At 43.0% G+C, this 576,716-nt stretch overlaps 6 protein-coding genes, 1 long non-coding RNA gene and 1 pseudogene across 15 annotated transcripts in view; 3 read left to right on the top strand and 5 right to left on the bottom strand.

Moving 5' to 3' along the window:
- Positions 1 to 38,205: 38,205 nt before the first annotated feature.
- Positions 38,206 to 38,870, top strand: LOC120063892. The gene is made up of 4 exons (XR_005478556.1): positions 38,206 to 38,234; positions 38,325 to 38,361; positions 38,451 to 38,560; positions 38,687 to 38,870. It is a non-coding gene; the product is annotated as an uncharacterized LOC120063892 (long non-coding RNA).
- A 134,474-nt stretch (positions 38,871 to 173,344) lies between these two features.
- LOC120064349 (tensin-1-like) lies at positions 173,345 to 469,841 on the bottom strand. Of its 6 annotated transcripts, XM_039014867.1 has the most exons (33): positions 414,864 to 414,990; positions 355,701 to 355,815; positions 329,008 to 329,045; positions 289,590 to 289,628; positions 269,920 to 269,961; positions 254,272 to 254,321; positions 248,509 to 248,680; positions 248,179 to 248,352; positions 246,466 to 246,530; positions 244,490 to 244,573; positions 243,836 to 243,948; positions 243,668 to 243,728; positions 241,564 to 241,639; positions 233,724 to 233,853; positions 233,490 to 233,555; positions 233,153 to 233,269; positions 204,737 to 206,401; positions 199,822 to 200,015; positions 199,535 to 199,673; positions 195,976 to 196,077; positions 192,507 to 192,684; positions 190,268 to 191,484; positions 187,966 to 188,052; positions 186,480 to 186,608; positions 184,788 to 184,883; positions 181,711 to 181,788; positions 181,518 to 181,589; positions 181,348 to 181,374; positions 180,464 to 180,632; positions 180,154 to 180,222; positions 178,418 to 178,447; positions 176,113 to 176,227; positions 173,345 to 173,779 (listed from the first exon to the last, which is right to left on the bottom strand). In XM_039014867.1, exons 1-33 carry the CDS (start codon positions 414,876 to 414,878, stop codon positions 173,705 to 173,707), a joined length of 5,799 nt encoding a protein of 1,932 aa, XP_038870795.1. In that variant the 5' UTR covers positions 414,879 to 414,990; the 3' UTR covers positions 173,345 to 173,704. The 6 variants fall into 6 exon arrangements, with proteins under 6 accessions (XP_038870795.1, XP_038870796.1, XP_038870798.1 ...); XM_039014868.1 differs by lacking the exons at positions 329,008 to 329,045; positions 355,701 to 355,815; positions 414,864 to 414,990 and adding an exon at positions 310,535 to 311,000; XM_039014870.1 differs by lacking the exons at positions 329,008 to 329,045; positions 355,701 to 355,815; positions 414,864 to 414,990 and adding an exon at positions 309,654 to 309,832.
- Positions 469,842 to 513,268: 43,427 nt separating this feature from the next.
- On the bottom strand, positions 513,269 to 513,996 carry LOC120063993 (annotated as a pseudogene).
- Positions 513,997 to 524,778: 10,782 nt separating this feature from the next.
- LOC120063863 (C-X-C chemokine receptor type 1-like) lies at positions 524,779 to 525,864 on the bottom strand. The gene has a single exon (XM_039014179.1). The coding sequence runs from the start codon at positions 525,862 to 525,864 to the stop codon at positions 524,779 to 524,781; it is 1,086 nt and encodes a 361-aa protein (XP_038870107.1).
- A 20,140-nt stretch (positions 525,865 to 546,004) lies between these two features.
- Positions 546,005 to 547,396, top strand: zgc:103759 (U8 snoRNA-decapping enzyme). Of its 3 annotated transcripts, none has more exons than XM_039014118.1 (5): positions 546,005 to 546,063; positions 546,255 to 546,394; positions 546,539 to 546,579; positions 546,683 to 546,905; positions 547,001 to 547,396. In XM_039014118.1, exons 2-5 carry the CDS (start codon positions 546,263 to 546,265, stop codon positions 547,208 to 547,210), a joined length of 606 nt encoding a protein of 201 aa, XP_038870046.1. In that variant the 5' UTR covers positions 546,005 to 546,063; positions 546,255 to 546,262; the 3' UTR covers positions 547,211 to 547,396. The 3 variants fall into 3 exon arrangements, with proteins under 3 accessions (XP_038870046.1, XP_038870045.1, XP_038870043.1); XM_039014117.1 differs by having other exon boundaries at positions 546,015 to 546,165; XM_039014115.1 differs by having other exon boundaries at positions 546,015 to 546,394.
- A 4,663-nt stretch (positions 547,397 to 552,059) lies between these two features.
- fkbp7 (FKBP prolyl isomerase 7) lies at positions 552,060 to 554,697 on the bottom strand. The gene is made up of 4 exons (XM_039014873.1): positions 554,423 to 554,697; positions 553,765 to 553,916; positions 552,519 to 552,646; positions 552,060 to 552,360 (listed from the first exon to the last, which is right to left on the bottom strand). Exons 1-4 carry the CDS (start codon positions 554,644 to 554,646, stop codon positions 552,196 to 552,198), a joined length of 669 nt encoding a protein of 222 aa, XP_038870801.1. The 5' UTR covers positions 554,647 to 554,697; the 3' UTR covers positions 552,060 to 552,195.
- Positions 554,698 to 561,677: 6,980 nt separating this feature from the next.
- Positions 561,678 to 569,872, top strand: LOC120064351 (major facilitator superfamily domain-containing protein 6-like). Its single transcript, XM_039014874.1, has 6 exons — positions 561,678 to 563,296; positions 566,383 to 566,480; positions 567,583 to 567,744; positions 568,582 to 568,680; positions 569,005 to 569,270; positions 569,639 to 569,872. Exons 1-6 carry the CDS (start codon positions 561,678 to 561,680, stop codon positions 569,798 to 569,800), a joined length of 2,406 nt encoding a protein of 801 aa, XP_038870802.1. The 3' UTR covers positions 569,801 to 569,872.
- Positions 569,873 to 570,740: 868 nt separating this feature from the next.
- The window catches only part of nemp2 (nuclear envelope integral membrane protein 2), an 8,909-nt gene continuing 2,933 nt past the window's right edge, over positions 570,741 to 576,716 (bottom strand). The window contains exons 5-9 of one of the 2 annotated variants that reach the window (XM_039014876.1): positions 575,448 to 575,538; positions 573,723 to 573,837; positions 572,752 to 572,977; positions 572,405 to 572,557; positions 570,741 to 572,069 (exon numbers count right to left, since the gene is read on the bottom strand). In XM_039014876.1, coding sequence (XP_038870804.1) covers positions 571,679 to 572,069; positions 572,405 to 572,557; positions 572,752 to 572,977; positions 573,723 to 573,837; positions 575,448 to 575,538 — 976 coding nt within the window. In that variant the 3' untranslated portion in view covers positions 570,741 to 571,678. Of the gene's footprint in view, positions 572,070 to 572,404; positions 572,606 to 572,751; positions 572,978 to 573,722; positions 573,838 to 575,447; positions 575,539 to 576,716 lie in introns of both variants that reach the window. The other variant, XM_039014875.1, reaches the window with a different exon arrangement.

Here is a 576,716-nt window from a genome sequence, read left to right on the forward strand (position 1 = left end):
ACTGAGCTGGTCGTGAGTGAGAGTGAAGAAGAGAGTGCCAGTAGAAAATAATGGGAATACATGTATTTTTATTAATTGAATAGCTTTTATTTATCAGTATCAAACACAAAGTCGGGCCATGCCAGTCATTGTTCTGTCCTGTGGGTGGCTTAAAGTGGTACATTCCCTAGATTCCATAGGGAAGACCAATATTCATCATCAGATGACACTCTGGTTGAGGTTGAATGGAGCTGTGGATTTCAAAATTGTCCCAGAGAGACAGAAACTATTTCTGGAAGCTATGGCGTCTAATTATAGAACCATCATGATGTTCTTGAGAGTGGGAATTTGAACAATATGTAAATTCCAACAACACACAAACATGTAACTTGGGTGTCTGATGTCAATCAGTCTTTTGTTCTTGACGGTATGCACACACTCTCATACCCACAGTCTTGCAATATGTACCATTCTATTCACACACCTTTTCCAGGTGAATGCCCTTCAGTTATTACACCAGTCTAGACAGTATGAACACAGGAAATGCATTGCACACAACTCAAATGTGTCATCAAAGCTAAGACAATAGGTGTTGGTTCATAATCAAGCCTAGTTCCTGCTTTACCTTTTTTCATATTGTTGGAGGAGTTGTAGACGTCACCAAGTCTGAACTGTAGACCAACCAACAGAACACAAATATTATAATGCTGAGGTCATTTTCAAATGAGAAATGGAGGGACATCCACACAACACTAAATACACCTGTCTGCCTAGACAAGTGAGGGGAAATGAATGCAATATTGTGTCGCATATTGTCTGCAGCTCAGCAGCAGTAAATAAAACTGAACAATCGAACTCAAGGAGCATTTTGGCATTTCTCACACTGAATTCAAATAGTAATTTGTGTTTCTTAAGTAAGCAAATATTGAATGAGGTGCATGCTGGTACTGGAGGACTTAATAACAACTGTGCAAAACGTTGAGACGGACACAAAGAGTTAGTTGAGTGATGGAACGATCGCCACCTTGTTTATATCCGCTGTTGATGTACGTGTGATTGATTTTGAATGGGATTTATCTCTTCAATCTGTGATGGGATTATCACCATGGAGTGTTTATATTGAATGTTGCACTGTGAACTGTGGCCTTATTTTCACAGTGCAAAACTTGTAATGTGTAATTAAAAGTGGTAGTGTCAAAAAAAAAATTCAAGCCTTTAATTCGGCTTCACCATGTTCTCTGTTTGTCTGTTGCCAGTTCGTCTTGTTTGTCAAGTCAACCAGCGCTTTGGTCTCAGCTCCTGCTTTCCCCCAGTCTCTCTTTTTCTCGCCCTCCTGGTTTTGACCCTTGCCTGTCCAGTCTCTGAGCCCGCCTGCCTCATCCACCCTGCCTGAGCCTGCCTGCTGTTCTGTACCTTTACCCCACTTCTGGATTACCGACCTCTGCCTGACCTGACCCTGAGCCTGCCTGCCGTCCTGTACCTTTGTCCCACTTGTTTTATAGCTAACCTTATGACTTCCCTATGGCCCCTGATTTAGACGGAATTCTGTATGGCCTACGATTTAAACACAGCAAATTTGCTAGTGTTTATTTTTCAGTGTAACATGTCTAGTGTTGATTCAGGAGTTAAATCTGTAAGAGTGAAATTAACATTATGTTGTTTAAAATACCACCCAGTGTTGGTGTTAATAACCAGAGTTATTGTTTTATACTTATACTGGAGAGTAAAACAGTCCCATCAAAACCACGCCCAGCATTCTAATATCCCAGAATGCTCTACAGCAGGTAGATTTTTTAGGATTGTTTTTAATCTTTATTTTTGCATATTATATTGATTACACTATAAAATAACATACATTTTTCTAAACTAAAACTAGGCCATCCTCATGTATTCCCGGTCAGCTCAAGAGCACGTCCTCCAGTGTATCCTGGAGAACCAGCTTTTCATGAAGGTGGAGGAATGTGAGTTTCATCGCTGCACTACCTCCTTCCTAGGATACGTCATCGCTGCAGGGAATATTCAGATGGACCCTGACAAGGTGAGAGCAGTCTTGGATTGGCCTTAACCCACATCCAGAGTGCAGCTGCAACATTTCCTGTGGTTTGCCAATTTCTACCGTCGTTTCGTCCAGGGTTACAGCACCCTTGCTTCCCCCCTCTCTGCACTCACCTCTCCCAAGGTTTCGTTCATTTGGTCTCCAGCAGCTGACCGGCGTTCTCAGACCTCAAGATGGGGGAATCGCTTGATTCTCTTAATCCATAAAGAACCATCCCGTCAGTTCGTGGTGGAGGTCGATGCCTCGGACGTCAGAGTGGGGGCTGTCCTGTCTGAGCGTTCTGCCCAGGCCCAGAAGCTGCATCCCTGCACTTTCGCATCGTATTAACCTCGCTGAGAGGAACTATGATGTGGGAATTTGAGAATTACTCACTGTCAAGATGGCGTTCGAGGAGTGGAGGCACTGGTTAGAAGGGGCGGAAGCCATTCTTGGTGTGAACATAAGAACCTGGAATATCTCCGCACCACCAAGTGCCTCACCTCCAGGCAGGTGAGATGGGCCCTGATATTCACTTGTTTCCATTTCTCCTACTGCCCGGAGTCCAAGAATGTGAAACCTGATGCACTCTCACGTCTGTACAGCCCCGCTACTACACCATCGGACCCTGAGACCAACCTCCCTACTTCCTGTCTAGCGGCTGCTATCATCTGGGGAATCGAGAGTCTGGTCCGCAAGGCACAGTGTTCTGGGGGGGGGGGGGGGACATGCTCCTGTTCTGGAATGGGCACAGTCCTTGAGACTCACCTGTCATCCTGGCTCCTGTCATACCTTGGCTTTCGTCCTACAACGTTTTTGGTGGCCCACCATGGTTCCTGACGTCTCCGCATTCGTAGCCGTCTGTACTGTGTGCGCACAGAACAAGACTCCGGCTGGCCTCCTTCAACCACTCCCTGTCTCTCACCTCCCTGTTCCCATATATACATCAGATGGCAACACCACCATCCTTATGGTGGTGGATAGGTTTTTCAAAGCCCTCCATTTTATTCCACTTCGTAAGTTGCCCTCAGCTAAGGAGACGGGCCAGCTCATGGTGCAGCACGTCTTCCAGATCCATGGACTTCCGGTCGAGATTGGTCTCCGATTGCGGTCCTCAGTTCTCGTCACGGTTCTGGAAGGCGTCCGGCACCCTTATTGGGTCGTCAGCGAACCTGTCCTCTGGTTTTCATCCTCAGTCTAACGGTCAGTCGGAGCGAGCCAATTAGGACCTGGAGACGACTCTTCGATGCCTCGTCTCCACCAAACCCAACGCCTGGAGCAAGCAACTTGTGTGGATTGAATATGCCCGCAATACCCTTTCCTGTTCTGATACAGGTCTCTTGCCTTTTGAGTGTTCCCTGGGATATTAGCCCCCGCTCTTCCCAGGGCAAAAGGAAGAGGTCAGCGTACCTTCTGCCCAGGTGTTCGTCTGTCGCTGTCGTTGTACCTGAAAGAGAGCCCGGGCTGTTCTTCTCAAGACCACCTCCAGGTATCGATGACAGGCGGACTGCCACCAGACCCCTGCTCCCTGCTACCATTTCGCACAGAGGGTATGGCTGTCCACTCGGGATATGCCCCTCCAGGTGGAGGCCCGCAAACTTTCTCCCTGTTTTATTAGACTTTTGCCCATTTCTAAGGTCCTTATGAGCCAGCACGGGAGCCGAGGTAAACAGAGCCTTCAGGTGACCAAAAGCCCTCTCCGCCCCAGCTGTCCACTGCAGTCGCACCGGTCCCCCCTTCAGCAGTGAGGTAATGGGAGCCGCTACCTGACCAAAACCCCGGATAAATCTCCGGTAGTAGTTGGCAAACCCTAAAAACCACTGCACCTCCTTTACCGTGGTTGGAGTCGGCCAATTACGCACGGCTGAAATGCGGTCATTCTCCATCTCTACCCCTGACGCTGAAAAGCGGTACCCTAGGAAGGAGATGGACTGTTGGAAGAACAGACATTTCTCAGCCTTGACGTACAGGTCATGCTCCATCAGTCGACCAAGCACCCTGCGTACTAGGGACACATGCTCGGCGCGTGTAGCGGAGTATATTAGAATGTCATCTATATACACCACTACACCCTGCCCGTGCAGGTCCCTGAAAATCTCATCTACAAAGGATTGGAAGACTGATGGAGCATTCATTAACCCGTACGGCATGACGAGGTACTCATAATGCCCAGAAGTGGTGCTAAATGCTGTCTTCCACTCATCTCCCGCCTTAATACGCACCAGGTTGTAAGCGCTCCTGAGGTCCAATTTTGTGAAGAAGCGCGCCCCGTGTAATGACTCGGTCATACTGGCTATGAGTGGTAGCTGGTAACTGTATTTTACCGTGATCTTATTTAAACCTCGATAATCAATACACGGGCGCAAACCTCCATCCTTCTTCTTCACAAAAAAAAACTTGAAGAGACAGGTGAGATGGAAGGCTGAATGTATCCCTGTCCCAGAGATTCGGTGACATATGTCTCCATAGCCACCGTCTCCTCCTGTGACAGAGGATACACGTGACTCCTGGGAAGTGCAGCTTCTACCAAGAGATCTATCGCACAATCCCCCGGTCGATGGGGTGGTAATTGAGTCACCTTCTTTTTACAGAAGGCGAGTGCCAAATCGGCATATTCGGGGGGAATGTGCATGGTGGAAACCTGGTTTGGACTTTCCACCGTAGTGGCACCTAAGGAAACACCTACACACCTCCCTGAACACTGACAGGACCATCCCTTGAGAGCCCTCTGTTGCCACGAAATAATCGGATCATGAGAGGCCAACCAGGGAAGACCCAACACAACAGGAAACGCAGGAGAGTCGATCAGGAAGAGACTAATTCTCTCCTCGTGATCCCCCTGCGTTCTCATAGCAATGGGCGCTGTGACCTCCCCAATCAGCCCCGACCCCAAAGGACGACTATCTAAGGCATGTACAGGGAAGGGAACATCAACAGGAACAATAGGGATCCCTAATCTATGTGCCAAGGAGCGGTCAATAAAGTTCCCAGCTGCGCCTGAATCTACTAGCGCCTTATGCTGGGGATGCGGGGAAAACTCGGGAAATTCTATAGGTAACCACATGTGTGCAACAGGGGGCTCTGGGTGAGTCGTGTGCCTACTCACCTGGGATGACCCACCAGTGCTCCGCCTGCTACCTCGACTTCCACCCCAGCACCGACCAGCAGTGTGCCCTCTGCGGCCACAGTTGGTGCAGGGAATGGTCCCCCCTCCGGTCCCCCTCGTAGCAGCCTCTCCCAACTCCATCGGTGTTGGATCCAAGGTGCTGGGTAATGGAATGGGCGGACCCCGATCTAGACGTCCGCGGGAGGCCAACAGGTTATCCAGCCGGATAGACAAGTCCACCATCTGGTCCAGGTTGAGAGTGGTGTCCCTGCAGGCTAGCTCCCTACGAACGTCCTCTCGTAAACTACACCTGTAGTGATCGATCAGGGCCCGCTCATTCCATCCCGCACCAGCTGCCAGAGTTCTGAAGTCCATTGCGAAATCTTGAGCGCTCCTCATCCCCTGTCTAAGATGGAACAATCGCTCTCCCGCCGCTCTTCCTTCAGGTGGATGATCGAAAACTGCCCGGAAGCGGCGAGAGAAGTCCTCATAGTCATCCAGAGTTGGGCCTTCCCTTCCCCAGATGGCGTTGGCCCACTCCAGGGCTTTACCAGTCAGGCAGGAGATGAGGGCGCCCACTTTCTCGCGTCCCGAAGGGGACGGCTGAACAGCCACCAGGTAGAGCTCCAGCTGTAGTAGGAACCCCTGACACCCGGCAGCTGTTCTGTCATATGCTCCTGGGAGCGAGAGCCGAATCCCACTGGGTCCTGACGATGGAAGGGGGGACATCGGTGTAGGTTGAGGTGCGGGCGGAGGTGATGGGGTAGGATTGACCGGAATACCACCTCTCTCCCATCTGTCCATTGTTTGCAGCACGCGATCCATGGCTGTCCCTAGACTGTTTAACATGGTCGCGTGCTGCTGGACGCGCTCCTCTACTGGGAGAGAAGGGCTGGCTGCACCTGCTGACTCCATTTGAAAGGTCCGTGATTCTGTCAGCGATTGTGTGCAGATATGTAGCGGAGTCAAGCGCAGGACACAGGTGTTGAGCAACACAACAGAGTTTACTCAAAATACAAGCAAAATTCCACATAGGAATAATAACAAACATATTAGCACATAACAACACTAACGACACAAACAATCACGGACAGAACAGAAATGTATGCCAGAGGGTTAAATAGGGAACATGATAGGGGAATTGAAACCAGGTGTGTGTAATACAGACAAAACAAAACGAAACTGAAACATGGATCGGTGGTGACTAGAAAGCCGGTGACGTCGACCGCCGAACACCACCCGAACTAGGAGAAGGGCCGACTTCGGCGGAAGTCGTGACAATGACACAAGTAATTTTTCCAACAATTGTTTACAGACAGATTATTTCACTTATAATTTACTGTATCACAATTCCAGTGGGTCAGATGTTTACATACACTGAGTTGACTGTGCCTTTAAACAGCTTGGAAAATTACAGAAGATGATGTCATGGCTTTAGAAGCTTCTGGTAGGCTAATTGACATAATTTGAGTCAATTGGAGGTGTACCTGTGGATGTATTTCAAGGCCTACCTTCAAACTCAGAGCCTCTTTGCTTGACATCATGGGAAAATCAAAAAGAAATGTTGACCTCCACAAGTCTGGTTCATCATTGGGAGCAATTTCCAAATGCCTGAAGGTACCACGTTCATCTGTTCAAACAATAGTACTTAAGTATAAACACCATGGGACCATGCAGCCGTCGTACCACTCAGGAAGGAGATGCGTTCTGTCTCCTAGAGAACAATAATCCCAGAACAACAACAAAGGACCTTGTGAAGATGCTGGAGGAAACGGGTACAAAACTATCTATATCCACAGTAAAATAAGTCCTATATCGACATAACCTGAAAGGCCGCTCAGCAAGGAAGAAGCTATTGTTCAAAAACTGCCATTAAAAGCCAGACTACGGTTTGCAACTGCACGTTGGGACAAAGATTGTACTTTTTGGAGAAATGTCCGCTGGTCTGATGAAACAAAAATAGAACTGTTTGGTCATATTGACCATCATTATGTTTGGAGGAAAAAGGGGGAGCCTTGCAAGCCGAAGAACACCATCCCAACCGTGAAGCACGTGGGTGGCAGCATCATGTTGTGGGGGTGCTTTGCTGCAGGAGGGACTGTCGCACTTCACAAAATAGATGGCATCTTGAGGAAGGAAAATGATTTGGATATATTGAAGCAACATCTCAAGACATCAGTCTGGAAGTTAACCTGTTAGGCGGGCTGTCCCGACATCGGTACACTTATGACAACATCCAGCTCAAGTGCAGGGCGCGAAATTCAAAATCTATTTTTTAAAAATATTTAACTTTCACACATTAACAAGTCCAATACAGCATTTGAAAGATAAACATCTTGTCAATCCAGCCAACATGTCCGATTTTTTAAATGTTTTACAGAGAAAACACCACATATATTTATGTTAGCTCACCACCAAATAAAAAAGAGGACAGACATTTTTCACAGCACAAGTAGGATGCAAGTAGCATGCACAAGCCAACCTAACTAACCTAGAACCAACCTAAATAACCTAGAAAAAACTACCTCAGATGACAGTCCTATAACATGTTACACAATAAATCTATGTTTTGTTCAAAAAATTTGCATATTTTAGCTATAAATCAGTTTTACATTACTGCTACCATCATAGCTACAGTCCGAAATCGCACGGGAGTAGCCAGAGAAAATACAGACACCAACGTCAACTACTAATTACACATCATAAAACATTTCAGAAAAATATATGGTGGATAGCTAATGAAAGACAAAGATCTTGTGAAAAGAGCCAATATTTCCGATTTTTGAAGTGTTTTACAGCGAAAACACAATATATCGTTATATTAGCTTACTACATTAGCTAGCACACAGCAGCATTGATTCTAGTCGAACGGTAGCATAGCACAGTTCGACAGATATATGAAAAAGCATCCCAAATTGGGTCCTTATCTTTGTTGATCTTCCATCAGAATGTTCTCCAAGGGGTCCTTTGTTCAGAAACGTCTTTATTTCGATCCAGAACGAATGATTTCCCTCTTGAATTAGCAAGCACACTGGCAGTGCGACGCTAACCTCTCCATCTTGACAAAATTCTTGCGTCGCATCACGTCTAAAGTCCAGAATAAATTTCAATAATATAATTAAAATATATTGAAAAAACATACTTTAGGATGATATTGTGACATGTATCAAATAAAATCGAAGCCGGAGGTCATATTCACCTTTAACGAGCGTTTTCCAGGAGCCGAGTACAGGTCCTACTTCGCGCCCAGAAAAAAATAAATAAAGTGCGCAAGTCTCACTCCAAGAGGTTGTGTTCAGTCCCTGGACGAGATATTCAAGTCCTTTCTGCTCTCACTTCCGCATGACACCCAGGGGAAGGCGTATGACGTGTTTCTACAGTCCTAAGTGACATGCCCTTTTATAGACAAGGTCTTGAAGAGAGACATCGATGTTGGAAATCTCACTTCCGGATAGGAAATGGGCTGTAAAAATAGTTCTGTTCCACTTAGAGAAATAATTCAAACGTTTTTAGAAACTAGAGACTGTTTTCTATCCAATAGTAGTAATAATATGCATATTGTATTAGCAAAAATTGATTAAGAGGCCGTTTGAAAATGGGCACATATTTTCCAGTTTTTCAATACGCCCCCTGCAGCCATAAGAAGTTAAAGCTTGGTCGCAAATGGGACTTCCAAATGGACAATGACCCCAAGCATACTTCCAAAGTTGTGGCAAAATGGCTTAAGGACAACAAAGTCAAGGTATTGTAGTGGCCATCACAAAGCCCTAACCTCAACTTGTGGGCAGAACTGAAAAAGCGTGTGCGAGCAAGGATCCTACAAACCTGACTCAGTTACACCAGCTCTGTCAGGAGGAATGGGCCAAAATTCACCCAACTTATTGTGGGAAGCTTGTGAAAGGCTACCTGAAACGTTTGACCCAAGTTAAACAATTTAAAGGTAGTGCTATCAAATACTAATTGAGTGTATGTAAACTTCTGAGCCACTGGGAATGTGATGAAAGTAATAAAAGCTGAAATAAATCATTCTCTCTACTATTATTCTGACATTTCACATTCTTAAAATAAAGTGAGGATCCTAACTGACCTAAGAGAGGGAATTTTTACTAGGATTAAATGTCGGGAATTGTGAAAAACTGAGTTTAAATGTATTTGGCTAAGGTGTATGTAAACTTCCGACTTCAACTGTAAATTTGACACATTCTGAGTTAAATGTACACCATTGCTTTTGCTGTGCACCCTCACTTCCAGCGGCCTCCACACAAATAATATATTAGCTGAAGTTGACATGCCTAGTTGTGTGCTGCTGTCAAACAGCTTTATAGCATCTACTCAGAAATGAGAACCACATAAACTAAGCACACCAGCCCCAGCAGTTTAAACCACAATGTGTTTTTCAATTCAAGCCAACAAAAGCGTATTTAATTATACTGAATGTTTGGATGAAGGGAAGTTTTGAGTCATAAAGTCAAAGTTATGCCATGGTATTTTAGGATGACTAATAATTAGCTTGCACTTGCGAAATAAATAAAATCCTGAACCCAACATGTGTGATTTGTTTAACAAAAGCCTAACATGATCAAACTGTCGTAGGTAGTCCCTTTCCATTACAACCATAAGAATAAACTGACCAAAAATAAACAACCAAATGTAACTTCTTTGCACCATGTAAACAACAATGTCATGAAACATCAGCTGTAGAATATAGTGCAAAGTAGTTCACATTGAGATAGCCCAGCATATTGTAGCAATCCACAAGGCAGTGCAGCTGCGTCTACAAAGAGAGCAACCTTTCCACTTGACCTCTGTTACTCACACTTCACCCACACCTCTTAGCCATGTCAGGGGATGACTACTGACGGCTCCTCCATGCACGAGCACACACACAAAGGGAAGACATAGTGAAAGGGTCATGCAGGCTTTCTCCTCCTCCCAATCCGTCTTCACTCGGTAGACAGTCCTTTTAAAGGGCGAGGAATGGTATAAGGAGTTAATCACAAAATCTCTAACCCTCAGGCATCAGGTCTTAGACTGGCATCGCCTTATCATGGCCATTTGCCCCTTCAGTGGTTGTGGTTGAGATGTGGTGGACAGACTGGAAGCCTACAGCTGTAACTGGCTAACTGACTACCATGGGACAGGGGCGTTACTTAGACCGAACACACAGAATACATGCAGTCGAAGTAGAAGAGTTATCTGGTCTTTCATCTGTGACTCCCTCAACCATACACTGTAAAGCAGTTAGCGTGAATTAGACAGTAGCTTACATGCAGCTTGGTGGCAAGTAAAATTATGTATTTCATATTACATACACATACTGCAATATAAATACAGTATCAAAGCAAGTACTGTGTACACTACAATACTGTAAAATTGACTATTATATTGTAAAAAAGTCAACGGCACCATAATCAGAATGAATGAATGGATGAAACATTGAGGGGAGGGGTTTGTATTTCACAATATTTGACTCTAATTACATGGGATTGGTGCAAGCAGATTGGCTGCAATGTAAAGTGTTCACAAACATCACAGCATATTTAAGCAATAAGGCCCAAGAGGGTGTGGTATATGGCCAATAGACTACGGCTAAGGACTGTTCATAGGCACCATGCAACGCGGAGTGCCTGGACACAGCCCTTAGCCGTGGTATAGTGGTAATATACCACAATCCCTGAGGTGCCTTATTGCTATTATAAACTGGCTACCATCGTAATTAGAGCAGTACAAATAAATGTTTTGTCATACCTGTGGTATACGGTATGATATACCACGGCTGTCAGCCAATCAGCATTCAGGGCTCGAACCACCCATTTAATAATAATTAATATTTGGTGTTTTATATCACATGCACTTCTAGAGGCCTTAACAAAGGCTCCCACACTGGCAGTGACTAAAGGGCAAAACAGACCCAAAGGTCATGGCAAAATCCTCAACCATTTAAGGTTTAAGACTTTCTGCTCCTCCAATCTGTCCCCATTTCCACATAGGAGTTCATTTGATACAGTTTTCAGTTTTCTCAAGTGTGCAACCAATATAGCCTCTTACAAGGCACGCCTCCCCCAAAAATATATGAAACCGGAAACAACAATACCATGCACTCATTTATGGTCAAAAAGTATTTGGCGCTCCAATGATACAGTACTGTATTCTGTGGGGTGGAATTACAGTTTAATTAGAAATACAGCAATTATTTCCCTGCCCACAACATCTGCTGTAAAAAGTTTCTTTACTTTCTTTACTTATAATTTACAGTTTTCCGTTACAGTGTACGTCTTCTGGAGTATTGACTTCATCATCCGCCGATCAAACAAATCTCCGAACCAACAGCCTTTTGGGAAGATGTGGGCCTGGACCGCGATACACTGGATATTCCAATGGGACATAGTGAATCCATATGTCTTGAAAGTATTAGCTGCATAATCTTAGGGTGAAATTGAAATTGGCCACAGCAATGGCTGCGGCGGAGTCTGATAGGGTCTCAGTTAAAATTCTGCACCATTTTGAGGTCCCCTGGAACATGATGAACTAAACAGTGAAAATGACAGATCTCACTTAAAAACAACAGCCAATAAATTTTGGGATAAACTCTTTTCCTGAACATTCTGTTCAGAGGCAGCATCGGCCAAGCTTTCACATGGGAGCACAACATGAATTTGACGATCGTGCAAATTCCTCAGGAAAGCAATATTTATGTTCTTCTGTATTTGAAGGCCAAATTGGCCAACAGAATAAATAAATACCTGTACCACCCAAGAGTTTTTCAGAATGTTCCACTTTTGGTCAATGTTGTCTGTGTAGTCCCAGTCCTTCGATAAGTAGTTCAAATGCGTTGTTCAGGAGTAAAAAAGCTAGACAGTGTGACATACATCCGGTTGTTCCACTGATGCAACTAACACCCCTGAACCTTTATTGAAAGTTTGACTTCAAAGCGGTGCCTTTGGTTGGCGATTCATACACTGCTGTGATACACTAGACACACATGGAACTCATTCTGGCTGGCTTTTTGATGCGGCATGGTCACTGTGGTTCCACACATGAAAGAGCCCGAGCATTGGACAGTGTGTCATCCCTGAAAATGGATCCATTCATTAAGTAGACACTGTTACTCAGACATAACTTCAACCATATTGGTTTTACTCTTTGTATAAAGACAGGTGTCTCGGAAACTGCTGGGCCGCACTATGGCCGCTCATTATTTAAGTTGGTCTGCTTTCTCTTTGGCAAATGCAATCAGTCAATGTGGTAGTTGAACTTTAAACATTTCATCCTGACTAACAGAAACAGGCTTTTTGGAAGTGTAGCGCATATTTTCTTTGGTAATGGCTTAACGTGGAACTCAGACAGCGGCTCGTTCAATCCAGTTCACTTCAGATAATAGTTTTAATTTGGGAGGGGCCACTCTGTCTTCTTTTCTCCGGTGCATTGTCATAATACTCAAACAAAAGCATGTCCTTTTGAGGCCTGTATGCAACCCTTTTTCAACATGGACCAGTGCCTCTGTGTTGCTGCTCCGTATTTTGATGCAGTGCATGCTCTCACGTATGAATCATAATGCCTGGTGTTTAGAGTCAAGTCTCAGTGCTGATGGGCGGAAGCAGCCTCCGCAGAGCAGAGGTCACACACACACACACACACACACACACACACACACACACACAGCATCTGTCTGGTCTGACTTGTAGACAAGGAGCTGGCCCAGACTGGCACGACGGGGTGTGTTTTGGGTTACACACATCCACTCTTCCAAGTTATTGGTCGTACCCCATGGGAGGAGGTAGAAGGGAATGCTTCTTTTGTCTAACATCTAACATTTCTTGGATGCGTAACGCTGTAGTCCAGCCATTAGACGCTAGCAAGACATCTGGTGGAGACCGACCAGCGCAGTTCCTGGAGAAAAGAGGGAGAACCTTGCGTTTGCTCCGGCTTTGAACTTTCAGGGCGGGTTTTGCTAGTTTGTTACCTCCCCTGTGTGCAGTTGAGGTGCTCCAAGAGGTTGTTGCAGTAGACTTTTCCCCTGTGAAACAGAATCCCTTTGTTTATTTCAGAGTGCACATTTAATTAGTATGACACAATGACAGGGTGCTGAGGACGGAGCCAAGGGGCGCGCCCACACAGGGATTCCAGACATGCCAGTGGTGTTGGGCGATAATATTTGACGGACCCTGGAAAATCCTGGAGACTAAACTGTCAGCTTAGACTCCACAAACAGGTTCCAATCCAACTAAGGAACAGAGGAACTCCCATTGAATCGAATTCTCTCCTGAGTGGTTTTCCCAAATCAGTGTAATACCAGAAGATGAGGCCCAAACTTTTATAATGTATATTACAAATATAACAAATAACAACAACATTTACAAAAGGCCCTTCACTCAACAACATAACTATGTCAATTTTACAACATAACACAATGGAATTGTTCAACCCTTTTCTTCCCATGGATTAGTGTGGTAAGAAACAAGACAAACTCTATCCCACTTTCCCAGGCCTATGAACCATGTTCACATTGACAGACAGATAAAGAGTGTGTGTTCACACAGACGGCCAGAAAGCATCTGTGAAAATGACGCTCCCACTGAGTAGCCATCTCATAGCGAGTCTTCTCAAAGCCTGCGCCAAGATGAATTCCCATCATAAGTCCAGTGGGACCAGCATCTCGCCATCTCTTGGAGATGAGTCAAGTCTTCCTTGAAGTGGAGGGAGCCAGGCTGTAAATGTATTATCCATAACAGTAAACATTACAGAGTCCGGTTTTGTCATGTTTGCACAGAGGTTCTCAAGGTCTTTTCACCCTGGGCGGAATACAAAGAGAAGCTTTCATTGTTTTGTGATCCAAAACACACAAGTTTAATTATTTCAACCCCTGACATCCATGCGCTGGGACTACTACCTAGGCATTTATAGGCTTTTCTCATCACATCGAGGCCCACAGTTCCTTTGGAGGGGATATAAGACCACAATGAATCTCTGACTCAGTGAATTATTGTTATCAGCCTTTTACCAGAATTTAACGATGCAGGATATGACACTGTCAGTACAAGTTTTCTTCAGGCTGGGTGGTTGTAGCGTACGCTTAGTTCAGCATATCAAACTTGACCCCTTCCTATAACGCTTTGTGAATTAGTTATAATCTACACATACAGAATCTTGATGTCATGTCCCTAAATGAAAATGGCTGTCAAAAACGTTATTGGCCTACCACACCTTCCACACACTAAAACAGTGTTTCCAAACCCTGGTGCTTGAGTACCCCCCAACAGTACACATTTTTATTGTAACCCTGTACAAGCACACGTGATTCAGCTTGTCAACTAATCATCAAGCCCTCAATGAATGAGGTGTGTTTGTCAACGGCTACAATAAAACTGTATACTGTTGGTTGTACTCGAGGACCAGGGTTGGGAAACACTGCACTAAAACATGTAACCCACACACTAAAACAGGCAACTGTTCAAGCATTACATCAGTTAACCTCTTGGCGCATGGATCCCTTTTACGGGATCATTTTCGTAAACAACCGCTGAATTGCAGAGAGCCAAATTTAAAAAAAATACTACAAATATTTATTTTCATGAAATCACAAGTGAAATATACCAAAACACAGCTTAGCTTGTTTTTAATCCACCTATTGTGTCAGATTTTGAAAATATGCTTTACAGCGAAAGCAATCCAAGCGTTTGTGAGTTTATCAATCACTAGACAAAACAGTAAGAACAGCTAGCCGCAAATTAGCTTGGTCACGAAAGTCAGAAAAGCAATAAAATTAATCGCTTACCTTTGATGATCTTCGGATGTTTGCACTCACGAGACTCCCAGTTACGCAATAAATATTCTGTTTACCTTGGGAACGTTATTTTTCCAAACATAAAAATAGTGCCCCCTAGCTTAAAGAGGTTAAAGGGATTTTAAGTATGCAAAGCCCCCCTGGCCTTATCATGAAAGACTTGAACATTCTTCTACAGACTTCAGCTGGGCATGGTGTTACATGCTGACCAGACCGGACACGTCGCGTGCGCAAGCGCTGCAAAATACATTTTGAAATCCATGTTATTCAATTATTGCACCCACACTGCTCGCTCGCACCAACGAGCATCTGCGATGCCAAGGGCTAAAATAGAAGTCGTTCCTATTTCTGACGCAGATTGCGCTGAAAGTCATCTCCTCATTGGTTTATAGAAGCACGTACCCACGTGCCATCTCCTCATTGGTTATACCCACGTGGGTGATTGAAAGACAAAATTTGTTGCCGGTTGTCGTGGTAATACTATGAAAGTTTAGATGTGATCACCATATAAGTTCAAAGATGAAAAAGCCTGGAAGGAGGAGAGATGACTAGAAACGATTTGGTTGGCCGTTTTATGTGTGGATTAATTGTCGGAGTAGAGGTCCTTGTGCATTTCAGGTAAAATAACAACTCAATGTTTATATCCCAGGACAAATGAGCTAGCAACAGCAAGCTAGCTAAATAGGACAAATTAACGTTAGCTAGCAAGTGCAAGCTAGCTAGCTAAATTGCCATACATGTTTAATGCTTTTTGACATGTCCCCAAATTAATGTCATTGGTTCAGAGTTTGTTTTGATATTTTAACCTGCGTGTTGTGATTGCGTTTGGTGTGGGGGGGCAAAATAAATGTATGCACGATAGCGCACTATGGCGCACACACGCTGCCGGTTTGGGTTCCGTGTTAGACAAGCAGGTCTTTCCCAGTAGTTCCCACCCCTTCAACCTGATCGGGAGAGAGAGTGAGTGAGAAACACACATTGGGATGACGACATTACAAGCTGGCCCTCTGTTGCCTGGAACCCTGGGAGTAGGCGGCTTCACTTCCTCTCACAGCCTGCTCATCCTTGTCTTTTCCCACCATGATGTCATCACAATGTCACCCGCCATGAGCCCGCTGCTTTCAGGTCAGCTGACAAAACAATTGAAGAGAGAGAGCGAGAGAGCGAGAGAGAGAGAGAGAGGGAGAGAAATTTTCCCAAAGGTTTGTTTGAAAGAATCGGACATTCCTCAGGATACTTTGATATGCCTGGGTCTTTCTTGTTGTGGTTTTGATGAGAGTCAAGCCCATGTCTCTCTGCGGTCCAGTTCTGTGGACTTTGAGATTACAGATACTGTTTGGGTTGCTAGAAGGGGATGTCCTGAAAAGGAAACAAAGGGCTTATTGTATTTTTTGTGTGTCATATTTAGATTAAACTAAACTGCAAAGTTCAGCTAGCCTTTTTCTCAACCTAAGAAACTAATGTTTAGAATTCATTTTGAATTCATTTTTAACCTTTCTCTAAAGATATATTTCTCTATGGCGATTTCATTTCCGTAAATTGTATATTTCAAATGTAATGGGAAAAGTATATTTTGTCAGCGCTGACTAATGTTTTATGTTCTACTTTTAATCCATCATGTATTATATAGCTTGGAATTGCATGAATCACAATCTTCCAAAATACTTTACAAACTGGCAACCATTTAACAATTAATGCCCAAACTCTGCCTAGACTGTAATATATGGAATCATAGTATGTCTTAGGCTGTCTTATGTTGTTGCAAATCAAAGGCATTAAAGATCCTTCAGTGAATTTTCTCTACTCCCATCCGTACAAGTGAATATACTGTACTTCTGCATGACTGCACTGGGGAGAAGACTCATGGGCTTCAACATTAGATCCATGAAACATATTGCACCCTTTGACCCGGCATACCTGGCAGAGGTTTAACTGAGGATATAGCAGTGGGCTTAGGCCAACTCTGGATGAGAACTGCCTTTACAAGGCGTTCTTTCCAGCATCCTCTGCACCACCCCTGTGATATTAAGTCTTTTGCAAGTCTACTCATGTTTGCTCTTGATTTAGGATAAAAGGCTTTGAAGCCAAGAGACATGACTTGGCAATCAAATAGAGGTCCCGCAATTCAGCCAAGAGATTATTTCAAAGCAGACAGCATGGTTGTGGTCCAATGCCTACAAATGTATGAACAAGTTGGTACTGAACTGGGCAGTGATCCTCATTTTATACAGCTATGTTTCAAAAACTTGAAGAGAGAGTTCTAAAATCTTTGGGAAAATGTAAAATGCATACTCCTCGCGTCCTCTCTCCTTGTCTCCTTCTCAAAACCCATTGAAGGAGAAGGTCAGAGGGGAGGGTCCTCTGGCTTTCTTTACTCCCATCCGTGTAAGCGAAAATACTCCTTATTCAGAACATGCCATTGCACAATCAATGCTGATCTACACCACTACTGGTAGCAACCTGTAGGCCTATGGCGTATGCAATGCTTTCAATGCACATTCCACGCTCGAACGTTCCAAGTCCTCTTCTTATCAGGGGAGCCGTTTCCAGTGCATTGTCAGGCTTTGCCAACGGGGAGGAGATCTTGTTAAAAGGGATCAAATTCCTTATCTTTATCCACTTCCCCAGAGTCAGATTAACTCAAGGATACCATTTGTATGTCTCTGCGAGCAGTTTGAAAGAAGTTGTTAACTAGTGCTAGCGCAATTGCTAACTAGCATTAGTGCAATGACTGGAAGTCTATGGCTATCTGCTAGCATGCTAGTTAGCATTGGCTCTAACTTCCTTTATACTGGACACAGAGACATAAACATGATATCCACCCGTTTATCTGACTCTGAAGAAGTAGATACATAGCCTCAAAAATTCAGAAGTATCCCTTTAAAAGGTACAGCAATACACTTGTGAGACATTTTTGAAAACAGGTGTTTCAACATAGTATAACCACTACAAAGATGATGCTAGCTAGCTAGCCTCTTGCATAGACTTGACTGGTTAGCTAGCTAGCATCAGAGCCTTCTGACTAATATTATATAAGGTATCTAACATTGTTTTACAGAGAACTTGTCATTTTACTTGAACCTAACATTAGTTTACAAAATGATTGATTGCCAAGGTGTATATTTGGATGGCTTTGCTATCTAACAAGCTGGGATCTCATTGTTCAATTTGGTAATCCAATCTGAAAACAGCTTTGCTAGCCCGCTGTCCAATACATAACATGCAAATATCTAATGTTATCCTAGAAAGCTAAATGTTACTTCTCTACTTCACCTACTTATTCCCTGACGTTGTCCATGTTCTTTTAAAGATGCCGTTTGTGTATACATCCATAAACTGATTACTCATTCATTCTCCCTTCCTCCGATGTATTCAATATTACCCACCTTCTCAAGAGACAGTACCATAAAACAAATGCCAACATTGCTAATTTCACTCAACAACTTTTTAAAAAGCGATGTAGGCATTTACAGATCATAGTCTAGCGCAAACTGTTTCACCATGTACAAACTAACAAAAAAAGATATATAATCATTTTTAGCAAACATTCACAAGGCAGCATAAAATAATCCAAGTGACTTGACTGAATATACAGTACCAGTCAAAAGTTTGGACACACTTACTCATTCAAGGGTTTTTCTTTATTTTTACTATTTTCTACATTGTAGAATGATAGTGAAGACATCAAAACTATGAAATAACACATATGGAATCATGTAGTAACCAATAATGTGTTAAACAAATCAAAATATGTTTTATATTTGAAATTCTTCAAAGTAGCCACCCTTTGCCTTGATGACAGCTTTGCACATTCTTGGCATTCTCTCAACTAGCTTCATGAGGTAGTCACCTGGAATACATTTCAATTAACAGGTGTGCCTTGTTAAAATCCTAATTTGTGGAATTTCTTCCATTCTTAATGCGTTTGAGCCAATCAGTTGTGTTGTAACAAGGTAGGGGTAGTAAACAGAAGATAGCCCTATTTGGTAAAATACCAAGTCCATAGTATGGCAAGAACAACTCAAATAAGCAAAGATAAATTACAGTCCATCATTACTTTAATACATGAAGGTCAGTCAATCTGGAAAATTTCAAGGACTTTTAACGTTTCTTCAAGTGCAGTCGCAAAAACCATCAAGTGCTATGATGAAACTGGCTCTCATGAGGACTGCCACAGGAAAGGAAGATCCAGAGTTACCTCTGCTGCAGAGGATAAGATCATTAGAGTTACCAGCTTCACAAATTGCAAGCCAAATAATGCTTCACAGAGTTAAAGTAATAGACAAATCTCAACGTCAACTTTTCAGAGGAGACTGCGTGAATCAGGCCTTCGTGGTAGAATTGCTGCAAATAAACCACTACTAAAGGACACCGATAATAAAAAATACTTGCTTGGTCCAAGAAACACGAGCAATGGACATTAGACCAGTGGAAATATGCCTTTTGGTCTGATGAGTCAAAATGTGAGATTTTTGGCCCAAACTGCCATGTGTTCGTGAGACGCAGAGAAGGTGAACGGATTATCTCCACATGTGTGGTTCCCACCATGAAGCATGGAGGAGAAGGTGTGATGGTTTGGGGGTGCTTTGCCTTGCTCGTGACACTGTCTGGGATTTATTTAAGATTCAAGGCACACTTAACCAGCATGGCTACTACAGTATTCTGCAGCAATACGCCATCCCATCTGGTTTGCGCTTAGCGGGATTATCACTTGTTTTTCAACAGGACAATGACCCAACACACCTCCAGGCTATGTAAGGGCTATTTGACCAAGAAGGAGGGTGACGGAGTGCTGCATCAGATGACCTGGCTTCCACAATCACCCGCCCTCAACCCAAATTATATGGCAGCCAACAAATGCTCAGCATATATGGGAACTAGTTCAATTCAAGACTGTTGAAAAAGCATTCCAGGTGAAGCTGGTTGAGAGAATGCCAAGAGTGTGCAAAGTTGTCATCAAGGCAAAGGGTTGCTTCTTTGAAGAATCTAAAATCTAAAATATATTTTGATTTGTTTTAACACTTTTTTGGTTACTGCATGATTCCATATGTGTTATTATTTTTTTTTTATTATTTATTTTTTATTTTTTTTTTTATTTTTTTATTTTTTTTGGGGGGGTGGATCAGCTTAATATTGCGGAAAGAATGTTGCTTCCAATGTAATTGTCTGCATCATTTCCATATGTGTTATTTCATAGTTTCGATATCTTCACTATTATAATGCAAAGTGGAAAATTGTAAAAATAAAGAAAAACCCTTGAAAAGTTGTGTCCAAACTTTTGACTGGTACTGTATATTTAATAAATATTACAAAACAATAAAATATATTATAGACCTGCTATATATTACTCACATCTAGCATAAAAAAACAGAAACAAAATTAACAAAATTAAACTCTGTTCATGAAGCAATCTTCTAAAATAAAAACAAACATTGGATTACTTGGTGAAGGTGTGGTAGTGAGAAGCTGTCTGTTTTCCTCCCCCTTGTTCATCCATGGTGCTTGTTCAACATAGCATTAGGAGAGTCCTGTGAACATCAACAGTCATGGACATGTCATTCTGAACAGCACCATGAACAGCTATTTGATGACACATTGGCATAATATATGAAATCTGATGGGCAACAGCACCACACCCATTAAAGATTTCCAATCAAGCATGTTGCCATGTTGTGTAGAAGCTGTTATTGACAAAAGGGAATATTAATCATAAATACATAGAAAACTTTGTTGATCCATGTACAATATGCTGATTGAGGAAGAGTGTTAATTAGAAAAGTGGTGGTGGAGTGCATGTGGATGGTAGTCATTGATAATGATGGATGTTAGTCATCTTAGAAAATAATTTCAATAAATGTAGACCAGATCAGCAATTTTTTATATTTGAAATTGCATAAAACCCCAAAGGAGCATTCACTGTTCAAGGTTACAAATGCATGTCTATTGTTATGGTTTCATGATGACACATGAACAAACGCAGAGTAGTAGGTAATTACACTCATTAAAATTGGCAGGCAAGATGTGGGCAGTTTATACAGGTTCATGGTGCACAGAGAAGAGCTCCGGGGCCCCTGATCAAGCTGCAACAACACAGAGAATTGGAAGTCACATTAATCAGGATACAAACACGTGGTACATAGGACTACAAACACGTCCATGTTTTGTGAATTTCATTATCAATCGATTAAATTTATTTTTCTGATGCCCTTTTTTACATCAGCAGGTGTTACAAAGTGCATTGCAGATACCCAGACTAAAACTCCAAATAGCAAGCAATGCAAAGGCAGAAGCACTACCTGGCTGACCTCAATCAGCAGGCGTCTGGGACAAGGTAGCACGCCCGGTTAAATCAGGCCAGGGGTCCACAGCTGCTGTTGGACCAGCAGCACGGGATCAGTAGCACCACCAGGGGCTCAGGTCTTCCGGGAGTGGAGACACAGAGAGAGAGAGGGGGGGGGGGGGGGGGGATTAGTGGGAGCATGCCTAAGAACACACAATACACCAGATAAGACAGTCTGACCCTAGCCCCCAGACCATAAACTATTGCAGCATAATTACTGGGGACTGAGACAGAAGGGTTGGGAGACACTGTGGCTCTGTTCAACGGACAGGGACAACCAGGAAGGAGTTTACCCAAACACTATGAGGTTCTGTCGCCCCTGATCTTGTATGGAAAAAAACAAGACTGTATGGTGCAATAAACATTAGTAAATGAGTTTAGCTGTAGCAGCTAATGACAATGACACAGTCATGATACTGGTGGTAGAGCTGATGGCGGAGCTGTATATCCCATCCACACACTTCAGGATGTCTTTCTCCCTGTGGTGCTTGGCCAGGAACGCATCAACGGCAGCTCTCATGGGTAGTGTCCATCGGTGGTCAGCATGGGGAGAAGTTGTCAGAGGCAGATGTGTGCTTGGCAGATCTGAAAGAGGCACAATGTTATTTTAATGAGAGTTTAGTCCACTTGACAAGTCAACAGAATTCAATCTTCTTCATGCTGATGATCTGCACAACATGAGACGGATAGCAATACAGTACAAATAGATTAAAACTTAATACGGAATATAATACCAATGTTGTGGCTGTAACATTTCATGGACATTGCATTAGAACAACAACAACAATTAGCTTGCTTTATCAGATAGACATTTTCAGGGAAATCAGCTCATTTAGCAAGCCAATAAAATGTGTATCTTTGATTTGGTACAACATTGAAATCTAGCTAATCAAGATATAATCTGAGAGATTTTACCTTTTTATCTCTGTAGCAGTTTACTTTTACCTCATCTGGGCACTGCAACAGCCGGATAGAAGCAGCTGCACATCCCATCTTGTCTAGATTCTACAGGGAGCTAACGTTAGCCTGTTCTTCTCAAAACATTAGCTAGCCAACAAAGAGATCTCAGCTTCCTAACTAGTAAAGCCAACCCACTACACAACAAATATACACTGATATACACTGAGCAAATAATTATTTTCTGACAAAATACTGGATACAGCATAAATACTGGAGGCTGAGACAGGAGGGGTCAGGAGACACTGTGGCCCCATCCGATGATACCCCCGGACAGGGCCAAACAGGAAGGATGTAACCCCACCCACTTTGCCAAAGCACAGCCCCCACACCACTAGAGGGATATCTTCAACCACCAACTTACCATCCTGAGACAAGGCCGAGTATAGCCCACAAAGATCTTCGCCACGGCACAACCCAAGGGGGGGCGCCAACCCAGACAGGAAGATCACGTCAGTGACTCAACCCACTCAAGTGACGCACCCCTTCTAGGGACGGCATGGAAGAGCACCAGTAAGCCAGTGACTCAGCCCCTGTAATAGGGTTAGAGGAAGAGAATCCCAGTGGAGAGAGGGGAACCGGCCAGGCAGAGACAGCAGCTATCTACTCTGTTTTCAGAGCACTCTCATCTGAGTGTACCAGAGCGCAGAATAATGAATTTACGAGAGCTCAACACCCGTTGAATATAGCCAGTGTCAGTAAATGTCGGCAAAAAAACGTAATTAAATTGTTTCCAGCAGCACAGTTACAGTCACCAACGCTCTGGTTAACAAGAACAATGCCTAACCAGCTCTGCTAGGGCGAGTAAAATGGTCAGAGTGGTCTCATTTGTGTGGGCTCCGCTCTGAATTTACAAACTGACAATGCTCTGAATTTATGAGCGCAGGCTCTCCAGATTGAATTTAAGAACACATCCAAAGTTGAAAAATGTCTAAATAGTAATTTGTTATGCAAACTAGCTAGCAAGAGGTTGCATAGCAACAGCATCAACTTCTGGTAGAGAAGTAAAGAACGCAAAGAGCAAGTATGCTCAACTGAAAGTTCGGTTACACTACAATTAGGGTGTGGAAATGTTATGCCCCTTACATATTAATTTAGAATCTGCCAATCCTCTTATGCTGTAGCCTAATCCCAGCCGTCACGTTGTACATCGCCATATTTTCCATCCATCTTAACGGAAACCCTGAGGGTTTCATTTTTCATTTTTCTCAGAATAGAAACACCATAATATTAATCAAATTAATTAAGCCAAATTTCTTAAAATCAATCGTATATACTAGGTTATCACAAAAAAGGTTTTACATTCTTTGGTAATAACAATATGGGACTATCAAATATTTCTCAAAGAGGCCCTCTGGTGGTCAAACTAGCACTAACTCGCATTAACTTCTTCTGGCTGCAAGCCCTAAGTCGGGATCAATATGACAACAGCCACTTCAAGTGCAGGGCGCGAAATTCAAAATATATATTTTTTTAATATTTAACTTTCACACATTAACAAGTCCAATACAGCATATGAAAGGTACACATCTTGTGAATCCAGCCAACATGTCCGATTTTTAAAATGTTTTACAGCAAAAACACCACGTATATTTATGTTAGCTCACCACCAAATACAAAAAAGGACAGACATTTTTCACAGCACAGGTAGCATGCACAAAGCCAACCTAACTAACCAAGAACCAACCAAACTAACCAACAAACAACTTCATCAGATGACAGTCTTATAACATGTTATTCAATAAATCTATGTTTTGTTCGAAAAATATGCATATTTCAGGTATAAATCATAGTTTACATTGCAGCTACAATCAGAAATTGCACCGAAAGCAGACAGAATAATTACAGACACCAACGCCAAATAACTAAATACTCATCATAAAACATTTCTGAAAAATACATAGTGTACAGCAAATGAAAGACAGGCATCTTGTGATTCCAGACAATATTTCCGATTTATCAAGTGTTTTACAGCGAAAACAGAATATAGCGTTATATTAGCTTACCACAATAGCCAAAAACACAAGCAATTTCCCAGTAGCAAAAGTAAGCGATCGTAACAAAGCAAAAGATATATAATTTTTGACTAACCTTGATTTTCTTCCTCAGATGACAGTCCTATAACATCAGGTTATACATACACTTATGTTTTGTTCGAAAATGTGCATATTTAGAGCTGAAATCAATGGTTATACATTCTGCTAACTTAGCTACTTTTTCCCACAACGCCCGGATTTTTTTCTGACACTTTTTCTGACACACATATTCTGACCAAATAGCTATTCATAAACATAACTAAAACATACATGTTGTATAGGAAATGATAGATCCATTAGTTCTTAATGAAATCGCAGTGTTAGAATTCTAAAAATAACTTCATTACGATATGCAGCTTCGGTATAGCTAGAGTACCCAAACGTTGGGCGTCGGCGACTAGTTCACATGTACGACAGATATATGAAATAGCATCATAAAATGTTTCTTACTTTTGCTGATCTTTCATCAGAATGTTGGACAAGGTGTCCTTTGTCCAGAACAATCGTTGTTTGGATTTAGAACGGCAACTTTCCCTCTTGATTTAGCAAGCGCACTAGCCAAGTGGCTCGAAGCTCTCCATTTTCAACAAACGGAAGAGAACGGAACACGGCAAAACTCCCGAAAAATTTTCAATAATCTGATGAAACTATATTGAAAAAACATACTTTACGATGATATGTTCACATGTATCAAATAAAATCAAAGCCGGAGATAGTAGTCGCCTATAACGGCAGCTAAACAGAAGGCAAATCCAGGTCTCTGTTCGCGCCTGCCTGAAAACAGGAAATGGAGGACACGTCATTCCAGGAGCTGTAATTCGAGTCCAGATCAAGTTACACAGTCCATTTCTTCTCACTCCTTGTCGACATCTAGTGGAAGACGTAGGAAGTGCATCTAAACTAATAAATAACATGGACTTTAATAGGCAGCCCCTGGAACAGAGCCTCAATTTCAGACTTTCCACTTCCTGTCAGGAAGTTTGCTGCAGAATGAGTTCTGTTTCACTCACAGATATAATTCAAACGGTTTTAGAAACTAGAGAGTGTTTTCTATCCAATAGTAATAATAATATGCATATTGTACGAGCAAGAATTGAGTACGAGGCCGTTTGAAATGGGCACCTTTTATCTGGCTACTCAATACTGCCCCTTCAGCCCAAACAGGTTAACTGAAAAAATGTCTGACAAATAAATGCCACAGAATGCTGGAGCAGCCCGCAAGGTGTGCTGCAGTATAACGCGACTTTTAAAGTAGAAACCACTGTACTGTCAAATGGCAGTATTTGGTTAACAAACAAAAATACTAACAACCTTTTGACTTTACCAGTATATGCAAACATTTGGTGGCACAGAAAGAAAGGACACGTGATATCTTGTGCTTCAAAAGTAAGTATGATTCATAGGGCCAAATGTAGGCTATATCTCAATTAATAAAAAAATATATGTTTCTGGTGTTCCTTAATTTTATATGATGCTCCTAACTTTTTTAAGTTAAACATTTTAATTTAGAGCCCTGAGTATAGTAGATGTGGGTTGTTTTGGGAGCTGCATGTGTGTTGGACGGTTTGAATTACTAAACCATTCTCACCTCTCCGTGTAACCCTAAACCCAAAGTTTACATTGAGAAATGCAGAGCCGGAGCAAACAGATTGTCTCTATCCCCTCCGCCATTCCACAAACCACACGCTGCAAGCCTTCAGAAACACCTGTCCCCTCACTGTTCACCCAACCAAACATCGACGTCCCATCCCACCTCCAAACAAGATGAGCAATTGCACAAAACCCCATTATGTTAGAGCCAGAGCAATTTACAAGCAGGATCAGCCTCGGCATTCAGTCACCAAGACATTCAATCCCTCATTGCCCCTATTCTTGTCAGCTGCTACAATAAAATAATCTATATAGTGTTTCACCATTGTGTTTATTGTGTGTGGAGATTCATATCTCTGTAGCCCCAGGTAATCTTAGCTATGAATTAGTAGCTGTTCATATAGTCGATGGCTCAGAGGGTTCACCTAAATCGAGGGTTCACCTCAGGGTCAAACTCGCAGGGCCCCCTATGAATTTCACATTCATCTGTTTTATTGCGAGACCCTGCCCTATTTGTCTCCGAAGGATACAGTGTTTTTTGTTTGACTGCTGTCTTGAGCGATTTGGATTGTGAAACTGTTTGGGAAATGAAGACAGTTTGACTACAATGCCTATTCCAGGTATGATCAGCATGTGGCACTAGTCTGCGTGGCTCTGGGTAACTCCTGGCCCACCGAGTGTTCTCTTGGCCCATATAACCGAGTTCTCGCTAGCATTCCAAAGATAAGAGTTCCCCTGTATGTGGTCATGAAGTGTATATGCATAAATCATAAATCAAACAATTCCGTACGCACAGACGCCGGGCCCTCCAGCACGTTTGATTTTAATGGTTCTGCTGGCTCGGACCCCGGCTGAATATGACCCTCTATGGGGCTTTAAACGGAGACAGGTGGATGATGGGTAAATGAAGACGGAAACCTCTGTAGTGCTGCTCTCATGCAAGGAACCAGTGAACTCTAGAGATGTGCTCTGGTTTGAATTTCACGTCTTCCTCTTAAAGCTGAGTATTTGTCATTAATATTGATATCAGCATTCAAAAGTGACATAGGACTATAAAAACAAATATGTATCTAGGCCAAAGGCTCTGTTGAAAGGGTGTGGTGAAGAGTTTAAAATGCTTGTATGCTGGTTGAACGTGATGTTAGTGTGATTGCTGTGGATGGGGACATGGGCACCTTGGAATGTGGAGCCATGGGATGATTGTATGCATACAGTCTGATCATCATGTCAGTGCATTAGCTCAAAGTCCATTTCTTTCTCTATCCACCCTCCTTCCCTCCCTCCCTTCCTCGCCAGAGCAGCCAAGTGCTGAACTTGCCTGGAATAGAAATGCTTGGGCCTGCCTGGAGTTGGTGGAGAGCAGAGGATAGCAGCATAGATCTAGAGGAGAGGTGTCCCAGTCTGGGGAGCGGAGAACTGACACTTGGATGGCTTTCCCCTTCCATTCTCCTCCGAGCTAAGCATGGGTTAAGAGGAGGCAACAGTACATACTCGCACACCAATATGACAGATCTTCCCACCGCCTTTCTACCGCTACCCTCGCCCAGAACTCGCACATGCTAATCCATGATCCCTGATTAGAATGAACAGGCTTCTGACAGGCTCCTTAGGAGACAATTTTTCCCCCATTCCTCCATTACTCTGGATCACTTTGCTTTTCCTGTGGTTAGTCGTAACCATAGCGATTATAGGGTGTGAATTTATACCGTTTTGTTGAGTTTTATTCTTCCAACAGGTGGGGCAACGCTCCAGTTTCTCTTTCCGGGCCTGTGGAAAAGTGGTATTTTTTGTTCATTTCTTGGCTTAGCTAATAAAAACCCTACATTTATTCATCCAGAGTATAGCCTTTCTGCCGGCGAAGATGCCTTCATCTTTAGTCATCGCAAAGTAAACTCAAGGTTCTGGGAAGTTAGGCACATCGTGCCACATTATTCAATTTCCTGGAAAATATTGGTGCTCTTTAGATGTATCTCAACAGTAGCCAAGCATGGCCCTCCACAAACAATAGGAAACAACAGAACAAACAATCGTCCTTAGCTCAAAAGACTAGTTCTTAGCTTAATATCTCCAAAGAAAACATTGACAGAAGCTTCATCGTGATAATACAATGGTTTCACTCTAACTTTATCTCTCTCTCTCCCTCTACCCACCACCCTCCACTAGAAAGACTTGAGGCAGGGTACCACAGTTTAATAGTAGATTTGTTTTGGATTTCCTGCTTTACTTGTTCTGTTTGGATATGCAGGCCCATGCTGTGAGCTACCCTAGGTTTGTAACACTGCCTGCCCCTTGCCCAGGGATGGCTTTAGACGTCCAAGACACTGCAGCTTCACAAGAGAACATAGGGACGATCTTATCTGTCTTCTCCATACTTTTCCTCTACCCTCTACTAGTGAGGTTCGAGGAACAGGTCTTTTTAAACAGCTCTTTTTTATTTTTATTGCCCATTACCGTCTACGCTCTCACTGGCTCTCTCATTCTCTTGTCATGCCATCTTCTTGTCTTCCCTTTGTTGATACTTATCTCCTTTCTTTATTCTGATCTCACCATGCACCTCTTATTCCTTCTTTCACAACCATTTCTCCATCACCAAATCACATTGTCAACAATCAGACAAGTAAGCAACTCAAGTCTGAGCATATCTCTTATTTCTAAAGGGGACATTGTGGGCCCTTCTAAACCAATGAATCATCCTTTTTAGTGGGATGACGTCATCCTAATTCACGCTGAAAAGTACCCCGTACCCTGATTGGAGGCACTCACCCGCGGTGAAGTTGATAGAATAAAGCAGCACAGTGTCTGGGCTTCTTTAAAATTTCAGAGCCATACTTCTTCTCTTCCCCATTCAGAATGCCATCCTTCTCTGCCTAATGGATTTTGCTGTTCACTCAAAAGCATGATATGCTCTAGCATCAGAAGGCCCTTTGGGATGATTTAGATTCCATGCTGTGGGGGCATAGAGAATATTAATATTTCACTAGCAGCCTCCCACCACCGATGAGGCATGTACTGTATATGCTGACACTAGTCGACCTTCGACTCCCAACAACACCCCTCTTTCCTCCACATGATATTCTATACCCAGCTTTGATAATCCTTTTCAACCCTCCCTCCACAGCGACCCTTGGCTATATATTTCTCACAGGGGCAGGTTCCCGCTGGGTCAAAGGTAGTTTCACATAGCCAGCTTATGCTTTATATAAGTGCCATTCCTTGACAGCAGCTGTGTTTACAGCCTGATTAGATCGATTCAGGAAAAGAGGGCCAGAATCTTGCTAATTACAGCATGTCCTCACCTTTGGCTTTCATCTCACCCCTATGCTGCAGTTTTAGCAGCGGCAACGTTTGTCTCTAAACAGACATGTTTTTCATGTTAACCCTTACTGTGCCTATGTATAAGGTTCCTCTTCATTTCACCATTATTCCTCGGACTACAACAGTTCTCTACTGTGTCAAAAGAGAACAAAATATTTAGGATACAACATGAAGTGGAAGACGAAAATGATTTAACACGCAAACATTTTATTCTATAAAATTCTTCATCATATTTAAACTGGAAATTCTAAGCTTATACAACACTGACACTGACAATGCTCAGTGGTGGAAAAAGTACCCAATTGTTATACTTGAGTAAAAGTAAAGGTATCTTTAAAAGTTAAATTCACCCAGTAAAATAATACTTGAATAAAAGTCTTAAAGTATTAGGCTTTAAATATACTTAAGTACCAAAAGGAAATGTAATTGCTAAAATATACTCAAGTATCAAAAGTAAAAGTATCAATAATTTTACATTTCTTAGATTAAGCAAACCAGACATCACCATTTTCTTGTTTTTTATTTTACTTTTATTTACGGATAGCCCGGGGCACACTCCAACACAGCCATAATTTACAGTGCATTCAGAAAATATTCAGACCCTTTGACTTTTTCCAAATGTTGTTACGTTACAGCTGTATTCTAAAATTGATTAAATAAAACATTTTCCTCATCAATCTACACACAATACCCCATAAAGACAAAGCAAAAACAGGTTTTTTGATTTTTTAAACACATTTTTTACAATTAAAAACAGATACCTTGTACATAGTTATTCAGACCCTTTGCTATGAGACTCGAAATTGAGCTCAGGTGCATCCTGTTTCCATTGATGATCCTTGAGATGTTTCTACAACTTGATTGGAGTCCACCTGTGGTAAATTCAATTGATTGGACATGATTTGGAAAGGCACACAACTGTCAATTTTTTGGGGGTCTATATAAGGTCCCACAGTTGACAGCGCATGTTAGAGCAAAAACAAAGCCATAAGGTCGAAGGAATTGTCTGTAGAGCTCCGAGACAGGATTGTGTCGAGGCACATATTTGGGGAAGGGTACAACATTTTTTTGCAGCATTGAAGGTCACCAAGAACACAGTGGCCTCCATCATTCTTAAATGGAAGAAGTTTAGAGCCACCAAGACACTTCCAAGAGCTGGCTGCACGGCAAAACAGAGAAATCGGGGGAGAAGGGCCTTGGTCAGGGAAATGACCAAGAACCCGATGGTCACACTGACAGAGCTCCAGCATTTATCTGTAGAGATGGGAGAACCTTCCAGAAGGACAACAATCTCTGCAGCACTCCACCAATCAGGCCTTTAAAGGTAGAGTGGACAGACAGAAACAAGATTCTCTGGTCTGATCGAGGGAAAGATGAACGGAACAAAGAACAGAGAGATCCTTGATGAAAATCTGCTCCAGAGAGCTCAGGACCTCAGACTTGGGCGAAAGTTCACCTTCCAACAGGACAACAACCCTAAGCACACAGCCAAGACAACACAGGAGTGGCTTCAGGTCTTTGAATGTCCTTGAGTGCAGCCAGAGCCCGGACTTGAACCCGATTAAACATCTCTGGAGAGACTAGAAAATAGCTATGCAGCGACACTCCCCATCCAACCTGAAAGAGCTTGAGAGGATCTGCAGAGAAGTATGTGAGAACCTCTCCAAATACAGGTGTGCCAAGCTTGTAGCATCACACCCAAGAAGACAAATCGCTGCCAAAGGTGCTTCAACAAAGTACTGAGTTTACATACACCTTAGCCAAATACATTGAAAAACTCAGTTTTTCACAATTCCTGACATTTAATCCTAGTAACAATGTGCTGTTTTAGGTCAGTTAGAATCACCAATTGATTTTAAGAATGTGCAATGTCAGAATAATAGAAGAGAGAATGATTTATTTCAGCTTTTTTTTCTTTCATCACATTCTCAGTGGGTCAGAAGTTTACATACTCATTAGTATTTGGTAGCATTGCCTTTACATGGTTTAACTTGGGTCAAACATTTTGGGTAGCCTCCCACAAGCTTCCCACAATAAGTTGGGTGAATTTTAGCCCATTCCTCCTGACAGAGCTGGTGTAACTGAGTCAGGTTTGTAGGCCTCCTTGCTCGCACATGCTTTTTCAGTTTTGCCCACAAATGTTCTATAGGACTGAGGTCAGTGCTTTGTGATGACCACTCCAATACCTTGACTTTGTTGTCCTTAAGTCATTTTGCCACAAATTTGGAAGTATGCTTAGGGTCATTGTCCATTTGGAAGACCCATTTGTGACAAAGATTTAACTTCCTGACTGATGTCTTGAGATGTTACCTCAATAGATCCACGTAATTTTCCTTCCTCAAGATGCCATCTATTTTGTGAAGTGCACCAGTCGCTCCTGTAGCAAAGCACCCCCACAACATGATGCTGCCACCCACGTGCTTCATGGTTGGGATAGTGTTCTTCGGCTTGCAAGTTTACCCCTTTTTCCTCCAAACATAACAATGGTCATTATGGCCAAACAGGTTTATTTTTGTTTCATCAGACCAGAGGACATTTCTCCAAAAAGTACGATCTTTGTCCCCATGTGCAGTTGCAAACCGTAGTCTGGCTATTTTATGGTGGTTTTGGAGCAGTGGCTTCTTCCTTGCTGAGCGGCCTTTGAGGTTGTCGATATAGGACTCGTTTTACTATGGATATAGATAATTTGTACCTGTTTGCTCCAGCATCTCACAAGGTCCTTTGCTGTTGTTCTGGGATTGATTTGCACTTTTCACACCAAAGTACGTTAATCTCGAGGAGAGAGAACACGTCTCTTTCCTGAGCGGTATGACGGCTGCATGGTCCCATGGTGTTTATACTTGCTAACTATTGTTTGTACAGATGAACGTGGTACCTTCAGGCATTTGGTAATCGCTCCTAAGGATGAACCAGACTTGTAGAGGTCTACAATTTTTTTTCTGAGGTCTTGGCGGATTTCCTTAGATTTTCCCATGATGTCAAGCAAATAGGCACTGAGTTTGAAGGTAGGCCTTGAAATTCATCCACAGGTACACCTCCAATTGACTCAAATGATGTCAATTAGCCTATCAGACGCTTCTAAAGCCATGACACAATTTTCTGGAATTTTCCAAGCTGTTTAAAGGCACAGTCAACTTAGTGTATGTAAACTTCTGACCCACTGGAATTGTGATAAAGTGAACTATGAGTAAAATATTCTGTCTGTAAACAATTGTTGGAAAAATTACTTGTGTCATGCACAAAGTAGATGTCCTAACTGACTTGCCAAAACTATAGTTTGTTAACAAGAAATTTGTGGTGGTTGAAAAACTAGTTTTAATGACTCCAACCTAATTGTATGTAAACTTCCGACTTCAACTGTAGGTATTCCTCTTGTCCAGATGGGATAGGGCAATGTGCAGTGTGATTGTGATTGTGATTGCGATTGCGATTTCGGCGTCTGTGGACCTATTGGGTCGGTAAACAAATTGGAGTGGGTCTAGGGTATCAGGTAGGGTGGCGGTGATATGATCCTTGACTAGTCTCTCAAAGCACTTCATGATGACAGAAGTGAGTGCTGTGCGGTGAAAGTCATTTAACTCAGTTACCTTAGCTTTCTTGGGAACAGGAACAGTCCCTCCTGCAGCAAAGCACCCCCACAACATGATGGTGCCACTCCCGTGCTTTACAGATGGGATGGTGTTCTTCGGCTTGCAAGCGTCCCCCTTTTTCCTCCAAACATAATGATGGTCATTATGGCCAAACAGTTATTTTTTTGTTTCATCATACCAGAGGACATTTCTCCAAAAAGTATAATCTTTGTCCCCATGTGCAGTTGCAAACCGTAGTCTGGCTTTTCTTATGGTGGTTTTGGAGCAGTGGCTTCTTCCTTGCTGAGTGCCTTTCAGGTTATGTCGATATAGGACTCGTTTTACTGTGGATATAGATACTTTTGTACCTGTTTCCTCCAGCATCTTCACAAGGTCCTTTGCTGTTGTTCTGGGATTGATTTGCACTTTTTGCACCAAAGCACGTTCATCTCTAGGAGACAGAACGCATCTCCTTCCTGAGTGGTATGACGGCTGCGTGGTCCCAAGGTGTTTACACATGCGTACTATTGTTTGTACAGATGAACGTTGTACCTTCAGGCATTTGTAAATTACTCCGAAGGATGTACTAGACTTGTGGAGGTCTACACATTTTTTTCTGAGATCTTGGCTGATTTCTTTTGATTTTCCCATGATGTCAAGCATAGAGGCACTGAGTTTGAAGGTAGGCCTTGAAATACATCCACAGGTACACCTCCAACTGACTCAAATGATGTCAATTAGCCTATCAGAAGCTTCTAAAGCCATGACACAATTTTCTGGAATTTTCCAAGCTGTTTAAAGGCACAGTCAACTTAATGTATGTAAACTTCTGACCCACTGGAATTGTGATAAAGTGAACTATGAGTAAAATATTCTGTCTGTAAACAATTGTTGGAAAAATTACTTGTGTCATGCACAAAGTAGATGTCCTAACTGACTTGCCAAAACTATAGTTTGTTAACAAGAAATTTGTGTTGGTTGAAAAACTAGTTTTAATGACTCCAACCTAATTGTATGTAAACTTCCGACTTCAACTGTATGTAAATGTGATATTTCAGTTTTTTTTTAATACATTTGCAAAAATCTTTGCTTTGTCATTATGGGTTATTGTTTATAGATTGATTCGTGGGGGAAAAAACGATATAATCAATTTTAGAATAAGGCTGTAACGTAACAAGATTTGGAAAAAGTCAAGGGGTCTGAATACTTTCTGAATGCAATGTACAAACGAAGCATGTGTTTTTAGTGAGTCCGCCAGATCAGAGGTAATAGGGATGATCAAGGATGTTCTCTTGATAAGTTCATGAATTGGATAACTTTCCTGTCCTGCATTCAACATGTAACGAGTACGTTTGGGTGTCAGGGAAAAATGTATGGAGTACAAAGTACATTATTTTCTTTAGGAATGTATCTTGTTCTTTAGGAATGTAGTGTTTATAAATAGTATAGTAATATACAGATTCTCCCCAAAAAGTACTTTACACCACTGACAATACTCTATCATCAACACTGGATTGATGTTCACTTTAGTAAATGTGCAACCACAGTATTGCAACACATGAGAACCTTAGAAGATTTGTGAGCTCCCATGGGAGAAAAGTTAATCAAAGAAATTGTTGGATATAAATGCCAATGATGAGTGTCAGAAAGGACTGTTTGCTTGATCTATGAAAAGTGTGTTATTGGAAAATAGTCATTGGGTTATGGTTATGAACTGTCATGGTTATGAACTGTAAGGAACAAAATTCCCCAGGTGTTGTGTGAGTGAGGAGCCCTGAATCACTTCAACTTGAGGAAAGAAGAAAAAAAGGTTTGTCGATTGCAGAAACGATTAGCTTCGCAAGGCTAGCCGGAGTTCAGGCGTTTTATGTTTCAAATACACCCAGGCAATAAATGAGGAACACCATTACCCCTTTTCAAATTAAGTCCTGTTTAAGTGCCATTGACACTCATAAAGACTTGCATGAATAATGGACAATTATACAAAATTAGATTTTTAGGTGGGACACTATAGTTAATATAAAAGCTTTTGTGTGTCTACAGCCTGAGCACTTACTGTTGTCATGTATTTATTAACTCTAGCAAACACTTATTAGATCCAAAGGCCCATGCATGCATTTCATATTGAGGGCCCATCACAATTTACTGAGTAACCTCAATGATTTGGTTTAAAGAATTGCCTCAATGAGAACAAAGCAAATAATGTAGTATACCTACAAAAATACAATAGAGTGCCACATGATTGCAGACACTTGAAGAACATAACATTTTTAAATATGGGCTAAAAAATCCATGTGTAATTTTGATAGAATACAGAAACAATTCAGAAATCAAGCACTACAGCAGTGACACATTCTGATTGGAAATGGTGTACTGTAACAAGAAACTCTGTTGACTGACCCAAAGAAAGGGAATTCCAGTCAAAGACTTGACTAACAGGGGCCATCCGTATCTCTCCTCTGCTGAGCGCAGTGTTCAGCTGTCAGATCCAGGTGTCTGGTTGGCTCACAGTCACAGCTGCGGCCTAATGGAACTGGGAACGCTGTGTCCAGCTGTGGGGAGATGCGAGTAAGAAGGAAAATATGACAGTTTCTCCCCCTCCCACAATCACACAACCATGGCCTGAGAGAGCAGGCCATGAAAGGGTTGTGGGGGATGGATGATGGGGGTTAGCTTAGCTACTGAAGAGTTGACCTTATGTTGTTAGGAAATTAGTTGCCATGACGATGAGTGAGAGAGAGTGTGTGCGTGCATGCATGCATGTGTGTGTGTGTGTGTGCATATACATGTGCACACTACTTGCATAATACATGTGTGGCAAGTGTGCTGGAGAGAGTGAAGATGTGAAGGTATGCATGTGTGTCTGGAATCTGAACATAGCCAAGAGATCTTGGGCAATCCTTAAAAGGACTGCTTGGTGTTCAACTGTTAGTCCATATGTGGGCTCCACATTTATTCTAACGTCAATGCATCATATTGATATTTTATGGTTCTGGAACAAAAGGCAAAGCCTATGGAATCACACCATGTGGCCCATGGAATTCAAAGATAGAACAGATACAGTATCTCTGCTGTAAAATGTCTCTGATACTGACAGTTATTTGATAGTATATCAGGCATATAGCCTGTAAGATCTTTGTTCTTTACTCCTGCTTTGTTACTTATTAAATCCATGAACTACATTTTATGTGAAAGATTGTCAATAGCTAAAACACTTGATCTATGCACTATCAAGATTTTCCACCGCACTGAGTTTGGACACCTGTTACACCACTGCTGCTTTGCTGTTCACCTAAATGAGAGATCACATAGACCTTGACAGTACTGTTCTAAGCTGCTTTACATCCTACCTCTCCAACTGCATATGATGCCATAGGAAATGCCTTATTAGATCCAGTACCATCTCATCTGGTGTACATCAAGGCATTGTTTCAGGCCCCATTGTATTCTACAATTCGATGATTTATGATATAAATAACATTCCACCTCACACTCTAAAAAGTAAGGGTTCTAAGCTCCTCAAAGTTCTTTGAAGAACCTTAGGGTTCTTGGCACTGGAAATTGCCCACAAAATGTTCTTCCAAGAATCCATAGGAGGTGGGCTTCATCGAGGAACCTCCTTAGTTGGTGGAGGTTCTTGCAGAAACCTAACTGCCCAACTGAAATATTTGGATTTGAATTTGAAAGGACAGCAGGTGCAGGCACTTAACTTCACTAGGGTAGGGGGCAGCATTCGGAATTTTGGATGAAAAGCGTGCCCAAATTAAACTGCCTGCTACTCAGCCATAAAAGCTAGAATATGCATATAATTAGTAGATTTGGATAGAAAACACTCTGAAGTTTCTAAAACTGTTTGAATGATGTCTGTGAGTATAACAGAACTCATATGGCAGACAACAACCTGAGAAAAAATCCAACCAGGAAGTGGGAAATCTGAGGTTTGTAGTTTTTCAAGTCATTGCCTATCGAATATACAGTGTCTATGGGGTCATATTGCACTTCCTAAGGCTTCCACTAGATGTCAACAGTCTTTAGAACCTTATTTGATGCTTCTACTATGAAGGAGGGGGGAATGGGAGCTGAATGAGCCAGAGGTCTGCCAGAGTGGCATGAGTTGACCACGCGCGTTCGAGTTAGAGTTAGCTTGCGTTCCATTGCATTTCTACAGACAAAGGAATTCTCCGATTGGAACATTATTGAAGATTTATGATAAAAACATCCTAAAGATTGATTCTATACTTCGTTTGACATGTTTCTACGAACTGTAATATGACTTTTGTCTGAACTTTCGCCTGGACTTGCTCTCGCCTCGTGAGTTTGGATTGTGTACTAAACGCGCAAACAAAAATGAGGTATTTGGACATAAATTATGGACTTTATCGAACAAATCAAACATTTATTGTGGAACTGGGATTCTTGGGGGTGCATTCTGATGAAGATCATCAAAGGTAAGTGAATATTTTATAATGCTATTTCTGGCTTCTGCTTGTGTCTGAGCGCTGTACTCAGATTATTGCATGGTGTGCTTATTCCGTAAAGTTTTTTTGAAATCTGACACAGCGGTTGCATTAAGGAGAAGTGTGTCCCGCCCTGACCTTAGAGAGACGTTTTATTTCTCTATTTGGTTAGGTCGGGGTGTGATTTGGGTGGGCATTCTATGTTTTCTATTTCTTTGTTTTTGGCCGAGTGTGGTTCCCAATCAGAGGCAGCTGTCTATCGCTGTCTCTGATTGGGAATCATACTTAGGCTGCCTTTTTCCCACCTAATGTTGTGGGTAATTATTTATTTTCTGTGTGTGTTTGTGTGCGCCACGGTTGCGTCACGTTTGTTTCTGTTTACTTGTTCTTTTTGTGAAGGTTTCACTACGATTAAAAGAAATGTGGAATTACATGAACGCTGCGCCTTGGCTCGTCTATGACAGGGAGTTTGAAGACGGTGAACGTGACAAAGTGGATCTAAAATTCCATGCATAACAGTTTTATCTTTTAGCAATGTATATTATGAGTATTTCTGTAAATTGAGGTGGCTCTCTGCAAAATCACCGGACGTTTTGGAACTACTGATCATAACGCGCCAATGTAAACTGAGATTTTTGGATATATATATATGAACTTTACCGAACAAAACATACATGTATTGTGTAACATGAAGTCCTATGAGTGTCATCTGATGAAGATTATCAAAGGTTAGTGATTCATTTTATCTCTTTCTGCTTTTTGTGACTCCTCTCTTTGGCTGGAAAAATGGTTTTGTGTTTTTCTGTGACTTGGCTCTGACCTGACATAATCGTTTGGTGTGCGTTCGTCGTAAAGCCTTTTTGAAATCGGACACTGTGGCTGGATTTACAACAAGTGCATCTTTAAAATGGTGTAAAATACTTGTATGTTTGAGGAATTTTAATTATGGGATTTCTGTTTTGAATTTGGCGCCCTGCAGTTTCACTGGCTGTTGACGAGGTGGGATGCTAGCGTCCCACATACCCTAGTGAGGTTAACTGAAAAAATGTAAAGATCTCCTCAATTTAAGGTAAGATTTGTCCCTTATTTGATCTAAATTGATATTGTTTTATGATGATACCATCTATCTTTACACAGTTGTGCAAATCTTTCTAAACAGAAAAAGGACAATTCAATGGATACCAATCAACAAAGAGGTAAGAATATGAATGCTATAAGAATATGTTGAAGGCTAGCTGTATTGGGTACAGATGACTGAACTGCTCACTTTTGTGTGTGTCTGCAGGTACACAGATGAGGAGGCATACAAAGATATGTCAATCGGTAATGGTGTGTACCATCCTCCTCCCTTACCACTTCAATAAATATCCCATAAGCCTCTACATTATGGACAAGGTATGTGTATGAAAACCATCATCACATTTTTTTAAATTCACATTTACCACACAAACCAAGGTATCAATACTGTCGTATGCATGTTTTGTTAAACATTTGTATAATGACTATTTTTTTGATTCACAGACACTCCCTACACCGCTGATTAATTAATATAACAGGAAACCTGTTTGCTCAACATGCAGTGCAAAATCATTCTGTCTATGGATACAGAGAACATCAACACATTAACATCAACACGCCAGAGGATAAACCCATTGGACTGAGAATTTACCTCATATTTAGATTTATTTATTCTACTTTGCCACTAAAATCATAATAAACACTGACAACTAAAATATTGTGTTTTTGTTATGCGTATTATTATTACTTATAATAACAATAGGGGGGGTTAATAAAGAAATGTACCCCAAAAGGTTCTTCGAGGATCCATTAAAAGGTTGTTGTTGGTTGTTTTTTTTGCATGTGCAAACGATTACCAATCAGAGGTCCACTGTAGACCCATGCCAGTCTCCCTTTGATGTAGAATCCAGGTTCTCAGTGCTGTCTACTTCATAGTTCCCTGCCACAGCTAATACTACTCTCTTTATTTCTCTGAAACACCATAGGGATTAAGAGTGTGCAGTACATACCCCATGTAGCACGCTGCTCCATGAAAAAGCAGCACATGCACAAAATCTTTTTCCAAAATAATTTGTCAGGTTTTCTACATTTGCCATGCCTCGAGAGTAGGGCCTCCACAACTTTTTGTGATGGTGAATAGCATTTGCACCAACCTAACACTGTTAGCATTTATGTAATCTCAACTGTTCTAAGTACAGTCGTGGCCAAAAGTTTTCAGAATGACACAAATATTAATTTTCACAAAGTTTGCTGCTTCAGTGTCTTTAGATATCTTTGTCAAATGTTACTATGGAATACTGAAGTATAATTACAAGCATTTCATACGTGTCAAAGGCATTTATTGACAATTACATGACGTTGATGCAAAGAGTCAATATTTGCAGTGTTGACCCTTCTTTTTCAAGATCTCTGCAATCCGCCCTGGCATGCTGTCAATTAACTTCTGGGCCACATCCTGACTGATGGCAGCCCATTTTTGCATAATCAATGCTTGGAGTTTGTCAGAATTTGTGGGTTTTTGTTTGTCCACCTGCCTCTTGAGGATTGATTACAAATTCTCAATAGGATAGAGGTCTGGGGAGTTTCCTGGCCATGGACCCAAAATATTGATGCTTTGTTCCCCGAGCCACTTAGTTATCACTTTGCCTTATGGCTCCATCATGCTGGAAAAGGCATTGTTCGTCACCAAACTGTTCCTGGATGTTTGGGAGAAGTTGCTCTCAGGGGATGTGTTGGTACCATTCTTTATTCATGGCTGTGTTCTTAGGCAAAATTGTGAGTGAGCCCACTCCCTTGGCTGAGAAGCAACCCCACACATGAATGGTCTCAGGATGCTTTACTGTTAGCATGACACAGGACTGATGGTAGCGCTCACCTTGTCTTCTCCGGACAAGCTTTTTTTACAGATGCCCCAAACATTTTTTTCATGAATATAAAATGATTTAGAAGAACCTTCCTACCACCCCATGGTTACATTTCTCCAGTCTCCTCAGCTTTGTAGAAAACCAAGTGGCGGGTCTGCTGTTTGGCTGAAAACAAATGAAAGACGGTTGCTTTAATTATAATAGCTAAATACAATGGTCATCTAATGACATATAATACAAATGTAAAATTGGAGGATCAAATTTCATTTTCACTGCCTTTGATGCATTGTATCCACAGTTCATGTATTGACTTTAAATAACGATTAAAAACAGTCACACTGCATGTTTGCTGATTTGTTGAGGAAAGTTCAAATTAATGACAATATTTCTGAAATTGTTACAGCTCATTTGAATGTGCATTTAAGTCCAGATGAATGACAAGCAGAACATTAGTGTGTTAGGCTCTCCTTAACCCCTTACACTCGTGGGAAATGGCCTGTATGGTCAGGGCTAAATTACAGAAGAAATATGTAAAGCATATGCATAACCATAGTAGCAATTAAAACGTAATCATTTGGAGATTATGAGAAAATTATTAGACTGAAGGTGAAGACACAACAGTTCACCTGACACAAAGACTGAATCCAAACATTACACTGTTGATTTTATGTGCATTTTACATTAACTGGAATTTTCGCTGCATTTGTCGATAACAAATTCTGAAAATACTCAGTAACATGATAAGAATATTCTTGGAAATGTTGGATACATGCAACATAAGACCAAAAAATGACAATGGTTTGAGTGAGAGGTCTAACTAGTGTTTCCAAGTGGCCACACAACTCTCCAATGCACAGTTCAAAGAATAGTCTTCATTTATAAAGGTGCTTTTTTTAAGCTCTCCTAGCTGTGCCATTGAGGAACTAGAGCAAGCAAACGTGTAGTTGTTTTGTTTGGAACACAGCCCTGCATCCCCGCCTTTACACAATTACTGTTGTTGTTTACGCAATCCCAAAATTGTCCTTTTTAAATCGCAATCTGGGTCAGGTGGGCATAATTTGAAAGCTACTAGCTAAATTATAAAATATGAACTTACAGTGTTAGGCTTTCACAAGGCCATGTCATCTTGTAACTGTACATCAAACATAGTTATCATAAACATTGACACTGTATGTTACATGAGTTTTATGATATGGAAAGGTGAAGTGCACATTTGGTCTCACAGGTGTTTGGCTTCCTCGTAATGTACAGCATTTCCCTCACTCAGACAACAAAACATTTGCAAAAGTTGCAACATTATTGGGAGGGTTGGGGTCAACTTCTTGCTCAAGTTCAGAATGGCTGTCCATCATCCCCATACAGAGCTGTGAAGCAGAGATCCTGAGCTCTGACGTCATGTATAGCATGTTACTGTACAGCCACTGCGTATCAATTTAGTCGCTTATCAGTGTCCAAATCTGCAATTTTCAACCTGTGTACGGGTCAGAGTGTAAAGGCCTACAGAAGGGATATACACGATAATGTACTATTGGTGATATTGAATGCTGGCATTATACTGTATCTGTATACTGTGTTGTCAGTATGCCAATTAAAATGAAGTACCTAAGATAAACATTCCTGTGGCATCAATATGAACATATTATTTGGTTCTGGACACCCAGATTTGACAGAATGTAGAGCAATATCATATCACAAACTACATATTCCAAGTCTACCACAGTAACATGCTCATAACAGTGCAATGAACTTCACTGTGAGCTAAAAGTAAATTAGAAATTTGTTTGGTACTGTATATTGTATCTAAACATTCAGATAATCACCAAGTCAAATCCAGGTGTAAACTGATGAAATTGGACTCTTGCCATCTGGAAGTGCTGCTCCACTAAAAGCCTGTTAACCATCAAAACATTTACATCTTGTTGCCTTCCAACCCTCCCACCACTCTCTTTCCATCTCCAATAAATATTCTGCTTGCTTGGACGAAATTCTATCTATGTTTCTTTGACCCTGAGAAATTAACTAGTGATTGTTTGTGTCTTTGCGTGCATGTTGCTCCATGAGCAACGCGGCGCAGACTGAAAGAGGGATGCAGTATGCCAAGTTTGGATCCTCCTGAGGAGAGAAAGCCATAAATTACTGACAAGGCAATGTTTAAACGGCTCCATGCCGATTTCCATTCAGATGCATTGTGGTTTTACTACTTAACTGCTCCTTGCCGATGGCTAACATTTCCCCAATTATATTTGGGCCTGTCACGCTCACTACAGTCTTTTCTCTCATATTTCCTCTATTACAGATGAGGATCTTAATTTGATCACTCTTTTTTTCCTGAGAATTTTCCATCACAGCTGGAAATGCAAACCTGTAATGTAGTCAAGGTTTAAAATGGCTTCTAATGTTTGTAATTTCCACTCTAAAATATCAGACTTGATTTGCCCTAACCAAAAATGTATCAACCCTTACAAAAAGATGTCCATACTTTATAATCCACATAATAATTCACATTTCCTGTTGCTCCACGATTATTTTCCTGCTGTAGCAAACTGGCTTAAATTAAGATTCTACATCTGTGTATGAAAAGATCACACTGACTCACAGGGGAAGTCTGTATACTTGTCACGGTCGTCTTGAGGTGAGAGAGTGGACCAAGGCGCAGCGTGAGAAAAATACATCTTCTTTTATTAGACGAAGATGAACCACGAACTAAACACTTACAAACAACAAACGTGAAGCTAATGACGTAAGTGCATACACAAGCATCAAACGTACAACATAGACAATTACCCACATTAACCTAATGCCTATGGCTGCCTTAAATATGGCTCCCAATCAGAGACAATGAATGACAGCTGTCTCTGATTGAGAACCCTTCAGGCAACCATAGACTTACCTAGACAACTACACTAGACACTGCCCCATACACATACAACACCCCTAGACACTACAAAAACACATACATTCCCCATGTCACACCCTGACCTAACTAAAATAATAAAGAAAACAAAGATAACTAAGGCCAGGGCGTGACAATACTTGTATAAGCCAGCTACACTACATTACCAAAAGTATGTGGACACCTGCTCGTCAAACGTCTCTTTCCAAAATCATGGGCATTAATATGGAATTGGTACCCCCTTTCCTGCTATAGCAGCATGCACTCTTCTGGGAATGCTTTCCGCTACATGTTGGAACATGTTGGAACATTGCTGCGGGGGACTTGCTTCCATTAAGCCACAAGAGCATTAGTGAGGTCGGGCACTGATGTTGGGCGATTAGGCCTGGCTCACAGTCGGCGTTCCAATTCATCCCAAAGGTGTTTGATGGGGTTGAGATCAGGGCTCTGTGCAGGCCAGTCATGTTCTTCCACACTGATCTCTACAAACCATTTCTGTATGGACTTCGCTTTGTGCACAGGGGCATTGTCATGCTGAAACAGGAAAAGACCTACCCCAAACTTACCACAAAGTTGGAAGCACAGAATCGTCTAGAATGTCAATGTATGCTGTAGAGTTAAGATTTCACTCCACTGGAACTAAGGGGCCGAGCACGAACCATGAAAAACAGCCCCAGACCATTATTCATCCTCCGTCGAACTTTAATGTTGGCACTATGTTTTCGAGCAGGTAGCATTCTCCTGGCATCCTCCAGCACTGTACCTTGTTAGTGACACCTGCTACACTCTTATAAACCAACCAAATGTTGTGACCCATTGTTGATATAGTCCTACCCTTTGTTTAATCTCTGATGTTCCACAATATAAAGGTTATGATACTGTACATTTAAATGTGAAATATTACCTAAATTAAAGCAGTATTTTTCTGACAACTGTGCACGTAGGTAGTATCAACCGCCATAACAACTTGTTGCTATACTGCATGTATCATTGTGGATATTTCCAGAAGTCGAAGAGAGGGGAAAAAGTGATCGGACAAAGCAGAAATGCAAATTGCATTGGCGACAAATTACATATGTATGTCTCTGTTATGCTCTGCCCAGATAAACAATTACAGTGTTGGTTTTAAGAAGCCATACAGGACTGCAAACACTGTCTCATACTTTCCCCCCTCCTCTGTATTCCCATGAAATGTGCCAGACCTTGCACTCTGTAACCCTATCCCTGTGTACTTGACTCTGTCCTGTCTCAATCACTCATTATTTATTCATCGCAATTACTGGAGTGACATTCATTTGAAGTCATATTTTGGGACGGTCATATTTTCCTTCAGCAGATTTATTCATTTTTTTCTTGAGTTTTTCTTCTGCTTCATCAAATCACTTTAATGATGGGGCTATTCAAACTTCAAGACTCCCTCTTTTTCAGCAAGGAATGTGTTTAAACGCCAATGTCTAAATGGGGTACTTTGTTTAGATAAGGTGTGGTTCCATTAGAGTCCCCACTTCAACACGATCCCCTTTCAAATGATGACATGTTCCTGCACGGAATATAACGCAAGTGCACCTCAATCTAGGCCCAAAATGTCTGTCTTGCCATTGGGAACGTCTCTGGCAGTTGCCTTTCTTTTCTACTACCACCAATGCCAGTTCCTCAAGGCTCTCGTGCGAAAGGATTTGGCTCACAACTATCTCACACACCAAAGTCAGACCTTTCATCTTATACCTTGCTTTGGTTCGTATTTCTTAATTACCAACCCAAATATGTCAATGGGTGTGTGACACAGATGGAACAAGGAGTAGAGAAAGTGTGTAGGCTACATGGACCATGTGCACTTGGCCATGTCTGCAGACATCAAGGGATCAAGTGCCTGTCGGTGGAGGGAATAGAACCATAAGGTTATTTTTAAGAACAACCCAAGACCTTGTGATTGGTCCCAACCTCAGGAGAAATGCTAGGGCTTCGGCCAGACAAAACACAAGTCTGTGATTCTAGAGTGACGGGGAATGAGAGAGGGAGAAAAATAAAGGAGGATATAGATTGTACAGTATATACTGTATGTAAAAGATGGCCTGCCTTAGAATCAAAGCCACTTAAAGAAGAAAAGTAAGTGATTGAGACTTGAATTCAGTCCTAGGGCTCATGGCATTGGGTTTGGGTAAAAATGTGGCAGATATCCACATCAGAAGCTTACTGGGAGAGAGCAGTTTTATCTCAAGTTTTAACAACACTACATAAGTCCTCTGGGGAGTTATGCCTCAACATGAAGACATACATCAAGTAGCATACACACCTTTTACTATAGACTAACACTAAACAAACAACTTTATAAAAACCGGTCAATTTAAGTTAGAGATACCTTTTTTTTTTTGCATTGGATGCTTCTCAATCTACCTCATCCGCCTATGTCGCACTTCAGCATCTGTGGTGAAAGGTGACAAAGTTAGAGCAGTGTTTGTCAGACCATGTGACATCCCAAAAATCTGTCTTCTCGCAAGACTCGTCTGAAGGTCTCCTGGTACCAGTTGAAAAAATGTATGGAAGTATATATGGAGACTCTTCAGAAAAGTATTTTTTACAAATGTTTTCTAATCTTTATTACATCTCTCAGATATAGAACAGACAATTCAGAACAAACTCCTTTAGATTTTTGGAGAGGACTATCTGCTCCTTCTAGTGAATCTGTTGTTCAATGCGTTCGTATGGGATAATAGTAGTATGGCCCAAAAACATTTTCATAAAACATATTTTTTTTAATTTTGGGGGGGGATACTTCAAGGGGTCTTAAAATTCCAAATCAAATAGCTAAATGATCCTTGTATGACCTTCTTAAAACAATTCCATATAGTACCCCCCTTGATGATGCAGAAACCCATTCTCTTTAAACCATCCATGGTAATCTGGTAACAACTCAAAATATGGGATATAGTGCAGCTCGTGTTAAGCACTAGCAGTTTATTGGCCGTGGAGGGACTGGGTGTTAAAACAGTATTATAACAAATAATTACCTACAATACTGTATATTGCTATCTTTTATGCACACCTAGTGGGGCGGCAGGTAGCCTAGTGGTTGTGTTGTGCCAGTAACTGAAAGGTTGCTAGATCAAATCCTCGAGCTGACAAGGTAAAAATCTGTTGTTCTGCCCCTGAACAAGGCAGTTAACCCACTGTTCCTAGGCCGTCATTGTAAATAAGAATTTGTTCTTAACTGACTTGCCTAGTAAAATCTAATTAAATAGTGTAACAACACTTGGGAGTAAAGAGGTTTATAAAGTACTAATATTCCTGTAGTTCTAGCTGCGTTAAGTTCATAGATGTGTGTACTCAACCTTCAGTCCATGGACTAGAACTGGTCTCTGGGATGTTGAAACATACATGGAGTATACCAAACATTAGGAACAGCTTCCTAATATTGAGTTTCTACACCCCTTTTCCCCTCGGGACAGCATCAATTCGTTGAGGCATAGACTCTATAATCTGTCAAAAGCGTTCCACAGGGATGCTGGCCCATGTTGACTTCAATGCTTCCCACAGTTGTGTCAAATTGGTTTGATGTCCTTTGGATGGTGGACCACTCTTGATACACACGGGAAACTGTTGAGCATGAAAAAACAGCAACGTTGCAGTTCTTGACTCAAACCGGTGCGCCTGGCACCTACTACCATACCCCGTTCAAAGGCACTTAAATGTTTTTTCTTGCCCATTCAGCCTCTGAATTAGCACACATGCACAATCCATGTCTCAATTGACTCAAGGCTTAAAAGTAATTATTTAACCTGTCTCCTCCCCTTCATCTACATTGATTGAAGTGGATTTAACAAGTGACATCAATAAGGGATCATAGCTTTCACCTGGATTCACCTGGTCAGTCTATGTCATGGAAAGAGCTGGTGTTCTTAATGTTTTATACACTCAGTGTATTTAGGGCTGGCTGTTCCCGCATTCGCAGAGTCTGCATCCAAGGTAAATGTTAACGTGGCTCTTCCGGGATACTTCAGCGATAGATATTGAATCCAGCCCTATGTCAGTAAAAAAAGTCCTAAATAGTCACTGACAATTATGAAACATCCTCAAACTCGTAACTCATCCACAAACCAGTCTAACTAATTTCCCGGGTTCAAAAGAGCAGTGCACTCAATACTCACATTGGGAATCGCACTTTTTCAGAGGCCCAGTAGAGTTTCCAACAGAGGGGAGATCTTTCTGACCAGCTGGTGATTTGTAACATGTATGAGGTGGAGCGATTGCAATTTGACAACTATTGACAGGAGTTCAACACAGCTCTCTCTGTGGAGGACACAGCGGAGCACTTTGAAGCCCGATGACATTGCAAACCCGAGCCAGCAGCCCTGTGGAGATCAAATCAGAATTTGGCCTCCGCCATCTCCCAGCTGTGTCACGAAGAGAACATTTGGTCAATTTTTACAATCTGCACTTTCTTTACTCTGACTCGATATCCTCTATCCCGTGAAGAACTTGAAAGAGCCAGGCTCTTTTTTCCACAGCAGTTTGCCAAATGTTGTACTTATGATCCTCAAAGAGAGAGGGGAGAAATCAAGAGGATCAGAAGTACAACGTTTTTGAACGGCCTTACACATTCGCTTTTGAATGGCTTTGGCGGTGAAGTAGATTTGGCAGTGAAGTAGTATCCCCTTGAGTGACAGAACGCTGAGCCAGTCACCGCGCAACTAGAGAACATTACCTACCCCTACGCTCCGTATTTTCCGCTGACTGCCCCACCACCACAGAAAGCACTGAGCTAGGCTGAAACACCTGCATTTCGGAACTGCCTTACTCAAGAAAGCAAAAAACAGATGAAGTTTGCTTGCAGCCTTATTAACAAAAACATTTTATTTATTTTTACGTTGTTTGCAAACGTATGTGACATGTATTAATGCCAAAATAAAATGTAAAACAGGCACCCCCCCCAAAAAAATATTATTATTTGTATTATTTATAATTATTTTGCTAGAAAGGTGGAGCTCTGCCCCACCTGCCCTGAATGACGGGTCGCCACTGCCCACACATAGATTCCCCCTCTTAAAAGCCCCTCTCAGGCACATTATTAACGATACTATAAAATTTATAGATCATGACCATATAAAAATGTTACATTCACACTCAGTCCACCCCAGTCCTGTTATGGTTGGAATTTGAGCAGTTTGTGTTCCTGCCATGTTTACAGACGAGCCTATAGAGGTGTTGTTAGCCTAGACTGTCAAGAAACACCCAGGAATGAGTGATGCAACGGATGGATATACGGGCGCAGTCATCGGGTATGTTGTCAAACCCGCAGTTTTTTGGGGGACTTTTACACGTTGTCTAACAGCAGGTGGAGGAAGATTGTGCTTTTCTGGTGGACTTTATCCTCTTCTTTCGCCATGATATACATTCCCTGTCGAATCCCACTGTCTCACAGAATAAATCATGAGGAAACGAGCTAAAGAATGGCAATAAAACGGACCTGCTTGCATTGAGATACAGTAAATATAAAGGATAGAATGTGTTTCATAAGGCCATTTTCATTTTACACCTAATACTGATGGGTATGACAGCCTTTTACTGTGCTATGGCCTTTGGTGACTTATGACAATTATTAAAGCTGGTTGAGAGAATGCCAAGAGAAAATTGTACAAATTAAGAAAAACCCTTGAATGAGTAGGTGTGTCCTACTCAAACTTTTGACTTGTACTGTATATAGAAAGTACGAATGCTACTGTCCCCATTTCACTTCTTTTTTTTAACTTAAATAAAATTTTGTCCTTGAACATTTAAATGAAATACTGTAGAATTCCATTCATTCCTATGGAGCAGTGGTTCTTAAACCTCTCCTCGGGATTCCCTACCTGTTCCATGTACTGTATTTGATCTATTCCAGAGCTAGGACACCTGATTCAACTTATCAACTAATCATCAAGCCCTTGAATATGTGAATCAGGTGAGCTAGATCAGGGCTAAATTGTGTAACGTCGAAGGGTCCCCGAGTAGAGGTTTGAGAACCACTGCTATTGAGGACTGCTTTTCTGAGGAGTGCCAATATGGCCGACCGGCAGTGGTGGAAGAAGTACCCAATTGTAATACTTGAGTAAAAGTAAAGATACCTTAATAGAAAATGACTCAAGTAAGTATCAAAAGTAAATGTAATTGCAAAAATATACTTAAGAATCAAAAGTAAAAGTATAAATCCTTTAAAATTGCATATATTAAGCAAACCAGACAGCACAATGTTCTTGTTTTTGTTAATATATGGATAGCCAAGTGCACATTCCAACACTCAGACATAATTTACAAATTAAGCATGTGTGTTTAGTGAGTTTGTCAGATCAGAGGATGTACTCTTGATAAGTGAGTGAATTGGACTATTTTCCTGTCCTGCTAAGCATTCAAAATGTAATGAGTGCTTTTGGGTGTAAGGGTAAATGTAAAAAGTACATTATTTTCTTTAGGAATGTAGTGAAGTAAAGGTAAAAGTTGTCAACAATATAAATAATAAAGTAAAGTACAGATACCCCCCAAAACTACTTAAGTAGTACTTTAAAGTATTTTTACAAAAGTACTTTACACCACTGCCAACCGGTGGCTTCAAAGCCTCTCATTGGACAATACATAGCGTCAGCAATCCAGGGTTTCACAGGAGGTTGGTTGGGGAGGACGGGGGGAGGGCGTGCTCGTGGTAATGGTGGTAGCGAAATTAGTGGAATGGTATCAAACACATGGTTTCTATATGTTTGATCCCATTTCATTAGCGCCATACCAGCCATTTTTATGAGCTGTCCTCCCTTCAGCAGCCTCCACTGCAGAGTTTATAGACATTATTGGCAATGATACATCATCTGCATACTGCATCAGTTGACGGATGGGAGAAGTAACTGACATACTCCTATCACAAATCAATGTAAGGCCCAAGTGCAGACTGTGTGAAGTAACAATGTTTATTGTAACCACAGGGGCAGGCAAACAACAAGTCAAGGCAGGAATGGGTCGATAATCCAGAGTAGGAGCAAAGGTACAGGACGGCAGGCAGGCTCAGGTACGGGTAGAATGGTCAAGCAGGCAGGCTCAGGTACGGGTAGAATGGTCAGGCAGGCTCAGGTACGGGTAGAATGGTCAGGCAGGCTCAGGTACGGGTAGAATGGTCAGGCAGGCTCAGGTACGGGTAGAATGGTCAGGCAGGCTCAGGTACGGGTAGAATGGTCAGGCAGGCTCAGGTACGGGTAGAATGGTCAGGCAGGCTCAGGTACGGGTAGAATGGTCAGGCAGGCTCAGGTACGGGTAGAATGGTCAGGCAGGCTCAGGTACGGGTAGAATGGTCAGGCAGGCTCAGGTACGGGTAGAATGGTCAGGCAGGCTCAGGTACGGGTAGAATGGTCAGGCAGGCAGGCTCAGGTACGGGTAGAATGGTCAGGCAGGCAGGCTCAGGTACGGGTAGAATGGTCAGGCAGGCGGGTAAAGGGTCAGGACAGGGAAGGGTCAAAAACCAGGAGGATGATAAAAAGAGAGGCTGGGAAAAGACAGGAGCTGACAGGACGAAAGCTGGTAAGCTTGACAAACAAGACGAACTGGCAATAGACAAACAGAGAACACAGGTCTAAATAGACAGGGGATAATGGGGAAGATGGGCGACACCTGGAGGGGGGTGGAGACAAGCACAAAGACAGGTGAAACAGATCAGGGCGTGACACTCCCATTGTATTACTGAACAAAAATATAAATGCAAATTGTAAAGTGTTGGACCCATGTTTCATGAGCTGAAATAAAAGATCCCAGAAATGTTATTAATGCAAAAAAATTGTAATTCTCTCAAATTGTGTGCACAAATTTGTTTAGAATCCCTGTTATTGAGCATTTCTCCTTTGCCAAGATAATCCATCCAACTGACAGGTGTGGTATATCAAGAAGCTGATTAAACACCTTGATAATTAAAACATCTTAAGGCTAGGGGGCAGTATTCGGAAGATTGGATGACTGAGGTGCCCAAAGTAGACTGCCTGTTACTCAGGCCCAGAAGCTAGGATATGCATATGCATGGTAATATTGGATAGAGCACACTCTAAAGTTTCTAAAACTGTTATAATAATGTATGTGAGTATAACAGAACTGATTTGGCAGGCGAAACCCTGACGACAATCCATCCAGGAAATTATTTTTTGAGGTCATTGGATTTTCCAATCGTTTTCTATGGGAAAGCATAATTATTAGGACCCAGATTGCAGTTCCTATGGCGTCCACTAGATGTCAACAGTCTTTAGAAATTGATCAATGTTTTTTTTTTTGAAAAGTGAAGAAGTAGTCATATTCTTTCTAAGTGTCACTCAGGTGGACTCTAGTCTTTTGGTGCGCGTGAATGAGAGCGCGCCCCTCATTGTTTTTCTCCGGTATTGGAAACAGTTTATTCCATCTTAAATTTGATCGATTATTTACATATTAGGGTACCTGAGGTTGGATTAGAAACATTGTTTGAAATGTTTGGACCAAGTTTACAGGTAACTTATTAGATCCTTTGTAGGCATGTTGGGCGAGTTGGAACCGGTGTATTTCTGAATCAAACGCGCCAAATAAACTGACATTTTTGGGATATAAAGAAGGACTTTATCGAACAAAACGACCATTCATTGTATAACTGAGACCTTTCGGATTGCAAAAAGATGAAGATCTTCAAAGGTAAGTGATTTATTTTATCGCTATTTCTGACTTTCGTGATCCATCTGTATGGTTGGAAAATGTTTTTCATGCTTTTGTATGCGGGGCGCTATCCTCAGATAATTGCATGGGATGCTTTTGCCGTAAAGACTTTTTGAAATCTGACAAAGCGGCTGGATTAACAAGAAGTTAAGGTTTTAAATGATGTAAGACACTTGTATCGTCATGAATGTTTAATATTACGAATTTAGTATTTTGGAATTTCGCGCTCTGCAATTTACCGGATGTTGTCAAATCGATCCCGTTAATGGGATTCTAGCCATAAGGGATACCTAAGAGGTACTTTACTTGAACTGGGGAAAATAAAAGGCCACTCTAAAATGTGCAGTTTTGTCACACAACACAATAACACAGAGGTCTCAAGTTTTAACTTCTTATGGCTGAAGGGGCAGTATTGAGAAGCTTGGATGAAAGGTGCCCATTGTAAACGGCCTGCTCCTCAGTCTCAGTTGCTAATATATGCATATTATTATTAGTATTGGATAGAAAACACTCAAGTTTCTAAAACTGTTTGAATTAAGTCTGTGAGATTAACAGTACTCATATGGCAGGCAAAAACCTGAGAAGTTCCACTTCCTGTTTGTATTTTTTCTGGGGGTGCCATATTTTCAACCAAGCTCTTATTCAAAATAAAGAGAGATATGGATGGGTTTTCACTTCCTACGGCTTCCACTAGATGTCAGCAGTCAATAGAACTAAGTCTGATTACTCTAATGTGAAGGGGGGTCGAAGGAGACAGAATTTAGTATGAGGTGCCATGAGGTGACCATGCATTCAACACGCACGTTCATGTGAGAGGCAGCTCTGTTCCATCTCTCAATTGAAGTCGATTTAATTATCCGGTTGGAACGTTATTCAAGATGTATATGTTAACTACATTCTAAAGATTGATTCAGTACATCGTTTGCCATGTTTCTACTGACTGTAACGGAACGTTTGGACATTTCATCACGTTATAGTGGTCGGGCTTTGAGACTTTGGTTAGGGTATTTGGTATACAATTCGAAAGTAGCTAATTTGACATAAATAACGGACATGAACGAACAAATCAAGCATTTATTGTGGACCTGGGATTCCTAGGACTTCATTCTGATGAATTCATCAAAGGTAAGGAAACATTTATCATGTATTTTCTGGTTTCTGTTGAGTCCAACATGGTGGCTAATTTGGCTAATCATCTGAGCTCCGTCTCAGATTATTGCATGGTTTATATTTCCGTAAAGTTTTTTTGAAATCTGACACAGCGGTTGCATTAAGGAGAGGTATATCTATAATTCCATGTGTATAACTTGTATTATCATCTATATTTATGATGAGTATTTCTGTTGAAACGATGTGGCTATGCAAAGTCACTTGATGTTTTTGCAACTAGTGAATCTAGTAGCCTCAATGTAAACTCTGATTTTTTTATATAAATATGAATTTAATCAAACAAAACATGCTTTCGTGTAACATGAAGTCCTATGAGTGTCATCTGATGAAAATAATCGAAGGTTAGTGATTAATTTTATCTCTATTCTGGTTTTTGTGAAGCTATCTTTAGCTGAAAAAAATGGCTATGCTTATTGTGGTGTTGTGGTGACCTAACATAATCGTTTGTAGTGCTTTCGCTGAAAAGCCTATTTGAAATCTGACATTTTGGTGGGATTAACAACAAGATTACCTTTAAAATGATATAAGACACATGAATGTCTGAGGATTTTTAATTATGAGATTTCTGTTTTTTTAATTTGGTGCCCTGCACTTCGACAATTCCAGTGGGTCAGAAGTTCACATACACTAAGTTGACTGTGCCTATAAACAGCTTGGAAAATTCCAGAAAATTATGTCATGGCTTTAGAAATGTCTGATAGGCTAATTGACATCATTTGAGTCAGTTGGAGGTGTACCTGTGGATGTATTTCAAGGCCTACCTTCAAACTCAGTGCCTCTTTGCTTGACATCATGGGAAAATCTAAAGAAATCAGCCAAGACCTCAGAAAACAAATTGTAGACCTCCACAAGTCTGGTTCATCCTTGGGAGCAATTACCAAATGCCTGAAGGTACCACGTTCATCTGTACAAACAATAGTTAGCAAGTATAAACACCATGGGACCATGCAGCTGTCATACCGCTCAGGAAAGAGACGTGTTCTCTCTCCTCGAGATTAACGTACTTTGGTGCGAAAAGTGCAAATCAAACAGCAAAGGACCTTGTGAAGATGCTGGAGAAAACAGGTACAAAGTATCTATATCCACAGTAAAACGAGTCCTATATCGACATAACCTGAAAGGCCGCTCAGCAAGGAAGAAGCCACTGCTCCAAAACCACCATAAAATAGCCAGACTACGGTTTGCAACTGCACATGGGGACAAAGATCGTACTTTTTGGAGAAATGTCCTCTGGTCTGATGAAACAAAAATAAACCTGTTTGGCCATAATAACCATCGTTATGTTTGGAGGAAAAAGGGGTAAACTTGCAAGCCGAAGAACACTAACCCAACCATGAAGCACGTGGGTGGCAGCATCATGCTGTGGGGGTGCTTTGCTACAGGAGGGACTGGTGCACTTCAATAAATAGATGGCATCATGAGGGAGGAAAATTATGTGGATATATTGAAGCAACATCTCAAGACATCAGTCAGGAAGTTAAAGCTTGGTCGCAAATGGGTCTTCCAAATGGACAATGACCCCAAGCATACTTCCAAAGTTGTGGCAAAATGGCTTAATTAACCTCTTGACGCTAGGGGTCATATTTTTTTATTTTTTTAATAACGTTCCCAAAGTAAACGGACTATTTCTCAGGTCCAGATCGTAGAATATGCATATAATTTACATATTAGGATAGAAAATCTCCAAAGTTTCCAAAACTGTCAAAATATTGTCTGTGAGTATAACAAAACTGATTCTGCAGGCGAAAACCTGTGAAAATCTAACCCGGGAGTGATTTATTTATTTTTTAATCTGTGTTTCCTGGCCAGTCTTTCTTCCATTTAAAGGGGTATCAACCAGATTCCTTTTCCAATGGCTTCCTCAGGCTGTGACCAGGCTTTAGACATAGTTTCAGGCAGGCTTTTATTTTGAAAAACGAGCTAGATTTTTCAAAACTAGTCAGGTGTCCTCTGATTAGTTCCTGCGAGCGAGAGGGGTAGCTCTCCATTTTCTTTTTCTCTCTTATTGAATAGGTTACGGTCCGGTTGAAATATTATCGATTATGTTTGTTAAAAACAACCTGAGGATTGATTATAAAAAACATTTGACATGTTTCTACGAACATTACGGATACTTTTTGGAATTTTCGTCGAACGGAACGAGGCTTTGGTTTTCTGAACATAACGCGCAACCCAAATGGCGTTTTTTTTGTTATAAAAGTAATATTTATTGAACAAAAAGAACATTTGTTGTGTAACTGGGAGTCTCGTGAGTGCAAACATCCGAAGATTATCAAAGGTAAGCGATACATTTTATTGCTTTTCTGACTTTCGTGACCATGCTAATTTGGGGCTAGCTGTTGTGGCATTGATTGATACACTCACAAAAGCTTGGATTGCTTTCGCTGCAAAGCATATTTTCAAAATCTGACACAATAGGTGGATTAACAACAAGCTAAGCTGTATTTTGGTATATTTCACTTGTGATTGCATGATTATAAATATTTTTTGTAATATTTTGCGCCCTGCAATTCAGCAGTTGTTTAGGAAAATGATCCCGTAAAAGGGATCCGTAGCGCAGAGAAGTTAAGGACAGCAAAGTCAAGATATTGGAGTGGCCATCACAAAGCCATGACCTCAACCCTATAGAACATTTGTGGGCAGAACTGAAAAAGCATGTGCGAGCAAGGAGGCCTACAAACCTGGCTCAGTTACATCAGCTCTGTCAGGAGGAATGGGCCAAAATTCACCCAACTTATTGTGGGAAGCTTGTGGAAGGCTCCCCAATACGTTTGACACAAGTTAAACAATTTAAAGTCAATGCCACCAAATACTAATTGAGTGTATGTCAATTTCTGACCCACTGGGAATGTGATGAAAGAAATAAAAGCTGAAATAAGTTATTCTCTCAACTATTATTCTGACATTTCACATTCTTAAAATTAAGTGGTGATCCTAACTGATCTATGACAGGGAATTTTTACTAGGTTTAAATGTCAGGTATTGTGGAAAAACAGAGTTTAAATGTATTGGCTAAGGTGTATGTAAACTTCCGACTTCAACTGTATGTAAGAATGCTGTTCATCGACTACAGCTCAGCATTTAACACCATAGTACCCTCCAAACTCGTCATTAAGCTCGAGACACTGGGTCTCGACTCTGCCCTGTGCAATTGGGTCCTGGACTTTCTGATGGGCCGCCCCCAGGTGGTGAGGGCAGGAAAAAACATCTCCACCCCGCTGATCCTAAACACAGGGGCGCCACAAGGGTGCGTTCTGAGCCCTCTTCTGTACTCCCTGTTCACCCATGACTGCGTGGCCATGCAAGCCTCCAACTCAATCATCAAGTTTGCAGACGACACTACAGTGGTAGGCTTGATTACCAACAACAACGAGATGGCCTACAGGAAGGACCCTCGGAGTGTGGTGTCAGGAAAATAACCTCACACTCAACGTCAACAAAACAAAGGTGACGATCATGGACTTCAGGAAAGAGCAGAGGGAGCATCCCCCTATCCACAACGACAGGACAGTGGTGGAGAAGGTGGAAAGTTTTAAGTTCCTCGGCGTACACATCACGGACAAACTGAATTGGTCCACCCACACAGACAGCGTGGTGAAGAAGGAGGCTGAAGAAATTTGGCTTGTCATCAAAAACACTCACAAACTTTTACAGATGCACAATCGAGGGCATCCTGTCGAGCTGTGTCAGAGCCTGGTACGGAAACTGTTCCACCTACAACCGTAAGGCTCTGCAGAGGGTAGAGCGGTCTGCACAACGCATCACCGGGGGCAAACTACCTTCCCTCCATGACACCTACATCACCCGATGTCACAGGAAGGCCAAAAAGATCATCAAGGACAGCAACCACCCGAGCCGCTGCCTGTTCACCCCGCTATCATCCAGAAGGCGAGGTCAGTACAGGTTTATCAAAGCTGGGACCGAGAGCCTGAAAAACAGCTTCTATCTCAAGGCCATCAGACTGTTTCACAGCCATCACTAACATTGAGTGGCTGCTGCCAACATACAGACTCAAATCTCTAGCCACTTTAATAATTAATAATTGGATGTAATTAATGTATCACTTGATACTTTAAACAATGGCACTTTATAAAATGTTAACATACCCTACATTACTCATGTCATATGTATATACTGTACTCTATACCATCTACTGCATCTTGCCTAAGCTGCACGGCCATCGCTCATTCATATATTTATGTGTACTGTACATATTCTTATTCATCCCTTTACATTTGTGTGTATAAGGTAGTTGTTGTGAAATTGTCAGATTACTGGTTAGATATTACTGCATTGTCGGAACTAGAAGCATAAGCATTTCGCTACACTCGCATTAACAATTTGATTTGATTTGATGTTTCAGCATGATAATGCAGGGCCCCCTGTCACAAGGATGTGTACACAATTCCTGGAAGCTGAAAATGTGCCCAGTTCTTCCATGGCCTGCATACTCATTGAGCTTGTCTGAGATGCTCTGGATCGATGTGAACGACAGCGTGTTCCAGTTCTTCTGAGTTCTGCACTACAACTCAGTTGTAGCAGTAGAAAAACCTATTCTTGTGGAATGTGAACACAATGTGTATAGTGTAGTTAAGAAGCCAGAAGAATTTCAAGGTGGCGTTAATAATATTTCAAGCCTCTCTAAATGCATGGAGACTTGTTGAGTGGATGCAGGAGAAAGCAAAACCTCCTCGCCACACACCTGTATATAGTTTACTGAACATTTTTAAGACACACTCTAGTGGGGGAAGAAAGCTGTTGAATAGTGTTAGTTGATTTTCATTTCAACAACTTTGCCATGCCTGTTTTTAGAATCTCAAATGTGCCTAAGGCCTTCAGCCAGACAAGCACTAATTATGTTTTTGAAAGATTTTTTGCAGTATTATTTCTGCAACCACCAGCGTCCTTCTAACAGTTTAGTGGAACATACTCACGTAGCCAGACTCCTCTCGGCTAGCTCTGCATTTCTGTGCATACGAGGTATGCAGACGCCACGCATGTCTTCAGACATGAAAAATGGCAATCCAACATTCCTTCATATCCTTCCAATCATTAATATTACCATGAATGTCATATTTACACCGACCCATTGAACACAGACGGCCTATGTGTCCTAGATACATACATCTGATTGACTGCCTTGTTCTGCCATGTGAATTTAATTCCAGGCATTTTTCTCCTGCATATTTCAGGCAGAACATTATCAGGGTGTCTTCTACATAAACAAACTGAGCTAGGGAGTAGCTTGTTAGCATTGCCATTTCTAGATGCTGATGGAAGCGGAGTTATTTGTGAAGGCTCCAAGCAAAATCTCTCTCCGTGTGTATTCCATAAGACGACTGTTAGTTAGACTTTCACTATGACAAGTATGAAGTGATATTAATGCCAACATGAAAGTTGAATTCCAATAAAATTTATGTTGGCACTGTTATCACTCCATACACAAGCTTCACCCTGTCTGTAATTTGAGTGATAGAGTATGCAAATAAATCCGTTGTAGCCTTGGTATGAGTAATTCCCTCGTCTGGAATGTGTCAGGATTCGGTGCGGTGGGAAATGGTATGTTGCTAAACAACCATGTCCCTAAAGAAGCAGACTGCTTGGCAGTTTCTTACTATGCTCACCCCACGGAGCTTAAAGAAGAATGCATCGGAAGCTCCAGATTAGCACTAATGGGTACAGCGAGACTGGAAGGCAGACTACACGCCTACATGTGGGGATTGAGATGCATGCATCCCACTGCCTCCACACTAAGCCTGCCGCCCCAAACCCTCTCTCAGGCACCTGTACATCCATACAGGAAGTGAAGAAGCCTGCCGAGGCAGTGTGGCTGCCTGAGCAGATGCAACACCACATCAAACAGCAAACAGGATGTGATGATTCACAAACAGGACTTCCGTAGAGAGGGAGGTGGAGGTTGTAGGGGATTTGGGGAATGGGCGAGGTGGTGTGTGTGTGTGTGGGAGTTTGGTGCCGGATTGGGAAGGACGAAGAATGTGTAGAAGGGTAGGGGGGATGTGTTGCTATAGAGATACTGTCGGGAAGGAGAGAGGGAGGCATAAGGTGTGGATGCGGAGAATTCTGGGTGTGGGCGCAAAGAGCAGAGGGGAGGGATGGCGGGGCAGGAAATGTTGCCGGTGGAGGGGGGAATGTTTGGAAAGGGTTAGGGGAATGGATGAGGTGTCAGCAAGGGACAGGGAAGGGCAGGATGCTGGGCACAGCGGGCGGAGGCTGGAGCATAGTGGAACAGGGCCTCTCTCTCTCTTTCAATCTCTCGCTCTCCTTCCCTCTCTCTCTGTTTCCGTCTCTCGCTCTCCTTTCCTCTCTCTCTCTTTCTCTCTCTCTCCTTCCCTCTCTCTCTCTGGGGACAGGCTGGTTTGAATGAGCATGTGGACGCGGCGAGGCACCCACACGCCACTCCCCTGACTAATTACTCTCTTCTGACAGTTGTTATCTTAGGAAAACGGTGGTAACGCATCACTGCACATGAAAGGTGGGTGGGGGGAAATGTAATGAGCACCATCTGAATGTGCAGTGAATTTCAGGGACAAGGACACATACGATGATGCTTTGTAACTCAGTATTATCTCTTTCCAGTAAGCAGTAAGGTAGAGGAGCTGGTTGAGAGCACGGTGGGAAGGAGCAAGGATCCTTGTGCCTCTGTTATGAATTATTAAGACCAAGGAAGATCACCTGAAGAACTTTTACAATTGTACAGTACCACATTGGTTCTTGTAACAGAGGACAGAGATGAAGGTTGTTGTGTGAGCTGATGGTGGACACAGGTAGGTAAACCAAAAACATCTGAAAACATCATGCTTCACCAGTATACAGTGCCACACAGACATCAGTCGAGCACAGGGAAGGAAACAAGGCTATAAGCCTCACTGTGTCACTGCAGGGTTTATTAACATCTCATCCATAATGGAAATGTTTCCTGGCTCTCCATTCAAAATGCATTGCTGTCCATAGAAACATTGTTTTGTTCAGGTGGTATTGGGGTCATTGAAGGCCAAGCATCATGAATGGTGACAGTTCAATGCTAATTGACACTGACACCAATGCTTAGGTGTCTACCTTTTGCGTAAGAGGTTAGTGAGAGGGTGTCTCGGGTAACAGAATACCTTGGCCTTGGTAGACAAGGATCATGCGATACGTCACACCATCCATGGGTTTTATTACTTAGGTAAGAAACGGAAGAACATTTCCCAAATCGTGGAGGTTCTATCTAAACCTGTCCAATAAGAAAGGCTTGTTTTTTTTCTTTGCTAAAATGTTTGCTAAAGTGAGCCCAAATGAATAAGACCCAGCCCTTCTGATCGGAGTCACTGGGTTCATTTAAGGGTTTTTATTTGGGCTGTGGGAATGAGACCTAACACAGTAAGCTGTCAACAAGTGTCAGGTGAACTAAGTAGCCTACAAGCAGACAAGAATAGCTAGATGTATACTGAACAGAACTATAACCGCAACATGCAACAATTTCTAAGATTTTACTGAGTTACAGTTCATATAAGGAAATCAATCAAGTGAATCATTAGGCCCTAATCTATAGATTTCACATGACATGGAATACAGATATGCATCTGTTGGTCACAGATACATTAAAAAAAGATAGGATCAGAAAACCAGTCAGTGTCTGGTGTGACCATTTGCTTCATGCAGCGTGACACAACTCCTTCGCATAGAGTTGATCAGGCTGTTGATTGTGGCCTGTGGAATGTTGTCCCACTCCTTTTCTGTGTGAAGTTGATGGATATTGGCAGGAACTGTAACATGCTGTCATACACGTCAATCCAGAGCATCCCAAACATGTTCAATGGGTGACATGTCTGGTGACTATGCAGGCCATGGGAGAACTGGGACATTTTCAGCTTCCAGGAATTGTGTACACAGCCTTGCGACATGGGGCCATGCATTATCATGCTGAAACATGAGGTGATGGATGAATGCCACGACAATGGGCCTCAGGATCTCCTCACGGTATCTCTGTGCATTCAAATTGCCACTGATAAAATGCAATTGTGTACATTGTCCATAGCTTATTCCTGCCCATACAATTACCCCACCGCCACCATGGGACGCTCTGTTCACAACATTGACATTTGCAAACCGCTCACCCACACAACGCCATACACGTGGTCTGCGGTTGTGAGGCCAGTTGGAAATACTGTCAAATTCTATAAAACAACGTTGGAGGTGGCTTATGGTAGAGAGATCAACATTCATTGTTCTGGTAACATATCTGGTGGACAATCCTGCAGTCAGCATGCCAAATGCACACTCCTTCAAAACTTGAGACATCTGTGGCATTGTATTGTGTGACAAAACTGCACATTTTAGAGTGGCCTTTTATTGTCCCCAGCTCAAGGTGCACCTGTGTAATGATCATGCTGTTTAATCAGCTTCTTGATATGTCACACCTGTCAGGTGAATGGATTATCTTGGCAAAGGAGAAATGCTCACTAACAGGGATGTAAACAAATGTGTGCAAACAATTTCAGAGAAATACACTGATTGTGCGTATGGAACATTTTGGATCTTTTATTTCAGCTCATGAAACATGGGACCAACACTTAACATGTTACGTTTATATTTTTGTTCAGTGTACTGAAAGTTTAAAGCCAAGTATACTGATACATGGCTCAAACACACCAACCAAACAGTTGATTCAGTAGGTCTTTACACATACAGATGTGTCTGGAAAGAAAGTAACTTGAAGTTAGTGTGACGCTAAATGCTCTTTTGCTTGCCTGTTCCAAAATGAAAATGTTGTTTATGGCCTTAGGGCTGGGGTCTACATGACTGCAGAACACCTGTTGAGACAAATCCTACCTCAGATGCATATTAGCCGGCAGCAGAAAACACGTGACACTGTGACACCGGCATGTGAGTTGCAATTCAATGGAGGCACATTACATTTTTCCTTAATGGGTTTTCAGAAGTGTGTTTAATTTGTGTTCTGGGTGTAGGAATTTGGCACTTCACACTGGGCACACACTGGTTGAATCAATGTTATTTCCACATCATTTCAATAATATTACACTGAACCAATGTGGAATAGACGTTGAAGTGACGTCTGTGGGTTGATTTAGAAATCAGCAGGCCCTTGGCATGTGTGTAACTTAACTGCCTCAACCAGGGACATTCTGCTGTGCAAATTAAATACACTTATTCCATTTGATTGACAACTGGAGAAGCTCTAACTGTAACTGTGTGGGGTAAATATTGAGAGCATGGTAGGATGAGTCGACCATGACACTGGGTAGGACAAGAGCTCCAAGGGTGTGGTTTCCAGAGTGACTCCTGTATTTCCAGTGGAACTCAGGGTCACTGTGTGGTGAGGCCACCCATGCCGTGCCATGCAGGGCCTTGTGTGCTGTACAGTAGACAGTAAACAGGCATTTGGGCCAGTTGACGAAATGCTTGGCCAAGCCCTGGAGTATTAAGAGCCAAGTCTACTGGAATTGTTGCACAGTCCACTATAAAGTCACTATGGGCACAGACCAAGACAGGTTCTACCCTAGGACCCACTCTATCCAGAACCCAGTCATTAACCTCAGGCCTGAATCTGCCCTGACCCACCAGTAGGTTCTCACACCACCATTTGGGAACCCAGTTCTACACCATTACAGCACTGTCAACTGCAATGAACTTTGTGCTCCACAGCCCACCTTGGAACTGTGTGTTCCCCTCTGTTCTTTGACACATTCACCCACCCTAGAACTACTGTAAATGTTGGCTGTGATCTCCTGGATTTGTAAACACCAGACTGGGGCCAAACCCTTATGGAAAAACTACATGATTTCACATGTGATATATCACATTAAATTTTTCATGTGGATTTTCACATTTGAAATCATTTTAAACCATGTGCTTTTGGAACACTTCACGTGATGATATTTCACATGTGATCGCTTAACCTTTCACATGTGGATTCAAATTTTCAATTGCGATTTCACAGGTGATGCCCGGCAAATAAAAATGATACACACACAGACAGTGGTTTTAACACTTTGACTACATTGTTTATGCTTATTTATACAGTAATTATTATTCAACATGTCCTTACCTGCGATTTTAACTCACAACCTCTTGGTTCACTGAATGAGGATCGTCCTGCTACGTCATCATGTCTGTGTCAATAACTGATTTCACCTGTATTCCTACACTTTGGACTTCAAAGTACATCTCAGCTTTGTTAAAAATACACTGAAAAAAAAGAATTATACTTCTCATAGTGATTTAGGTGTAACATTAAAGCAGAATAGTATGCCCCACCAACAGTAGACAACTATACAGAAAACCCTAAAATTGTTGACATAATTATATGTAATCAATGATGAGAGAATAGTTAGAGATGTATTACAGGTATTGGATGTGTATGGGAATGCTACAGACTTTGTGTTGCAGCAGAAAGGTCAGTGTAACTCAAATCCAAAGGTTGTGAGTTAATGTCCCAGGTGGGGACTTATTCGGAACAGCTACTGTATAACACATGAAATTGCACACGTACAAAACATGTGTATATCACGTGTAAAGTGTTCCAAAAACACGTTTTCACATGTGAAATGTCACATAAAGTGTTCCAAAAACACGTTTTCACATGACTTCACATGCAAAATGTCATGTTTCATGTGTGAAGTCATGTGTGTTAATATAAAGTATAAACCTGGTGGTACTGCAGAAATATCTGATGTACTCCCAACCAAGAGATGTCAAGTTCAAATCCCTAAAGAATTCATGTATACTCTACGGCAGGGGTATTCAATAATTCCGGAGCCTGCTGGTTTTCTGTTTTGCCTAAAAATGAATTGTACCTACCTGGGATTCGAGATCTAAATCAGTCCCTGATTAGAGGGGAACAATGAAAAAACAAAGTGGAACTGGATTCGAGGTTGAGATTTCTGCTGATATATCTGGTGGTGTAGCTGCACTATAGTAGGACATTTCAGGTTTCTAGTCTCCGAGAGATTATGAGTTCAAATCAGCATACTGTTAATGCATACTGTTACAGTGGCTTGCAAAAGTATTTACCCTCCTTGGCATTTTTCCTATTTTGTTGCCTTACAACCTGGAATTAAAATAGATTTTTAGGGGGTTTGTATCATTTGATTTACACAACATGCCTACCCCTTTGAAGATGCAAAATATTTTTTATTGTGAAACAAACAAGAAATAAGACAAAATATACAGAGCTTGAGCGTGCATAACTATTCACCCCCCCAAAGTCAATACTTTAAAGAGCCACCTTTTGCAGCAATTACAGCTGCAACTCTCTTGGGATATGTCTCTATAAGCTTTGCACATCTAGCCACTGGGATTTTTGCCCATTCTTCATGGCAAAACTGCTCCAGCTCCTTCAAGTTGGATGGGTTCCACAGGTGAATAGCAATCTTTAAGTCATACCACAGATTCTCAAATAGATTGAGGTCTGGGCTTTGACTAGGGCATTCCAAGAAATTTAAATGTTCCCCTTAAACCACTCAAGTGTTGTTAACAGTATGCTTAGGGTCATTGTCCTGCTGGAAGGTGAACCTCCGTACCAGTCTCAAATCTCTGGAAGACTGAAACAGGTTTCCCTCAACAATTTCCCTGTATTTAGCGGCATCCATCATTCCTTCAATTCTGACCAGTTTCCCAGTCCCTGCCATTGAAAAACATACCCACAGCATGATGCTGCCACCACCATGCTTCACTGTGGGGATGGTGTTCTCGGGGTGTTGAGAGGTGTTGGGTTTGCGCCAGACAGTGTTTTTCCTTGATGGCCAAAAAGCTAAATTTTAGTCTCATCTGACCAGAGCACCATCTTCCATGTGTTTTGGGAGTCTCCCACATGCCTTTTGGCGAACACCAAACGGGTTTGCTTATTTCTTTCTTTGAGCAATGGCTTTCTTCTCGCCACTCTTCCGTAAAGTCCAGCTCTGGGGAGTGTACGGCTTAAAGTGGTCCTATAGTCAGATACTCCAATCTCCGCTGTGGAACTTTACAGCTCATTCAGGGTTATCTTTAGTCTCTTGTTTGCCTCTCTGATTAATGCCCTCCTTTCCTCTGTCCAGTGTCCTTCTGAGATATGGCTCTTTACAACTCTGCCTAGAAGGCCAGCATCCTGGAGTCGCCTCTTCAAAGGTTGATGTTGAGACTGGTGTCTGTTTCTCAAACGAGACACTTTAATGTATTTGTCCTCTTGCTCAGATGTGCACCCGGGCCTCCCACTCCTCTTTCTATTCTGGTTAGTGACAGTTTGCAATTTTCTGTGAACGAACTAGTACACAGCGTTGTGCGAGATCTTCAGATTCTTGGTAATTTCTCGCATGGAATAGCCTTCATTTCTCAGAACAAGAATAGACTGGCGAGTTTCAGAAGAGAGTCTTTGTTTCTGGCCATTTTGAGCCTGTAATCGAACCCACAAATGCTGATGTCTAAAGAAGGCCAGATTTATTTCTTCTTTAATCAGGACAACAGTTTTCAGCTGTGCTAACATAATTGCAAAAGGGTTTTCTAATGATCAATTAGTCTTTTAAAATTATAAACAGGAGTGATGGTTGCTGATAATGGGCCTCGGTACACCTATGTAGATATTCCATAAAAAATCTGCTGTTTCCAGCTACAGTAGTCATTTACAACATTAACAATGTCTACACTGTATTTCTGATCAATTGGATGTTATTTTAATGGATACAATTTTTGCTTATCTTTCAAATACAAGGACATTTCTAAATGACCCCAAACCTTTGAATGGTAGTGTATTTTAAGATGAAGTTGTGCATCAATAATGCATTTTAAAAGCCTGTTATATTAAATGAAGTGCCATTTAATATAGACCATACTGTCCTTTCACATTAACACCTTAAATTAGCTGTGAAAATACAGTATCTTATTCATGGTATCACATGTTGAAATTTTGCCTCCCCATGTTGTCACATTTCTTTCACAAGACATCATGTTTTCACATGTACTCATGTTGTCACGTGTAATTTCATATTAGCACATGTTGAGATTTTGCATGTCCATGTTGCCACATTTACTTCACATTAACTTCACATGAGATCACACGAGATCACATGTTTACATGTGAAATTCATTTGTTTTTTCCGTAAGGGAACATTGTGCTGTGCCTCTATAAACATCCTGGTCACTAGCGACCAGACGACTGGATAAGTGTGCCTGTTGTTAGTGAGAGGTGGAGGATGGCAACGTAACAACTCACAACAAGAGCGTGCCTGTTGTTAGTGTGACTAGCCTCCAGTTGCTGTCAGCTCCTGAGAAACAGAGAAAAGTGGTGACACAGCACACAGACCCTCCATCAACACACCACACAAGCTTCACATGCTGCCATATGGATGACATAATATTTCATGAGCACTGAGCAGTCATAACAAGTGATCTAAGTTTGTGAGGAATAATCGTACCACGCGGTCAAGGCATAGAGTCGTTGGGTTTGGCTATTGGTATGATGATCATCTACCCAAAGGTGTCTAGCATACTATTGAAATGAAATCATCTGCCATGATTCTGTACCGTAGCTGATATTCCCATGCTGGTCCTCCATGAAAGGAGTCCCTTTTGCATGCCTTTAAAATTTTAAGTAGAAGTTGTGCATCAATATTGAATTTCAAAAGCCTGCTATATTAAATGAAGTGCTGTTTATATAGACTACATGGAGAATTCAATAAATCAGATTTTTTATATGAATAAAGAACAAAGACTTGCTAAAGTGCCAAAATTCTGAATTTTAACATGTCCCTCCATCAACCCTATCACTTCTAGGAAGATTTGAATCCACTTAACCCAAATCTTTCTCCAAGTTTCACCATCATTGTAAAGTCCTAGTTATTTATACTGCACAAAAAAAATAAACGCAACATGCAACAATTTTACAGATATTCTATTGAGTTACAGTTCATATAAGGAAATCAGTCAATAAAAGAAAAAGAAAATGAGGCCCTAATCTATGGATTTCACATGAATGGGAATGCAGATATTGGTCACAGATACCTTAAAAAAAGGTAGGGGCGTGAATCAGAAAACCAGTCAGTATCTGGTGTGAACACCATTTGCCTCATGCAGCCCCACACAGAAAAAAAATTAATGTCAATATATTTTCAGATGCATTTTCAAGAAACATGTGAAATATAAAGAGTAATACATTTTGGCATACAGGTCATTCGGAAAGTATTCAGACCCCTTCACCTTTTCCACATTTTGTTACATTACCGCCTTTTCCTAAAAAAAATTACCCTCATCAATCTACACACAATATCACATAATAAAAAAGCAAAAACAGGTTTTTAGAAAGGTTGACAAATATATACAAAAATATTAAATAAATGTATCACATTTACATAAGTATGCAGACCTTTACTTTGTTGAAGCACCTTTGGAACCAATTACAGCCTCAAGTATTGTAGTGTATGACGCTACAAGCTTGGCACACCTGTATTTGGGGAGTGTCTCACGTTCATCTCTGCAGATCCTCTCAAGCTCTGTTAGTTTGGATGGGGAGTGTCGCTGCATAGCTATTTGCCGGTCTCTCCAGAGATGTTCGATCGGGTTAAAGTCCGAGCTCTGGCTCGGCCACTCAAGGACAATCAGAGACTTGTCCCGAAGAAACTCCTGCGTTGTCTTGGCTGTGTGCTTAGGGTCGTTGTCCTGTTGGAAGGTGAACCTTCGCTCCAGTCTGAGGTCCTGCGCACTGTGGAGAAGGTTTTCATCAAGGATCTCTCTGTACATTGCTCAGTTCATCTTTCCCTTAATCCTGACTAATCACCCAGTCCCTACCGCTGAAAGGCATCCCCACAGCATGATGCTGCCACCACCATGCTTCACCGTAGGGATGGTATTCAATCTTGGTTTCATCAGACCAGAGAACAAAACAACGATTTATTGTGGAACTAGGATTCCTGGCACTGCATTCTGATGAAGATAATCAAAGGTAAGAGAATATTTATGATGTAATTTCGTATTTCTGTTGACTCCAACATGACGGAGAAATGTTGTTACTATCTGAGCGCCGTCTCAGATTATTGCATGGTGTGCTTTTTACTAAAGTTTTTTTTAAATCTGACACAGCGGTTGCATTAAGAACAACTGTATCTTTAATTATATGTAAAACATGTATCTTTCATCAAAGTTTATGATGAGTATTTCTGTTATTTGACGTGGCTCTCTGTAATTACTCCGGATATTTTGGAGGCATTTCTGAACATGGCGCCAATGTAAACCGAGATTTATGGATATAAATATGCACATTATCGAAACAAAACATAAATGTATTGTGTAACATGATGTCATATGAGTGTCATCTGATGAAGATGTTCAAAGGTTAGTGATTCATTTTATCTCTATTTCTGCTTTTTGTTACTACTATATTTTGCTGGGAAAATGGCTGTGTTTTTCTGTGGCTATGTACTGAGCTAACATAACTGTTTGGTGTGCTTTCCCCGTAAATCCTTTTTGAAATCAGACATGTTGGCTGGATTCACAACATGTGTAGCTTTAATTTGGTGTCTTTCATGTGTGATTTCATGAAATATTGATTTTTATAGTAATATATTTGAATTTGGTGCGCTACATTTTTTCTGGATTTTGGCCAAGTGGGACGCTACCATCCCACCTATCCTAGAGAAGTTAAGCATATAGGGGTACCTATTTCTTTGTTAACAGCTCAACACAGAATAGCCGCAAGTGTGCAATCCCTCAAATGGTTTGCTGACAATATATTTTATTCAGGTTTGCTCAATTGTATTCTTCATTCTATAAAAAAATATATGATAATGCCACGGAATTATAAGCAGATCTTGTCTGCTTAATGAACTAGTGTAGCCCACATCTGTTTGGCATAGCCACATCAGGACCTAACATAAGGACAACTCAGAGTATGCTATTATTTTCTTCTGAAAGAGACGAATGTATTTAGTGTAAGTCAGTCTAGCAAACCAGGCAAATAAAAGCAACTTTCTAAATAATGTTTTGGTTAGGTTCTAGCTTGTTAGCTAGCTAGCTAATGTGAAGTTAGCTGGCTAGCAAGTTCAAATAATGACCATATCATATAACTGACAACATCTTCACTTTAGCTCATTTGTCTTCATTATTACAGGAAAATAAACTCACAACAAGATCATTATTTACAAGTTAATGGCGAGCCAATTACAGAAAATAGCTTACGGTATTGAATGTGACGACATAAAGCAGGGCATTGTACCAGAGAATTTTAGAATTTGGACACTGTCTTATTGGCCTAACATTATATCTTAGTTTGTCTTTGGTGCAGGTAATGTTCTTTACATTACCGTCTCTGGTAAGCACATACTATATCAAATAAAATCAACGTTTATTTGTCACATCCAAAGGTTACAGAAGGTGTAGTAAAATAGTTAATTGCATAGTGGAGTCTTTTGTTTAGACATGTAGCTAACTAGCAAAACAATTAACCATAATCCCACCTCCTAACGTTACTACCCTGCATGAATCTGCAGGTAGCTAAAGCTGACCAACTAGCTAGGTTCAATGTTAGCATTTTCCATTGGTTTTGTCTTGTCTCCCATCACACCTGGTTCCAATTCCATCAATTACATGTTGTGTATTTAACCCTCTGTTCCCCCCCATGTCCTTGTCCGTAATTGTTTATTGTAGTGCTTGTGCACGGTATACTGGTTATTACCGGGTTTTGTTTGACCCATTTCATGTATTGTTCTGTTGACGGTGGTTTATGTTGATTAAACGACACCGTTGTAAATCAGTTTTCGCTCTCCTGCGCCTGACTTCTCTGCCGCCAGTACGTACCTTATTACACCTGCATATGACCGCTAGGGCACAAGGCAGTTCAATCTACCGCAGTCACAGCTGCCAGACCGAGCTCATCTTTCTGCTGTCTCCAAACCACTCAACAACAATGGTAGTTAATGGCGTTTTTAGGTTCTCTGCTGTGTGACTCTCCTCCATGTTGTCAGTTGTCAATACATGGGACTTATGTCCCACTTCTCATCAATGTAATGGCTCATTGCAGTGATTCATTAATACCACATATGGAGTGAAAGTTTACACTTTCTACTTGCAGAGCAATCATTGTACAATTTCTCCAGCCGGGCCGTCGTGGTTTTTCAACATGGCATCTTGTAGTATGGTTCTAGATATTCCATCCGGGCATTGAAGCCGACATCCTCTACCGTTAACTATGGCTGCATATTAAAACTTCTTATGGCTGCAATCCCGTTAACGGGATCGATATGACAACAGCCAGTGAAAGTGCAGGGCGCCAAATTCAAACAACAGAAATCTCATAATTAAAATTCCTCAAACATACAAGTATTTCACACCATTTTAACCCTTTCACACGTACCATCACACGGGTGTGATCGTTCTACAGTGGTCCCTGAAGCGTACGATCACACCCGTGTGATTAGAACACTCATTTAGAACGCTCGTTTAGAACGGCCAGTTTCGAATGACGCAACAATCAGCGTTTGAGTTGGCCACACTTTTTTCAGAAACTATTTACACAAACACAGTCCTTACAAAGTTATGTCCAGAATGTGAGCAGTTTATTTTTGGATTCAATGTTCAGATATTCACAGAAGAATATATAGCATAACACAATCATCCTAACCGGAAAAATGTAGGCTACATTTGTCCTAGCGCTAACTGAGGAAAGATTGACCCAACACACGCAGTCATATTTTCTAACTCTCGGCTGACAAACTACAATATGAATTAGCTAATAGCAATTACTATGTATAATTAATCACATCACGGGTGAGCTCACCATTGATAGAAATAATTAGGTAAAGCACTTTTTAGAAATCGAAAGTAATCCGACGATTAGTTTCAGCGCGCACCCATGCATTTTTTCCTCACAGAAACCGAAGACAATAAGAGAAGACAAGATGAGTTTGGTCTGTTTATAGTATGCATGTTGAAGGGGTGTGTCATCTACCGTCGTTCGTTCACATCCCACCATTCATTTCCGGAAGTCCTCAAAAAATGAGTGAACTCTTACTCACCTCATTTTGTTATAACATCTTTGGTCAAACAGACGATTACGTGAACCCAGAATGCATTGAATGTCAACAAACATGGCTACACAGCTGGAATTAGCTTAGCTCATCATAATCAGTACAACCTTCAAAAAAGTATTTTACACACATAATATGTGCCCATTACAATCTGTGCAAGAATCGGAATGCATGATTTGTCACCTAGATTTGAAAACGTGAATAAAACCGTAAATACACAAATAATTGCCACACAAAACATTTTCTGATAGTGATTTATTGATACAAGTGGCGCGTGCCGGCAGTCAACCACGTACCCTCTCACTGTAAACCATTCAGTGTTGTTGTTTATGTATGTAACTAGTGAGCTAAGCTGAAGCATTAGCAATGTCTTTCAAAAGGAGACAACAAACAAATGTGGAAATTCTGGAGATTTTTTTAAAATTCTGACAATGAGTCAGAGTATGAAAGTCAGGAATCAGATTCTGACTGAGTGAGGAGCTGCCCCCCAACCTTGTAGCCATTGAGAACCCTGAATCTGAATTTCCCTTGTCCACTGACGAAGTCCCAGGTCCCTTTGAAGATGCTGGTGGTGATGGAGGCATACCAACAGTGGATGAAGTACAGGAGTTCTGTGGTAGCTGGAAGGCCACCAGTCATTTCACCCCTCCTGGCCCTGCTGTTTGCTTTGGCGAGTCCCAGTCTGGAGTGCAATGCCCCTTGCCATTTCCAACTGAGGCAGAGTGCTTCAAGTTGTTTCTGACAGAGGAGCTGGTGGGAGACATAGTAGAGACCAATCGCTATGCCTTGGAGCTACAAGATAAGAGAGAGCCAGGAGTGGGGGACAACCACAATTAGTGAAATGTATACATTCCTGGTGACAGTAAAGACTGCTTTCTAGTTCTGCTGCTATGACTGCATTTCATCAACGCTACTACCATCCTAAATGACCCGTTTTACAAAATAAGAAATGTTAACAGCTGGCAGTAAAGTGGCATGACAAACGAGACGTCCATGTCCTCTCCACTGTCCATACAGCAACCATGTCGGCCACAGGGAAGGTGGACCACCTGACGGGAGAGAGAAACAAACCAGACAGAGAACCATCAAACCAGACTGCGTGCTTGACTATTACCTCAAAATGGGGGCAGTGGATAAGGCTGACATGATAAACAGCTTTGTGGAATGCACTCAGAAAACGACCAAGTGGTAAACGATATTTTTCCAGGGTAGCGTCAAAATACAACATGCCAATACTTCTGACGCATTTAGCATTGTTTTACAGAACTAATAGAATAATGTAACTAGCTACATAAGCACGATTGAATATAACACCATAAAAGGTGAGTAACATGAGTAACGTTACCTAGCGTGTCCGCGGTTATAAGGAATATACACAAATATATTATGCTCCATTCACAGTGAGCTACAGTAGAAACGGTATAACACGACACAATAACGTAATTAGGCACTTACTTTGATAGAAACGCAGTCTTGATTTGAAGATGGGTCTCTGTAGTGACGCTTCTAGCACCTAGACGCTGTGCCACTTGGGAGTCATAAGGCCAGGGTAGCTTCGAAATACAACACATGCTAATACTTCCCTGACGCAATTAGCATTGTTTTCCAGAGCTAATAGGAGAATGTAGCTAGATACCTAAGCATTGAGTATAACACCATAAATGTTATGAAATGAGTAACGCTACATCGCGTGTCCGCGGTTATAAGGAATATACACAAAAACATGACGTTACAGTAGAAACGACATAACACGACATGCAGAAACTATTATAACGTATTAAGGCACTTTGATAGAAACGCACACATTTCCAAAGGTATTATTGGTAACGAAAACAACTTTGATTTCGATGCAGGCGACAGGTGGAAAATATGAACACGTGTATGCAGGACGGCAGATGAGTAAATGTCCTGCACAAACAATTGAGAAGTGTTTGGGGAATTTTGTCCGGGTCAGAAATGTCAAAAAAATTAATTGGTCCGCAAAAGTAAAAATGACTACTTTTATGTGAATGAATGAGGCGGAACACACCTAATTTCAAACTGTTATTAGAAAATAAAAAACTTGTTTGAAAATAATTTAAAATTGACAAATAAAACAGGCTGCGTGCTTTGGTTTGAGGGCAGCGCAGATTAAATGTACTGTTACATAACAATCACATTCTTGAATGGAGAGAACGTTCTAACATCACGTGCATAAAAAAACTCACGCTGGGGCGACCGTTAGAAATATTTGGAACTCACGCATGAAAGGGTTAAAGATACACTTCTTGTTAATCCCACCACAGTGTCCGATTTCAAAAAGGCTTTACAGCGTAAGCACCACAAACGATTATGTTAGGTCACCGCAAAATCACAGAAAAACACAGCCATTTTTCCAGCCAAAGACAGGAGTCACAAAAAGCAGAAATAGAGATAAAATTAATCACAAATCTTTGATGATCTTCATCAGATGACACTCATAGGACTTCATGTTACACAATACATATATGTTTTGTTCGATAAAGTTCATATTTATATCCAAAAACCTCAGTTTACATTGGCGCCATGTTCAGAAATGCCTCCAAATATCCTGAGAAATTGCAGAGCCACATCAAATAACAGAAATACTCATCATAAACTTTGATGAAAGATACACGTTTTACATAGAATTAAAGATACACTTGTTCTTAATGCAACCGCTGTGTCAGATTTTAAAAAGGTTTACGGCAAAGCACAATATTCAATAATCTGAGAACAGCGTTCAGCCACCAAAGGAAGCCATACAGTTACCCGCCAAATTGTGCAGTCAACAAAACTCATAAATAGCATTATAAATCTTCACTTACCTTTGCTGATCTTCGTCGGAATGCACTCCCAGGATTCCCACTTCCACAAGAAATGTTTGTTTTGTTCGGTAATGTCCATAATTTATGTCCAAATAGCTATTTTTGTTAGCGTGTTTGGTAAACAAATCCAAAGTCAGGAAGCGCGTTCACTAAAAGCAGACGAAATGTCAAAAAGTTCCGTAACAGTCTTTAGAAACATGTCAAACGATGTATTGAATCAATCTTTAGGATGTTTTTAACAATAATCTTCAATAATGTTCCAACCGGAGAATTCCATTGTCTTCAGAAGTGCGATGGAACAGAGCTACCTCTCATGTGAACGCGCATGGTCAAAGCATGGTCAGTTCATGATAGACCTTACTCATTCCCGTCTCCTTCGGCCCCACTTCACAGTAGAAGCATCAGAAAAGGTTCTAAAGACTATTGACATCAAGTGGAAGCCGTAGGAAGTGCAAACTGACCCATATCCCACTGTGTATTCGATAGGCGATGAGTTGAAAACCTACAAACCTCAGATTTCCCACTTCCTTGTTGGATTTTTTTCTCAGGTTTTTTCCTGCCATGTGAGTTCTGTTATACTCACAGACATCATTCAAACAGTTTTAGAAACTTCAGAGTGTTTTCTATCCAATACTAATAATAATATGCATATATTAGCAACTGGGACTGAGGAGCAGGCAGTTTACTCTGGGCACCTCTGGGCACCTTTTCATCCAAGCTACTCAATACTGCCGCTGCAGCCATAAGAATCATTGCTGTGATTTTCTCAATTCGTCCCGTGTTGCACTGCTGCCAGTGTTGGGTTGGGTCTCACGGTGCCTCCCTTTCAGATGGTTAAGCGTTGCACTTGTATTGCCATTGTAGCTCAATTTCACCTCACAAAATTTGCATTTCACTAGTTTCTCATTTAACTTCTCAAAGTATTGCCATACAGGACTTCGCTGCTGTCGCTTCCCTGTCTCACTAGTGTCCATTTTTTCAACTGTTAACGACGATGACGAGCGGAGCGCTTTATATCTGTGGCAAATAATTTGAAAGATGCATATCTCCTCCTATTAATATTACAGTATTGTTGCTTTAGTTATTTGTGAATTTTTTTCTTCCCTATATGATGATGATCGGGACCTGCTAGTGTTTGTTTTGTGATAACTGCACTGTGAAAATCATTTACGATCCCAATTTAATTTAAACGTTTAAACGTTCACACCCCTAGTCTGTACCATTAGTTTTCAACCTTTCTCAGTTTTAATGTTTAACCTCTAATTCCTCCCAAACCCGGATCCGGGAGCACCCCCATCAGTAAAAAAGCTGACTAGCATAGCCTAGCATAGCGTCACAAGTAAATACTAGCATCTAAATATCATTAAATCACAAGTCCAAGACACCAGATGAAAGATACACATCTTGTGAATCCAGCCATCATTTCTGATTTTTAAAATGTTTTACAGGGAAGACACAATATGTAAATCTATTAGCTAACCACGTTAGCAAAAGACACCACTTTTTTTACTCCACCAGTTTTTTACTCCATCAGTAGCTATCACAAATTCGACCAAATAAAGATATAAATAGCCACTAACCAAGAAACAACTTCATCAGATGACAGTCTGATAACATATTTATTGTATAGCATATGTTTTGTTAGAAAAATGTGCATATTTCAGGTATAAATCATAGTTTACCATTGCAGCCACCATCACAACTCTCACCAAAGCGACTAGAATAACTACAGAGACCATCGTGTATTACCTAATTACTCATCATAAAACATTTCTTAAAAATACACAGCGTACAGCAAATGAAAGACACAGATCTTGTGAATCCAGACAATATTTCAGATTTTCTAAGTGTTTTACAGCGAAAACACAATATAGCGTTATATTAGCTTACCACAATAGCAAACATCACAACAGCATTGATTCAAGCCAAAAATAGCGATAACGTATAAACCACCAAAATATATTAATTTTTTCACTAACCTTCTCAGAATTCTTCAGATGACAGTCCTATAACATCATATTACACAATGCATATAGAGTTTGTTCGAAAATGTGCATATTTAGCGGCACAAATCGTGGTTATACAATGAGAAAAGTTGCCAAGCTGCCCAGAAAATGTCGGGAGAAAACTTTGGAGAGGCACCTATTCTAATCAATAAATAATCATAAACTTGACTAAAAAATACAGGTTGGACAGCAAATGAAAGACAAATTAGTTCTTAATGCAATCGCTGTGTTAGATTTTTTAAATTAACGTTACTGCGCAATACAGCGTGCGCTAAAGCGAGACCGCACCATAATTCATGGCGGAATTATTATTTGACATTTGTCAACATAAGTACGAATTAACAGCATAAAGACTGCTTACTATTTGCTGAGCTTCCATCAGAATCTTGGGCAAGGTGTCCTTTCTCCAGAACAATCGTCTTTTGGTTGAAAGATGTCCTCTTGTCCTGTCGAAATAGCCGCTAACGTTAGCTATGTGCCGGTAAGGTGTCCAACTGGTGATAGCGCGTCACAAAGAAATCCCAGAAAATCGCAATAAACTGATATAAACTGCTATAAGTCGGTTTAAATTAACTACCTTATGATGTCTTTAACAACTATAACGAATAAAAACATGACCGGAGATATAGAACTGCTAAAACGAAAGCTTTGCAGGACGCCATTGTCATGTCCCTCTTGCGCCAGGCGCCCCATTGAAAAGAACGGTACTTCCGTTCCACGGTCTTATATAGGGCCCCAGATGGTGCAATCCACTCCATTCAAATTCTCACCGCTTACTGACATCTAGAGGAAGGCGTATGCAGTGCATGTAGCCCCATAGCTTGCATGGGGACTTATAAACTGACCCCAGAACAGGGACCTCGATTTCAGAAATCTCACTTCCTGACAGGAAATGTGCTGCAGAATGAGTTCTGTTTCACTCAGAGAAATAATTCAAACGGTTTTAGAAACTAGAGAGTGTTTTCTATCCAATAGTAATAATAATATGCATATTGTACGAGCAAGAATTGAGTACGAGGCAGTTTAATTTGGGAACGAATTTTTACAAAGTCGAAATGGCGCCCCCCCTAGTGTCAAGAGGTTTTAAATGCCTTGCTCAAATGCCCTGAGGTTGCAAGTTCATACCCAATCAGACCCAGGATTGGAACCAGCAGTCTGGTTGCTGTCCCTCTAACGCTAAGGCTTAATTTTCATTGTTCCTTTCTCTCCAAATTTAACGTACTGTGAAACTCAAATTCTGTCCCTTGACTTGACATCTGATTTCAGCCTGGTCTCATAGACCATCTGGGAAAATATGTTAATAAGACAGAAGATAAGTTAAAAGCGAAAGTAAGGTGTTTGGTCAGGGTGGATGAGTGTGTGCATAACGCAAACATCTCACAACCTAAAGGTTGAATGTTCAAGTCTCATCTTGGACTACTTCAGCATTTGAGCTAATTAGCAACTTTGCAGCTACTAACTACTTTTTAGCTACTGTACAACCACTTAGCATGTTAGTTAACCCTTCCCCTAACCTTAACCCTTTAACCTAACCTTAACCCCTAACCCTTAGCCCTAGCCTAGCTAACATTAGCCACAGCAAATTGGAATTTGTACTTTTTACTGTTGTTTTATTTCTTTACTTACCTATTGTTCACCTAACACCTTTGTTGCACTATTGGTTAGAGCCTGTAAGTAAGCATTTCACTGCAAGGTCTACACCTGTTGTATTCGGCGCACGTGACACAAACTTTGATTTGATATCATACATTTTGCACATTTAAAACATATTGTACGAAATGCAATTTGTAACATATTGTACAAATTGCAATTCGTAACATATCATACAAAATAGATGATGGATATCCACAAATTAATACATACCATATGAAACGTAACATATCATACTAATTGGAGTGTCCCGGATATACATGTATTATGTTAAGTCTACCCTTGAGTCCAGGTAGCCTAGACAGTGGATTCATTCATCCTGTACTTTAGCCAGCCCCAATGCCACACCTTGGTAAACCCCTACACCACAGCAGAACAGGATGACCTAAAAGTCTAAACCATATTACACCTCAGCAAACCTACTCCATCCCACACTTTAACCACATGACAGTAAAACTAACACTCATTAATCATAAGGTACATGCATCATGTCACACCTCCAGAGGCAGAGTGGGCCTTTGTTGAACTTGTAGCACAGTATGTCCAGTAGAGCTATAGCTGTAGTACCCTACTCATAAGCACACTAGAGTATAGAGCTTTCATTTCTATATTTCATTACAATTTCTGAGCTGTAGTTAGATGACAGAATAATGACAAAGCCCTCTTCATCCAGAGAATACATCAAACAAGTTATGTTCTAAAGACAGTTTTTTATTCTGTGTTTTAATTATTAATGTAGGTCATGCGGAATAAATAAATAAAACGCCAAAGAAAGAAGGTGTATTTTCTTAATTACTCTTCACACTTACTCTCTCAGTCAAATGAACAAACCAAACCACTTCTCCTCTCCTAAACAATTTATTTTACATCGGTCACAGTTTCTCTCTTACCAACACTGGGCCATTTCGTTGTTCAAAGGTTAGAGCAGGGTTCATTCATGCAAGGCTAGTATTTTGTTCAGTAGGCACAAAACTGAAGAAAATGTCCAGAAACGGATTAAAACAGGGAGGTGCTATCTTAACATGTCCAATAAGAAATACTTGTTTCCGTTTTTATTTGTGAAACATTTTCCTATGGTGTGCCCTAATAAACACAACCTAATTCTGTCCAACTCTTGACCTTTGTCCTGTAATAATGGGTGTCATGTTGGGTGTGCCCTGGACACGGGGTGGAAGAAGAATGCTGGTGCAAGTGCCAATGATCGGAGCGTTTGGTACTCTACTTCTCCCACTACTTCTGGCACTTTTAAACAAGCCAACGCCATCTTGCCTCCATCTGTCTTAAATCAGGGTTTACAGACAACTGGGTTATGTAATGCAACTCCACGTGTCTCAATAAAGCTAATGAAGTGAAAAAGATTTCATATGTACTGCGTTGATCCACATGTCCGTTTGGTTTCTACATGGGTGTGCTCACTATTCAGGGTTAAGAGCAGCACTCCCACCCGTTAAGGGTGAATATTTTAAAAAGGTCTCAGAAGAAGAAGCTTAGAAAATGCATCTATTCTACCAGGCAGTGCTGCATCATGGAGAATTTGATCACATTTTCATTTGGAAGCATTTGTATGTATTTGAAGGGGGGTTCTACTAAGCTAACATGGAATTGTTTTAAGATGGTCAAACCATGGATCATTTAGCCATTTGATTTAGAATTGTAGGATCCCTGTAGGTATCCCAAAAAATATAAAAAAATTAGTTGGTGAAACATTGAATTTGGTATTACTGATATTAGCCCATCGAAGCACATTGAATAACATATGCATACATGGCAAAACAGATAGCAAAACAAATTATCAAAAGGAAGTATGTTTTGGAGTGTCTGTCCTATATCTGAGAGATATTACAAAGCCAAGGTTTTATTTGTTTATTTGGATCCCTATTAGCTTTTGCAGAAGCATCAGCAACTCTTCCTAGGGTCCACAAAAAACACAAAATATACCAAGTAACAAAACACTGATACACTGATAGACACGGATAATCACACAAATGTAAAATACAATGATACACAAACATTACAACAACAAAACTATTTGCGCATAAGAGTGTGTCTGTATGTGTGTTTGTGTGCTTCCCCTCACAGTCCCCACCATTCCAGGAGATTTTGTTTAAAGTAATTTTGCTCTTTGTTTCAGTAATTGGAGATGGAAGGGAGTTCCATATGATCATGGCTCTGTATAATACTGCGGATTGTCGTACATTTGTGTTGGGGCCTTGGGGACTGTGAAGAGACCCCTGGTGGGGTATGTATGGGTGTCTGAGTGGAATTATATTTGATTATGCAGACATTCTTGAGTTTTCATCACATTAATGTATCATGAAAACTAGAAGAGAAGGAGTTAATCTCTCATCAACCCTCATCCAGGAAGGACTGGCATGCATGCTGTTGATGTTAGTTCTGTATGTGCAGTTAAGGGCAAGGAGTGCTGCTCTGTTTTGAGCCAGCTGCAGCTTTGCTAGGTCTTTGCTGCATTTGATCATATTACAGGACAGTAATCAAGATGGGACAAGACCACAGCCTGAACAACTAGTACAGTTGATTTTTGTGTCAAAAATGCAGAACATCTTTTTATAATAGACATGCACCTCCCCATCTTACCAAAAACTTTGTCAAAATGACTTGACCATGGCAATTGGCCCATCCAATGTTATACCTAGGAGTTTATTTTCCTCAACTTGCTGAATGGTCACACCCTTTATGGACAACGCTAGTTGAGGTTTAGGTCTTGGAGAATATTTTGAACCAAATACAATTTTTTTTTTGTTTTAGATGTATATAAGACCAGTTTATTATTATTCACCCATTCTGATACTGAATGTAACTCCTTATTTCGAATTTCAGTGAGCTCACTGGCTTTGGGTGCTGACATGGAGAGTGTTGAATCATCCGTATACATAGTCATCCAGGCTGTATCACATCCGGCCATGATTGGGAGTCCCATATGGTGGCGCAGAATTGGCCCAGCGTCGTCCTGGTTTGGCCAGGATAGGCCGTCATTGTAAATAAGAATTTGTTCTTAACTGACTTGCCTAGTTAAATAAAAGCAAAATAAATAAAATAAAAAGCTTTGTGTAAGATCAGTGGAAAATCATTTGTAAAAATAGAGAAGAGTAATGGCCCAAGGAACTGCCCTGAGGGACACCGCACTGTACATATCTGATGTTAGAGGAGCTTCCATTGAATAGCACTCTCTGGGTTCTATTGGATAAATAACTCTCCAACCATTTGATGGCAGGTGCTATAAAGCCATGTCAAGTGAGTTTATTCAATAACAATTTATGATCAATAACATCAAAGGTCTATCTAACAATACAGCTTCAACTATCATCTTATTATCAGTTTATTTTAACCAATCATCTATCATCTGAATCAGTGAAGCGCAAGTTGAGTGCCCTTCTCTATATGCATGCTGAAAGTCAGTAGTTAACTTGTTCTCTGTGCAAATAGCATTGTCTTTGCTCAAACATAATTCTCTCCATCAGTATACTAAGAACAGGCAGCAAATTGATTGGGGGGCTGTTAGAGCCAGCAAAGGGTGGTTTACTATTTTTAGGCAGTCAAATTACTTTAGCTTCCTTCCATGCCTGTGGACACACGCACTCCTTTAGACTTTGGTTAAAGATATAGCAAAGAGAGGTGGCAATACAGTCATCTAGCATTCTCAATAGTTTCCCATCAAGGTTGTCTATACCTGGTGGCTTATCATTATGGATGGATAACAATACTTTTTCCACCTCTCCCACACTAACTTGACCAAATTCATTATTAGATATTTTATACAAAATTATGGTTCAGTGTTGTTATTGGTTGTAATTTCCCTTCGAACGGTTTTGTTATAAATGACCCATCAACGTCAATGAACGATGTAGAATAATTGGGTTTTCTGCTCATGAAATTATTTAAGGTACTCCAAAGTCTTTTTCCATTGTGTTTTATGTAATTTATCTTGGTTTGGTAATATCATTTATTCTTATTTTTGTTAAATTTAGTCAGAAAATGTCTCAATTTACATTATGTCAAACAATAAGCCGAGGAGCCTAACTTGTTTGTCAACTCTTTTGCATAATTTCTTTGAAACATAAAAAAAATTCTTAACAGGTACACGCTTGTCAACAATTGGCATGAATACTTTAAGAAATACTTTCAGTGATGCATCTGGATTCACTTCCTCATACACATCAGACCAACATACATGTTTTATATTTTCAACAAAAGAATCCTCAGAAAGCATTTTGTATGATCTCTTACTAATTGGTTTAGGCACTTTGGCTTTCCTTGTTGTTGCCACAATGTTATGGTCACTACAGACAATGGGAACTGATGTTGCTTTGGAGGAAATCTCTGCAGTGTTAGTGGAGATATGATCAATACAAGTGGATGTCACAGATTCAACACTATTGGTATGCGCTCCAGTTGGTTGAGTGATAACTTGAGTCATATTACAGGCATTAGTCACAGTTAGAAGCTTCCTCTTGAGAGGACAGCTTGTTGCTAACCAGTCAATGTTCAGGTCACACAGAAAATAGAAATCCCTGTTAGCATCACACACACACACTATCAAGCATTGCACACATATTACCCAAATACTGGACTGTTAGCACTTGGGAGCCTATAGCAGCACCCAAAAAGAAGAGGATTTACATGAGGCATGTGATCTTTGAAATGTAACACTATGGGGCATTTAACACTCACAGAATTATTTATATTCAACACTAGTGTTAATCTAGAGTAAACTCCTATTAGTGTTATGCAAAAACACTGTTACAATAAGTGATCTTGTGTGGGTATTTTATTCCACTATATGCTGTAAAGCCTAATTTGCATATTTCCCAGGGTGCCTTTTCTTTTCGAGTGAATTGTAGAGTTACATGACTGTATTTGTTAGTGGCAGAGACATGGTTGTTGAATTTTTTTCCTTTTAAAGGCCTGTGGCTTTTACCAAATTGGTAACTAGGTGAATGTTATCATTAAATATTGTACTTCACAACAATGCATTCCATGTACTGTATCATAAGGCCTTACTTTGATGGCCTTTTTTTACACTAAAAGAGGTGTTTACAAATTACAGGCCACATCAGGCCTGCAAGTCACATTATGCTGGCTGGCAAAGTGATGTGTAATTGCTTTTGGAATCAAGCCAGAGCTAGGATATCCAACATGTGGCATTGTTATTCACGCACAACCTACATTCAGAATGACTACCAGGGTTAGGAACACTGGTAAAGGAGACTACCTAAACCATTTAAAGCGGCACAACCATTTAACGGATGCAATAAATCTAACTAACTGATTGGATTTGTTGAGAAAAAAATATGTTATGTATTTTGTGTAGCATAAGATTAATCAGTCAATCAATGTACATGCAAAAACACAGATATTAAAAACAAACTTTAAAAAATCTACCTGCATCACATGCTGGGAAATATGATAATGATGGGTGTGGTTTTGATGGGACTGTTTTACTCTCCACAGTGCAAAACAATAACTCTGATTAACAAACACCAACACTGGGGTTGTTTTACACCACTGAGTATTAATTTCACTTTAACAGAGTGACTTTAACTCCTGAATCAACACTAGAAATGTTACACTGAAAAATCAACACTGGCCAATTATGTGTGTCCGGTCCGCACAAGCCAAGACTTGTGCAAGGCTATTTATTTTCACTTTACTGTTATACAAAGTGTGTTGGTCAGATGACGGGACAGGTTAGGGCTTGGAGACATAGGCTACTCAAAACGAATTCTGACCCGAATGGCAGATTGGTTCTTCTTTTTGTGTAAATGTATATTTGAAAGCCTAAATTGCACAGATTTTTCCATTTCTCCTCACACACACCTGTGACCATGTGTGCCAGAATGTGGAGAGTCCTAGAACATGTGATAGACATGTACACACGCACAAATATACTTGCCAATAAGTTGTTTATTGTTCCCCTATCCTGCCTTTTCATATTCAGAATGTTGTGTTCATAAATAACAGCTTGTTATCCAACCTAATTAAGAAATAGATTAGAAAAACTTGTTTTGTACTATTTTAGTTGGTATTAAACAAATGTTTCTCTCTCCATTTCCAGCATACAGAACACAATTAATAAGAAAACATTTGGGAGTTCTAAACAATTCTGTGTTTTAAAAAATGACGTCACTATATGTTGTTGAGAAGACATTTGTTGAGGTGATCTTGAGCTGCAGCACTTCAACCTTTTTCAAAGCTTAAGTAGAAATATAAGAGACTTAATCCACTGCATTATGCAGGGAGGAGCAGATTGTCTGGGTGTAAATCATGCGAGCAATGCTGTCTCAATTTTGGTGAACAGCATTCATCACGTGCAAGAGTATCTAGGCCTTTTTTTATACTTACTGTAGAGACATATGTGCCTTGTTGCTATAAGCATAAGTGTAAGGATTTGCTGCTAACTCATACATATATTGTGTGGTTGGGTCTCAGTATTGATAAGTCCTGGTATTATAATTGACCACGATTTCTATACAATTTACTTTTTTTAAAGGGTCAATTTTCTGACAAAAGAGGTTTTTAGCATTTGTGAAAAGCGAATTCACAGTTAGCATCGCTACTTAGCTAGCTAGCAGGCCCAGAGCTTATCACACGTGCTACAGCAACAGTATCAGGTTCCCAGTTAGCTAAAGAAGAGATGGCAAAAAATGTACACTTGACAACTGCTTTCGACTTTGTTAATAAATAGAAACCTAGTTTGGTAAGAATGACCATATGGTTAGCCAGGTGAGATGAGGTTCGTCACATTCTTTATAAACATTCTTCATATATATAAACCCACCGATTTGTACCCTGCTGGCCAGCTAGGAAGCTTAATCATGTGGAAACATTCACAATTAAAATTATGTAAATATGAACTACCTTCGGCCTTGTGCCTTCTCACAACACTGGAAATGTGCAGTTATTCTCAGATAATGGCCACCGGTTGTGAGTAATTGCTTACTTATTTTTCGACTTACGACAAGTTCTAACGTTTTAAAATCATCATTGTGTTGCAGTTGTCTAACAAATGTAGTTGATCAACTATAGCTAGGCAATTTTGCTTTTAGCTAGCAGTGAACATAGGCTGTTGTTGTTCAATGATTTCTGATTCCTAATGATGTGTATGCCCTGAGCAGGTCGCAGGGCTCCTCTAAGGCAGCACCCCGTATGCACAGGAGGTTGGTGGGACATTAATTGGGGAGGACGGGCTCGTGGAGCAGAATCCGTGGAATGGTATCAAATACATCAAAGACATGGTTTCCATGTGTTTGATGCCATTCCATTTGCGCCATTCCGACCATTATTATGAGCCGTCCTCCCCTCAGCAGTCTCCTGTGCTGTACAGCCACTTACATGACTGATGCCCGGGCTGTTCACAGTGGGCGAGCACAGGTGGTTCACATTTCGACTCTATATATAGGCTGACCAAACACAATCCAGGTGCTTTCTCTGCTGAAAAAAAGAGGCCAGGGAAGAGCTCAGTTGCCTGCTCTGCTGGGGGTTGGTTATACGAGCAGAATTACTGGAGCACACAGGACACACACTGATTTACAGCCCTAGAGTTAGAATTGCCCCTAGACATTATGAGCTATCTACTGTGGCCCGGCTGGTGCCACCAACCCCTAGTGTACATAATGTACATCTATTAAAACCCGCTAGAGTCGATTAATGCACCCATGCCGTCACAGTGACATAATCTGGAATATTGAATTGCTCCCCGTGTGTTTATGCTAGAGACGTACAATTTATTTTACTGGTTGCAGCTCAATCCCCTCTTTTATATATATACAGTGGGGAGAAGAAGTATTTGATACACTGCCGATTTTGCAGGTTTTCCTACTTACAAAGCATGTAGAGGTCTGTCATTTTTATCATAGGTACACTTCAACTGTGAGAGACGGAATCTAAAACAAAAATCCAGAAAATCACATTGTATGATTTTTAAGTAATTAATTTGCATTTTATTGCATGACATAAGTATTTGATCACCTACCAACCAGTAAGAATTCCGGCTCTCACAGACCTGTTAGTTTCTTTAAGAAGCCCTCCTGTTCTCCACTCATTACCTGTATTAACTGCACCTGTTTGAACTCGTTACCTGTATAAAAGACACCTGTCCACACACTCAATCAAACAGACTCCAACCTCTCCACAATGGCCAAGACCAGAGAGCTGTGTAAGGACATCAGGGATAAAATTGTAGACCTGCACAAGGCTGGGATGGGCTACAGGACAATCGGCAAGCAGCTTGGTGAGAAGGCAACAACTGTTGGCACAATTATTAGAAAATGGAAGAAGTTCAAGATGACGGTCAATCACCCTCGGTCTGGGGCTCCACGCAAGCTCTCACCTCGTGGGGCATCAATGATCATGAGGAAGGTGAGGGATCAGCCCAGAACAGGTCTGTGAGAGCCGGAATTCTTACTGGTTGGTAGGTGATCAAATACTTATGTCATGCAATAAAATGCAAATTAATTACTTAAAAATCATACAATGTGATTTTCTGGATTTTTGTTTTAGATTCCGTCTCTCACAGTTGAAGTGTACCTATGATAAAAATTACAGACCTCTACATGCTTTGTAAGTAGGAAAACCTGCAAAATCGGCAGTGTATCAAATACTTGTTCTCCCCACTGTATATAAAGTTTGCGCCTATTGCATAACATGGGGCTTGTGAAAAGTGCCTTTTTCTACACATGAGATGATCCGGACAAGAAAATCGCCACAATCGTCTGTAAAACCCGAAGCTAAAAACTCATAAATCACCACCATCAAAAGACGAGATTCTCTCGAACATGAGTGTCAGTTGTTTGGCTCTATAACATCCACAAGCTTTATGGCAGTCATCTGAACTCTCTGATGCGGACATCCTCAATTCGAAGAGGTCTTCTAACACAACCGACAAACCAGAATGAACTGTTGGAGCTACAAACTAATATATCACCAATATCGAATAGGGAGACTCATGAACACGAAGGTGTTGGTTGATCTGCTCTACAACTCACACAAGCTTCAGGAGAGTCGCCTGAAGGTAACCCAGTACCGGACAAAAAGTGTATATGGGGTAAAATATGCCATGCATAACGTGACCAAACATACGTCCAAATTTAATTATTTATTCTGAGTTTTCTTATATTTATTCTGAGTTTTCAGACACTTCAAAACCTTGATCTGTCACGACTTCCGCCGAAGTTGGCTCCCCTGCCTGTTCGGGCGGTGCTCGGCGGTCGTCGTCACCGTCCTACTAGCCGCCACCGATCCCTTTTTCGTTTGTCTGTTTGTTTTGTCTAATTAGTTTCACCTGTGTTTCTGTTGTTTGGTTTAATGAGCTTCCCTATTTTTAGTAGGTGGACGCGCCCTTGTTTTGTGCGGGATTGTCTTTATGTTACGTGTGTGCATTTTAGGTAGAGGTGGATTTATTTTCTATTTACTTGGCACCCTGTGTTTTTGGGTTGTCACGTTGTTGTCTGCGCCCTGTATTGTTGGGCTTATCATTTTGTGTGCCTAAGTAAAAAGCACTTTTCCCCAGCGGAACTCTCTGCGTCTGATTCCTTCACCCACCTAGTCCCGCGTGACAGAATCCCACACCTGTTATGGAATCAGCAGGAGCAGCCGCACCTCCTCTCCCATCGATGGAGGAAAGGGTCCTCCACCATACCAGTGTTCTCCACAGGATTGGTTCTGCAATGGATCTTATGATGGAGAGGATGGATCGATGGGAGAGGAGTGGCCTTCCCACCTCATCTCCAGCACCCCCTCCTCCAGCACCTCCTGTTCCTGCTACCGCATCCGGCTCCAGGGCTCTTCGGCCGGCGCTCCCACGGGAGTATGATGGAACGGCTGCAGGGTGTCAAGGTTTCCTCCTACAACTGGAACTTTACCTGGCGACTGTTCGCCCTACTCCCTCCGGAGAGGAGAGCGTGAGCGCCCTCGTCTCCTGTCTGACTGGACGAGCCCTAGAGTGGGCAAACGCAGTGTGGAATGGTCCAGACTCGGCGAGGGATCATTACCCCGAGTTCACCCGCCAAGTTCCGAGCTGTATTTGACCACCCACCAGAGGGTCGTGCGGCGGGTGAACGGCTGTTCCACCTGCGTCAGGAGACGAGGAGCGTGCAGGAATTTGCCCTGGAGTTCAGGACCTTGGCCGCAGGAGCGGGGTGGAACGACAGGGCCTTGATAGACCATTTCCGATACAGCCTCAGGGAGGACGTCCGCAGGGAGCTAGCGCGTCGGGACACCACCCTCACGCTGGATGAGCTCATCGACATGGCCATCCGTCTCGACAACCTGCTGGCTGCCCGCGGGCGTTCGGAACAGGTCCTGTCATTTCCACCTCCCAGCCCTCCTGCTCTTATCCCTATGGAGTTAGGAGGGGCGGCTTCGAGGGGGACCGGAGGAGGAGTGTCCTCCTGCACCAGTTGTGGTCGGCGTGTGTTCACACGGCCGACCGGTGCTGGAGGACCTCGTCTGGGAGTCGGGAGGGCAGGCGGAGCACTACTCGATCACCCCAGGTGAGTCAGCACCAGACTCACCCAGAGCTTCCTGTTGGTCATATGTATGTTTTAACCTCTTTCCCTGGTTTTTCTCCCTCTCTACAGCATAAGGCGCTAGTCGATTCAGGCGCAGCTGGGAATTTCATGGATCGGGGGCTCGAGTTAAAGCTACGGATTTCCCTTGTGTCGTTAGACCTACCTTTCCCCGTGCACTCCTTAGATAGCCGACCATTAGGGTCAGGAGTGGTCAGGGAGGCCACGGTGCCGCTGGACATGGTAACGCAGGGGAGTCAAAAGGAGCAGATTAGTCTGTTCCTTGTCGATTCACCTGCGTTTCCAGTGGTGTTGGGAATTCCCTGGCTAGCTCAGCACAACCCGGTGATTTCCTGGTGACAGGGGGCTCTTAAGGGGTGGTCAGAGGAGTGTTCAGGCAGGTGTATAGGAGTTGCCGTTGGTGCGACTACGGTGGAGAGTCCAGACCAGGTTTCCACCGTGGGCATTCCCTCTGAATATGCCGATTTGGCTATCGCCTTCAATAAAAAGAAGGCGACCCAATTACCACCCCATCGTCGAGGGGACTGCGCGATAGACCTCCTGGAGAACGCTGCACTTCCTAGGAGTCACGCGTATCCATTGTCCCAGGAGGAGACAGTAGCTATGGAGACATATGTTGCTGAATCGCTGGGACAGGGGTACATTCGGCCCTCCGCATCACCCTTCTCTTCGAGCTTCTTTTTTGTGAAGAAGGAGGGAGGTCTGCGTCCGTGCATTGATTATCGAGGTCTAAATTCCATCACAGTGGAGTTTAGTTACCCACTACCTCTCATCGCTACGGCGGTGGAATCATTTCACGGGGCGCGCTTCTTCACAAAACTGGACCTGAGGAGTGCGTATAATCTGGTGCGTATCCGGGGAGGAGATGAGTGGAAAACCGCATTTAGTACTACATCTGGCCATTATGAGTACCTCGTCATGCCATATGGGTTAAAATGCCGTCTTCCAATCCTTCGTAGGTGAGATTCTCCGAGACCTGCTTTGGCAGGGAGGGGTAGTGTACATCGATGACATCTTGATCTATTCTGCCACACGCGCGGCGCATGTGTCTCTGGTGAGTAAGGTACTTGGGCGACTGCTGGAGCATGACCTGTATTGCAAGGCAGAGAAATGTGTGTTCTTCAAACAGGCCGTTTCCTTCCTGGGTTATCGTATTTCCACCTCCGGGGTGGTGATGGAGGGTGACCGCGTTACAGCCGTGCGTAATTGGCCGACTCCGACCACGGTGAAAGAGGTGCAGCGGTTTTTAGGGTTTGCCAATTACTACCGGAGGTTTATCCGGGGATTTGGTCAGGTGGCTGCTCCCATTACCTCACTGCTGAAGGGAGGACCGGTGCGCTTGTGTTGGTCAGCAGAGGCTTGGCAGAGCTTTCAGTCGTCTGAAGGAGCTGTTCACCAATGCGCCCGTGTTGGCGCATCCGGACCCCTCTTTAGCGTTCATAGTGGAGGTGGACGCGTCCGAGGTGGGGGTCGGGGCCGTGCTGTCCCAGCGATCGGGCGTGCCACCCAAGCTCCGCCCTTGTGCCTTCTTTTCGAGGAAACTCGGTCCGGCGGAGCGGAACTATGACGTGGGGGACCGGGAGTTGTTAGCGGAAGTCAAGGCTCTGAAGGTGTGGAGACATTGGCTTGAGGGGGCGAAACACCCTTTTCTCATCTGGACTGACCATCGTAATCTCGAGTATATCCGGACAGCGAGGAGACTAAATCCGCGTCAAGCTAGATGGGCCATGTTTTTCACCCGGTTTCAGTTCACCATCTCGTACCGGCCAGGCTCCCAAAACACCAAAGCCGACGCGCTGTCCCGCCTCTATGATACCGAGGAGCGGTCCGTTGAGCCAACTCCCATCATTCCACCTTCATGTCTCGTGGCACCGGTAGTATGGGAGGTGGACGCGGAGATAGAGAGGGCCTCACGGTTGGAGCCGGCCCCCCCTAACTGTCCTGCGGGGGCTCAGTACGTGCCGAGGGGGGTCCGGGATATGCTAATCCGTTGGGCTCATACTCTCCCCTCCTCGGGTCATCCTGACATCGAGAGGACAGTGCGGAGTCTTAGAGGGAAATACTGGTGGCCAACGTTGGCTAAGGACGTGAGATTTTGTCTCCTCCTGCTCGGTGTGCGCTCAGAGCAAGGCTCCTCGGCACTTGCCTAGAGGGAAGTTACAGCCCCTCCCCGTTCCACAACGGCCGTGGACACACTTATCGGTGGACTTTCTTACCGACCTTCCCCCGTCCCTGGGAAGTACTACGATCCTGGTCGTTGTGGATCGGTTTTCTAAGTCCTGCCGTCTCATCCCGTTGCCCGGTCTCCCTACGGCCCTGCAGACTGCGGAGGCTTTGTTAATCCATGTCTTCCGGCACTATGGGGTGCCTGAGGACATCGTTTCTGATCGGGGCCCCCAATTCACGTCCAGAGTTTGGAGGGCGTTTATGGAGAGACTGGGGGTCTCGGTCAGCTTGACCTCGGGTTTTCACCTCGAGAGTAATGGGCAGGTGGAGCGCGTAAACCAGGATGTGGGCAGGTTTCTGCGGTCATATTGCCGGGACCGGCCTGGTGAGTGGGCGAGGTATGTTCCTTGGGCTGAGCTCGCTCAGAACTCCCTCCGCCACTCCTCAACGAACATGTCCCCTTTTGAGTGTGCGTTGGGTTACCAACCGGTCCTGGCCCCATGGCATCAGAGCCAGACCGAGGCTCCTGCGGTAGAGGAATGGGTACAGCGCTCCAAGGACACCTGGAAAGCAGTCCAGCAATCGCTAAGACTAGCGGGAGAACGGCAGAAGAGGAGCGCTGACCAGCACCGCAGTGAGGCCCCCGTGTTTGCACCGGGGGACCGGGTCTGGCTCTCGACCCGAAACCTGCCCCTCCGCCTGCCCTGTCGGAAGCTGGGGCCGCAGTGTGTGGGGCCGTTTAAAATCCTGAGGAGAATAAACGAGGTGTGTTACAGGTTACAACTTCCTAGGTATTACCGTATTAACCCCTCCTTTCATGTGTCTCTCCTCAGGCCGGTGGTGGCTGGTCCCCTGCAGGAAGGTGAGGTGCCTGAGGTCCCTCCGCCCCCTCTGGACATCGAGGGGTCCCCGGCATACACAGTACGTGGCATTATGGACTCGAGACGCCGGGTGAAGGGCCTACAATACCTCGTGGACTGGGAGGGGTACGGTCCGGAGGAGAGATGCTGGGTTCCGGTGGGGGACATTTTAGATCCTTCTCTACTGAGAGACTTCCACCGCCTCCACCCGGATCGCCCGGCACCTCGCCCTCCGGGTCGTCCTCGAGGCCGGTGGCGGCGCGCTGCGGGAGCCGCGCGTCAGGAGAGGGGTACTGTCACGACTTCCGCCGAAGTTGGCTCCCTTGCCTGTTCGGGCGGTGCTCGGCGGTCGTCGTCACCGTCCTACTAGCCGCCACCGATCCCTTTTTTGTTTGTCTGTTTGTTTTGTCTAATTAGTTTCACCTGTGTTTCTGTTTGGTTTAATGAGCTTCCCTATTTTTAGTAGGTGGACCCGCCCTTGTTTTGTGCGGGATTGTCTTTACGTTACGTGTGTGCGTTTTAGGTAGAGGTGGATTTATTTTCTATTTACTTGGCACCCTGTGTTTTTGGGTTGTCACGTTGTTGTCTGCGCCCTGTATTGTTGGGTTTATCATTTTGTGTGCCTAAGTAAAAAGCACTTTTCCCCACCGGAACTCTCTGCGTCTGATTCCTTCACCCACCTAGTCCCGCGTGACATGATCCTTATGATGTATTTTTTGACTGTCTGTTTTGCCATGGACAGATGTGTTATTCAATGTGTTTCTATGGCCTGTAGCGTGTAAAGGCCAACTTCAATGTTTCATAAAATAATTTTGGTATATATTATTTATACCTACAGTGGTCCTAAATTCAAAATCAAATGGCTAAATTATCTTAGCTTAGACCACCAAAACAGGCTGACATTTCAGGCTGTCTTGTCAAACAGCTCTTACACTAAAAGGTAATTTACACTAAAATCACAATTTTCACAATTTCACAGTATTATTCTAACCTCATAGTGTAGAAATATATATTAAACACAGGAAAATCACGTGTTTGACGGCACTGGGCTTTTAAGAACCGTCCTTATAGAGTGTTATTTCTGGTTACAGTGGCTAATATCATACAGCAGACCTCCACTGATGCATGTTTTTGGAGACTTGCATGTTTTTGGCGAACTGGCTTGTTTTGATCCAGGGGAAATGTAGACAACGCCATTCAGCCCACAGAAACCAGTTCAGAAGTGTTTTACAACCTTTTCTTGTGGCTGCCAGCTCAGCCCACACCACTCTGCCTACTTCCATTCTTCAACATCTCTTTACCTCTGATCCTTCTAGTCTGGGTTCATAATACATTTCGGTCGACAGTCTGGGTTTTGGTCCACCACAATCAAAAGTGATCCCTCTGTCAGCCCTTGGTGTTAGCCTCAGAAGAAAAGGAGCCTGGATAAATGAAAGAAATAGAGAAAGAGGAATCGACACGTGCTAAACAAAGCAACTTGTCAAGAATTTTGTTCAAATTCTATTTCAGTGTTTTATTTTCTTGCAGGGTGCTGTTGTCGTCTGCTGGATCGTCTCGTCTGATCCCCATCGAGATGTTTGAAAATCCATCCCATATTTTAAAATGTTGGTATTTCTTCTTAACTCTGCTATCTGCTTTCAAAACTTGGGATTCCACCAAAACATTGAATTCCACCATGGTGTTTTTAGGATTTAGATTTTTGCTGCATATTGGCCTTTTCAGCTCTTCTTTGACATTAGCCTGGACTATTCCTGCACTCACTTTTTTAAGTACATTGCACTCATTTCAGACACAAAGACATTGCTCAGTGGGGTCCATATCTATTTCTGTCCTTATAACCATTGATCAGTTTCTCAGTTTCTCTTCACCCATTACAAAACAACCGCCTGCCTTTCAGTGTTGTAAAAAGTACCCAATTGTCATACTTAAGTAAAAGTAAAGATATCTTAATAGAAAATGACTCAAGTAAATGTAAAATTCACACAGTAAAATACTACTTGAGTAAAAGTCTAAAAGTATTTGGTTTTAAATGTACTTAAGTATCAAAAGTAATTGTAATTGCTAAAATATACTTAAGTATCGAAAGTAAATGTATAAATCATTTCCAATTCCTTATATTAAACAAACCAGATGGCACCCTTTTCTTGTTCTTTTTTAAATGTATAGTTAGCCAGGGGCACACTCAGACATCATTTACAAATGAAGCATGTGTGTTTAGTGAGTCCGCCAGATCAGAGGCAGTAGGGATGAGCAGGGATGTTCTCTTGATAAGTGTGTGAATTGGACCATTTTCCTGTCCTGCTTTTGGATGTCAGGGAAAATGTATGGATTAAAAAGTAAAAGTTGTCCAAAATATAAATATTAAAGTAAAGTAGAGATACCCCCAAAAAGTACTTAAGTAGTACTTTAAAGTATGTTTACTAAAGTACTTTAGACCACTGCTGCCTTTCTAGTTTTGAGTTCACTTTAAAAGTGCATAATTTGCACAGTTCAAGCCATAAAAACCTTACATAACTGGAACCAATCTTTCTACGCACATTAAGTAAGTTTATGGAAAAACTAATTATGTTTTATTTCAGAGCCTTTTCTAATCGTCATATAATGCATTTACAACTTACTAGTACTGTTGAGTAACAGTTCTAGATGTGTGGTCTTATGCATGAAATGTCAATGTTTGGTTTAAGCTAATGGGTTGGCGTGACTTGGTCACAGGTGTCAAGCACCAAGACTTTTGGTAAATGTTTGGCATGGTAGAGTAAGCAAAGTTTGGAAGTCTACCTGGAATACTGTTGGCTTTAAATAGCACAAGGTGTTACCCATTTCCTTTTCTACCCTACTTGATGCTGACACACACAAATTGCTGAATTACAAGTTGACTGGAAATCATGAAAAAGACGAAAAAATAGAATAATTTTGTGTAATTACAGTCAAGGTTTCAGGTCTTTCAGGGCAAGGGCATTCACTTGTTGGGAACGCAAGTGTGTTGCAGTGGTATTTTTAGACTTCAACTCCTCTGTTCCATTGGCACAGTGTTCAAGCCCAATATACCTCCTATGTTGTCCTTTCCTCCTCAACACAAGTACTTTCACTTCATGTTTTGTGCATTGGGACGACGGCCAGGGCCCTAGCTACAACAAGGGTCACTGAGCTGCTGCTTTTTATAGCCCTGATTTTGCTGACCATCAACAGAGCATCAATTCTTTCTGTATCAGATGGGAACTTACCCTTCAAACAAAAACAAAACAAAACATGAATGTATTCAAAAGCGGCAGTTAAGTTTGACTTATTTCATATTTAAAAATGCAGTGACTTTGGATTTTATATGGAGAACTAACAAACAGTACCAGTCAAAAGTTTGGACACACCTACTCATTCAAATAGCGATGACATTAATGCTTTGAAATAACACATATGGAATCATGTAGTAACCAAAAAAGTGTTAAACAAATCAACATATATTTTAGATTTAGGTTCTTCAAAGTAGCCACCCTTTGCCTTGATGACAGCTTTGCACACTCTTGGCATTCTATTGACCAGCTTCACCTGGAATGCTTTTCCAACACTCTTGTAGGAGCTCCCACATATGCTGAGCACTTGTTGACTACTTTTCCTTCACCCTGCGGTCCAACTCATCCCAAACCATCTCAACTGGGTTAAGGTCGGATGATTGTGGAGGCCAGGTCATCTGATGCAGCACTCCATCACTCTCCTTCTTGGTCAAATAGCCCTTACACAGCCTGGAGATGTGTTGGGTCATTGTCCTGTTGAAAATGATGATAGTCCCACTAAGCACAAACCAGATGGGATGGCGTATCGCTGCAGAATGATGTGCAGAGGTCATCCGTTCACCTACTCTGCGTCTCACAAAGACACGGAGGTTGAAACCAAAAATCTCAAATTTGGACTCATCAGGCCAAAGGTCATATTTCCACCGGTCTAATGTCCTTTAGTAGTGCTTTCTTTGCAGAAATTTGACCATGAAGGCCTGATTCACGCAGTCTCCTATGAACAGTTTATGTTCAGATGTTTCTGTTAGCATTTATTTTGGCTGCAATCTGAGGTGCAGTTAACTCTAATGAACTTATCCTCTGCAGCAGAGGTAACTTTGGGTCTTCCTTTCCTGTGGCAGTCCTCATGAGAGCCAGTTTCATCATAGTGTTTGATGGTTTTTGAGACTGCACTTGAAGAAACCTTCAAAGTTCTTGAAATGTTCCAGATTGACTGACCTTAACCTTGAGCTGTTCTTGCTGTCGTGTCTTTGACTATGCCAGATTAATTGCTATGACATGCTATTCTATAAAATAATTTCTCCGTAATTAATATTACCTGATTGAACTAATCATGTAAATATTAATTAACTAGAGAGGGACACCACAAAAGAATATTTATAGAGCTGTTATCTTCCGAATAAACTCTTAAAGATTTAGTAATATTTTACATCCATAGCAGTCACATTAATCGTCAGTTTATTCAGTCTCATCTGAAAGTTGTAAATCCTTGATTATCTGCAAGAATCCTGGCTAACAAGTTGAATCAGCAATACAAAATTGGGTTTAATTATTTATTTACTAAATACCTAACTAATCACACAGAATCACACATACACAATGAAATCATAACTTGATCACAAATTACGTCATACAGAAAAACGTCCCTGGCGGGCGGAATAGATATGACAGCTTGTTACACAAAGAAAAGGGGCGGGATTTTAGTGAAAGAGCGGGAGACTGGAACATAGGCGAAGCTGTACCATCGTAAATACAGTATCTTATGCATTCTATATTACCGCCCATTTGAAGAAGGAAAATGCAATAAATATTTACTCTGAGCTGCGCTTCAGTAGGTTGGTGGTAGATGGAAGACCGTATCGCCAACCCGAGTCCTCTGTCCTTTGAAGAATGTCTCTGGTGGTCACTGGATTCGTTGGAGTAGCGTCGTGTGTAGTAGATGGGATACTCTGACTGTCCTTCCTAACCTGCGTTTGTAGCGGCTGTTGCTAACTCAACGGCTAGGCGGTATCACTTCTGTAGTGAATACGAGTTCAAAGTTCATACCATTTGCAACCAAAGTCCATGCTGATGTTGGCTTAGTTCTGTAGTTATTATCTGAACCATTCTGACATCGGATCGTCATCCTAGTGTCCCGGAACAGGAAGTTATATTTTTGTCAATGGCTTTTATAGTGGAGGGAGAGGGGTGTGTCTGAAAAGTTTATAACCCATGTCTCTTCACAGGGGCGGGCCCCTAGTTGAGCAGAAGCCCACATTTATGAAAATCCAAATCTCTCATTTGGAAGCTAAAATTACATTTAATCTCTTCACAAATAATTTCATATTCAAACATTTGAATTAAACAACAATTCCATGTGAATCCGATACCTCTGACGTTTAGACTTTCCACAGTAGAGTTTGTCATTCTATCATTGATGAGAATGTGTCAGAGGGCAACCGAACTGACATAATATACCTTAAGTACCACCGCATATGTTCAGTTGGTCGGATTACCAGAATATAGTTCATTCCCCCCCACTTTCTGATGTCCCCAGAATCTCTATGTTAACCAAGGGGTTTTCTTATGTCACATCAGTAGGGAAGAGAAAAAGGGGGAAAGAGGTATTTATGACTGTCATAAACCTACCCCCACTACCAACGTCATGACATTGCCATAATATGGACTTGGTATTTTAATAAATAGGGCTATCTTCTGTATACCACCCATACCTTGTCACAACACAACTGATAGGCTCAAGCGCATTAAGAAGGAAATATATTCCACAAATTAACCTTTAACAAGGCACACCTGTTAATTTAAATGTATTCCAGGTTACTACTTCATGAAGTTGGTTGAGAGAATGCCAAGAGTGTGCAAAGCTGTCATCAAGGCAAAGGGTGGCTACTTTGAAGAATCTAAATCTAAAATATGTTTAGATGTATTTAACACTTTTATGGATACTACATGATTCCATACGTGTTATTTAATAGTTTTGATGTCTTCACTATTGTTATACAATGTAGAAAATAGTAAAAATACAGAAAACCCCTGAAATGAGTAGGTGTGCCCAAACTTTTGACTGTTTGGTCATCATGATAGCTAACCCTGTACAGAATGATGGACCAACACACGCACGCACGTGCGTGCACACACACACACACACACACACACACACCGCTTGGATTCTGAGTGTTTCTCGTCAAGCACCGAAACATATGGAAGTACACTTGACATGCCTGTTTGTGTGGTTGAAGGCTTTTCCTAAGTGAAAAGCCTGACTAACGGTAATCCAGGCCCAGCCTTGGGCATCACAAAACCTGTCTCCTAGGTGCCGCTGCGATGTGGACTGGGAGATGAGAGGAGCTGTCAGGCGGGAGATTAACTGGGAATCATCCCGAAACAAGTTAAGTTGGTAATATCACAGTGTTTACCCCCCCTCAACCCAACCCTCCACTACTCCCAATGCTTCAGATATACAGCTCAGCCGCAGACACAGTCCGTCATATGTATACATACCTTCCTACACACACAAACACGCTCTCTGTCTCTCACACCTCTCTGCACTCTCAAGTACTCTCGGTCATACTCCTTCTCACAGTCTCATCCACACATCCACACATTCCAGACAGCATTACTGGCATTCCACAGCAGTAATAACTCCTTTCTAAGTGTGCCCCGTGGATGAAGACTCAACCCTGCTGTAAACATACACACAGGGTGTTTCACAATATGCATACTACCATGCTCCACACTCTCATGCCCTGAGTACATTCTCCGAGGATGTTTTCTTGAGTACATTATTGTGAGGACGAGAGTGTGGGGAACGCAAAATAAAAATATAATTTAAGAAGCACTCGCACTCCCCCTACTGTATTACCTCACGCTGCACCTCCCATTCACTGAACCTTCTTCCAGCCAGGCCAATGGCAACAATAGAGATGAAACAAGATATACACAAAGCAAATGTTTTACCTCATAATTATCAGCTATCTGTATGTGAAATGTAATAATATAGCTAGCCAGCTAGTTAAACAGGCAAAAATTACCTAAAACAAATGTTATTAAAGGTAAGTGTAAATTCTTTGTGGGTAGCTAGCTAGCTAACAATTCTTCGTAGCTATCTGGCTACCTAACAGTAGTAGCTAGACAGTTATCCTATTGACGTACTATGGGCTTGTAATCTACGCACACTATAGTGGGTGTTGTGGACAGGTAAACATGCCAAAATTAACACAGCATTTATTTATTATCAAGATAAAATATTGTAATCAGGCAACATATGACATGTGAATAGGAAACATTTAATTCATGTCAGAGTGTATTTTCTCTAGCTTTGCTCAGATAATGGATTCCATTGATTTCAATAAATGTTGCGTCATATTTCTGTGCATACTTTCCGTTGAAGCTGGCATCGATGCATGCTTCAAAATATGTACAAACAGAATAAACATTCGAGAAGTGCCCTCCATGTGCCGTTTCGCATACTTTGATTTGGACTCATACTACCGCTCGGAGCACGGTAGTATGCATTTTGAGAAACACCCACTGACACACACACACAGATGCTCACACAGAACAGAGACACACACACACATACACACTATAAAAGCAAACAACATTTCTATATATACCTTTGCATTTCTCCATATGATTCATGACAGAACAAACCTATAGAGAATGTTTATTCTGCTCCACAGGTGTGTCCTGTCTCAAACATATGCAAGGTTAAGACTGATTATAAAGAGTGACCTAATCATTTTTTAATTGAGCATTTTTTTTGTCTATTCAAATTGAGACAGTCGAAAGTCTCAAAGCGAGAGATAAACACTCCAGGTACTGCCAATCAAGTGAAGCCAACAGCCTGGTTAGGTCTTAGATAAGTATAGGATGAAGATAGATCTAGACACTGATCTAAGGTCAGCGTTTGTATTTTCCCCTCCTAGTGGTTACAAATCAGATTCAGAGGAAATGAGCTGATTCTAGATCTGTGCCTTAGATCAACCTCTATCACGAGCCGGTCTTAGTCGGTCGGTGGCTGTATGCTTTTATTTGGGGTAATGCTGGGGCCTTTTGGAGAGGATTATCCTGACCTGCGGGGTAAACACAGCCTCACCAACACTGACTAACGCCTACACCTTGTGGGGATGGATACTCAGCCAAAATGAGTTCATATCTTGGAGGGGCTGGGGCTGGGGCAGCTTTGACCATCTGTCAAGCAAATCCATGCAGACAGCCAGTGGCAGGAGCCACACACACACATGCACACGCACACAGATACACATGTACATGCACAAACACACACACTCACGGGGCGGGGGCCTTGGTTGGCGAGCTCGGAGCTAGAAGGGTGCTCCCCTCCCTCCCCTCAGTGAACCTAATTAGTCGAAATGAGCACCTCTCAAACCGCAGGGAAGTCAAGAAGAAACCTCAGAGAGACAGTCAACAGGTAACTACACTCTTAGAAACAAAGGTGATAGAGGAGTGTGCACAAGGCTTCTTCCTGTGGTTTGGAGAATTAAAGAAGGATTCCACATTAGGGGAAACAGTGCCATTGTTCTCCCCAGCCCCTTTGTCATGGTTTTTGTTTTGTCGATGAAACTGACTTTGAGGAGCGTCCAAACAAAAGTGAGCAGTATGGTAAAAAAAATCAGGGGGAGGAGAGGGTAGAGACCCACGGTGGATCGTGGATTTGCACTCAGGGTGACGCCCAACTTCGCAGAGATCAAAGGTCAACGAGCGCTGACCTTCACAGATGGGCTATGAATCCGGGGAGAGAAATGAGATAGGATAGCGTGCTCCAAGGAGGCAAGCCAAAGAGGAAGAGGGAGGGTTAGACCTTACATTAAAGGGAAACTTCGTGATTTTGGCAATGAAGCCATTTATATACTTCCCCGGAGTCAGATGAACTCTGGGATACCATTTTTATGTCTTTGCATCCAGTATGAGGGAAGTTAGAGGTTTGCGATCCAATGCTAACTAGCTTTAGCGCAATGACTCTAGCTGTGTTAAAATACTCATACTAACCGCACTAACCATACTATTTGTGATGTAAAATTGAGTATATAGTATGCTTATTGTTCATTTGCGTGGATATAGTTAGTATGTCAAAAGTTCCCGGACGTCGTACTACATTGACCAAAATACGCTAGTCTTACGAACCACATAGCATATAACTACAGCAGTTGCTTGTATGTATGTTAGCTAGCTACCTAATGTTAGTTGGCTACTAATACATCGAACTTGCTTGTATATTATCGATATGCTATCTAACTAACCACCCAAAGTTTATTGACTTGATTATTTGTATATATTATGAATCCCCATTAGCTGCTGCCAAAGCAGCAGCTACTCTTAATGGGGTCCAGCAAAATTAAGGCAGTTTATAAATTTTTTTAAACATTTACAATACATTCACAGATTTCACAACACACTGTATGCCCTCAGGCCCCTACTCCACCTCTACCACATATTTACAGTACTAAAAAAATCCATGTGTGTGTGTGTGTGTGTGTGTATGCATGTGTCTGTGCCAATATTTGTGTTGCTTCACAGTCCCCGCTGTTCCATAAGGTGTTATTTTATCTGTTTTTTTTTTTTAATCAAATTTTACTGCTTGCGTCAGTTACTTGATGTGGAATAGAGTTCCATGTAGTCATGGCTCTATATAGTACTGTGTGCCTCCCATAGTCTGTTCTGGACTTGGGAACTGTGAAGAGACCTCTGGCGGCATGTCTTGTAGCGTATGCATGGGTGTCCGAGCTGTGTGCTAGTATTTTAAACAGACAGCTTGGTACATTCAGCTTGTCAACACCTCTTACAAAAATGGAGTCAATCTCTCTTCCACTTCTACTAAAATCAACTAATAGTATATAGTATGTAGTATATACTCATTAATTATGTAGTATACAGAGGGTAGTGCGTACGGCCCAGTACATCACTGGGGCCAAGCTTCCTGCCATCCAGGACCTCTATACCAGGCGGTGTCAGAGGAAGGACCTAATAATTGCCAAAGACTCCAGCCACCCTAGTAATAAACTGTTCTCTCTGCTTCTGCATGGCAAGCAGTACAGGAGCACCAAGTCTAGGTCCAAAAGGCTTCTTATTAACAGCTACCCCCAAGCTATAAGACTGCCGAACAGCTAATCAAATGGCTACCCAAACTATTTGCATTGACCTCCCCCCCTCCATTATGGCAGCCCCCGCACCTCTCTGATTCAGAGGGTTTGGGTTAAATGCGGAAGACACATTTCAGTTGAATGCATTTAGTTGTACAACTGACTAGTTATCCCCTTTTCATTTCCCCCTTTTTTTACGCTGCTGCTACTCGCTGTTTATTATCTATTCATAGTCTCTTTACCCCAACCTACATGTACATATTACCTCAATTACCTCGACTAACCTGTACCCTCGCACATTGACTTGGTATATAGCCTTCTTATTGATATTTTATTGTTACACTTGAATTGTTTTACTTTACTTATTTTATTAAATAAACAAAATAATTTATCTTAAAACTGCATTGTTGGTTAAGGGCTTGTAAGTAAGCATTTCACGGTTGTTTTCGACGCATGTGACAAATAAAATGTTACTTGATTTTGATACAGTATGTTGGTATGGGTATTCGAACACAGGCTGTAAGTCTGAGGTCCTTCTGAGGGCTTGTCGGGAGTGCAGAAAGAGAGACATAAATCGCACTACGGGCGTGGTTCTTCCGCACCAGCCTTGCAGACTCGCAGGGAGACAGTCGTCGCAGCGGCCCCAGCCAGGGTGTGGGTTAAGGGGGGCAGGAAGAGAGGGAGAGAGGGGCGGTCTGGATCTAGACACGGGAGGATGGAGGGCCAAGCCCAACTGTGTGTTACCGGTTCCCAGGGCATAGCTACACAGTTAATGAAGAGAGACACGGCTGGCAAAGCAGTGAGATGGCAGAGGATGGGGGAGGACGGGAGGGAGAAAAACAGGGGCACAAGGAGTGCACCGTGCCAGTGCCGTTTTGGGTTTGACTGAAATGTAAATAAGTACTGCCTGTGAGAGAACCAGGAAAGCCAGGGCCAGAGGTCCTAAACATACTGCAGTCTAAAGTCTGTGAGAAGGGTAGTAACAGACCACCTTCCTAGTCCAGGATTCTATCCAGCACGACTTCACTCTGAGGTTACAGTCAAACTATTTTCTTCATCAAATGGCAACTAAGTAAAAAGACATTTAAGAGAGTAGCCTAATAATAAACAAAGACAAAACTGAAGATCTAAAAAAGCAAAAAAATGTTGTATAGTACAAGCAATGGTGTTGAAGTTGCAGCACAGGGCTCCAATGACTGGGATGGGTCGAAACTGATAACGTCCAAGGGCACGTCATGATGCAGAGATACAAGGGATGGGTGAGGACAGATCTGCTCCTCCTCCTCCAACGATACAGTGCAGCTCGCATCATCGACGTCTACATGTCCTGGGCCTTCTCCAGTGGTGGCAGTGCCTCCTGCATGATCCTGCCCCATTTAGTGGTGTCTGAAAAAGAAGTTAGGACTTGTTGATTAATCTTATATTTTGGGGAAATTGTGTCTTCGTCTTGGATTAAGAAAGACATGAATGGATTATATAAACATTCATATAAATATTGTAAAATTGTTTATAAAGTGCAAAAGTATTTTTTTTGTGGTTGTCAGATATTTTATTACCGTAACATACTGGCTGCTTTCAAATTCGAATCAATATGTCATTACATCAGGGCAATGTGAAAGTTGGGCATTTCGTTTTTTATCGCTGCCAGTCTGTTTATGCCCTTGCTTCCATGTGATTCAAGAAATAAATTCATTTCATAGTTTCGCTAAATACCTCCAAAAATGCCATGCCAAAACTCTTTAAATTTCCTTTCACTACTCCCGACACCCCCCCTTCTTAGAAATGTTAAGAAGATAGTAAAACGTGCAAGCTGTCTTTATTCATTCTGTGATTTAAGTGGAGTCAGCTCACTGTCCAGTTTCAATAGCTTGTTAAAGAAAAACTCCACCCAAAAACGATATTTTAGTATTTGTTTCATTGGTCCATTGTTGACATAGTCCCAAAATGTGTTGCTTGTCAGCAATCATGTTTTCAAGATATGTAACTTTCAAAATACAGAAATCCTGCGTTTTGCATCATATGATGCAAAATGCTCATAGGGGGATGATTTCTGTTTTTTGAAAGTTCCATATCTTGAAAACATGATTGCTGACAAGCAAAACATGTTGCGACTATGTCAACAATGAAACAAATACCAAATACCAAAACATCGTTTTGAGTGGAATTTTCCTTTAATAGGTCAACTCGGCCATCAGAGGTATACATGTAAACCTTGAATTTGGAGGTTTGGATGTATCCCTCTGGTGACCGAGTTGACCTAGTTTATGAAATGCCATTGGTTTGTTGAGAAAAGGTTCAAGATCTTTGATAGGCTGATGAGGAATTTGTTACAGGAAATAATCATTGCCACCTGGTGAGGATAGCATAGGGCTAACGTGTGCTAGGTTATCTGATTGGACCAGATACAATGTAACATTCTATCACGTGACACTACGTAGACAATTTTAATTGGCTGATGCTTAAACTTAACCTTGAACCTAAACACAAACGGCAGTATGCCCTCATAGGTGGTGGGCCGAAGGAGAAAAATGTGAAGTTGATCTATCCACGTTGAGGGAGGAGCTGAATTTTTGTATATGACAGTAAAACATTCTTATGATGACTATACAATTTGTTGGCACACTGTCAGTGAATTACATTTTTGAATCATGTTTTGGCATGATTATATGTATAATTTCAAGTATCTAGTTGCAGGCTTAAAAAAAACATTAAATCATATACTTTGCATAATAACCCCCAAAAAGCTTGCAGATAGAAAGATGTCTGTGTGTCATTTATGTTAGAATTGAGGTTTAAAAACTATAGCTACATATGCATTTTAGCCAACACAGCATATTACTACATATATAGCATACTTTGCAATACAATCTTCTCTAAAAACAGCTGGGCAAAATGTATACAGTGTGCTCTGTAAAAAATTACCATATTTTGATTTCAAAACCAGATCTCAGTTCTCAAATGTCAGCAACTGCCCAACACCATGGTGAGCATGCATAATGTTGGATGCAGTGAAATATAAGATATGGACAATGATTCTACAGGATTATAGAAAAAGAAGTTGGAAAATTAATGTTTGAGTTTAAAATACTAAATGTTTCGTGAATGTGAGTATATTTAGGGGGTTTAAATGATTAGCCTAACCTTCCAACTAACCTTCTAAAAGTTGACTGTGTCACATTCTTGCCAATCCCGTAATCTACTACTAACTATGACTGAGTGTGAGGCCTGTTTTCCATAATGTACGTTCCATGCATACACTGTACATTCAAACAAAAAACACCATCACAAAGTGTTTCACAATTTGAGTACAAAGGCAAATAGCAAAGATGTCTCAGGCAGTATTTGAAGTATCTATATTCAGTGTAAACTATCAATCAATGTATATATAGAGAGAAATGCAGTGGGGGGCACAATCTTACAATGTTGCATTCCAGAAATGAGAGCTTTACCCTCTATGACAAAAGTCTGAACCTCTGATGGAGACAGTAGAACTGTCATGAATGCATGCTTCAGTATTCCCCCATCTCTCTAGGACCATTTGTGTGCCCAGGCCCCATAGGTGTATCAAAAGGATCCCACCCTGATCACCAATGTAGCCAACCGATGTAGAAAGAGAGAAGTGCCTTAGCGGAATGCAATCTTAAGATTGTGTGGTCCAGAGACGAGAACTCTACCATCTACATCAAAAGCCTGGGCTCCTGACGGGGACAATAAAATTCTCATCACTGCATGTTACAATAGTTATACATTATCTGTTGGTCTTTGAGATGCTCTAACAACTGTGTGTATCTGTAGTTGGTGCTCTTCCATTCTAAAATGCAATAGACTGTGTAAGACAAAACCCACAAAGAAAAGACAACAGTCATATGCATACAGACAAATGGTCTCGGTGTCTAATATTGACGGCAGGGCTAGTTCAAAATGCAATAGGATGGTCCTCGCAGGTGAGTGAATCAGCTGAGCCCATGCTTGGTGAATAGCATAGCACTTGGTTGATCTCTGGGAGCAGGACAGAGGAGAGAAAAGCTGAATAGATCATGGGAGACAAAAGTGCGAGAAAATAATTAATACAAGAAATCATCACAGCAAATGGTTGTAGTTTATGAGCTAGAAATGAACATCCTAACAGTCAAATTACAACTAGGCTACTAGGATAAGGACAGAGGCAGGGTGCTCTGCATTCTACACCACCTAGGCCTATTGACAGGGAGAATGTGCCATTTCCTGTTTGTCAGTATGAATGAAATGAGTTAGTCCTGCCTTGATGACTTTATTAACGTCACAGTACTTTAGATGTTGTAGTCTTAAATGATTACTTGGAATATTGATAGCTGAAGATCCCTGTCCCAGAATGACATGCTAGTGATAATTATATCTGTTCCTGCTAGCCAGTGTTGTGTCTTTGGCTATGCCGGATTAAGTGATATGACATGCTATTCTATAAAATCCTTTCTCTGTAATTAATATTACCTGATTGAGCTAATCATGTAAATGTAATTAACTAGAAAGTCGGGGGGACCACGAAATAATATTTATAGAGCTGTTATCTTCCGAATAAACTCGTAAAGACCTAGTAATATTTTACATCAATAGCAGTCAATATTAATCGTCACCTTATTTCAGTCTCATCTGAAAGTTGTAAATTCTTGGTTATCTTCACGAACTCTGGCTAACAAGTTGAATCAGCAATACAAAATTGGGTTTAATTATTTATTTACTAAATACCTAACTAATCACACAGAATTACATATACACAGAATGAACCATACATTGATTACAAATGACGTCATAAAGGAAAACGTCCCTAGCGGACGGGACAGATATGACAGCTGGTTACACAAAGAAAAGGGGTTGGGTTTGAGTGAAAGAGCGGGAAGACTGAAGAACAAAGGGAGTAGCTATGTCTCTATCGGGCCGTAGGCAGCTACTCTATCGTAAATACAGAATCTATGCATTCTAAATTACCACCCATTTGGAAAAGGAAAATGCAATAAATATTTACTCTGAGCTGTGCTTCAATAGGTTGGTGGTAGATGGAAGGCTGTGTTGCCCAACAGAGTCCTTTGTCCTTTGAAGAGTGTCTCTGGTGGTGAACGGGATACGTTGTAGTGTCGTCGTTGTGTGGTAAATGGGATACTCTGTCCATCCTTTCCTAGCCCATGTTTGCAGCTGCTGTTGCTAACTCAATGGCTAGGAGGTATCACTTCTGTAGCGAATAAGAGTTCAAAGTTCATTCCATTCGCAAACAAAGCTCACGCTGAGGTTGGCTTCGTTCTGTAGTTATTATCTGAATCCTTCTGACATCGGACCGTCGTCCTAATGTACCCGGAACAGAAGGTTACATTTTCGTCAAGGGCTTATATAGTGGAGGGAGAGAAGGGTGTGTTTCAGAGTTTATAACCCATGTCTCTTCACAGGGGCGGGCCACTGATTGAGCAGAGCTAAATTGCACAACAATTCCATGTGAATCTGATAACTATAATGTGTAGACTTTCCCAGATACAGTTTATTTTCGTCCTGTCATCAGTCATAATGTCTCAGATGACAACCGAACTGACATCATATTCATTAAGTACCAACGCATATTTTCAACTGGTTCTATTACCAAAATATGGTTCCTTTCTCTCCACTTGTTTGATGTTCCCAGACTCTCTATGTTTAACAAAGGCTATTCAAGAGTCCCTCAGTAGAGTCAGAGAGAGAGGGAAGGGAGAAAGGTATTTATGGGGGGGGGGGGTCATAAACCTTACCCACAGGCCAACGTCATGACACCAGCAACAGGTATACTTGCTGTAGCTAGCTAGCTCCATTGCTAAGGTTGCTGCATTCTAGTTGGGAGTTATTTTACTTCTTGCATTGAAGGAATCATGTGTCTATTTAGGTGACTATGCCCGAGAAGCCAGTGTTTGGAAGGTATATTGGCACTGGTGTTGTTAGGCCAGAGAATAAGTCGAGGGCTGGCAAAACGTGCCAATATATCCTCCAAACACCGGCTTCGAGGGCTGGAATGCGGTTTTAACCGATCAGCATTCAGGATTAGACCCACCCGGTGTATAAAACAAATTATAAATTGGGTGGTTCGAGCCCTAAATGCTGATTGGCTGATAGCTGTGGTATATCAGACCGTATACCACGGGTATGATAAACATACATTTTTACTACTCTAATTACATTGGTAACCAGTTTATAAAAGCAATAAGACAACTCGGGGGTTTATGATATATGGCTAATATACCACGGCTAAGGGCTGTGTCCAAGCACTCCGCGTTGCGTTGTACTGAAGAACAGCCCTTAGCCGTGGTATATTGGCCATATACCACACCTCCTCGGGCCTTAATGCGTAAATAGATTACGAATATTAAAAATTATCTGGATCCAGGAGGGCATAAAGTTCTAGCAAAAGGGGAGAGAGGAGGAGATGGGGAGGTAGAGGGGCAGAGAATGTAAACAAACAGGTTACAGGTAAATCAGGTGTGTATACTGTGTGTACATGCAGCTTCATTAGCGAGAGGGGAGATGTAGAAGTGATCTTCCCTTCCATATTTCAGGATCTCACTCAATAAAGTAGAGCTGAAGGACATCCATAATTTTTCACACCTTACTGAAGGCCAAATGTTCAAGAATGTTTAATGGAACACTATTTATATCCCCTATATGAATCTTTTATTTCAACATTTCATGTCACTGAAGCTTGATGAAAATATTTACTTCAACTCAGCTCAAATATTGTTGTAAAGTATCTCGCTAATCAAAGTGTGTCGCAAGAGATGGAATCTGCTCAGTACAAGCAATTGAAAACATGATGTGAATGGTGATAATGTAGGAGATAATAGGACCACTAAAGAGATGTTTATGTAAAGGATAAGCGCCAACGCTCTGTACATTACCCTGGAAATAATGGATGACGCGGCGGGACGAGTCCCTTTTGGGGATTTCATTTTTAGAAGGTAATATACAGAACAGAGGCGTTTATTCCGCTTATACCACAGTTGCCAAAGAAACATTACTAAAGCACACATTTACTGGTAGAAATTACATGTTTTCATTGATATTTATATTTTTGTAAGTCTTTTTCATTCTCCCACCAAACCTGATTGTTAGTCCGTTGCCAGAGACGTGACCCAGTGGTTAATTCTGTTCTATATCTATGGATATTCGTTCATTATTTTTATTGGGTTACCATGCTGTCTGGCAACATTCTTATCCCTTGCTTGCTAGCTAGCCAACTACGCCTAACACAGTCATGTCAAGCTCTGCAGACAGAATTACACAAAATAGGTACATTTGCATGTTTAAGATGTTTTCTAGTGACTTTCATTTGGATACATCCATAACAATGTGGTTATGATGCGTGATTTTGCCTGTCACTGAAAAGTTTGCCTTCTTGTCAAGACACTGTTGATTACCAGGAGATTGCATTGGATATCAAACATTAGGCTAGAAGCTAGCTAAATAGTCTGTTGCAAGCAAAAATGCCAACCAACTTCAACAATATCAGTTGCTGAAAACAGCTGGTCAAATTAAAAACATGTGGGAGGATTTGACAGCATAGCGCCACTTGCGTCATGACTGCAACATTGAAGGACAAGAGACATTAATGTTTGTCTCTTCACTCATCACGTTAGATCATCAGATGTCTCTGCAAAAACAAATTAATGCTAGCTGGACCTGCGTTTACAATGTATCTAATATCGGTTTGTGTGTTTGTTGGTTTCGCTTTCTGTAACTATGTAGCAAGTACAATCTGCATGTGCATCACTTTATATTGCGTCATGATTAGGTGTCCCTTATAACTGTCCCAGAGACATCCAACTGTCCCGTGTTTCTGGTTTTAATGCCCATTCTAGAATTCCCTTCTTGCATGACCCTAATCAGAAATAGGAATAGTTTCTCTCTTCTGCCAGAAGTATTACTACCGATCTGCTGGGTTTTGTCTGAAATCAAGCAGCATTGGGCATGTTCTGAACTTGGGCTGCCTCTGAGAAATGGTTTTGGAGAACCTCTGGTGGCTGCTACATTGGTGTTTAATAAAATTAGTCCAATGAACAACAATGAAAGGCGCTTTGACACCTAACGAAAAGCATGATGAACACCATCCATTATTATTCTCTCTCCTCTTTTAAAACACATTGGAAGAATTGACCCTTTAGTGGGGTTTGGCTGTAGATAAATCATCTATGCAGTTAATGTGCAGATATAGTGGAATAATAAAATCATAAAAGCTTCGTAGTTTTTACGTGTCATGAGCCAATTAAGGACATAACTCATTGGCTGTAATAAATGTGTCCCTTCCCTATATACGTTTCCTTTAGTGATGTGCAGCTTGACTCATAACACGCATAACTGCAGGGTGGGCGGGTTTAGGGTCATGAAATATTGTGTGGATGAAGGGCGGGTGGGTGGATGGGCGGGTGGATGAAGGGCGGATGGGTGGGTGTATGAAGGGCGGGTGGGTGTGCGTGCGGGTGGATGAAGGGTGGGTGGGTGGGCGGGTTGAAGAAAGAGAAAACAATACAACACAAAACATGAATGTATAAAGCTACATTGAGGTTTTTATTTCATTATTTTTAGGCTATCTGGCATTAGTGTGTAAGCCTATAAGCTTTAGGGCCTAACTGTACACATGCCAAATAACCTACACGCCAATCGCTAAATATTTTTGGAAACGGGCAGAAAAAGTCTGGCAAAAAGGACAATGTTGGTTTTAATTCAATAAGAGAAAAGCTGCAAAATGGATAGTTGAAAATAATGAGAAGGGAGGGCCAGAAAAGTCATGTTTGCTAACGATTTGATGAAGTGGTAGAAGAGGATGATAGCATTGCTGGCTACGTTATGTGTAATGTATGTGAGGCCCTACACAAATTCAACAGTCAGAAGACGGGGACTTCAAACAGGCTTATGGACACTGACTGTAGGTCTATAACCTCTCACATAGTCGTAATATTAAATCCTGCAGAATTAAGCATTTCTTGCAGTAAAATGATACACCAAATGGGAACATGAGTGGAAAAATGTTATTTATTTATCTTTAGATAATGTGAATGTGCAGTTAGTGAAATCTGTAGAGGTGCTAGCTTTATTGTTTACATTTTAGTAATATAGCAGACACTCTTATCCAGAGCGACTTACAGAAGCAATTAGGGTTAAATGCCTTGCTCAAGGGAACATTGATAGATTCTTCACCTAGTCAGTGCCAGGATTCGAACCAGCGATGTTTCGGTTACTGGCCCAATGCTCTTAACCGCTATGCTACCTGCCGCCAAAAGCTGATAGTATTTCAACCACATAAAATATGCATCCAAGCTGAATTAAAATATTATCAAAAACATGTTAGGTTTTCACAGATTTCTATTTTCCTTCCAGTCAAACTGATGTCATTTGGAGACATTTTTTTTAAATCATTTTGAGGGGGTTATTACATTTTCTCCCAGGTGCCACAACATATTTGCTCTGCAAAAGAAGGAGAGATCCACAAAAATAACATGTGAACAAGACGTGAAACACACATACACACATACTGTTATAGCATGCCAGACAGAGTGGTAAACCCATTGCTTGGAGCTGGAAGGTGGTGGGAGACCACATACTTTTTATGCAGCTTAGACCGCTTACCCACACAAACACACACACACACACACACACACACACACACAATTAACCAAAGCGGTTGTGAGGGTCCCAGATGAGGCCCAGAGAGATGGCCAGAGTGCCCGAACTCGGGCCTCATAACCTGGGTCCCACTGACAGAAAGTTGGCCCCGTAAAGCTGGAGCTCAACATGACACATCTCCGAATGGTCCAGGGCTCTCGTTAACAGGGTTCGGAACAGCCAGGGCCACACCTTCCTGCTTGTGTTTGGGAAGCTAGCGTATCTGTCCCATTTGAGATACAGGAGGGGATTCCCTCAGGCTTCGGGTCAAACTGATATTGGAGTGTGGTGAAGCTCTGTTAGCATGGCTTCTAGAGTATATCTCCATCTGAATGACTCCTGATTGCAGCAATACAGTACTAGGAAATGGCTGTTGCAGATGTCTTCTGTGGAACTGACAAATATGGAGGACCATAATTCCTTTCCATTGTTTCGATATTTTTCACTCCAGTGGTGTAATATGGTTGTGTAACAGCATAACTTCCTTCACTCTCCTACTTCATGATCTTGGTCTTTGGTGCTCTTCTTTGGGAAATTACAATCACTAGTTCTTTGTAGCATAAAAAAATCTAAAAGCAATTTTAACAACTGGAAAGGTCTGACATTCTACCCACCACATGTAAATAAAGAGGTTTGGACTATGATTCCCATCCAGCATGTTTGTGTACCCTGGTCCTTTTTCTGCAGCCTGGAATGACATGAAAGGAAGGTGGAAAAGAGACATGCTTCCAGACTTGGGCCAACTCCAAGGACCGAGGCTGTTTCAGGAAGGGAACACAGAGGAAAAGTAAAATGTACTACAAAGAATTAAACACATCTCCCTAAGATAAGACTTATAGTCTTAACCATTACCATGGGCAGAGCACATGAATGGAGAACTGTACAATCACCTGTGTTATGCATTGGTACAAAATGCTGTTGAAAAGGATTAGTGATACTTTTTTCTGGCAAAGGGATGTAATTCTGTCCTTTCGCTGGTATAAGACCTATGTCATGTAACATTTCTCAATCCATTCTCACATTTTTGTTCTTGCTAAGCACTAATGCACCTGAACTAATAAAGGGCTAATTAGACAGTTAAAATAGATGCAGCATTGGTGTCAATTGTTATTCAATAAGGCCCAGCTATTCTAGTGTTAATTAGCTGATTAGTTGAACCAGTTGTGTTAGTGTGGGGCCAGATCAACAACAGTATGCACTTTCAGCCCCCCCCCCCCCCCCCCCCACCAGGAATAGATTAAGAAACACTGACGTAAAGTATGACCAGACAGTGTCTTATACTGTAGCAGAGCGGGAATCCAGATGGGTCCTCTCTTCCTCTGTTACCTGGCTGTGTACCTAGACAGGATCCATCTTTCCTATCCTTAAGTCCCCCAACTCCACTCCTTCTCCTAGCCTTCAGCACACATCCTTTTCCCATTCCCTCTGCCCTCTCTCTCTCCGCCGGGCCGATGCAGCAGTGATGACAATCCCAGATGTGGCTTAATAAATACTCGGTGGCCTGCAGCTTGAACCCCAGATTTTATTCAGGGCAGTTCACTGGAGATAGAAGTTCAAGGCATCAATAAGGGTTTGAGTTTTAAAGATGGAATATGTTTTTTAATGTCTCTCTACAGGAATAGAGTGTACGGAGGTACAGCCGCACGCCTGTATGTTTCGTATTAGGGACACATCATATTTCATGTATTTTTATCAAGAGGATGGCCAGTTTGTTAATCGCATGCTCCCGCAAGCAAAAAATACCTTAATACACACCAGTCAAGACCGCAGTACGCCAATCGCATGCATTGAAATGATTTAGCGTGGATCAACGTCATCAGCTGAAAAGATTTTAGTTTTTGGACATGGCCATGTGTTATATAATCTTGCCGTGTAGCCTGTAAAAACTGGAGGCATGTGTGGCATATCTGGAGAAGGGAGAATGTATGTGACAATATTGTTGTTGTTTTGTGTGTGTGTGTGTGTATGTGTATGCATGTGTGCGTGTGTGTGTGTCTGTGTATGCATGTGTTTGCACTTGTGTTTTATCAGCATCTGGTTATCTGATAACTGTTAAACTTAGGGGAGATCCCAACTGCCTCTATATCACATTTTTGTATTATATTCAGTCAACTTGACATATGTTACAGATACACACACAGGGGCCTGCAGGACTGCATCTGGCTAGTGTTCAAGAGGTGGACCACCTCTGTGGGTGCTCTCTCTCTCTCTCTCTCTCTCCTTAGGAGATTCATATGGCTTCACTGGCCTATTTTCCGACTCAGTAAATAAAAAATAAACAATACAGGTTTACCAACCACTATAATTAATATGTTTCTACTATTTATGTCCCTACATATTTCTTTCTCCCTCTCTCTCCCCTTCTCTCTCTGTCTCTTTCTCTCAATCTCTCTCACAAGTCTTTCAACAGCCCTCTGCCTGTTCCATGATGCCGTTTGTTTTCTTCTGCGCTCCACCGCCCCTCTGGCTCCCAGTGCGCCAGGCCACACATTCTAGCTGCTCACCTGGCCAAATCCGCCAGACATGCAGCCTCGGGCCAAGCCCCTGAAAAACATCTAAAATCTGCACTTCACCACACCCCTAGTCCCCCCCCCCCCTACACACACACACACACACACACACCACCCACTCTAACACTGCCATCCTCTCCTGCCTAGCTGGCATTGACCCCCCTCCTCAGCCACCCAAGTTAATCCATCTTCTCCTGGATGCTTTTAACTCCTTTTTAACACCACCTCAAGCTCATTACAGAACCCAGTACACAGAAACAAGGCCTCTACAGGCCTAAAATATAATAATAATAATAATTAATAAAAAAAATTAAGCGCTTTTCTCACACCCAAAATTATAATAATAAAAACAATCCAAAACACAGAACATAGAACACAGACAACAATTAAAGCTATATGAAGGTGTCTTCAGATCCGGAGGGCATGAGAACAGAATTAGCGGAGGTCCTTGAAAGCTTTTCTGAACAGCATCGTCTTGAGATATGCCTTAAAACCTCTTATGGCTGCCAACCCGTTAACGGGATCGATATGACAACACCCAGTGAAAGTGCAGGGCGCCAAATTCAAACAACAGAAATCTCATAATTACAATTCCTCAAACATACATGTATCTTATACCATTTTAAAGGTAATCTTCTTGTTAATCCCACCAAAGTGTCCGATTTCAAATAGGCTTTACAGCGAAAGCACCACAAACGATTATGTTAGGTCACCGCCAAGTCACAGAAAAATTCAGCCATTTTTCCCGCCAAAGAGAGGAGTAACAAAAAGCACAAATAGAGATAAAATGAATCACTAACCTTTGATGATCTTCATCAGATGACACTCATAGGACTTCATGTTACAAAATACATGTATGTTTTGTTTGATAAAGTTCATATTTATATAAAAAAATCTGAGTTTACATTGGCGCGTTACATTCACTAGTTCCAAAAACATCCAGTGATTTTGCATAGCCACATCAATTTTACAGAAATACTCATCATAAATGTTGATGAAAATACAACTGTTACACATGGAATTATAGATATACCTCTCCTTAATGCAACCGCTGTGTCAGATTTCAAAAAACCTTTACGGAAAAAGCAAACCATGCAATAATCTGAGAACGGCGCTCAGAGAAAAAATAAAATTATCCGCCATGTTGGAGTCAACAGAAATCAGAAATAACATTATAAATATTCCCTTACCTTTGATGATCTTCATCAGAATGCAATCCCAGTAATCCTAGTTCCACAATAAATTGATTGTTCGATAATGTCCATTATTTATGTCCTAGTAGCTACTTTTGTTAGGGCGTTTAGTACACAAATCCAAACGCTCGTGCAGGTCCAGCCGAACGTCGGACGAAAACTTAAAAAAGTTATATTACAGGTCGTAGAAACATTTCAAACTAAGTATAGAATCAATCTTTCGGATGTTTTTATCATAAATCTTCAATAACGTTCCAACCGGAGAATTCCATTATCTGTAGAAAAGCCATGGAACGCAGGTCGCTATCATGTGAAATGCGCATGACCAGGACCTGGCTCTCTGCCAGACCACTGACTCAAAGAGCTGTCATCCGGCCCCACATCACAGTAGAAGCCTCATTCAAGTTTCTACAGATGGTTGACATCTAGTGGAAGCCTTAGGTAGTGCAACATAACCAATATCCCACTGTGTATTCAATAGGGGCTGGGTTGAAATTCGACCAACCTCAGATTTCCCACTTCCTGTTTGGATTTCTTCTCAGGTTTTTGCCTGCCATATGAGTTCTGTTATACTCACAGACATCATTCAAACAGTTTTAGAAACTTCAGAGTGTTTTCTATCCAATACTAATAATAATATGCATATATTAGCAACAAGAACTGAGGAGCAGGCCGTTTACTCTGGGCACCTCTGGGCACCTTTTCATCCAAGCTACTCAATACTGCCCCTGCAGCCATAAGAAGTTAAGAGGACAGAGACAATGCAGCCCTAATAGTGTCTGGAAGTGTGTTACACGGCCAGGGAGCCACCTCTATATAGTGCCACCTCTGCCCAAAACACCTCAGTTCCTCAGCTAGCTAGCTAGTTACCCCCCTGCAGTGCAATCACACAGAACTTCTGCTAGGGCTAGTGGTGTGAGTGTTAGTTGAACTGGGAAGTGGACATGAAGCTAGGGTTAGGGTTATGGTTAAGGTTAGGATTGTGGCTGATGCTAGGGTTAAGGTTGAACCGGGATGTGGACATGAAGCTAGTGTTAGAGTGACGGTTAGGGTTGTGGTTGAGGCTAGTGTTAGAGTTGAATGTAGACACAAAGCTAGGGCTCACTTACAGTGCATTGGGAAAGTATTCAGACCCCTTGACTTTTTCCACATTTTGTTACGTTACAACCTTATTCTAAAATGGATTAAATATTTTTTTGTCTCATCAATCTACACACAATACCCCATAATGACAAAGCAAGAACAGGTTTTTAGAAATGTTTGCCAATTTATTAAAAATAAAAAACGGAAATATTGCATTTACATAAGTATTCAGACCCTTTATTCAGTACTTTGTTAGTATTTATTACAAGTCAGCAGCTACTCTTCCTGGGGTCCAATCTCATCAAAGCTCCCACATTACATATAAAACAAAATTTAAAACAATGAACTATGTTTGTACTGAATGAGCTAAAGATAAAAAAGTACATCATATAACATCCCTACATCACCACATATCCATCACACAAAATGTTCAATACCACATGACAACAATATCACAATGTGTGCATATGCATGTGTCTGTAACTTTGTGTGTGTCTCTTCACAGTCCCCGTTGTTCCATCAGTTACTTGATGTGGAATAGAGTTCCATGTAGTCATGGCTCTATATAGTATTGTGTGCCTCCCATAGTCTGTTCTGGACTTGGGGACTGTGAAGAGACCTCTGGTGGCATGTCTTGTAGCGTATGCATGGGTGTCCGAGCTGTGTGCTAGTATTTTAAACAGACAGCTTGGTACATTCAGCTTGTCAACACCTCTTACAAAAACAAGTAATGATGAAGTCAATCTCTCTTCCACTTTGAGCCATGAGAGATTGACATGCATGTCATTAATGTTAGCTTTCCAAGTACTTTTAAGGGCCAGCCGTGCTGCCCTGTTCTGGGCCAAATGCAATTTTCCCAAGTCCCTCTTTGTGGCACCAGTAGTCTAGGTGCGACAAAACCAGGGCCTGTAGGACCTGCCCTGTTGATAGTGTTGTTAAGAAGGCAGAGCCGTGCTACTATTATGGACAGACTTCTCCCCATCTAAGCTCCTGTTGTATCAATATGTTTTGACCATGACAGCTAAAAACCAGGGTTACTCCAAGCAGTTTAGTCACGTCAACTTGCTCAATTTCCACATTATTCATTACGAGACGAAGTCAAGGTTTAGAGCTTAGAGAATGATTTGTCCCAAATACAATGGTATTAGTTTTGGAAAATTTTAAGACTAACTTATTCCTTGCTACCCATTCCAAAACTTACTGCAGCTCTTTGTTAAGTGTTGTAGTCATTTCAGTCTCTGTAGTAGCTGGCGTGTATAGTGTTGAGTCACCCGCATGCATGTCGTTAGTAAAGATTGAAAAAAGCAAGGGGCCTAAACAGCTACCCTGGGGAATTCCTGATTCTACCTGGATTATGTTTGAGAGGCTTCCATTAAAGAACACCGTCTGTGTTCTGTTAGACAAGTATCTCTTTATGCACAACATAGCAGGGGGTGTAAAGCCATAACAAATATGTTTTTCCAGCAACAGACTATGATCGATAATGTCAAAAGCTGCCCTGAAGTCTAACAAGACAGCCCCCATAATAATTTTATCATCAATGTATCTCAGCCAATCATCAATAATTTGTGTAAGTGCTGGGCATGTTGCGTGTCCTTCCCTATATGTGTGCTGAAAGTCTGACAATTTGTTTACTGTGAAATAGCATTGTATCTGGTCAAACACAAGTTTTTACAGAAGTTTACTAAGGGTTGGTAAAAGGCTGATTGGTCGGCTATTTGAGCCAGTAAAGGGGGCTTTACTATTGGGCTTTACTATTCTTGGGTAGCGTAATGACTTTAGCTTACCTCCAGGCCTGAGAGCACACACTTTCTAGTAGGATTAAATTGAAGATGTGGCAAATAGGTGTGGCAATATTGTCCACTATTATCCTCAGTAATTTTCAATCCAGATTGTCAGACCCCGGTGGCTTGTCATTGTTGATAGAAAAAAAAATTCACCTCTGACTTTACAGAATTCAAAAGTACAATTCTTGTCTTTCATACTTTGGTCAGATATACTTAGACGTGTAGTGCCTGCGTTTGTTGCTGGCATGTCATCCCTAAGTTTGCTTATCTTGCCAATGTTGAAGCATCTTGAGCAGCGATTACAGCCTCGAGTCTTCTCGGTTATGACGCTACAAGCTTGGCACACCTGTATTTGGAAAGTTTCTCCCATTCTTCTCTGCAGATTCTCTCAAGCTCTGTCAGGTTGGATGGGGAGTGTCACTGCACAGCTATTTTCAGGTCTCTCCAGAGATGTTCGATCAGGTTCATGTCCGGACTCTGGCTGGGCCACTCAAGGACATTCAGATATTTGTCCCAAAGCCAATCCTGCATTGTATTGGCTGTGTGCTTAGGGTTGTTGTCCTGTTGGAAGGTGAACCTTAGCCCCAGTCCAAGCTCCTGAGCGCTCTGTAGCAGGTTTTCATCAAGGATCTCTCTGTACTGCTCTGTTCATCTTTCCCTCGATCTTGACTAGTCTCCTAGTCCCTGCCACTGAAAAACATCCCCACAGCATGATGCCACCACCATGCTTCACTGTAGGGATGGTGCCACGTTTCCTCCCGACTTGACGATTGGTATTCAGGCCGAAGAGGTTTCATCAGACCAGATCATTTTGTTTCTCATGGTCTGAGAGTCTTTAAGTGCCTTTTTGCAAAGTCCAAGCAGACTGTCATGTGCCCTTTACTGAGGAGTGGCTTCCATCTGGCCACTCTACCATAAAAGCCTGATTAGTGGAGTGCTTGGTGGTTCCAAACTTCTTCCATTTAAGAATAATGGAGGCTGCTGTGTTCTTGCGGACCTTCAATGCTGCAGAAATGTTTTGGTACCCTTCCACAGATCTGTGTCTCGCCACAATCCTGTCTCGGAGCTCTACGGAGAATTCCTTCAACCTCAGTGCTTGGTTTTTACTCTGACATGTACTGTCAAGTGTGGGACCTTATATAGACTGGTGTGTGCCTTCCCATATCATGTCCAATCAATTGAATTTACGACAGGTGGACTCCAATCAAGTTATAGAAACATCTCAAGGATGCTTAATGGAAAGAGGATGCAGCTGAGCTCAATTGAGTCTCATAGCAAAAGGTCTGAATACTTATGTAAATAAGGTTTCTGTTTTTTATTTTTAATACATTTGCAAAAATTTCAACAACAAAGAAGCTATTTTATCCATTTTTCATAACAAAATTTGGAAAAAGTCAAGGGGTCTGAATACTTTCTGAATGCACTGTATATTCCGATGTTGCTCTGACTAATTGACCCTACTTTCAAGATTTCGATGCACAGATTACACTCGAGAACAATAGTAAAAAAAATTTACGCCAGCAAAAAAGCCACACATCTAGTGTATCAGGAAGAAGAAAAAAAAATAACTGTTTTCCCAATTCCCCAGTGTAGCTCCTATGTACGTTTGTCAATATGGTGATTTATTGACACGTTCCATTGTCTGTAAGGTAGTCGGTGTTTGGATTGTGATAAAAATGGGAACCAGTGCTCAAAGGCATAAACATTTACACTCTTGTTTCATGGAAAGGGTTTTTATAGAGGAAACGCCAAAGAAATCCCCAAGTAAGAAAGAAGACTAATCACTATGTGTTTCTCAGTGTAACAAAACATGCCATTGCCTAGGGACCTGCTCAAATGAAAACACCTTAAATGAGTAATACATTATTAGGATGTTTGATAAATATCACTTGTAATTGATACAAACATGTATCTAATCATAATGTATGAGAACATTGGAATGACACCATGCTTGTAAAGTATAACCTTTTTAACTTGAATAACATTACACAACAGGATCCAAATCCGCAAAGAATGCCAAACAGGGTGTTGCATGACATTTATCACCCCTGTGTTTTCTCTGCCCCTGCAGACATGAACAGTCCAATCAGTCTAATGAGAATACGCACATGGAATACAGCGCTGGGTTGAAATAATATTGGAAATAATTTCTAATACTTTATCTGGGCTTGATTGAGCTTGCCCAGCACACTATAATCAATAGAAACGTCCCAAGAGTGCAATCCCCGCCTTTTGGCACTCCAGGCAGGCTTAACCCCTTACACTTGTGGGAATTGGCCTATATTGACAGCGCTATATTTAAATGTTTCCAACAGAAGAAATATGGAAAGCATATGCATAGCCATGGTAGCAATTTAAAGGGAACAATTTGGAGATTACGGGAAATTATTAGACTAAAGGTGAGGACACAACAGTTCACCTGAGACTGAATCCAAACATTACATTGTTGATTATATATGCATTTTACATTTACTGTTGTTTTCACCACATTTGTTGATAATGAACTCTGGATACATTCAGTAACATGATAATAATATTGTTGGAAAATTTGGAATAGGTGCAACATAAGACAAAAAAATTACAAGGGTTTGAGTGAGAGGTCTAACTGGGGTTTCCAAGCGGTCACACCTCTCCAAAGTGTGCACAGCTCCTAAGTAATTTCAGTGCACTTTTATGTGTCAAAAAATTGTCTTTTTTGCTCTCTTAGCTGTGCCGTTATGGAACTAGAGCAAGCACACTTGTTTTGTTTGGAACACTGTTGTTTACGCAATCCAAAACCAGTTCATTATATATCAAAACCTGGCTCAGGTGGGCATAATGTGAAAGGTGGGCATAATTTCCATTGCCAACATGACTAACTAAATTATAAAATACAGTGTTAGGCTTTCAGGAGGCAATTCAGAGAAGCAGATCGTAATTTTGGTGCGCATAGAATGGAGTCACGAGTGCATTCTTCTTTGTCTACACCCATTAAGCCTTAGCCACGCCCATCTCTTTAAGGATTCACATGTGAGGCATTTGCTAAAAAGACTGATTAGTTTAGTAAACAACCAAAGATTTCAAGACTAAAAGTGTTGAAAGTACTAGCCTACAATAAGGAAAAACTGCAGGTAAAAATACACTTTATCTATTCCTTGGCCTATATCCTAATTTGACTTTGGTACAGGTCATGTTGTTCTTCACATTACCATCTCTGATAAACACACACCATATCAAATAAAATAAAAAGTTGATTTGTCACATGCACAGGATAAAGAAGGTGTAAACAGTACAGTGAAATGGTTGCTTGCATAGTAGCAATATCAAAAACGGGAGGTGTCCAGATTATAAATATTTTATAATTATTAGATGACGCTTACCCGACACACTTGTCTAAATTGATGGGTCATGTGAAGGAAATGCTATAACCATCCCCCAGACACATCTTGTTAAGTGGATGGGTCACTATTGTCTAGACATGTACACATGTTCATGAAATACAATAGATGGCTGTAATCACCCCCAGACACACCTGGCTAACTTGATGGGTCATGTAATCACCTGGCGAAGTGTTTTGTTTAGACATGTAGTCAGCTAGCTAGCTAGCTAAACAATGAACCGGCATAATCCAAACTCATACTACTACCAACCAATACAAACATTGTCATAGCTCTAGTATGAATCTCCAGATAGCTAAAGCTAACCAACCAGGTCCAATGTTAGCTAGCTAACATTAGGCTGTAAATAAGAATGCAAATGGATTTCTGATTCTAATAACATTACTACAGAGATCATACATAACATTAGCAAGCTAACATCGCTAGCTAGCAAACTGTACGCTTTAACTTGCAATGAAAACAACTTTCTGACAAAATGTGAAACGTATAATATTTCTGAAAATGTAGCTATACTCTTACCCGTATACATGGACGAACGCTACACGGCAGACTTGAACCATTTAATACCATTTTGTTTTTAGCTACATCTTGTTTGGTCAGCGTTGTGTCAAGTCACTCTGGTTCACACTGACCGTGGCGCATGAAGAAAGTTGCTACTTTTTCCAACTGATCTATCGATAGTGCCTGCTAAATTCAGGGCATCAATGTTGTTGAGAAAAGTAGCTAAACTTTTGTAGTTCTCGATGGCTAACGTTATATATTTCAAAAATGTTGCAATAGAAAGGACTATGAACACATACTGAGCAGCTCACGTTATAAACAGAAGCATGCTACATGGCAGACCAATCCAACCTTATCTCACGGCATGTCCAGCCCATCCATTATCTCAGCCAATCATGGCTAGCGGGAAGGTTCATGGCTTTTTCCGTGGCTAAACCAACTAGGATCGTAATTTAACAATTTTATTTATATTTTCCCTAACACCAGGAAGTACTCGTTACGTATTGAATCAAATCAAATCACATTTTATTGGTCAAATACACGCGTTTAGTAGATGTTATTGTGGGTGTAGAGAAATGCTTCTGTTTCTAGCTCCAACTGTGCAGTAATATCTAACAGGTAATATTTAACAATTTCACAACATGTACACAATATACACAAATCAAACTAAATTAATTGAATTAAGAATATATAAATATATGGTTGCTTAGCAGGACACAACATTTTTCTAATTCACACACTTATCAAGAGAACATCCCTGGTTACCCTACTGCCTCTGATCTGGCAGACTCTATCATGTATACTCCCTCTCCGGCCTCTAGGTCATCAGGCTGCTGATTATCCCGCACACCTGTCACCATCGTCTCGCGCACCTGCGCCTCATGACACTCACCTGGACTCCATCACCTCCTTGATTATCTTCCCCATATCTGTCACTCCCCTTGGTTCTATCCTCAGGTGTTATTGACTCTGTTTCATATTAGTTGTGTTTTGTGTTTATTGTTTTGTTTATTTTTTAAAACACTCACGCCCTGTACTTGCTTCCCGACTCTCAGCGCACTCATTACAGACTCACTGAACACAAATGCTTCATTTGTAAATTATGTCTGACTGTAGAAGTGTGCCCCTGGCTATCCATAAATTTAAAAAACAAGAAAATCATGCCATCTGGGTTGCTTAATATAAGGAATTTGAAATGATTTATATTTTTACTTTTAATACTTAAGTATATTTTTGCGATTACACTTACTTTTGATACTTAAGTATATTTAAAACCAAATACTTTTAGACTTTTACTCAAGTAGTATTTTACTGGGTGACTTTCACTTTTACTTGAGTCATTTTCTTTTAAGGTATCTTTACTTTTACTCAAGTATGACAATTCGGTACTTTTTCCACCACTGCGGCAACATACGCCTAGTTTCCTGAAACGAGTCACATATGGGTATGCGTGTAAAGGGCTAATCAAACTCAGGTGTGCTAGAGTCCACATGGTAACTACATGTTTACCGTTGTGTATACTGTATGCAGTATATCATGTACAGTTGAGCTGTAGTCACAGTAAGATATTTTTTAAGCAAGGATCTATTTTTCCATTAGGTCGAATGCATGACCAGACAGAAATACTGAAACTAAACAGAGGAAATGAACCAACTCCTCTTTATCCACCCACATCATTCATTTCTGGGGTTTGTTCACTTCCATATTTATCTTTCAGAGAGGCGGCAATGCGTTCAGTGAAATTAGCAGTGTGCTCAAGATAAATAAAGCATGTATCACATGAAAGGTGCATGTTGTGTAAGAAAGATGTAAAATGGCTGTTTGAAGGCTGTAAAATGCAATGGTAACATAATGTGAGGTGTTTTGAGGAAGTTCAAACCTACAGTATCATGATGTCACCTCTGGCCCTATACTGTCAGACCGGTGAAGAGAGATAAGCTTAGGATCACGGTGTGTGTGTCTGTGTGTGTCTGCATGCGTCTGTGTCTGTCTGTGTCTGATGTGTTTGTGTACGCGCACATGCATGCCTCTGTGCGTGTGTGTCTCCTTCTCTCTGTGTGTGAATGTTTATGTGTGGGTGTGTGTTTGTGTACAGAGTGTGCTTGAATGTCGACAGGGACGGCAAAAAATAGCCACATTTTCCAATGGAAGTCCTTTAAACCAATGATGCCCTCAATTTGTTTGGTAGCGCCTGTCAAACTAATGAGGTGAGTGAGTGAACAAGCCCTGGTGGACTAGGGGTCAGCCAAGAGCCAGTTCTGCTTCAGTGCCGTTCCTCTGGCCACCCCGCAGCCACCCCAACAAGACCTGGCACACACACATCACGCCCGTCTGTCTGCCCACACTCAACAGACAAGCAGGACGGCCAATACAGAGAAAGGCACATTCTCACACACAGATGAAGAACTGTACACATAGTATTAACATGCATTCAAAGGTAGACACTCATACATGCACACACATACACACAAACAATACAGCCCCTACATGACAGCCACATTCAGGAACAGTGGATGCTTCAGTGCATGCGTCCATGTGAGTAATACTTTTAATTGTGGGTGTTGTGACTATATCTGATGCTAGTTTATTTCCTGGACTCTGTTCCAGGTATTGGGTCATTCTCACAGCGGGAAGCGAAATCTGTTTTCAATTTAAATTCCTGGAGGGAGTCAAAACTTTTTTTCTCACTTTGGTTTGTTTTCAAATATCATTAGGAAATCTATATGACAAATTGGTTCTGTTCACCATGTTGTGTGAGTGTTGTCATTTAGGAGAGACTTCAAACTCACCGGCTACATTTCAGTGAAGCTAGATTTCAAAAGGTTTTGGAAATAGTCACAGAGAAATCCCACTTTCAGTGAACTTTTTGCAGTCATATAACACACAGCTGTCAGGCTAACTTAATCCTGACTTCAAATTAAGAAAGTTCATGGTCTTTTTTATAAAAGATACAACATCTGTATTTAAACCTACAACAATTAAGCTGTACTTCACAGAGACCTGAAGTACTGACGCCCAATGACTAATCAAAGCTAAGGTTTTGACAGGTTAGTGATGTCAGTAGCCTTGGGGTACGTTGTGTTACTGAGACCGCTGGCTTGAATCTCAGGTCCATTGAAATATAGATAGAATAACCAGATTATAGACAGTCACTAATATTAAAAGTGATCCATATCTCCATTACAAGCTTATTACAAACCCCCACGATTAAACCCTAAACAAAGTCACACACACACACACACACACACACACACAGTGTCACAAACACACACTCAAACCTCTTCGTTCACGCACACGCACACTCATACACACACACACACCACACATACGACAAATATACCCGTGCTCTTCGTGTAAAGAGCACAGGTATAATGCTGCCGGAGCCCGGAACAGCAGCTCTCCCTCACTTGTTTCAATTTGAGAATACACAGAGCTGGTAAAACTATTTCTGGGAAATTTATTCTGATAAATTCAAAATAAATAATATTTAATTACCACTAAAATTCCATGAAAAACAAACCAAATAAATATGTATAGCAGCCTAGACGTAGGTAAATGGTGGTTTCTTCCCTGTCTTCTCTCTGGCGGTGGTGAGAATGATGAACTATATAGGCTACGGGTGCGTACTGCTGAGGCCCATCGGAAGCTTGACCACTTTGGCCAATCAGAACGTCGTAAAATAATAAAAATGATGTTCAGAAAGACACGGGGTCCATGGAGTTATCTACTCTCTCTAGTCTTGCGCTGTGGAACCCCCCAGAATGATATGTGAACATTTGGTTACAGCGAAACCATTCTGCTGAGGACACACAAACCAGAGGAGCCTGAACATTTCTGGAAGTTCCTGTAGTCCTGCTTGCGATATTTAGCCTCTACATTGGCTATTTGTTGAGACCAGTGGATACTGCTGAGGGGAGGATGGCTCATAATAATGTTTGTAATGGAGTCGATGGAAAGGTATCAACCACATGGAAACCACGTATTTGATGTGTTTGATATCATTCCCCTGACTATGTCAGGGTGGGAAATTGGAAATGTGAGTAGGGCCAAGTTAGAGGTAATAATGCATTTAGTTTATAGTTTATTGAGATGCATGAATACATCACACCAAAATCTTGATTTATGGCTATTTTAATTTCCTGCAATATACTGCAATTATACATAGTGATGATTTATGATTCACTACTTGGTCAATTGATTTGATAGCATGTTTCATCTATTTACACACTGTATCATAAATAAGCTTTTATTTTATTCTATAATAGGGTATATGGTTACCATGTGTTCAAGCTCATAAAATCAAAGTTGATTTATGATGCAATGTGCAAGCTATGCAATACAATTAAATGCCTACTCGCTATAAAGCTCTCCTCGCAATGATAATGCAAGGATATTAAGCTAAACTCATCAAAAAAAGAAACGCCCTCTCACTGTCAACTGCGTTTATTACCACAAGTTACCACCGGCTAAATCTATCATGTTAAAATGCCTATTTACTCTGTTCCATCTGACTGCGTAATTCACTGTCTCTCAATTTATAAACTTGATCGCCACTATTAAAAGCATCTAGACATTATCTCACATTTCTTTTAGACTAACATTTAGTTTTCAGCAGCGGGAGATTTGTATAAACCTTGCAGTCTGTCTCTCTGACATCCAACAACATTGTTTCAATATTCAAATTCCATCTCCAGCTGTTCCATAGTAATGAACGTGTCGGGAGTTGGGATGAGACAGACAGACAGGCAGGCAGCATTTCTCAGCCAGTCGAAATCATGAATCAGCTGGCATCATTTTTATGAATTTAAACAAAGAAATGTCAATTGAAAAAAGATTAAACGAAACAAAGTGTAGCTAGTTTGCAGTCTTTCCAGCTTCAGTTTGTGTTAGCTGGGTAGTTGGCTAGCTCCTATGAACAACAGTGTCCTGATGAGTGAGCACATTTTCTATTTCAGGCAAAATCGTGCCTCATTAGCTCATTGCTATGGATGTATCCAAATAAATGTAACTAGAAAACAGCTTAAACAAATGCAAATGATGCTACTGCATTGTTTGACATGCCTGTAAGTTAGTCATAGTTGGATATCTAGTAAGGAAGGGATAAGAACGTTGCCAGTCAGAATGGCAATGGAACATCTAGAACGAACAACTGGGTCGTGTCCATAGATACAGAACAAAAAGACTGAACAACTGGGTCGCATCTCTGGCAACCGAACCGATAGAAGGAACGACCAGCCGTTTTGGGTAGCAACCCTAGATTTGTGTCTGGACTAGATCTTGTGGAAGGATGAAATAGTATGAATAAATTCATCAAAATAACGCTTTTAATGAAAATTATGTCAATATTTTTTTTAATATGTTGTTATCCAGTTGTATAAAAATGATAATGCCGGTATTTGGTGAAGCCAGTGTTTGAGGGATATATTGGGACGGTTGGCCAGCCCTCAACTTCATCTCGAGCATAACAACACCCGTGCCAATATATCCTCCAAACACCGGCTTCGAGGGCATTATCACTTCAATTGCATAGTAGGCCTATACCGTTCCTGTTACACCAAAAACACCTCCTTATTTCTAATGAGATTGTAGGATGGTTAGCTGAAGTTAAATAGTAAACAAAAACATTATCATGCTACATCTGTCGGTACAAACTTTGATTGAGGAAATGACATTATTTTAAAAACATATTTTTTCACCTAAAAAAAATGCACTACACCACTGGTGAGGAGGACATTACCCACCCTCGTCCTATTCGTCATTGCGGTGAAAATGAGTCAACCCACCTGCTGGGGCCAACTGGGCCTGTGAGACTGAGTCGACATGTACAGAGGCCAAGGGGTCAACCATCCGGGGTTGCACAGCTGTTTGTGCTTGTAAATGTATCTGCAATAGAAAAGACATGACGGATCTGGGGGCAGGACCTTTTACTACTGACCAATCAGTTCCCTCTGCTAAAATCACAGCAGCCGATTGCTGCAACCAGTGGCTAGATTGTTCCATCAATCAAATCTCAGGAAGTAGCTACCCACAGCACAGGAGCTGGAAGATGAAGAGAACTACTTCTCGGCCTGAAGTACTCAAATAAAATACAAATGTATCTACCTAAAGGTAATCGTCTCTTTTGTGTGTATATACATTTTTTGGGTGAAAATACATAGTTTGTTTATTATGTGAAATATAATGGTACTTTTCAGACGAACTCCAGACCAGCCATTGCATTGACAGAAGCTAACATTAGCTAGCTGGCCTCTGACATTTAAACTAGCTTTACTATCAACTGGCTAGTTTTTTCAGGAAGCTTTTGATGCAAGGGGAAAATGTATATATTTGCTAGTTAACCATTTGATTGATAAAGTTGATAGCTATAAATGCCATTTGCTGGCTAACTAAATTTAAAATGCTGGGGGAAGCATAGCTAAATAGCAAACGCCAACCATCATCACTGTAGCTAATGTTAGCTAGTTCTCTAGAAAGTAAAACTATACATTTGCTAGCTATATTTTAGACTTGTTACAGTGACTTTTGTACACTTTTTGTTAAACTACTGTACTTCATTCCACTGCCTGTTCATTTATTAACTGGTGACTGAAAAAGTTGTCAAGAAAAATGCCCTTCCTGATTTCACAGCAAAAAAGACTAGCTAGGCTATTGTGGTGAACACAATGTTTGGAGTATGAAATTATCAGTTATAGGGGAATTTAACCCTGTGGGAATCTGGGCTTGTTTTCATTATGTCCAAGGCATTTCTATGTCAGTGAGATGTGTTTCACACATAATTGCCTAGGAAAAAGGCATGTCTGGGCTTCACGTGCTGAATGATACACCCTATGATGGCTTCCGGTGTATTGATGGGGGTCGAGATCTGAAAATAAATGTAGTCCTACTTTGTGGCATTTCACGAACACAGCCGATGCCAGCACCAAGAGGGCAGATGACAAATATGGTGGCTAGCTAAGTAAGTCATTTGTCCTGCAAGCCACTTAGCTAGCTAGATCATTTTAGTTGATCTACTGAAATTCATATTGTTTATTTCTGGCTAACATACTACCGTGTTACAGTAGGGGGACATCAAATTATTTTTCTGCTTGCTAGCATAGGTAGCTAGCTAACTAGTCTAGCTAAACAACTACAGGTAGCCATATCTAATACCGAAATCAGAAGAGGTTTTACAATCAGTGATCTATTGTATCTTGATTGTAAAACCTCTTCTCTTTTTAGTCGTAGATATGGCTACTGAACAGCAAGCTACAACGTTACAATCAGCCACCTAAAGCTAGGTTTACCAGCAAATATTAGCACATGACTGGAGTTGGCTTGCTAGATAGCCTGGCACCTGCTAACTTGTTATGCATCACGCTTCGCGTTTGTATCCTATTAGCAAATATGTGTAGCATATGCAAATTAGGCTGTACACCATACAGTGTTAAAACAACACCGAAAACAACTTACTGTCATGCTACAGGTGTCCATTTCTTACACTGAGAAAGTGTAACAGCATCTGCACTAAGCAAATTGTTGTTTTACAGTGTAGGTGTTGCATATTACTCTACAGTAGAGCATTTTATTCTATTCCATTTATTTTTTTTAAAACCTCCCTAGTCCTTGCCAATGACAAGCATACCCATAATATGATAGAGCCATCACCATGCTTGAACATATGAAGAGTGGTACTAAGTGATGTGTTTTGTTGGATTTTCCCAAAACTGAACACATTGTATTCAGGACATAACATTTATTTATTTCCCACATTTTTGTTAGGTTTACTTTGATGCCTTATTGCAAACAGGATTTGGAATATTTAGATTTTTGTACACATTTCTTTTCTATACATGTCTATATATATATATATATTTTCTATATATGTCTTCTTTTCATTCTGTAATTTCAGTTAGTATTGTGGAGTAACTACAATGTTGTTCATCCATCTTTAGTTTTCTCCCATCATGGTGAAATCCCTGAGCCGTTTCCTTCCTCTCCCGCAACTGAGTTAGGAAGGACGCCTATATCTTTATAGTGACTGGATGTAGTGATACACCATCCAAAGTGAATTAGTCACTTCACCATGCTCAAAGGGATATTCAATGTCTGTTTGTTATTTTACCCATGTACCAATAGGTGCCCTTCTTTGAGAAGCGTTGGAAAACCTCCCTGATCTTTGTGGTTGAATCTGTGTTTGAAATTCACTGCTCGACTGAGGGACATTACAGATAATTGTATGTGTGGGATACACAGATGAGGTAGTCGTACAAAATTCATGCTAAACACTATTATTGCACACAGGGTGAGTCCATGCAACTTATTATGTGACTTGTTATTAAGCAAATGTTTACTCCTGAACTTAATTAGGCTTGCCATAACAAAGAGGTTGAATACTTATTGACTCAAGACATTTCAGTTTAGATTTTTAATTCATTTGTAAAAATGTCTAAACATATAATTCCACTTCTGTCACGAATCCCGCTTCCTGAGTCTGGGTTTGCCTGTGTGTCTGTCCTGGAGTGTGTTTCAGGTGTCCTGGAACGCACCCTGTCTGGTTGCCGGGCGAATTAGCTCATTGGGAGATTGATTTCACCCGCACCTGTTTCCCGTCAGTAATCTGCACACCTGTCCTGATCATCATCTCTACCCTTCAAAAGCTCTGACCTGACTTCCATTCCCTGCCGGATCGTTAGCCATGAACAGTATGTTGTGCCTGAGTACCAGACTCCAGTTGGATAGAATTTGTTTTGTTGTTTTCATTTACGTATTGCTTGCCTTGAACTTACCTCCGTTTGTTTTGTCTTCAGTTACTCACCTGGATCATTCACTCCATTCCCGCCTGGTTGACAGAGGATTCTGCTACTACATTGGATTCACCTATTTCCTCTCATCTACTCACCACCGCTGCCCGTTACGCCATCTGGATATATCTACCTTTTCACATTTCACTGTAAATAAATACTCACCTTCTTTCTACGCTCCTTGTCCTGGTCTGCTTCTGGGTTCGATCTTGAAAGATCGTGACAACTTCAACATTATGGGATATTGTGTGTAGGCCAGTGACACAAAATCTCAATTTAATCCATTTTAAATTCAGGCTGTAACACAACAGAATGAGGAAAAAGTAAAAGGGTGTGATACTTTCTGAAAGCACTGTCCCAAAGGAAATCTATTGGCTTGTGTTTGTGTTTTCATAACGCACCTGCCTCCATCTGCCAACACAATCAGACTGTACCAGTCTTCATTCAGGGCGGATACCAGCCTGCACGGTAACACGAGTCAAACATTAAATCCTAGATTTCAGAACGCCATGTCCTCTCCAGGCCCATATTTAGCAGGGTCTAATGCCGGTTCCTCGATTACACTGGATCGTGATAGTAAAAAGAAAAAGGGGGGGTGAGGTGAAATAGTGAGGGAATGAGAGCTGGGAGAGATTGACTTTGGGAGTTGGAGAGCACAGGCTATGCCTAACCCGTCCTGCCTGCGAAGCGTCTAGACGCAAATCATCGCCCAGGCCCGTCCCAACCCATATCGGTGGTCCTCCCTTCACCCCTTGGGTTCTGTGCGCCCCCTCTCTCATCCCCACCACCAACGCCCAGAATACCACTCACCCTGCTTACACCAATCACAACTTTCATCGCTACATTCTTTCCAGTGTCTGCAATGCCAGGAATGGGACAGACGGGTGATACTTTCTCCTAGCCAGGGAAGGGAACTCCCTGACACCAGAACCAGATAAAACCTTTGCAATGTGTGTCCAGGCCCACATCCTCTTACATACACACTCACACAATCATGCACAAACACACCTGGGTTATAGTCTTGCTTATACAACTAGGCTCCAGAGTGATATTACCTATTCAAAATGTGGTCATGCCCCTAAAGCATACTTGAGTGAAAACACTCACAGATGAGAGAGAGAGAGGTAGCGAGTCTTACAAAATCTCTGGTCACAAGGTCATCACCTAATCATATACCATAATACCTGGTATCTTTAGGAGAGGGAGTGGAGGACCAATGTTTTGTTTGTGTGGTAGAATGCAAAAGCTGTGCGGTAGGAGATTATGTGTCCTCTGTGACTAGAGCCCCTGTCTGTGATTCTGCGAAAACTATCCCCTAAACTCATTCACAAAACAAACAGACAGACAGACAGACGGCAATAAATGGGAGTGACTGATGGTGCGTGAGGGTATGATGGAGTGTGAGAGAATGATGGAGTGTGTGTGTGCGCACGTCACTGATATCTCTGGGAAAGCGCTCTTCGCTCCAACCGGATCTCTGCTCACAGATGCGTTTGCCTGTGGGACGGTGGGATGGGGGGGTAGACGGTAATTGTGGCAATTACTGTAAACAGGCACACTGGTATTGAGTTCTTCCTCTCTCGCAGTGTATTTCCTGGCCTGACAGGGCCCTTTGCACATCAGAGGCGCCTGTGTGTGCGCCTGTGGGAGTGTGAATCCCTGTGTGTTTGTGTGTGTACTGGTCTGTGTGTGAGAGATACTGACCATCAGGATGTGTGTGTGTGCGTTTGTGCGTATGTGCAGGTGTGTGTGTGTGAGAGAGAGAGAGAGAATGACCTTCACACTGTGAGTCTTTCCGATAAGCTTTTCTGTCTGTGTATCTCACTATGTGTAGCTATGTATTTGTATTTGGTGTGCCTACAGTACAAGTGTTCAGTAATCATCAACATTGAGCATATCCTTACTCAGTATCCAGATTCAGAGGTTAGGTTAATAGGATTTTCTGTTACGTCACCATACCTGCAGCATTCCACAGTCCTGCTAAGCCATTACAATGGCTCATAACATCTGTCATGTCATGCTATTGGTAGCATAAATTCAGCTTTATGCCAAGTGGTGGAAATAGGCATCATTGTTCACCTTTGCACCCAGGCCACTGGTGACTGTTTGGGGAGACCCTGTCCCTGACCCCAACATGACTGGAACAGGCCGGACCCCTCCAGCTCCCAGCGCAATAAAACCCAGCTGAAATCACAAGTGTTTCATTAACTTAATGAGCCCTCTTTCTTTCTCTTTCCATACCACCGAAGGCCAGAGAGGGTCAAAAACTACACAAATCCCCCAACATGAGGTATTGAATGACACCAAGGTCCTGCCGTGGCTGTCAAGGTTGAGGTTAGCCTTTAACTTCACTAGGGTAGGGTGCACTATTTTCACTTCCGGATGAAAAGCGTGCCCAAAGTAAACTGCCTGCTACTCAGGCCCAAAAGCTAGGATATGCAAATATTGGTAGATTTGGATGGAAAACACTCTAAAGTTTCCAAAACTGTTAAAATAATGTCTGTGAGTATAACAGAACTGATTTGGCCAGCGAAAACCTGAGAAAAATCCATCCAGGAAGTGGGATTTGTTTATGTTTGTAGTTTTCTATTGAATGCAATTACATTATCCATTGACTTAGGACTCAAATTTCACTTCCTATGGCTTCCACTAGATGTCAACAGTCTTTAGAAATTGTTTCAGGCTTGTATTCTGAAAAATGAGAGACTAAGACCACTCTGAATGAGTGGACACTACAGTGTCCCAGAGATTTTTCATGCACACAACCGAGAACGCGCCTTTCTTGTTTACCTTTTATATTGACTACGTTATTGTCCGGTTTAAATATGATCGATTATTTAGGCTAAAAACAACCTGAGGATTGATTATATACATCGTTTGAAATGTTTCTACGAACTTTACGGATACTATTTGGATTTTTCGTCTGCCTTTTGTGACTGCGTTTGAGCATGTGGATTACTGAACAAAACGTACGAACAAAACTGAGGTTTTTGGATATAAACAGGGACTTCATTGAACAAAACAAACATTTATTGAGTAAATGGGAGTCTTGTGAGTGCAACCATATGAAGATAATTAAAGGTAAGTGATTAATTTTATCTCTATTTCTGACTTGTGTAACTCCTCTACTTGGCTGGTAACTGTTTGTAATGATTTGTCTGCTGGGTGCTGTTCTCAGATAATCGCATGGTATGCTTTCGCCGTAAAGCCTTTTTGAAATCTGACACCGTGGTTGAATTAACAAGAATCTTTAAACTGATGTATAACACTTAAATTTTATAATAAGTATTTCTGTTTTTGAATTTGGCGCTCTGCAATTTCACTGGATGTTGGCCAGGTGGGACGATAGCCTAGTGAGGTTTTAAGCTAATGGCTCTCCCAAATATCATGCCTTGTGAATTTTGTCAAACTGTCCCAATGCAAACAAATCATGGAAGAGGAGGTAGACGAGGAGAGGGAGTAGGAGGTGGGACCAGGGTGTCCAAATAACCCCCTGAGGGGCTCAGAGCATGGACTGGGGCGAGCTATGACTATTGGGACTGGGATCGTCTTTCTTAATAGGAATCCCGGTATTTCATATTTCACATAGCGTGGAGAGGAAGCCATGGATAGGGTGGCGGTGCTAGAATGTACAGTATGCCCCAAGCATGAGGGTGTCACCTGGCCTGATGGGCATCGCCAGGTGGAGTACCCCTACAGGGGCAACCAGCTGCCCTGTGCCCTCATAAGCCCAGCTAATCAGTGTTGGCAATCTTCCATCTTCCTTGCCACCCTGACTAGGACATGTGCCAGCGGGGTTGCATCAGTATCAGGGGCAGGGAAGGAACAGTCTGTCCATGCTCACCGACCAGACCAATGCCGGTAATACAGTAGGACTCTGAGACTAGGGTCGGGTGTCAATTCCATATTTAGATTCAGGAAGTCAAGATGAATCCATGTACCAGGCCATTGGTTGAGTAGATCCAGCTAAATATGGGCAAGCCCAAATGAATGGAAAAGATTGGCACGGTTGTACAAATGCTTATCTTTTCTGACAGTATCTGATGATTTTCCTCACTTTCTAATCAGCTACAGATTATGAGCTAACACAACAGGCGAGTAGGCTCTGAAGTCAACTGTTGACTTATAACTTTAATAAATCCATTAGGGGTGGGAGGGGTGATGAAAGAGCAGCAGACACCACAACCTTCAAAGTCTTAACCTGAGTACCTGTTACAGCACTCCACAGCATGGCAGTATAAGCTATACTATAGTCTCTCACGGCCTGATCAGTTTCTGTTGTCTGTATCAGTATGTGCCGTTCTCCTATTCAAGCTCTATCACCACATTACACTCAAAGAGTGTAGTCAGACACCCGATATCCCCAGCCGTCACGGTTGATTGGCCAGGAGGAGGCCAATCGGCTACCCGACACCGGTGTCACTCGGATGGGATGATTGAGAGGAGGGAGCTCCTGGTATATCCAAAGCACGTGGGACTGTTGACTGTCCTCTGTTGCTGGGTGTTTACAATCTTGCACCAGGGTTAAAAGAGCAAACATTTGGCTAGAGTTCTATAGTAGGTGGGTGAGGTGGGTGAGGAGATTGGGGGGGTAGGTGATGTTTCTTGGAAATCGTGGGCTGTTCATCAAAGTTGATGTGGTCGTGAGCTTGTTGGTGTGGATGGAAGAGAAGGAGATCACCGAATATGGAGGTTAGGGATATCGAGGAATGAGGGAGAAAAACAGTGGACAGGCTACAGCTAGATCTTAGTGAAGGGTGAGAAACAGAGAGGACAGAGGTTGAGATGAATCATGATACTGTCGAGGACTAAGCTCAATGAGCATTCAGTCTACACATTCACGTTTGCTTTCCTTGAACTTTGCCCACATTTGTTTCGCTCCCTTAACACAGGGCTTTCTCAAACAGGTGTGTGCGAATGCTGAGTGAAGCAAATCTGTAATCCACTTGTTCGGGGCTCGTCCAGGATGGCCAACTGGCTGCCAATTTTGTTCCAAAGCCTGACCATTTGAGGGATTGGAGGGGCAAGAGGGGGGCTTGAAGGCCACATGCTAGCCCCCCAACTGCACATTGACAGGCACCAGCCATGTAACAACAATCACAAACACCCCTGCCCAGCCTAACCCCTCACGACCCCCTTCGAGAACCTTCTAACCCCATGCAACCCTACAGCCATCTGGGGGTAGGAGGGGGGCTGGAGGGCTGTGTTGATTGGGTGGGGTGGATTGGGGTGAGGTGTGGTTATGGGTAAGGGTGGGGATTGAAAAAAACGAGACTGCCAAAAAAGCACCCGACCCAGATAGGGTTATGGCTCCTCTGCCTCTGAGTGATATCTCTGATGGGGGACAACTGAGACTAGACGTGTATACTGTATGTGTGTGTGTGTGTTCCAGATCCCTGTTTTTGGGGGGAGATGGTCCATTGACAACAGGTGTATGGTGTGTGTCATATGCATATGACATGATAGGTGTGTTTTCTCCGTCTACAAGGTTCCCTCCCCACAGGGGCTCACTCAGGTGTCCTCTCTCCCACCCTCCCCCTATTCTGTTCTCACTTGTGGTGTGGCCAGAGGTTGGGCCTTCTCTGGTTAAGAATGGCCACAACAGTTTGTGCAGGCATTTGTTTCACCCAAGCTCTGATTTGAAACTGGCATGAATGCATGCTCTAAACTTAAGCTTGCTGATATCAATCCACAGCAAGTAAAAAGTATGTTTGATTTGGGATTGGTAAACTGGTATACTTGTAATCTACACCTTGATTAGGCTGATAGAAATCCTCATTATTTTGTTGAATGATTTTCAATGTGAGTATCATTAATTCTATATAGCCTACACTTTCTCGTATTGAACTTCTAACACTGGTGGAATGTGTGTGGCATCGTGACAATGACCACAAAACCAGCCGCTCACCGATTTGACAGCTCCAACACAGTTACACCTCCGACACCGTCAAAACACCAGCTATGCAGGTGTTGGCTAGCGTGGGTTAACGCTTGATCTGATGGAATCTAAGCCTTGGACTGGGCATCTGCAGTAGGCTACTTTCTCTAAATAATAATAAAGGGCAATAACAGAGAGACTATCAAATACTGTCTTATCTCATACTCTTGCACTTTTCCATGAATCCAAAAGACCAAGCAGTTCAAGCAGGGCAGGGTCCAGGTATAAGCAACCCCTGGGCGCTAGGGGGCCCCCAACCCCCCAAAAGAATATACAGTATATCATTTTGTTTTTGATTTTGGGAACTCAGGAGTTAGAATAATAGAATACACAAGGTGCAATTTAGAAATGTGGTTCTGCATCAGCAGTTTTTCTCTTATGTCAGTCACTGACAGTCACTCAATTAGCCATGTCAGCTAACAATTTATTGATTGGTAAGGTAGTCTAGCCAGCTATCTCAACTTGTTCTAATCATGGCCGAATACTGATCGGCACACAGGGCATGTGCCCAGGGGCCCTGACCTCCAGGGGGCCTCCATTGATTGTGTTAGTCACTCTTACTCAAATATTATTAACAATTGAAGGAAATTTGCTGTAAAATGGCAAAAATGTCTCTCCACCCCATGGCAAAGTGGTTAAAGTTTCAGGAAATTTGCTTTCAAACTGCACATTTTTTCTCTCAGCCCCATGGCAAAATGTGTAGAATTACAGAAAAAATTGCTTAAAAATTGCAAAAGAAATTGTGGTGTAGTGGGGGCTATACGCAGGTACATGCCGTATCCCCCAAAAATGTCAGTGGGCATAGCATATACTTAGTTCTTAATCCCCACAGATGCATATCAAAGTAGTGTAGTGGAGTTATACACTGTATCAATTCAATAGTACAACAGAGAAATCATGCACAAAGCCTACACAATCGCAAAGGATGTGAAATATTTCACATGCGCGCCTCACACAGCCTAGTTTCAGCAGCATATTTCAGGCAGCAAGAGCACGCAGAAGCAGAAGCATGGAGCAGTGGAGCAGAAGAACAACATTGGTAGCCGGTAGCGTAGGTAGGAAAGATCTTTTCAACTTATGATATCGAGGCAACAAGGGGTATGCAAAACAGGTATTGAAAAATGTGGTCTGAAGTCTTGGTTGAATCTTTGCATGCCCGATTCAGTCATCATGCGCTGTTTGAAGTAACATTTCTAAAGGCTTTCCCCCCAAAAAACTTCAAAATAAATGTTTATTGCAACGTAGGCCTACCTACTTTTAAGATGGTATTAAGATGGCACTGGAGGGGATGGGTGCTGGTTTACGGGCTCCTAACAAATTGTGCAATTCTGTATTTTTTCACATTGTTTGTAACTTTTTTTGTACATAATATTTCTTACACGGTCTCTTATGACCGAAAAGAGCTTCATGACATCAAAACAGCGATTACTCACCTCGGGCTGTACAAAGATTTTTTCTTTAAATAATCGAAGGCGCAAAACTTACCGCTCCTCCCGGACCAGGCCCAAATCCCTGTCATTCGCATGAAGAGGAGACGCCAATACAGGGGGCTTGGTGAGAATTAATTGGCGAGTGGATAATCCACCTTTTCCATCCATCCTACTGGCAAACATACAATCACTGGAGAATAAACTGGATGAGCTCCATTGGAGACTATCCTATCAACAGGACATTAAAAACTGTAATATCTTATGTTTCACTGAGTCGCGGCTGAACGAGGACATGGATAATATACAGTTGGCTGGGTTTTCCATGCATCGGCAAGACAGAGCAGCAACCTCCAGTAAGACGGCTGGTGTGCGATCTCTAATATTAAGGAAGTCTCAAGGTTTTGCTCTCCTAAGATAGAGTACCTAATGATAAGCTGTAGACCACACTATTTACAAACAGAGTTTTAATCTATTTCCCAACCAGAAGCCATGGATTACAGGCAACATCCGCACTGAGCTAAAGGGTAGAGCTGCAGCTTTCAAGAAGTGGCATACTAGTCCGGACGTTTATAAGAAATCCCACTATGCCCTTTGACAAATCATCAAACAGGCAAAGTGTCAATAGAGGACTAAGATTGAATCGTACTACATCGGCTCTGACGCTCGTCGGATGTGGCAGAGTTTATAAACTATTACGGATTACAAAGGGAGACCCAGCCGCAAGCTGCACAGTGACATTTTCAAACTCTCCCTGACCGAGTCTGTAATACCTACATGTTTCAAGCAGACCACCATAGTTCCTGTGCCCAAGAATGTGAAGGTAACCTGCCTAAATGACTACTGCCCCATAGCACTCACATCTGTAGCCATGAAGTGCTTTGAAAGGCTGGTCATGGCTCACATCAACACCATCATCCCAGAAACCCTAGACCCACTACAATTCACATATTGTCTCAACAGATCCACAGATGATACAATCTCCATTGCACTCCACACTGCCCTTTCCCACCTGGACAAAATGAATGCTGTTCATTGACTACAGCTCAGCGTTCAACACCATAATGCCCTCAAAGCTCATCACTAACCTAAGAACTCTGGGATTAGACACTTCCCTTTGCAACTGAATCCTGGAATTCCTGATGGCCCGCCCCCAGGTGGTAAGGGTAGGCAACAACATATCTGCCACGCTGATCCTCAACACAGGGCCCCATCAGAGGTGCATGCTTAGTCCCCTCCTGTTCTCCCTGTTCACCCATGCATGACTGCGTGGCCATGCACGACGCCAACACCTTCATTAAGTTTGCTGACAACACAACGGGGGTAGGCCTGATCACCAACAACGATGAGACAGCCTACAGAGACGACGTCAGAGACCTGGCAATATGGTGCCAGGACAACGACCTCTCCCTCAACGTGATCAAGACCTAAGAGCTGATCGTGGACTACAGGAAAAGAGGGGCAGAGCATGCCCCCATCCACATCGACGGGGCTGTAGTGGAGCGGGTCAGGAGCTTCAAGTTCCTTGGTATCCACATCACTAACAAACTATCACGGTCCAAACACACCTAGACAGTCGTGAAGAGGGACCGACAACGCCTATCCTCCCTCAGGGGACTGAAAATATTTGGCATGGGTCCTCAGATCCTCAATAAGTTCTACAGCTGCACCATCAAGAGCATCCTGACTGGTTGCATCACCGCTTGGTATGGCAACTGCTCGGCATCCAACCACAAGGCGCTATAGAGGGTAGTGCGTACAGCCCAGTACATCACTGGGGCCAAGCTTCCTGCCATCCAGGACGTCGATACCAGGCGGTGTCAAAAGGCACAAAACATTTTCAAAGACTCCAGTCACCCTAGTCATAGACTGTTCTCTCTGCTACCGCACGGCAAGTGGTATCGGAGCGCCAAGTCTATGTCCAAAAGGCTCCTTAACACCAAGCCATTAGAGCAGTTAATCAAATGGCTACCTGGACTATTTGCATTGACCCCTCCACATTGACTCGGTACTGGTACCCCCTGCTAATAGCTTTGTTTTGCCAACTCTGCCATCACATGCCATCATGTTTCTCCTGCTGTGGTTTAAGCATTGTTGTGGGCTGAGAATATCACATTTTTGAAGTTTTTCTATTTAAAAAAGTGTGATTTTGAGAGTAAAAACCTGAGAAACATAGCAAAACATAGAATTTTTCACACACGGCACCTTCCCTTCTCTGGGCAGCCATTTTTTGGGGGGGGGGGCAAAGTTAGACAATACCCACAAAGTTACACGATACCCACTTCTCCAGGCACCACTACACCACTGAGTTCAAGCAGTTCAAGCAAAACAAACATCCCACAAATCCCAAAAGTTACCTATCCTTACCAGGAACTGACATTAATTGCAGGAAGCTAATTGGGTTGCGCTATTAAATAATTACAATGTTGTGTTTCTCAGCAATTTCACTTCTCTTATTTATGGAAGGAGGGCAAAAATAAACATCCCAAAGGCAGAAAAATTGAAGCCAGGCACGCATGTGAGGCTTTGCAATAACATCCTGAAGCATGTATTTTTTTGTCAGGAAGTACTAGAGACAGCTCAGGAGGGCCTTGCTGTCCGAACCAATGGCAGTCAGATGGTTTAGGGAGCGTTGGATGGAAACTTTGGACATGGAGTGACTCATATATGCCAGTTTCTCAGGATGGACAGCGAGGGGAACAGTGTCACTCACACCTCCGGAACACACACACACACACTGCTGGGAGAATACACAAAGACGCGCGCACACACACACACACACACACACACACACACACACACACACACACACACACACACACACACACTGACATACACAAGCTTGAGTAATAATATGGTTGACTTGTATGCACGTACTGTACATGATGTCTTAACTTTCTGCTGTCACTTGATCTAATGACAGCTGTGTTCAGCAAGAGTTACATAGTGTCCTCCATTCTTTAGCACTACTCAAGGTCTCTTGAGTCTACCATGGCTTATACCAATGGCAGTCCCTGATACAAAGAAAACAACCTTGAGAGCAATGAGTTGCTTCGAGACGTGCCATGTTTTCATGTGTGACGACGGACAAGAAGCTTTACTTTAGCAGGAAACGGGACACCTGTTACCCCCGCGCCTAGATTACTGCTCTCAGCAACCAGACGAAATATTGATTTTCCGATTTTCCTCCCTGGCGCACAAAGCCCACTTAGATTAAATGGGGTTATCCCCCACTCCTGCCCCCACCCCCATACAGGCCGCCTAATGCGTCCCATCTTGTCATTTGGACCACCTGCTGGGAGCAAATTGCCATTTTCCTCTAGTCACATTAATATTCTGGGGGGGAAAAAGTTAATCCTCGAGGCGGAAAGCCACACACGCGTAACCTAGTACTCAATGGTGTTGTTTTACTTTTCCCATCAGCCTGTAACTTGGTGGTTGAGTATTGTATTGTTCAGAATTTCAAACTCAATTAATTAATTAATTAATTAATTCCGAAATGAACTCATGCACACTCCCACACACACACACACACACACACACACACACACACACACACACACACACACACACACACACACACACTTTTGCACCCGGAGGTACTTTTGCACCCGGAGGGACTTTTGCTTAATCCTGCACACGGAGGATGGAAAAAAGGAGAAGCCTTGTCCCTTATGCTGATAACTCCTTCCTGACCCTTATATATACATACATGTAAACACCTACACGTGCATGCACACACACACTGCTCGCCTCACACACACATACACAGCCACACACACACACACTCTCTTGATGAGTACTGTCTCTAAGTGTGATTGCACAGCCTTACCACCAATCATCACTCTCTCTCTGGAAGATAAACAGTGACATCAAGAGGCCTGGGGAGTGTGTTACAAGTCCAAAATGGTTAGGATAATTTGTTGGTGCACAATGTGTAATTCAGCTTTGGTTCTTCATTTCAAGGTGCTTTTTCAATGTTATATGTACAATTAGTCTCAAAATATTAGCAAAATGTTAACTTTGGTGAACTGGTTTGGTAACTGAAATGTGTGCAATAAGAAAGAACTGGACATCATTGTAAAGGTCTCTAGCAAAGTCATTGAAATGAAATGGGCAGAGAGAGCAGTGACACAGTTTACATGGGGGAAACACTCACAGAATAAAGGTGGTCAGGCATCGGCCAGGTAGAGGAATTGGGATTCCCTGGCTTGGGTCAGGAGATACCTTACCCTGCCCTTATGTAAACAACACATGTGAAATCATGTTGTTTTATAAAAACTTCACATGATGATATTTCACATGTCCCTGGAAAATCACACAGTGTTTGATATTTCACATGTCCCTGGAAAATCACACAGTGTTTTCAACATACATGTTTGACACAGAATAAGATTGTGTATGTTTATAAATACAGTAACTATTATCCAACACATCCTCACCTGGGATTTGAATTCACAACCTTTGAGTTACCAGCATGCTGATCTTCCTGCTACGCCACCATGTCTGTGTCAGCAACTTATTTCCACTTTATTCCTACACTTTTGACTTTAAACTTCTTGTCAATAGGGGGGCGCTGTTTTCACTTTGGAAGAAATCGTGCCCAAATTAAACTGCCTCGTACTCTATTCTAGATCGTACAATATGCATATTATTATTACTATTGGATAGAAAACACTCTCAAGTTTCTAAAACTGTTTGAATTATATCTGTGAGTAAAACAGAACTCATTTTGCAGCAAACTTTCATACAGGAAGTGAAAAATCTGAAAACAAGGCTCTGTTCCAGGGCCTGCCTATTCATCTGGCTTATATTTATCGATATGCATGCACTTCATACGCCTTCCACTAGATGTCAACAGGCAGTGGAAGGTGGAATGGGGTGTCTAGCTTGATCTGAGGCCGAACAAGAGCTTTTGGAGTGACAGGTCTGGAAATTTCTTTGTCTTCTCTGGCGCGCGAAGTACGTCGACATTGGCTTCTGAAAAGCGTTCGGTATACACGGCAGATATCTCCGGCTCTGATTTTATTTGATACATGTGATAATAACATCATAAAGTAGTTTTTTTCAACCGAGTTGTATCAGTTTATTCAACGTTTATTGGGACTTTTGGAATTTTCCATTCTTTGCGTCAAGAGAAGATGGGCATGTTCGCGCCACATGGCTAGCTAAGGTTGCTAATTTGACAGGAGAAAAGGACATTCTAAAACCAAACAACGATTTATTCTGGACCTAGGACTCCTTGTACAAGATTCTGATGGAAGCTCAGCAAAATTAAGAACAATTTATGATGTTATTTCGTATTTCTGTGGAAAATGTTGATTCCTATTCTCTGCCGTTTTGGCGGGCGCTGTCTCGCAATAACGCAAGCTGTTTGTTATGGTAAAGTTATTTTTAAAAATCTAACACGGCGGTTGCATTAAGAACCAGTGTATCTTTCATTTGCCATACAACAAGTATTTTTATGTAAAGTTTATGATGAGGTCTTTGGTCAGATTAGGTGAGTGTCCAAAATAGCTCCGGACATTCTGGTGAATCGATGCTACATATTCACAATGTATAACCACGGTTTGCAGCTCTAAATATGCATATTTTCGAACAAAACATAAGTGTATTGTATAACCTGATGTTATAAGACTGTCATCTGATGAAGGTTGTCAAGGTTAGTGATTAATTTTATATCTTTTGCTGGTTTTTGCGAATGCTATCTATGCGGTGAATAAATGCGGTTGTGTGTTTGGCTATTGTGGTAAGCTAATATAATGCTATATTGTGTTTTCGCTGTAAAACACTTAAAAAATCGGAAATATTGGCTGGATTCACAAGATGTTTATCTTTCATTTGCTGTACACCATGTATTTTTCATAAATGTTTTATGATGAGTATTTAGGTATTTCACGTTGCTCTCTGTAATTATTCTGGCTGCTTTGGTGATATTTTTGATGGTAGCTGCAATGTAAAACTATGACTTATACCTCAAATATGCACATTTTCGAACAAAACATACATTTATTGTATAACATGTTATAAGACTGTCATCTGATGAAGTTGTTTGTTGGTTAGTGACTAATTATATCTCTATTTGGTCGGTTTTGTGATAGCTACCTATGCGGTAGAAACATGGTGAAAATATGCGGTTGAGTCTTTGGCTATTGTGGTTAGCTAATAGAAATACATATTGTGTTTTCGCTGTAAAACATTTTAAAAATCGGAAATGATGGCTGGATTCACAAGATGTTTATCTTTCATTTGCTGTATTGGACTTGTGATTTCATGATATTTATATGCTATTATTTACTTGTGGCTGTCACGTTCCTGACCTTATTTCCTTTGTTTTGTCTTTGTTTAGTTGGTCAGGACGTGAGCTGGGTGGGCAGTCTATGTTATTTGTTTCTATGTTTAGGGTTGTTAACTAGCCTGATATGGTTCTCAATCAGGGGCAGGTGTTTTACGTTTCCTCTGATTGAGAACCATATTAAGGTAGGCTGTTCTCACTGTTTGTTTGTGGGTGATTGTTCCTGTGTCAGTGTTTGTGCCACACGGGACTGTTTTCGTTCGTTTCGTTCATTCATTCGTGTGTTCCTTCCTGTTCATGTTATATGTTCTCAAGTTCAGGTCTGTTAACGTCGTTTATTGTTTTGTAGTTTATCAAGTGTTTTTTCGTGTTCGTCTTTCTTTAAATAAATCATTATGTATTCAACCCACGCTGCATATTGGTCCGATCCTTGCTCATCCTCAGACGAGGAGGAGGACGAGCGTTACAGTGGCGCTATGCTGGGCTATGCTAGTCAGCTTTTACTGATGAGGATGCTCCCGGATCCGGGATGGGTGTTAAGTAAAGGTTAATGTAAATCTCTGCTTTGTTGAAAATACACTCAAGAAAAACTATTATATTTATCAGAGGAATTCAGGAGTCACATTTAAACAGAATAATATGCCCCAGCAACATTAAACAATTATACAGAAACTACTCAAATTGCTGAAATAAGTCAACTAAATCAATGATGAGAGAATAGCCAGATTAACTGATAACTAAAAGAGCAGTGCAGATGGCACTATTTTGCTAAGCGCAGGGATGTATTATAGGTAATGAATCTGGACTGCTGAGAATGTAACTGACTTTTTCGCGCAGCAGAACGATCAGTGTACCCCTAAATCCAGAAGTTGTGACTTCAAATGCCAGGTGGGGTCAGGGTTCATATCAAATGTGATCATATTGATTTAAGATGTTTACACTATTTTAGCTGAACAGCGTACCACTTACTTTAAATACCCTTATACCATGTCATTGCTTTCCTTACGAAAAAACAAATGTTTAATGTGCAGTTTCACGTATGGATATCAAATTTACACATGTGAAATAGGCCTAGCTGTTATGTTACGGCCTTATTATAAAATTGATTAAATGCATTTTTCCCCCATCAATCTACATAATGAAAAGCAAAAACCCATTTGTAGAAATGTTTGCAAATGTATAAATAAAATTCACAAGTATTCAGACCCTATGCTATGAGACTCGAAATTGAGCTCAGCTGCATCCTGTTTCAAGTGATCACCCTTGATGTCACGACTTCTGCCGAAGTCGTTGCCTCTCCTTGTTCGGGCGGTGTTCGGCGGTCGACGTCACCGGTCTTCTAGCCATCATCGATCCATTTTTCATTTTCCATTGCTTTTGTCTTGTCTTCCCACACAACTGTTTTCAATCCCATCCATTACCTCTTGTGTATTTAACCCTCTGTTTCCCCTCATGTCTTTGTCAGGGATTGTTTCATGTCAACTGTTGTTTATTTGGTGTATAGGTGCGCGACGGGTCCTCGTACCCATGTTTATTTTATGTATGTACATTTTCGTGTTTGGAGCATTGTTAAGTGGACATTTATTAAAAGTCTCCATTTACACTCAGTTTAACTCTCCTGCGCCTGACTTCCCTGCCACCTATACACACGGCTCTGACACTTGAGATATTTATACAACTTGATTGGAGTCTACCTATGGTACATTCAATTGATTGGACATGATTTGGAAAGGCACACACCTGTCTATATAAGGTCCCACAGTTGACAGTGCATGTCAGAGCAAAAACAAAGCCATGAGGTCAAAGGAATTGTCCGTAGACAGGATTGTGTCGCGTCACAGATCTGGGGAAGAGTACAGTGGTTCCTCCTTTAAAAGTTGTGTCCCACTGCGGCACACCCTTGCGTGCTGCTGCTGCATTCTGTGGCACGTAATTTAATTCTCAGCCATTTCTTCGGTTACTGCAAGTTATTGCTAGTTTGACCACCAGAGGGCATCTTTGAAAAGCATTTGATAGTATTCTGTATTGGCATTACCAGAGAATTTAAAACCTTTTTTGTAATAACATAGTATATTGGATTGATTTTAAGAAATTTGGCTTAAGTCATTTTATTAATATTATGGTGTTTCCATTAATATTATGGTGTTTCCAATGGCAGTCAAGCACCCAAGCTAACATTGGTTAGCTACTTCCAGACACAAATGAGACCACTCTGACCATTTTACTCGCCCTAACAGAGCTGGTAAGGCAGTTGTCGTGTTAACCAGAGCGTTGGTGACTGTAAATGTGCTGCTGGAAACAATTTAATTACGCTTTTTTCCAACGTTTACTGACACCGGCCATATTCAACGGTGTTGAGCGCTCGTAAAGTAATTATTCTGCGCTCTGGTTCACTTAGACGAGAGTGCTCTGAAATCTGTGTAGATAGTAGGCTGGACACATGACATTTTAACAACGTTCTTTTCTGATAAAAACTGGTTCATTGCATCCGCCGTGGAGCCCAGTTTCATAATATTACCATATTTTCCAGCTGCTTGCCGTCGTTTTGAAGTAATTGTGAAAAAACAGGCCTTATTGTAGTGCATTTTTCACCCTGCCAGCTCCTATTAGTTCTATTGAGCACTGTGGCACCAACTCGCCTTCCGAATGTTCTATTCCCAGCTTATTGTTCAACGTCACAATGCCTGCTTTGCTATTGTTGGCAATGAGACCTGCTCATGTTGTTTTATAGTTAAAATGTAAACAACAAAATGTAAACAACAAAAATCATATTGGACGTGCTACCTGTCCCAGACCTGCTGTTTTCAACTCTCTAGAGACAGCAGGAGCGGTAGAGATACTCTTAATGATCGGCTATGAAAAGCCAACTGACATTTACTCCTGAGGTGTTGACTTGCTGCACCCTCGACAACTACTGTGATTATTATTATTTGACCATGCTGGTCATTTATGAACATTTGAACATCTTGGCCATGTTCTGTTATAATCTCCACCCGGCACAGCCAGAAGAGGACTGGCCACCCCTCATAGCCTGGTTCCTCTCTAGGTTTCTTCCTACGTTTTGGCCTTTTTAGGGAGTTTTTCCTAGCCACCGTGCTTCTTCACCTGCATTGCTTGCTGTTTGGGGTTTTAGGCTGGGTTTCTGTACAGCACTTTGAGATATCAGCTGATGTAAGAAGGGCTATATAAATACATTTGATTTGATATTGGAACTCTGCGGTCTTCCCATTGTTTCCTATGGGGGAAATATAGGCATGTCTGTCAAATATCTCGCAATGTGTACATTTAGATTTTGAAGTCGGGTGTAACCGGTGTGCGAGCTAATAGCGTTTCAATCGGTGATGTCACTCGCTTGAAGTAATTGTTCCCCTTGCTCTGCAAGGGCTGCGGTTTTTGTGGAGCGATGGGTAACGATGCTTCGAGGGTGGCTGTTGTCTATGTGTGCAGCGGGTCCCTGGTTCGAGCCCAGGTAGGGGCGAGGAGAGGGACGGAAACAAAACTGTTACACGGGAACCATTTTAATCAGGAGAATCTCCTCTTTGTAATGATATAAGTCTGGGCAGCGAGCTCGTGTGTCATCGATCGCTAGACAAGAAAAAGTCTGAAGTTTTTATTTTTTCCCTATCTTTTCAATACACAGACATAAGCACAGTTGACACCATCGAGGTGCGGATGTTTACTTTCTACACAAGTTGTTTTTTTCCAGTTTCATCCGACGAACAGATTGTAGTGGTAAAATAAAAAGGGATACATTTTCATGGAATTCTAAGCATCACTCCAGTCAAAACAGGCTCTGCGAACCTTCGATTCCATTAATTTGCTATGGGCTTACGCTAGTGTTCCAGTTTTGACAACGTTCTTCAGCCGTTTTTCAGCCTTGGGTAAATTTTGACTTGTTCTATTGTTCAGTCTATAGATAGCCAGAGCAAATTTACCAAAGTACAACGACTATACCATTTAGCTAAGCTAAGAATGACGAGAATCATCAAGTCAATAAACGTTGGGCAGTTAGATAGATGTTAATATACTGGCAAGTTTGATGTATAACTACTAACGTTAGGTAGCTAGCTAACATACCGGTACATATTGCTGTAATGATATGCTATGTTGTTCGTATGGACAGCGTAGCTACCAAATTGTCAGTCAACATAACATGTAAGGTAACTTATTTGAAAAGTCATTACTTTATTACATTGAGTAGCAAGCTACCCCTTGGTCGTTAGGGCAAATCTGGTCTGTGATAGGAGGGGGGTTTCACACCTAGCTCGGCTATTAGACTATTCTTTAGTAAAGGCTGAACAGTCTATTGTTCAGCTATTAGCCCTCCTCCCCAACTTGCAACAAATTGCTGTTCCCATCTCATTCCTTTCCCTCTTCCACGTGTCATCATTCTGCTCCTGTGTGGCTCGCTTGTGGTCATGCTGGAAGGATATGGCAGCATCTTCGTTTGTGCGTCAAGAATTCTGCATACAGTAGCACGTTTGTATGAAGGTGTGGTTATTCACAGGCAAATCATTATATTCTATGGAGGTACATTTGTGTCTTTTTGTCGAGAGCAAAACCTTTTTTATTTTCAATCAAAAATAATTGTCCTGAAAACAACTTTTTTCCGACACATAGGAAGTCAAAGCGCACACCTACGATGATGGCATCTCAGGTAAGCAGCACTGGGCTGTATTGACGTATCCTAAAAATGACATCTGCTGCTTTAGATTGAACGGTCATATCTCAGTTATTGTTTTCATATCTATAAAGAAATAAGCTGTTTTCTTTACTTTCAGAGAGCAAGCTGACCAAGGGGTTGAAAATGTAGATATTGCCAGATGTTCACTGTCCGAGGAACAGGCCGTGGAAGCTTTATTGCTGGCAAAAGTGTCCATAACTAGAGGTAATTAAACTGTTCTGTGTTCTTTTTCTCCATCTCTGTCTGTCTTGTTGTACATGGAACCTGTCTCACATGCATTCATTTTTTTTAAATTAAGATGTCAGCTGCTAATTTTCAGATTTACGACACATAAATACAGCCATTTTCACTGGACTATCTGTTGCTGCCAAGTCATGATTTCCCTGGGGGTTAGCCTTGCAATAACCAAGTGGTGAGACACATAGCCCTCTATATTTAAATGTTTCAGGTACACTCCTATAGGTGTCTGCGTCACTTACAGTATCTTCTATTGACATTATCTTATATTGTTTGTCCTCATGTGTCTGTTTTTCAGCATAAAGTACTCTGTAGCCACTTAGTGTGGACACCAGGTGAGACCACACACACACACAATAACAGTCTCTCTTCTTCACTTCATCCCTGTCCCCTTTCTCCCTAAATCCTCTAGGTTATATCAGCTGTTTTGGTGAACCCCTCCCACATCTGAAATGGCTGACACAGAGGGCACATAGGTGAGATGTCACTTGGTCGGGTCAACAGGAAGTATTATTAAAGAGATGCTTTACATTGAAATAAGAATAAATTAGAATAAAAAACAAGGCATAATCATGCTCTCTCTCTATGCATCTGTTAATCATCTGCAGGTATGTTTTGATGTGAGAGAGGAAGACAGTCCCGTCTTCGCCACCTCAGCCGCTCTTAAGATAACCTTCAGGCCAACTGGGGGCCCAAGGCTGGTTAGGAGCCACCACAATTGTGATGAACTGAGAGAATATTATAGTAGCACTGTAATTCATGAATCATATGCTGTGTGCCGCTGTTCTTACCTCTTTACCTTTCTGTCTTCTACACCTCTCTACCATCTTGTCTTTCTTCCTCGTTTTATAATGCACACCATATGTGCATTGAAGTACAGATTGAACTTGTATTTATAATATTACAATTATCATAATTATAATGCATTCATGTATTTATAACACCTGGATAATGAACTTCTTTCAATAAAGACTTTCACATTCTCCACTGGTTGAAATTAAGTATCTGAAATTGAAATTAAACACTGTTGAAGTGTATACTTGTAATAAATACATGCAGACACAGCATCATTCAAATAATGGAGTTTGATATGACTGAAAAAGAATGTCTCAGAGATTCATATCTGAACCTCACCTTTATTTGCCAAGGAAGAGTACATCAGTGAATATAATCATTGTACATTCTACAATGTGTGAATCTCATGCGTGGTAATAACTACAGTACATGTGTATATAGGACTTGCATCCTTGGCACAATAAAGTTATAATATTCTACTCTATCCACAGGCTTCATTAATGCCATTCAGACTTGAAGTTGATACAACAACTATGATAGCTGAGGTTCATAGATTGGTATGAATATTAGTTCAGAACCTAACGTTTTAGGGTCCATACACAGATCGGCTACATACTGTAGCTAGCTACACATCCATAGGCATACAGTTTTTTTTATCCTCCACTACACAATAGGCAAGTAAATAGTTAGCTAGCTATGTTACTTCAGCTGAATTGCAAGGCAAGCTTACACAATTGTACATTCAATTTGCAGCAAATGCTTTAGCTAGTTTGATTCTTTACATCCACTGTTTCACAAGATTACAGCCTGGTTTGCTGGTTTTCTCAGGAGTCCCTAAAACATTAAACAACACGAATTACAAATTCATTCCCCTAACACTAGCTAGCTGGCTAATGTTAGCTAGTCAGATAACTTGCTAAATAGTGATTTTTGTAAATTAACTTCAGGACGAAAAAATATGCACAAACGTTTGTCTCTACATTAACTAACATATTCCTCACAATTGTAAATTTTTTGCTTCACTCGTTATGACGTTATCACAACTTACATCTGGTTCCACCATAATGAACGCCACAAGGCAAGGGTGGCTCGCGTCAAAATTCGTCACTGGAACCACTCGAAATGATTGGTCATATAAAAACCTTGGGACCCAAATGCATAATGAGTGCTCTAACTCCCCCTGGTGATGGTCTGGAGCAATGAAGCCATGACGCTGCAAGCTCGCAACTTTTAAAGGAGGAACCACTGTACCAAAAAATGGCTGCAGCATTGAAGGTCCCCCAGAACACAGTGGCCTCCATCATTCTTAAATGGAAGAAGTTTGGAACCACCAAGACTCTTCCTAGAGCTGTCTCAACGGCCAAACTGAGCAATCTGAGGAGAGGGGCCTTGGTCAAGAACCCAATGGTCACTCTGAAAAGCTCCAGAGTACCTCTGTGGAGATGGGAGAACATTCCCAAAGGATAACCATCTCTGTAGCACTCCACCAATCAGGCCTTTATGGTAGTGACCAGACAGAAGCCACTCGTCGGTAAAAGGCACACATGACAGCCCTCTTGGAATTTGCCAAAAGACACCTAAAGACTCTCAGACCATGAGAAACAAGATTCTCTGGTCTGATGAAACCAAGATTTTGCTCTTTGCTGTACAACTGAACGCCTTCACCTGAAATGTGTCTTCCGCATTTAACCCAACCCCTCTGAATCAGAGAGGTGCGGGAGGGGGGGGGGGGGGGGTGCCTTAATCAACAACCACATCTTCAGCGCCTGGGGAACAGTGGGTTAACTGCCTTCCACAGGGGCAGAACGACGGATTTTTACCTTGTCAGCTCAGGGATTCAATCCAGCAACCTTTCAGTTACTGGCCCAACATTCTAATCACTTGGCTACCTGTCATTTCTCACATGTGCAGCAGATAGTATTTGTATTACAATCCTTCTTTGTGGGGCAAAATTGGCATCTCCTCCTCTTGCGTGCCCCAGCTGCAGCCTCAGGTGTATCAGGACAAGATTCAGCACCCTGAACAGCTTTCACAAGCACTGCAGAGGCTGCTGCGCGGTGGAGGCGCTCCCTTCTTTGAATGTGTGGGGTAACAAGTGCCTTTCCCAGCTGCTCCAGGAACACACTCGTCTTGTTCCGCTTATCAGGCATCCAGGTAGGGTTGATCTTGTTCCATATCACGAAGGCATTGTATGAGGACACATAAATTATGTTATGGAAGAGGACTAGGGGCCAGCGGGCAGTCATCTTCCTGCAGCTGTAAGCTCCAATCACCTTGTCCAGGTTGTCCACACCTCCTTTGTTGTGGTTGTAGTCCAGGATGATAGCTGGCTTCCTGTCCTCATGATCATTGATCTCAGCTATTTTGTGCAGTGTGCTCAGGGGGACCGCATTCTTGTTCCTCTTTGGGATGTAAGAAACTAGAGTGGTGGTGGGGGTAAGGCAAACTTTGATGAGAAGGCCTCTCTCCCCCTTGTTTCCGAGGAGCGCAGGAGGGACCTCAGGCTTGTTCTTTCTAACTGTGCCAACCATGGCGATCTTCCTCTTCAGGAGCTGCTGGCTGAGTTCAATCAGTAGCACACATTATCTCAATTTCTCATTTTGTGTGTGTGTGTGTGTGTGTGTGTGTGTGTGTGTGTGTGTGTGCGTGTGCGTGTGTGCGTGTGTGCTTTGTAGTTCAAGTTGAAAAATAACATTTGGGGGTTTTCTCTGCTGTTAAACATAGTGGTGGGTCATTTTGACACTTAAGACATCACAAGGGTTAAGCAGACAGCCAAGACAATGCAGGAGTGGCTTCGGGACAAGTCTCTGAATGTCCTTGAGTGGCCCAGCCAGAGCCTGGACTTGAACCCGATCGAACATCTCTGGAGAAACCTGAAAATAGCTGTCCAACGACGTTCCCCATCCAGCCTGACAGAGCTTGAGAGGATCTGCAGAGAAGAATGGGAGAAACTCCCCAAATACAGGTGTGCCAAGTTTGTAGCCCCGTACCAAAGAAGACTCAAGGCTTTAATCACTGTATATTGTGGTGTAGACATTGAAGTTTTGTTTTATCTGTATTGCCTCAGTGTTTGTTTGTTGGTTGTGTTATATGTTCAGGGGGTTCCCCGCAGAAGTAGTCCATCTTTCTATTTTTGTTTATTGAAATATTGTTATATGTTTGTAATATGTACTGAAATTGATATACATTTTTTTCAGTTTAAAAAAAAAATATTTATTTATAGTATGTGCATCAAGGTTGGAGCCAATTCCTAGTTAATTTGAAATTCGAATTAAATTCTTGATTTCACTAATGTGGATATTGCACGTTGAATTATAATGAACAAAAATATTAACGTAACATTTAAAGTGTTGGTCCCATGTTTCAGGACCTCCACATCCGGCTTTTTCACCTGCGAGATCGTCTGAGACCAGCCACCCGGACAGCTGATTAAACTCTGGGTTTGCACAACCAAATTATTTCTGCAAACTGTCAGAAATTGTTTCAGGGAAGCTTATCGGTGTGTTCGTCGTCCCCACCAGGGTCTTAACCTGACGGCAGTTCGGCATCATAACCAACTTCAGTGGGCAAATGCTCACCTTCAATAGCCACTTGCACTCTGGAGAAGTGTGCTCTTTACAGATGCATCCCGATTTCAACTGAAAGGGGCAGATAGCAGACGGCGTTGTGTGGGCGAGCGGTTTGCTGATGTCAACGTTGTGAACAGTGTCCCATGGTGGTGGTGGGGTTATGGTATGGCAGGCATAAGCTGCGGAAAACAAACACAATTGCATTTTATCGATGGAAATTTGAATGCACCGAAATACTGAGGCCTATTGTCATGCCATTCATCCGCAGCCATCACCTCATGTTTCAGCATGATAATGCAAGGTCCCTTGTCGCAAGGTTCTCTACACAATTCCTAGAATCTGAAAATGTCCCTATTATTTCATGGACTACATACTCACCAGACATGTCACCCCATGTTTGGAATGCTCTGGATCGACGTGTATGACAGAGTGTTCCAGTTCCCGTCAATATCTAACAACTTCACACAGCCATTGAAGAGGAGTGGGTTAATATAACACAGGCCACAATCAACAGCCTGATGAACTCTATACAAAGGAAATGTGTTGCACTGCATGAGGCAAATGATGGTCACAACAGATAATGACTGATATTCTGATCCACACCCCTAAATCATTTTAAGGTATCTGTGACCAACAGCGTATCTGTATTCCCAGTCATCTGAAATCCGTATATTAGGGCATAATGCATTCATTTCAATTGACTGATTTCCTTATATGAACTGTAACTCAGTAAAATCTTTGAAATTGTTGCATGTTGCATTTATATTTTTGTTTCGTGTACAGTTGAAGTCAGAAGTTTACATACACCTTAGCCAAATACATTTAAACTCAGTTTTTCACAATTCCTGACATTTAATCCCAGTAAAAATTCCCTGTTTTAGGTCAGTTAGGATCACCACTTTATTTTAAGAATGTGAAATGTCAGAATAATAGTATTTCAGTTTTTATTTCTTTCATCACATTCTCAGTGGGTCACAAGTTTATATACTGTAACGGCTGTCGTCGGAAGAAGGTGAAGACCAAAACGCAGCGTGGTAAGTGTCCGTCATGTTTAATAGAAACTGAACACTAAAAAAGCAAAAACAACAAAGTGACAACCGAAACAGCTCCGTCAGGTGCAACACACACTAAACAGAAATTAATCACCCACAACACAAAATGGAAAAACAGGCTACCTAAGTATGGCTCTCAATCAGAGACAACGATAGACAGCTGCCTCTGATTGGGAACCACACCAGGCCAAACACATAGAAAACCAACAACATAGAAAAAATAACATAGACTGCCCACCCTAGTCACACCCTGACCTAACCAAAATAGAGAATAAAAAACCTCTCTATAGCCAGGGCGTGACACATTCACTCAATTAGTATTTGGTAGCATTGCCTTTAAATTGTTTAACTTGGGTCAAACGTTTCATGTAGCCTGCCACAAGCTTCCCACAATAAGTTGGGGGAATTTTGGCCCATTCCTCCTGACAGAGCTGGTGTAACTGAGTCAGGTTTGTAGGCCTCGTTACTCGCACACGCTTTTTCAGTTCTGCCCACAAATTTTCTGTGGGATTGAGGTCAGGGCTTTGTGATTGCCACTCCAATACCTTGACTTTGTTGTCCTTAAGCCATTTTGCCACAACTTTGGAAGTATGCTTGGGGTCATTGTCCCTTTGGAAGACCCATTTGCTACCAAGCTTTAACTTCCTGACTGATGTCTTGAGATGTTGCTTCAATATATCCACATAATTTTCCCTCCTTCTGTCACGTTCCTGACCTGTTTTCCTTTGTTATGTATTTGTTTTAGTTGGTCAGGGCGTGAGTTGGGTGGGTTGGTCTAGGTTTGTTTTTCTATGTTGGGATTTTGTGTTTGGCCTGGTATGATTCTCAATCAGAGACAGGTGTGTATCGTTGTCCCTGATTGAGAGTCATACTAAGGCAGCCAGGGTTTCACTGGTGTTTTGTGGGTGTTTGTTCCTGTGGAGGTTTTGTTGCCACACAGGACGGTTTCGGTTTTGTCACGTTGGTTGTTTTTGTATTTTGAATTGTTTTGTTGACTTTCATTAAAAGAATGAACACTAACCACTCTGCGTTTTGGTCCACACCTTCTGTCAGCGAGGACAGCCGTAACACCTTCATGATGCTATCCATTTTGTGAAGTGCACCAGTCCTTCCTGAAGCAAAGCACCCCCACAACATGATGCTGCCACCCCCGTGCTTCACGGTTGGGATGGTGCAAGCCTCCCCCTTTTTCCTCCAAACATAACGATGGTCATTATGGCCAAACAGTTCTATTTTTGTTTCATCAGACCAGAGGACATTTCTCCAAAAAGTTCAATCTTTGTCCTCATGTGCAGTTGCAAACCATAGTCTGGCATTTTATGGTGGTTTTAGAGCAGGAACTTCTTCCTTGCTGAGTGCCTTTCAGGTTATGTCGATATAGGACTTATTTTACTGTGGATATAGATACTTTTGTACCTGTTTCCTCCAGCATCTTCACAAGGTCCTTTGCTGTTGTTCTGGGATTGATTTGCACTTTTCACACCAAAGTACATTCATCTCTAGGAGACAGAATGCGTCTCCTTCCTAAGCGGTATGACGGCTGCGTGGTCCCATGGTGTTTATACTTGCGTACTATTGTTTGTACAGATGAACGTGGTACCTTCAGTCATTTGGTAATTGCTCCCAAGGATGTACTAGACTTGTGGAGGTCTACAATTTTCTGAGGTCTTGGCTGATTTCTTTTGATTTTCCCATGATGTCAAGCAAAGAGGCACTGAGTTTGAAGGTAGGTCTTGAAATACACCCACAGGTACACCTCCAATTGACTCAAATGATGTCAATTAGCCTATCAGAAGCTTCTAAAGCCATGACATAATTTTCTGGAATTTTCCAAGCTTTAAAAGCACAGTCAACTCAGTATATGTAAACTTCTGACCCACTGGAATTGTGAAACAGTGAATTATAAGTGAAATCTATTTGTAAACAATTGTTGGAAAATTACTTGTGTCATGCACAAAGTAGATGTCCTAACCGACTTGCCAAAACTATAGTTTGTTAACCTGTTTGGCGTGCAAGCCCGACACCGGTACACTTATGACAACAGCCAGCTCAAAGTGCAGGGCGCGAAATTCAAAAGATATTTTTTTTAAATATTTAACTTTCACACATTAACAAGTCCAATACAGCATATGAAAGGTACACATCTTGTGAATCAAGCCAACATGTCCGATTTTTAAAATGTTTTACAGGGAAGACAAAATATGTAAATCTATTAGCTAACCACGTTAGCAAAAGACACAACTTTTCTTACTCCATCAGGTTTTTACTCCATCAGTAGCTATCACAAATTCGACCAAATAAAGATATAAATAGCCACTAACCAAGAAACAACTTCATCAGATGACAGTCTGATAACATATTTATTGTATAGCATATGTTTTGTTCGAAAAATTTGCATATTTCAGGTATAAATCATAGTTTACATTTCAGCTACAATTAGAAATTGCACCGAAAGCAGCCATAATATTTACAGACACCAACGTCCAGGGGCGAAAATCTGATATCAACCTTGGAGGGGACAATTACATGAAATTTTCTCAGGAGCAATTCCTGAGGGGGACACCAAAAGTAGTGCTGTAACACAGCCTACGTTGTAATATGTTAAATGTATATTGAGGGACCATAATCACTACTACTGGATAATTGTTAGGTACAGTAGTTAACTGAAGGGTTGTCCCAACTTGTTTAAATCATTATAATACTACTACTAATAATAGTTATAGCAGTGTTCCTTATCAGTCCAGTATGTATGCAGGTATTCGTACTTACAACCAGCAATATCAAGAAAGGCCAGTAGGCGGCAATGGTACTGTACACTGTATGGGAGCAGTTTTCATAAATACAATGAACATGGTGTGATCTCATCGTAAAGAATCTCCATTGAGAACCATCACAAAGTTGGTCTCCGTATTGAATTGACCTTTTAATTTGACTTTGTGATACATTTATATAGTCATTAAATATGTGCACCTGGCCTGAGTCTACTACAATATCTTTACAAGAACAAAAAGCTTAAAATAAGTACAGTTCTAAAAGCAAAATAACTACTTCAATGAAAAACCCAAATAAATCAAACAAAATATCCTTCAGTCAGTGTCTCAACTCTTCAAACAGCAGCTATGGACAAGTATGTCACACAAAGTATGCAATTTTAAATAAAATAACATGAAATAAATAATTTGTAAGTGTACTGTCATGTACTAAAAACTGAAAACTACTAAACAAAAGAACAAATATCAATTACACCAGGGGTTCTCAAACAGGGGTCCATGGACTAATTGCAAGGTGTCCGTGAAATAAAAAAGTGTAATGAATGTAGTCAGTACCACAAAGTTTACATATAATATAGAGGGGGTGGTGGTCCCTGAGGACCGCTGAAAACCTTGCCTGCCTTGCCTCAAAATATGCAGGGGTTCCAGTACCCAAAAAAGGTTGAGAACCACTGCTATACACACTACTGAACAAAAGAACCGAACATATGTTTGCGGGTTTCAATGGATCCAACAAATTGCTGGCAGATATTTTCCCTCTTGAGACTGTCCAGCCTGTCTCTATGTACATTACAGACAACTACGCCGTTCAGTCTCTCTTGGCCCATGCTAGCCCGTAGCCAAGTCTTTAACCTGCGGAGTGCACTGAAACTCCTCTCAGCCTCACATGAAGACACTGGCACCACAAACAAAATTCTGATCAGCACCTCAACTTGGTCAAACAACCCCCGTACCTCCACTGGAAGCCTCCTAAGGACCTCTGCTGCCTCTCCACTGCTGCTACAGGGGTATTTGTTGTGAAAGAGAGGGATCTGCACTGAAAGAGAATCTATGTTCAGCTCAGGGTACTGATCTAGAGACTCATCCAACTCCCCCGTGAGAAGCGCTCTTTCCAACTTTTGCAGGACGTTTAGACTGTCCTGGTCAAAACGGTCGCCAAACTGAACCTCCACACCATCCAACACTTAAAAGAATTCTGCCCTATAGTGATCCACTGCTTTGCCAGCAAATCGTCTTGAGTGCGTCTCAATGGATTCAATAGAGTCAATCAAAGTTGTTGCTTTCTCATACAGTGCAAGGTAGCTTTCGTCATTTCTCTTGCCCCTAAGAGATGACCGCACACACTCGACTGCAGCCTGCATACCAGAGACAGTCTGAGTTTTCTTCTGCAGTGAAATGTTTAGACATTCAAGCTCTCCAAGAACAGCAGAGGCAAGTGTGAGGCCCAACACAGTCTTTGCTGAAGTGCTCGAATAAGCCACTGGCAGTTGAAGCTGTCTTGGATGCAGTTTTTGCCATCTCCTCTAGGCTGCTGAGTACCCGCTCATACTGCCCTAGCACAGCTCTAATAGCAGTATTCCGCACAGTCCACCTTGTTGGACATAGGGGTTTCAGGGTGGTCAGATTTGTATCTTTGGACGTGGCAATTGATTCAAACATGCTCTTAAACTTTCCTGACTGGCCATAGAGGACACCTAACTGATGGACCCAAGAAAGGGAATTCCGGACCAGTGGGGAGGCTGAGCAGCCAGCCTGTGTAATCAGATTTACACAGTGTGCTCCACAATGGACATAGAGGGCTAAGGGCTGCTGCCTCCTCACCATTGCCTGTGCACCTGTGTATTTTCCTGCCATGTTTGAGGCACCATCGTAACTCTGCCCACATAAGCCAGACATAGGCAAATTGAGCCTCAACAACACATCAGTTGCCACTTTCGCAATGCCCTCGCCTGTTGTCTCCGACACCCTGTATAGCCCAATAAACTCCTCGTGAGGGACAAGGTCATGGTCAACATAACGCAGACAGACACTCTCCTGTTCAGCACCAGAGACATCTTGAGTACCATCAACAATTAATGAAAATTGTACAATCGGAAGAGACCTAATCTCAGCTGCAATGCCTCGAATGACTGTATTGGCCATGATGTTCAGAATTTCATTCTGTGCTTTGGGGCCTGTGTACATTGTGGTACGCTCTGTTAACCACTTCAGTAAAATGGGATCATCCTCTTCTGCCCTGAGTTTCAAAAGCTGGTATAAATTCCCACTGTCATCCGTGTGGCCTCTAAAGGCTTGTCCCTGTCTTACTACATGCCGCACCGAACTAACAATTTTCATCAAGCAATGCCTTGCGTCCTCCTGCTGTTTACCCCATGCGCTGGATAACTGGACACTGATTGGATTTAGCTGGTGTGCTGTTACAGTTACAAAGTGGCGGTGGGTTTGGCAGTTTTGATGTGCTGTGAATTTTTCAATGGCTTTTCTCCAGTTCCTAAATCCTGCACTAATGAAGGCAGCATCTGCTCTTTGGCCAAAAGATGGCTGGCTTGAAAACCCTTGGCTACAGTGAAAACACAACACTCCTTTTATTGATGGATTATAATGTAGCCAGGGGAAATCGCGAAACCATCTCTCTTGAAACGTCAACACTCTGTTTGCGGTTCTATAAATTGTGGGTGTGGCTGATATGGTTTTGTGCCATCACTGAGGTAACTGGACGATGCTGTGCCACTGTCCCCTATACTGGTGCTGCTGGCAACAAGGGTGACACCTGGTCCTGCCGTGGCTGTGACACTGTCCTCTGAAGTCTCTCTCCTTGGCTCTTTCACCACCCTCACTGACTCACAGTCTGTCTCCTAGAAAATAAATAAGGTGTTTGCTGTACTCCTAACTACCGGTACCCAAAACTACACAATTAATCACAACAGCAATACCATTGCCTTAAACAAATCTTAGTTTAGTCACCAGTTTAAGTTGAGTGGGGGTATCCATGGCATTTTCCAATTATGTCCCTATTTTACAAATCAAAAAAATTGAGAACCTTTCATAATGTTGCCAAACAAAGACTCAACAAACTTACCTGAGACTCCCTGTCTCTGCCAATCTGTCCCTGCATATCTGTCCCCAGCTCTGCTGTCTGTGTGCCATCTGTTGCCTGCTCTGCCTAATGACATCATTGTGAAACATTTCCATTAGCATTTCACTTCTTTCTTATGAAAATTTTATCAACTCGTCTTTGAGATATTAGGCTACTAGAGTTCTTACTTTGCGTTTTGGTGTACTGAAAAATACTCTGATGTCCATCTTTTAACTTTTTTCTGACATGTTTCTACCTGGCTGGCTGGCTGGCCGGTCTAGCTGCACACACACACACATTTACACAACACATGCTGCAACGTTTTGAAATTTTAACATAGTTTGTTTCATATTGACAGGTTTCCAACAATAGCTGAATTTGCAAAGCTAGCGAGCACCAATTCCGTTTCTGTGGTGTTTGCTATAATCTTTGCTACCTGGTTAAATAAAGGTGAAAAAAAAAAATTCACTAGCGACAATTTAGCTTTTGCAACGAGACCATTAAATATATTTAAGACAATGGTATAAGAGAGTGTAGTTCTGTTCAGTTTGGACTTCAGTTTATCGCTAACCTTATCACAGGGACTTTGAAGCACTACAGCTGCATGCTAATCTTGGAATAAACTGACGATAGCAAATATTCCATCTTTGACGACGCCACATAAATGGAATAGGTACTAGCTAGCTTGATAGTTAATGTTTGCTTTAGTTTGCGCGCTAGCTCTGCAAATTCAGCTAGTGTGTGAACCCTGCAACATTAAAAAAATATATACATTGCTATGGCGCGATTGACTGGATTACCTCACGTCAGTTACGTACATTGAGTGCCTTTCGGACAGTAGATACGAACCCTCTATTACCTTGCAAGCTAAAGAACTGGCAGTGGATCAAACCATTGTGAGGCAAAAGGCGGGGGGGTCGCAATCTTGTGAAACTTAAAAACGCGCTATTAAGTGTCTATAATCAGCACAAGTGCTTTCATTGCGTATTATTAATATTATTGAACTTACATAGTTATGTTTACAGTGATATATTGGGGGGGACAAATCATATTTTTCCCAGGATGGGGGGGTCGTGTCCCCCCCGTCCCCCCTGGGATTTCCGCCTATGCCAACGTCAAATACCTAATTACTCATCATAAAACATTTCTGAAAAATACATAGTGTACAGCAATTGAAAGACAGGCATCTTGTGATTCCAGACAATATTTCCGATTTATCAAGTGTTTTACAGCGAAAACACAATATAGCGTTATATTAGCGTAGCCACAATAGCCAAAAACACAAGCAATTTCCCAGTAGCAAAAGTAAGCGATCGTAACAAACAGGCAAAAGATAAATAATTTTTGACTAACCTTGATTTTCTTCCTCAGATGACAGTCCTATAACATCAGGTTATACATACACTTATGTTTTGTTCAAAAATGTGCATATTTAGAGCTGAAATCAGTGGTTACCCATTATGCTAACGTAGCTACTATTTCCCACAACGTTCGGATATTTTACTGACACTTTTTCTGACACACATATTCTGACCAAATAGCTATTCATAAACATAAGTAAAAAATACATGTTGTATAGGAAATGATAGATCCATTAGTTATTAATGAAATCACAGTGTTAGAATTCTAAAAATAACTTCATTACGTTATGCAGCTTCGGTATAGCTTAGAGTAGCCAAAACGTTGGCCGCCCACGACTAGTACACAGTTCGACAGATATATGAAATAGCATCATAAAATGTTTCTTACTTTTGCTGATCTTTCATCAGAATGTTGGACAAGGTGTCCTTTGTCCAGAACAGTCGGTGTTTGGATTTAGAACCTTCATTTTCCCTCTCGATTTAGGAAGCGCACTTGCCAAGTGGAACAAAGTTCTCCAATGTCAACAAAGTCAGAGAACGGAACACGGCAAAACTCCCGAAAATTTTTCAATAATCTGATGAAACTATATTGAAAAAACATACTTTACGATGATATGGTCACATGTATCAAATAAAATCTATCCCGGAGATGTTAGTCGTTCATAACGACAGCTAAACAGAAGGCAAATCCATGTCCCCTTTCGCGCGCTCCAGAAACAGGAAGTGGACGGTCACGTCAAACAAAGAGCTTTTATTCCACCTCAGACCAAGATAAACACAAAATTTCTTCTCTCACCGCCTCTTGACAACCAGGGGAAGGTGTATGAAGTGTACGTAGACTCTTACGTATCATGCCCATGTATAGGCAGGAAGTTGAACAGAGCATCGATTTCTGACATTCCACTTTCTGGTCAGGAAATGTGCTGCAGAATGAGTTCTGTTTCACTCAGAGAAATAATTCAAACGGTTTTAGAAACTAGAGAGTGTTTTCTATCCAATAGTAATAATAATATGCATATTGTACGAGCAAGAATTGAGTACGAGGCCGTTTGAAATGGGCACGATTTAACTGGCTACTCAATACTGCCCCTTGCAGCCATAACAGGTTAACATAAATTTGTGGAGTGGTTGAAAAACGAGTTTTAATGACTCCAACCTAAGTGTATGTAAACTTCCGACTTCAACTGTACATTTGAAATTTAACAATGTTCAAATTGTGGAACTGGAATTAAATTGGAATTACACTGTTTGGACTTTTGGAATTGAATTGGAATTGTAAAAACATTTAATCTTTGGAATGTCATATTTTTACATTTCCCAGTTAATGGAATTAACTTAATTTAAAGAATTGACTGTTTATTTTTAATAATTTCAACCTATATTCATATATTTCCTGCATAGCTAGGGTGTCTGAAGTGACATTTTTATTCAAATTGGAATATCTGAAATTGTTGGAGAAGTGGAATTCAGAGGAAGTGAATTATCAATTAATTCAAAGACTGACCTGGAATTTGAATTTAATTAAATTTAATTTACTGGGAGAGAGAATTTAATTAAAATGTAATTTGTGGAATTGATCCCAACCCTGATGTGCACATTGTCACTATACTATACAGGTATATTTTCCCTTTTTTCCCTCAGGCATTACAAGACTGCATCATATCTCATTTGAATATACAGTACTATCAAATAAAGAATTACTACATTTTAAAAGAAGGACTACATTTTATTTTGAATACAAATTATATCTAGACGATTACATCAGTGCTGTTCTCAAATCAAATGTTTTGTAAGTACAGTAGTAGCCTTGCATGAGCCTTGGTTTGTGCGAGCCCATACGGCTCATATGAGCAGGAACCTGTTTCTGTAGCAAGAGGCAGCTTGATGTACACCATCTGGACAGGACACTAGTCTTTTGCAGGGTCTTACCCACAATCATTTTCCTTAATACTAAGTGCCATTCTATATAAGTCTCTCAGAACTGTTATCTGAACTGTACACCATAAAGCATCATAAAAATGATTTTGCAAGATTAATAATGATTGAAGCCTAGTGAATGTATGAATGAAATCATAGCTAAATACACTAGACAAACCATGTAAAATGTTTTCTGTCATTATGGAATTCTGTCATTATGGAGTCTCGCCCATGAGACCTGCTTACCTTCTACCGCTAGGGTCTTAAGCCACAGACTTGAAGGTCCAAAGCAGCAGTTTTTATCTCAATATCAAATAATTTCTGGGTAACAATTAGATACTGTGATTGTTTTCATTTTAAACTGAGAAAAGAAACAAAAAATAGCTTCTTAGCAAAGAGCAATTTCTCAAGCAAGAATTTTGCTAGGACTGTCTGGGAGTGGTCTGAGTGGGGAGGGGAAAAATGAAAACTAGCTGCTGTTGTCATAAAGGTTTGGAACTCTCTTTCTTAATAGTCTATTTACTAATTTACTGACTGGTGATGTCACCAGGCAGGTCAAACTCCATCCCAACAAAACAGGCTGACATTTTCAAACAGCTCTTACACTAAAAAGTTATTATCATCATTTTAAAAAATGTACACTATTATTCCAACCTCATTGTGTGGAAAAATATATAAAACACAGAAAAATCATGTTTTTGACTGCATTGGGCCTTTAAGGTACTGTGCCTTGGGAATGTATTCAGACCCCTTTGTCAAGTTCTGACCTTAGTTCCTTTTTTATGTCTCCTTTTTGGTTTGGTCAGGGCGTGAGTTAGGGTGGGCATTCTATGTTTTGTTCTATGTTTTGTATTTCTGTGTTTGGCCTGGTATGGTTCCCAATCAGAGGCAGCTGTCAATCGTTGTCTCTGATTGAGAACCATACTTAGGTAGCCTGTTCCCACCTGTGTTTGTGGGTAGTTGTTTTCTGTTTTGTGTTTGTTTCACCTGACAGGACTGTTTCGTTTTTTCGTTGTTTCACTTTTGTTATTTTGTTATTGCAGTGTTCAGTTTATTTAATAAAAGTAACATGGACACGTACCACGCTGTATTTTGGTCCGATCCTTCATATTCCTCATCAGAAGAAGAAGAAAATCGTTACACCCTTGACTTTTTCCACATTTTGATAGGATACAGCCTTGTTCTAAAATTGAATAAATCGTTTTTCCCCCCTCATCAATCTATACACAATACCCCATAATGACAAAGCAAAGACATGTTTTTAGAAATATTTGCTAATTTATTAAAAATAAAAAACTTTAATATTACATTTACATAAGTATTCAGACCCTTTACTCAGTACTTTGTTGAAGCAACTTTGGCAGCGATTACAGCCTCGAGTCTTCTTGGGTATGATGCAACAAGCTTGGCACACCTGTATTTTGGGAATTTCTCTCATTCTTCGCTGCAGATCCTCTAAAGCTCTGTCAGTTTGGATGGGGAGCGTTGCTGTATAGCTATTTTCAGGTCTCTCCAGAGATGTTCGATCGGGTTCAAGTCAGGTATCTGGCTGGGCCACTCAAGAACATTCAGAGACTTGTCCCGAAGCCACTCCTGCATTGTCTTGGCTGTGTGCTTAGGGTTGTGGTCCTGTAGGAAGGTGAACCTTCACCCCAGTCTGAGGTCCTGAGCACTCGGGAGCAGGTTTTCATCAAGGATCTTTCTGTACTTTGTTCCGTTCATCTTTGCCTCAATCCTGACTAGTCTCCCAGTCCCTGCCGTTGAAAAACATCCCTGCAGCATGATGCTGCCACCACCATGCTTCACCGTAGGGATGGTTCCAGGTTTCCTCCAGAAGTGACACTTGGCATTCAGGCCGAGTTCAATCTTGGTTTCTTCAGGCCAGAGCATCTTGTTTCTCATGGTCTGAGAGTCTTTAGGTGCGTTTTGGCAAACTCTCGTTTGCCTTATAGGAATGAGGAGTGACTTTTGTCTGGTCACTCTACCATAAAGGTCACCTCCCTGACCAAGAACCTTCTCCCCCGATTGCTCAGTTTGGCCGGGCGGCCAAAGTTTGGAAACACCAAGGAAGAGTCTTGATGGTTCCAAACTTTTACATTTAAGAATGATGGAGGCCACTGTGTTCTTGGGGACCTTCAATGCTGCAGAACATTTTTAGTACCCTTCACCCGATTTGTACTTCGACACAATCCTCGGAGCTCTACGGACAATTCCTTCGACCTCATTGCTTGGTTTTTCTCTGACATGCACTGTCAACTGTGGGATCTTATATAGACAGGTGGACTCCAATCAAGTTGTAGAAACATCTCAAGGATGATCAATGGAAACAAGATGCACCTGAGCTCAATTTCAAGTCTCATATCAAAGGGTCTGAATACTTATGTAAATAAGGTATTTCTGTTTTATATTTTTCATTAAAAAAAATGTTTTATTGACGCTTTGTCATTATAGGGTATTGTGTCTCGACTGCTAAGGATTTTTTTTATTTAATTCATTTTAGAATAAGGCTGTAACGTAACAAAATGTGGAAAAGTCAAGGGTTCTGAATACTTTCCGAAGGCACTGTATGAACAAAGATTTAATTTAACATAGTCTGCGTTAACATAGGCAGCCCAATTCTGATCTTTTTTCTACTAATTGGTATTTTTGACCAATCAGATCAGCTCTGAAAAATATCTGATATGAAAAGTTCTGATGTCATTGGTCAAAAGACCAATTAATGTAGAAAATATCTGAATTAGGCTGGCATTTACAGGGGATGAATAATCCAATTGTACTGATTCCCTGTCCAAAAGCTGTAACTTTCTCTACCTGGGACCACAGTAAGTCTCCTCCGGGAGGGTTTACCAAGGGCCTTTAGAGGCAGACTCCCAAATCGTCCAGAGCAGCACAGCTTGCCAGCCTCTGAGGGCCAAACCACATTTTGAAATTGCACCTGTCTACCCACTACAAGATATTTTATACTACAGGTGTTACTGGATTCTTCCACTAGCTCTGTACACCTGTAGTGGCTTTGACTGGTGCGAGTCTCTAGCATCTAGATGTGACAGAATACTTTTTCATGTTATTGTAACGGTGTTCCTCCTCCTCTTCATACGAAGAGGAGGAGTAGTGATTCGACCAAAGCGCAGCGTTGTGATATGACATGAATTTATTTAAACAAGACGAAAACAAACTATACTTGACTAACTAACAAAACAATAAACGATGTAGACTGACCTGAACGTAAGAACTTACATGTAACACGAAGAACGCACGAACCGGGAAAACAGACTACACAAAAACCATACGAACAAACATACCGAAAACAGTCCCGTGTGGCGCAACATACACAGACACGGAAGACAATCACCCACAAACTAACAGTGTAAAACAGCCTACCTATATATGATTCTCAATCAGAGGAAATGAAATAACACCTGTCCCTGATTGAGAACCATATAAGGCTAATTAACCAACACACTCCCACATAGAACAAACAACACAGACTGCCCATCCCAACTCATGCCCTGACCAACTAACACATACAAAACAAGGGAAAACAGGTCAGGAACGTGACATAACCCCCCCCTTAAGGTGCGAACTCCGGGCGCACCAGCACAAAGTCTAGGGGAGGGTCTGGGTGGGCATCTGACCACGGTGGTGGCTCAGGCTCTGGGCGAGGTCCCCACCCCACCATAGTCAATCCCAGCTTCCGTATTCCCCTCTGAATGACCACCCTCCTATTCCACCCACTTAATTTAAAGGGTACCGTTGAGATAAGGGGCAGCACCGGGATAAGGTAGCTCAGGACAGAGAGATAGCTCAGGACAGAGAGGTAGGTCAGGATAGAGAGATAGCTCAGGATAGAGGGGCAACTCCGGACTGAAGGGCAGCTCCGGACAGAGAGACAGCTCTGGACTGAGGGGCAGTTCAGGATTAATGGCAGCTCTGGGCTGAGGGGTAGCTCATGGCTGGCTGACGGCTCTGGACGCTCATGGCTGGCTGACGGCTCTGGACGCTCATGGCTGGCTGACGGCTCTGGACGCTCATGGCTGGCTGACGGCTCTGGACGCTCATGGCTGGCTGACGGCTCTGACAGATCCTGTCTGGTTGGCGGCTCTGGCAGATCCTGTCTGGTTGGCGGCTCTGGCAGATCCTGTCTGGTTGGCGGCTCTGGCAGATCCTGTCTGGTTGGCGGCTCTGGCAGATCCTGTCTGGTTGGCGGCTCTGGCAGATCCTGTCTGATTGGCGGCTCTGGCAGATCCTGACTGACGAATGGCTCTAGCGGCTCCTGACTGACTAACGGCTCTGACGGCTCGGGACAGACGGGCGGCTCTAATGGCTCGGGACAGACGGATGGCTCAGACGGCGCTGGGGAGACGGATGGCTCAGACGGCGCTGGGGAGACGGATGGCTCAGACGGCGCTGAGGAGACGGATGGCTCAGATGGCGCTGAGGAGACGGATGGCTCAGATGGCGCTGCGGAGACGGATGGCTCAGATGGCGCTGCGGAGACGGATGGCTCAGATGGCGCTGCGGAGACGGATGACTCTGGCTGATCCTGTCTGGCGGAAGGCTTTGGCTGCTCCTGTCTGGCGGAAGGCTCTAGCGGCTCCTGTCTGGCGGAAGGCTCTAGCGGCTCCTGTCTGGCGGAAGGCTCTGTAGGCTCATGGCAGACGGGCGGCTTTGAAGGCTCAATACAGACGGGCAGTTCATGCGGCGCTTGGCAGACGGACAGTTCAGGCGCCGTTGGGCAGACGGCAGACTCTGGCCGGCTGAGACGCACTGTAGGCCTGGTACGTGGTGCCGGAACTGGAGGCACCGGACTAAGGACACGCACCTTCAGGCTAGTGCGGGGAGCAGGGACAGGGCACACTGGACTCTCAAAGCGTACTATTTGCCTGGTGCGTGGTACCGGCACTGGTGGCACCGGGCTGAGGGCACGCACATCAGGACGAGTACGGGGAGAAGGAACAGTGTGTACAGTGCTCTGGAGACGCACAGGTGGCTTAGTGCGTGGTGCCGGAACTGGAGGCACTGGGCTGGAGACACGCACCATAGGAAAAGTGCGTGGAGGAGGAACAGGGCTCTGAAAACGCACTGGAAGCCTGGTGCGTGGTGTAGGCACTGGTGGTACTGGGCTGGGGCGGGGAGGTAGTGCCGGAAATACCGGACCGTGCAAGCGTACTGGCTCCCTTGAGCATTGAGCCTGCCCAACCTTACCTGGTTGAATGCTCCCCGTTGCCCGACCAGTGCGGGGAGGTGGAATAACCCGCACCGGGCTATGTAGGCGAACCGGGGACACCATGCGTAAGGCTGGTGCCATGTAAGCCAGCCCGAGGAGACGTACTGGTGGCCAGATATGTAGGGCCGGCTTCATGACATCCGGCTCAACACTCAATCTAGCCCTACCAGTGCGGGGAGGTGGAATAACCCGCACCGGGCTATGAACCCGTACAGGAGACACCGTGCGCTCTACTGCGTAACACGGTGTCTGCCCGTACTCCCGCTCTCCACGGTTAGCCTGGGAAGTGGGCGCAGGTCTCCTACCTGCCCTCGGCCCACTACCTCTTAGCCCCCCCCCAAGAAATTTTTGGGTAGTACTCACGGGCTTTTCGGGCTTCCGTGCTAGACGCGTCCCCTCATAACGCTGGTTCCTCTCTCCGGTTTCCTCCGCTCTCCGAGCTGCCTCCAGCTGTTCCCATGGGAGGCGATCCTTACCAGCCAGAATCTCCTCCCATATGTGTAGCAACCCTTTCCGTCCAAAATATCCTCCCATGTCCATTCCTCCTTCTTGCGCTGTCCCTTACTCCCGTTACACCGCTGCTTGATCTTTTGTTGGTGGGTGATTCTGTAACGGTGTTCCTCCTCCTCTTCATACGAAGAGGAGGAGTAGTGATTCGACCAAAGCGCAGCGTTGTGATATGACATGAATTTATTTAAACAAGACGAAAACAAACTATACTTGACTAACTAACAAAACAATAAACGATGTAGACTGACCTGAACGTAAGAACTTACATGTAACACGAAGAACGCACGAACCGGGAAAACAGACTACACAAAAACCATACGAACAAACATACCGAAAACAGTCCCGTGTGGCGCAACATACACAGACACGGAAGACAATCACCCACAAACTAACAGTGTAAAACAGCCTACCTATATATGATTCTCAATCAGAGGAAATGAAATAACACCTGTCCCTGATTGAGAACCATATAAGGCTAATTAACCAACACACTCCCACATAGAACAAACAACACAGACTGCCCATCCCAACTCACGCCCTGACCAACTAACACATACAAACCAAGGGAAAACAGGTCAGGAACGTGACAGTTATTAACCACACAAAGTTTTAGGCTGACAAACCTTGGAACAATACGTTTACATATATGCTCTTGTACTCGGGCTTCCTTGTCCTTCAAATGAAACCAAATGTTGCTGCATATATTCCCCCCACCCTTTTTAGGCCCGCAGATTTTATGAACTCAGTCGGGGTCTCAACTTACAGTTGAGAGATAGAATAATAACACAAGGTGCAATTTCAAAATGTGGTTCTGCATCAGCAGTTTTTCTCTTGTTATGTCAGTCACTGACAGTAACTCAATTAGCCCATGTCAGCTAACATTTTTTAGATTGGTAAATGAGTCTAGTGGCCAGCTATTTAAACATGTAGTAATCATGGTCAAATTACCGACCAGGGGGCCCCATTGATTTTGTTAGTCACTGTTACGGATACAGGTATCCTGTGTGTGTGTATCCTGTGTGTATTTATTTTCTCTCCTTCTCCCCTCACAGGTGGCAATCATCATTCCTCAATCAGTCATCAATCAGAAGACACACCTCCTCCTGTTTCCACTACCCTATCACATCCCCTTTCCCTTGGTTTAAAAACCCAGTCAGTTGTTTTCTCTACAGCTCGATCTCTCTGTGTCTCTCTCTGTCTCTCTCTGTGTCTCTCTCTGTGTCTCTCTCTGTGTCTCTCTCTGTGTCTCTCTCTGTGTCTCTCTCTGTGTCTCTCTCTGTGTCTCTCTCTGTGTCTCTCTCTGTGTCTCTCTCTGTGTCTCTCTCTGTGTCTCTCTATGTGTCTCTCTCTGTGTCTCTCTCTGTGTCTCTCTCTGTGTGTCTCTCTCGCTCTCTAAATCTCTCTCTTTGGATTGAGCTGTCTTTTGTTTTTGCAACTACATGTCACTTTGTCCCCACCTGTGAGTATTGTTTTTGTTATGGTGTTTGACTGTTTGTTTGATGGTGGGAAAAGGGGGTACCAAGACAAGTCGCCCATGGGCATACACTACCCGTAGGAATACTTTGTCTAAGAACACTAGTTAGAACTGGGCGGACCACCCACTGTATTTTGGTTAGTTAGTTAGCTATATTGAAGTAGGCTAGTCTAGCTTAGGGGTGTTTTTGGATATTTGTTTCTTTCCTTGGGTCCAGCTCAGCCCCTTTTCCCGCCCACTTTACCGTGTGTTTAAAAATAAACCATGAGTGTTTGACGGTAATTTAGTTGTCTGTGGTTTTTGTTCTCACTGTTACTTTTTCACTGATATAATTTGCATGAGTTATGTTACGGGTCTCGTTACCATCCCCCTAGACTGCCGGGCAAAAGGGATTCGTAACAGTCACTCTCACTCAGATATCATATTGAAAAAAAATCTCTCCACCCTATGGCAAAGAAACATGCTATGGCTGTAAAAGTGGAAAAATTTCTTCAACCCCATGGAAAAATGAGGTGAGGGGCAACAACATTTAATTTAGGGCCCCCAAAAGGCTAGAGCCGGCACTGACTGCATGTGTGGGTATGGATGTGGGTACGCAGACCTGCGAACAACTGCGGCCCTTCATGATGAGTTCAGTGTCCCCCACCCCTATCAAAGTTGCCCATCCCTGCTGTAGACTGTCAAAAGAAAATTATGAATTCTGTATTATTATTTATGTAGAACAACCATTGCTTTATAAAGAGAGGAGCCAGAAAAGCTCCTATTTACACTGACCAGCCTGCGAGAAGGCTTTATTATAGACCAGCCTCCAAAACCCATACTTACACTGACCAGCCAGCAAGGAACCTTTATTATAGACCAATCCCTAGGCCAGCCTTGGAGAACTTTATTATCCCTATTTATAATGACCAGCCTGCAAGGAAGCTATACTATCCCTATTTACACTGACCAGCCTGGAAGGAACCTTTATTATCCCTATTTACTCTGATCAGCCTCTGAGGAGCATTACACACAAAACTGCTAGCTTTGAGACCCACCAGTCTTTAAGGCCTCTAAGTAAACTGATCAGCTTGGAAGGAGCTTCAAAGATATATTTATCTCACCAACCAGCTAAGTGTAACTTACAGCTTGCTCAATGTTTTAGAGAAAATAGGTAGCCAAGCAGTTTGTAACTGTTGTAGCTGTGCTTGCTGCATTATGTAGTTAAGATGAAAAACATTAGCCAAATAGCCAGCCATATGCAACTAGCTATCTAGCAACCTAAGTTACCTCATTTGAAAAGATAACTAACCAGGAAAGCAGCTAGCTAGTCTAAATATAAGCTTGTATAATTTGGAATTAGTCTTGATATTTCAGTGTTTTTGGACGCAACCTTTTTTCAGCTGCATCAGTTGGGCACCACCGCATACATTATTTAAAAATGGTTCTTGCTGTCCCTCTATTTGAATTTGATTGGCTGATGGTAAAGAATGGACGGAGTTGCATAAACATCAGCCTGTGAGGCAGCGCAGCCTCTCAGACACAGCGCAAGGCACCTTTACCACTTGTGCACTGATTCCTGGATGGTAGCTATCAGCTGATTCCCGTGTTTGACCACCCTTACAGGAAAAACCACAAAACCACAGGAATTTCTCATGTGATCACATGTAATCTTATGTGAAGTTAATGTAATAACATGTGTCAACATTTTGAAAGGAACATGTGAAAACATTTGAGCACGTGAAAACATAATCTCATGTGGGATAAATGTGAAAACATAGGGAAGCAACATTTCTAAATGTGATACATTTTTTTTTTTCAATATTTCACATTTCTTTTCAACTTTCACGTTAAACTGCACATTTGATTTCGACGTGAATGTTTTTCACATGTGAAAAGGTAGTGTTAACATTATGTATAGTGTAGAGAATTATTGTATCATCTAAACCGCTGTGAAATATATTTTCATTAAGCAAAAATACTGTATTTTCAGCTGTTTGAAGCTGGCGTTCAAAACCGAAAGTAAAAGACCTAAAATACGAAAATTAAGAATGGGAGGCATAGAAATAGAGTATATAGAACATATATACGGCTTCTTATACTTGCTGTCAATGAGAATGACAGATCTATAACTCACATTTCTATGTGAATTTGGACAGCTCGTCCAAAAAGTTACATATTTCAGCTTTAACCGCAACACTTCTTCAAGTTTTCACCATCATTGTAAAGTCCTATTTATTTTGTTGCTTTCAAAGTAATTTATTTAACGTGATTAGTGATTAATTTGTCTGTCCCTCATTTTAAGGTCAACCCTGTTATATGAATTGAACTCTCGTTTTAATATGGTGAAACTTAACTTTTTTTATATGTCAAAAGTAACATTGAAAACTAATCGGCCTGAGCATAACACATCAACCCTGTTACCCATAGATTGGTAAAGCATTTCTATTTCATTTTTTTTTGTGAAACTTGCATTCAATTACCACAAAGGGATTTATGACATCAAACTTTTTTCTGTCAACCCTGTTCATTTATTTGGCACTTAATAGGCACTTACTATAGACATTTTTGTATGTTAAAATGGGAATGCCCTTTGAACCCTTGTTTTTTTATGAAGTTGAACATGTGCACTCTATGACAGAATGTCTAGGAAACGTGCTCTAGTACACATTTTTTAGTTTAGTTTACTATAATAACCTTGTTGCTGTCTGATTTGAATTTGATTGGCTGATAGGAAAGAATGGGCTGCATGGTATGACGAAGTGACGTATACGGTGTACATATTAGGACATACATTTGATGGGCTCCTGAGTGGCGCAGTGGTCTAAGCCACTGCATGTCATTGCTAGAGGTGTTACTACAGAGCCTGGTTCGATTCCAGGCTGTATCACAACCGGCCGTGATTGGGAGTCCTGTAGGGCAGCACCCAATTGGCCCAGCGTCGTTAGGGACTGGCTGGGGTAGGCAGTCATTGTAAATAACAATTTGTTCTTAACTGACTTGCCTAGTTAAATAAAAATGTAAATAGGTTAAACATAGCTATTTTGTGGGTCCTATGTAAGCAGTAATCGTGATCCCTACTAGAGGTGAAGCCAGGAGTGTGTGAACAAAGCTCAGAAGTTAGTATTACTCTTTCAAATGAACAGACATCCTAAATGTGAATAGACATTAGACAAGCACATAACATTCCCAAGTATGCTTTAAACATGGAGTGATTTGTATTACTTTTTAATGTGTTTTTTCTCAGAAACAATAAAAGCCATACCGTAAAGCAAATCAAAATACATAAGGTTCTGTACAGGCATAGTAGCACATTCACACATTTTAAGTCTAGGCTATTTCCTCAGTGGGCACACATACGTCAAAGGAGACTTCTTACACAATTTGTTTTTGTTTACTAACATTCGTTTGTGGTAGAGGGTGATTTACTCAACAACCACTTATCACAGGTTGCTCATACACAAATGCAGAATCTACCATGTTTTTGCCACATATATTGTTTCAGTTGTGACTATCAAAACAATAAATAAGATTCATTGAAAATGGAGGGATTCTCATTGAAGAGGAGTGAATAGTTGAACAAGCGAAGAAGCCACGGGAGAAGACAGTTGAGCTTGAACAGAAAATACCTAGGTGATACAAAACATTGAGTTAAAAGAAGTGGACTGAACATGCAAACTATTTCTGTGTATTTTGACATGACAGAATCCCATTTATAAGTGCTACGTTTTTTTTTTTTTACTGGAGTATATTTGACCATTGAGTTACGGCTACCCTGATCCAAACATAATTGAATTGAATGAGGACATTCACAAAATAAAAACAGCAAAATATTGACCTAATATTTGGGCATAAAAGTCTTCCTCATTCAGTAAATAATAATTTAAACTCAGCACTGCCCATTTGAGTATTGCTTGTCTACTGAAGGTCATTGCTGAAATCACAGTTAAAACACTACAGTAAAAACACAATGGGTAGTTAAAATGTGTTTTACCACATGAGGGCAGTAGGCCCTATATAACAAAATGTGGAATTGCTCAGGAGAATACTTCTGGTGGTGATTTACTAAACCTGTGATGTTAGATTGAGGATGTAATCAAAGAAGTAATATTTTGCCTCCAAACATTCTGAGAACAGCAAGTCTGTTTACATGAAGTAGTCATTTCAATCATCTCACTGTTTTGCCAACTACAAATGGGTGTTGATATTTCACATGAAAATATTTAAGTGTTTAACTCTGACCATTCCTTCTTAGGCCGTTTTCATTTGGACATAAGCATAAAATGTTGTCTCCATTTAGGATGAATCCATGACTATTGCAACAAAGAACTTTCCTAGCCGCTCTTTCTCCCATCTAACAAAGGACGTTTCCTACAAAGACAAAGTAATGCAGTGGAAAAACATACTCAAAACAACAATGACAAGCTTTAAAATACATACACTTTACACCATATATATTTTGATGCACTTTTTTTTCGACACTTTCAGTAATCTTGATGTAGACTATACAATATATGTATACAAGTAATATGAGTTAACATAGAGCGACAGAGCAAAAAATAAATATTTTGTTGAAGTTTTATATATATCTATATATGTATATTTATATGTATATAGCTTCCTTGTGGGTATGATGTGGGTGTCACAAGTTTGACAGGCTGATGTGTAGAGATAGTGGCCATCTATACTAAGATGGTTGCAAGGGTAGAATATTTGCAATCTTCCAAAGGAGAAGAGAGAGCTTGATGCTGTAGCAGTAACAACCTGGACATAAGCTCTCATTGCCCAAACCCGTCCGCCGTTCAAAAATCAGCAGGGAACTCTGTTCTTCCATGATGCTCATACATGCACAGAGGAGAGGAGTGGCAGTTTTTCAATGTTAAACACACAACGGGTAACCATTCAGCCTAACCAACATTTCCCCATAGATGGGTGCATTGCAGGTTGGTCTAGAAGTAGGGTAACAGCAGATTTCAGCTACCAAAGACATTATGGGGTTAAAATACCACTGTGTAGGGGAATAGTTGGACTGAACTGGACAAGCTTCTATCCATCCTCCATCCTTCAACCGTTAAACAGAAGAGGGAAAAAGAACAATGGAAGTTGGAGGAGAACAGTGTGTTTGCCCATTACAAATTTGGTCTGTATGTAGAAGAGAGCAGGTATGCTTCTTTCTTTCTCTTTCCTTTTTTTATTACAGAAAGCATAAAAATAAAAACAAACATTTCAGGCCCCAAGTCATCCACGCCTTACCCAGAAAGCACTCCGTGATATTTACATTAACTCTACTCGCCAGCATGCAAAAATGTCCTGGAATACGCTTTGCGAAGAAGGCAAAGATGCAAACTCTTTAAGAATAACATACATACAGTATCAGTACTTGTATATAGAAAGAAAATTTAAATGATTTTTTTTTGATTAATACTTATTTTTTTACAAAATATAATTTCCAACAGACCTTCCGACAGTGGAATACTCGCCAATGGCTGCTTTAACAAAAATCTTTGGTTGACCAGTCCAAACGCCTGGTAGCTTAACACTTCTTTACGTCACACAACCTTACTTCTTCTTCTCTTTTTTTTAACGAACCATGCTCACTGACATCACTGACATAATTTATCCTTCCTGTTCTTGTGTTACCCTGCTAGAGAGATCACAATGGCCCCCCAAAGCCAACATCCCACATAGCCACAACCACAAACTGCACTTCCTCTATCCCCCTAGTTAGCTCCACACAGGAGTCCTTCCAAGAAGAACACACACGTGCGTGAACACCACGTGCACTCACAAGTAAAAGACAAGATCAGAAGGAAAGAGGTGACACATAAGATCAGAACAAAATAGTACAAACAAAATCCAAAATAGAACATACATTTCCTCCGTGGTTAAAAAGAACAAAAAAAACAAAAAAAACAGGGGTCGTCAAAAGTTCAGCTCATTGTTTCTGCGAGCCGATCATCACCTTGGAAACAAAGTTCACGATAGCGCTGGCGGGCTGATCGGGGTCCATCTCGGCAAAGAGGTGACTGACGTTGTCAGTTGTGCTTCCTTGCTTCCGAGCCACGAATCCAAAGAACCTAGAAAGAGAAGGGAAACTGTCAATGGGTCTCCTCCAATCAGTATCTTCTGTTTGCCTCGTTCTGAATCTGAGAGGACTGGATTGGTGAAATAAATCTGTAGGAAATTATATGAATCATATATGGAAAGTGTGTGTGTGTAACAAATGGGTTTGAACCCTGGTTGTCTTCACACCACAAGACTGTGTTAGCCCAATGAGCCTATTACTTCAAGCCTTAGGCAAGTTAACTCATCACTCAAGCATGGTCCACCCACTTCCATTATCATTAATGCTTTTCTGTATCCATTTAGAGATATTGTTATGCTCAATAGTTTTTTTTACCATCTCTATAGTTATGTGGTCAATCTCTAGGGGTTAAAGACACACCATGCCACTGTTTCCAATTTTACTTATTTACTGCATTGATGTAACCAGGGCCTGAAACTAACTTTTCAGTCTTGGAGCCAGTGATGTAGCCATTTTCTCAGGGTATATTCAACCCACCTTCATCAATTCAGAGAAGATTTTGAGAACTGTCTTCGACTGAATAAGAAGGTACTTTACATACTACGTGCATTTCACATGAGCATGCATCTGAAACCAACATTTTGGACCCACAGCCAGTGTTGCTGCTTTACCAGCCACTCAGACAGCTTTGGTCTGGAGCTACACTACCAGTCAAAAGTTTTAGAACACCTACTCATTCAAGGGTTTTTATTTATTTTTACTTTTGTCTACATTGTAGAATAATGGTAAAGACATCAAAACTATGAAATAACACATATAGAATCATGTAGTAAGCCAAAAAGTGTTCAAAATATATTCTTCTTTGCAGCAATTCGACCATGATTCACGCAGTCTCCTCTGAACAGTTGATGTTGAGATGTGTCTGTTACTTGAACTCTGTGAAGGATTTATATGGGCTGCAATTTCTGAGGCTGGTAACTCTAATGAACTTATCCTCTGCAGCAGATGTAACTCTGGGTCTTCCATTCCAGTTGCGGTCCTCACGAGAGCCAGTTTCATCATAGTGCTTGATGGTTTTTGCAACTGCACTTGAAGAAACTTTCAAAGTTCTTGAAAATGTCCCAAATTGACTGACCTTCATGTAATGATGGATTGTCGTTTCTCTTTGCTTATTTGAGCTGTTCTTGCCATAATATGGACTTGGTCTTTTACCAAATTGGGCTATTTTCTGTATAACCTTGTCACAAGACAACTGATTGGCTTAAGAAGGAAAGAAATTCCACAAGTTAACTTTTAAGAAGGCACACCTGTTAATTGAAATGCATTCCAGGTGACTACCTCATGAAGCTGGTTGAGAGAATGCCAAGAGTGTGCAAAGCTGTCATCAAGGCAAAGGGTGGCTATTTGAAGAATCTCAAATATAACATATTTTGATTTATTTAACACTTTTTTTTGGTTACTACATGATTCCATACGTGTTATTTCATAGTTTTAATGTCTTCACTATTATTCTACAATGTAAAAAACAGGACAAATATTTTTAAAAACTGGAATGAGTAGGTGTTCTAAAACTTTTGAACGGTAGTGTATTTTGCTTGCCCTGGCTGTCAACGACAAATGTCTTATATTAATGATTATGATATTGTCATAGTGTTTTGTCTACTTGATATACTGCCTTTAAAGACATAGGAGTTTAACCCAATTGTGCCCTAAGTCTCATAACAGTAAATTCATAGGAACTATGATACCAGAGTTTAAAACCTCAAACCATGACATGTTAAAATCTAAAGGTGTGACTGCCAACGCTTGGTTTTGTTGGCATACCCTGCCCAGTCACCTATCCATCCATCTATTCCTCCTCTCTGAATCATTGGTGGGGTGCCTACATCCTTTCTTGTTTCCCCTCATATCATGGCTGAGCTCCAAAATATCGCCTTTCATTTGGTGCAGGTCACGAACTGATGGTAAGTCTGTCTGAGTGAATTGTTTCTCCCAAAGACCATGGTGGTCAAGCTAAACAACTGATCTACCTATCCCTAGTTCTAACCAGTGAAAACCATCCTCTGACAACTAACTGAAAGTATCAAGCACCACCAGTTAGCTAGGTTGCTTAACTTTCTTCAGTGGCAAACGTTGCTCTGTAACTCTCAGTCAAAGTGGTTGGGCTATAAACAGTATATGCAACTACAGAAAGTAATATACTAGGTTTAGGTGTATGGTACTCAGGTGCACGCACACTTACTTGGCTGTGCCCCCTTCAGGTTTGTTCCACCTGTAGAGAGAGAAATAAACAGTATTCTATCACGTAACATTTTGTATGATATATTCATGACATATAATATTATGAGGTCAAAGGTCATTTTAAAAAGCAGAGATTGCTGCTTTTCGATTACTGCCCGCGTACATGGGGGTGTGTGTGTGTGTTTGTATGTGTGTGGAGAGCATTAGTGTGCTGTAGCTCAGTTTATACAAAGGGTGTAATGATGATTGGTTAAAACTGCATTCCAGCCGGTGTCTATTCCACAAGTTACCACCGGCTAAATCTATGACATTAAATTGCCTATTTACTCTGTTCCATCTGACTGCCCAATCCACTGTCTCATCAGCCCAGCCAGGCAATTTATAAACTTGATCTCCACTATAAAAAGCAACTAGACATTATCTCACATTTCTTTTAGACTAACATTTAGTTTTCAGCAGCGGGTGATTTGTATAAACCTTGCTGTCTGTCTCTCTGACATCTGCAACATTGTTTCAATATTCAAATTCCATCTCCAGCTGTCCCATAGTAATGAAGGTAGGAGTCGGGAGTCGGGACGAGATAGACAGGCAGGCAGCGTTTCCCAGCCAGTCAAAATCATGAATTAGCTGGCATCATTTTTATGGATATACAGTATATACAAAGTAATGTCAATTGAAAAAGGTCAAACGAAACGAACTGGAGCTAGTTCGCAGCTTCAATTTGAAGTTATTGTGTTAGCTGTGTTGTTGGCTAGCTCTTCTGAACAAAAGTGTCCTGACGAGAGAAACCATTTTCCTTGATAGGCGAACTCATTAGCTCATTGTTATGGATGTATCCAAATAAATGTCACTAGAAAACAGCTTAAAAAAATGCAAATGATGCTACTTTGTTGTTATTATGGCTGCACTGTTTGACGTGTTTGTAAGTTAGCCGTAGTTGGCTAGCTAGCAAGCAAGGGATAAGAACGTTGCCAGTCAGAATGGCAATAGAACATTTAATACGAACGACTGGGTCTCGTCCATAGATACAGAACAAATAGACTGAACGACTGGGTCATTCGACCATCCGGCTTGGGTAGCAACCATAGATTTGTGTCGGGACTATCTGTGGATGGATGAAATAGTATGAATAAATTCATTAAAATAACATTTTTAAAGAAAATATGTCAATCATTACTTGAATATGTTGGTAACCTGTTGTATAAAAGTGATAATTGTCACGAATATCACCGAAGGTGACTCCCCTTCCCGTTCGGGTGGCGCTCGGCGGTCGTCGTCGCCGGTCTACTAGCTGCTACCGATCCCTTTTTCCCTTTTCGTTTTGTTGGGTCTAATTGGTTTCACCTGTTCCTTGTTTGGGGTTTTTGGGTTGGGGTTAGCCCGCCTGTGTTCGTGCGGGATTGTTTTGCTGTATTTTGGTATAGGAGTGTCTCTGTTTTTGGATTGTCCGCTGTACAGCGTATGTGCCTGTGGAGTACATTATTTTGGAGTGTTTACGCCTGTGTTCGGTGTCACCCTCTTTGTGCGCGGTTATTGTACGGAATAAAGTGTTTTTCCGAATCCTCTGCTCTCTGCACCTGACTCCACACCCATCACTCTACGCATCGTTACAATAATGCCATCCAAGCCAGTGTTTGGAGGATATATTGGCACGGTTTGCCGGCCCGAGACGAACAACACCCATGCCAATATATCCTCCAAACACCGTCTTCGAGGGCATTCACTTTGTGGACTCACTTTCTCTCCTGAGGGTCGATATCACAAAATGTGACAGTGTTGATGGGGTAGTGGCGCCGGAAGAAAAGCCTGTAGGAAAAAAATATGTTTCAGCACATTGCAATATAGCAATTCATAGGCTACTGCGTAACTAGCTACTACAACGCAAGTTGGATTGAACAGAGGCATTAATTGTAACCCTCGGTCAGAGTGAGCTTTTCCTGGAAGTCAGTTTCAAATATGTTTTATTGTTGGGCAGAATTACAAATTCAATATACAGTCTTGTGGTAATTCTCTATTTCATACACAAATGCCTGTGCATCCTACTCACTTCCTCTGGTTGTCGGTCAGGGTGATGCCTTGGGCCGACACCTTGAAGTGCACGATGGTTGCGGTGGGCGGGGACACGGCAGCCACCGTCTCCGAGATGGCCTTGGCGACGGCCTGAGGTCCCGTCAGAGACTCCATGTCCACCGAGTTGATGTACAGCACATTGCATGCTGGGAAAAGAAGAGAGAGGTGTAGCCAATCAGCACAGTGCATTTCACACTGGAAAGAGGCGAAAAGTGATACCATGGGCTGTCTGGTTCTTCAATGCTACAACAGATATGGGTTTTGTTGTATTGTTTTCTGATGTGAAGTGACATGATCAATAGTTTGCAATTGTTTAATTTATAGGATTTATCATGTATGCTTATGATCAGAGAAACATGATAGAATCTATTACAAAACTCCATTCATCAGTGTATACTATGTAGCACAGCAGTTTAATGCAAAAAAGCAATACAGTACATTCTTGACAGTCTTCAATGCAGTTAATGGAATAATTTCATACATGGAGACAAGACATATATCACATTGGTATTAGTGGGTTTATAGTTCTGCATCTCAGCAGATATTCCAAAAAAAGAGTCATCTGTATTTCCATGCAACACATTTCCATTGCTCTAAGGACGGCACATGCATTCTGGGACAAGGCTGGAAAAAAAAGACATCGGACAGAAAACATATCAAGCAGAAAGCTGGACAGGTGCATTGTTGTTGTCTATTAGATGGAGAAAGAGACAAACACACGCGCGCGCCCACGCACACTCACGCACACTCATGCACAGACTTCTGAGGTAGACATCAGGGATCTGGGCTAGAATGCAGCAGTCAGGGACCAACAGTCACATATCAGGAAGACAAATTCAAACGAAAGGACACAGGGTTTACCATGGGAGTCAGCAGTGGCCCTCTGCCCTATAGTGACACCGAGGTGATGTCACCAGTGGGGGGAGAACAGTGGAATGGTTCAGAGTATGTCACAACAAATAAAGTCATTTAGATGATCTTTCTGTTACGTAATGCTCAGCAAAACTGCTGACTGAGATATTGCTTCTTACCGGCTCCTTGTTTGAGGAGTTCAGCTGCCGGGTTGGTTGGTGTGGCAATATCCGGCACATCCTCGTGGATATCTGAAACGCAGCAGAAGCAGATTCTGCAGAAATTCCTCACACCACATTGTTGTATGTATCCATGTACATATCCATTCAAGAATACACGCACGCACGCACACACACACTCTCCTGGCCTCACCTCTGGTAGGAATGACCAGTTTACAGGGCAGGGCCTGTGGAGTCATGGCGTGCTGGTACACCAGAGCCGACAGACATCCTAGAGAGACACCAACACAAAGAGAGATTAGTATTAGTCGTGACAACAGGACAAAGATTCTATAGAGATTACATATCCTGATCCAGACATTTAGATCACACACCCTGATCACACACCCTGGACCCACACTTTCACACGTACCCCATTCCCACACTCACACACACCCCATAGCAACACTTTCACTCACCCCATACCCACACTCACACACCCATGGTGCATTTCCACTATGGATTTACCCCAGTGTTTTACCAAAAAGCCTCAGACTTTTGTGTTATTAACTCCACGGCCCAGCTCCTGGGACTCACTGGGCCATGGCCTCAGTGGACCTGCTCTGACTTGGTGCCAACGAAAGGCTGTTGGGGCATTTCAGGTGGCATTTACATACAGGTAACAATCGCTAATTGTAAACATGGGTTTACGCCTTCAACGTTTAACACCTTCCCACAAAGCAACTGTTTTAATTATGCAGAGGTTGTTGATTCTGCTCTTCACAAGTCCTCACTCTCAGCCCTAGCTTTGGAAACACTATTTCCTTAGTATAACATCAGGGTGTATATTGTAACACTTGTGTTACAGTCAAAAATCAGCACCAGTGTCTAATTTAACCCCACATCCCTCCCTTAAGAAAATAATTTGTCACGACGTGGCCCTTTTGAGCGGCTGTTCATGTTAAAAGCATTAGCATAGTTAGCATAGTGTAGTTATCAACTGTATTACAGTGAATCCTCTCTTTGTCTACGAAGCCGTCATATCGGCTTATCCCACTAGGGACTTTCAGTGTATCATGTCAGTAACCAATGCTAGGGTTGCTAGGGTTCGTGCAGATATCCAATGGTTTGCGACACTCAGAATATGACTGGTGAGGTAATAATACATTAATAAGTGACTGTAATCGATAAGATATGAAAATATCTGAAGAATTATATTCGGGAAATTGGAACTCTATAAACAACATTTTTCATTAACCTCCTAGTTAATTACCATTCCGTGATTCGTTGAATTACGGAATAATTACACATAGAGAATTTTGTTGATAATATACAGTCTTCACATTTAATGACAGCAAACGCTACGACAAATTCAATAAGTAGTCCAGAGGATAAGGTTCCTCAAGAGGCCCATTTTTAGACTGATGCTGGCTGACTTGTTAAGTCATCTCTAAATGTGTGCTTGGGCCAGTAGCCATCTCCCTGTGGTTCTCAGTAAGAGGAGTCTAACACACACATGCATACAGTATTTCATATCTAGATTTGACACTGTGAAAATTGCCTTCATTTAACAACAGCTCAGATGTGGGAGGGAAGGTAGCTAGCTACCAGCTCTGGGTTCAAATACTATTTGAAATAACTGGCACTGCAGGCAGGCTAAAGCAAATGAAAACGTATTTGAAAGATTTCAAATGGTATTTGAACCCTGGTCTGGAGCTAGCTAGGCTCCCCCGCACCTTCAAGATGATCTTACACAAGGCTCCTGTAGCCGCATGCTTTGCAGCTTACGTAAGCCACCCAGCCCTATATTATCATACTTTTTTTGATCTTGCTATCATCCTTTTGCACCCGAAGGATGGGGGGGGAAAAGCCTTGTTCCTTATGCTGATAACTCCTTCCAGCCCCTCATTTATACACATGCAGTGGTGTAAAATAATTTAAAGTACTACTTAAGTATTTTGGGGGGGTATCTGTCCTTTACTATTTATTTTTTTGGCAACTTTTACTTTTACTTCACTACATTCCTAAAGAAAGTACTGTACTTTTTACCCCATACATTTTCCCTGACAGCCAAAAGTACATTTTGACAGGAAAATGGTCCAATTCACACACTTATCAAGAGAACATCCCTGGTCTTCCCTACTGCCTCTGACCTGGTGGACTCACTAAACACAAATGCTTCGTTTGTAAATGATGTCTGAGTGTTATAGTGTGCCCGTGGCTATCCGTCAATAAAAAACAAGAACATGTGCGGTCTGGTTTGCTTAATATAAGGAATTTAATTTTTTTTATACTTTCACTTTTGATACTTAAGTACATTTTATCAATTCCATTTACTTTTGATACTTAAGTATACTTAAAGCCAAATACTTTTAGACTTTTACTCAAGTAGTATTTTTTCACCACTGTACACACCACTGTACACATGCAAACACACACACACACACACACACACACACACACACACACACACACACACACACACACACACACACACACACACACACACACACACACACACGCGCAATGTGGTCTGCGGATTAAATTAGAGGGGGGTACATTTGAGCCATACTAAATGACTTTAACTGATCCCATACTATAATTAGGATTACACATGACGGGCTGGGAGAACGGATACTCTTTCAAAGGCTGGGACACGGGGAGCACAGAGGGGATCAGAGTCATTAGACCAACACAGCCAAGAGTAAGACTTAGTCACCCCAACCACATCATGAAACTCATGTCTGGAGCTCACTCCTCCCCCGTTACACAATCTGAGAAACAAGCCATGTTGTTGTCAGAAGGACCGGTTCTGATAGGTTTGAAAAAAGATTCTGTCAACGTTCTTTAATCCTTCTGTCCTCTCCCCACTTCCCTCTCAAAACGTCAGAGTGAAGCGAGGAGAGTATTGGGGGAGAATATCTGTGCAGAAGAAGAACCTTGGATCTCCTCCTCCAATGCTCTCCTCTTTTCCCTCTGTGTGAGTGTGCACATAGCCACGGGTAATAGGGGTTCTGAGGGTGCTGGAGCACCCCTTGAAAGATAGGATTATTTTTATTTTTTTTTAACATATTTTTGGAAACAATTATTTTGTTCACAAATATAGTGCACTGGGCCTTTACTATACCTGTATTAGCAGACCCATATAGCTGTCTGTAGTGCTGGCCCTCCAAAAATGTCAGCACCCCCCATCAACAAAATAAATCACAGCACCCCCACCCCCACCCCCAAACTACTTACTGCAGCTATGCGCATGCATATGTGTGTGTGTAGGGGTTAAAGGTGACTCACCAAAGTAAGGTTCGTTGGGACATCCCTTCAGCTTCACTCCCTTAGGACTTGTCTCAATCAGGAAGTGCCTCACCAGCTCATTAGTGTTGTCACCAGCTACAGGGGCCCCCGAAGGGCAAAACAATATAGGGAAAACAAAAGAACAACACACCGGTGAGCCCATTTATGGTATGTAGACATCACCTCAAATGGGGAGGTATTATATGTTATATGTTTTTATATAGGTAATGACTTCTTTCTTTACTCCACCTGACAACAGGCCAAAACAGAGACTAAAATATGATTTTTAATGGAATGTTCTAGGATGAGCTAAGTGGCTAGTTAAGATTGGCCTCTTGGCAGAAAAATAAACTGTGCTGACAACATTCTCCTCCCTTCGTGTGTGTGTGTGTCCGTGCGTGCACAGTGTTGACCTAGAACATTCTCCTCCCTTTGTGTGCACACACAATATTTTGGGGCGTGGTTTGCGCTGAGCCCTTTTTTGTGCAACCGTGAGTGAAAGTGTCATTCCAGTTTATCTAATGTGTTATGTTATTAAACATTATGGCCAGTGATGGTGTCTGGCGAAAGACTGAGAACAGTTGTGTCAATTGAGAACGGTTCACTAAATCAGTCAGTGGTGCTCAATTCTCTCCTTTCAGAGGTACAGTAGCTCACTTGATTCAACGTGTCAATTAACACAATAACACCTATGGAATTTTAACAATATAATATGGCTGACCAGAATATAAAACCCTGTATGGTTCTTCAAATGTATCTAAAACAAACTTTTCAGATTGAGAGATGTTCCATTCTCAATAAAGGTTCTATAAAGAACCATAAAAAGGGTTCTATATAGCTGTAACTATAGCAGAACCCTTTTTTTGTGCTATATATAACCTTTTTAAATTGTTCTTTATAGAACCTTACGAAGGGTTATTTATAGTACCATACTGGTTCCATTTAGAACCTTATGAGCATGGTTCTTTACAGAACCTTAAAAAAAGTGTTCTATATAGCACCAAAAAGGGTTCTGCTATGGTTACAAGCCAAAGAACCCCTATCTGGTACTATTAAGAACCATTATGTTTGTGTGTGTGTGTGTGTGTGTGTATGCGCGCGCGCACAGGCAGACGTGTGTAGAGGAGACATTCCAATCCACTCCCAGTTATCCCTGCTCTTCTAGGTGTTATTGGAAACATCACAGGCACCTCATACCTTAATGACAGTATTAAGACCCAGGGTATATGTTTAGTAGTGCTGATCGACTGTACAGCCAGACTCTGCTGGAGTAACGATATGCTTTCATCGGGCCCCTCAAAAACACATGATCCACTTCAGAGTTTGTTGATTGATTGAATTAATACGTGAGAGTATGTGAACGTCATACAAAATGTGGTTGTTCTTTGTATGATTTCACTGTGGACTGTGTGTGTGCTTGTATGTGTGTGTGTCTCCTTATATGTAGGGCCACAAGATGACACAACATCACAGAGGTGTAGAGGGCTAATATAATTTTCCATCAGCAATTACAGGTACAGTATATGAAAGCTGGAGCCCAGTTGGTGATCCAGTACATTTTACGTTTGAGTAATTTAGCAGACGCTCTTATCCAGAGCTATTTAAAGTTAGTGCATTCATCTTAAAACAGCTAGGAGAGACAACCACATATCACAGTCATGTGTTCATAACAAGTGGGAAACTTGGAAGTACCTTTCTTGGTCTGCTGTACAGTGGGAGGAGGAGAGGCCACTTTCATGGCCAGGCCATAGGCCCCTCGGAAGGAGTGACTGTCCCGAATGACAAAGGCCCCGGGCTCTCTCTCTCTCAGCAGGCTGATGGCTGCAATACACAATAATACATGATTCAATAAAATAACACTTTATGTATCCCCTCAGGGGAAAGTAAGAAAGTATTGCCAGATCATACATTCCTTTGGATATAACACAGAGAGGAGAAGAAACAAGGAAAAGGAAGAGGCAAGGTGAGGTCTTTGGGGGAGAGAGGGAGGGGGTGAAAAATTATTCTGAAGAGGTGAAACGGGGAGGATTGAAGGACGAGGAGAAATAAAGGGATAGGTAGGATAGACATGGAAGATGGGGAGAGGGAGAAGGAGGAGAGGGGGAGTCGGAAGGGGATGAGGAGGAAACTTTCCTTGGAAAGGAAGGAAGGAAGACCTTTTGTGATCCCATATTTCAATGTAACTACAGGGGAGAGTTATTAAATGTTGTCTTGTTCAACAAAACAACATGTATTGCATCTCTAACATGCAATTCTATGTATCCCTATATGTCCAAATATGACATTTCATAGACTCTGTAAGTAAGATAGATATACAGTACATGCATATGTTCCCTAGCCACTTAGATTAATGGAGTACATATGGTGTGTGTGTGCGTGTGTGTGTGCGCGTGCATCTGAATGTGTGATGTCATCGCAGCGGAGCATGTGCTTGTGTTTAAGGCTATCTCCATTGACATTTTATTCATTTAGCAGACGTTCCATCCCAGATGATCTAATCCAATAAGAGAGTGTGAGCAGAAGCAGATGTGGGGGCCAACAGCAGTGACTTCACAGTGAAACATACAGCAGAAGAGAACAGAATAGGGTCATTTAGGACATCTGTGTGTGGAGAGAATGTGTCAGAAGAATCCAAAAGGGTTTACATCAGACACACATCCTAACTCTCCTGGTTACTAAATAAATAACATTCTCGGCCACATTTTACCTTAGATAGGTCTTATGCTAGCTAATGGGATAACTAATGGGATAACTAAGGTAACTGTTCTGTGACAAGCTAGTAACTACACTCTTAGAAAAAAAGTTGCTATCTAGAACCTAAAAGAGTTCTTTGGCTGTCCCAATAGGATAACCCTTTGAAGAACCCGTTTAAGTTCCAAGTAAAACCGTTTCGGTTCCAGGTAGAACCCTTTCCACAGAGGGTTCTACATGGAACCCAAAATAGTTCTACCTGAAACCAAAAAGGGTTCTACCTGGAACCAAAAAGGGTTCTCATATGGGGACAGCTGAAGAACCCTTTCGGAACCTTTTTTTCTAGGAGTGTAGTACATACCATTACACAGCAGTTACTACTTAATTCTCTAATTTCTTCGCATTTTCTTGGAAAACTGAATTATCATAAAACCTACTGTACGTGTTACCTTTAATCTCTTCCCTCTATGACAAGAGGCACAATTACCTTGTTCACGGGAGATGTCAGGCTTGTACCAGAACTTGGAAGTGTCCTGAACAAACTTTACATTCAGCCTGGTCTCGGGACTCCCGTCTAAGAGAAGAAAGAACGACTTGTGTTGAAACCATGTGTAGATTTAACCAAAATCATTTAGCCATGTGAAAAGAGGTATGTTTATATGATACTTCGTAAATGCTGCATGTCACATTACATTGAATCAAGTCCAAAGTCTCAATAGTCTAATTTATTTATTTTTACCTTTATTTAACCAGGTTAGACTCTTGAGATAAAAATACATTTTTCAAGAAAGAACTGGACGAAGATAGCAGCAGTGATGCTTCATGAGGGTCATCCTGACCAAGATAATATAATCTACATATCAACTGGACTTCCAAAAAGTACATTAACAGCTCCTTATTGTGTAGAGATAAGCGAATCTGCGCTATTAGCGAGTTAGCTCCTAGCGTCAACCCTCGCAAACATGCCAGTATCTGTATCTGTAACCATATTAGTAGTTGCTGTTTTAACTCTTCTCCCAGTATACTCAGTATAACCCAGAATGGAGCTTTGAAACCACTGCAGATGCAGAAATGGCTGCCAACCAAGGCTCTGGGCCTGATGCCAATTCTATCTGAACCTAGCATCTGGGACTGGCTGGGCTGCCTGGGAGATGCATTCATTCCTTCATCTGCTCTGCAATGTGTTTACGGAGAAAGTAAGTGTGTCCAACTTATAAACCGCCTGCTCAGCTAAAACCATGCGAGTATGACCGCATTCACTTTACTTCACTATACTTTGCTGGCTCTACTCACTTCGTCTGCTTTCACAGAAAAATGTGTGTATGAAAACAGATGTATTTACATTGAACTTATATAGTTAGGTACTAGTGCAATTATAGTTAAGGTATGCATTGTTACATATGTACTGGCAAAGAATATACCCGTTTGCGGTTTGAATAAGTTTCATAAGCAATGTATTTGTAAAAAATATATATACACTACCGTTCAAAAGTTTGTGGTCACTTAGAAATGTCCTTGTTTTTGAAAGAAAAGCTAATTTTTTGTCCATTAAAATAACAACAAATTGATCAGAAATACAGTGAAAACATTGTTAATGTTGTAAATGGCTATTGTAGCTGGAAACGGCAGATTTTTTTATGGAATATATACGTAGACGTACAGAGGCACATTATCAGCAACCATCACTCCTGTGTTCCAATGGCACGTTGTGTTAGCTAATCCAAGTTTATCATTTTAAAAGGCTAATTGATCATTAGAAAACCCCTTTGCAATTATGTTAGCACAGCTGAAAACGGTTGTGCTGATTAAAGAAGCAATAAAACTGGCCTTCTTTAGGCTAGTTGAGTATCTGGAGCATCAGCATTTGTGGGTTCGATTACAGGCTAAATGGCCAGAAACAAAGACTCTCTTCTGAAACTCGCCAGTCTATTCTTGTTCTGAGAAATGAAGGCTATTCCATGCGAGAAATTGCCAAGAAACTGAAGATCTCGAACAAAGCTGTGTACTACTCCCTTCACAGAACAGCGCAAACTGGCTCTAACCAGAATAGAAAGAGGAATGGGAGGCCCCGGTGCACAACTGAGCAAGAGGACAAGTACATTAGAGTGTTTGAGAAAGTTTGAGAAACAGACGCCAGTTTGCGCTGTTCTGTGAAGGGAGTAGTACACAGCTTTGTTAAGGTTTGTCAGGTTGGACTTTTGAAGAATCGAAGAATCTCAAATATATTTGGATTTGTTTAACACTTTTTTGGTTACTACATGATTCCATATGTATTGTTTCATAATTTTGATGTCTTCACTATTATTCTACAATGTAGAAAATAGTACAAATAAATAAAAACCCTGGAATGAGTAAGTGTGTCCAAACTTTTGACTGGTACTGTAAGTCAATTTGTAAGTCGCTCTGGATAAGAGCGTCTGCTAAATGACTTAAATGTAAATGTAAATGTAAATGAATTTGTCCCAATACTTTTGGGGGGACTATGTACAAAAAGTGCTGTAATTTCTAAATGGTTAACCCAATATGGATGAAAATACCCTCAAATGAAAGCTGTCAGTCTGCACTTTAACCTCATAGTCATTTTATGATTTCAAATCCAACCTTTTGGAGTATAGAGTCAAAAGAAGAAACAAATGCCTTACTGTCCCAATAATTACGGAGGGCACTGTATCATCCTTGAGAATACACTGATCTTCACTTCCTATTTCGCTGGGGATGTCAGTGCTAGTTGGGGTGCTCTTTGCTACAGTAGTATCTAAGTTTTAAGAGGGTTGTCAAGGTGGTCTTACCAGACATGTTAAACTTGGAGAAGTCTGGCAGTGTTTGAAAGTAGCTGGTGCTGGGTGTGCTCCCTCCACTCGACATAGGTGAGGACATTTTCCCGTTCAGCGTCCCGTAAGAGAGCCCCCCGTTGGGCCTCTCCCCACTCGACATGCGCCTCTTCTCTGGCAGCTGGGGCTGAGCCTGCGCCAGGGGGGCCGGGCTGCCCTGCCTTAGCCCCATCATCATCCCCCCGTCCAGGTAGCCTGCAGGGGAGAGGGGGAAGGAGGGCGTGGAGGGTGGGTGGTATCCTGAGGAGCTGCTCTGTCGGGACAGGGTGCCGTGCCTCTCGTCCGGGGTGGTGTAGCCGCTACTATGCAACATAGGGTGTCGGTCCAGACTCGGACTGCGTTGTGACATCTGGCCGAGGGACGGGTGGTGGTCCAGCACCGGACTATTACCACTGCCCTGCTGGTGGGTGATGGACGGCTGTCGACTCAGCAACGGACTGCTCTGGATACTGCTCTGGATAGGCTGGCTGTAGGTGAGGGAGGGCTGGCGGCTGAGCACGGGGCTGCCCTGGGAGGCCTGCGTCAGGGATGGTTGTCGGCTCAGGACAGGGCTCCTCTGGGACATGGAGGGCTGTCGACTCAGCACTGGGCTGGACTGTGTCCCCTTGGACACACACAGGTTATAGTGGTGGCGGCCCAACACGGGACTTCCCGCCATTACCATCCCAGGGATCCCAAACTCCACAAAGCCATTGGCAGGAGAGGGCTGGTGGCCCATGACAGGGCTGCCATGATTGGTGGGCTGGTGCCGATGTTGGAGAGAGGGACTGTTGGAGTCGCAATGCAGTGTGTGGAGACTTCCTGATCCTGGTGAAGGGTGGACAGCCAAAGGGCTTTCCCGGGGGGCTACCTCCAGCTGGGCCTGGGGAGGGCTGGGGTCGGTGGAGATGTAGCTCCCCATGAGGCCACTGGGACCTAGGTAGGAGGGTGTGGTGGTGGGGGAGCACAGGTAGGACAGGGTGGGGGAGTTGGAGCTCAGGTAGGAGGAGGTAGGGGTACCCTGTGCTTGAAGGAAGGGAGATGGGGTTCCCAGGGCCTGGAGGTAGGGCTTGGGATTAGCGACGGAGGTGGGAGTGGGGGTGGGGGACGCGCCCTCAGAAGGCTGGGAACGGAAGCCGGAGTCACTGGCCGCTTGTGAGGGGATGTTTGCACTGCTGTCAGCCAATTTGTGCTCTCTGAGGGAGAAAGAGAGATAGAGACACTCAAACACAGTGTATGGAAAGACAACCACAGTAGAATTAACGAAATGCAGTATTAACACCTATGGATCCCTTGCTATCTGTAAACATGTAGTATATTTCAGGAATACTGGTTCCTTACCAATGTCATGTAGTGTAACCAGTGTATGTTTAATGTCATTTAATATACACTCATTGACCAATTTATTAGGTACACCCATGAAGTACGGTTCGGACCCCCCACTGCCTCCAGAACAGTTTAAAGGGAGCTAACGTGTGCCAGGAAAACATACTCCACACAATTACACTACCGCCACCAGCCTGTCGCATTGATACCAGGCATAATAGGGCCATGGCCTCATGCTGCTTACACCAAATCGTGATTCTCCCATAAGCATGACGCAACAGGAACCGGGATTTGTCAGACCAGGCAATGTTTTTCCACCCCTTAATAGTCCAGTTTTGGTGATTGCGAGCCCACTGGAGCGGCTTCTTCTTGCTTTTAGCTGAAAGGAGTGGAACTTGGTGTGGTCGTCTGCTGAATTCCGAGGTGCCATTCTGCGCACCACTGTTGTACTGCGTAATCATTTGCTTGTTTGTGGCACGCCTGTTAGCTTGCACGGTTCTTGCCAATCTGCTTCGAACTCATCATCGAGCTGTTTTTGCCCACAGGACTGCTGCCGACTGGATGTTTTTTGTTTGTCGCACCATTCTCGGTAAACCCTAGACACTGCCGTGAGTGAAAAGCCCAGGAGGCCGGCCATTTCTGAGATACTGGAACCGGTGCACCTGGCACCAATGATCATACCACACTCAAAGTCGCTTAGGTCACTCGTTTTGCCCATTCTAACATTCAATCAAACAGTAACGGAATGCCTCGTTGCCTGTCTGCCTGCGTTATATAGCAAGCCAGTGCCGCGTGAGTCACTGTCTGTATGAGCGAACCTTTTTCGTGATCGAGCGTACCTAATAAACTGTCCATTGAGTGTATGTATTAATGTTGTTTGCTTCGTACTCACCCCTCTGAGCTGTGGATTGGGCTGCTGCTAGACAGTGGGAGGTTGAGGGTCGGGGCAGGGTCAGTGGTCGTCTGTCTGGCCAAGATCTCTCCTGGAGGGGTGAGGGTCACAGGTGACCCTGGTGGTCCGCTGCCGGCCACCGCTGATCTGGCCACCGACTCCACGTAGCTCCGCGGCTCTGAAGAGATACAGACTTGGCCATTAAGTGTGATTTAATTTCAGTGTGTACTGTCGTGAAGGTGAAGTTGTCTTCACAGGATAGCTGCACTTTCCCCCTAAACAGTGACAATTCTGTTCTTGTGAACATGCCATAAACTATGAAATTTGTTTTCTTCACTGAATTCAGTATTAGTGAGTTGTTTGGATATCAAGATTTACTGTACTCTGGGTATACACTCTATCTTTAATATAATATTTAAACTCCTACAAATGGGACTACAGAGTTAAGATTTTAGCAGTCCAGAGAACCTACGAAGCAACAATGGGCTTTAGGCTGTCGTTAAATTATTCCTCCTTCATTGAAATGATCATATTCAAGTCATCAGCTGCAGCCCATCAACCAAACTGCAGCATCTTCACCGTTTCCCCATCAGGAGCTTGTCAACAGTGTGTTAGTCAAACAGACCTGCTTGTATGTACTCAGAGACATGTTCTATTGCCCCCTCGACATTCCAATGATGTCCACAAGAGCCTATCAAAAGCACAGTCTGCTAGATCTGAAACCCACGCTAGACTAGAATCTTCTGGAGGGAACAGTATTGCCCACAATAATGACTCCATGGCACATACAGTGACTGAATGGAACAAGAGGGATGGTGACCATAACAGCGATGAGCAAACACAATACGGAACAAAGAAATTGAGAAAAAGTGCATCGCTGTAAGGAATTGTGAAGTCTCAATTGTGAAGTAACACCTGAAATGGGTGGAGGACAGTTGGATGGGAGAAGATGGGAAGAAGAGTGAGGCTCTGCGGTCGTCTATGACAAGGGTTCTCTGGGGAAGTTAAAAAATGCTTGATGATTGGGCGATGTTCTTACCTTCCTCGCCCTCACTATGTTCAGCGTCTGAGGCGCCGTGACGGACGGAATTCAAAGAAAGAAAGTGAAACAAGGAGTCAAGAACAAGAAGAGAGAGATAAAGGGAGGGAAGAAAGGAATGAGAAGGGAGGAAGAGGATGAGAAGTAGTGTAAGGTAGCCAGAGAAGGGAGGGGAAGAAAAGAGGTTCATGGGAGAAAGATAGAAGACAAAGTATGATGTGTGATAGATGATGTAGAGAGGGAAGAAAATTAGCCAAAGTTATATTCAAGCATCTGTAGTTTAACTACAGATGTGTGTGTGTGTGTGTGTGTGTGTGTGTGTGTGTGTGTGTGTGTGTGTGTGTGTGTGTGTGTGTGTGTGCGTGTGCGTGTGTGTGTGTGTGCGCGTGTGTGTATATGTCAGCGCTGGAATAGTCAGCGCAGAAGGAACTACTGAGCAGTGGGGTACACATTTCATGAGCCAAGTCAAACATCCCTCCGAGAGCCCAAGCACCTCATCCAGTAATGAGATATTATTGCTCCTGCCTCCGCTAGAACCAAACACTCCATAAAGGCTTAGAGGAGACAATAAAAAAGAGTGCATGTTCAAAGGAGTCATTTGTTGAAATTATATTTCTGGGGGCTCTCTCACATTTAGCCTGTCGGCTGTGTAAATATGGGACCCGTCGCTTTGAAGACTAGATTAACATGCAACCCTATGAAGGTGAGCCATAAATCAAGCTTTCATTCACATTCCTAGGTCACCAAAATCAACCCCAATATAACTACATATGATACAAAAACACTGCTCAATTTACAAGCACTGGTGATCTCACTGGTGAACTGTTTCACAGAAAAGGTGTCTCAAGCTAAAGCTAGGTTGCTATGCTAGCCTTTCTAGCCCTCAAGGGAATGGTGCTAGCTAGCCACACTCTCTGGATTTAGCCCTATGCTAACAATCGTTGAGGCCTCAAGGGTGTAGCACTATGCTAGTAGATGCTATGCTTACATTTTAGCACTATGCTGCACTATATATACAAAAGGATGTGGACACATCTTCAAATTAGTGTATTCAGCTATTTCAGCCACACATGCAATCTCCATAGACAAACATTGGCAGTAGAATGGCCTTACTGAAGAGCTCAGTGACTTTCAACATGGCACCGACATAGGATGCCACCTTTCCAACAAGTCAGTTCATCAAATTTCTATCCTGCTAGAGCTGCCCCAATCAAATGTAAGTGCTGTTATTGTGAAGTGGAAACGTCTAGGAGCAACAACGTCTCAGCCGCGAAGTGGTAGACCACACAAGCTCAGAGAACGGGACCGCTGAAGTGCGTAGCGCATAAAAATAATCTGTCCTCGGTTGCAACACTACCTACTGAGATCCAAACTGCCTCTGGAAGCAACGGAGGATGCCAGGAGAACGCTACCTGCCCCAAAGCATAGAGGAGGAGTAATTTTTTCCTGGCATCCCCCAAAAGACAGATTTGTCCGTCGGACTGCCAGATGGTGAAGCGTGATTCATCACTCTAGAGAACCCGTTCCCACTACTCCAGAGTCTAATGGCTGCAAGGTTTACACCACTCCAGCCGACACTTGGCATTGCACATGGTGATCTTAGGCTTGTGTGTGGCGGCTCGGCCATGGAAGCCCATTTCATGAAGCTCCCGACGAACAGTTCTTGTGCTGACGTTGCTACAGAAGCAGATTTGAATTTGGTGATTCAGGCTAGATGATTCTGGAAAAACTTGTCTGGCCTGCACAAAACCCTGACCTCAACCCCATCAAACACCTTTTGGATGAATTGAAACGCCAACTGCGAGGCGTTTAAAAAAAAAAACTTTATTTAACTATGCAAGTCAGTTAAGAACAAATTCTTATTTACAATGACTGCCTACCGGGGAACAGTGGGTTAACTGCCTTGTTCAGGGGCAGAACGACATAATTATTTTACCTTGTCAGCTCAGGGACTCGATCAAGCAACCTTTCGGTTACTGGCTCAACACTCTAACCACTAGGCTACCTGCCACCCCAACATCAGTGCTCGACCTCACTAAAGTTTGTGGCTGAATGTAAGCAAAGCACCCGCAGCAATGTACCAACATCTAGTGGAAAGCCTTCCCAGAAAACAGGTAGCTGTTATAGCAGCAAAGGGGGGACCAATTCCATATTAATGCCCATGATTTTCAAATGAGATGTTTGTCGAGCAGTTGCATATGTATGTAGCACAATGTTATCAGAAAAAAACATTATTCTTATAAATGCTTTGGATAAAGCGTCTGCTAAACAAATTTACACAAAGTTTACATACAATATACTAACTAGATGAAGTGAACATAGCGCTGTAAGATTATGCTAACATGCTAGAGGCGACATTATGCTATGCTTACAGGCTTCAAGCCCATGAATGAAGCACAATGGCTAACAGGCAAAGTAGTGCTAGCTCACCTGAGCCACTCTGGTTGAGGTGGATCTCGGCTGGGTTGTGGGGTTTGAGGCCCAGGGCAGAGAGAGGGGTCTTCATCAGGCCTGGAGGGGAACGAGCTTGGCCTAGCAGGAAAAGAGCACAACATGACTTAGCATTTAGCATGCTTCACTACAACAGTCTTAACAGCAAATACCTGTGCTGTTCATGTTGTAACTGTGTATGTGTGTGTGTGTTTGCTGGTTTGGGTCTATGTAAGGTATGTAACGGTGACTAACTCCATTCCGTACAAATTTGCGCCACCGCAGCATTCAAACGAGGCTGCAATGAAAACTAATGGGACTGTAGCAAATGTATTGGCATCAAAATCTGGGGTGTGAACTAATTTTCGATTCAGCATTGATTTTCATGGGAATGGACAAATAGAATTCGAGAAAAGACTAACAAAAAACAGATCCCTCTGACGCGGTACGTTACATCGTGACGTGTCACTACGTAACGTACGGCACGCATTTGGAACTCATTCTGTGTCGTACAGCCTCTTTCCACCAGGTGTAGCCCTTCTCTAGCTATAGTCTTTTATTTACATTTTAGAGGTGATAAGTTGGACAAATCGGGTGACAAAAGCAGTCTCCCCACACAACATATCTCCCCCTTTCACTATCATGCAGTAGGTTTCGCTTCCCCACCCGCCATTTTTAAAAAGACCCGACGGAACGCATTGCATTCTTCAATCATGCAAAGACGGGCAGCATGGAGGTCTCGTCATTGATTTTGCTGGAAAGGGGATAAATTGTGCTTTACAATGGTATTCATATTACAGTTGACCTGGAAGTATTATGTTTTTGGGGCGGTAAAATAAGGTAAATTGTACGGAACAGCGCAATGTTCAACAGTGTGTTAGTTACCGTTACATGTATTCACTTGATAGGGCAATTTTTTAATTCCTGAATTCCAAGACAGGTTGTTCATTGCTGCACATGTTCTATGCCTCATAAATAGGACTGACTGACATGTGTAGCATGGAAACATTAAGGAATGTTTTCCGGGACCTAGAATAACACTAGTCCTAGAAGAAAAAACATGCTCAACTGAGAATATTGTTTGAAAGTTATTTTTTGTCCAGAACTAGGCTTAATCTGGGTCCGGAAGCCAAATTTGTGTGTATACATATGGTACATACAGATGCTGAGCTGTCAAGACATCATAACAACAGAATGTGACACAGTGACACACGACAACATGGGTGATATCATGACGGACACAGCTAGATGTGGGAGGGGTATGTCCATGCCTCATGCTCTGTGGGAGGACCATGCAGGTGACGTATCACACTGTGACCAGCCTCTGAGCGACACGGTCACAACAAACATGGCAGGATGTAAGCAAAGTTGCGCCATGCACACAAATGTAAATAACAACAGTAACTCACTGACATCTGTATAAAAGACAAGCCTTATATGGCTTAACAAATATAGATGCTTGGGAGAAGTCGGTGCGTAGCAAAACAACAGAGTGATGTTAAAAGGAATACACACATGACAACAGTCACATGGAGAGCAGTACCTTAGGAGAGTGAGGCTTAGTTATTTTGAAATATTTGTATATGCGCATGTGTGTGTGTGTGTGTGTGTGTGTGTGTGTGTGTGTGTGTGTGTGTGTGTGTGTGTGTGTGTGTGTGTGTGTGTGTGTGTGTGTGTGTGTGTGTGTGTGTGTGTGTGTGTGTGTGTGTGTGTGTGTGTGTGTGTGAATGAGCGTGGGTGAATAAGTGTGTTTCCTTTATATGAGTAATCTAGTGTGGATCTCCAGTCTAGAAGGGGTTGTCTGATAGGATGACTCTCTTGTCTTAAGAGGTACTGCTCTCCAGAGGCATGCTGGGGCAGAAGGGGAGAGCTGTAGGTCACTTCAGGGTCGCTGATCCTGGGCCAATGTGGTCAACAGTGGGACTAGGGACGTGCATCATCCTCCACTTACCAAAGAATCCCAATCAATTCTTTGTTCTGTGTGGCAACCTAAATGCCTTACAATGTGGTGGATCGTGTTGGGCAAATGCGTATCGTGGGAGGACACTCTAAAGGTCTAGAGCTGAGAGGGGTCCGTGGATGTGCCGGTGATGAGGATCTGGGTAACCCTAAGCGCTGGTCCATCAGCTCTCCATACCCCGAATTGTAACATTACCAATGGGAGTGATGATTCCAAACTGATACAAGACCAAGCTTGCAGGGCAACATTCAACGACACCACTAGCTCCATAGAGAGAAAACCAACACCGCCTCCTGTCTCGCAGTAATGGTTAGGGTTAGGGGCTAGAACGGCAGAGATAGACAGGGACAGACATACCCAGGGCCCCACCAGTCTATCTAAGTATCTGTTTCAGTTTCTATTCAAGACATTAAGTGTAAAATAAAGTTGAAGCATATTGAAAGTGGGATGCATACTTGAGTAGTAGCATACTACTAGTAGATCCCTAAATGCTGGTAGATGCATGTAAGTGGATGCATACTTGACTAGAATCTTCTTACATGGACAGAGATATCATAAATCGTCATGGTTTAGCCAGGAAAAATAAGTACTCACTGCATTCCCGCTTCGCATGGAGTTTTTTTTTTGGAGGGGGGGGGTGTAACACCTTTGAGGGCGGTAAAAATGCAATGGGCTTTTTATGGGGTGTTTTTAGGGCTTTGCCCAGGGGGAGATGAGGTAACTAGTAGAGCTGGCAACTGACATGGTATTTGAAGGGATAGTTCACTCCATAATTTGTCAAGAGCTTGAAACCACAACTCACGCTATTGTTTGTGTGTAGATCCAGCTCAATGCCTTAACCCAAATGAATGTGGAAGATAGGCACCGAATAAAATCTAAAAATTAGACAGTGCCCATCTTTCATATGAAATACCTGCCTACTAAATGCATCAGAAGACTGGTGGGATCCCAGGATATGTCGATCTGTGGATGGCAGCACATTCTCTAAACCCACTGAATTACTGCCTGGAAGGCAGGAGAGAAGTGTGGTTCTTGTCTGATAGGATGACTCAGGCTTTTCTATGAGCCGACACAATTGCAAACAGTGTGGCCTCTGCAGTTATTAGAATCTATCCTGACTTCTTACAAATCTGTCTGAATGGGGTTGAAATGGATTTTGTCATGTGGGAAATATAGTTTATTGCCCTACATCTAAATGGGGTCGAATACTCGGGATTAGAAGATGTAGTCTATGATTTGTTTTGAGAAGAAGAAGAAGAAGAAAAATGTTATGGTCCAAGAATTAAAACCAACCAGACAGAGCTAGACTAATGCCACCCTGACGTTATTGACCATAATATCAGTTGTATAGTTTCTACACTCTGAACCTGTACATGCCTGAATAAAACATGCTATTCTCATGTCCTATAATATCCTAGAGAGTTAAACTTTTGAGGTTTTCCTGATCAAGTCACATGGTAATGTAACTCCTGGTTAATTATTCCTATAAATAACATCCTACTCCCTTCTTGGATAAATGTATTTAAAAATGTTCTATGGTAAAAGCCTATATTCCCCTGAGTTCCACAGCGCCTACAGCCAGTCAGAGGGGAGACTTACACAGGTTGAAGTAAGGGGTTTGCGGCGAGACGGGGAAGGCAGGGGTTTGGGGGAACACCTCACCACCAACAGCGGGCGTGGGGCTGACTGAGCCACCTTCCAACTCCTCAAAGGCCTCTCTGTAGCTGTGCATGTGTCTCTGATGGAAGAGAAGACAAGGAAACACACACATTCACGCACACGCATACACACCAAATATATTAGTATTCATTATGGTCATCCTAATCATATATCATCCTATGTGAGACACACTAGAGAAGGTTGAGGCTGTGGGCAGAGCATTCTACCTCTTTGGGCCGCCCCCCAGGATTCAGATTTAAGGTGTTGACGAACTCCGGCGAGACACAGCGAATGGGGGAGCGGACTGGGGGTTCGTAAGAGAAGTTTTCATCGTGGCCATTGTGGCATTGTCCTTCGCTGGTGGTGCGGTGACGGGGCAGGGCCAATGTCTCGTCCAATGACATCCCATGGGACTGGACACCTGTCCAGATCATACAGGGGTCACATTTTGTCAGAACAGTGTTTTGTAAAAAAATATATATATATATATCATGCTGTATCATGTATTAGTATCATGCTCTTTGAAACACAACTTTTCACTTCAAACCAGCAATGTCTTGCACAGCCTTTAATCCACAGAAACATCAGAATAAGGAAACAGTCACAAAGTGTTCAAAAGTGAACAGTAAGAAATGGCAAAGCTGACCTTTCAACATGCTACTTGATGTTGAACACTCTAACCAGTACTTTTCTCATTAAAATCAGGCACTGTTTATAAGAGCTCTGGATTGTTCGGAGGGGAACCGTAGGGATCAATGTTCTTGTTGATTGCCACTAGATTATCAGGAACTCGCAGGTACATCAGTGAAACAGTCTAAATTTGTAATTTTTGTTATCTGAGTAATACTCTGTGGCGGTAGCTAATGTTTTGGATGAACCTCAAAAGGCCCAGTAAGCTCATTACAATGAGTTGGTTTGGAGGGAAAGAGAGGGAGCTGCCACTGCCAGTGTAAAACAAAAAGGATTTGCGTAAGATCTTATCTTAATGTGTTAGTTATTGCATGGAAACTTGTTTTTGTTCATTGGTAGTCAGAGACTGTGGGTTAATGTAAGCAAACTACACATTGGTTTTGTATCGAAGCCAGCCTTTCTTAAAAATATGTTTAACTTTTACCCTAGGTTTTTCAATTTTAAGGTAAAGATTATTCTCTTTGAGGGTCATTGAAAATTGTGCATAAACACTTATTTTTTGCTTTTTCATGCAGGTTTTATGCAATGTACTCTGTAGCTAGCGCTGACTGTCTGCAAAAACAAACTATTCATCTGATTCATGGATTCTCCAGGCCTGAAGTTCTGACATACCCTCCCAAAGATGGAAAAGCATGCAAACACACCCTAGTTCGAGAGCCGAACGTTATGGAAACAGTGAAAAATATTTACGAGCCCTAGCTCAGCCTCTTTTGGCAGGATAAACCTGGGGGGCGAGTTAGAGATAGTTTCCCGCAGCTGCATGCTAATGCTAAGAGGCTAATAGTTACTGTCAGAATGGAGATGGCCTCTTTGGTCACACAAGAGTCAGACATGCCTTATGTGTTTACTCCAAATAATATCCATGACTGTGATGAAGCATATCCATATTCCACAACCCTTAAACTGAACGTAAAAACTACAGAGAGGTTTTGGAGGGAAAAAGTGGTATTAAAGGAGAGCAGTCTTCTTAGAGGTTAACTAACTTCCTGTCTGTCTAGTGCACAACAGTGTATATACTGTATATCAACAGAAATCTAGTGGTCACTAAGTGTGCTTTGTTGGATCCTAATTTACAGCATAACAAAACAGTACCATGACAAGATCCAAGTATAGGCCTAATAGGTAAAACCTGCACACATGCCATTCATATGCCCATCTTTTTACATTCTTGATTTGCCTCCAATGGCGCTGCTTCAGTCATGTCACATGTCTAGGCTGGGCTCTATTTTGATTTGTGGATCGAAGAGGGGCATTGTTTGATAAATCCTAAGCGCTGGCACGTGAATAGCAATGGGCCTGGGATACCGCAAAACAGATGGACCCAGGATGCACTGCTCTATGGCGGAGCCTGTCAAACACTGTATCGTTGCCCTGGCGATGGCTAATAGCTTCCAGCTGTTACAGCAGAGATTCCCTGGACTGACATATCTGGGGAATTGTTTTGTTTCCCCCCCTCGTTTTTCAAGCATATAAACACAAATATATATATATATTTTTTTTATATACTATAGGACATTGTATAAGGAAGGGGCTATCGCTCTCTTCATCTCCATCCATCGCTCCAGTGAGGGACTATTTTATGGTGCGGAAGGGTTATCTGGGGTGAAATTCATCGGAATTCCCTTCAAAGAAATGTACTGAATAGATTGGAAACAGATCTACGTATGTATATAAATACCCAAATAGAGTGTTTTTCTTCCAGTAGACCAGGTCTGACCCCATTCTAAACTGTCTATACCGGGAATGTCCGGTCTACTCATGCTCCATCTTTGCTCCAAGGCCTGAGTTGTAAGAAGTGAAGCCATGTTAATAGAATGAATGTCATTGTGGTCATTCATTACAGTCCTTGGACTTCAAGGACTACTCTGGCTTTTGGGAGTACAGTGCAGTACTGCAGTCTGGACATCATTCCAGGCCCCTGACAGAACAATACAGTCTGCGTCCTAGTCTATCTCTCCCAACGGACAGATAAGGCCTTCAGAATATTTCAAAAAGGCAATCTTCCCCCTAGATTTAGTGCCCTTTGTCTGCGATGATAATGTTAAAAACAGAAAGGGGAAAAGAGCAGCCTTGAAAGAGGCCAGTGCCTCTGGCCTTGGGCATTGTTCCCTGGCTTTGGCAAACAATATCTTGTGACATACACTCCGCTGCGAGTCCGCACAGAGCCATCTTTGTGCTTCCTCATCTCGTTCTTGTAAAACTTAAACATTAACCCAAATGCAATTTTTCGGTTGGGTCGATTCCTTAACCTTAAAAAATAAATATCAAACTGTCCTCTCCATCAATCACAGATGAAGGACGGTGTATTGGAAAAACTGGACATTAGAGGACATTGTTTGTTCTATGACATAGCGAGAGAGACAGCCAGAAGGAGTGAGTGAGAAAAAGAGAGCAAGAGAGACAGAAATAAATAGATAGATAATGAGAAAGAAAGAGAGTAAGATAGAAATGGAAAGAAAGGGAATAAACAGGAAGCAACAAATGCAAACAGGAAACTCAAACTGGCAGGCAGCGCCATGGATAGATACTCAGAAAGGTTAGTTTTGAAGAGGAGTCAGTGACAGGGGAAACAGGGAAGGAGAGAAGGAGGGGAACGAACCAGAGAGGGAGAGGGAGCGACGGTGCTCAGACTGGCCTCGCATTCTGGCTGAGTACTCTGGGTAGGTAGAGTAGGGGCATGATTGGAGTCGGCAGGAGAAAGAGGAGGAGGAGGATGAAGATGGAGAGAATGATGGAGAGGGAGAGAGATAATGAGATCGTCCACAGAAAGGGAAAAATAAATGAAGAAAATACAAACAAAAAATGTAAATCATAATCGCTTACAGAACAATGGAAATGTCAAACATCTATGATAAAAATGACTAAGAAATATCAGAAATAAGAACCAAGTGGACATGTCACATATGTTTCCGTGGACAGCTGCCTGTACATGTGGACAAAGTGGGTTTGTATCTCCTGACAACCACAAGATGTGATAAGGAAAGTCTACTATCAGTTGCCTTGAGCTGTCCAGAGAAGCAAAGTGGTTGTGTGACAAGTAACTAACAAGGACAGAAGGATCTCCCTGCTCGCTTATATTATTCCTGCTTATTATTCTTCCTGCTTGTTTTTCTTTTATTTCCTTTATGTTGTTGTTTGACTGTAAAGTGCTTTGTATTTTTAAATGCACTTTATTTAAAGTTATATTTTAAATTATTTGTCTATAAAATCACAATAACAGCACTTTCGCTGTCTGGCCATAATGGTGTTTCACTGAAAGTCATTTCAGAACCAAGAAGATGCATATAACCATTACTGTGAGAGTATCTTTCTTGGACTTGTTTTCAGAGATGTCCCTTCAAAGCTTGGCAATGTGATTCTGTACCACTACTCTTTGATTTCTGACAGGTGTCCACACTGCGGACCTGTGTGCAGGATGGAGTGTGTGTTTGGTTAAGCCAGCGAACTTCCTCCATTGGAGACAGCTCATTGCTGATGAGCAGACTGTCACAAGATAAGATTCACTGAAATTGTGCAGTTTGGAAAGCTTGTCATATGGCATAACTGCTGCTCAGTATTTATGGTACTGCAGGTTGACGCAGGCTTGATTTGAAAGGTAAATGGGTTGTTCTCCAGGAAAAGGGTTGGCCACCAATACACATGCCGAAGAAGTGCATTAAAATGGTTTCATGATCTCACTGACAGTGTAACCTTGTCAATGTGTGCTTGTTGGCATACTTTTGCATCACTAGTCATACATTTTTTTTGTGTGACCTTATTAAGAGCCATTTGCCCTCTAAAGTCCTTCTAGCTTCACATAACAAGCTATCCTCCTATTGGACAAAGGCTTAGTTCTCTTAGCACTATTTACATGAAAAACAACATTATTTTACCAGGGTGCTAGATGCTTTAAGCAATGAGCCATATGTACTAGTAGGTGTGTCCTCCATCTTGGGAGCAGTCAGTTCTGGGAAGCCTCAGTGCTTGATGCAGTGCAGTGCAGGGTCTTACGGGGGATCCTCGAGCTGAGGCACTGTGTGTATAATGGCTTCATTGTGACCTCACAGGGCTCATATCAACGCCAACGCAGCCCAACAAAAGGGCAGAGCTTTGAGCCAGGAAAAGTCAAGCTAGGCTCACAATGGATTTTCTGAGGATTACATTTGTTACTCCGGGGGTTTTACAGTTCCATGTTGTACTGAGAGATGGTGTCTGTGTGGGCTGTTCATCTGTTTGTGCAGTAAACAAACTGTTAAAAAACTACGTTTAGGAAAGAAAATGTAATAAATTCTCTGTTTTGGGAGAAAACTATCAAGATGTTCTCCGTTTGAACTTCATACATATTCATTACAGTTTTTTGTTTCTTTTTTAACATCCTAATGTATCCTCAACTTGAGTATAACCTTCCTGCTTCCTTTGTATATTAAATCACACCTATATGCCAATGACAACACATGAGATCTGCAGTCTTACCTGCCACGCGCTGGGCTACTAAGCCCTCCACGTTGAATACTTCATCAGGCTCGGCATCTCTCAGCTGGGGCGATGAGGAGATGGCACTGAGACTCTGCTGGAGCTCTGGGGACAGGGACGAGGACATTGTGCTGGGGGGGTACGTGTTAATGGGCTTCAGCTGCAGCTGGCCAATGGCAGTGGGGACCTGGGTGGGAGAGCTGGTCCAGGCTTCCCCTTGGCTGGAAGGTTCCGTGAGGAAGCCAGGGACGGAGACTATAGTGGGACCGGGCTGGTAGATGGCTGTGGGTCTCTGGACGGCAGAGGGCTCTGGTGACGTGGACGGCTGGATGGGGGATGAACTCAGCGGGACCTTGGCAAGGCGGGGAGCATGGCTTCCCGAGATAGCTGAGTCGGCCTGGTAGGAGGGTCTGGCCTGGGTCTGGGAGAAGGACGGTTGCATGGTCACCACCACCACATTATCCCCCGGCGGAGCGCTCTGGGACTTGGGCACCTGCCCCAAAGGACAGCCTGGGTCCAGGTCTAGCATCAGCAGGTTGAGGGCCTCAATGGACTGCTCAATCTCCTGCTGCGAGGCAGTCTGGTGGTGGGGGAACTGTGGCAAGCTGTGGTGGCTCTGTAGAGGCATGGAGGATGGAAAAGGGCCAAAATGGACGCCGTCCATCACCGGCTCCTCTGGGACGCCATATTGCTGCCACACGTTGAGCCCCCGTTGGACGGCATCACGACTACTGGTGGTACGTGCTGGTGCTCTGGGGAGGGGTTTCTGCTCTGCACCGAACGACTGCGAGCGATACAGGTTCCCGTTTTGGCTGAAAATGTAATCGCTCGCCGGGGGGATGGACTCGCCTGTCCCGTCCTGAGCTGAGGAGAGGCTTCGCACCAATGTGACGGGAACCTGAGCGGCCACATCCTGTGAGCGTATGGCAACATTGATGACAGCATTTTCCGGGGGGATGCTCCTCTCCAGATAGGTGACCTCGTCCTGCCCATTGATGACCGTCTCAGCCTGATAGTAGAGGTCTGCCGGTGTAGCTCTCCCTTCCAGGGACGACAGGGTGCCCAGGCTATCCATGCTGTTGCCCTCCTGGCTGGTAGGCAGTGCCACCTCGTCATCCAGAATATCCGTTTCCCTGTCCATTCTGCTGTTGTGGCCGTTCACGTGAACTTGGGCCGGCACCAGGTGAAGTATTCCTCCTCCAACTCCTCCTCCTCCTAGTCCTATACTTGTCCCTCCACCTGATGGGGAGGACAGGTAGCCCTGGCGGTGCATGGGGCCCTCCAGGCCGCTGAGCAGCTGCTCCAGCTCCTGCTTCTCCTGGGGACTGATGGGCTGGACGGCCGGGACCGTGCCCGAATCTGGGACCTTTTCCTGGGTCGCTGGTGGCTGGCTCACTGGGAGGGCTGCTTGGGGGACTTGCGCTGATGCTGCCGGGGCTGGCTCATCGGTGCGGTCAGTCTTGATAGAGGCGGTGGAGTTGCCAGAGTCGCTGCTCACCGACAGGGCTTGGTCGACCGCGGGAAGGACCTGGTCGACGGAAGGTAGGACGTGTTCGGTGGCGGCAGGCGATAGGCCGTTGGCAGTGACCGAGCCCTCGATGGACTCCTTCTTGCGAACTTTAGCGTAGAGGCTGCCGTCGAGAGGGCCCTGTGTGTGTATGACGTCTGGAGAGAGAAAGAGACGGAAAGAGGGTATTTACAAAGAGGGAAATAACACTGTACAGTATATTATGTACAATGGTCATCATTCAATTAATGTGAATCAAGATGAAGAGCCAGTACACACAAAAATGGCATCATTCAATGTATATCATTCAAAGGTTTGTGGACATTTGGTATACCGAATATCATTACTTTTCAGCAACACAGACCTGTAATACCGATAACGCAACTAAATCCAGTATAATTGAGAAAGAGAGAAAGGGAAAGAGCAGGGAAGGGACAAAAGAGAAGTAGGTGGGGAAAGTGTAATTTGTCAGTGTGCAGGCGATGCCAAAACAGCCACAGTTAAACTGAATACTGGCACACTTCTGCCTATTTTACCAGCCTCTCTCTGACAGGAAATGAGAATGGGGCTGTGGCATGCGCTGTGGAAAATAGGATGAAATCACAGAAGCCTGGCTTGCACTTTCTCAAGCCAATCACCGCCACCTGAAACGCATTGGAAATTAGTTTGTGTTTGTATACAGAGTATGTTATGTATTATCTATGTTAATGCATATCATGATGGAAAAATCTGGCCTGACTGTATGCTGACGATTGAGGTATTTTACAGAATGAGCTCAGAGAAAAGCAATGGATCATTGGTACATCATCCTGGAACACACAACTACACTTAACTACACTTAAACATTCACGTACGCACACATGCACACACACACACATGCACACACACACAGGGCAGCCCCACCCCCTGTCCAGGGGACCTCCCAAGAGGTAGAGGGAGCCCCATCCAGAAGCACTGAGTCATCGTGGAAAAACTGCCTCACTAAGTAAGTAAGCCCTGAAGGTCTTTCCTGCCCCCTAGGAATAGAAGCAAAACATTTCCTACCACAGACAAAAAACACAGAGAAAGACACACAACTCTAAATCCCACGTACACCATTCACTATTGTGCAAATGTGGACAAACACATACTGTACGTGCACAAATGCACGCAATGCACACACACACATACACACACACACAGACACACACTCACGCCCTACACTATTCCCATTGATTCCTTATGGTCAGGTCCTGTCACAATACATCAGTGAAGGGGATGACCACCTAAAACTACCAGTGGCAAACTGCTCTTCACAATGCCCACAGCAGCTGGCTCTATGCAGCATGACATTTAAACTGCCCTGCCATGCAAGCTCACATTGGGAACCACAACGCCAACAGTGCTATACAAAGATTCATATTTAGTCTCTCTTGGAGGAAGACAATGGAAGTTCAATGAACTTCCTTCTTATTACAACATATCATTAAATAGCAGCACATTTCAGCATTCCAGCCTCCATCAGAGGGCATGAAGTGAGCATTGACAAAAAGTTATATCTGATAAAGCTTCTAGCTCCTCACCCCACACAGTTCCCATGAAGCTTTACAGGCTGGCGAGACAGCAAAGCCTGTATGGGTGAAACAGCAGTGTGTGTGTAGGTGTGTGTGTGTTGTGTGAGACAGTGTGTGTACGTTTTCTGAGATATCTCCTGATATACAAATCAGATTGTACATCTGGGAACAGCAGTGCACAAACAGAGCATGCCATTCTAAAAAACCCAGTGCGAACATCACAAGCCTTCAGAAAACCTTCTGTGAATGGTTCTCTGTGAATTCTAAAAGTCCATAGACCGGCTCGGTTGTTGTTGTTCAGCTGATCTATGAGGTTCTGTAACGTTTCCTTTAACAGATCTAGGGTAAGATTATCATATTCCCAATCGTAACCTTAAACATGAGGAAACATCTGACCCTGTATCAGTGGTTAAGTGCAACTTCTACCTACTCTTGTGATGTGACCTTTGACCTTGTGTCCCCTGAAGCCACTTCCTGCCAGATGCTACAGGTCACCTGGTGAGGACCATAATGCCCTGGTTTGACCTTTGAACCTGTCTCTGTGGGTTGACCCACCCTTCTATGCAGGGTTGCCCATAAATCACTGCAAGGTCATACTTTTTCCCTCTATTATACCAGACTAAGGGCTCTAGTTTAATAAACCTAACGTAATGGTCAATCTAAGCGCAGTCGGTAATGCTATAGGTTCAGGGGTGAGTCAAACATCTTTGATATTTTCACTATCACAGTTATCGGCACACTTGCTGGCGTTGGAGTGAAAGGGCTGGGTTTTGATGAAATAACAAGTTATGAGTGTGTGCAGGCTTGGCCACTCGCTTGTCAATCAGAATGTGCTCCATGGCAAAATATGCGGTTGCTTCAGGTTGTGTGTATTTACAGACTTTTATAAATTGCCTTTGAATCAACTTAAATTCCAATGTTATAGTTTGTTAAATGGCTTACAGAAATGAGCAGAAATAACAAAATGTAGACCTATCCCATCTTTGCTAAATAGGTTAACGTAAAACCATTTAGTTCTAAGTAATTGCATGTCTTCAATAGCATTCACACTGATATAGGGGCTAGGCCTATTGTACATTACATAATGGCTGAGCATGGACATGCCAAATGTTGTCAATAAGCAAGATTCAATTCATTACTGATAAGGCCTAAAAAGAGAACTAATCATTCTAATCAAATTATAAACAAAACAACAACTTGTTTTAAATACTTACAGGCACCATCATTTCTCCCTGTTGTCATATAATATTCAAACAATGCAGACTATGGAGGGTTTTACACACATCCAAAACGGCACCATTGGGTAGATTTAAAAAAGCCTTCGTTGAGAGGAGGGGAGGCTATGCTTGGTTTTAATCAAATAAATATTAAGTATACAGACACCAAAGCACATTGGGCTACTCTTGTTCCATGCGCACATGGGCAGTATGCGTCACGGCTGGATAGTCTGCGTTTCTGCTGTCACAATTCATGCCATAATCAACTGCGTTACTGCTAAAACCAGCTTTTGGTTGGTCTTAAATATCCCTATCAGCGCTGCCTGAAATTAGCACTTCAGATCATGTTTTTAAGGACACACCTCAAATATTTTCACCCCGTCATCTGAGCGCAAGCAAGCTGATATAAGACTGGTAAATTACCGAAACTGGTGATAGGGCTTGAAAATGCCAGTGAGACAGTTTTTACATGACAAAATTGCAAACGAACATGCATTTGACACTAGCACCGCCTTAACGCCAACCGAAAATAGAGCCCAGAGTCCTATGTTAATCATTCTCCTGTATTTAAAGGGCAATTCCACCACTTTCAACCTCCTTTTCATTATCTCCAGCACAATACCAGTGCTTACATATGTGAAAACAGTGCATTTCTACATTTTAAAAACAGCGATTTTCAAACACTATGAGATTCGTGGTGTCATGGGGAGCAAGAAAATACCCTCCCTATGGCTATAAATGTGTTGCAGGTTTTGAAAACAACCGTGTGATGTCACAGAGAATAATTTTTTGGGACTATCTTTTTAACCACAGATCATAGAAAGGTGCCATTTTCACATGTAGACACTGGTATGGTGCTGAAGATAATGAATATGATGTTGAAAAGTGGCGGAATTGCCCTTTAATGTACAATCTGAATCTGGGATCTGAGAATCTCTTCAATGATAATTTCAGTTCGTAAAAATGGGGTTGGCGTTTTGCTGAACAACTACAAACTTTTAAGCTTTAAACACAAGGACCCTGTGAAACTGCACTAAATAAGCTTTATGTCTCCTTTCAAGGCTCAGGCTGATGTCTCGACAGCCTGTTTGTTTCCTTTCACCGGCCTAGGCCAGAGTCCAGGACTTCCTTTAAGAGCAGCATTGCTTGGAAAAAGGGATTATTTTCCGCATCGTCTACTCTGTTGCCGTGAACAACATCTTCCTTTACTGAGAGTCTGGAAGGTTCTAGAGAAATAACTTAAGAACAAAATAGACATAACATCTTCTACCACACAAAAAAAGTCACAGATATTGCACTCTGAATGGCCAAACTGACACAGTTGGCCGCATAAATACCTTTGTTCTCCCTCCGGCAGATGCAAACAGAAGAGTAGCACACACCAATGTCACAGTGAAGTCTCCCAAAACTTGAGCTACAACTTCAACCCAGACGTCTGACCCTGACTGAAGAGTTCAACCCATAGACTGTGGTGCAAAACCAAAGAAAGGCGTCATCATCATGTCTTTATTTACCTCTTAGTGTCCCTTCTAAGGGTCAAGTGACCACATTAAATGGGATACGCACACATACGTATATATCCTACAGACATAGATGTCCTGAAAGATGAGTAGCTCTTTGAGTAGATCTGTTTTAGCACCTTTTTTAATCGCCTGCTTACGGCCAAATGTGACACAACTGGCAACAGATCCAAATGTGATACATAACCGCCAACCGAGAGTAAATCAACCGGTGCAGCTCAACACATCATCCCTGAACAACCAGTATTAATAGTGAATACAGACACACATGGCAAAGCACTTGGGAAGGAAGTTACTTGTAGGTTCCGGATCTTTCTTTCAGTGAGTTTCCGATGTTACAAAATAGAAGGAATTCCAAAAGCACAACAGAGAAAGCGTGAAAGGAGCTCCCCTACCTTTGTGAATGCGGCCGTTGGTACAGTCCAGAGGAATATGGGAAAAGCCCTAGTGCTACCCTAAATCGGAGCCCCCGGAGCAGAACATTGCGGAGCTGAATAGGGGGGGGGGTTCTCTTGGCTCAGGAGGCTAATCGTGTTGTGAGAGGCGCTGTAGTTGTGGACTAGTGGTGACTGGCTGCCTGTCTAAGCTACTCTAAGTGAGCTTCTGCTGTGAAGTCCCATGAACCTTTACAACAGTCTCTGTGTGTCTGTGTGGGGAGAGGGGCAGCCACACACACCATAGTATGTGTTTGGCTGAGTGACATCACTTCTCATCACTTCTCTCTCTCCCTCTGTTTCCCTCTCTCACACACACACACGCACACGCACACGCACACACACACACGGAAGAACCGAACCACAGTCAACACACACAGAACCCCCCCCCCACACACACACACAGACACTACTGTACACCTCCCACATCCCACCCACCCACACATAGAAATGAGCCACTCCTTATGTTGGCTCCTGTCACAACCGTTCATGCAATGGAAAAGAGACACCAAGTCCAATGACTGACATTTTACTAGCTATCTGAGCCAGCACTAGGGAATAGAAACAAGCTGTTCCTGTGAAAGAAAGAACCACACCCTGCATTGGGCTGGGAGGAAAGAATGAGAAGGAAAAGAAAGCGCAAGGAAAAGGTGATGAGTGGGGGCGATGAGAAAGAACCAGAAAAGAGAGATGAAGGTGAAAGTAAGAGGTGCTCAATAGTATCTGATCTGAAGCAGGGTACCAATGAGATGACATACACGCACACACATGCACACACTGCCTTTGCTTCTGCACATTCTAGTCTTGTTATGTACACACAAAGTGCACTGATATTTCCTTACTAAGCTCAAACTCTTCTGTTTGAGCTTCCATCTTACTTAGCCATCTCTTAGGCATATCACAGCGGATTTATTGTGGAACAGAGAACAAACATACTGCTTCTCTCTTCCAATCTGATAGCATACATGAAACTAAGGCTAGACTCAGCAGTAAGCATAACTAGCCAACACACTAGTTCATGTGCTGATAAACCTTGATACGCTAACAAAGCAAATTCAGCAGCAACAAAACACGAGGTACGCAACATAATGTCAAATCAGAATCAAGACAGTCCCCCTCTCTTGGTCTCCCTCATCAGCAGCATTGTTATCATCATCATCATCATTATCATTCATCATCCTTGTACAGCTCTGTGCTGCTCAGTCCACTCAGAGTTAATAATGACGATGGCAGACTATTCTAAGCTATAAAGTAAGTGCTGAAGATTATTCTAGGATGAGATCCTCACAGGTCAGATTTAGCCATGCTTTAGTTCTCCCTCCTCAAGTTGTATATTAAGGGTCTTACATTTAGGATAGTCACAGTAGCGGGGGGGGGGGGGGGGGTCAAATTCCAAACAGAGATAGAGCATCTACAGCCACCCTATTTCTGTTTCTGTGTTTTCTTGACTCCCTCACTCCAGAAGGCAAATGCCTTTCTGTGTGATCATACCCATATTTGCAAGGGACCTGTCATCATTCCTGACACCTTGCTCTGCCTAATTTCCCAGCAGGGAGATCGTGCCATGGCATATGACCTGTCTGTCTCAAAGTATTTGTCACCACATGATGTGTGTGTGTGTCTTTGATATCATGCTCCCTCTGAGATCACATCTCAAACTACTGGAAGTTAACTATTATCTTCCTAACCTCTTCACTCCGGGAGACCTTTACACAGATCTCCCATCGCTGAAGGTGACATCCCATATAACGAAAACATATTTACCAGCCCTCTAGTTAATCTATTTGTGAGAAAGTTTTCCAATCCCCGAAGGCAAATCTATAATCTGAACGTGATGAGAACGTGTAGCCCGAAACAACTGGTAAGGCATTCTGGAATATAAATTTGCCTTCGGTGACAGGAGAACAATGTGTCAAATTACACGTCTCCCGGAGCGAAGAAGCTATAACATAATTAGCTAATACTTCTAATGTCCTGTTTTGACTTGGATGTGAATTAAAACCAACCAAAACTCCACATTTTTGTCAGATGTTTAGAGGTTATGTCTTCCAGATGCTCCACCAGTGTTACCTTTGACCCCGGTGTGTAATTGTGTGTGTGTTTAAAAAAAGATATATATATTTATCCATATTTTACCAGGTAGGTTGACTGAGAACACGTTCTCATTTACAGCAACAACCTGGGGAATAGTTACAGGGGAGAGGAGGGGGATGAAAGAGCCAATTGTAAACTGGGGATTATTAGGTGACCATGATGGTTTGAGGGCCAGATTGGGAATTTAGCCAGGACACCGGGGTTGACACCCCTACTCTTACGATAAGTGCCATGGGATCTTTTTTAACATCCCATCCGAAAGACGGCACCCTACACAGGGCAGTGTCCCCAATCACTGCCCTGGGGCATTTTTTAGACCAGAAGAAAGAGTGCCTCCTACTGGCCCTCCAACACCACTTCCAGCAGTATCTGGTCTCCCAACCAGGGACTGAGGAGGACCAACCCTGCTTAGCTTCAGAAGCAAGCCAGCAGTGGTATGTAGGGTGGTATGCTGCATACCAGGGTGGTATGCTGTGTAAGTACATTCCAACTTCCAAACAAACCAGAACTATTGTGGAGGGTTCACGGTCCACTGGCCACAAGTGCTACATTGAAAATAACGTTGTGATGATGACTGCGTTCAGTGAGAACATAACCTTGGGCACTAATGGAATCAATCAAGGGAGTTTAGAGTTTGGCATTGAGCCAATCCATTCCAAGCCCCCCTAGAGAGCAGGCTACTTAGATCCCTACCTGTACATGGAGATGTTTTTGGCACAGGCTATATTTGGACAGAGTTAATGGCTGAACTATTGACTGGGCCTTCAGTGGCCATCGGCAGGTTTTTGTGAAACGTCGCTGTAACTGAAAAGCACAAGGGCAGATCAGAATGGGAGGACAATACGGTTACAGAGTGAGGAACAGATTTGGCTTTGAACTTACAGTAGGACAGAAGCCTGTGTGAATCAGATGCCTTTGCAAAACTGGAGCTGACTTCTGCTGAGTAAGTCCCTAGAGCATCATGCCTTTGCCTCTGTCTAAAGCCTTGCTGTATCTCCCCGAAACACTTACTGTACTGTCAGCAAAGAAGCTCACTCGCTGCTAATGGAGGCTTTATTTCAAAGTGGAGGACATTGAAAATACATCAATGATGGCTCACCTTCTAGATCTATGAGACAGCACTTGGAAAACGTGTTTGGGGTTTGGAAAGACAAGGTCTTTACAAAGGGGTTTCTTATAGAATGGTCAGATACCTTCAGTCAGTATTCATCTGCTGTATTCATCTGCCCACACGCACATGCACACACACATGTGTACACAATCATGCGTCACAGCCACAGTCTATCCCTATGTAGAGCTACAGTTTCACTCTGGATTAAGTTTTTTGTCTAAGGAAAAGCAATCAAGCTCCGTTCAACTCAAAGCGCTGCATGGGAAAAGCCCGAGGCCCATATGAAGCGATGCTTTGATCGGCTCACCGTGGCTGGGGCTGTGGTCTGGAGAGGACCCAAGGAGGACGAGCAGCCACTCATTCCACATCTCCTGCCTAGAAGCCGACTGAGGTTAATCCCTACTCAAAGCCATCAGACCCATTAAGTGCTGTTCAAATCAACTTCATTCTCTAACAAAGAGCGTACACTTGGTCAACATGTCCTCTTTCGAAAGGCATCATTTCCATGCACATAGCTTATACCCTTATAGTTACCCTTGAAATAGGCCTGTGTAATAGTGATAGGGCCCAATAGAGTACTTTGAACTTTGCAGTAATTGAGTCCATTCACACACACAGTCTAGAGAACCCAGTTACAGACAATCTAGTCCGGCATTCCACTAAAAAGGACGATTTCCTCATGAAAAGAACCAAACAAAGTCCCATTTCCTCCATGGCTCCTGCCTGTTCAACTGTGGTCCCTCATTACTTCAGGCACATCATTGGACAGCAATTAAGCCATTCAAAGGACCCTATGCGGTGAAGCTGACAGAGGGAGACACGGCCATGACAGACTATTGGCTGTGTGCGGTGTACGTACGGTGTGTGTGTGCAGTGTGTGTCGTATGGTGTGTGTGTTGTGCGGTGTGTGTGTGTGTATGTGTTGCCAGGCTGTTGGCTGGGTGCAGCATGAGCGGTGAATCAGCACTTTCTATTGTCCTAATATAGAACTAATTCCTCGGCTCAGACTAGCTGGCCTTGTTCAGTTAGGGGGGCAAGAAGCAGATTCCACATCTTCATATTTACACTGTATGTTGTGTTGAAGTGATGAAAAAGTTATGTTTCATGTTGGTCATTGTCTGTAACTGTGTGTAACCTGGTAAAATAAAACAGTGATGTTTTTGTCATGCGGGTGAAGTGTATCTGTGTTAGATAATGTCCAGTGACAGAAAACAGGAAAGAGCAGGACGAGATAACCAAAGGCTCTATTAAGATAGTATGATGGCAGTGTCGGGTTGCAATTTCCCAAGGAGCCCAAAGGATGTGTGTATGTGTGCGTGTGTGGAAAAAAATTACAAAATTGTCATACTTGAGTAAAAGTAATGATACCTTAATAGAAAATGAAAGTCACCCAGTAAAACACAACTTGAGTAAAAGTCTAAAAGTATTGGGTTTTAAATGTACAGTACTTAAGTACTGTGGTGTAAAAAGTACTGAATTGTCATACTTGAGTAAAATAATAAAGTAAAAGTAAACGCTAAACATCAAATTCCTTATATTAAGCAAACTAGATGGTACGATGTTCTTGACTTGAACATTTACAGACAGACAAGCGCACACTCCAACATCATTTACAGTAGTATTACAGCACTATTTGTGTTTTGTGAGTCTGCCAGACCAGAGGCAGTAGGGATGACTACGCATTATATTAATAGGTGCGTGAATTGGACCATATTGCTGTCCTCCTGCCTGAGCATTCTAAATGTAATGAATACCTTTGCGGATCAGGGTAAATTTATGGGAGTAAAAAGTACATATTTTCTTTAGGAATGTAGTGGAGCAAAAGATGTAAAAAATATAAATAGTAAAGTAAATTACAGATACCCCAAAAAACTACTTAAGTAGTACTTTAAAGTATTTGTACTTAATACGTTACACAACTGTGTGTGTGTGTGTGTGCATATGGCTATATGTTAAAATAGGGCTAAAGTGTAACATTGATGAAACATACAGTACATGCATGCTACTATGATTGTGTGTGTGTGCACGTTTGTGTATGTGTTGTGTATGTGTAGCTAAACCTCTTATCTGTAACCAAACCTCCCCAGTAAACCTTAGCCCTGTGTTTACCCATACCCAGCTCAGAGGGTTGCCTATTCAACAGGCTAAGTGACCCGTGTAGTATGAAGGCAGAAGAGGCCTGGGGAGCGTCAAAATGAAACAAGACAGTGGTGGCCAATAAAGACAGGGTGAGTTGCTGGTCCTATCCTCCTCTTTTCCTCCTCCTCCTGTCCTCCTTTCCGCTCCTCCACCCACGCCCATTTCCCAGAGGTAGTTAAGCCCAAAGGCAAGCAGTGTTATACCGTGAGCTGAGAGAGAGATAGAGAAAGAGAGAGAGACTGTCTGGACACCAGCTGGAGTCAAGCTGTGAGCATGAGCGACCAGTCAATCATGCACATTAGCACCTGCTAATAAAACATTAGCATCTGTGGCTAACGGCTAATAGCTATTGGTTAACAGTAGCATTGTTTCTTTAAGACCGGTCTGGGTCTCCAGTTAGCCACTCCAGTGCCAGACATGCATGTCCCCCAACACTGCTCACTCACTAAAACACCAAACCATATCCCCAAAGATAAAAAAATAACTGTCCTAGAATAGGAGACCTAGCTTCAACCCAGCAGTTGACCCGACCCTCCAAAACACTATTCCCAATCAGGCTCCATGTGCCTCAATGTAGAAAGGCTCCATTGCTCTGCCCTAAACCAGAGACAAATGGGAACAATGGACTCCACATAAGACACTTTGTTATGCTATTGTGTCTGTCGTCTTCTCCTAGAGGGCATTATTATGTCCTGGTCGGTTACGCAAGGGCCAATCCACAGGTGTGCAAGGAGTGGGGGTGCACAAACTTGGGGGGCCCATGCACCTGTCATTGATGTCCATTTTTTATTTATGTAATAAATAATTTTGACAGCAACCCTCCAAAAATTCATTCATAAACCTTTTTAATTTCCATATGTACTAGGAAGCTAAGTATTTGTTTCTTGGGCAAGAATGTGACGGATCAAAGTGCCTCAGGCCTTGAAAAATCAATAATGGTCAAGGCGATGACGGCACCAGTACAATGAGTGGAGCTTACTCAGGTGTTCAAAAGCTCATATCAGACCGAGAGTCTAATGCTTCTTAGGTAGTTCTTTATGAGTTTTAGTTTAGAAAACGATCGCTCCACAAAAGTAGCAGTTAAAGGGATGGTTAAAAACAGCTTGATTACCATAGCAACATCAGGGAAACTGGGCAGAATGGAGTGGTGCTTCAAATACAGCAGTTATGCATCTTTAATTGAGCCTCTCGCATTTTCCTTAATCACTGGCCTCAATACGGAAAGAGATGAATTGTACAGGAAGCTATGGGACAGGTTGTCTGGACACTGGACAGGCAATAAATTGGCAGATGAAAACAGATGATCATCTTTAGAGGACAACAGTTGTTGAGGGCTCAAACAAAAAAAGCGATTTGCGATTTTGTTCATACTGGTGAACCGCCGTTTCAGTTGTCATTGCAATATAAACAGTCCCTTATCTTTTTAGGAAAGGTTTCGCAGCTAAATAACACCTAAATAATGTATATAGCTATATATAGTAGGCTACACAACATAATGAAGCAATCCCTAGTAAGATAGTGTTTTGAGGGGACTGACTGTATTACTTGGCATTAATAGACTGGTTTTACGCACAAAAACGTTCTATCAAAGCTGGGAGAGAGGACAAGAACATGCAGGCTCATGTCATGCAGGTTCAGGTAGGCTACACAGGACAGCTATACAGGACAGCTATACAGGACAGCTATACAGGACAGCTATACAGGACAGCTATACAGGACAGCTATACAGGACAGCTACACAGGACAGCTATACAGGACAGCTATACAGGACAGCTATACAGGACAGCTATACAGGACAGCTATACAGGACAGCTATACAGGACAGCTACACAGGACAGCTATACAGGACAGCTATACAGGACAGCTATACAGGACAGCTACACAGGACAGCTATACAGGACAGCTATACAGGACAGCTATACAGGACAGCTATACAGGACAGCTATACAGGACAGCTACACAGGACAGCTATACAGGACAGCTATACAGGACAGCTATACAGGACAGCTATACAGGACAGCTACACAGGACAGCTATACAGGACAGCTATACAGGACAGCTACACAGGACAGCTATACAGGACAGCTATACAGGACAGCTACACAGGACAGCTATACAGGACAGCTACACAGGACAGCTACACAGGACAGCTATACAGGACAGCTACACAGGACAGCTATACAGGACAGCTATACAGGACAGCTATACAGGACAGCTATACAGGACAGCTATACAGGACAGCTACACAGGACAGCTACACAGGACAGCTATACAGGACAGCTACACAGGACAGCTATACAGGACAGCTACACAGGACAGCTATACAGGACAGCTATACAGGACAGCTACACAGGACAGCTATACAGGACAGCTATACAGGACAGCTACACAGGACAGCTATACAGGACAGCTACACAGGACAGCTATACAGGACAGCTACACAGGACAGCTATACAGGACAGCTACACAGGACAGCTATACAGGACAGCTATACAGGACAGCTATACAGGACAGCTACACAGGACAGCTATACAGGACAGCTACACAGGACAGCTATACAGGACAGCTACACAGGACAGCTACACAGGACAGCTACACAGGACAGCTATACAGGACAGCTATACAGGACAGCTATACAGGACAGCTACACAGGACAGCTATACAGGACAGCTACACAGGACAGCTATACAGGACAGCTATACAGGACAGCTATACAGGACAGCTACACAGGACAGCTATACAGGACAGCTACACAGGACAGCTACACAGGACAGCTATACAGGACAGCTATACAGGACAGCTACACAGGACAGCTATACAGGACAGCTATACAGGACAGCTACACAGGACAGCTATACAGGACAGCTACACAGGACAGCTATACAGGACAGCTATACAGGACAGCTATACAGGACAGCTATACAGGACAGCTATACAGGACAGCTATACAGGACAGCTACACAGGACAGCTATACAGGACAGCTACACAGGACAGCTATACAGGACAGCTATACAGGACAGCTACACAGGACAGCTATACAGGACAGCTATACAGGACAGCTACACAGGACAGCTATACAGGACAGCTATACAGGACAGCTATACAGGACAGCTATACAGGACAGCTACACAGGACAGCTATACAGGACAGCTACACAGGACAGCTATACAGGACAGCTACACAGGACAGCTACACAGGACAGCTATACAGGACAGCTATACAGGACAGCTACACAGGACAGCTATACAGGACAGCTATACAGGACAGCTATACAGGACAGCTACACAGGACAGCTATACAGGACAGCTACACAGGACAGCTACACAGGACAGCTACACAGGACAGCTATACAGGACAGCTACACAGGACAGCTATACAGGACAGCTACACAGGACAGCTATACAGGACAGCTATACAGGACAGCTATACAGGACAGCTACACAGGACAGCTATACAGGACAGCTACACAGGACAGCTACACAGGACAGCTACACAGGACAGCTATACAGGACAGCTACACAGGACAGCTACACAGGACAGCTATACAGGACAGCTATACAGGACAGCTACACAGGACAGCTATACAGGACAGCTACACAGGACAGCTATACAGGACAGCTATACAGGACAGCTATACAGGACAGCTACACAGGACAGCTATACAGGACAGCTACACAGGACAGCTACACAGGACAGCTACACAGGACAGCTATACAGGACAGCTACACAGGACAGCTATACAGGACAGCTATACAGGACAGCTACACAGGACAGCTATACAGGACAGCTACACAGGACAGCTATACAGGACAGCTATACAGGACAGCTATACAGGACAGCTATACAGGACAGCTATACAGGACAGCTACACAGGACAGCTATACAGGACAGCTACACAGGACAGCTATACAGGACAGCTACACAGGACAGCTATACAGGACAGCTATACAGGACAGCTACACAGGACAGCTACACAGGACAGCTACACAGGACAGCTACACAGGACAGCTATACAGGACAGCTACACAGGACAGCTACACAGGACAGCTACACAGGACAGCTACACAGGACAGCTACACAGGACAGCTATACAGGACAGCTACACAGGACAGCTACACAGGACAGCTACACAGGACAGCTATACAGGACAGCTACACAGGACAGCTATACAGGACAGCTACACAGGACAGCTATACAGGACAGCTATACAGGACAGCTACACAGGACAGCTATACAGGACAGCTACACAGGACAGCTATACAGGACAGCTATACAGGACAGCTATACAGGACAGCTATACAGGACAGCTATACAGGACAGCTACACAGGACAGCTATACAGGACAGCTACACAGGACAGCTATACAGGACAGCTATACAGGACAGCTACACAGGACAGCTATACAGGACAGCTATACAGGACAGCTATACAGGACAGCTATACAGGACAGCTACACAGGACAGCTACACAGGACAGCTACACAGGACAGCTATACAGGACAGCTACACAGGACAGCTACACAGGACAGCTATACAGGACAGCTACACAGGACAGCTACACAGGACAGCTACACAGGACAGCTATACAGGACAGCTATACAGGACAGCTATACAGGACAGCTACACAGGACAGCTACACAGGACAGCTATACAGGACAGCTATACAGGACAGCTACACAGGACAGCTACACAGGACAGCTATACAGGACAGCTATACAGGACAGCTATACAGGACAGCTATACAGGACAGCTATACAGGACAGCTACACAGGACAGCTACACAGGACAGCTACACAGGACAGCTACACAGGACAGCTACACAGGACAGCTACACAGGACAGCTATACAGGACAGCTACACAGGACAGCTATACAGGACAGCTACACAGGACAGCTACACAGGACAGCTATACAGGACAGCTATACAGGACAGCTACACAGGACAGCTACACAGGACAGCTATACAGGACAGCTACACAGGACAGCTACACAGGACAGCTACACAGGACAGCTATACAGGACAGCTACACAGGACAGCTACACAGGACAGCTATACAGGACAGCTACACAGGACAGCTATACAGGACAGCTATACAGGACAGCTACACAGGACAGCTACACAGGACAGCTATACAGGACAGCTACACAGGACAGCTATACAGGACAGCTACACAGGACAGCTACACAGGACAGCTATACAGGACAGCTATACAGGACAGCTATACAGGACAGCTACACAGGACAGCTACACAGGACAGCTACACAGGACAGCTATACAGGACAGCTACACAGGACAGCTACACAGGACAGCTACACAGGACAGCTATACAGGACAGCTACACAGGACAGCTACACAGGACAGCTATACAGGACAGCTACACAGGACAGCTACACAGGACAGCTACACAGGACAGCTATACAGGACAGCTACACAGGACAGCTACACAGGACAGCTATACAGGACAGCTACACAGGACAGCTACACAGGACAGCTATACAGGACAGCTACACAGGACAGCTATACAGGACAGCTATACAGGACAGCTACACAGGACAGCTATACAGGACAGCTACACAGGACAGCTATTGGTTGCTGATTAGTATGCTGTTGTACCGAACATTTATTATACAATCTGCAATGTTTGAACTTCCAACTTTAATTACATTTTTGCCGCTAACCAGCAGTCTAAATGGCAACCTTGCGGCATCATGTATAGCTTCCTGAAATGTTAGGCTTAACGTGAGAAAATTCCGACCAAATAGGCCTCCCAATAAACATTTATCCATCAGCTAAAGTAAAGCCATAGGCTACATGGCACCACAGAAAGTCTATCATCGATTCGATGGGCAGCCGCACAGACATGTCGCAATTTCAGCACCATGGACAGCGATTGGTAGTCTATACTTTGTGAGTGACTGTCTGGCTGACGCATAACATTTATTTTAGATAGGGGGGGGACAATGACCTTGCGGGGGGAAACGGTGTTACGGCAGGGGCCCAAACGTCTGAGTTTGGAGTCAAAGCAATAAAATCCCCAAAGCCCCAAACAGACTGACTGAGACGGGGTAGTTTTGGTCTGTTTCCAACACAAAGGCAAGAAAAGGCTAGACGGTTCACCTCTCTGTGTCCTGTGAGATTGAGAAACACTGCGTCCCCACAACACACACATTAATGAGACTTAATGAGAAACATTTAGATGAAGGATACAATGCTCTGCATGGTGAGATGCTGGTCAGATGCTGCTGTTTAAAGGAGAAGTCTGGGTTGAAACAAGCTATCATATATTGTACATTATAAACTGGATGGTTCGAGCCCTGAATGCTGATTGGCGGACAGCCGTGGTATATCAGACCGTATACCACGGGTATGACAAAACAGTTATTTTTACTGCTCTACGTTGGTAAACAGTTTATAATAGCAATAATGTTAAAGTGTGTAATGAGTCATCTGGAGCAGTGTTCCATCATAGATACAGCATACTGTACATCCTGCGTGTCTACAGCCTACATAAACCTCCAGTCTCTACAGCCTACATCAACCTCCAGTCTCTACAGCCTACATCAACCTCCAGTCTCTACAGCCTACATCAACCTCCAGTTTCTCAACAGAAGACGGTGATGTAATACTAGTACCACTAATGTAAGCCCCGGAGATGGAGAATAAACATTGTAACACTATTCACAAACGCACGCGCACACGAAGCTTTCACGTTTCCACAATAGCAAACTTAAGTAAAGTTCGGGATTAACTGTAAATGATTGTCATTAGAGAAAATACATTATGGTGTGATAAGATGAGAATTTCTTCCAGCAATGTTTTGGAGAGAAGCACTCTAAGTAACATCTATCTTATTGTGATGTTAAAATGCACTTTCAATTAAGTTTACTTTGATTCGATTTAAGAGTTCAGATGTTGCACTATGTACAGACTAAGTCTCAATCTAATTTTGCCTGATATAAGCATTCAAAAAGTCCAAATTCCACATTCAAAGTTAGATGACTATGTTAACATTCTACGTCAGCATTCAGTTGAATCATATTTGTCTGAAAACAACCACAGGAGTAAACAAACTTGTTTTTTCATTTTAAAGAAATGTGAGACAAAATCGGAATTCAAAAGAAGCTGTCACTCACACAGGCTTGTAAAGACACAAAAAGTACGTAGCCTACTAAACCAAAAACTCACTTGTACAAAAACATCACCAAGTAGTTGGCGATTAAGAAGCCCGATGTCAATAAGTAATTCAAAAGTCTGTCAAGTGAGGACAATGTTCCCCATGTCATTCCCCGTAGAACTAAACATGTAGTTCACTACTCACTTGTTTTTGTTGTTGTTGTTTGTACAGTTTTTCTCTACAGTCAAATGTTCATCCCTTTGATCTGGTAGAACAAGTCCAGTCTTGACCATTGGAGGATGTCAACAGAAGAGAGTGTAACACAACTAGCCAACTCCCAGCAGCTCAGTGCCTGTTCATCTGTCTCCACTGAGCAGGATCTAAAACACACACATTCTGCATGCTCTGTCACTCCCCCTAATACGACGCACAGCACAAAGGCCTACACAGGAGTGTGGAGGAGTGTGAGACTGTGTGTACTTGGCGACAGAGGAGATTGTGTTATAATTGGACACACACACACACACACACATCGCCCTCTCACCCTCAACTATTCTAGAAATGTTGTGGGTTGTGCAATAGCCAAATATGGTAGTTGAAGTGACAGTTTGATAGTAAACAAGACTAAGGAATGTTAGAAGACCCCTTGCTGAATCCTACAATGACACACCTTACCTCCATCAATCTCACCCATCTCAAACTACCTCTCACATAAGATCATGAGAACATAGGAAATATCTCTTCATACTGACTGAAAGGAGCATTTAGATTAATCTGTTGATAAGACGGACTATATATTATTTTGATGTTGGGGCTCAAATGAGTCATATGGGCTGCATTCAGTACATAAAAACGTAATAGTACGTTCAATTCAACGAAACCGGTGCTGTACTGAACCACCAGTTGAAAAACGGGGAGGGGTTAGGTTGTGGCTTCAAAATGCCCCTCTGCACGCCCTTAAAACATGTTTCCCGGCACACCCACTGAACAGAGCAAACGTACCTCAAATTCTATTCAAGAACGTACAAGAACGTTTTGGGGAAATGTGACGTTCAGAACAAGTCGTTCCGCAGCATAGCAAAAGTTCAAGCGAACTGAACACACCCGTAATCTCATTTATGTTGAGACATGTTGAGGGTAGGTAGCAACACATCTGCCACGCTGAGCCTCAACACTGGAGCTCCCCAGGGGTGCGTGCTCAGTCCCCTCCTGTACTCCCTGTTCACCCATGACTGCATGGCCAGGCACGACTCCAACACCATCATTAAGTTTGCAGACGACACAACAGTGGTAGGCCTGATCACCAACAACGACGAGACAGCGTATAGGGAGGAAGTCAGAGACCTGGCCGGGTGGTGCCAGAATAACAACCTATCCCTCAACGTAACCAAGACTAAGGAGATGATTGTGGACTACAGGAAAAGGAGGACCGAGCACGCCCCCATTCTCATCGACGGGGCTGTAGTGGAGCAGGTTGAGAGCTTCAAGTTCCTTGGTGTCCAAGTCAACAACAAACTAACATGGTCCAAACACACCAAGACAGTCGTGAAGAGGGCTCGACAAAGCCTATTCCCCCTCAGGAAACTAAAAGATTTGGCATGGGTCCTGAGATCCTCAAAAGGTTCTACAGCTGCAACATCGAGAGCATCCTGACTGGTTGCATCACTGTCTGGTACGGCAATTGCTCTGCCTCTGACCGCAAGGCACTACAGAGGGTGGTGCGTTCGGCCCAGTACATCACTGGGGCTAAGCTGCATGCCATCCAGGACCTCTACACCAGGCGGTGTCAGAGGAAGGCCCTAAAAATTGTCAAAGACCCCAGCCACCCCAATCATAGACTGTTCTCTACTACCGCATGGCAAGCGGTACCGGAGTGCCAAGTCTAGGACAAAAAGGCTTCTCAACAGTTTTCACCCCCAAGCCATAAGGCTCCTGAACAGGTAATGAAATGGCTACCCGGACTATTTGCATTGTGTGCCCCAACCCCTCTTTTTACGCTGCTGCTACTCTCTGGTTATCATATATGCATAGTCACTTTAACTATACCTTCATGTACATACTACCTCAATTGGGCCGACCAACCTGTGCTCCCGCACATTGGCTAACCGGGCTATCTGCATTGTGTACCACCCACCACCCGCCAACCCCTCTTTTATGCTACTGCTACTCTCTGTTCATCATATATGCATAGTCACTTTAACCATATCTACATGTACATACTACCTCAATCAGCCTGACTAACCGGTGTCTGTATGTAGCCTCGCTACTTTTATAGCCTCGCTACTATATATAGCCTGTCTTTTTACTGTTGTTTTATTTCTTTACCTACCTATTGTTCACCTAATACCTTTTTTTGCACTATTGGTTAGAGCCTGTAAGTAAGCATTTCACTGTAAGGTCTACTACACCTGTTGTATTCGGCGCACGTGACAAAGAAACTTTGATTTGATTTGATTTGACATTTGCCTCCCTTAAATGCCTAGTTACAGGCTAGACGGTGAAAGCTAAAATACCTTTAGCATAGCTAGCCGTGGAATTGTTTTTGAGTTGAGTTTCACAGGGTAACATTGATTGCAGTGATTTAAGAGTCATTAAATATATTTTATTTTACCGTACTGGGGTTTGTATTTCAGAGAAAGTATTTTGTAAGAGGTGCTGGTACTCAAGTAGTAGAAAATATTAGGTGATAAACCACTGCTTTGAAGTGACCTGCAGGGTTGAGGCCCTGAAAGGGAAGACACTAGCCTTGAGAACATCTAACAAGAAGAGGAGCAGCTGCTAGCCTGTTGACTGAAGCTCGGGGTCATGTTCAGATAAAAATTTCACAAATAGAGTGGACATGATGCCTTACTCCACACATAGTCAGTGGACATTACTTGATACCCAGCTAGCACATTTGGTTCCTTGGAAGTTGTGGGAACATATGTTTTTGGTTTCCCATTGGTTCTGGGAAGGAAACCATAAGTTTCCTGACCGGTAAACTGAATGTATGGGAAGGTTCATGTTTAGGTTGCAAGGAAGTTCTGAGAACATTTTACTATGGTTCCCTGAAAGTTTTCTTGGGAGGTTTTATTAACATTTTGAGAACGGAAATTTTAGGTTATTTTAAGGTAATTAAATAACGCTCTGAGAGCATGTTTCAATAAGACCTACAGAAAAAGTTATGCTGAAATACTGAAATTCCCACAGAAGAACGTTGTTTCTTAAAAACTTCTTATGGATAGCACCGTTTCTTTCAATTTTTGCCTAAATGACATACCCAAATCGAACTGCCTGTAGCTCAGGCCCTGAAGCAAGGATATGCATATTCTTGGTACCATTTGAAAGGAAGAATGAATGTAGGAGAATATAACACAATAGATCTGATAGAATAAAATACAAAGAAAAAACCAAACCAGTCTTTTTCTACCACAATCTTTGAAATGCAAGAGAAAGGTCAGAGTTATAGCCTTCACTCTGGTTGTAATTCCGATGGTGTCCACCGCAGCAGTGTATGTGCCAAGTTTCAGATGGATAAATTGAAAAATGAGTGAACAACAAGACTTTTTGTGTCAAGTCCCCAGGTACATTTGGGCAAATCGTGAATGAGACATTAGCATTCATATTCCATTTTTCTGCAAGAATATCGTCAAATCGGTATACTTGGATTTTGATGTAGCTTTCCAAGTATAAGTAGCCATATTATAAGGTCAACATTTGCAAAACAACCAGTTTTCATGACTTCAAAACTCTGAATATTCTTATACGTTGTGTCCAAAATGAAAAGGCATGCTGTCGCAAAAGGTTAGCGCCTATATTTTGCAACCGAGACAGGGTTTCCAGATACTCCCGTAAAGCCCAGCTCATTGGCTATCTAGCTAGCTTTGTTTGACCCCGATTGGTGCTTATTTGACAAAGATACAATCCTTCAAGTGATGGCAGCCCGCGTCATCAGAGTGGCATGAAGGCGTCGCTCTCTGACTAAATATGGTGTCCTATAGGATATACTACACCCCTAATGAAATAGTGAAGTCTTGTTACCTTCTAGGATCTCTGAGGAATACATACAAACGTGATTTGACTCGTTCAAACAGCGTTTAGGGTGAGATATTCACAGATTTCTTTCTTTGCAAATTGAACGTGCGGGAATACAAAATCAATTGCGCGTGCTATATGGACCTTTTTGGACTTTATCTAACAAAACGACACTTCATGTTATCTCTGGGACCCTTTGGATGATAAATCAGAGCAAGATTTCAGAATGTAAGTACACATTTCACCTTCAGAGGTGAATTTATCAAACCTATCTCGTTGAAAAAAGTGTTTTGTTGTTAGGAGCTCTCCTCAAATAATAGCATGGCATTTTTTCGCAGTAATAGCTACTGTAAATTGGACAGTGCAGTTATATTAACAAGAATTTAAGCTTTCAGACGATATAAGACACTTCTATGTACCGACATTTGTTGTTACTCTAAAATCTGCGATCTTGATATAACGCACTGCATGATTTACAACTATCCTGTTGATGGAACGCCGATCCTTAAGAAGTTTTTCTTATGGTTCTCTGAATGTTCTGAGAACATGACTAAATAGAAGCATGAGGAACCCTGTAGAAAACGTTATGCTGAAGTACTGGAATCCCCACCTAAGAAACATTCGGTTCTCATAATGTTATGTGTTACCTGGGTATCCTGCACCATTCCCAGAACGTTGTGGGAAGGTTGTTCCGCAAAATAACCATAGGACAACCACGCTCTCACCAATCTCTAAGAAACATATGGTTCTCAGAACGTTATGTGCTAGTTGGGAAGCCTATTCCGTTTAGTACCCTCATGTGTCTATCCCAAGGTTGTGACAACCCTTTACCCCTAGGAAAAGGTTTCGGTCCTGGGGCCCCCCTGGGTGCGCGTTTTGTTTTTTTCCCTAGCACTACACATCTGATTCAAATAATGCCCTCAAAGCCGGTATTTGGAGGATATATTGGCACGGTTTGCCGGCCCTAGATGTACCAATATATCCTCCAAACACCCTGGCTTCGAGTTACCAACATAATCAAATAATGATTGACATATTTTCCTTAAAACACGTTATTTTGATGAATTTATTCATACTATCTTCGACAAGATATAGTCCAGACACAAATCTATAGTTGCTAACTACCCGGCTGGTCGTTCATTCTATCGGTTTGGTTGCCAGAGACGTGACCCAGTTGTTCAGTCTTTTTGTTCTGTATCTATGGACGAGACCCAGTCGTTTGTTCTAAGTGTTCCATTGCCATACTGGCTAACAAAGTTATTATCCTTTGCTTGCTAGCTAGCCAACTACTGGCTAACATACAGTCACGTCAAACGGTGCAGACAAAATAACAACAGTATCTGCCTTTGCATTTGTTTTAGCTGTTTTCTAGTGACATTTATTTGGATACATCTATGACAAAGAGCTAATGAAGCGCAAGAAAATGTGCTCTCTCGTCAGGACCCTGTTGTTCAGAGGAGCTAGCCAACAACACAGCTAACACAATAACTTCAAACTGAAGCTGGAAAGACTGCAAACTAGCTGCACTTCATTTTGTTTAACCTTTTTCAATTGACATTTCTTTGTATATATCCATAAAAATGATGCCAGCTGTCTGTCTCTGGCACATAAATGCTGTCTGTCTAGTCCCGACCTCTACGTTCATTACTATGGGACAGCTGGAGATCGAATTAGAATTTTGAAACAATATTACAAATGTCAGAGAGACATACAGCAAGGTTTATACAAATATCCGCTGTTGAAAAGTAAATGTCAGTCTAAAAGAAATGTGAGATAATGTCTAGATGCTTTTTATAGTGGAGATCAAGTTTATAACTTGCCTGGATGGGCTGATTAGACAGTGAATTGCAGAGTCAGATGGATCAGAGTAAAGAGGCATTTTAACGTCATAGATTTAGCCGGTGGTAATTTATGGAATAGACACCGGCTGGAATGTGCTTTTAACCAGTCAGCATTCAGGATTAGACCCGCCAATTGTATAAGATGTGTACATGCCACAGTATCCCATCTTAGATCATCATATCCTAGGCATCTTATCCGGATTTCTCATAACCGGAATACAAGCTTTTTCAGGTTATTGTAAATGGGATATGTCTATATGAGTCAACTCCAAAAAATAATACTTGAGTATCCCGAATAATAACGGGATATTGGTGTGCATGTAAAACATGGTCAATGAGCTTGTTTTCAATGGCCTACCCTTACACCCATCTCGCAGTGTTAAGTCATAGGTTTGTGGATACAATGGGCAAGACAGATGATGTCTTACATCCTCAGAATGGAATTGTGCTGAATGAGTGTGTGCACGGACAGATGGACACACGCACGCAAATACACACACACACACACACACACACACACACACACACACACACACACACACACACACACACACACACACACACACACACACACACACACACACACACACACACACACACACACACACACACACACAGAAGCTGCAAGAGGAGAGCTGGACCCCTCTTATATTTCTGTGGTGTTCAGGGTTAGGTTAGAGTTAGTGTTAGTGTTAGAGTTAGGTTTAGGGTTAAGGTTAGTTTTAGGGTTAGGAGCTAGGCTTAGGTTAGGGTTAAGGTTAGGTTTAGGGGTTAGGGAAAATAGGATTTTGAATGGGACTGAATTGTGTGTCCCCACAAGGTTAGCTGTACAAGATTGTGTGTGTGTGCGCGCTCCTGTTGTTTCATAGTCCGCCAGAAACACCAGAGGTGTGTAAATGTAACTGAAGACATATCTAGACATGACTCCATAGCCATGCCTTAGAGTGACTGCCTGTTTTCAAGTCTTGTTAAGGTAACAACCTGCCTGCACCTTGGCATAGATTCTGTAAGTCTCTGGAACTCTATCGGAGGGATGCGACACCCTTCTTCCATGAGTAATTCCATCATTCAGTGTTTTGTTGATGATGGTGAAATCCGCTGTCTCAGGTGCCGCTCCAGTATCTCCCATAAGTGTTCAATTAGGTTGGCATATGGTATACATTGTTTTCATGCACATGAGACCATTCAGTGACCACTCATGCCCTGTTGATGGGGGCATTGTCATCCTATGGGGGCATAGCCATGGTAGCCAAAATAATGGCCTGCCCAGCATTTTTATAGATGATCTTAAGCATGATGGGATGTTAATTGCGTAATTAACTAAGGAACCAATATACATTTATTCAAGTGTTTCCTTTATTTTGGCAGTTATCTAATCAATGTCCCGCGAAAGGCAAAGTATAGCAAAAAATAGCCAAGGATTAGAGAGGATAAGACCATCTTATCCACTAGATAAACAGACTCTTGGAACTTGGTTCTGGTCATTGTTTACCAACAGGTAAGATATCTAGATCTCACAAAACTGGAACCTAAAAATAAACCTCAGGTTAGGAGGGGCATTTCTATTTCAACAGAATTTACTGAATTCTGTGGAAGGCAATTACTTCAATAGATGGCTTGCATGACACAAGTCCTCTGTGACCTGCCTAGTGCTGGAGATTAGAGAGATGAACGTGTGTGAATGTCTCTCAATTCTATTAAGGGTTTGATAGAATATCTATTTTCTCCCTCCCCCTTTCTCTCAAGCACACAGCAAACACCAAAGGACACACAGCAGACTACGAAGGAGTAGACACAAACAACCTTTTGTTTTGTGTGTGTGCGTGTGTGAGTGTGTGTGAGTGTCTGTGAATGTGTGACAACAGTACGTCTAGATGCTTGAGATTATAGTGGGGTTGGCTTGTGTGTATGTGTGGCCATACATGCTTGGTTAACTTCTGAATGTCCCTCCTGGTCACTTGAAATGAGAAAGAAACATGGAGTGTGGGGGCGTTAAGAGCCAAAGTCATTAACACCTCCTGGACTCAGACTTTACAACAGGCAGGGGGAGTGGTGTGTGAGTGAGTGAGTGTGTGTTTGTGTCCTGGCTGTAGACAACGTATGCATGTTTTTATGCAAGACCATCAACAATTGATATTAGAGGTCGACCGATTAATCGGCATGGCCGATTAATTAGGGCCGATTTCAAGTTTTCATAACAATCGGCAATCGGCCTTTTTGGACGCCGATTCTGGTCGATTACATTGCAATCCATGAGGAAACTGCGTGGCAGGCTGCCCACTTGTTACGCGAGTGCAGCGTCAAAAGGACCTTGTGGCTGCAAGGAGACAAGGTAAGTTGCTAGCTAGCATTAAACTTATCTTATAAAAAACAATCAATCTTAACAATCACTAGTTAACTACACATGGTTGATGATATTACTAGGTTAACTAGCTTGTCCTGCGTTGCATATAATCAATGCGGTGCCTGTTCATTTATCCTGTTCATTTATCATCGAATCACAGCCTACTTCAACTTCGCCAAACGGGTGATGATTTAACAAAAGCGCATTTGCGAAAAAAGCACAATCGTTGCACAAATGTACCTAACCATAAACATCAATGCCTTTCTTAAAATCAATACACAGAAGTATATTTTTTTAAACCTGCATATTTAGTTAAAAGAAATTCATGTTAGCAGGCAATATTAACAAGGGAAATTGTGTCACTTCTCTTACGTTCAGTGCAAGCAGAGTCAGGGTATAGGCAACAGTTTGTGCCGCCTGGCTCGTTGCGAACTGTGAACTAATTGCCAGAATTTTACATAATTATGACATAACATTGAAGGTTGTGTCGTGTAACAGCAATATTTAGACGTAGGGTTGCCACCAGATCGATAAAATACAGAACGGTTCCATAATTCACTTAAATAATAAACATTTTGTTTTCAAAATGATACATTTCCGGATTTGACCATATTAATGACCAAAGGCTCGTATTTCTGTGTTTATTAGATTATAATTAAGTCTATGATTTGATGTTTGATAGAGCAGTCTGACTGAGTGGTTCTAGGCAGCAGCAGGCTCGTAAGCATTCATTCAAACAGCACTTTACTGTGTTTGCCAGCAGCTCTTAGCAATGCTCACAGCGCTGTTTATGACTTCAAGCCTATCAACTCCTGAGATTAGGCTGGCAATACTAAAGTGCCTATTAGAACATTCAATAATCAAAGGTATATGAAATACAATGGTATTGGTAGAAATAGTTGACGCGTCATAATTCCTATAATAACTACAACCTAAAACTTCTTAACTGGGAATATTGAAGAACTGGGAATATTGAACCACCAGCTTTCATATATTCTCATGTTCTGAGCAAGGAACTTAAAAGTTAGCTTTTTTACATGGCACATATTGCACTCTTACTTTCTTCTCCAACACTGTGTTTTCGCATTATTTAAACCAAATTGACCATGTTTCATTATTTATTTGACACGAAATAGATTTTATTTATGTATTACATAAAGTTAAAATAAAAGTATTCATTGTTCATTCAGTATTGTTGTAATTGTCATTATTACAAATATATACATAAAAAAATCAGCCGATTAAATCGGTATTGTTTTTTGGTCCTCCAATAATTGGTATCGGTGTTGAAAAATCATAATCGGTCGACCTCTAATTGATATGCAAGACCATCAACAATTCATATGCAAGAAGGTATCCCGGTTTCATATGTGAAGGTATCCCGGTTTGTACAACAGATAGTTCTGGCCACGCAATATGATTAGTTGAGAGGAGCTTGAAACTGTGGCAACCAAAACCATAGCATGAAAACAGTGTACATCCGGGAAAAGGGAGATCGCCAGTAAGCATGCCAAGTGTTAGTACTCACCATCCATAGTGTCCTCGCAATGCTGATTGAAGTTCTCATTGGAGTCCCAGCGGATTAGAGCATCTTGGGTATTGTAGTCCACTGAGACCGTGGGCCCATTCTCCAAATGGTCCATACCTGGGAGAAAAAAAAACATTCAAAGAAGAGGTCAAACGTCTTAATTCAGGTGACTTCTTTCTGACAATGAATTACCAGAACATACTGTACTTTATCATTGACCAAAGCTATACTCATAACATAAGTTATGTCTGTCAAGTTCAACACATTTATCTTTCTAAATGAGCTTTCATTTGCTTGGAGAAAATGGCGGCCAAAAAAGAGAAGCAGGTATGCTTACCATGGATTTTTTCTGGTCCAAAGGAAAATACAAATTCCACCTTTCCAAAATCCGGGAATCTGTCATCTGGTTTGAGATTTTTTAAAAAGAAAATGTGTTCATGTTCAAAACAAAGACAAGAGCTTTCATCTTATGGATGTAAAAGTTACTGGCAAATATGGTTATCAAATAGGTTTAACAAATATTGTATGCATTATGGTTTGTTTTCTGGACATTTAGGAATGTCTTCTTTACCCTTGAAGGTCTCGTCTAACTCGTCCTTCCCAAATACGATTCCCAAGTCATGCACAGCGCAGGTATGGAACTGCACCCGGAATATCACATCCCGCTGTGGGCTTCTGAAGTGCTTGTGGTAACATTTCAGCTGGAGGGGACAAGAAGATAAATACTGTATTAAACGAGGCCTTTCTGGTTTAAGGAACACAGACTTTTTTGGAGTCCCAAAAATAGACATTCTCAAGGCTTTCGTAGATTTCACGGTACTCAAGTCACAAAGATCACCTAGAGACCTTAATTAACTTTCTGTGGAAAACTGACTTCTGAGGGACTTTCACGGTGTTAAGATCACTAGCACAACTGAAAAACACTTGAAGGTGGACTCAATTTAAATTGGAGTTTTGCACATTTGGGACTCCATTCTACCGGGCAAACCATTTTCTTCTGTCAGATGGCATCATTCTAATGTGACAAGCGTCTCCAGGAGCCATATGTCTAGCAAATCGTGGAACCCAGACTGACACTCACTGGCTAGTGGCTACTACGACAAAACATGCTCGATCAGAATAGCAAACTTGTTCCCAGTTAACAGCTTAGTGCTATCATGTTTGAATGACCATTAGTGTAGCTACAGTAGTTTGCCAACTTGCTGATGAAGTTGCATTGCATCAAAGTTATGGGACTGTTCTAAAGAAATCTGCATGTACAGAATCTGACTCTACTTTTTTTCATTATTGGTAAGATTAACTCTGACTCTTTGAGGGTGAATGGGGGTCACCTTGGTAACATAATGGTATTGTAGCCAGACTACATTTTTTATCTATAGTGTCTGCGAGTTATCAGACAGATCAGTGCAGACGTTCATCTGACGTAAGACTAAATCCAGAGCAGGACCCAGGTCTGCAAGCTACATGTCATTGTGAAATACCTGTGGATAACATACCAGCTAGATTCACAGCACAATCCTGTTTCAGGGAGTTTGGCAGTGTGCTAGAGAAAGCAGTTTTGTTTTTATATATAGCCCTGTAAATGTATGGCTTGCCTTCCCAAACAAAAGCACTATTATCCAGACCATTGCTATCTACACAAGAGCCTTTTAAAGCCTTGTAAACCCAAACCCTACACAGGAACCTCTTCACTCTCTACACCACTGTGATTCACCCTGGCTACGGGTTGGCCAGAACTTTTACAAGGACCTCACATTTACATGTATACAGGGAATATTTAGCTTTGTGCTTAGCCCAAACGACACACTGCACAAACAACTGTGGCAGAGCTGGGCTTGGAAACTGGAGTAAGCGTACTGAACACCTTTTAGGTTATACAGTAAGCCTGAAGAACACTTCCATTTGTCTGTATTGTTTATTTAGCCTCATAACCCTGATAAGATAAGTGTCATGTTCATTAGGCACCAAATGGAAAAAAACTGACTGAAATAGGGAGGGACAACAAAGACTTGTCCAATTTGGTTTTCAGTTGCAAAACATTCAAAAACCCTTTCCATTGCATGGCCTAATCAATGCCCATGATTACTTAACTTTTTTTGAGACATTGTTGGCCATAGACAGCCACTGTTCATCATGGAACAATATGCTTTGGTGTAAATGTTACACGTCTAGTCTGGTTAAACCAAGCTGAATGCTGCACTCAACATAAGAGAAGTGAAACCACGATGAGCACAGGGTTCAGTCTGGTTATTGTCCTCGACACATGACGGAAACAGTCACTTCCCTGGACCAGCCTTCCTTCGCTGTAATTAAGGCTATTGGGTTGAGGTTGGAGGAACTAAAAAAAGAGCAGGATTTATTTGCAGAGACAGAAGCAAAACAAACAACTCTAGATGAGGAAAGTGGGGGAACTGAGCCAAATGGCCTGTGGCTTCATGAGATATGTATACCTCCCACTGGGGGTCTATTTAAGGGGGGGTACCATACTAGTGAGCCAAGTTTGAGGAGAAGCAGAATAAAAACACAATGAAAAACTGATTCCGACTGTCCTTCAAGATGAAATATGTACAGTGCCTTGCAAAAGTATATACCCCCTTGGCATTTTTCCTATAATGTTGCTTTACAACCTGTAATTGAAATTGATTTTTATTTGGATAACATCATTGACATACACAAAATAGTCCAAATTCGGTGAAGTGAAATGAAAAAAATTACTTAAAAAATATATAAAAATTTAAAAAACGGAAAAGTGATTTGTGCATATGTATTCACCCCTTTGCTAGTAAGCCCCAAAATAAGATCTGGTGTAACCAATTACCTTCAGAAGTCACATAATTAGTTCAATAAAGTCCACCTGTGTGCAATCTAAGTGTCACATGATCTCAATATATACACCTGTTCTGAAAGGCCCCAGCGTCTGCAACACCACTAAGCAAGGGGCAACACCAAGCAAGCGGCACCATGAAGACCAAGGAGCTCTCCAAACAGGTCATGGACAAAGTTGTGGAGAAGTACAGATCAGGGTTGGGTTATAAAAAAATATCAGAAACTTTGAACATCCCACAGAGCACCATTAAATCCATTATTATAAAATGGAAAGAATATGGCACCACAATAAACCTACCAAGAGAGGGCCGCCCACCAAAACTCACAGACCAGGCAAGGAGGGCATTAATCAGAGAGGCAACAAAGAGACCAAAGATAACCCTGAAGGAGCTGCAAAGCTCCACAGCGGAGATTGGAGTATCTGTCCATAGGAACACTTTAGGCTGTACACTCCACAGAGCTGGGCTTTACGGGAGAGTGGCCAGAAAAAAGCCATTGTTTAAAGAACAAAATAAGCAAACACCTTTGGTGTTCGCCAAAAGGCATGTGGGAGACTCCCCAATCATATGGAAGAAGGTACTTTGGTCAGATGAGACTAAAATTGAGCTTTTTGGCCATCAAGAAAAACGCTATGTCTGGCACAAACACAACACCTCTCATCACCCCGAGAATACCATCCCCACAGTGAGGCATGGTGGTGGAAGCATCATGCTGTGGGGATGTTTTTCATAGGCAGGGACTGGGAAACTGGTCAGAATTGAAGGAATGATGGATGCCGCTAAATACAGGGAAATTCTTGAGGGAGACCTGTTTCAGTCTTCCAGAGATTTGAGACTAGGACGGAGGTTTACCTTCCAGCAGGTCAATGACCCTAAGCATACTGCTAAAGCAACACTCGAGTGGTTTAAGGGGAAACATTTAAATGTATTAGAATGGCCAAGTCAAAGCCCAGACCTCAATCCAATTGAGAATCTATGGTATGACTTAAAGAATGCTGTACACCAGCAGAACCCATCCAACTTGAAGGAGTTGGAGCAGTACTGCCCTGAATAATGGGTAAAAATCCCAGTGGCTAGATGTGTCCAGCTTATAGAGACAAACCCCAAGAGACTTGCAGCTGTAATTGCTGCAAAAGGTGACTCTACAAAGTATTGACTTTGGAGGGAGGAGGGGGTGAATAGTTATGCACGCTCAAGTTTTCCGTTTTGTCTTATATCTTGTTTGTTTCACAATAAAAAATATTTTGCATCTTCAAAGTGGTAGGCATGTTGTGTGAATCAAATGATACAAACCCCTAAAAAATCTATTTTAATTCCAGGTTGTAAGGAAACAAAATAGGAAAAATGCCAAGGGGTACTTTTGCAAGCCACTGTACAATACCCCATAATGACCCCATAGTTTTATTTATAAAAAAATTATAATTAAATATCACATTTACATAAGTATTCAGACACTTTACTCAGTACTTTGTTGAAGCAACTTTCGGCAGAGATTACAAATTCAAGTCTTTCTTGTGTTTGATGCTACAAATTTGGCACACCTGTATTTGGGGAGTTTCTCGCATTCTTCTCTGCAGATCCTCTCAAGCTCTGTCAGGTTGGATGGGGAGCGATGCTGCACGGCTATTTTCAGGTCTCTCCAGAGATGTTAGATCTGGTTCCAGTCCGGCTCTGGCTGGGCCACTCAAAGACATTCAGAGACTTGTCCATTCCTGCATTGTCTTGGCTGTGTGCTTATGGTCATTGTCCTGTTGTGAGGTGAACCTTCGCCCCAGTCTGAGGTCCTGAATGCTCCGGAGCAGGTTTTCATCAAGGATCTCTCTGTACCTTGCTCAATTAATCTTTCCCTCAATCCTGACTAGTCTCCCAGTCCCTGCTGCTGAAAAACATCCCCACAGCATGATGCTGCCACCACCATGCTTCACCGTAGGGATGGTACCAGGTTTCCTCCAGATGTGATGCTTGGCATTCAGGCCAAAGTGTTTCTCATGGTCTGAGAGTCTTAAGGTGCCTTTTGGCAAACTCCAAGCGAGCTGTCATGTGCCTTTTACTGAGGAGTGTCTTCCGTCTGGCCACTCTACCATAAAGGCCTGATTGATGGAGTGCTGCAGAGATGGTTGTCCTTCTGTCAGGTTCTCCCATTTCCACAGAGGAACTCTGGACCTCTGTCAGAGTGACCATCGGGTTCTTGGTCACCTCCATGACCAAGGCCCTTCTCCTCCGCTTGCTCAGTTTGGCCAGGCGGCCAGCTCTCAGAAGAGACTTGGTGGTTCCAAACTTCTTCCATTTGTGTTGTCATGTGTTGCTGCCATGCGTTGCTGCCATGCTATGTTGTTGTCTTAGGTCTCTCTTTATAAAGTGTTGTGTTGTCTCTCTTCTCGTGATGTGTGTTTTGTCCTATATTTTTATTAAATTTATTTTTATTTTTAATCCCAGCCACCGTCCGGGTAGGAGGCCTTTTGCCTTTTGGTAGGCCGTCACTGTAAATAAGAATTTGTTCTTAACTGACTTGCCTAGTTAAATAAAGTTAGAAAAAAAATACAATTAAAAAAATTATGATAAAGTCCACTGTGTTCTTGGGGACCTTCAATGCTGCAGATATGTTTTGGTACCCTTCCCCAGATCTGTGCCTCGACACAATCCTGTCTCGGAGCTCTACAAACAATTCCTACGACATCATGGCTTGGTTATTGCGCTGGCATACTGTTATTTTTATACATTTGTAAACATTTCAACAAACCTGTTTTTGCTATGTCTTTATGGGGCATTGTGTGTAGATTGATGATAACTTTTAAAAATGTAATACATTTTAGAATAAGGCTGTAATGTAACAAAATGGGAAACAATCATGGGGTCTAAATACTTCCCGAAGGAACTGTATATATATATACTACATAGCCATAAGTATGTGGACACCTGCTCATCGAACATCTCATTCCAAAATCAAGGACATTAATATGAAGTTGGTCCCCCTTTTGCTGCAATAACAGCCTCCGCTCTTCTAGGAAGGCTTTCCACTAGATGTTGGAACATTGCTGCGGGGACTTGCTTCCATTCAGCCACAAGAGCATTAGTGAGGTCGTGCACAGATGTTGGGCGATTAGGCATGGCTCGCAGTCAGCGTTTCAATTAATTCCAAAGGTGTTCGATGGAGTTGAGGTCAGGGCTCTGTGCAGGCCAGTCAAGTTCTTCCCCACCGATCTCTCGATAAACCATATCTGTATGGATCTCATTTTGTGCCCAGGGGCATTGTCATGATGAAACAGGAATGGGCCTTCTCCAAACTGTAGCCCCAAAGTTTACATTTTACATTTTAGTCATTTAGCAGACTCTCTTATCCAGAGCAACTTACAGTAGTGAGTGCATACATTTTCAAAGTTGGAAGCAGAGAATCGTCTAGAATGTCATTGTATGCTGTAGTGTTAAGATTTCCCATCACTGGAACTAAGGGGTCTAGCCTGAACCATGAAAAACAGCCCCAGACCATTAATTCCTCCTCCACCAAACTTTACAGTTGGCACTTTGCATTGGGGCATGTAGTGTTCTCCTAGCATCCGCCAAACCCAGATTTGTCTATTGGTCTGCCAGATGGTGAAGTGTGAAAAGGTGTTTCCACTGCACCTGAGTCCAATAGCGGCGAGCTTTACACCACCCTAGTCTATGCTTGACATTGCGCATGGTGATCTTAGGCTTGTGTAAGGCTGCTCGGCCATGGAAACCCATTTCATGAAGCTCCCAACAAACAGTTCTTGTGCTAATGTTGCTTCCAGAGTAGTAAGTGTTGCAACCGAGTACATATGGAATGCATTTCCAACAGTCTTGAAGGAGTTCCCACATTTGCTGAGCACTTGCTGGCTGCTTTTCCTTCACTCTGCGGTCCAATTAATCCCAAACCATCTCCATTGGGATGAGGTCAGGTGATTGTGGAGGCCAGGTCATCTGATGCAGCACTCCATCACTCTCTTTCTTGGTCAAATAGACCTTACACAGCTTGAAGGTGTATTTTGGGTCCTAGTCCTGTTGAAAATTAAATGATATTCTCACAAAGCCCAAACCAGATGGGATGGCGTATCGCTGCAGAATGCTGTGGTAGCCATGCTGGTTAAGTATGCATTTAATTCTAAATAAATCACTGACAGTGTCACCAGCAAAGCACCACCATACCATCACACCACCTCCTCCATGCTTCACAGTGGGAACCACACATGAGATCATCTGTTCATCTACTCTGCGTCTCACAAAGACACAGTGGTTGGAACCAAAAATCAAAAATTTGGATTCATCAGACCAAAGGACAGATTTCCACAGATCGAATGTCCATTGCTAGTGTTTTTTGCCCCACGTAAGTCTCTTCTTATTATTGGTGTCCTTTAGTAGTGGTTTCTTTGCAGCAATTCGACCATGAAGGCTTGATTCACACAGTCTCCTCTGAACAGTTGCTGTCGAGATTTATCTGTTACTTGAACTCTATGAAGCATTTATTTGGGCTGCAATCTGAGGTGCAGTTAACTCTAATGAATTTTTCATCTGCAGCAGAGGTAACTCTGGGTCTTCCTTTCCTGTGGCGGTCCTCATGAGAGCAAGTTTCATTTTAGCGCTTGATGGTTTTTGACATTTTCCAGATTTACTGACCTTCATGTCTTTAAGTAATGATGAAATGTTGTTTCTCTTTGCTTACTTGAGCTGTTCTTATCAAGAGTGTGCAAAGCTGTCATCAAGGCAAAGGGTGTCTACTTTGAAGAATCTCAAATATAAAATCTATTTTGATTTGTTTAACACTTTTTGGTTACTACATGATTCCATGTGTGTTTTTTCATAGTTTTGATGTCATCACCATTATTCTACAATGTGTAGAACTCTTGGCCCCAAAACAGATACTTTAGCAGATGCTTCAGCTAAAGCGTATATTGTATCTGCTAACTAATGGGACACTAATGGATGCTGATGCCTGTGAATATAACATTGACTGAAAACACTTTTCTGGTTTATTACTTTACTTTTTTTCATCTGTAGTCATGTAGACGGACTCAGGAGCAGGTTTTCATGCATTGTGTTTTTTGTGTGGAACACATCAATTAATAAAAATCATATTACTTAAAAAACAAATATATATATATATATTATACACATACAATATATATATATACACATACATACATACACTACCGTTCAAAAGTTTGGGGTCACTTAGAAATGTCCTTGTTTTTGAAAGAAAAGCTAATTTTATGTCCATTAAAATAACATCAAATTGATCAGAAATACAGTGTAGACATTGTTACAGCCTGCATATTGTGTGCTATAGGGGGTAGTGGGCACATGCCAACTGTCCTTCCCTCTAGTTTTTACAGCATTGCTGCTTTCATGAATGGGGCCGATTAAAGCATTAGGGACAATCATACTGTATTTGCACATAATGTAAAGTATTTGGACTCAATGTGGTTAAAATAAATTGCATTCACCAACAGAGGTCAATCCACTATCCTCTCATTTGAGGGGGTGAATACCTTACCATAATAAACCTGCCCCAAATCCATGTACAGTAGTACACTTCTCCATGTCACTCAGTGAAGAGCTGATGGTCCTTACCAGAATGTCCCCCTTCAGCAGCAGGCCAGGCTCAATAGTGATGCAGATGCTGGTCTGGCTGTCTCCCTGGACATTACTGTGAACACACACAGAGAGCAAAAGAAGGGTTACTCTTGTTAACACAACATCACACCACATGATGCACATCATCATGGTACAATTTAAAGGCAATGATACCAAATACTAATTGAGTGTATGTAAACTTCTGGGAATGTGATGAAATAAATAAAAGCTGAAATAAATCATTATCTCTACTATTATTCTGACATTTCACATTCTTAAAATAAAGTGGTGATCCTAACTGACCTAAGAAAGGGATTTTTTACTCGGATTAAATGTCAGGAATTGTGAAAAACATTTTAAATGTATTTGGCTAAGGTATATGTAAACTTCCGACTTCAACTGTATGTCTCTTTTATTTGTAGGAATACTTGGGAAAATATGTCTTACATTAAACACGTTTTGCTGAATTCCTGGTGATTTTACAATCTTTTTTTTAACCAAAAACCTAAATGTGCCTGTTGCTGTCCCCTGACCTACACACGCACGTATGCACACACCACAGGAGGTTGGTGGCACCTTAATTGGGGAGGTTGGACTCGTGGTAATGGCCGAAGAAAAATTTGTGGAATGGTATCAAATACATCAAAACACATGGTTTCCATGCATGACGTCCTCCCCTCAGCAGTCTCCACTGGCACACACACACACACCAGATATACAGTACATGGATATACTATACATGGAGATATAAGCAAAACAACCTTTTATCAATACATAGACTAGGAAGGAAGGACATGTAAAGTGGAGGGGACCATGTAAGGAGTGCCACCCGGAGTGCCCTCATTTGTCCTGCCATCTGTGGGCATGCCCTCCTGTATGCTCAAACATCTGCACAAAGCTGTATAATTCATCATTTCCTGCCCGGGCCTGGGTATCTGTAGGGGTCCTTCAGCAAGGCCCTGGGGTGTCCACACACATCCAAGTCTGCTTATTTCACTGGCTCCTCCAGTTACTAATAACACTACTACTGATCATAACACCAGGCTGGAACATCTGGGGCTGGGGAACTAGAGACTTGGGCTGGGGAACTAGAGACTGGGGCTGGGAAACTAGAGACTTGGGCTGGGGAACTAGAGACTGGGGCTGGGGAACTAGAGACTTGGGCTGGGGAACTAGAGACTTGGGCTGGGGAACTAGAGACTGGGGCTGGGAAACTAGAGACTGGGGCTGGGGAACTAGAGACTGGGGCTGGGAAACTAGAGACTTGGGCTGGGGAACTAGAGACTGGGGCTGGGAAACTAGAGACTGGGGCTGGGGAACTAGAGACTGGGGCTGGGGAACTAGAGACTGGGGCACTAGAGGCTGGGGCACTAGAGACTGGGGCTGGGGAACTAGAGACTGGGTCTGGGGCACTAGAGACTGGGGCTGGGGCACTAGAGACTGGGGCACTAGAGACTGGGGCTGGGAAACTAGAGACTGGGGCACTAGAGACTGGGGCTGGGGCACTAGAGACTGGGGCTGGGGAATTAGAGACTGGGGCTGGGGAACTAGAGACTGGGGCTGGGGAACTAGAGACTGGGGCTGGGAAACTAGAGACTGGGGCTGGGGAACTAGAGACTGGGGCTGGGGAACTAGAGACTGGGGCTGGGAAACTAGAGACTGGGGCTGGGGAACTAGAGACTGGGGCTGGGAAACTAGAGACTGGGGCTGGGGCACTAGAGACTGGGGCACTAGAGACTGGGGCTGGGAAACTAGAGACTGGGGCTGGGGAACTAGAGACTGGGGCTGGGGAACTAGAGAGGCTAGCTAAACATAATAACGTGTGGCAAGCTTACAATGGATTTACTAGCGGGGGGTGAATGTGTGTGTGTGTGTGATATTATTATCATTGAGCCATTGTAAGCCTGCAGACCCAGGCATCTGGCCAGTGTTGTGTGAGTGAGAAAACAGAGACTGAAGGTGTGTGTGTGTGTGTGTGTGTGTGTGTGTGTGTGTGTGTGTGTGTGTGTGTGTGTGTGTGTGTGTGTGTGTGTGTGTGTGTGTGTGTGTGTGTGTGTGTGTGTGTGTGTGTGTGTGTGTGTGTGTGTGTGTGTGTACTTACTAGATCCCAGATGTGTAGACTGGCTGCATGGCTTGGTAGATCTTGAGGAAAGGGCGGCATCCTGAAAAGCCATCACAGAACATTGAGTAAAAACAAGCAGGTGTGTGTGTGTGTGTGTGTGTGTGTGTGTGTGTGTGTGTGTGTGTGTGTGTGTGTGTCAACTTTCACCTCCTTTGGACTCAAAGTTGGGGATGCCGTGCATGATGACGTGGTGAAGGAACAGGGGTTTGTTGTTGATCTTGATATGTCCTGAAAGAAGACCACTGAAGTACTGTACATACCTGAGAGAGAAAGAAACAGAGACAGAGACACAGACACAGACACAGACACAGACACAGAGACAGAGACAGAGACAGAGACAGAGACAGAGACAGAGACAGAGAGAGAGAGAGAGAGAGAGAGAGAGAGAGCGAGAGAGAATTCAGGATTTCAATGTTTTGTTAACAGAGGAATCAGCATGCCATTGGTGTAGACTGGACAGTGTGTGCATGGAAACATGTCAAGTAGATAAATGGAGATTCTATCTCTAGTTATGACCTTTGCAAAGAAAACAGCAGACGCTTACATCATACTCATTCACTTATGACTTTCAGTCTACAGATGGATCTCGACAAATTAGGATGCAAAAAGGAGGAGGACTCTGTTGCCCCTCTAAAAAAGACAACAAATCGAAAGAAAGAGTAGGAGAGTGGTTGAGACAACAAGGTGAACTTAAACCCACTAAGATTGGGGCGAAACTCATAAAGAGAAAATTAAACAGGAAATGGTAGTTGGGTCAAAGAGGTAGTAGAGGGGTCAGACAGGAAGTGGAGGGAAACTGACCTCTTCTGAGATGGCTGACCCACAGGAAGTACTTTGTCTTCATAGAACCTCTTCATGGCAAACCTGTCCAGGGCCTGATCAGCACTAAGCAAACAGAGACAAACATCTGGTCAGCACCCGTACCCTGCCTACCGCTCAGTCATATCTTCACACCTCTTCAAAGGACTCTATTTTGATCATGTTAAAAAAAAGAGAATGTGACCCAAATACAACCAATAGCAGATTGAAGGAAAAAAGCTGGTACTCTGAGAACATTGGACCTTTAAGTGAACTCACAGTGTTGTGTTTCTTTGTACTCTATGCCATTGATTGAATTAGGGCCTGCTTTGTGGAAGAAGTCCTGAACACTGGTGCACAGTTGGCACATGTTGGGTAGGGAGGGGGAATGTGATGATCAGCGGATAACATGAATCTTGTGACTCTTCATCATCTGTTGATTTGTTGACCGCCCTACTCTGCTCTACTTGACTTTTTTCTCTCTCACTCCCCTCTCTCTCTCTCTTCTCTCTAGCCTCTTTCTCGCACCCTCTCTCTCTCACCTCTTTCTCTCACCCTCTCTCTCGCCTCTTTCTCTCACCCTTCTCTCTCGCAACCTCTCTCTTTCTCGCACCCTCTCTCTTTCTCGGCACCCTCTCTCTTTCTCGGCACCCTCTCTCTCTCTCTTTCTCGCCCCCTCTCTCTCTCTCTCTTTCTCACACTCTCTCTCTCTCTCTCTCTCTCTCTCTTTCTGTCACCATCTCACACCCTCTCTCTCTCGCACCCTCTCTCTCACACACCCTCTCTCTCTCTTTCTCGCACCCTCTCTTTCTCTCTTGCACTCTCTCTCGCACCCTCTCTCACATCCTCTCTCTCTCTCTCTCTCTCTCTCTCGCACCCTCTCTCTCTCTTGCACCCTCTCTCTCACACCCTCTCTCCCTCCCTCTCTCATTCTTTCTCGCACTGTCTCTCTCAATCTCGCACCCTCTCTCTCTTTCTCGCACCCTCTCTCGCACCCGCTCTCGCACGGCTTTTGCACCCTCTCTCTTTTTTGTACCCTCTCTCGCACCCTCTCTCTCTCCCGCACCCTCTCTCTCGCACCCTCTCTCTTTCTCTCTCGCACCATCTCTTTCTCGGCACCCTCTCTCTCTTTCTCGCACCATCTCTTTCTCGCACCCTCTCTCTCTCTTTCTCGCACCCTCTCTCTCGCACCCTCTCTCTCTCTCGCACCCTTTCTCTCTCTCGCACCCTCTCTCACACCCGCTCTCGCACAGCTTTTGCATCCTCTCTCTTTTTTGTACCCTCTCTCGCACCCTCTCTCTCTCGCACCCTCTCTGTCTCTCGCACCCTCTCTCTCCCCCGCACCCTCTCTCTCTCGCACCCTCTCTCTCTCGCACCCTCTCTCTCCCCGGCACCTTCTCTCTCTCGCACCCTCTCTCTCTCTCGCACCCTCTCTCTTTCATACCCTCTATATCTCTTGCAACCTCTATATCTCTCGCACCCTCTATATCTCTCGCAACCGCTCTCTCTCTCGTCTCTCTCTCGCACCCTCTCCCTCTCTCGCACCCTCTCTCTCTCTCTCGCACCCTCTCTCTCTCTCTCGCACCCTCTCTCTCTCGCACCCTCTCTCACCCTCGCACCCTCTCACGCACCCTCTCTCTCTCGCACCCTCTCTCTCTCTTGGACCCTCTCTCTCTCTCACACCCTCTCTCTCTCGTACCCTCTCTCTCTCTCTCACACACCCTCTCTCTCTCTCTCACACTCTCTCTCTCTCACACACCCTCTCTCTCTCTCTCTCACACACCTTCTCTCTCTCTCACACCCTCTCTCTCTCCCGCACCTTCTCCCGCATCCTCTCTCTCTCTCGCACCCTCACTCTCTCTCGCACCCTATCTCTCTCTCTCTCACACCCTCTCTCACTCTCGCACCCTCTCTCTCTCTACTCCCCCCCCATCTCTCTTGTGTATTATGCCATTAAGTCTCATGGGCTATGTGTTCACCTGGCTGATATGTTGCTGTAATGCATGTATGCTGCCACCACCACTCCTGTTCGCCCTCGGTTCCCCTGCAGAAAGAACATCAAATAAGGATTAGCAATCAGGAAGTATTGCTTTGATATATTGGTCATTCAGAAGATACAGTTGAAGTTGAAGTTATTTCTTTCATCACATTCCCAGTGGGTCAGAAGTTTACATACACTCAATTGCCTTTAAATTGTTTAACTTGGGTCAAACGTTTCGGGTAGCTTCCCACAATAAGTTGGTGGAATTTTGGCCCATTCATCCTGACAGGGCTGGTGTAACTGAGTCATGTTTGTAGGCCTCTTTGTTCGCACGCGCTTTTTCAGTTCAGCCCACAAATTTTCAATAGGAATGAGGTCAGGGCTTTGTGATGGCCACTCCAATACCTTGACTTTATGTATGCTTGCGGTCATTGTCCATTTGGAAGACCCATTTGCTACCAAGCTTTATTTAACTTCCTGACTGATGTCTTGAGATATTGCTTCAATATATCCACATCATTTCCCTCCTCATGATGCCATCTATTTTGTGAAGTGCACCAGTCCCTCCTGCAGCAAAGAACCCCCACAACATGATGCTGCCACCCCCGTGCTTCACGGATGGGATGGTGTTCTTCGGCTTGCAAGCATCCCCCTTTTTCCTCCAAACATAACGATGGTCATTATGGCCAAAGAGTTCTATTTTAGTTTCATCAGACCAGAGGACATTTCTCCAAAAAGTATGATCTTTGTCCCCATGTGCAGTTGCAAACCGTAGTCTGTTTTTTTTAATGGCGGTTTTGGAGCAGTGGCTTCTTCCTTACTGAGCGGCCTTTCAGGTTATGTCGATATAGGACTCGTTTTACTGTGGATATAGATACTTTTGTACCTGTTTCCTCCAGCATCTTCACAAGGTCCTTTGCTGTTGTTCTGGAATTGATTTGCACTTTTCGCACCAACGTACGTTCATCTCTTGGAGACAGAACGCGTCTCCTTCCTTAGCGGTATGATGGCTGCGTGGTGCCATGGTGTTTATACTTGCGTACTATTGTTTGTACAGATGAGCGTGGTACCTTCAGGCATTTGGAAATTGCTCCCAAGGATGAACCAGACTTGTGGAGGTCCACAATTTTTTTTCTGTGATCTTGGCTGATTTCTTTTGATTTTCCCATGATGTCAAGCAAAGAGGCACTGAGTTTGAAGGTAGGCCTTGAAATACATCCACAGGTACACCTCCAAATGACTCAAATGATGTCAATTAGTCTATCAAAAGCTTCTAAAGCCATGACTTAATTTTCTGGAATTTTCCAAGCTGTTTAAAGGCACAGTCAACTTAGTGTAAGTACACTTCTGACACACTGGAATTGTGATACAGTGAATTATAAGTGAAATAATCTGTCTGTACACAATTGTTGGAAATATTACTTCTGTCATGCACAAAGTAGATGTTCTAACTGACTTGCCAAAACTATAGTTTGTTTACAAGAAATTTGTGGAATGGTTGAAAAACTAGTTTTAATGACTCCAACCTAAGTGTATGTTAACTTCCGACTTCAACTGTATATATTGGGAAGGAGACAATGGCCTGAGAACGCCATCTACTGTCTCAGAGCAGCATAAACAGTACAAAGCCCTGATAGGTATGTATGATAGCTGCAATGTTTCTCAATATGCTTTTGAGGGCTTTAGTTAGAGTACAGTATCACTATCTCACCTTGTTGTGTATCACCACCACATTGTGACTGTCTGCGCTCAGCCAGGTGTCCATGGCCTTACAGATAGTGCAGATCTTATCCAGGGCAGGAGCGTGGTGGTCCGGCCAGCCAAAGTCCAACACCTTTGGGTAGAGCTGGTTGATGTCATACCGTTTCTCGCTGAGGTTGAAGAGCTGAAAAAGTTTAAACGTTTAAATCTTTTCTTTGCCATTTCTTTCTTTTCTTTTTACTCTACTGCGAAACAAACACTTTGCCAGAGGGGACTGATCTCCTTTAAGCATATGTAATGGTAGGGCAAGCTGATCCTTGATAAGTGGAGCGGCCCTTACTAGGTAGTTGTCTTGGTGTTTGGAGCGCAACATGGAGGCCACCTCGCGGAGGTTTGAGGCGTAGCTGGTCTCTTCCACGCAGCTGGGGAAGGAGACGGAGATGATCCGCTCGGTGATGTAGACCAGGTCCACCTCATAGCTCTCCTCCAGGGCCTGCAGCAGACTCACACTCCTGGGGTAGGGAGAGAGATAAAACTGTATTTTTTACACTTTCCATGGCAATAAAGCTTTGCAAATTAAAATACAGTAAGGGAGGCAGGGTAACGTCAATGTCAAGTCAATTTCAATGACAAGTTGAAAATAGTTGACTTAGAGCTATTTTTCTTTGTGTATTGCATTGGTTTGGCAAAATTGGATTTTTCCTTCGATGCCAATAAAGTGTATTTAGAATGTAATACAGAAAGGGAGAGAGAACAGAGAAGTTCAAGATAAAGACAGAGAGAAAGAGACTGTCTGCTATGCAAAGGGCTATCCATAAAACCCACTATAACCCACTATCTGCAACTGACTGAATACCGGCCAGAGTCTTTGTTAAATCCCATTTCGTAAGGACATGACATCACTAAATCACTGTGGGGTCATGGTAGCCTCCAAACTCCAACAGCTGTCCAGTACATTAAACACACACACGCACAAAATGCAGTACATTAAACATGTATGTTTCGCTTGGGAACCGCCTGGGATGAAAACAGAGGGGAAAGAGATTGATTCGAGGGATAAACAAAGCCTGATATGAAACTATTCCGCATTCCGTGAGTGTGAGCCTCAGCAGACCAAACAAAACATTTTGGTCACTCGCGAAGAACGAGTTGGGGCAGAGCGACCACATGCCTTTTTCCCAATCTGATGTGTCCGGACTGCAATCAGGAGCAAGTGAAACTGACTGGGTGAGCATATGGCTCAGAGAGAGTGATTGAGCGTCTACTAGAAATATTTCCCACGTCTCAACTCTGGAATGCCGATTTGGAGGATATTGCTCATGTGTCTGCTACCGGGAAATACTGGTTTAACAGTGCAAACATGTTGTACATCTGGCACTATGAGAAACGACCTTATTAGTCAAAAGAAATACCAGACCAAGCAATATATCCAAAAGGTTCTCTACTAAACAAATATACTGCATGATTTGTCCTTTCTCACTCTCCCTACTCTTATTATGTGCTTCATACACTCTCTTATCTTACTACTTTCAGTCCCCCTCCCCCCATAGTCTCTCACTCTCTCTCCTACTCTCCTTGAGGGTATACAGCTTATAGAGTTGCGGTTTGGGTCTCCTCCATGTACACCAGCATGCACAGGGCTCCAATCTGCTTCTCATCAGTGCTGCCTTAGCTACAGACCAGACCGACAGCCTTCTTTCACTTTATCAGCCCAGCTCATATCTCGCTGCGCTCAATTACGCAGCTGCACTGATCGCATTTACGCATTTGAACAAACATAGCCGGTGAAAAATAGCTCTGCTATTGCCACTGCAGATAACACGTCCATGATAGACATCCTATATAGCGTGTGATGAGGAGAATGTGAGTGAATATGTGTGATAATAATTGTGTGTGTATGTTGCTTTGACGGTAATGTGGCGAGCCAGAGGGAGCACATGATTGGTTGATTTTGTTTCTCAATGTTTTATACAGCTGCATCATTATTAAAAACATCACTTCAGTTGTATCTTTGTCTTGTAGTATATGCTAGTAAAGCACAAAACTGACAACATATGTTATGCCAGGAAGAATCTTACACATAAGAGTAGGCTAGCTATATGTCTGCACAACAGCATGGCTAGGCTATTTCCAGGGCTTGCTGGTTAGCTAGGAGTTGTTCCCTTGACACAAATGGATAATATCAACTTCTGTTTGCTGCATGCCTCTCTCACAATGCATTGCCTCATATTTGGAGCTCCGTAAAAATGTCTAACAAATGGTCTCGGAAATCTAAAAAAAGTACACAGCAGTGCTATATTACATTACTGCTTCACCCTATGATGTTAATGCTTTTTTTGGCAAGGAAACAAAAGAGTCCTGTATCCAAAATAAGCTCTGCACATTGATAGCTGCTACAGAGACAGACCAATAGGGTCTAATAAAATGGACGCAAGCCTTGGTCGACATCCTTGGTGCGGTTAATGTGAAAAATGTATAGGCCCTGTCAGTAAAACATGGGACAAGACCTGCTATCCTACAGATGTCGGACCTTAATATGACCCATTTCGTCACAGGAGGAAAAAAGTCCTGCTGCAGGAGGATTTTAATGTTGATTTAATATTTAGAATCGACGCCAGGGGGCAGGTGGAAGCGGTGTTTGTAGGCTATACAATAATTTAGACTGCAGATCCACTGGGCGTCAGTTCAAGTAGCCTATGTAGGCTACGTGCAGGCTACAGCGTATCTCGTGTGAATTCTTATGTGGATTATAATAAATTGACAATATTTGTAGGGGGTAGACGTATTTTTCATTAGGATAAATCTTTTTTTTTTACATTAATTGTTTTATTATATGTTCAAGGCAAGCAAGAGGCTAAATAAATTCATGGTGCCTGTTTGTCCAGTAGGATACAGCTGCGAGTGGGCATGGGTTCAAATCCAGTCTACTAATACCCTTAAACATTTTTGAGGAAGTAGTACTTTTGTAGTTACTGTCTGTGCACTGTACTTGTACTCTTACTGAAGTAATTTCTGATGGAAGTAACTTACTTTTTACTCCGTTACAACTTACCAAATATGTCACTTTATTTACTTAGATTAATATTATTATATTGTTGCTGTCGGATTAAATCCTCCTAACCAAATGTTGTGATATATATTTATTTTCATTAACCAATATTATTGGTCTCCCTTTACGTCTGTACTGTATGAATGTTTCACAACCCCTTGACCAATAAAATGTATTCAAAATATCTTGTCATCAAAACTCTTCCAATCCATTGGCTCTCAACGTTGTCCGTCAAACACAGTGTTATCTCCGCCATGGCTCTTGAAGTGAGGCACATATTTTTGTCTTCATTTTTGTCCTCAGATTTTTTTTCTTGGGTTCTAAGCCAGACTCGATCAGAGGTAAGTCACACTTTAACTACCTTCTGCCTTTGTAATATATATTTCTGGAGTAAGATAAGTATTTCTAAGATATTGGTCTGCTGTTGAAATTGTGTTTTGAGGACAAGCGAATATCAAATGACTAGGTAGAATCTGACAGAAAAAGTTGAATCTCCTGTTTTTAGCTTCCCATACGATCTCTGTCCTGAGCACTCTGGAGCAGGTTTTCATCAAGGATCTCTCTGTACTTCATCAAGGATCTTCATCTTTCTCTCGATCTCGAATACTCTCCCAGTCCCTGCCGCTGAAAAACCTCTCCCCCAGCATGATGCTGCCACCACCATGCTTCACTGTAGGGATGGTGCCAGGCTTCCGCCAGACGTGACGCTTGGTATTCAGGCTAAAGAGTTCAATCTTGGTTTTATCTGACCAGAGAATCTTGTTTCTCATGGTCTGAGAGTCCTTTAGGTGCCTTTTGGCAAACTCCAAGCGGGCCGTCATGTGCCTTTGACTGAGGAGTAGCTTCCATCTGGCCCCTCTACTATAAAGGCCTGATTGGTGGAGTGCTACAGAGATAGTTGTCCTTCTGGAAGGTTCTGTAATCTTCACAGAGGAACTCTAGAGCGCTGTCAGAGTGACCATCAGTTTCTTGGTCACCTGCCTGACCAAGGCCCTTCTCCCTCAATTGAACGGTGGCCAGCTCTAGGAAGAGTCTTGGTGGTTCCAATCTTCTTCCATTTAAGGTCTTTGCCTCGACACAATCCTGTCTCGGAGCTCTATGGACAATTCCTTCGACCTCATGGCTTGGTTTTTGCTTTGACATGCACTGTCAACTGTGGGACCTTATATAGACAGGTGTGTGCCTTTCCAAATCATGTCCAATCAATTGAATTTACCACAGGTGGAGTCCAATCAAGTTTTATTTTTAATGCATTTGCAAAAATGTCTAAAAACCTTTGTCTAAATGTCTAAAAACCTCACTTTGTCTTTATGGGGTATTGTGTGTAGATTGATAATTTTTTTTTGATTTCATCCATTTTAGAATAAGGCTGTAACGTAAAACAATTTGGAAAAAGGGAAGGGGTCTGAATACTTTACAAATGCACTGTACTTGAAATGATATCGTTCTACAGTAGGTATATATCTGTCAATCAACTGATGGCCCAAATCAGCTCATCAATTTAGTCAGGGAAACACAAACAGTAGATTATTGAGTTTCACACCTTTCATTATGTGACTATTGATAGGCTAATGGGTAGCCTACAAAATGTAGCCTATAGGAATATAATTCATTAACAATGGGCCAATTACAACCATCGATGGTACTAGATTATCACCAACTGATGTCTCGTTAAACCATCAATATGCACTGGATTCACCCGCACAGCTGATCTCAATTGCAACCCTTATTGGTTACCTGTACCACTCCCTAAAAGGTGATGTCAGTGTTACCTTAGTAAGACATCAGTATACAATGACGAGATGCTCATGTCTCCGCCCTAACAATATGAATCATCCCAAAGGCAGGAAGGCAGGCGACACGCTTAGGTCTGCATATTAAGCCCATAGAAACGGTTTGGGCTTATTTGGCAAGAATGACCCATCTCGCTTTGCCTCTTCCTCTCTGCCTTAGTCCTGCTCGAAACCAAAGTCTTTCAACATACGTTCGTCCTCTTGTTGGTATTATCAACGGAACAATGTAGTCCTTTTTGAAAAGACTAAGGGCGATGTGTCTATTTTACATGCATTCTGTACAATAGCAATGAAGTATTTCCTTGTTTACCACGGCAATCTACTTTGACACTGTATGAATGGAAACTAATATTGGCGTACTGTTATTTTATTTGTTTACTATTTATGTTATCTAAAAGTGTCTGGTATGCTAATTTCTTATCAAGAAAAATAAGAAATGACCCTTGCCTGTCCATATTTAAAATGTCTAACTACATCGAGTCAATTTGGACAATGCATTATTTGTGCCAGAAGTACTCGGGCCAGAATTGAACCCACACAAACACGCTAGGCCTACAGTATATCTGCGCGCTGAAGGCAGTGGCCCTAATTGCTAAACCACCCCAGGCCACAATTGAACTGAATTTTGACAGTTCATTCGTAACCTTAGGATACACTAGACACTTGTATGTCATAGCCTAGTTTAGACCAATAACTATCTTGTGTTGTTAAGCTATATAAAGCGATAGTTGTCGATGTGTATGGCTGAATGTCAGATACATTTATGTTCATTTGAATGTTGCAGTAATAGGACCTAGGCCTATTGCGAGCAAGAGAGAACATTCTTTTAAGATAGCGAGCCCTGATCCCAATGACTCGAATGCTCCCGAATGGAGAGAAAAAGAACTGTACATGTTTAGCCAATCACAAGGCTCACTTGAATTTCCTGATTCATCAGGAAAATTCTCCAAAACAAAAGAGTGATCAAATTAAGATCCGACATCTATACTGTGCGTGGGAGCGATTCAATGAGAAGGAAGGAGTGAGCCGTAAAACGAACTGCACGGAAAGATCCCTGAAGAGTGAGTCTACTTTCATATTTTCATTGCATCCCCCTTTTCATGGTTCTTCATATTGGTGAAAGACAGGATTTAAACCGTTTCGAAGTCCCTGTGTGGGGACTTGGTTTCCTTGTTGGGGTTGGCTCGGAGGGAGGGAGAGGAGAGGACAGGAGAAGAGAGAGGAGAACCTTGCAGAACACCATGTGATAAAAGGGTCTTACCTTGATGATCTGCGTCGAGACTCCATACTCTTTGTGGACTTTGTTGAACCCTGAAACAAAAGCAGACATAGAAGCCATGGGTCATTATAGCGAAAATTCTTAATAGGCAAACTTAAGAGTTAGGTATCAAACCCAACATACAGTTAAGCTGGTTGACAGCGAGAAAGACCAAGCACCCAAAATACCCTTGAACTCATAAATCACCAAAAGCATTTCTTTCGCACACATTATTTTGGTGTGTGAACACATGTTTTGAGGCAGATCCATGGGCAGTTATTATAATATACAACAAATGGTTATTTCCCGAAATGGAAATAACCACACAATAAAAGTGAGGAATACACACTAATGTTATCAATCGTCATCCATTTCTTCAGTCTGGCTGAGGGTTTAGCGATATGGCCAAAATATCATATCACTGTATTTAAAAAAGATTGGATGGTAATGACTGTATTTAACAGTATTTTATGTTTTTGAATCATAAAAGTTCTACATTTTCTTTATGATAGTGCGTGACCCTAGGGTGGCAACACATATACTCTAAGTGATTTTAATGGATATTTCTCCATTCTGAATGGTTTAACTTCTCTAGGATAGGGGGCAGCATTTTCACTTTGGATGAATAGCGTGCCCAGAGTGAACTGCCTCCTACTCTGTCCCAGAAGCTAATATATGCATATTATTATTACTATTGGATATAAAACACGCTGAAGTTTCTAAAACTGTTTGAATGATGTCTGTGAGTATAACAGAACTCATATGGCAGGCATAAACCTGAGAAAAAATCCAAACAGGAAGTGAGAATTCTGAGGCTGGTCAATTTTCAACTCATCACCTATTGAAATCCCAGTGGGATATGGATCTGTTTGCACTTCCTACGCCTTCCACTAAATGTCAACAGTCTGTAGTACGTTGAATGAAGCTTCTACTGTGATGTGGGGCCGGATGGGAGCTGTTTTAGTCAGTGGTCTGGCAGAGTGCCAGTTCCTGGTCACGCGTATTCCACATGATTCCACATGATATCGACTTGCATACTTCTCTAGACACAAAGGAATTCTCCGGTTGGAACGTTATTGAATATTTATAACAACATCCTAAAGATTGATTCTCTCCTTAGTTTGACAAGTTTATTCAACCTGTAATATAACTTTTTTAAGTTTTCGTCCGACGTTCGCCTGGATCTGCGCGAGCGTTTGGATATGTGTACTATACGTGCTAACAGAAGTAGCTACTTGGACATAAATAATGGACATTATCGAACAAAACAACAATTTATTGTGGAACTAGGATTCCTGGGAGTGCATTCTGATGAAGATCATCAAAGGTAAGAGAATATTTATGATGTAATTTCGTATTTCTGTTGACTCCAACATGGTGGAGAAATGTTGTTTATATCTGAGCGCCATCTCAGATTATTGCATGGTTTGCTTTTTTCGTAAAGTTTTTTTGAAATCTGACACAGCGGTTGCATTAAGAACAAGTGTATCTTTAATTCTATGTAAAACATGTATCTTTCATCAAAGTTTATGATGAGTATTTCTGTTATTTGATGTGGCTCTCTGCAATTTTTCCGGATATTTTTTTTCCGGATATTTTGGAGGCATTTCTGAACATGGCTCCAATGTAAGAAACTAAGATTTTTGGATATAAATATGCACATTATCGAACAAAACATACATGTATTGTGTAACATGATGTCCTATGAGTGTCATCTGATGAAGATCATCAAAGGCTAGTGATTAATTTTATCTCTATTTCTGCTTTTTGTGACTCCTATCTTTGGCTGGGAAAATGGCTGTGTTTTTCTGTGGCTATGTACTGACCTACCATAATCGTTTGGTGTGCTTTCGCAGTAAATCCTTTTTGAAATCAGAACATGTTGGCTGGATTCACAACAAGTGTAGCTTTAATTTGGTGTCTTTCATGTTTGATTTCATGAAAGTTAGATTTTTATAGTAATTTATTTGAATATGGCGCTCTGCATTTTCTCTGGCTTTTGGCCAAGTGAGACAGTAGCGTCCCACCTAAACTCAGATTTTGGGATATAAATATGAACTTCACCGAACAAAACATACATGTATTGTGTAACATGAAGTCCTATGAGTGTCATCTGATGAAGATCATCAAAGGTTAGTGATTAATTTTATCTCTATTTCTGCTTTTTGTTACTCCTCTCTTTGGATGGAAAAATGGCTGTGTTTTTCTGTGGCTATGTACTGACCTAACATAATCGTTTGGTGTGCTTTCGCCGTAAATCCTTTTTGAAATCAGACATGTTGGCTGGATTCACAACAAGTGTAGCTTTAATCTGGTGTCTTTCATGTGTGATTTCATGAAAGATTGATTTTTATAGTAATTTATTTGAATTTGGAGCTCTGCATTTTTACTGGCTTTTGGCCAAGTGGGACGTTAGCATCCCACATATCCCAGAGAAGTTTTAACTTCACCCCCACCAAAAAATCATAATTTTCATCATTTCTAGGACTTATTTTTAACCAAATATTGCAATTGCAATTTGACTTGCGATTTAGAGCAAAACACTCAGGTGAACTGTTGGAATCATGGAAATAGAATGACTATTATATTTCTATAGTTAGAATATAATAGTGGGCACTTTGAATACAGTGTTGTTTGACATGGCAACGAATGAAAATGCCAGGGAGGATTTATTGTGACAGGGTAGGAACTAAAGTGTTGATAAGTGTTTCCTAGGGGACCCTATAATCTTTGGCTACATTGAATGTTTTCTCTCTCTTAGCTACTTACATATTCTTGCTCTGCATATTACTCTTTGATTTAGAAGATACTGTTATACAAACAACATGATGATTTAAGTCTACACCATCACTGGTATTATCATGCTGTATAGCTAAATATGTTTGCGCTTACTCAGTACATTTATTAGCTAGCTAGCTATTAGCATTAGTGCTAACAGTTAGCATCTCACAAGATTCAGGCCCAACTTGCTAATAAAAGATAAACTAGCTGTTTGCAGATGTAAGAAACACACTAATAGTGTCATTATAGAACACTCGTGGATTTATATTAAGAAGCAAAGTGAAAACAGCATTGATGTCATCAACATTGTTGCATGTACTGCATTGACCATGCAGACTGAACGCAAGAGTCTCGTGGTCTAGGAACAACAAATGCACTCCTTGAGTGACAGGGGGCGTGGCTAGGTCTGTGTGGAAAGTGCCATGGAGAGAGAGAGAGCGGAGAGAGATGACTCAAGTAGCGAAGTAAACTATAAAAATGGACGTTACACACGGCGTATCACATTTAACAAACCAAACACTCAAATACCCTTATAGAAGATAAAGTATAAACCTAAACCGGTCCCTGCATTAATACCGGTATATCATAAAATACGGTATACTGCCCAGCCCTAGTCTGGCTAACCACACTAGTTCTTGGATCTCTCTTTCTCTTTCTCTCTACCTCTAACTCTAACCCTTCTCATCTTCTCTCACTCTCTTTCTCTCCAACCCTCTCTCTCTCATTAGTACCCTGCAGAGTCAATTTGTTTTGACAACTTCTATCCCTTATTCCCAAGGCCCTTTTCTTTAACAAGTCCCCCGCGTACACATGTGGCTAGGCCGATTGTAGCGACACAAAGTGTAGCCCCAACATCTGTGTCTCTCTCTCTCTCAAGCTAAATGCTTCAGTATGTCGGAAAGCAGGACGGCTATTCAAGTGGAGAGAGAGAGTCGCTAGAGGAGGACAGAAACAAATGAAAGAGAGAGAAAGAGAATGAAAGGACCATCTTGGGCAGGACAGATGTAACCAACAAGGCGGACCAAAACAAACAGTCTAGTCTACAGCTTGATGACTAAAAACTAATAGAGACACTGTAAGACTTCGACGTTGAATTGTGGGAAAGTGATTGGTTCCTAATTAGTCAACAACAATGACTGTACAGTTTTATGAGTGTGTGTGTGTGTGTGTGGGGGGGGGGGCTTTTCTGGTGACATTCCAGTACATACAGGCCTAAGTGAAATAAAAGTCTAACTATTTCCAAAATTTCCTCATCACAGAACAACAACCAACTCCAAATCAAATGTCCAGACAATGTTCACTTCATCATACTCCAATCCCCCCTTACACACACACACACCTATAACCCCTTGAGCAACAACGAGGAGCAGAGTGGGTTTGGGGAGGTAGCAAGTGGGGGGTCTCCATGGAACCCTGATCAAAACCATCTGGGAGCCTGGCTTTACAAGCAGGCCTTACAAATTAACCAACCGAAAGAAAGAGGTGGGGAGAGAGGGAAAGGATGGGGGCTGGTAGGTCTAAAAAGAAAAGTTTCACAACAAACGACCCGAGATTGAACAGAACAGGAGGAAAGACGGGAAAACTCAGACGAAAAACAAAAAAGAGACACAAGACAAGAGAACAGGTCATTCGTGTAGCCTACCTCGCCCCCTTCACAGGTACCCCAACCCTCTCCCTCCTCCCTTCCCTCCATTCCTTCTTTCCTACCGTCCTAAACAGGTAGCCTGTACTCCATCGCCAAGCCCCCCGTAGGGAGGACAGACGTCTTCGCAGGGACCCTCCCCGGTTCATCTCTGGAGAGGAGTGAACGTCTCTCTCTCGCCTTCTCTTCCTCTGTCCTTCTTTAGCTCTCCTGTTCCACCCTCCTCCACAAAACTCTCCCTTTCTCTTCCAGTGGAGGAATAAAGAAGAAAAAAGGTTTCCGCTATTTCGGTCTAGAGGTTCCAACGGGGCACCACATGCCTATAGCCTCCACCAGACTCCACAGAGTGTTTGCTCTCTTTCTCTCTGGGTTTGTTTTCTCCCTCTTTCCCTCCTTCCCTCCCCTCTCTCTCTCCCTCCCTTTCTCACACACACACACATCCTTGCCCCCTTTCCCTCTCCAAACCACTCTTCCCTCCTTCCCTCTCCCTCTGTATCTCTTCATCTTCCCCCTCTTGGTCTCTACCTCTCCTCCCCTCCTCCCTCTCTCCTCTCTTCCATGCTGTGAATTTGTAACACTATGCCCCCATGTTCTTTCCCTCCCTAGGGTTAGACCCCTGTCAGCTGACATGCCGCCTTCACCCACTCTCTTCCTGCTCTTCATTAACCCCACTCTTTTCTTGCTCTTCATTAACACCACTCTTTTCTTGCTCTTCATTAACACCACTCGCTTCCTGCTCTTATTTAACCCCTTCCTGGCTGTGTGTGTGCGCGTGTGTGTGTGTGTGGTGTGTAAATCATGGAGGGTCCTCTTACTTGTGTGACAGGACATCCGTATAGTTCTTGATAAGGGTAAACTAACTAACAGTCCAGACTGTCACAGGCCCAACTGAACGAGGTCAGAAACAACAGCAATACCCTTTGGCTTGACATGGAAATCACAGATGACCCCTATCTTGGCCTAATCTCCCATGCTGTGATACCTCACTAGAGTTCTTCAATTATTGTTCAGCAGCATTTGTCTAGTCATTGGCTTATGTCCCAGTCCAAGTAAAGAGGGGAAAAAAACAGATGACTAAACATAACAACAAAACACTAACAAAACTAGGACAGAGAAGTGGGTATTGCACATGTAGTCATATGATAAACTCTGAGAGACTGAGGGGCCCAGGAACACTAGTGACACTGAAAGACGTCAGTGTAACCACAGAGCTAATGCCCATGACCGGCCCTAGGAGCTACGTGTTGCAGTACACATCCCATGATGCTTTGGGCTTTGGCAGACACTTTCTTTTTCATCTGTACAGACTTCAATTATGCCCTCAGCTGGAAAAGTCAGACTCAATATGAATCTGTGCATTGTACTATAAGCAATACGGCAGACACACACACACACACACACACACACACACACACACACACACACACACACACACACAGATACATACACACATATACCCACAAACCTTACCCCCACACACAACCTCCCACCTCACCCAACAGCCATACTCCCCCAAACTCGTTCACAAAACAAAGACAAATGGAGCCAAAAGGTTGACTGCCTCCTCATCTCTCCTCATCCCAGCTCCTCAGACAGACAGACAGATCCTCACAGTTCATTTGTTTCAGAGGGATCTAACCCAGGATGTGCATCAGTCAGTAGATCAGGGGGATTTGGCCCACAGTGAGGCCATTAAATTAAACACGGGATGCCAGTGGTTTAAGCCCCCAACATCAATGATTGAATCATAGCTATCTGATTACATCTGAGCTTTAGCAAAATCTAAATGCATATGTATGGCCAAATAGGATTCCAAGTTGTAATAGTAAGTGTGTGACTCAGATTCATGAAGTTCTGCAGTAGTGTTGTGTTTGTGCCTGCGTATGTGTGTGTGTGTGTGTGTGTGTGTGTGTGTGTGTGTGTGTGTGTGTGTGTGTGTGTGTGTGTGTGTGTGTGTGTGTGTGTGTGTGTGTGTGTGTGTGTGTGTGTGTGTGTGTGTGTCGCTTTGTTTGATTAGTGGGAGAAATACTGTAGACAGAAGATAAACTTACTCTGTTACCTGTGAAATTGTGAAATGTACAGTATGTATGTACACACATAGAAGTACACACACAAGATAATGGCTCACGTACATACGGTACATTAAGCATTTCCGAGTATAACTGACTGCAGACTCCCAATGGAACAAAGATAAAGTCTCACATCAAAATGATACGTTCATCCATGTTACTCAACCGTCAAATTTCGAAGTTGTTGCAAACGTCAAAGTGCGAAGGGATTTTTTAAAGATAAGGGATTCAAACTTGCAACCTTGGTAATCAGAGGCAGATGCTTACACCCATCTTCCATCCCTGTCCCCAATCATCGTAGCAAATCCGAAGGTAATAGTGCTCAATGTTGCCCCTAGTGGTCAGTTTCCATGTCAACTCCCAATGTCCTCAGACATGGATGGACGTCAAATACTGACTTGTATCACTGGTGACCTGGCTGAGATAAATAGCATACAAGTCTGCAGGCATGCACAAACACACACACACACACACACATAGCTCTGGATAGTGCTTAATCTTCCTCCTTAAATATGGGCTGCGTCTTGGCTTGGGTCATTCAACTTTCTAGAATTTTCCCTGTTAGTTAACACTATCAGTGTTTCCATTTACTGTGGCAATTGTGATCAAATCAATGCAATATTAGCCACTTTCAATGCAACATACTGAAACAAAACGAGCAATGCAAGAGATTTTGTTGAAGGCACAAAGTAACGGACTAGGATTCTATTGCGCACGACTCAGCCTGTACTCTACACAGACCGATGCGGCATAACTAATCAGAGCGACGGTAGGCTTATATCAAATCAAATCACATGATAATTACAAGCCCATAACCAACAATTCAGTTTCAAGAAAACAAAGTTAAGAAAATATTGACTAAATAAAAAAATAACACAATAAAATGTATACAGGGGGTACCGGTAAGGAGTCAATTTGCGGTGTACAGGTTAGTTGAGGTAATTTGTACATGTAGGTAGGGGTAAAGTGACTATGCATAGATGATAAACAGCATGTAGCAGCAGTGTAAAAACAAGGGGGGGTCAATAAAAATAGTCCAGGTGGCCATTTGATTAATTGTTCAGCAGTCTTATTTGGCATGGGATCTTATTTGGCATGGGATCTGAGGACCCATGCCAAATCTGTTGGCATGGGTCCTCTGGGAAAAGGTGTTGTTGTGTCCTCTTCACAACTTTCTTTGTGTGTTTGGACCATGATAGTTTGTTGGACACCAAGGAACTTGAAACTCTCGACTTGCTCAACTACAGCCCCGTCGATGTGAATGGGTACTCAACTACAGCCCCGTCGATGTGAATGGGTACTCAACTACAGCCCCGTCGATGTGAATGGGTACTCAACTACAGCCCCGTCGATGTGAATGGGTACTCAACTACAGCCCCGTCGATGTGAATGGGTACTCAACTACAGCCCCGTCGATGTGAATGGGTACTCAACTACAGCCCCGTCGATGTGAATGGGTACTCAACTACAGCCCCGTCGATGTGAATGGGTACTCAACTACAGCCCCGTCGATGTGAATGGGTACTCAACTACAGCCCCGTCGATGTGAATGGGTACTCAACTACAGCCCCGTCGATGTGAATGGGTACTCAACTACAGCCCCTTTTCCTGTAGTGCACGATCATCTCATTTGTCTAGAGAAAAATAGACCATTTTCATAAATGGATCTGTGCCATTTACTCTGAACTGGACTGTTTACAGCTGTGGTCGTGAGTAGATGCACTTGTTTTGAGATCAAAGCACGAGCTACATGTAGCCATGTGTGTGCATTTTGTTCATATCCTTTGCTAGTTAGTGAGTTATTAGCCCAGCTATAGATAATTTGTAGTCAACAATTGGGGATTGATTGCTTCATACAAGAGCACACAACTTGTACATTGCTAGACATCTTTGAAAAGCAAGTCAGATAAAGAGCTTTTTTTGTCTTTAGTGTTGTATTTTGAGACAGGCTTGAATAAGCTAAGTAGCCAGTAGGCAGAGGGTAGCATACTTTGTCTGATTCTCTGCAATAATGGTTTGGGAATAATAATACGTTGTATTTTGTAAAGGTTTCTTGCATCAAACAACACAACAACATTTTCAGTCACCTCCTTGTCTGAAGGACAAGTGGATAAACAGATTAATGTCAAGCCCTGCATGTTTTTCAAAAGTCTCATGGAATGTAGGCCTATATTGAACACCACACATTGGCTGCTACTGTAGGCTGAATGATAGAACAGCTATTGCCATGTTAAAATGTTATGGGATGCATTTTCTCCACAGTTTTTTAAAAATGGTAGGCCACTCTGGTAGCCTGGTAGGCCTACATTATGATCAAATAGCCACAGTAGCCTGATTGGCCACTGTTAAAACTGTCACTTAAAGTGGGTACAAGCCTCAGCGTTCACAGTAAAGTGTGCTGGAAGTTGCACAGAACTTTCACAATGTTCAATTTTGCACTCAGCAGATGTGAAATTTGCTCAGTGCCTAAAAATGTTTGAGGGAACATTAGTCATAAGTCCCAATCTGTAACGTGATACTTCCTTTCGCAGACTAAATAAGACCCATTCCAAACCCAAAAGGAAGCGTGTCATAGGCAACCTATGCTGTATGCTTGGCTATAAAACGTGCATGGCTGGCTCTGTACTGGATACTGAATACACCATAAAAAACATACATTCACAAATGCAAACATACAAGACACAACACAAATGTAGTAGTAGTAACTAATACAGACAGTCTCTCTCCCTGTATGTGTGTGCGCGTGTGTGGGTTAGTTCATGCATGTGTACGTGTGTGTGTGCGTCCATGCATGCGTTCGTTCGTTTATGCATGTGTTTACATGTGTGTGTCTGTGCATGTGTGTCTGTGTGTGTGCACATGTTTGTACGTGTGTGTAACAGCAGGACAAAGCTCAAAGGGTCTCACTACCCCCTGAGGTTGTGTGGTCAGTGATACACCATCATATGGAATTCAGCTGAAGAGAGACTAAATGTTTATTTGGATCAACGCAGAGTGCATTTACTCATACACAGCTGTGACTGGATCACAGTGTGTTTGCATGTACACTGCATACTGCATTCAGTTGTTCAGTTTCTTTGTGTTTATGTGTATTTGGTTATGTTCTTTTATGAATGAACACAATAGATGAGTGTGTATGTACAGTACCAGTCAAAAGTTTGGACACACCTCCAGGGTATTTCTTTATTTTTACTATTTTCTACATTGTAGAATAATAGTGAAGACATCAACACCATGAAATAATACATATGGAATCATGTAGTAACCAAAGAAGTGTTAAACAAATCAAAATATATTTTATATTTGAGATTCTTCAAAGTAGCCACCCTTTGCCTTGATGACAGCTTTGCACACTCTTGGCATTCTCTCAACCAGCTTCTCTCAACCAGTCACCTGGAATGCATTTCATTTAACTTCTTATGGCTGCAAGGCAAAGTGTTGAGTAGCCAGTGAAATCGTGCCCATTTCAAACGGCCTCCTACTCAAATCTTGCTTCTACAATATGAATATTATTATTCTTTTTGGATAGAAAACACTTTCTAGTTTCTAAAACAGTTGGAATTATTTCTCTGAGTGAAACACAAGTCCTTCTGCAGCACTTTTCCTGACCAGGAAGTGAAATGTCAGAAATCTATGCTCTTTTCAATCTGATGCCTATACATGGTCTTAACACCTACGAGTCTGCTGACAGTCTATACGCCTTCCTATTGGTGTAAAGAGGATGTCAGAGAAGAAATTTTTTTGCTCCTCTTGGTCTGTGGTGGAAAAAAACCTATTTCTTTGACCTGAGCGCCAACTTCCGGTATTCTGAAGGAAGTGGGATGGACTTCTGTTTTGCCTTCCTAACGAACGGCTAACGTCTCCGGCTCGAATTTTTTTGGATATATGTGACCATATCATCGTAATGTATGTTTTTTCAATATAGTTTAATCAGATTATTGAAACTTTATTCGGGAGTTTTGCCGTGTTCCGTCGTATGACTGTGTTTACGTTGGGCCACGGCTACTGGAAATGGTAAATTAACAGGGATATTTCTCATTCTGAAACGAAACAACGACTCATCTGGACAGAGGACGCCTGTTTCAACATTCTGATGAAAGATCAGCCAAAGTAAGACTCATTTTATGATGTTATTTCATATATCTGTCGTGCATGTGAACGGGTCGTGGGCGCCCAAATGTGTCTCTCTATTGTGGCTACGCTAATATAGCGATACATTTTGTTTTCGCTGTAAAACATTTAATAAATCGGAAATATTGTTTGGAATCACAAGTTGCCTATCTTTCAATTGCTGCAAACTATATATTTTTCGGAAATGTTTTATGATGAGTAATAAGCTATTTGACGTTGGTGTCTGTTGGTGTCTGTAAATATTATGGCTGCTTTCGGTGCACTTTCTGATTTGTAGCTGAAATGTAAAATATGATTTATACCTGAAATATGCACATTTTTCGAAAAAAAATATGCTATACAATAAATATGTTATCAGACTGTCATCTGATGAATTTGTTTCTTGGTTAGTGGCTATTTATATCTTTATTTGGTCGAATTTGTGATAGCACCTGATGGAGTAAGAAACTGATGCAGTTAGAAAAGTGGTGTCATTTGCTAACGTGGTTAGCTAATAGATTTACATATTTTGTCTTCCCTGTAAAACATTTTAAAAATCGGACATGTTGGTTTGATTCACAAGAAGTTTATCTTTCATCTGGTGTCTTGGACTTGTTAATGTGTGAAAGTTAAATATTTTTAAAAACTAGCTTTTGAATGTCGCGCCCTGCACTTTGAGCTGGATGTTGTCATAGTGTGGGCGGTGTCGGGCTTGCAGCCCAAACAGGTTAACAGGTGTGCCTTGTTAAAAGTTAATTTGTGGAATTTCTTTCCTTCTTAATGTGTTTTAGCCAATCAGTTGTGTTGTGACAAGGTAGGGGTGGTATACAGAAGATAGCCCTATTTGGTAAAAGACCATTTCCATATTATGGCAAGAACTATCACGTTTTAGGGAAGACCCAGATGCAGACAGTGTCGAAGTAACAAAAGTGTATTACTAGAACAGGGGGCAGGCAAAACGACAGGTCGAGGGCAGGCAGAGGTCAGTAATCCAGATCAGAGTCCAAAAGGTACAGACCGGCAGGCAGTCTCAGGGTCAGGGCAGGCAGAGGTCAATCAAACAGTGTGGTGTGAAAAGGTACAGAAAGGCAGGCAGGGTCAGGGCAGACAGAATGGTCAAAACCGGGAAAACTAGAAAACAGGAACTAGAAACAGACAGTAGCACGGGGAAAACCACTGGTAGGCTTGACGATCAAAACGAACTGGCAACAGATAAACAGAGAACACAGGTATAAATACACTGGGGATAATGGGGAAGATGGGCGACACCTGGAGGGGGGTGGAGACAAGCACAAAGACAGGTGAAACAGGTCAGGTTGTGACAAAGAAGAGCTCAAATAAGCAAAGAGAAACGACAGTCCATCATTACTTTAACAGATGAAGGTCAGTCAATATGGAAAAATATTCAAGAACCTTTAAAGTTTCTTCATGTGCAGTTGCAAAAACCATTACGAGCTACAATGAAACTGGTTCTCATGAGGACCACCACAGGAAAGAAAGACCCAGAGTTACCTCTACTGCAGAGGATGAGTTCATTAGAGTTACCAGCCTCAGACCTTCATGTTCGAATTGCTGCAAAGAAACCACTACTAAAGGACACCAATAAGAAGAAGAGACTTGCTTGGGCCAAGAAACACGAGCAATGGAAATTCGACCGGTGGAAATCTGTCCTATGGTCTGATGAGTCCAAATGTGAGATTTTTGGTTCAGATCGCAGTGGCTTTGTGAGACGCAGAGTAGGTGAACAGATGATCTCCTCATGTGTGGTTCCCACCGTGAAGCATGGAGGAGAAGGTGTGATGGTGTGGGGGTGCTTTGCTGGTGACACTGTCAGTGATTTATTTAGATTTCAAGGCACACTTAACCAGCATGACCACCACAGCATTCTGAAGCGATATGTCATTCCATCTGGTTTGCACTTAGTGGGATTATCATTTGTTTTTCAACAGGACAATGACCCAAAACACACCTTCAAGCTTTGTAAGGGCTATTTGACCAAGGAGGGTGATGGAGTGCTGCATCAGATGACCTGGCCTCCAGAATCACCACTCAACCCAATTGAGATGGTTTGGGATGAGTTGGGCCGCAGCGTGAAGGAAAAGTAGCCAACAAGTGCTCAGCATATGTGACTCACCACCTGGATTCGGTCTTATGTAGAAACATTTGAATTTCTTCTCTTTTTTTTTACATTGAATAAAATTAGAGACTCATAGCTACAAAATGGTATATCATACACTGCATTTGAGGAAACAATGGGAAAGTAATTATGTTTTGAAAATTGATCAACTTGTAAACTCACTTTTGAGAAAAACGTCTTTCAATGTTTTTGTACAACTATTGGAGAGCCCTTCTTTGTCTACACCCATTCAGCTTTGTTCACACTCACTTAAGCCTTAGCTCCACCCATTTCTTTAAGGGTTGATCCAAACACTCTGTACTAACTTGCCAGCTACTTCCAGACATCTAAGAGAGAGAGAGAACAGCTCACGGAACATTAATCGCCCTATCACGTTCAGAGCGCACGCTGGCTCTGGCCAATAAGTAGGGTTGTTCCGACAGCTCTGACCTCACAACTACAGTCAAGCACCCATGCGAACTGGCTAACATTGGCTAGCTACTTCCAGACACATAATGAGAGAACACCCACTCTGACCATTTTACTCGCCCTAGCAGAGCTGGTTAGGCTTTTTTCATGTTATCCAGAGCGTTGGTGACTGTAACTGTGCTGCTGGCAACAATTGAATTATGCTTTGTTGCTCACGTTTACTGACACCAGACATATTCAACAGGTGTCAGCATTCAAAAATGCATCAGTTATTCTGCGCTCTGGCACACTAAGACGAGAGTCTTTTGTTAGAAATGTAGCTAGGTAAACAATGAATCCCAACGCATGACATAACGTTAGTTAGCGAGCCAGCCAACTAACGTTAGTTAGCTAGCTAACAGTACACTTTAACTTGAAATGAAATTACTTTGTCAAAATTAGAGTGGAGTCTTTTGTTAAGACATGTAGCTAGCTAGCTAAACAGCGGGAAGGTTTAACTTTCTGTGGCTAAACCAACTAGGCTCGTAATTTAACAATTTATTCGTATTTACAGATGGCATACAAGTTTGATATTAAGGCACATGAAAGGTCACATGTTCGAGAAGGCATTTCTGCCAAAAAACGCATTATTTAAAAAAAAAAAATGTTTATGTTCAAACAGCTCTCCTGTTAAGTTGTGACTTGCGACATACGCCTAGTTTCCTGAATCGGGTCACATATGTGGGAACTCCTTCAAGACTGTTGGAAAATCATTCCTCATGAAGCTGGTTGAGAGAATGCCAAGAGTGTGCAAAGCTGTCATCAAGGCAAAGGGTGGCTACTTTGAAGAATCTCAAATATAAAATATATTTTGATTTGTTTAACACTTTTTTGATTACTACATGATTCTATATGTGTTATTTGATAGTTCTGATGTCTTCACTATTATTCTACAATGTAGAAAATAGTACAAATAAAGAACCCTGGAATGAGTAGGTGTGTGTCACGTCTGCTCCCGCTCTTCCCTTCCCCTGGCGCTTGAGGGCGCCAGAATGCCTTGCATCACTCACTCCTGCCATCCATCACGTACACCTGCCTTTCCTCGTCACGCGCATCAGCGTTATTGGACTCACCTGGACTCTCTTATTACGTGTTCATTTTCTCCCCTATATGTGTCAGTTCCCCAGCTCTGTTCCCCGCTTCTGCATTGATTGTTTTTTGTTTGCTAACGTTGTTTATGTCTCGTTCCATGTCCGTTATTTATTAAATGTTACTCCCCGTACCTGCTTCGTCTCTCCAGCGTCATCCTTGTGATAGATCGTGACAGAATGCAGAAGCCATCACACGAAGCATCGGGGAGTACTGGCGTTCTGGTTGGTATAGTGGCATCGGCTCTGGGTCACCACCGATGGAACCGGGGGTGCCTAGCCTGCTCGTCGGGCTTCCACGCCCTAGCAGGCTCGAGAGGTTTCCTTGCCCCGGTTGGCTCGGATGGCGCCCATCCCACGTCGGGCCTCAGCTGGATCGTCAGTTCTTGTCTGCCCAGCCGGTCCAGGAGTTTTTTGTTTGTTTGTTTTTTGTTTTTTGTTTTGTCGGTGACGTCGGGGGTGGATTCTGCCGCCGATGGAACCGGGGGTGCCTAAGCCAGCCCGTCGAGCTTTCATGCCCTGGCTGGCTCGAGAGGTTTCATTGCCTCGGTTGGCTCGGTGGCTTCCCATCCCACGTCACACTCCACCGGATCATCGGGTTTCCTCAGCGGGATCGACAGGCGTCTTGACTCAGCCGGATCGTCAGGCTCCCATGCCTCAGCCGGCTCGCCAGGCTCTCACGCTCCTGCCGGTTCGTCGGGCTTCCACGCCTCAACCGGCTTGCCCAGCGCCCATGTCTCGGCCGGTTCGCCCAGGTGGGACGCCCGGTGGCGCCCCTAGAGGGGGGGTACTGTCACGTCTGCTCCCGCTCTTCCCTTCCCCTGGCGCTTGAGGGCGCCAGAATGCCTTGCATCACTCACTCCTGCCATCCATCACGTACACCTGCCTTTCCTCGTCACGCGCATCAGCGTTATTGGACTCACCTGGACTCTCTTATTACGTGTTCATTTTCTCCCCTATATGTGTCAGTTCCCCAGCTCTGTTCCCCGCTTCTGCATTGATTGTTTTTTGTTTGCTAACGTTGTTTATGTCTCGTTCCATGTCCGTTATTTATTAAATGTTACTCCCCGTACCTGCTTCGTCTCTCCAGCGTCATCCTTGTGATAGATAGTGACAGGTGTGTCCAAACTTTTGACTGGTAATGTATATTATGCATATATGTGTTGTTTTTACCTGAGCAACAAAAAGCCAAAAGTATTGTGCATTGTTAAGAGCTTAAAGTCTTGGTCAAGATTCTTGGCTTGTATCACAATGATAATAACACAATGGAGCAAAAGCATTCCTCATCCCTCTTTTAATGGTTTGAGTTGATTTAGCTAGAAAAATGAAATAACACACACCCAACCAAATAGAATATAAGATGCAGCTCAAACTCACCATAGTCTCTACATACTTCAGGGGTATGTCGTTACCAGGTGCCTAAAAGAGTAAACGGAGAGAGAGAGAGAAAGGGAGAAAAGAAGGAGCGAGAGCGAGAAAGAGAGAGAAGGTGAGACTACTGTAAACTCAGTATACAACCTGCAATAGGGAAGCTTGGTTGTGATAACACCTTTTATAGACTGTATGCATTAGCACTGTTTAATATACACTACTTCACACATGGGGGGGGGGGGGTGCAGGCTGTATCACATCCGGCCGTGATTGGGAGACCAATAGGGTGGCGCACAATTGGCCCAGCGTCGTCCGGATTTGGCCGAGGTAGGCGTCAATGTAAATAAGAATTTGTTCTTATCTGACTTAGTTAGTTAAATAAAGGTTACATTAAAAAAAATATATATAAATAATAAATAATTCTGTGCCAATGTTTATCCCACAGTATGTGTCATAATCAGACCTAGGGCAAACATGTTTCTTTCAATTACTAATGTGCAGTTGATTTAGCTCGGTTGGCACAACAGAACCAACAGTGCCAAAAATGCAAACCCCACCCAATGTAATTGAAATAAAAACAAATAGTATTTTGACCCAGGTCAATCTTCTGTCATGTCATATTTCTATAGTGTTTTGTCTGAAAGGGTGCTTTTCGAGGGCCTAGAATTCCTTAGTGACCGAGCTGGGTAACAGTGGAGCTGGTATACGCCTTGAGTGCGTAGGAGCATCCATAAAACCTTTGAGGTAAATATTTACACTAGGGCCTCTATTTTCAGCTGGCGTTAAGGCGACGCTAGTGTCAAACGCACGCTCTTTGGCAACTTTGACCAGCGCTATGCTATTTTCCAACCCCTACTTTCCACTTTCATCTGTTGGACCTAACTGTCAAATCGTAGCGATCAGCTTGAAGCCTGGCTATTTGCCTGTTAGTCTACCTTTCACGTGGCAAAGTCACTAACAGGCCATATTAACGGTGATGGTAGGCTAATCTTATTATTTGGGCAATGTCCAATAATCGAACATGCAGTGCATTTAAAAAAATGTGAATGCAAGGTGTGTAGACAAATATGTCCATGTTGAAGCCAATAAAAACAAACTAGATTGGCTACATGTTTGTTATAACTAGGCTTATTGTAGGGTTACTGTATTTATTTAATAAACTATCTTCAATGGATGGGACAAACATCTATGCCTCCTGCCAGAGAGCCCTTAGGCCTATGCGTGCACACATTGCCTTATGCTCATGGAATGATAGAAGTGATTTATGATATCATGCTTCTGACCTGATCCTATTTAGAAATATTGTGGCTGTTTTAAAAAACACATTGATTGTTTTTCATTTAATTTGATTAAAAACCAATCTCATTAGAAAGATTCACCATCCATGGGTTTATGCTGAGAAAGCAAATGGCTCAAATGCAATGCAATTTTGTCTGCTATTTCAGGAGAAGTGCAAAAATAATCTGTAAGATGGTTCAATGAGGTTTGTATGTTTAAAAAACATTTTGGATCAGGTGAGTGGGTATTCCCACTCCTGTGAAAAGTTTGCATTTGTGTAAAACCCTCCATAGTCTAAGTTGCCGTGTCTATATTATACGCCCACGGGGAGCAATTACAGTGGCTTTTTTCCAATTTTGTTTTTTTACAACTTGGAAATAAAATAGATTTTGGGGGGGGTTTGTATCATTTGATTTACACAACATGCCTACCACTTTGAAGATGCTAAATATTTTTCTTGTTAAACAAGAAAATTTGAGCCTGCATAACTATTCACCCCCCCAAAGTCAATACTTTGTAGAGCCCCCTTTTGCAGCAATTACAGCTGCAAGTATCTTGGGGTATGTCTCTATAAGCTTGACACATCTAGCCACTGGGATTTTTGCCCATTCTTCAAAGCAAAACTGCTCCTGCTCCTTCAAGTTGGATGGGTTCCGCTGGTGTACAGCAATCTTTAAGTCATACCACAGATTCTTAATTGAATTGAGGTCTGGGCTTTGACTAGGCCATTCCAAGACATTTAAATGGTTCCCATTAACTTCACTAGGGTAGGGGGCAGCATTCGGAATTTCGGATGAAAAGCGTGCCCAAATTAAACTGCCTGCAACTAAGGCCCAGAAGATAGAATATACATAGAAAACACTCTAAAGTTTCCAAAACTGTTAAAATAATGTCTGTGAGTATAACAGAACTGATATGGCAGGCGAAAACCCAAGGAAAATCCAACCAGGAAGTACTATTATTTTGAAAGGCTGTTTTTCCATTGTAAGCCTATCCACCATACAAAGACTTAGGACCCAGTTCACGAGCTCTGTGTCTTCCTCTACATGTGGCCAGTCTTTAGGCATTGTTTCAGGCTTTTACTCTGAAAAATGAGGGAGATACTGCACTTTCAATCAGTGGCCAGTGGAAATTTCCATTCATCAGCCATGCGCCCTGATCGGGATGGCGCCGTTCTTGTTTCTCCTTTCCTATTGACGAAGCTTTTGTCCGGTTGAAATATTATTGATTATTTATGACAAAAACAACCGGCGGATTGATTTTAAACATCGTTTGGCATGTTTCTACTAACTTTTATTGTACTTAAAAAAAAACTTTTCGTCTGGAATTAGTGCACGCGCCTTTTATTACTGGACAAAACGCGCAAACAAAAAGGAGGTATTTGGTCATACAGAGGGTGTCACGTTCCTGACCTATTTCTGTTAGTTTGTTGTATGTGTTAGTTGGTCAGGACGTGAGTTTGGGTGGGCATTCTATGTTGTCTGTTTCTATGTTGGTTTAGGGCTGCCTGGTATGGCTCTTAATTAGAGACAGGTGTTTGGCGTTCCTCTAATTGAGAGTCATATTTAGGTAGGTTGTTTCACAGTGTTCTTTGTGGGTGGTTGTCTCCTGTGTCAGTGTTTGTCGCACCATACGGGACTGTTCGGTATGTTTGTACATCGTCATTTTTGTGTAGTCTATTTTTCCCTGTTCGTGCGTTCTTCGTGTTTTATTGTAAGTTCGTATGTCTAGGTTTGTCTACACATTCGTTTTGTTATTTTGTTAGTTAATTCAAGTCTAGTTTGTTTTCTGTCTTAGTTGTTTTGTCGTGTCTTTATTAAATCATGTCATTTCACAAAGCTGCGCCTTGGTTCAATCACTACTCCTCCTCTTCGGTTGAAGAGGAGGAGGACTACCGTTACAGAACCACCCACCAAATTACCAGAACCAAGCAGCGTAATACACAGGACTACTGGACTTGGGAGGACGAGCTGGATGGAAAAGGACCTTGGGCTCAACCAGGGGAATATCGCCGCCCCAAAGCTGAGCTGGAGGCAGCGAAAGCAGAGAGGCGGCGATATGAGGAGGCAGCAAGGAAGCAAGGCTGGAGACCGGAGAATCAAGCCCAAAACTGCAGATATGAGGGGACGCGTCTGGCACGGAAGCCCGAAAAGCCCGTGAGTACTACCCAAAAATTTCTTGGGGGGGGGCTAAGAGGTAGTGGGCCAAGGGCAGGTAGGAGACCTGCGCCCACTTCCCAGGCTAACCGTGGAGAGCGGGAGTACGGGCAGACACCGTGTTACGCAGTTGAGCGCACGGTGTCTCCTGTACGTGTGCATAGCCCAGTGCGGGTTATTCCACCTCCCCGCACTGGTAGGGCTAGATTGGGCATTGAGCCAAATGTCATGAAGCCGGCCCTTCATATCTGGCCACCAGTACGTCTCCTCGGGCCGGCTTACATGGCACCAGCCTTACGCATGGTGTCCCCGGTTCGCCTACATAGCCCGGTGCGGGTTATTCCACCTCTCCGCACTGGTCGGGCGACGGGGAGCATTCAACCAGGTAAGGTTGGGCAGGCTCAATGCTCAAGGGAGCCAGTACGCTTGCACGGTCCGGTATTTCCGGCACTACCTCCCCGCCCCAGCCCAGTACCACCAGTGCCTACACCACGCACCAGGCTTCCAGTGCGTTTCCAGAGCCCTGTTCCTCCTCCACGCACTCTCTCTATGGTGCGTGCCTCCAGTCCGGTGCCTCCAGTTCCGGCACCACGCACTAAGCCACCTGTGCGTCTCCAGAGCCCTGTACACACTGTTCCTTCTCCCCGTACTCGTCCTGATGTGCGTGCACTCAGCCCGGTGCCACCAGTGCCGGTACCACGCACCAGGCATATAGTACGCTTTGAGAGTCCAGTGTGCCCTGTCCCTGCTCCCCGCACTAGGCTTGAAGTGCGTGTCTCCAGTCCGGTGCCTCCAGTTCCGGCACCACGCACCAGGCCTACAGTGCGTCTCAGCCGGCCAGAGTCTGCCGTCTGCCCAACGGCGCCTGAACTGTCCGTCTGCCAAGCACCGCATGAACTGCCCGTCTGCCATGAGCCTACAGAGCCTTCCGCCAGACAGGAGCAGCCAAAGCCTTCCGCCAGACAGGATCAGTCTGAGCCATCCGTCTCCGCAGCGCCATCTGAGCCATCCGTCTCCGCAGCGCCATCTGAGCCATCCGTCTCCCCAGCGCCATCTGAGCCATCCGTCTCCCCAGCGCCGTCTGAGCCATCCGTCTGTCCCGAGCCATTAGAGCCGCCCGTCTGTCCCGAGCCGTCAGAGCCGTTAGTCAGTCAGGAGCCGCTAGAGCCATTCGTCAGTCAGGATCTGCCAGAGCCGCCAACCAGACAGGATCTGCCAGAGCCGCCAACCAGACAGGATCTGCCAGGGCCGCCAACCAGACAGGATCTGCCAGAGCCGCCAACCAGACAGGATCGGCCAGAGCCGTCAGTGAGCCATGAGCGTCCAGAGCCGTCAGCCAGCCATGAGCGTCCAGAGCCGTCAGCCAGCCATGAGCGTCCAGAGCCGTCAGCCAGCCATGAGCGTCCAGAGCCGTCAGCCAGCCATGAGCGTCCAGAGCCGTCAGCCAGCCATGAGCGTCCAGAGCCGTCAGCCAGTCATGAGCTGTCCCTCAGCCCAGAGCGGCTATTTATCCAGAACTGCCCCTCAGTCCAGAGCTGTCTCTCTGTCCGGAGCTGCCTTTCAGTCCGGAGCTGCCTTTCAGTCCGGAGTTGCCCCTCTATCCTGAGCTACCTCTCTATCCTGAGCTACCTCTCTGTCCTGAGCTATCCCTCTGTCCTGAGCTATCCCTCTATCCCGGTGCTGCCCCTTGTCTCGATGTTACCCAAAAGATTAAGTGGGTGTAATATGAGGGTGGTCATTTGTAGGGGGAGACGAAAGCTGGGATTGACTATGGTGGGGTGGGGACCTCGCCCTGAGCCTGAGCCACCACCGTGGTCAGATGCCCACCCAGACCCTCCCCTAAACTTTGTGCTGGTGCGCCCGGAGTTCGCACCTTAAGGGGGGGGTTATGTCACGTTCCTGACCTATTTCTGTTAGTTTGTTGTATGTGTTAGTTGGTCAGGACGTGAGTTTGGGTGGGCATTCTATGTTGTCTGTTTCTATGTTGGTTTAGGGCTGCCTGGTATGGCTCTTAATTAGAGGCAGGTGTTTGGCGTTCCTCTAATTGAGAGTCATATTTAGGTAGGTTGTTTCACAGTGTTCGTTGTGGGTGGTTGTCTCCTGTGTCAGTGTTTGTCGCACCATACGGGACTGTTCGGTATGTTTGTACATCGTCATTTTTGTGTAGTCTATTTTTCCCTGTTCGTGCGTTCTTCGTGTTTTATTGTAAGTTCGTATGTCTAGGTTTGTCTACACATTCGTTTTGTTATTTTGTTAGTTAATTCAAGTCTAGTTCGTTTTCTGTCTTAGTTGTTTTGTCGTGTCTTTATTAAATCATGTCATTTCACAAAGCTGCGCCTTGGTTCAATCACTACTCCTCCTCTTCGGTTGAAGAGGAGGAGGACTACCGTTACAGAGGGACATTATCGAACATTTATTGTCTAACATGGAGACCTGGGAGTGCCACCAGATGAAGATCATCAAAGGTAAGTGATTCATTTTAATGCTATTTCTGACTTTTGTGACACTCTCCTTGGCTGGAAAATGGCTGTATGGGTTTCTGTGGCTAGGTGCAGACCTAACATAATCGCAAAGTGTGCTTTCGCCGTAAAGCGTTTTTGAAATCTGACACAGCGGTTGCATTAAGGGGAAGTTTATCTTTATTTCCATGAATAACACTTGTATCGTTTATCAATGTTTATGATGAGTATTTCTGTAATTTGATGTGGATCTCTGCACTTTCACCGGATGTTTGTTTGAGACAATGCATTTCTGACCATAACGCGCCACTGTAAACTGAGATTTTTGGATATAAATATGAACTTTATCGAACAAAACATACAGGTATTGTGTAACATGAAGTGCTATGAGTGCCATCTGATGAAGATCATCAAAGGTTAGTGATTAATATTCTCTATTTCTGCTTTTTGTGACTCCTCTCTTTGGCTGGAAAAATGGCTGTATGGTTCTGTGACTAGGTGCTGACCTAACATAATCGCATGGTGTGCTTTCGCAGTAAAGCCTTTTTGAAATCGGACACTGTGGTTGGATTTACAAGATGTTTATCTTTAAAATGGTGGATAATACTTGTATGTTTCAGGAATTTGAATTATGGGATTTCTGTTTCGAATTTGGCGGCCTGCAATTTCACTGGCTGTTGTCGAGGTGGGACGCTACTGTCCCACTTGTACCAGAGAGGTTAAACCAGTCGAGTGTTGCTTTAGGAGCATGCTTAGAGTCATTGTCCTGCTGGAAGGTAAACCTCCGTCCCAGTCTCAAATCTCTGGAAGACTAAAACAGGTTTCCCTCAAGAATTTCCCTGTATTTAGCTGCATCCATCATTCCTTCAATTCTGACCAGTTTCCCAGTCCCTGCCGATGAAAAACATCCTCACAGAATGATGCTGCCACCACCATGCTTCACTGTGGGGGTGGTGTTCTCAGTCAGGGTGATGAGAGGTGTTGTGTTTGCGCCAGACATAGCGTTTTCCTTGATGGCCAAAAAGCTTAATTTTAGTCTCATCTGACCAGAGTACCTTCTTCCATATGTTTGGGGAGTCTCCCACATGCCTTTTGGAAAATACCAAAAGTGTTTGCTTATTTTTTTCTTTAGCAATGTCTTTTTTCTGGCCACTCTTCCGTAAAGCCCAGCTCTGCGGAGAGTATGGCTTAAAGTGGTTCTATGGACAGATACTCCAATCTTCGCTGTGGAGCTTTGCAGCTCCTTCAAGGTTATCTTTGGTCTCTTTGTTGCCTCTCTGATTAATGCCCTCCTTGCCTGGTCCGTGAGATTTGGTGGGCGGCCCTCTCTTGGCAGGTTTTGATATTTTGATTTGTTTAACACTTTTTTGGTAACTACATGATTCCATATGTGTTATTTCATAGTTTTGATGTCTTCACTATTATTGTACAATGTAGAAAAATAAAGAACCCTGGAATGAGTAGGTGTGTCCAAACTTTTGACTGGTAATGTATATTATGCATATATCTGTTGTTTTACTTGAGCAACAGAAAGCCAAAAGTATTGTGCATTGTTAAGAGCTTAAAGTCTTGGTCAAAATTCTTAGTGGCTATTTTGAAGAATCTCAAATATAAAATACATACACTTTTTGTTAAGGGTGTGTACTGTAGGCGAAGTCAGGTGCAGGAGAGCAGAATGTAGTGAACAGGCGCACTTTTTATTCCGGTCCAACGAAAGCACAAAAGTACATAAATGTGCCAAAACACGGAACATAGACAAAAGGTATGGCGCTTAACAATACCCACATAACATAAATACAATTTCACACAAAGACATGGAGGGGAACAGAGGACTAAATACATGCAGTGTGATTAGGGAATGAAAACCAGATGTGTATGGAACAAGGCAAAACAAATGGAAATATGAAAAATGGAGCGGCGATGGCTAGAAAGCCGGTGACGTCGATCGCCGAACGCCGCCTTTTTTGGTTACTACATGATTCCATATGTGTTATTTCATAGTTTTGATATCTTCACTATTATTGTACAATGTAGAAAATAGTAAAAAATAAAGAAAAATTGTGGAATGAGTAGGTGTATCCAAACTTTTGACTGGTACTGTATTTGTTTTAATATAAAACATTGTTTTACCCCTTTTTCTCCCCAATTAGTAGTTACAGTCTTGTCCCATCGCTGCAACTCCCGTACGGACTCGGGAGAGGAAAAGGTTGAGAGCCATGTGTCTTCCAAAACACAACTCTGCCAAGCTGCACTGCTTCTTGACACACTGCTCGCTTAACCCAGAAGCCAGCCGCACCAATGTGTCGGAGGAAACACCATACAACTGGCGACCGGGTCAGCGTGCATGCGCCCGGCCCGCCACAGGAGTCGCTAGAGCGCGATGGGACGAGGACATCCCGGCCCAGCCAAAACCTTTCCTAACCCGGACGACGCTGGGCCAATTGTGGTCTGGGTCTCCCTAACGCGGCCAGCTGTGACACAGCCCGGGATCAAACCCGGGTCTCTAGTGATGATCAAACCCGGGTCTCTGCGGTGCAGTGCTTTAGACCGCCGTTTCACTCGGGAGACTCTGTAAATACACAACTTGAAGCAACCGCATATTTAGCCATGGAGCATGTTCTGATTGGCCAGTGAGGTATAAAGCCTTGACACAACTTGTTAATTTATCAAAACCCAGTCGTTTTGTGCCACCACCAGCTACTGCGCACATAATTTCAGTCGTGAAAATACAGATACGCACCCTCAAATCTGTAGCGGCACCGCCAGCACCAAGTTTGTTAAAATAGAGCCCTAAGAGACACATCCCTTCCGTTAGCCCAGCCCAGAGACCATCTCCATCCCCACTGCTGCAGCACACCCATCACAACCATTTACAGCCATGGAGAGAGTGAGAGAGAGCGAGTGAGAGAGCGAGCGAGAGCGCAAGAGAGAATAAGGAGAGGGTGAGAGAGAGAGGAGAAAGAGAGAGTGGGGAGGAGAAAGAAGAAGAGAGAGGGAGAGAGTGAGGCGGGGGAGGGAGAGAGAGAGGGGGAGGGAGAGAGAGAGAAAGAGGAGGAGAAGGAGAGAGAGATATGTCCAAAAACATTGTTTATTTATAATGACCCAGGCCTCAAGGAATCCATGATGTCATTGGTCAGGGTGGCTCTGGCTAGCTTCAAATTGTTAGAGTGATATGAGGAGCCAAGGAGAGGGACGATAGCCTATATAAACACAAACAAAGTAAGAAGACCGGAATTCAATAGTAAAGCAGTGCGTATCAAACAACTAGCGCTGGCTTCAAACAACTAGGACTTGGATTAATATGGGAAGTATGCTTCAAATGTATAATACAGCTACAGACACCACCAGGTAGGATATGTGTGCATGTGTGCAAATTATCCTTCTCATTGACTCAAATGGTTACAGTTAGGGGTTCATAGTTCACAGAACAGAACAGTTCTAACACTAAGGGAACAGTCCAACACCTCCTTTGGGGAGTATAGCCTACAAAACCCACCAAGTTCAGACAGCGCCTGAAAGAGACAATACTTGGTCCTGCGTGGATTATTTGGTAAGACTGTGGGGCTAGCAATACCATGGTTGAGGGTTCATTTGCCACAAGGATCACATACAAAACATGTATGCACTGTACTGTAAGTTATTTTGGAGAAAAGTATCTGCTAAGTTTAGTTTAGTTTATTAGGATCCCCATTAGCTATTGCACGTACAGCAGCTACTGTTCCTTGGGTCCACATAAAATGTACAAATACATGACAAAGTACAGAGACAACAAGAGACAACAAAAATACTATTTACACAGTATTCATATATACATATTCATATTATTATATACAGTACAGTTAAATTATATATTTAGAAAGAGGAGAGGCACTGGGATACAATACACTACATTACCAAAAGTATGTGGACACCTGGTCGTCGAACATCTCATTCCAAAATCATGGGCATTAATATGGAACAATTTGACGAACTGACTTGTTGGAAAGGTGGCATCCTATGACGTTGCCATGTTGAAAGTCACTGAGCTCTTCAGTAAAGCCATTCTACTGTCAATGTTTGTCTACGGAGATTGAATGACTGTGTGCTTGATTTTATACACCTGTCAGCAACGGGTGTGGCTGAAATAGCCGAATCCACTCATTTGAAGGGGTGTCCACATACTTTTGTATATATAGTGTATGTTAAACTTGCTTTTGCCTGAGTAACCTCTGGTGGCAGAGGATTCCATGATGACACGCCTCTATACATAACTGAGCAACGCATTAAATCTGTTTTTGGTTTTGGTACCGTGAAGAAACTGGTATGTCTGGTGGGCTATGTATGTCTGTTTAAAGTGCATGCAATATGATTATACAAGTGGTTAGGCATTTTCAACACACAAATATTTATTAAAAAGACCAGAAGAGAAGTAGTCAATTTCTCCACAACCCTCAACCATGCAAGACTATCATGCAAGTTGTAGATGTTAGTTCTGTGTGTGGAGATAAGGGGGAAGGCGTGCTGCTTTGTTTTAAGCTAGCTGCAGCTTTGCTAGGTCTTTCTATGCTGCACCTGACCATATTACCGGACAGTAATCAATATGGGACAAGATCAAAGCCTGAACAAGTAGTACAGTTGATCTTTGTGTCAAAAATGCAGAAGATTTTTTTTATAACAGACAAACCTCTCCCCATCTTCACAACAACTTTGTCAATATGGCTTGGCCATGAAAACTGACCATCTTGTTCAATGGTTACACTCTTTCTCCAGTTGAGGTTTAGGTCCAAGGGAATGCTTTGAATCAAAACAATGCTTTTGGTTTTAGATGTGTTTAAGACCAGTTTATTGTTAATTACGCATTCTAACACTGACTGTAACTCCTTGCTAAGATAGAGATGTGACATTTTTTCAATAAGAAATTATGATCAATAACATCAAAGGCTGCACTGAAATCTAACGATACAGAATATAACACCATAACCCAAATATGAGGAAAAAGTCAAAAGATCGAAACAACAAACTACAAATAATAAAATACACTACTGATCCAAATGTAGGGGTGTCACGCTATCTCTGGTTGGCCAAGTTGGTTAAATTGTCTCCTCTAGTGAGAAGGCGTGTCAGCTAGGGGAAATTTATTGGTAATGGACAAGAAAACACGTAGTGATCCTCGCAACAGTACAACTAGTCTGTGAATTTGTAGCCAGGCCAAATTCCATGGCCAGACATTTTCTTCCCAAAACAATGTTTGGCCACACCGCCCTATTGTAACAGCAGTGTCTGTTCCCCTGATCTGGCCTGTACTGTATAAGGAGAGCCTGGAGTCTAGGTACCGAACAAAGGCCTGTGTGAGATCATACTGTACACACACATACTGTAAACATATGTGTGTGTACAGTACTCATGCTTTTACATGGTTTTCATTGTGTAGTGTCACAGTATGTAGAGGTCCAACTCACAAAACACAGCTGGCTAGTAGAAAGACAGATGTGGACTGGCAGTGAAATGGTATTCCAGCCATAATGTTACACTGTGAAAACTATGACAAAACAGACAGAGGCTCGGTATGAAGTCGAAAGTTAGATTGAAAGGTGTGATGTCATAGACTGGGTTTACTGTGTCTTACAGAGGAGTTGGGACAACATAGACTGGGGGTATGAGGTCATAGACACTGTGCTGTAAGGTTAGAGGCAGAAGATGTGATGTCAGAGAGACTGTTGGTATGATATCATAGAGACTGTGTGCATATGAGACTGACTGTGTGTGTGGTCCCATAACCTGAGCGTGCAAAAGATCATAGAGACATGTGGGTATGAGATCATAGAGACTGATAGGGTATGAGGTCATAGCGACTGAGTGGATATGAGGTCATGGATCAGTGATCATAAACTAGATTCAGCCGCGGGCCGATTTGTTATTTCGCGGATGGTCAGGATGCCTGAGCATAATGACAAATAATTGACTGCAGAAGTCCAAACAGATATAATATTTGACTAAAACATAATAATTTCAAACCTTGCTTACATTTGTGAACGATCACATAGATTATGTGTGGGAATACTTTGGAACAGATTTCCTAAATTAAAATAACTTAGAGCTGATTTGCTGGTGTTTTTACAGTTTATGTCCAACAATAAATTACTAAAATATACAGTATACATATATTTTTTTGCTCAGAATACCTGGGGGGCCTAATAAAATCACACGTGGGCCAAATTCAGCCCGCGGGCCACCAGTTGAGGAACCCTGTCATAGAGACTGAGGGGGTATGAGGTCATAGAGACTGGGTGGGTATACTCCAAGTCGATATTAATGTAATAATAAGAAATTCCCCTCAACCATGCCCACAAATTGAGGAAAACAAATATTTTTTCCCATTCATCCCCACTGTAAAAGAGTCAACGTCGTCATCAATTTTTTTTGTTCTACAGAAATAACAAAACATGACAAAAAAAGCTGCTGCGTTGTTCAATGTACGTAACCAGCTATGTGTGAAAACATTTCATCACAGGTAAGACATTTAACTATTTTTAGCTGTATAGTCCATTTGTTTGTGTTGTTGGTCTTGGCTAGCTTAATGTTCTGGTAGGTAGCTAGCTAGCACTCACTCATGTGGCTGCCAGCACCATCATGAAAAGGGGAATGAGGGATAACGGTACAACATTACGTTTTTCCAAGAAGTGAGAAAAGTCGTGAGCAGGCAATGTTGAAAAGTAATCTTTAGACATGTTGTACTTTTCTTAAATGTAGTTTTGTAATTTACTAAAACAAGCAGACAACAAGAAAATTGCGTTTGAAAAAGGTCAAGTTTTTGCTGTGAGCCAATGGGGCGACCCAGGTAACCACATATTGTTTTCTCCACAGGCGGGCATGGCCCACAGGCGGGCATTCTAATACCGACTGGGACTATGAGGTCAGAAAGACTGAGTATGTATGAGGTCAAAGGGACTGCGTGTGTATGAGGTCATATAGACTGAGTGGGTATTAGGTCAGAGAGACTGTGGGTATGACGTCATAGACTGAGAGGGTATGAGGTCAGAGAGACTGGGTGGGTATGATGTCAGAGAGTCTAGAGACTCAGTGGGTAATAGGGTATGATGTTATAGAGACTGAGTGGAAGGTCATAAAGACAGTGGGTATGAGGTCAGAGAGACTGATGGGATTTGATGTCATAAAAACTGAGCGGGTATGAGGTCAGAGAAAGAAAATATATAGAGACTGGACACCTGACTTAATCACATAAAATTGCAGTGGGTCTGTGATAAGTGTGTCTGTGACATAAACATGTTAGGCCAGTACACAAAGCCTCCTTTGATAGATTCACATAACTCAAATAATTATAACTCACCCTAGGAAGCGCCCAAGAAGAAAGGTGCAGTGAAGGGAGTTTCCCAGTGTGAGGACACAAATATACCCAAACAGAGTCTCCTTGGAAATGACACACAGCTAAATATAATCACCAGGCCAGCTCATTTAGATGCCACATCTCTAGTGAATTCAGCTAGAAATGGCCAGTCTGGATCCAAACCAGGAGCTAAACTTTGTGTGTGTGTGTGTGTTGTGGGCAGACTCATGGCCCAGGGTATGTACTACATCTCTCATCTCTTTCTCCCTCCCTCCTCCTTCCTTCCTACTCTTTCCTACTATCCTTTCTCCCTCCTTCCTACTCTCCTTTCTCCCTCCTTCCTACTCTCCTTCCTCCCTCCTTCCTACTCTCCTTCCTCCCTCCCTCCTTCCTACTCTCCTTCCTCCCTCCCTCCTTCCTACTCTCCTTCCTCCCTCCTTCCTTCCTACTCTCCTTCTATCTTTATTATATCCATATATGGTCACCTCAAATTTTTTTGCTAGACCATGGTGCTCTTTTGAGATTTCAAAATACATACTGTACCATCTGTGTTGGCCTACGTTTTATGAATACATCCTGTACAGTCACAATATATAATAACTCCTAAATGATTCTGTGTGTATATGTGTCAATTGAACTGTTGATACTAAAACGTTGATTGACAATTCATTTTGTTTTTGGTTTGAGCAATGTCGTTCCAAGTTTTCTTATATGAAAAGGAGAGATGAAAAGCATGGGTGAACCCAGAATCACAGGCTATTTACCCCTAAATCATTTTGGAAAGCCTAATTTGCGAAGTTATGAAACACGTCAAAAACGTAGACGTTTTTTAAGGGTTTTCACATTCTTTGCATTGCATTCTACAGATTTATGCCCCAATGAAAATTCCTCAATCCATGCAGGTTCAAAAATGTATCCCATCAAGGGAGCATGTGCTTTCCTTTACATTTATTACTTGGGATTGGAAGGAATTGCCTGTTTCATTCACACGTGTTCTCCCATAATCATTTGTTTCTAGACAGAAAGCAGTATAGTTATGGTAGAGAGGGAAAATGTACAATCGTCGAGTTGAGTAAAAGGATCTAACACTACACTGCCTCCTGCTGGTGATGATAGGAACTGCAGTCTAAATACAAAGCAAGGCTACTGGAATTCAGGCCTAACCAATCCCTAGTGTCAAACTCATTCCATGGAGGGCCGAAAGTCTGCTGGTTTTTATTATTTTCTTTTAATTTGTGTTCAATGAAGACTCAGACAATCAGGTGAGGGGAGTTCCTAACTAATCAGTGACCTTAATTGACCAATCAAGTGCGAGAGAGGAGTGCAAATCTGCAGACAATCGGCCCTCTATAGAATGATTTTGACCCATGTGCTCTAGACCCTACCCTCTTGGCACTTGTGTAGATCTGAAAGGATTGGATGGGTGTATTTTATGGCAGAAATGTCACCTTTCAGAACTACATGAAGTGTGTACTGGGGTTTACCGTCTAGGGGCTGTGTCTGGACAGCATTCAATGGTTTAAAAATGTAACTTCAACCCCCCATGCTTTCTTAAACCACGGAGCTCAAGACATCTTTCAACTTCTCACACATAAATACACTTTTATTTATGCTTCTGTCAACAACATTGAACATTTACCTTAGTTTTGGCAGAATCATGAGGGAGGCAACAGAAAGAAACTGTTTGTTTACTAAAAAAAGGACAGGATGGCTGTTTGGCAGGAAACAAAGTAGATGTGAGTTTCCTGTCAAAGCCCTCTTATGTCTGACACCTAAAAAGGCAATGCTGTTTCGCCTGTCTCAAAGCTGCATCCAAGCTAATTACAGGTTGATTTAAAACCCTTAGTTGTCGTCCAGACTATGCTGAATATGTGACGATTAATAAATAAAGAGCCCTTCAAATTCCTCATGGACTGTTAAGGGAGCTACCTGGCACTGTTCCCAGTATTAAGAATATAATAGTTGGTGGGCGAATATCACAGACATACTGCACCACATACAGAAAATTAAAGAAAATGTTTATTTCAAGCAAGTGAATGGAGACAGAGACAAACACGCACGGACCTATAGGCACAGTCGCTCTGACAGACACAAATTTAAACATGCAAACATACATTTTAAATACACACACATTCCCCCCTAACACACAAACTGTATCAACCCCACCACACACAGGCGCAATTTACCCACACACGCAAACATCTGCTAGTCTCCCATGCTTAGCAGCCCCATCTGCAGCGTTTCACAGAACATGGTTTAGAAATGTAAACATAAACGATGATGGAGAGAGGAGGGGGGAGGTGGGCTCCCTGGTCTTTAGCTCACACTCATACACAATTCTGGGCCTACGATCTCATGGTGGGTTTCTATGGAAACAATCCAATGCTGGAATTCAAAACTGAGCCATGCAGAGCTGTGGGAACCTCCTGAGCCAGCAGTGTCCATAAACGACCTCTGACCTCTCTCAAAGTTCGCACTAGGACCCGGACGGACGGAGGTCACACGCAGGCCAGCCAGATCGACCCATCCCAAATGGACTCTTCCGCTCTCTCTGTTACATAACACATGACATTCTGGTATGCACGAGAGACTAGGGTTCTGTGATTATAAACAATTGTGGGGGACGACGACGACACACCAGTGGGGATGGAGTGATGCTAGTCTGCTCATTCTCACTCAGTTTGGAATGTGTTCTCTCTTTTCTCTCTCTCTCACCCTTTCTTTCTCTTCTCTCTTACTCTTTCTCTCTCCTTCTCTCTCCTGTCTCATGTCCTATTATGGCTAACAGGGTTTGGCCACTAATACAATCACAGCATACACAGATGATGATATAACCCAATGGCCGATGAGGACTTCCATGACTTCCAATCTGAGCCAAAACTATGAGGGCTCTGTGTTTTCCCCCATTGTTTGTTTTCCTGTGTACAAATATGCCTAGCTGTCTCTCGCCTTGTATATTTGGACGGGTCAAAGAGAGAGTGAATCAAAATGTTCCTGAAGAGAACAGTTCTACACGCAACTTAGTGGAGTCCAGCTGTATCCATATACTACACAAAGCACACCATTGCTGTTTTACCTAAACTCTTGTCCTCCAGGGACTTTCATTTTGAAGTCAAGGGTCTTATTGTGAAAAAAAAGAACGCTAACCAGAAAAATCTTTCATATGGCCCAGCTTCAGCTGACACAGGCACATTGACACACAATCAATACTTGTCATCAATACTAGTCGACATCTTTCAGTGCATTATATAATGTGTATGTACAGCTGGTAAAAAGAAACATCCATCTTTCACTTGGCATATACAACATGGACGGCCAACCTTACGTGCTTCCCATGTATATGCACATGCCTACGAGATAGGAATCACATAATATTATGGGATACTTGGTCCTGTCCTGTATACAGAACGTAATATGGCATATCAGCCAAGTATGTGCAGCTGTAAACACTGGGCTAATTGAAAAGATCTTGCCCATCTCTGCGCCACAGTTAGAGTCATTACACAGCAATGCACTGGCACGATTCCCCAGCCGTGGTTTGTGTTGGTTTTGTGTGTGTGTGTCTGGATGACGTAGGTGTCGGAGGCATTGACTGAGAAACAGCTCTGAGTGGATGCAGGTAAACACAAACCTGAAGGGATTGTTTAAAGGTGTATGTGAATTATTACGTGTGTGAGTGCTGCATGTGTGTGTATGTCTGTGCATGTTTCAAACCTAAAACCAGTTTATTATGTTCTGCTCTCTCTCTCTCTCTCTCTTTCTCTCTCTCTCTGTCTCTCTCTCTGTCTCTCTCTCTCTCTCTTTCTCTCTCTCTCTCTGTCTCTCTCTCTCTCTCTCTGTCTCTCTCTCTCTCTCTCTGTCTCTCTCTCGCTCTGTCTCTCTCTCGCTCTGTCTCTCTCTCTCCACACTCTCTCTCTCCACACTCTCTCTCTGGGAAATTAAATTGCAGGCCCAGCGTTAGTTAACATGAGGGCATGTCTCAGGAATGTACTACCCAGCATGCCCCACTCTACGCCACGCACCTCCAAGCATGGGAGCATGGAAGTCCCGCTGGGGGAGCTATCGCCTCATCACTCACTCTGAGGACATCCTTATCGCACCATGATCACACCAGAGCTTCCACAAGACAGCTCGCATTGGACACCCCACTCTCCAACACACTGGAGTCCACAGAAATCTATTGATGCTATAGATCTCTATGCTGTAGTGCCGGCTCTATAGGCTACATCCCTTTGCTGGTTACGTCCTAACTATGTATTTCTCCCTCACATAGGGTACTGTACTCTCAACTCATGACTTCACTATATGGACCTCACTCTCACACACTCTTCCTAACATGACAGTCACAGCATCCGCATAGTGTCTTCATGTACATCAAGTTAAAGACTCATATTCTCTGGTGTGTGTCTCCCAACACACCAAATCACTAGAATCACAATAAGTGACTTTATTTGTAAAATACTATGTTAATTGAACCCCTCATCATTTTAGCCATGAAGCGATTATGGTGATCTTCCCTCTGTTCTGCACCTGGACAACACAACTGTCTAAATCAGATCTCTCTCTCTCTTTCTTCTAGAGGTGAGGAATTCACCAAACATGGAGCTGCCTGAGATGGGAGGAGAGAAGCATCCTTCAGCCAGAGAGCAGCCAATGGCTGAAAACACACACACACAAATACACACACACACGGTTGCGCAAACACACACAAGCATACACACACACACGCGAACACACACATACACACACAATTTATCCTATATACAATACACTTTGCACTTCACAACAATACAGCTTTACTACTATTTTACTTACCTATGGCTCATACAGTACCACTGTGTATAACAATCAAACAGCACATTTGAGTTCTTCCCAACCTAATAACAAATAATAACGTTTTGAGAACGCTAATAAACTGCCATGACATGTAGTGGAATGCAGTGTTGTTTCTGCAGGGTTCTGTTAAATGTATCATCCAGAATGGAAAAGAGGAGTGAGTATAAGAGGTGCAGGAGCGGTATTTTATCAAGAAAAGTGGTGTGGGGGTGGGAGGTGGGAAGTACAGCCCTAAGAGGGTAATCCCTCAGCAGCTATCCAAAATACAGCAGAGGTCCACTTCCTCCACACACAGACGCACACACACACATCAAACATAAAAGAAGTAGCCAATCATGAGTCATGTTGCAATCACTCTAAAATCCATCACTCTGCCTAGTTAGAGACTACATAGTCTACTTACTAATGCAATGAAGCAAAATCAGAGGGAGAAAATAATGTATGCAAACCAAACATCTGCACAAGCAAATGGTACTAGTGTGAAGTTGTGGTATTTTCTCCTGTTTCCTGCTCTCTGTAAGGCCCTTTCGTCCAGCTGGACTCAGTTTCCTCTGGTAAATACTGCCACTGTTGTCCTTGAGAACCATATTTTGTTTTCACAACACAGCTGCTGTAGGCCTCCCGAGTAGCTTGCCGGTGTGTGTGTGTGTGTGTGTGTGTGTGTGTGTGTGTGTGTGTGTGTGTGTGTGTGTGTGTGTGTGTGTGTGTGTGTGTGTGTGTGTGTGTGTGTGTGTGTCTTCATGCATGTATGTGTGTGTGCACTTTCTCTCTCCTCGGTCGTAAAAATACCATATGTCAGTGAATGTTTTACATCTTAGCTAATTAACGTTTAAGTGGGCAATCAGCAAATTGTTGGGTGTGATGTCTACCTCTGGGGTGAGTTGTCTTGGCATAGGGACAGAGAGAAAATGACATGGGAGGCCATTTCACAAAGTGAAACTCCCCTGTAGATGACATACTGGGGAAGGAAAATAGATAAACCCCCTACTTTTGGCCTCAGAACAGTCTCAATTCGTCGGGGCATGGACTCTACAAGAAGTCGCAAGCGTTCCACAGGGATGCTGGCCCATGTTGACTCCAATGCTTCCCACAGTTGTGTCAAGTTGGCTGGATGTCCCTTGGGTGGTGGACCATTCTTGATACACACAAACATCCTTCTTTAACCTGTCTCTCCTTCATCTACACTGATTGAAGCGGATTTAACAAGTGACATCAATAAGGAATCATTGCTTTCACCTGGATTCACTTGGTCAGTCTTTGGCATGGAAAGAGCAGGTGTCCTTAATGTTTTGTATACTCAGTGTACATTGCAGGCTACTCTTTGTCTTGCCAAGGATTAGAGTAAATGTATACACGGAACGTGCAGAGAGGGCAAATAATTCCACATCCAACAGAGAATCTCAAACCCAGACCAAAAAAGGTAATGCAGCAACATGATGTTGTTTTTATTGCCCTTGCTCATTCGTTGGATTCCCAGAACCAATTCCCTGGATGTTTGGATGGCATTCTGAAGAAGGGATTACTCCACAATACATGGACACACTATTACTGACATATTTACATTGTGTAAGTAACTGTATTGTAACTGTTGAGCAATATATATATATAGAAAAAATATCTTACCAGCTCATAGTTAGTGGCAGGGACACAGGACGAAGACACCTGGAAAAGAAAATGAAGAAAATGTTGTATGTTGCAGATTATGCATAAGCGCATACAGTATACAGACAGTTGATACCTGATTTAAACTCTCAAAATTTGACCTGTGTGATCCTGAGCATTAGTCCTTTGTTTTTACTGTATGCTTCAATATAGTATATAGTACATTTCCCATCTTATGAATGTGTATCAATGTGTATGTGTTTAGGTATATCACAGGAAGAATATGACAATACCCTAGTGATCAAAATGTCTTAACAGAGATACAGACAACAGACCTAAGAGATGCTGTACAGTTCATTTTAGAATAGAATGATTTTCTTGTTTACTTCATTGTTCCCATATGATCCATATCAAAGCTGGCTAAATCACTTTTGGCCCAGGCTGAGAGGCTGGGAAAAGAGAACAATACATTAGCATTGAGCTCTGAGCCAACCTCAATGGACAATCTAATAACACAGTCAATTTCCGACTGTGTAACAGTATGCAACAAGTGAAAGGTAGCCTAACTGCTAACTCCTAGCAGCAGTTAACTAGCTTATCTTAGCACCAGAAAGTCAATCATGTTTAAAGGCGATTGTGAAGCCTACTGGAACCCATGATCTGCCAAGGTTGGCGCTAACCTCTAATCCGATTAGCGCTCTAATGGCTGCGACAATCAATCCCAGAGTTCCGAGCAGTAGCAGGGGGTAAACAGGAAGAGGATAATAACGAGGGACTCAAATAGAACACTGAGATGAACCGTTTCCACATGAGGACTATCAGCCAAACAGTAAGTTGTCAGTGATGTTCCCTTCCTAAAAAAGTCTATCTTTCACTTCATTTTCAAACAAAATACTTTAGGAAAGGCTAAATTAGAAGCAGGAGACAGTAACTCCGATTCAATCAGCTGTTGACCTTTTTCACTTGCTCATCTCTCTATCTCTCTTTGCCTTACCCCCCCCCCCCCCCCCCCCCCCCACACACACACACACCCACGTTCTCTCTCTTGCTCCCGTAACAGGGCTGTCTGTCAATGCTGGACCACTATCTCTGTTTTAGTGCTAAAAGGTCAGCTGTAGGCTATCAGGGCTGTTAGGCTTTAAAAGCCCTGTCATTCACAGAGGCAAATCCTTGACTAATTGTCCCTTGCGGTGTGAACAGAAGACTTATGGTTTCTTGGGGTCTGCTTTATGTTTACACTAAAGCTAGCACATTCCTTTCTGTCCACATAAAAAGCCTGAACAGTCTCTAACAGTCTCCACCAAAACTCCCCAAATGTTGCTTCAGGCAATGTAAAGCACCGCAAATAAATACAATGGGACAAATCTGTCACGGCAGAGAGTAAATCATGGATTATCCATCGCTAAGCCCATACAGTGGTTGATCTGCAATTCTAATACCGAGCTTGCTACTTCTTTGTACTGTAAGCAAAAGCCTCATTCAATAGCTCAGTTGTTTTCACAATGCATGGCAGCAATGACTCAATGCTTAACTCTCTCTATTGTCTGTTTCTGATTTCTTTGTTCATGTAGTTTATAAATCAATGTAGTTTATTCATGAAGCTATAAATGGAATGTGCAGATTTTCTAAGCTGACTAAGGCATTACCTTATAACGTTGGGACAGTGAAGGTATAACTGTGACAGTGGTTACTAATTTTCAGTGAAGTTTCTCAAACACACAAGAGGTCTACACAAATTCACCTGAATGCCCATTGGTCCTTACAACAAAGCAATCTCAAGATCCTCAGGGAACTCAAAGTCAACTGGATGTTTTCAAGCTAGAAAATCGCACTGGACATTGCTAGTGTGACTATACAGCCAACACACACGTTGATTGGATCAAGCTAAAAGCATCACTGGACGGTAGCCATTGGGGTGTGAGTCGGCTTATTGGATTCACAAGGTTATATCGGATGCGTGAGTCACGTTGGGTCATCAAAGTCCTTGTCGTTTTGGAGGCCGTTACTCAAAACCCTGATGGAATAGAGGAATGCGGACTGTAAACAGGAAAGCATTGCTATCTGATACCAGCAAAAAGAGGTGCATAGTAGTTAGTTGAGCATGTATAGAATGTAGCATTTGTAGGGAACTATTTAAATACAGTGTACACCAAAATAAATGCTGTATCTCTGACTTATGACTGTAACCAGATAAATCAAGTAGCATGAGGACAGCTCCATGGAATGCCACTTGTCTCTTGAGAAAGGCTGCAGTTATTATTTAGAGGTACTGCGAGTTGACAAAGTACAGTATCTCAGCCTGGTTCAAGGCTCCTGAAATCACCTCAACCATGCCTGCCCATGTCTGCAACTCACCCCCCAACCCTCCCATTCACTCCACACACTGACAGCTGCCCCCTCCATGCCTCTCAGCTCATCCAAGGACTCCAAGGGGCCTGGGGAATGTCTGAGCCCCGCTGAGGTGCCTCCTCCCTGGCCTGGCCCATCTCATCACATGGCCCCCACTTCACCCCCAGGCTCCTGCTGCTAACAGTTAAGTCCACCTGCAATCAGTAACCACTCCGACACCTTGTGTGTTTCACCCAAAATTCCCGCCCTTTTCCAATTGCCCTGCAATCCTCCATGACCCTCCCTTGAGTGAGGAATTTTCAGGGTCGGATTGGTATCGAGGATGTGCTTATCGAGGTTGCCGTGAAGGGCATATGCTGGTGGGGGAATGGAAAGTGGTCTTTGGGATTGCTTCACAAATCAGTAACACTTGACAAGTGTGTTAAAGCAAGTGCTCTATACTGAGGATTAACAAGGCTAAGGGCTTAGGCTAATCTCAGTCAAATATCCTAATAGGCAGCAGTGGCATGTATTCATTGACACCAAGGGAAGCCCCCCCCCCCCAAAAAAAATTAAAACATATATATATATTATAATAATTATCTTTTGTCTCTCTGTGTTTCATAATTTTCCTTCAATTCACAAGAGGCTGAATGTATCTCAGGTGAGAAAGCATTTGGCTTCCCTTGACAAAAAAAGTATAACAAATTTGCCAATCATTGTTGAGCTAGGGAACTGTGAATGGTCCTGCGGGAAAAAATGTCAAGGGAAGCCAACTTGGATTTGGCATCTCCTATCAAATTGCTTTAAGAGCCTAGGTCATTAACAGAAACAACTTGAATTGTTGCATCTCGTTGTGTTGTTGTCCTCCGGTGGCTAGCTAGCTAAATTTGTCCCTTTCCTAAATTAGCCATGGATGGAGATAGGGATTTGGACTTGTGGTTTTACTTAATTCTCTGTACAGGCCAATGATTATAACGGCGATTCGGCTCCAACCATTAATTCCAACCAATAGTTCAATATGTAGCTAGATGTAGAAGGCTAATGATAACTAACTAACGTTGCGATGAATGGAAGTTAGGCTAACGACCAAGCATTTTAGCCAGGTAGCCTAGGACAACAAAAAATAAAAGTGTGTACTGTATGACAGAGTGATAGACCGTTTTGTCAACATGAAAGAGAAGAGGATGGCATTGACATTTCTCTACAAGTAGGGTGAGTCAACATGTTTTTCTACGCACACACATGCACGCAAACATAAATCAGAACCATGGACATCCACATCATATTTAGGTTATGTTGATTAGACTAAATTGGTTTTGGTATCTTTCAGCAGAAGTGATTTGATGATGTTGAAATGTTGAAGTTGAAATGGTGCTTGAATAGTGGAGGCAGCTCCATTTTTCTTTGCAACTTGTGGTAACTCTCTGTGGTTCAAAATCAATAGTTGTTTAGTGGTCGGAAAATGACGGAAACATTAACTTGCTTGACCATGCTGTAGGTCATGTAACTGTCTGTTACATGCAATATGCATTGTGGACTTCACTGGACAGAGGTTGCTATCCGGTTTTGTGATAAAACAAAGGTGTGGTTGAATATATTCTGCCACCGTCTTCCTATTGTTTCGGCCTTTAGGCCTATATATCACAGTGGCAAGGCATATGAACTAACAGGTTATAGAGCAAACAACACAATTATCACAACACATTCAGTGTAAGTTGTATTATGGCTTTTTTTCAGGGGGGGGGGGACTTGGCTTCGCCAGTGATTTTAACCACACACCGCTACTGATAGGCAGACCCATGCACTATGAATCCCAATGAATTCCTGTGTGACAAACAAAGTTCAATGATGGCCCTCAGCAAAACATTTATTAAACATGGAGCGACCAACAGCTAGGCATGAAATGAATGCAATTTAATGGATTTGAACACAGCTGGAGGCGGAGGGACATAGACTTATTTAGTGAGTAAGTTCGACAAAAGAGCAGAAAAAACAATTGACACAAAGCCTAAAGCACGTGGGCCTATTCAAACACTCCCTACAGCCAACTGATGGCATTTCAGACGTGAGACAGTGTGCATGAATTCCAATGGGATGACGACATTTGGACTAATAATATTGTAAATGCGTAATCCTTGACCACTTCGGGCTCCTTACTTGGCCACAATAATGAGAACCCACAGTAGGCTAGATTGAGACAGAACGAAACAGGTCTACCCATAAAATAATAACTCAGATTCTACCCTAGGTAGCCATTTCCATTGAGTTGTACTCTTGGCTTTAGAGGCCAACTGTAACACATAGTTTAGCATGCATCCTGTAGCCTGGCAGGTGGTCAAAGACTAGGCACAGAGACTGTTAAGAGAAGGACCAGGTGAACACTTAGCAATGGGCCCACCGCAGGTCAAACCGTGGGTAACCACACTGAGAAAATATTACCCTGACACTCTGAAAACTAGAAGTAAGTAAGTGCAGAACAGAGGGAGAAATTAGTAAAGAAGAGTTGGAAATGTGAACAGATTTGCAGGTGGAGAATGGCAAGGTGTGGCATAGAGAATGGAAGGAGAGCCTCAGTGAGCCTCCAGGTGACTTTGTGAATACAGGTGAATACATATAATTGCATTCATAATGATTTATTCAAAAATATGTCATACTGTAGAGCAGGGTTATTCAGTCGCGACCCCATAAGTGTCAAGGCTGTGGGTAACTGGTGAAAGGAGTCAGGCGCAGGAGAGCTGAGATGCGTGGACAAGGTATTTAATACAAGATAACACCAGTATAAACACAATACAACGGTGCGGGAAAAATACCGGTACCACGAAATAAACGGGCGTAATAAGAAAACCCGGCAAAAAAATACCAGCCGTCAGTAACAGCCTGAACAATAGAACAAACACGCACACAAACATGGGGGAAACCAGAGGGTTAAATAATGAACATGTAATGGGGGCATTGAAACCAGGTGTGTAGAAAACAAAGACAAAACAAAGGGAAAATGAAAAGTGGATCGGCGATGGCTAGAAGGCCGGTGACGTCGACGCCGCTCGAACAAGGAGAGGGACCGACTCCGGCGGAAGTCGTGACAATAAGGGGGAAACGAGGTGGGGTCGCCCCAAAAAACAAATAACTACATTTTATTAAGAGTACAGATTATTGTATGGGACAATATACAATGTTTTGAAGAAACGCAATTCGACAATTATTTTTAGTAAATGTATTTATTGGTTGCTTTTCATTTTGATAAGAGATCATTTGTTGATGTAAAAATCGAAATTGACAAATTTTAAAGATGTGTCATTAGATTTGGGGTGGGGTCGCAATAAATTATTTGATGGAAAATATGGGATACCCGCCGATAAAGTTACCTTTTTTTCTCTTTCTCTTTCTCTGGTTACTTTCTATCAGGACATTGTAATGCCTTTAAGGACCTGGGTAACAGATTCAAGTGGAGTATACAAGTACTACATTTACAGTGGTGGAAGGAGAGGAGGGACAAAACGTTTCCAGACCACTTTAGTTAGCATGGGGGAAAAACATAAAGCCTTTGTCAGTGTATGGGTGCAGGGACAGCCATGAGCGTGTGTTGATGCTATCGAAGTGTACGAACAAGTGTAATATAATAAAGGGTAATTGTGTTGTTGCATTCTGTACATGCTTGTGTTAACAACATTAAATCAAGGTCCATTTCCCGCAGACAAAAGTCCATGGCAAATGGCTCTGTCAGTACTGGATATACAGTCGTTCATTGCTTACAGGGGAGGATGTACAAACATTGTCTTGTGTTGAGCTACTACAGATAAACTACAATAGATACAGCAATATGATCAATTTGACTTATCTGGTTATTGATTTCACAAAACAGTTTAGTATTGCTCCGTTTGGGTTGATGGCTTGGGATCATGGCTTAGCTTGCGTTGATAGTCCTGCAGCCACAAGTGGTCAAAGAAAGAGAAAAAAAAGCAATAATTCTCTTCACAAATTGTTTGATTGTGGCAGTGTGAGAGGTGAGCTGCTGGTGCACTCCAGGCTACCATTACAATGTAATGAATCAATCGTGGTAGGTCAGGTGTATTTCCACAGTGACAAAAATGGGCATAGCACCACTCAAACCTTCAAACCTCTGGCACTGGCATAAACACAAGACCTCTCCTGAGTGCTTTAATGTTTACTCAGACCCAATACATCCATGCATCTGGAAATTCCTCATAGAAATATTCAGTGTGCAAATTCAATTTACTTGGCGTAACCAATAACAGAGGGCTTTCCGTAGCAGGGGAAATCTTAGTTTGCAAGATTCTGTGTTAGTTTGGAGAAAGGAATGAAGTGGAATCGCTGGCCCATGTGCCTGTGCCCATTCCCCCTTCAGAACAGCTATGCGTTCCTTTCTCTGTTTTCTTTCAGTGTGAAAAGTAGAACATCTTCAGCTGACTGCCAAGCTCTGATCCATCCCACACTGACTACATAACATTGTTTCCCTTCTCAATATGTAAATAGCCAGTCTTTTTCATATATATCTTATTCTCACTTTCTATCTACAAACTAAATATACTTCCTACAACCCGCCTCACCCAATGCGGTACGGATCTGCTATTTTTATTCCTTATTACTGGAACTTCCAGAAGCAAGCCAGCTAACTAGCTTCTAGTCTTTGTTAGCCAACGGCTAGCGGTCTTCACCTTTTTCTCGGTCACCAGCCAGCCAGCCTTAGCTCGGCCAGCCTTAGCTCGGACAACACCTGCCAGTTTGCACAGCGCGATATCAACCCAGAGCATATCGGACTGGTTCTCTCAACCATATCACCGGATTCCTGCCGCTCTGGATCATTACACCGGATCATCGCAGCTAGCTAGCTGCAAATGAGTGGCTACTGTTAGCTAACGCCTCTGTCCCGAAGCAAGACCAGCTAGCCTTGAGCTAGCCTCGAGCTAGGCCCATATATCAGCTAATTCTAGGGCTACAATAACTCCTTTGCCAATAGGCCTGGACCATTTATTGTCGACACGGAGCCCTGCCGATCCATCACGACTGGACTGCCGACGTGATCACCCGATGTGGTCTCAACAGGCTATTCTGTTACGATGTCGGCGAAGAACCATCTACTAGCCCCGGCCCGCTAGCTTTTCTGAACGCTGTGTCCCCTGCTCGCCTAGCGTAGTAGTGACTACCAAACGGCACCCTGACTCACCTATTGCGGCTCAAACTCAGGTCCTGTATGTACCTAACTGACCCGCTCTGCCCATTCATCGCCATTTACCCGTTGTTGTCTTAGCTCTCCTGATCAACACCTGTGATTGCTTTACGCCTCTCTCTAAAGTCAAAATGCCTTGTCTACTGCTGTCTTGGCTAGTTCTTATTGTTTATTTCACTGTAGAAGCCTCAGTCCCGCTCAAAATGCCTTACATAGCTCTTTTGTCCCACCCCACACATGTGGAGACCTCACCTACCTTAACTGGTGCCTCCAGAGACAAAACCTCTCTCATTGTCACTCAAAGCCTAGGTTTACCTCCACTGTACTCATATCCTACCATACCCTTGCCTGTACATTATGCCCTGAATCTATTCTACCACGGCCAGAAATCTGCTCCTTTAATTCTCTGTCCCCAACGCACTAGACGACCAGTTCTTATAGCCTTTAGCAGTACTCTTATGCTACTCCTCCTCTGTTCCTCTGGGGATGTAGAGGTTAACCCAGGCCCTGTAGCCCCCAGGTCCACTTCTATTCCCCAGGCGCTCTCATTTGTTGACTTCTGTAACCGTAAAAGCCTTGGTTTCATGCATGTTAACATCAGAAGCCTCCTCCCTAAGTTTGTTTTATTCACTGCTTGAGCACACTCCACCAACCCTGATGTCCTAGTCGTGTCTGAATCCTGGCTTAGGAAGGCCACCAAAGATTCAGAAATGTCCATCCCCAACTACAACATTTTCCGCCAAGATAGAACTGCCAAAAGGGGCGGAGTTGCAATCTACTGCAGAGACAGCCTGCAGAGTGCTGTCATGCTATCCAGGTCTGTGCCCAAACAGTTTGAGCTTCTACTTTTAAAAATCCAACTTTCCAGAAATAAGTCTCTTGCCGCTTGTTATAGACCCCCCTCAGCCCCCAACTGGGCCCTGGACACCATATGTGAATTAGTTGCCCCCCATTTATCTTCAGAGTTTGTACTGTTAGGTGACCTAAACTGGGATATGCTTAACACCCCGGCCATCCTACAATCTAAGCTAGATGCCCTCAATCTCACACAAATTATCAAGGAACCTACCAGGTACAACCCTAAATCCGTAAACACGAGCACCCTCATCCTGACCAACCTACCCTCTAAATACACCGCTGCTGTCTTCAACCAGGACCTCAGCAATCACTGCCTCATTGCCTGCATGTGTATTGGTTCTCGGTCAAACGACCACCCCTTATCACTGTCAAACACTCCCTAAAACACTTCAGCGAGCAGGCCTTTCTAATCAACCTGGTCCGGGTATCCTGGAAGGATATTGACCTCATTCCGTCAATGTGCAACTTTTCAGGGAAGTTAGGAACCAATATACACAGGCAGTTAGGAAAGCAAAGGCTAGCTTTTTCAAACAGAAATGTGCATCCTGTTGCACATACTCCAAAAAGTCCTGGGGCACTGTAAAGTCCATGGAGAATAAGACTACCTACTTCCAGCTGCCCACTGCACTGAGGCTAGGAAACACTGTCACCACCGATAAAACTACGATCATCGAGAATGTCAATAAGCATTTATCTACGGATGGCCATGCTTTCCACCTGGCTACCCCTACCCCTGTCAACAGCTCTGCACCCCCCACAGCAACTTGCCCAAGCCTCCCCCATTTCTCCTTCACCCAAATCCAGATAGCTGATGCTCTGAAAGACCTGCAAAATCTGGAACCCTACAAATCAGCTGGGCTTGACAATCTGGACCCTCTCTTTCTAAAATTATCCGTCGCAATTGTTGCAACCCCTATTACCGGTTTGTTCAACCTCTCTTTCGTATCGTCTGAGATCCCTAAAGATTGGAAAGCTGCCGCGGTCATCCCACTCATCAAAGGGGGAAACACTCTAGACCCAAACTGTTACAGACCTATCCTATCCTATCCTACCCTGCCTTTCTAAAGTCTTCGAAAGCCAAGTTAACAAATTGTCTGGACCTCTGGCAGTTTCTATGGGGGACTCTTTTCTCTGTATACATCAATGATGTCGCTCTTGCTGCGGGTGATTCTCAGATCCACCTCTACGCAGACGACACCATTCTGTATACTTCTGGCCCTTCTTTGGACACTGTGTTAACAAACCTCCAGACGAGCTTCAATGCCATACAACACTCCTTCTGTGGCCTCCAACTGCTCTTCAATGCCAATAAAACTAAATACATGCTCTTCAACCGACCGCTGCCCGCACCTGCCCGCCCGTCTAGCATCAATACTCTGGACGGTTCTGACTTAGAATATGTGGACAACTACAAATACCTAGGTGTCTGGTTAGACTGTAAACTCTCCTTCCAGACTCACATTAAGCATCTCCAATCCAAAATTAAATCTAGAATCGGCTTCCTATTTCGCAACAAAGCATCCTTCACTCATGCTGCTAAACATACTCCCATAAAACTGACCATCCTACCGATCCTTGACTTTGGCGATGTCATTTACAGAATAGCCTCCAACACTCTACTCAGCAATTGTATGTAGTCTGTCACAGTGCCATTCGTTTTGTCACCAAAGCCCCATATACTACCCACCACTGCGTCCTGTATGCTCTCGTTGGCTGGCCCTCGCTTCATATTCGTCGCCAAACCCACTGGCTCCAGGTCATCTATACGTCTTTTCTAGGTAAAGCTCTGCCTTATCTCAGCTCACTGGTCGCCATAGCAGCACCCACCCATAGCACACGCTCCAGCAGGTATATTTCCCTGAAAGCCAACTCCTGCTTTGGCCGCCTTTCCTTCGAGTTCTCTGCTGCCAATGACTGGAACGAAATGCAAAAATCACTTATATCTCCCTCACTAAATTTAAGCATCAGCTGTCAGAGCAGCTCACAGATCATTGCACATGTACACAGCCCATCTGTAAATAGCCCACCCAACTACCTCATCCCCATATTGTTAAAACATTTTTTTTCTCCTTTGCACCCTAGTATCTCTACTTGCACATTCATCGTCTGCACATCTATCACTCCAGTGTTTAATTGCTAAATTGTAATTATTTTGCCACTATGGCCTATTTATTGCCTTACCTCCCTAATCTTACTACATCTGCACACACTGTATATAGATTTTTCTATTGTGTTATTGACTGTACGTTTGTTTATCCTATGTGTAACTCTGTGTTGTTTGTGTCGCACTGCTTTGCTTTATCTTGGCCAGGTCGCAGTTGTAAATGAGAACTTGTTCTCAACTAGCCTACCTGGTTAAATAAAGGTGAAATAATAATTTAAAAAAAACATTTAGCAACACTGAAGGGCCAGGCGAGGGGATGGATGTGAGTAACATCTTAGAGAGAGAGGGGGAGAGAGAGACAGAGAGAGAGAGGGGGAGAGAGAGTTAGACAGAGAGACAGAGACAGAGAGAGAGACAGAGACAGAGACGGGCAGACAAACAGAGAGACAGAGACAGATACAGAGAGACAGAGACAGAGACAGGCAGACAGACAGAGAGACAGAGAGAGAGACAGAGAGAGATGCAGAGAGACAGAGACAGGCAGACAGACAGAGAGAGAGACAGGCAGACAGACAGAGAGAGAGACAGACAGACAGACAGACAGACAGACAGACAGACAGACAGACAGACAGACAGACAGACAGACAGGCAGACAGACAGACAGGCAGACAGACAGACAGACAGACAGACAGACAGACAGACAGACAGACAGACAGACAGACAGACAGACAGACAGACAGACAGACAGACAGACAGACAGACAGACAGACAGACAGAGAGCGCACATGGCAGAGGGGTGAAAGAGGGGTGTGAAATAGAGCAGGCTTTGACACACTCTAAATCCCTGCCATGTTTATTCTCCCTGGCGAGGACTGGAGAGGCCTGCTGCGTCTTCAACAGGGCCGCCTGTTCATTCTCACTCCATCTTTGTTTGGCAGAACTACTGTCACACGGCAGAGAGAAGCTATGCCTTGTTTCTTTTGTTACTGCTCAGTGAGGTCACACTTCCTCCAGACTCTTCAGGATGACATGTGGGATCAAGTCTTATTTACCAATGAGGTGACTTGCACATTGCCATGTTTTTATTGTTTGGCAAATGGCCAAGCATTGAGAACCCCATGGAGACAGTGAAAGAGGGGAAAAGGGGAGGCAGAAACAAGGAGAGCAATAAAGTGGTAGCCTGTTCACAGATCTGTATGTGTGACCATAGGAGTTGGCAAGACAGCACAAACTGATCTGGGACCAGGCTAAAAAGGTTGGTTATTGCTTAGAATACAGATAACAGAGGGGAAGGTGAAGGTTAATCTCCAATCACGAGGGAGACTTGTGTCTCAGGATGGTAAGTTGGTGGTTGAGATATCCCTCTAGTGGTGTGGGGGCTGTGCTTTGGCAAAGAGGGTGGGGTTATATCCTGCCTGTTTGGACCTGTCCGGGGGTATCATCGGATGGGGCCACAGTGTCTCCTGACCCCTCCTGTCTCAGCCTTCAGTATTTATGCTGCAGTAGTTTATGTGTCGGGGGGCTAGGGTCAGTCTGTTATATCTGGAGTACTCCTCCTGTCTTATCCGGTGTCCTGTGTGAGTTTAAGTATGCTCTCTCTAATTCTCTCTTTCTCTTTCTTTCTCTTTCTTTCTCTCTCTCGGAGGACCTGAGCCCTAGGACCATGCCTCAGGAGTACCTGGCATGATGACTCCTTGCTGTCCCCAGTCCACATGGCCGTGCTGCTGCTCCAGTTTCAACTGTTCTGCCTGCGGCTATGGAACCCTGACCTGTTCACCGAATGTGCTACCTGTCCCAGACCTACTGTTTTTAACTCTCTAGAGACAGCAGGAGCGGTAGAGCTACTCTTAATGATCGGCTATGAAAAGCCAACTGACATTTACTCCTGAGGTGCTGACTTGCTGCACCCTCGACAACTACTGTGATTATTATTATTTGACCATGCTGGTCATTTATGAACATTTGAACATCTTGGCCATGTTCTGTTATAATCTCCACCCGGCACAGCCAGAAGAGGACTGGCCACCCCTCATAGCCTGGTTCCTCTCTAGGTTTCTTCCTAGGTTTTGGCCTTTCTAGGGAGTTTTTCCTAGCCACCGTGCTTCTAGACCTGCATTGCTTGCTGTTTGGGGTTTTAGGCTGGGTTTCTGTACAGCACTTTGAGATATCAGCTGATGTAAGAAGGGCTATATAAATACATTTGATTTGTGTATGAGGGTAATAGCGGATTCCTGCCATGAAACAATATCAGAGTCACAAGTTATTTGAACATGACCAAGCAATGGAAGAACATAATGCCCATATGATCAAATGTAAGAAAGTAAAATGCGATAGATAGATGCGTACCACATTTCATTGTAGTACACTTTATTGTAAAATTGCAATGTATTGTATCGTGTTGTAGCTTATCATAATATGTGTAAGTCTAAGTCTATTGGGATATGGCAACATTAGATTACTCACCCTTGGTTACCCTGAGCTGACATACAGTACTATAACTCAATTTGACTATAACTGCCTTAGTCAAGCCTTGGAAAGCAACAGTTCTTTTGTCTCTCAGGGAGCTGTGGCAGGCTGAGACAGGCTAGCACTGACAGGCAGCCTGGCTGGCATTTAGCACATTTGTGGAGAAGAGTTATGGGGATACAGAAATCCCCTTCGCGGGCAGGTGGGCTGGTTTGATGCTCCGGGTCTAGTTTTGGAAACACGGCGACAGCAGACTAACTGGCACAAAACACGAGTTATCTCTCAGTGGCATCTGAGGTCTCTGGTGAGATAGATGGGTGGATGTCTATGTCTTTCTCTATCCCTCATACAGACATGGGTGCGCCACACGACACGCATACTGTATGCACAGACACATACACAGACACGCGTGCATACACACATGCTGAATAAGTACAAACTGTTCACACACTCCCTTATAACCACAATGTGTTTTGCACACAATCTCAGAATTGCTGATGTGCAAATAAATATGTCCATAATTGACTCCATTAGAGCAATATTGATAAAGTACATACACATCTCTGGGACGCCAACTGCATACCTTCGCTCAAATAAGCATTAATCACCGCAGTTTCATTCCAGAGCCAATATTGAAATGTTAATGAGCAGAGCAAATAAACTCTTCCATTTGGGGAACATAGAAAGAGTTCCACTTTTCAGTAAACGTTTGTGGGGCCTGTCTCTGTTTGTGGTTCTCTTTATGGACCGTTTGGAAAAAACACATGTATGCTACACAGACACACACACAGAAACACACACACACACACACACACACACACACACACACACACACACACACACACACACACACACACACACACACACACACACACACACACACACACACACACACACACACACACACACACACACACACACATACATGCAAACACAATGTACAGCATACCTGCTTGCACACCCAAAGACTAATACTGTCATTGAACTTTTTATACAAGTCACCATTTCTGCTCCTGTAAGGTAAATCATAACATTGTACTGTATGACACTGTTGCCAATTGTGACTATAATATCGCAGCCGAATGTGAGTGCAAGAGTCAACCCCAGTTTCTCTGTTGAAGATCAGTTGACTGCTCCATGCTGACTGCATGACCAGCCCTGTGGTTTTATTGCTGCTGGTCTGGATGGTGAATATTTGCAGCATGGAAGGATCCAGACCTGGCAAGGTGTTTCCTGCCCTTTTTCCAATACTAAAGTCCCTCCATCAATCAAGGCAGAAAAAGCAAACAAGAACACAAGGGCTTTCTGATGAAACCGTGGAAACAGCTAGGGCCTGCATTCCATAAACATTCCACAGGGAGACTGGGGGCCTGATAAGAGAGAGCGAGAGAGAGAGAGGCCTCATGGGAGGGAATGTTACGCGGAACACAGCCCCCCTTCTCCGCACTCAACTGCTGGCGCGCACCCATGGTTCCCAGGGAGAGAATATTTCACATAGCGTTCGGGGAGTCGTCTGGAGTTTTGGGAGGGGTAGGGGTGGGGGATGCACATGCTGGCTGATGATAATGATGGGTGGGATAGGGACAAAGTAATAGGGTACCTACCTTCTACCTAGCCTCTCTAGCCTTTGCAAGAAAGTGATAATGTATGGAGGGGCTAAGGGTCTATACCAGGGCATTGGCAACATGCGGGCAAGTGATTTTTTTTGGCCTCCTAAAATACATCTTAATTTTTTTATAATTATGTTCCGGCACCTCGACCATCCGCTCCAGACAAAAATCGTCCCGCTGCTGAACAAAAATATAAATGCGACATGCAACAATTTCAAAGATTTTACTGAGTTACAGTTCATATATGGAAATCAGTCAATTGAATTAAATTCATTAGGCCCTAATCTATTGATTTCACATGACTGGTAATACAGATATGCATCTAATGGTCAAAGATACCTTGAAAAAAATAGGTAGGACCGTGGATCAGAAAACCAGTCAGTATCTGGTGTGGCCACCATTTGCCTCATGCAGCACTACACATCTCCTTCGCATAAAGTTGATAAGGCTGTTGTTTGTGGCCTGTGGAATGTTGTCCCTCTCCTCTTCAATGGCTGTGCGAAGTTGCTGGATATTGGAACTGGAACACGCTGTCGCACACATCGATCCAGAGCATTCCAAACATGGCAAGACAATGGGCCTCAGGATCTTGTCATGGTATCTCTGTGCATTCAAATTGCCATCAATAAAATGTAAATGTTTTCATTGTCCGTAGCTTATGCCTGCCTATACCATAACCCCACCGCCACCATGGGGCACTCTGTTCACAACATTGACATCACCCAACCGCTCGCCCACATGATGCCATACATGTGGTCTGCGGTTGAGAGGCCGGTTGGACTTACTGCCAAATTCTCTAAATTGACATTGGTGGAGAAATGGTAGAGAAATTAACATTGTTAATAATTAACATTCTCTGGCAACAGCTCTGGTGGACGACCCTGCAGTCAGCATGCCAATTGCACGCTCCCCCTCAAAACTTGCGACATCTGTGGCATTGTGTTGTGTGACAAAACTGCACATTTTGGAGTGACCTTTTTATGCCCCCAGCACAACGTGCACCTGTGGAATGATCATGCTGTTTAATCAGCTTCTTGATATGCCACAGCTGTCAGGTGGATTGATTATCTTGGCAAAGGAGAAATGCTCACAAACAGGGATATAAACAAACATGAGAGAAATAAGCTTTTAGTGCGCATAGAACATTTCTGGGATCTTTTCAACTCATGAAACATCGGACCAACACTTTACATGTTGCATTTATATTTTTGTTCAGTGTAGTTCCCTACCTCTGGTCTATACTATCTAGCCATGCTGGGGAACACGGAAGTAAGCCACTTCCGTTCTTCTGTGGGAGGCAGCAGGTACAACACAGGTTTTCTGTTAGATATAACAGCTGGACTGCTATCAGTTAGTTGTACATACAACAAAACCAGGATCATAAGCAGGGCACCTCCCCCATAGCTGTCATAAACACAGTATGATCAGTAACAGTATTAGGGCCTTTAGTCGCTTAGTTGCATTTGTAACTAATTCGCTTGAATGTACAGTAGGATCTCTATTGATCACTATTGATGTGGGAATGGGCATCATTCAACCTCTGTCAGTGTTGAATTACTCTAGACTCCAATAGGTTTGTAGAGGGCAAACTATGAGTTGTAAACTATAGATTCAAAACAATCACTGTACACCAAAACACAATGTTAATGACATAACCACCATGAATGTGATGTTATATAGTATTCTATTCTACTCCCTGGGGTCGTCAGAGAAGTCACTTTCAATAAGCATAATGGTGTAGTTATGTAAACCGGGCTCCATATTTGACTGACGGTGTCCCAGGAGGGTCAAACAGGGCCGTGGATGACTCAGTTCTACTACGGTGGTGGGATGTGGTTGAAGAGACAAAATACAGCGAGCCATTGATTCTGACAGAACTGGCAACCGACAGGGCTGCCATTTTACTGTAATCATCGGGGATGTTACCCGCAGCCGCAAATGTAAACCCCCTTGTCAAGCTTACAGGCCGCGGCAAAGGCTGGGATTGCGAACAGAGGAGCGGAAACAGGGTCTCGTTCTCCTCTTTAATCCCTTTCCTTCACTCCCTTCCAGCAGCAACCACTGGTCAATAAAGAGCCGTTATGCGAGGCGAGACCGCCGTCTTAATTGCATGGAGGCATTTTGGAGAAATCAGCTATTATTAAATGTCTGGGCCCAGTGTTCCCCATTAAGGGGTATTATAGGGGCTCTGAATGGCCTTAGTCTTGAGGAGCTGGCATGGGACTAGACTTTGTTGGTGGAGAACCGTGAGACCTTTAGATCACATTGTGCACCATGTGTGACTAGAGTATAGAAATAGGATGAGGTTGAGCCCTGACACTGATCTAAGGTCAGTTTTATATTGTGCTATGCACAATTTGTTACTTTACAAGTCATTGGGCAATCTTCATAACATATGATGACAATGGCAATGGCAATAGGATGACTTCAGTCCTGCTCTCCTTTTAAGTGTTACCAAAGCACACACCTGTAAAGCATACCAGATAACACATGGCATGATATTAATTTGCACAATTACGGTCGCTATGGATTTTTTTTTTAGTTACAGTACACCATTCTCTTGAACAACATAGCATTATTATACTTAAAAAAAAAATACATTTTCATTACCTTTTCATAGACGCTTGAGTGGGCATATTTTGGTCACAGTTGGCTTTCCACTGTTTAACTGGCAACTCTTAGTCATGAGTTATCGTGACCTTCTTTAAGGTTACTTTGCCACGAAATGTTCTGACCCTCTGTCAGGTGACAACTGAATGGACAACTATTCACTATGTCCAAAACAACACACAGGATGTTTTCACTCAATCTCCTTAACAAACCTCCATTTAGGTTCGGTCAACATTAATACCGTAGAGGAACCAAAAGTCTTTAAAGTAGCCATGTGTAACATTAGCTGATCTCCTTCAAGTATATGGGGCCTTCAGAAAACATGGCCCTGTGCCCTCAAAGATTTTATTAATCTCACTAAAAGCCAGACTGTAAACAATTAACCATTGACACATGTATTAGTGCAGTGCTAATGTCTGCTGCATAACGTGTGCCAACGTTAAAGCAGCGTTGAATCTGATGGGAGTGCATACTGAGGCTGGTTCTATTTTTCAATAAACTGGGCACAGTATATGATGACGTACACTGTCTGATGTGCTGTCGTTTCTTGTCTCTCTCTGGAACAATATCGACTTCAGGCCTCAAACTCATGCCAATGTGTTTACTTCTCCTTTGTCCTTTCCTTCTAATCAGCAACTTAGAACAGTCTCCCCCTAGCCAATCAATGATTGTACAATCATTTATCAATTACGTGCCACAGTGGAGAAAAAACGGACTCTGTTGTTGCCCTTGCTTGCTCTCACCTTTGGAACCCTACAACTAGCATTTTAGCACGTTAGCACCTTCTGTGTGAGTTTCCCCGTATGATGCAGAGAATCTCGTACTTTTGGTCCCTGGAGAGAAACACATGTTGAACTAATTTAAGGGGACACTATGGGGATATGCATGACTTCCATATGGACAGGCATGACTGTCTCTGAATCTCTTTAAGGAAGGGTGAGGAGTTATAGAGGCTTAGATTGTAATCTGATCCCTGGGTTAAAAAGACATTCCCTACCAGTAACTATGTGGGGCCCAGGTGTCAACTAGTGACAGCAGGTAGTTGTTGGAGATGTCTCTCGTCAAACTGTCCCTGTAAACCAATTACAGTGTATCTGGCTTATAACTTTAAAGTGCTGGAACATGTTTAAAACAGGACCAGAAAAAAATAACTCATAAATAACTTCTACCAGATCATAACAAACCGTATGTTTTGGATGATTTACCTAATGTTGATAATAGAATAGCCCTATGTTCTGTAGAGACATTAAAATGGTGAACCGTTATCTTTCCTGAGAAGGATTGAAACACACCCACACAGACTGCACCAAAACATAGATGGCAGACGTGATTAGCCATCACACACAGTACACTTACACGCGCTTGAACACGCACACAGAAGCTGTACTTATGTTTACCATCAAAGAGCACCTTTTATCATATCACCTTGTACAGTTGTGAATTGGGAAGAGGAAAATAACACGGTGTGGGAGGGAAGGAGGAATGAAGCTGGTGCTGCTAAAATACACAACAGGAATGTAAACAAAGTGGTGCCGCACAAGATACGGTGTTCCCGTTTTACAGATACGGAGTGAGGGTCTACAGATGTAGGATCTTAATTTGAGCCAGTTTGCTACAGTAGGAAAATAATCCTGCAGCAACAATAATTATTATGTAAATTATTATGTGGATTATAATTGATGTACATTTTTGTAGGGGTTGATACATGTTTCCTAACGGAAAATCTCATTTCAAAGTGGACATTCTAAGCTTTAGAAGCATTTTAAAATCTCAAATACACTACAAGTTTAAAATGTCCTGTCCATTGCAGGAAAGTTATCCAGCAAGAGGGCGATCAAATTAAGATCCTACACCTGTATGATCAACTATTGTTCCCCTGATTGCAGTGTGTGTGTGTGTGTGTGTGTGTGTGTGTGTGTGTGTGTGTGTGTGTGTGTGTGTGTGTAGGGCGGCACACAATTGGCCCAGCATCATCCGGGTTTGACCGGGGTAGGCCGTTATTGTAAATAAGAATTTGTTCTTAACTGACTTGCCTAGTTAAATAAAGGTTAAATAAAAAGATATATATATAATAATTAAAAATATAAATATCCACGAAATGCAACAAGCCCCAAAGTTCCATAATGGGACATTTTTAAACAGACAGTCATCAAACAACATTCCTTAACACACAGTACAAAGCATTGCTCTGCCAAAATCCTCATCCAAATGTTTTAGGGGCAGAGTAAAATGGTGGACCTGGAATTCTAAAGTGCTCTTAAATCACAATTAGAGGCATGCAGCGCAAATAATAATAATGCTCTACATTCTACAGGATCTCAGTATACAGTCTATGTGGTTATAGGACATTATGTGAGACATTTTCACACACACACACACACTCTCTCTGACACTCAAAACTCACACACACACCCCTTCATCACTCGCTCTCGCTCTCGCTCTAAAACTCAACTCTACTATTCATCTGTTTCCCTGGCTCGCTCGGTGATACAGTATTTTGTTGCATGGAGACATCTATCATGGCGTGTCCGATGTGGACTGCAGACTCCACTGCAGCAAAGCTTAGCTAACAGACAGAATGTGAAAATAAATATGCTTCTACTACAAAACTGACAAAAGTCTCTCTCTGGTTCCCTGCCAATGGATGCTATAGGTACTGTATTCCCACACAAAACAAGCTTCATCCCGATGTTCTAGTGAGACGGTCCATATTGGTTTACGTTTCTCTTGGCCATACATTGCAAGGAATTCCTGATATGTTGAGGCAAGCGGGGAGGAATTCTGTCCAGGACTGGACTAATAATGGGAAGAAGCAAGAGGAGGAGAGATACTTGGAGACTGATGAACACGGGTGCGCCACACTCAAACACAAACACATACACACACAGAATGATAGAACCCCTAGTTGTCTACATTACCTCTGGGATGTCTTTAAGAGCAAACACTGCTCATTTCCCACGAGCTCCAAACTCACTGATGAATACTCTCTAAGTTTTCTCCCTATGCTGTTGCTCTTTCCCCCCCAATTTGAGGCAAATTGGATGCAATTGCATCTGCTATAAGAGCCAAAAATTCCCAAACTGCTGTTAGTTTCTCACGGTTGAGACGGAGTGACTGTGGTTATTATTGGTCAGGGAGCAGGGTCAGGGTCTAGAGTGTCGGATGCTGCGTGGACACGTACATTTCTCACACACACACACACACACACACACACACACACACACACACACACACACACACACACACACACACACACACACACACACACACACACACACACACACACACACACACACACACACACACACACAAAGATCCCTCAGTGAAGGGGAAGCAAAAGCCATTGTATGTCCTGTGAACAAGCTCTGAACAGTTTGACAACACGGGACCACCCGCATGCTAAATGGACAATAACACGATGGTACTAATAAACTAACTACTGTCTACCACATGGAAGTGCATGTAGTGAACTGAAAGGTGATCCTCTATTTCACATGCACAGTGCACACACTCCTGTTCCCTTCTTATTCTGTCTCATTATTCTCGTTATGTCTGTCTGTCTGTCACACATACAGACACACACACACACACACATCTGAGAGCACTTAGAACTTGCTGTTTCTTTACACAGAACAAGCAAACACAGTGTGCCACTGCCAGGGGTTAATATTCCATTCACCGCTGGAGTTGCACAACCTAGACCGGAGACTACCTAGCTCAAATTCCAGACATAACTACCGGGTAAACAAGAGCTCTCCTCACAAACGAGAGGAGCGTGGGACCAGCCTGTTCTTCTTACCTGATACACAGCCGTAGCCATCCTCTCAGTGTCTCTCTCTCTCCCTCTCTTTCACTCGTTCCTTCTTTTGCTGTTTCCACGTTTAGTGCGGCATCGTCCTTTCTTTCAGTGTGCAGAGAGGCAGAGAATGGCTTGCTTTGTCGGCATGCACAGTAGATGGGGTAATCCAAAGACTGCCTACCGAGGCTGGAGAGATCGTGGAGGTGTGTGTGAGAGAGAGAGAGGTATGTATTTTTCTGGCTTCACAAGGCTCCACGCTAATAGCTCTGGCTTTTCGTTCCTCTTCCCCCTTGCCAGAAAAATGAGCATAAAAATGTCTCAAGTCTCTTTATACGGTCAAGTACCACGATGAGGGCCAAATAGTGAGCCCTAACACCCAAGATCTGGAACAGCGCACTGCAGCACTCAGCACCAACAAATTGGGAAAGTCTGGCTGCGGGCTATTGCTAATCCCCCCTTTCTCTCTCTCCACTCTCTCTCTTTCTCTCCTTGCTCTCCTCCCTCTCACTTAGTCACTCCTTCCTCCTTTACTCTCAATCTGAGCACATGCTCGCAAGCAAGGAGAGAGGGGGAAAAAATATCAGAAGTATATCTAGCTAAATTTCCCAAGGAGTGCAGGGGTTGGACTTGAGCTTGACACAAGACAAAAGCCCCCCCCTTTTCTCCCTCTCGTTGTTATCAGGTTACAGGTTAAATATGAGTTGACAAGCTCATGTCTTGCCTCTCTCTCGCTCTTTCACACACACATTCACAGACACAGTCACAAACACACACACAGTCACAAACACACACACAGTCACAAACACACACACACACACACACACACACACACACACAAACACACACACACACACACACACACACACACACACACACACACACACACACACACACACACACACACACACACACACACACACACACACAAACTGAGAAGCTTCAGAAAAGCTCCAATATCCCCTGAAACAATAGTTTAGTCCTTGAGGGTCTTACAAATGACTAAAATAGAGACTGTGCAGTAATAATAATGGACCTAAATTCATACAGATGTTGTTTACTGTATCCAGCTCGCTAATAATCACCTAAATGAAAGATAGACCATCAGGGAGCATAGAAAATTCAAAAAATGATGGATAGAGGATTATTTTGGGAAAATTGTGACGCAGAGGAAATGTTACACATTTTCAGTGCATCCCCACAGACCTCATTGAAAATCGAATGCGACCTCTAGGCAAAATGAGTTTGTCACCCCTGGTTTAGTCCTTTGTGTTCGAGTGATCTATTGATACTATGATTCAGTTTCATATGGAAACAACCAAAGACTTTCAGCTACTAAACATCGTGATTTACATTTAATATAGTGCTTTTTCATGAAATCTAGTCAAAAATCTAAATCAAATTAGTGACAATTATCTACAGATTAAGGTAGCATTGAATACAAATAAACTTTAAAGCACCCCCCCCCCCTCCCAGAGGAAAATGACGCCACTATTTCACCGTCATTTCCTGTCCTAGAGAGGAAATCCACGTTAAGGTTTCACCTCAGACGAATGACGAAGACTACTTATTCAGAAATTGGGTGTGGTAATTTCCACAAGGAAATTACGGCACTGACAGTAGTCGACGTAGCTAGCTAGCATGCTAACCTTATCTAGCTAGCTAGATAGCTATCTTGCTAATCTTATCTAGCTAGCTAATGTTATCTGTTGCTGCTGGGTTTTGACTTTGTCATCTATTGTTATCTCCAAAGTTTTGGCATCTTCTGTACATTGCAGATGCGAATCCGCCATAGAAATAGTTTGAAATAATAAAATGAATCTCCGGTAATATGGATAACTATTCAAAGATAGCTGATATGCTTTTTTCTACATTGTAATGGACCAGGTGCAACCTTTGGTAGGTAAGCTGTTGGTAGGTTTCGGCCATGGTACAGCAAAGCCAAGCCAACCCATGCAGGATTAAATGAGAGGTAACAATGATCATGATCATGCACACCGCAAATGACACGTAACTATAACATACACCAATCAAAGCAGTGGAGCATGTAGTGAAGCAAAACTTTAGTGGTCAAAACCATTTATCTTGGGGCGAAAGGGGGGAGCGGGATCACCAAAATTCAATCATATCACGCAATTATACCATTTATAAAATGGTCAGATATATATTCTTAACAAAAAATAAGTGAAAATTGACTGATTATCCAATGGGATTATGATAATTTTATGATAAAAAAAGCACCCCCTATTTTAATTTGCTCCATGTCTCAGGCAACCAAGGCTGTTTGGATCATGTCAGTCGCAAAGAGGAATAACTTTGCTGCTGTTCTAATTAATAAACAATATTCAAAAAGCTTTGTTGCAGATGCATTATAACAACTAAATAACATGAATGAAAAGACAAATACTAGCAAGAGCAGTGTGCAGGTTCCTTTTTTTCATGATTCATAAACAATGCCATGCCGGTGGATGGTAACACTCAAATAAAACCCTGAAATGAAACAAATGTAGGCTGAAAATAATTAGGATATCATATCACAGGACAAGACACCGCATTCACACGGAATTGCACAAAGTGCACAATTCAGATTTGTCACTTCAAGCCCAAATATATCATACTTGACAAAAATTATAACTATTGACTTAAATTGTTGAGCAACATCATGGGTAAGCTCTGGCCATCGTCTTTCAGCTCTAAAAAGTGGATATATACTGGTGTGGGCTTTTAAGCCTTCAGGCTAAATAAATAATAAGCATAGTATAGGCAAAGAACCACAATGTCCAAAGCGGTGAGTCTACACATAACAGTAATATGTTAACCATCCTTATGTTGTAGTAGCTGTCATATCCTCTGACAATAACAATGACATCATATTTCCATAACCTCAAGAGTATATTTGACAACTACAACAAACAGTAGTCGACTTTCAAGAAGTACGCTACCACTTATGCTTATATGGCAGACATTTTGGAACACACAATTACACTATGTTCCGCATGAAAAGATTGACCATCTTCTTTGAAGTTGGGTCGGAATAATTACATGGCAGCACTTTCAAAGCAACACCTAGGCTAGGAGTTCGTCCCTGCAGTTGTGTTCACCAGATGCCTGTTCTGTGTGTGTTGTTTAATCCAAAATTAATGACAAGGAGTAGGAAGGAAGGAAGGGTGGGTTGATGGGTGGGTGAGTGGGTGGGGGGAGGACACAATGCTTGTTGTATTAGCAACAAAACAACATGGTGGTTTACGTCAGCTAGCTAGCAAATACCATCATGTACAGTAAAGAAAATGAACGGACGACACTCAATGGGTCTGGGAACTTCCCTGGTTTTTAAGGAGTGTGAATGTGTGTGAAGGCTATTCATAGGTGTGTTCAGTATCTTGGTGAGGTATGTGCAGTGTGTGTGAGAATATGCCTGAGTTAAGTGCTAATATGTTATGGGTCTGGCATATTTCCTGTGTCCTGGTTTTTATTAGCCATATTATCCCCTTGTAGCTGCCTGTAATCAGCGCTGACACTGCCAGGACTCACCGTCAGGGAGGGAGGTGCCTGATGGGAGAGGTACAGTACAGTACCGCATCAGGGAAGAAAATACCAGTGTGCTTGTGGTGTGAAGGTATGAGCAAACAGACGCCTGCCGGAGCAAAATGGAATAAAGATGTGCATCCCACAGCTTTGCATTCCGGGAATGCCAGCGAGAGGAAACATATAGAAACAGAATGACTAGACTAGACTAAACAGATTATTTTTATATTAGGAAACTAAGACCATAGAACATGTTGCTACACATCACCAGAACATGTTGCTACACATCACCAGAACATCTTGCTACACATCACCAGAACATCTTGCTACACATCACCAGAACATGTTGCTACACATCACCAGAACACATTGCTACACATCACCAGAACATGTTGCTACACATCACCAGAACACGTTGCTACACATCACCAGAACATCTTGCTACACATCACCAGAACATCTTGCTACACATCACCAGAACATGTTGCTACACATCACCAGAACACGTTGCTACACATCCCCAGAACATCTTGCTACACATCACCAGAACATCTTGCTACACATCACCAGAACATGTTGCTACACATCACACATTGTGCTACACATCACCAGAACATCTTGCTACACATCACCAGAACATCTTGCTACACATCACCAGAACATCTTGCTACACATCACCAGAACATCTTGCTACACATCACCAGAACATGTTGCTACACATCACCAGAACACGTTGCTACACATCACCAGAACATCTTGCTACACATCACCAGAACATCTTGCTACACATCACCAGACCTTTTTTGACACTATCATAACAATAATGTGATGTTTGTGGATTGAACTGATTGGGTGAAAGATAATAGAATACAATTGAATATATATTTTTTCATTGTCAAATGGAAATGTGTCTATTTGCTGTCTTTTATTGACGACGTGTGTTTGTCTTTGTCTTATCCCGTGTCGTATCCCATGTAAATAGCAGTTTTTTTTGTATATATCTTATTCTCACTTTCTATCTACGAACTAAATACACGTTCCTTAACCCGCCTCACCCAATGTGGTACGGATCTGCTATTTTATTCCTTATAACTGGAATCTCCATCAGAAGCTAGCCAGCTAACTAGCTACTAGTCTTTGTTAGCCACGGCTAGCGGTCTTCACCTTTAGCTCGGTCACCAGCCAGCCTTAGCTCGGACAATACCTGCCAGTCTGCACAGCGCAATATCCACCCAGAGCATATCGGACTGCTTCTCTCAACCATATCACCGGATTCCTGCCGCTCCGGATCATTACACCGGATCATCTCACCTAGCTAGCTGCAAACAAGTGGCTACTGTTAGCTAACGCCTCTGTCCCGCACCCGTTAGCCTTGAGCTAGCCTCAAGCTAGGCCCATATACCAGCTAATTCTAGGGCTACAAATCCTCTTTTGCCAATTGGCCTGGACCATTTATTGTCGACACGGAACCCCGCAGATCCATCACGACTGGACTGCCGACGTGATCGCCCGATGTGGTCTCAACAGGCTATTCTGTTACGATGTCACCGAAGAACGATCTGCTAGCCCCGGCCCGCTAGCTTTCTGAACGCTGTGTCCCCTGCTTGCCTAGCGTAGTAGTGACTACCGAACGGCACCCATACTCACCTATTGCTGCTCTTTTGACCCTATGATCACTCGGCTACACAGCTGATGCCCCCTGGACTGTTTCAATAACACGGTACCTCATTTTGTTTACCTGTCGACCCCAGCCTCGAACTCAGGTCCTGTATGTACCTAACTGACCCACTCTGCCCATTCATTGCCATTTACCCGTTGTTGTCTTAGCTCTCGTGATCAACACCTGTGATTGCTTTATGCCTCTCTCTAATGTCAATATGCCTTGTCTACTGCTGTCTTGGCTAGTTCTTAATGTTTTATTTCACCGTAGAGCCCTCAGTCCCACTCAACTTGCCTTAGATAGCTCTTTTGTCCCACCCCACACATGTGGAGACCTCACCTGGCTTAACTAGTGTCTCCAGAGATGAAACCTCTCTCATCATGACTCAACACCTAGGTTAACCTCCACTGTACTCATATCCTACCATACCCTTGTCTGTACATTATGCCCAGAACCGACACAGCGTTCACGCCCATAAATCTGCTTGTTTGATTCTCTGTTCCCAATGCACTAAACGACCAGTTCTTATAGCCTTTAGCCGTACCCTTATCCTACTCCTCCTCTGTTCCTCTGGGGATGTAGAGGATAACCCATGCCCTGTAGACACCAGTTCCACTTTTATTCCCCAGGCGCTACCATTTGTTGACTTCTGTAACCGTAACAGCCTTGGTTTCATGCATGTTAACATCAGAAGCCTCCTCCCTAAGTTTGTTTTATTCACTGCTTTTGCACACTCCGCCAACCCTGATGTCCTAGCTGTGTCTCAATCCTGGCTTAGGAAGGCCACCAAAAATTCTGACATTTCCATCCCCAACTACAACATTTCCTGCCAAGATAGAACTGCCAAAGGGGGCGGAGTTGCAATCTACTGCAGAGATAGTCTGCAGAGTTCTGTCATGCTATCCAGGTCTGTGCCCAAACAGTTTGAGCGTCTACTTTTAAAAATCTTATTAACTTCTTATGGCTGCAAGGGGCAGTATTGAGTAGCCAGTTAAATCGTGCCCATTTCAAACGGCCTCGTACTCAATTCTTGCTCGTACAATATGCATATTATTATTACTATTGGATAGAAAACACTCTCTAGTTTCTAAAACCGTTTGAATTATTTCTCTGAGTGAAACAGAACTCATTCTGCAGCACATTTCCTGACCAGGAAGTGGAATGTCAGAAATCGATGCTCTGTTCAACTTCCTGCCTATACATGGGCATGACACGTAAGAGTCTACGTACACTTCATACACCTTCCCCTGGTTGTCAAGAGGCGGTCTTTGTATGACGTGACCGTCCATTTCCTGTTTCTGGAGCGCGCGAAAGGGGACATGGATTTGCCTTCTGTTTAGCTGTCGTTATGGACGACTAACATCTCCGGTTTAGATTTTATTTGATACATGTGACCATATCATCGTAAAGTATGTTTTTTCAATATAGTTTAATCAGATTATTGACATTTTTTCGGGAGTTTTGCCGTGTTCCGTTCTCTGACTTTGTTGACGTTGGAGAGATCCGTGCCACTTGGCAAGTGCCCATGCTAAATCAAGAGATACATTTGCCGTTCCAGATCCAAACAACGACTGTTCTGGACAAAGGACACCTTGTCCAACATTCTGACGGAAGATCACCAAAAGTAAGAAACATTTTATGATGCTATTTCTAATATCTGTCGTGCATGTGAACTGGTCGTGGGCGCCCAAGTGTTTCTGGCTATTGTGGCTACGCTAATATAACGCTATATTGTGTTTTCGCTGTAAAACACTTGATAAATCGGAAATATTGTCTGGAATCACAAGATGCCTGTCTTTCAATTGCTGTACACTATGTATTTTTCAGAAATGTTTTATGATGAGTAATTAGGTATTTGACGTTGGTGTCTGTAAATATTATGGCTGCTTTCGGTGCAATTTCTGATTGTAGCTGAAATGTAAACTATGATTTATACCTGAAATATGCAAATTTTTCGAACAAAACATATGCTATACAATAAATATGTTATCAGACTGTCATCTGATGAAGTTGTTTCTTGGTTAGTGGCTATTTATATCTTTATTTGGTCGAATTTGTGATAGCTACTGATGGAGTAAAAAACTGATGGAGTAAGAAAAGTGGTGTCTTTTGCTAACGTGGTTAGCTAATAGATTTACATATTGTGTCTTCCCTGTAAAACATTTTAAAAATCGGACATGTTGGCTGGATTCACAAGATGTGTACCTTTCATATGCTGTATTGGACTTGTTAATGTGTGAAAGTTAAATATTTAAAAAAAATATATTTTGAATTTCGCGCCCTGCACTTGAGCTGGATGTTGTCATAAGTGTACCGGTGTCGGGCTGCACCCCAAACAGGTTAAAAACCTAAAAACCAACTTTCCAGAAACAAGTCTCTAACTGTTGCCGCTTTTTATAGACCCCCCTCAGCCCCCGGCTGGGCACTGGACACCATACGTGAATTAATTGCCACCCATTTATCTTCAGAGTTTGTACTGTTAGGTGACCTAACCTGGGATATGCTTACCACCCCAGCTGTCCTACAATTTAAGGTAGATGCCCTCAATCTCACACAAATTATCAAGGAACCTACCAGGTACAATCCTAAATCCGTAAACACAAACACCCTCATAGATATCATCCTGACCAACCTGCCCTCTAAATACACCTCTGCTGTCTTCAACCAGGATCTCAGCGATCAGCGAGCCTTTATAATTGACCTGGCCCGGGGATCATGGAAGAATATTGACCTCATTCCGTCAGTAGAGGATGCCTGGTTATTCTTTAAATGTGCTTTCCTCACCATCTTAAATAAGCATGCCCCATTCAAAAAATGTAGAACTAAGAACAGCCCTTGGTTCACTCCAGACTTGACTGCCCTTGACCAGCACAAAAACATCCTGTGGCGTACTGCATTAGCATCCCATAGCCCCTGCGATATGCACATTTTCAGGGAAATTAGGAACCAATATACACAGGCGGTTAGGAAAGCAAAGGCTAGCTTTTTCAAACAGAAATGTGCAACCTGTAGCACAAACTCCAAAAAGTTTTGGGACACTGTAAATTCCATGGAGAATAAGAGCACCTCCTCCCAGCTGCCCACTGCACTGAGGCTAGGAAACATAGTCACCACCGATAAATCGAAGATATTAGAGAATTCCAATTAGCATTTTTCTACAGCTGGCCATGCTTTCCACCTGGCTACCCCTACCGCGCCCAAACGCTCTGCACCCCCCACAGCAACTTGCCCAAGCCTCCCCCACTTCTCCTTTACCCAAATCCAGATAGCTAATGTTCTGAAAGAGCTGCAAAATTTGGACCCATACAAATCAGCTGGGCTAGACAATCTGAACCCTCTCTTTCTAAAATTATCCGCTGCAATTGTTGCAAGCCCTATTACTAGGCTGTTCAACCTCTCTTTCGTATCGTCTGAGATCCCTAAAGACTGGAATGCTGCCGAGGTCATCCCCAGCTCCAAAGGGGGAGACACTCTAGACCCAAACTGTTACAGACCTATATCACCTTACCCTGCCTCTCTAAAGTCTTCGAAAGCCAAGTTCTCAAACAGATCACCGATGATTTCGATTCCGACCGTACCTTCTCCGCTATGCAATCTGGTTTCCGAGCTGGTCATGGGTGCACCTCAGCCACGCTCAAGGTCCTAAATGATATCATAACCGCCATCGATAAAATACAGTACTGTGCAGTCGTCTTCATCGACCTGGCCAAGGCTTTCGACTCTGTCAATCACCGCATTCTTATCGGCAGACTCAATAGCCTTGGTTTCTCAAATGACTGCCTCGCCTGGTTCACCAACTACTTCTCAGATTGAGTTCAGTGTGTCAAACCAGAGGGCCTGTTGTCTGGACCTCTGGCAGTCTCTATGAGGGTGCACAGGTTAAATTCTCGGGCCAACTCGTTTCTCTGTATATATCAATGATGTCGCTCTTGCTGCTGGTGATTCTCTGATCCACCTCTACGCAGACGACACCATTCTGTATACTTCTGGCCCTTCTTTGGACACTGTGTTAACAAAACTCCAGATGAGCTTCAATGCCATACAACTCTCCTTTCGTGGCCTCCAACTGCTCTTAAATGCAAATAAAACTAAATACATGCTCTTCAACCGATCGCTGCCTGCACCCGCCCGCCCGTCTAGCATCACTACTCTGGACGGTTCTGACTTAGAATATGTGGACAACTACAAATACCTAGGTGTCTGGTTAGACTGTAAACTCTCCTTCCAGACTCACATTAAGCATCTCCAATCCAAAATTAAATCTAGAATCGGCTTCCCATCTCGCAACAAAGCATCCTTCACTTACGATGCTAAACATACCCTCGTAAAACTGACTATCCTACCGATCCTCGACTTCGGCGATGTCATTTACAAAATAGCCTCCAACACTCTACTCAGCAAATTGGATGTAGTCTATCACAATGCCATCAATTTAGTCACCAAAGCCCCATATACTACCCACCACTGCGACCTGTATGCTCTCGTTGGCTGGCCCTCGCTTCACATCTATAAGTCTTTGCTAGGTAAAGCCCCGCCTTATCTCAGCTCACTGGTCACCATAGCAGCACCCACCCGTAGCATGAGCTCCAGCAGGTATATTTCACTGGTCATCACCAAAGCCAACTCCTGCTTTGGCCGCCTTTCCTTCCAGTTCTCTGCTGCCAATGACTGGAACAAATTGCAAAAATCAATGAAGCTGGAGACTTATATCCCCCTCACCAACTTTAAGCATCAGCTGTCAGAGCAGCTTACCAATCATTGCACCTGTACACAGCCCATCTGTAAATAGCCCACCCAACTACCTCATCCCCATATTGTTATTTATTATTTTTCTACTTTGCACCCCAGTATCTCTACTTGCACTACATCTATCACTCCAGTGTTAATGCTAACTTGTAATTATTTCGCCACTATGGCCTATTTATTGCCTTACCTCCCTAATCTTACTACATTTGCACACACTGTATATATATTTTTTCTATTGTGTTATTGACTGTACGTTTGTTTATCCCATGTGTAACTCTGTGTTGTTTGTGTCACACTGCTTTGCTTTATCTTGGCCAGGTCGCAGTTGTAAATGAGAACTTGTTCTCAACTGGCCTACCTGGTTAAATAAAGGCGAAATAAATAAAACAATTAAAAATACAGTATACAGGTGAGGGCACTAAAAAGTTAGGTCACATTGGCAGAGCAATTGCCGCAATGCTTGTGCAACACAGAGCTCTATGATCTACCAGTGGCGGATCAGCTGTAGTTAGCTGACCGGCATGCATGACCGCTCAGAACATGATGGCAGACAGAGTGATGGAGAGAGTTTCTGGGCGAGGACACAGGACACAGCTGTCTCTGTTCTAAGGCAGAGTCTCCTGAGGCTGACTCAGGGTTTCTCAACATCAACACCAGTCCCCCCGTGGAACATCAGAACAACGCACAGGCAACGCTAGCGTGTCACAGCAAGTGAATGTCAACACCAGGGCTACATTGTACATTATTCAGGCCTGGTTGAATGAATTGTCGCAGGATGGTTGCGTAAGTGAGAGGGGATCAGATATAACTCATCTTTATTCAGGCTTTGATAGGTATACACATTCAGTATTCAATCAGCATCAATCGGTATCAATTCATGGTCAGGTTATCCCATCTTTCATCATACTTCTGTCTCTGTCTTGCTTTTTCTTCTCTCTTCTTCTCTCTCCCCCATTCATACTCTTACTCACTTGGCCTCTTTGCATTCTTTCCAGAGACTCTTGATTACTCCATCTTGCCAAAGGTTGGGCGTTTCTGTTTGTCTTCTCTCCTGTATCTATGCACGTGGCGCATTCACTTAGAAAAGACGCAGCCATGCGCTACAACTCAGCACCGGAAAAGACAGAGGAGAGGAGTGAGGAGAACAACTCAACATATGTATTTCTTCTTGGCGTACAGTTGACTTGAAAGGACACACGTTCTATGTGCAATCATTCTCCACATGTGTTACAAGGCCCTGCCAGCACTGTAGGCAGTGAAAGTTATTTGAACCCTAACACAGTGAGACGTCCACTAGCACAGTGGTTCTGATTCCATTACTAGGGATCTGCCAGGTGGTGCACATTTTTGTTCTAACCCAGCACTAACACACCTGATTAAAATTGAACCTACAGTTGAGTCTTCAACTGGCGGTCAGATATCAAATACAACCTTAATACTCATTAAAGCATCTCTTCATAACTCAATAAGAATCACCAAACCCTGTCCATATGACTGATCCCATGGCCAATGTGTTGCTGTGTTCTTTTGTTTCCTTTGGAATGAACAGGACATCACTGGGCAGGGGCAAGAATGACGCCCAATCCCATGACTTATAATTAAATGATCTTTAAGACTGTACCAGATTGTTGATTTGATATAAAGACTGATAACGCCTGATGTAGATGGCTGGTCACTTGAACAGATCTCTCAACTTGCTGATCTTGTGGCAAAGACCAAATGCATTCACAAAATATATACCCTTCTCCTTTCTGCTCTTCCCCTTCACCGGCACGCAGTGCCGCCCATATCCCACATGGATAGCAACTTCCACACCCATTTCCTGGGTATCAGGTTTTCTCTGCAGGAGATTACCACCCATCACCACCCCCCCCCCCCCCCCCACACCCACCTCCATCCCTTTCTTCACTCCATCCCAAGTGAGTGCAGTCTCAATCATACAAAAGGAAGGAAGTTCTCAGAGCTGTTCCTCGAAGGATTCCACCAACAGCTTTTGGACTTGAAGGCATGGGCTCACACTTGAAGCGAGATGGGGGTCGACCCAGTTGAGATGTTGGACTGTTTGTCTTTCAACTCACTGTTACCTAAGAGGAATGAAGACTTATTACAATGGTACATCATATCTATCCGATGATATGGTCTTTGTCTGAGTGGAGAGTACAGATGTAGGATCTGCATTTGATCTCCCTGATGCAGGAGAACTTTCCTGCAATCCAAAACTTTTTAAACCTGTAGTGTATTTGAGGTTTAAAACAGCTTATGAAAAATGTACCAACCCCAACAAAAATGTCCATTAATTATAATCCACATACTAATAATTGCTGCAGGATTATTTTCCTTCTGTAGCAAACTGGTTCAAATGAAGATCCTAGTTCTGTACAGTATTGTCTGCAGTGTGAATAAACACACCCTGAGAGGAGGAAAAAGGCCCTGCTTCTAAAACCATTGTTTTCATGTGTTACCGACTAACATAGATCATTTTGATTTGATCTGATTTTTGGGTGTTAAACGGTCAAAGAACACAAGTAGAGAGAGTGGCATGGGTGTGGGGCTGGGGTTTGAAAATGGGAATGAGATGATGGGATGTGTGAGACTTGGTTCCAAAGCTGTTTCATAGGACTTCTTGGGTTTGGGTGACTAGCACTGAGGAATAAAGAAGAAACTATGTTTTTTTAACTGAACTTGGAAACTGAAATGGGGGCAGAAGCAGAGAACTAGGGTGGGTCGAAAAGAGGAATGAGAAGCAGAACATCCTCTGGCACATTTCCTCTTACGCATTTCTCTTTGCCATTCTAAGCAGAAAATCCCTCATGCCCATTCTTCTTCCATGCCAAACTCTTACTCTGGCCAAAATCTAAGATAATGAAAAAGCTTCCATCGTCCTCTGCAACAACGACACAGCTTTCCAATTACCCTCTGCGCGATAAATCAGCCTCCAATGGCAAAGTATCGTATCTGAGGTAAAGTCACTGGAACAGGAGAGGAGCAAGCACATGCCAAATGATCTTGACAGCTGCTGGTGCGGGAGGTAAGTAAGGTTAAGCAAGACGGAACAAGAGATTAAGGAAGGACAAGACAGACTCTGCTGGGGTTGTGTTCCAAAAACTTACCTCAGAGAGGATGAGATACACATCTCTCTCCAACTAAATACTGGTGGGGCCTGAATCTAAATGTACTGTACGTATGTATGTACAGTATATATTTTAGGACACCCTCAGCCTCACCCTACTAAAATATACACTGCACTAATTCACTTGAAGGAGCTCCTACTAATTTGGGGTGTTTTCTTACTCAACATTTTTCGATATCAACTGAAAACACAGGGGCTATCTAGATTTATACATGTACCTAGCTTTGTCAGCAGTGGAAGTTAGCTAGCAGTGAAGTTGAGACAGCTAGACACAGACATATAAATCAGACTTCTGTTCCCTTCAGGTGAGTAGAAAGCTGGGCCAGCTAAAGCAACCAAACCACCATACCAAAGACGTGTCTCTGAGCTTACGTGTATAAACAGGTGCCTGGATGTGTCAAAAAGGTAGAGACAGTAAATAAAGAGAAATAACGAACAGTCATTGTTCTCACGCCAATTAGTGTTTTTTATTAAATTACCACCAAAACAGAGAAAAATGCTGAATAGACCATTATGCTATTATGAATACACATCTGAATCATGAAATTGGAAAAGATTCAGGGACAGTCATGTTTTTTTCTCTTCCCTTTGACTCACAATGGAAAAAGCATGTGGACAGCACATGGCAACTGCCAATGTTTGGGCCAAACCAACTGGGTTTCAGTCATTGATGTACTGTATGTTCAACTCTGGGCCACACCTAGCCATGACAAAGGTTCCATGTCATCATGAGACTACACCTAGATCTAAGACTACAAGGATTACACACAAGATGACTCCAGTTGCTATTTTTCTGGGCTAAAGACGGGCTATTGCGTATTCTGGCAAAGCATTGTCTTCTGTGCCCAGTGTCCACAACTGAACATTGAATGCTGAAGTTGGCCAATGGTAGTTCCAGTAGTAAGAGGAGGGGAGTGTTATTGACTATAACAACACAAAAAGCTTGATACATGGTGGGAGCATTCGGCTAACACCACAGTCATCCAAGCTACCACTACATTTAGCTAAACAAGACGGCTGAACTGCAGCTCGTCCAGTGGCAAAAACAATAAACAACATGGCCATAACTCTCTCATTATCAGCGGATAATATAATTAAACTAGCTCTCATGCCTGGACCTATCTGGCCAAGGGAAACGGAGCGAGGAGTAGCAAAAACAGCCTTCCAAAAGTGCCCAAAATGGCTGTCCAGTCCAAACAAAAACATGCTTTTCTTTTGAGGTTAAAAAAACAGAGATGGATGGTGAGGGAATTGTAGGGGAGGCAGGGGAAAATGAAAACATACTTCATCACTGTGGAAGGAAGAAAGAAATAATAGGTAGGAGTTAAGTAGGTAGGAGGTAGGTTGGTAACCTAGCCTAACAGGTAGCCTAGCAGTTAAGAGCGTTGGGCCAGTAACTAAAAGGTTGCTCGTTCAAATCCCAAAGACGATAATCTGGCGATGTGCCCTTGAGCAAGGCACTTAACCCTAATTGCTCCTGTAAATCGCTATGGATGAGAGCGTCTGCTAAAATGTAGGAGGGGTGATTAGTTAGTGTGTATTTGTGTTCTCGCACTCTGCTTTCTCAGTCCTGCCTACACATTTCCTTCCAAAAACACACTTTATGCCAGTAGCTGTATCTCTGGCCTGGTTGGTGCTCCTTTCAATCCCAGACTAACTCCTATGAAAGTCTCCAATGTTCTCTGGAAATTGGCTCAACTTCAAATAATGCAACAAGTAATTTAATTGCCAGAGCATTTTGGCAAGGACTATAGTCAACTGACAACATGTTTGGTGAAGGAAAAAATGGAGTGGCAGAATCAGACTTGAATCATGAATGTTTGTTCAAAGAACAATTATTTTGCCATGGCTTATGTACAGTATGCAGACTGCTACTACACAGAGCTCCATTTAGATTTTTTCTCAGGCTTTTTAAAGTCCTCTTTTCTTGCACATGGGCCATCTTGTAAAATCAAACTGACAATCGAAAACATTTACAGAGGAAGGATTTAGCCAGGCAGTGACTGATTCCACAAACAGTAATTAAGTCTGACGACTCTGGCTGGATGTAAGCCCCTTTGAGTTTCTAATCTACACACATTTCTCTGGCACGTCCGATAGCGGTTCACTCTAACATTTTTTGGCTCCCGCCAATGGCCGCCTAATGCTTTTTATGAACCTCCTGTCTGGGTATGGACGGAGTAATACCCTCAACCCTACTCAACCCCACCCAGCGAAAAAAAGAAAACTTCCCACAAAATGTTTTCATCTGCTTCCCATTTGGTTGTGTGATAACGTTATTACGACCTTGTAGAAACGTTTTGGGAGTCGATAATTGTTCGTTGGATACACACTCTCGCCAGAGCCTAATGAATAATTGTGCTTTCCCTCTTAACCCCATTCACCTATATTTACGATGCACTGGAGACGTACACTTCATTTTGCTCGCCTTTGGAATTAACATCAGGTCCAACCCACAGACTAGCCCCCGAGACTTGGCTGAAACTGGCTTTAGCTGAGTCCAAGGCAGTACCACTGAACCGTTACTGAACAGCTATATTTATTACAGTAGATACAATTACTGATGGTGACACCTCCGACAGCTAGAATCTGGGTTGCGGAGTTAACACACATAAAGCTGAAATAAAAATATTAAATAAGCAAGATAGATAGCGACCAAAATAGACACTCTAAAGCTGGTAGTACACCAATCTAGTCTGCCATCAAAACCCACCAACCAATGAAGGTCCCTCCACCCATAAACCCTAGTATAGAGACTTTTGTTGATCACTCCACCTCAGTGCACCACAGCTCAAAAGGTACCATTGACTTCATAGCAGACACCGTCAGTACTCCACATTGCCACTCCATCTACAGTCTGTGGGAAGGGACTGTATTATGTCTGATTAAGAGCTATGTAGAGGCCCTAGGTTTTACCTTTCTGGTCTGTTCTCACAGCGGTGGAGTGGGAGAGTCCCACACAGACTGGCTCTTCCTTTCTGTGACGGGACTGAGATTCCATCTATACTGAGCAGGCCCAAAGACCCCCAGAATAGTGTTAACAAGGAGAACATGGAGGTGTGGCGTAAAGGGTAGTGGAAAGGTTAATTTGTCACTGGTATTTTGCTAGTCAATGACATGACAGCACAGAGCAAACAGCACCTGTACACAGATATGACTTCGCTTCTCCATCTACTTGGCACCAGACAGCAAAATATACACAAACATCGAAGTGACACCTCACGTTGGTTTGGATAAAGCTCTGTTTCCCATGGGTAACAGTGGAATGACAATCCTCTCCCACAAGTCCTCATCCCACAAATCTCCATCTGCTGTTTCTGCTGCCTCTATTAATCTTTCCACTCTCTCCCTTTCCCTATCTCCAAATGCTCCCGACATACTCACTCGCACACTTTAAATGTACATGCTCTTCCTCTCTCTCTCACAGAAACAGAAAACACACACCCAGACACATACACAGTCACCGAAACATACTGGTGTTACACTCAGTCTGACCATTTGTTTTTAGTAGCGGAGGTTATGCAAGGAGTACGTGTAAGTCTTATCTAAATATGGATGTGGAGATTAATCCCTGTAGCGAGTCAGTGTGGAAACTGTCTCCGCATGAGTGATTTATTACCACCACTTGGATTCCAAAAGTACAAGATCACATTTGAATCAAAACGGAGCATGGGGGGCAATGGGACCATCTTAACCTCACTTCTTTGGTTGGAAATTATTAATTAATAATTAACTCATGTCCTCAGGCCATGCTAGCTTGATTGACTGCTGATAGCGATCAAGCTAGCCTTTATCAACTATCATTTATTACATTAAAACCTTTTCATGTCAAGGCTAAAAGTGAATTGCAAGCTGCCAAGGATAATTGCAGAGGGAACATTTCTATGATTAGAGAAAAGGGAGGTTTGTCCATTTTTTTCCATGTTTGCTGATTGGGAGTATTTTGAATCGTACTCTCATCACAATTTAATGAAGAAAGAGCATCTGCGTTCCGGACCCGTCTTCACAAATCAACCTTGGCTTCACAGAATTCCCAAACACATTTCTTCCTAGCAAAGAACTCCAACAACAACACCAACAAGAGAGAACACTATTTCATCTTTTGTTATTTCAGGCTTTATACAGTATGCCCCCCCAACTCATTTTATTGGTTTCAATCTTATTACTAACGTCAGATTAGTCGTGGGGTCATGAATGTGATGTGAAAACAGGACGTGTGTGTATTTGTTGCGGGGAGTGTTGATTGAAATACAGTTTGTTGTCATTTTAAGAACCATCAGACCGTGGAGATAAGAGGTCACATGGGCTGGTCATTACTTACTGCTTCAGAACTTTCCCTCAAAACAATGGGCGGCTATTTATTTACTTATGTATTTAATCATTTATCTGAGTTGGTCAAAACTGTATGCTAGACACCCTTGGTAGAGCATGTGTGGAGTAGGCATTGTGGTGCTCGTGTGAATTTTCTTTCTTTTTCGACTTCAGACAAACATTGTTTTTTTTTTTTTTACATTGAATTAGACAATCATCCACCAGATGCATTGCGCTTTAGCTTATGCTAATTTGTCTTCACCACTCCTATGAGACTGACTGGTAAACCATTGGCACCCTTTGCCCCCCTTGCCAGGCCGCTTTGCACCCCTGGTATTTCCTGTCAGTCCGAGCTGGAGTAGGGTAGTGGGTAGAGCTGGCAGCTCCGGACCATTTCAGTAATGGCTGCCAGATGAAGGGCGGTGATGTATGGTCTGGGTGTGTTTGTGCGTGTGTGCATGTGTGTGTGTGTGTGCGCATTGAGGAGGGTGGGTGCTATAAGTCTAATGTCTCCACACCAAGCCCTCCCTCCCTGCCTTTCTCTTTCCCTTTCCTCCACTCCGTCCCATCTTCTTCTATGTGCCCCTGCTTCAAAAACAAGTCCATCATGTAACAAGCCAGTAGACAATGCAGCGAGGGGTTCATTTTTAGAAGGGGGTGATCTCGAACATGCAAGGGTTCAGCCAAATCAAACACATACTGGGACAGCTTGCAGTTGTTTTCAGATTCCTCTGATGTTCGGAGGGCAGGAACACTGTTCCAGGCGAGGCCCCATCCGCCTCATCAACAGAACATTTCCTTCTAATAAGCTCTGCTTGGCTTTGGTGGAGAGAGAGAGAGTAGAGCTCACCAGAGCACTAAGCGCCAACGGAGGATAATAGTCTTCGTACAGTTACACTTGGAATGTTCTGTCACAATGCCTACATAAGGCTGTCGTGCGATGTGATGGCATAAGTCGGAATGACAGTTTATGACAACCTATAGTACATCTAAAAGCCGTAGCTGTCTAACAAGACTGCATTCCTATTGTGTTGACGCAACATAAGAGTGTTGAAATGTCTATGTGTGCATTGCCTGGAAGATGAGAAAAGCTGTTGCTCTTACCTTTATTTCACATTTCTTGTGGCAAGTCAGCCGGCACACTAGAAGACAGGAAAAAAACAGAAGTCCAGTTAGTTTACATTTCCTAGAAATTTGAAATTACATTTAAACATTGCTCAGCGTAATGAAACGTGACATTGAGTAAATTAAAAGAGAGTATTGGAACGTTAGGGCCTCGTCCAAGTTCCTCAACATGTTTACTCTATGTTCAGTCAAATATTATTGGCTGTTAAAGACTGATGCTGCCCAGTACTGGGTTCTGAGGTTTGGTGCTCTTGGGCTTTTGGCATTGTATCAGAGACATGGGTCATACACTGTGGATGGGGTCTTGGGTGTCTTGGGTCTGCACATCATTCCACCTTACTCAGCTTTGAGTAGTTGATATAAGAGAGAACCCCAAGAGCAGAAAGACTGGAAGGGTTCTTTTGGAGTGTAAAACCAATTTATGACTATGAGTTTAAGAGTTAAATCCCGGGAAAAGGAATTGGAAGAGGTAATGAAAATAGGCATGCAAGTACAAGTGCAAATGAAAGTCAACAAAATGGTGAGGGAGTGGGAAGATGAGTTACATCCAAATTGGATACCCGAAAGACAGTATGTTAGGCGGGAGTTGGACCATTCAGGATCTCACAACAGTGGCCTGCTAGCCATTGAAGTTTAAAAACATTATCTTATGTGCTGTTTCTCGCTCTCTCTTTCTCTCCCTCATTCCCTCCCTCCTTCCCTCTCTGTGATCCCCTGCTATTTCTACAAATGGGGGGTCAACAGGGGAAAGCACCTGGCCCAGCAGGTCATAAATTGTCAGCCACAGATGATCCCGTCAAAGGTTTGAAAATCAAAAGGCCGTTCAGGGGGCTCAAGCGGACGCTTTCCAACTCACGTATGAAAAGTCTATGCTTTCTCTGGAACCCCACCACACCTTATGTAATATGTGATTCTTCCTGAATCTCGCCGCAAGCCACATTTTTATATGTGAGTGTAATATTTACTATGATTAGCCCTTACAGGGGTAGTTCGGGATTTTGGCAATGAGACCCTTTTCCTACTTCCCCAAAGTCAAATGAATTTGTGGATACCATTTGTATGTTTCTGCGTGTCGTTTGAAGGAAGTTTCTAACTAGAGTTAGCGCAATGACTGGGAGTCTGTGGGAACAGCTAGCATGCAGACTTCCAGTCATTGCACTAACCCTTGTTGGCATTGGCTCGCGAAACTATCCCTAACTTCCTTCATACTAACTTCCTTCAAAATGGTATCCACTAGTTCATCTGACTCTGGGGAACTAGATAAAGGGCCTCATTGCCAAAATCCCGAACTATTCCTTTAAGTCATTGATTTGAAGATTAAAGACGGCCCCTCCCCTCATTGTGTGAAATGGGGTTCCTATCAAGTTGGAAGCAGAGGAGAGGGAGGGGGGCTTCACGGGATGTTTTTGTTAGCATGTGGCCTCCTGTGCTAACCTTGGAGTTGGATTATGGTAGATGTGCAGGGCCTGGAGAGAGTTGTGCAGGCCCTGAGAAATTAGTATTACTAGTCTAATTTGGAGTATGTGCAGGGCCTGGGGGTCTGAGAGCTGAGATGCTTGTCTGGGTTTGGTTCTAACTACAGGGGGAGAATCATCCAAGCTGGAAAGAGATGCACCATACTCCAAATTACACTAACCATACTAATTTTAGACCATATTATCCCATACCAGTGGGTCGTGTGTGTACAATATATGACTCACAGGATTACAATTATCATCAGTGCTCAGGACTGGGGCATTCACGTTGTCTTACTTCAAAAAAAATACTACGAGATAATGTTTACCTCACAAGTAAATCTGAATGAATATAAATAGCCCAACCATCTAATTAGTTCATAGAATTTTGTTTATATTTAGGCACGTCAGACTACATTTGCACATGAGGGGGTAACATTTGAGAGCCACTTTAAGTCTTTAATTAAAGGCCTTATTGGGAGGAGTGTGGCAGAGTGAAAACCAACACCATGATGCTCCAACCCAGAGGAGACGCTGGTTCCCAGGGTCCAGCACAATGGACTTATTTTATCCAGTCAAAGAGCATGGCACTGTTTAAATACTAAAAGTAATTCACCTTTACGCGTCGGTAAGAACAACTCCATTTACATGTGACTATATTCTTGATATAGCGCGGCCTCTTGTGCCTTATTGCTGAAGTATAGCACACAAGAGATTGAGCAAAAGCTCAACTCATGTACTATCAAAAAGAGAAAACACTACACTATATTTGTCTCTGGAATACCACCAATCTATGCTCCTCCCACCTCATCACACGGTGCAGATACACTGACCAGCTCTGTTCCCAGCACGTGATCCCTGAGTAAGCATACTCCCCTGGGGAAGAGTGAAAGACAGAGAGGGGAGGACTTCCATATTGGGTGTGAAGGTGGCCAGCTCAGAAGGGCCCGGTGAGGCTTTTGCCTTGTTAGGAAGTTACAGCGCTGCAGTGTAAACAGGGGAGAATTAAAGAAACAAGGGAAACGAAGGAGAGGGTTAAGAAGGGATGAAGATGAGGGATAGAGTTGTGGGTAGAGAAGAGAGGCGGGAGAGGAGGCCCGAGTAGAGGAGATACATTGAGATATGATGGGCTAGAAAAGGAGAGGAGGCAGTGGAGAAGACAAAGGAAAGATGGATTAGAAGAGGACACAGAGATGGAGGTCCAAAACCAGGGAGGTGAAAGAAAAGAGTGACTAGCAAAGAAAGAAGGGGAGAAAGTAAAAGAAAATGCGAGAATACGCAAGAAAATAAAGAAAGAGGGGAAGAGGATGGATATAGGATAGCTGTTAGCAAGCAATGGGAGTTGGGTGTTGGTCCACATGGAAGTGATGATGAGGAGCATTGAGGGGCTGGTTCCTATCTGACTCATGGCTTGAGGAATGCTCTTTAGGAGGGAGGGAGGGAATGGGGCTAGGGCTATTTCCTCACCCGGGTCCTTTGTAATGGGTCAGGTCTCCCAAAGGGATGGGCTAAGCCCGGCTAGAGAGAGAGAGAGAGAGAGAGAGAGAGAGAGAGAGAGAGAGAGAGAGAGCACAATCAAGAGAGCAGGGCTGGGCTATTTCCTCTCTCATACACACACACAGACCCTATAGGGCACATACAATACACACACACAGTCCTTTTCTCACACTTATAGTACTTATACACAAATGAACTAAATACACACACACACCATGTACCATGTACTGTCCTGCCCCCTATAGTAGACTGTTACAGACACTAGACACACAAATATACACACCCACATATGCACATGTAAACACCCTGCTCTGCCCATTACTGTACACTATGACAGACACTGAAACACACTCACATGCATGTACTTAAATACACGCACACACACACACTTTGCACAAGATTACTTTGACCTTTAATACTTAGGCACAAAATATGTGCTTAGCATACCACAGCTGCACAAGTTTCCGAACCACCATCCCTCACCGGGGCAGCAGTGTATCTACCAGAGTAAATGTTTACCTCCTGCTGTTTGTGCTGCTGACATGCCGAGTAACCATACAAACAAACCAGCCACACGCACTGCTGCACTGTTAGCAGTTTTTGTAATTTTATCAGTAATTTACTGTATTACTGATAGTATGATACCGTATAAACTGAATACAGTAGACTATTGTAGAATCCACAGTAAAATACGGTACATTTGTGTTACAGCACACTGTAAGACCTTTCTGTAATTTCACAGCAAAATGGGTTTTACAGTATTAATGATGCGGCATTGTGGGAAAATTGTGTGGGCAGGGAAATAGTCTCTGGCTCATTAACATATTTGAAGGTGTTTGTTGTACCCATGAGTGAGAATGCTGTAACCCCACCGAATACAGTAATATACTGTATCTGAGGAATTCTATAAACCCTTTGAACACTAGTGGGTGCATGGTATTGTTGTGTCACACTCATTAACATACTTTGAGACTTGTCTCACAAGAGGCTATATGTGTTGCACTCGTTAGTGAGAGTGCTCTACCAATTGAAGGGATACGTGGTAGTAATTCCCCAACAATTACATTTATACTGTATATGAAACAGATCAGTGGCAGCCAGTCTCTAACCTTTAATGGTTGAGTGGCTAGCCATGTCCTTTTGACATGTTTTGCCCTGTAGTCACTTTCAGTTTAGAAGCTTTGTTAAGGCATTAAGTGCAAGTAAAAAAACAACTATCCGTTGGTATGCTGTAATGTATAATTTAATATTCACTATTAGCAATTTCTGATTTTATGATCAAAACAATTAAACAATAATGTATCGTATCACTGTTTGTGGTATATATTCACTGCAGCATACTGTAAATGATGGTGCATTGTGGAAAAATATTGTAGGAGGAGAAAGAATCGCTGTCTCATTAACCTATTTAAAGGCTTGCCGTATTTGTTGCACCTGTTAGTGAGAGTACTGTACCAATTTAAAGGGATACTTTAGGATTATGGCCTTTTATCTACTTCTCCAGAGTCAGATAAACTTGTAGATACCAGTTTTATGTCACTGTGTCCAGTATGAAGGAAGTTAGAGGTAGTTTCGCATAGTGTTTGGAAACCAAGGCTTTCTGAAGGCTTCAACACATTTACCAAATTATGCCAGAAAACGGTTCATTACTCAGAGCTTCATTATCTGTTCACAATGGATAAATCGCAACTGCTTCCATCAAAATTCTTTGGCGCTGCAGTGAATCAATCGTCAGCTTTATTAATCTATAATCAGTTGGAATACCAAGATTACTTTAAAGGTCGAAGCAATCTTGTGCAATGTGTGTGTGTATTTAATACTTTACTCGTTTTTTTTATTTTTATGGAATCTATGGCATTATTTAGGATGCTTAAGACAGAAGCTTATACAATATGAAATAAAATAAATTATTTGAACAGTACTGTAAGGGGTGCGTACTGGCGGCAGAGAAGTCAGGCGCAGGAGAGCGAAAACTGTGTTACAGCGGCGTATTTTAATAATAAAATCCCCGTAAACAGAATAAACAATACAATAGGTACAAAACCCGTTGCACACCAGCATAACGTGCACAAGCACTTACAAATAAACAATTCTGGACAAGGACATGGGGGGAAACAGAGGGTTAAATACACAACATGTAATGGTGGAATTGAAACCAGGTGTGTGGGAAGACAAGACAAAACAAATGGAAAATGAAAGGTGGATCGGCGATGGCTAGAAGACCAGTGATGTCAACCGCCGAACGCCGCCCGAACAAGGAGAGGGACCGACTTCGGCGGAAGTCGTGACAAGTACAGAAAGTGTGTTTTAACATAAAACAATTTCAATGGAATTGGACCTCATACCCTCACATTCCTGAATGTTCCATAGTGTCCTACTCTACCTGCTAAGCTACTGGTCAGGTGAAACGACATGTACAAAATCCTAACTATATTTGTAAGTACGTGTCCAGTAGAGGTCGAAGTCTGAAAGAAGCTTGGAATCGAAGAAAGCACCGAAACCACGGCAAAACCAGTGGGGTCTCGCATTTTGCGAGAAAAAGCACGTAATGCAATGAAGATTCGGACGTCACTGATGAAGTACTTCTGATAAAGGGATACACACATCAGCACACTGTTTCGAAGTTAGCTGCTTAGCTATTTCAACGCATACCTTGGAGCTCCAGTATCAAACGTAACATCACTAGTTTCACAATCCCATGCTAACTAGCTTTAGCGGAATGATTGGAAGTCTATGGGTATCTGCTAGCATGTTTTGTCATACCCATAGTATACGGTCTGATATACAACGGCTGTCAGCCAATCAGCATTCAGAGCTCGAACCACCCAGTTTATAATGTAAATTATATTACAGTAAAATTTTGGGTACCATAAAATTGATTACCATAAAATGGATTAGAGTAGCTGTACTGTAAAATAAATTGCAGTAACTTACTGGACAATTTCTGTTTTACAGTGTGACTAACTGGGGTGACAGGTAAGTGTGATGGGGTGTTATGGAAGCGTGTGTGTATTTGTGTGTGTGTGTGCGTGTGCGTGTGCGTGTGCGTGTGTGTGTTACGAGGTCTTAGCTAAGCCTAATAATAGCCATACCACACCAAACCTTCACAAAAGTTTTGTAACTTTATTAGGGTAATATCAACAGCAGGCCTAAGTCAAATCACTGTTTATAGGGAAAATACGAACAGGTTATTATACACTGAGTGTACAAAACATTAAAGACACCTTCCTAATATTGAGTTGCACCCCCCCTTTTGGCGTAAGAACCGCCTAAATTCATTAGGCATGTTGAATCCAATGCTCCCGACAGTTGAGTTGGCTGGATGCAGTGGTGAAAAAAGTACCCAATTGTCATACTTGAGTAAAAGTAAAGTTACCTTAACAGAAAACGAATCAAGTAAAAGTGAAAGTCATCCAACAAAATACTACTTGAGTAAAAGTCTAAAACTATGTGGTTTTAAATATACTTAAGTATCAAAAGTAAATGTAGTTGCTCAAATATACTTAAGTATCAAAAGTAAAAGTAAAAGTATAAATAATTTCACATTCTTTATATTAAGCAAACCAGACGGCACGATTTTCTTGTTTATTTCATTTACGGATAACCAGGGGCACACTCTAACACTCAGACTTAATTTACAAATTAAGCATTTTGTGTTTAGTGAGTCCGCCAGACCAGAGGCAGTAGGGATGGCCAGGGATGTTCTCTTGAGAAGTGCATGAATTGGACTGTTTTCCTGTCATGCTAAGCATTCAAAAGTATGTTTGGGTGTCAGGGAAAATGTATGGAGTAAAACTTACATTATTTTCCTTAGGAATGTAGTGAAGTAAAAGTAAAAGTAGTCAAAATATAAATAGTAAAGTAAAATACAGATACCCAAAAAAACTACTTAAGCAGTACTTTTATGTATTTTCTCCTTAAGTACTTTACACCACTGGCTGGATAGACTTTTGGTGGTGGACCATTCTTGAAAGACACGGGAAACTTGCCCATTCACCCTCTGAATGTCACACATGTACTAAATCCATGAATCAATACTAAATCCATGAATCAACAGTCTCAAGGCTTAAAAATCCTTCTTTAATATGTCTCCTCCTCTTCGTCTACACTGATTGAAGTGGATTTAACAAGTGACATCAAGAAGGGATCATAGCTTTCACCTGGATTTACCTGGTCAGTCTATTTCATGGAAAGAGAAGGTGTCATTAATTGTCATGTGCGCTCCCTCTCTGGCCTCTAGGTCACCAGGCTGCTCGTTATGGCGCACACCTGTCACCATTGTTGCACCTGCGTGTCATTAGACTCACCTGGACTCCATCACCTCCCTGATTACCTTACCTACATATGTCAGTCCCTTTGATTCCTTCCCCAGGCATTATGGTTTCTGTTTCTGTTTCTTGTCTGTGGGTTGTTCGTGGTTCCTGTTATGTATTATGTTTATTTTATTAAAACGCTCACTCCCTAAACTTGCGTCCCGACTCTTAGCGCACTCGTTATATTCATGTTTTGTACACAGTGTATTGCAGTATTAAATTAAGTGTTGCATCTTCTGGAAAATAATAACAGAGGATGGGTCCAGTCGGTACATTTTAATTGCACATAACCGAGACTCGTGGCAATTATGACCCAGATCTGAGACAAAAAGCCCGAATTTAGGACACGGGCCCGCTCGGGTACCGAGTCGAGTCTCGGAACTTTGGGTCTGTTGGACCGGTGAAGACCTCTAGCATGCATACTTTTGTCTGCATGTACAAACATTCCTATGTCATACCCCTACCTCCACCATTCTTCTGTTCTGAGTCTTACTGCTCCGTCCTCTACACACCTACAGTATCATCGGTCAACAGTCCCACGTTGGCTGGCCACCCCTTTGTTCTTAACTCAGGTGTTAGGTTTTGACTGACCGAGGCGTTTCTTCCCGTGAGGAGGTTTCGAGGGGAATAGGTCATATCCTGAGAAGAATATCTCCCCCAAACCATGTGGTGGATGGGAGTTGGCTGTGGGGAGATTTTTGTAGAATAGGAAAGTCCAGAACATTTGTTTCCATAACTAGATTTTCTATATGAATTTCCAGAGTATAGGGTATATCAAAACTGGTTTGTTTAACCAGCCGTTTCCTTTGATACATATTCCAGTCTGTCGAAGGGGCTGCGTCTTATACAAGTGTTGTGCAGAGAGTGTTATTTCAGTAATGAAATGGGAGTGTTGCAAAAAAACAGAGATGGTACCATGGTTCTCAAACCAATGTAGTCTGCATAGTTCACTATCAATCCCTTATTTGATGTTTATAGCACAGCTCACGTTGGAGCCATGAGGTAAAGGCGCATTCTCTATACAATATGTTTGTTAACTATTAACTACACTGAACAAAAATATAAACTCAACATGTAAAGTGTTGCTGTTTCATGAAATAAAAGATCCCAGAAATGTTTCATACGCACAAAAAAACGTATTTCTCTCAAATTACATTACAGCCTTACTCTAAACTTGATTAATTGTTTTTCCATCAATTTACACACAATACCCCATAATGACAAACAAAAACATGTTTGTAGATTGTTTTTCAAATTTATTGAGAAACAAAAACTGAAATATCACATTTATGTAAGTATTCCGACCCTTTACTCAGTACTTGTTGAAGCACCTTTGGCAGCGATTAGAGCCTAGAATATTCTTGGGTATAACAAGCTTGGCACACCTGTATTTGGGGAGTTTCTCCCGTTCTTCTCTGCAGATCCTCGCATTCTCTGTCAGCTGGATGGGGATCGTCGCTGCACACCTATTTTCAGGTCTCTCCAGAGATGTTTTTTTTAGGTTCATGTCTGGGCTCTGGCTGGGCCATTCAAGGACATTCAGAGACTTGTCCTGAAGCCTCTCCTGCATTGTCTTGCCTGTGTGCTTAGGGTCGTTGTCCTGTTGGAAGGTGAACCTTAGTCTCAGTCTAAAGTCCTGATCGCTCTGGAGCAGGTTTTCATCAAGGATCTCTCTGTACTTTGCTCCGCTCATCTTTCCCTAGATCATAACTAATCTCCCAGTCCCTGCCACTGAAAAACATCCCCACAGCATGATGCTGCCACCACCGTGCTTCACCTTAGGGATGGTGCCAGGTTTCCTTCAGACGTGACGCTTGGCATTCAGGCCAAAGAGCTCAATCTTGGTTTCATCAGACCATTTCTGCCTAGAAGGCCAGCATCCCCGAGTCACCTCTTCACTGTTGACGTTGAGACTGGTGTTTTGCGGGTACTATTTAATGAAGCTGCCAGTTGAGGACTTGTGAGGCGTCTGTTTCTCAAACTAGACACTCTAATGTACTTGTCCTCTTGCCCAGTTGTGCACCGGGGCCTCCCATTCCTCTTTCTATTCTGGTTAGAGCCAGTTTGCGCTGTTCTGTGAAGGGAGTAGTACACAGTGTTTTACGAGATCTTCAGTTTCTTTGCAATTTCTCACATGGAATAGCCTTAATTTCTCAGAACAAGAATAGACTGACGAGTTTCAGAAGAAAGTACTTTGTTTCTAGCCATTTTGAGCTTGTAATCGAACCCACAAACGGTGAGGCTAGAGATACTCAACGAGTTAAAAAAAGCCAGTTTTATTACTTCTTTAATCAGCACAACCGTTTTTGGCTGTGCTAACATAATTGCAAAAGGGTTTTCTAATGAAAAATTAGAATTTTTTAATTATAAACTTGGATTAACTAACACAACGTGCCATTGGAACACAGGAGTGATGATTGCTGATAATGGGTGTCTGTACGCCTATGTAGATATTCCATAAAAAATCTGTTGTTTCCATCTACAATAGTCATATACAACATTAACAATGTCTACACTGTATTTCTGATCTATATTATGTTATTTTAATGGACATAAAAATATGCTTTTCTTTCAAAAACAAGGACATTTCTAAGTGACCCAAAACTTTTGAACTGTACATGTGAAAAGTAACCTTTCTGAGCACCGATTAAATTCATGTTTATAATCAATTTTATTCAAGTAGTCTCTGCACCGTGAAATACCTATGTGGGTGGTCCGTCTGTTTGCTGCAGTACGGTGGGTAAGGAGAGGTCGTTTGGTAGGATGGCCTGTAGAAGCAGCATATTTGTTGTTCTGCTACCCTCTGGTGGTGGACTTGACTCAACCGCATTTCTGCATGTCTTAACTGTACAGCAATTGTGCCAAGATCGTCCTTGGAGGCCACAATCTGCTAACTTTCGGCCTTGTCATGTTATTATAATCAGGTGCATTCAACTGATGAGGAAAAAGAAATGTACCTGAAAACAGTGTTATAAGTCTAAAGCAGCATTATGATAGGGCCATTGACCTGTAATGTCTAGAGAAATCCAGTAGGGGGCATTGGAAGTATAACGTCAACAAAACAGTAAGGCTGTTTTCCAATAAGGACATGGAGGTCCAATCAACCGCTTGTATGGGTGAGTGAGTGAGTGAAGCTGAGGCCCTACAGCTCTCTCTCTGTGTGTGTGTGTGTGTGTGTGTGTGTGTGTGTGTGTGTGTGTGTGTGTGTGTGTGTGTGTGTGTGTGTGTGTGTGTGTGTGTGTGTGTGTGTGTGTGTGTGTGTGTGTGTGTGTGTGTGTGTGTGTGTGTGTGTGTGTGTGTGTGTGTGTGTGTGTGCGTGCGTGCGTGCGTGCGTGCGTGCGTGCGTGTGCGTGCGTGCGTGCGTGCGTGCGCATTTGTGCATGTGCATATAAACTGCTTAGTGCTTTCTTAAAACCATCTCCATAATGTTACATAATAATTCCCCTCCTATCTTGCCATTATGGTAATCTTGGCATATGACCGTTTAACTGATTATGATCACGACATTACACTGAGGAGACAACGCCAATCCATCATACAGAGAAGAACCAATGGTCATGATCATCCATCTGATCTTCTCATTTGGCTAATGACTAGGAAAGGGAGGGGACCAACACAAAGATGCTTCATACAGCAAGTGACTAAACATTTAACATGTGACTAAACATGTTAGAGTAAGAGAAATATATGTGTGTGTGTGTGTGTGTGTGTGTGTGTGTGTGTGTGTGTGTGTGTGTGTGTGTGTGTGTGTGTGTGTGTGTGGTGTGTGTGTGTGTGTGTGTGTGCGTGCGCGTGTATGCATGTGCGTAGGGGTTCAGTGTTTTTGTCAAAATGTATGTTAGTGTGTACTGTATGTTCCCATGTTTTTTCAAGCACGATATTTTAATGTATGTATATGTGTAAGCTCATGTTTAAGTAAATACTTTGATGTACTGTATGCTCCCCTGCATATATTTATACAATAGAGAAGCACAAGCAGGAGTGTACACATGTGGTTGTGTGTCAGTGCCTACAGTTGTGTTACACCAGATGAAAACCTGAGTTCTAACCCCTAGCCAGAAAAACCAAGTGAAACAGGGGGGTGCATAGAATGTTAAAGTTCCTAGCTCTGGAAAATGTCTTACTGAATAAGACAAACATGATGTACTGCCACAGACAATGAGAAAATACTAATGAAAAAACAGCACAGCCTATTTACAGTATATACAGCAACGAGTAATGTTTAGACAAGCTAATACAATCTCAATACTAAATCAATACACAACGCCGAACAGCTACTGGGTCCGTATGTGGGAGTGTGTGTTTGTGTTTGTATGTGTGTGCGTGCAGGTGTGTGCTGTGTGTGTGAGTGTGTATGTGTATGTGGGTGCATATAAACTGCTTAGTGCTTTCATATAACCATCTCCATAATGTTACATAATATTCCCCTCCTATCTTGCCATTATGGTAATCTCAGCATATGACCGTTTAACTGATTATGATCACGACATTACACTGAGGAGACAACGCCAATCCATCATACAGAGAAGAACCAATGGTCATGATCATCCATCTGATCTTCTCATTTGGCTAATGACTAGGAAAGGGAGGGGACCAACAAAAAGATGCTTCTAAGCAAACAGCTAGAGGCAGGGCGTTCTCCTATAGAGCTCCATTTTCATGGAATGGTCTGCCTATCCATGTGAGAGACGCTGACTCGATCTCGACCTTTAAGTCTTTACTGAAGACTCATCTCTTCAGTATGATTGAGTGTAGTCTGGCCCAGGGGTGTTAAGGTGAACGGAAAGGCACTGGAGTGACGAACCACCCTTGCTGTCTCTGCCTGGCCGGTTCCCCTCTCTCCACTGGGATTCTCTGCATCTAACCCTATTACGGGGGCTGAGTCACTGGCTTACTGGTGCTCTTTCATGCCGTCCCTAGGAGGGGTGCGTCATTTGAGTGGGTTGAGTCGCTGAAATGATCTTCCTGTCTGGGTTGGCGCCCCCCTCGGGTTCGTGCCGTGGGGTAGATCTTCATGGGCTATACTTAGCCTTGTCTCAGGGTAGTAAGTTGGTGGTTGAAGATGTCCCTCTAGTGGTGAGGGGGCTGTGCTTTACAAAGTGGGTGGGGTTATATCCTGCCTGGTTGGCCCAGTCCGGGGGTATAGTCGGACGGGGCCACAGTGTCTCCCGACGCCTCTTGTCTCAGCCTCCAGGTAATTATGCTGCAATAGTTTATGTGTCGGGGGGCTAGGGTCCGTCTGTTATATCTGGAGTATTTCTCCTGTCTTATCCGGTGTCCTGTGTGAATTTAAGTATGCTCCCTTTCTCTCTCTTTTTCTCTTTCTCTTCTCTCAGAGGACCTAAGCCCTAGGACCATACCTCAGGACTACCTGGCCTGATGACTCCTTGCTGTCCCCAGTCCACCTGGTCGTGCTGCAGCTCCAGTTTCAACTGTTCTGCCTGGGGCTATGGAACCCTGACTTGTTCACTGGACATGCTACCTTGTCCCGCACCTACTGTTTTCGACTCTCTCTCTCTACCGCACTTGCTGCCTCTAACGCTGAATGATCGGCTATGAAAAGCCAACTGACATTTACTCCTGAGGTGCTGACCTGTTGCACCCTCTACAACCACTGTGATTATTATTATTTGACACTGCTGGTCATCTATGAACGTTTGAACATCTTGGCCATGTACTGTTATAATCTCCACCTGGCACAGCCAGAGGAGGACTGGCCTCCCCTCAGAGCCGGGTTCCTCTCTAGGTTTCTTCCTAGGTTCCTTCCTTTCTAGGGAGTTTTTCCTAGCCACCGTGCTTCTACATCTGCATTGCTTGCTGTTTGGGGTTTTAGGCTGAGCTTCTGTACAGCACTTTGTGACATCGGCTGATGTAAAAAGAGCTTTATAAATGAATTTGATTCATTCATTCATTCAGCAAGTGGTGGCTAAACATGTTAGAGTAAGAGAAATAAATAAATTGTGTGTGTGTGTGTGTGTGTGTGTGTGTGTGTGTGTGTGTGTGTGTGTGTGTGTGTGTGTGTGTGTGTGTGTGTGTGTGTGTGTGTGTGTGTGTGTGTGTGTGTGTGTGTGTGTGGAGTGCAGTGGAGGCTGCTGAAGGGAGAATGGCTCATAATAATGGCTGGTACAGAACTTATGGAATGGAAACCATGTGTTTGATGTATTTGATACCATTCCACTGATTCCACTCCTGCCATTACCACGAGTCTGTCCTCCCCAATTAAGTTGCCACCAACCTCATGTGGTGGGGAGGTGTGTGTGGGTGTGTGCATGTGTGTTTTGTTTATCTACGTGTCTGTGTGTGTGTGCGTGTATGCATGTGCGTAGGTGTTCAGTGTTTATGTCAAGGTTTATTGTAGTGTGTACAGTATGTTCTCATGTTTTTGCACACCAGATGTTTCAATGTTTGTATACTGTACGTGTATGCTCATGTTTAAGTAAATACTTTGATGTACTGTATGTTCCCCTTCATATATGTATACAATAGAGAAGCACAAGCGTGAGTGTACACATGTGGTTGTGTGTCAGTGCCTGCACTTGTGTTACACCAGATGAAAACCTGAGTTCTAACCCCTAGCCAGAAAAACCAAGTGAAACAGGGGGGTGCATAGAATGTTAAAGTTCCTAGCTCTGGAAAATGTCTTACTGAATAAGACAAACATGATGTACTGCCACAGACAATGAGAAAATACTAATGTAAAAACAGCACAGCCTATTTACAGTATATACAGCAACGAGTAATGCTTAAACACGCTACAGTTTTTTTTATCGCTTTGGTGCAATTTTCACAAGTTTGTAGAAAACTCAAAACAGATCATCAAAAAGGCAGTTGTTTCTAAATTCTAAGCACATTTTCAATTAACCTCTTGAGCCTATGGGGGGTGCTATTTCGACTTTGGAAAAATGAGTTCCCAAATTAAACTGCCTCGTACTCAATTCTTGCTCGTACAATATGCATATTATTATTACTATTGGATAGAAAACACTCTCTAGTTTCTAAAACCGTTTGAATTATGTCTCTGAGTGAAACAGGACTCATTCTGCAGCACATTTCCTGTCAGGGAGTGAGATTTCTGAAATCGAGGTCCCTGTTCTGGGGTCAGTTTATAAGTCCCTATGTACGCTGTGGGGCTACAAACACTGCATACGCCTTCCTCTAGATGTCAGTAAGTGGTGAGAATTTGAATGGAGTGGATTGCGCAATCTGGGACCTTATATAAGACCCTGGAGCGGAAGTACCGTCCTTTTCAACGTTGCGCCTGGCGCAGTAGGGACATCAGAGTGGCCTCCTGCCAAGCTTTCGTTTTGCCAGTTCTATATCTCCGGTCATGTTTTTATTCGTTATAGTTGTTAAAGACATCATAAGGTAGTTAATTTAAACCGACTTATAGCAATTTATATCAGTTTATTGCGATTTTCTGGCATTTCTTTGTGACGCGCTTTCAAGAGTTGGACACCTTTCCGGCACATGCCGAACGTTAGCGGCTATTTCGACAGGACAAGAGGACAGCTTTCAACCAAAAGACGATTGTTCTGGACAAAGGACACCTTTCCCAAGATTCTGATGGGAGGTCATCAAAAAGTAAGAACTATTTATGCTGATAAATCGTTGTTCTGTTGAAAAATGTTAAATGCATAAGCCGCCATTAATTTCAGTGTAGCCTTGCTTTAGCGCACGCTGTATTGCGCAATAACGTTAATTTTAAAAATGTTACAAAGCGATTGCATTAAGAACTAATTTGTCTTTCATTTGCTGTCCACCCTGTATTTTTTTGTCAAGTTTATGATTATTTATTGATTAGAATAGGTGACTCTCCAAGATGGCGCCCGACATTTTCTGGGCAGCTTGGCAACTTTTCTCATTGTATAACCACGATTTGTGCCGCTAAATATGCACATTTTCGAACAAACTCTATATGCATTGTGTAATATGATGTTACAGGACTGTCATCTGAAGAATTCTGAGAAGGTTAGTGAAAAAATTAATATATTTTGGTGGTGAATACGTTATCGCTATGTTTGGCTGGAATCAATGCTGTTGTGTGGTTTGCTACTGTGCTAAGCTAATATAACGCTATATTGTGTTTTCGCTGTAAAACACTTAGAAAATCTGAAATATTGTCTGGATTCACAAGATCTGTGTCTTTCAATTGCTGTACGCTGTGCATTTTTAAGAAATGTTTTATGATGAGTAATTAGGTAATACACGTTGCTCTCTGTAGTTATTCTAGTCGAGTTGTGATGGTGGCTGCAATGGTAAACTATGATTTATACCTGAAATATGCACATTTTTCTAACAAAACATATGCTATACAATAAATATGTTATCAGACTGTCATCTGATGAATTTGTTTCTTGGTTAGTGGCTATTTATATCTTTATTTGGTCGAATTTGTGATAGCTACTGATGGAGTAAAAAACTGGTGGAGTAAAAAAAATGGTGTCTTTTGCTAAAGTGGTTAGCTAATAGATTTACATATTGTGTCTTCCCTGTAAAACATTTTAAAAATCAGAAATGATGGCTGGATTCACAAGATGTGTATCTTTCATCTGGTGTCTTGGACTTGTGATTTAATGATATTTAGATGCTAGTATTTACTTGTGACGCTATGCTAGGCTATGCTAGTCAGCTTTTTTACTGGTGGGGGTGCTCCCGGATCCGGGTTTGGGAGGAACTAGAAGTTAACTGATTATAACACACAAAATCTTACAGTCACTTTTCACCAAACTTAATCAGTGTTTAATTTAGAAATACATGTTTCGGGCCTCCCGAGTGACGCAGAGGTCTAAGGCGTTACTACAGTCCTGGGTTCATTCCCTGACTGTGCCACAACCGGCTGTGGCCGGGAGTCCCATGGGACGGCGCACAATTGGCCTGAGCGACTCCTTGTGGCGGGCCGGGTGCCTGCAGGCTGACGCCGGTCGCATGAACGGTGCTTCCTCCGACACATTGGTGCGGCTGGCTTCCGAGTTTAGCTGGTGGGTGTTAAGGAGCACAGTTAGGCGGGTCATTGAATATCCCTTAGAGCAGTGGTTCCCAAACTTTTTATGGTCCTGTACCCCTTCAAACATTCAACCTCCAGCTGCTTACCCCCTCTAGCACCAGGGTCAGTGCACTCTCAAATGTAATTTTTTTGCCACAACCTGGCTCGTAGGAAGTGACAAAGAGCTCTTATAGGACCAGGGCACACATAATAATATAATAATAATCAATAATTTTGCTCTTTATTTAACCATCTTACATATAAAACCAAATATTTTTATCGACAATTGTGAATAACTCACCACAGGTTAATGAGAAGGGTGTGCTTGAAAGGATGCACTTAACTCTGCAATGTTGGGTTGTCTTGGAGAGAGTCTCAGTCTTAAATAATTTTACACACACAGTCTGTGCCTGTATTTAGTTTTCATTCTAGTGAGGGCCGAGAATCCACTCTCACAGATAGCGCCGGAGAAGAAGGCTGACGTTTTACGTGTTCCTATTCAATTATGTTTTTTTGTTTGTTTCTTTGCATTGTTTGTAACTTGTTTTTCTTACTTATTTTGTTCATAATGTTGCTGCTACCGTCTCTTATGACCGAAAATAACTTCTGGACATCAGAACTGTGATTACTCACCACGAACTGGCAGAATCCTTTTTCTCCTTTAACGAGTCTCACGAGCCCAATGTGAATGATGTACTGATTTCCCGGGAACAGGCACAGATCCCTGTCATTTGCGTGAAGAGAAAGCGGAGAAAAAGGGGCTGGAGGGCGGGGTGCCTTCTGAGAATTTGTAGGCGATCGAATAAACCCCCACTGCCTTCCATTCTGCTAGCAAATGTGTAATCTTTGGAAAATAAAATCGATGACCTACGCGGAAGATTAAACTACCAACGGGACATTCAAAACTGTAATTTCTAATGCTTCACGGAGTCGTGGCTGAACAACAACATTATCAACATAGTTGGCGGCGGACTATGTATTTTTGTAAATAACAACTGGTGCACGATATCTATGGAAGTCTCGAGGTTTTGCTCACCTGAGGTAGAGTATCTCATGATAAACTGTAGACCACACTATCTACCTAGAGAGTTTTCATCTGTATTTTTCGTAGCTGTCTACATACCACCACAGACTGAGACTGGTACTAAGATCGCACTTAATGAGCTGTATACCGCCATAAGCAAACAGGCAAATGCTCACCCAGAGGCGGGGCTCCTAGTGGCCGGGGACTTTAATGCATGGAAACTTAAATTGGTCTAACCAAATTTCTATCAGCATGTTAAATGTGCAACCAGAGGGGGAGAAAAACTCTGGACCACCTTTACTCCACACACAGAGACGCATACAAAGCTCTTCATCGCACTCCATTTGGCAAATCTGACCATAATTCTATCCTCCTGACTCCTGCTTACAAGCAAAAATGTAAGCAGGAAGCACCAGTGACTCGATCAATAAAAAAGTGATCAGATGAAGCAGATGTTAAGCTACAGGACTGTTTTGCTTGGACAGACTGGAATATGTTCTGGGATTCCTCCGATGGCATTGAGGAGTACACCACATCAGTCATTGGCTTCATCAGTATGTGCATCGATGATGTCGTCCCCCACAGTGATCGTACGTACATAACCCAACCAGAAGCCATGGATTACAGGAAACATCCGCACTGAGCTAAAGGCTAGAGCTACCACTTTAGAGGTGCGGGACTCTAACCCGGAAGCTTATAAGAAATCCCCCCCGTGAACCATCAAACAGGCAACGCATCAAAACAGGACTAAGATCGAATTGAACTACACCGGCCATGACACTCGTCGAATGTGGCAGGGTTTGCAAACCATTACAGACTACAAAGGGAAGCACAGTCGAGAGCTGCCCAGTGACACAAGCCTACCAGACAAGTTAAATTACTTCTATGCTCGCGTCAAAGTAAATAACACTGAAACATGCATGAGAGCACCAGCTGTTCCAGAAGACTGCGCGATCACGCTCACCGCAACCAATGTGAGTAAGGCCTTTAAACAGGTCAACATTTACAAGGCTGCAGGGCCAGACGGATTACCAGGACGTTTACTCCGCGCATGCGCTGACCAACTGGCAAGCATCTTCACTGACATTTTCAACTTCTCCCTGTCCGAGTCTGTAATACCAACATGTTTTAAGCAGACCACCATAGTCCTTGTACCCAAGAATACTAAGGTAACCTGCCTAAATGACTACCGACCCATAGCACTCACGTCTGTAGCCATAAAGTGCTTTGAAAGGCTGGTTATGGCTCACATCAACACCATTATCCCAGAAAGCCTAGACCCAAAACCAATTTAAATACCACCCTAACAGATCCACAGATGATGCAATCTCTATTGCACTCCACACTGCCCTTTCCCACCTGGACAAAAGGAACACCTATGTGAGAATGCTATTCATTGACTACAGCTCAGCGTTCAACACCATAGTGCCTTCAAAGCTTATCAATAAGCTAAGGACCCTGGAACAAAACACCTCCCTCTGCAACTGCATCCTGGACTTCCTGACGGGCCTCCCCTAGGTGGTAAGGGTAGGTAATAACACATCTGCCACGCTGATCCACAACACAGGGGCCCCTCAGCAGAGGTGCGTGCTTAGTCCCCTCCTGTACTCCCTGTTCACTCATGACTACACAGCCAGGCACGACTCCAACACCATCATTCATTTGCCGATGACACAACAGTGGTAGGCCTGATCACCGACAACGACAAGACAGCCTATAGGGACGAGGTCAGAGACCTGGCCATGTGGTGCAAGGACAACAACCTCTCCCTCAACGTAATCAAGACAAAGGAAATTATTGTGGACTACAGGAAAAAGAGGACCGAGCACACCCCCATTCTCTTCGACGGGGCTGTTGTGGAGGAGGTTGAGAGCTTCAAGTTCCTTGGAGTCCACATCACCAACAAACTAACATGGTCTAAGCACACCAAGACAGTCGTGAAGAGGGCATGACAAAACCTATTACCCCTCAGGAGACTGAAAAGATTTGGCATGGGTCCTCAGATCCTCAAAAGGTTCTACAACTGCACCGTCGAGAGCATCCTGACTGGTTGCATCACTGCCTGGTATGGCAACTTGCTCAGCCTCCGACCGCAAGGCACTACAGAGGGTAGTGCGTACGGCCCAGTATATCACTGGGTCAAAGCTTCCTGCCATCCATGACCTCTATACCAGGCGGTGTCAGAGGAAGGCCCCAAAATTGTTAAAGACTCCAGCCACCCTAGTCATAGACTATTCTCTCTGCTACCGCACGGCAAGCGGTACCGGAGCGAAAAGTCTAGGTCCAAGAGGCTTCTAAACAGCTTCTACCCCCAAGCCATAAGACTCCTGAACATCTAATCAAATGGCTACACAGACTATTTGCATTTCACCAGACACTGAAAAATTCACCTTTCAGCAGGACAATAACCTAAAACACAAGGCCAAATCCACACTGGAGTTGATTACCAAGAAGACAGTGAATGTTACTGAGTAGCCGAGTTACAGCTGTGGCTTAAATGTACTTGAAAATCTATGGCAAGACGTTAAAAAAATTGTTGTCTGCAATAATCAACAGCCAATTTGACAGAGCTTGAAGAATTCTGAAAAGTATAAGGGGCAAAACATGCACAATCCAGAAAGACTCGCTACCAAAGGTGCTTCTACAAAGTATTGACTCAGGGGTGTTAATACTTATGTTAATGAGATATTTCTGTATTTCATTTTCAATAAATTTGAAAAAAAATCTGAAAACATGTTTTCACTTTGTCATTATGGGGTATTGTGTGTAGATGGGTGAGAAAAAATATTTAATCGATTTTGAATTCAGGCTGTAAAACAACTAGAAGGAAAAAGGAAACCGCACACTGCTCTTGATAGTATCACTGATCTTTAATAAGCTTACGTATCGGCCTCACGGCCTTCGTCAGAGCTTTTGTGAGTTATTGAAAACTTGCTCGGTAGGTCTATGTCCTCATTGTGGTTTTCTAGACGTGTTTAATACGTCTTATTTACACACTTTATTTGAATATTTATGAAATGCATATTGTTATATTTGGTAGCACTTATTTGTTTTTTCCTTGGCCTCCAAACGCTTTCGATGCGTGGAACGGATGTGGGTGGGGCTAGGTCTACATAAGGGTTCTAATTGAAAATAACTCACAAAAGCTCTGACGAAGGCCGTGAGGCCGATACATAAGCTTATTAAAGATCAGTGTTACTATCAAGAGCAGTGTGCGGTTTCCTTTTTCCTTCTACTTGTTCAAGTGTTACCATACACCTGCAAAAAAGATTGCTCAGATGTGCGAGTGCCTTTTGAATTTTGAAAGGCTGTAAAACATCAAAATGTGAAAAAAGCAAGGGGTGTGAATACCCTCTGAAGGCCCCACTAGCTAGCATCCAAATTGACCCTAATGCATCTAATGTATGCAGTATAGCAAATGGCAGTTATCATCTCCAATGCATTCAAACGTTGAAATCAAGTATTATAACATTTTTAACACACTCACATCCATGCAGTGAGTATGGTAGGCTAACATGTCAACATATCCACCCGGGCAGTGATACAGTACCCCCCCCCCCCCCCAGGACGATGCCGGCCAGAGGGAATGGGCCCCAAGGACGAGGAGCGGGCCGGTCCGGGCGGCGAAGGTGGAAATCACGGATGATGTTGGGATCCAGAATGTCCTCCACTGGAACCCAACACCGTTCCTCTGGGCCATACCCCTCTCAGTCCACCAGATACTGGAGCTGACCCCACGACGTCGGGAGAGATCTGACGGCACATACTCACATCCATGCAATCTCACTATTAGCAGTGAGTATGGTAGGTTAACATGTCAACACATCCATCCGGTCAGTGAAGTCTAGGCTAGCCTTCCAGACATAGTTTTCCCTGACAGTCTGGTAGCATTGTGCTCATCTATTTGTGCTGTCTTGTCAACTTTAGCGTAAAAAAAATGACAATAGAAGTTGAAAAGACAGCACAAACAGATTTGGGACCAGGCTAAGGGTCTAGTCTTTTGACTGGAAACAAACACATGCTGAATAGACATGCGTCACCAGCCAGGATACGCTCCTATTGTCATGGAGCCTGGCAACGTATCCTGGCAACAGGCGAGAGGAGAGGAAGTGGTGGAGCTGGGATGATGATTGGGAACCCATGTGACTGATGAGTGTTTGTAAACAGTGTTACGGAAGGGAAGGGGGTGTTGGGGTGGGTGGAACATCTGAACATGACTTCACATTACCTCAGAGTGCTCGCCGATGTACTAATAACTCTGAAACCCATCTGGGTCATTCCTACCAAGCGGTGCCTTTTCTGTCCCCAGGAAATATCATTTCTTATTTAGTGTAAAATGTGGATTCCAAAAGGCTTTAAATATGAGGTCTGATAAGGTCTGATGTCTTTACCTTAAAAACACAAAAATATGCATCTTGAAATAACATTTTATGCATTTTCAACACTTTTTCAGTGGATGTGGGTGTTTTGTCCCCAGGTGTTATTTCTCAACTTCTACAAGAAATATAAGCCATAAAATACTAAATATTTATTCATTATTTTATAGTCCTACTTAAAGTCTCTCTCATCATTAACATTTTTTTAATGATTATTGTACTTATTATTATTTTATTTAAGCTTTTCTGTGTGTCTATGATATCACTTTCCAACCTGTTAGTTCAAATCAAATCAAAAACCATATTGGTCGCATACCCAGAATTGTAGATGTTATCACATATAGTTTGTTGTAATTCTCCATTTAAGAAAACAACCCCTTCCTACAATGACACCTCATTCAGGATGTCATCATCATTTGCTGGTAAAACAATGGTGCAAAGCTAAATATACACTGCTCAAAAAAATAAAGGGAACACTTAAACAACACAATGTTACTCCAAGTCAATCACACTTCTGTGAAATCAAACTGTCCACTTAGGAAGCAACACTGATTGACAATACATTTCACATGCTGTTGTGCAAATGGAATAGACAAAAGGTGGAAATTATAGGCAATTAGCAAGACACCCCCAAAAAAGGAGTGATTCTGCAGGTGGTGACCACAGACCACTTCTCAGTTCCTATGCTTCCTGGCTGATGTTTTGGTCACTTTTGAATGCTGGTGGTGCTCTCACTCTAGTGGTAGCATGAGACGGAGTCTACAACCCACACAAGTGGCTCAGGTAGTGCAGTTCATCCAGGATGGCACATCAATGCGAGCTGTGGCAAAAAGGTTTGCTGTGTCTGTCAGCGTAGTGTCCAGAGCATGGAGGCGCTACCAGGAGACAGGCCAGTACATCAGGAGACGTGGAGGAGGCCGTAGGAGGGCAACAACCCAGCAGCAGGACCGCTACCTCCGCCTTTGTGCAAGGAGGTGCACTGCCAGCACCCTGCAAAATGACCTCCAGCAGGCCACAAATGTGGATGTGTCAGCATATGGTCTCACAAGGGGTCTGAGGATCTCATCTCGGTACCTAATGGCAGTCAGGCTACCTCTGGCGAGCACATGGAGGGCTGTGCGGCCCCACAAAGAAATGCCACCCCACACCATGACTGACCCATCGCCAAACCGGTCATGCTGGAGGATGTTACAGGCAGCAGAACGTTCTCCACGGCGTCTCCAGACTCTGTCACGTCTGTCACATGTGCTCATGTGCTCAGTGTGAACCTGCTTTCATCTGTGAAGAGCACAGGGCGCCAGTGGCGAATTTGCCAATCTTGGTGTTCTCTGGCAAATGCCAAAAGTCCTGCACGGTGTTGGGCTGTAAGCACAACCCCCACATGTGGACGTCGGGCCCTCATACCACCCTCATGGAGTCTGTTTCTGACCGTTTGAGCAGACACATGCACATTTGTGGCCAGCTGGAGGTCATTTTGCAGGGCGCTGGCAGTGCACCTCCTTGCACAAAGGCGGAGGTAGCGGTCCTGCTGCTGGGTTGTTGCCCTCCTACGGCCTCCTCCACGTCTCCTGATGTACTGGCCTGTCTCCTGGTAGCGCCTCCATGCTCTGGACACTACGCTGACAGACACAGCAAACCTTTTTGCCACAGCTCGCATTGATGTGCCATCCTGGATGAACTGCACTACCTGAGCCACTTGTGTGGGTTGTAGACTCCGTCTCATGCTACCACTAGAGTGAGAGCACCGCCAGCATTCAAAAGTGACCAAAACATCAGCCAGGAAGCATAGGAACTGAGAAGTGGTCTGTGGTCACCACCTGCAGAATCACTCCTTTTTTGGGGGTGTCTTGCTAATTGCCTATAATTTCCACCTTTTGTCTATTCCATTTGCACAACAGCATGTGAAATGTATTGTCAATCAGTGTTGCTTCCTAAGGGGACAGTTTGATTTCACAGAAGTGTGATTGACTTGGAGTTACATTGTGTTGTTTAAGTGTTCCCTTTATTTTTTTGAGCAGTGTATATATAAACACTCAATTGTACCTATTTTTCCATGTTTGTTGTAGTTAGTCGGTATGTCCCACTCATAAATGTCCACCCTGTTAGGCTAAATTTTTAAGAAAATGAACCACATTAACCAATATTTCGCAAACCTCATTAAAAATAGTAAAGGAGAACTCCTTATCTGAATCCTTATTCGGAGATTTATGAACACATTTGGTCACTCTGTCCTTAGACAAGACCAATTTCAGTGATTCATCAGTGCTGGCTACTCCAGGCTGTGTCCTTGTATGGAGTGTGTTAGTGTGTTTGTTGCTGTCTGAGTGGGCCTCTATTGTTCACTTTGTACTTTCCTGAGAGCCCACTGGCTGGCCCTCGTAAATCTGCTCCAACCAGACAGAACACACACACACAGACGTATTTAAACTCTCTCACAAACACAGGCAAGCATAGACATAAAACACAGACTTACGTACAAACACGTGCACACAGACACACGCGCACACACTACCATACTCAGTTGCCTCTATGGAACCAGCCATGTTGTAGTCAATACAGCAGACAACTCAATACCCAAGTCTCTGTTACCATCTATCTACAGTATACAGGCTGACTGACGGGGGAGCTATCTTCTGTTACATTCTATCTATACAGGCTGACTGACAGGGGAGCTATCCTCTGTTACATTCTATCTATACAGGCTGACTGACAGGGGAGCTATCCTCTGTTACATTCTATCTATACAGGCTGACTGACAGGGGAGCTATCCTCTGTTACATTCTATCTATACAGGCTGACTGACAGGGGAGCTATCCTCTGGCACATTCTATCTATACAGGCTGACTGACGGGGGAGCTATCCTCTGTCACATTCTATCTATACAGGCTGACTGACAGGGGAGCTATCCTCTGTTACATTCTATCTATACAGGCTGACTGACAGGGGAGCTATCCTCTGTCACATTCTATCTATACAGGCTGACTGACATGGGAGCTATCCTCTGTTACATTCTATCTATACAGGCTGACTGACAGGAGAGCCATCTTCTGTTACATTCTATCTATACAGGCTGACTGACAGGGGAGCTGTCCTCTGTCACATTCTATCTATACAGGCTGATTGACAGGGGAGCTATCCTCTGTTACATTCTATCTATACAGGCTGATTGACAGGGGAGCTATCCTCTGTCACATTCTATCTATACAGGCTGACTGACAGGGGAGCTATCCTCTGTTACATTCTATCTATACAGGCTGATTGACAGGGGAGCTATCTTCTGTTACATTCTATCTATACAGACTGACTGACAGGGGAGCTGTCCTCTGGAACGGTGGTGCTGAAGTGTCATGATAAGCCTCTCAGCAGGAGTCAAGGGCTCTTGCTTCAAGTAAGGCCAGATACACATTTGCTCACTACAACCACACACAAAGAAAAAGTATGCACAAACATGCACAATAAGAGGGAAAAAAGTAGCACACACAGAAACACATCAGAGTAAGTGGCTAAGAGGTCGACCCATGTGGTAGTGAAGCGATTGTGGTCCATAGGGAAATTATTGATCCTATGCATTCTAGCTACCCTAACAGGCCATCCCTTTGGGAGAGCAGGGACAGACAGCTGCAACACCCACAGGACCCAGCATAGAGGACTGTAAATATATATATAAGAGACGCCCATTTCAGGAGGATAATAAATCATGGTAATATAATGGGAAGAGACTACAATACAGTTACCAGAAAAACAACAATCTTTCAAAAGGACATAATGTAGTTACTTGTAATGTAGTATTTTTTGTAGGGAGCAGCCAGCCACACGATTAGGTAAAAATGTCTGCTTTCCAAGAGGACAGTACAACTACAAGGTAATAACAAAAATGCATGCTTATTGTATACTAGGTCCTCTCAGAGTTAAACACTAAGCCAAGAGAATGCCTCTGTTTCACTTTACTGTGAATAAGATATCCACACCGTGCCAGGAGGAAGGGAAATAGGCAAGCCAAATCTTTCCCTTCTGGATACTAGACCAAACAACCTGCCAGCTTCCCGATGCAGCACTATCAGCAGAAGCAGACATGTCCACTAGCCAAGTAGCAGTGACCAGCCAAGCCCAGTGTGTCTACTGTCTAGCCTGTAGGTTTGCCAACACAGTGGATATAGGGCTATCCACTGTTGATGATTCACAGAGCTATATTATTATATTGCTTATATAGTCTTTTTATATTGTATATATCTAATTCATTCAAAAACGTAGCCACTTCAAATTCTCAATCCTCAGTACCCACCTAGCACTCAATTTGCTTACTAAACAAGCTACAGGTAACTGTCAAAATAAAGGAAACATCAACATAAAGTATCTTAATAGGGTGTTGGGCCACCACGAGCCAGAACAGCTTCAATGAGCCTTGACATAGATTCTACAAGTGTCTGGAACTTTATTCGAGGAATGCAACACCATTCTTGCACAAGAAATTCCATCACTTGGTCTTTTGTTGACTCTGTCTTAGACGCCGCTCCAGAATTTCCCATAATTATTCAATTGGGTTGAGATCTAGTGACTGAGAGAGACTCACACAACCCTTTAAACAACCTATGCTCCTTTGAGACCCCTTTTTCAAAGTCACAGAGATCTCTTCTTCTGGCCATAGTGGCCCAAATAATGGGCAACTTTTATACATGACCCTAAGCATGATGGGCTGTTTTAATTGCTTAATTAACTCTGTGCTTCCACACACCTGTGTGGAAGCACCTGCTTTCAATATATGTTGTATCCCTCATTTACTCAAGTGCTTCCTTTATTTTGACAGTTACCTGTATCAATCTAATCAATGAAATTAGTTAAAAGCCTGATTAGCAAACTATCATTGAGTGAATTGAAAACCTGCCAACCCTTGACATCCCCTGAGCTACTTTAGTGTAATTACTCAGAGTGACCACAACGGTGACCTTGGGAGACCCTAAATGACCCTTTGATGACCCCAGATGACCATGGTTACAGTGGTAACACTCAGGCAAGGTCAGGACTAACCTCTGCAGATGAGCCCCTCCTGGCTGACGGTCTGTTTGCACACCCCACAGTGCTTGCTTTTCTTGAATGTCTTCGCCCGGAAGGTGTGTGAGTGAAGCGCCTCAAACTCTTCAGGCTGCAAATGGAACAGATAAAGAGGAGAGGGTTAGTGTTCAATTGCAGACGGCTCAGTTGATCGGGGCATGGTGGTGTCAATACAAAGAGTGTGGGTTCAATTTGTGCGTAAGCCACGGTATATGTAAGGGTTTTTTGTGGACAAAGTTATTTGGACTTTTGTCACAGGCAAAGAAAATGGAACAATCAACCAAACCTGGAATAAAAAAAAAGGTCTGTCAGTATAAATGAAAAGCTGTGCATCTATAAGGATAGTCAACTACAGTATACTTATTTCGTTTGCGAAGATAATGAACATAATATTAATCAAATAGACTTTAGCGGTAGGAGAAGTCTTATTTGCCCTAACTTGAGATGAACACACAGAACCACACCGAATCACATCATAGACTGAAGATTTGCACAAAACTGTAGAAATGGTACACTCCAGCTGCCCTCTACAAAGAAGCAGTTCCCACTTTCTCTACTCCGAGAAAAAAGAACAACCACGTCACCCCATGCCCCTCCGTCCCCCCCTCCTTTCCTAAGGCTGCTGCTGGAGGTGTGTTATGCAAGCCCTCTGAGATAATTCCTATCTGGTAGCGTCCATAGTGTAGTCTCCTCTGAAAGGACCCCCCTGTCTCCAGCCGGCATGTGTTTTCCTTCTCCTATAATTACATCTCAACTGTTCTCCCTTTTTCCTGTCTTCCTTCTAAACTGAGCTCGTTGGCGGGGGGGGGGGGGGGGGGGGGGGGGGGGGTATGGGGGTCAGGGTAACAGAAATGTCAAAGCGAAGGACAACCATCTCCCGTGGCAACTCTGCTCGCTGTGAAACCTGTGTCATGTTCCCTCTTTGTGGCCAGCGTCTCAGCGTCACCCCGTAATGGACGACTTTGGGGGATTTGGACCAGTGACATCACTTCCTCTGTGTATTTTCTCAGCTGGTCCCCATTTTGGGCTTTTCCGGGTTTCGGCTCGGTGGGATATTGGGCCCCACTAACACACTGTCTGTGGGCCCAACATAGCAATATTGAGCTAATATAACAAAAGTACTTTACAAGTGAAAGAATCACACATGGCCCCACAAGGAGATATCCTGCATATACGTCACCTATCTGAAAAGTGAATCAAGACTAACACGTAAACAAGGAGGAAAGAATGTATGGTGTAGTGTGTGTGTGTGTGTGTGTGTGTGTGTGTGTGTGTGTGTGTGTGTGTGTGTGTGTGTGTGTGTGCAGGCACAGCTGCCTGATTCTTAACCATATTCTTTATGAGGGTTACTGAACGCTTTTCAAGGCAGGAAATGCAGGCCGGAATGGCTTTATAATATCCATCAAATTTCCATTAAGGCAGTGTGTGTGCGCTCGCTGGACAGGGCTCAAAAGGCCATGTGGTTGGCACATTGTGCAACTTTAGAGAGAGATTTTAGATGGCAGGAGAACGGAATGGAGCTGCGGTGTACCACCGAGAGAGAAATCCCAGACCAGCCACTGCAGCCGTACCAGTAATGACGTTATGTACCTCCTTTGGCCATCAATCCCAAAGAGTCGGTGGATGGAATGCAGTAAGGCATAGACGTTGCAGGCCAGAGTTAGAGCACTTCAGCTGACTCTAGCTGGCTCTCCCACTCTCTTTATATATTCACAGTGCCTTTGGAAAGTATTCAGACATTTTGACTCTTTCCACATTTTGTTACGTTACAGCCTTATTCTAAAATGGATTAAATTGAAAAAAATACTCGGCAATCGACACACAATACCCCGTAATGACAAGGCGAAAACATGTTTTTAGAAATGTTTGCAAATGTATTAATATTCAAAACAGAAATGCCTTATTTACATAAGTATTCAGACCCTTTGCCATGAGACTCGATGAGACTCGAAATTGAGCTCAGGTGCATCTTGTTTCTATTGATCATCCTTGAGATGTTTCTACAACTTGATTGGCGTCCACCTGTGGTCAATTCAATTGATTGGACATGATTTGGAAAGACACATACATGTCTATATAAGGTCCCACAGTTGACAGTGCATGTTAGAGAAAAACTAAGCCATGAGGTCGAACGAATTGTCCGTAGAGCTCTGAGACAGGATTGTGTCGAGGCACAGATCTAGGGAAGGGTAGCAAAAAATGTCTGCAGCATTGAAGATCCCCAAGAACACAGTGGCCTCAAACATTCTTAAAAGGAATACATTTGGAACCACCAAGACTCTTCCTAGAGCTGGCCGCCTAGCCAAACTGAGCAATTGGGGGAGAAGGGCCTTGGTCTGGGAGGTGATAATTTTTTATAAATTAGCAAAGAAATTCTAAAAACCTGGTTTTGCTTTGACATTATGGGGTATTGGGTGTAGATTGATGAGGGAAAACAATTGAATACATTTTAAAATAAGACTGTACAGTATATTATCTTTCTCTTTTGGTCTTGATCCCTTAGAACCTCTCTTTCACTCTCTCTCTTTATTTCAACTTACTTTCTCTTTTGTTATTTCTGGATGTCTCTCACTTTCTTTGTCTCTGTCAGTCTCTCTTTCTTTCTCTCTCACTCTCTTCCTCCCCTCTACCATCCTCTCTTCCCCAACAGTCTGCTTTGCTAACTCCCCCACTTAGCAGAGAGGTAGATTTATGGATGTCTGTGCAGCCTACAGGAAAGCCCAAGGTCTGGTTCCCATGATGGGCAAAGAATAGTGTATTCTCCCTCCAATCAGAAGCAAACTATCAGTCAAATGACCATGATAGAGGGAAAACAACTCTAGACCACCTTTACTCCACACACAGAGACGCGTACAAACCTCTCCCTCTCCCTCCATTTGGTAAATCTGACCATAATTATATCCTCCTGATTCCTGCTTACAAGCAAAAACTAAAGCAGGAAGGACCAGTGACTCAGATGCTAAGCTACATGACTATTTTGCTAGCACAGACTGCAATATATTCCGGGATTCTTCCGATGGCATTGAGGAGTAAACCACATCAGTCACTGGCTTCATCAATAAGTACATCGATGACGTCGTCTCCACAGTGACTGTACGTACATACTCCAACCAGAAGCCATGGATTACAGGCAACATCCGCAATGACTCGGCCTCTCGAATGGCACAGTGGTCTAATGCACTGCAACGCAGTGCTAGCTGTGGCACTAGAGATTCTGGATTCGAGTCCAGGCTCTGTCGCAGCTGACCGCGACCGGGAGAACCATGGGGCGGCGCACAATTGGCCCAGCGTTGTACGGGTTAGGGGAGGGTTTGGCCGTCAGGGATGTCCTTGTCCCATCGCGCACTAGCGACTCCTACGTTGGGCCCGGCGCAGTGCACGCTGACATGGTCGCCAGGTGCACAGTGTTTCCTCCGACACATTGGTGCAGCTGGCTTCCGGGTTAAGTGGGCATTGTGTCAGGAAGCAGTGCGGCTTGGTTGGGTTGTGTTTCAGAGGACACACAGCCCTTGACCTTCGCCTCTCCCAAGTCCGTACGGGAGTTGCAGTGATGAGACAAGACTGTAATTAACAAATGGATACCATGAAATTGGGGAGAAAATAAATAAATAAAACATTCAAAAAATTACCCAAACAATGTGGGGGCTGAATTTTTAACACTCACACACTTTAACACTCACGCATGCACACACACGCACACACACACACACCTCTAGTCAGTTGACAGGGTTACTATAGAAACATGGGTCCTGGGATCTCCTATGTGGGCTCTCATCAACAGTATAGTTTTGGTTCATTACAAGAGATGTACAGTAAGCTGTTCCCACCTCATGAGAAGAAGAGAGCTCAAGACAAAATGTAAACAAAAACAACTATGTTATCATGAATACACAGGGTAACATCTATTCAAACATTTATACATAATCCATCTGACATGTAATTTTCCCATGTGAACATACATTACAGAATAGCAAATAAACTGCCTGAACGTCCCTCTCCGCAGCCTACTACAGGAATGTAACTGTGTAGTTTAGTTTCTTTCACGCTGCAGACAGAGAGGGAGACAATGTGAGGGACACACGCCAGACATGAAAAATGTCTCAATCTCAGTCCATTCAGGCCAGGGAGTCCCATCGTCTTTGGCCCTCTCAGAGAGAGGAGCTGACCCCCAAATAAAACAGACTTCTAGTGTTCTCCCCCCTATTTATCAGGCTGTGCAACAGAATGGAAGAGACTCCAGCAAAACACTTATTAAATACTTCATCCCTCCTGCCTGGCCTCCAATGTCAGTCACTTGTCTCCCCACCTTTGGGTGGTGAATGTAGGAGAGGGGGGCACTCAGATCTCAGCACAATACCTCATGGTTTAATTCCCATTAGCAATTTGGACTGGAGCCATAAGTGCTCATCCTCTTTTAGAAACCAAACAAACAAGCCCTCCTCTGCTTCGCACCCATCTGAGGCCTGGCCTCCATTGTTTACCCCAAATACTATGTAAATAAATGGCACAAAACAATATAGGGGAGCTCCCTTCATGGGGACCGACCCTAATTGGTTCCGTTCATTCAGAGGGCCGCCGCTGCTCGCAGAGTTTGTTTATTGTTTGTAGCGGGGAGGAAAGTTGGGGATTCTGGGATACATCGCGCTATGGATTTGGAGGGAAGAGATGAGAGGGGTGAGGGGGTGTACGGTAATCATGGGGGTACGTTCACATTCACAAGAGACGAGGTCTCTGGATTTTAGTTCAAAGTGATGCCAACCATGCAAATGCCCCTGGTCCTACCGTGGCTCTTTCCATCGCCTCCCCTTTCTCTCTGCTAGACTGACACAAAGGCAGACGGCTTGAAACAGGCATCATTGGACCCCCAGGGGACAAGGCCAGTGTACACACAGCCCCCTTGCTGAGACGCTAAGCTCCTGGGAACAGGGTCCCATCCCTCCAAGCCACTCATACACACACGCACATACACACAATGGAGACCCCTAACTCTGAGGGAGTGGGGAGCGTGGTTTGGGAGCATGGCTCCCAATGGGCTGATAGGGTTTAAAGCAGGGTTACAGCACTCTGGGAAGAGCAAGGGTGCGTTTCAGTAGGTATAAATGGAATCCATTCCTCATCTCCTCTTAATATACACCATGATTCACCAACTCATTAAAGGGTCATTGAGAGCTACTGGGTGTGCAGGCTTTTGTTCCAGCCCTTCAGTACCACACCTGGTTCAGCTTATCGTGGCTCAGACTAAATACTGGTATTCAAATTTTTTTAATCAGGTGTGTTAGTGATGAACTGGGATAAAAACTTGCACAGTGCAATATCTGTTATGCAGATGAATGAGGACCCAAAAGCGACTTAACAAAAACAGAGTCTTTATTCCAAACTTAAACAAAACGGTACTCCTGGATATATCTTAGATGACACCTGCTCACACGCAGCATCTGATGAAGGCAAAAACACGACAGGGCGGAACCAGGACACGGAACAGCAAACATCAAACAAAGATCCGACAAGGACAGAAGCGGAAAACAGAGGGAGAAATAGGAACTCTAATCAGAGGGCAAAATAGGGGACAGGTGTGAAAGATTAAATGAGGTAGTTAGGAGAATGAGGAACAGCTGGGAGCAGGAACGGAACGATAGAGAGAGAGCGAGAGAGGAAGAGAGGGAGGGGAAGAGAGAGGGAAAGAACCTACTAAGACCAGCAGAGGGAGACAAATGGAAGGGAAGCACAGGGACAAGACATGATAATCAAAAGACAAAACATGACAATATCACTCCAAGACTGAAGTTGGATAACTCTGATCTGCACTGATCAAAAATCATGATAGGTGAAAGCAGTATGGTGAATGCCTGTTGGGAATGTATTATTCAACTGTCCAGGTCAATCACATCAATTCAGATGGAGGAAACTATGAAAGGAAAGGCAAAAGCAACTACAATGAAAGGGAATACCTGTCTGACACTAGGATAACGAGCGGCGCTCACATCCTCCTCAATAAGCTCCAAATCTGTACATTGACCCCCAATAGGGCCGCTTTTCCAGCTACAACTCTGAGACATTCCTGCTGAATAAGGTCACCTCGAGAAGCTTTTTTTCATCCTTGACGCTAAAAGCTCTGCATTCGATGGCGCCCCATCTCTCACACACACACTCATACACTTATACTGAGGAAGCAGACTGATTTCAGTCCGAGCTGCATGTGAGGATAAATCCCTCACCTCATTAGTTTACAACCCTATGCAAAGTACACATATACACACTCCAAAAGGGTTCTTAGCAGAGCGATAGGGTTCTACCAATAACCATTTTGATCTGAAAAATAAATAAATAAAATAGAGTTTTCTAAACTAACCCAATCTGTTAGTAATTGGATTTGTTGGGCCCATTACTGAGATGGTTGTTCCAGTTAGATGATTAAGGTAGTCTCAGTATTCAATATTTCCTACCCCGCAGTCATTCTGAATCCAGGCAGCAGGTGAGTAACAATTCCACTTGTTGGATTCCTAACTCTGTCGGGCTCCAATAGGAATTACACATCACTTTGCAAGCCAGCATAATGTGACTTGCAGCACTGATGTGACCTGTAATCCAGGAGTTTTGTAACACCACAGTGTTAGGGTATAACTAGGCCTTCAAAGAAAGGCTATGCTATATGTAACGTATTGTCATAAATAATTGGAACTGTTCATAGAGGATTCTAGGAAGAACCCTCCAAATATAAAAGGGTTCTCGGTAGAACCCTTCATAGACGGTTCTAGGAAGAACCTTTTAGATGATAATACGTTCTCAGAACGTTAATAAAATATCCCAGGAAAACTTTCCGTGAACCATAGTAAAACATTCTCAGAAACTCCATGTAACCTACAAAATGTATGTTCCCAGAACAGGCAAAATGTTCACTTCCGATCTCAGAACGTTTAAAAAACGTTCAGTTTTACCGGTCAGGAAATGTATGGCTTCTTTAACCAATGGGAAACCAACATTTTTAATTTCCACAATTCTCAAGGAACAAAATGTGCTAGCTGGGATGTGTTCAGCAAACCTGCTGTGTCAAGCTTTTTTTTACCCACTTAACAAACTCTGTGTATTTCATTTGTTGGTGTGCCTGGGCAATGAATCCATCCTTAGAGCCCACTGCAAAAGTGTATTACAAGGAGGAATGAAAAGGTTTTCAGATAGTGTCTTGTAACAAGACTCTAGAGCTTGATAACATTATGAACTTAACCCTGTGCAGATCCATATTATCTTATGCCCTTCAAGTAGGGTGTGAGAGAGAGAGAGAAAGAGAGAGAGAGAGAGAGAGAGAGTGTGCGTGTGAACTCCCTTGAACATTGGATTGAAACTCAAGCCTTATCAGTAGTGATCCCATCCAATCCATCCATTCAACTGAGATAATAACCTACTTAACACAGCGTCTCTCATATGGGACAACATGTGTTTGGGTGAGATGTTAACAAGACACACAGTGGGGTCACTGCCACAGGTCCCATCTGCTACTATGGGAAGTGTGTGTGCATGTGTGTGTGTGCCCTCTGTTGCTGGAACATCCCTCACGCTCCTACCCCGCCCTTTCTCCAATAACCCCATTCTGTCTCCTCACTCTCCCAAACCGCCCACTCCCTCCATGCATGTTTTCTCCAGCAAGGCTATGATTCTTCAGCTCACAAAACGCGAGCATGCAGGGGCGTCTCACCCTTGACCTATCTCATCTCCTTCCACTCAGTCTGGCCTGACCCCACATCCACACAGAGGCAGCCTTTACTCCCTTTATCTCCCTCTCTCACCCTCTGTCTCCATCTCTCAGTTCCTCTCTCAGTCTGTCTCTCACACACTCTCTCTGTCTCGCTCACACACTCTCTCTCTTTCTTTTGATCACGTGAGTACAATGGAGCCCCCACATGGAGTTTCAATAAAGGGCCACTGAACACTGAACTCTGACAATAAGAGGAGGCCAACCCCAGGATTGTACTAGCTATTGGAACATTTATGTGAAATTCCCATAGATTTTTGACAGGCATGCTATTAGGAGAATCCACTGGTGGTGGCTAACTGATAGTTTTGTAAGAGAGCCAATGAATTCTTCATCCTTATCACAAAAAAAGAGAGGAATGAAAAGGAGACGGAAGAGGAAAGAGAGACAGGAAAGAGTAAGAGAGAGGAAATAAAAAAGAAGGGGGGATGAAAAGAAGGAAGAAAGGCAAGGAGGTGGGGAAGTGAGTGTGGTTTGAACGTGCCCCCCTAAGCTGGTATCCATAGCACAGCCCATCTCAGGGCAGGAATTCCCTCGATGGTAGGGTCGTTGACGGTCAGAGACTGTTGGCGAAGTGTCCTGTCCTTCTCCCAAACCCTGTCATTCCAAACAGGGAGTCAACAAGCTGAAGAAGTGAACCTAGTTATTAGATAGCTGTCTTTCCCATCAAAACTGCCATGGAGTTTCAAATTAGCTTTTTTGAAAAAATAAATAGATATGTTTGAATGACACTAAATGTTACTTTAAACCCTTGCAGTGCTGAAATATTTTGGTAAGAGAAGTGATCATAATTTAGCTTACATGCTTTGACGTGGATAAGGAAATTAATAAGTCACAGGAAGATTTACAGTTATGTAAGTAGTAAACACTTCATTTAAATTACTTTTAGAAAAAATCTGTACATTTACAACCCAGTGAAAATGGAAAAGTGTGTGAAATGTGGAATGGAAAAAAAGTCCTGTCCGTTGCCTGTGTGTCACGATCGTCATAATGAGGCAGAGTGGACCAAGGCGCAGCGTGATAGAAAGACATCTTCTTTATTATGAAGACGAAACAAATGAACAAAAAGACGACCGTGAAGCTATTCAAACAAATAGTGCTGACACTAAACACTACACATAGACAATTCCCCACAATAGCCTACTGCCTATGGCTGCCTTAAATATGGCTCCCAATCAGAGACAATGCATGACAGCTGTCTCTGATTGAGAACCATTCAGGCAACCATAGACTTACCTAGACACCTACACTCAACACAAACCCATACACTCTACCAAAACCCCCTATACCATACAACCACCCAATACAAGACAAATACACACAAACATCCCCCCTGTCACACCCTGACCTAACCAAAATATTACAGAAAACAAAGATAACTAAGGCCAGGGCGTGACACTGTGAGGCATCTGCTATGCAAAGACCAGATTGAATAATTCATGATGCACGTGGGACTACGAGGCACTGAGCAGCAGTTTCAGAGAAACACATGAGAAGATTTGGATTTGTGTCCACCAGCCCCATCGTCATGTCTCTAGATGCACTCAGACGCCCAGATCTCATGTTCATCATCAACCTTTGTTTCATACAAAAGGTTGTAAAAAGTAGGGCTTGTAACAGCTGGCTGGGTTTTCGGTCAATCGGCAAGATAGAAAAGCTGCCTCCAGTAAGACAAGGGGTGGCGATCTGTGTCTATTTATAAATGACAGCTGGTGCACGAAATCTAAGTCTCAAGGTTTTGCTCGCCTGAGATAGAGTGTCTCATGATAAGCTGTAGACCACACTATTTACCAAGAAAGTTTTCATCTATATATTTCTTAGCTGTCCACAACCAGATGCTGGCACGAAGACTGCACTCAACGAGCTGTATAAGGCCATAAGCAAACAAGAAAATGCTCATCCAGAGGCGGCGCTCCTAGTGGCCGGGGACTTTAATGCAGGGAATCTTAAATCCGTTTTACCTCATTTCTACCAGCATGTTACACATGCAACCAAAGGAAAAAAACTCTAGACCACCTTTACTCCACACACAGAGATGTGTAAAAAGCTATCCCTCGCCCTCCAAATCTGACCATAACTCTATCCTCCTGATTCCTGCTTACAAGCAAAAACGAAAGCAGGAAGTACCAGTGACTCACTCAATAAGGAAGTGGTCAGATGACTCAGATGCTAAGCTACAGGACTGTTCTGCTAGCACAGACTGGAAAATGTTCAGGATTCTTTTGATGGCATTGAGGAGTACACCACATCAGTCACTGGCTTCATCAATAAGTGAATCAATCATGTCGTCCCCACAGTGACCGTACACACATACAGTGGCTTGCGAAAGTATTCACCCCCTTGGCATTTTTCCTAATTTCTTGCCTTACAACCTGGAATAAAAATTTATTTTATGGGGTGTTTGTATCATTTGATTTACACAACATGCCTACCACTTTGAAGATGCTAAATATTTTTTCTTGTGACACAAACAAGAAATAAGACAAAAAAACTGAAAACTTGAGCGTGCATCCCCCCAAAGTCAACACTTTGTAGAGCCACCTTTGGCAGCAATTACAACTGCAAGTCTCTTGGGGCATGTCTCTATAAACTTGGCACATCTAGCCACTGATATTTTTTGCCCATTCTTCAAGGCAAAGCTGCTCCAGCTCCATCAAGTTGGATGGGTTCCGCTGGTGTACAGCAATCTTTAAGTCATACCACAGACTCTCAATTGGATTGAGGTCTGGGCTTTGACTAGGCCATTCCAAGACATTTAAATGTTTCCCCTTAAACCACTCGAGTGTTGCTTTAGCAGTATGCTAGGGTCATTGTCCTGCTGGAAGGTGAACCTCCATCCCAGTCTCAAATCTCTGGAAGACTAAAACAGGTTTCCCTCAAAAATGTCCCTGTTCAGCGCCCTCCATCATTCCTTCAATTCTGACCAGTTTCCCAGTCCCTGCTGATGAAAAACATCCCCACAGCATGATGCTGCCACCACCATGCTTCACTGTGGGGATGGTATTCACGGGGTGATGAGATGTGTTGGGTTTGCGCCAGACATAGCATTTTCCTTGATGGCCAAAAAGCTCAATTTTAGTCTCATCTGACCAGAGTACCTTCTTCCATATGTTTGGGGAGTCTCCCACTTGCCTTTTGGTGAAAACCAAACGTGTTGGCTTATTTTTTTCTTTAAGCAATGGCTTTTTTCTGGCCACTCTTCCGTAAAGCCCAGCTCTGTGGAGTGTACGGCTTAAAGTGGTCCTATGGACAGATACTCCAATCTCCGCTGTGGAGCTTTGCAGCTCCTTCAAGGTTATCTTTGGTCTCTTTGTTGCCTCTCTGATTAATGCCCTCCTTGCCTGGTCTGTGAGTTTTGGTGGGCGGCCCTCTCTTGGCAGGTTTGTTGTGGTGCCATATTCTTTCCATTTTTTAATAATGGATTTAATGGCGCTCTGTGGGATGTTGAAAGTTTCGGATATTTTTTTATAACCCAAACCTGATCTGTACTTCTCCACAACTTTGTCCCTGACCTGTTTGGAGAGCTGCTTGGTCTTCATGGTGCCCCTTGCTTGGTGTTGCCCCTTGCTTAGTGGTGTTGCAGACTCTGGGGCCTTTCAGAACAGGTGTATATTTACTGAGCTCATGTGACAGATCATGTGAGACTTAGATTGCACACAGGTGGACTTTATTTAACTAATTGTGTGACTTCTGAAGGTAATTGGTTGCACCAGATCTTATTTAGTGGCTTCATTGCAAAGGGTGTGAATACATGTGCACGCACTACTTTTCCGTTTTTTATTTTGTATAATATTTTGAAACAAGTCATTTTTAAAATTTCACTTCACCAATTGGGACAAATTTGTGTATGCCGTAAAATCCAAATAAAAATCCATTTAAATTACAGGTTGTAATGCAACAAAATAGGAAAAACGCCAAGGGGGATGAATACTTTTGCAAGGCACTATCTATTACCTCGACTAACCTGTGCCCCCGCACATTGACTCTGTGCCGGTACCCTGTGTATATAACCTCACTACTGTTATTATATTGTTGCTCTTTAATTATTTGTTATTTTTAAATTTGTCTTATTTTTTACTTAAGTTTATTTTAGTAAATACTTTCTTAATACTTATTTTTATTAAAACTTTAACCTCTTAAGTATCAGACCTTTTTATTCACCTAACATGACAATCCCAATTCTAACTGCCTGTAGCTCAGGAACTGAAGCAAGAATATGCATATTCTTGATACCATTTGAAAGTAAACACTTTGAAGTTTGTGGAAATGTGAAATTAATGTAGGAGAATATAACACATTAGATCTGGTAAAAGATAATATAAACAAATAAACATGTGTTTTCTGTATTTATTTATTTTACAAATGCAAGAGAAAGGCTAGATAGGAGTATAGGTGTAATTTAAATTTGGCCACCAGGTGGTAGCAGTGTGTGTGCAAAGTCTCAGACTTATCCAGTGAAGAATTACATTACTGCAATATTTTCTATCAAGTCAAAAATGCTATGGTAATAAAAAATTTAAGTTTACACACTCCCAGGGATGTCATACATGATGGATCATTAGCTTATACAATAACTTTCACACATCTAGATGGCCGGGCCTGGTGGGTGTGGAGTCAGAGACAGCAGTTGGGTCAAACTGTAAACCCCAGTTCCTACATTTGAACATAAACATTGATTTTATCAAACAAAACTATGCTACATTTTATCTCTGGGACCCTCAGGATGACAACTCAGAGCAAGATTACTGAATGTAAGTACATTATTTATCTTCAGAGGTGAATGTATCAAACCAGTTGCCGTGATAAAAGTTCTTTGTTATTGTGCACTCTTCTCAAACAATAGAATTTTTCACTGTAAAAGCTACTGTTAATTGGACACAATTGCAGTTAGATTAACAAGAATGTAAGCTTTCTGTCCATACAATACATGTCTATGTCCCGGAAAGTTGGCTGTTGTATAAAATGTCCTTCTAGTCACATTAGCGCACGTTAGCAACAACCATCCCTGTTTAGGGACACCGATCCTGTAGGGCTTGTCAGTAAGCATTTCACTGTAAGGTCTACACCTATTGTATTCTGTGCATGTGACAAATCAAATTTGATTTGATGAAGGGAGGAATTTGACCTTTTCTTCCTCTCATCTCCTCCTCCTCTACGACTCTCCTTTCCTCCATCCACCGGCCTCACAATGGACAGTCACCTGATTTCATTTAGGGAGAAATGCACCTCAGGCATTCCAATCTTTCCCTCTCTGTCTCGCTCCCTCTCTTTCTCTCAACATGCATTTTCACCTCAGTGAGGTGGATCCCAGGGAGAAAATTACTCAGTCATCCAGAAGTGAAGAGAGAAAATCACCCATTTATTCACAGGCTATCAACAGAATGGAGGGAGAGAAGCATTATGTACAGACTTTGAATCTAGTCTCAATCCACTATCGAGTTATGTTTATTTATTTACCTTTATTTAACTAGGCAAGTCAGTTAAGAACAAATTCTTATTTGCCTACCCCGGCCAAACCCGGACAATGCTGGGCCAATTGTGCATCGCCATATGAGACTTCCAATCATGACCGGTTGTGATACAGCCTGGAATCAAACCAAGGTCTGTACTGAGATGCAGTGCATTAGACCACTGCGCCACTCGGGAGCCCATGTAAACAGTGGTTGTATGTGAATGTCAGTATGCATTAATACAGTGCATAAATCTTGCATAAACATGTTACATTTATGAGTCACAAATGTCTGTAAAATTGTACTTTGCACTATGCAAACATACTATATCTCACTACCAGTTAATTCAGTGTCAACCCACAACTGCTTAAGATAAACACCACTTTAGGTCTATATCCATTTAGACAACAACAAATGTATAGTCTGAACTGAAGTCATTAACAAGGTATAAAATGAAAAGACAGCTGAAAGTCTTTCAACTAAACTCACTGAAACCCAACTTCTAAACAGAACAATGACTTTGAACAATAACAATGCTTTGATTCTCAGTCTGCAGGTATCTGCAGGGATGGTTAACTCAAGTATGTTCCACCCCCAGAGGCAGACTGGATACAGTGGCTTCCGGTCACGTCGTCCAGTCCCGACCTGGGAGAAATAACAACCCACACTCTTCGGCTGTCCCCAAATGATAACCCGTTGAAGAACCCTTTTTGGTTCCAGGTAAAACTATTTTGGTTCCAGGTAGAGCCCTATTGAGTTCCATGTAGAACCATTTCCCCAGAAGGTTCTACATGGAACCCAAAATAGTTCTACCTGGAACCAAAAAGTGTTCTACCTGGAACCAAAAAGGGTTCTCCTATGGGGACTGCCGAAACAACCCTTTTGGAACTCAGCCACACTCAAAAAAAAAAGGTACGTAGCGGCATCCTGGCGTCATGGCAATCTACAAGCTCTACAAGAAAAAATAAACAATTTCCTGGTGCTTTCCCAACTCAAATTTAGTGCAATGTTGAGATAAAATAAAGACTTATTTAGGAAAATTCCACAAGGATAAAGAGACTATGATGATTAAGTTGAGAGAAGAGAGAGCTGGGAGTAAGGCCATTACACTATTAAAATGGTATGTCATAGCTTTTGTTTTGAATTCTTTAACCATTCTTTATTCATAACCATGCATGAAAAGCAGTTCAATTGGACTTGATATTGAATGACATCGCATAATTCGTTTGACGTAGTCAAACCAGAACATCATTTTCTCTCAGGAGCCGTAGAGACATTGCAGCAAATGGAAATAAATGTCAGAAATTGAGCAACACTGGAGAAGCACGCCCCAAAAACCTCTGCAAACCTCTTCCCGCAAGCAGCCCGCTTTAATGGTCCTAATCCATGCTCAGTTTAAAGTAACCAAGTTCATCATCAGAAATGAGCTCTTTGCCCAGAAAAGACAGCATGCATGCTTTCACCAGTGCTACAATTTGGCTTGATGATTGACAATTGATGAGGCTTCATAACCCCCGAAAGTACTTTCTTTAAACTGATACAGACCTTTGAACATAATGGAGTGGGTGGTGGTAACATAAACCATGGCTTGCTCCACAACTTGTTATAGTACATAGGCCTAACGGTCATCCCACAAAGAACAACCACCTCACTATATGCCTCATAAAGGCATACACGCCCCTGTGGGACTTAGTCTCTATTATATCCCATCATAAATAATGAAGTTACACATGTATCTTAAACAGTGGTCTCCTTTTTGCACTCGTAACAAATTCCACACAGGAGATTTGTAGAATCTGATAAAGAAGGCTGTTTTATCTCAAGAAGCAGACACTGAAATACAACATGGTCTTTCTGTTTTGTGGCAACAGAGCAAATGAAAACATTGATGATAAAGTTAAGGGCATGAATTATGGTCGCTTCAGATTGGCTGCAAAGAGTAATGTTGTAACTGACAGACGCAGAAGCCATTGTTTGGCCACACTCTTTTTTTCCACCATAAGTCGGTCAGACAATGCCTCCTTGGATGCTGGCAGCAAGGGAGGAGCTGGCAGACTACTGTATTCAGCTAGTGGGCACCTCGCCCAGCCTCAGACACACCTGTATCATTGCTGTTGTTGTTATCAGGGTGTAAAATCCCAGGCTGTCAGCAGACTAGCCCATTAATTACTTCTGGTTAGGAGAAGAGAGGCATCAATAATAGGAGCTAAAGAGCTTTATCAAGCAATGAAAAACAAACTTGGGGGTCTTTCTCAATTGTCTAAAGATCTGTCCTATTCTCCTCTTCTTCATCTGCACTGTTCTGAGAATACCTGATCAAGAGTAGGAAAGCCTAATGATGAGTTTCCACCACATTGTTTTTACCTTTTGAGCATTCTCTAGAAGAAGGGAATGAGATAATGGGAACGAGCTGAGGGGGAAAACTTTTAGACAATTGAGAAAGAGCCTTAGAATTAACCGCTTGTCACGGCAGTGCAGGTCTATTGGGCGAGTATTCATGTTGAAATGTTCTGGCATGGCTCACAATTGATTCAGGTGCTGAATGTATCAGAAGCTCAACATGGCCATATACGGTTAAGGCAGTGTTCACAAGCAAGCCAGAAAGTGGAGTTTATAGACGCAACAAGGGAACAAAACTGAGGCCACAATCCCTCACAATACAGGAACAATACAGGAATGCGTGAACTTTCATATTGACTCACACATAGCAGTCAATTTTTTTAACATACACACACACACACACCTACATACACATTTGAGCTCAGTAGCCTATGGTATGTAGCCAAGGCCAGTTTGTGATGAGCTGTGAATGATTGAGGGATTGCAGAGGTAGATGCTGGGGAGGATGGAGGAGGTCTGGTCTCTCAGTTCTCATTTATGTCTCGCCCCACAGCCATGTCTCACTTCCTGTTCGATGAATCCTGACCTCCACTGGGCTCAGGTCCAGCCTAACCAACCCTGTCTATGAGTGATGTCACCTGCAAGGCTTTGTTGGACTCTCTTTCAGTTGAATTCCACAGTCTACACAGCAAAATGTCTGTGGAGCATTTTGAAATACCATACTGACCAAAATAGTATTTGGCCATAACCTGCACTCTATCACTCAATCTATCTTATGCAGCAAACTTGACCTGTTTTAGCAAGAGACGACCACAAGAGTAGAACCCTATCTGATAATGCTAAATATAAGGTATGAGTCTTCTCACATGCAGCTCTAGACTCCAGGCTACTCAGTCAAATATCGTAGCAGACTGGACGCAGCTCAGACCTGCAGAGAATTCCATAACACTTCATAAATGGCTTATTCACCTCAATTGCCTGCCTCGATCTGACTGCACTCATAAAGGGAGACCAAACTCAACTGAAGTCCTCGCTAGTGATCTTAATAATGTGGTGCTATTTCGTCTCCAAAGCCACAAGGGATTTTGTTTATTGGGAATGATTGATGCTGGTGATCAGGCTCTCTCTGAAGGATCATGGTCTGTTTCTATGACTAACTATGGGTAACCCCAACTGAAACAAAACAACTAAGCCAGAAATAAACCTGGGAAAGGTTAAATAGTTAAAGCCACAAGAAGAACATCAAAAGCTCCCCATATTAAAGCCAGTGTTTGGGACCTCCGCCAACGCTCAAAACAGTTGTTGATGAGTGACATGAACCATCTATGGAGAGTAGAGGATGGCAGCACTCTACACACATCTGGGTTGTTTTCTGTGGCAGCATGTGTGGACCCAATCCTCCACATTTTTTCTGTGGGTTGTCACAAACTATCGGCCTGTCTCATCAGAACACTTACTTCTGCTATTGATCCAATACAACATTGAAGCCATATTACAAAACAAATCAGAGAAAAGAGGACATGCATAGGGGAAAAAACTAGTCACACCGCTAACTAAGGCAATTTTGAATCCCCAAAACAGGATATATTATGGAACTGGAAGACAGATGTTCTTTCTTATTGATCAGAGTATCTCTTTCCCAAAAGAAAATGTGAAAAACACAATACAGGTCTTCCAGCCAGAGTAGGGATGGGCAACGTTGATGTGGGTGGGGCTCACAAAAAATCTGAACTCATCATGAGGGGCCGCAGTGGCCCGTGGGTCTGCGTACCCGCATCCATACCCACATATTCAGTCAGAGCCTGTCCTAGCCTTTTGGGGGCCCTAAACAAAATGTTGCCGGGGGGCCCCCCACCTTGCGAGCAAAACATTTTAGCGGCCCCCCTCTTGGCAGCAGAGACAGCACAGTTTTTACTATGATATCTGCGTGAGTGTGACTAACAAAATCAATTTGCACCCCCGGCTGGAGTGTTTACGGACATGTTCAACCTCTCCCTATGCCAGTCTGTTGTCCCCACTTGCCGACCCCAGGTGGAGAGGGTAGGCAACAACACCTCCTCCCCGCTGATCCTCAACACGAGGGCCCCCTAGGGATGTGTGCTCAGCCCCCTCCTGTACTCCCTGTTCACCCAAGAATGCACGGCTACGCACAACTCCAACTCAATCAACAAGTTTGCTGACATCACAACAGTGGTAGACCTGATTACCAACAATGACCAGACAGCCTACAGGGAGAAGGTTAGACCCATGGTGGAGTGTAGCCAGGATAATAACCTCTCCCTTAATGTAAAACAAACAAAGGAGCTGATCGTGGACAACAGGAGACAGAGGAGAGGGCCGCAGTGGATAGGGTCAAAAGCTTCAAGTTCCTTGGCATGCACATCACTGAGGACCTGAAATGGTCCCGCCACACCGGCATCGTGGTGAATAAAGGCGCAACAGCGCCTCAACAACCACAGACGGCTGAAACAAAATCGTCATGGGCCCTAAGACCCTCACAAACTTCTACAGATGCATATTGAGAGCATTCTGTCGGGCTGCAAAACTACCTGGTACGACAACTGCACCGCCCTCAACCACATGGCTCTCCAGAGGGTGGTGCGGTCAGCCCAACGCATTACCGGGGGCACGCTGCCTGCCCTCCGGGACATTTACAGCACTCTGTGTCAAAGGAAGGCCAAAAAGGACATCAAGTACCTCAGCCATCCGAGCCATGGTCTATTCATTCTCCTACCTTCTGGCAGACAGAGATGTTACAGGACAGGTGCATCACAGCCAGGACCGAGAGACTGAAAAACAGCTTCTATCTCCAGGCCACCAGATTGCTGAAAAGCATCACTAGCCGATTTACGGCCCAGTACTCTGCCCTGCACCTTGAGACAAATGCCTCATGTAAACTCAGCAAAAAAAGAAATGTCCCTTTTTCCGGACCCTGTCTTTCAAAACTAATTCGTAAAAATCCAAATAACTTCACAGATCTTCAATATAAAGGGTTTAAACACTGTTTCCCATGCTTGTTCAATGAACCATAAACAATTAATGAACATGCACCTGTGGAACGGTCGTTAAGACACTAACAGCTTACACACGGTAAGCAATTAAGGTCACAGTTATGAAAACTTAGGACACAAAAGAGGCCTTTCTACTGACTCTGAAAAACAGCAAAAGAAAGATGCCCAGGGTCCCTGCTCATCTGAGGGAACGTGCCTTAGGCATGCTGCAAGGAGGCATGAGGACTGCAGATGTGGCCAGGGCAATAAATTGCAATGTCCGTACTGTGAGACGCCTAAGACAGCGCTACAGGGAGACAAGATGGACAGCTGATCGTCCTCGCAGTGGCAGACCACATGTAACAACACCTGAACAGGATCGTTACATCCGAACATCACACCTGCGGGACAGGTACAGGATGTCAACAACCACTGCCCGAGTTACACCAGGAACGCACAATCCCTCCATCAGTGCTCAGACTGTCCGCAATAGGCTGCGAGAGGCTGGACTGAGGGCTTGTAGGCCTGTTGTAAGGCAGGTCCTCACCAGACATCATGTCGCCTATGGGCACAAACCCACCATCGCTGGACCAGACAGGACTGGCAGAAAGTGCTCTTCACTGACGAGTCGCGGTTTTGTCTCACCAGGGGTGATAGTTGGATTCGCATTTATCGTCGAAGGAATGAACGTTACACCGAGGCCTGTACTCTGGAGCGGGATCGATTTGGAGGTGGAGGGTCCGCCATGGTCTGGGGCGGTGTGTCACAGCATCATCGGACTGAGCTTGTTGTCATTGCAGGCAATCTCAACGCTGTGCGTTACAGGGAAGATATCCTCCTCCCTCATGTGGTACCCTTCCGGCAGGCTCATCCTGACATGACCCTCCAGCATGACAATGCCACCAGACAGGAATGTCAGTGTTCTGCCATGGCCAGCGAAGAGCCCGGATCTCAATCCCATTGAGCATGTCTGGGGCCTGTTGGATCGGAGGGTGAGGGCTAAGGCCATTCCCCCCAGAAATGTCCGGGAACTTGCAGGTGCCTTGGTGGAAGCGTGGGGTAACATCTCACAGCAAGAACAGGCAAATCTGGTGCTATCCATGAGGAGGAGATGCACTGCAGTACTTAATGCAGCTGGTGGCCACACCAGATACTGACTGTTACTTTGATTTTGACACCCCCCACCCACCCCAGTATATCTACTTTAACATTCATCTTCTGCACATCTACCATTCCAGTGTTTAACTGCTATATTGTAATTACTTCGCCACCATGGCCTATTTATTGCCTTACCTCCCTTATCTTACCTCATTTGCACATACTGTATATAGACTTTTTCTACTGTATTATTGACTGTATGTTTGTTTATTCCATGTGTAACTCTGTGTTGTTGTATGTGTCGAACTGCTTTGCTTTATCTTGGCCAGGTCGCAGTTGCAAATGAGAACTTGTTCTCAACTAGCCTACCTGGTTAAATAAAGGTGAAATAAAAAATAAAAAATAGTTCAGGGACACATTATTCCATTTCTGTTAGTCACAAGTCTGTGGAACTTGTTCAGTTTATGTCTCAGTTATTGAATCTTGTTATGTTCATACAAACATTTACACGTTAAGTTTGCAGAAAATAAACGCAGTTGACAGTGAGAGGACGTTTCTTTTTTGCTGAGTTTATATAGTAATTGAAACGCTGACCACCTCATATTCTGTTTATATACTGTTGTTTACTCACTGTGTATGTATTTACTGTATTCTCAACATACCCCATCCTAATATACCTACTACTGTACATACCATTTTCTTTCCAAATGATATACTGTTTATACACACTACTTATTTATATGCTGGATTCTGACACATGCTCACTATAGAAATATACTCTGGATTGTTAATTGACCCGTTCTGTCATTTCTTGATTTCTTGTTTAGATGTTTTGATTATTTGTGTATTTGTATTGTATTTGCGAGACATTCTACTGCATTGTTGAAACTAGAAACAAGCATTTCACTGCTCCTGTTATAACATCTGCAAATCTGTGTACACGACCAATAAATGTTGATTTGATTTAAACAACAAACTGGGACAGGAACGTAGAGCCATTCCAGATTGGAGTTCAAATCCATGTGGAGATGGCGAGAGGGCCAGGGAAGGCTGAGGGCCAATCTTAAACACCCTTTTATGTAGTGAGAAGGAGTGGTGGTCTTCTCTTCGTAACGCCGTTCAGAGTTTCACTTTTCCGCGCCATTGCTGCACCATGAACTAATGGAACTTACACCACACACAGAGTGGAACTCCGAGATAAAGTATGTGTCCGATTGAACGCGATTGGGAATGATGAAATGGAGGAGGCATGCCGGAAAAGGGACTGCATGGCAAATCCATTATGTCTGCAAAACATTTGGGCAACATATAGCCAGATGTTGCAATTACAGAAACGCTGCCATATTTCAAAGGGGCCCCACATGTGCAACTGTCTTTCATTCAAATCATAGGTAATCCTATATGAACTGGGGGGGGGGGGGGCAAACCAGCTACAGGACAAAGAGATAGAAAGAGGGGGAGACTGAGGTAAATGAGCAGAGAGGAGTTTAGATAGAAATAAAAGAGATGGTGTTAGAGATGTAGGAAATACAAATCCTCAACCCACTAAGCACCGTATCTAGAATTAGGTTTCTGTGAACCCCAGACTGGGGCCTTTGAGACACTGACCACTACAACACCCCAGCATGAGCCGACTCTGGACCTGCACTGAGAAGACTATACTGTCCTGGTCTCCAGATTGACTAAATGTAGGTTAATGGACATTGATCATTCCATTAAGCTATTTGACCACTTTGACAGCTTGGAGGTTTAGGCTAGGGTCAATATTTGCTCTGGCTTATAGTTGTAGGTGACACTCTGAAGTAGTGTTGTTTTAAATCAGAGGCTCATGGCAGCAAGAAATGTTTACTTTAAAATCCTTCTTTAAACCCTTGCATATTGGTAGAAGTGGCCATTAATACACCACTAAAGGTCCTCTTTAAATCTGTACACTTTGCACTTAAAAAGGAATTTCAATCATAAGTTGAAATCTGAGGTTTTGTTCTTAACCTTCTGATACGTTATCAGCACTTGAACTGATGATGTCACAGACTTATAACCACTCCCATTAGTACCGCTAAGGTTCATAGAGCAGAGGGAATGTACCCATGTGACATCATACTTAGTTAACTCCTTTTTCTGTAGTGTTGGGGCTCAAACATTGTACACTCTTTATAACAAGTATTCTCTTCCAGTCACCTTGCTCATGAAAGACTTATGCAACCTAAGAATGACCCTCACTGACAAGATTATGTTTCTTGGCATATTTTCAAGCCTTTTTAGAGGACAGTTGATTTGTTTGCCATTGGCCTTTTCTGTGAAACTCTGGAAAACTGTCCATAAACCCATTGTGGATCTTATCAATAATTCACAAGTGTATTGTGGAAGAACATCCTGAGATTGGTGTTTCAGGTATCGGTGTTGTCCTCTTGCAAGGTCTTCTCTCGCGCCTTCTTATGCCATCCCCTTCTCTCTTTGCCCTTCCAGTTGGCCAGTGTCTTCTGCGACTTCATTTCCTGCATCTTGACTGTCATTTTCTGTCATTTCATGTAATTTCCTATTTTCCTAAAGATAATTTTTCTGTCTGTAGTAGAAAAATCTGAATTCAGCCAAGACAGTTCAGATGTTCTGGGCTTGCGGGGGGGAAAGGATCCTCCTCTTTCTGCTTGCCTAGCAGATAGCGCCAGTCTGGTTCATAGAGGAGGTCTGTTTCCTGCATCTCCCTTCACTAGACAGTAAATGATTCTGCAGCTGGAAACACATCACTCTTCATTGTGGCCCTCACTCTTGAGCTTGGTGTCCAAGCCACCTCAGCCTATACTCCATTCCCTGACTTTACCAACAACAAAAAAATGGAAACATACCTTATTAATGTATGACTCAAATAGTGAAATAAAATCACTGAATGACTTATTGATAAATAGACTCCCCTCATTGGTAAACGCTTCCAGGTTTCATAAAAAGATGTGAGCCTGGCAGCGGTTATGTAAACAAACATTCTTCATGAACGTTACTGAGAGAGGTTTGATTGAATTTCACCCTAAAGTAAGTTGCATTGTTATACAGCCTCCTAATGCAGTCAATCAGTGACTAGGACCTTAGCTGGTGGGCTTTGGTGTCCTTTAACAATCCCCCTGCCCTAAAGGGAATAATGCTGATGAACTAATCAAGGGGTCAGTTAAGTCTCTCCAGCTGACCTCAATCAGCTGCACTGTGGTTCTTCTCTCAATTAAGTTCTTCTAAAGGTATATGGGTTGATCTGAAAACATAGACTACCAGTATGGTGGACATGGCCACTATGGAGACTTTGTTTTCACCTGTCCAGTTATTTCATGTCACTGATGAAGGGTAATGGGAAGAACGTAGTAGAACATAGTTCACAAATGTGAAACACACGCCTTTGTGCACATGTTCATACTTCTGAACATTCGGACATTCTCAGCACAGCTCCGAAAGCACACACACACACACACACACACACACACACACACACACACACACACACACACACACACACACACACAAACACACACCCCTTGCAGAGAGCAAAACACACGTTAGATTGAATTATACAAGAGAGAGCAAAAATAGCTTTGTGTCTCGGCCAGGCAGAGAGAGAGGGAGAGAGAGAGCGAGAGAGAGCGAGTCAGACTGAACCAGCTTTTAAGGGAAGGGTAAAGATGACAGGAATGGGTCAACTCAGAGATTAAGGGAAAACAGTCATCCCTCTCTCGCTCACTCTCTCTCACAACTTCTCTGACTGAAGTTTCCCCCCTCTTCATCTCTCACCCCCAACAATCCAGCACCCTAATACCCTCACTCCCCATTGGCAGTGCAGACCACCCAGACCACCCAACAGGCCCTCAGACCCCCATTCCACTTCAATGGGTTGACCACCCTACATAATCCCCTTGGGAAGTGTAGTCCATCCAGTTTACCTGGAGAAATGACATGAAAACAGACCCCCAAACACACAAACACCACACACAAAAACACCACACACAAGAGCACACACACACAAAAACAGACCCCCACCCCCTACCCCTCACATACACCCACACATGCATACACCCACACCCACAAACACACACACACACCAATACAGTCTCACAACACACCCACACACATTTACAGACAAACACAGCTCACCCAGAACATGCAGGAGAGGCAGACCCAGGTGCGGGCTTGCCCAGCTAGGGCTGCGGGCAGGCTGAGAGACACAGAAGGCATATTTCCTTCCTTCTGGTGGATGCTGCTATTGCTCTTGCTACTCCAGACTGACCACTGGATCCTAACTAGTATTCCAGACCTGCCACAGGATTCCCAACTAGTCCAAACAGGAGGGATATCCAGCACCGCAAATCCATGACACGTCAGGGAAGACCAGAGAGGGTGACTGCTGCAGCTCTCCTTCTTTCTCTCTCAATCTCTCACATGCGTACTTGATCCCCTTCACTCACTCTCTAACTCACTTGCTTCTTGTTTATATTTAGTTCCCTACTCTCTATTTCCCTCTCTGTCTCTGTCTCTCTCTCTCTGCCTCTCCAACTCAACTTTGTCCCTCCTCTTGCTCTCTTTTCCCCAACTCTTATTTTATCCCCCGTGCCTCTCCTCTCTCTCTTTTCTCCAGTGTCTCTCTTTCCGTCTCCCTCCACTGAGGGAACTTTCACAAAGCTTTTTGGGGTCAGGCTGCTCCTCTCCGCGGGAGCAAAGGGGGAGGTGTTCAGAAAAGGGGCTCCGTTTATTCTCCATCCCTCTCCCCCTCCTCTCTTAGCCACCCGCCCCTCTCTCGACCCCCTCTCCTCATTCTTAATTTCATTCATTCCTTGAACTCTCCCTCCTCTCCACTCCTTCCCTCTTTCTCACCTCCCCCATCCCTCGTTCCCTGGTTTTTCCTAGCTAACTATGCTCACTCATGTCTGTGCTAACGTTGCTTAAATGTTTCATTAACTCCCTTTTTCTTTCCCTCTCTTCTTCCCTCCCTCCCTCCCTGCATCCCCTATATCCACTCTCCTGCTTGTTTCAACTCCGCTTCACTGTCCGGACAATCCTGGCTCCCTCACCGTACCGTCAAACTCCTGACTGAAAATCTCTTCTGCTCGGTGGTCTCATCTAGTTTGCTTCCTCCCCAAAATAAACCAGGACCAGGCCCGGAAGACACATTGCTTTTTCTCTTTGCTTTCAAGGCCACAACAATCAAAGAGCCCCCCTCTAAAAGAGAAAGAAAAGACTCTGACCCCCTACTATAGAGAAAGAACACAGCAGGACTGGGAAGAAAAGCTGCTTCATTAAGTTCTCAATGGTCATCAATGGGCCACGTTAGCCCTGGCTTTTCTAAGTCTCTCTAGTCTCCCCTGTGCGTCTTTCACACATGCACACTCACACACCCTTTCACGTCTTTCGCATGCATGCATGCACGCACGCACGCACGCACGCACGCACGCACGCACGCACGCACGCACGCACGCACGCACGCACGCACACACACACACACACACACATACACACACACACACACACACACACAAACACACACACACACAGTATGAAAGAGGACTAATCCCATGGTATTTCCTCTCAGTCACCTTATCGAGATGAACCAGCTCAGTGTTAAACGTGTTTCAGTGTTAAAGTCCAGAACCCTTCCACTAATGTTTCACCTATTACACCACAATGTTCACATAGTGCTCTTGACTAGAAGAGGGTAGAATGGGCGCAAATACTTTTTATCAATTGGTTGGAGTTTTCAATCGTTTTTTAATTGGGGACACAATAGAACTATCTTCATGTGGCAAAGCAATTATTGGAGTGAACAATCTCGATGATGACTGTTTGACCTTTCTATTCCAGACAGTATTCCTTTCCACTATAAACTCTGATAAAGAAAAGGAAAAAGTGCCCACCAGTCTTTCAGTGGGATTGCCTCTCCTCCTTCTCTGGTCTCTGTGGCGGTCGGAGAGCGTGAACGTAAAGTGCTGTGCCAATCTGCTACTAGAAATCATGAAATACTCTTTGCGTGTGTGTGATCGACGACATGACTGTCGGAGGGCGCAGAATCACTGATCAACAAATCCCCTTGCATCCCAAATAACTACTCATTATGTGACCAAAATGTGCAAATAATAGACTAGCCCTGCTCAAACTGACCCTCTCAAACACACGATCACATGAGGGGCAGTGGAGAAAAGGGTGTAGTTTTAGGACTACATCAGAGTAGAAGTTGAGTCAGTGTAATACTAGGTGTTGACTTCCTCTCATAGAGATTAGTTGTACTTGTGTAATGCCATGGTCATTGAAGCAACGCCCCTCTCTAGCCTTCTCCTGCTACCGTCTGTAGTTCCCACCTGGTCACTCCTGTGTGGGGTTACTGGGGTAAACGTTCTGTTTGTTTACTTCATCATCATGTGTAAGGGCTCTGACCGAGTGGTAAGGGACAAGATCTGAAATCTTTCAAGTTCTTTTAGCGTTTGCTCTAGCCTGCCTGCATTGCCAGGGGGGTGGGGTTGCAGTTTTGTGACTATTCTATTGGTTCCATTGCGCCAGGCAAGCTCAATTAAGCACAGATAAAGTATTTTAAATTATTTCAAATAGTATTTGAACCCAGGTCTGTTAAGGAGAACTCCCCACTTAATCCTTGTGGGACAGCACTAACAGAATTCCATAGGGTCAAGGGTCAAAGACTTTGGATCTAACCATTACAACCATAAGATGCACCCTTGGGAACACAGGCATAGCCATGAACTAGAAAGGGGGGGCCACACCAGTGAAACACCAGCAAAACATTGACAACCATTTCACGGGTGACCTGTACGCTCAAAATCACTGTCCCGTCTGCAAATCAAATCAAACTTTATTTGTCACATGCGCTGAATACAGCAAGTGTAGATCTTACCGTGAAATACCTACTTACAAACCCTTAACCAACAGTGCAGTTCAAGAAAGAGTTAAGGAAATATTTACCAAATAAACGAAAGTAAAAAATAATAAACACAATAAAATAACGCAACACAATAAAATAACAATAACGAGGCTATATACAGGGGGTACCGGTACCGAGGCAATGTGCGGGAGTACAAGTTAGTCGAGTTAATTTGTACATGTCGGTAGGGGTGAAGTGACTATGCATATATAATAAACAGCGAGTAGCAGCAGTGTACAAAACAAATGGGGGGGTGTCAATGTAAATAGTCCGGTGGCCATTTGATTAACTCTTCAGCAGTCTTATGGCTTGTGCAGAGAAAAGTCTTATGGCTGAAGCAGAGAAAAGTCTATGACTTGGGTGACTGGAGTCTCTGAAAATATTTTGGGCTTTCCTCTGTTTTTCATATGACGTGATTGAATATGATCTTCATGACTGAAATCTTATGTTTGCGACACAAACTGAAGACACAATTGTCTCAAAATAGGTTTATTCCCACTCACAAGGCATAGTGGCCCCTGGTGGACATTTGCTATATCTCTTTTCCAAATTCTCGTAAGGCTGCATGTGTCAAGAAAACAGGGACATAGGGCTAATTACACACATACACACACACACTCAGCATCGTCTCCGGAAATCACCAGATCAGTGCACATTACAGGCATCCCCCTGTGCCTTTGATAAGGACAGAGTGTGGACAAAGCTATCAGCAGGACAGCTATGATTACCCCGTTTATCCCTTCAGATCAGTGCCCCAGTCGCCAGCAGTCCCTGCTCCCCAGCCTGGTGAATGAAACAGGACACATGTCATCAGATGTGACAGTATCACAAACCATCATCTACAGGAGCATGGATGGAAGGCATACAGGTATAAATATAAAGAAGGACAAACACATCCTCTCTATGTGTGTGCATGCATGTGTGTGTGAGTGTGTGCGTGTCAGTGAAAGATCCTCAGAGGAGGAACATTTCAGAAAAATGTAAGTAGTGAAACATTGAAAAAAGTTTTAAATAAAACTACACGAAATACATTCACATCACCAAATAATTGATTAAAACACACTGTTTTGCAATGAAGGTCTACAGTAGCCTCAACAGCACCCTCTAGGGTAGTGCCATGGTTAAGCCGGAGGCAGCTATTTTCCATCCTCTGGGTACATTGACTTCAATACAAAACCTCAGAGGCTCGTGGTTCTCACCCCTTCCATAGACTTACACAGTAATTATGACAACTTCCAGAGAACGTCCTCCAACCTATCAGAGCTCTTTCAGTATGAACTGACATGTTGTCCATCCAATCAAAGGATCAGAAAATGTATCTAGTAGTGATGGGGTGAAAAATCGATAAGGTTACATACGGATATTATTTTTTAAGATATATTGTATCTTATCATTTTGACAATATCACAATATTCTTTTTGCGGTAGTTGGCTGTACCTGCACAAAAATCCAGTATTTTTATTTTATAGTTTGTGCTCCATCTTCTTTTTAAATAGAAACCAATTTGTTTTCAGCACTTTTATTTCCATGACTGATCAAAACTAATTTCCTCATGGCATCCCTCTGCAGCAGACATACTGTTTGGTGAGAAATATGTTTGCAAAACATGAATTCGCAATAAAATGACAGCACAGAATCTTAAAAGGATCGGACACGTTTTTTCCAATTTTCGCCTAAAATGACATACCCAAATCTAACTGCCTATAGCTCAGGACCTGAAGCAAGGATATGCATATTCTTGATACCATTTGAAAGGAAACACTTTGAAATTTGTGGAAATGTGAAATTAATGTAGGAGAATGCAATACATATAGAATCGTGACAATCGTGAGAATCCCAATACATATCGTATCGGCACCTAAGTATGGTGATAATATCGTATTGTGAGGTCAATTCCCATCCCTCGAATCTAGTACTGAAAGCATGAGCTACAGCTAGCTAGCACTGCAGTGCATAAAGTGTGAATAATAGTTGACTAAAAGAGAGACAAACACAATATCTAAACAGTTATGAATAAATTAATTTATCCTAGCTAGTTGGCTAGCCAATACTGCAACTCTTACAAGTCAAGCAAGCTTTTGGTTTTATTAATTTATTGCTACCAGGGCCCGCCGGTGTAACTGCTTGCTTTACACTGTACTGCATGATTGTACACATGGATTGGATTGTGGGTTTACTAACACGTTAGTTCTAGTTTGTTGACTACCTTTATAACATTAACCTTTTCACAGGTACCAACAAACAGGTGTGATCATTCTACGGTGGTCCCCGAAGCGTACGCTCAAACCAATGTGATTAGAACGCTTATTTAGAACGTCCAGTTTCGATTGACGCAACAATCAGAATTTGGGCTGGAAAACTGTTTTTTCACAGAAACATTTTGCACAAACACAGTCCTTACAAAGTTATGTCCAGAATGTGACCAGTTAATGTTTGGATGCCATGTTCAGACATCCACAGAAGTAGCTACAGCATAACTGAGGAAAGCGCTAGCGCTAACTGAGGAAAGATTGACGTAACACAAGCGTTCATATTTTTATAACTCTCAGCTGACATAAACTACAATATGAATTAGCTAATAGCAATTACTATGTATAATTAATCACATCACAGCTGAGCTCACCATTGATCTAAATAATTGAGTAAAATACTTTCTCGAAATTTCAAGTACACTGACGATGGGTAGTTTATGCACACCGCCATGGTTTTTTTCGCATCAACCAAAGATAATAAGAGGAAACAAGATGAGTTTGGTCTGTTTATAGTATGCATGTTGAAGCGGGTGCGTTGTCTACGATCATTCACAACCCTTCATTCACTTCTGGGAAGTTTACCCGAAAGATGAGTGAACCATTCCTTCACCTCATTATAACATATTTGGTCTGACAGATGTTTACGTGACACCCAGAATGCATTGTATAATGTCAACAAACATGGTGCCACACATACAGTTGAAGTCGGAAGTTTACATACACCATAGACAAATACATTTAAATACATTTAAACTCAGTTTTTCACAATTCCTGGCATTTAATCCAAGCAAAAAATCCCTGTCTAGGTCAGAATAATAGTTGAGAGAATGATTTATTTCAGCTTTTATTTCTTTCATCACATTCAGTGGCTCAGAAGTTTACATACAATCAATAAGCATTTTGTTGCATTGCCTTTAAATTGTTTAACTTGGGTCAAACTTTTCGGGTAGCCTTTCACGAGTTCCCACAATAGGTTGGGTGAATTTTGGCCCATTCCTCCTGACAGAGCTAGTGTAACTAAGTCAGGTTTGTAGGCCTCTTGCACGCACACACTTTTTCAGTTCTGCCCACAAATTTTCTATAGGATTGAGGTCAGGGCTTTGTGATGGTCACTCCAATATCTTAACTTTGTTGTCCTTAAGCCATTTTGCCACAACTTTGGAAGTATGCTTGGGGTCATTGTCCATTTGGAAGACCCATTTGCGACCAAGCTTTAACTTACAGACTGATGTCTTGAGATGTTGCTTCAATATATCCACATAACTTTCCTACCTCATGATGCCATTTATTTTGTGAAGTGCACCAGTCCCTCTTGCAGCAAAGCACCCCCAGAACATGATGCTGCCACCCCGTGCTTCACGGTTGGGATGGTGTTCTTCGACTTGCAAGCCTCCCCCTTTTTTCCCAAACATAACGATGGTCATTATGGCCAGACAGTTCTATTTTTGTTTGATCAGACCAAAGGGCATTTGTCCAAAAAGTACGATCTTTGTCCCCATGTGCAGTTGCAAAGTCTTGATTTTTTTATGGCGGTTTTAGAGCAGTGGCTTCTTCCTTGCTGAGCAGCCTTTCAGGTTATGTCGATATAGTACTTGTTTTACTGTGGATATAGATACTTTTGTACCTGTTTCCTCCAGCATCTTCACAAGGTCCTTTGCTGTTGTTCTGGGATTGATTTGCACTTTTTGCACCAAAGTACATTCATCTCCAGGAGACAGAACGCGCATGCCTGAGCGATATGACGGCTGCGTGGTCTCATGGTGTTTATACTTGTGTACTATTGTTTGTACAGATGAACATGGTACCTTCAGGTGTTTGGAAATTTCTCCCAAGGATGAACAAGACTTGCGGAGGTCCACAATTTCTTTTCTGGGGTCTTGGCTGATTTATTTTGATTTTCCCATGATGTCAAGCAAAGAGGCACTGAGTTTGAAGGTAGGCCTTGAAATACATCCACAGGTACAAGCTGTTTAAAGGCACAGTCAACTTAGTGTAACTTAGTGTAACTTCTGACACACTGGAATTGTGATACAGTGAATTATAAGTGAAATAATCTGGCTGTAAATAATTGTTGGAAAAATTACTTGTGTCATGCACACAGTAGATGTCCTAACTGACTTACCAAAACTTTGGTTTGTTAACAAGAAATGTGTGGAGTGGTTGAAAAACGAGTTTTAATGACTCCAACCTAAGTGTATGTAAACTTCCGACTTCAACTGTAGCTGGCAAATAGCTTAGCATTAGCTCATTATAATCAGTACAACCTAAAAAAAATATTTTACACACATCATAGGTGTCCATTACAATCTACTGTATGCAATATTCAGAATGCATTATTTGTCACCAGTAATTGACAACATGTGACTAAAACTGTAAATACATTATGCTACATACATATTGTATACGAGACTTTTATCTCCCTCAACAACTTTAAACATCTGCTATCCGAGCAGCTAACCGATCGCTGCAGCTGTACATAGTCCATCGGTATATAGCCCACCCAATTTACCTACCTCACCCCCCATACTGCTTTTATTTATTTACTTTTCTGCTCTTTTGCACACCAGTATCTCTACTTGCACATGATCATCTGATGATTTATCACTCCAGTGTTAATCTGCTAAATTGTAATTATTCGATTTATTGCCTACCTCCTCATGCCTTTTGCACACATTGTATATAGATTCTCTTTTTTTTCTACCATGTTATTGACTTGTTTATTGTTTACTCCATGTGTAACTCTGTGTTGTTGTCTGTTCACACTGCTATGCTTTATCTTGGCCAGGTCGCAGTTGCAAATGAGAACTTGTTCTCAACTAGCCTACCTGGTTAAATAAAGGTGAAATAAAAAAATAAAAAATAAAAAATACGCCTACAGAAGAAACGACAACACGATATACAGAAAATAAGGGACTTACGTTGATAAGAACCAACACGTGTCCAAAGTTATTATTTGTAAGGAAACAACAAGGAGGGCAATGCGAGCGCCAGCCAGAAAATATTCCAATTCGGGCAAGACTGTGCAAAAGTCTGCAGACTTGTGTTGTGCAAACATTGGTGAAGTGTGTAGAAGAGTGAAGTTTGTCCGGCTCAGTAAAGCCTCACACTGAAATGGGCTACTTTTATGTGAATTAATGAGGAGGTGGAACACACCTTAATTCAAGCTGTTGTTAGAAAATACAACTTGTTAGAAAATCATTTGAAATTGACAAGTTGATAATTAGCAGGCAGCACGTGTTAACTGTCCTGTTGCGTAATAATCACATTTTGAAACAGTGAGTGCATTCAGACTGCTGTAATGTTGTGCACTGAAGTCCAAGCGAAGGGAAAAGGTGAGAGGAGGAGAGCGCGTAGATGCGTGAAGGAATTATACAACGAGAAAAGTGATGATGCTGTATGTGGTAGCTATGAAAGTGAACTGTGTGTGCGGGTGATTAGGGGTGTATCCATTCCGCTTCTGTTGCTAAATGTTTCTTAAACAGAAACAAACGGAATCAAAACTGGGAGGGACCTACCTGACTTTGTCCAATAGAAACTATCGTTTTAGTTGCAAAACGGTTTTGCACTGTCTCTCGACCTGTGCACCTACATTATGAACTTTCATTTGTAGGCTAGGTTGTAGCAACCTTATGATGGGTATAGGGCGAATTTGAATATCATATAGTTACCTAAACCTATCGCTGTTACATTGAGCTGGGTGAATGGAATATGAATGACAGTCATCCAATATGCTGTAATAGAAATAAGGCCATGCTCATTCAAAAAATAAATCACTCTCCCTAATCTTAAACGGAACCGACCGCCATTAGTGTGTGTGTGTGTGTAGGGGGGTATAAAATAATATTTCCCAGGCTAATCAAATCCATAATGGCCTCGCATTAGTATGACTTTGACCTTCAGCTCGGCTGTGCTTGGAAATCAGCTCACGGCACAGCACTGAGAGATGGTGGTAACCGCTATAAAACAGGTCTCTCAGATTGAATGATACAACAGAGGACAAGGAATATTTTGCTGTCTAATAACAAACACATGCATGCATGCACAAACACACAAACAGCTTGAACACTCACACTCACCCACAAAAACACACACACACACACACACACACACACACACACACACACACACACACACACACACACACACACACACACACACACACACACACACACACACACACACACACACATCTAACCAATATATTCATCCAGATATTGTGTGTGTGTGTGTGTGTGTGTTCCTGCGAGTATGTGTGTGTATGTCTGCGTGTGTGTGTGTGCATAAATCAAAAGTGAGGAGTGGGGCATACTCTGCTATACCAGGCCTCCTCTTGGCTCAGAGCCTAGAGTCCAGTAGATGGGAGGAAGTCCCCCCCCCCCCTTCCCCCCTTTCCTCCCCATCCCACCGGGTCTAACTCCCGACCCCCATCTGTGGAAAACAATACAGACACACCCTCCCTGGGCTCGGGCTCACATGGGTATGCACGTTTTTTCCCTCTCTCTAGCTTTGAAGAACAGGATCCTGTAGGGAGCAGAGAGTGAGAGAAAGGGACATGCCTCTGTACCAGACCTCCCTCACCAGAGCGAAAGACCACCACTATAACACTAAGAAATATTTTTGTTTTTTAAACGATGTTGGTTAATGCTAATGCTAATGGTTTGCATCAACATAGCACTGTTCCACAGGTATCAAAGCACTTTTGTGTAGCAGGACACACCAAGGCCTATCGCTCTACTACCCAAAACATTATTGGATTCCCTTTCCCGTTTGTTGCAGACCCAACCTTTCACCCCTCTGTTCTATTGGCCTCTCCTATACGTTAATGCTTATTCTGTACTTGTTACGCTCAAGAACAGACTATCATAAATAGACACTGCTCCACAAAAACACAGACCACACTGTTGTCCCTTAGGACAGTCTTCCTCAGTTCAACCTAATTAACGAGACATCCTTTCACACAAATGTCATTGTAATAGTCAAGCACAGACCATTTTCTGTCCCTCGCATTGTAGCTGCAATAATGTTTCCCACACATTGCCCATACTAAATTTGACGATACCAATGGTGCCCATATGTTGCCCATATGTTCCCTATACGTTGCTCCCCACATGCAACAACTCTCCTCAGCCTGTTCTGCAAGTCAGTGGCAGGAACTGGCCCTTCTTTTCAGAAAGCTCTGTAGTTTCAAAGAGCAATTTTTCACTTTCTCTCAGGGATCCAGGTCTTTTTAATCACTTGCATACCAAGGCAGGTGGTGCCAAGTTCAACTGACATAGCCCTCAGCTTATGTCAAACTGATCTGCTTTTAAAACCCAGGAAACCTACAGCCAGGAAATCTCTGTCAATTATCGGAGACATTATGTGGTTATTAGGTCATATCATTCATCAGCACTTCAGTTTGGTGGGGAGGTGTCATGCGGTTTCTGAGTAGCTATGGTTTAGTACCAGACAGAAATACAGTGTATCTCATTTACAGAAATATTCACACCATTGAGTCAAAACATCACCTTTGGCAACGAGTACAGCTGTAAGTCTCTAAGAGCTTTGCACACCTGGATTGTACAATATTTGCCCATTATTCTTTCCAAAATTCTTCAAGCTCTATGAAATTGGTTGTTGATCATTGCTAGACAAACCCTTTTTAAGTATTGCCATAGATTTTCAAGCAGATTTAAGTCAAAACTGTAACTCGGCCACTCAGTAACATTCACTGTCTTCTTGGTAAGCAACTCCAGTATAGATTTGGCCTTGTGTTTTAGGTTATTGTCCTGCTGAAAGGTGAAGTAATCTCCCAGTGTCTGGTGGAAAGCAGAACAAACCAGGTTTTCCTCTAGGATTTTCCCTGTGCTTAGCTCCATTAAGTTTCTATTTTATCCTGAAAACTCCCCAGTCCTTAACGATTCCAAGCATACCAATTACATGATGTAGCCACCACTGTGCTTGAAAATATAGAGGGTGGTACTCAGTAATGTGTTGTATTGGATTTGCACCAAACATAACACTTTGTATTCAAGACAAAAAGTGAATTGCTTTGCATCTTTAGCAATGCCTTATTGCAAACAGGATGCATGTTTTGGAATATTTGTATTCTGTAAAGGCTTCCTTTTTTCCAATTTGTCAATTAGGTTAGTATTGTGGAATACCTACAATGTTGTTGATCATTAAACTCTGTAAATGTTTTAAAGTCACAATTGGCCTCCTGATGAAATCCCTGAGAGGTTCCCTTCCTCTCTGGCAACTGAGTTAGGAAGGACGCCTGTAACGTTGTAGTGACTGGGTGTATTGATACACCATCCAACGTGTAATTAATAACTTCACCATGTTCAAAGGGATATTCAATGTCTGCTTTTTTATTTTTACCAATCTACCAATAGGTGCCCTTCTTTGCAAGGAATTTGAAAACCTCCCTGGTCTTTGTGATTGATTCTGTGTTTGAAATTCACTGCTCGACTGAGTGACCTTACAGATAATTGTATGTGTGGGGTACAGATATGACGTATTTGCACACAGAGTGAGTCCATGCGACTTGTTAAGAACATTTTTACTCCTGAACTTATCAAGGCTTGGCTTAAAGGGGTTTAATACTTATTGACTCAAAACGTTTTAGATTTAAATGTGTAATGTTTTTGTAAAAATTAGAAAAAACAATATTCCAGTTTGACATTATGGGGTATTGTGTGTTAGCCAGTGAAAAAAAAACATCTCAATTGAATCCATTTCAAATTCAGGCTATAATACAAAAACATTTGGAAATAGTGAAGGGGTGTGAATACTTTCTGAAGGCACTATAGTAGCTAGGTCTGAGTGCCACAAGTTTAAAACAGAGCATCTGGTTTGCACACATATGTGACCCGTTTCAGGAAGCTAGGCATATGTTGCATGTCACTACTTCACAGGAGAGGCATTTAACTTTTTATGGCTGCAGGGGCAGTATTGAGTAGCTCTGTTTAAGGTGCCCATTTCAAACGGCCTCGTACTCAATTCTTTCTCGTACAATATGCATATTATTGTTATTATTGGATAGAAAACACTCTCTAGTTTCTATAGCCGTTTGAATTATGTCTCTGAGTGGAACAGAACTCATTCTACAGCACTTTTCCTGATATGGAGTGAGATTTCAGAAATCTTGGCCCCTGCTCCCAGGTCAGTTCATAAGTCCCTGTGAAGGCTATGACGCTACAAACACTGCCTACGCCTTCCTCTAGATGTCAGTAAGAGGTGACAATTTGAATGGAGTCGATTGCGCAATCAGGGCCTGTATAAAACGCCAAAGACCGGATGTACCGTTCTTTTCCTGCTGCGCCTGACGCACGATGTACGTTGGACCTGCTCTCTTTCCAAGCTTGGGTTTAGCCAGTAATATTTCGCCGGTCATGTTTTTACTCGTTATAGGTGTTAAAGACATCATAAGGTAGTTAATTTAAACCGTTTTATAGCAATTTATATCTGTTTAGTGCGATTTTGAGGCAATTCTTGGTGATGCACTTTGAAGCGCCGGGCACGTTTCCAGTACCGGTCGAACGTTAGTGGGCATTTCGACGGACAAGAGGACATCTTTCGACCAAAAGAAGATTAGACCCAAGAAAGGATACATTGCCCAAGATTCTGATGGAAGATCACCTCATAGTAAGAAATATTTAAGATGATAAATCGTTGTTCTGTCGAAAAATTTTAAACGCATATTCCGCCATTTTCTTTGGTATAGCTTCGCTTGGCGAACCCTGTATTGCACAGTAAGGATAATTTTAGAAATGTAATTCAGCGATTGCATTAAGAACTAATTTGTCTTTCGATAGCTGTCCAACTTATATTTTTTAGTCAAGTTTATGAATAGTTAATCATGAGACAAGATCACTGTCAAATATGGCGCCCGACATTTTCAGGCTAGTTTTGCTAGTTTTGTCATTGTATAACCACGTTTTTTTGTGGCTAAATATGCACATTTTCGAACAAACTCTATATGTATGTTGTAATATGATGTTACAGGAGTGTCATCGGAAGAATTCTGAGAAGGTTAGTGAAAAAATTAATATATTTTGGCGATGATTACGTTATCGCTCTCTTTGGCTAGAATCAATGCTCTGGTAACGTTTGCACATGTGGTATGCTAATATAACGATTTATTGTGTTTTCACTGTAAAACACTTAGAACATCTGAAATATTGTCTGAATTCACAAGATCTGTGTCTTTCCATTGCTGTGAGCTGTGTATTTTTAAGAAATGTTTTATGATTAGTAATTAGGTAATACACGTTGCTCTGTGTATTTATTCTAGTCGAGTTGTGATGGTGGGTGCAATTGTAAACTATGATTTATACCTGAAATATGCACATTTTTCTAACAAAACCTATCCTATACAATAAATATGTTATCAGACTGTCATCTGATGAGGTTTTTTCTTGGTTAGTGGCTATCAATATCTTTATTTGGCCGAATTGGTGATAGCTACTGGTGGAGAGAAAAAATGGTGGACAAAGAAAAATGGTGTCTTTTGCTAACGTGGTTAGCTAATAGATTTACATATTTTGTCTTCCCTGTAAAACATTTTAAAAATCTGAAATGGTGGCTTTATTCACAAGATCTGTATCTTTCATTTGGTGTCTTGGACTTGTGATTTAATGATATTTAGATGCTACTATTTAATTGTGACGCTATGCTAGCGATGCTAATCAGTGTGGGGGGGGTGGGGGATGTTGTCATAGGTGTACCGACCTCGGGCTTGCAGCCATTTAAACATGCTTTTTTTATCAAAATGAATTTTTGGGCAGAAATGCTTTCTGGAACATGTGAACTTTCATGTGCCTTAAATTATAAACTTGTATTTCATCTATAAATATGAATTTGTTAAATTACGAACCTAGAAAAAGACACAAACATTCCCGCTAGCCATAATTGGCTGAGATAATGGATCAGCTGGACATGCCGGGAGATTATTTTTGGATTGGTCTGCCATGTAGCATGCTTCTGTCTAGAATTTGAGCTGGTCAGTATGTGTTGATAGTCCTTGCTACAACATTGATGTCCTGAATTTAGCAGGCGCTATCGACAGATCTGTTGAAACATTTTTGTGATGGGCTACTTTCTTTTTTATTTGTTATTATTTTTACCCTCTTTTTCTACCCAATTTTGTGATATCCAATTACGATCCAATTCCAATCTTGTCTCATCGTTGCAACTCCCCAGCGGGTTCGGGAGAAGCGAAGGTCGAGTCATGCATCCTCCGAAACATGACCCGCCAAACTGCACTTCTTAACACTCGCACGCTTAACCCGGCCACCGCTCAACTGATGACAGAAGTCAGCCTGCAGGCGCCCGGCACACCACAAAGAGTCTCTGCAGCATGATGAGCCAAGCAAAGCCCCCCCCCCGGCCAAACCCTCCCCTAACCCGGACAACACTGGGTCAATTGTGTGCCGCCCTATGGGACTCCCGGTCACGGCCAGTTGTGAGACAGCCTGGGATCAAACCCAGGTCTGTAGTGATGCCTCAAGCACTGCGATGCAGTGCATTAGACCGCTGCACCACTCGGGAGGCCCGATGAGCTATTTTCTGCACATGCCATCGTCAGTGTGAACCGGAATGACTTTACACAATGCCAGCCAAACAAGATGTAGCAACAAACAAAACGCTAAGATAAATGGTTCCAATCTGCCGTGTATACGGTTAAGAGTCTAGCTACATTTTCAGATATTATACGTTTCTAATTTTGTCAGAAAGTCATTTTCATTGCAAGTTTAGCAAACTTTAGCTTGCTGGCTCGCTAGCTAACATTACATGTATGATCTCTGTAGAAATATTATTTGAATCAGAAACATATTTGCATTGCTAGTTATAGCCTAATGTTAGCTAGCTAATATTGAACCTAGCTGGTTAGCTTTAGCTACCTACAGATTCATTCTACAGCTATGACAGCGTTTGTATTGGTAGTAGTATGAGTTGGCATTATGCCTGTTAATTGTTTAGCTAGTATGCCGGTTGATTGTTTAGCTAGCTAGCTACATGTCTAAACAAAAGACTCCACTTTGCCAGATGATTACATGACCCATGAAGTTAGCCAGGTGTGTCTGGGGGTGATTACGGCGATCTATTGTGTGTCATGAATATGTGTACATGTCTAGACAATAGTGACGCATCCACTTAGCTAGATGTGGCTGGGGGATTTCTGGGTAAGCGTCATGTAATAATGATAAAATATTTTTATCTGCACACATTCTGTTTTTGATATTGCTACAATGCAAGTAACCATTTCACTGTACCGTTTACACCTTCTGCATCCTGTGCATGTGACAAATAAACTGAGATTTGATTTGATATAGTGTTTACCAGAAACGGTAATTTGAAGAACAACAGGATCTGCACCAAAGTCAGATTAGGATATAGGCCAAGGACTAGATAAACTGTATTTTTAACTGGAGTTTTTCCTTATTGTCGGCTACTACTTTTACAACTTTTAGTCTTGAAATCTTTGGTTGTTTACTAAACTACTCACATGACCTCACATGTGAATCCTTAAAGAGATGAGTGGGGCTAAGGCTTAAGATGGTGTGAACGATGCTGAATAGGTGTAGACAAAGAAGAGCTCTCCAGTATGTGTACAAAAACATCCAAGGGCCATTTTCTCAAAAGTGGGGTTACAAGCGTATCAACTTTCAAAGCAGAATTACTTTCCCATTGTTCCTCAACTGTACAGTAGTGTATGACATACCATTTTCTAGCTCTGAGTATCTACTTTTATCCCAATGTAAAAACACACTTTCAAATGTTGATACATAGGACTGAATCCAGGTGGTGTGTAACACATGCTCTTAGGAGCTTGCATCACTGCAAATGATTTGATGGAATTAAGACAAGGAGATTGGGGTAGTTTTCACTGATGCCTTGAAGGCAGTGAAGGTGGCTTACAATCTAATCTGTAGCTCAGACTCAACTCATTGTAATCAGTGAATTGTTGAGGCATGGAGGAACTTGGCAGACATTACATCTATCTAAGACTAGGTACTAGCCAGTCCATATGGAGGTAAGGACTAGGGATGATATTAAAAGGAGCTCCATGTAGAAGTCAGTGCATTCTTTGCCAGGCTACAGTTGCACCAACAACATACTGTAGCTTCACATCGTGGGGGGGCATTTCCATTGTCTGACATTCCTACAGGGATCACATACACCAGTGGCAGTCAGTGCCGACGACAATGAGACAGCCTATAGGGAAGAGGTCAGAGACCTGGCAGTGTGTTGTCAGGACAACAACCTCTCCCTCAACGTGAGCAAGACAAAGGAGCTGCTCGTGGACTACAGGAAAAGGAGGGCCGAGCACGCCCCCATTCACATCGAAGAGGTTGTAGTGGAGCGGATCGAGAGCTTCAGGTGCCGTGGTGTCCACATCACTAAAGACCTATAATGGTCCAAACACACCAAGACAGTTGTGAAGAGGGCAAGAAAATGCATATTCCCCTTCAGGAGGCTGAAAATATTTGGCATGGTACCTCAGATCCTCAAAAAGTTCTACAGCTGCACAATCGACAGCATCCTTACTGGTTGCATCACCGCTTCGTATGACAACTGCTCGGTATCCAACCGCAAGGCGCTACAGAGGGTAGTGCGTACGGCCCAGTGCATCACTGGGGCCAAGCTTCCAGCAACCCAGGACCTCTATACCAGGCGGTGTCAGAGGAAAACCCTAAAAATCGTCAAAGACTACAGCCACCCAAGTCACAGACCGTTCTCTCTGCTACCGCACTGCAAGCGGTGCCGGAGTGCCAGGTCTGAGACCAAAAGGGTCCTTAACAGCTTCTACCCCAAAGCCATTAGACTGCTGAATAGTTTATCAAGTGGCTACCTGGACAATTTGCATTAACTCCCATATTTTATTCTTATTTCTTATAATTTTTTGCACTGACTCTCTTGCGCAGGCTGGAAGTACACTCACTGGACTCACACATACCACACACTCACACATAACACTCCAACAGACCGGGTATGGTAACTGCTGGTGGTGAAGGAGACCAGATAACAGAGGTAAATTTACCCGAAAGGGTTTTGTAGATGAAGACATACAAATGTAGCTTTCTGCGCATATAAAGTGAGGTTCAACCCACCATTTGGTACAATGTGCAATGGTGGTTGAGTGATTTGGCATTTGTAATAAAGCGCAAGGCTGCATGATAAACAGAGTCCAGGCTCTGTAAGACAGAGGAGGGTGCATGCATATACAACAAGTTACCGTAATCATTTACAGAGAGAAAAGTGGCCCGAAAAGGCTTCTTTCTAGGCATAAGCGGGATCCAAATAAAAACCCAATTTCAATTTAAGCTACCTCACGATATTATCCATATGAACTTTAAAGGAAATGTGTCATCCAACCATATACAGTGGGGCAAAAAAGTATTTAGTCAGCCACCAATTGTGCAAGTTCTCCCACTTAAAAAGATGAGAGAGGCCTGTAATTTTCATCATAGGTACACTTCAACTATGACAGACAAAATGAGAAAAAAAAAATCCAGAAAATCACATTGTAGGATTTTTAATGAATTTATTTGCAAATTATGGTGGAAAATAAGTATTTGGTCACCCACAAACAAGAAAGATTTCTGGCTCTCACAGACCTGTAACTTCTTCTTTAAGAGGCTCCCCTGTCCTCCACTCGTTACCTGTATTAATAGCACCTGTTTGAACTTGTTATCAGTATAAAAGACACCTGTCCACAACCTCAAACAGTCACACTCCAAACTCCACTATGGCCAAGACCAAAGAGCTGTCAAAGGACACCAGAAACAAAATTGTAGACCTGCACCAGGCTGGGAAGACTGAATCTGCAATAGGTAAGCAGCTTGGTTTGAAGAAATCAACTGTGGGAGCAATTATTAGGAAATGGAAGTCATACAAGACCACTGATAATCTCCCTCGATCTGGGGCTCCACGCAAGATCTCACTCCGTGGGGTCAAAATGATCACAAGAACGGTGAGCAAAAATCCCAGAACCACACGGGGGGACCTAGTGAATGACCTGCAGAGAGCTGGGACCAAAGTAACAAAGCCTACCATCAGTAACACACTACGCCGCCAGGGACTCAAATCCTGCAGTGCCAGACATGTCCCCCTGCTTAAGCCAGTACATGTCCAGGCCCGTCTGAAGTTTGCTAGAGAGCATTTGGATGATCCAGAAGAAAATTGGGAGAATGTCATATGGTCAGATGAAACCAAAATATAACTTTTTGGAGGACAAAGAATGCTGAGTTGCATCCAAAGAACACCATACCTACTGTGAAGCATGGGGGTGGAAACATCATGCTTTGGGGCTGTTTTTCTGCAAAGGGACCAGGACGACTGATCTGTGTAAAGGACAGAATGAATGGGGCCATGTATCGTGAGATTTAGAGTGAAAACCTCCTTCCATCAGCAAGGGCATTGAAGATGAAACGTGGCTGGCTCTTTCAGCATGACAATGATCCCAAACACACCGCCCGGGCAATGAAGGAGTGGCTTCGTAAGAAGCATTTCAAGGTCCTGGAGTGGCCTAGCCAGTCTCCAGATCTCAACCCCATAGAAAATCTTTGGAGGGAGTTGAAAGTCCGTGTTGCCCAGCAACAGCCCCAAAACATCACTGCTCTAGAGGAGATCTGCATGGAGAAATGGGCCAAAATACCAGCAACAGTGTGTGAAAACCTTGTGAAGACTTACAGAAAACGTTTGACCTCTGTCATTGCCAACAAAGGGTATATAACAAAGTATTGAGATAAACTTTTGTTATTGACCAAATACTTATTTTCCACCATAATTTGCAAATAAATTCATTAAAAATCCTACAATGTGATTTTCTGGATTTTTTTTTCTCATTTTGTCTGTCATAGTTGAAGTGTACCTATGATGAAAATTACAGGCGTCTCTCATCTTTTTAAGTGGGAGAACTTGCACAATTGGTGGCTGACTAAATACTTTTTTGCCCCACTGTACCTAGGTATTTGTAGGATGACACATTTCAATGGATAAGCCACCAGACTGCAGTGACTGAAAAGCAGTCTGGAGCTCTTCAACAGCCTGAACCAGAGAAGGAGCACATCCAGAGAAGGAGCACAGATGATACAGATGACTGTATCAACTGCATATAGACGCAACTTTGCTTGTTGCATCCCATTTCCCAAATCATTAATAAAAATTGAGAACAACACAGGAGCTAAAATGGAACCCTGGGGCACAGCTCTATTAATCTCAAGAAAGCTAGACTTGTGATTGTCAGTATATACACATTGTGTTCTGTCAGAAAGATAGTTCCTACACCAATTTACTGCCCCTTCACTGAGACCAATGTTACTGAGTCTAGCTAGCAACAATTCATGGTCAACTGAATATTGACGCCACATACACACATATACACATTCCTTTCCACTCTTCAAATACGCTGCTGCTACTCTCTGTTTATCTTCTATGCATAGTCACTTTACCCCTACCTACATGTACATATTACCTCAATTACCTCAACTAACCCGTACCCCTGCACATTGAATCGGTACCGGTACCCACTGTATATAGCCTTGTTATTGTTATTTTATTGTGTAACTATTTTTCCTTTTAGTTTATTTAGCAAATTTTTTTAACTTACTTTTTCAAAACTCAGCATTGTTGGTTAAAGGCTTGTAAGGAAGCATTTCACGATAAGGTCTACTACACCTGTTGTATTTGGCACATGACAAATACAATTTGATTTCATTTCATTTGCCGTTTAAGATAATGGAGGACAATATTTTTTTATGAGCATGGCCTTATTTCTATTACAGCATATTGGATGACTCTCAGTCATATTCCATTCACCTAGCTCAATGCAACATCGATAGATTTAGGCTACTACATGATACTCAAATTCCCCTTATATCCAACATAAGGTTGCTACAACCTAGACTATGAATGAAAGTTTACAATGCAGTTGCATAGGTCAAGAGAAAATGTTAGCAATCAAGGTGACAGACAGTGATATATGCAATACCGCCTTGTCCACTCTTGCCTGCATCTAGCTGAGCTCAGGTGTAAACATTAGTCCAAGCAGTTGCAAATTAGAGTTTCTATTCGACAAATTCGTTCTCTTTGCTTCCGTTTAAGAAATGTTTTTCAACAGAATCAGCAGAATGAATACACCCCTGATCACACGCAAACACAGTTCACTTTCATAGCAGCCACATACAAATAACATGATCACTTTGCCCATTGTATAATTCCCTCTCACATCTATGCACTATCCTCCTTTCACATTTCCCTTTTCTTGTGGACTTCAGTGCACAACACAACAGCTGTCTGTAACCAGGTGAAAAAACCTTTCCAAGCCAAGCCTTCATACCATAACCGCTAACCACTACTCAGCCTACATTGATGTCACCATATTAATCCTAGAACCGCATGGCCTTTCAGCCTTAAGTACCCGCTAGAGAACGTTGAGGACATTGCTGGGAATCCCATTTAGCATACACATCAGATGCATATCAACACGCAAAGTCAGCAAACATAAGCACCAAGGCCTGATAAACAATGCATAAACAATTGTAAAGCATGAATTGCATGAAAAAATATTTGTGAAAATGTATCCATGTAAAAACATAACAACAATAGTAATTTGCTTAGATAGAGTCAAGGATATGTTTTGTATAATTCTACAAAGTCGTACTAAAGAATGTAGGCCTAAAGCCATATTTCGACACTTCTAGCCAATGACACATCAACATTCTAAGAGTCTAATAAATACATTTCATATATGCTATCGGAATAATAATAATTTGGTTGTGTTTATAAAGGTCTTAGGTAACATTAGAAAACAAAAAACAATTATTTCAAAGAACATAATAGCATTGTCATTAGTTTATGTTACTCTAGGCTATAAGTAAAAACGAAGAACCACTAATTTAAGTCCATCTCAAATAGGTCCATTATAATTTTGTTTTGGCAGGTCTAAAGAAACATTGTGGAAACAAGAAAATGTATTTAAAAGAAAACAGATGAGCTAATGTTACGTTTCTTATGTTACTAGTCTGCTTAGTAGCCAGAGCAATGCTGCCACACCAGTGGACATGTGTTGTACACATGGACAGCACAGGTATTCTTGGAAAAAGTGACATTTGGAGATAGAACTGCACCTCTTGAATATTGACAGGTATTTGACAAAGGTAAGTGTCATAGAAACTGCAGAATATGCTTTTTCTGATACTATATAGAAATCAAAAATATTTACCTGCATGTGACTTTGAAGGAGGATTTGAAAGTGATGCTCCTTTCCCTGTATCTGTCAATTACTAGATGCACCCGTCTCTTCATATAAAATTTGACAACAGCCTGATAATACTATAACTCATCAGAATATTGTCAATGTAATATTGTCTATAGGCTAACTCTTATTGTGTGTGAAATTAGTTTCGGTATAGTTTAGGTGTAGTTTCAATGGGCCGGCTGTGCAGGCTGACTGGTATCGTTTTTTCCCCATTGCTCAACAACTTGGATAGAGTCAAGGATATTAATTATTAACATGAGCACCAACGTTGATAAATAGGCATAACACAAACTCATCATTACACTGTTGTTGTAAATTAAATTAAATCAACCTCTCTACCCTCCTTATCATTCAGTTATTTTGAAGTAACGTACACAGTTATCGCCCATTCATCCATGTATCATTCATTCAGTGGGCTGGCATCGTTTGCTTCCCATTGTTCGTCAACTTGGATAGAGTCAAGGATAAGTTGTGCATTACTCTACAGGCCTACTGCAACAGATAGCATTTCCCTTACAATAAATTTGATTCGTAATAGAGTAACAGTAAATAAAACAGTCCTGTAACAGATTATTTTTACAAAGTAAAACGTAAAATAAAAATTATATCAACCCCCAAGTCGCACGACCAAATTATGTGTTATAAACATGAGCGCCAAAGCTGATAAATCTGCATAACACAAACTCATTATTACACTATTGACTTTCTAAATTAAATCAACCTCTTCAGTTTAGGAATTTAGTAGACACTCTTATCCAGAGCGGCTTGGGTTAAATGCCTTGTTCAAGGGCACATCGACAGATTTTTCACCTAGTTCACCTAATCGAACCAGCAACCTTTTAGTTACTGGCTCAACGCTCTTAACCGCTAGGCTACCTGCCACCTTCACCGTCCTTATCATTCAATTAGGCCTAAATTAAATTAAATTGTGAAGTAACATGTATAATAATCGCCCACTCATCCATTTGTCATTCATTCAGTGAGGAGAGAGAGAGACGCATTAGCGCCTGGCTGTGTACCAACGTTCTAGAGCCCATTGTCTCGGCGGGTTAAGTTGGGAATAGGTGTGAAAACTGATAAATATTTCCATAATCAAACGTCAGTGGCCGTTGGCCTATGGTGGTTCTAGTGTTAAGTAACGATATAGTCAACATAGCTTCTAGAACTAATGCATTAGTAAACACGCTACAGTCAAGCAGTAAAGCAGTTTAGTAGATACACTGGAGAGCCCTGTTGGCAATAAATTAATAAAACCAAAAGCTTACCTTGACTTGGAAGAGTTCCAGTGTTGGATAGCCATAGCCAGATAGCTAACATAACACCTGTCTCTGGTTGAGCCGGGTGTTTGAGTAGGCTAAACACTTGCTTCTCCTTCATTTTTGAAGAAATTAATTTGTTCAGAACTGTTCAACAATTGTCTTTCTCTCTGAATCAACTACACAGCACATTTTATGCCCTGCAGTGCTAGCTAGCTGTAGCTTAATGATTTAAGTACTAGATTCATTCTCTGATCCTTTGATTGAATGTACAACATGTCAGTTCATGCTGCAAGAGCTCTGATAGGTTGGAGGACATCCTCCGGAAGTTGTCATAATTCATGTGTAAGTCTATGGAATGGGGTGAGAACCTTGAGCCTCCTAGGTTTTGTATTGAAGTCAATGTACCCAGAGGAAGACGGAAACTAGCTGTCCTCCAGCTACACCATGGTGCTATCCCAGAGAGTGCTGTTGAGGCTACTGTAGACCTTTACTGCAAAACAGTTTGTTTTAATAAATTATTTGGTAACGTGAATTATTTGGTAACGTGAATATATAATATAGGCAAACTCTTTTAATGTTTCACAAAAAAAATGAAATTCTCTGAGGAGGATGGTCCTCCCCATCTTTCTCTGAGGAGCCTCCACTGACATACACATACTAAAAATGCTAAGGTCAATCTTTCTGTTCTGTGAGACTGTTCATCCAGAAATACAATGTCCAAGACAGCAACAACCATCTAAGTCAATCTATCTCCAATAATTCCTTCTGCCCAAACTGAGACGGATACATCTGAAGTAAATATGCACCAACTGAAAAGTGAATCAAACATCTGCTCAATATTTTCTCTCAGGAGTAAGAAAGACCAAAAAGGGCCCATTCATCAAATGGAGCATAGATATCAGTTTTATTCTTTGGCTGTGCAGAGTGTGTGACTCGCTCGGAATTTATGGGCCGTGGGGACATTAGTTAAATGAGAGGAAAAGTGCTTAGTCTTCCACAATGATAACCACAGAGGGGGAACAGCATGCTGCGCTATCAAAATGCCAATGGAGGAAGATTGATGTCCGGGCAAGAGAGAAGTGCTCGCTAAGAACCCTGGTCCGCCTCACAATCCCTCTCCATGTCCCGACAGCCTGCCAGGGACAGAAAAGCTCTCTGCATTAATTAAGTGTGTGTGTGTGTGTGTGTGTGTGTGTGTGTGTGTGTGTGTGTGTGTGTGTGTGTGTGTGTGTGTGTGTGTGTGTGTGTGTGTGTGTGTGTGTGTGTGTGTGTGTGTGTGTGTGTGTGTGTGTGTGTGTGTGTGTGTGTGTGTGTGTGTGTGTGTGTGTGTGTGTGTGTGTGTGTGTGGACATTGAGTGGTGGCTACATGCACAGGGATAATGACTCTGCTCAGCAAAGCACAGACTATCTGGCAAGGTTCCCTGGTGAAACTGATTCCAGGCAATATCCTGGCCCCATGGTCCTGTGTGTGTGTGTTTGTGTGTGTGCGTTTGCGTGTGTGCGCGTGCCCATGTGAGTGATTCTGATTTCCTTATCTCCTCTGTCCCTCCCTCATCATCCATTCTACCATCGGTGCACATTTCCTGGACAGCTCTGCTGCTACTGGCATACACACAACCATTGTTTCCAGAGCTGCCAGACAGACAGCTAGACAGACAGACAGAAAAACTGGGAAGGCACGATAAAGAGAAGGGAACTGTGTGGCACAATAGGTGACACACTTTCAAATAGTAAACACTATAAAGCCTACTACATATTCCTATTTCAGCCCATTCACGGATAAAAAAGTCCTGGATTGTTTGATCGATTGGATTTCATACACTTTTTCCACCTGAAATTTCACCTGCTAAATTCCTGCCAGAAAACATACCAAATCCAATAGCATTGTAGCTTGGATAACATTGTAACTGCTACCATGCGAGTGTAATACAACATTCACACCCCTGACTTGTGTTCACAATGACTGTATTTCATGACAGCAACGTTACAGTGATAATGTCACTCATACACGAAACAGCTGAGCTGAGTTGCAAATTGACATCACATCCTTTCATTATGCAGCCTAACCAAGTGATGTAAGCTTACCTTGTCTTTCCTTATCCTCCTAAAGGGAAAGAGGCAGGAAAAGAAGAACTTCCCCCAACTGAGGACCGTGGCCAGACACCAGCCTAGTCCAGCCATCGTCCTCACCTCCTCCTTCCTCTGTCCTCTACCACACTTCTTCGCTATCTCTCGCTCTCTCGCTCGATCTAATTTCAGATATCCTGCGATATAACGCTCACAGGAACCATCCAGCTCTCAGCTAGCTGTGGAGGAGTTGGGAGTAGGTCTTACATCAATTCCCCGAAAAAGGTGTCACCTTCCTGGGCTTCAGCCCCCTAGATGTTCCCCTAAAATGGAATGGAGGCCATCTTTACGAGTGAGGAGGCCAGAACCACACATGACATGGTCCCATCCCACTTCAGCTTTCCAAGCCTAGCAACCATACAGCATCCCTGCTTAGGAACACTCTCTCTCGCCCTCATTCTCTCTGTCTGGATGCTGCTCTCCATTCATGGAAGAGGGAGGAGAGAAGAGAAGAGGAGGGGAATGGGCGGGGGAGAAGGAGAGTGAACAGCCGAACGGAACGATAGACACTCACTGTGATAAGAAAAGGGGAGGAGGAGGGGAGTTCAGTAATTGGGAGTAAAGGAGGATGGTGGGCATACTAAGGCTTGGTCACTGGCGTTGCCTCTGTATGTAGATACACCACATACCGTGTGTGGAGACAGTTTATGTAGGGAAAGAATTGATCAAATATAGATAAACAATTAAGCTACACAGAATATTTTTTATCAAATGTTGTAATGAGATGTCCTAGAAGTCCTTGCCAGCCACCTGGAGTGATATGCAGCATTATGAAGGGTGACTGCACCAATACAATGGCTGCAGACAGATATTGAGCCAAAGTTCACTCACTCAATTGGATAAAGAGTCCCAAAGACATGGTAGTTTACTGGTCTGTAACTGACTAGATACTGGAGCAAAACAAAACAGCTTCTACTTTTGGGAAAGTAACTTAGAAAGGGCTTGAAGCACACGTGCACACACACACCCACCCACACACAGAATAGAATAACTTGAATGTGCATTTTTTTATGTAAATTGCTTTGGCCACACTTGCATCAAACCTGCTGAGCTACTGTATCTGTTCCACTGAAAGACACAAACTCTTAGTTGGAGAGAAAGAAAATCCCAGATATATCAATCAATGGCCACGCCTTTTTGTTCCAGCTCTCCACATCTGTCATTCAACCACACACAGGATATTGTCCTGTTTTCTGTACAGGGAGGACATTAGTGAAGAGAGCCTTCAGGTTTAGTAGGGAGCACTTTGTTGGATAACCCCTGTGTTTAGGTGGATCTGCACTCCTTGCTTTTCCTATATATATATATATATATATATATATATATGGCGGTGCTTTTAATGTGAAATGTTTTATGACTGCTGCAAAATGAATTGCCTCTCTGAGGACATTCAAGTTTTCTGAATCTGAATATTATCCACCATTTAAGGAGAGATGTGAAGCACTCTCCTCACATGATAGAAAACTAGGATGAAGCTACAGTGTAGATATCCCAATATGTACAACTGAACACTACTTTATAACAAAAAACGTGATCTACATCAGGTATGGGGATACAGTAGGATACAGTAAGAGCGATCGCACAATGCTGGCAAGGAGACAGAGAGAGGCATCGGAGAAGGGAACAGGACACTGTGCTGAATGCTGCACACTTCCTGTCTCCCCAGAGGGGTAAAACAATGGGTTCTGGACACACAGTTTCACTTTAGCTAAGGTAAGCCTGTTCTGGGAAACCAGCCAAGAGGCTGGGGGAATTGGGGGACCATTGTTCCAGTGAGAATGTAAAGGGAAGTGGATGATGGTGTTTTGGAAGAAAGTGGGAGAGGTGTGGTCACAGCTGCTGGTTTGGTGGGTGAAACATATATGGATGCTAACTGTCTTGTCATCGCAATCATCTAAAACTGCCTGCCCTCCAGGACACCTACAGCACCCGATGTAAACAGCAAGGCCAAAAAGATCATCGAGGACATCAACCACCCGATCCACGACCTGTTCACCCCGCTATCATCCAGAAGGCGAGGTCAGTACAGGTGCATCAAAGCTGGGACCGAGAGACTGTAAAACAGCTTCTATCTCAAGGGCATCAGATTGTTAAATAGCCATCACTAGCCGGCCTCCAACCAGTACCCTGCCCTGAACTTTATATTTTTATTTAACCTTTTTTATCTAGGGAAGTCAGTTAAGAACAAATTTTTATTTACAATGACGGGCTACCCCGGCCAAACCCTAACACGGACGACGCTGGGCCAATAGTGTGCCGCCCAATGGGACTTTCAATCACGGCTGGTTGTGATAGTCACTGTCACTAGCTGGCTACCACCCGGTTACTCATCCCTGCACCTTAGAGGCTGCTGCCCTATGTACATAGACATGGAATCACTGGTCACTTTAATAAGGCTGACATACTGTTTTACTCATATCTTATGTACTGTATATACTGTATTTTAGTCAATGCCATCCTATTAAACTATTGCTGTATATATACTATTCTATCCTACATATTCTACAGATATACTAAATAGTCTATCTACATACTGTCCATAATGTCTATAAATCCCATCACATATATATACATATATTTATACTCCGGACTCCGACATTGCTCGTCCTAATATTTATATATTTCTTAATTCCGTGTATTGTTCTGTGTATTGTTGTGTATTGTTGTGTATTGTTAGATATTACTGCACTGCTGGAAGTAGGAACACAAGCATTTCGCTACACCCAATAACACCTGCTAAATATGTGTGTGACCAATAAAATTTGATTTGATTTGATCTGTGCCGTGAAAGGAGATGCCACTACCACAGAGCAAACCACAACTATTTAATTTAGCCACTAGAGACAAGTTACCACTTAAACCAGCAGTGCCCAGACAAGGAATTCCCTCGTCCAATTGTAGAACCTATCCCAGAGTTTCCCATAAGAGTTTTTCCCAGGCCTGCTAATCGCCACCACAGCGACTCATTTAGGACCGCCCGGTGATAAAGCGTCCCGCTGAGATCTAATTTCCCCCATAATTCACCTGCCAATACAAAAGTGGTGAGGTAAGTCTGTGCTCCAATGACATCATGTGGTGTGTTGTGCATACTCAGGCTAGTTAAAGAGCCCCATATGCTACTCACATATCACTGTCTAAATGGAAGCATTTCAAACCAAGCCTTGCAATGGTAAAGCTCAGTTTAAATCCAAATTAATTACAGTCGATAGAGTGACATTTTTTATTTAATGCCCCAATTACTTTAGGTTTGGAATTTACTCGCCGGTGCCCCAGTCCTCAATAAAGTGCCTGTGATTAATGTATGCAATTAACCCTTTCCCTCCCTTTATTGATCCTGAAGCCCATTTTGAGGATTGAGAGGTCTGCAAAATGTGTACGTGTGACAGAAAGACGGTCGGAATGAAATAACACATTTTCATTTCGCTATTTGTGAGGGCTCCAAAAACGACCTCTTTCTATCTTAAGTACGCATATAGATGCCTCTGTACAAGCAACAAGACAAGACTAATTCCAATCTTTCCCCCATCTAATACCGGGATCCCAAACAAAACACTCTACTTTTGTTCAGTTAGAGAAAGTGAGGGGTGAATGAGGGGGGACATAGGGCCAGCGAACATATAATGTGGGGCAGATTGGGGGGTAGGTCTGCAGGGTAGAATGCTAAGAGAGGTGGCTGGGGTACAATGAAGTACCCTCTCAAACAAAATCCCACTAATCCCTACAATTTACTGCCCTATCCCCTAGGGAGTGGAACAAAGAGCCACAAGGGCCTCCTGGGAATCTGTGACATCACCGCCTGATTCTCTGGCTACGCTACACCTCAGGCAGGGATAGGTTTCATGTCTAACTACTGTACACAATACTGCGATACCACAGCCTTAACACGTGAAATGTTTAGTGTCTCCCGTTGAGGAAAGATAAAGGACATGCAGATTCCAAAATGGCTGCTGTCCCACCCTTTAATTTACACTCGTTAAGCAGGCGTGAGAGACCAGCAACAGAGAGGGGAGACTGAGGATTGGATGGGACTGCAAAGGCGCGGCCCCAGAAGTGGTCCAGCCTAGGCTGTGTGGTGGCCTGAATTAAGTGCTAATTGGCTGCACTTTGTTCCCAAAATTAAGGACTTGTACAGTAGAGTTGAAAATGGGAAAGAAAGGGAACAACAAGAAAGGAGAAAAAAAGGAGGGGGAAATGAAAACAAGGTCCAAGATCTCCTGTATGAGGTTTCAACGAGTCGAGACATTTTGTCAGTTTTCATCATAGAAAGATACCCATCTTTGGGGCTGAAATGGTGTTCATATTAAGGCCTCTAAGGAAGGAAAAATTCTTAGGAAATTCTAAAGGTATATTCCCTCGGTGCTCCATCATGTATTTGCCAATAATGTCAAAAGTCTGAGGGGTTTTAGGCAATAGATTTTTTATTAACTTCTACTGTAGCCCCAGAAAAAAATTAGCCTGAACATTTCAACTTACTTAGAGGCATTCCAGCCTGAGTCACCTGAGCAGCGAGTGTCAACCGGCCTAAAATGGCCAGAGCTAATAATCAAGTCGCTCATGAAAGCTGTCCACCGGGGACTTAAATGGGCGTGAGCAGCAGCAGCGTGATGAAAGGCCCTAAGGAACGCAACACGGATGCCCCCTCTGCACCAATCTCCATTGAAGCCCAGCCATTGTTGTTGAGAGAAACCTGGGAGGTGCTCCGAAGGGGAAGCATGTCTGTGTTTGGACTATAGTGCTGGCTGACTGGGGGAATCAAGGGAGGGATCCCCTACACCACTGTTTCAATGTAGAGGCTAGGTACTGTATGTCAGTCAATCCTACTATGTTGTCACCAAGACACAATGACTGCAGCGAGTGGTGATATCACTCATGCTACATTTCACTGATAGTTGACTGACAACTTGCTCATATCAAAGCAAATGAAAAACCCTATGACTACTAAACATCACTGTGTCATGCATGGTTCTATATAAGCTTCACACAAAACAAAACAGATCTTATTGAATTGCATTGAATAAATCCCCAAAGGCACAGCGACCAAGGGAGCTCTTAGTGAACCAGATATAATCCAATTACAAAATTACAATCCTAAATGGGACATACCATTGTGACACTGATGATGGAGGGGGGGAATCTAATCAGGGCTTCCTCTTATGTACAAACAGAGGTAAAGGACTTAGGGAGGACTGCTCCAGGGTCACTTCCAAGGGGGCCAGAGAAAGACCCCTTCTGAACCCAGCAGTTATTACTTTCCCTGGGTCCATCAAGTAATTAGCCGTGCAGAGTGACAGGGGAAGAGGAGAGAGAGAGGGAGGGAGAGACAGAGAGAGGGGTGGGAGAGACAGAGAGTTAGACAGTTTGAGGTCAACACACCATGTAGGCTACAGTACCTTCAACACATATCTCCAATAAAATATCAACTGCATTGTACATCAGTCACCCAGTCAGAAATGTGGGTGACAAAAAAAATGTGTGATCATGTTCAGAAATTCTATGTAAGAAAATATCCATCACCATTCAGTATTGACCAACCAATGAAATTGTGTTTGCAAACCATCTACAAAAAATATATATTTTTGAATCATATCTGTGTGTTCTCTTATCAAGAAACATTAGACAGGAAGTGAGGTCACATGACCTTGTTGTTGTTTTTGATTTGAGGTCACATTACGTGTCATGAGCCAGCATACCACACTAACCACAGGGTAAAGGCCGGGCTAGTATTTTGTCTTGCTGGTCGGCCCTAATGTTAGCTGACTCTGACAGTGGTCACAAGAGGTGGCAATTGTGACTGTACACTTTGCAGTTACGCACCCCTGAGCTAAGTAGCCAGACATCCTACCCAGCCTGTTGATAGAGATATGCTCCACTTGAGGGGCTCTATACCATGAGCCCTAACTGGAAATGGACGTCTATGTGAGTCAAGCACTGTGACCTGGAATGCAAGAAATGCATCTAAAACAGACCCATGAGCATGGATGGCTAAAGCAAAAACATTTAACTATCGGACCATGCACCTACAATATACTCTGTGCTGAATTCACAATCCTGCTCCACCCTAGTCCAAAATGTTCTCCAATAGAATCCTATAGGATTCTCACAATTCCTATTGGAATCCTTTTGGACTACTTTTGAATCCTATTGGATCATATGGGTTTTTGATGTCTTGTAGGATTTTGTCACCCCAATCAGAATCCTATTATAACTTTTTTTCTTTATTGAACCCATTCTATTATAGTTTATTACAACATTTTGTTGATCAGAAACAACAGTTCTATATTCATTTCGGTTTTATTCACCACCACAATATGGGATTGATTCAAGGCTGCAAGTTCAATTGCAGTATGACCACCAGTACAGTACAACTTTTTCAATAAAACACTAACTTAAGTTATTTGATTTGATTCTTATTCATGCAACTTCTTGTCTTTGAATTAAAAGACAGTACAATATGACCACAATAATATATACAATGTTACAATAACACTGGATTTTTTGGTTGGTTTCCCCTTAGAATGCACAACATCTCATGTAAATATGTGGATGAACGATGGCTGAGCGGCATAGGCAAGATGCAATAGATGGTATAAGATACAGTACATACATATGCGATGGGTAATGTAAGATATGTAAACATTATTAAAGTGGCATTGTTTAAAGTGACTAGTGATCCATTTATTCAAGTGGCCAATGATTTGAGTCTCTATGTAGGCAGCAGCCTCTCTGAGTTAGTGATTGTTGTTTCGCAGTCTGATGGCCTTGAGATGGAAGCTGTTTTCAGTCTCTCGGTCCCAGCTTTGATGCACACCTGTACTGACCTTGCCTTCTGGATGGTAGCAGGGTGAACAGGCGGTGGTTCGGGTGGTTGTTGTCCTTGATGATCTTTATGGTCTTCCTGTGACATCGGGTGCTGTAGGTGTCCTGGAGGGCAGGCAGTTTGCCCCCGGTGATGCGTTGTGCAGACCGCACCATCCTATGGAAAGTCATGTGGTTGAGAGGGTGGTGCAGTTGCCGTACCAGGCGGTGATACAGCCCAACAGGATGCTCTCAATTGTGCATCTGTAAAAGTTTGTCAGGGTTTTAGGTGACAAGCCAAATTTCTTCAGCCTCCTGAGGTTGAAGAAACTGTCTGTCTGTGTGGGTTGACCATTTCAGTTTGTCTGTGATGTGTACACCGAGGAACTGTCCCTTCGATGTGGATAGGGGGTGCTCCCTCTGCTGTTTCCTGAAGTCCACGATCATCTCCTTTGTTTTGTTGACGTTGAGTGAGAGGTTGTTTTCCTAACACCACACTCCGAGTGCCCTCACCTCCTCCCTGTAGGCTGTCTCGTCGTTGTTGGTAATCAAGCTCACTACTGTTGTGTCGTCTGCAAACTTGATGATTGAGTTAGAGGTGTGCATGGCCACGCAATCATGGTTGAACAGGGAGTACAGGAGGGGGATGAGCACGCACCCTTGTGGGGACCCAGTGTTGAGGGTCAGCGAAATGGATATGTTGTTTCCTACATTCACCACCTGGGGGCAGCCCCTCAGAAAGTCCAGGACCCAATTGCACAGGGCGGGATTGAGACCCAGGAACTCCAGCTTAATGATGAGCCTGGAGGGTACTATGGTGTTGAATGCTGAGCTGTAGTTGATGATCTGCATTCTTACATAGGTATTCCTCTTGTCCAGATGGGATAGGGCAGTGTGCAGTGTGATGGCGATTGCGTGGTCTATGGACCTGTTGGGGCAGTATGCAAACTGAAGTGGGTCTAGGGTGGCAGGTAAGGTGGAGGTAATATGATCCTTGACTAGTCTCTCAAAGCACTTCATGATGACAGAAGTGAGTGCTACTGGGCAATATTAATTTAGTTCAGTTACCTTTGCCATCTGAAGGTTGAACATGGTGAGATTGTAGACTCCTAAATTGATAGTGCAGTTCGTTTAGGTCATTTTACAGCTACGTTTTCTAGCTAGCCAGCCAGCCCATAAAGAGAGCATTGCAGATGTTGTAGTCCACTTGAGCTAGTTCAGTTATCTTTGCCTTCTTGGGTACAGGAACAATGGTGGCCATCTTGAAGCATGTGGGAACAGCAGACTGGGATAGGGAGCGATTGAATATGTCTGTAAACACACCAGCCAGCTACACTGTTTATATTCGGCCATATTCCCAGTTTCCATGATTAAATGCGGTGGTTTGCGCTTTCAGTTTTGTGCGAATGCTGCCATCCATCCATGGTTTTTGGTTAGCGTAGGTTTGGCAGTCACAGTGGGTATAACATCTCTAATGCACTTCCTTATAAACTCACTCACAGAGTCAGCGTATAGATCAATATTATTCTCTGAGGCTGCCAAGAACATTTCCCAGTCTGTGTGATTAAAACAATCTTGAAGCGTGGATTCCGATTGGTCAGACCAGCGTTGAAGGGTTCTAGTCACGGGGAGATCCTGTTTGAGTTTCTGCCTATAGGACGGTAGAAGCAAGATAAAGTTGTGGTCGGATTTGCCGAAGGGAGGACGGGGGGGGGGGGGGCCTTGAATGCATTGCGGAAGATAGAGTAGCAATTATCCAGTGTATTGCCCGCGCGGGTGCTGCAATCAATATGCTGATAGAATTTAGGTATCCTTGTTCACGAATTTGCTTTGTTAAAATCCCCAGCTACAATAAATGCAGCCTCAGGATATATGGTTTTCAGTTTACATAGAGTCCTGTCAGGTTTTGGCCAGGACTATTCAGGTTTTGGTCACTAGATGCCCCCATTGCGCCTTTTTGAACCTTTTGTTTTTCCCTTGTTCAAGTTATTGTTTGCACCTGTGCCTCATTTCCTTGTAGGTATTTAAACCCTTAGTGTTCATCAGTTCTTTGCTCTGTGTTTGTATGTTAGCACCCAGCCCCAGCCATGCTGTGAACATATTTTTCTCTAGTTGGATTTTCCTGAGGTACTCTGGTTTTGTTCTTGTTTATTTTTGATTAGTCATTTGAGGTTGTTTTTTCCCTGCTGTTCTTACCACTTTGTGGATTTTCATTGTATTTTGGAGGATATTCATTTTTTCTCTTGGCTTTACTTTTGACGTTGTGGATTTATATTTTTTGCCTGAAGATCTTTTACCTTGATTAAACCACCGTCTCTAGTACTGCTGTGTCTGCCTCATCTTCTGGGTTCTGCCGACTATTTGTGACTGTTTCTCACACCGGGTCCTGACAGAGTCCAGTGAAATTCCTTGAGTGCAGTCATTGTATCTGCTTGAGGGGGGTATATACACAGCTGTGACGATAACTGGAGAGAATTCTCTTGGGAGATAATAAGGTCGGCATTTGATTGTAAGGAATTCTAGGTCTGGTGAACAGAAGGACTTGAGGTCCTGTATGTTGTTATGATTACACCATGAGTCGTTAATCATGAAGCATACACCCCCGCCCTTTTTCTTCCCAGAGAGATGTTAATTTCTGTCGGCGCGACGCATGAAGAAACCCGGTGGCTGTACCGACTCAGACGACATATCCCGAGAGAACCATGTTTCCGTGACCTATTGAACTCTTATGGGATTCTATCCTATATGGTTTTATCTTATAGGATCATATAAGATTCCAATACAGTAATCCAATAGAAAAATCCTATCAGATTTTGGAACCAGTTCTATTGGACTCCTATAGGATTCTATTCTGGTTTAGCGGTCTAAGCACCCGACTCCGGACCACTTAAGCCCCCTCAGCCGACTGTCTGTGCCCTTAACCACTTTCTGTACCCCTCTCTATTGCTGTCTTCCTATCTGTACTCTCCCTATATGTCCTGTAAAAAAAATGTATAATAATAACTCTGGTCTCCTTTAAAAATAAAGACAAAATAATAATGTTTACCGTAAAGACAAAAAAATAATACCAGATTCCAATAAAAAAATCCTATCAAAATCTAAAAGAAAATCCTATCAAATTTTGGAACCAGTCCTACATTTTGGAACTAGTCCTATTAATTGTTTCTCTGAGTGCACGAAACTCTGTCTTTGTATGTCAACTCAACCATGACAGGGTCCTTACTCCAGAGCTTGAAGAAGGTTGAGATGGGCACCGGAGACACAGACCTCTCAAACTTATTCAAGGAAAGAGACAGAACCATATACAGTATCTTCTATCTCCATGGCTTTAAAACTGCACAGCCAAGCTTTTGTTTGCGCACTTGACTCTAACATAGTTCCAAATCAAATGAGAAATTCCTCATCTGCTTTCTTTGACAAATACACTTTTAACTGTTAGAGGGCAAGTCATAGGCAAATCGTGAGATACATAAAAGTATTGCAAATAAGCCTGAAAACATGTTGACAACCTGGTAAGCCTTTTGTTACATGTACTGTATGTCTGCAAAGCATAGAAGTGTTTAACTCATTATTGAACTACTATGGAAAGATATGATGACACTAAATGAGATAAGCTGTCCAGTGACACAATCTTGAACAAAGCGACAAATGTCTTCCTTTTAACATCCTGAGACCTCATTTTGTTTACTTTAAAAAAAAAGAATACGTGTTGCAAGGCACCAGGCCTTTCAAAGAGCTGTTACTTCAATATCCAATCACTAAAATCCCCTGTTGCTTATCTGCAAATGGAAAGTCATTGTCTAAAACATTGGATTAAATGTTACGTAAAACCGTGCTGCAGTTTCTCTCTAGCTGTTTACTGACTGAATGCAGCACTCTCAAGAGAGAGTCAAGCCCTGACCCTCTTCCAGGTCAAAGTGGTTAACAGAGCACTCACCAGCCAGAAGGACATTGCAGAGCTTTCAATGGTACACTTATAGGACAACCACTCCTCTCTTAGGTCCAGAACCAGGTAAGGTCCAGAATAATTAATTAGGCTTGCCAGGAGCTCACGGGGACTGTGCCATAGTCCCTCTAGTAACACAAACTGAACTGAGAGACAGAGCCTGGCAGTCTAGCCTTTATCCTGACATATTTCCTGAGCTGCATTGTTAGACTGGGAAAGAGAAAACACACACACACACTCTCACACACACACAGACAGACCGAAACACTCGCACGCTCACCCCCACACACTCAGACACAAGCGTGCACACACACATACTAACACACTCATACTAACACACACACACACACACACACACACACACACACACACACACACACACACACACACACACACACACACACACACACACACACACACACACACACACCGGCATGCTTGCACATACACACAACACACACAGAGCAGTGGAAATGTTGTCTCACTCTCGGGGATCACACCATGGAGCGACCTGCAGAGTGAGTCCAGCAGGAGCTGTTGTTCTTTCCTTTATGTTTTGGGCCAAGGTCACTGTTTAACCTGTGGCTGGCGGGGAGGCGGTAGCCTGCTCCCCAGGACGCTTCACGTCCTTGTTGATTATTGACAGAACATGGAAACCTTTCCAGCCAGCCAACCTGCCAAGACTAAGCTCTCCATATCTCACCACACTGTTTGTTAAAAGGACCACAGCTTATTTACGGTCAGTTCATTATGGTAAAGAATAGATTTACCTTCAATACATTAGGTATAGACACATAACCTTTTGTGTGTGATTTAGTGGCAATACGGGCATGGTACTCTTCGCAGGATTTAGAGGCAAGGTCTAAAGCTGAGAGTGTGAGAGAGGAATGACCCAGAAGTGCTATGGATAGGGGATCTTAGAGAAGGGTCTCTAAATGTGATAGAGTAACAGCTGTAGTTGAGAGACCAAAACAGAAACCCATTAGTTGATTTTAACTGACCTTTTAAACCTTTTCACATACTACGTTCTAGATATGAAAGAAATATGTATTGTTTTTCCATCGCTATGTTGAAACAAAAATGGATACATTTAAAACTGTAAAGGATTTACACAATAAAGTCAAAAACATTTATTTTGGAGTACTCAAAGAGTGAAACATATAGCTTGGGAGAAGAGTGTGATGGTCAGCAGAACCAGGGATGGGGTGGGGTGAAGAGGTCAGGTGCACAGCCAGGAGCCAATGAGGGGCCAGGCAGGCTAGGGTCACCCTTTGTGTTATAGCAGGCGCTAAATGGAAAACGTTTCAACCTGACACATTTGTTGGAACTTTGACTGGTTCCTTAGTTTGCTACATTGACAACAGTGTCTTCTGTCGGAGTTCGAGGGAGGGGATATAGGAGGTAAGTAATAACAACACTCTCCTATATCCACCATTGAGTGTGAGATGAGTTAGCGGCACGACACAGTGCTAACATTCAGGTCGGCTTGTCCTCCTTTGAAGCTGAAATAGATTTATGGCACTTCCACAATGGAGTCGTGTTTTCATTTTCCCAGAGATTGCATGGCAAATGCCTCTCCTAGTGATATCCTCAAGCGGATATGTAGGATTTCTATCCCCCGAATCTACAAGGCACCAGGAGGGACACGATCCTGCATTCTCTTTCATACACACTAGATGTGTTGACACCTCTTATCATCATCGCCTTTACTGTAACGTCACGGACGCCCATGTTTTTATATGCCTTTATTCTATCACAACAACTACATTGAAATGGGTGATTTTCAGATAAGGAGAGATTATATCATGTAAAGAAAGTAGCAGGGGAGGTGTTGATATGGTGTTCAACTCAGTTTGTGTGTGTGTGTGTGTGTGTGTGTGTGTGTGTGTGTGTGTGTGTGTGTGTGTGTGTGTGTGTGTGTGTGTGTGTGTGTGTGTGTGTGTGTGTGTGTGTGTGTGTGTGTGTGTGTGCGTGCGTCCGGCATAAACAAAGACACCCAGAACAATCTGTTCCCTAGCAGCGGCCAGGTCAGCTGGGGAAGCAGTAGAGCTGCAAGCGGATTGGATGGGGTGTGTTCTCCAACACCATCGTGGATGGAGAAAAAAAAATAGTTTCCATCAACAGACTCTGCACAGGAAACACTGTGTCCCCAGCAGGAAGCGCCTGTACAGAACAACAGAGTGGACAGCGGGGCCTAACTTCAGTTTGTGTGTGTGTGTGTGCACGTGTGAGAGAGAACTGGATACTGCTGTAAACACAGCACCACACCCCCTTAGGGCTGCTAGTCCCCGGGGTACCCTGTCACCTCACCGAGTTCACACCACACCCCCTTAATGAGGGCGCACCGTGGATTGCGTCATCTCCTGGAAGCTTTCCAAGAAACCAATGAGAGTTACTTGGCAGGTTCACATGTGGTCATACATTAAGTCAATACACTCCACATGTGCTATTCGTGACATCCATGTTAATGCAGCAATACATATGGATGATGATCACTGAAGGCAAAGGCTAATGATGAGTGGACAATGGACAAAATGTTTGATATCCTAGGCATGTAAATATATTATTACATCTTACAAAGCTTTTGGATTTATATTATACTGTGTTATGCTTTGTGGCGTTGTGCAGCGGCAAGTGCAGTGTGAGTAAGGAGTAGATATTTCAGCTCCTCCTGTTGGGATTGACACGGGGCATTGACAAGCCCATGCTAGGAGAAAAGACAGGGCTATTGGAGACTAAACCACAAGGAAAGTTTATCAGGACTCAGACCACGTTTTCGATACATTGAAAGAAGGGGTAGGTTGGTTTGAAGGGGTTTACCTTGTCACTCAACTTCTGACAAGTGTTTCTTCACAAGCGCAATAGTAACCTTAGCGATAGTGATTCGGTCCAATGGCGGTGCCTTATGCAAATAGCCCCATAGGCAGTTGTAAAGGGGCACGCTTGACTGGCTGCGAAACTGTGTCCGTCACATTGGTTTTCCATTTCACATGAACTTCCCTTTGTGCTAAAAAGTCTGTTTTTGTATGGTTTAATTGAATTAACTCCTGTGGAGGAAACAGATGCCTCACTTTGGAGAAGGGGGAGACAGTCCTTACGGAAAAACCACATGAATTCACGTGATCACATGTGATCTTATGAGAAGTTAATGTGATAACATACAGTACCAGTCAACAGTTTGGACACACCTACTCATTCAAGGGTTTTTCTATATTTTTACTATTTTCTACATTGTAGAATAATAGTGAAGACATCAAAACTATGAAACCACCAGTGATGGAAAAAATACCCAACTGTCATACTTTAAAAGAAAATTACTCAGGTAAAAGTGAAAGTCACCCAGTAAAATACTACTTGAGTAAAAGTCTAAAAGTATTTGGTTTTTAAATATACTTAATTAAGTATCAAAAGTAAAAGTATTAATCATTTCAAATTCCTTATATTAAGCAACCCAGACCGCATGATTTTCTTGTTTTTTAAATTTACGGATAGCCACTTCAACAGTCAGACATAATTTACAAACGAACCATTTGTGTTTAGTGAGTCTGCCATATCAGAGGCAGTAGGAATTTATAATTTTTTACAACTTTTATTTTTACTTCACTATATTCCAAAATAAAATATTGTACTTTTTACTCCATACATTTTCCCTGACACCCAAAGTACTCATTACATTTTGAATGCTTAGCAGGATAGGAAAGTGGTCTAATTCATGCACTTATCAAGAAAACATCCCTGGTCATCCCTACTGCCTCTGATCTGGCAGACTCACTAAATACAAATGCTTCGTTTATAAATTATGTCTGAGAGTTGGAGTGTGCCCCCAAAAGAGACCTCAGAAAAAAACGGTAGGCCTCCACAAGTCGGGTTCATCCTTGGGAGCAATTTCCAAATGCCTGAAGGTACCATGTTCATCTGTACAAACAATAGTACGCAAGTATAAACACCATGGGACCACGCAGCTGTCATGCTGCTCAGGAAGGAGACGCATTCTGTCTTCTAGAGATAACTGTACTTTGGTGCGAAAAGTGCAAATCAAGCCCAGAACAACAGCAAAGGACCTTGTGAAGATGCTGGAGGAAAAAGGTACGAAAGTATCTATATCCACAGTAAAACGAGCCCTATATCGACATAACCTGAAAGCAAGGAAGAAGCCACTGCTCCAAAACCATTATAAAAAAGCCAGACTACGGTTTGCAACTGCACATGAGGACAAAGATCGTACTTTTTGGAAAAATGTCCTCTGGTCTGATGAAACAAACATAGAACTGTTTAACTCAGGAAGTTAAAGCTTGGTCGCAAATGGGTCTTCCAAATGGACAATGACCCCGAGCATACTTCCAAAGTTGTATAAAAATGGCTTAAGGACAACAAAGTCAAGGTGTAGAAGTGGCCATCACAAAGCCCTGACCTCAAACCTACAGAAAATGTGTGGGCAGAACTGAAAAAGCATGTGCGAGAAAGGAGGCCTACAAACCTGACTCGGTTACACCAGCTCTGTCAGGAGGAATGGGCCAAAAACCTGAAATAAATCATTCTCTCTACTATTTTTCTGACATTTCACATTCTTAAAATAAAGTGGTGATCCTAACTGACCTAAAACAGGGAATTTTTACTTGGATTAACTGTCAGGAATTGTGAAAACATCCGCATTGAGCTAAAGTAAATTGACCTCGACAATTTATTGTTAAACGAGAGGCTGCCTGGATCTTTAATTTAAATACCCTTGCTCCCTTCGGTCTCAACGTAGACTTTGATCTGAAGCCATTCTTGTGATTATTGTGATTTTGCTATTGTAAAGGTTTGTAGGCTTATGTAGCCAAACTGTGATCGTACGCTATCCATTTATGTTTTTTGTATGCTATTTTAATATATGAAAATTAAGCAATAATATCAGGCCACACCCGGCCATGATTATTGACACCTGTGTGTCTTTTAACACTATATAAATGATTCACCCGCAGAGTTTGTCATTATAGCCTGATGAAGACAGCGTGTCTGTCGAAACGTTGGACATAACATTTTTGCATCTGAGCTCCTAGAGTGTGCGGCTCTCCTTTGTTTTTTTAGGTGTTCCACTCCACTAGCCAGCACCTCACCTAAATAGGTGTGCGTTTCCTTCGCCTCTAGACAATGCAGCACATGCAACAATGTTGATGACAATAATGTTGTTTCCAATTTGATCTTAATATAAATCCACAAGCATTCTATAATTAGAATATTAGTTTGTCTTTCTTACATCTGCACACAGCTAGTTTGTATTTTCTTAGCAAGTTAAGCGAAATCGTGTTATCCACTAACGCTAATCGCTAGTTAGCTGGAAAACGTAGCTAGCTAATGAAGCCTGATACCAGTGCTGGTGGAGGCCTAAATCAGCATGTTGTCTGTGCAACAGTATCTTCTAAATCAAAGAGGAATTAGGCAAAGCATGAATATGTTGGCTATATGAATAAAGATTTAATGTAGCCAAAGATTATAGGGTCCCCTAGGAAACACGGAACATCACTTTGATTCCTACCCTGTCACAATAACTCGTCCATGGCATTTTCATTCGTTGTCATGTCAAACACTGTATTCAAAGTGACCACTATTATTTATATTCTAACTATAGAATTATAACAAACATTGTATTTCCATGATTCCAAAAGTTCACCCAAGTGTTTTGATCTAAATCGCAATTGCAACGTTTGGATAAAAGTAAGGCCTAATATTTTTGCCCATATCTTGTGTGGAAATGATCTCAAATGAGTGCAGGAAATGCAGAAATTAATGGAAATGCTGGAAATTATTTTAGGTTGAAGTTGAATTGAACAGTATAAAACAATCCAAATGGAGAAAGACCCATTGAAATAATTTAGAATATATGTGTTGCTACCCTAAGGTCACTCACTACACATAAAGCAAATGTAGAACTTGTATTAATCAAAAACATAAAACATTTGAAAAATACCATGATGTGATATTTTGGCCATATCGCCCAGCCCTAGTTCCACCCCCAGTCCAATGGTCAGACGGAGCGAGCCAACCAGGACCTTGAGCCTACTCTGCGCTGCTTGGTCTCCGCCAACCCCACCATCTGGAGCCAGCAGCTTGTGTGGGTGGAATATGCCCGCAACAGCCTTCCCTGCTCTGCCACGGGCCTATCGCCATTTGAGTGTTCCCTGGGGCATCAGCCCCGCTCTTCCCCGAGCAGGAAGAAGAGGTCGATATACCTTCTGCCCAGAGCCCGGTCGGCCCTCCTCAAGACCACCTCCAGGTATCGACGACAAGCGGATCGCCATCGGACCCCGGCTCCCCAGTATCGTCTCGGACAGAAGGTTTGGCTATACAGCCTGGATCTGCCCCTCCGCGTGGAATCCCGCAAACTCTCCCCCCGGTTTATTGGCCCGTTTCCCATCTCCAAAATTATTAGCCCCTATGCTGTTCATCTTCTGTTGCTCCATACCCTTCGTATACATCCCACCTGTCCAGAGTTAAACCCATGTCTCACAGCCCTTTGTCTCCTGTTTCTGTTTGTCTGTTGCCAGTTCGTTTTGTTTCGTCAAGCCTATCAGCGCTTTTCCCTCTGTTCCTGTTTTCTAGTTTTCCCGGTTTTGACCTTTCCTGCCTGCCCTAACCGTGAGCCTGCCTGCCGTCCTTTACCTTTGCCCCACCTATCTGGATAACTGATCCCTGCCTGCCTTGACCTGTCTTTTGCCTGCCCCTGTTGGATTAATTAACTGTTGTTAATTCAACAATGTCTGCATTTGGGTCTTACCTCAAACGTGATAGCCAAGGGCATTCTCCAACACTCAGACATCATTTACAAACAAAGCATGTTTGCCAAATCAGAGGCTGTAGGGATGACCAGGGATGTTCTACTGAGTGTGTGAATTGGGAAATGTTCCTGTCCTGCTAAGCATTGGAAATGTAACGAGTACTTTGGGTGCCAGGGAAAATGTATGGAGTAAAATGTATCATTTTCTTTAGGAATGCAGTGAAGTAAAATGTGTTAAAAATATAAATAGTAAAGAACAGATACCCAAAAACAATACTTAAGTAGTACTTTCAAGTATTTTTACTTAAGTACTCTACACCACTGACTGGCTCTGACGCTCGTCAGATGTGGCCAGGCTTGCAAACCCTCACGAATTACAAAGGGAAACCCACCCGAGTGCTGCCCAGTGACGCAAGCCTACCAGTCGAGCTAAATGCCTTATATGCTCGCTTCGAGGCATGCAACACTGAACCATGCGTGAGAGCAAGAGCTGTTCTAGACAGCTGTGTGATCACGCTCTCCGTTGCCAATGTGAGTAAGACCTTTAAACAGGTTAACATTCACAAGAACGCAGGGCCAGACGGATTACCAGGATGCATACACAGAGCATGCATTGACCAGCTGACAAGTTTCTTCACTGACATTTTCAACCTCTCCCTGACCCAGTCTGTAATACCTATATGTTTCAAGCAGACCACCACAGTCCCTGTGCCCAAGAACACCTGTCTAAATTACTGCCGCCCCATAGCACACACATTTGTAGCCATTAAATGCTTTGAAAGGATGGTCATTAACACCATCACCCCAGAAACCCTGGACCCACTCCAATTCACATACTGCCCAAACAGATCGACAGATTCCATCCTCAAAACGTTGCCAACCAAATTAAAGCCACTCTAAGTGACTGTAATAACATCCTTTGTGTCTCAACAGCTGTCCATGCCAGAGTCTTTGTGGGCGACTTTCCGCATTGCTGAATCTGTAATTTCTTGAAAGCCTGTTTCTAAAAGAAATCTCATTCACACATCTTTTGACCCCAAACCATTAATTTACTCAAACAGTCACAGAGTTGACTAAAATAACATTGTTAACAGTTATAGATGCCCTAAAATCTGTCAAATTCATAACAGCCATTAATTAGCTTATAATTTCTTGGAAGCAACTCTTAAGCTTAAGTGAGAGGGCATCTATTTCCTGTAAATTGGGTGCTATTCACACACATCTTCCCTCACTGTAAGAGTCACCTCTATTTTTTTAAACGTTATTTAACAAGGCGAGTCAGTTAAGAACAAATCCTTATTTTCAATGACGGCATAGGTTATCTGCCTTGTTCAGGGGTAGAACGACAGATTTTTACCTTGTCAGCTCAGAGATTCGATCTTGCAACCTTACTAGTCCAATGCTCTAACCACTAGGCTACCTGCCGCCCCAGTCATGTAACCTCTATTGCACTCCACACTGCCCTTTCCCACCTGGACAAAAGTAACAACTACATCAGAATGTTGTTCATTGACTATAGCTCAGTGTTGAACACCATAGCTCATCACTAAGCTAAGGTCCCTGGGACTGAACACCTCCCTCTGCAACTCAATCCTGGACTTCCTGATGGGCCACCCCCAGGTGGTGAGGGTAGGCAACAACACATCCACCACACGGACCCTCAACATGGGGGCTCCTCAGGGGTCCCCTCCTGTACTCCCTGTTCATCTACGACTGCTTGAAAGCGCACGACTTCAACACCATCATCAAGCTTGCCAACGACATGACGTGTGGGCCTGACCACCAACGACGATGAGACAGCCTATAGGGAAGTGGTCAGTCAGCTGGCAGTGTGGTACCAGGACAACAACCTCTCCCTCAATGTGGGCAAGACAAAGGAGTTTATCATTTTTTTCCATTATTATTATTACTTGTATTCTGCATTGTTGGGAAAGGCCCATAAGTAAGCATTTCACTGTTGGTCTACACCTATTGTTCACGAAGCATGTGACAATGAACATTTTATTTTATTTGATACATTTAATAGTTTTCCTTGAGTGTATTTTAACAAAGCTGAGATTTAGTTTGAAGTCCAAAGTGTTGGAATACACATGAAATCAGTTCTCCTGTAGACTCAGACATGGTGGCGTAGCAGGAAGATCGGAATGCCGTCAACCAAGAGGTTTTGACTTCAAATCCCAGGTGAGGACATGTTGAGTAATAATTACTATATAAATAAACAAACACAATGTATGTCAAAGTGTGTCAAGTATGTATATGAAAACACATTGATTCTCGAGATATCCTAATGACTAATTCTTATTTGCAGGGCATTGTTAATATGAAATCTCATATTAAATACACTAGTTGACCAAAAGTACGTGGACACCAGCTAGTTGAACATCTCATTCCAAAATCATGGGCGTTTATATGGAGTTGGTCCCCCCTTTGCTGCTATAACATCCTCTACTCTTCTGGGAAGGCTTCCCATTAGTTGTCAAAATCAAATAAAATTGTATTGGTCACATCCATGTGGTTAGCATATGTTAATGAGTGTAGCGAAATGCTTGTGCTTCTAGTTCTGACAGAGCCGTAATATCTAACAAGTAATCTAACAATTCCCCAACAACTACCTAATACACACAAATGGCATAGGCAAGGTGCAGTAGATGGTATAAAATACAGTATATCCATGTGATATGAGTAATGTAAGATATGTTAACATTATTCAAGTGCCATTATTTAAACTGGCATTGTTTAAAGTGACTAGTGATCCATTTATTAAAGTGTCCAGTGATTGGGTCTCAATGTAGGCAGCAGCCTCTCTGAGTTAGTGATTGCTGTTTAGCAGTCTGATGGCCTTGAGATAGAAGCTGTTTTCAGTCTCTCGGTCCCAGCTTTGATGCACCTGTTGACCTCGCCTTCTGGATGATAGTGGTGTGAACAGGTAGTGGCTTGGGTGGTTGTTGTTCTTGATGATTTTTTTGGCCTTCCTGTGATATCGGGTGCTGTAGGTGTTATGGAGGGAAGGTAATTTGCCCCCGGAGATGCGTTGTGCAGACCGCACCACCCTCTGGAGATCCTTGCGGTTGAGGGCGGTACAGTTGCCGTACAAGGCTGTGATACAGCCCGACAGGATGCTCTCGATTGTGCATCTGTAAAGGTTTGTCTGGGTTTTTCAGCCTCCTGAGGTGGAAGAGGTGCTGTTGCGCCTTCTTCACCACACTGTCTGTGTAGGTGGACCATTTCAGTTTGTCTGTGATATGTATGCTCGGGAACTTAAAACTTTCCACCTTCTCCACTGCTGTCCCTTCGATGTGGATAGGGGGTGCTCCCTCTGCTGTTTCCTGTAGTCCACGATCATCTCCTATGTTTTGTTGACGTTGAGTGAGAGGTTGTTTTCCTGACACCACACTCCGAGTGCCCTCACCTCCTCCCTGTAGGCTGTCTCGTCGTTTTTGGTGATCAGGCCCACTACAGGCCCATTGTGTCGTCTGCAAACTTGATGATTGAGTTGGAGGAGTACATGGCCACGCAGTCATGGGTGAACAGGGAGTACAGGAGAGGGCTGAGCACACACCCTTGTGGTGCCCCAGTGTTGAGGGTCAGCGAAGTGGAGATGTTGTTTCCTACCTTCACCACCTGGGGGCGGCCCATCAGAAAGTCCAGGACCCAGTTGCACAGGGCGGGGTTGAGACCCAGGGCCGCCAGCTTGATGATGAGCTTGGAGGGTACTATGGCGTTGAATGCTGAGCTGTAGTCAATGAACAGCATTCTTTCATAGGTATTCCTTTTGTCCAGATGGGATAGGGCAGTGTGCAGTGTTCTGGCGAATGCGTCATCTGTGGCCCTGTTGGGGCGGTATGCAAACTGAAGTGAGACTAGGGTGGCCGGTAAGGTGGCGGTGATATGATCCTTGACTAGTGTCTCAAAGTACCTCATGATGACAGAAGTGAGTGCTATGGGGCAATAGTCATTTAGTTCAGTTAACTTTGCCTTATTGGGTACAGGAACAATGGTAGCCATCTTGAAACATGTTGGGATAACAGACTGGGATAGGGAGCAATTGAATATGTCCGTAAACACACCAGTCAGTTGGTCTGCGCATGCTCTGAGGACACGGCAAGGGATGTCGTCTGGGCCAGCAGCCTTGCGAGGGTTAACAAGTTTAAATGTTTTACTCAAGTCAGCTACGGAGAAGGAGAGGGGGGATGCAGTCTTTTTTAGCGAGCCACAACCGTGGCACTGTATTATCCTCAAAGCGGGCAAAGAAGGTGTTTAGTTTGTCTGGAAGTGTGACGTCGGTGTCCGTGACATGGCTGTTTTTGTTTTTGTAGTCAGTGATTTCCTGTAGACCATGCCACATATGTCTCGTGTCTGAGCCGTTGAATTGCGACTCCACCTTGTCTCTGTACCGGCATTTCGCTTGCTTGATTGCCTTGCGGAGGGAATAACAACACTGTTTATATTCAGCAATATTTCCAGACCTCTTTCCATGGTAAAATGAGGTGGATCGCGCTTTCAGTTTTGCGCAAATACCACCATCCATCCACGGTTTCTGGTTAGGGTAGGTTTTAATAGTCACAGTGGGTACAACATCTCCAATGCACTTCTTTATAAACGCACTCACCGAGTCAGCGTATAGGTCAATGTTGTTCTCTGAGTTTGACAGGAACATATTCCAGTCCGTGTGATCAAAAAATTTTGAAGTGTGGCTTCCGATTGGTCAGACCAGCGTTGAAGGGCTCTCGTCACTGGTACATCCTGTTTGAGTTTCTGCCTATAAGATTGAACAAGCAAGAAGGCGTCGTGGTCTGATTTGCCGAAAGGAGAGCGGGGGGAGGGCTTTGTATGCATTGCAGAAGTTAGAGTCGCAGTGGTCGAGAGTAGTTTTCCACTGCTCCAGAGTCCAATGGCAGTGAGCTTTACACCACACCATCCAACACTTGGCATTGCGCATGGTAATCTTAGGCTTCTGTGCGGCTGCTCGTCCATGGAAATCCATTTCATCAAGCTCCCTACGAACTGTTCTGGTGCTGACGTTGCTTTCTGAAGCAGTTTGGAACTTGGTAGTGAGTGTTGCAAACGAGGACAGGCGATTTTTACGAGCTTCAGCTCTCGGCGTTTCCATTCTGTAAGCTTGTGTGGCCTATCACTTCGCGACTGAGGCGTTGTGGCTCCTAGACGTTTCCAATTCACAATAACAGCACTTACAGTTGACTGAGGCAGCTCTGACTTGTTGGAAAGGTGGAATCCTATGACTGTGCCAAATTGAAAGTCATTGAGCTCTTCAGTAAGGCCATTATACTGTCAATTTTTGTCTATGGAGATTGCATGGCTGTGTGCTCTATTTTATACACCTGTCAGCAACGGGTGTGCCTGAAATAGCTGAATCCAATAATTTAATGGGGTGTCCACATACCTTTGTATATATAGTGTATATCCACACTAAAACGTGGAAATTTCACATGTGAAATCATTAGTTTTTTCCATAAGGGAGGGTATCATCCATCTATCACTATATTGTTCTGTTAGGGAGACAGCAAAAATTACTTCATTGAAGATTAATGGAAGGATATAAAGCTCTACATGACTCCCATGGGAAAATTAAGCAAGGTGTCTACGATTCACATGGTCTGCATAAAAAAAGCCCACATTTTCCCTATATAGTGCACTACTTTTGGTCATTTGGCCATAAAAGTTGTTAGTGGGAATTTAGCCTTGGAGTGGTCACACAAATACACTGCCCATGCCACTACCTTCACTCAAAAATAACCACATCATCTCTCACCATCTTGACAGTGTCACCATCTGCTGGCCAAAGACCACAGGTTCTCTGTTTTTCAGGTTTCCATCCTCCAATCTTTGTCATTTTATACAGATTATCTCTCGCCACTGTCTGGTTCTTTCTCTCCATTTCTCTCACACACAATCATGGTTTTCTAATGGTTTTCTAATTTCTTACTTCTGAGGCAACTCAGCGCATCAAGTAATACGCCTCAATTCAGAAACATTTAGTTGTCAACCTCCTTATGATACTTTTGTGACAGTGATTTTAAGACTAAGATAAACACGCTCCCTTGGAAGTGAATCAAACAGCAGCTTTCTGGAAGAAGAAAACAGGAGAGACAGTATACTTGTATTGTTTTGTCTAGATGTGAGGTCCCAGCTTGACAGCGGCCATGGAATGTAAATTCTGTGTTTATTTTGCCTTCTTCCCTTTCTTTCATGTCTGCTCCTCTTCAGTCCTAGCATCAGTATATCACCTGACTTCAAATAATAACCTAAAGTAGATAAAAGTAGATAGATAAAAGTAGATAAAACTGTAATGGAAACAAATGTTTGCCCAGTCTCTGAGCAAGTGCTGGGGAAAAGAGGCCTCAATCAGAGTCATCTCAATTTTCTTGAGTTCTGGTGAAGAAAATGTCTGCAGTTTTGTCAACAATATATAGACGTCTCAGATCTTATAGGGATGGGAGAATGAAAAAAACATGACACAAACTACGTTTCCATCCACAGTTTTCATGTGAGTAAAGTCATACCGTATAAAAAACAACAACAACATGACAGCTGTGACGGAAACAGGAAGTTTCAGTATGATTTTCTAAATGCAGACAGATGATTTGTTCGTTCGACATGGTGGGATATTTGTGTGTCGGTAAAATTAAGTATGCAATAAATGGTAGTGGAAATGCCATTATGCACAAATATTTATATAAGAAACATCATATCGAAGTAAACTAAGAGTCACGTGATGATATGGTGTGCTGTCTATGACTCGGGAAACCATACAGTATATTAGGCTACAGATGAAATAAATTATGATGAACTTCACAGGGTGGTGAAAGTGGACGGTTGTGAGCTTGATGCTCCTTTCCAATAAATATCGAGGGTCTTATTCTGGTGACAAGGTGATCAAATCAAAACAAACTTTATTTGTCACATGTGCCAAATACAACAAGTGTAGACCTTACCATGCGTGAAATGCTTACTTACAAGCCCTTAACCAACAGTGCAGTTCAAGAAGAGTTAAGAAAATATTTACCAAATAGACTAAAGTAAAAAAATAATAAGAAAAAGTAACACAATAAGAATAGCAATAACGAGGCTATAGAGGGGGTACCAGTACTGAGTCAGTGTGCGGTGGTACAGGTTAGTTGAGGTAATTTGTACATGGAGGGTGGGGTAAAGTTACTTTGCATAGATAATCAATCGATGCTTGACTGCCGTTTGACAAATACAAATATTCTTATATTCTTCTTATCCATAATAATCTGATCATGCACAACCTACTCGCACTGTATCTGTGATATGTTGGCTAGAGCACACGTGCCAAGACCAGAGTAGGCACATTTGTTATTTAACGCATGTCACGTGTGCTCCCTCTCCCCCCTCTAGGTCACCAGGCTCCTCGTGATGGCGCACACCTGTCACCATCGTTACGCGCACTTGGACATCACTCCCCTGATTACCTTCCCTATATATGTCACTACCTTTGGTTCTTTCCCCAGGCGTTATTGTCTCTGTGTCATGTCTGTGCGTTGTCCGTGTTTCTTATTTTGTGTTATGTTGTTTATTTATTAAAACACTCACTCCCTGAACTTGCTTCCCGACTCTCAGCGCACATCGTTACAACGGGACAGTTTATATGTGAAAAATATCGGTAGTTGAAAATGCGATGGAAACTTTCGATTTTTATTCAGTACATGAAAACTTGAGTAAAAAAGTATATTTTGTGGGCACCAGGTCATCATGTACTGATTTTTAACCGCAAGAAGTCCGTTTGGTAGAAACACACAACTGGTGGGAAAATGCATATATTTTTCTTTATGCTGATTTTAGAATATTTGCATGAAAATCTGTCGCCAATTGGATGGAAACCTAGCTACAGCCTTGAAATATTGCTGTGGTCAAAGTCAGTTTTTGATTCCCATTATATACTGAACAAAAATATAAACGCAACATGTAAAGTGTTGTTCCAATGTTTTATGAGATTAAATAAAAGATCCCAGAAATGTTCCATTCGCACAAAAAGCTTATTTCGCTCAAATGTTGTGCACAAATTTGTTTACATCCCTTTTAGTGAGCATTTCTCCTTTGCCAAGCTAATCAATCCACTTGACAGGTGTGGCATATCAAGAAGCTGATTAAACAGCATGATCATTACACAAGTGCACTTGGTGCTGGGGACAATATAAGGCCATTTAAAATGTGCAGTTTTGTCACACAACACAATGCAACAGATGTCTCAAGTTTTGAGGGAGCGTGCAATTGGCATGCTGACTGCACGAATGTCTACCAGAGCTGTTTGGCAGAGAATTTAATGTTTGTTTCTCTACCATAAACCGCTTCCAACATCGTTTTAGAGAATTTGGCAGTACGTACAACCGGCCACACAACTCCCGACCAAGTGTAACCACGCCAGCCCAGGACCTCCACATCCGGCTTCTTCACCTGCGGGATCGTCTGAGACCAGCCACCTGGACAGCTGATGAACCTGAGGAATATATCTGTCTGTAATAAAGCCCTTTTGTGGGAAAAAAACAAATTCTAGTTGGCTGGGCCTGGTTCCCCAGTGGGTGACCCTGGCTCAAGTATGTGGGCATATACCCTCCCAGGCCCACCCATGGTTGTGCCCCTGCTCATGTGAAATCCATAGATTAGTGCCTAATGAATTTATTTCAATTGCCTGATTTCCTTATATGAACTGTAACTAAGTAAAATCATTGCAATTGTTTCATGTTGCGTTTATGTTTTTGTTCAGTACATTGTCACATTTCAACTGATCTGACAGATAACTGGCCAACACTCATTGGATAGCTAAAAAGAAGTTTGGCTACAATATGCTGTCCTAACATTCAAAAATGTTACCAAGGGGACATTGTCCACTGAACCCCCTTTCATCCTGAAAAGAGTCAGAGTTAATCTTGCTAAGGTGTTTTGTGGTGGCAGAATTAGTATTTATGAAAATCTAAATGTGCACAAATCTTGTCTGCTTGCTGGCTGAACCAGTCTCAAAATCAATCCATATGAAACAAAAGGCATGGATGCTAACAACGCTAGTTCACACACTGAATGCTGAATACTCCCTGTAGCTAGCTAGCTAGTGTAGTGAAGTTCTACCTAATCCACAAATTCGTTTTCATTAGTGATGCACCGATATGACATTTTTTGGCCGATACCGATATCCAATATTTTCCTTGCCCCAAAAACCGATACTGATAGCCAATATATATATATTTTTTGTAGCCTTTCAAGCATTCTAGTTCATTTAAATAGTAATAAAAAAATATATAATAAATAAACACACACACATGGACGCAGCGGTCTAAGGCACTGCATCTCAGTGCAAGAGGCATCACTACAGTCCCTGGTTCGAATCCAGGCTATATCACATCCGGCCGTGATTGGGAGGCCCATAGGACGGCACACAATTGGCCCAGCGTCGTCCGGGCCACCATTGTAAATAAGAATTTGTTCAAAACTGACTTGCCTAGTTAAATAAAGGTTACTCACACACACAAACCACACTGACCAAAAAGTTATTTTGTTGGCATTTACGTATGTCCCCATTACCAGTAAAGCATAATCAAAACCTATTTATTTTACTTACTTGCTGTGCTGTTTCGTTTTTCATTTGTTTAGACCGCTGAGTGTGCGTTTCAATAAGCATTTCTCTACGGCTGGCCATGCTTTCCACCTGGCTACCCAAACCCGGCCAACAACTCTGCACCCCCCGCAGCAACTGGCCCAAGCCCCCCCTGCTTCTCCTTCACCCACATCCAGACAGCTGATGTTCTGAAAGAGCTACAAAATCTGGATCAATTCAAATCAGATGGGCTAGATAATCTGGACCCTCTCTTCCTAAAATTATCAGCCGCCATTGTTGCAACCCTTATTACTAATCTGTTCAACCTCTCTTTCGTATCGTCTGAGATTCCTAAAGATTGGAAAGCGGCCACGGTCATCCCCCTCTTCAAAGGGGGAGACACTCAAGACCCAAACTGTTAAAGACCTATATCCATCCCGCCCTGCCATTCTAAAAGTCTTTGAAAGCCAAGTGAACAAACAGATCACCGACCATTTCGAATCCCACCGTACCTTCTCCGCTTTGCAATCTGGTTTCCGAGCTGGTCACGGGTGCACCTCAGCAACGCTAAAGGTTCTAAACGATATCATAACCGCAATCGATAAAAGACAAAACTGTGCAGCCGTCTTCATCGACCTGGCCAAGGCCGGCAGACTCAACAGCCTTGGTTTCACTAATGACTACCTCGCCTGGTTCACTAACTACTTCTCAGATAGGGTTCAGTGTGTCAAATCGGAGGGCCTGTTGTCCGGACCTCTGGCAGTATCTATGGGGGTGCCACAGGGTTCAATTCTCGGTCCGACTCTTTTCTCTGTATATACATTTGAAGTCGGAAGTTTACATACACTTAGGTCGGAGTCATTAAAACACATTTTTCAACCACTCCGCAAATTTCTCCTTAACAAACTATAGTTTTGGCAAGTCGGTTAGGACATCTAATTCATCTATAAGTAATTTTTCCAACAATTGTTTACAAACAGATTATTTCACAATTCCAGTGGGTAAGAAGTTCACATACAATAAGTTGACTGTGCCTTTAAACAGCTTGGAAAATTCCAGAAAATTATGTAATGGCTTTAGAACCTTCTGATAGGCTAATTGACATCATTTGAGTCAATTGGAGGTGTACCTGTGGATGTATTTCAAGTCCTACCTTCAAATTCAGTGCCTCTGCTTGACATCATGGGAAAATCAAAAGAAATCAGCCAAGACCTCAGAAAAAACATTGTAGACCTCCACAAGTCTGGATCATCCTTGGGAGCAATTTCCAAACGCCTGAAGGTACGACGTTCATCTGTACAAACAATAGTATGCAAGTATAAACACCATGGGACCACGCAGCCGTCAAACCGCTCAGGAAGGAGACGCTTTCTTCTCCTAGAGATTAACGTACTTTGGTGCGAAAAGTACAAATCAATCCCAGAACAACAACAAAGGACCTTGTGAAGATGCTGGAGAACACAGGTACAAAAGTATCTATATCCACAGTAAAACGAATCCTGTATCGACATAACCTGAAAGACTGCTCAGCAACGGAGAAGCCACTGTTCCAAAACCGCCATAAAAAAAGCCAGACTACTGTTTGCAACTGCACATGGGGACAAAGATTGTACTTTTGGAGAAATATCCTGGTCTGATGAAACAAAAGTAGAACTGTTGGCCATAAGGACCATTGCTATTTTAGGAAGAAAAAGGGGGATGCTTGCAAACCGAAGAACACCATCTCAACCGTGAAGCACAGGGGTGGCAGCCTCATGTTTTGGGGGTACTTTGCTGCAGGAGGGACTGGTGCGCTTCACAAAATAAATGGCATCATGAGGGAGGAAAATGATGTGGATATATTGAAGCAACATCTCAAGACATCAGTCAGGAAGTTAAAGCTTGGTTGCAAATGAGTCATCCAAATGGACAATGACCCCAAGCATTCTTTCAAAGTTGTGACAAAATGGCAACAAAGTCAAGGTATTGGAGTGGCAATCACAAAGCCCTGACCTCAATCCTATGGAAAATGTGTGGGCAGAACTGAAAAAGTGCGAGCAAGGAGGCCTACAAACCTGACTCAGTTACACCAGCTCTGTCAGGAGGAATGTGCCAAAATTCACCCAACTTATTGTGGGAAGCTTGTGGAAGGCTACCCGAAACATTTGACCCAAGTTAAACAATTTAAAGGCAATTCTACCAAAAACTAAGTGAGTGTATGTAAACTTCTGACCCACTGGGCATGTGATAAAATAAATAAAAGCTGAAATAAATCATTCTCTCTAATATTATTCTGACATTTCACATTCTTAAAATAAAGTGGTGGTCCTAACTGACCTAAGACAGTGATTTTTTACATGGAATAAATGTCAGGAATTGTGAAAAACTGAGTTGAAATGTATTTGGCTAAGGTGAATGTAAACTTCCGACTTCAACTGTATCAATGATGTCGCTCTTGCTCTCTCTGCTCTTAAACGCAAGTAAAACTAAATGCATGCTCTTCAACCGATCGCTGCCCGCACCTGCCCACCCGTCCGGCATCACTACTCTGGATGGTTCTAACTTAGAATATGTGGACAACTACAAATACCTAGGTGTCTGGCTCTCCTTCCAGACTCACATTAAGCATCTCCAATCCAAAGTTAAATCTAGAATCGGCTTCCTATTTCGCAACAAAGCCTCCTTCACTCATACTCCCAAACATACCCTCGTAAAACTGACTATCCTACCGATCCTTGACTTCGGCGATGTCATTTACAAAATAGCCTCCAACACTCTACTCAGCAAATTGGATGCAGTCTATCACAGTGCCATCTGTTTTGTCACCAAAGCCCAATATACTACCCACCACTGCGACCTGTATGCTCTCGTTGGCTGGTCCTCACTACATATTCATCGCCAAACCCACTGGCTCCAGGTCATCTTTAAGTCTTTGCTTGGTAAAGCTCCACCTTATCTCAGCTCACTGGTCACCATAGCAACACCCACCCATAGCACGCACTCCAGCAGGTATATTTCACTGGTCATCCCCAAAGCCAACACCCTTTGGCCGCCTTTCCTTCCAGTTCTCTGCTGCCAATGACTGGAATGAATTGCAAAAATCACTGAAGTTGGAGACTTATATCTCCCTCACTAACTTTAAGCGTCAGCTGTCAGAGCAGCTTACCGATCGCTGCAGCTGTACACAGCCCATCTGTAAATAGCCCATCCAACCAACCAACCAACTACCTACCTCATCCCCATATTTGTTTTTGTTTTTCTGCTCTTTTGCACACCAGTATTTCTACTTGCACATCCTCATCTCCACATATATCACTCCAGTGTAAATTGCTAAATTGTAATTACTATTACGCCACTATTGGCCTATTTATTGCCTTACCTCCTTACTTCATTTGCACACACTGTATACAGATATTTCCATTGTGTTATTGACTGTACGATTGTTTATGTCGCACTGCTTTGCTTTGTCTTGGCCAGGTCGCAGTTGTAAATGAGAACTTGTTGTCAACTGGCTTACCTGGTTAAATAAAGGTTACATTTAAAAAAAAAAAAAAAAATGTAAAGTGGCATAATTCTACAATTTGTATTCATTTGCATAACTGTCAATGACATACTTTTATTTTGAAGGCAAACCCTAAATTCCACTATTTTGCCTAATCCAAGCTACCAAGCTAAAGCTAGCTACCCCAGAAGAAAATTATGCTTTATTACCAACGCAGTATTGTAAACAGATCGTTCGTGGCCGGTGTTTGCAGACTTTTTTGTACAGCAGTAACAGTGCTACTGTATCTTTTTTGACACGCAAAGACCCAAACGGCGTTCCATAGTATGTATGTCGTAAAGCTAATAGCAGTGACGCTATTACTGTGTAACTCCGGTAGGGCAACATCTGAAAAATATCGCACTTGGCAGTGTGTACCGGTGCTCGACCAGTCATCGAAAGCCAACATCACCCACGACAGAGAATGGTTGATTGTCAAGGGGAATTAATTAAATTATCTTGGCTTTAATGGATTTCACCTTTGAGTTGTTTCGCTGAAATTTTCTTACTCTTTCAAATGACTGCTCAATTTGTTGACTGCTCGATCCACACAGCAGACATTGTGGGGTAGGTTAGGAATGCTGTGTTGCACATGTAGCGCAGAATTTTACCTGGTATCATTACGTTATGTCCCTACGTTATATAGGTATGCACGGTAGCTTTGACATCGTTTTTTTTACATCGGCGTTAAACTTGATTTCAGGCCGATACCGATGTTGGCATTTTAAGCTAATATTGGAGGATTCCGATATGTTCACCGATATATCGTGCATCCCTAGTTTTCATGATATCTGTTCTGCTGTGATTAGCGTGTCAAGTTCTACAGCACAGCTGACTGCTCTCTGCGACGTTATGGTGTTGGTCATATGTTACAAATCCTCCAAACATCGGCTTCGAGGGCATTATCACTTTTATACAACGGATTACCAACATATACACTGCTCAAAAAAATAAAGGGAACACTAAAATAACAGATCCTAGATCTGAATGAATGAAATATTCTTATTAAATACTTTTTTCTTTACATAGTTGAATGTGCTGACAACAAAATCACACAAAAATTATCAATGGAAATCAAATTTATCAACCCATGGAGGTCTGGATTTGGAGTCACACTCAAAATTAAAGTGGAAAACCACACTACAGGCTGATCCAACTTTGATGTAATGTCCTTAAAACAAGTCAAAATGTGTGTGGCCTCCACGTGCCTGTATGACCTCCCTACAACGCCTGGGCATGTTCCTGATGAGGTGGCGGATGGTCTCCTGAGGGATCTCCTCCCAGACCTGGACTAAAGCATCCGCCAACTCCTGGACAGTCTGTGGTGCAACGTGGCGTTGGTGGATGGAGCGAGACATGATGTCCCAGATGTGCTCAATTGGATTCAGGTCTGGGGAACGGGCGGGCCAGTCCATAGCATCAATGCTTTCCTCTTGCAGGAACTGCTGACACACTCCAGCCACATGAGGTCTAGCATTGTCTTGCATTAGAAAGAACCCAGGGCCAACCGCACCAGCATATGGTCTCACAAGGGGTCTGAGGATCTCATCTCGGTACCTAATGGCAGTCAGGCTACCTCTGGCGAGCACATGGAGGCCCCCCAAAGAAATGCCACCCCACACCATGACTGACCCACCGCCAAACCGGTCATGCTGGAGGATGTTGCAGGCAGCAGAACGTTCTCTACGGCGTCTCCAGACTCTGTCACGTCTGACACATGTGCATGTGAACCTGCTTTCATCTGTGAAGAGCACAGGGCGCCAGTGGCGAATTTGCCAATCTTGGTGTTCTCTGGCAAATGCCAAACGTCCTGCACGGTGTTGGGCTGTAAGCACAACCCCCACCTGTGGACGTCGGGCCCTCATACCACCCTCATGGAGTCTGTTTCTGACCGTTTGAGCAGACACATGCACATTTGTGGCCTGCTGGAGGTCATTTTGCAGGGCTCTGGCAGTGCTCCTCCTTGCACAAAGGCGGAGGTAGCGGTCCTGCTGCTGGGTTGTTGCCCTCCTACGGCCTCCTCCGTCTCCTGATGTACTGGCCTGTCTCCTGGTAGCGCCTCCATGCTCTGTACACTACGCTGACAGACACAGCAAACCTTCTTGCCACAGCTCGCATTGATGTGCCATCCTGGATGAGCTGCACTACCTGAGCCACTTGTGTGGGTTGTAGACTCTGTCTCATGCTACCACTAGAGTGAAAGCACCGCCAGCATTCAAAAGTGACCAAAACATCAGCCAGGAAGCATAGGAACTGAGAAGTGGTCTGTGGTCACCACCTGCAGAACCACGCCTTTATTGGGGGTGTCTTGCTAATTGCCTATAATTTCCACCTTTTGTCTATTCCATTTGCACAACAGCATGTGAAATTTATTGTCAATCAGTGTTGCTTCCTAAGTGGACAGTTTGATTTCACAGAAGTGTGATTGACTTGGAGTTACATTGTGTTGTTTAAGTGTTCCCTTTATTTATTCATACTATTTAATCCTTTGACAAATCGCGGGTTGCTACCCAAGCCCGGCTGATCGTTTGTTCTATTTTTTTGGTTGCTAGAGACACGACCCAGTCGCTCAGCCTTTTTGTTCTGTATCTATGGACGCGATCCAGACGTTCGTTCTAAATGTTCTAAATGTTGCCATACTGGCTGGCAACGTTCTTATCCGTTGCTTGCTAGCTAGCCAACTATGGCTAACTTACAGCCAGAATAACAGCAAAGTAGCTGCATTTGCAATTATTTAAGCCGTTTTCTAGAGACATTTATTTGGATACATCCATAACAATGAGCTAATGAGGAACGATTTCGCCTGGCAAAGAAAATGTGCTCACTTGTCAGGACTGTTGTTCAGTGGAGCTAGCCAACAACACAGCTAACACAATCACTTCAAACTGAAGCTGGAAAGACTGCAAACTAGCTGCACTTTGTTTCGTTTGACCTTTTTTCAACTGACATTTCTTTGTATATATCCATAAAAACTGATTCGTGATTTCGACTGACTGAGAAACGCTGCCTACCTGTCTGTCTCGTCCCGGTCCCCGACACCTTCTTTACTATGGGACAGCTGGAGATCGAATTTGAATTTTGAAACAATGTTGCAAATGTCGGAGACACAGACAGCAAGGTTTATACAAATCCCCGCTGTTGAAAACTAAATGTTAGTCTAAAATGGATGGAACAGTAAATAGGCATTTTAACGTCATAGATTTATCCGGTGGTAACTTGTGGAATAGACACCGGCTGGAATGCGGTTTTACCCAATCAGCATTCAGGATTAGACCCACCCGTTGTATAACTACTGAGAGCGGATACATTTTCAGAATTAGGAACTAGTATTAGGCGGATGAGCAAAATTATTTTTAGAGATGAGTTCCATGTCCTGAAAGACAGATCGGTTGAGGGACGAGCGTCGCATAGGAGTGACGCCATTGGACGTGAGACAATGGCCCATAATATGCAAAATATGTCTTGAGAACTCAGGGCTACAGAATAATCACAATGTTTGGGATCAAAGCATCATCAAAGTTCTATTCATATCAAAAGGTTAGACTGTTTGAGTGGTGGCTTCTATCCAAAACATACAACAGTGCAGGACCACCTGTTAGATATTGGAGATATAATGATGGGGGAATTAAGCTTGAGAACTAAACCCCATGGTGGTGGGATTTTGATGTACTGTCAGTTAATGACTCATGGAATCCAATGGAAGTTGCATTTCTCTCCACATCAAAGAGCCTCCATAGGGTTAACCCAGGCCACATTTCATGATAACCTGCTCAACTGATGCTCTCTAATGAGGTTTCCGCAACATGATTATACTGGTGATGGAACTGGCAGGCACAGGTGTCTATCGTTACTCATCTATTGATCTGGCTATACAACTGTGAGGGAAACCAATAGGTGAATGTTTGGATACTCTCAGCATTCTCCCCGGCCCTCAGATGTCCTTTTCTGCCACTATGCAACACTTGGGCTGTCCATAACAGCACAATGATTTGTCTCATGGGTATTCAGGATATGCAAAGACCCTGTCAGTGAAACATAGCTCCAGAGCAGATACACACATAGCAGAAGCCTCCCTCTGATCTTTCCAGCAGTCATACAAAACGGCCAGATTAACTTCATAAGAAACAATCTGTCTATTGTGTCCCAGAATAAACCTATGATTATTATTAACTTGTATTTATTCAGGAGAACCCAATTGAGACCAGTCTCATTTACAATGGTGCCCTCAGGACAAAAATACAGCGACAATAAAAAATATACAGTACCAGCCAAAAGTTTGGACACACCTACTCATTCAAGGGTTTTTCTTTATTTTTACTCTTTTCTACATTGTAGATTAACAGTGAAGACATCAAAACTATTAAATAACACATATTGAATCATGTAGTAACCAAAAACGTGTTAAACAAAACAAAATATATTTTAGATTTTTCAAAGTAGCCACCCCTGCCTTGATGACAGCTTTGCACACTCTTGGCATTCTCTCAACCAGCTTCACCTGAAATGCTTTTCCAACCATCTTGAAGGAGTTCCCACATATGCGGTGCACTTGTTGGCTGCTTTTCCTTCACGGTCCAACTCATCCCAAACCATCTCAATTGGGTTGAAGTCAGGTGATTGTGGAGGCCACGTCATCTGATGCAGCACTCCATCACTCTCCTTCTTGGTCAAACAGCCCTTACACAGCCTGGAGGCGTGTTTTGGGTCATTGTCCTGTTGAAAACAAATGACAGTCCCACTAAGTGAAAACCAGATGGGATGGTGTATCGCTGCAGAATTCTGTGGTAACCATGTTGGTTAAGTGTGCCTTGAATTCTAAATAAATCACTGACAGTGTCACTAGCAAAGCACAACCACACCATCACACCTCCTCCTCCATGCTTCATGGTGGGAACCACACATGCAGAGATCATCTGTTCACCTGCTCTGCGTCTCACAAAGAAATGGCGGTTGGAACTAAAAATCTCAAATTTGTCTCTTCAGACCAAGGACAGATTTCCACCGGTCTAATGTCCATTGCTTGTGTTTCTTGGCCCAAGCTGTGTCTCCTTCTTATTGGTGTCCTTTAGTAGTGGTTTATTTGCAGCAATATGACCATGAAGGTTTGATTCACGCAGTCTCCTCTGAACAGTTGATGTCGAGATGTGTCAGTTACTTGAACTCTGTGAAGCATTTATTTGGGCTGCAATCTGAGGTGCAGTTAATTGCAGATTTCTGAGGCTGGTAACTCTAATGAACATATCCTCTGCAGCAGAGGTAACTCTGGGTCTTCCTTTCCTGTGGCGTTCCTCACGAGAGCCAGTTTCATCATAGTGCTTGATGGTTTTTGCGACTACACTTAAAGAAACTTTAAAAGCTCTTGAAATGTTCTGGATTGACAGACATTCATGTCTTAAAGTAATGATGGACAGTCATTTCGCTTTGCTTATTTGAGCTGTTCTTGCCATAATAGGGCTATCTTCTGTATACCAACCCTACCTTGTCACAACACAACTGGACTGTTTGGCTCAAACGCATTAAGTAGGAATTAAATTCCACAAATTAACTTTTAACAAGGCACACCTTTAATTGAAATGCATTCCAAGTGACTAACTCATTAATATAGTTGAGAGAATGCCAAGAGTGTGCAAAGCTGTCGTCAAGGCAAAGAATGGCTACTTTGAAGAATCTCAAATATATTTGGATTTGTTTAACACTTTTTTAGTTACTACATGATTCCATATGTGTTATTTAATAGTTTTGATGCCTTCACTATTATTCTATAATGTAGAAAATAGTAAAAATAAAGAAAACCCATGAAATGAGTAGGTGTGTCCAAACTTATGACTGATACTGTATATATTTAAAAAATTATAATAAGAGCAAAGCGGGAGATGTAAGCAGCCCATGTGAAGTATTTCAGGGATCAATGAGCGGATTTCAACCTATGTGACATATGTGACCCACCAGGTCCAAGTCCTTGATTTGATTAGGAATCTCATCCACTGTTACATCCACTGTTACATAGGGAGTGGCAGCATGGCAGCCTCACTCCATAAACTGGGATCAGTGAATACAACATGGCACTTGTGCAGTAATTAGAGCAGAGTGTTGGGTTTCTACTCGCCCCAGCCTAAAAAAAGAATGATGTCAAGGATTCTAGAAAGAAGCCATGACAGAATGACACTTGCTCCAACAATGTTTATGGTAAATATAAAATTATGTTTGCCTGTTCAATGCATCTGTAATGCTTCAATGTCTCAAATATGAAACTAAAATAGACACAAAACTGAAATCAGGAAACTAAGAAGTCAGAAACTTGGTGGACAAGGGCCCTACTTTTACCACCTTACCCACTGGGCACAGATGTCTATACTACGTTGGTTAAACTTAATTTCATTGAAATGACCTGAAAATAACATTGATTTAACTAGAGTGTGCCCTGTAGGTACTCACTGTGTCCTTCATTAAGCTAACTGTGTGACACACAAACAAATTAAACCACATGAAAAACATTCATTTCCTACAGACATCGACTGTGGCCGTACAAGGGCTGTATTTTTACTGGACAAAAACTTGGTGGCTAAATTCTATGACCGTAGCTGTATACTTAATGCCTCACAGTCCACTGACACATAGCATTGCCGTGCAAATACCTATGCAATTCCAAATTCCTCGGCTGCGGAATGTGGAAGTGTGCAAACCTTTCCTTTAAAGAAATAGTGAGGGCAAGTCGGCTGCAATGATCTGCCTCGGCTTGTTATGAGCTTTGGCGCGAAATGGAGAAGAGAGCAATCCGGGGCTTTTCTTCCTGTGTGTATTCAGAGCAAATGCAGCATGTCAAATAGGGGGATTTATTACTTCCCCGGCAAAAAAGTCTCCCGATGATGTGAACATGATTGGTCGACCTGGGCAGCCCTGCCCAGCTTTGCTCTGCTGTAGCACTAATTACCTCCGGAGCCCAATGGCATCCCAGTGAAGCCAAGGAGACCCCAAAGAGACCCCAAGACAAGGGAGTGACCAGTTTGATCGACAAAAGCCACATTGGAGGCTATGAGGAGAATGTGAAGCGCCCTAGGAGAGCTCGGGTCCCTGTCCATCTCCCTGATGCGTTTTGAGCCGCTACAAAAGCGGCAGAGATGGGACTTTGTAGGAGTTCTGGGTTGCCAAGAGCGAACACCATGTTGCCTTGCCAAGTATTAAGAAAGAAGACAAGAAAATCCCCACAGCAGAGAAATGTCAACAAAACTGCAGAATAAAGGCCACATTCATCAGGCCCACAAAGAGATGGAGCTGGATGGAAATGGGGTAAAGAGGGGTGCATTATGTGCCTCTCATGCCACAAGCTTCAGAGTAGAGGTGTTTAAGTTAGGCCTCCCTTTTACATTCCCATAAAGGGGGCGGCAACCGTGACTCTGGGAAATACAGTTACCCCTTGCCTTTAATCTTTCATTCTCACTGTCATTCCATCCTCAAAACGTTGCCAACCAAATTAAAGCCACTCTAGGTGACTGTATTAATATCCTTTGTGTCTCAACAGCTGTCCATGCCAGAGTCTTTGTGGGCGACTTTCCGCATTGCTGAATCTGTAATGTCTTGAAAGCCTGTTTCTAAAAGAAATCTCATTCACACATCTTTTGACCCCAAACCATTAATTTACTCAAACAGTCACAGAGTTGACTAAAATAACATTGTTAACAGTTATAGATGCCCTAAAATCTGTCAAATTCGTAACATATTTTCTTGGAAGTACTCTTAAGCCTTAGTGAGAGGGCGTCTATTTACTATAAATTGGGTGCTATTCACACACATCTTCCCTCACTGTAAGAGTCAACTCTGTGACTGTAAGACTCAACTCTGTGACTCTTACAGTCCTTTGCGCTACACTTCCTAGCACTTAGTGTTCGCTATAAGAAGTCTAAACATTGCTTCCTTGCATGCAACATTAGTCGCTAGCTTTTTCTCCTCTGCAATCTAAAGTCAGAGAGGGCTTACCATGGCATATTGCTTGATGGGTGTATATTAAATGGCTAGTATTACTGTATTTTCTCAAGTTTGGTATGACAGTGAAATTCAATGACACATTGTAGAACGGACTGGTGTTGTTTCCCAAACAGAATGTTCTTGAAGGAACACCTTAAGAGACTTTAGTTGTCCATACTGTATGTAAGACTGGCAGGGAGCCTAAATCAAATGACTCCACAAAGGTAGCTGAGGAGTAAGACAATCGGAAAGGGGTGGGCACTCTGATCTTCATTACAAAGCTATCAGCACTTGTTTTATCTGCATTTATAGACTATGTGATGTGTGTCCATTCTCACCAGCCTGTGAATACATTCTCTGCCTCATCCCCTCTTCATGGAGGGGTTCTAGAGTTACCACACAACCACAGGGTGCTCACACATTCAGGTTAACCACTTGAACCTAAATCCCAACCATAACCAACCTTGACCAAGACACAACCACCCTACTCTCAACCCACATGGAACCAACCACCTTAATCAAACCACTTGCTTCCTATCCCTCTTGCTATCCTATGTCCATGTGCTAATGGGTTGTAAACAATAATGTTTGCACACTGTCTGATTCTCTACTGTCATGGGACAGGTACAGAGGCCAACCAAATACACTGCACCCACTGGACACGGCAGGTAGCCTAGTGTTTAGAGCATTGGGCCAGTAACCGAAAGGTTGCTAGAATGAATCCCTGAGCTGACAAGGTAAAAACATGTTGTTCTGATCTTGAACAAGGCATGAACCCACTGTTCTTCGGCCATCATTGTAAATAAGAATTTGTTCTTAACTGACTTGCCAGGTTAAATAAATAAAAACACAAAAGGGTACATCCATTTGAACTCCATCACTTTTTCACAACCTTCCATACATATTTGGCCATTGTAGAAATGCTCAGAGTGACTTTTTGGACCTGAATGACAAAATATTCAAGAGATAAAGTGAGCTCAAAATTGGCCCATTTTCCATACCCCACTATACCATGAGACATCCATGTCTTCATCACTGGCAAAGATAAACGGTTGAGATTGATATCATTTAAAAGCTGACAAACAGGGTTGTCAAACTATTTTATCATTTCTGGAAAATAAATGTTAAATGTTTTAACCTTTAACGTCAATTTTGTAAAAAGGCATAAATGCAATTTTTTTCATATTCGCATATTATGTAGCTCATCTAAGGTTTTTGTGTTGTGCCCACAATCGGATGAGACACAACATGCTCTTGAATATAGGGTGTGTGTCATGTTTTGGCTCATAAATGTACTAAAATGGGAATACAATTGAAATTTCAACTTTCAAATGGTACCACAAAGATGGTTGGAGGTCCACACATCAGAGAATGTTGACTTGAATGGGAATATTCATTGTTTTAAACGAAACTGTCAATCCTCCACAGGAAACCTACTGAAATCATAGAAACATACAGTAGATAATAGAAGAAACATGACCATTTAAGCTGACAATCGACGGTAAGTGGATCGGCGGTCATCTTTGTGTTAGTAATTAGAAGTTAAAATGTAAATTCAATAAAAGATTCAATGGTCTACCACCTAAATTGCAGTAGTCTGAAGGGATAGCTCCATTCTATAAATTATATTTCAATGATTGAAATGACACCCACCCTGTATTCAATAGAGTGTTGTCTCAACCGATGGCGGGCACAACACAAAAAAACTCAGATGATGTGAAATATGGTCTAAACTACAATAAATGTGAATATGAAAAAAATCGTAGTTTACGCGTTTATAGATAACTGACGTTAAAGGTTTAAAAATCACATACATTTTTTAAACCTTTTTTTAAGAACTAATAAAATAGTTTGACAACACTGTTTGTCAGCTTTTAAATTATATCAAACTCGACTGTTTATCTTTTCCAGTGATGAAGACATGGGTGTCTCATAGTATGGTGGGGTAGGCAAAATGGGTAAACTTTGGACACCCTTATATCATGAACGTCTTGGCATTCAGGTCCAAAAAGTCACTTTCTCACCACTTCTTTCATGGGCAAACATGTAGGGAAAGTTTTGTTTAAATCAAAATGGATGCTGTCCAAGGGCGATAGAATTCACATGGATTTACCCAACACAGATACAAATCTGTATTCAACAGATGCAGCTAACAAAAAGCATAACGATGTGTCGGATCTTAATCTGACATTGAAATGTGCCTCACAAAAGAGATGTATGGCTCCCGACTGGTGCAGTGGTCTAAGGCACTGCATCTCAGTGCTAGAGGCGTCACTACAGATCCTGGTTTGATTCCAGGCTGTATCACAACCGGCTGTGGTTGGGAGTCCCATAGGGTGGCATACAATTGACCCAGTGTCGTCTGGGTTAGGGCTTGGCCCTTGGTAGGCTGTCATTGTAAATAATAATTTGTTCTTAACTGACTTGCATAGTTAAATATAAATGCTGGGAACAAAGATAAGCCCACATGGCAATCATCTTCTTGTTTTCTCTCTTGCCACAGGTTTTCTGCGGTGGCTACACATTTTGATTGACTGTCTAAAAACAACCCAATCGTAAGGTACATTAGGTCAGCTGCTCTAGAATAAGAGCAATCTGGCCTAAATGGACTTTATCCAACATAGTAAGTTTTGCTATCCTTACGAGAGAAAAAAAAACGTTTAATACATCTATTGAATAAAATGGGGATATGTGTATTTTAAAGGCTAGGTACTAAAACTAGGAAATTAATACAGAAATTATGACTGAACATAGTTGAAAGACTAAGTTTGTGTATAGGCACAGAGGTAAATTAAGGAGAGTAAACTCCTTCCCAGGTCAGGCATATATACGAGTGGGCATCTTTCCACAATAAAAATGGACAGAGCAGGGTCTGTTTGGGGCCTAGGCGGGTCAGTGCTGGCAGGTAAGAGAGAGATGAGGGAGACGAGGCTGCCCCAGAGACACAGCACAGAGGACACTCTGTTTCCCCCACAGCTAAGAGTCTGCTGGAATGCAGCACGGGATGGTGGGTAAGGTAACTTTCACTTCGCCACATACCTTATCAGGTAATTACAGAATTTGGGGAACCCCCTGCCAGCAGAAGGTCAATTTGGTGGGAATTGATTGAGCAGGGGTCAGAGATTGGTTTTATGGCTTGAGATGGAGAGAGGAGGGCTTTTTAAATGGGTAGTTTACCCAGATCTGTGTTTGTTTGAGTGTTCCAGATATTCTGTCTAAATCCCCCCAGAGTTAATACTATGCGGTAGCAAAGTAAACAACCCCCTATTGACTCTCTTTTGGGTCCATGGACTACTTTTGGTTTCCATAAGATGAGGCGCATTTATTTTACATTTTACATTTTAGTCATTTAGCAGAAGCTCTTCTCCAGAGCGACTTACAGTTAGTGCATTCAGTTTAAGATATCTACAACAACATATCACAGTCATAGTAAGTACATTTTTCCTCAATAAAAGTAGCTATCAGCAAAGTCATATCTAGTAAGGGGAAAAAACTAATAAATAATCATGTAGATGAACTGTCCCTTTAAAACGTGCTTTGAATCCTTGACCTCTAGTTGCTTGAAATAAATCATGGTCTTTCTGCCTTAAAACATCTTCACATAACTTTACTTCACCAATATGCATTATGGGCACAATTAACTACCCACTGGACACAGACGTCAGTTCAACATCTAGTTTTTTATTTACATTTGGTTGAGTTGACAACTAACGTGAATTCAACATGAAATCAACAAAAAATGGCACCATGTCATTGGATTTAGGTTAAAGGTTGGGTGAGAAAAATAAAAAATTTCCCATACGATGATTACTTTTTGCAAATCCAATCAGTTTTCCATGTTGGATTCAACGTCATCATATTACATTTTTTTGTTGAAATGAAGTGGAAAAAAAGATGATTCAACCAGTGTTTACACCTTTGGTTAGTCATTCATGTGTTGATCACTCAACACAGCTTGTTTTTCTGCCCCTTTCTACCCACTGTCTTCGAACTTTCGCCGTTGTTTGCAGCTCCTTGATTCTATGTTCCAGGCCAGGTTAGCAAATCCATTCACGTCAATGCTTCAGAAGGATCCTGTAAGCTCACAAATCCACCCGACTTTTCTCCTAGTCCAGATATTGCGAAACCCGTTTTGATTTTCCTTTTGAAAGATGTGCCCTCCATGAGATCAAGGTGTTTGGTGGTATTACACAACACTAGCATTCTATGGAAGCACTGAACACTAAGCCCTACACACATGGTGGAGGTGGGAGGAGGGGTTAGTAAGCCTTCAATTTTCTCCCTCTTCTTTGCTTACTGCAGTGCTGTATCAACATGTTGCTTATTGTCACTTCTTACACTGTAAAAAATTACTCTTTGGATCAACTTTTAAAAAATAAATTAAACTGAAATCATATAAAATAGTATTGTTCGTGTACACATATTTTGCAGATGTCATTCGCAGGTGCAGTGGAATGTTTCTAGCTCCAACAGTGCAGTAATACATTACAATAAAAAGCCTACTTTCAAAATAGTGGTTACAACTGGTGACAAGTAAATAAGTTAAGTTTCCTCAATTGAAAAATAACATTGGTTGAAACCAAATACAGTATATGATTCAATGCCAACTGTAACAAACCTATAATTCAAGCTGCAACCTATTTATATTTTTATTTGGTCAAACCTAATAAATAATTAACAATATTTCATGTAAATAGAACCCATTTTTACATCTTGTTCCAAGTTCACTTTTTACTTCAGAATTACCTATCTGGGCAAGTTTAAATAACAAATGCAAAAGACCAGATTAACTGGAATGACAATTACTCTCACGGGTGGGCAAAAAGAACAACCTCAAAGCCACGCCCCCCAAAAAGCCCCGCCTCCAACTATTCTTCTAGGCTGCTGCCGCTGCTACATTGCCCATAGCTTTCATTCAATTAAAAAAATCACATTCAAATAAGCCAGAACAGAGCAGTCTGGTTGATTTAGTAGATGCACACTGATTGTAAATCTTAAGCATTAGCTTGCTGCCAGCTATAGCCCTCAGCCAAATCTAAAGAACACTACCTTGATTACACTTGAAAACACACAGGTATGTAGGCCAAAGGTAGTTCCTTTATTTGGTTTCCTCTGTAGGGCCAAATGAATGAATTAAAGAACGTTCATTAACATTTTTGCACCGGCAAGTTCAAAGGCAGCAACCGTAGGTGTCGAGCAAGGCTCCATTGATAAAATGTGCATAGTGCCATGCCAATATGTGAAGTGACCGTTTTCTAACTACTACTTCTACTATTTTCTATATGGTAAAAGAAGTTCACAAAATTCCAGATTACCCTTCTTCATTTCAGTTGAATGTATTCAGTTGTACAACTGACTAGGTACCCCCCCTTTCCCTTTCCTTTTCCTATGGGCTACCTCACGTGGTGAGTATCTCCCTCAACCCCCTATATATCCCTGGAATCCCCCTTGTCCTGAATCCTTCCTTCAATCTGCTCTGATTTATTCCCACCTGAGGGATGAAAGGAAGCGTTGGTTTGTGCTGTCTGTCTCTGATTGATGAAACTGGTAGTAAGAGCAGTGTGTGTGTGTGTGTTGTATCTTCGAGACGTGTAGTCCACTTGTCATTCCAATCTCCTTTGCATTAGCGTAGCCTCTTCTGTAGCCTGTCAACTATGTGTCTGTCTATCCCTGTTCTCTCCTCTCTGCACAGACCATACAAACGCTTCACACCGCGTGGCCGCTGCCACCCTAACCTGGTGGTCCCAGCGCGCACGACCCACGTGGAGTTCCAGGTCTCCGGCAGCCTCTGGAACTGCCGATCTGCGGCCAACAAGGCAGAGTTCATCCCAGCCTATGCTTCCCTCCAGTCCCTCGACTTCTTGGCACTGACGGAAACATGGATTACCACAGATAACACTGCTACTCCTACTGCTCTCTCCTCATCTGCCCACGTGTTCTCGCACACCCCGAGAGCTTCTGGTCAGCGGGGTGGTGGCACTGGGATCCTCATCTCTCCCAAGTGGACATTCTCTCTTTCTCCCCTGACCCATCTGTCTATCGCCTCCTTTGAATTCCATGCTGTCACAGTTACCAGCCCTTTCAAGCTTAACATCCTTATCATTTATCGCCCTCCAGGTTCCCTTGGAGAGTTCATCAATGAGCTTGACGCCTTGATAAGTTCCTTCCCTGAGGATGGCTCACCTCTCACAGTTCTGGGTGACTTTAACCTCCCCACGTCTACCTTTGACTCATTCCTCTCTGCCTCCCTCTTTCCACTCCTCTCCTCTTTTGACCTCACCCTCTCACCTTCCCCCCCTACTCACAAGGCAGGCAATACGCTTGACCTCATCTTTACTAGATGCTGTTCTTCCACTAATCTCATTGCAACTCCCCTCCAAGTCTCCGACCACTACCTTGTATCCTTTTCCCTCTCGCTCTCATCCAACACTTCCCACTCTGCCCCTACTCGGATGGTATCGCGCCGTCCCAACCTTCGCTCTCTCTCCCCCGCTACTCTCTCCTCTTCCATCCTATCATCTCTTCCCTCTGCTCAAACCTTCTCCAACCTATCTCCTGATTCTGCCTCCTCAACCCTCCTCTCCTCCCTTTCTGCATCCTTTGACTCTCTATGTCCCCTATCCTCCAGGCCGGCTCGGTCCTCCCCTCCTGCTCCGTGGCTCGACGACTCATTGCGAGCTCACAGAACAGGGCTCCGGGCAGCCGAGCGGAAATGGAGGAGAACTCGCCTCCCTGCGGACCTGGCATCCTTTCACTCCCTCCTCTCTACATTTTCCTCTTCTGTCTCTGCTGCTAAAGCCACTTTCTACCACTCTAAATTCCAAGCATCTGCCTCTAACCCTAGGAAGCTCTTTGCCACCTTCTCCTCCCTCCTGAATCCTCCTCCCCCTCCCCCCCCCCTCCTCCCTCTCTGCGGATGACTTCGTCAACCATTTTGAAAAGAAGGTTGACGACATCCGATCCTCGTTTGCTAAGTCAAACGACACCGCTGGTTCTGCTCACACTGCCCTACCCTGTGCTTTGACCTCTTTCTCCCCTCTCTCCCCAGATGAAATCTCGCGTCTTGTGACGGCCGGCCGCCCAACAACCTGCCCGCTTGACCCTATCCCCTCCTCTCTTCTCCAGACCATTTCCGGAGACCTTCTCCCTTACCTCACCTCGCTCATCAACTCATCCTTGACCGCTGGCTACGTCCCTTCCGTCTTCAAGAGAGCGAGAGTTGCACCCCTTCTGAAAAAACCTACACTCGATCCCTCCGATGTCAACAACTACAGACCAGTATCCCTTCTTTCTTTTCTCTCCAAAACTCTTGAACGTGCCGTCCTTGGCCAGCTCTCCTGCTATCTCTCTCAGAATGACCTTCTTGATCCAAATCAGTCAGGTTTCAAGACTAGTCATTCAACTGAGACTGCTCTTCTCTGTATCACGGAGGCGCTCCGCACTGCTAAAGCTAACTCTCTCTCCTCTGCTCTCATCCTTCTAGACCTATCGGCTGCCTTTGATACTGTGAACCATCAGATCCTCCTCTCCACCCTCTCCGAGTTGGGCATCTCCGGCGCGGCCCACGCTTGGATTGCGTCCTACCTGACAGGTCGCTCCTACCAGGTGGCGTGGCGAGAATCTGTCTCCTCACCACGTGCTCTCACCACTGGTGTCCCCCAGGGCTCTGTTCTAGGCCCTCTCCTATTCTCGCTATACACCAAGTCACTTGGCTCTGTCATAACCTCACATGGTCTCTCCTATCATTGCTATGCAGACGACACACAATTAATTTTCTCCTTTCCCCCTTCTGATAACCAGGTGGCGAATCGCATCTCTGCATGTCTGGCAGACATATCAGTGTGGATGACGGATCACCACCTCAAGCTGAACCTCGGCAAGACGGAGCTGCTCTTCCTCCCGGGGAAGGACTGCCCGTTCCATGATCTCGCCATCACGGTTGACAACTCCATTGTGTCCTCCTCCCAGAGCGCTAAGAACCTTGGCGTGATCCTGGACAACACCCTGTCGTTCTCAACTAACATCAAGGCGGTGGCCCGTTCCTGTAGGTTCATGCTCTACAACATTCGCAGAGTACGACCCTGCCTCACACAGGAAGCGGCGCAGGTCCTAATCCAGGCACTTGTCATCTCCCGTCTGGATTACTGCAACTCGCTGTTGGCTGGGCTCCCTGCCTGTGCCATTAAACCCCTACAACTCATCCAGAACGCCGCAGCCCGTCTGGTGTTCAACCTTCCCAAGTTCTCTCACGTCACCCCGCTCCTCCGCTCTCTCCACTGGCTTCCAGTTGAAGCTCGCATCCGCTACAAGACCATGGTGCTTGCCTACGGAGCTGTGAGGGGAACGGCACCTCCGTACCTTCAGGCTCTGATCAGGCCCTACACCCAAACAAGGGCACTGCGTTCATCCACCTCTGGCCTGCTCGCCTCCCTACCTCTGAGGAAGTACAGTTCCCGCTCAGCCCAGTCAAAACTGTTCGCTGCTCTGGCACCCCAATGGTGGAACAAACTCCCTCACGACGCCAGGTCAGCGGAGTCAATCACCACCTTCCGGAGACACCTGAAACCCCACCTCTTTAAGGAATACCTAGGATAGGATAAAGTAATCCTTCTAACCCCCCCCCCCCTTAAAAGATTTAGATGCACTATTGTAAAGTGGCTGTTCCACTGGATATCATAAGGTGAATGCACCAATTTGTAAGTCGCTCTGGATAAGAGCGTCTGCTAAATTACTTAAATGTAAATGTATCTGTCAATGGCATTGACTTACCTGTGATACAGTATTTCACTGTATGAGCAGAATACTTCTACATTAAACCACATTAGCTGAATGCCACTGTACCTAACTAGTCCAAGAAGGTACATAGTGTACCAATGTAGCAATCTCTTTACGTAGTACTGTACTAGCCTAGTTAGGCCTATGTTATTGCAAAAATACACAAAAGAGCCATAAGTGAACCAAGAGCACATTCTTTGCAAAGCTTGTTCCAATACACGCTCATCTGGATCAAAGTATGTTTTTTACACAGTCTCCTGCTTGGGCTTTGACATGTGGGGTTTGTTTTCCTGCTTGCTCGTTATCACTCTTAGGAATCTCAGCCAGAGCCAAGGTCTGTTCTGTGTTGCTTACAGCAGCGTGTGTTAGTCTGACTGACATCACAGCCAGTGTGCTCTAACGAAAGGAGGTTGGAAGGTTGGAAGCCAACCCCAAAACAAACACACACACACACACACACACTGACTTAATTTACACCTGTAACAACCTAACTCACACCTATGCCTATAACATGCAAACATAAAGATAATAGCATACATACAGATAATCACATACAGGTGCTAACTGTGTAACCTACGAAAGAGAAAAGGGATGCAACACAACATCACTACAGTGGATCACTACAAATCTATAATTATCTGTAGGCTGTTAGCTGATTACAACTGAATATGTACAGTAGGCACACTGCCACTTCTCCTGTATATGAATTCATTTGTACCACACACACCTACAATTATATGTTGTAGAGGACACCCCATAATACTTCACTCAAGCATAGCAGCTCACTCCCTTCCCTGTAGTATAGTTTAGTGCTGATAACAACCATTATTGGTTTATGTGATCATTAAGACTCAGCTTGAGTCTATTAGTGACTTATAGAGAAGTTTGCATTCTGCTCACATTTTCCAAATTACACTCAGACACCACTGATTTGTTTAACTACAGGAAAACAAGCCTAATTAGGGGACTAGCAACTAGTGTCCCATGGGTACTCATGCACCTCAGTCCTAAAAGCTTCATTGCCAACTGTACCAGCAAAGGCCCAGCAAATGTCGGAAAGCGAGACGTGATTTTACGGCCCAACTATTTATCTTCCCTCGTTTAGAGTCAGCCTAATCCCTCTTCATTGCGTCCATGGATGGAGAAATCAAGGGTGGTAATTGAGAAGGAAATAACAATTCCAACAGGTAAGACCTATGATGATGAAGGTTGAATTTGAGTTGTGTCACCAGTTGCAGCACCATACACTCTTAGAAAAAAGGGTTTGAAAATGGTTCTACCAAGAACAGTTTAGATCAGAAGAACACTTTTTGGAAGAAATGGTTCTTTGATGACTCTTTGGAAGGCAAGAAGGGTTCTACATAGAACCATATATCATATTTCTCTAATGCAGGGAGATTTTCAGAATAAAATGTTTGATACATTTTATGTTACACAAAGACAAATAACAAACTAGTCCAATCTGTTAGAACAGAAGTTGGATTTATTGCACCTGTTACTGAGATGATTGTTCCAGTTTAGATGATTGAGGCTCTAGGAATTACCCTCCAAAAATAAAAGGGTTCCTTGTAAAACCCTCCAGAGAGGGTTCCAGGTAGAACCATATACACAGGGTTCTTTGAAGTACCCTACATAGAGAGTTCTAGATAGAACCCTCTGCAAAGGGTTTTACCCAGCACCAAAAAGGGTTCCCAAATGGGGACAAGCCAAAGAACCCTGCACCTTTTTTTCAAAGAGTGTATAATTTCCTAAACGCAAACCTGATTACCTGATTACATTCACTGTGTTTAAAAGCACATTCTGCAGGCCAAAGCTAAGGACCCGCTTCCCGAAAATAAGAGCCCTTTGCAATTGAGTGACGACACATCCGACACGAGCATACAGTTGAAGTCGGAAGTTTACATACACCTTAGCCAAATACATTTCAACTCAGTTTTTCACAATTCCTGACATTTAATCCTGAGAGAATAATAGTAGAGAGAATTATTTTTCAGCTTTTATTTCTTTAATCACTTTCCCAGTGGGTCAGAAGATTACATACGCTCAATTAGTATTTGGTAGCATTGCTTTTAAATTGTTTAACTTGGGTCAAACGTTTCGGGTAGCCTTCCACGAGCTTCCCACAATAAGTTGGGTGAATTCTGTCCCATTCCTCCGGACAGAGCTGGTGTAACTGAGTCAGGTTTGTAGGCCTCCTTGCTCGCACACGTTTTTTCAGTTCTGCCCACAAATTTCCTATAGGATTGAGCTTTGTGATGGCCACTCCAATACCTTGACTTTGTTGTCCTTAAGCCATTTTTCCACAACTTTGAAAGTATGCTTGGGGTCATTGTCCATTTGGAAGACCCATTTGTGACCACGCTTTAACTTCCTGACTGATGTCTTGAGATGTTGCTTCAAAATATGCACATTTCCTTCCTCATGATGTCATCTATTTTGTGAAGTGCACCAGTCCCTCCTGCAGCAAAGAACCCCCACAACATGATGCTGCCACCCCAGTGCTTCACGGTTGGTATGGTTGTCTTCGACTTGCAAGCCTCCCCCTTTTTCCTCCAAACATAACGATAGTCATTATGGCCAAACAGTTCTATTTTTGTTGCATCAGACCAGAGGACATTTCTCCAAAAAGTACAATCTTTGTCCCCATGTGCAGTTGCAAACCGTAGTCTGGCTTTTTTATGGCGGTTTTGAAGCAGTGTCTTCTTCCTTACTAAGCGGCCTTTCAGGTTATGTCGATATTGGACTCGTTTTACTGTGGATATAGATACTTGTGTACCTGTTTCCGCCAGCATCTTCACAAGGTCCTTTGCTGTTGTTCTGGGATTGATTTGCACTTTTTACACCAAAGTATGTTCATCTCTAGGAGACAGAACGCGTCTCTTTCCTGAGCGGTATGATGGCTGCCTGGTCCCATGGTGTTAATACTTGCGTACTATTGTTTGTACAGATGAACGTGGTACCTTCAGGCATTTGGAAATTGCTCCCGAGGATGAACCAGACTTGTGGAGGTCTACAATTTTTTTTCTGAGGTCTTGGCTGATTTCTTTTAATTTTCCCATGATGTCAAGCAAAGAGGCACTGAGTTTGAAGGTAGGCCTTGAAATACATACACAGGTACACCTCCAATTGACTCAAATTATGTCAATTAGACATTCAGAAGCTTCTAAAGCCATTACATAATTTTCTGGAACTTTCCAAGCTGTTTAAAGGCACAGTCAACTTAGTGTATGTAAACTTCTGACACACTGGAATTGTGATACAGTGAATTATAAGTGAAATAATTGGCTGTAAACAATTGTTGGAAAAATGTATTGTGTCATGCACAAAGTAGATGTCCTAACCGACTTGCTAAAACTATAGTTTGTGGTTGAAAAACGAGTTTTAAAGACTCCAACCTAAATGTATGTAAACTTCCGACTTCAACTGTATGTACAGTATGATTGCCATTGTGTTCTGTAAAGGATGTGAGTGTTCTATATTTGTAGACAAACAGCATTCAGCATTTTCTCTGAAAATGTTGGTGCTGAGCGTAGAATAAGAGAACAAAAACTTGAAATTTGGTCAGGCTCAAGAAAATAAACTTTGAAATCAGTGAATTGAGAGGGCAGTATGAACTAGAGAAGAGATTCAGAGCACAGGTCTGTGACCACATTCCTCTATTCATTCCACTTATGGAGCCATGGACAACAAAGCAGTCCCTGTTATCCCTACCCCATCACCCCTCCTTACCTTGACCCTTTCCCCTAACCCACTTCTCTGCCCATCGCCCAGACACTGCCTAGTGCAGACTACCACAATGTCGCAGCAGCACTCTTCATGGCCTCTGTCTAAAACACACTTGTTGTGTTTATTTGCATGTTGCATTTATATGCTTGTTCAGTATAGCTAGATAGCTACTCTACTGGTACAAACATTGGACTGTATGGTGTATATATATTTAAAAGTTTACAATATTCATCTATGGCAAAGAAACGTATATGTTTCCCCTTTCATCTGTGTCTGGTGTTAGCTAGTTACAGGCTAGGTAGGTGTTCAGCTAGCATGGAACAAAAGGGGGAAGGGTCGTTCAAAACTCAGTTGTCATGTCAACACTACTGTCAGTGCTGCTGTGAATCGCATCACGAAAGACATGCCAAACTGGAAATGTCATTCTCTTCATGGTGATGTATCCTGAACAGGTAGACAAATGTAATATCCTCCTTTGCATGTTTGGATATTATTCTACACACTGGCTATTATTCTAATGAGCTCTGTCTCCAAACAAGACGTCTATAATTCCCAAGTTTGGGCATCACAGTAGAGCACAGCACAGTAGAGTAGAGTTCAGTACCTGTAGAGCACAGTAAAGAAAAGTAATGTCAGGGGTGAAAGTAGATTTCATTTCTTTCCGGTATGGAACCTACTATGTGTGCACGTGGGTGCATCCAAAAAGTGTATGGGCCTAACAGGCCCGGCCATGGACGTTCTGCCATCCGAGGAGAGACATAAAATTGCCTCCCCCTCCTATACCTGCTAAACTAGAATAGTGTCCCGCAGGGGTCGGCAACAAGTTTGGCTGGGGCCAATTTTTTTCTCAGCTCATGTTCAGCAGAACAGAACATAATAGCAGCCCAATTCATAGGCCTACACTACAAATTAAACACCATTTTTATCACATCTGGTTAGTAAGCTATATAATATGTTCAATGTCAGTAACATATCCTAATATTTTCAATTGGATTACACTGATAAAATCACCAATGTCTTATTAAATGTGTTTTTTATATCCCTTTGTGCGTTGATTGGGGAAAAACAGCGTGCAATCAAGAGAAACGTGTTGCTCTGAAAAAGTCTCAAAAGAAAGGTGGGTGATGAAAATCAAAATTTCAGGGAAGAATGGACAGAGAAATAGGCATTCTTATCATATTTCTCCAATGTCATACCAGAGTGTCTTATTTTCAACGAAACAGTCGCTATTTGCAAATTAATAAATATTAGACATCCTTATGAATCTAAGCATGACACTTTCAAAAGTGACCTTTCCACCCAGACAGAGCCTCAACCAATGCATAAGAATGTAAGCTTCAACTGCTGTCTACTTGTCTGTTGCGTATCCCAACAACAGAAGTGTTTCCCTAAAAGCTGCCTGGGTTTAAACATCTCTTTTCAGAAAGTGAAAAGTTCAATTAATAGGGACAGAATAGCAAAGTAAATGTTTTGACTCCTCAAATATTGACGGCTGCAGCTCAGATTTAGAATGTCATAGAAACTAATCAATATATCCCCATATGCATGAGAGTTACGTCTTTTGTGAGGAATTTATAACTTGTTTCTAGCATAATGCATCACAGAGTTAAGCATTGTTATAGAACACTTTATATTATCTGGATCCTATTTATTAATTTATTCTAAATATAAAGCTAACAATAGGTATCCTTTTTGCCCTTTTCTTTAGCAAAGGGTAGGCTATGGCATACCCGCACTCAATTCAAGCCCTGGTTCTAACAAAACACACCAAGCCCTTCCCAGACACGGGGGTATTGTGGAGTGCATAGTGACAGTACTGGAGAATTTTGCTATACCGACAAATCTATGGATAGCATAATTGCGTCTGTCAAACAGGCAGGCCTACCTCTTACAGGAAGAAATAGGCTCCAACAAAGCCCTCTGTCACACCCTGACCTTAGTTATCTCTGTTTTCTTTATTATTTTGGTTAGGTCAGGGTGTGCCGAGGGTGGGTATGCTTGTTTTGCATTGTCTAGGGTTTTTGTAAATCTAGTAGTTTAGTAGGTCTAGGTATTTGTTTGTCTATGGTGGCCTGATTATGGTTCCCAATCAGAGGCAGCTGTTTATCGTTGTCTCTGATTGGGGACCATATTTAGGTTGCCATTTTCCCTTGGGTATTTGTGGGTGCTTGTTCTATGTTTAGTTGCCTGTCTGCACTATCCATATTAGCTTCGTTCATCCACTGGCAAAATAAACTCAGCAAAAAAAGAAATGTCCTCTCACTGTCAACTGTGTTTATTTTCAGCAAACTTAACGTGTAAATATTTGTATGAACATAACAAGGTTCAACAACTGAGACATAAACTGAACAAGTTCCGCAGACATGTGACTAACAGAAAAGATGTGCTCAATGGGATTGAGATCCGGGCTCTTCGCTAGCCATGGCAGAACACTGACATTCCTGTCTTGCAGGAAATCACGCACAGAACGAGCAGTATGGCTGGTGGCATTGACATGCTGGAGGGTCATGTCAGGATGAGCCTGCAGGAAGGGTACCACATGAGGGAGGAGGATGTCTTCCCTGTAACGCACAGCGTTGAGATTGCCTGTAATGACAACAAGCTCAGTCCGATGATGCTGTGACACACCACCCCAGACCATGACAGACACTCCACCTCCAAATCGATCCCGCTCCATAGTACAGGCCTCGGTGTAACGTTCATTCCTTTGACGATAAACGCGAATCCGACCATCACCCCTGGTGAAACAAAACCGCGACTCGTCAGTGAAGAGCACTTTTTGCCAGTCCTGTCTGGTCCAGCGACGGTGGGTTTGTGCCCACATGATGTCGACGTGATGTCTGGTGAGGACCTGCCTTACAACAGGCCTACAATCCCTCAGTCCAGCCTCTCTCAGCCTATTGCGGACAGTCTGAGCACTGAGGAGGGATTGTGAGTTCCTGGTGTAACTCGGGCAGTTGTTGCCATCCTGTACCTTTTAAAAAATATATATATATTTCACCTTTATTTAAACAGGGAGGCCAGTTGAAAACAAGTTCTCATTTACAACTGCGACCTGGCCAATATAAAGCAAAGCAGTGTGACACAAACAACAACACAGAGTTACACATGGAATAAACAAATGTACAGTCAATAACACAATAGAAAAAGTCTACATACAGTGTGTGCAAATGGTGTAAGAAGGTAAGGCAATAAATAGGCCATAGTAGCGAAGTAATTACAATTTAGCAAATTAACACTGGAGTGATAGATGTGCAGATGATGATGTCTAAGAAGAAATAGTGGTGTGCAAAAGAGCAAAAAAGTAAATAAAAACAATATGGGGATGAGGTAGGTAGTTGGATGGGCTATTTACAGATGGGCTGTGTACAGCTGCAGCGATCAGTAAGCTGCTCAGATAGCTGATGCTTAAAGTTAGTGAGGGAGATAATTCTCCCAACTTCAGCAATTTTTGCAATTCGTTCCAGTCATTGGCAGCAGAGAACTGGAAGGAAAGGCGACCAAAGCAGGTGTTGGCTTTGGGGATGACCAGTGAGATATACCTGCTGGAGCGCGTTCTATGGGTGGGTGTTGTTCTGGTGACCAGTGAGCTGAGATAAGGCGGAGCTTTACCTAGCAAATACTTATAGATGACCTGGAGCCAGTGGGTCTGGCGACGAATATGTAGCGAGGGCCAGCCGACGAGAGCATACAGGTCGCAGTGGTGGGTGGTATATGGGGCTTTGATGACCAAACGGATGGCACTGTGATAGACTGCATCCAGTTTGCTGAGTAGAGTGTTGGAGGCTAGTGATGCTAGTTGGGCGGGCGGGTGTGGGCAGCGATCGGTTGAAAAGCATGCATTTAGGTTTACTAGCGTTTAAGAGCAGTTGGAGGCCACGGAAGGAGTGTGTATGGCATTGAAGCTCGTTTGGAGGTTTGTTAACAGTGTCCAAAGAAGGGCCAGATGTATACAGAATGGTGTCGTCTGCGTAGAGGTGGATCAAGGAATCACCCGCAGCAAGAGCGACATCGTTGATATATACAGCGAAAAGTATCGGCCCAAGAATTAAACCCTGTGGTACCCCCATAGAGACTGCCAGAGGTCCGGACAACAGGGCCTCCGATTTGACACACTGAACTCTACTTGAAAAGTAGTTGGTGAACCAGGCGAGGCAGTCATTTGAGAAACCAAGGCTGTTGAGTCTGCCGATAAGAATCCGGTGATTGACAGAGTCGAAAGCCTTGGCCAGGTCGATGAAGACGTCTGCACAGTACTGTCTTTTATCGATGGCGGTTAGGATATTGTTTAGTACCTTGAGCGTGGCTGAGGTGCACCCGTGACCAGCTCAGAAACCGGATTGCACAGCGGAGAAGGTACGGTGGGATTCAAAATGGTCAGTGATCTGTTTGTTAACTTGGCTTTCGAAGACTTTAGAAAGGCAGGGCAGGATGGATATAGGTCTGTACCTGTCCCACAGGTGTGATGTTCGGATGTACCGATCCTGTGCTGGTGTTGTTACACGTGGTCTGCCACTGCGAGGACGATCAGCTGTGCGAGGACGATCAGCAGTCCGTCCTGTCTCCCTGTAGCACTGTCTTAGGCGTCTCACAGTACGGACATTGCAATTTATTGCCCTGATCACATCTGCAGTCCTCATGCCTCCTTGCAGCATGCCTAAGGCATGTTCACACAGATGAGCAGGGACCCTGGGCATCTTTCTTTTGGTGTTTTTCAGAGTCAGTAGAAATGCCTCTTTAGTGTCCTAAGTTTTCATAACTGTGACCTTAATTGCCTACCGTCTGTAAGCTGTTAGTGTCTTAATGACCGTTCCACAGGTGCATGTTCATTAATTGTTGGGAAACAGTGTTTAAACCCTATACAATGAAGATCTGTGAAGTTATTTGGAATTTTACGAATTATCTTTGAAAGACAGGGTCCTGAAAAAGAGGCATTTCTTTCTTTGCTGAGTTTATTTCCAGGTGATTGGAAAGAGACATCTGTTACACAAAACACCAAAAAGTGTAATGACATTATGCAATTGTCATTAAGCCAGAATGAATGTCTCCACTGCATAGCGCAGGCTATACAACTCGTTTTCAAGTCCATTCACTAATTGTTCATGCCTCTGACATGCGGTAATGATACATAGTGGTGTAACAGCCAACAGTTTTCTTGACATTTTGTTTTCATTATTGTGATAGGCTCATATTTTACAGGTACTGCATACCCCCTCTACTTATTTTGCCTGGAAGCCGTACTGGACCGTAACACCTTACTTTCACCCCTGAGCAAAGTATAGTTCAGTACAGTGCAGAACAGTACAGTATAGGAAAGTAGAGTATAGTACAGTCCAGTAGCGTAAAGTTGAGTATATTACATTATACTGTACTCTACTCATGTGTGCTCTACTGTACTGTACTGTACTGAACTATACTCTACTTTGATTTACTCTACTGTCCTGAACTACACTCTACTTTCATTTACTTTTCTTTACTGTACTGTACTGTGTTGTACTGTGGTCTACTGCAACTGTGGTTTGTGACTACTATAATTTTCCATTGTGTCCAATTTAATTGCAGTCATTCTTTTATAGATTTTTCGGTCACTCTATTACCAATTTGGCACGTTTTAGTCACTTAATACTTCATAATTCATAAACAAAATTGTTATCAGTAAAAACACTATACCTAATTGGTAGGTTTACCTTTACTTATTACTTGTGTTAACTTTCATTATCCTCCCTCCTTCCTTCTTTCATGAGGGAGATAAATTAGAAAATAGTTTAAAGATATGTGGGTTTTGGGAACAGAATGACAAGACACTAAGCAATATTTCTTAAACTTACAGAAGGCAAATGATTTCTGCACAACTAAATATAATTGTTGATATTTGTTGGCAGGGGCCTTACTTCAACACTATTGTGTTTTGATGTATTTCTTTTTCTAATACCTTTTAAGATATTTTCTAGTAAAAATAATGTATGATCTCTTTTCCATCTGTATGACCAAAAATCAAAGCATTTGCTTTCCATCGGATGGAAAATGGTTGAAAAACATATCTATGCCTTAATTTCCCGAAAATATAGACTCTTACACAGAAAATTCCTCAGTGTTAAATTAACACTGAAAGTGTTGACCCGTATAGACACAGTGTTGAATTAACACACTGCTGAGTGTAAAGCTTTATTTGCATATATCCCAAAGTGCCTTTTTTAATATATATATATTTTATAGAATTTTAAAACATAAATCTACCTGCAGTGAAGCCGCTCAACATATACGTTATATCACAGTGTTGTAATAGTAGAATGCACAAGGTGCAATTTTGGAATTGGGTAGTGCATCGTCAGTTCCTCTTGTCATGTTAGTCATTGCATACTGTGCATTCAGAAAGTATTCAGACCCCTTGACTTTTTCCAGATTTTGTCACAGCCTTATTCTAAAATGGATTAAATAGTTTTTTCCCCCTCATCAATCTACACACAATACCCCATAATGACAAAGCAAAAAAATATTTTTTGAAATGTTTGAAAATGTATAAAAAGAAACAAACTGAAATATCACATATACATAAGTATTCTGACCCTTTACTCAGTACTTTGTTGAAACACTTTTGGCAGCGATTACGGCATTGAGTCTTCTTGGGTATGACACTACAAGCTTGGCACAAGCTTGGCACTGTATTTGGGGAGTTTCTCCCATTCTTCTCTGCAGATCCTCTCAAGCTCTGTCAGGTTGGATGGGGATCGTTGTTGCACAGCTATTTTCAGGTCTCTCCAGAGATGTTCGATCGGGTTCAAGTCCGGGCTCTGGCTGGGCCACTCAAGGACATTCAGACACTTGTCCCGAAGCCACTCCTGCGTGGTCTTGGCTGTGTGCTTAGGGTTGTTGTCCTGTTGTAAGGTGGACCTTCGCCCCAGTCTGAAATCCTGAGCGCTCTGGAGTAGGTTTTCATTAAGGATCTCCCTGTACTTTGCTCCATTAATCTTTCCCTTGATCTTGACTGGTCTCCCAGTCCCTGTTGCTGAAAAACATCCATACAGCATGATGCTGCCACCACTATGCTTCACCTTAGGGATGGTGCCAGGTTTCCTCCAGACATGACAATTGGCATTCATGCCAAAGAGTTCTATCTTGGTTTCATCAGACCAGGTAATCTTGTTTCTTATGGTCAGAGTCCTTTAGGTACCTTTTGGGAAACTCCAAGCAGATATTTTTTGGTGCCCTTCCCCAGATCTGTGCCTTGACATAATCCTGTCTCAGAGCTCTATGGACAATTGCTTCGAACTCATGGCTTGGTTTTTGCTCTGACATGCACTGTCAACTGTGGGACCTTACATAGACAGGTGTGTGCCTTTCCAAATCATGTCCAATTAATTGAATTTACCAAAGGTGGACTCCACAATCAAATTTAAGAAACACCTCAAGGATGATCAATGGAAACAAGATACACCTGAGCTCAATTTCGAGTCTCATAGCAAAGGGTCTGAATATTTATGTAAATAAGGTATTTCTGTTTATTTTTTGTAAATTTGCTAACATTTCTAAAAACCTGTTTCCGCTTTGCCATCATGGGGTATTGTGTGTAGATAGATTTTTTAAAAGTTATCAATTTTAGAATAAGGCTGTAATGTAACAAAATGTGGAAAAAGTCAAGGGGTCTGAATACTTTCCGAATGCACTGTACCTTAGAGAGCTTCTATAGCTGTCAGAAATGTCCAGAACAACTCGCACATGTCAGCTAAAGTTATTTTTGTGGCTTTTTAGCCCATAGATATTGTTGTCATTTTTGTGTCACTCAAATATCACATGAATACACATTAGACATGGCAAAATGTATAGAATTGCAGGAAATAAGCTTTAAACCTGCAAAATTCTCTTCAACAACAAGAGAGGTGTGAACAGTTTGTCATAAACAGTGCTTGTGCCCATAGAAATACACTACATGACCAAAAGTATGTGGACACCAGCTCGTCGAACATCTCATTCCAAAATCATGGGCAATTATATGGAGTTGGTCCCCCCTTTGTTGCTATAACAGCCTCCACTCTGAGTGTTGCAACCTAGAACAGATTATTTTTACGCGCTACGGGCTTCAGCACTCGGCGGTCCCGTTCTGTGAGCTTTTGTGGCCTATCTCTTCCATAACAATTCACTCTGTATGTGATGAATTAACACTCATTGGTTTAAAATAACCCCAGGGTTGGTGTTAATAACCAGAGTTGAAGCAAAACCAAGACCATCATTATTATATTTCCCAGCATGCTCTATTGCAGTTGATTTTAATGAATTGTTTCAATATGTATGTTTTTGGATTGATTAATTAATCTTATGCTTCTCAAATATAAATTACATACATTTTCGAAACTAATCCAATATGTTACTTGGACTTACTGCACCCGTTACTAAAATGGTTGTTCCAGTTTAGATAGTCTCATATTGCAACATCCCAACTTTGGCAGTTATGATAAATGCAGGTTGTGGGTGAATACATTGTTGAAGGTTGGATATCCACACTCTGGCTGAATTTCTATAGGAATTATACATCTCTTTGAAATAATTTGACAGATTCCGTGAATAACCTTACATGTGGGGTTGTTTGAATTTCCCAAACATGAGTTAATTTAAACATCAATTGGGTTTTCATTCGCTTTTATGCTGGGTTGACCAAGCAGCTGGGTATTTTTATATGTAATCCATAGGTTATTTTCAGGATGTGTGTCTTATTAGGGGCATGGCATTTAGATTGTTATTGTTGGCCACCCGTGAGAGTAAATATCATTCCTGGTGATCATGTTAAATTTTTCTTAAATATTACTGCAAATTACATATTCTAATACAAAAATATTACAAGTCCCTGACAGTCATTTTAATTCTCATGTAAAATAGCCTTTTGAGTGACTGAAATATCAGTTCTGTTTTGGGGTGATAGAAGTGTTAACTTAATTTATTTTTTTACTTTTTTTTAAGGTCAAAATACCAGGAAGTTTGAAAAGACAGGCCAAGTGGGTGGGAAGCTCATATTCATGAGCTTGCCTTGACTGGCAGCTCTTTGAAACGCCTACGTCAAGAAACTTGAATGGAGTGAACAGTGCTGCAGTGAAATCCTCTCACACAAAGCAACTCAAACATTGAAATTGCATCAATGATGTCAATTTTATTATACATCTCCCGTTTGGCATGTATTTTGGAATGCGGTTTACAACAGCACTGACAGATGTGTTGACATGACAACTGCGTCAGAGTTTTGAACGACCCCCTTTTGTTCCATGCTGGCTGAACACCTACCTAGCCTGTAACTAGCTAACACCAGACACAGATGAAAGGGAAAACATATAAGTATCTTTGCCATAGATGAATATGGTAAACTTTAATTATATTTGCTGACACCCTACAGTCAAATTTTGGCACCAGTAGAGTAGCTATCCAGCAATTTAAATCACACCTCACGGCAAACACGCCTCCTCCGATGTTGGTTACAAGGTGGTATGTATTTTAATCATGTAAGAGAATATCATGTTACCATTGGTGTATTAATATGACAGTTAGGGTGGTCAAACTTTACAAATGTAGAAGCAACCGTCATTGTCATACTTTGATCTGGGATAATCCAAATGAAAAACATGACTTTCTGTTCATGACCATTATTATTTACATAATGCTGAAAAGTGGTTAATATCCCATTGGGGATATCACATAGTGTCACGCCCTGGCCTTAGTATTCTTTGTTTTCTTTATGTTTTTTAGTTAGGTCAGGGTGTGACAAGGGGAATGTATGTGTTTTGTAGTGTCTAGGGGTGTTGTATGTTTATGGGGCAGAGTAGAGTGGAGTTGTCTAGTTATGTCTATGGCTGCCTAGATTGGTTCTCAATCAGAGACAGCTGTCATTCATTGTCTCTGATTGGGAGCCATATTTAAGGCAGCCATAGGCAGTAGGCTTTTGTGGGTAGTTGTCTATGTTGTACGTTTGTAGCTTGGGTTTGCACTTACGTCTTTAGCTTCACGATCGTTTGTTGTTTTGTTTCGTTTTGTAATTGTGTTCGTTTCGTGTTTTTTCTCTCTTCCAAAATAAAGGAGATGTATTTTGCACACGCTACGCCTTGGTCCACTCTCTCTTATCAAGACGGTCGTGACAGAACTACCCACCAACCATGGATCAAGCAGCGTGAGAGGAACCAACAACAGCGGCAAAGAAACCAGGACTCGTGGACATGGGAGGAAATATTGGACGGAAAAGGACCCTGGGCTCAGACAGGGGAATATCGCCGCACTGTTGAAGAGAGGGAGGCAGCTAAAGCCCAGGAGCGGTGGTATGAGGAGGCAGCAAGGAGACGTGGCTGGAAACCCGAGAAGCCTGTGAGTAAACCCCAAAAATTTCTTGGGGGGGGGGGCTAAAAGGGAGAGTGGTGAAGTCAGGTAGGAGACCTGCGCCCACTCCCTGTACTTACCGTGGAGAGCGAGAGTACGGGCAGACACCGTGTTACGCAGTAGAGCGCATGGTGTCTCCTGTACGTGTTCATAGCCCGGTGCGGGTTATTCCACCTCCCCGCACTGGTAGGGCTAGATTGAGCATTGAGCCAAGTGCCATGAAGCCGGCTCTACATATCTGGCCACCAGTGCGTCTCCTCGGGCCGGCTTACATGGCACCAGCCTTACGCATGGTGTCCCCGGTTCGCCTACATAGCCCGGTGCGGGTTATTCCACCTCCCCGCACTGGTCGGGCGAAGGGGAGCATACAACCAGGTAAGGTTGGGCAGGCTCAGTGCTCAAGGGAGCCAGTACGCCTGCACGGTCTGGTATTTCCGGCGCCAACTCCCCGCTCCAGCCCAGTACCACCAGTGCCTACACCACGCACCAGGCTTCCAGTGCGTCTCCAGAGCCCTGTTCCTCCTCCACGCACTCTCCCTGTGGTGCGTGTATCCAGCCCAGTGCCTCCAGTTCCGGCACCACGCACCAAGCCTCATGTGCGTCTCCAGAGCCCTGTACGCACTGTTCCTTCTCCCCGTACTCGCCCTGATGTGCGTGCCCTCAACCCGGTACCACCAGTGCCGGTACCACGCACCAGGCCTACAGTGCGTCTCAGCCGGCCAGAGTCTGCCGTCTGCCCAGCGGCGCCTGAACTGCCCGTCTGCCCAGCGGCGCCTGAACTGCCCGTCTGCCCAGCGGCGCCTGAACTGCCCGTCTGCCCAACGGCGCCTGAACTGCCCGTCTGCCCAACGGCGCCTGAACTGCCCGTCTGCCCAACGCCGTCTGAACTGTCCGTCTGCCAAGCGCCGCATGAACTGCCCGTCTGTACTGAGCCTTCAAAGCCGCCCGTCTGCCATGAGCCTGCAAAGCCGCCCGTCTGCCATGAGCCTTCAGAGCCGTCCGCCAGACAGGAGCCGCTAGAGCCTTCCGCCAGACAGGAGCCGCTAGAGCCTTCCGCCAGACAGGAGCAGCCAGAGCCTTCTGCCAGACAGGATCAGCCAGAGCCTTCCGCCAGACAGGATCAGCCTGAGCCTTCCGCCAGACAGAATCAGCCAGAGCCTTCCGCCAGACAGGATCAGCCAGAGCCTTCCGCCAGACAGGATCAGCCAGAGCCTTCCGCCAGCCATGATCAGCCAGAGCCGTCAGCGAGCCATGACCAGCCAGAGCCGTCAGCGAGCCATGACCAGCCAGAGCCGTCAGCGAGCCATGACCAGCCAGAGCCGTCAGCGAGCCATGACCAGCCAGAGCCGTCAGCGAGCCATGATCAGCCAGAGCCGTCAGCGAGCCATGATCAGCCAGAGCCGTCAGCGAGCCATGATCAGCCAGAGCCGTCAGCGAGCCATGATCAGCCAGAGCCGTCAGCGAGCCATGACCAGCCAGAGCCGTCAGCGAGCCATGACCAGCCAGAGCCGTCAGCGAGCCATGACCAGCCAGAGCCGTCATCCAGCCATGACCAGCCAGAGCAGTCATCCAGCCATGACCAGCCAGAGCCGTCATCCAGCCATGACCAGCCAGAGCCGTCATCCAGCCATGACCAGCCAGAGCCGTCATCCAGCCATGACCAGCCAGAGCCGTCATCCAGCCATGACCAGCCTGAGCCGTCATCCAGCCAGGATCCGCCAGAGCCAGCCAGCCAGGATCCGCCAGAGCCAGCCAGCCAGGATCCGCCAGTCAATCAGGTGTTGCCTCATTCTGGTGTTGCCCCTCAGTCCGGTGCTGCCCCTCAGTCCGGTGCTGCCCCTCAGTCCGGTGCTGCCCCTTAGTCCGGTGGGGTTAATTTGGAGGGTGGCCATTTGGAGGAGGCTACCAAAGCGGGTATTGACAATGGTGGAGTGGGGGCCACGTCCCGCACCCGAGCCGCCGCCATGATGGGGCCCACCCCGTACCCTCCCCTTTCTATTTTCAGGTTGTGCGGTCGGAGTCCGCACCTTTGGGGGGGGGGTACTGTCACGCCCTGGCCTTAGTATTCTTTGTTTTCTTTATGTTTTTTAGTTAGGTCAGGGTGTGACAAGGGGAATGTATGTGTTTTGTAGTGTCTAGGGGTGTTGTATGTTTATGGGGCAGAGTAGAGTGGAGTTGTCTAGTTATGTCTATGGCTGCCTAGATTGGTTCTCAATCAGAGACAGCTGTCATTCATTGTCTCTGATTGGGAGCCATATTTAAGGCAGCCATAGGCAGTAGGCTTTTGTGGGTAGTTGTCTATGTTGTACGTTTGTAGCTTGGGTTTGCACTTACGTCTTTAGCTTCACGATCGTTTGTTGTTTTGTTTCGTTTTGTAATTGTGCTCGTTTCGTGTTTTTTCTCTCTTCCAAAATAAAGGAGATGTATTTTGCACACGCTGCGCCTTGGTCCACTCTCTCTCACGAAGACGATCGTGACACATAGGCTTTTAATGAGCTCATACACTTCTCTAAGCTTATTACAGCTACAAAAATGTAGGCGCTTGACAGAACAGATGAACCGGAATGACATTTAGGTAGTTTCACGAGCCAATGCTAACTATTGTTAGAGCAATGACTGGAAGTCTATGGTATCTACTAGCATGCTAGCAGTTACCATATACTTACAATCATTGTGCTAACGCTAGTTAGCAATTGCGCTAACGCTAGTTAGCAACTTCCTTCAAACTGCACATTGAGACATAAAAATGGTATCCCTGAGTTCATCTTACTCTGGGTGAGTAGATAAAGGGCTTCAGTTCCGAAACCCTGAACTATCCTTTTAATTTATCACTGTTCCAGTGTCTATACAGGTTCATACTTTCAGTGCTAATTGAAGACTCAGTGTTGATTTAACACTGGAGAATTTGCTGTGTAGCTTTCCTTTGACACCAAATTTGATATGCTCCTATTAACCTCATGTTGGTGCTCATGGGTTTACATTGAAATGACCCATTGTCTAGAGACAATAATATTTCAGAACAATAATCCATTTCAGAACAACATAGCCATAGACCAATTGACTACAAAGTAACCTGACAAATAAAGGTTAGACCATATTATTGTCTAGCCTACTGTAGTTATTTGCCCTGAACTTTAGTCACAGTTACTATCGGGCTACCAGCCAGTGCTGAACCTTGGAGACTGCTGCCCTATGTACATAGTCATTGGTCACTTTAATAATGTGCACATATTGTTTTACCCACTTCATATGTAATATACTGTATTCTAGTCAAGGATCATCCTATATAACTACTGCTGTACACACCTTTTATATTAATATACTGTCCATAATGTTTATAGACACCATTATATACATATGCTGCTCTTTTATTTTTTGCTTTAGTTTATTTAGTAAATATTTTCTTTAACTCTTGTTTTTCTTAAACCCGCATTGTTGGTTACGGGCTTGAAAGTAAGCATTTCACGGTAAGGTCTACAACTGTTGTATTCGGCGCATGTGACAAATACAATTTGATTTGATTTGACACTGATGGTCCAGACTCTGACATTGCTCGTCCTGACATTGCTGAATACCTTTCTTTTTATTTTGGGGATTTGTGAGTATTGTTTTGTATTATTAGGTATTACTGCACTGTTGGAGCAAGAAACACAAGCATTTCGCTGCACCTGCGATAACATCTGCAAAATATGTGTACATGATTTTATTTGGTTACTTTGTAGTCAATTGGTCTATGCTGTTCTGAAATTGATTTTGCAATATCTCTATGTGTTGATGTGATATATTAGATTTTTTTTTACAGATTAGCTAGAATGAATGAGTCTTTCAGTGACTCCCAAAAAACAGTAATGGAGTGAGATGAATATACGAATTTGGTCATAATATGTTCAACTTGCATCACAGGCATCTATCAGCATGACATGTTTAGTTTCATGTTAAATCATTCTGGTTACAAAGAAATGTCATGTTTGGTCACCTTGTATTGTGTCAATGAAGGCGTTATTACTCCTTAGGCTTAAACTGTATGCGACTATCACTCGATGTGTGGCTTGAACAGCTGTCACGCTGCCGCAGGTAGACACATGCAGAACTCCGCCTGCTTCGTTAAATGCATTGTCAAATTCATAACGTGCTATGTTCTTTTCCTGCTATAGTTTAGAAACTCACGCGTTCAGTATGGGAATGGGTCCTTACCTTGTTCAACAGTTTCTTATCCTCTTTATTTTTCTCATGTTGGCCAAGAGGCATTTGCAGGAAGTCGTCTTCACAACAGATGAAACTCACTGTGCATCCCATCCAGGCAAATTCAGATCAGAGTCTCGTGGACCCATTCAAAAACGTGATATTTCAGAGCTATGCGTTCCAATCTGGATAGTGAATTCTCTCTCGCAGACACTTTAAACTACTCACGCATGTAAAAAAAAAAAAAAAAAAAAAAAAAAACTCCGTTGCTGTGCTCTTGCCCCCAAATGACGAAACAAGTCAAACTGGACGCAATATCGCTAGCACTTCTATAAAACAGTTATAAATTATATAAACAAGTCATAATTTCGATGGGCTGGCTCTGAATTTCTCAATTCATGTCTTGCACCAAACTTCCCGTTTTCCACTTAGTAGAGGAAGAAGCAGGATATTTTAGTCAAGTGAAAAAAAAGGAAACACGACTCTTGAGCACTGGGTAGTAGTTTATTTGAATGGCAGAGCGACAGATAGACAGACAGATAGCTAGCACTGTAACAAAATGTATACAGTTAGCTACTGTAATTCTGTATTACAGTAATGTATTGTGGGGGGCTCAATGGCATTCAGCTACACTGCTGTAAATGTACAATATAATTATACAGTAAAGTACTGTATTACCTGTTTTGCAGTTTTTTTTACAGCAGCATACTGTGAATTATGGTGCACTGTCGGAAAATGTTATGGGTGGCGAAAGAATCACTGGCTCATTAACATTGTCACGTTCCTGACCTGTTTTCTGTTGTTTTGTATGTGTTTGACGGTCAGGGCGTGAGTTTGGGTGGGCAGTCTATGTTTTCTGTTTCTATGTTGGTTTAAAGGGTGACCTGATATGGCTCTCAATTGGAGGCAGGTGGTTTTCATTTCCTCTGATTGAGAGCCATATTAAGGTAGGTGTTTTCACATTGATTGTGGTGGGTGGTTGTTTCCTGTGTCAGTGTTTGTTGCACCATACGGGACTGTATCGTGAGTTCGTTTTGTTTGTAGTCAGTACTTGTTCGTTCGTTCTTCGTTGTATGTAAGTTCGTAGTCCAGGTCTGTCTACTTCGTTTGTTGTTTTTGTATCTATTCAAGTGTTCTTCGTGTTTTCGGTTTTGTTAAATAAATATTATGTCTAACTCCAACGCTGCATTTTGGTCCTCAAATCCCTACTCCTCCTCTTCGGATGAGGAGAAGGAGGAAGCCCGTTACAGAACCACCCACCAAACCCGGATCAAGCAGCGGGTTAACGGACAGCGCACGAAGCAGGATTTCTGGTCTTGGGAGGAAATCATGGAAGGAAAAGGACCATGGGCTAAAGTTGGAGGGAATCGCCGCCCATGGGAACAGCTGGAGGCAGCTCGGAGAGCGGAGGAAACCGGAGAGAGGAACCGGCGTTATGAGGGGACGCGTCTAGCACGGAAGCCCGAAAAGCCCGCAAGTACAACCCAAAAATGTCTTGGGGGGGGGGGTAAGAGGTAGTGGGTCTAGGGCAGGTAGGAGACCTGCGCCCACTTCCCAGGCTAACCGTGGAGAGCGGGAGTACGGGCAGACACCGTGTTACGCAGTAGAGCGCACGGTGTCTCCTGTATGTGTGCATAGCCCTGTGCGGGTTATTCCACCTCCCCGCACTGGTAGGGCTAGATTGAGCATTGAGCCAAGTGCCATGAAGCCGGCTCTACATATCTGGCCACCAGTACGTCTCCTTGGGCCGGCTTACATGGCACCAGCCTTACGCATGGTGTCCCCGGTTCGCCTACATAGCCCGGTGCGGGTTATTCCACCTCCCCGCACTGGTCAGGCGACGGGGAGCATACAACCAGGTAAGGTTGGGCAGGTTCAGTGCTCAAGGGAGCCAGTACGCCTACACGGTCCGGTATATCCGGCGCCACCTTCCCGCCCCAGCTCAGTACCACCAGTGCCTGCACCACGCACCAAGCCTCATGTGCGTCCTCAGAGCCCTGTACGCACTGTTCCTCCTCCACGCACTCTCCCTGTGGTGCGTGTCTCAAGCTCAGTGCCTCCAGTTTCGGCACCACGCATCAAGCCTCCTGTGCGTCTCCAGAGCCCTGTACGCACTGTTCCTTCTCCCCGCACTCGCCCTGAGGTGCGTGCCCTCAGCCCGGTACCACCAGTTCCGGCACCACGCACCAGGCCTACTGTGCGCCTCAGCAGGTCAGAGTCGGCTGTCTGCCCAACGCCGCCTGCACTGCTCATCTGCCCAACGCCGCCTGAGCCATCTGTCTGCCCAGCGCCGTCTGAGCCATCTGTCTGCCCAGCGCCGTCTGAGCCATCTGTCTGCCCAGCGCCGTCTGAGCCATCTGTCTGCCCAGCGCCGTCTGAGCCATCTGTCTGCCCAGCGCCGTCTGAGCCATCCGTCTGCCCAGCGCCGTCTGAGCCATCCGTCTGCCCAGCGCCTTCTGAGCCATCCGTCTGCCCAGCGCCTTCTGAGCCATCCGTCTGCCCAGCGCCTTCTGAGCCATCCGTCTGCCCAGCGCCTTCTGAGCCATCCGTCTGCCCAGCGCCTTCTGAGCCATCCGTCTGCCACGAGCCATTAGAGCCGCCCGTCTGTCCCGAGCCATTAGAGCCGTCCGTCAGTCAGGAGCTGCCAGAGCCGCCAGCCAGTCAGGAGCTGCCAGAGCCGCCAGCCAGTCAGGAGCTGCCAGAGCCGCCAGCCAGTCAGGAGCTGCCAGAGCCGCCAGCCAGTCAGGAGCTGCCAGAGCCGCCAGCCAGTCAGGAGCTGCCAGAGCCGCCAGCCAGTCAGGAGCTGCCAGAGCCGCCAGACAGTCATGAGCCGCCAGACAGTCATGAGCCGCCCTCCAGTCATGAGCTGCCCTCCAGTCATGAGCTGCCCTCCAGTCATGAGCTGCCCTCCAGTCATGAGCTGCCCTCCAGTCATGAGCTGCCCTCCAGTCATGAGCTGCCACTCAGTCCGGAGCTGCCACTCAGTCCGGAGCTGCCACTCAGTCCGGAGCTGCCACTCAGTCCGGAGCTGCCACTCAGTCCGGAGCTGCCATTAGTACAGAGTTGTCCCTCTGTCCGGAGCTACCTCTCTGTCCGGAGCTACCTCTCTGTCCGGAGCTACCTCTCTGTCCTGAGCTACCTCTCTGTCCTGAGCTACCTCTCTGTCCTGAGCTACCTCTTTGTCCTGAGCTACCTCTTTGTCCTGAGTTGTCTCCTCTATTTTAGAGGAGCGTTGGTGAAGGTTCCTGGACCATGGTCGGGGGCGAGGGTCGCCACTCAAAGGACGCTAAGGAGGGGGACAAAGACAGTGGTGGAGTGGTGTCCTCGTCCACCGCCGGAGCCGCCACCGCGGACAGATGCCCACCCAGACCCTCCCCTTGAGTTGTAGGGGTGCGTTCGGAGTACGCACCTTGAGGGGGGGGTTCTGTCACGTTCCTGACCTGTTTTCTGTTGTTTTGTATGTGTTTGACGGTCAGGGCGTGAGTTTGGGTGGGCAGTCTATGTTTTCTGTTTCTATGTTGATTTAAAGGGTGACCTGATATGGCTCTCAATTGGAGGCAGGTGGTTTTCATTTCCTCTGATTGAGAGCCATATTAAGGTAGGTGTTTTCACATTGATTGTGGTGGGTGGTTGTTTCCTGTGTCAGTGTTTGTTGCACCATACGGGACTGTATCGTGAGTTCGTTTTGTTTGTAGTCAGTACTTGTTCGTTCGTTCTTCGTTGTATGTAAGTTCGTAGTCCAGGTCTGTCTACTTCGTTTGTTGTTTTTGTATCTATTCAAGTGTTCTTCGTGTTTTCGGTTTTGTTAAATAAATATTATGTCTAACTCCAACGCTGCATTTTGGTCCTCAAATCCCTACTCCTCCTCTTCGGATGAGGAGAAGGAGGAAGCCCGTTACAAACATACTTTTATGCGTGCCTTGTCAGAAGCTATATTTGTTGCACCCATCAGTGAGAATGCTATACCCCACAGAATACACTACCATATCTTATTTTTGTGTATTTGTCCTATAAATCTACAAAGACTTACTATCTACTGTTCTGCCAGTAATTTACTGTAATTCAGTACCACCCTCACAGAATATTGCACCATACTGTAATTTTGGAGCACCAAAAATCTTTTGTGGGTGCATGGTATTGTTGTGGCTCATTAACACATTTTGCATTGTCCCTTGTAAGAGGCTATACTTGTTGCACCCGTTAGTGAGAGTGCTCTACCAATTTAAGTGATATGTGGTAGTAGTTCCATAACAATTAAATGTATATAGGGTATAAATCAGAGTGGTAGTAAATCTCAAACCTTTAATGGTTAAATGTTTAGCCATGTCCTTTTGGTCTGTTTTGCCCTGTAGTCACTGACAGTTTTGAAGCCTTTGTTAAGACCTCTACAAGTGCAAGTGATATAAAACACCAACTATTCTTAAACATGCTGTAATATGCAAATACTTAGCAGCCAACCTGCTTGCACTAATCCCATGTAATTACAGTAAAACAACAACGATTACAGTAGTATTTACTTTCTTACAGTATAGTAGGCTAATTTTACAGTCTTGTAATGTGTCGTTGCTCTACATTTTCCAGTAACTTATAGTAAGCTGGTGGCAAGTTACTGTGAATATTAAAGTAACATACTATGCACTAGCCAGAGATGGGAAAATATATAAAACATACAAAAGGTATCTTGTTACCAATACAGGATATTTTGAAGACCAATGCATCGTTAACTGCAACAACATTCTCAGAAATGTTTTACTTGCTCTGACTGTGATATGTCACAAGGCCGCTGGGCCGGACGGAATACCAGGGTGTGTTCTCAAAGCATGCGCAAACCAGCTGGCAGGTATGTTCACAGACTTGTCCCAGTCTGTAATCCCAACATGTGTCAAACTGACCACCATTGTCCCTGTTCCCAAGAGCTCCAAGGTAACCTAAATGACTATCGCCTTGTAGCACTCACATTTGTAATTATGAAGTGCTTTAAAAGGTTAGTCATGACACACATCAACACCATCATCACAGACACCTTAGACCCACTCCAATTCGCATACTGGCCCAACAGATACACAGATGATGCAATCTCAATTGCACTTCACACTGCCCTCTCCCACCTGAACAAGAGGGGAAATAACTATGTGAGAATGCTGTTCATAGACCAGCTCAGCGTTCAACACCATAGTCCCCTCCAAGCTCATCACCAAGCTAGGGACCCTGGGATAGAACCCCTCCCTCTGCAACTGGATCCTGGACTTCCTGACAGGTCGACCCCAGCTGGTGAGGGCAGGCAACAACACCTCCGCCGCTCTGCCCCTCAACACGGGGGCCCCTCAGGGGTGTGTGCTTAGTACCCTTCTGCACTCCCTGTTCACCCACGACTGCGTGGCCACACACGACTCCAACACCATCATCAAGTTTGCTGACGACATGACGGTGGTGGTCCTGATCACCGACAACGATGAGTCAGCCTACAGGGAGGAGGTCAGAGACTTAGCAGTGTGATGCCAGGACAACAACCTCTCCCTCAACGACAGTAAGACCAAGGAGCTGATCGTGGACTATCGGAGAAAAAGTGGAGCGACGGGGCTGTTGTGAAGCGGGTTGAGACCTTTAAGGTCCTTAGCATCCACATCACCTAGGATGTAACATGGTCCACAGTCATAAAGAGGGCACAGCAGCACCTTTCCCCTTCATGAGGCTGAAAATAGCCAGGTTGTAGTTGGAAATGAGACTTGTTCTCAACTGGCCTACCTGGTTAAATAAAGGTGAAATAAAAAATAAAACAAATATTTGGCATGGGACATCAGATCTTCAAAAACGTTCTACAGCTGCACAATCGAAAGCGTCTTGACTGACTGCATCACCGTTTGGTATAGCAATTGCACCACCGTTGACCACAAAGAGCTACAAAGGGTGGTCCGGAAAGCCCAGTATATCACTGGGGCCGAGCTCCCTGCCATCCAGGACCTATATACAGTATCAGGCAGTGTCAGAGGAAGGCCCGAAAAATGTACAAAGACTCCAGCCACCCAAGCCATAGACTGTTCACTCTGCTACCATCCGGCAAATGGTACCGGAGCCTCGGCTCTCGGACCAACAGGCTCCGAGACAGCTTCCACCCCCAAGCCAGAAGACTGCTAAATAGCCTGACTGCTAAATAGTCAATTAATGGTACCCATACTACCTGCACTGACTCTATCTTCCACTGACCCATGGACACTCACTAGACTTTATATACACACAACATATACACACACTCACTCAGACACACTACACTGTCACTACCACACAAATCCCTCACACATTCAAATACTACATACGCACACACACAAATAACACACACGCATACCGACACAACAAACATCATTTGCTGCTGTAACTCTGTTTTTTATATTACTCTTATTATCTATCCTGATGGCTAGTCACTTTACCCTGCCTTCATGTACTGTACATATCTACCTCAAGTAACTCGTACTTATGCACATTGATGTGGTACTGGTACTCCCTGTACTGTATATAGCTCCATTCATGTGTATTTTATATTATTCCTCTTGTGTTAGTTACTATTTTATTTGTTATTATTATTTTTTGAACTTTGCGTTGTTGGGAAAGGTTCATAAGCAAGCATTTCACTGCAAAATGTACAACAGTTGTATTCTGTGCATGTGATAAATAAAATATGATTTGATGTGTTTTTTTATCAACCTTAGATGAAAGCACTGACTGACTAAGTTGCTCTGGATAAAAGCGTCTGCTAAATGATAAACGATAATGGTAAAAAAAAAAAGAATTGCCACGCACACTGCTGGGTATTATTCTAATGAGTTCCACCCTCAAACAATTATTATTTTTTTAAATCAAATTTGGCCTTATTTGGGGGCGGTGGTCATGAGAATAATACCCAGCGGTGTGCTTTGCAAGTGTTAATTTTCAAATTTACATTGGTCATTTAGCAGACACTCTTATCCAGAGCATCTTACAGTCAGTGTATTAAACTAAGGTTAACAAGGAAATACCACAGTCATAGCAAGTAAAAAGATTATGTTACCATTACTGAGAATGCTGTAGTTAAGCGGGCTACTTGCAAGTATATATTTGTATTAGAAAATACAAAATACATGTATTCTAATTAAAATTATACAAAAGAGGTATATGTGTAATGGGCCATGGACACAGTTGCTATGGAGCTGGAGAACTGCACAGCCAAATGGGAGCTATTTGAGAGGGTGTTGTTTCTAGATTTGGCCTGCACTGCTTTACGAGCCCTCCTTCTCTCACCATCATCTCTCTCTGCTCAGGGCCTGGGTCCTGTTCAGTAGGTGGACATATTTTTGAAACAGGGAAGTGCTAACAGAACTTGACCAATAAGAACACAGATTTTTGCTTTCTGTTGCAAAACATTTTGCTACAGTGTGTTCTACTGAACACTGCCCAGAATTCCTTACATTTATGTGTCCCAATCCTCATGCAGAGGCCAGCAGAGCAGATCCCTCCACCTGATTCAAACCAGCTTTCCAGGAATATCCAACATAATATTCTGCAAAGTCCCACATGGCATGGACTTGATCAGAAACTTTCACAGAGGAATTTGTGGATGGTTGGGTTACGGGGATGTTTCAAGAGAAAACACACCAGTGCCTGCATGAGGATTACCGGTATCTTAATATCAGTGGAGGCTGCTGAGTGTAACGATCCTCTTCGTCTGATGAAGAGTAGTCAAGATCGGACCAAAACGCAGCGTGGTAAGTGTCCATGTTAATATTTATTTTAACTCAAAACACTAAGACAAAATAACAAAAAAATGACCAACACGAAACAGTTATGTCTGGTGCAGACACAGAGACAGAAAACAACTACCCACAAAACCCATGTGGGCAAGAGCTACCTAAGTATGGTTCTCAATCAGAGACAACGATAGACAGCTGCCTCTGATTGAGAACCACACCGTCCAACCAACAAAAAAATACAAAACATAGAACACAGAACATAGAATGCCCACCCCAACTCACGCCCTGACCAAACCAAAATAGAGACATAAAAAGGATCTCTAAAGTCAGGGCGTGACACTGAGGGGAGGACGGCTCATAATGATGGCTGGAACAGAACAAATGGAATGGCATCAAACACACAAAAGTCCTTTCCTTTTACTGAATTAATTCCTCCTCTGCTAAAGATGCCTTCAGAGGAGGTCTTTGAGGATTTTACATTTTTTAAAGTTAATATATACAGTTGAAGTCGGAAGTTTACATACACTTAGGTTGGAGTCTTTAAAACGCGTTTTTCAACCACTCCACAAATTTCTTGTTAACAAACTATAGTTTTGGCAAGTCGGTTAGGACATCTACTTTGTGCATGTGTCACGGCTGTCTTCCTCTTCTTCCTCTGAAGAGGTGTAACAAGGATCGGACCAATACGCAGCGTGGTAGGTATCCATGTTATAATATAGAAAACTGAACTATGAACACCAATACAAAACAATAAACGTGAACAAACCGTAACAGTCCCGTGTGGCACAAACACTGACACAGGAAACAATCACCCACAAACAAACAGTGAAAACAGGCAACCTTAATATGGTTCCCAATCAGAGACAATGACAAACACCTGCCTCTGATTGAGAACCATATTAGGCCAAACAATAAACCCAACATAGAAACACATAACATAGAATGCCCACCCAGCTCACGTCCTGACCAACTAAACAAAGACTGAACAAAGGAAATAAGGTCAGGAACGTGACAGTACCCCCCCCCCCCCCCTTCAAGGTGCGGACTCCGGCCGCAAAACCTGAACCTATAGGGGAGGGTCTGGGTGGGCATCTGTCCACGGTGGCGGCTCTGGCGCTGGACGTGGCCCCCACTCCACCATCGTTAATCCCCGCTTCCGTGGCCTCCTCCTAATGACGACCCACCAAAATAACCCCACTGTACTGATGGGCGCCTCTGGACAGAGGGGCGGCTCCGGACAGAGGGGCGGCTCCGGACAGAGGGGCGGCTCCGGACAGAGGGGCGGCTCCGGACAGAGGGGCGGCTCCGGACTGAGGGGCGGCTCCGGACTGAGGGGCGGCTCCGGACTGAATGGCGGCTCCGGACTGAATGGCGGCTCCGGACTGAATGGCGGCTCCGGACTGGAGGGCGGCTCATGACTGGAGGGCGGCTCATGACTGGAGGGCGGCTCATGACTGGAGGGTGGCACAAACACTGACACAGGAAACAATCACCCACAAACAAACAGTGAAAACAGGCAACCTTAATATGGTTCCCAATCAGAGACAATGACAAACACCTGCCTCTGATTGAGAACCATATTAGGCCAAACAATAAACCCAACATAGAAACACATAACATAGAATGCCCACCCAGCTCACGTCCTGACCAACTAAACAAAGACTGAACAAAGGAAATAAGGTCAAGAACGTGACAGCATGACACAAGTCATTTTTCCAGCAATTGTTTACAGACAGATTAATTCACTGTATCACAATTCCAGTGGGTCAGAAGTTTACATACACTAGGTTGAATGTGCCTTTAAACAGCTTGGAAAATTCCAGAAAATGATGTCATGGCTTTAGAAGCTTCTGATAGGCTAATTGAAATCATTTGAGTCAATTGGAGATGTACCTGTGGATGTATTTCAAGGCCTACCTTCAAACTCAGTGCCTCTTCGCTTGACATCATGGGAAAATCAAAAGAAATCAGCCAAGACCTCAGAAAAGAAATTGTAGACCTCCACAAGTCTGGTTCATCATTGGGAGCAATTTCAAAACGCCTGAAGGTACCACTTTCATCTGTACAAACAATAGTACGCAAGTACAAACACCATGGGACCACGCAGATGTCATACCGCTCAGGAAGGAGACGTGTTCTGTCTTCTAGAGATGAACATACTTTGTTGCGAATAGTGCAAATCATTCCCAGAACAACAGCAAAGGAACTTGTGAAGATACAAAAGTACAGGTACAAAAGTATCTATATTGACAGTGAAACGAGTACTATATTGACACAACCTGAAAGGCTGCTCAGCAAGGAAGAAGCCACTGCTCCAAAACTGCCATAAAAAAGCCAGACTACGGTTTTCAATTGCACATGGAGACAAAGATCGTACTTTTTGGAGAATTGTCCTCTGGTCTGATGAAACTAAAACAGAACTGTTGGCCATTATGTTTGGAGGAAAAAGGCAGAGATTTGCAAGCCGAAGAACACCATCCCAACCGTGAAGCGCAGGGGTGGCAGCATCATGTTTTAGGGGTGCTTTGCTGCAGGAGGGACTGGTGCACTTCACAAAATAAATAGCATCATGAGGGAGGAAAATTATGTGCATATATTGAAGCAACATCTCAAGACATCATGAGGGAAGTTAAAGCATGGTCGCAAATGGGTCTTCCAAATGGACAATGACCCCAAGCATACTTCCAACGTTTTGGCAAAATGGCTTAAGGACAACAAAGTCAAGGTATTGGAGTGGCCATCACAAAGCCCTGACCTCAATCCGATAGAAAATTTGTGGGCAGAACTGAAAAAGCATGTGCGAGCAAGGAGGCCTACAAACCTGACTCAGTTACACCAGCTCTGTCAGGAGGAATGGGCCAAAATTCACCCAACTTATTGTGGGAAGCTTGTGGAAGGCTACCCGAAACATTTGACCCAAGTTAAACAATTTAAAGGCAATTCTACCAAAAACTAAGTGAGTGTATGTAAATGTCTCACCCACTGGGAATGTGATGAAAGACAAAAAGCTGAAATAAATCATTCTCTCTACTATTATTCTGACATTTCACATTCTTAAAATAAAGTGGTGATCCTAACTGACCTAAAACAGGTAATTTTTACTGGGATTAAATGTATTAGGCTATGGTGTATGTAAACTTCCGACTTCACCTGTATCTCAGGAAGACTGAAACAGGTTTCCCTCAAGAATTTCCCTGTATTTAGCACCATCCATCATTCCTTCAATTCTGAACAGTTTCCCAGTCCCTGTCGATGAAAAACATCTACACAGCATGATGCTGCCACCACCATGCGTCACTGTGGGCATGGTGTTCTCGGGGTGATGAGAGGTGTTGGGTTTGTGCCAGACATAGTTTTCCTTGATGGCCAAAAAGCTCAATTTTATTCTCATCTGACCAGAGTATCTTCTTCCATATGTTTGCGGAGTCTCCCACATGCCTTTTGGCAAAAACCAAAAGTGTTTGCTTATTAATTTCTTTAAGCAATGGCTTTTATCTGGCCAATCATCCGTAAAGCCCAGCTCTGTGGATTGTATGGCTTAAAGTTGTCCTATGGACAGATACTCCAATCTTCACTGTGGAGCTTTGCAGCTCCTTCAGGATTATCTTTGGTCTCTTTGTTGCCTCTCTGATTAATGCCCTCGTTGCCTGGTCTGTGGGTTTTGGTGGGCGGCCCTCTCTTGGCAGGTTTGTTGTGGTGCCATATTCTTTCCATTTTTTAATAATGGATTTAATAGTGCTCGTTGGGATATTCAAAGTTTCTGATATTTTTTATAACCCAACCCTGATCTGTACTTCTCCACAACTTTGTCCCTGTTTGAAGAGCTCCTTGGTCTTAATGGTGCCGCTGCGTGGTGGTGCCCCTTTCTTAGTGGTGTTGCAGACCCTGGGGCCTTTCAGAACATGGTTATATATACTGAGATCATGACAGATCATGTGACACTTAGATTGCACACAGGTGGATTTTATTTAAGTAATTATGTGACTTCTGAAGGTAATTGGTTGCACCAGAACTGATTTAGGGGCTTCATAGCAAAGGGGGTGAATACATACGCACACACCACATTTCCGTTTTAAATATTTTATAATTTTTTAAAACAAGTAATTTTTTCCATTTCACTTCACCAATTTGGACTATTTTGTGTATGTCCAGTACATGAAATCCAAATAAAAATCTATTTAAATGACAGGTTGTAATGCAAGAAAATAGGAAAAACGCCAAGGGGGATGAAGACACTTTTGCAAGGCACTTGTTGGATTCGGGGTAAACTTTGAACATTGTTATAAGCATAAGCATAGTATATAAAGTAGTATGTCTTTGTCTGAATTATACCTGTAACGACCCTTTGGGAAGAATTTAACTTGGTTAAGCTTCTCTAGTGTCCGTGAGTTATTTACTCTGAAAAATTGGAACCCGCCTCTCATGAAGTGAAGTTTCAACTAAAGGAAAACACTGAAAAAGAATGATCCTGGTTGGGCTCCCTGTGTCACACATACGAGCTGCTGTTGTTGTGACTTTGTCTGAACCACTCCGCGTGTTAGAAACACCCCAGCAGTCGCCCCATACCACATCATTTACAGCTCACAGTAAATGACCCAGCCATGTGTTTACGGGTTACCATGGAAACCGGGGTATTGACAATCAACAGCATTCCACAACCCCTCTTATCTCGACTTTGGGCCTCGAATCGACAGCCAGTCAAGTGAAAGGTGGATGGGTGTGTGTCTTGTTTTCCTGCAAACCTGTCTGTAAACTACAGAGTAACACAGTTCCCTTGTTTGTCACACCAGACAGGACGCAGTGTTGAAATCATATCAGCATATATATATATATATATATATATTATCCCTATCACTTATCTAGAGCAAAGATTCCTGATTAATGGGCATTGGACTAAATGGTGGCTGTTATGTCAGTAAACCTGAGTTGTTTGGAGGTCGGATGAATAGGGTTTTCTCCTCTGTTGTTGCAGTCCTTTAGAAAACCGTACTTTGGCTCCTGACGGTGTCATCATGGAGTCTCAGACTTATCTACCTGGTGGATGTTCCCTTCACCTCTTGCACTAGGGGATTGATATGGCTGGCTCAGTAAGAGTTGTCCTTAGCATTAGATGTTAGATAGTCATTCTAAACATTTCAAAAATATGAGACTCCAGATTTTCTGCCCCCCTACAGTATTTTCACAGCTAATTGTCACGCCCTGATCTGTTTCACCTGTCCCTGTGATTGTCTCCACCCCCTCCAGGTGTCGCTTATTTTCCCCAGTGTATTTATCCCTGTGTTTCCTGTCTCTCTGTGCCAGTTTGTCTTGTATGTTTAGTCAAGTCAACCAGTGTGTTTTTCCCGTATTCCTTTTCTATTCTCTTTTGCCAGTCTTCCTGGTTTTGACCACTGCCTGACTCTGGACTACTTTTCTGCCTGCCTGATCATCCTGCCTGCCCTGACCTTGACTCTGCCTGCCCTTTGGTACCTATTGGACTCTGAACTGGTTTTGACCTTTTGCTTGTACACGACCATTCTCTTGCCTACCCCTTTTTGGATTAATAAACATTGTAAGACTCCAACCATCTGCCTCCTGTGTCTGCATCTGGGTCTCGCCTTGTGCCTTGATAGCTAATAGCGCAATAGATATTTTCAGTGCTTAATTTAAGCCGGATCCTGGCATTTCCCCGTTTTGGCCTATTTCGTTCCGGAACCTCATGGCATGAAAATGTTTCTCTTTTTGCAATGTAAAAATTGTAATAAAAACTATCAAAGTTCATTCAAGTTTCCTCTTTGTTAATTCTCCTGTCCTCCCCAAAAAACACGTCATGTGAAAAATGTGATTTTTAGCAAGGACCTGATATTCTAAGAGTTGATTCTGGTTGGGCCGGCCCAGGTTAATGGTTTGCACAACATTGCAACCTAGGCCTATGTTGGAGACCAACGCGTGGCCATGGCTGTGTGAGAAGCACACCTGTATCTCTCACAGAACTACAATGAGATTCACTTTCTATGATGTCTCTCCTTCTCTCATATCTCCAGCGTTGCACTTCATTTATTTTCTTTTTAGAGTCATAGCTGCGCGAAGGGTTCTGGAGGAGCTGCAGCACCCCTGATGAATTGAAATACATTTTCCAAAGTTATAGAATTACTGCTGTCTGTCATAAATAAATGAAATAATTCCGAATAGCCTACTACACCATGAGAAGGCCTATAATTGAGCCACAGAGGATCAATAGCTTTTTTTTTTTATTATTGCCTAGCTGTGGATTGTGTGTAGCCCAATAACAAGGCATAGCCTACAGTCTGGAATGTGCGGCAAATCTGTCAGTGAACAGCATGCAGACAAAACAGGCCTTTCGCAATTTTTCAAATGCAATTGCGGGAAAACACAGAGAAGAAAAGAGAAGACTCTAATCTGTCTGCTGTAGGCTACAAAAATATTTGATCAACTTCCAAATATTGTTTTACAAAGTAAAGCAGAGAGATAGGCTTTTGGCATGAGTGCATCGGCCATCACCGGTGAGTGAGCGGTGCATCTTTGGGTGAGTCAGTGAAACTGGAAAGCATTTTAGTAATATCATTTCCTACTCATATTGTTGACTACAATATGTCTCCACACGCCAGGTCTAGTCTATTTATTAATGGATTCAAGATAAGGTTGTTTTTATTGATCTCAAATTGTCAGTTTGTCAGTGTAGCCTGTTATTTCGATAATAAGTGTGTTATTAAAAGTAGAATTGAATGAAATGCGTTTATAAAAGGCCACATTTTTCCCTGGATCCGAGGCTACTCAAAATGTTCCCCATGTGTGCAACTTCTGTAAGTGCCTCTACTCTAATGCTCTATGCCACTATGCAAATGTAATGATATGCATGCAATGCTTAATTATAAAGGTACTTTTTTTCTCAAGCGTTCTGGTAGCTCAGAGCTCCCCAGGTCACACCCCGATCATGCTCACTTTTTGATCCGGCACCTCCTGATTTACAAATTAAGCACTGGATATTGTGGACCACAAGTTGTATAATTGCCATGGTAACACTTGCTCTATTATAGGACAGTCCATTTTAGAAACAATTTCAAACTCCTGCCATAAACCAACAGAGTAGCCTTCAATATGTTTTTACAATGCTCCTATTCTCTAAGGGAAAACGGGACAAGGACTCGCCCATTTACAACTTTTCCAACAACTCTAGTGTAGTAGCCCAAATACTTGTAAATGAGCATCAGTTCCATATGTTTGTGTGAACTATCAACTTGATTGAGGAGCACTCTGCAGTCGTCTTCCCTGGACCAAAGTGCTGGTCATCTGGTTGCTATTGATGCTCAATCGACCTTCTGGAGCTCCTGCAGTCTTGGCCTATAGCCTCTAGCTGTTTATACAGATGGTGAGATGGGGAGTGAGGATAAAAGCCACATACTTCCTAAACTTCTTTCATTTTGATTTCTGAAGGGTTTTTCTGAAGGGTTTGAGGGGAAGATATAGATAGGACTAGACACATTTACACAGTTTTCATTGATTTGTGTGCATGATGGTCGAACTACGTTTTGTGAATAGTCCGATGTCAGAATTTGAGTAAGAGTACTTTCAGTTGCTACTATACAGTAGGCTAAAATGACTCTTTCCTCTACCACCTGATTCCAGAACTAAAATTGGCTTGCCAGCGCTTATAGGCCTGGGATCTGTTGCCAACTGAAAAGGTAAGTTGCAATCCCCTTCCCTCTTAAAGTCAGCCATAGCCAGGCCCTTGAAACATCTTTCAAGGACTGTGGTGCCCAAACTCTAAACTTCTTCCTCTCCCTAAAACTCAGGAGGTTACAGTAATCCCTTCATGTGTTTTTAAGGACCAGGGTGTACTGAAGCTTCCCTGTGGCAGTTCGGAAATACCAATGGCTATTCAGGTAGAAAAAAAGCTGAAAATTCTTATTACATTGACCTTGACCTTGACCTTGTTCAGAAATACATCATGGGAGACGAAGTTGGGAAACTAACTTACTCGACAACATCTCTCCATTGCACTCTGTTCTGGAATATCTTTTCATTCTTGTTCGGGATGCCAAAACTTTTGGTGTCTGCTTCAAGCTCCCGTCTCCAGGTGTTTTATGGGTGCCCTCTCTTCCATTTCCCTGTTTGGAAAAGGGAACCTTAATTAATTAATTCTCTCATCATAGACTCCCCTTGTAGAGACCAGTGATATCTCTGGGAAGTCCCCAAGTATACCCGTGTACGTCAATTTGATGTTATAAAGACCTAGAAGAAAGCATACCGACATTTCACTCTTTGGGAATAAGATTTTAAACATAACAACGCTTACTATAATCATAGACATTAATGGACATTTCTCTTTGACTGAGCCCCTCTTTGCGAAATAGAATGAACCCCAATCTGAAAATCACAGAATGTCGAGTTGCATCCCCAAAGAGCTAAGCAAGGCAGTCTGTTTCATATTAGGTCTTTGATCGTATCTCTTTGTCTTGGAGGGAAATAAACCAGTTTTGATGTAGCATACGAGTGAGAAGTCAAGCTTCATATTTTCTAATGGTTCCTTCACGTCCCCCATAACAATGTCAGGAGCATGACTGACTGTATGTAGGGACAAGCCTGCTTTCTCCAGTTTGTTGCAACGACCTTTGGTCTACACAATGATTATATAGAACAAAGACTACCAGTACAACTGAAGGTATGTCATTTTACTTTGAATGATGGCTATAGAAATATATAGTCCCAGCCAAAAGTTTGGACACACCTATTCATTCAAGGGTTTTTCTTTATTTTTATTATTTTCTACATTGTAGAATAATAGTGAAGATATCAACACTATGAAATAACACATATGGAATCATGTAGTAATCAAAAAAGTGTTAAACAAATCAAAATATATTTGAGATTCTTCAAAGTAGCCACCCTTTGCCTTGATGACAGCTTTGCACACTCTTGGCATTCTTCAACCAGGTTCACCTTGAATGCTTTTCCAACAGTTTTGTAAGAGTTCCCACATATGCTGAGCACTTGTTGGCTGCTTTTCCTTCACTCTGCGGTCCAACTCATCCAAAACCGTCTCAATTGGGTTGAGGCCGGGTGATTGTGGAGGCCAGGTCATCTGATGTAGCACTCTCCTTCTTGATCAAACAGCCTTTACACACCCTGGAGGTGTGTTGGGTCATTGTCCTGTTGAAAAACTAATGATAGTCCCACGAAGCGCAAATCATATGGATGGCATATCACTGCAGAATGCTGTTTTAGCCATGCTGGTTAAGTGTGCCTTGAATTCTAAATAAATTACTTACAGTGTCACCAGCAAAGGACCCCCACACCATCACACCTCCTTCTCCATGCTTCACGGTGGGAACCACACATATCATCCATTCACCTACTCTGCATCTCACAAAGACACGGTGGTTGGAAGCATAAATTCAATTCAAAATTGGACTCATCAGACCAAAGGACAGATTTCCACTGGTCTAATGTCCATTGCTCGTGTTTCTTGGCCCAAGCAAGTCTCTTCCTCTTATAGGTGTCCTTTAGTAGTGCTTTCTTTGCAGAAATTCCATGAAGGCCTGACTCACACAGTCTCCTCTGAACAGTTAATGTTGAGATGTGTCAGTTACTTGAACTCTGTGAAGCATTTATTTGGGCTGAAATTTCTGAGGCTGGTAACTCTAATGAACTTATCCTCTGCAGCAGAGGTAACTCTGGGTCTTCCTTTCCAGTGGCAGTCCTCATGAGAGCCAGTTTCATCATAGCGTTTTCAAAGTTCTGGAAATGTTCCATATTGACTGACCTTCATTTCTTAAAGTAATGATGGACTGTCATTTCTCTTTACTTATTTGAGCTGTTCTTGCCATACTATGGACTGGATATTTTAACAAATAGAGCTATCTTCAGTATACCCCCCCATACCTGTCACAACACAACTTATTGGCTCAAACACATTAAGGAAATAAATACATTCCAGGTGTTACCTCATTACCTCATGAAGCTGGTTGAGAGAATGCCAAGAGTGTGCAAAGCTGTCATCAAGGCAAAGGGTGGCTACATTAAATAATCTAAAATCTCAAATATATTTTGATTTCTTTAACACTTTTTTGTTACTACATGATTCCATATGTTTTATTTCATAGTTTTAATGTCTTCACTATTATTATACAATGAAGAAAATAGTACAAATAAAGAAAACCTCTTGAATGAGTAGGTTTGTCCAAACTTTTGACTGGCACTGTAGCCCTGAGGTGAAATTAGGTTAACTAATGATGAAAGGTGTTTTTGGGGTCATCTGGGTTCACTTAGTCACAGTGACACAAGCTGAGTGTCACGCCCTGGCCTTAGTATTCTTTGTTTTCTTTATTATTTTAGTTAGGTCAGGGTGTGACATGGGAAGTTTGTGTTTTGTCTAGTTTAAGGTGTGTGTATTGTTTAGGGGGTGTTGAATAGTGTATGGGGTTGTGTTCAGGAGAGAGTTCTAGGAAAGTCTATGGTTGCCTGGTTTGGTTCTCAATCAGAGACAGATGTCATTAATTGTCTCTGATTGGGAGCCATATTTAAGGCAGCCATAGGCTTTAGGTGATTGTGGGAGATTGTCTATGTTGAACGTAAGTAGCTTGTGTGTGCACTTTCGTTTGTAGCTTCACGGTTGTTTGTTGTTTTGTATAGTTTGTATAAGTGTTTCGTTTCGTGTTCATCTTCGTCGTAAAATAAAAGAAGATGTATTCATATCACGCTGCGCCTTGGTCCATTCATTCACCTCAAGACGACCGTGACACTGAGGCAATGTGGTTTATCAGGCATAGTGTTGCTGCATGTTGTGGCATGATGGTGAGCATGCTGTTGAACTCTAACCTTGCATGTGAAGGCTATCCAATTGACTCCACACACTATATCTCTATGACATACAATATTGATGGTCCTCAGCCTGCCTTAAACATCCACTCTAATCATTATGCACCCATATCTGTGCTAAATCAACATGTATGTATTACAGAGAGAGCTGGGCTCCCTGATCCCATGTTGTGGAGGGTTGTTAAGGTATTTTGTTATCTCTAGCTGCTCTCCTTTTGCTTGTTGATTGAGGTCGCCTCTGACAATAACATCAATGAGTATACGGACTCAGTCATGGGGTTCATCAGCTCGGCCCAACGTAATTACATCCGGTCGGATTTCGGGGGATATGGATGAATACAAAAGGACAAGCTACGACGTGAGACAAGTGGCAAGGATTACAAACCATCACGGACTACAAAGGGAAAACCAATTGCGCGACGAACACCGATGCTTCTTTCCCAGACGAGCAAAACACTTTCTATGCTCACTTCTTTCTATGCTCACTTCTTTCTATGCTCACTTCTTTCTATGCTCACTTCTTTCTATGCTCACTTTGAGGTAATCAACATCAACCCTCCTACGAGGGCCCCCGCTGATGTAGAGGAATGTGAGCTCTCAATCTCTTTGGCCAACGTGAGTAAGACTTCAAGCGTGTGAATACTCGCAAAGCAGCCGGCCTAGGCGGTATCCCCAGCCGAGTCCTCAGAGCATGTTCAGACCAACTGGCTGGAATGTTCACAGACATATTCAACTTCTCCCTGTCCCAGACTGTGATCCCCACATGCTTTAAGATGTCCATCATTTTCCCTGTACCTGAGCAAATTGGGGAAACCTGCCTATCGCCCTGTAGCACTCACTTCTGTCATCATGAAGTGATTCGACAGGCAGGTCAAGGACCACATCAGCTCCACCTTACCTGACACCATGGACCCACTCCAATTTGCATACGGGCCCTATAGATCCACGGATGACGCAATCGCCATTGCTTTACACACTGCCTTATCCCACCTGGACAAGAGGAACACCTATGTGAGAATGCTGTTCATCGACTACAGCTCAGCGGGTCAACATCATAGTCCCTTCCAAGCTCGACAATAAGCTCAAGGCCCTGAGTATGAACACCTCCCTCTGCAACTAGATCCAGGACTTCCTGACAGGCAGCAGACCCCAGGTGGTGAGGGTAGGCAACAGCAACTCCGCAACTCTGACCGTCAGGGGTGCGTGCTCAGCCCCCTCCTGTAGGGGAGTACGCCCCTATTGTCATTAATGGGGCTGCAGTGGATAGGGTCAAAAGTTTCAATTTCCTCGGCACGCACATCACAGATGACCTGATATGCTCCAATCACACCTCCGTGGTGAAGAAGGCACAACAGCGCCTCTTCTAACTCAGGCGACCGAAGAAATTTGACATGGGCTCTCGAGTCCTCAAAAAATTGTACAGCTGCACAATTGAGAACATCTTGACTGGCTGCATCACCGCCTGGTGCGGCAACTGCACTGCCCTTAACCGGAAAACTCTACAGAGGGTGGTGCGGCCCATTATATCACTGGGTGCGAGCTCCTTTCCCTAAAGGACTTCTACTCCAGGAAGTGTCTGAGGAAGGCCGAAAGATCATCAAGGATTCCAGTCACCCGAGCCACGGACTGTTCACTCTGTTACCCTCTGGCAAGCGATATCGGATCACCGGGTCTCAGACCAACAGGCTCAGAGACAACTACTACCACCAGGCCATCAGACTGTTGAACAGCTGTCATTAAGATGTTGTAGATGTTGGCTCTAAGTGCCTTTCTTCAAAGTCTGACGTGTCCATCCCCCTACCTGTTAACAGTCATGGATTGATCACCCTCAGCGGGTCGTAAAAACCGGATGCATCTGGTTTTAAGGGGAAATGAAAAGATAGCCTTCGACGCGACTTCCGCTTTGAGACGTTAACAAGTCGACCCTCCATCTTAACTCCTCCTCCACATTTACTGGATTGGTTGAACGGTGCAGAAGAAAACCTCCCCCAACAGTTTTTTTATGCTCGTCAGGCCAGAAAGAATGAAATACTGCCTCGTTAGGATATGGATAGATTTTCTTTTATGTTTGGGTGACAACAACAGACTCACCTCTGCTTCTGCACATTAGAAGCCACGGTTCAAGTCCCCAATGCAGCTCTCTCTTTCTCCCGCTAAAATAGGAATTTCTCTGTGAGCTGTGAAGAGAACAATTAAAAAAAAAAAAAAATAGGTCAGAAAAAACACATACGAATACATACAGTACAGATAATCACATAGCAAACAAGATAAGAAAATGCAATTAGCTGGCAAATGCTCTACTCACCCCGGTCACTGAGCACCTGTCTGGCATACCAGACTCTGGCGTGGAGTAGTGAGTAGGGATTATTACTGGGGTTGGAGGGCGCCAGAGGAATCTGCCCTCACTAACGCCATGCCAACATGTCAACATGCCAACAGCCTCACAGCACGGCTTAGGGGCAGGCGCCGAGTGACAGCGAAACCACACCGCAGAACATAGCCTGGCACCATGCCACCATCGCCATTATGTCAATGCGAGGCATGTCTGTATGCGACTGCCTCCATAATTTATAGTTGTATTCCAGATTTACTGTAGCTGCAGTTGTGTGTAAGCATACAATGGTCTTGACTGACATAGCACCTATGTTTGTTTTCAAGGCAAATTATTGTTAATTAAAGGGCTAGTTCAAGGATGTCTACACCATAGAAATAGAACAGTTGGAAAATTACAAAGCCTCTCAGACCATTCCAATTAGACTGCACCCTCATGGGTACTCTCAATATGGTTGACATGGTATTTATATTTTTATGATATACGCTGACACAATATTAGGCTCATATCTACTCTATGGGAGGTTGTGACTTACTGGCTACATGACTAGGGGGCACAATACTTGGAAACACTGGTGCAGATTAATATAGCTCGCCATCTTGTGGCAGAAAAGGAGCAAATAAAAGTATTGTGCAGAGCCACATGCTGTTTCACTTGCTAACAGTTGCAACCTGTACTGTTAGGCCTGCATGTAATGCTCTGCCTGTTTGTGTGACCTGGTGTTGTCGTCTATGTCAATGTTGTCTGTAAATGTTTATTATAAATATTGATTTGTCTTTTTAATTCAGTTCTCAAGATGCTAGACCTGAATAAGTGAACTGAACTGAGATATCATGACCAACTTGTTGTATTGGACTGGTCTTCTCACACAAGTCAAAACCCCAAAACATGACCAAAGATTCAAAACAATGATAAGAAGTTATTGTTTCTGGCACGATAACTGTCTCAAGAGGAGGAACTGGCAACCAATCCAACTTGTATTGCACAACAACTTCTCATCTGACATTTGTCACAACACACCATACTCTGTTCACAGACCCTAAACTCTGTGAACCTGGTTTATTTTAAAAACAGTTTAATATCTGTCTACAATTGTATCTACAGGGAGAAGCCTTTGCTGAATATGTGCTATAATCTCTGGTTCTGAGAAAAAGCTGAGAAGATTCTTATCTGAGCACTGAAACCGAAACTGTTATGATATGACAAGATGTGTTTGTGTAACAGAGTAAGTCACTCTCACCACCCTTCCTTTTTTCTCACTTTTAGAAAAACATGTTCATGTTTATAGTCCTGAATAACTCCAGTTCAATCGAGTACAGACTTAACTGAATGACAACAGAGACAGAATGCAATATGAATGTTATTGAATAGTTTGACATAGTCCTCGTCTCTGAGGAATGCTCCTCAGAGCCCGATGCTGATAACAGGTTGCCCTGTGCTGTGCAGCCATTACTCTGCATGTGACAAAGTTGGTGTGCTACACGGTGGTGACCTGCAGCTTGTGTTTGTGTTCGTGCTTGCCGTCTTATTGTTTTTAGTGTTTGTTTTCATGGGATTTTTTTTATCAACTACTTGATCGTCAGTGTTTAATCATGGCAACTAAGTTGTGGAGCTATGGACTGATCCTGATACTTTTAAGCATATTTGAAAGCACAAATGGACTCAGCTATGGAAATGCTGTGGGCAGCGGTATCCAGTATTATTGCAGGGAGTTCCTGCAATAAACTTCCCTTACAGACTACTCTGCTAATCAACGGCTCAAGGAAAGCGGACGAGCTGATGGCTAACCTGCGCTAACTGCACCAGTACTAGGACTCCTGCATCCTGACAATCACTGAGAGCTGGCTGGACGATCGAGTGTCTAACAGCGAAGTGGCGCCGACTTGTTTTAACTATGATCAGACAGGATCGAGACTCTGCTACTACTGGGAAACATCACAATGATGGTGTCTATTTACTTATCAGGGAACAGTGGTGCAAATCAATCATGGTAAGAGAGCACCTTTGCGCTCCAGACGTGGAACTGCTGTCTGTGTCCCTACGATCCTTTTACCTGCCCTGTTGTTTATATACAAGCAAACACAGCCAAAGCGTTGAATGAAATCTTTGATCTATCTCAAAAACTAGACTATCTCTCCTGAGTTGGGAGGGTCGTCAGCTACATGGGAAACACCTGGGCCCGCTGTGTCATAGGATAAATACACCACTTCCCCATTCATGGAGGAGACTCTCTCCATGCAGACACCTTTACAGATGTTGTTGTGTATCTTGGTGGTTTTTGGTTGTTTGCTTTAGCACCTTTCAACACCCTGCATTATCACATTCATGCATGCAAAACACTCACTTACACTACTGATTACTGATTACACACACCATTGTATATTGTACTTAGTTAATAAATATATTTTGTTATTCCTTATCTCCACGTTGTCTCCCTTTTGTTACGGGCTTTGAGCCGGTTCGTGACAAGTGGCTCAAAGCCCGTAACAAAAGGGAGACAACGTGGAGATAAGGAATAACAAAATATATTTATTTAACCAAGGTAACCTAAATGCAATTAACAATGGTGTGTGTAATCAGGAATCAGTAATGTAAGTGAGTGTTTTGCTTGCATAAATGTGATAATGCGGTGTGTTGAAAGGTGCTAAAGCAAACAACCAAAAAGCCACAACAAAATCTATGACGTGTCTGCATGGAGAGAGTCTCCTCCATGAATGGGGAAGTGGTGTATTTATCCTGGGAGACACCGGGCCCAGGTGTTTCCCATGTAGCTGACGACCCTCCCAACTCCGCCCACCGGCATCCTAATAAGGAAACAAGAACAAAGAGAGAATACGGCAGACAGAGTGGGAGGGTAATCACATGCTCCCAAACGAATCCTCTGGGACTTTAACAGTTGCTCATTACGCAATACTTTATGTACGTACCATCAGTGCGTGAAATGCCCCACGAGAAAAAATACATCACAAGACTTTTGCTATGGAAATATACCAAATGCATACTCTACCACTATAAAGCTCACGCTGGGAGGCTCGGACCATAATGTTGCGTATCTACTACCAACTTACCAAAGACTCTTTGAAAGAGAGAAACCTGTTGTTAATACTGTGCTGGTTTGGAACGAGGATAGCATCACCCTTTTACAGGGTTGTTTTGACTGTACAATGTGGGACATTCTTGAGGAGACCTCTTCTGATATAAATGAATTTCAAGCTACAGTATATGAACTTCTATGTGGATTTAGTAGTGCCCACCAAGACCAGCAAAATATTTCCTAATAATAAACCATGGGTGTCTAAGACATTGAAAGTGGTGCTAAATAAGAAAAAGTTAGTCATACAGAGGGTAATCCACAGGTAATGAAGGACCTACAAGAGAGGTTAAAAGACAGATCCAGATAGACAAAGATGCGTACGAACTCAGGGTTGAAAAGGTTCTCTCATCAGGCAATTCTAGAGCTGCCTGGCAGGGAATTAAAACCATGGCAAGTGCCCCCCACAAGGGCCAAGGGGTAGCCAGTGCTACCCTTGGAGGTGGAGAGGGACTTAACATGGCAAATTAATTGAATGTGTTCTTTTCAAGGTTTGAGTCAGAGGACCCTCTGTTTGGTGTCCGTCAGGTCAAAGCTCCACTGGAGATGGAAGATAGGTTTGTTGTTAATCAGTCAGATGTCATGAAAATATTAAATGATGGAATGCCTACAAAATCCCTGGACCAAGACAACATCCGTGGTCAAGTTTTAAAACACTGTGCAGAGCAACTGGTGGTATTTTCTCTGGTGGATTTTTCAATCCTCTTTGTACCTATGCTATGGAAAAGCTATACTATAGTACCCATCCCCAAATCAACAAACCCATCTGTAGGCCAGTAGCTTTAACGTCCCTGGTTAGGAATTGCTTTGAGAAGATTGTCAAAAACCACATCCTGCACTCTACCCAGCAGAATCTTGATCCCCTTCAGTTTACCTGTATGGCTGGTAGGGGGGTTGATGATGCCATCCTCATGCTACTTAACCTTATCTACAAACACCTGGAGGGAGGTAAATGCCATGCTAAGGTCTTATTTGTTGATTTCTCCTCAGCTTTTAATACCATCCAGCCCTCCACCTTGGCCCAGAGACTAATAGACAATTTCTTATTGGATGGAAGCCTGATGCTGTGGATCCTTGATTTCCTTAGCAACAGGACACAGCAGGTCAAGGTGGGACAGTGGATGTCGGCCAAGCGCACCACTAGCGTGGGATCTCCTCAAGGCTGTGTGCTTTCTCCACTGTGTTGTACGTCTTGTACACTAATGACTGTAAAAGCTCCGACCCTAGTAGACACCTGGTAAAGTTTGAAAACAACACAGCACTAGTCAGTTTACTCCAGGATGATGAGGAGGTGCATGGGCCAGTTTTGGAAGACTTTTTGACGTGGTGTGACGACTCTCAGTGCTCAATACAAAAAAGACCAAAGAGATACACATTGATTTTAGGAAAAATGTAACATCTCCCCCACCTATTTTTGTTAAAGACAAGACATAGAGGTAGTGAAGGAGTATAAATACCATTTGCTGGTACAGAAATGCTAATGTATTTCATAGAAATATTGTAATAAAAATTGTTAGCTCTGCTAATAAGATTCTAGGGGTCAAGCAGAAAGTTCTGGAGGTCATTAATGATATAAGAGCCTTCACAAAAGCCCACAATGTACTAATGATCCCCAGACATCCACTTTACCAGGAGTTTGAGCTACTCACCTCGGGGTGACTTTACAGGGTACCAGAGCACAACATTGATAGAGTGTTCTGTTGTGTATAGTGTTCAGATTAACCATTGATCGCTCATGAATTCCACTTTTCTACCAGTATTTATTGTCTGTATAGTCCTTTGTCTGTCTTAAATCATGTGTTGTTATGTATGGACAGATCCACAACCAAAATGTCCCCATTATCTTATCTTACAGGGGGAATGGAAGCTTGTTGTGTTGCAACAGTTTGGGGGAATTGAATGCAAGCATAACAATAATTTTGGACCTTGTTAAAACATATCTAGCCTATATACCAATGGGTAACAGGGTTGATGTGTTGTGCTCGACACGCTCAGTTTTCCAACACAAAACAACAGAAATTGCCAAAAAGAGTACAACCGGGGCCTCTCGAGTGGCGCAGTGGTCTAAGGCACTGCATTGCAGTGCTAACTGTGCCCCTAGAGATTCTGGGTTCGAGGCCAGGCTCTGTCGCAGCGACCGAGAGACCCATGGGGTGGCGCACAATTGGCCCAGTGTTGTCCGGGTTAGGGGAGGGTTTGGCTGGCAGGGATGTCCTTGTCCCATCATGCACTAGTGACTCCTGTGGCGGGCTGGGCGCAATTCATGCTGATACGGTCACCAGGTGTACGGTGTTTCCTCTGACACATTGGTGCTTCCGGGTTAAGTGGGCATTGTGTCAAGAAGCAGTGCGGCTTGGTTGAGTTGTGTTTCGGAGGACGCACAGCTCTTGACCTTCGCCTCTCCTGAGTCTGTACGGGAGTTGCAGTGATGAGACAAGACTGTAACTACTGATTGGGGAGAAAAAGGGGTAGCTCACCTGCTACACTATGATTCTGTATGTTTCTTTAAAAAATATCGTATTAAAGTCAGTTCACGTAACAGGGTTGACCTCAAATGAATCGTCTCATGAAATAAATAATTATCTTCAGAAATGACTTTGTCAATGCAACAAAATAACTGGGGCTTTACAATGACGGGGAAATGTTAAGGTCTTCCTATAGAAGTTGGACAAACATGACGTGGGACATGGCAAAATGGTTTTTTTCAGAGAAAAAAACAAATTGATTTTAATGAAAACACACTACTCTTACGGAAAAACCATATGATTTCACATGTGGAAGATCACATGATTTCACATGTGATGATATTTCTGGCTAGGAAAAACTCCCTAGAAAGGCAGGAACCTAGGAAGAAACCTAGAGAGGAACCTGGGCCTGAGGGGTGGCCAGTCCTCTTCTGGCTGTGCCGGGTAGAGATTATAGGAATACAGTACATGGCTAATGAAGGCCAGATTTCACAGGCCATGCCCTGCAGACAAAAATGTGTAGTTATGATACACAGTGCTTTTATGGACTAAGGAGTTTTTGTGGATAAAATGGAAACTGAATGGAGCTAAGCACAGGCAAATTCCTAGAGGAAACCTGGTTCAGTCTGCTTTTCACCAGACACTGGAAGATGAATTCACCTTTCAAACGGACAATAACATAAACACAAGGCCAAATCTAGACTGGAGTTATTTACCAAGAAGACAGGGTACGTTGCTGAGTGGCCGAGTTACAGTTTTGACTTAAATCTACTTGAAAATCTATGGCAAGACCTTAAAATGGCTGTCTAGCAATGATCCTCAACCAATTTGACAGTAATTGAAGAACTTTGAAAAGTACAATGGGCAAATGTTGCACAATCCAAGTGTGGAAAGCTCTTAGAGACTTACCCAGAAAGACTCACAGCTGTCATCGCTACCAAAGGTGCTTCTACAAGTATTGACTCAGGGGTGTGAATACTTATGTAAATATCATATTTCTGTATTTCATTTTCAATAAATTTGCTTCTTTTTTTAAAACATGTTTTCACTTTGTCATTATGGGGTATTGTATGTATATGTGTGAGAAAGAAAATATATTTAATCCATTTTGAATTCAGGCTGTAACACAACAAAATGTGGAAAAAGTCAAGGAGTATGAATCATTTCTGAAGGCACTGTGTTTTCATGGGAATATAACCACAAAATGTATTTTTATGTGCACTACGTCATCATGCACAACCATTTATCCGCATCAAATCAATTGGAAGGAAACACATCTCTGGTGGGAAAATGTGCATATTGTTTTAATGCGGTTTTGAGAATATTTTCATGAAAATCTCTCACCAATTAGATGGAATCCTAGCCAGTGTATGTCAAAGTGTGTCAGAAAACACTGTATATTAAATCCCCATAACAATCTGTCTGTTTAAGTTAGAAATATCCACCGCATCTCAATCCACCTCATCTGTCGATGTCGGCCTTCGCATCTTTGGTGGAAGGTTTGCAAAGCTACAGAAGTGTTTGTCAGACCAGGAGACATCAAAAATCGATCTGGCCCCTCAATGGAAACATCTGACCCCTCTGTGGAAAGATGAGACTCTCACAAACACTATGATGTTCTCTGTTTTGCTCTAGGACGTCCACAAGCCATTTAATAAATGAATGGAAGTATACACTGAGTTGTTCAAAACATTAAGGACACCTGCTCTTTCCATGACATAGTGACCAGGTGAATCCTTGTGAAAGCCATGATCCCTTATTGATGTCACTTTTTAAATCCACTTCAATCAGTGTAGATGGAGGATATGGAAACAGGTTAAAGAAGGATTTTTAAGCATTGAGACAAGACATGGATTGTGTATGTGTGCCATTCATTAGGTGAATGGGCAAGACAAACATTTAAGTGCCTATGAACGGGGTATGGTAGTAGATGCCAGGCGCACTGGTTTGTGTGAAGAACTGCAACATTGCTGGGTTTTTCACGCTCAACAGTTTCCCGTATGTATTAAGAATGGTCCAGGAAGCTGTCCTTAATGTTTTGTGCACTCAGTATATCGACGTAGTTTAGTTCCAAAAAAGGGGGTTAAATATGGATTTTAAAAATATAGGATATAGGACAGACAATTCAAAACAAAAACTATTATGTTTGGAGGAAAAAGGGGGAGGCTTGCAAGCTGAAGAACACCATCCCAACCGTGAAGCACGGGGGTGGCAGCATCATGTAGTGGGGGTACTTTGCTGCAGGAGGGATTGGTGCACTTCACAAAATAAATGGCATCATGAGGGAGGAAAATTATGTGGATATATTGAAGCAACATCTCAAGACATCAGTCGGGAAGTTAAAGCTTGATCGCAAATGGGTCTTCCAAATAGACAATGACCCCAAGCATTCTTCCAAAGTTGTGGCAAAATGGCTTAAGGACAACAAAATCAAGGTATTGGAGTGGCCATCACAAAGCCCTGACCTCAATCCTATAGAAAATGTGTGGACAGAACTGAAAAGCGTGTGCGAGCAAGGAGGCCTACAAACCTGACTCAGTTACACCAGCTCTGTCAGGAGGAATGGGCCATAATTCACACAACTTATTGTGGGAAGCTTGTGGAAGACTACCCAAAATGTTTGACCCAAGTTAAACAATTTAAAAGCAATGCTACCAAATACTAATTGAGTGTATGTAAACTTCTGACCAACTGGGAATGTGATGAAAGAAATAAAAGCTGAAATAAATAATTCTCTCTACTATTATTCTGACATTTCACATTCTTAAAATAACGTGGTGATCCTAACTGACCTAAAACAGGGAATTTTTACTTGGATTAAATGTCAGGAATTGTGAAAAACTGAGTTTAAATGTATTTGGCTAAGGTGTATGTAAACTTCCCACTTCAACTGTATATGATCCTTGGTATGATCAGCTTAAAACAATTCCATATATTCGCTTAGTAGAACCCCCCCATCCCAGGCTTAGACTCTGGGGGGTTAACAATTCCAAGCATATCAATAACATGATGCAGCCACCACTATGCTTGAGAATATGGAGATGGTACTTAGTAATGTGTTGCATTGAATTGGCTCCAAACACAACACTTAGTATTCAGGACATATTGCTTTTATTTGCCACCTTTTGTCAGCTTTACTTTAGTGCCTTATTGCAAACAGGATGCATGTTTTGGAATATTTTTTATTCTGTACAGGCTTACTTATTTGCACTCTGTCATTTAGGTTAGTATTGTGAAGTAACTACAATGTTTTTGATCCATCCTCAGTTTTCTCTTATCACAGCCATTAAACTTTGTAACTGTTTTAAAGTCACAATTAGCATCATGGAGAAATCCCTGACAAACCGCATGAAGAGCAGGGCCAACCTTCCTCTCTGGCAACTGAGTTAGGAAGGACGCCTGTATCTTTGTAATGAGTGGGTGTATTGATGCACCATCCAAAGTGTAATTAATAACTTTCCCATGCTCAAATAGATATTCAATGTCTGCTTTTCTTTTTTACCCATCTACCTATAACATTTTGGGAAAGACCCAGATGCAGACAGTGTCGAAGTAACAGAAGTTTATTACTAGAACAGGGGGCGTTGGAGAACCTGTCAGACGTTGAGCATGTGTTCTTGGGCAGAGCGGGAGAAGACGAGGATGTCGCCGAGGTAGACGGAGACGAACCAGTTCAACATGTCGCAGAGAACATCATTAAACCGAGCCTGGAACACAGCTGGGGCGTTGGTAAGGCCAAATGGCATGACCAGATACTTGTAGTGACCACTGGCAGTGTTGAAGGCAGTCTTCCACTCATCCCCCTCTCGTATCCGCACCAGGTGGTAGGCGTTCCATAGGTCCAGCTTGGAGAACACGGTGGCCCCCTGGAGCGGCTCGAAAGCTGAGGAGATGAGTGGTAGCAGGTAGCGGTTCTTCACCGTGATGTTGTTGAGGCCCCGGTAGTCAATGCACTGGTGCAGGGTTTTGTCCTTCTCCACAAAGAACCCTGCGCCGGCGGGGAGGCAGAAGGACGGATGAACCCTGCATCTAGGGAGTCCTCAATGTAGGTCTCCGTAGCCTTGGTCTCCGGACCCGACAGAGAGTACAGTCGTCCCCTGGGTGGAGTGGTGCCTGGGAGAAGGTCAATCCCGCAGTCATAGGGTCGGTGCGGTGGAAGAGAAGTGGCCCGGGCCTTACTGAATACCACCCGGAGGTCCTGGTACTCCGTGGGAATGGCGGAGAGGTCCGTGGCAACTTCCAAGCCCACAGGAAGACGTCTGCGCTGACTTCAGACGACGGGCATGGCAGAACAATATATACAATATATATATATCAATGATGTCGCTCTTGCTGCTGGAGATTCTCTGATCCACCTCTGCACAGATGACACCATTCTGTATACATCTGGCCATTCTTTGGACACCTCGAAACGAGCTTCAACGCCATACAACACTCCTTCTGTGGCCTCGAACTGCTTTAAATTCTAGTAAAACTAAGTGCATGCTCTTCAACTGATTGCTGCCCGCACCCTCCTGCCCGACTAGCATCACTACTTTGGACGGTTCTGACCAAGAATATGTGGACAACTACAAATACCTAGGTGCCTGGTTAGACTGTAAACTCTCTTTCTAGACTCACATTAAGCATCTCCAATCCAAAATTAAATCTAGAATCGGCTTCCTATTTCGTAACAAAGCTTCCTTCACTCATGCCACCAAACATACCCTCATAAAACTGACTATCCTACCGAACGTTGACTTCGGTGATGTCAGTTACAAAATAGCCCCCAATACTCTACTCACCAAATGGATGTAGTCTATCACAGTGCCATCCGTTTTATCACCAAAGCCCCATATACTACCCAGCACCGCGACCTCTACACTCTCGTTGGCTGGCGCTCACTATAGAGCGCCCGTCCAGTGCTCTAACATTCAAGGGAATGGAGAGGGGCTGAGTGGGGATGCCCAGCTCGGATGCCAAGATAGCGTCCAAAAAACTATCATCGGCCCCAGAGTACTCGCCCCTTCTTGATGAGCCTGGTTTTTTTAAATGGGCAGGTAGATACGAAATGTCCCGTAGCTCCACAATATAGGCAGCTCTGGGTGTGGAGTCGGCGTAAGCGCTCAGCCGGAGTCAATCTAGCCCTGCCCAGGTGCCTGGACTCCAAAGGAGGCGAGTCGGCAGCCCTCTGTGATTCCCGAGAGAACTCGGACATGTAGACTTCGGGGATCACCGGGATTCTTCGGAGACGAGGTGGGAATCGAGCGCAAATGAGGGCGACAGGGCACAGATTCCCTCTCCCTCCTACGTTCTCGAAGCCGCCCATCGATCCGGATGGTCAAGGCTATGAGGGAGTCAAGGTCCATGGGCAGCTCCCAGGCTGCAAGCTCATATTTGACCACCTCCGATAATCCGTGAAGGAACATGTCAAACAATGCTTCCGGGTTCCAGGCACTCTCAGCCGCCAACGTGCGAAAATCCATTGCGTAGTCTGCTACACTACGGAAGTCTTGGTGTAGCTGGAGCAGCTTACGAGCAGCCTCTCACCCAGACAACGTAGAATCAAACACCTTCCGAACTTCCGCAACAGACTTCTCTAGACTAAGGCAGATGGCGGACTGTTGCTCCAACACCGCTGTAGCCCAGGCGGGTGTCCCTTCCCGAACATCAGCGTTATGACGTACGCTATCCTCGTGCGGTCTGAGGGGAACGAAACGAGGGAGCACTGGGAGAGAAAAGCCCGGCAGTTTCCAGAATCTCCAGCATAGCGCTCCGGAGGAGGTAAGCGGGGTTCTCTGGACACTGGAATAGGCTGGGAGATTACGGGTGTGACCAGCTGCCCAGTGGGGAATCCGCGGAATTGCTCCAGCAAAGTCTCAAATGCCTGGTCATGGCGTTCTGCCAGGGTATGGAGTCCCTCCATAAGACATTGCAATAATTCCTCGTGTCCAATGGTGGCTCCTTGCAAGGAGACAGCATTGTGGAGCTGGTCTGAGTGCTGGGTCAGTCATGGACAGTTTGTACTATCACGTTTTAGGAAAGACCCAGATGCAGACAGTGTCGAAGTAACAAAAGTTTATTACTAGAACAGGGGGCAGGAAAAACGACAGGTCAAGGGCAGGCAGAGGTCAGTAATCCAGGTTATAGTCCAAAAGGTATAGAACGGCAGGCAGTCTCAGGGTCAGGGCAGGCAGAGGTCAATAATCCAGTGTGGTGGGACAAGGTACAGGACGGCAGGGAGGTTCAGGGCAGGCAGAATGGTCAAAACCAGAAAACAGGAACTTTAGAAAAGACAGGAGCAAGGGGAAATGCTGGTAGGCTTGACAAACAAAACAAACTGGAAACCGACAGAGAACACAGGTATAAATACACAAGGGATAATGGGGCGGAGATGGGAGACACCTGGTGGGGGGTGGAGACAAGCACAAAGACAGGTGAAACAGATCAGAGTGTGACACTACCAATAGGTGCCCTTCTTTGCGAGGCATTGGAAAATCTCCCTGGCCTTTGCGACTGAATCTCTGTTTGAAATTCCCTGCTCGACTGAGGGCCCTTACAAATAAATGTATGTGTAGTGTATAGAGATGAGGTAGTCATTCAAAAATCATGTTAAGCACTATTATTGCACACAGAGTGATTCCATGCAACTTATTATGTGACTTAATTAAACTCATTTTTACTCCTGAATTTATTTAGGCTTACCATAACAAAGGGGTTGAATACTTATTTACTGAATCAAGACATTTCATATTTTCATTTAATTCATTAATTAGTATACAATACAGATCACGGTCATAAATGGAGTCATTTCGCTCACATAACCACTTCCCTCTGTTTTGATAGATAAGACATTCATTATCAGATCATCACTTGACAAATATCAATATTTTCTAGCTCATATCAACTTGTCTTTTTTTACATTGACAAAGTTCTGAACACCATTACTTGAGCTGGTGGATCCGAATGTAAGTTAATCTATGTTTTTAAATGTGTTCGTCTTATTTATGAATACAATCTAATTTTCTCTATTTCTACGTCACACGTCTGGTGACAAAGTAAAAGTTGGAAGATGAAGATTTATTTAACACACAATAGGCCTTGACATACATGTATGTTGTTTATATTTAGCAAGCATTGAAGCAACACATGAAAAACATTGGATTGGACCTATACTGTACAATAGAATCATCCATCCCCCCACCCTCTACTTCAGACCACCCACCCTACACACGCACACAAACACACACACACACACACACACATACACATACAGTGATTCCTTCTTTGAAAGTTGTGTCATACTGCGGCACACCCTGCTTGCTGCTGTAGCATTCTGTGGCATGTCATTTAATTCTCAGCCATTTCTTCTTTAACTGCAAGTTATTGCTAGTTTGACCACCAGAGGGCATCTTTGAGAACCATTTGATAGTATTCCGTATTGGCATTACCAGAGAATTTAAAACCTTTTTTGTAATAACATATGGGATTGATTTAAGAAATTTGGCTTAATTAATTTGATTAATATTCTGGTGTTTCCATTCAGAGAAAAATTGTCAGTTTGTAAATTCAGAACGTTTCGCTCTCGGAGAGCACACTGGACGTTCGGGCCGAGGAGTAGGGTTGATTTGAGCGTTCTGGCCTTACAACGGCAGTCAAGCACCCAAGCTAACGTTAGCTAGCTACTTCCAGAGACAAATGAGACCACGCTGACCATTTTACTCACCCTAGCAGAGCTGGTAAGGCCGTCGTTTTGAAGTATTCGCAAAAAAACAGGCCTTATTTTAGTGCATTTTTCACCCTGCCAGCTCCTATTAGTTCTATTGAGCACCGTGGCAATAACTCGCCTTCCGAACGTTCTATTCCCAGCTTATTTGTTCAACGTCATAATGCCTGCTTCGCTATTTCTGTCAGTGAGACCTGCTCACGTTGTTTTATAAATGTAAACAACAAAATAAATGTAAACAACAAAAATAATATTCAAACTCTGCGGTCTTCCCATATTTTCCTATGGGGGAAATATAGGCATGTCTGTCTATTTCGCCAAATATCTCGCAATGTGTATATTTAGATTTTTTTTTAAGTCGGGTGTAACCGGTGTGAAATGGCTAGCTAGTTAGCGGGGTGCACGCTAATCGCGTTTCAATCAGTGACGTCACTCGCTCTGAGACCTGGAAGTAGTTGTTCCCCTTGCTCTGCAAGCGCTGCGGCTCTGTGGAACGATGGGTGACCTTGCTTCGAGGGTGGCTGTTGTCTATGTGTGCAGAGGGTCCCTGGTTTGAGCCCAGGTAGGGGCGAGGAGAGGGACGGAAGCAAAACTGTTACACAGGCACCATTTTAATCAGGAGAATCTCCTCTTTGTAATTATGCAAGTCTGGGCAGCGAGCTCGTTTGTCATCGATCGCTAGACCAGAAATAGTCAGAAGTTTTGACTTTTTCATTACGCAGACATAAGCACAGTTGATACCATCGAGGATGTTTACTTTCTATACAAGTCGTTTTTTTCCAGTTTCATCCGACGAACAGATTGTAGTGGTAAAATAAAAAGGGATACATTTTTTATGGAATTCTAAGCATCACTCCAGTCAAAACAGGCTCTGCGAACGTTCGATTCCATTAATTTGCTATGGGCTTACGCTAGTGTTCCATTTTAGCCAACATTCTTAAGCTGTTTTTCAGCCTTGGGTGAATTTTGATTCGTTCTATTGTCCAGCCTATATGTAGCCAGAGCGAAGTTACGAAAGCACCCGAATGTCCATTGAGAAAGCACAACGACTGCAACATTTAGCTAAGCTAAGAATGACGAGAATAATCAAGTCAATAAACGTTGGGTAGTTAGATAGCCTATAGTTAATATACTGGCACGTTTGATGTATAACTACTAACGTTAGGTAGCTAGCTAACATAACGGGTACATATTGCTGTAATGATATGCTATGTTGTTCGTAAGGACAGCGTAGCTACCAAATTGTCAGCCAAATTGTCAGCCAGTGTAAGGTAACGTTTTGTTAATAAATATCATGTCATATAACCACGCTGCATTTTGGTCAAATCACTACTCCTCCTTTTCGGATGAAGAGGAGGAGGAACGCCGTTACAGAACCACCCACCGAACCAGAGCCAAGCAGCGTGAGTTCGAGCAGGGGAACACGAAACAGGAATGGACATGGGAGGACGTATTAAACGGCAAGGGTTGCTACACATGGGAGGAGATCCTGGCTGGAAGGGATCGCCTCCCATGGGAACAGCTGGAGGCACTGAGGAGAGCAGAGGCAACCGGAGAAGGGAACCGGAGATATGAAGGTACGCGGCTAGCACGCAAGCCCGCGAAGAAACCCCAAAAATTTCTTCGGGGGGGGGCTAAGAGGTAGTGGGCCAAGGGCAGGTAGGAGACCTGCGCCCACTTCCCAGGCTAACCGTGGAGAGCGGGAGTACGGGCAGACACCGTGTTACGCAGTAGAGCGCACGGTGTCTCCTGTACGTGTGCATAGCCCGGTGCGGGTTATTCCACCTCCCCGCACTGGTAGGGCTAGATTGAGCATTGAGCCAAGTGCCATGAAGCCGGCTCTACATATCTGGCCACCAGTGCGTCTCCTTGGGCCGGCTTACATGGCACCAGCCTTACGCATGGTGTCCCTGGTTCGCCTACATAGCCCGGTGCGGGTTATTCCACCTCCCCGCACTGGTCGGGCGACGGGGAGCATTCAACCAGGTAAGGTTGGGCAGGCTCAGTGCTCAAGGGAGCCAGTACGCCTGCACGGTCCGGTATTTCCGGCGCCACCTCCCCGCTCCAGCCCAGTACCACCAGTGCCTACACCACGCACCAGGCTTCCAGTGCGTTTCCAGAGCCCTGTTCCTCCTCCACGCACTCTCCCTATGGTGCGTGTCTCCAGCCCAGTGCCTCCAGTTCCGGCACCACGCACTAAGCCACCTGTGCGTCTCCAGAGCCCTGTACACACTGTTCCTTCTCCCCGTACTCGTCCTGATGTGCGTGCCCTCAGCCCGGTACCACCAGTTCCGGTACCACGCACCAGGCCCAAGGTACGCTTTGAGAATTCAGTGTGCCCTGTCCCTGCTCCCCGCACTAGCCTGAAGGTGCGTGTCCTTAGCCCGGTGCCTCCAGTTCCGGCACCACGCACCAGGTCTACAGTGCGCCTTATCCGGCCAGAGCCATCCGTCTCCCCAGCGCCATCTGAGCCATCCGTCTCCCCAGCGCCCTCTGAGCCATCCGTCTCCCCAGCGCCATCTGAGCCATCCGTCTCCTCAGCGCCATCTGAGCCATCCGTCTCCCCAGCGCCATCTGAGCCATCCGTCTCCCCAGCGCCATCTGAGCCATCCGTCTGCCCAGTGCCGTCTGAGCCATCCGTCTGTCCCGAGCCATTAGAGCCGCCCGTCTGTCCCGAGCCGTCAGAGCCGTTCGTCAGTCAGGAGCCGCTAGAGCCGTTCGTCAGTCAGGAGCCGCTAGAGCCGCCAACCAGACAGGATCTGCCAGAGCCGCCAACCAGACAGGATCTGCCAGAGCCGCCAACCAGACAGGATCTGCCAGAGCCGCCAACCAGACAGGATCTGCCAGAGCCGCCAACCAGACAGGATCTGCCAGAGCCGCCAACCAGACAGGATCTGCCAGAGCCGCCAGTGAGCCATGAGCGTCCAGAGCCGCCAGTGAGCCACGAGCGTCCAGAGCCGTCAGCGAGCCATGAGCGTCCAGAGCCGTCAGCCAGCCATGAGCGTCCAGAGCCGTCAGCCAGCCATGAGCGTCCAGAGCCGTCAGCTAGCCATGAGCGTCCAGAGCCGTCAGCCAGTCATGAGCTGCCCCTCAGCCCAGAGCTGCCATTTATCCAGAACTGCCCCTCAGTCCAGAGCTGTCTCTCTGTCCGGAGCTGCCCTTCAGTCCGGAGTTGCCCCTCTATCCTGAGCTACCTCTCTATCCTGACCTACCTCTCTGTCCTGAGCTATATCTCTGTCCTGAGCTACCTTATCCCGGTGCTGCCCCTTGTCCCGGTGCTGCCCCTTATCTTAAAGTTACCAGTTAAATTAAGTGGGTGTAAGATGAGGGTGGTCATTCTAAGGGGGAGACGTGAGCTGGGATTGACTATGGTGGGGTGGGGACCTCGCCCAGAGCCTGAGCCACCACCGTGGTCAGACGCCCACCCAGACCCTCCCCTAGACTTTTGGTGGTGCGTTCGGAGTACGCACCTTGAGGGGGGGGTTATGTCACGTTCCTGACTGGTTTTCTGTTATTTTGTATGTGTTTGACGGTCAGGGCGTGAGTTTGGGTGGGTAGTCTATGTTATGTGTTTCTATGTTGGTTAAAGGGTGACCTGATATGGCTCTCAATTAGAGGCAGGTGGTTTTCATTTCCTCTGATTGAGAGCCATATTAAGGTAGGTGTTTTCACATTGATTGTTGTGGGTGGTTGTCTCCTGTGTCTGTGTTTGTCGCGCCACACGGGACTGTCTCGGTTTGTTTGTTTGTTCGTTCGTTCGGTTTATGTAGTCTGTTCCTGTTTCATGCGTTCTTCGTGTCATGTAAGTTCTTATGTTCAGGTTCGTCTACGTCGTTTATTGTTTTGTAGTTTGTTAAAGTGTTTTCGTGTTTTTCCGTTTTGTTAATAAATATCATGTCATATAACCACGCTGCATTTTGGTCAAATCACTACTCCTCCTTTTCGGATGAAGAGGAGGAGGAACGCCGTTACAGTAACTTATTTGAAAAGTCATTATTTTATTACATTGAGTAGCAAGCTACCCCTTGGTCGTTAGGGCAAATCTGGTCTGTGATAGGAGTTTTTTTTCACACCTAGCTCGGCTATTAGACTATTCTTTAGTAAAGGTTGAATAGTCTATTGTTCAGCTCTTAGCCCTCCTCCCCAACTTGCAACAAATTGCTGTTCCCATCTCATTCCTTTCCCTCTTCCACACGTCATCATTCTGCTCCTGTGTGGCTCGCTTGTGGGCGTGCTGGCAGGATATGGCAGCATCTTCGGTTGTGCGTCAAGAATTCTGCATACAGTAGCACGTTTGTATGAAGGTGTGGTTATTCACAGGCAAATTGTCATATGCTATGGAGGTACATTTGTGTCTTTTTGTCGAGAGCAAAACTTTTTTTGTTGTTCTGAAAACAACTTTTTTCCGACACATAGGAAGTCAAAGCGGACACCTACGAAGATGGCATCTCAGGTAAGCAGCACTGGGCTGTATTGACGTATCCTAAAAATGACATCTGCTGCTTTAGATTGAACGGTCATATCTCAGTTATTGTTTTCATATCTATAAAAAATAAGCTGTTTTCTTTACTTTCAGAGTGCGAGCTGACCAAGGGGTTGAACATTTAGATATTGTCAGATGGCCTGTTCCTCGGACATTGAACGTGGAAGCTTTATTGCTGGTAAAAGTGTCCATAACCAGAGGTAATTAAACTGTTCTGTGTTCTTTTCTCCATCTCTGTCTGTCTTGTTGTACATGGAACCTGTCTCACATGCATACATTTTTTTTTTTTACTTAAGATGTCAGCTGCTAATTTTCAGATTTACGACACATAAACACAGCCATTTTCACTGGACCATCTGTTGCTGCCAAGTCATGATTTCCCTGGGGGTTAGCCTTGCAATAACCAAGTGGTGAGACACTGTCACGCTCGTCGTAACGTTGAAGAGAGGAGGACCAAGGCGCAGCGTGAAATGAATACATACTTGATTTATTTAACGAAGACGAAAATGAAGAACACTTGACAAACTAATACAAAACAATAAACGACGAACGTGAAGCTAATGAAAACTAGTGCTGACACAAACACTACACATAGACAATAACCCACAACCCACAATACAAAACAGGCTACCTAAATATGGTTCCCAATCAGAGACAACGCAAAACACCTGTCTCTGATTGAGAACCATATCAGGCCAAACACATAGAAATAGACAAACCATACATACAACATAGAATGCCCACACAGACCACACCCTGACCAACCAAAACATAAAACATACAAAGCAAACTATGGTCAGGGCGTGACAGACACATAGCCCTCTATATTTAATTGTTTCAGATACACTCCGATAGGTGTCTGCGTCACATACAGTATCTTCTATTGACATTATCTTTTATTGTTTGTCCTCATGTGTCTGTTTTTCAGCATAAAGTACTCTGTAGCCACTTAGTGTGGACACCAGGTGAGACCACACACACAGAATAACAGTCTCTCTTCTTCACTTCATCCCTCTCCCCCTTCTCCCTAAATCCTCTAGGTTATATCAACTGTTTTGGTGAACCCCTCCCGCATCTGAACTGGCTGACACAGAGGGCACAGCATGATCATAGGTGAGATGTCACTTGGTCGGGTCAACAGGAAGTATTATTAAAGAGATGCTTACATTGAAATACAGACAGAGATTTACATTTACATTTAAGTCATTTAGCAGACGCTCTTATCCAGAGCGACTTACAAATTGGTGCATTCACCTTATGATATCCAGTGGAACAACCACTTTACAATAGTGCATCTAACTCAGAGATGTAGTAGTCCCAGAGTTAATGATCCAAGGTCAGTTTTGCATTTCACCTCCTGATTTAAGATGACTGACCGTGTTAGATTAATCATGCTCTCTCGTCTGCAGGTATGTTTTGATGTGAGAGAGGAAGCCAGACCTGTCATCGCCACCTCACCCGCTCTTAAGAAAACCTTCGGGCCAACTGGGGGCCCAAGGCTGGTTAGGAGACACCGCAATTGTGATGAAGTGAGAGAATATTATAGTAGCACTGTAATTCATGAATCATATGCTGTGTGCCGCTGTTCTTACCTCTTTACCTTTCTGTCTTCTACACCTCTCTACCCATCTTGTCTTTCTTCCTCGTTTTATAATGCACACCATATGTGCATTGAAGTACAGATTGAACTTTATATATTTAGCTTTATATATAACTTTATAATTGTTTGTTTGTTTATTGTTTACTCCATGTGTAACTCTGTGTTGTTGTCTGTTCACACTGCTATGCTTTATCTTGGCCAGGTCGCAGTTGTAAATGAGAACTTGTTCTCAACCAGCCTACCTGGTTAAATAAAGGTGAAATTAAAAAAATTAAAAAATTAAAAATAATATTACAATTATCATAATTATAATGCATTTATGTACTTATAACACCTGGATAATGAACTTCTTTCAATAAAGCGTTTCACATTCTCCACTGGTTGAAATTAAGTATCTCATTGAAATACTATCCTGTGTCCTCAGATTAATGCAGATGAAGGGAGTTAGATATGCATAGTTTTTTTTCTGTATATATGAATTACAAATCAATCATGTTTCTAGTCTATTGCATAGTTACAATGTGTAATCATTGATGTCCCAGGAGCAGGAGTGGTAAACACTGTTGAAGTGTGTAATTGTAATACATACATGCAGACAGAGCATCATTCAAATAATGGAGTTTGATATAACTGAAAAAGAATGTCTCAGAGATTCATACCTGAACAGCACCTTTATTTGCCAAGGAAGAGTACATGATCAGTGAATATATTCAATGTACAGGCTACAATGTGTGAATCTCATGCGTGGTAATAACTACAGTACATGTGTATGTAGGACTTGCATCCTTGGCACAATAAAGTTATTATATTCTACCTATCCATAGGCGTCATTAATGCCATTCAGACTTGAAGTTGATACAACAACTATGGTAGCTGAGGTTCTTAGATTGGTATGAATATTAGTTCTGTCACGTTTTTTCAAAATCGAACCCAGAAGCAGACCAGGACAAGGAGAGTAGGAAGAAGGTGAGTATTTATTTATAAGTGAATGTGAATGGGTAGATATATCCAGGTGGCGTAGCGGGCAGCGGTGGTGAGTTGATGGGAGTAAATAGGTGGATCCAATGGGGTAGCAGAATCCTCCGACGACCAGGCGGGAATGGGGTAAATGATCCGGGTGAGTAACTGAAGACAAAACAAACGGAGGTAAGTTTAAGGCAAGCAATACGTAAAAAACAACAAAACAAATTCTATCCAACTTGAGGCTGATACTATGGCACAACATACTGTTCATGGCTAACGATCCGGCAGGGAATGGATGTCAGGTCCGGGCTTATGAAGAGGAGAGATGATGATCAGGACCAGGTGTGCAGATAGCTGATGGGATACAGGTGCGGGTAATCAGAACTCCCAACTGGCTACATTGCCCGGCAACCAGACAGGGTGCGTTCCAGGACGCCGGAAAAAACACTCCAGGACAGAACACAGGCAAAAAACCGACTCAGGAAACGGGATTCGTGACAAGTTCAGAACCTAACGTTTTAGGGTCCATACACAGATTGGCTACATACTGTAGCTAGCTACACACCCATAGGCATACAGTTATTTTTATCCTCCACTACACAATAAGCAAGTAAATAGTCAGCTAGCTATGTCACTTCAGCTGCATTGCAAGGCAAGCTTACACAATTGTACATTCAATTTGCAGTAAATGCTTTAGCTAGCTAGATTCTTTACATCCACTGTTTCACAAGACGACAGCCTGGTTTGCTGGTTTTCTCAGGAGTCCCGAAAACATTAACTTCTCTAGGATAGGGGGCAGAGTTTTCACTTTTGTAAAAATAGCATGCCCAAATTCAACTTCCTTCTACTCATCCCCAGAATATAAGATATGCATATTATTAGTAGATTTGGATAGAAAACACTCTGAAGTTTCTAAAACTGTTTGAATCATATCTGTAAGTATAACAGAACTTATGTAGCAGGCAAAACCCCGAGGACTAACCATCATTTTTTTTTTTTTAAGTCACTGTCTGTTCAATGAGGTTTCATTGGGAAGCCAGATTTCTAATCCCTCTGTTCTCAGTTCCTACTGCTTCCACTGGATGTCACCAGTCTTAGGAAATAGGTTGAGGTTATTCATTTGTGCAATGAAGAAGAAGGCCATCAGGAAGTAGAGTAACGTCATGTGTACTGTTTGAGAGTTGCGCAAGACTAAAGAAAGTAGCGTTAGTTTGTTTATCTCCTGTATTGAAAATAGATAGACCCGTCTTCAATTTGATCGATTATTAACGTTTACAAATACCTTAAGTTGTATTACAAAAGTACTTTGAAATGTTTTGGCAAAGTTTAGAGGTAATTTTTGAGATATTTTGTAGTGACTTTGCGCAAATTGGAAGCTGTTTTTTTCTGGATCAACCGCGCCAAATAAATGGACAATTTGGATATATATGGACGGAATTAATCGAACAAAAGGACCATTTGTGATGTTTATGGGACATATTGGAGTGCCAACAAAAGAATCTCGTCAAAGGTAATGCATGTTTTATATTTTATATCTGCGTTTTGAGTTGCGCCTGCAGGGTTGAAATATGCTACTCTCTCTTTGTTGACATTGTGCTATCATCAGATAATAGCATCTTATGCTTTCGCCGAAAAGCCTTTTTGAAATCTGACATGTTGGCTGGATTCACAACGAGTTTAGCTTTAATTTGGTATCTTACATGTGTGATTTAATGAAAGTTTGATTTTATACAATTTCTACATTTTCCCTGGCCATTGGCCAAGTGGGACGCTACCGTCCCGCTATCCCAGAGAGGTTTTAAACAACACGAATTACAAATTCATTCTCCTAACACTAGCTAGCTGGCTAATGTTAGCTAGTCAGATAACTTGCTAAATAGCGATTTTTGTAAATTAACTTTATGACAAAAAAATATGCACAAACGTTTGTCTCTAAATTAACTAACATATTCCTCTCAATTGTAAATGTTTTGCTTGACTCGTTATGACGTTATAACAACTTACATCTGGTTCCACCGTAATGTTTTGTCAGCCATCTTTGTTGAAGAACGCCACAAGGCAAGGGTGGCTCGCGTCAAAATTCGTCATTGGAGCCACTCGATATGATTGGTCATATAAAAACCTTGGGACCGAAATGCATAATGAGTGCTCTAACTCCCCCTTGTGATGGTCTGGAGCAATGAAACCATGACCCTGGGTACCTCTAAGTCCTGCAGTGCAAGCTCGCAACTTTTAAAGGAGGAACCACTGTACACACACATACGCACAACCCTAGAACATGAAAAACAAGTTTTTCACCATGCGCCCACCCCTGACCATACGGTGTGAGGAACCAGTGAAACACAACTCTTCCACACCACCCCCTGATTACTGAAAACTTACAGGGTAACGGAGGTGTTCCTAGACCTTTGACTGGCCGTGCTGTAAGCCACCATCACCGTCTTGCTGATCCGCCCATGCTTGTGGAGCGTCACCAAGAGATTGTTCCGTAACTTCTGCCTGATGAAGGTATACAGCACAGGGTTGACAGCGCAGTGCATGAACGCCATCACCTCGGTGACATACAGTACCACACTCACCCTGTTCCGGAACTCACATGTCTCCTCGTCCAACTTGTCCACCGGCATGCTGATGTTGCGCGGCAGCCAGCATGCCACGAATGCCAGCACGACGGCCAGGATGACGCGCATGGCCTTGTGCTTCTGGCCGCCGTTCCGCACGCCACGGAACAGCGTCGCTGCAGTGCAGCTGTAGCAGACGACCATGGCCAACAGTGGCAGGAAGAAGCCCAGCACGTGGCGAATCACCCGCACACCCACCTGCCACCGGTCGCTGCACGCCGCGGACAGGTTCTCAAACTGTTGTTCTGCCCCTGAACAAGGCAGTTAACCCACTATTCCTAGGTCATCATTGTAAATAAGAATTTGTTCTTAACTGCCCTGCCTAGTTAAATAAAGGTTCAAATAAAAAAAACAGATGGTCTGTTCATTGAGATCCTCTGGTTGGACAGCCTCCCGTTGGGAGCGCCACTGTCAACGAGAGAAGCCGCGCCCCCCAGCCACACGTCTCCGCACACCAACCCCACCAGGTTAATATAGCTCGCCATCTTGTAGCAGGAAATGAGAATGTACAAATAGAAGTATTGTACATAGCCGCATGCTGTTTCACTTGCTAACAGTTGCAACATGTAATACTAGTAATACTACTACTGTTAGGCTTATATGTATTTTATATGGCTCTGTCTGTTTGTGTGACCTGGTGTTGTCATTTATGTCAACGTTGTCTGTAAATGTTTATTATAAATGTTGATTTGCTCAAGACCTGAATAATTGAACTCACATGTTGTATTGGACTGGGCTTCTTACTTAAGTCAAAAACCTCAAAACATGACCAAAGATTCAAAACAATGATAAGAAGTTATTGTTTCTGGCACGAGAACTGTCTCAAGAGGAGGAACTGGCAACCAATTCAACTTGTATTGCACAACAACTTCTCATCTGACATATGTCACAACACATCTTACTCTGTTCACAGACCCTACACATCATATTCTGTTCACTGACCCCAAACTCTGTGAACCTGGTTGATTTAAAAAACAGTTTATTGTCTGTCTACAGTTTTATCTACAGGGAGAACTCATTGCTGAATATGTGCTATGCTAAGGAGATTCTTATCTGACCACTGAAACTGAAATATTTGGTAATGATATGGCAAGATGTGTTTGTGTAACAGAGTAAGTCCCACTCAGCACCCCTCCCCTTTCCTCACTTTTAGAAAAACATGTTCATGTTTATAGTCATGAATAACTCCAGTTCAATCATTACAGGCTTAACTGAATGACAACAGAGACAGAATTCAATGTGACATTTTATTCAATAGTTAGGAGTAGGCCTCGTCTCTCAAGAATCCTCCTCAGAGCCAGATGCTGATGACAAGTTGCCCTATGCTGGGAGCTCTGTCAGAGTGACCATTGGGTTCTTGGTCACCTCCCTGACCAAAGCCCTTCACCCACAATTGCTCAATTTGGCCGGACGGCCAGCTCTAATAAGAGTCTTGGTGGTTCCAAACTTCTTCCTTTTAAGGATGATGGAGGCCACTGTGTTCTTGGGGACCTTCAATGCTGCAGAAATGTGTTGATACCCTTCCCCAGATCTGTGCCTCACCACAATCCTGTCTCAGAACTCTACGGACAATTACTTTGACCTCATGGCTTCGTTTTTGCTCTGACATGCACTGTCAACAGTGGGACCTTATATAGACATAGAGGGGTCAGACATTTTCATGAGAAGACCAATTTTTCGGGATATCTCCTGGTCTAACAAACACCGCTGTAGCTTTGCCACCTTCCACCGCAGATACGGAAGGCAGATATACACTATATATACAAAAGTATGTGGACACCCCTTCAAATGAGTGGATTTAGCTATTTCAGGCACACCCGTTGCTGAAAGGTGTATAAAATCAAGCACACATTCATACAATCTCCATAGACAAACATTGGCAGTAGAATGGCCTTACTTAAAGCTAAATGACTTTCAATGTCACCTTTCCAATAAGTCAGTTCTTCAAATTTCTGCCCTGCTAGAGTTGCCCCGGTCAACTGTAAGTGCTGTTATTGTGAAGTGGAAATGTCCAGGAGTAACAACGGCTCAGCCGTGTGGTAGGCCACACAAGCTCACAGAGTGGGACAGTCGAGTGCTGAAGCGAGTAGCATGTAAAAATCATATGTCCTTGGTTGCAACACTCACTACCGAGTTCCAAACTGCCTCTGGAAGCAACGTTGGCCCAGGAACTGTTCGTCAGCAGCTTCATAAAATGGGTTTCCATGGCCGAGCAGCCGCACACAAGCCTAAGATCACCATGCGCAATGCCAAGCGTTGGCTGAAGTGGTGTAAAGCTTGAATCACGATTCACCATCTGGCAGTCCGACGAACGAATCTGGAGCTGTGTTGGAATACTCATACTAACCGCACTAACCGTACTATTTGTGACGTAATTGAGTATGTAGTATGCTTATTGGTCATAGTATGGATATAGTTAGTATGCCAAAACTTCCCAGATGTTGTACTAAATTCACCAAAATACGAAGTATACAAGCAGTGGGCACTATTTCCGTGCTTTTAGGGCCCATAATGCAATTCTTCATAAAATGGGTGTGATTTGAAGAAAATGGCGTTAAATATGCAGGCGAAGTGGATAAAAATGCATTGCTTTAACTAATTATGGCAAATGTTTAGAAAATGTTGAGCAATGTAATAAAGTAATGACTTTTCAAATAAGTTGCGTTACACATTATGTTGGCTGACAATTTGTTAGCTACGCTATCCTTACGAACAGCATAGCATTACAGTAAGTTAGTTAGTTACCATCCTAACGTTAGTTGACTCCTAATATATCAAACTTGCCAGGCAGTATATTAACTATACGCTATCTAACTAACTACCCAACATTTATTGATTTGATTATTCACGTCATTCTTAGCTACGTGGTATAGTCGTTGTGAGTTCTCAATGAACATTGTTAATTCTGGCTATCTACTCCAATTGCAGAGCACTCTCGTGTGCCAGAGCGCAGAATAACTGATTTATGAATGGATTTATGAATGCTCAACACCCGTTGAATATGTCCGGTGTCAGAAAAAACAAGCATCATTAAATTGTTGCCAGGAGCACAGTTACAGTCACCAACGCTGTGGATACCATGAAAACAGCCTAACCAGCTCTGCTAGGGCAAGTAAAATGGTCAGAGTGAAGTGTTCTCTCATTTGTGTCTGGAAGTAGATAGCAAGTTAGCCAGTTAGCTTGGGTGCTTGACTGCTGTTTTGAGGTCAGAATGCTTGGATCAACCCCACTCCTCGGCCAGAGCATTCAGTGTGCGCTCTGAACGCTCCAAGAGCGAATTTACAAATGAACAATCTGACAATGCTCTGGATTTACCAATGCCCAGAGCGCACTTTGGCACTCCAGATTGAATTTACGAACACACCCGAAATTGTACAATTTCTAGCTAGTCATTTGTATTGCTAACAAGCTAGCAAGAGGTTGCATAGCAACAGCATCAACTTCTGGTAGCCAGGAAAAGCTCAAGTACGCTCAACTGAAACAATACCCATTCGTTTACAGTATACTAAAATTAACTAATAGTATATAGTATACACTCCTCTTAAGGATCCGCCCCTTTTTTTCAATTTTCGCCTAAAATGACATACCCAAATCTAACTGCCTGTAGCTCAGGACCTGAAGCAAGGATACACAATTTCTTGATACCATTTGAAAGGAAACACTTTGGAGTTTGTGGAAATGAATGTAGGAGAATATAACACATTAGATCTGGTAAAATATAATACCTAGAAAAACCACCATGCGTTTTTTTGTATCATCATCTTTGAAATGCAAGAGAAAGGCCATCATGTATTATTCCAGCCCAGGCACAATTTAGATTTTGGCCACTAGATGGCAGCAGTGTATGTGCAAAGTTTTAGACTTATCCAATGAAACATTGTATTCTGTTCAAATGTTGTATCAAGACTGCCCAAATGTGCCTAATTAGTTTATTAACACATTTTCCTAAATTTTCCTCCTCAAACAATAGCATGGTGTTTTTTCACTGTAATAGCTACTGTAAATTGGACAGTGCAGTTAGATTAACAATAATTTAAGCTTTCTGCCAATATCAGATATGTCTATGTCCTGGGAAATGTTCTTGTTACTTACAATCTCATGCCAATCGCATTAGCCTGCGTTAGCTCAACCGTACGGCGGGGCCCCCACTGATCCTGTAGAGGTATGTAGTATGCATTATGTTAGAATGTGTGTTTGAACACAGCTTGGGTTTAGCGGATGCCAGAAAAATGCTACCTGCCCGAATGCATAGTGCCAACTGTAAAGTTTGGTGAAGGAGGAATTATGGTCTGCAAATTCTCCAAAATTACATTGGAGGCGGCTTATTGAAGAGAAATGAACATTAAATTATCTGACAACAGCTCTGGTGGACATTACTGCAGTCAGTATGCCAATTGTACGTTCCTTTAAATCTTGAGACACCTGTGGCATTGTGTTGTGTGACAGAACTGCACATTGTAGAGTGGCCTTTTATTGTCCCCAGCACAAATCAAATTGAATTTGTCACATGTGCCGAATACAACACCTTACCGTGAAATGCTTACTTACAAGCCCTTAACCAACAATACAGTTCAAGAAATAGAGTTGATAAAATATTTACTAAATAAACTAAAGTTTAAAAAATGTAATCAATCAAAAAGCAACACAATAAATGTACTTAACAATAACAAGGCTATATACAGGGTGCCGCTACCAAGTCAATGTGCGGGGGTACAGGATAGTCCAGGTCATTTGTAAAGTGACTATGCATAGATAATAAACAGTGAGTGGCAGCAGTGTAAAAACAAGATAGTCCGGGTGGCCATTTGATTAGTTGTTCAGTAGTCTTATGGCTTGGGGGTACAAGCTGTTAAGGAGCTTTTTGGTCCTAGACTTGGCGCTCCGGTACAGCTTTCCATGTGGTAGCAGAGAGAACAGTCTATGACTTGGGTGACTGGAGTCTTTGACAATTTTTTGGGCCTTCTCTGACACCACCTAGTATATACTGTAGGTCCTGGATGTCAGAAAGCCCTGCTTTTTCGGCCCTCCTTTACCTATAGTCCACGATCAGCTCCTTTGTCTTGCTCATATTGAGAGAGGTGCACCTGTGATACAGTATGCACCTGTGTAATGATCACGCTGTTTAATCAGCTTCTTGATATGCCACACCTGTCAGGTGGATGGATTATCTTGGCAAAGGAGAAATGCTCACTAACGGGGATGAAAACAAATTTGTGCCCAAATTTGAGAGTAATATGTTTTTTTGTGCATATCAAAACATTTCTGGGATATTTTATTTCAGAGCATGAAACATGGGATTAACACTTTACATGTTGCATTTATATTTTTGCTCGGTATATTTTTGGGAGACCAAATTGCTGTCGCGCAGATGGTGGAGGACACATTGGGAAAGGTGGGAACAGCCAGAGTTACCAGAAGCGGTATGGTATTGATTTATTGTGTATCAGAAGAACAAAAGGAATGTGCATTGTGGCTCTGAAAATTATGGGAGTATGAAGTGGAAAGCTTTGACTTTCTGAGCAGGACACAGATAAAATGTGTCTTCCCTGGTGTCTCGGTGGAAATTGAGGCTCAACGTCTTAATTAAACACTGCATACCAGGAGTAGAGGAGGCATGTTGCTTGAACTGTATGACGGATGGAAGGAGGAAGGCTGTGCTATTGCTATTTGATGAACAGTTTCTCCATACACATGTACATTTGGGGTATGTTTTTGTGAACAGACCATTGCAATGTTGGCCAAGTGGCAAGTGTGTGCAGACTGAGTATACTGTAGGGAAAGGGGGATCCCTAGTCAGTTGTACAACTGAATGTATTCAACTGAAATGTGTCTTCCGCATTTAACCCAAAACCCTTTGAATCAGAAAGGTGCGGGGGGCTGCCTTCATCGACATCCACGGGGGAACAGTGGGTTAGCTGCCTTGCTTAGGGGCAGAACGACATATTTTTACCTTGTCAGCTCGGGGATTCAAACCAGCAACCTTCCTATTACTGGCCCAACGCTCTAACCACTAGGATACCTACCTGTATATGTTGTTGAAGAGTCAGTGGATACACGGTCCTGCAGTTCAAATCAAATTCTATTGGTCACGTACACATATTTAGCAGATGTTATTGCGGATGTAATGAAATGCTTGTGTTCCAGTTGTGCCCTGTAAGGGTAAATGAGGTTGAAATAGCAAGAATCAGGGCTGCCCAGCAGGTCTTTTACAATATGTGGAGGCAGTGCAAATGGTTGAAAGAGTGAGTGGAAATGAGTAAGAAACGGCAATGGATGCCCTGCAGCCTACAGAAAATGTTATTAACCAGTTAAGGATTTTTTTTTTTTAAACTAAGTTTTTGCTCGGGTGATAGACAGTACATGCCAAACAAACAAGAAATCGATGAAACTGGATATAATTGCGAATGCAGTTTAAAGGTTTTTGGATCTCCAGGGCTTCATAGCCAAAACATTGCAGGGAACACTGTTTGAAGACAAGTATGGGTAGCTGCAGCCCAATGTGGTGACAGTAGTAAAGGCAAGTGGGTGTATGGAAAGCGAATCGGCTAATTGGGCAGCTTTGTTGCCCACTCAAGACCTGTTTTACGTGGCTGATTGGGCTGCACCACGAGTCGATAAGCCGGCGACCAGTGCACCCGTTTCCACTAGACAGCATAGACACAAGTCAAAGCATAGACACAAGTCAAAGCATAGACACAAGTCAAAGTGCCTGCCAACTTGAGATGCTTTCTACTGGGTATCACAGTTGTCTTTCCAGCCTGGCTGTAGCTAACGTGGCAATTTTCTCCCCCTTCCATTATTTTATTTCACGTAGGATAGCAGCCTATACAACAATAATTTGGACCGCATTCCAAGATGGTGACGGGGATTCCCACAAGGGCATTAGGCGAGGGTAAGTGGACGAGGGTGTGTCTTTTATGAGTTTGAACCGCAGCCTTTGTTTCTTTCACGGCAATCACTCACGTATGGATTTTCTTCTCCTTAAAATTTGTATTGGTGAATCGCAACCAACTTCAAAGTGCATACACAGCCACCTACTGTACTAGAGTGTGAGGCCGTTATTTGTTGTATAGGCTGCTATCCTACGTGAAATAAAATAATGGAAGGGGGAGAAAATTGCCACGTTAGCTACAGCCGGAATGCGGTCCAAATTATTAGCCAAGCAACGGAAGTTTGCAACGTAAGCCCCTCAGCCCTCATTGCGAGTGTACAATTATGTTCACTCCGGGGCCTGAAACTCCCCATAATTCAATTCGCGACGATTGTACATCCGCTAAGAAACGTCCACCAAAACTTAAAAACAACATCAATGGAGAAGTCAACATACAAGTGTAAGTAAAAACAAATGTAAAAAGGTAAAAAATTATGCTACTAATGCAGATGATGGCACAAATACGTCTCGTAAAAGTAATGATGTTTTTGTTTGGTAAGTTTTTGGAAATTGTAGAAATAAAACATTTTCCTTCTTCACAAGTTCCAGCTAGGCAGGCTAACGTTATTTAGCTATTTAATTTGCTATTAATAATTATATAGTTAATATAAGTAGACATGCACTCATAATTGACTGTAGTGCATATAAGCTAACGGTGGCTGAAAACACAATCATCGCGGGATGAACGTGACGAATTTCCAGGCAAGGGCGGTCCACATAAAAATAATTCCTTCCTCCCTCCCTTGCCCCTTTTACTGCAAGTGTATATTCGTCAGACGTCATCAGAAGTGTCCACTTAATTTGAGGGCTGAGGGGATAGGGTGTGTCTTTTAAGTGTTTGGACTGCAGCCAAAGTGTTAAACCAAGCGGGCTTGGTGACTAATTTGTTAAATTATAGTTTGTTAACTAGCTTATTATTATTATACAATTTTGTCAAGAAAAGTTGATGTTTTGTTTGTTTTTGTTTTGGAGCATGAAATCCGGTGGAGGTGGTTGAGCAACACTGAGCTGTGATTGGAGCAGAGATGGATGGAAAGGTAGGGGGGTTAGGACTTAAGGAGGACAGGATGGAGTGGAAATATGTGGAGGTAGAAAAGTGAGAGTAAAGCTTAAGAAGAAGCTCTCTTGTTGGAGGAGAGTAGTGATGAGGAAGGTTCGGTTCGCAGTGTTGTACTGAGAGAAGTGGAGCTCAAGATATTGGAGAAATTTAAGGACGAGGGTGGAGTCACGGCGGTGAATGAGATCGCATTGACTAGGGATTTGGACAGTAAAGTAGGAGAGGTTGTGTCTGCTAAAATTCTTCATGATGGAAGTTTGGTGATGGTGTGTATCAATGCTTAACAGTATGAGAAAGCACTCAAACTCAAGCAGGTATGTAAACATATGGTTGATAGTAGCATGCCGGATCAAACTGGATGGCAGTGGCTGAAGGGAGTTATTACAGGAGTTCCAGAAATTGATAACATGAAATAAATAAAAGACTACTTGAAGGGGCAAAGTGTCTTCAGATGACACGAGATAGGAAGAAGGTGGATAGCCTGTCAGTGCTACTAAACTTTGAGGATCTGGTACAGCCAGAAAAAGTTAAGCTTGGGTATAGGAGTTACTATGTGCAAGCTTATGTTCCGAAACCATTGCGTTGCTATAACTGTCAAAGGTCTGAAAAGGCAAAAGGACATTTGCGAAGTGTGGGGGAGAACATGCATATTGTGGAGACGTGGTCCAGTTAAAGTGCTGTAACTGTGGGGGTGTCCATAGTGTGGCATATGGGTGGTTGTGCAGTGATGAAAAGACAGGTGGAAGTGCAGCAAGTGAGGAGTGAGCGTAAAATCTCATATGCAGAAGCAGTTAATGTAACTCACACAGAAACACCCGGGGCACCTAGAAGAGCAGGTACTCCAGGGCAGATCGGGATGCCGGTTGGGGGCGTGATGTAGGGAACAGAATGGGGGAGAACACAAGACTGGTAGTAGACATGAGGAAGGTTGTTACATTTGTGACAGCAGCAATCAATTGCTCAGAAAAATGACAATCTAGTACTAAGAAGATACAGATCATAGTGGAGCAAGCAGTGAAGTGTCTTGGGATCACAGGACTGATATGGGAAAATGTACAGGATGACCTCAATAAGATTGAGAATCAGTCCTGTCAGAAATAATGTATTGATTCATAATGGTGTTAATCCTTCAATGGAATGCGAGAAGTTTGATGGCTAATGGGAAAGCGTTCAAACAGTTTCTTGAGGAGTTACCAGACAAACCTAATGTAATATGTCTCCAGTAGACATGGCTTAAACCTACTCTAGATGTGGTTATACAAAGTTATGTTGCAGTCCATAGCGATAGAGTGGCAGGGGGAGGGTGTGCTACCTTTTTAAAGCAGGGGATCTCATATAGGAGTGTGGGAGACGGTGTTGAGCACGGGTATGTAGTGGTAGAGATGTGGTTGGGGGAATATGGTAATAGTGAAGTTTTACAACCTGTGTAAGACACTAGAGTTGATGGCCCTTGGGAATGTACAGTAGAAGGTCAAGATAGGAGATGTGTAATGTGTTGTGGGGATTTTAATGCTCATAGTACACTCTGGGGAGGGTTACAGACTGATGTAAATGGACTGATGTAAATGGAAGTGTTGGAGGAACTACTTGATGAAAAAGGGCTTGTGAATCTTAATGATGGCCGGGGAACCAGGATTGGCCCAGTAACTGGAAATGAATGAATCTGCTCTAGATCTTACAATGATCACAAGTTCAAGGGCAGACAGATGTAGTTGGGAGGTTTTGGAGGAATCTACATGGGGTAGTGATCACTATACTATCATGTGTACTGTAGGATTGAGGGTGCAAGATTCAGTAAGAAATGGATTGAGGAGATTGATATTTGGGAAAGCAGAATGGGGTCAGTTTCAGGAGTTGAGTGTATGTGATCCAACTGTTAAACTGAGTGTTTCATAAAAATGTACACACATAATGTCTGAGGGACATAAACTGCACTCTGTTCGTGGAACGACCCATAGACCTTTACAGCAGATTGATCCAATTGTGCAATTGAGGCAGGAAGTGAGAGGATGCAGTGGTCATTGAGGAATGAGGATGCAAGTAAACAAGGAGAAAAGATGGCAACATTTCAATGGAACACAGTTAGAGTCATGTTGGTGTGCTTTTACAATACAGATCGCGGTCATAAATGGAGTCATTTTGCTCACATAACCACTTCTGTTTTGATAGATAAGACATTCATTATCAGATCATCACTTGACAAAGATCACAATTTTCCTGCTCATCTCAACTTGTTTTTTAGACATTGACAAAGTTCAGAACACCCTTATTTGAGCTGGTGGATCCTAATATAAGTTAAAATATGTTTTAAAATGTGTGCATCTTATTTATGAGTACAATAGCATTTTCTCTATTGTTGTAAGGGGAACACAAATACATCACACGTCTGTTGACAAATAAAAGTTGGAAGATGAAGATTTAATACACATTAGGCCTTGACATGTATGTTGCTTATACTTAGCAAGCATTGAAGCAACAATGCAACAATGCGGCAGGGTAGCCTAGTGGACTAGTAACCGAAAGGTTGCAAGATCAAATCCCTGAGCTGACCAGGTAAAAATCTGTCGTTCTGCCCCTGAACAAGGCAGTTAACCCACTGTCATTGGAAATAACAAGTTGTTCTTATTAACTGACTTGCCTAGTTAAATAAAGGTAAAAATGAGAAAAAAAACATTGGATTGGACCTAGGAAGTGAGAGATGCAGTGGTCATTGAGGAATGAGGATGCAAGTAAACAGAGCAAAAATATGGCAACATTTCAATGGAACACATTTAGAGTCATGTTGGTGTGCTTTTGCAATACAGATTGAGTCATTTCGCTCACGTAACTATTTCCCTCTGTTTCGGTAGATAAGACTTTCATTATCAGATCATCACTTGACAAATATCACAATGTTCCGGCTCTTCTCAAATAGTTATTTGTGGCATTGACAAAGAAAAAGTTGCAAGATGAAGATTTAATACACATTAGGCCTTGACATGTATGTTGTTTATACTTAGCAAGCATTGAAGCATCACATGAAAAACATTGGATTGGACCTATACAGTAGAATCATCCATGCCCCCACCCTCTACCCCAGACCCCCCCCCCCCCCCCCCCCCCCCCCACACACACACACACACACACACACACACACACACACACACACACACACACACACACACACACACACGTAGAACATGAAGAACAAGTTTCTCGCCATGCCCGCACCCCTGACCATACTGTGTGAGAAACCAGTGAAACTCACCCCTTCCACACCACCCCCTGATTACTGAAACCTTACAGGGTAACAGAGGTGTTCCTAGACCTTTGACTGGCCGTGCTGTTGACTGAGCCACTGCGGTACGCCACCATCAACCTCTTGCTGATCAGCCCATGCTTGTGGAGCACCACCAAGAGCTGGTTCCGGAACTTCTGCCCGATGAAGGCATATAGCACGGGGTTGACGGCGCAGTGCAGGAACGCCATCACCTCAGTCACATACAGCGCCACGCTCACCTTGTTCTGGAACTCACACGTCTCCTCGCCCAGCGAGCCGCTCCGCATCAGCGTGTCTACCAGCACGCTGATGTTGCGCGGCAGCCAGCATGCCACGAACGCCAGCACCACGGCCAGGATGACGCGCATGGCCTTGTGCTTCTGGCCGCCGTTGCGCACGCCACGGAACAGCGTCGCTGCAGTGCAGCTGTAGCAGACGACCATGACCGACAGTGGCAGGAAGAAGCCCAGCAGATGGCGAATCACCCGCACTCCCACCCGCCACCGGTCGCTGCTCGCCGCAGTCAGGTTCTCAAAGCAGATTATCTGGCCTTCAAGATCCTCGGGTTGGATAGCCTCCCGTTGGAGTGCCACGGGCAACGAAAGTAGCCCCGCCCCCAGCCACACGGCTCCGCACACCAACCCCACCAGGTGGCGCCGCTGGGCCAGTGCCTGCGTGGCCTTCACGATAGCCAGGTAGCGGTCCACACTAATGCACGCTAACAGGAAAACCCCACAATAAAAGGCAGCATCCTGGAGGCCAGACAGGAACTTGCAGAGGAAGGTACCGAAAATCCAGTGGGAGTAGACATAGACGGCCCAGAAGGGGAGGGTCGAGGAGAAGAGGAGGTCAGCCATTGCTAGGTGCATCAGATAGACGTCTGTGGTGGTCCGGCCCCTGGCCATGCAGCATACCACGTAGATGACTACACTGTTACCCAGCACACTGAGGATGAACACAGCGATGTAGGTGATCATTAGACCAACACTGCTCAAGCCCAAGATAGAGACGTTACAAGGGACCCCCAGCTCGTCTATGGGAGGATAAGTGAAGTTGAGGAATTCAACGAAGAGAGAAAGGTCAACATCCATTTCTGGCATTTCCATGGGCTGCATGAAAAGAAAAAAAAGTATATTGTAAACCCCACCAAAAATCCCTGTGTATTACATTTTGTGTTTAGCTATGTAGTTAGTGTTGCGTGTCTTTTTAGAATGACTAATTGTGCAATGAACTAGAGCTGGCCGATTTTGGACATCCATAACGTGATAAATTGCCTGAATTAATGCAATATGGATAAATAGAACAATACATTTATAGCATTAATGTGCACCACAGTTTTTTTTATCATTTAACTACCACTACTAGTTTGATGGTTGTAGCCATCAATTGTCCCATTAACAATCACCCTTATTAGCAAACTTATTTCATTTTAATTGTCCCAGCTCTACAATGTACTTGTTGTGTTATATGTTCAACTTACATACATTTGGCATAACCACAGGTGAAAAATATTATTTAATTGGAATGAAATTCAGGTTGAAATGAAATTAGTCTGACCCAGTTCAATAACTAATAAAGTAAAATCCTTACCTGGCTATACCTGTCCTCTTGACAGCTCAGAAAAGCAGCAGAAAACACTATCAGCAAGCAGAAGAGTGTCTGTCTCAGCGTCTCAGCACTTTTTTCTCTTAAACTAAAGCCTTTTCCTGTCTGTTACTCTCACACTAGACTGAGTTCCTATTGTGTATACCTCAACGAACAGTTTGAGATCAACAGATCAACGCTTACTACACCAGAATAACTGCTTTGCTTCCAGAAAAGTGAGTGGCCCTCGAACAGCAGTGCAATGTCATTCTGTAGGCTACATCACCCAATGCCATGACACATGGGAAGTAGACAGATCCACATAAGGTTTAGGCAAGCTACAGAGCTTATGATAGTGTGCCAAGGAGGTTGAGTAAAGAACTTCAGGTTGAGTAAGGGATGGCCTTTTCCAGTTTTTTCCATTTTTTCTGTCCCTTTCAATTTCAATCACTCAATGATCATTTCGATGCAGATTTCAGAATGCAGTGTCTATAATACGGTCACCTCATTGGTGATTAAATCTAAAAAAAGTTACACAAAGTCATATAAAACTTGTAATATAAGAGCTGACATTACTCCTCACTTTACATGTGTAACAGTACTCTTCTTGCGTTGTGTACAATCAATCATCGACACGAACTTGTAGCACCAGTCATGGAGATTTATTCTGACAGAAACAGCACAAAATTGCACGTCGTGCAATGCACGGCTCACCATCCAACTCTGCACTCACGCACGTTGGTTTGGTGCTTGTTCACTGGGCAATGTAGTTACCAAAATAATACAACAAATACAATATAATATTTGAACAATGTAACTGATAGAAACAGCACAAAATTGCACGTCATGCAATGCACGGCTCACCATCCAACTCTGCACTCACGCACTGTACAAAATATACGAACCCCCCCACCAGACACAGTAAGTTGCTAGCTAGTATTAGCTGGAATTCTCTACAACAAAATGCATAACAAATATGCACCAAAAAACGCTAAATTGTATGTGTGGTGTTCTAATAACATTTGCAAACAAATTGATATAAATTGTACATTTAAATCATCACTTGGGAGTATAAAAATCATTTTTGACGTACAGTGCTTTGCAACCAACAACTTACCGCTGGTTTGGTGCTTGTTCACTGGGACGATTCTAACTGAAACATCCTCCCTCGTAAGCAAGCTACGCAAACCAGCCAATACGATGCCATGTTGAGAAGGTGAAGGCAAGACGAAACTAAAACCAAAAACCTATTGGCTTAACAATAAAGTGGCAAGGGGAATCAATATAACCCTGTTACACATAGAGTTGCACATACGTTCTAAACAATATACTTCTATCTGATATACTTCAACATTGTGCTCTACTGCAGGGGGGTTAAAGTGGGACCCTGGGGTCCGTGGAGGCCAGATCTCAAAATATTATTTTATTTTTGTTACATTTCATTTTTAAAATAATATTACCAACAAAAGATTAAACAAATTCTGGCCAAGGAATCTGGTGGATTAAGTTTAGAGGGTGTAATGCAATACAATGTAATAAAGGTCCAACTCCGACAAGATGGCCAGAATTGGATCTCGCCAGCCACTGGCCCGACTAACCCCACTGGCCCGACTAACCTCACTGGCCCGACCAGTAACCTCACTGGCCCGACCAGTAACCTCACTGGCCCGACCAGTAACCTCACTGGCCCGACCAGCATTTTTGCATTCCAGTTCAACATTTACCTGCTCTGTTGCAATCCACCAAAAGTCATGCTATCTGTACTACTATTGCGTCAAATCAGCCTCAAGTCCGTTGTGCAAGAGATGGTCGAGAGTAGAGGATGTGTCCCTTTAGAAGACAGGCCAAACTTGAGGGTGTGACTTTGGGCAGAACATCAATGCCGCAGTTCCAAAAAATGAATGTCTGATGAAAAAATATAGAATCGTAAGCTAAGAAACATGGTACAAATGTGTAAAAAATTGTCCACTAACAGTATTCACATGAAGTGGCGAACCATCATTCATGTTTAGCGAACCACTTTTCTTGTCTTTTTTTTTTAAATAACCTTTTTGTGTGCATGTTATTTTGGCATTAATACATGTCACATATCAGTTTTTAAACAATGTAAAAAAAATATATATATATATATTTGAGAAAATAAAGCTGCATACAAACTATTTTGTTTCTTGAGTAAGGCAGCTCCAAAATACAGGTGTTTCAGCGAAAATACGGAGCGTAGGGGTTGGTAATGTTCTCTAGTTGTGCCATGATTGCCTCAGTGTTTTGTCACTCATGGGGGCACTACGTCACCGAAAAAATTACAGGTAGAGCTTGAAAATTCAAGCCTCTTGGGTGCTGCCATAGAGTTACATTAGAAGTGCCCATCCAAGAAGGCTCAAGGTCATTGGCAACCAATAAAATGATGTCAAATCATGTTATATCTACCGTAGCTTTGAGTGGACTGATCATGTCAACATCATACTTTCAAAATCTTAGCTAGCAAGCTAGCCGTCATCATCATGAATCAAGTCGACAATCTACTGGCAAGTAATTTTCAATTATGAAGAGAAATTATAGATAAAACATATCAGTGCTCATCGGCCATTGGACATAAACATTACACAACAAGTTAGAATTCAACAAGTGGTTTGGAATGAATCAGTGGCTAACCGCAAGCATTGCAAAGCAATCACTAGCCTGCTATTCAGTGGAGTGGGTGTGTGGTCCAAGTCTGGGTATAAGGGTCTGTTTTCCAAGCTTAAAATAATAAACATTCAATATTATGGGCCAGAAAAGTTTGAATACATTGGCCATGCTGTCGATCCAACATGACTTCTGATGGAATTTCAAGTCGGGAACTCGGGCCTCTTTCTAGAGCTCCGACCTGAAGATCACTGACGTCATGATTCGACTTTGTTTTTTTTCCCGAGTTCCCAGTTGTCTGAAAGCACCATAAATCCAGAGAATGACAGACTTTGATGACAAAATTTGCCCAAGAAGAACCGCTGAGCCACCTTCCTCTTCAAGTGAGCACAGAACAACAAGGTGAGTCCAAAAATGTATTGTATGCTGCTGCATAAATGATGTAATATGCCAGGGAGATATGTATAATGTAGCTAAGAAAGTAATACCAAGTGTATGCTGTGTAGTAAGCTGTTAGTAGCCCATGTGCCTCACTCTAATAATTTGGTCCCTTTCCTCCTCCTAACTTAGCCTACTGTTCTGACTTGGTGGTGCACATGTAGCCTATAGCCTGTTTAAGAGAAATGTCGTCATTGAATATTGTTATCAATGTCTGCTTATTTGCCCCCTTGATTTATCTTACGCTTCTGACTTGGTGTACAGGGAGATTTTACTGTAAGAATGGCCTATGTTCTGAATTCTGTCGCTGTACATTTCAAAAGTGCTGAATAAATAGGTATGGGTCAATGACGTACAGTGCATTCGGAAAGTACTCAGACCCCTTGACTTTTTCAAAAATTTCTTACGTTACAGTCTTATTTTAAAATTGATTATATTGTTTTCCCCCCTCATCAATCTACACACAAAACTCCATAATGACAAAGCAAAAACATTTGAAAAGGGAAAATAATTAAATTTGAAATACTTTTTATATTCCCTTGAGTGTTACCTATACACTTTAAAAAAATGTTTTTTATATGATTGTTAAATTGATCTACTAAAAAAAAGTCATTCGGTGCGACCATGAATAAAATAAAAAATATTCTGACCAATATTTCAAGCAAAGAGTAAAATATGAATATATACAGCAAAAAGTTTGGACACACCTACTCATTCCAGGGTTTTTCTTTATTTTCACTATTTTCTACACATGCAAAAAACTAGATGACGACTAGTTAACAGTTGTCATTTTGCGAATCAATACTAGAGACTATTGGTAAAATATAATTGAGTGAGGTTATTAAAACTTCTTAGGGATTGCCCCCTTTTTTTCAATTTTCGCCTAAAATGACCTACCCAAATCTATCTGCCTGTAGCTCAGGCCCTGAAGCAAGGATATGCATATTCTTGGTACCATTTGAAAGGAAACACATTGAAGTTTGTGAAAATGTGAATTGAATGTAGGAGAATATAACACATTAGATCTGGTAGAAGAAAATACAAAAAAAAAACTCTGGTGTCCACAAGATGGCAGCAGTGTATGTGCAAAGATTCAGATGGATAACTTCAAGTATGAGCAAACTACAAGACATCTAGTGTGAAGTCACCCAGGTACATTTGGGCAAATCGTGAAGGAGACATTTACATACACATTAGATTTTTCTGCAAGAATATTGACAAATCTGTATACTTGGACTTTGATTTAGCTTTTCCAGTATTAGTAAACATATTATAAGTTCATTTGCAAAACACCCAGTTTTCATAACTTCATAACTCTCCATATTCTTATAATTTTTGTCCAAAAGGAAAAGGCTTGCTGTCGCACAAGGTTAGCAGCGACAGATACAGGTTTACCGTAAAGCCCAGCTCATTGGCTATCTAGCTAGCTTTGTTTGACCCCGATTGGTGCTTATTTTACAAAGATACAGTTGATCAAGTGAAGACCGCCCGCGTCATCGGCATGCCATGAAGGCGTCGCTCTCTGACCAATTTTGGTGTCCTATAGAATATACTACACCCCTAATGATATAGTGAAGTCTGGTTACGTTCTAGGATCTCTGAGGAATAAATACGAATGTGATTTGACTAGTTGAAACAACATTTAGGGTTAGATTTTCACAGCTTAGTTTCTTTGCAAATTGAACGAGTTGAAATTCAAAATTGATTGTGTATGCTATATGGCCCTTTTTAGGATATGAAAAATGATTTGATCCAACAAAACGACACTTCATGTAATCTCTGGGACTCTTTGGATGAAAAATCAGAGCAATATTTCAGAATGTAAGTACACATTTCACCTTCAGAGTTGAATTTATCAAACCTATCGCGGTGAAAAAAAGTGTTTTGTTGTTAGAAGCTATCGTCAAAAAATAGCATGGCATTTTTTCGCAGTAATAGCTACTGTAAATTGGACAGTGCAGTTATATTAACAATAATTTAATCTTTCAGCCAATATAAGACACTTATATGTACCGACGTTTGTTGTTTCTCTAAAATCTGCGATCGTGACACAATGCGCTGCATGATTTACAACTGTCCCGCTGACGGGATGCCTATCCCTAGCTAACCCGTTACTCTTCTCTTAATACATGTTAGATACATGAGAGAAATAGTAGCTAGCTCGATATATACACTATATACACTCGATATATACACTATATATACACTATGGTTTTATTTGGCCCCCAAAGTTTTCTGAGGCAGTTTAAAATATATATTTTTTGTTGTTGTACATAAAAGACTGGAAAAACACCAGAAAATCAGCTCCAATTGATTTTTATTTAAGAATCTATTAACGTATTCCCATGCATAATAGACACCTGATCGTATATAAATGTAAACAAGGTTCGAATTATTTTTTTATTCAATAATATTTGTTCTGGCTTCTTCCAGTCAATTTGCAGTCTACAAATTATTTGTAATTGCATTCCGGCCCCCCAACCATCCCCTCAAGAAAATATTGGCACGCAGCTGAATCTAGTTGATGATCCCTGGGATAAAGGGAATGGATGACTCCCCTTTTCTCTGTATGTTTTTGTTCTCTTCACCAGGATAGTGAGATGGGGGGGTCCAGGCACCAAAAGAAAAGTACTATCCGGTGAAACACTTCAGTTTTCGCTGTGCTGTGGTTTTTGGTTCGTTAACTTAACCATTTATTTTTCTAAGCTGTGCTCACATTCTATACATGGTGCATTTCTTTATAATTTTTTCTATGAGGGGGTAGGCATGCTCAACATGGCCTTCCATGATGCAATCAAAGGCACTAGATCTAAATAAGAGGACTCTTAGTCCTTACACAATGCCAGTTTTTGCCCAGAGGCTGCTAAGGTTTTTGTCAACGATGTCCTCCATTTCTATAAGATGATGACGTACTTGGTTATGGTGGCTTTTAGTCTTGCGGCATGCCTACTTTGCATTTGCCTGTTTCTTTTGTGATTTTGACAGCTTCTTTTCCAGGAGCTGCATTCTCTTATTAACATAACATCTTTATGAGATTAACTTTGTGATATTTTTGTTTCAATGTGTGTGCAATGAATCACTGTGTGTGCATCTTTAATTGCTATGAACTTTGTGGTTGGCTTACTTATTTTTCTACTAAATCTGTTGCAGATTGAGGGGGTGGATTCATGCAATTTAATCTGGTAGGTACTGCCTCGGAGGAAAGTGTCTTCCGGAAAAGTATCATATGACTGAAATGTATTTTTATTGACAAAGATGGTCAATAATCAGAATAAAACACTCTTCAAAGTGCTCCTCGCACACAGCGTAACCCCCTTTCTTCAGGTCCTCAAAGGACTTCTGCAGACTGATGTCACTACGCCTGATGTTTCTCAGCCACAAGTTCCTCCTGAGTAATTACAAAAGTGTGTTAGGTTTAATCTCACATTTTATTGAATTCAGCTGGATGTTGGTCTATGCTTCAGGTCTCCTGTTTTACAGTTCATTTAGTAGTGTCGTGGTTTCTATAACATCTGTGGTAGAACATTGTAGTTTGTAGATAATAGTTTATGGTTATGTCCTCTATCCCTGTTATTCACCCTGATTGTTTTTAATAGTACTCTACAGTTAATTTAAAAAGCAGCCAAGTTGTTTTTTCTCTCTGTATGTGTAAGAGGAGTGTGACGTAGACTCCAGAAGTCATAAGAAAGGCAGCCTTTCTTGCTACTCCTGTGACCAGTACCCAAATGAGGACCTTACATTCTTACTGATCGTGTCCTGCTATAGTTAGTAGTGTATATGGACTCATTCCTTAATTCTGCAGACATCTGGGGTCTACGCCACACTCCTCTTCAATCAAAACGGACACTCCTCTCTGTGAGACACCACCTTAATAAACATTGCCTGATTAGCAACATCCCCAATAACAGAGAACATATTATAGAATAAAGACCCACACTTTATCCTGTCCTATGAAACATTACAATAAAGACCCACACTTTATCCTGTCCTATGAAACATTACATTAAAGACCCACACTTGATCCTGTCCTATGAAACATTACAATAAAGACCCACACTTGATCCTGTCCTATGAAACATTACAATAAAGACCCACACTTTATCCTGTCCTATGAAACATTACAATAAAGACCCACACTTTATCCTGTCCTATGAAACATTACAATAAAGACCCACACTTTATCCTGTCCTATGAAACATTACAATAAAGACCCACACTTTATCCTGTCCTATGAAACATTACAATAAAGACCCACACTTGATCCTGTCCTATGAAACATTACAATAAAGACCCACACTTGATCCTGTCCTATGAAACATTACAATAAAGACCCACACTTTATCCTGTCCTATGAAACATTACAATAAAGACCCACACTTTATCCTGTCCTATGAAACATTACAATAAAGACCCACACTTTATCCTGTCCTATGAAACATTACAATAAAGACCCACACTTGATCCTGTCCTATGAAACATTACAATAAAGACCCACACTTGATCCTGTCCTATGAAACATTACAATAAAGACCCACACTTTATCCTGTCCTATGAAACATTACAATAAAGACCCACACTTGATCCTGTCCTATGAAACATTACAATAAAGACCCACACTTGATCCTGTCCTATGAAACATTACAATAAAGACCCACACTTGATCCTGTCCTATGAAACATTACAATAAAGACCCACACTTGATCCTGTCCTATGAAACATTACAATAAAGACCCACACTTGATCCTGTCCTATGAAACATTACAATAAAGACCCACACTTGATCCTGTCCTATAAAACATTACAATAAAGACCCACACTTGATCCTGTCCTATGAAACATTACAATAAAGACCCACACTTTATCCTGTCCTATGAAACATTACAATAAAGACCCACACTTTATCCTGTCCTATGAAACATTACAATAAAGACCCACACTTTATCCTGTCCTATGAAACATTACAATAAAGACCCACACTTTATCCTGTCCTATGAAACATTACAGTAAAGACCCACACTTGATCCTGTCCTATGAAACATTACAATAAAGACCCACACTTGATCCTGTCCTATGAAACATTACAATAAAGACCCACACTTTATCCTGTCCTATGAAACATTACAATAAAGACCCACACTTTATCCTGTCCTATGAAACATTACAATAAAGACCCACACTTTATCCTGTCCTATGAAACATTACAATAAAGACCCACACTTTATCCTGTCCTATGAAACATTACAATAAAGACCCACACTTTATCCTGTCCTATGAAACATTACAATAAAGACCCACACTTTATCCTGTCCTATGAAACATTACAATAAAGACCCATACTTTATCCTGTCATATGAAACATTACAATAAAGACCCACACTTTATCCTGTCCTATGAAACATTACAATAAAGACCCACACTTTATCCTGTCCTATGAAACATTACAATAAAGACCCACACTTTATCCTGTCCTATGAAACATTACAATAAAGACCCACACTTTATCCTGTCCTATGAAACATTACAATAAAGACCCACACTTTATCCTATGAAACATTTTCAGCTGCTGCCCTCTTAAACCAGACAGATGTGTTGAAGCTCTGCTCTAATGCTACACAGGGTGTTTGTCTTTTTGTACCATTATCCTGTTGAGGGGATGCATGCACAATGTGATCAAATGCTCTACTTTCATGGTTTTGATATGTTCTATATGTTTCACCATGTTAACAGGCATTTAATAACTGTACAACCTTTTGAGTTTTGTCTATTTTCTGAAGATGCATATAATTATAGTAGACTATTTTTGTGGTATTCTTACTTAATATGATCATAGGGCAACAGAACATAAGTGTCACGATCGTCTTGCGAGGAGAGTGAGGACCAAAATGCAGCGTGTGGAAAGTACATCTTCTTTATTAAAGAAAGAAGACGAAAACAACACGAACACTATACAACTAAACAAAACAACAAAACAGACGCCCGTGAAGCTAATCAAACATAAGTGCTGACACTAAACACTTAGACATAGACAAAAACACACAAACTTCCCCATGTCACACCCTGACCTAACTAAAATAATAATGAAAACAAAGATAACTAAGGCCAGGGTGTGACATAACCCCCCCCTTAAGGTGCGAACTCCGAGCGCACCAGCATAAAGTCTAGGGGAGGGTCTGGGTGGGCGTCTGTCCACGGTGGCGGCTCTGGCACTGGTCGTGGTCCCCACCCCACCATAGTCACTACCCGCTTTTGTAGCCTCCTCCAAATGGCCACCCTCCACATTAACCCCACTGGATTAAGGGGCAGCACCGGACTAAGGAGCAGCACCGGACTAAGGGGCAGCACCTGACTAAGGGGCAGCACCGGACTAAGGGGCAGCACCGGACTAAGGGGCAGCACCAGGATAAGGGGCAGCACCAGGATAAGGGGCAGCACCAGGATAAGGGGCAGCTCCGGACTGAGGGACGGCAGCTCGGGACTGAGGGACGGATCCTGGCTGGATGGCGGATCCTGGCTGGCTGGCTCTGGCGGATCCTGGCTGGCTGGCGGATCCTGGCTGGCTGGCTCTGGCGGATCCTGGCTGGATGACGGCTCTGGCGGATCCTGGCTGGACGGCTCTGGCGGATCCTGGCTGGACGACTCATGGCTGGCTGACGGATCTGGCTGCTCATGGCTGGCTGACGGATCTGGCTGCTCATGGCTGGCTGACGGATCTGGCTGCTCATGGCTGGCTGACGGATCTGGCTGCTCATGGCTGGCTGACGGATCTGGTTGCTCATGGCTGGCTGACGGATCTGGCTGCTCATGGCTGGCTGACGGATCTGGCTGCTCATGGCTGGCTGACGGATCTGGCTGCTCATGGCTGGCGGAAGGCTCTGGCTGATCCTGTCTGGCGGAAGGCTCTGGCTGATCCTGTCTGGCGGAAGGCTCTGGCTGATCCTGTCTGGCGGAAGGCTCTGGCTGATCCTGTCTGCCGGAAGGCTCTGGCTGATCCTGTCTGGCGGAAGGCTCTGGCTGATCCTGTCTGGCGGAAGGCTTTGGCTGCTCCTGTCTGGCGGAAGGCTCTGGCGGCTCCTGTCTGGCGGAAGGCTCTGGCGGCTCCTGTCTGGCGGACGGCTCTGAAGGCTCATGGCAGACGGGCGGCTTTGCAGGCTCAGTACAGACGGGCGGCTTTGAATACTCAGTACAGACGGGCAGTTCATGCGGCGCTTGGCAGACGGACAGTTCAGACGGCGTTGGGCAGACGGGCAGTTCAGGCGCCGTTGTGCAGACGGGCAGTTCAGGCGCCGTTGGGCAGACGGGCAGTTCAGGCGCCGTTGGGCAGACGGGCAGTTCAGGCGCCGTTGGGCAGACGGCAGACTCTGGCCGGCTGAGACGCACTGTAGGCCTGGTGCGTGGTGCCGGAACTGGAGGTACCGGGCTGAGGACACGCATCTCAGGGCTAGTGCGGGGAGAAGGAACAGGGCATGCTGGACCCTGGGGACGCACATTAGGCCTAGTGCGTGGTGCCGGAACTGGTGGTACCGGGCTGAGGACACGCATCTCAGGGCTAGTGCGGGGAGCAGCAACAGGACGCACAGGACTCTGGGGACACACAGGAGGCTTGGTGCGTGGTGTAGGCACTGGTGGTAAAGGGCTGGAGACACGCACCATAGAGCTAGTGCGTGGAGGAGGCACAGGGCTCTGAAGACGCACAGGAAGCCTGGTGCGTGGTGTAGGCACTGGTGGTACTGGGCTGGAGCGGGGAGGTGGCGCCGGAAATACCGGACCGTGCAGGCGTACTGGCTCCCTTGAGCACTGAGCCTGTCCAACCTTACCTGGTTGTATGCTCCCCGTCGCCCGACCAGTGCGGGGAGGTGGAATAACCCGCACCGGGCTATGTAGGCGAACCGGGGACACCATGCGTAAGGCTGGTGCCATGTAAGCCGGCCCGAGGAGACGCACTGGTGGCCAGATGCGTTGGGCCGGCTTCATGACATCCGGCTCAACGCTCAATCTAGCCCGGCCGATACATGGAGCTGGAATGTACCGAACCGGGCTATGCACGCGTACAGGAGACACCATGCGCTCTACTGCGTAACACGGTGTCTGCCCGTACTCTCGCTCTCCACGGTAAGTACAGGGAGTAGGCGCAGGTCTCCTACCTGACTTCGCCACACTCCCTTTAAGGCCCCCCCCAAGAAATTTTTGGGTTGTACTCACGGGCTTCCAGCCTTGCTTCCGTGCTGCCTCCTCATATCGCCTCCTCTCGGCTTTAGCTACCTCCAGCTCTTCACGAGGGAGGCGATATTCTCCCGGTTGTGCCCAAGGTCCCTTACCATCCAGTATCTCCTCCCATGTCCATGAATCCTGTGTAGGTGGGTCCTGTTGCCGCTTGACACGCCGCTTGGTCCTAGATTGGTGGGTAATTCTGTCACGATCGTCTTGCGAGGAGAGTGAGGACCAAAATGCAGTGTTTGTGTCAGCACTATCTGTCTTATTAGCTTCACGGTCGCCAGTTTGTTATTTTGTTAGTTCGTGTATAGTTGTTCGTTTCTTGTTTGTTTTCTCTCTTCTAAAAATAAAAGAAGATGTATTTTGCACACGCTGCGCCTTGGTCCAATCTCTCACAGCAAGACGATCGTGACAATAAGTAATTGCCTATACAATGTTTTACAGACATCTACCATCATTTAAGAGGTACTTTATAGTGTTCTACAACTCGATAAATTACTTTGCAATGACCCAGTGTCACAAATGGCTTCTATTGATTGTGCAACATACCCTGGGATGGCCTTGGATGTAATATGGCTGGGCACATTGGTAAACTAATGTTAGCTAGCCATGCTGCCTCATGCTAGTTGTGTTAAAACCAGCTGTAGATTTGTTTCATTACTGATATCTAGCATGTTTTATCTATCAGTGAACATTGCTTTGGTGAGTGATTCGATGGGTAGTGTCATGACGTTGGCCTAGGGGTAGGTTTATGACAGTCATAAATACCTCTTTTCCCCCCTTTTCCCTCACCCTACTATAACTGATGTGACATAAGAAAACCCCTTGGTTAACATAGAGATTCTGGGAACATCAGAAGTGGGGGGAAATGAACTATATTCTGGTAATCCGACCAACTGAACATATGCGGTGGTACTTAAGGTATATTATGTCAGTTCGGTTGCCCTCTGACACATTCTCATCAATGATAGAATGACATAAACTCTACTGTGGAAAGTCTAAACGTCAGAGGTATCGGATTCACATGGAATTGTTGTTTAATTCAAATGTTTGAATATGAAATTATTTGTGAAGAGATTAAATGTAATTTTAGCTTCCAAATGAGAGATTTGGATTTTCATAAATTTGGGCTTCTGCTCAACACAGGGGCCCGCCCCTGTGAAGAGACATGGGTTATAAACTTTTCAGACACACCCCTCTCCCTCCACTATAAAAGCCATTGACAAAAATATAACTTCCTGTTCCGGGTACATTTAGGATGATGATCCGATGTCAGAATGGTTCAGATAATAACTACAGAACTAAGCCAACATCAGCATGGACTTTGGTTGTAAATGGTATGAACTTTGAACTCGTATTCACTACAGAAGTGATACCGCCTAGCCGTTGAGTTAGCAACAGCCGCTACAAACGCAGGTTAGGAAGGACAGTCAGAGTATCCCGTCTACTACACACGACGTTACTCCAACGTATCCAGTGACATTCTTCAAAGGACAGAGGACTCGGGTTGGCGATACAGTCGTCCATCTACCACCAACCTACTGAAGCGCAGCTCAGAGTAAATATTTATTGCATTTTCCTTCTTCAAATGGGCGGTAATATAGAATGCATAAGATACTGTATTTACGATGGTACAGCTTCGCCTATGTTCCAGTCTGTCACGTTCCTGACCTGTTTTCCTTTGTCATGTATTTGTTTTAGTTGGTCAGGGCGTGAGTTGGGTGGGTTGGTCTAGGTTTGATTTTCTATGTTGGGATTTTGTGTTCGGCCTGGTATGATTCTCAGTCAGAGACAGCTGTCAATCGTTGTCCCTGATTGAGAGTCATACTAAGGCAGCCAGGGTTTCACTTGTGTTGGGTGGGTGTTTGTTCCTGTGTCAGTGTTTGGGCCACACAGGACTGTTTCGGGTTAGTCACGTTTGTTGGTTTTTGTATTTTGTAGTGTTTGTTGTTTTTCCATTAAATAATGAATACTTACCAATCCGCATCTTGGTCCGATCCATGCTCCTCCTCGTCTGAGGAGGAGAACGACTACGACAGCCGTTACAGAAACACCCACCAAAACAGGACCAAGCGGAGTGGAGAAGGAAGGCAAGAACAACAGCAATGGGGAAAAGAGGAATGGACTTGGGAGGAAATCCTAGACGGGAAAGGACCCTGGGCAGAGCCAGAGGAGTGTCGCCGCCCCAAAGCGGAGCTGGAGGCAGCGAAAGCGGAGAGGAGGTTTTATGAGGCGAAAGCAAGGCAGAGCGGCTGGAAGCCCGAGAGGCTCACCCAAAAATTTCTTGGGGGGGGGCTAAAGGGGAGTGTGGCGAAGCCGGGTTGGATACCCGAGCCAACTCCCCGGGCTTACCGTGGAGTGAGAGGGCGTCGTACTGGTCAGACACCGTGTTATGCGGTGGAGCGCACGGTGTCCCCAGTACGCGTGCTTAGCCCAGTGCGGGCTATTCCACCTTGCCGCACTGGGAGGGCTAGGTTGGGCATCGAGCCGGGTGCCATGAAGCCGGCCCAACATATCTGGCCTCCAGTACGTCTCCTCGGGCCGGCGTACATGGCACCAGCCTTACAGGTGGTGTCCCCGGTTCGCCTGCATAGCCCAGTGCGGGCTATTCCACCTCGCCGCACTGGCAGGGCTACGGGGACCATTCAACCTGGTAGGGTTGGGGAGGCTCGGTGCTCAAGAGCGCGTGTCCTCCTTCACGGTCCGGTATATCCGGCGCCACCTTCCCACCCCAGCCCAGTACCATCAGTGCCAACACCACGCACCAGGCTTCCAGTGCGTTTCCAGAGCCCTGTTCTTCCTCCACGCACTCTCCCTGTGGTGCGTGTCTCCAGCCCTTTACCACCAGTGCCTACACCACGCACCAAGCCTCCTGTGTGTCCCCAGAGTCCTGTGCGTCCTGTTGCTGCTCCCCGCACTAGCCCTGAGATGCGTGTCCTCAGCCCGGTACCTCCAGTTCCGGCACCACGCACCAGGCCTACAGTGCGTCTCAGCCGGCCAGAGTCTGCCGTCTGCCCAACGGCGCCTGAACTGCCCGTCTGCCCAACGGCGCCTGAACTGCCCGTCTGCCAAACGGCGCCTGAACTGCCCGTCTGCCCAACGGCGCCTGAACTGCCCGTCTGCCCAACGGCGCCTGAACTGCCCGTCTGCCCAACGCCGTCTGAACTGTCCGTCTGCCAAGCGCCGCATGAACTGCCCGTCTGTACTGAGTATTCAAAGCCGCCCGTCTGTACTGAGCCTGCAAAGCCGCCCGTCTGCCATGAGCCTTCAGAGCCGTCCGCCAGACAGGAGCCGCTAGAGCCTTCCGCCAGACAGGAGCCGCTAGAGCCTTCCGCCAGACAGGAGCAGCCAAAGCCTTCCGCCAGACAGGATCAGCCAGAGCCTTCCGCCAGACAGGATCAGCCAGAGCCTTCCGCCAGACAGGATCAGCCAGAGCCTTCCGCCAGACAGGATCAGCCAGAGCCTTCCGCCAGACAGGATCAGCCAGAGCCTTCCGCCAGCCATGAGCAGCCAGATCCGTCAGCCAGCCATGAGCAGCCAGATCCGTCAGCCAGCCATGAGCAGCCAGATCCGTCAGCCAGCCATGAGCAGCCAGATCCGTCAGCCAGCCATGAGCCGTCCAGCCAGGATCCGCCAGAGCCGTCCAGCCAGGATCCGCCAGAGCCGTCCAGCCAGGATCCGCCAGAGCCGTCCAGCCAGGATCCGCCAGAGCCTTCCGCCAGCCAGGATCCGCCAGAGCCTTCCGCCAGCCAGGATCCGCCAGAGCCTTCCGCCAGCCAGGATCCGCCAGAGCCTTCCGCCAGCCAGGATCCGCCAGAGCCTTCCGCCAGCCAGGATCCGCCAGAGCCAGCCAGCCAGGATCCGCCCCTCAGTCAGGTGCTACCCCTCAGTCAGGTGCTACCCCTCAGTCAGGTGCTACCCCTCAGTCTGTTACTGCCCTTTGGAATAGTGGGATTGACATGTAGGGTGAATATTGGGAGGAGGCCACGGAAGCGGGGGTTGACTATGGTGGGGTGGGGACCACGACCAGCGCCAGAGCCGCCACCGTGGACAGACACCCACCCAGACCCTCCCCTAGACTTCGGAGTTCGCACCTTAAGGGGGGGGTTCTGTCACGTTCCTGACCTGTTTTCCTTTGTCATGTATTTGTTTTAGTTGGTCAGGGCGTGAGTTGGGTGGGTTGGTCTAGGTTTGATTTTCTATGTTGGGATTTTGTGTTCGGCCTGGTATGATTCTCAATCAGAGACAGCTGTCAATCGTTGTCCCTGATTGAGAGTCATACTAAGGCAGCCAGGGTTTCACTTGTGTTGGGTGGGTGTTTGTTCCTGTGTCAGTGTTTGGGCCACACAGGACTGTTTCGGGTTAGTCACGTTTGTTGGTTTTTGTATTTTGTAGTGTTTGTTGTTTTTCCATTAAATAATGAATACTTACCAATCCGCATCTTGGTCCGATCCATGCTCCTCCTCGTCTGAGGAGGAGAACGACTACGACAGCCGTTACACAGTCTCCCGCTCTTTCACTAAAACCCCGCCCCTTTTCTTTGTGTAACAAGCTGTCATATCTATTCCGCCCGCCAGGGACGTTTTTCTGTATGACGTAATTTGTGATCAAGTTATGATTTCATTGTGTATGTGTGATTCTGTGTGATTAGTTAGGTATTTAGTAAATAAATAATTAAACCCAATTTTGTATTGCTGATTCAACTTGTTAGCCAGGATTCTTGCAGATAACAAGGATTTACCACTTTCAGATGAGACTGAATAAAATGACGATTAATGTGACTGCTATGGATGTAAAATATTACTAAATCTTTAAGAGTTTATTCGGAAGATCAGCTCTATAAATATTATTTCGTGGTGTCCCTCTCTAGTTAATTAATATTTACATGATTAGTTCAATCAGGTAATATTAATTACGGATAAATTATTTTATAGAATAGCATGTCATAGCAATTAATCTGGCATAGTCAAAGACACGACAGTAGTCATGGATACAGCACTACTGATTACACAACCAACGACGTGTGCCTCACCGTGCGATAATTACTCCAAATGCATCTTTATTATCTATTACATACTGTAATGACCTGACAAGATCATAAAGGAACAATTGTCCAGACAGAGGGTTGAGTTTACCAATTGACGGTTTATTAACCCAACTTTACACAGGCTACTGTTTGGCCGTAGCCCACGCCAAATAAACGAAAGATACCCCACAAGCCAACCGTGACCTTCTCTTGGGAAGCCCAGACGTAAGAGAGAGAACAATGGCTAAACCTGGTCTTAACTTCCAATGCTCCATCCCCCTGCTTAACCACCCTCCACGCCACTCCGCCAAACACCAGGATGCCCGGCATCAGAACATTCCAGGCATCCCCGTAATTGGCAGATAGCAGGTTGATTGGCATGTCGGACCCCGCGAACACTGGTAAGTACAACACAACCCACTAATAGCCTACCACATAACACACTGCTGTCTGTGTTGGTCGCTACAATACCTTTCAACGTCTGTTGGAAACTGGAAAAGGGATTTTGCTCCCTTCCATTTTACAGTAAACAAGGTATTTATTGATGACATATGTTTCTTATTGTGAAAAAAAGTTGATTCACAGAAGGAGTACTAGTATTGAGGAAAACTTGCAAAGAAATCAATTTCTATCTTTTCAAGCCAAGTACGTATTTGTTTTTTGTGAATTAGCTAGCCAGCTAGATATCTACTTGGGACAAGCTAGCTAGCTACCGCCAAGAAGAGGATGAAGACCATTTGTGCCTTACTGAATATGCATGACGTTCATTAGGAAAACGGCCACTATCTAGTGCATTTTCTCCCACTGCCGGCAAACGCCAACCGGATGTCTCACATTTATACATCTGGGGAAATATCTGTCTCATCTATCTGTGTCAAAACTATTAAATAACACATATAGCCACCCTTTACCTTGATGACAGCTTTGCAAACTCTTGGCATTCTTTCAACCAGCTTCATGAGGTAGTCACCTGGAATGCATTTCAATTAACAGTTGTGCCTTGTAAAAAGTTAATTTGTGGAATTTATTTCCTTCTTGGGATAAAGGTGTTGTCACAAGGTAGGGTTGGTATACAGAAGATAGCCCTATTTGGTAAAACACCAAGTCCATATTATGGCAAGAACAGCTCAAATAAGCAAAGAGAAACAACAGTGCATTAAGACATGAAGGTCAGTCAGTCAGTCTGGAAAATTTCAAGAACTTTTAAAGTTCTTGAAAGTGCAGTCGCAAAAACCATCCAGAGCTATGATGAAACTGGCTTTCATGAGGACCGCCAGAGGAAAGGAAGACCCAGAGTTACCTCTGCTGCAGAGGATACGTTCATTACAGTTAACTGCACCTCAGATTGCAGCCCAAATAAATGTTTTGCAGAGTTCAAGTAACAAACACATCTCAACATCAACAGTTCAGAGGAGACTGGCCTCCACAATCACCCGACCTCAATGGTTTTGGATGAGTTGTACCGCAGAGCGAAGGAAAAGTAGCCAACAAGTGCTCAGCATATGTGGGAACTCCTACAAGACTGTTGGAAAAGCATTCCGCATGAAGCTGGTTGAGAATGCCAAGAGTGTGCAAAGCTGTCATCAAGGCATCAAACATAAATGATTAACAAATCAAAATATATTTTTTTTGATTACTACATGATTATATATGTGTTATTTCATAGTGTTGATATCTTCAATATTATTCTACAATGTAGAAAATAGTAAAAATAAAGAAAAACCCTGGAATGAGTAGGTGTCCAAACTTTTGACTGGTACTGTACATGGTCTCAAATATTCAACATTAAAGAAGTTTTATGTTACAGTATAATATGTCTTTGTTTTTTCACTTTACACTGGATGACCCGTCAACTAAAACTTCTGTTAATGACAATGCCTCCATGCAACGTAAAATCAATTAGAGGAAGTTTCAGTACCACTAATGATTTAGTTACGGGGGTGAGCGATAGAAGTCATGGTTACCTGCAGGAAGTCCCCAGAGTGCTGTGCATAGAGGAGAGCCAAGGTACTTGGAACATAGTGGACTCCTGTATCCCATCTCTGTCAGCTAGGCAAAGACCAACTTCCCCACCACATAGTGACAGTGGAGAGAGGGATGGAGAAAGAGTAAAAGTACAAAAACTGCCAGAGTAAAAGTAATCAAATCTGTATTTCAAATAGACTATCTCAAAGTGTGCAGTTAGTGGTTTACAATATTGGCTATTTAGTTTGGAGTTTGATCACTCTCCCTCACCCCATCTCAATCAAGGGCCTCTTCCCCAGTGAGGGCCTTCCGTGTCTGTTCTCCCCCTGCCTCTCCATCCTCTGCCACTCCCTCGCAGTCATGCTGGTCTTTCAAGTCCTCATTCCATACTAACCCATTGATAACTTAGCTAGCTAGCTACAATGCTCTTGGTTAAATCAAACATACTAACTTTTATACGTGGTTAAATATTAACTAGCTAGCTACTAGCTGACGCTAACCTAGCATGCCTAATCAATAGCCTGATTTAATAACAGAATATTGAAATCATAGTTGATTAGTTAGGTTTTTGACTGAAAAACGTTCAATATTAATTTGAGAGCAGAGATTTTTGTTTTGTTTTACAGAGATACTGTACTCTCACAAATACACTTCATTCCCACATGGATTTCACCTCTCTCACCAAAAAAGATTTGCTCTCGCAACTGTAATCGTTTACTATAATTTTATTACAGGTGAAAATTACACCAGTAGATTTTATGCCCCTGGCCAAATGGGCCAATGAGTGGAAAAAAAGTTAACATTGGATACTGGTAAAATTATTAATCTAAAAGTTATGCTCTTAACCTGGCAACATGGGCCTGGGAGGCTCACAGGGATATTGATATCCACAGTATTCCACCAATTATACATTTTTCAACTCAGTACTTATTGTAATTCCCCCCTTTTGTTGTTGTTGCATAGATGCACTGTAATTTAAGCTGTAAAACTGCAAAGTTCTCTCTGCCTCATGGTAAAATGTGTAGAATTCCAGGAAATTAGCTTGAAAACAGATTGGTTCTCTCCGATGCCAAGGGATGGGCCTTCCCAGGCCAGAGACTTGGTTTGTCTAGCCCTGCACTGCCAAAGTCATAGTAAAACTCCTTGTATGCTATTTTTATTTAACTCAAGTTGTGTTCTGATTATGAGGGGGTCCCCGATTCATTTGCTATCACAAAAGGGGTTCCTGGGGGTCCCAAGCCGCAAAAAGTTTGAGAACCCCCTGCTCTACTGTACAAGCAGATGCCACAGGTTAAATGCTCTGTGGGAGCTAAACTCCAGCCCTCCAGGTGGCGATATAACGCCTTATCCTGATTTCAGCTAACCCATTTCCTAACGAGGCAGAAGCTTCCTGCTTCTGGTTGTAAACAGAAAGGAGTTGCAGCTGGCTGTGGTCATCCACACTTTTACAGTAGCTGTATGTATTTACAATACAATATATGATAGAATCTCCGAGACTTGAAAAGAGGGACAGATGAAGGTGGAACAGATCTATAAATTGGAGTAGCAGAGTTTGGTGGTGTGTACAGTGTGTGTATGTATAGGCAGCAGCATGGCCAGTGGACAGCTGTACAGAGGGAGCGTTAATGTGTGTGTGTGTGTGTACAGGCGGCAGCATGGCCAGTGGACAGCTGTCTAGAGAAGAGGCGTTGGCGTGTGTGGGGTGCAGACATGCATGTCACATATTGCTCTATGCAGACACAGAAGCTCAGCTGTTCGAAGAAATCCCCATCAGACACATCATACTGGTGAGAGAGCAGGATGTGTGCGTGCACGTGTTAGTAATCTCCACAATCAGAACCAAATCTCCTGGGCACACTGGTCGGTGGCCAGGTATATTTTGCCTGTCATGAGAGACTAGTGTTAGTTACTTCATTTATCTCCCTCCACAGATGCAGATGCGTTTCGATGGTCTGTTGGGTTTCCCTGGCGGGTGAGTGATGTCATACAGAGAATATTACTCTAGACTAGTGGAAGGGACGGATTGGGATTCAGAATACTGTATATGTGCTCTGACATCTGACCTTTGACCTCAGTCTCGTTGACCCGTCAGAAGAATCTCTAGAGGAGGGCCTGAGCAGGGAACTGTGGGAGGAGCTGGGCTTCTCACTGTCAGTCACCGTGGAGGATCATGTGTCTTCCTGCCACAACCCTTCCTCTCAACTCGTTACTCACTTCTATGCCCGGAGAATGGAAGAGAAAGAGATCAGGGAGGTCGAAAAGGCAGCTGCTAGCACAGCAACAGACCATGGCCATGAGGTAGCATTTGTGTGTACAGTATGTGTTCATTTGTCTTTCCGGCATTCCTTGCATCCTATCTCCCCGCTACCTTCTCAACCCCTCCTATCTTCCAGGTGATGGGGATGGTCCGAGTTCCTCTCTACACACTAAAGGGAGGAGGAGGAGGGCTTCCCTCATTCTTGTCCCACTCCTTTATTGGGAACTCTCGATCTCAGCTGGAGGACGCTCTAGTGCGCTTCGGCCTGGTGACACCCGAGGAGCTACAGACAGCACTCACACACGCAGAGCAGAGGAGAAAACAACCTTGGGGGGGGGCAGCCTAATCACACACACAATGTAAGAAATTACATTAAATATTACTATTTCCTGTTAGTATGTTACACACAGTTCTGTATTATCAAATTGTATAACTTACTCTATATACAGTTGAAGTCGGATGTTTACATACACCTTAGCCAAATACATTTAAACTCAGTTTTCACAATTCCTGACATTTAATCCTAGTAAAAATTCCCTGTCTTAGGTCAGTTAGGATCACCATTTTATTTTAAGAATGTGAAATGTCAGAATAATAGTAGAAAGAATTATTTATTTCACCTTTTATTTATTTCATCACATTCCCAATGGGTCAGAAGTTTACATACACTCAATTAGTATTTGGTAGCATTGCCTTTAAATAGTTTAACTTGGGTCAAATGTTTTGGGTAGCCTTCCACAAGCTTCCCACAATAAGTTGGGTGTATTTTGACCCATTCCTCCTGACAGAGCTGGTGTAGCTGGGTCAGGTTTGTTGGCCTCCTTGCTCGCACACACTTCTTCAGTTCTACACCACACATTTTCCATGGGATTGAGATCAGGGCTTTGTGATGGCCACTCCAATACCTTAACTTTGTTGTCCTTAAGCCATTTTTCCACAACTTTGGAAGTATACTTGGGGTCATTGTCCATTTGGAAGACCCATTTGCGACCAAGCTTTAATTTCCTGACTGATGTCTTGAGATGTTGCTTCAATATATCTACATACTTTTCCTACCTTATGATGCCATCTATTTTGTGAAGTGCACCAGTCCCTCCTGCAGCAAAGCACCCCCACAACATGATGCTGCCACCCCGTGCTTCACAGTTGGGATGGTGTTCTTCGGCTTGCAAGCCTCCCCTTTTTCCTCCAAACATAACGAAGGTCAGCATGGCCAAACAGTTCAATTTTTGTTTCATCAGACCAGAGGACATTTCTCCAAAAAGTATGATCTTTGTCCCCATGTGCAGTTGCAAACCGTAGTCTGGCTTTTTTATGGTGGTTTTGGAACAGTGGCTTCTTCCTTGCTGAGCGGCCTTTCAGGTTATGTCGATATAGGACTCGTTTTACTGTGGATATAGATACTTTGTACCTGTTTTCTCCAGCATCTTCACAAGGTCCTTTGCTGTTGTTCTGGGATTTGATTTGCACTTTTCGCACCAAAGTATGTTCATCTCGCTCAGGAACGTGTCTCCTTCCTGAGCGGTATGACGGCTGCGTGGTCCCATGGTGTTTATACTTGCGTACTATTGTTTGTACAGATGAACGTGGTACCTTCAGGCGTTTGGAAATTGCTCCCAAGAATGAACCAGACTTGTGCAGGTCTACAATTTTTTTTCTGAGGTCTTGGCTGATTTATTTTTATTTTCCCATGATGTTAAGCAAAGAGGCACTGAATTTGAAGGTAGGCCTTGAAATACATCCACAGGTACACCTCCAGTTGACTCAAATTATGTCAATTAGCCTATCAGAAGCTTCTAAATCCAAGCTGTTTAAAGGCACAGTCAACTTAGTGTTTGTAAACTTCTGACCCACTGGAATTGTGATACAGTGAATTATACGTGAAATAATCTGTCTGTAAACAATTGTTGGAAAAATTACTTGTGTCATGCACAAAGTAGATGTCCTAACCGACTTGCCAAAACTATAGTTTAACAAGACATTTGTGGAGTGGTTGAAAAATGAGTTTTAATGACTCCAACCTAAGAGTATGTAAACCTCCGACTTCAATCTATAGCCTCCATGTTAAATAATGTAATGTACACAATTAGCCACTAGATGGCGGACAGAACAAGGTAACTCCTGGGCCTGGTTTCCCAAAGGCATCTTAAGGCTAATAAGTTCATCGTTAGAACCTTCGTAGGGGCATTGTTAAATCTCTAAAGCCCTCAGAACAGCCTCAAATTGTTGGGGTATGGAATCTACAAAGTGTCAAAAGTGTTCCAGAGGGAGGCTGGCCCATGTTGACTCCAATGCTCCCCACAGTTGTGTCAAGTTGACTGGATGTCCTTTAGGTGGTGGGACCATTCTTGATACACACAGGAAATTGTTGAGCATTAAAAACCCAGCAACATTGCAGTTCTTGACATACACCGGTGCACCTTGCACCTACTACCATACCCCGTTCAAAGGTACTTAAATATTTTGTCTTGCCCATTCAACCTTTGAATGGCACACATACAGTGGCTTGCCTTACAACCTGGAATTAAAATAGATTTTTGCGGGATTTGTATCATTTGATTTACACAACATGCCTACCACTTTGAAGATACAAAATATTTTTTGTGAAACAAACAAGAAATCACACACACAAAAAAACTTGAGCATGCATAACTATTCACCCCCCCCCCCTCCCCCCATCAAAGTTAATACTTTGTGGAGACACATTTTGCAGCCATTACAGCTGCAAGTCTCTTGGGGTATGTCTCTATAAACTTGGCACATCTAGCCAGTGGGATTTTTGCCCATTCTTCAAGGCAAAACTGCTCCAGCATCTTCAAGTTGGATGGGTTCCACAGATTCTCAATTGGATTGAGGTCTGGGATTTGACTAGGCCATTCCAAGACATTTAAATGTTTCCCCATAAACCAGTCGACTGTTGCTTTAGCAGTATGCTTAGGGTCATTGTCCTGCTGGAAAGTGAACCTCCGACCCCCAGACCAGTCTCAAATCTCTGGAAGACCGAAACAGGTTTCCCTCAAGAATTTCTCTATATTTAGCGCCATCCATCATTCCTTCAATTCTGACCAGTTTCCCAGTCCCTGCCGATGGAAAAACATCACCACAGCATGATACTGCCACCACCATGCTTCACTGTGGGGATGATATTCTCAGGGTGATGAGAGGTGTTGGGTTTGCGCCAGACATAGCGTTTTCCTTGATGGCCAAAAAGCTACATTTTAGTCACATCTGACCAGAGAACGTTCTTCCATATGTTTGGGGAGTCTCACATGCCTTTTGGCGAACACCAAATGTGTTTGCTTATTTTTTTTCTTTAAGCAATGGCTTTTTTCTGGCCACTCTTCCGTAAAGCCCAGCTCTGCGGAGTGTACGGCTTAAAGTGGTCCTATGGACAGATACTCCAATCTCAGCTGTGGAGCTTTGCAGCTCCTTTAGGGTTATCTTTGGTCTCTTTGTTGCCTCTCTGATTAATGCCTGGTCCGTGAGTTTTGGTGGGCGGCCCTCTCTTGGCAGGTTTGTTGTGGTGCCATATTCTTTCCATTTTTTAATAATGGATTTAATGGTACTCCGTGGGATGTTCAAAGTTTCTGATATTTTTTTATAACCCAACCCTCATCTGCACTTCTCCGCAACTTTGTCCCTGACCTGTTTGGAGAGCTCCTTGGTCTTAATGGTGCCGCTTGCTTAGTGGTGTTGCAGACTCTGGGGCCTTTCAGAACAAGTGTATATATACTGAGATCATGTGACACTTAGATTGCACACAGGAGGACTTTATTTAACTAATTATGTGACTTCTGAAGGTAATTGGTTGCACCAGATCTTATTTAGGTGCTTCATAGCAAAGGGGGTGAATACATACGCACGCACCACTTTACCATTTTAATTTTTTTGTATAATTTTTTTTACTTCACCAATTTGGACTATTTTGTGTATGTCCATTTCATGAAATACAAATAAAAATCAATTTAAACGACAGGTTGTAATGCAACAAAATAGAGAACGCCAAGGGGGATATATACTTTTGCAAGGCACTGTACACAATTCATGTCTCAAGGCCAAAAAAATTATTCTTTAACCTGTCTCCTCCCCTTCATCTACACTGATTGAAGTGTATTTATCAAATGACCATAGCTTTCACCTGGTCAGTCTTATGTCATGGAAAGAGCAGGTGTGCTTTATGTTTTGTCCACGAAGATGCTTCAAATGAATACCAGGATGACTGCATTAAAATATAAATACAGGCTATAGGTCTATTTCAAACATATTGAAATACATTTCATGTTCAATCAATTGAGTTCTATTTTGCTACTTGTAGGTTAATGTCTGTAATTTGTCTCAATATAGTTCATGATGTGTAGCCTAACGTGCGCAATGATTTGCCAAATTTTCATTTAGTGCATTATAGAGTAAGCATTAGAATTAGCCACCTGAATATTTGCAGCCATAGGTGATATCTTTCTAGGAGCTGATCCATTGTCGGTATTGAGGAATAATTATAATATTAAGGCAAGATTTGAATGGAAAAAGCTGATCCGAGAGCAGCATTGCCTTTCTTTCAATCCTATCAGTATCGACACATGCCTGAGCGAACGTTGTAGGAATGATGCAACGTTGGCCAGTGGCGCAGTGGTCTAAGACATTGCATCTCAGTGCCAGAGGCATCACTGCAGTACCTAGTTTGAATCCAGGCTGCATCACATCCGGCCGTGATTGGGAGTCCCTTAGGGCGGTGCACAATTGGCCCAGCGTCGTCCGGGTTTGGCCGGCATTGTAAATAAGAATGTTCTTAACTGACTTGCCAAGTTAAAAAGGTTAAATACATTTAAAAAATAAACACTCATAACCCTAAATTCAATCACTATCAGGAGACCGTGCCTTGGTCAAGAAAGGCAGAGAAAAGCTGCTTGCTCTGTATTAACACGGTGCACTAGAGCCAGCAGTGGAGGAGTACTGAGAAAAGGTTTACATTAAATTCCTCCACACTTTGAAAGACAACAGCAGTGAGTGTCAACACTCTGAAATGCTGCAGATCTGCAACACTGCCATTGCGCACAGCAACAGTGGAGAGATCCTTCTCCAAGCTGAATTTGACTACGCCTCATCTTGGTGGTCAAAACGGAGTCGTAAAGAAAGGGCGAGGGGCTGGGATTGTTTGTGTGTGTTTAGTGCTTGAATTAAAAAATAAAAGACAATTGTACAGTTTAGTGGTTTTATTAGTCAAACTCTGCAGCCAAATCAGCATCTGTGGAATATCCACTGATGTTTGTAGTGTGTAAAAAACAATAACAAATGTACCCTCATACTGTAAGTCAGTGCAGCCATTGGTGGGTCCTAGAGCTCATCATGTTCATAGATATTGTATTCCTTCACCGTTATCAATCCATCTCTATCGTGGTCACTCTTCTGGAACACATCATTCACCATTCTCTCATAGAAGGAGTCTTCACGAGGTTTACTACCATCTCTCTCATACTCCACCTTGAAGTAGAATGTCATCTACAAAACAACAAACAAAACATGGGTTAGTCCTCCTCTGAACAATGGACAATTTAATTGAAGACATGATGCATGACCACCCCAGACTAACATTGTTCAGAAGGCTGTCTTCATCCGTTTCTTTGCTCAGACTTGTGAATATAGATGAACTAGCATACCTCATCCCTAGTGAGAACCTTGTCGTCATCCAGGTCTATATCTCTGAAGGACTCCAGGCTGCGTGGCCCTTTGGACACGGAGTAGAGCTCCACTTCGAAGATCAATGTAGCATTGGGTGGGACAGGACCTAGTAAACCAGACCAATTGTTAGTTTTATTTCTTATTCTTTATTTTTACTGCATTGTTGGTTAGGGCTTGTAAGTAAGCATTTCACTGTATGGTCTACATCTGTTGTATTCGGCGCATGTGACAAACAAAATTAGATTTCATTTGAAATACATTACAGCAAAATTCTCCCCAAAGTGAAAACAAAATAGTAACATCCAAACACAATGGCAACACTCTTTGGACTGACTCACACAGAAACACAACTGCAAACATTTAATACTGTAATGACATCAATGTTTTCAAATGGAATAACTTCATTCACAATTTGACATTTCTAGTTTATTCGCTATAGTAATGAATCCATTTCTTTCTCCTTTCCAGCAGTCATAAATGTTAATATAATAGTTCATGCCATGGCCATACCAAGAAACATGCAAAATATTTCAACACACGGCATGCATTCATGGTAGCTACTCCCTCTACAAGAAAAATTATACAATAAAGAGTGGACCAGTTGTAATCCTAATCGCATTCCAAGCCACCACTGTTCAAGATTTGAAACATGCACGCAAAGCTGCTGTTTGAGTATCAGTTGTATGCTGTGAATGCACCATATGCCCAACATGCTTACATGCCAAGAGGAAGCAGTGCAGTGTACACTGTCAGGGGAGGAAATCCTTCAAAAAAACTGCTGTGGAAATAAGACACAATAAGCAAAAATGAAGAAATAGGTGTTAGTTCAAGAAGATTGAATGAATGTCCCTTGAAATTGTATTAGAGTTGTGAATTCTTTATGTAAAATGTTGGCTTTAATATGATATATTATTACATTTCTTATCACATGAAACCACACAAATCCATATATGGATTTGTGTGGTTTCATATACATACATACACATATATATATATATATATATATATACACACACACACACACACACACACACACACAGATATACATACATACAGGGAGGTGTGCCCCTTTCTGTCCAAGGAGGTCATTTTTGGACCATAGTTCTGTCCATGAAGGCCAGGGTACTGCTTTCGGCTCAAGAGGCAAAGGTTCTGTATGGCCTCTTTAAGCATCACATTAATGGCTCAAATATTGCACATATGATTATTCTACCCCCATCTTACCTTTTCCTTTTTCTCCAAAGGCTAGCTCAGGTGGAACAGTGACTTTGCGTTTCTCCCCAGCACACATGTCATTCAATGCCATGTCCAGGCCCTTGATGATTTGTCCGACTCCCAACACAAACCACTGAGGATGTCCAGCTTTGTCTGAGCGGCTGAAACACAAACAGGAAAATGGATAGATGCATTAGGTGCACTCAACTCATGGTACAGTAGGTCTACATAACACAGTATTGAGTTTGTCACTGTCTTACCATGGTATTGTCCTGAAATAATAGGCACATTCATTAACTTTTAATGAGCCATGGGCTTATCTGCTTAATTTGAGAGGTTACATGTCAGGGCCATCCCTCAGCTATACCAAAGTGGATGGGTTGTCTTTTTGTCTAAAAATCCAGGATTGTGGCTTTACACTGTCACTGGATATCTGTCTACAAGCTTTTGATAGAATAATTATGCATTTACCAGCTCATGTCTGTTTTCATTGATGGATCTGATCAGTAGAAAATTATTACAAATTGTTTTATCAAATAGTTTACTACCAAAATCGAGCCTTTCCTGGCTCCCTCATTATAAAACTCACATGGTGTGCAAATCCATTTGTTTTAACAAAAGTATTACATTGTTGATGCCATTTTATATGTAAATCTGGGACACTTACCTACAGTAGAACTGAGAACCGTCTTTAGCAAGATACCCATCGTAGTGTGCATTCATTAGGTCTCCCTTTTTGCTCTTTTTTGAGCAGTCCTCTGGCGTGAATAACACCTCTATCTGCACATCATCGATTGACGCAACTGCAACTGTAACATCAACAACGACATTATAAATCTGTAGACATAAAAATAAGTAAAGCACAAGAGATTTCGGCAGCAGCATCATCATAATGTCAACAAACTGTATGCGTGGCACCAAAGTTTCGCTAGGAGCGCAAAAAACGTCACTTCTGGTATGCAAGTGACGACCTTCTTCTTCTTCTTCTTCTTCTTCTTCTTCTACTACTATGGTATAATGGCGGTCCGTAAAGAAACGTTTACGTGCATGCCGCCACCTACTGTTTTGGAGTGTACGATCAATCAGGGTTTGCCTAATAGAGCCCCACAGTTGTGTCATAATATCCATAAAACCTAGCGGTCAATCGTTTTTCCACCATTCATTTTTCGCATAGGGGATTTTAGAAAAACGTAAAATAAGGACTGTGTTTCGTGTAGGCTTACCCTGGCATGACATTATAATAAGCATGTAAATCTCTCTTGGACATGGTTACTTGTATCAATATATTGGTCTCTATTTACTCTCAGTTTCAAAAATGCTAATTACCTTCAAAGTAGACATTATGAAAAACGACAAATCCCTGAAAGCTCCTGCACGTCTTCTTTAGTTGACACCTTTGCTAACAGGTATTGTGTCAATTTAAAACTTGTACAAGACAGTACACTGAATTGTCCATTTAAAGAAATGTAGCCAATTTATCAATTTAGCTAACATGAGATAGTTAATCCAGAGATTCTTACCTTTGCCTCGATTCAGCTGTATCATCCAGATCATCATGGCATTTGTAGTTCTTTATGATAGTTACATTAGCAGATAATTAGCGTCTAATTTTGGGGGGGGAAATACAGGCGAATATATTGAAAAAGTCACCTTGTCCTAGAGAGATTTACATGGTCACCAAAACATCACGCCACGGTAAGACTACATGAAACAGACCTCATTTTAGGTGTTTATAAAATCCCCTATGGAAAAAATGAATGGTGGGAAAACGATTGGAACCATTTCCCTGTTTGACCGCTAGGTTTTAATGGGTATTATGACTCATACTGTGGTACTCTATTCTGTAATACTAAACAAATAAATCCCTATTAACTACCCTCCCCCATCCCCAAAACCCTCCCAACCACTTAAAATGTTCCCTCTATCATGCTGAGACATTCCATCCTTAGGATTATTCAACTTTTCAAAAATCATGTCGACAGTAACATCTGTTACCCTTAATAACTCTCTTGCCATATCCACAAAAATCTTTAACCTGGCATTTATCAAATCAAATCAAATCAAGTTTATTTTATATAGCCCTTCGTACATCAGCTAATATCTCGAAGTGCTGTACAGAAACCCAGCCTAAAACCCCAAACAGCAAGCAATGCAGGTGTAGAAGCACGGTGGCTAGGAAAAACTCCCTAGAAAGGCCAAAACCTAGGAAGAAACCTAGAGAAGAACCAGGCTATGAGGGGTGGCCGGTCCTCTTCTGGCTGTGCCGGGTGGAGATTATAACAGAACATGGCCAAGATGTTCAAAATGTTCATAAATGACAAGCATGGTCAAATAATAATCAGGAATAAATGTCAGTTGGCTTTTCATAGCCGATCATTAAGAGTTGAAAACAGCAGGTCTGGGACAGGTAGGGGTTCCATAACCGCAGGCAGAACAGTTGAAACTGGAACAGCAGCAAGGCCAGGTGGACTGGGGACAGCAAGGAGTCATCATGCCCGGTAGTCCTGACGTATGGTCCTAGGGCTCAGGTCCTCCGAGAGAGAGAAAGAAAGAGAGAAGGAGAGAATTAGAGAGAGCATACTTAAATTCACACAGGACACCGGATAAGACAGGAGAAGAACTCCAGATATAACAGACTGACCCTAGCCCCCCGACACATAAACTACTGCAGCATAAATACTGGAGGCTGAGACAGGAGGGGTCAGGAGACACTGTGGCCCCATCCGATGATACCCCCGGACAGGGCCAAACAGGCAGGATATAACCCCACCCACTTTGCCAAAGCACAGCCCCCACACCACTAGAGGGATATCTTCAACCACCAACTTACCATCCTGAGACAAGGCCGAGCATAGCCCACAAAGATCTCCGGCATGGCACAACCCAAGGGGGGCGCCAACCCAAACAGGAATGGGCAGTAGGTCTAGGCTACACGATTAGGCTAATTATTTAGTAAGCAGTTTTATAGAATCTTTATATTTCCCCTTAGCTCATCCTTCTCCCAACAGTTGCCTGCCCAGCTGATAAAGGCCCATCTAAACCTACACATAAACTATAAAGGCTATAAAAACTAATTTCACACATATGCAAAAATGTATCTTCAACCTTTCTCATCAACCTCCAACACATACTTTGAGGCAGATTCTCCTGAATGGAGATCAATTTGGGGTTAGGGTAATGTGGGGTATCTAGCCCACCGGGTTAACTGCTCCCACCGCTGTAATTCTCACAGAAACCACTTTATGTCACCCCCCATCAAAACATTCAACACATTCCCTGGCTGCCACTACTCTTGCTCAACTAAAAATGTTATCTGTCTCTTCTAAATTTTTAAGTCACTCAAACAAATTGATTTTGAGGTAAGTTGATCAAATGTTTCGTCATTTAGAAAAGTAATATACAGTATACAGTGCCTTCAGAAAGTATTCACAACCCTTGACTTTTTCAATATTTTGTTGTGTTACAGCTGGAATTTAAATAAATTATTATTATATATATTTTTTTAAATCTTAACTCGATGTCCGCGCCCCCTCGGAAATCAATTAGCATAATAATCTTTTTTTTTTTGCATTGGATGCGTCTCAATCCACCACATCCGCCTATGTTGCACTGCCGCATCTGCAGTGAAAGGTGACAGAGCTAGATCGATGTTTGTCAGACCATGAGGCATCACGAAAATCGGTCTTCTTACAAAATCATCTGTAGCGTCAGAACAGTTTGGCCTACGAACTATTATGACCCCTCTGTGGAAAGGTGAGACTGCTTTAGAACGCCCACAGGCCTCACAAGACTCGTCTGAAGGTCCACCGGTACCAGTTGAAAACATTAATGGAAGTATATATGGAGACTGTTTAGTGCCAAAAATAAGGGGTTAAATACATGTAAAAATATATATATATTTCCAGATTTTTCGTATATCTCTCAGATATAGGACAGACACTTCAGAACAAACTCCCTTTTAGATTTTTTGGGGGGACTATCGGTTGTTCGATGTCGTGAATCTGTTATTCAGTGTGTCCGTATGGGCCAAAAATAATTTTTCATCAAATAATTTTTTTATATTTTTACTGCTACTTCAAGGGGTCTTAAAATTCTAAATCAAATAGCTAAATAATCCTTGGTATGACCTTCTTAAAACAATTCCATATAGCTTAGTAGAACCCCCTCCAGTTTAGACAGGGCTTAGACACTTATGGGTTAACTTGAGTTTGTTTTGTCACTGGCCAACACATAATACCCCATAATGTCAAAGTTTTACAAATAAATAAAAATTGTAAAGCTGAAATGTCTTGAGTCAATAAGTATTCAACCCCTTTGCTATGGGAAGCCTAAATAAATTCAGGAGTCAAAATTAGCTTAACAAGTCAAATAATAAATTGCATGGATTTTTGTTTTACCCTGTACCCCACACATACAGTATGATTATCTATTAAGATCCCTCAGTCAAGCAGTGCATTTCAAACACAGATTCAACCACAAAGATCAGGGAGGTTTTCCAATGCTTCTCGCAAAGAAGGGCACCTATTAGTAGAAAAATTAAAGACATTGAATATCCCCTTGAGCATGATGAAGTTAATTACACTTTGGATGGTGTATCACTACAACGTATAGTCATTCTTCCTCACTCAGTTGCTGGAAAAGAAGGAAACCACTCAGGGATTTCACCCTGAGGACAATGGTGACGTTAAAACAGTTAAAGAGTTTAATTGCTGAAGTAGAACTGCCAAAAAATGTGGCAAAGAAATTAACTTTGTGTCCTGAATACAAAGCATTATGTTTCGAGCAAATCCAACATAACACATCACTGAGTACCACTCTTCATATTTTCAAGTATGGTGGTGGCTGTATAATGTTATGGGTATGCTTGTCATCAGCAAGGACTATGGAGTTTTTAAAGATACAAATAAACAGAATAGAGCTAAGCACAGGCAAAATCCTGATTCAGACTGCTTTCCAACAGACACTGGGAGAAAAATGAACCTTTCAGCAGTACAATAATCTAAAACACAATCTACACTGCAGTTGCTTACCAAGACGACATTGAATGTTCCTGAGTGTTCCTGAGCCACCTAGTGGCCAATATTTAAATTGCACCTGGGCTGGAATAATACATTATGGCCTTTCTCCTGCATTTCAAAGATGATTGTATTATCTTTTACCAGATCTAATGTGTTATATTCTCCTACATTCCTTTCACATTTCCACAAACTTAAAAGTGTTTCCTTTCAAATGGTAACAAGAAAATGCATATCCTTGCTTCAGGGCCTGAGCTACAGGCAGTTAGATTTGGGTATGTCATTTTAGGCAAAAATTGAAAAAAGGGCATATCCTTAAGAGGTTTAATTGAGTTACACAGACATTTTTTTATACTTTAAGATTATTTGGACATGATTTGGCGTGAAAATGAGAAGCGGGACCTTTCATCAAAACTCATCATAGTGAGGATATTAATAGTGAGATGTGCAATGCCATTTTGTTTCAAAATTTTATTTATTTCATTAAAATAAGACACCTACAGTAGACTTTAGCTTTTAAGAGTTAATTACAACAACAACAAAAAAATCAAGATTTAATTTGTAAACTAAATTTTAACACATTCATCTCCGGGGGGGCAGTTACCCCATGGGGGGGCATTTTGGAAAAACAGCCCTTTTCTAAAAACAACATTTTGTTAAATAACAACAAAAGTGTAAACTGTAGACACCTATTTCCCTTCATAGTTTGTCTGCCTAAGCATAACCATCACCCACATACCACATTTTATCCAAATGTTGCTTTTTTTGTGTCAGCAATTGGACATTGTTCTTAGGGGGAGCTACTTACCCCACGTTACCCCTTGCTCGACAGGCCCACGTTGTGCCTTGCTCGACAGGCACAAAGGCAGTTGTTCTATGAGGGAATAGGGCTCATCTCAACTCTCCAAACTGGCTTCCTCTACTCCTTTTCTTTGTCTGCACTTATAAAATAAATTGAGATGTAAAAGCAACTCCCCATTTGCTTACTACCATATTCTTTCATCCATCCTGTTTTTTCGTTTTAGGATTTGTGCCAATTCTGCGAATAGACAAGGAGAGGAAAGCACTTCAGACTATTGAGATGCACTCATTGATTCAATGCTCGGACTCATTTTAGACTGTGTGTATGCAATCCCTTCCACAGCAGCAGTGTCTCGAACTCCGAAATGGTCTGGCAGTCGTGGGCACTCGAGAAATGACGTCATTGCAAACTTCTCTGAAATAGACGCGTTCAATATTACTTGCCCCATATAATTGTGATTACTATTGAACACTTATTTTTTTTTTTGTCGGTGTGACTTTAAACGATAGTTTATTCACCCGATGACAGTCGTCGCCAATTGGACACCTAAATGATGGACTCAAGAAGATAGGCTATACAAGCGGTCTATCCTCCAACAACTTTGAAACTTTGAAACAATCATTTTGGTAAGAAAATATCTCTGTCTATTTGTTTTTTTTCTTCTTCTTAATAATATATTTATTTGTGTTCACAGGAATAACAAGCTTAGATATGTCCCTTCGGTGTTTCTTTACCATTTTAAGTTGAATATAGAAAATAACAATTTAATGCGTGGTTACAAGAAGAAACGTTTCTAAGGACATGATAGGTTTTGTCAGAGCTGCGGCAATAAAACAGCTTATTATTCTCTAGTCATATATTTCTCTCGAGCAATGTCTGTCTGGTCTGAGCACAGTTATACAGTTACAGGCTACCATTTATATATAATTGTATAGGCTACAGGGAATAGTGAAGTCATGTCTCCTGCTGTAGAGGCAGTAGCCAAATGGGCTATTATATATTTTCCAAGTCTTTCATATACCCTAGCCCTAACAAAATATAAGAGCTTGAACATCATACTCCGTCACTGTAAAACCAAGTCTTTAGGATGTGAACACATAGCTCAACATTTTTCTGTAACACATTTTCAACATGTCAAGGCATTTAGAATATCAATGAAAATGAGTCACAGTGTTTGGATTGTAATCACAAGTAAATACCAGAACATGTTAACTCACTGTAAAGCTTTTTACACACATGAACATGTTTATTCAGCACAAGGCATTTAGGTGTTAAACACAAGACACTTGGGTTGCTGTTCGAAGGCTGTATTTGAACATTTCCCAGTATGCCTTTTGAGTGAATGTGAGAGATATCAACCCATGCCTGTGTTTGTTAGTGACAGAGACATCATTGTTGCATTCAATACTTTAGTATGTAATCATTCACAACCTTCAATAACAATAACTGCTATTTTGATTTCACAACCAAGACCATCTAAACTGGAACAACTATCTCAGTAACAGGTGCAATAAATCCCTTACAGATTGGATTAGTTTAGAAAAATTGTACAGTATAAGATTAATCAATCAATGTGCTTGAGGAAAGATAGATGTAAAAAAAATAACTATCAACCTGCAACAAAGCATGCTGGGAAATATGATATTGAGGCCCCTCCAACATCTTTTTGGCTCAGAATTCATGGAAATTAACTTAACACAGTCGAGTAACAACACCATGCGTTTTTAAAAGATTTCTTGAATCAAATGTCCTGTTCAGTTGTGCTGAAATGTAGGTAAGGTGACAGACATGCCGAATAAATGCCTTATCAGCTTATTACAGTTTATTGTCTTAGCCTGTCATAACCCAAAATGTTATATTACTCCATTGTTTATGTTTTTGTTGTCGTTTGAGTCTTTGCTAACAAAAAAAAATACAGTTTCAAAATGTGTTTAAAACTATCATTGCAATCTTATGGACATGCCAGCCCATCTCCCATAGCTTGCCAAAATTGTCTGGGTCAGACATTTTTATTACGCATTGTTCCTTTAATTCTGGTGGGGGTGAAAAACTGTTTCAGTCATCTCTCTCCCCCTCCCTCTCCCCCTCCCTCCATCCCCAGGGAGATGGCGAGTGACGACCAGGTGGCCATCTTGACAGACGACGAGGAGGATCAGAAGAGGAAGTATGTCATGGCAGAACCCTTCAACACCCTGTCCAAAACCTTGGATCAGATAGCAGCAGGTGCGGGCCCCACCGCTGCCTCCCAAGGTCCAGCATCACCCCCGACAGACACACATGCCACCAACAGCAATGACTGCCTGGAGAGGAACTGCGTGCAGATCGACAACCACTTACTCATCTCCAAGGTCTTCTACTTCTTCTTCTATGCGGCCTATGGGTCCCTGCACCCGTTGCTGTCTGTCTACTACAAGCAACTGGGCATGACGCCCAGCCAGAGCGGCCTGCTGGTCGGGATTCGGTACTTCATAGAATTCTGCAGCGCCCCCTTTTGGGGGGTGGTGGCGGACCGCTTCAAGAAGGGCAAGGTGGTGCTGCTGTTCTCCGTCTTCTGCTGGTTGGTGTTCAACAGCGGCATCGGCTTCATCAAGCCTGCCTCCATGACCTGCGTGGAAAGGAAACCTACAGTCGTGTCCCCCACCAGTCCCGCCCAGATCGGTCCGTCGGCCAATCACAGCAGGAACCGCAGGGGTGCGAGTGGAGACTTTTTCCCCCTCCCTTTTGTATCAGACTCAGTTAGCGGTCCCCTGCACAGGTATGTGAGGAGCGATGGTGGTAATATCACTGGACCCAGTACTGTCACAGGACCTGTGCCTTCCTCCACCATCTCCACAACAATGTTGACATCTTCCCCCTCCACCACCACCACCAAAACAAAAACAACAACAACAACAAAAACAGTAGCAACAACAACAGCCGGCTCAAAACCTGCCTCAAATCTGACCATGACCAAACCAACCACCACAACCACCACTACCAAAGTCTATGACATCATCTCCAACCACGACCAGGTGCAGACCATCTTCCTCCTGATCCTGCTGGTCATCATCATCGGCGAGTTCTTCAGTGCTCCGGCCGTGACCATCGTGGACACGCGCACCCTGCAGTACCTGGGCCCCCACCGGGACCGCTATGGTCTGCAGAGGATGTGGGGCTCTCTGGGCTGGGGCCTGGCAATGCTGTGCGTGGGCATCTGGATCGACCACACCCACATCAAGCTCTTCATCCAGGGCACCGGCTGCATCGTGCCTGACTACAAGAACTACCAGATAGCCTTTATTGTCTTTGGAGTCCTGATGGCCGTTGCTTTTATAGTGTCTACTCAGTTCTACTTTGAGAGTAGTACTAGTGACCATCGGCCAATGGAGGCACAGGTGGAGGAGGATAAGAGACAGGATATGGAATCTTCTCAAACGTCCAGTGGCGTTTCATCTCCCGAAGGGCATACGGTGGAATCGTTAGAATCTCAAAGTTCCATCAGCCAGCGGTTCCTTTACTGGGACCTCCTTCGGCTGCTGTGCAGTGTACAATACGGCTCAGTGCTCTTCGTGGCCTGGTTCATGGGATTCGGCTACGGCTTCGTGTTCACTTTCCTCTACTGGCACCTGGAGGACCTGAAGGGGACCACCACGCTTTTTGGAGTCTGCTCGGTGCTGAGCCACATCTCGGAGCTGGTAGCCTACTTCACCAGCCACAAGCTCATCGAGCTCATCGGCCATATAAGGTATATCAAGGGGGCATGGGTCAAAAGCAATAGACTGGTCCCAGATCTGTTTGTGTTTCTGTACGTCTTGTCAACTCCTGCGTGACAATAACCCTAGAACTTGACTAGACAGCACAAACTGATCTGGAACCAGGCAACAAAAGCAAGGCCAAAATTAGATTATTCTGGTATAGTTTGTATGCAAAGTCACAATATTATTTTATTTCTTTCAGTTTGATTGAATTCCACATAATAGCTCACCCTTCTTGGAGATTTGATGCGATTTAGGCTTATCAGAAAGGATCATTTGTTCAGACTTTACACTTGTTTACTTTTTGTCAGTGAACTTAAACAACCTCAAGCATTCAGTGAATTCAGTGAATCGACAATCTATGTGAATTTCCTGCCCTGTCCCTGTGGGAACCTGACCAGTAAGCTGAGTGCTAGAGTGACACAATGAGTGAGTGGAGTGTAAGGGAGTTTCAGTGGTGATGCAGTAGCCTGCTAACGGAAGACGTAGGTGTGCTACATAGGCTATAGCAGACCCCCCAACAGCCTCAAACCAACATACGGTCAATTCATAGGATGACAGACATTGGGAGAGCTCTGCTCTGATACATTTCTAAGAGGGAGACCTACTCCCTCCAGCTAGTATGATCTCTTTCTCTCTCTCTTTCTAAATTGTGATTTATTGTCTGTTTGGATTGGAGAGAGAGAGCGAAAGGAAGGGAGAGGAGGGAAAGGCAGAAACCCAAATGTTGACTAAGTGGGCATTGCCCAAATTGGCTCACAGTTTGCAGAATGGACAAGCTGTTTTTTCTAGACATTTGCTATTTTCCAATTAAAAAGCTTTAAATGCAGTGTTTTGCTTAAGGGGAAGGAAAGAAACATTGGTAAACAGGAAGACCCATCCTGAGAGCTCTGAGACGGTTTTTTGTCAGTTCTTCCGTCTCCCGTCTGCCCTGTGATATTTCTCAGGCGGGTGACACTTGCCAAATCACCCACGCCTATCTATGAACAGGATGAATCATTTGTAATAACAAGGGTTAGCCAAGGGCTGGTCTCCCAGTACAAAGCTACAATGTGCCGCTTATGTTATTCAAATATGGTTGTTTTAAGTGCAGCCAGAGCAGTTTCCTAGACAATGGGAAAGTCTCTAACCATTGCATTCATATTATCAACAAACTATAGATAAACTAACTATGGATTAGTTTGTAAAAAGCACTGTACGCAGTACTAATACATGTGTAAAAACAACTAACATTTACACCAATATTTATACTTCTTACAATATTTATACTTCTTACATTGTAGAGAATGAATGGACAGTGCTGTGCTGAATCGATGGAGGAGAGCTCTGCTCTTCTCCCACAGAGTTCCACTGTGTGTGTGGTGTGTGTGTCTGGACTCTGTCAGATCTTTGTTTGATGGCCTGGTTTCTGCCTGGCCTGCTGGCAGGGCCTGTGGAAGCCTTTTGTTCCTCTGGGGACGTGTGTGCGTATAACCCAATCCTGTCCATTACTTCAGCATGAGGCTCTCCATTGATCTCCTGAACTAAATGCCTGTGCGGATCGATTGGTGAGCACAGAAACACTGTGCAGGGGCTTTTCATATTAGGCTGTTATTCAAATTGCCTGTCTCACGTTAAGATTTGCATGGGTATCTCTCCATGTCTGAGATTTACATGGGGCCTAAGACTATGTGGAGATAAATACTGAAATAGTCGTTGCTGTCTGTGTCTGTTTGTGTCTGTGTATGGTAACACATCGACCAGTTAGATGACTGCTGTGTGTATGAGTCTGTGCATGCCTCCTTTCCTGTCCAGCTCTAGTCTCTGTGCAGCAGTTATCTGGTCCTTGTGACTGGTCCTAGTGTTGTCAGACACAGCCTGCCCCGGGGTTAGAATGACTCACTGTATGACGCAGGCTTAAAGAGCCACACACACCCAGCTCGAAAATAGCTCATGAGAGAAAAAGCCTAAAACAGTACCTATAGCATTGTATGTCCGAGGTCAATATATGTAAAATATGCATACAGTATGTAAACTGGAATTCTTAAATGTGTCAGTATATTTGCATTATTTTTTTGTAGTTGTAATGTGTTCATGCCCACATACACTGAGTATACACAACACACACTCTCTTTCCATGCCATAGACTGACCAGGTGAATCCAGGTGAAAGCTATGATCCCTTATTGATGTCACTTGTTGAATCCCCTTCAATCAGTAGATGAAGAGTAGGAGACAGGTTAAAGAAGGATTTTTAAGCCTTGAGACACTTGAGACATTGATTGTGTATATGTGCCATTCAGAGGTTGAATGGGCAAGACAAAAGATTGAAGTGCCTTTGAACAGGGTATTGGTAGTAGGTGCCATGCGCCTTTGTTTGTGTCAAGAACTGCAACACTGCTGGGTTTTTCATGCTCAACAGTTTCCCGTGTGTATCAAGAATGGTCCACCACCGAAAGGGCATCCAGCCAACTTGACACAACTGTGGGAAGCATTGGAGTCAACATGGGCCAGCATCCCTGTGGAACACTTTTGACACCTTGTAGAGTGCATGCCCCGACGAATTGAAGCTGTTCTGAGGGCAAAAAAGGGGGGAGGGTGCAACTCAATATTAGGAAGGTGTTCCTAATGTTTGGTATACTCAGTGTATGTAACATCACATTTCTGGGGGGGAAAAGGGGAGTATGGTGAATCAGGTCAAGGGTTTGATTGGACAGGATGTTGTCATAGGAGACGGGCACCAAACATCCAACAGTGTGGGAATGAAGGACATAGAAGTCTGTTCAGAATGATATAGAAGTCTGTTCAGAATGATACAGAAGTCTGTTCAGAATGATACAGAAGTCTGTTCAGAATGATACAGAAGTCTGTTCAGGAACAGTTCGGGTTTAACCTCTAAGCTTTGGCCTTACTTTCACCTGCAACTCCGTTGATATGTAATAACTTGCTATAGCTTTAGGATAGTTTTAGGGTTATGTTGGGGAGTGGTGGATGGTTAGTTAATCAAAGAGGTGAAAGTTCATCATCTATAAACCATCTGTAGTGGACTATTGAAATAGTGTTATCTGACCTTCTCCTCCTCCCCTTTTCCTCCCCAGGGTGCTGTACATCGGGCTGGCCTGCAACACGGCCCGCTATCTGTACATCTCCTACCTGGAGAACGCCTGGGTTGTCCTGCCCATGGAGGTCCTTCAAGGTGAGGCTACACCGGGTCTCGGGCCTCATGGCACTGCAACGCATGCGATATCTGTTGACTTAGCTTAGCATAAGTGTTGACATTAGATTGAAAGGAGGAGGAAGTAGTGTTTGGACTGGGAGCCCTCAGTGCACTTAGGTTGTTGCCATGTTGCCTCTCAGAGTTCATTTCAGGAAAGGATAGCTTCCCTCAATGACAAGAAAAGCCTGTCCTTCGCCTGGAAAATGCCCCTTTCCTCCGTATCTAGACTACTCTGATAGCCACATTTAGGCCATGAATTACAACGTTGCAGCTATACACGAATAAGTAACATTGAAGGATGCTTATAATGATTGTAATCATTCACTAGAGGCGTAACAACACCAAATAACTATGTTTAGAGACACTTAGAGACACACACAATCTCATTTCAAAATCTAGTAGTAGTATGACAGTAACAAACAAGACAAACAAATGATGGCCGTAGCTCTGGTCTGGGAGGATAGTGACGATATGGGCTAGCTAAAGAGCTGAATAGGGGGCGAGGCAAGCCAGACAGGCCTAAGGAGGGTATGGTAGCAGGTTTGATTGCTTTGTCCTATTATTGGTAGCTATACAATGAGGCGTGTTGGATGTAAACTGGCTAGTTGAGCCAGTTCAAACATGACACACCCAAGCGAGTGTTAATGACGATGGTTAAGTCCACTCTCTCTCGCCTGTCACCTGCCACGAACACACACAGGACATGTCCTCCCTTTGACATCAATTAGAAAATGTCTCCCAAAATGTATTTTCTTTCCCTCCCAAATAGTCTGGTGTTGTATACAGCTTTTAATGAAAACAAATTACAGTTTAATGGGTCTGTTTGTTTGTTTCTGGTTATATACAAAAATGTGAAAGGGACTACATTTAAATGTTTGTTTGTTCTACAGATGTTTCTTGTCATGACCTACTACTGTATATCTCTGGGGAGGTTTAATGATATTAAATTAACAAGCCAATAACTTGGCCTAATCGTATTACTCCCTGCCCTGACCTAGTGTAATGATGTATGTGTATTTGTGGATGTGCCTGAGTGTGTTTCTCTCTTTCACTCAGTCTCTCTGTATCTCTGTCTATCTAGGTGTGACCCATGCCTCAGTGTGGGCAGCGTGTATCTCCTACCTGAGTGCTGCTGTGCCTCCAGAGCTGAGGACCTCTGCCCAGGGTATCCTCCAGGGCCTGCACCTGGGGCTGGGCCGGGGCTGTGGGGCCATGGTGGGGGGAGTGTTTGTCAACTTCTTTGGTAAGAGCCACTGTGATGAAAAAAACCCAGCTGGATTGTATCGAAGTTGTATTGAATTGAATTGCGTATCTCCCAGTTCAACCAATGAGAGATGGAACTGTTGGTGTCACTCGTTAAAGGTACAATTTGTTAAATGTTCATTAATTGAAATGACCATTGAGAAGAGCAGTAATTATTGCAGATTCCAGATTACAGCTTCAACGGTGACTTCTACATGACCAACTCACAGTCATAGTGGTCCCACATGCTTTTTCAAAATGTTTTACAACGCCTCCCCTCCTTATAAAGATGCCCTGTCCTCTGTGGTTTTCATAAGATAATCCAGGTCTTAACTCTTAATAAACTACCACCAGTCCCATCTAAATCATAAGGATAGGAATTATATGGTCTGGAATGCATTTGGCTGCACTCTCAGAATAACAATGCTGTGTGTCTCTCTCTATGCTCTGAAATGTTTTTTTGGGGGGGGGTAAAATATATCCCTTACAGTGCTGAAATTGATATATTTTTTCAGTTTCAGTGTTATATGAAAAGCAATGAGTGAAATACATAAAAGTATTTGAAGATTGTTTCCAAAGCCTAGGGCCCTCAAACTCAATGCTGGACCTCGAAGCCAGTTCCACTGCATTCTTTCATTGTTCCCCTCTAATCAGGGACTGATTTAGACCTGGGACACCAGATACGTGCAATTAATTATCAGGTAGAACAGAAAACTAGCAGGCTTCGGATCTCGTAGGGTAAGAGTTGAATACCCCTGTTCTAGGGAGTAAGGGCTAGGGGTTGATTTGGAATTAAGAAATACTGTGAACACTTTTGTCTATTTGGGATATGGTTTAGGAGCAGCCCACACCTTCAGAGGGATAGGAATCGCCTCCCTCGTCATCCTCCTCCTCTTCGCTCTCATCCAATGGCTGGCTGTGCAGAGTGGGGAGAAAAGTATGTGTTAATAAAGCTGATCCTATCCTACCCTGTCTGCTTCAGGCTGTGCCTCTGCATGAGCTTACAGAAAAATAGCATTTGCTGCACCTATTATGCCCCTTAATGGAGAAGTGACTGGCTCCCAATGTGGCAAGCATACCATGTACTACCACTAACTCTAACTCCAGTTTTTCTATCAGCAACTGAGATATTCATAGACATTAGAATGCTGAATGAATCATGTTTAGGATGTTAATAATAGGGGTAGTTGTTAACCCAGACATCTTAGCAGAATAAGCATTTTTAATCGTTATGAAAAATGTTGCTTACGTTGTTTTCCAGATACCAAAATGCTGGCGGAGAACATTCCCGTCCCCTCCAGTCCTGTTCCCATAGCAACCATCGATGTTATCCAATCAGATAACGTCGCCGCAACAACGCCACCACCAAGGAAGACCAAGCACCAGGAGGAGCAGGAGGACATGAGCAAGCCCGCCTGGGTGGTGTCCGCCTCGCCCTGGGTCTCCCTGGCCTTCGCCCTGCACCAGATCAGAGAGATCGCTGTCCTGGCCAGGAGCAGCCCTGCCAACAACCATCAGCCGCTCGAGGTAGGTAGACAGGGTGGCAGCTCGTGGGGTTTAGGCATAGACTTCTAGGTTCAGGCTGTGATTTGAGGCTGGGCCCAAAGGCGCATGTCACTGGGCAGAGAATGGAACAGTAGGTGGTTTATGTGGAACACAAGTGGTTTATCTAGGGATTTGTGCATGTTCCAGCCAAGGTTCCATGTTGTATGATGTCCTCCTGAGAATTGTATTTTTTTATGTCATGTGTTCCATTTTGAAGAAAGGTGAGAATATAATACCTGCCTTTAGAACTGTATTTTATGAGGGTATTTTTACATATCTGTGCCAAGTACTATACTTACAGTATTACAAATAACTATGATGCAACACTTTATCCTTGCTCTGTTTGGTAGGAGATCAATGAGATCAGCACAGATGAACCAACAGAGGAAACCTCCCAGTCCTCATCTCAAGACCCCCCCAGCAGGTCCCCACAGACGGGACCCCCCCTACCTGACCAGGATCCCCTTATGCCTGCTGACCAACCACCCCTCCCCACTGGCCACACACAGTAAAGGGGGAACACATTGCACATTTTGAGGAACTGTCCCAAAATGTTTTCCAAGCAACACCACCAACCGACAGAGTCAAGGGCTGGCGGAAGTCCAGTTATTAAAAGAGTGAAGAGTATGGTTTTACAGACTGGACAGAAGAAAAATACAGGCCAAAATGAGAGGTTATATTTGTCCTCTTAGCAGAGGACTTAACCAGTGCCTTTAGGGATATGAGGAAAAGCTCTTGCCTTGAAGTAGCTACTGTTGCACTTTCAAATGGATGTAAAAATGTTAAGTTATTTTTTTAAACTTGGAAATCTGGATATTAGGTTTGATTGAATAGGGTTCTATTTGTCTCAATGGCCCTCAAACTGATCAAGTGCCTGAGCCTCGTCATAGGTTGGTGATTCACACTCATGCAGAAGTGACACACTCAATCTAAATAGCTATGTGTGTAATGGCTGCTTACATAGAGTTTAGGGGCACGTTCAATAGGAAAACGTTGTGGAATGTTGCAGATAGAAATGTTATGATTGGAACTGACAGAAAGTCAGAGAGACATGTTTGTTCTACATACTAGGCTATATCTGGAACAAGTTGCTCTCCTGAATGTGGCCCTGCTATTACATGTAAATGTTTACTGTGTCGAGTCTATCAACCACTGATGCCGTGGGAAAAATACTTATTTCAAAAAGGTTTATGAAGTGATCGTGTCAGATCTGATATCCACCAGGCTTTCAGGGTCTGAAATTGCAGAAATTGCAAATATGTCAAACTGCTTTCCTCCAGGACTATCTAAAACTGTTCAGACGTTGTAATGACCTGACCATTTTACATGACATGGCTTGTCTGCTATGTAGCCTAAGCCTATTTATTTTAAATCAGGCAACCTTTACTACTCTCAGTGCTCTGTGGCCTTTTTGTATCTCTTTAAGGTGAAACATCAGTTCACAATACAATGTCACTGGAAAAAGATGGGCTTATTTATTAATTAATTGAAACAAACCTTAAAAAGAATCATCCTTGGATCATAATGCCCCAAATCATCATTCCCAAAATACAAAAACATTAAAAAATGATGTTTGATATAAAATTACAATAAACTTTATTTTTTTTCTGGCCTGCGGGAGAAAAACATTGCTTTTGACAGATTTGGTCCAATCAAAATTTCCCTTCGATGTTTACAGCATGTGATCGGCTGTTCTGGCTGTCAAAGGCGGCAACTTCCTAAGCAGCCAGGTGGGGGCGGTAGATAGTAGTTGACTGGATTCCACAGCCAAGAAGAGAGTACGTGCGAGTTTGTTACAGTGACCCAGCAGGGAAGCAGGTCTCATAACCCCAGGCACTTACCACACACAGGAGGAGGAAAAAACGATGTACTCGTGATTGTTGCTGGTTTACCTGAGAGCTGTAAACATGAGTTCAAAGTCATTCTTGTGATTCCTGCAATTATGATGCAGAGTTTTGGATTCGAGATGGAGAATTCTGCTTTGATTTCATTTGCAGTGTAGAGTGGGAACCCCAAAGTCAGATTAACTCAAGGCACCCCCTTAAAAATATACATATATCTCTGAGCCAGGATAGGATAGGCACACCAAGTCCCCCGTCTCCTCTTAGGTGGAATTATGATTCACAATCACTCGGACTAGATTTATAGTGGGATTCTATTTGGGACATATGATGAAGCTTAATTTATACTCCTAGCTGTTAATGTGTTTTATGTTGATTCATTTTGTATGAAGATGTTGATCAATCATTCAATCGAGTTCATAAATCACTTAAAATATTTTTTTGCCAGCATGTTCGACCCCAAAGATCAACCTGAGTGGTATTGCCCCCTAGTGTTAACTGGCCATATTAGGAACCAACCTGTCCACTACAGAGGTTTAAAATCTGATCTTAGAACAGCTCCATGTCCTCCTCCTCAACGTCCTCGATGACATGGGGCTCTGAAGGCGGGGTGAAGGCGGCAGGGGCGGGAGGATAGGGAGGGTAGAAAGGGGCGGAATAGGGTGGGGGCTGCCAGGGGGCGGAGCTGTCCGAACGGGGCATGGTGGTGGGGGTGGTTGGTGTGTAGAGGGGGAGGGGGCTAGGTGTAGGCGGAGCCCTGACGGAGCTGTCCATCTCGTCTTCGCTGAGGTCCTCGTCAGCGCCCAGCCCCAGCACCCTGTGCTGGGCAGAGGTGAAGAGCATGTCCTCGTTGTTGGCTGCACCCGGGCCGTACTGCTGTCCGTGATTCTGCTGCTCCCCTGGGGTCACGTGGCCGCCGCCCGTCAGGAAGGCTGCAAACCTAGAAATGTCATTTTGCAGAGAGTTGAGTTATTCACCAGCACTCCGTTCAGTCAAGCTCTCATCATCTGGGTGCTTTTAGAGCAGAAAGTTCCGAATATTTGTGTGTCAGTCTCATACTGTTGTGATGTTTTAAATGCAGGGAGCTATTCTTATCCGTATTTTTTGAAACTGCACTGTCGGTTAGGGTCTCGTAAGTAAGCATTTCACTGCTCTACACCTGTTGTATTCGGCGAATGTGACTAATACAATATGATTTGATTTGGATCCTGAGGACAAGATGTGTTCTACTTTAGTTAGGATGTGAGTAGTGTAGTTCGCGTGTTTGTCCCGTACCGTTGTGGGGAGCGTAGTCGGAGGACCATTTCCCAGGCAGGGAAGCCAGGCGTAGTGCAGAGCCTCCTGAGCTCCTCAAGGGAGGCTGTGGTGTGCACCTCCCCCTGCTCTCTGTACTCCTCATCTGTGAGGAGGCGTACCTGGGGCTTCCTGCTACGCCCAAACACACGCAAGAGAGAGGAAAGGAGACGCCCTGTTAGCCTGGGGGAGAGAGGGAGGGACAGCCATCAATCAAACACACAACTTTGGATCAAAAGCATCTGCTAAAAAGCCTCTACTATTAATCTCCATTACCCAAATCCACCTTAGTAGTATATCTAATGTCAAACCACAAATTGACTGTGTACCTGCATGTCGCCAGCAGCAGTCTGTAGGCATAGGGCAGAGCCTTGAGCACCAGCAGGATGCCCAGGAGTAGGTAGGAAGCCTGGGGGTAGGTCACTCCGTAGTACATGAGGCCCATGGCCAGGCACTGGAGCCCCCAGGTCAGTAGGGACAGGGTGCGCTCGCTGCTGATGGGCCCGTGCTTGTAGCAAACCGCCCAGCTGATCAGGCCCGTTACTACCAGGTAGCCTGGAAATAGAGAAAATGATGAAGTGATGGAAAGAGGAAGAGAGGGAGAGAGAAATGGAGAGATCTGTTGGTTCTATGTGATTATGATATTTTTATAGAGAAAGCAACATAAGCAAAGACACAGAAACAAAAACGTAACCGGTTAAGATGAAATACTCCAATTGAAAGCCCTGTGTAATTGGAACAGTGGAACCCAGTGGATTTGAGGCATGCCAGTAAGGGTGAAAAGAACACATTTGAAAGCTAATCCACCCAAAGCCCTTTTGTTTCCAAGCACAGAAATCAATGTTCCAGCAGCATTGCCGCGCGCTCTTAATCCTAACGTGCCTGCGGATTCAACCATTTTCAACCCAGTGTGTGCATAGACAGAGGGCAAATTGATTTGGCAGAAAATCCACTCCATTGAGGAGTGTGGAGAGGCAGTCAGTAACTGTAGGCTACTTCACCACTCCACATCCACTTGGCCCTCTTATTATGACAGACTCCTGGGAGTGAATGACTCAGAGTGGACACTGACCCATCCTCATTAGTCATGAATATATTACGGTATCATGTCTGTAGTGAGAGCATATCATTTATCAGGGGCCTTCATGTAAACAAGTGTTCATACTGGGTTCAAATGTGCAAGGCCTCGCAAAGACAGAATTTCAATGTAGGCTAAATGCTTCCTACTGCTAACTGAACAGTTCAAGTCTTAGTTACTGACCTTATTTTAAGCAACAATCTCTTAACTAAACCAACTCACCCAAGGCATGTCTCCAGTAGACCGTCGTGATGTCTTCCCAGTGGTTGAACAGCGTCTGGTATCCCAGGTAGGACAGGCCGGAGCCAGCACCAAACAGCGTGATGAACATGGCCCTCTGGAGGTGACACAGGCAGGTAATATAACAAGGTAAGCCTAATTCATCTGAGCCACCCAGAAGACTCTTTCTCTATTGAATAACTCTCTCCAAATGTTGGATTCTACAGTTAAAGACATCTCTCTTTAGGATAAGCCAGGCCAGAGTGACACGTTTGGGGTCTGGCCATCTGATTTTACAGGCACGGTGGAGGCTATGTCCAAAAGGGCAAGTTCTGAGGGGGCTGGGGTGGTAGGCTAACCCCCGGTTATGGAGGGCATATCTCCTAGCTAAGAATAAGTATATGTTTGGTCCAGGAAATTGTGTCTCCCATCACTTTAAACTAAAACTAATTTTGATCAATCACCCTGATTAATCATTTGGATCAAGTCTTTAGGCAGTGCAATGACCTTTTATATACAGTGAGCTCCAAAAGTATTGGGACAGTGTCAAATGTTTTGGATCTGTACTGTGGACTTGAAATTATACAATAACTATGAGGTTGAAGTGCCGACTGTCATTAATGTAGATATATCTAGAAACATATTATATTCTTAATTACAATAAAAGTACATCCAAAATGACAATACATTATTTACCATTAATTTATATTGGGCACAAAATAATCTGAAACACAACCAAAACAAACAGCAAACGCATCCAACAAGTTTGTAGAGTCACAAGCTTGATGTAATCATTACGTGCTATGAATATGGCACCAAATATGAAACAATCTTTACCACTTTAATACACATAAGTGAATTTGGCTCACAAGGTGAAAAATCTGCCGATCTGTCCTTGAGCATGACTAGCTAAATTATAAGGCAATTCAGAGAAGCACTCATGACTCCATTCTAAGCACACCAAAATAACGATCTGCTTCTATGAATTGCCTTGTGATAACCTAACACTGTAAGGTCGTATTTTAATATTTAGCTAATCATGTTGGCAATATAAAACACTTTCAAATTATGCCCACCTGACCCAGATGCGTTTTCACGATACAAGAAACATAGGTTCATTGTGTTCAGGACAACCCAGGGTATAACACCATGCCAGCTTGTAACTGTACATCAAACATAGTGATCATAAATGTTTATACAGTATGTTACATGAGTGTTATTATATGGAAAAGTGAAGTGCACATTTGGACTCACGGGTGTTTTGCTTGCTTGAATAATAAAAAGCATGAGCTGGTGCACACCCAAAGAAAGTTGGTAGAGGTGCTGAATAACAGCGAGCAAACTATAGGCTGTAGAAAATGATGGAGAGTTGCACGCACTATATACAAGCTTACAGTCATTTATTAGTTTAAAATGTTTCAGCGTCACTGTGCCTTCTTCAGGTTGTATATTACATGAGTTTAATGATATGGAAAAGTGAAGTGCACGAGTGTTTGGCTTGCTTGCATGAGATCAAAGCGGTATTTATTATAATCCTTAACGTCATGTATAGAATGTTACTGTACAGCCACTGCATGCACGTGTAAAGGGCTATGGTAAAACAAAGCAGGAAAATTAAGTAGAGTGCATTGACCGTACTGATTAGCAAAGCTTGTCAAATTGAAATGTGGGGCTCCTTTTATAATTAGCCTAAAGCAATAACAGCTTGAGCCTAAAGGTGATTCTTACCGGTATAGCGTTTTTCAGGATCAACAGCAGAAAGACAACAATGGAGAGAACTCCCACTAAGATTCCTGAGGAATAAAAAAACAAAGAACTCCTGCCAAAAAAGAAAAACATACATTATTGTTTTCTGTAGTACCACTATTCAACCTAGAATAGCTCAATCACAGGATCAATTCAGTTGTAGAACTACAGTGCCTTCGGAAAGTATTCAGAACCCTGAACTTATTCCACATTTTGTTACGTTACAGCCTTATTCTAAAATGTATAAAACAAAAATAAATCCTCATCAATCTACACACAATACCCCATAATGACAGAGCAAAAACAGATTTTTTGAAAACATAAATATCACATTTACTATAAGTATTCTGACCCTTTCTGACCCTAGTACTTTGTTGAAGCACCTTTGGCAGCGATTACAGCATTGAGTCTTCTTGGGTATGACGCTACAAGCTTGGCACACCTGTATTTGGGGAGTTTCTCCCATTCTTCTCTGCAGATCCTCTCAAGCTCTGTCAGGTTGGATGGGGTGCGTTGCTGCACAGCTATTTTCAGGTCTCTCCAGAAATGTTTGATCGGGTTCAAGTCTGGGCTCTGGCTGGGCCACTCAAGGACATTCAGAGACTTGTCCTGAAGACACTCCTGCGTTGTCTTGGCTGTGTGCTTTGAGTCGTCATCCTGTTAGAAGGTGAACCTTCACCCCCAGTCTGAGGTTCTGAGTGCTCTGGAGCAGGTTTTCATCAAGGATCTCTCTGTACTTTGCTCCGTTCATCTTTGCCTCGATCCTGACTAGTCTCCCAGTCCCTGCCGCTGAAAAACATCCCCACAGCATGATGCTGCCACCAACATGCTTCACCGTAGAGATGGTGCCAGGTTTCCTCCAGACGTGACGCTTGGCATTCAGACCAAAGAGTTCAATCTTGGTTTCATCAAACCAGAGAATCTTGTTTCTCATGGTCGGAGAGCCTTTAAGTGCCTTTTGGCATACTACAAGCAGGCTGTCATGTGCCTTTTAGTGAGGAGTGGCTTCCGTCTGGCCACTCTACCATAAAAGCCTGATTGGGGGAGTGCTGCAGAGATGGGAGAATCTTCCAGAAGGATAACCATCTCCACAGAGCAACTCTGGAGCTCTCGCAGAGTGACCATCGGGTTCTTGGTCACCACCCTGACCAAGGCCTTTCTCCCCCGATTGCTCAGTTTGGCCGGACGGCCAGCTCTAGGAAGAGTCTTGGTGGTTCCAAACTTCTTCCATTTAAGAATGATGGGGGCCAC

Source organism: Salvelinus namaycush, chromosome 19, assembly GCF_016432855.1.
Source record: "Salvelinus namaycush isolate Seneca chromosome 19, SaNama_1.0, whole genome shotgun sequence".
Lineage (NCBI taxonomy): Eukaryota > Metazoa > Chordata > Actinopteri > Salmoniformes > Salmonidae > Salvelinus > Salvelinus namaycush.

Excerpts from the sequence above, each read along its gene's own strand:
- LOC120064349 (XM_039014866.1), bottom strand. The coding sequence starts at position 469,826 with ATGGGATGCACAGTGAGTTTCATCTGTTGTGAAGACGACTTCCTGCAA. Across the intron at positions 254,322-269,919 it reads TGAAGTATGTAGAGACTATG|GGTTCAACAAAGTCCACAAA; the intron begins GTGAGTTTGAGC and ends CTTTTGTTTCAG. Across the intron at positions 233,556-233,723 it reads GTTAGACGAGACCTTCAAGG|ATGACAGATTCCCGGATTTT; the intron begins GTAAAGAAGACA and ends ATCTCAAACCAG.
- LOC120064351 (XM_039014874.1), top strand. The coding sequence starts at position 561,678 with ATGGCGAGTGACGACCAGGTGGCCATCTTGACAGACGACGAGGAGGAT. Across the intron at positions 567,745-568,581 it reads AGTGTTTGTCAACTTCTTTG|GAGCAGCCCACACCTTCAGA; the intron begins GTAAGAGCCACT and ends GATATGGTTTAG. Across the intron at positions 568,681-569,004 it reads TGTGCAGAGTGGGGAGAAAA|ATACCAAAATGCTGGCGGAG; the intron begins GTATGTGTTAAT and ends GTTGTTTTCCAG.
- zgc:103759 (XM_039014115.1), top strand. The coding sequence starts at position 546,233 with ATGTGTGTGTGTGTGTGTACAGGCGGCAGCATGGCCAGTGGACAGCTG. Across the intron at positions 546,395-546,538 it reads CCATCAGACACATCATACTG|ATGCAGATGCGTTTCGATGG; the intron begins GTGAGAGAGCAG and ends CTCCCTCCACAG. Across the intron at positions 546,580-546,682 it reads CTGTTGGGTTTCCCTGGCGG|TCTCGTTGACCCGTCAGAAG; the intron begins GTGAGTGATGTC and ends CTTTGACCTCAG.
- LOC120063863 (XM_039014179.1), bottom strand. The coding sequence starts at position 525,864 with ATGGAAATGCCAGAAATGGATGTTGACCTTTCTCTCTTCGTTGAATTC.
- fkbp7 (XM_039014873.1), bottom strand. The coding sequence starts at position 554,646 with ATGATGATGCTGCTGCCGAAATCTCTTGTGCTTTACTTATTTTTATGT. Across the intron at positions 553,917-554,422 it reads GGTTCTCAGTTCTACTGTAG|CCGCTCAGACAAAGCTGGAC; the intron begins GTAAGTGTCCCA and ends TTTGTGTTTCAG. Across the intron at positions 552,361-552,518 it reads AGGTTCTCACTAGGGATGAG|ATGACATTCTACTTCAAGGT; the intron begins GTATGCTAGTTC and ends GTTGTTTTGTAG.